Genomic DNA, 576716 nt, shown 5'->3' with positions numbered 1-576716 from the left:
CTGTGCCAGGATATATTCCCAGGGGAGTGAACAGAAAGGATTTAACAAGTGGGGTGAGAGTGGCGGTGACTGGAGTGAAAAGCAAACTCCTGAGAGGCTGGAACATGGAGAACAGCCATTACTTACATGCAGGAAAGGAAAGACCAAACACCAAAAGGGTCAAATACAGAAAGTGTAAAAATAAAGAAATATAGTCCATGAGTCATCAAGAGAAACAGATTCTTCTTTTTTAATTAAAAGGGACACCAGAAAAAACTTAGATTACAAAAAGGGGTCTTATCTAAAATAAAAGGAGGGTGGAGATGCTTTGAAGCCAGTAGGAATAACCGTGGGGCACGTGGCACTGAATTTCGACTTTGAAGTACAATCTTGAGCCTGGGATAGGTCAGCTCAAAACATTTGACTAAGGAGTAATGTGTGTTTGCGTGTGCATGTGTGTAGCTAACTAACTTTTATTAAGTGCTTAATAAAAGTGCAGGCAGTGAGCAAGCACTTTATGATCATTTAAACATTTGACATCAAAATCACCCTATGAAGCAAGCACTCGAACTAGTCTCATTTTCCAAATTGAAAAAGAAAACAAGGGGGAAGCGGTTTGCTCAGTCATGTAGTTAGTGTCAGCTAAGGACAATGATAGCTGCTATTTGTGCATTCTGACCTCATTTAGTCCTCATGATACTTGCATGATATAAGCACTATTATTATTACCATTTGACAGATGAGGAAATTGAGGCTTAGAGGAGCTAGGTAAGTTTCATAAAATCCTAAAATTAATAAGTGTGAAAGCCAGATCTCAAACCTAGGAAATTTGACTAGAATGCCTGACCTCTGAGCCAGCACACTATTCTGTGTCATTATGTAGTTTTTAACTGTATAAAATTGAACTTTTTTCCCCAGCAATATCTGTGTCTTCTCCATTGGTAAAGGAAGTGCCTTCAATAAAAATGTTTGATAGTTTATGTCTAACATTAGTTAGGTTTTAAAGGAATACTATAAAATAACTACTGTCATCATTTGGAATGGAATTTAATGCTGCTGAGTAGATAAAGGTAGTAAAAGTATTAAAGGTATTAATAGTCTTTATTATTATGAAGTTCTGAATGCCATAGTTGAGACGAGGGATTTCAGGGACAGAATACTGGTTTATTTGTGATTCTTTCCATATTCATATTCTCTTTGGAAAATAAAAATCATGGGGCCATAGTATGAATTCATTATTTTCAAACCCAGAATTCTTAACTTGCATCAAAATTGGTGAATGCCAAGGCTTGCAAACCTAGTTGGCAGAGCACAGCTCAGGTGTGAGCATCTCCAAGGGTCACAGATGACTGACTGGGAGCTGCAAAAACAGGTCTGTGGACACAGACCCAGGCCAAGAAGAGTCTTAGAGTGACAGAAATCTGGAACCCATGAAATGAAAAAGAAATCCACACCAAAGCACACTATCTGATGATATTTCCAAATAACAGGGAGATGGCAACAATTCTAAAGTACTTCAGAAACCTGGGAATAAGAATTATAGCAGACTTCTTATTAGTAACATTAGAAACTTGAAGACAGCAAACAGTGCTTTCAAAACTCTAAATGAAAGTGATTTCTAAGGAAGTTATTAATATGTATTCACCACATACACACACACACACACACACACGACATGAGATCCAGTGAGCAGATGACCCAATACAGGAGAAAGGCAAAGAAAATTTTAAAGACAAAGTCAAAGAGAAGTCCCAGGATGAGAGTGGAATAGTAAGCCCAGGGCACCCAGCCTAGAGTAGAGCAGAAGTGTGCAGGTTCCAGAGGGAAGCTTACAAAAGTTAAACGAAAGATTACCTGAAAGTTTGGGACCATCTAGGAAAGTACATTGATAAGCATTTTGCAGATGTTTGGGATGAATTATCTATAGGTTAAAACTAAGCAAACAAAAGGATTGGGCAATTATTCAGTGGAGGAGAAAGTTAATAGAAGAAAAATGTAATCAAGTTACTACTTAGCTTCATAACAAATGCTATTTTTGTAGTCATAATAAAAAAGTACTGAATATGGATTCCATCAAAAATTATTTCATCAGTCCAAGACACCTTGTAAAATGCACCATTATTTTATGTGTGAAAAAAAGATGGCACTCATTCATTATAAAATGCATATCAGTCTCAGATGTATTAAAATGTATGAAAGAGTGCATCTTAGCATTGATAAAATAGTTTACTCAATAAGAGGAAGGAGGTAGAAATTCCTCATCTTACATGATCACAAGCCAATATATATTATTTTTATTTGATGATTCTGGAGATTGCAAAACACATACCATTTTAAAAATAGAGAAAATATCAAAAGAAAGTGCTTAACAAAAGTGGTTGTCTAATTTGGGGAGAGTAGAGAATGAAGGGGAACTATCTGCTAGAGACTTGGTTTTGGTTACGTATTGAGCACTTTTTATCTTTTTAAATGGTGTGCATATGTTATTCTTACAAATATCATTTCAATATTAACTGCTTTCTATTCTACATATCTGAAAAAAGAAGTTTCTGTGCTATTGGCCAGTCCCCTAAACTTCATACACATGATCATGAGGCCTCAGATAATATTTCAAAGGAAAAATGTGGAAGATGGTATTTATTTCCAAAGAGTTAAGGCTGTACCATCTTTGAAATTTCAGTAGAAGTCCCATTCATTAAAATTTGTCCAAACTTCTGACATTCTGTGACCTCTCCATTTTCTGAGTTCCTGTTGTTCTTCAGCCATTCCAGCGATCCTCCAGTTCAGTGGCAGAGGGTAGAGTTTGGGCAAAGGCAGAGGGAGCTGCTTCTGCTGTGGCGGCCCTCTGATCACCTATGGGGAGCATTTTCAAATTATAACACTACATGGATGATATATTCATACTTTTCCAAGGGGACATTCTCCACCCCACCCCACCAGGGCCCTACTGTCTTGAGGCACTGCCACTATTATTGATAAAAATATTTCATATTCCTTTATTGTGTTGAGATGGAAAAAAAGTTGAAAGCCATAACACTTAGCCCTTCATTATATGAGTTTCCTTTTTAAATATATGAATAGTGAACTATTTCTCCTTTTTCCATATGTTTAGGTCGTACCTTTGCAACAAAACAGTAAAGTTGAGGACCCAGACTCCTTAGTGCTGGTACTAAACAGAGTGCTAGGCATATAGCAGGCACACTATAAATATTTACTGCTTGATTTTAATATGATTTAAACGCCTTTTCTTGCTTGAGGCTGATAAGAGTTAACTGCATATATAATACCCTAATAAACTGTTTATTCATATTGCCTTTTAATGCTTTACTATAGAATTTCTTACTACTAATTCATGATGGTTTAGTTTTTTAGGCATCTTTTAAATCCTGTACTTGGAAGGTTTATAATGTGAAAGTGCTCTTCGAAACAAGACAATTTTATTAACTTTAAGAGCTTACCAAATATCTTTGTATTTTGGTTCTCACTTTTGTTACTGAGTGTGTGTTCTGTATATTAAGGAGTGAGACCCAAGTTAATGAGATGTCTTGGGCATGCAGTTCTCTGAATGCCATGCCCATGATAGAAAGTTGAATTAATAAGGGCAATTTAATACATAAGGAAAGATGTATAGAAACTCACACTTTTGTCTTCTCATTCACCAAATATCCTCAAACAATTAAAAAGGATAGAGTATGGGAAGTGTCTAGCATTACCTGGGTAGACAATAGGCACTTATTTAAAGAAAGTTATGAGAGATACTGAATACCAGGTTTGACATTTAAAGGAACCAAGAAACAAGGAATGTTCATGTACAAAAATAAAAAATATGCTCATTTCGTCTTTTGAGAGAATTGCCAAGTTACCCACCTCAGATTGAATTGCTTACCATAGAGATCTTTTCCCGAATGCTCACTCCTCTCAGGAGACACAGCTTCTCTTGCATTCTAGCCTCCACCAGGGAATGATATAGGCCTTCTTTTTCTAAGAGGCTCCCCCAGAGCCTCATGACTCTGGGATGGTCCATTGTGAACTAGGAGCACTGGCTGTTCCTCTTTGCATCATAAACAGTTGTGGTTTCTTCTGCTCAGCCCAGCCCCAAGGCCCAAGACGGGTTTCTCCAGCTAACGTGGTTAACAGAATCACCAGGTGTAGGTTTTACATTTAAGCACCTCTCTGTACTTCCTGAAATGTCCAGCTGAGGGCGCAAGGGAGCCCCATGGGACTTAAGTGAAGGACAAGGAGAGGGAATGTCAGGAGAGGAAGAGAACTACCGAGGCAAATGAGGGTGTGAAATAGCTAGCATTGCTAATACCAAAGAATATAAAGAACGATCCTGTCTAATGAGGAGGATTGTGACGTTTTTATGACCATTAATGGATTTAGCAGCAAGACTTAACTTTTTAATAATCAAGGAGTCCATTTGCAATTTTGAACCTGGGCTTCCTGCTTTCCTCCCCCGCCCCCCATTAAGCTGCCTTCCTTTCATCCTTCAGCCCTTCAGTTCTTCCTTCCTCTAAGGGCCTTTAGGGAAGATCGGTGGGGAGGTGACAGTGCACTTCCCACAGCTCTCTACCCGGTTAGACAGTCACATTGCTCCACACCAATAAAATGCACTTAACCTTGACCTGTGAGGGATGTAAATCTTTCAGGGTCTATTTATGAATCAGTTTAATATTTTTATTTTTCAGTCTAGATGTCTGCTGTGTATCTGTCACTGTTGTAAAACTGGCTTTCCAATTTCTTCCCTGTTACAGAACACTTTGTTCAAACTCGTTCTCACGTGGAACCCAGTTTGTTTGTGCAGCAATGTGAACCTAGTGTTCTTTGAAGTGATGGTGGGAAGAAGGGAGTCTGGATGTTGGCCCACTTCTCCCACTATCAACCCTACCTCCAGCAGGTCCCGAGGGGCCTGGAGGAGTAGGGTTTTGTAAAAATGCAATTTTTAAAAAAGAAAACCTTGTGAGCCCTGAACATTGGAAATATCTTATTTTCTCTCTACTATGTCCAGGGTTGTTTGTCCTGTGCTATTGAAATAGCAAAACCTCACTTGAAATTTGGAATTAATAATCCTTCCCAAAGGATACAAGCTCAAATTTCCTTTACTAAAAACCCACAATTAAAAATATTTATATACAAGCAAATTGTTTACCTATAGTGAGAGAACAAACTGCTTCCAAACATATTTGATGCTGCTAATACACATAAGTTTGGAAACACAAGACCTAAATTTTTGTCCTTGAGGACTCTTCAGTATGCTAATTATAAATATATATTTTTTAAATGAATAGTATTATTCCAAAATAGTCTTCTCCCTATTAATTATATGGATTTTAGAAATATTTTGTAAATCATATTCGCATTAATTCAAAATGATTTTCTCATGAGTAAAGTAGTGGAGCTTTACTGTAAATTACTTTCATAGGAAAGATTCAAGAAAATACTTCTCTTATATACATAATAAAATGTATACGATAAAAAGTGTAATCCTCCAGAACTGGTGTAGTTTTATTATTCTCTTCTTTCAGAACTGGTGGAATCAGCTAGCATGTCAATGTGTGTACCAATTCAGAGGATCAAGTTACACAGGGTAACAAGTACTGTAGCTGTCACTATGCCTGGAAATAGTGGATGCTTTCAAAGCAGTAGTTCCTGGCTTTCCCCTCAGTTCAGGCCAAACTCAGCTCCCACATGTTTATTCAATGTTGATCTGAATCCTCAGTGTCTTCTCAGCTCAGAATTATTGAACACCATAGCCAGTTAAGAGTTCTCCTGAAGTCCCAGAAAGACCATAGACCATAGACCCCTAATGGGATCCCATGCTGGAATCCTTCACTGATGGTACCATATTAACAAAGAGTTGGTCCCTGCCCTCAGACCCTCACAGTCCCATGGGGGAGGTTACAATGCGAACAAGTATAATACAGCTCAATAATGAGCTCCGTCTGCCTACAGCGGGCTAGAAATATGACCTAAAGGCCAAGAAGATATTTGCCAAGTGGGCGAGTGAGCAGAGTACATTCCAGGGACAAAATTGAATGTGGAAAGGCACAGAGAATTGCATATTTATTGAATGCTCTAACACAAAACAGCAATTAAAGCTCCATGAAGTTCACATGCCAGTAGGATGAGAATTTGTGCAGTGTTCAGGTAATGGCAGCTTAGCGTAAATGAGGGAAGTGCTGGAGATGAGGTTGGTGATACAGTTGAGCTCCCATCTGAAGGGTCCTAAAGGACAAACTTAGGAATTTGAACTTTAACCTATAGGTGGTTCCAGAAAGTGTTGACCACTTTAGTCCCTGGAGGACAGGATGGATGATGACTTTCTGTGGATGAAATTAAAACCACATGGTGTGTCTAAAAGTTCAACAGTGTTCAACCTGGCATTTGCTTGAGCGGAAGTCCATGAGCTGATCTCATATCCTCCGTTGGGTGGGTATTAAAATGCCACACCGTTGTTTATAAGAGGACTTAAAAAGGAGAAAAATTAAAACGAGGGCAGGAGTCACAGGAAATGGCTGCAAAGTGGTGGCCTTGTGCACTGGCCTTGGACTTGAACCTGAACTCCTGCTGCCTGCCAGTGGCGTGGAGCATGCACATGGTTTCACCTGAGGTAGCCAGATGAATAACATAAAATGCTATGCCAAGATGTTCCCTCTGGGTACGTTAAAAGTTCCTGGAGCAACATAAGGCTTCTGTGCAAAGCCTGAAAATGTGTAATCTGGGAACCAATTTTTCACCCTCAGTTTGAAAATAGGATTCAAATCTGTTGACTCCTGTCTGCCCCCACACTGCAGCCTCTCCCACTGTCTTAAAGTTCCTTGAAAGTGCCTCACATACAAATTTTGCAAGGAAATTGCAGTCACTCTAATAGCTTTGTCTCTAGTGAAAAGAGTGTTCTTGATGGTATTTATACGAGCGATGTGCTGCTTCTGGCCACCACACACCAAAGCATGCATTTCTATTCTTTAGAGGAGTAAAAAGGGGCACTGATTCATTCAGACTGCCTTTGACCCAAAACCTGGATTAAGAATGTACCGTATAGCAGTAGACACAGTAAAGGATCTTGTTTTATGATTGACCCCATGACTTTGACCTGACACAGTTCCCAAGCCAGTGGTTCTCACACTTTTACTGTGCATCAGAATCACATGAGACTTTCTAAAACAGAATCCTGGGCCACACTTCCAGAACTTCTGATTCAGTGGGTCTGCGGTAGGGAATTTGCATTTTTAACAAGTTCTCAGGAAATGCTGATGCATTTCTGGACAACACTTTGAGACTCCTTTATCTTGTATCCCAAATTCACCTGACCTACTGAAACAGAATCTTCAGGGGAGGGGCCCTCAGGTGTTTTTGTTTCCCACCCCCCCCTTCACCCTGCCCAAAAGTGCCTAGGTGATTCCAGTCATAAGGGAAATTTAGGAAATTATTAACTCACCCCAGGTGAATTGTGTGATCATTATGTCTAACAACAGCTTATTTTAGCAGTCATTTAGAGTAAGTGTTCTCAACTTTGCATGCATATTAGAATCACTTGGAAAGGTTTTTCAAAGTACTGATCTCTCTGTCATACTCCAGGAGATTCTGAGTCAACCAATCAAGGAAAGCACCGACATCTGTATTTTTAAAAAGCCCCCCAGGTATTTCTCCCGTGTAGCCAGGGCTTGGCTGAATGCCTATTAAAAGGCTGTGAGCCCCCTGCTTTCCCAGACTAATTACTTCAGCACCCGGCCTGACCCCTCCTTGGAAAGCCCTCCCTTACACCTCCTCCCCCAGGCAGACTACATGCAGCAGGTCTCCTCTGCAGAATCAGCAGCTCCATTAAAACAGCTGGCACAACCTTTGTAATCACTATGGACTTATCAGCTTCCCCTGTGAGAAAGCAGACTTCTTGGGGAGAGACACTAGGTCTGAATTTGCTCTGCCTCCAGAGCCAGAACAGGACTCAGTCAGCTTTTGAAAAAATGAGCAGAACTGTTTTTGTTTGTTTGTTTGTTTTTTGTGATACCTCCTGCCATAGAGAAGAGGACAGACTGGCTCTGCCACTTATAAGCCCTGGACATTGGACATGTCATTTAGCCTTGTTTAGCTTCTGTTTCCTTCCATGTAAAACGGACATCACATGGAGTAGTTGTCCTGTTGAGACGAGATGAAGGATGTAAAACACATCTCACAATGCAAAACATGTAGTAAGAGATTTGGTCAATGTTAATAATATTTATGTTATGCTCATTTGAATTGGTGAGTTCACTTTATGTTCTTCAGCATTATTACCCCTACACTAAGTCATAGTTCATCCATACCTAGCAATGCTTTTGTGGCCCCAAACTGTGCATTATGGATGGATATACCTATTTCCTTATTCTGAAACTTTTAGAATTTAGTTCTCAAAGGGTGGTCCATACCTGGACTAGCAACATCAACTTCACCTGGGAACTTGTTAGAAATGCAAATTATTGGGCATCACATCAGACCTACTGAATCAGAACCTTGGAATTAGTCCCAAACATCTGTGGTCCCACCAGACCTTTAGATGGTCTTGATATACTTTGAATTTGAGAAACACTGAAGAATCACTGCTTAAAAAACACCTTTAGCAACCTGCTGTGCATTCCTAATTGATCTGAACCCCTGGTTCCTGACCAGGTGACAGAAGGATGGCTGGTGCCTCTTCCCTACCGCAGTGCATCGGTGCTCCAAGGGCAATGTGCGGTTTGAAAAAGGGATCCAGAGATTCATATTCTAAAGAGTCTCTAGAGGTCATGTTCCCTGTAGACAGAATTGTTTTCTTTTTTAAATTTGTTTTTAAGCCATAGTTTTGGAACTGATTCAGATTCAGACAATATTTATTTAAAGGACATTATATATCAAGTTTTATGCTGAATGCTTTCACAAGTATAACTTAATTTAATGCAGATCAATAACTTTATTATTGATACTTTACAAATAAATAAATTGAGGATCATGGAATGTAAGTAATGTGCCTTTGGCCACACATAATAATGATGAAGCTGGAATTTAAGCCCTTTCTATTCTTAATCACTTGGAAATTTTCCTCTCAATTATATTTATATTTTCTATTTCTTTCATATAGCCTCAGTATACTAGTCCTTGGAATGAATTTATTTAAATATAAAATAATGTAATCATCCCATTATCATCAATAATCTCATTACTATGTCTATAGCAGTAATATTTCTCTAACTTCAAATCAAGGCAAGCTAAAGAGGAAGTTCCAGTTCTGATAACAGCAGACTCTCCCAAAGATAACTATATAAATCTCAACAATTATTTTAAAGATCAAATATATAGACCTGCCCCCAAATTAGCAAGGATATACACAATTTGATCAGCACTATCAACTACACATTTAAGGGAAAAAATATCAATGTTACAATCAGAAAATAGAAGAGAGAATACATCCCAAATTGTTTTGAGACCAGCATAACTTCAATACTAAAATCTGAAAAAAAGATATAAGTAAAGGAAATTATATATAAATATATCTCCTAAATATCAATGCAAAATTCCCTAACAATGTATTAGCATATTGATTTGAGCAACTAACAAAAAGATTATTGCAATATTAGCAGATAAATTTATCCGAGTAATGCAAGACATTTAAAGTAAATTAATGTAATATATCAAAGTCATAGAATAAAAGAGAAAAATATAATCTTATCAATTGATTCATAAAAAGCATTGAACAGAATACAGCCCCATTTGTGATTAAAAAAAAAAAAGAAACTTTCAGCAAATTGGAAAGAGAAGGGCATCTGTAGGAAACCTAAAATTAGCACAATTTCTATATTTCAGTATCAAAAAAATGGAAATTGGAAAAATAATTTCTATAATAGCATTAAACATATGAACTGCATAATAGATACATTAAACAAAATGTGTGTAAATCCTGTACACTTAAAAGCACATGTATTGCTCAGAGAGATTAAGTAAGACCTAGATAAATGAAAAGAGATGCCATGTACACGGACTGGTACATTCAATATCGTTAAAGATGCCAACTCTCCCCAAACTGATTTATACAGGTTGGGGCAAAAGTAGGTTTACAGTTGTGAGCATGCAAAACACGGTTTATTCTTGTATTCTTGTTTATTAATTATTGTATTATTTTTTCATACAAACAACTGTAAACCTACTTTTGCCCAACCCTGTAGATTCAGTGCAATCCCACTTAAAATTGCAGTTGGCTTCTTTGTAAATATTGACAAGCTGATTCTGAAATTTTTATAAAATTTCAAAGGGCCCAGAAAAGGCAAAAGAATTTGAAAAAGATTAAATAGGACTCTTACTATATGATTTCAAGACTTACAAGAGGCCACAGTAATAAAAACTGTGTGGTGTTAGTGTAAAAATGCAGAAATAGATGAAGGAAACAGAATTGAGATCAGAGATAGACCTATACATAATTGACTTTGACAAAATTGCCAAGGCAATGCAGTGGAAAATCTTTTTAAAAGGTGTACTAGAACACTTGGATAAACATATGGAAAAAAATGAACCTTGATTACTACCCCACACTACAAACAAAACTTAATTCAAAAAGATAATAGACAACCTTAAAAGCCAAAAATGCAAGGCTTCTATTAAGAATGTTGCAGAAAATCTTGAATGTCTTTATCACCTGAAGTAGGCAAAGATTTCTTAGAGGAAACACAAATAATATTAAATGTAAAAAGAAATAATGATACTTTATCAAAATTTGAATTTCATCCTCATCAAAAGACACCATTAAGAAAATGTAAAAGCAAACCACATACCAGGAGGAAATATTTGCAATACATATCTAACAAAAAGTTTCATATCCAGAATATATAAAGGACTTCCCCAACTAAATAATAAAGAGGTACTCAGTTTTTGAAGTGGGCAAAACAACTTGAACTGGCACTTTACAGAGGAAGACATACAAATGGCCAATACACAAAAAAGTTCTCAACATTAGTATTCTTGAGGGAAATGCAAATTAAAACCATAATAAAATATACTACATATATAGTAGAATGGATAAAATTAAAGACTTAGACAGCACCAAGAGTTGACAAAAATCTGGAGCAACCCAACATCATCTTCTGATGATGACTGTGAATATATACGGTTACTTTGGAAAAGGTTGGGCAGATTTTTTACAAAATCAAAAACAGTCCTACTTCATGACCCAGTGATGCTACTTATGTGTATTTTCCCAAGATAAATTATAATATCCACAAAAAGGTATGCACAGGAATGTTCCTACCAGTTTTCTTCAAGCTCACTAACATGGCATCCTCTCAAATGTCCATCAGCAATAGAAGGGATAACCAAATTGTGATATACTCATACTATACAATACTACTTAACAATCTGAAAAAGAAGCAATATTACATACAACAATATGGATGAATCTCAGCATTATTTTGAGTGAAAGAAGTCAGACACAAAATAGTATGTACCATGATATACAAGAATAGACAAATATTATCTATTATAATAGAAATCCAAAAAGTAGTTATCTCTAAAAGGAGGGCTTAACTAGAAGGAGGCACAGAGGACTTTTCTGGGGTGATGGAAATGTTTGTATTAATTGTGATGTTTATATTGGTGTATTCTTTAGCAGAACTTAAGAAATTATACACAAAAGATGTGAGCATTTTTCCTATGTCATTTTCTACCTCAAAAAAAAAAAAAAGTCAAAAGTTTGAGACTGGTTGGTAGATAATTAAAAGTTCATAGTGTGCTTTGAATTTTATAACTCTAATATGATATATTTTCTTGTACACTGGATGTTTAATCTAAATCAAACATCTTATACATTAACCAAAAATTGGTTTAGAAACATTAGAGTGTCAGCACATTCCTTCTGTGTAATGCATTTTCACACATGGGCCCTACATGATTCCACTTATTTACTCCAGATTGGTAGTAAATAAGTGAAGGTATTGAGACTATTTTGCATATTAGAGCTCCCCTTTCAAAATACTTGACCTCTTTACAGTGGTTGATTACTTCTAGAATGCATTTTTCCTAATGCGCAATGTTTATGTAAGAATGTTTCTAATATATTGGGCTGCCTGTCATTATTTAAGTGAGATATGACCTGTGGCTTGCAGTTGGACTTAAATGCAAAGTCAACCTTGAACAAAATATTGAGACCAGTTAATTTTTATGAAAAACTCCATTTTTGCCAATACCAGGGGGAAAAGTGAGTCAACAAAATTCTATATTTAAGATCTGTTTAGAAAATTAGGAATTTTTATTTGGTTTGGAGTATAGAGAAAACTTCATAAAAGCTGATAACTTCAAGTTACTGATCCTCCACTTTTACTGAGTTTCACAGTAGATCATTTTTAATTATATGCAGCTTAATTCTAAACAGCAGTGACACTCCTGTTTCTGTAATAACTGTCTGGGCAAAAACCTTTGCTCTTCTGGTATTGCATCTTACAAAATTGACTGAAACATTAATACAATTAGACTTAAGGGTGTTAAACATGATGTCATAGTGTGGTTGTGTCATTCTTGACTTAAGTGAGCTGTTCCAAACAATGAACTGAAGAGACCATTAATGACCCTATGTAGAGTCAGACCCTGTGAGCATACTTTCTCTTTTTATTTTAGGGGTTTAGAAACTAACGCTCCAATTCAAAGCAGGGAGTCTGCACTCTTTCCAGGCAGAATTGAAAGTCAATCAACCTATATAAGAATTTCCCCCTTATTTATGGAAGGTAGGATATATATCAAAAGTTGTCTTTCTGTTTTTTATAGATGCACAAACTAAAGAACCAACTGGCAGTGAGGGGTTTCCAAAGCCACAGAACAAAGCAGAGATAGGCAGCAATTGTACTTCATCTTCCTCTTTCTTGCTCACTATTTTATTGTTTGTTTTGTTAAGCAGATGTATTCTAGTCCATTGATATGAGCACCTTTTGGGCTGATGTTAAAAACATTATAAAAGGTTCTAACCCTGAGATTAGAAAACAAAGAAAAGGGGTATATTTCTAGTTCAAATAAAAGCAATGAATTAGAAAAATACATGATAGAAATAATATATAGCTTCCTTACCAATCTAATAAAGTTGACTTCTCAAACAATCACTCAACAAGGTTTTTCACATGGCTTTGGATTGTGAGAGTTCAAAAATATTTAAGATGATTTTCCAGTTTTAGAGTAATTTAGAATATAGTAGTAAGGACAAAATATGCACACTGGAAATCTTGAATGAAGTAACAGTACGAGGCTCAAATAACAGGGCACATCTGTAAAAGAGGTGTTCCAAATCAATAAATGTGCAAAAGATCATCACTGATTAAGGTGATCACGTAAAATCTGAGAAGGAAACTGACTGTCTAGAAAGAATGGGCTCTTGTTTTTAACAAGGGACTGCTTGGGTGTCAGTTCAGCCAGTTAACTAATTTGTGAGTTTTCACATCTGTGGAAAGCATATGTATGCTCCCAGCAGTCTATAATGAGCTACAATTCTTTTGTGAATGCATCTCTTTAACCGCCAAAGCTACCTGTAATCTTGATCCCAATGTATTTTAATCAGTTATTTTCCTATTTTTGTCTCTCTTTACTCTATGACCCTGAGGACATGAATTATGACTTAACAATAATCAACTTTTATTAAGTTCTTACTATATACCAAATATCATGTTAAGTTTCAAGTTCTTTCCTTATATAAACTCCTAATTTAGTCCTCCTAATAACCTGATAACATAGATATTACCCCATATTTACAGAGGAAGAAACTGAGGCATGAGAAACATACTCAGAAGGTGTATGTGGCAGACCTGAGAAATGACAATAAGCGGTCTGGTTCTAAAGCTCATGTGTTAATCCCTACACTGTACCACATCTTGTCTTGGTATCATTTGTGCCTAAAATAATAGTCAACATAGTATCACTGGCTAGATTAACACATGGATGATGAATAATTTCTGTAATTGTACATTTTCTAGAAAGGTTTGCCAGGATTAACTCAACCATTAATGGAGCAACTCCAGAAAGAGTTTCTTGATACTGAAGGATACAGAACATGGAGATGCTCCCCACCCCCCACCCCCCAGGAATTGCAATGTGTCCCCAGTCAATAGATGCCCTTAGACTTTCAGTCCCTTCTCTGTTCCCTCCGAAAGCTCTATCCTACATTTTACTGCAGCCTAGATGATTGTTAAAGCTCTTTGAAAGTAATAGAAATTCCTCAAACTTGCTCAAGTATTAACTTTATTTAAAGAGAAATCTCGTGGGTACAAAGGGAAGAAAGCATATTGGGAATGCAGGAAAGGCTAGTTCCCAGAGAATGGAGTGTGGCCCATGCAGTCCCCTAAAATATTTCTGTTGTAAGTATGTTGAACTTATAGTTTTAAATCTTATAAGGTAACTGCAACTTAAGGATTTATTTATTTGTTCCTCATAAGAAGCTAAACATATTCAAAATGAAGGCAGTGCTTCAAACTCCTCATTCAAATAGGCAGTGGCCTGTCTGTATCAGCAACACTCATCTAACCATGATCCCAAGGGCTCTGGCCCAAACCAAAGCTTTGTGCCTTTCTTTTGAATATGTTGATCATTAATTCATTTATTCATTTCCTTGTTTATATATACATATGCATGCATTCATTTAGAAACCTTCCTGTTCTTTGCTCTCTGTTTGCCAAGACAGGTCCTGGGCAGGGGGTACACAGGGGTGAGCAGACAGTCTCAGACCATGACATCTTGGAGTTTAGAGTTTAGTGGTGTCAATGTATAAACACATCATAGTGAATATTCATATATGTCATGTGTAATTCTTAGGCACTTAATTACTGAGTCCTGTTTTCCTATATGTAACTGGCCTGGCCTTTCTCACATGATGAAATGACACTTAATGAACATGAAATCCCTCTTTTAAGTGTAAAAACTTAACTCAGAAATAGAATGCAGTCATTTGGTGAGTTAACAGAAGCAGATAATGATGGTAGTGGGAGCAATGGAATGTTTCACTGGCTTTAAGAGGCAGTCTGGTATGGTGCAAGGGGCCTGGCTTTTCAGAGAATTACATCTGAGTTTGAATTCAGACATCACCACATACTAGCCATGTCTCCTTAGGCAAGTTACACAACCACCTTGAGCTTCAATTTCTTCATCTCTAAGAAGAGGAAAATGACACCTGCTTTGCAGGTATTTTTGAGGACCAGCATGAATTTGTAACCCACCTGATACCGTTCAGTCTTCAGACCCTTGAGCTATTTGGGAGGTAGGTAGTAGGACTCTTAGCTTTCCTAGGCTTCCTCCTTCTTTCCTTTCCTCTCTTCCCCATGGTCCTACCAGTCTCTGCCTCTGCTTAGCCATCCCCAGGCCTTACAGACATCCACTACAGCCCACGGTTGATGTGTGTCTTCCCAGGTAATATTCCACACGCCATCAGTAGCCTTCTTGGTTTTTCCAGTAAAAACCAGTGTCTCTCATCCCATATCCTTGGGGTCCCATTTTCTGTGTGGGTGTGGAGGCCTGCTTTATTATCCCAGGAATAAATCCAGTTGGCTTATTTGTTGAGCACCAAGCGCATGCCAGGTATTTTTATCCCTACAATATCCCTACAAGGCAAATATTATTTTCATTTTATAGACAGCTGTGATATTATCCCAAAGTCACACAATAGAAAGTGGTGAAACTGGCATCTGAACTCTTTCTGCCAAATCCAACATCTAGTGACTCCCTACAGACAAGGTGAACCCAAGTTATAAAGAAACACAACCCTTCGTTGTAGCACCAGCAAGCATTTTTAGGGACCTTATTTTAAGAAATACTTGACCTTGCTAAAAGTAAATTCATAAAATTGCCAATTAACCAACATTTATTGAGCACCGACATTTATTGAACAGTCACATGCCAGTGACTGTTCTGGATGTTTAGCATACAGAGATGGATAGACATGGTTTTAACCAAAGCTGTTCATGTAAATGACGAAGGGGAAGTAGGGGGAATAGGCAGGTGATTATGAACAGAAGGAAGAAATACTGTGTTTTTGGTCTGCGGTCAGGAAACCACATATGCAGAGGGCCGACTTAAATTATACATGGATTTTCTACTACATGGTGGTCTGCTCCCCTAACCCCACTGTTGTTCAGGAGTCAACCCTAATTAGTTCAGCCTGGATAGGGGATGGCATAGTCAGGGCCTATGCCTACTTACATATAGGCTTTGGTGGAACATGCTCACAGGCAGAAAAAGGAGGAGAGGTACATCAAATATAAAGTAAACAGCATGACAAGGTGACAAAGCTGTGGGAACATGGGAGTTATTTGAAGGGACTACAAGAAGGAATGTGGCTAGACAGAACAAAATATCAATGGGGCAGAATGAGAGGTGAGGCTAAGGATGTATGCTGGGGTGAGGCAAGATGGTAGAAGTGTCTTCAGGGTTGTACTAAAGTACCTGAACTTGGGCCTCTAGCCTGTGAGCAGCCATAGAAGGTCTGTATTTTCAGATAATGATTCTGTTGATGGATATGTTAACTCACCTTATTGTGCTAATCATTTTGCAGTCTATACATATATCAAATCATCACATGTATACCTTAAACTCACACAAGGTTATATGTCAATTATATCTCAACAAGACTGGAAAACTAAAAATGAAATAATGACTGTGTAAGTAGTATCATTTGACCCCATTGTGTTGGCTTATTGTTCCTAAAATACCACAGATCAAATAATGCCTTCCTCTGGATCTGCCTTAGGTAGAAGCTTGGTATAACTCTGTCTAAATGAATGACAGGACTTAGTCCTGAACATTATGGACCCATAAATAATATAAATGAATTATTGAGGTCCATATGCTTATTTTATCTATGATGTAGAGCTTGAACTATCCATTAAAGCAGTCCTAAAAAGAAAACCAAGAAAGTCCCACTTGGCACAAGACTCCAAATTTTCTTCCCTAATGCCATCATTTTTTTTATCTATCATGAGTTCTATTTTAAGCTATAACTTTCTTAAATCAGATGCTAGTTTTAGGGGCTAAGCATCAGTAGCTCTGGCATGGCCTGGAGTCTCCCTCAATTCAGCAATGGAACTGAAATGAAAATAGAATTATGGAAAGGGCAGATGCAGTATCTTATATCACTTTTATTACATTATATTTTAGCAGCTGAGACAGGAGAGGAGAATATTTTAGAATCAGCTTGCTGCAGTCGCGCCTATAATTATATTTTTCCTTGATAAGGCATTGGCAAGAAGCCCACCAAAATATTGATGCGAAACTTGATCTCCCAGTGCTGTGGAATTTCTCCAGGCCTTGGATTGAGACTGAGAGGTTTTGGAAGTTGGCAGCTGTAGTAAATTCAGGAGCTGGAGGCAAGGAACGATTCCTCTAGCAAAAGCCCAAAGTCAATATATTATATAACTACAAAAGGCACACTCCTCACTGTACTTTTATACTCTTGATTGGCTCTTGTCCAGGACATGTGTCCTATGTAGGTGTAAACATACACTTTACACACTATCTGGGGAGAAGGTTGGGAACCCTATAAAGTATGTGTGTTTTTAAAAAATATTTAGGGATAAATGTGTTCTTTATAAATGGAAATGCTCATTCTGAAGATCCCCCCCCAAACAAGTGATGGTAAAAACTGCATGCCCCATGCTATCCCATATTTTGAGTTTTGTTCTATCTTCCTATCTTTTTTATAAGTACCAATCCAATATTTCTTTAAAAAAAAATATTTGCTGCAATATGCACACACAAGGTCTGTCCAGAAGGCCTCCAGCCATGTAATATGAAAGAGACATTTATTGAAGCAGATACAAGAAACATTGCACATAGGACAATGACGCCTCAGTCCCCTTCAAAATAGGTACCTTGGGACTTCACACAGTTCTCCCAGTCACCATCAGCTGCCCCATAATATTTTCCTGAATCTCACCAACACTCTGAAATCTCTTCCCTTTCAAAGGTAATTTTAGTTTTGGGAAATGCCAGAAGTCACGGGGCACCTAATCTGGACTGTAGGGGGGCTGAACCACCTGGTCTGATTTGATATTTCACCAAAACACTCTGCATGAGACATGATACATGAGTGGGCACATTGTCTTGATGAAGCTACCAATCCTCATGTGCCCATAGCTGTGGCCTTCTGCATCATCCAAATAGTTTCCATGGAGGAATGTTCAAGTTTCACACAAAATTTGATGCAAATTTGTTGTTCTACTCACTCAGTCATTTTGGATGTGACAGCCACACAGTACACATACTCACTCAAAGGTGTCTACCACTCCCATTGACTAGTATAGTGAAGTCGTCATTGTTCATGCATGCACATTCCAGTAACTTGTCTGCCAGGTTACACTGATATTATGGAAACCATTCTCATTATGTTAACAATGGCTGGACTTTTTCCGGACAGATCTTGTATAGCATGAGCAGAGTTTGCTGAGAACCACACAAAGTTATTATAAATTAGAACCTCTACAGTTATTTCCATAGGCAGAGCTATATGCATTCTCATAACATCATATGCCCATGGAAATACCTGCATTCACTGTGACAGTCAGGAAGCTGCTGGCAGAGTGAAAGGAGCATAAGCTTAAGAACCAGACATACCTTAATGAAAAATCCCATTGCTGGCACATCTGTGGTGCACAAGCTTAATGAGCATCTGAGTTTCTTTCATCATCTGTGAGGATAGGAGGAATAAAATGAGATTATATACATGAAGCACCCAACCATAGCTGGCACCTAGCAGGAGCTCAATAGTACATTACAATATTTTCCCCTATCATCCTTTCTTTTTTCCACCTGAGAATATCATTACTTGTGCATGAATGGACAGAATGCCAGGAAATTTACATCACAAATTATCCAGAAAGTAAGGGATCTGGTTACTAAGGTTTATAATTAGCTTCAGGTGTGATTTTTTTAAATGTTGCCATCTATTTATAACATGCCATTTTTGCAAAAACCACTTGAGACAGTGTTCCAAATAAGAAATGCAATAAACTTGATCTAATGATAGTAGAGAAAAAAGATAAGGAAACATGGACCAAATATTCTAACCTAGTTGCTGTAACTGAGTACAATATTTGGCCAGAAAAAGTCCTTGGAAATTTCCATTATATGTACCTTCCATTATAAGAAAAAGGAAAGATGACAATTCACTCAAGGAGCCAGAATTTAGCCTGGTATTCAAAAAAGTTCTTATTTGGGTAATTTTATTTAGAAGCTATTTATTTATTTAGAACTATTTAGAGACATTATTGATTTTAATATTATAGGTGACATTCTTAATTCATACCTTTGAGATTTCAACTAGTTCAGTTAGACCAAAGCAAGACAGTAGGGTATATAGACTCTGTGCAGGTCCTAGATCGGAGGCCTTAACTCTGAGAATCAATTAGCTTCCTAACCAACCCAGGAAGACACTATGGTAGACTGGAGATTTCCTATGCTTTCCAATGAAACCAACCTAGGTTCTCAAATCCAGCTCTGCTACCTATTATTCCTTGAATCCTGGGCCTGTTTGCATAAGCTCTCAAATCATTGTAAAAGGAAATACGATACCTACTTCTTACAGGGTTAGTGAGCATTTAATGAAAGGAAGGGGTATGCATCTGCCTCTGGTCCCAGCAGTGCCATGGCATTCCTTGTCTAAGCTTGTGTTGTAAACCCCTGATGGAGGCTCCATGTGTCCTTCTGTTTGGGATCTCTCAAGACAGAGGTGCTGTGAGCTGTCACCTCCTTAACAAATACTTGTGCACATGAACGCATGCACATACATGCACATACTTAGTCCTTGTCTGCTCATGAATCATGAAAAATTTATTTCTATTCTGCTTGTTTAAAGTGATGCTGTTTCTACTTTAATTCTGAAATTATATCCTACATCATTGTCTAGTTTGTAACTTTGAAGTTCTTAGTCCTAAAAGCGGTAAATATCCAGTCAACATTTTGTTTGTTTTTTCAACATTTAACATACTTACAAATCATTTTATAAACCAGTTTATCTAGCTAATTTCAGCATTTATTCTAAATCACATGACAGACAGAATAATCTTTAACAGATAGAGTCTGTTATCAATCTGAGTCACAAGACTAAGGCTTGAAAAAAAACAGAAATCCAATAGAATTATATTACTTTGCTCTTTTATTTTTTATTTATTTTGTTTTTATTTAAAGCTACCACTGCTAAGTGTTCTCTCCTCCAATTTTTATTTAGAATATTTTCTTAGCCAAGACAAATCTTCATGCGTGTAACACCATTTATAGATTTTACAGCATTAATTACATGTAATATGTAACAAAAGATCTTGATAACTTAAATCCCTCAATAACCTGAAGGTTCTATAACACATTGTGAAAACCTATCAGCGTCTCAGTGTAATGACAATCAAAGGGATGATTCCCATAACAGACTTTGAAAGAAAAATTTTTTATTCATGGAGGTCTGGTTCTAATGGGAAATGGGGTATATATTTTTTGTATTGAACATATCCCTGAAATTGTTCAGTTATGGGTTACTAAAGCACAGTGAAAATATTCTAAGGAGATATTCAACTAATTTTACTCTAGTTCTATGAGTATATTTACTGAAAACCTAGTGGTTATTGATTAATTCTGAACTGGAAATGCAATATATTCCTGTCTTCTTAATGGAGTCACCATACATTGTAATCTGTACAAAAGTGTTGCATAAGTTTGGTTACTATAAACAAATTTTCTGAGGACAGACGATCCTGTAATAAAAAGAACAAGATTCTGGACCCTTCATGCGTTGTAAGGCCCAATTCAAAAGAATTTTCCAGTTCACTATCACCACTGAATAACCTCATAGCCTTCCCACTTTAAAACCAGGTATTCCAAAAAAAAAACCTTCAAAAATAAAAATCTGAACTATTTTTGCCAAAGGTAGTGGGACAAATACAGTAAAGATTAAATTAAATTAAATAACAAAAAATAGGTCAATGTTGTTAAACTTTCAAAGTATTTAGATGTACTGCCATATTTTAGAAGATTTTTTTTTGTACCTTCAGACTTTTACAGAGTAATAGAATAGTTGATTAGAAGGTTTACCTGAATAAATTTGGGGAGTTACAGAAATGTTTCCACAAAGACAAAATTCTGGTCCCCTGATTTTAGCATCTGTAAGAATGCCTAAATCACCTATAGATGTAGTCAATAGGAGAGACTCGTCATCCTAGCATTAATGGAAAGGTCTCTAAAGTCTCTAAGACACAGGCTCATATGATAAACAGGTGCAGGTTTTATTACATCTTACATACCTTACTTAACTGGAATTTAGCAATTTACCTAAACCTATGCCAAAACTTACGCTATACAGTTTAAATAAATTCTGGTAAGATGCCTAAAGAATTTGTTTCCAGGTAGCTGGACCTGGAAAAGAATTTAGAGTTGCCTTTGGAGAGAGATTGTTTTATTTTGTAAGACAGGCTATAGGAAATTTTAATCAGCTTATAAGGATTAATCACAATGTTTAAACATTTTGCTTTTAGGAGAAAATCATAATTTCACTTTTTTTTTTTTTTTTTTTTTTTTTTTACCACAAGCAGTAGTTTCTCTGCTCAAAGAACTGTCAGCCTTGTGCCATTAGATCTAAGCTGAAATTCAAAAAGTAGTCTGGATAATTGAAATTACTTAAGAAACATATTTAGATATCTCAATATTTTTTAAAAGTGGCTCTAGAATTGTCAGAAAAACAGTGCAATATTCAAGAAATGATCTGCATGGCTAAATATTTAAAAGCAGAACCATGTGGTTTATACCAAATTCTGCAGATGATACCATATTTTACATCATAGAATTTATTTTAATGTAGAGCAAGATCTATTTTTATAGATAGATGAAGTGACTTGACCAGACTTGAAAGTTAATGCAAGTATTGAATTAGTTTTATATTTCTATCTTTGTTCATAAATAAACAGAAGATTGTGTTTGTAGAGATGTCCAACCTGTCAGGAGTGTATAGGAGCAACAGAAATGCTAATAATGTTGAGATAACACCACCACTTACATAAAGCTTAGTGTGTGCCAGGCACTATTTCAAACCCATTATTTTTATGCATGCATATTATGAGTTAATGCAGAGGTTATTATCCCCAGTATCTCTCTTCTGTAGTGTCCTCATTTTACAGATGAGGATATTGAGACACAGTGAGGTTATATAGTTAATCCAACGTCACACTGTTTTAAAGTAGCAAAATCAGAATTTAGAACCAGCCCACCAAAGTTTAGAGTCTACTTCACTCCCAGCTGCCACACTATGAGCCAAAGTTTAGAAACTTTGCTTTATAGAATGAATATATGTACTTAGCAAATAGGTTTAGTATGGTGCTAATCACTGGTGCTGCGGTTCATAGAAAACCTTTCCTCTGAGTGATTTGCTGTGACTATGGTATCTTAGAGAGGCATCTGAAAACATAATCATGAAGAGTGGTGGGAGTGCTGACTATATTATTGAACATTGGGACACCGCCAAATTCCTTCCCAGACAAATGGGAAGGTAGACTCCACCTGAGCTGGGCTGGGCTGGGCTCTAGATGCTCTGATAAGTGTGGGGATGGGCAAGTCCAATGTGGTTTTGGGTATGGGGCAAAGGTGACGGAACACAAGAAAGATGATGCAGGATACTGAGTCCCAATGGCGATGATCACACAACTGTGTGATTATTATCACTATAAATGCATGGTCGACTACCTCAGCTGGGCGTCGATGCTGCCTGGTGACTGTCATTTTCCACAGCTGGCTTTCTCTCCCTGGTGTTCCAGAGTGAATACTTTGTGCTTTTTCTGATCTCTTCAAACTATTGACCCCAAACTCATCTACCTCACTGTCAGCACAGAGAAAATAACCAGCAGCCAGAAACCCCCTTGGTCTCTTGCCACCAACCCACAGATTTCCTTCATGAGCGGTCACCCCCGGCCGCTCTCCTGCCTCAGTGGCCCCCTCCTGTCAGCACCTGGCTTTCTACTTCCACTCAGGACCTGACTCCTTCCTGCTTCCTTGCAGACCTCATGTAACTGATTATATACTTTTTTCTACCTTAAAGCTCTACTCTCTGCGGGCTCCTTCCCATCAGCATTTAAAGATGTTCAAGACTCTCTGAGTCTTTAAAAAGCCATCCCATCTTTCACCTCACAGCCTCCTCCATCTTACGCTCCAGAATCTGGCCTTCACAATCAGACATCTTCAGGGAACTGTCGTCACCTACTGTATCCAATACTCCACTCCCCTGTCAGTCATCAACCCTCTGAAATCTGGATTTTCTCTCTCCCACATTACTGAAGTCCCCCGCCCCCAGCCAGGGCAGCAGTGCTCCTGGTTGATTTACCCAGTGGGCATGTCAGTGCTGATGTTACTCATCTTCCCTTCATGTTGCTGATTACTTCCTTCTTGAAATCTATCAGTGACCTTGGAGGATAGACAAGTAAATGGGAGTTTTACGTTTCCCAACACCACTGATTTCTTGATTTTATTCTGGCTTTCTGGTTGTGTTCTTCTCATCTTATTGGCAGTAACTTTCTTTGCCCATTTCTGGAAGTTTCTTGGATTCTCTCTGAGACTACTTTCTTCTCTTACTCTATACACTATCCTTGTGTCAATTTTATAAAAGGTTTAATGATTATTTAGGTGCTTATTATTCCGAGTCTATGTATTTATTCATCCTGAATTATAAATCCAAACGTATGTCCAACTGACTCATAGTTCTAGGTATATACCACACTCACACATTCCCAAGCTTAAGTCATAATCTTCTTGTATCTTTTTAAATCTTCTTCCTCTTCCTGTTTGCTATAACCCGAGTATTCAACAAGTTCTATCAAGTGTACTTACCTGTCTCTCAAGTCTGTTCACTTTTTCTCCATCCCCACCACCTCTGTAGCCATTACCCCAGGCCAGACTCCCACCGTCTCTCAAATGGCTGACTACTACAGTCTCCTAACCAGTCTGGTGTGCTTAGGGTCCATTCCACCACTGCAGCCAGCATAGTCTGTTTGAAATACAAAATCAGGCATTTCAATTCCTATTTTGAACATTTTAGCCACTCCAAATTGTCCTGAGGATTAGACCCAGGTTCCTTACATGGTTTGCAGAGCTTCTCATGAGCTGCGCTTTCATTCTCAGCACTCTGCTCTCAGGTTCTGTGGTCCAGTGATTCCAGAGGACTTTCCATCCTTGGAAGCTGCGTTCTCTTTCTCTTACCTGGAGTTTTGCTTATGCGGTTCCCTTTACCGCTGCAACACTCTTCCCCATACTTTTTACCTTCCAAGCTCTTATTCATTCTTCAGGCTCCAGAGTTCAAATGACTCCCTTTGGAGAGTATTTCTTGGCCTTCCACATTCTCCATAACCCTTTTGATTGCTTGTGTCTTGGCACTGTGCTTAGACAAATGATTTATATATTTAATAAATATTTAGTTGAGTAATATAAACTGAATAACTTTTTATATTTTCTCTCATTATTTTAGAAATCCTGTCAGTTAAACCTGTCATCTATCACATCACAAAATAACCCTGAATCTATTATGAAAACCTGGAATTTTGCATAATTTCATTCTGTAGTTTAACAGGCTTTAATGAATACATGCTTCCCCACTGCTTATGTAGATCTAGAACAAGATATACTAATACAGAAAGGGAGAAGGAGCTGAACTAAGAGTACATGAAAACAAAATATTGTGGTGAATGAAGAACATCAATATTTTGGGGTTATTAGGTAAATTATACACTTTGTTGATGTCCATGTTGGTTCAGTTCATATTTACGGGGCATAAAACCATATGATGCTGTGTTCTCTCTGTATCAGACTCTCGAGTGTAAAATATGTATTGTATAACAAAATAATGACGTAAGTTAAATTCCATACTGCCATACTTCCCCCCTTGCTGCGCGTGCCCAACCTTACTTTCATTGCCTTCATTCCTGTGAAAGTCTTATTCTAGTATAAGGATAGTCCCCAAAGAAAACAAGAGAGAAGATGAGGCACAGGCCCAGTAAAATTATAAGCTAATTATGACTTGGAAATATTAGGATTTTTTTCTTTGATCTTTCTTTGGATATTTTTTGTGGCAGTGTATAGTTTGGTCCCTTTAACTCTTACCTCATGAGTTTTATGTTGGTTTAGTAAGTTTCAGACACTACTCACAAATATTACCTCAAATGGTAGCGAACATTAGGGCTATGAGAATGGCAGAGAAGATCAGAATAGTACAGAATAGAAGATCAGAACTTGTTTTTGCAGCTTATCTCCTTTTATCTGCATCTCTTTAACATATATATGTGTGTGTGTGTGTGTGTGTGTGTGTGTATTAGCCAATACCATCACTTTTCAACTTAGTAAATTATTTTTGTATACTTTAAGCTTTTAGCCTTTAACTTCTAACAAACATGACTATGGTTTGTGGGCTGACAATTTGTGGATTGAGGAGGTGGCAAGCATTGCCAGTCCCAACTAATGGTTCTATTGCCCAAGTAGTTGAGCATATTTGGAGATGTTGAGACCTCTGAAAATGTGTGTACTGATTTTTTTTTTCTGAGCTTTCATTTCCTTTAAGTTAAAATACTTAATATAGTCTCAATCCTTTGTTAGCATAGGTAGGTAGATATTAATAAAGGAAGGGAGCAAAGAGAATTAGACATTAAGAAGCCTAATAAACTATATCCAATACTGGGCCTTCTTCACTAGGAAGTTATAGTGTCACATATTCCCCAGGACATCCTCCACCCTGGGGACCCAATCCCCTGAGGCAATCAGGAAGGATCATTACTGGGGGAGGAATACAAACAGCAGGAGAAATTCCTCTGCTGAGTGCATGCCCAACAAAAGCTATGATGGCACAGGGGGGAGGTACTTCTCCTATGAGCAATGCGCAGGGAGAGTCAAGATGGTGACCATAAACACAAGTCTGTCTAGCCTGGGAAAAGGATTGGACTAGGTAAGGGACACAGGACCCTGGTTGATCTAGGAAATGGATTGGTTAGGGGAAGGACCCAACACAAATCCATGAAAGATTGGGAAATCAATTGCTTAGTTTGAAGAAGCATGCCTGGTCCTTTCCAAGGCTGAGATAATATAATCCCAGCTTAACAAAGAAGTGTTGTCTCTGTGTGTGTGTGTGTGTCTCTCTCTGTCTCTGTGTGTGTTTCTCTCTCTCTCTCTTTCTCTCTCTCTCTCTCTCTCTCTCTCTCTCTCTCTCTCTCTCTCTCTCTCTCTCTCTCTCTCTCTCTCATCTCAATAGCAGCTATGTGGCCCTAGCACCCAGCAAGCCACCTGGGGCCCATGGCAGACCATGCAGGCCCGGGCACACAGCTATCCAGAGTGCAGCTAGGAATACAGACTAAGCTACCTGAATGACAAAGACTGCACTGGACTGAACCAATGGCATGAAATATCTGGACACTGGTCCTATTTCTGACCCTGATGAAGAAAAGGTTGAACTTTTTCCATGGTGGGACAGTCAGAGATGAGACATTGGGAACCTGGAAGCAGCCTTTTATTTCCACCAGAAAGATAAAATAAAAATCTTACCACCAGCCCTCATTCTCCAGTGTGTGAGTCTCCTGAAATGTTTTTCTTGTGACTCTGAAAAAGCCCCATTTCTACTGGCAACATCTTGACATACAAAAAGTTCAGGACTAAGAAGACTGAGCCTGAGAGAAGGAGCTGCTGTGTTTCAAGATTTTCTACCCCCAGTACTTCATCCAATATCAACTGAAGATCAACATCTTTCCCTCTCAGAACTTTAAAAAGAATTGAACAAAAGGAAGATTGCATCCCACACTCCTGATCTCTCACCTTCTTTCTCGCATATCATTATTTTCTATAATATGGTCACTGGAAAAAAAGATAGCAAGCTACACTTTCCATTTAATGGAAGTAAGCAAAATTCTTAGTAGAATGAACATCATTTTTCATTCTTTTTCCAAAAATTAGTTTTCTTTAATATATATATCAGCTGGGTAGATGGATTTGTAGGTCTTGTGGATTTCAGTTCTCTTTTAAGAAAGTTTCCCCCATATAAATTTTTAAATAATGTTCCTTCTCCTTTCATTTTTCAAACTTGATCCTAAGTTTTATTTCTTTGCCCTCCTTCCTTTTACTCCTTCTCTCCTTTGTATGTTAATATCTAGAAGTGAGGTTTCCTGCTCCTCTACCTGAACCCCAGCAGTGATCAATGAAGTGAATATCAGTTACAAGCACTCATCCAGCAGGAGCCAAATTGGCTTAAAATCAGCCTCCCTGGGTAAACCAAGAAAATATATAATCCTGATTGATTACTCCCAAAGAATATATTTGTGTCACTGATAGTCTGAGCAGTTGAACTAAAATCATTTTTAGTTCTAAATCCTCTCTTGGATTTTTACCTTCTCATATGTCTATGACACAGGTAAACAGTTTGGATAAAGAATGAGGAGATGAAATTTTATTTCAAAGCTTTGTACAGTAGTGAATAGGTAACACCATCTGAGATCCTTAAACTTCTTAAAATTTGTCTTAACACATGTAATAAACTGTAATGCATTTGATCTTACCCATAATCCTTGTGCATTTATGCTTGAAAAATTTCATTTATTGAGACCTTGACTCTAATTCAGGTACTTCAAGCTCAATGTATTACTAAAACAGCTTTACCTCTGAAGAATATGATAAGCCTGGCTGCTCTCTGGGGAAACAAGGTTCATAATTCCCTGTACGGGAGCCTCTCCTGAGGCCCCGCAGAGTATCTCTTGCTGGAATCCAATCTTACTTTTTAATATTCAGTACTGAGTATTAAATCACCAACTTTTGCCTAGAATCACTTCAAGTATTTCAAGAGAACATCGGATAACAGCCTTAAGGAGTATCCATGAAATCTAGAACCCACTCTCTTTGATATGAGTGTAGAAAATGTCTTAATCACTGAAATTTAGGATTTTTCCTCAAAATACTGAAGTTCTTTTGTTCAACTAAAATATATTAGGCTGTAATGATTTATTTTTCATGTGTTCCCTGCATCCTTCTCATAATAACCTTTAGATCCTGAAAGAAGTAATCTAGCTTTTCCTGTTTTATAACAATTCAATTATTTCTATTAACATCTTTGGATCACCTCTGTATATGTCTTTTATTTTAAAGATTTTGTTTATTTTCAGAAAGAGGGGAAGAGGGGAAGAAAAAGAGGGAGAGTAACATTATTGTGAGAGAGAAACATCCATCAGTTGCCTCTTGTACATGCCCTGACTGGTGTCCAAACCCACAACCCAGGCATGTGCCCTGACGGGGAATTGAACTGGCAATCTTTTGCTTTGTGAGATGACACCCTACCAATGAGCCACAGCAGTCAGGGCTGTATATGTCTTTTAAATTTGGAGCCTTTTAAATGCATGATGAACATGTGAGATTCACAAAGAGGTTTTCTTGATGTTAATGATAGAATAAACTTTGGCATTTCACATGAGGGGACACAATGCTGAGTACTTGGGATGATAAGGAATGGGGAATTCTGAACCCCAGACTTCCCTTCGGCCATTCACACCGACACAGGAATAGCAAGGTAAAAACCAGGGAAGACAGAAGTGAATTCATAAGGCTGGTTAAATGAACAGCAGTGAGGCAGGGGTGGGAACTGCACCAATAGCATCAGGTGCCAAGTCTGAGCATACCACATACCTGAAAACCAACATCCAAGATTTGATTTGAATTCAGAACTAGAGCGTTTAGGAGGAAGCTCTTTAGGCAGACCCCTCTTCTGGAGGGCCTCTTTGAAAACCTGAAGAATATGTCTTCTCTCAGTTCAAAGCCATGGTCCTGGCTCCTGAGAGACATAGTAAGAGTGGCCAGGTGACTCAGACATTCTTTTCTCATCCCCGGAGGCTTAGTCTGATCATCCAAAGACAGTGGTGGACTTTTCCATGTACAACTTCTCCCTGACCTAGTTTTCTATATGGATCCAAGTCCCTATCAAGAATATTCACAGGTCAGATGGTGTATTGACCACTGCTTGAATAAGGAGGACACACAAGTTAGTGAATATGTGTCTCAGAGGTGAGAGAAGGTGCTTCCATACTGGATACATGCAGACAGATGAGACCTCAAACCAGTGATGAGGAAAAAAGCAAGGAGACCCAACCAAGTACCACCTGTCCAGCAAAAACAAGTAACTCGGGGACTTTAGAGCATTTGATGGCAGTTGGGCTGGTCCTCTCACTTTGTTCCTATTGTACATGTCTTGTCCTGCCCTGTTCTTGCATCCACCTAGCTTCCAATCCCCTCCAACCCCTATCTCCCATTGACTCTTTAAAACTACACATCTATTAGCTTTCTGCTCCTTACTTATTTGATCTAATTTAACAAACACACCTGTAGTTGTTACCATGTGCCATATACTGGTCTAAGTACTTTACAGATATGAACTACTACATTTAAAGAGGTCATCCTATCGTAACACCACTTTAAAGATGAGTTTGTTCTCACTTTTGGTTTTCATATTCCTGGACATTGTATATAGCCAGCCCACTGGGGACCCAGCATGACTAGTATCAGCATTGCTAGTACCCTGTCAGTGCCTCTCTTAAGAGCAGGGTTGGACAGTGACCATTGTCTGGCAGCAAAAGGATTTGGGCTTTGCAGCTGGGCAGTTTGGGTTCACATTCCAGGCCTGCCACTTACTAGCTGAGTGATTCTAGGCAAGTCCAAGTTTTCTTGTCTGTACAATGGGAACCGTATCTACCTCAGAGGATTACTAGGAGATTAGAGATCACATAGGAAACTAGCAGATGTCCAGGAACAGACAGAATTTAAGAAATAATAGCTACTATTATTCCCTCTGATTTCCCTAAGAGTATAGGAAAGTTCTGCTTGGTTAAACTGCATCCAGCATAAACTTTAGCAGTGAACATGACCTTAGATTTTGGCCATTTGGATTCTCTCCTTTATGAGTAAGGAAACTGATGTCCACACAGAAAGCTTTAGATTATCTTGAAATTATCTAGTTAGTTAACAAGAAAACAGGAAAAGAACTGAGGCTACCCAATTCCTACCTGAATCTTGAACCACAACCATACCCTGTTACTTAAGGGGCTCAAAGCCCTAGATCAGAGATGATCTGTCCGAACATGGACCCCAACACATCTTACACTTCCAGTCATTTCCAATAGAAGCAACCTTTTCTCTCAGACCTCTCCCTTCAGGTTTCTAGAATAAGAAAGCTATTGTTCAGAGGCAAGTACACAGAGCCCCAGCTGTAGAAGCCTGCTTTTCAGCAGCAATGATTTTTTGATTCACTTCTTGCAAGTTTGTTGAGAGTCATCTGATTTGAAACAGAAACACTCTAGGCTCTTTTGTCTTTTTTCCCCCAATTCTGTTCTAAGGCAGCAGGGTACATTCAGTATAGCATATGACACTAGCTAAGATCACACTTATTCCCTTCGGATAATGTAGAGATTCAAATTTACTTCTCAGAAAAAATAAAATGTTCCTGGGAGTGGGGCTGAAATTGAACTATTTGATGTCTCTGGTAGCAGGAATTTGGTCGCAGTGATATTGTTACCAGATGGATGGATGCGTAACTATTGAAAGTGGGGATGAGAATTCCAGAGCATTTTACTGGGACCACCAGGATGATGAATGACATATTCAATTCTAAGGAACTAAAGTGAAGAAGAACTTCACATTTTAAAAGCAGAGTATCATGTCAAAATGAAAACCTTATTATAAATAAAACTACGTATACGCATAGGAACAGAATCTCTTTCACTCTGGGAAGGATCCACATGACACTGACACAGTTGGAATGTTTCAGAATTATTTTAAAAAACCAATGAATCAGCATAGCTGTCACCATCATTTATTCTTTTCTTTTCTTCCTCTCTATTGCAGCACTGTTCTTTTTCCTTCCTTAGATGAAAATCGGTTGGCCCTTCCTTGAAATGTTGGATGATCTAGAGGTTTTCAGGTCTTTTTTTCTCATGATATTTATCACTGGGGCCACTGATTAGCGGGCTGCACCCATCGTACTCTGAGTAGCTTTTTGTTTCAAACCCTGCTTTGTTTTAACTTAGGTGTTGAACACAGCATCAAAGGTAGGCAAGCAGACATTCAGAGGCAGATGTGGGCACGTTCCCAAAAGCTCAGTGCCAAGGGCCTTGTGTTTCTTAACAGAGGTGACCTGGAAAGACTCCAAAAACAAGATGAAAAATACAAAGTTGAATTTAGTTAAAGGGAAGGAGAAAGGAAAGCATTGAAAGCTTGAATCCCGTTAACTTGAAAAGTTGAATTCTGGCCTTTTAAAAGCTTCCTTCCAAAACAGACCTGTGTTAGTTTAATCTCTGGCCAATTGTAGGTTTAAATTGAGCTTCTCACACTTATTAATCTTTTTAGGAGTGAAAATAGCCATTGTTGCTAATAGGGAACTGATTTAGTATTTTCTGTTTATAATGGACTTTTACTTACTTGGATGGTTAAAACAGAGACCATTGTAATTATTCTCTATTAATGGGTCCCTGGCCAAATAGCTTGGGAGCGGAGCACAGTGAGTGGACAGCACATGGAGGCAGCGAGGCCTGGACCCAGCTGCCAGCACTGAAACTTGGGAACTTAGGATGGCAGGCAAGTGGCTTAATATCTCTAAACTGCACTGTTGTCACCTATAGTGGGAATGTTTTGTGCACTTTAAGTGAGCAAATGAGTGTAATGTACAATGCTTGCTACATAAAAACTAAATTCTATAGGTCATGAACACATTAAATTGCATAACTTTAGAAAACCTTGGAAGTAGTACCAAGTCCAGCTGCTCACTTTGCCCATGAAAAAGCTGAGCTCGAGCAGGCTGCCTTGCCTGGTATCATGTGGCCCAGAAGTAGTAGAGCCAACGTAAGAACCCACATCTTTGTCTTTTTTCCACTGAAGCTACTCTGTATAAATGTAAAAGGCTATTTTAAATTTAATTACTATAAAATAACTATGGTATAGCCATATAAAACATACATTATAGCTATATATACTATAACAGCTCTATAAAATAATAACCATCTTATTGAGTGTGTTTTTCTTCCAGTCATTCTATTAAATCTGTACATGTATTATCTCATTTAATCCTCCTAGTGAGCTAAATACTACTATTGTACCTATTTTTCACAGTTGAGGAAAACCTAGCACAGAGAGTTTAAATAAGTTGCCAAACCTGACACTTACCAGTGGCAGAGGCAGGGTTTGAATGAAGGAAGTCTGTCCCTGGAGTCAGCCCTCTGAAGCTCCACAGTAACTGCACTTTGATAATTGTCCCAAGTAAATAAGACACGCTTGAATAGCTATCAGTCTTCTCTCCATAGGCACCTTGAAAAACAATGAGACCATATCACAAAAAAATGGTGAACTTGGACAGCCACATCTTTTCCATCACAACTTTGTATATTTATTCAAATGACTGCCCAGAATATATGCGTAGATATAGCTCATAAGAAAAACCATAAGTTTAGATGTCAGAAACTGTATTCAAGTCCCATCTCTGTCTTTCTAGAAGGCTAAACTTACACCCTTACCCTTGCTGAGCCTCAGTTAAATGAGAAAAATAACCCTCAAGGTATTGTCTTAATAAGGTATGCATGCAATTACCTGGTGTGTAAGAGGTCCTCAAAAGAGGCCTTTGCCTTGGTGGAAAGTGCAGATAGTGACAATTTGGTATGCTTTTCTAATTTTATCTATAAGCTTTAGAAAATTAAACTTAGCAAAACATTTACCTATTTCCTTCAGAATGGAATACATTGATGCTAGAATTATTCCTGGCTCAGCCTGCCCTGGGGCACAGGCCCGATACACACTACTTCTGACCAAGAGCATTCACTGGGTTGACTTTGCTCAGAGAATTGCTGCCTACAACCTCTTTGGTGCTTTGAGCTTCCAGGAGGACACTGGGCCCAAACTTAGTCTGAGAGAAGCTTTTGAACTTTCTGTGAGCTTAGACCTCTGAAGACAGAAAAGCACAACGTGGGTGTTAGCCTGCAGCAACCTGGGCCCCAACATGACCAGAAATGGAAAAATGCCTCCAAAGAGCCGAAAGGGGGGAGCAGATTTGAAAAGAGTTTTCAACTAGTGTGGCAAATGGTCCGTCACACACTCTCCTCTCCTGGTTTATTTTGATACATCCCCACCTGGTCCCCAGGTGTGTAAGAACGGCACAACAGCAGTCACGCTGCTGCTGTGGACCAGACGTGTGCCGTGGAAGCAGGGCTGTAAGCCTCAGAACAATGGCTTTATTCTTTCAATTGCCTGAAGAGTGTGTGTGGAAGGACCTGCGGCTGCAAAGGGCCAAGGAAGAAAGAAGGAAAGAAAAGAAATTGTATACTTTGAGGAATTGGTCTCAATGGAAAAGATCAGAAAAGGGAAACAAACTCTATTGGAAAAATGTGAAGACAGTCCTTACCATTTGTCCCCCAACCTGCATCCCAGGCCTGAAAGAAATGTCAAGGTGAATTGGCTACCTAGTAAGAAAGGAGAGGAGCAGGGGGAAAACTTTTTTCTTCGAAAACCCAGGAGTTTAAGTCTAGAAATACAAGACATTTGCCAGAATGGAAAGTTGGGAGTGTTCTTGATTACACATATGGATTTGTAGGAATAGAGAAAGCTCTAGAGAGTTTGTTTTGGCGTTAATTATCTCACACTGGAAACCATCATAGCAAAATGGTAAATTCTGGAATTTCCACTTTCCCTTCACCTGAAGAGGGCATACATTTTTGCCTTGGCCAAACAGAGACCTCACATTATTAGAGACACAAGTGAATTGGAAAGAACAGTTTTCCACCTCTCTCTTTTATGGAATTGGCAGGAGAACTTTACTAGTCTCCAGGCAAAAATACAGTCTGTGACATTCTCAAATTTTTCTATAAGGAGAAAAGGTGGCGAGAACTTCATAGAATTTTGTCTGAGGAGAATTGGCAAAGCACTATTTTATATATAGATATATGAAATGAAGTTTCTTATATGTGACTTTTAAAAATGGAGAAACAAGTCATACCTCACACCCATGGGATGGTACTTATTAATTCATCTGTAACCTCGTTGCCTTGAAATAACTAAAATGATAAAAAGACATTAAGTAATAAGCATCCTACCTAAGCACAGATTTTCTGGTTTGACATGAATGCTTGTATTTAGATTAACAAGGTGATGCAAGACACTACATCATCTGGCAGAAGAAGATTGAAAGCACGTCAGGTTCCTTGAGAGAAGAGAAAAATAACTTCCAGGATGAAAGACAAAAACAAAAACAAAAAAAGCTGTGTGTGGTCCAAACCGCTCATTTATTTTTAAAAACAATTTGCCAAAGGTGTTTAAGCCACATGGTAATAGTTTTCTTAAAGTTTTAATAATTCACTTACAAGGTATGATTAGTCATATCTTTGACCAGTTGAGAAACACATATATAAAAACTTTTTTATCATTGCTTGGCCCTAAGAGTATTGGGAAATTTGATGAGAGAAGGTGCACTTAATAATGCCTGCTCCCCATTATACTTTTAAAATATAGTAATAAATACTTAAAAGGTCACACCAAAAGGGGAAAGGGATCTGGCTAAAACAGAGGTCAGACCTCCCAGAAAGATTAAACTTGACCTTTGTCTTTGTCTGCTCTATTTCTACATTTCCAATGGGCATACTGGATAAGACTTAACCTGTGGCTCAGTCAAATCTTCTGAAGAGGAATATTTGCCATATTTATTGTCCTTTGAAAATATGTGTGCTGATCTTACTGACACCACATTCTTTGAAGCAACCAATGTAGTAGAGGGTATCTTCGTCACAATAAAATTAGAGAGATTGTTTTTAAATACAGCATTCCCTCACTTATCACGGGTATTACATTCTAGAACCCCCCACGAAGTAGGAATCTTACATTTATTCTACACTCTTAAACCTATGTAACTTTAACAATATATGTATACCGTACTGCAAAATCCTGCGATATAGCGGGATAAATAAATATAATATTTTTTAAAATCCCGTGATACAGTGAGGCCGTGATAAGTGAACCGCAATATAGAGAGGGACTCCTGTAAAGCAATTTACATAATACTCTTTTTTATTTCACTTGGTAGTTAAGGGTCATAGACAATGGTTTCAGATATCAAGGATTATGTAGTTGTTCAGTTACAATCATCCTGTATTTGTGGCATCTGTGAGAACTTTGAAAAATAACGAACACATTTCTTATCCTGGCACCTACATACTTGGTAGGGTTTAGCAATATATTTTTGTTTATTATTCCAGTAAGAAACACTTAACATGAAATCTACCCTCTTAAATTTTTAAGTGTACAATACATTGTTTTTGTCTGTATAGCAGCTCTTGTTTAACTGAAAGTTTATGATTGTTAATTAGTAACTCCTCCATGAGGTCCCCACCCTAGCCCCTGGTAACCACCATTTCACTCTTTGTATGAATTTGGCTCTTTTAGGTATTTCATGTAAGTTGAATCATGCAGTACTTGTCTTTTTGTTACTAGCTTTTTTACTTACCATCAAGTCCTCAAGTTTCATCTATATTGCTACATATTGCAGAATTTCCTTCTTTTTGAAGCTGAATAGTAAGTATTCCTTTATGTTTATAACACATTTTTTAAAATTCATTCATACATCGATGCATATTTAAGTAGTTTCCACATCTTGGCCATTTTGAATAGTGCTGCAGTGAACGTGTTAATTTCTCTTCAGGATCTTGATTTTCACTCTTTTAGATAAATACCCAGAAGTGGGATTGCTTTATCATATGGCAGTTTATTTTTCATTTTTTGAGGCATATCCATACAGTTTTCTTTAGTTTCTGCACCATTTTGCATTCCTACGAATAGTGTCCAAGGGTTCCAATTTCCCCACATTGCAGCCAGATCTTGTCATTTAATTTTTTTTTTTTTCTGGATAATAGCCATCCTGACAGGTATGTGGTTATATATCATTGTGTTCATATAGCAGTTGGCCATGTGTATGCCTTATTTAGAGAAGTATCTATTCAAGAACTTAGCCCATTTTTAATTCAGTTATTAGGTTTTCACTATAGAGTTGCAGGAGTTCCTTATACATTTTGAGGATGAACTTTTTAATCAGATACATAGTTTGCAAATATTTTCTTCTATTTTATAGATGGACTTTACATCTGTTGATTGTTTCCCATACTGTGCCAAAGCTTTTTAGTTTGATGTATTCCTAATTATTTAGGCTTGATTTATTACTTGTGCTTTTGGTGTCATTCATAAAATAATTGTCAATATCAATGTCATGAAGCTTTTTCCCTATGTTCTTCCTAGGAGTTTTATAGTTCAGGTCTTATTTTTAAATCTCTAATCCATTTTTAGTTGATTTTTGTGTATGGTGTAAATAAAAGATCAATTTCATTCTTTTGCATGTAAATATTTAATTTTCCCAGAACCATTTGTTAAAGACTGTAACCTTATCATTAACAACTAAGTTTAAATGGATTAAATTTCCCAATCAAAAGATGTAGAGTGGTTAAATGGATTAAAACAAAACGACAACAAAAAACAAGACCAGACCCAACAAACATTTTCTTTAAATCTCAAGTTCAAACTATATCAAATGAGTTTATTCCCTTTTTATTCTTATATTAAAATACAGTTTTATCTCCTATGTTGTCTTTAGTTCATCTTTAGAGAACTAAATAGCATACCATAGAGAATGATGCTAACTGCATTCTTTTAAAATTGTAAGGGGTGTTTGGAAGAGGAAATCACAGTAGAGTTTATGAGATTGCGGTTTTACTATGCGGGAGAAATGGCTCAAAAGGTACATGCTGCAAGATTCTGAAGTTGTTGATAAATACTCTATAAGGATATTGTTCTAGTTCTGTCTACACATGTCACAGATCAATATCCAGAGAACAACATCCGGATACCATGCCAGGTTATTCCTCATCCATACCACTCTAACATTCTGTCATAGGCCTTGTCACATGCTACATAATTGACACAGTGTCTGCCTTCTCTTTGGACTGTCAATTTCTTTAGTCAGGAATTATGTTTAAATTTTCTTTATATCCCAGTATTTAGGATATTTTTATGTGCAAGTGTTCAAGTCCCTTTGCCTTTGTCCTTTAGTAATATATTATTCTATTGCCATCTATATCTAAAAATGTACTTTATATTAAGCAGTTTCTATTTATTTCCATTGAAAATGTTTATTTTATTTTTGATTAGTAATAAGTACACAGGGTAAAAGAAGTTACAAAAGAGTATACAGAAAAAAGTAATTCAGGTTTAACCCCTATCCCTCTGTCTCCTAGCTTCGCTAGCAATTTGCAGCCTTCTTTGGATATCTTAGTTCTTGTGAATGTTTTCCAGAAGCATTGAATATATACATAAGCAAATGCATATATTTAAAGTCTATGGCCAATACACAATAGGTCTTTCATGCAGGAAGAAATAAAATATGGCAAGCTAATATTTCTTGCGTGGTAGTAGCATTGACCCTTGAGTGTCAGCTTGAAGTATCCACGAGGCACCCCCAGAAAAGTAGGCCCTCTATTATTGGTGCCTCTGATATAGTAATATTTTACACCATGTGGCCATCTTGACCACAGAATATCAGGCATGCTTATATAGGGAGACAGAGACATACCTTTATATTATCTCATTGGTATCCTTTTCAGTGCTTCTTTATCACAGCGATAAAAACAGAAGCAGTAGTAAAATAGTTAATACTTATATAGTACTTGCTACATACCAAACATGATTTCAAGTATTTACTTTTTCTTAACTCATTTAAACCAAAGTAAGATGTATTTTAAACCTGGACTTAAGTGTACTTTCTCTTCAGTGATCAAAGCAAGGAGTAGACCTGAGGGCCTAACATGCTTGCTATAGGAATTTACCCCCAAGTGAACAGGATTGATAGTTTTACATGAATTTTAGGTAAATCCATGGATATTCATAATTGTTCACTGAGGATAAGCGGACATTTCTTGACTTAATCCAGAATATTAGGTTAGGATGGAAATGGGCAAGCATGCTTTTGGTCATAAAGCTATCACTTATCTGACTTTAGATTTGAATGTTTCATGAGTTGGATTTACCTGGTAAGGATGCCCATAAAATTCTTAACTTGCTCCACCAGGGGGCAATGGAAAGTCACAGTCATAGCTTTTGTTTTCACAGGTTATAAGACATAAACCAGTGGTCGCCATCTTTGTGTGTGTGTGTGTGTATGTGTGTGTATGTAAAATTCCATTTCCCTTTCCTCCAAAATGAAAACAGCCTTATTATTTTTCCTGATTATAAAATTAATATTGCCTATTGCAGAAAAACTTAGAAGATATAGTCAAATATAAATAAATATTGAAAAACAGTCATAATCTAACATCATGAAAATGAAAATCACCATTAGTAGTTTAATGTATATATGTCTTTCTAGAGTTTTTTCTGTATATGTATATACCTATAAATATTGATTTCTCTTTATGCTAAAATAGGATAATATTCTGTATAATTTTCCTTCACAATATATCATGTTGTACATCTGTTCCTGTTATAAATATTTACGTCACCTTTTAAAATAGTTGTATAGTGTTCCCTGTATGAATGTACCATATTTTAATTAGCTAATTATGTACTGATATACTTTAGATTAGCCCTGGCTGGTTTAGCTCAGTGGATTGAGCGTCGGCCTGCGAGCTAAGTGTCGCTGGTTCGATCTTCCAGTCAGGGTACATCAGAGAAGGAAAACTCTGATTCCAAAAAACCTCCGCTGCCTTGCGGCATACCTCTTCAGGGGAAAGGCTAAGGGAGTAAACCCCGACAGAAAATCCGGAGCCAGAGTCCCTAAGGCGGTTTGACGTTGTAGTCAACACCGGCAACTCCTGCGGCGCACCTGAACCCAAGCTGTATCGACTCCGTCTTTCCCTTGGACCCTTCAGCTGCGAAGAGAGGGGGGGTCTGCTGCATGGGCAACAGCAGACCCTCCATATCACCCTGCCCAGGCTCTGTAGCTTCAGCGTCATCACAAGATGTCGATTCAACACGGGAGGAGACAGATATCATGTCACTCCCGAGTCGGACTGCACAGCCATTCTCGGCGGTGCAGATAGACTCTTAAGAAGCTACACCATCGTCTCTCAAGACGGACGGCTGCCGACGATACTTTAGATATAAAGGTTTTGGTGATATAAATGAGTATTACTATACATCCTTATCTATATCTCTGATAGCTTAATACATGTTTGATTTACTTGTTAGACACATTCTTTAACAATGGCTATGCACATATTCCATAAGAAAGTTTATAACTTCAGATGGGAGGGTAGTTCAGAAACTTTGCTGCTGTGATGAATGGTTACTTCTTTCTATATTAAATGAGAATCCATTTCTCCTAACACAATGTGATTATTGTTGCATTACAATATTCAAGATTTCACTATTCCTGTCTCCATTTCTGAAAAGGAATATGGAGGATAAAAAGGGCAACACAGATGTAGAAGGCAGGAAGTGGTGTGTGGCTAATAGAATCATGAGTAGAGTAGGGAAAGAGTCAAAGGATCTTGTTATTGCTCCCCTCCCCATGTGAGCTCCACAAAGCTCCAGGAAGACCAGGTTTCCAAGTTCCTGGGTTAGAGCCTGGGCCTGGGAGACCCGCATTGAAGAGATGCTTAAATCCTGCTGTTTCACCTCTTTGGGGTTTCTATTTGTCATATGGTAGCACTTTGCCATCTTTCTCAGGAGACGCCATAAATATGAACTAAAATGCAGTTATTTGAAGATTCTTATAATTCTAGAAGCAATTTTTTCTTTATTTTTATTGTTTATGCTATTATAGTTGTCCCCACATTTCCTCCCTTTGCCCCCTCCACCCAGCCCCTGCCCCATCTCAGATGTCATTCCATAGCAAGAAACATTCCTAAAATCATAAATCCCCTTTTCAAATGTAATTGAGTGTATGTTTCAAAAGCTATTTTGATATACTTCTGTAGTGAGGAAAAAACACTGATGAGATATCTATACAGTATCCAAAAATCTATTTTACTAATATTTCAAAAAAGGGGACACTTTTATAGCTTATTCATTCAGGAAATGTTAAAGTTTCTACTGTCTGCTCACCTTGTAGCACCAGAATTTAAAAGGGTTTTTTGGATCAAGCTTAATTTCTTTTACTTTCCCTAACTACACTAAGTAATGATTCCTACTAAAAAAAAATCTATTATCTAAAATACCATGCATCTACTCATTACATATTTCCCATTAAAAAATCTATACTAATTTGCAATACTTTCCAGAAGGTGTTAACTGAATCGATAACATTACCCATATTAGGTTTAGGGAGGTAAGGAATAAGCTCCATCGTCAGATAAAGTGACAAGAGTGGATCTAAATGGATGAAGAACTTAGTACGAGCTATTAATTGGCCTAATAGAGAAAGAAAGATCTGTGATCCATTTATTCATGTTCCACAAAACAAAAAAGTTTTCACACAGTACACACATCACAGACATCTGAACTGAGATGTACTTTGAATTTAAAAATCCTCCACTCATAACACAATTTTCCCTGGTGATTCCTGCAACAATTCCTTAGTGATGTTTACATAGAGCTCTTTGAATACATATCAAACACCATCACCAAAGCTGAGCAATCTTAAATTTGCCCTTGCCCCACCTCCCAAGCCTACATACATGTCAACCATACCAGGTCATTTTCCACCCAAATTAAGAAAAATTTATGGGGTGTCTGAAATGTGTAAGTGAATGCATTTTAAAGAAGGGATCCTGGAGTACATGCCCTAATGAGAAGCCTCACCTTTGGAAAAGTTTTTGATTGAAAATATAAGTAAGGCCACAAAGAGCAAAGATTTTTTTCAATTAATTCAAAAGAATCCTGTTGAGAAAACTGGAAGTTTTGAGTAAAAGCTTTAATTAAAAATATGTTGAGGTCTAACAACTGGTAATCTCTTTGGTATAAGCATTATTAACATAATCCATTTTACTTCAGCAGAAAATTGAAAATGGACAAGGATTGAGTTCCCATGCCCCATGGATTCCCAGAGGTGGGGAGTTCTATCTAGATCAGAGTTTTCCTGACCAGAAAATACCTCAAATACTTCCTAGAGTTTTTGGAGTTTTATTTTATTTTTTTAATTTATTTTTATTTCATTGTTTTTTAATTAGAGTTGTCCCATTTTTCCCCCATTGCTCTCCCCTGCCCCGCTCTTCCACCCCTGCTCCCACAGTCAATCCCCACTTTGTTGTCCTTTATACTTGTTTATACTTGTTTCTTGACAAGACCCTTCCCCTTCTTTCCCCTGTTATCCCCCTCCTCTCAGGTCGCTGTCAGTCTGTTCCTCATTTTCATGTCTCTGGTTCTGTTCTGCTACTTTGTTTTGTACATCAGGTTCCACTTATACGTGAGATCATATGGTACTTGTCTTACATTGCCTGGCTTATTTCACTTAGCATAATTCTCTCTAGTTCCATCCATGCTATCACAAAAAGTAGGAATTTTTTCTTTCTGCTGCATAGTATTCCATTGTGTAAATGTACCACAGTTTTTTTGATCCATTCATTTATTGATGGGTACTTAGTCTGTTTCCAGCACTTGGCTATTGTAAATAATGCTGCTATGAACATAGGGGTGCATAGGTTCTTTTGAATTGGTGTTTCAGGATCCTTTGGGTATAATCCCAGCAGTAGAATCACTGGATCAAAAGGCAGTTCCATTTTTAGTGTTTTGAGGACGTTCTATATTGTTTCCCACAGTGGGTGCTCCAATCTGCATTCCCACCAACAATGCACTAGGGTTCCCTTTTCTCCACATCCTCGCCAGCACTTGTTGTTTGTTGATTTGTTGATGATGGCCATTCTGACTGGAGTAAAGTGATATTTCATTGTAGTTTTTATTTGCATCTCTCTGATGGTTAGTGATGCTGAGCATTCTTTCATGTGTCTATGGACCCTCTGTATGTCTTCCTTGGAGGAGTGTTTGTTCAGGTCCTTTGCCCATTTTTCAATTGTATTGTCTTCCTTGTGTGGAGTTGTATGAATTCTTTATATTTTTTTATATCAAACCCTTGTCTGAGGTATCATTGGCAAATATGTTTTCCCATACTGTTGTTTCCCTTTTCATTTTGCTGATGTTTTCATAAAGGTCCTAGAGGAAAACATAGGCAGTAAAATCTCAGATGTCTCACGCAGCAACATTTTTGCCAATATATCTCCTAGGGCAAGGAATATAAAGGAAAGAATAAACAAATGGGACTACATCAAACTAAAAAGCTTCTGCACAGCTAAAGAAAACATCTTTGGGGTATTTTGTAACAGAGATTAGCTTTGTGAGATCCTGTGACATTGATGGATTTTTTCACTATTTAAAGTTTTCATAAGGATAATATTTTGGAATCTGAACTTAATTCTCTTTCTTCATCTGCATTTTATCCTCTACTTATATACATGTTCCTAAGTATAGTCAAATATAACAAAAGCTCAAAGTGTAAGTATTAACAACTATAGATGGAATATACAATTCATTTGTTTTCCCATAATGTAGAATAGGAAAACATAAAAATGAAGAAGACTTATTATTACAACCTTGCAACCTTCACCTCTAAGTTTATTGTTCTTATAGAATGACACTGCTACCATTCAGACCCCGCTCTCCCCTCACCCCAATCTAGCAAACTCCAAAGAAGAATATATTTTCCTTCATTGTTGCTCAGTCTAAAGCTCCCTCTCACCCTGTTTTCCAAGAAATCCATTTTGATTAGTTAATGAGGGCATTAGGCTTTGGACCAAATAGACCTAAATAGTTCAAATCCAAGATCTGCCATTTACTAGACAAATAACCTTGGTCAAATCAGTTAAAGCTTTTTCATCTGTATAGTGAGGTTACCAATAGCACATTTAGAGCAGTTTCAAAAATTAAATGAGAAAGGTATTGGGTACATTAGAGTGCCTCATGTAAGAAAGAGCTTAATGAGTGCTAGGTAACCTCAGAAATATTTTTCCCACATATTGAGAATAAAATATGAAGGAAATGACAGTTGACTTCAATGTTCTTTCTCTTTTTTGTTCCTGCTGTGGAAAAATTTTAGACCATTAAAATATTTCTTTACAGTTTTTTATAGAGATAAAAATCACATAACATAAAACTCACCATTTTAAACTATGAAATTCAGTGGTTTTTAATATATTCACTATGCTACATAACCATCACCATTAACTAATTCTGGAATGTTTTTATCACCCCCAAAAGAAACCTCATAACTATTAAGTAGTCACTTTCAATTCTTCTCCTACCCCACCCTTGGAAACTATTAATCTACTGTTAGTAGCCTGTCTCTATGGGTTGGCCCATTCTGGGTATTTCATATAAATAGAATCATGTAGTATGTGGACTTTAGTATCTAGCTTCTTTCACTTAGCATAATAATTTCAATGTTCATCCATGTTATAACATGTGTCAGTACTTCATTCCTTTTTATGCCTGAATATTCCGTTGTATGCGTATATTTCATTTGTTTTTCTATTCATCATTTGATGGACATTTAATTTGTTTCTATGTCTTGACTATTATGAAAAATACTGCCATGAACATTCATGTACAAGTTTTTGTGTGAACATGTTATTAATTAGGACCATTAAGAATTTGCTTACCAATATCACATGCTGAATAGCACAGATTACTGTAATTGTCTAAAGCAGATATTCAGAGATGGGGGGATGTATTAAATTTCTCTGTTATCCTTAATTAATATAAATACAAATTGGTAAAGTTCAACCCAATCACTTTTATTTATATAATAATTATATACAATTATATGGAATACATACCCATACACATGCACACATTGAGATGTAGTGACTTTCCTCATACAAAAATAAGGCTGGGCCTGGGCTGGGCTGTTAAGTAGTTTTAGATGTGAAGACATCCCCTTCCCTTTATCTGAGCCCTTTCTGATTCCTTCAGTGCCCACCTCTTTTGTTCCTCTGTGCCCAGAATTGATGCTGACCTAAGTGTTTGGCCTCCTGTAATCTTTGATGAAAAGTTACATGATTAAATCACTCACTGGTGATTTGTGGCTTAACAATGTGCTTCTTTTCCAAGAGATAATTCTACATTAGAGGACAGCAGAGAGTATAATAGTGTGTGACACAGAAGATGGTACTAATGATGGCATTTTACTCCAGAAGAGATATTTGAATCAGGGTCCTTGCCACTGCTCATAGTTTTTCATCAGGGAAGTGACAGCGCACTTTGCTTTCTTGTGCACCAGTATTGTGTTTTGGGGTCTTTTTTCATATTTTCGGTGCCTTTAGCTGTTGCGATCATGTATGATATGAATTAAGCATAATTTATACTATTTAAACTATTTTAAGGGTGTTCCATATTTAAGTGTTGGCATTGCATCAAAGTCCCCAGGCAGCAGGGTTAACATTTCCCCACACCCCCTCGACACACCCTGCTTTGCCACTGGATATACCTTAGCGCAAGTCTTGTTATATAATCCTGAAAAAGGTACTTAACTTCTCTGGGCCCCAGTTTTCTCATCCCTAAAGCAGTCATAATAATATCAATCCTCTAGAATTATTGTGGGGGTTAGAGATAAGAGTATCTAGGAAAGTATCTAACAATTGATTCGTGCTCAATTAATAGTAACTTTTGTTATTGCTCTTATTCACAGTGAGGGGAAGCCAGACTGGTTTCCTAGGCCCAACGCCTCCAGGGATGGTTCATGCGTCTGATGTAGCTTTCCTAGGACATGCTCTGCCTTCTGCTTCATGCCCTCTATGGCTTCAACTCCATACTGAATTGAGTAGAATTTAAAGCAAAGTTGAAATCATAGTAACTTGAAGATGTATAATCTAGGAGATACACAAAAGCATGTTGAAGAAATAAGAAGCCCATTTTAAGATTCCTGTTGTAGCCTCTATGTAGTAGGTTGTAGGAATTCAGAAATCTGCATTCCGGTCTGGTTCATTTCCTGCATATAAGATTCTGAGCAAGATTATTAAACTCACTGCTCTTCAGTTTCCTTTCTGTGAGGAGGAACTAATGATGTTGATGTTAACTATCAATACTTCTTGTTTTGGGGTAAGTAAGTGAGAAACTATATTAATAATAGGCAAATGGAGCCAACTATAAAATTAGTAGAAAGATTCTGATTATTTTAGTGACTGGGAAGAAGGCATTACTGGCTAATTTAGGGGGTAGGAACAGGAACACAACACTCTGGAGTGGGGCAGTCCCATGAAACAAACAATTGTCCCATCCAAATGTCTACAGCACTGCTACTGAGAAACACTGCACCTTATGAATATGGTTTGAAAAATCTAACATCTAACATGAAAACATCACACTAAAGCCCATTGCCTAATATGTGGATCTTCATGGTAGGAAATGAGTTCCACTTTCTATGTCTGTGAATGGTAAGTCTTGGACATAATCCTAAGCTTTTATTTGCTCTTAGAAGAAAGGACAACAAAATACAATATCTATTTTTTAATTTTCCAGGTTCTGCTTTCTGTGCCACCAAATAAATAAATAAATTTTATTCTAAGTAAATTGGAGGAATTAACAATTGATCAGAAATGGACCTCAGAAAAATAGTGATTGGAATTATGAAATTAAACTTCTTCAATGTGTTTTTGCCCTTTGGAATGCAGGAGTTTCATACAACACAAGATGGTATTGTTTTTCCCCTGGACTTAGTGGCCTACACAAGTCATACTGTCAACAGGTTTACATTTTACAGCAGTATGTGAATGGCCTGAGAAGAAACGAAACCATCTGTAAAGTATCTAGGGTTCTTTTCCAATAAATGTATTTTTCTGTTATAAAGAAAATTAAAGTCACTTTAGAAAATTTGGAAAATATAGAAAAGAACAGAGAAATCATCTATAATCAATCCACTTTCAAAATAACCACTATTAAAATGTTGGTGAATTTCCATTTAATGTTTTTTTTTTTTTAACTTGATATATTCTTAACTTTTTACTAAAAGTTTTTTCACTGAATGTTACTTGTAATATTTACATAATTCCTTTTAAAATTAAAAGTTATTCCTGATAAGTATTTTGGTGGTTTATAGGCTTTGGGGTGATATTGTAGGTTCTTTCATTTACATGACTTTGAATTTAGTGATGTGTTGCTGCTTGAAGCAAATAATAAGGGAAACTTAATTTTTCAGCATCTAGAATTGTTTGTGTTAAACTCCAAAACCACTTCTTTTTTTCCAATTTTTAATCCCTTAGAGCACCTCAAGGAGCATAACTCTGAAAAGAAACATCAAACTGATTTAGTTTTCATGCAGAGAAAGATTCTAGTGCTGGACTCAGATATTTTTTTGTGAGCAAATAAAAGCTCCAGAGATTTTGTAGCTTAGTGAATAAAGGATTGGCCTCCAACCAAACCCAACTAAATGATTTTGGTGGTCTCAGCTGAGTTTCCAGCAAGTTTTAGCCTGCATTATAGATTCATCATGCACAATTATGTGCAATTTGGCACAATTTCCAATCTTTGGTTAGGAGAGGCCCTCTGTTTGGGGCTGAAGGGGAGAATAAAATACTTCTTGTGCCTAGAAGGGGCAATTCTCTTAGGTCAAGGTTGTGTTACAAATGAAAAAGGAAAGGGGTAGAGTGTGGTCAAGCACAATCTAGGGATAAGTGGGTAATGGATGTCAAATGTACTTAGAATTTGAAATTCCTCACTCTAACAGTCTTCATTCAAACAGAAGATTTTGATAATTCCAACACTGATGGGCACATGGATTCTCTCCTACGTTTAGTTGGTACAGGTGAGTTAAGATCCAGGCAGATGTTCTACTCGCTTAACTCTGGAACATAGGAGAGGAAAAAATCAGTTTTGAATGTAGTTGGGGAAAAAATTTACAGACTTGATGAGGTGCCTAATAAGTTGAAACAAATACATTATGAATCTCTAGAAATCTCAAATATTTCTACTATTACAGTAATGCACAATAATTGTTTGATTGAACATAGGCCAACTCAGGAAATGAAAATTCTAGCAATTAACTTTTTCTTTCCATGGGCCACTCCTCTTACATGCCATATATTCAACTTGGATTTGTTTTAATTATTTGGAGAGAAGTATGCTGAACAGCAAAATGTTTCTTGCTCTGTGTTCTAGTTCTTAAAAAGTTGGCATTTTACTGGCAAGTTCACTATGTATAAGACTAAAGAATTAGAATCTTGAACAATAATTATTACCCATAATCAGAGACTAGGCTATTAGAGTTATTCCAATGTCATTTATTAGTTAGGTTTGAGTGGCAAGGTAAATCCAGTCTGGAAATTGATAAAATAATATTTCCTTGTTCAAATGAGTCCTGCATCAGTGGCTAAATTTACCAAAATGCTGGAACTAGAGTTTGTTCACTGTTGGATATAATCTAAAATACCCTCTAGTTATTGCATTATCACTAATTAAAACTTAATAAAAACCACCAAAATGTTGATTAATCTGAGCAAAGAAATCCAACCAAGTAGCTAAAGGAAAATAACCTAACTAAGCATGATGTTGACATTTCAACTCGTTTCAAGAAGCTCTGGCATGGATATTAAACAGATTGTCCTTCTAATTAAGAGCAAAAGGACTCAAGCTAGCCAGGGGCGCATAGGTTGATAACAGAACTTCCTCTCTTCAGCCTCTGACCTGAAAGTGATATTGGAGACAGAGCAACTGATGATGGGACTATCCCACCAAAAATGTCCCAAGGCAGTTGGTTGAATGGGAGTTTTAACCATCTTCTTCAGAAAAGTCAGCATCCTTCCCGTCTAGATGAGGTTTTGACTGAAGGAATCATACTGCTTCCACCAACTCACTCCTTAGGCATCCTGCCACAAATTGTTGGCAAAAGCTACTGTGATTCTTCTGAGGTCTCTCCTAAGTAAACGATCATAAACTCAGTTTTGTAGGCAATCCAATTTCTTATTTGCCTGTTAGAAGCCAACCAACATATACAGAGATTAATTAATTTTTGAAGGCAGCATAGAAAGAACCTGGGCTTAGAAGTCAAGCTAACATTCAGTTTTGATTGCCTCTCCCAAGCTGTGTGGTTTTAAATTAAATTACTTAAGTTTTTGTGGTTTGGTTTATTCATTTGTAAAATAGGAATAGATAGTGCTTCATGTTTTCAGTAACTATTGCTCATGAACCTATTAATGGAGAACTTGGCACACAGCTGCAATTAACTACAGATGATCTTTAAAATCTTACTGTGGCACTTGTGGCTAGCATGTGCTATAGGTAAGGAAATATGTGACAAAGTCCTCCTGATTAATGCTTGAGAAAGGAGAAAACCAAAGTTGATAACTCCATTTTGTAGATAGTATACCTCCAAGTAATACCTAGCTTCACTGGTTCAAGAGCAAATGAGATGGGAAACAAAGAATGAAGAAGCAAAGAAGTATAAAAAGCAACATAAAGAGAGTGTAGAAGTGTCTCATGGAAACCGCAGAATTAAAACAACCAAAAATAGAAGAAGGACTGTACTTTCTAACAACATGGTGGTTTAGACATCATAGATAGAATGCCCAATGACACTAAAATACTAAAATTACATTTTTAAAGCATATCTGAGCTGGAACTTTAAAAAGTTCTTAGAGGCTAAAAATTAAGAGAAAGCTTTAATCCAGAGAGGAAAGCATAGGCTAAAGCCATCTGCCAAGTCCTGACGGTCATATATGTGCTGGGAGGTGAAACATAGTATGAGAGCCAGAGAGGAGGTGGGGGTGGGAGTAGAGTCTCCTCCACACACCCAAGAAACTCCACCCACCAAATGACATTAGCCTAAGTGGAAGAAACCACTTGATAGAAAGATACTTTAATTCTCCTTGTCATTACCTCAACTCTGAATTAAGTGGGTGAAAATAATTCTCTAAATAATCCATTTGCAAACACTAATAGGGGGCCCCTAATAAAAATGCACGTGACAGTTTAAAGTGGGTCTCTTCTGACAATGCCTCAGAGGTAGAAGCAATCCTGAATTCTCTCCCAAATAATAAAGTGTAATCTCTGACATTAAAGAATTCCTAAAGAGGAAACCCTACGGGATATGAGTTCACAGTCAAAGCTCTCTAACACCAGGTTTGTGTCCATGAAGTATAATAAGCAAAAACAATAAACTATGTTAACAGACCCTCAAAGCCTACAGATAATAAAAATGATCAGATGAGGAGTAACCTGCCCAGACTGTATGGCCCAGATATACACTCTAGACAGATGCTGGCATATATCCCCAGGATGAATGTACAAGGATATTAATGAGCAATTTCTTTAGTAAGTTTAAACTGGAATCAACCTAAAATTTCCATTAACAGTAGATTATATACGTGAAGTGTGGCATATTTATTCAATGAAATATGATAAAAGTTCCTAAAATGAATGAATTACATTGTAATTATGCTTATCAACATGGTTATGTATCAAAAAAAATGAAGAGAAAAGCCAAGTCATAAAGAATAATATCAAGTATGTTTCTATTCATATAAATTTCAAAAATAGGGCATATTAGGAATGCATATGTATGTTAAAAAAAAAGCAATGGGTTGATTAAACAAAATTTAGTACAGTGAAAGAAAATCTTGGAGAAGCCTGTAAGTCTGAGTGGAGGCACAGAGGTATTCATTTTTAAACTTTATTCAAATCATACAACAACATTATGTACATTCTTTGGATGTGTGGTAATTTCCAAATAATAAGCAAATGCAAGTAGCATTTCTCTTTACGCGGATTCATTGAGTATTGAAGTGGTGACATTTCCTCATGTAAGCAGTACTTGGTTTTTGACACTTTCCTCCTAAACCCTCTGTTTATTCTACTCAGAAACATCTTTTTACCTACCAATGTAATCTTCTCATTTAAAGACTTCTACCAATATCCAAACTGAAAAGATAACATCCAAAAAAAATGGGATGTAATAATTGAGTTATAACATATAAACATAAGATTTTGTTTAAAAGAAACAGTCCCCAGGAATGCATGAACTTCACGCTTATCCACTTATAATGAACCATAATGATTTAGTTATTGGGATTAAAGTATTTTTGAATAACTGGATCTTTTAAATAATAGAAGATGAGTGGTCATCGTCCCCTCACCCCACCTCCTGCCAAGGAGATGGCTTAAAGAAAACTACTGTGTCCCTAGAGCTTCCATTTACTAGCAGGGAAACTGGGAAAGTCATAATATCTGAGTCTGATTCTTAATCACTGATAATAATACTTTCAAACATTAATAATGTAATGAACAGTTACAAGGTACCAGTCACTGTTGTTCTAAGCACTTAACATATATTAACTCTTAATTCTCAAAATAGCCTTAGCAGTTAGGCACTATTATTATTCCCATTCTGAACAGGTACAAAAATGGAGGCTCAAAGAGAACAAAACACTTTCATAGACATAGGGACAAGTTTAGTGTCAGAGTGAGATTTTGAATCTAAGCAATGGGTGAGTGGGTGGATGGATGGACAGATGGATGGGCAGGCAAGTGGGCATAGATAAGAAAATGAGGAGGTCTTTCTAAAATGTATCATATGCATTCCTGCCCACAAATAAAAAATATCAGTTAATCTTTTATTTACACCACAGTATAGTCACCATGAGCACATGTCACTGCACAGTGCTGTACTGTAGCACTACTCTCAGTGGTAACAAGAAAGAAAGGGCCTCCTGATCTCATGCTGTGCTGTATGTCCTTGTCGACATACCTGCAGCCCATGACTTGGGGAAAGGGCAGCAGAACTTACAGTTGTTGCACAGGATGACATATATGGCAGAGTGACCATTTTTCTACTTATTTTATTTAGGCAGATTTTATTATCACCACTTTATACGAGAGGAAATTGAGACTCAGGCAAAGAGATTTACCCAGTGTTTCACTACTCTTAAGTGGTGGAGGCAGGACCGGAGTGCAGAATTGGCTGCCTCCAAAGTTTGTCTCTGCTCTTCACATCCACGTGCCACCTTCGGGGTGAGGCCAAGCCTCTCGATGGCAAGAGAAATTCTGAGTGATAAATGTATTCGATTCCACTAACTATCAGTGCATAAGTCCATGCTCTATGCTATTTCGACAACACTTATTCTGTATAATTATAGTAAAATTACAGACTTCAAGTAGAATTAAAAAATGAAAAATATTACTAAGACCTTAGGATGCTACTATTTAACCCAAAATTTTATAGGGAAAACACAAAACAATATTTCATTAACAGTTCAAACTGAAATGTTTTTATTATACTTTGCCTCTCAACTAACTTTGTACCCCAAACAACGATTTCATTCCAGTTACTGTTCTTCAGTTGGAAGAAGGGTTTAAATATGTTATGAAAAGAACTAAAACTGTATAATGTTACAGGGTAATTTAGAAACTGATGAATTAACTGTAGTTTCTGTAAAAAAGGTATTTTCTAAATTTAGTGTTTTTTAAGAGAGTTCACTTTTCAGAAAAAGTTCTGAACTCTCAGAACTTTTAGTATTCATGAAATCTTGAGCAAGGTAACTAGCCTCACTAAAACTCAGTTCTCTTAGCTTTAAAATCAATGCTATAATTGTATTTATGTCACAGTGTTGTTGTATTAAGTGACATAACTCATGTAAAGCACTCAGCACAGCATGCAAAGGGCTCAATAAATGATAACAGCTTATATTCATATTGATAAGGTTTATAATAGAAATGTGATATACTTTGTCTTATTTGTCATTACTATATGTCTAAGCAATATTTCCTCCTTTGGTGAAGGTGTTTTTCATACATAAATGGGGTGTCTTTGTAGAGGATGTTTTTTCAAAGGAAGTATAGCACTTTCACATTGAACTCAGCAATGCCAACATGAGCTAGACACAGATTTCTAATTGGCTATAGATGGAGACAGAGGATGTTGCTATTTGCTTTTATTTCCAAATGCAGAAACCGAGGTACAGTGATCCCAACTTATTATGTCAAATCATGAGATTAGTATATGACATTGGTACATGGTCTGGTTGGTACAGATGCTGCACTGAAGCCATTGCTTAAGAGAACAAAAGCTTTTTATAAGAGTTCTTGGCTGACCTTCATATCTGATTCTTGTTATACTTGGGTAACAACATACCTAAATTTGGCAAATCATTTCTTGCTTTCAGCAATACATTTCTTGGATGAAATAAGGCCCTTAGCTTTGCAGTGCTCATAGATTTTTATTTTTTAATTTTTAAAAATTTTATTGTATTTTTTAATTATATTTATCTCCCTTAATACTTTTCCACCTCTACCCCTTCTCTTCCCTCCACAATCACCACACTCTTTTCCGTATTTATAAGTCCCTTTTTGAGGGGATTAGGGGGGGTCAATCCATTCACTCCCTAACCTCCCCTGTCCCCAGAGCTTTATGCTAAGTGAAATAAGCTAGTCAGAGAAAGACAAATACCATATGATTTTACTTACATATGGAATATAATGGACAAACTTAACTAACAAGCAAAATAGAGACAGATTCATAAAAAGACATTTTATTCATGTTCTGATGCTTTGTATTTTGAGCCATATATGTTTATATGCATTATCTATACAGACATTGGTCAAAGATCTTGATTTAAGTTTGTTTTTTTTAATATAAAACTCAGCATAGCTATCATACATTCCATCATTAGAATAATACTTTATGATTATACAACAAGTGTCTTTCTTATGAAGCTGGTATTTGAAAATGGGTGGAGTGCATTTGAAACTTATCACATTGCAAACTGCATATATTTCCAAACCTTAAGAACACACTAGGCACAAGAGGGAGGTTTTTCTTTTTCATGGAGTCTGATATTATCTGAGTTGTAACTCTTAGGTTTAGTTGGTATTTTTATTTGCTTTACAAATATATGTTTGCTAAAGCATAATAGTATTATTATTGTAATAGGTTTATGTAGTTCTTTGAACATACATTATTAAACATACAAAGATAATAAAATTATATCAAATAGGATTTTGGAGTCATGAAAACCATATAAAATTTATGAACTCTTTTGTATGATGTCCTGAATTTTGGGAAATGTATCTCACAATCACAAGTACATGTGGACATTAAGATGTAAAAGGCAAACCTTATTCTAGTTTAAAATCTCTATCCTGAGCCAGCTGCAGTTTTGACAAAGCCCAGAACTGGAAGGATAGATAGGTTATATAAATAAAGCTAAGTTCCTTCCCCACAAGAGTTCTGGATTCAGCTCTGATTTCTGGATATGCATGACCCATTCTCACCATCAGGTACCAAATAGGGAATCAGATTACAGATAATCCTAAAATAGGCAAAATTATTTATATATTACTGACAATGTGAATTTTTATTCAATGCAAGAATAGGCCTGGACAACAAAGCAACTTAAAAATCAATAACAAATATTTTATTTGCACTTCCCCAATGACTGATTCAGAGAGCAGAAGTTGGGAATTTAGAAGTAGTAACATAAGATTTCTCTGTCGTACAGCATTTAAAGCAGGAGGGAATGCATTAAATAAAATAACCTGGAAACTGACTTAGAAATGGCAGTTCTCGGGACTAAGCAGTGCCAGCAAGAAAATTACTAAATGTCATCACTGCAGTTCAAAGGAGAGAGAAGAGGCAAGGGGAGGGATACTAATGGATAATCATAAGGATAAATAGCATGCCATGGCTCAGACTCTTTTGAAATAATAATACTGAATGTGGAAATAGCTCTTTGTCATTTACAAAGCCCATTAAAGTAATTATCTCATTTGATTGCCATGATCACCTTATGAGAAGTAGAGCAGGAATTATCAATATTTTATAGCTTAGAAAAAACTCAGGGAGAAAAAGGTGATATAGGCTGCCTCAAAGTCATAGTAGTGAACTTGAACTGAGAGGTCTTCAGATCCCTGGTCCAAAGCTCTTTCCATTACTGCACATTCAAATTCCAAATTTCACAAGTCTCATTTTCCTATATTTAATGTGTGTTCACCAACACTATAAAAACACAATCACTGAGCACTGTTATCAAGGCTTTTTGGTTTGGCTCTCAGTGGAAGGCTTGCTCCCATCTATTACAGATATAATAGAGTACTGAAGGGTTTGGTTACATGTGGAGCTCTCCAAAATATATGCTTTCTGTACACACAACCACTTCCTGATTCCATATTGAAATGTGGGATAAATCACAATAAAACTATAACCATAGAAAAAATAACAAAATGAGACAGAGCAGAAAACTATGGAACCATCTCACTTGCTTATTCATAATGCTTGGGCTGGGGGAATATTATAAATAAGATCCTGCTGGGGCATGTGGTAGCTTCTAAAGTTAGAGTGGACCTAGCAATCAGGAAAAGCCTGAAGGCTATCTGCATGATCCTCATGGAATCCTCTGTCTTCTGAACTTGTTGCTGTGTGAGATTTCTAAAATTAGAGGATTACATTGGATTTCTAGAATCGCTTTTCATCCACCTCTAGGATTCAATTACCTTTAGTTGAGCCTCTCATTTCCCCCAAGTTGATTATTATTTATTATGTCACAAAATGGTTTCTAATTAACTGTCTCAGCTGTCACTGATTGAGAATTGGCTCTAGGCTGACCACTGGCCAAAGAGCTTTCCATTTTTCTGTGGGGTTGGGATTTTAACCTAGCATACATATGCAAAGAAAATGTAGCATTGTTTTATGAAATTATTTAATCTTGATAATAAGTCCTCCACTCTTATGGAATTTTATACTTGCCTTATAACATTAAAGTCATCTCCTTTCAGTTTACAACTTTCATATACTCTCTTCTTTTCTTCCCAAAATAGTATATAAGTGCAAAGTGGTTTAGCTCAAGCTTTTCGGTTTTAGCAGGGGGGTCAAAAATTTTGCAAGCTGATTCTCAGGTTCCCATTGTTTGTTATTAGCCAACAGGGAGTCTTCTAGAACCAAGGGAGAATTTGGAGATCTAAACTCAGCATCCCTCTCAACCCAGTTCTAAACCAAGGTGTGCGTGGACACTCTAGCTATGAATTTCATCCCTGTGTTCATGAGATAAGGTGGACAAGATATTTCTTAGCACCCTGAAGGTTGCTGGGGGTGCCCCCACCAGCATCATGGCACTTCATCTGTAATGAATCCCCTAAGTGGTGAGAGCATGAGTCTTTCTTGGGAGAAAGCAACTTCTTTCTTCCTCTTTCTTTCTCTTGTTAATGAAATAAAGGGGGTTGTTAACCTGCTTGCATCAAAGCCCAATTAAATGCAAACAGGAGTTTGTAGCAAAGAAAGTTAAGGTGTATTTAAGGAAATGGTGCCAAACCTGGAGTCACAGGTGAGCTATGGTTCTAACACCTGGCTCCCCAATGGCTTCTTGGCAATGAGCTATGTAGGGGAAAAATGATTAATCATAGTGCTAAGAGAGTTAGGGGCATGGTCTCTATTGATTGGTCTGCAGTAGGGTAGAGAGTAGTCCATCACTGCATCTGGTCCTGATGTCACCCATGGTGTCGCTCTGTCTGGTTTTGCAAGGGGGTGGTTGATGGGCTCATTCCCCTTTTCTGGGTCTGGAGCTGAAATACAACTGAAGCCCAGATGTTATCTGTTGTTTGTGAGACTGAGAGGCTTTGTTCCTAAGATTATTTGATGCTGACCAGAACTTCACTCCTTAGGACTTAATGAGTAAGGAAGTAGACATGCAAGGGAAAGGGTGGGGGCTGAGTCAGTTGTGTTCTTAGGTGGGACAAGGCCAGTTTGAATAAAATGGAAAGGAGGTGAAAAGGTCAGATTAAAGAAATAAAGTTTCTTTATGGTTACACTCTTCTGAGTGAGAATGGTGAGAAGAGTCAATATGGAGTGCCCAGCTTGGGTGATAGGGGAGGCTGTGCCACTGGATCCCACAGGACACCTACTACATTAGGCCATGCTACCAAGACAGGGAGTCATAGCAGCTCTACCTGATACATAGAAACAAACACAGGGAGGCTGCCAAAATGAGGAGACAAAGAAACATGGCCCAAATGAAAGAACAGATCAAAACTACAGAAAAACAATCAAACAAAAGGGAGATAAGCAATTCATTAGATGCAGAGTTCAAAATACTGGTTTTAAGAATGCTCAAGAAATTTAGTGAGGACCTCAACTGCATGAAAAAGATTCAGTCAGAAATAAGGATACACTAATTGAAATAAAGAAGATGAGAAACAACTCATGATTTGGAACATAAGGAAGCAAAAAAAAATTATAACAAGAAGAAAAAAGAATTTTTTTTTAAAAAAGGATAGTGTAAGAAGGCTCTGGGAAAATCAAGCATTCTTACATTCACATCATAGGGGTGCTGGAAGGAGAAGGGAAAGATCAAGAAGTTGGAAATTTATTTGATAAAATGATGGAAGGAAACTTTACTAATTTGGTGAAGGAAATAGATATGCAAGTCCAAGAAGCACAGAGAGTTCCAAACCCAATGGATGCAAAGAGGTCTATTCCAAGACACATCATAATTAAAATGCCAAAGGTTAAAGATAAAGAGAGAATCTTAAAAGCAGCAAGAGAAAAGAAGTTAGTTACCTACAGTTCCCATAAGGCTGTCAGCTGATTTCTAAGAAAAGAAAAACTTCACAGGCTGAAAGGACTGGCAAGAAATATTCAAAGTCATGAAAATCAGGGATTTACAGCCAAGATTGCTCTACCCAGCAAAGTTTTCATTTAGAATCAAAGGGCAGATAAAGAGCTTCCCAGACAAGAAAAAAACTAGAGGAGTTCATCATCACCGAATCATTAGTATGTGAAATGTTAAAGGGACTTATTTAAGAAAAAGAAGAAAGATCAAAACTATGAACAATAAAATGTCAATAAATACATATCTATCAACAATTTAATAGAAAAAGCAAACTAAGCAAGTAAGAAAAACAGAGACAGAATCATGGCTACAGAGAGCATTTTAATGGTTGTGAGATGGGAGGGGTGTGTGGGAGAATGGGTGAGGGGATTAAGAAGCACAGATTGGTAGCCATGGGGATGTAAATACAGCATAGGAAATGCAGTAGTCAAAGAACTTATATGCATGACCCATGGACATGAACAAAGGGTTGGGGATTGCCTAAAGGAGTGGAGGATACTGAGTGGAGGGGGTAAAGGGAGAAAAAATGACAGAACTGTAATAGTATAATCAATAAAATGTAATTTTTTAAAAAAGATTACTCTTGTATACTCACATCTGCTGGCTCTGCCATATTGGTGGAGGCCACTAAATTAAAGGAGTCAGGACCTGCTTTGACTTCTGCCCTTTTGCCCAGGAAATGAATCTTTAACCAAATAGAAAATGCAAGAATTGTGATTTGAGGATTAAAAGAGATAATGTTTATGAGGCTCATGTGTCAGGAAAGTAGTAAACACTCAATAAATAGTGACTATTTTGAGCTATTTTAAAATATATATATAATGAGGGTGAGCAAGCGGAGACCTCGAGTAAAAAAATCTTTCCAGACTTCTGGCCAAGATGGAGGCTTAGACTGGAATGCTCTGTCTCCCTCCACATCTAAGTTGGAATACAACTACTTAAAACTAAAAGATAACAAGAAATTCCAGAAAATAAAACTACATGGAAGCCCAGTGTATGAAGTTATAAACCAGTGGTGCTCGTCCGGATGGGTAGGAGGGCCGAAACTGGAGCAGGGTGGTGCTGCCTGTGATAGCCATGGGACTGTGAGAAAAGCCAGGGGAGCAATCCCAGTTGCATTCGAACCCCTCAGCTCGTGATTTCAATGCTGGGGAACACAGACTCCCATTGCCTCTCTCTGTGAGGCCCAGAGGGCGTGGGGACAGAAAAAGAGGCTCGCTGTCTCTCAGTGGAGAATAACGGCAGGAATCCATCTTGGACCCCTGCACCCACACAAAGCACCGCAGTGCAGCGAAAAAGGTCGCCAGTTGCCGGGCGCCAGAGAAATGCCAGGGGAGCAATCCCGGCTGCAGTAGAGCCCCCCGTCAGCTCGCGATTCCAATGCTGAGGAAGGCAGAATCCCACTGCCTCCGTCTGTGAGGCCTGGAGGGCGTGGGGACAGAGAAAGAGGCTCTCGGTCTCTCAGCAGAGAATAACAGCAGGAACCACCCCCACCCCCACATAAAGTGCACAAGGTTCCACCTCCTATAACCTGCCCAGAAAACAAAAGTACACACAAATTTGCCAATATGAAACAGACCATGACTGAAATCCCGGTTACGCAGCTCACCAGGCAACAGATGAGGAACTTGACTGAAGAACAAATAAATCTTTCCGAGGCTCGGTTCAGAGCTATAGTTATAAGGTGGCTTACAGTATTAACAAGAGATTTGGAACAAGATGGGGAAGGAATGAAAACCAGTCATAGTGAAACAAACGAAAACACATACGAGACAAGTGATGAGGAAATGAAAACCAGAGATCAAATCAACAAATCAGAACATAGGGAAGGAACAAACAGTTAACCAGTGCAGAAAGAGGAAACAAAAAATGAGCAATGTGAGGAGAGGCTCAGAAACCTATGGGCCATCTATAAGCGAATGAACATTTGTGTTATAGGAGTGCCAGAGAGCGAAGAAAAAGAACTAGGAATTGAAAATTTGTGTGAAAAAATAATGAAACAACTTCCCAGACTTGGGGAAGGAAATAGACTTACAGGTCCAGGAACCATAGAGAGTTCCAAAAAAACTGGACCCAGGGAGAACCACACCAAGACACATTATAATCAAACTGTCAAAAATTAAAGATAAAGAGAGAATCTTAAAAACAGCAAGAGAGAAGAAAAGAATTATGTACAATGGGGTCCCAATTAGACTATCAGCTGATTTCTCAAAGGAGACCCTGCCGGCAAGAAGGGACTGGCAAGAAATATTCAAAGCAATGAAAATCCAAAACCTACAACTATGAATACTCTATCCAGCAAAGCTGTCATTCAGAATAGAAGGGCAGAGAAAGTGCTTCCAGGAAAGAGTAAAACTGAAGGAGTTCATCAGATCCAAACCACTGTTATGTGAGATGCTAAAGGGACTTGTTTAGAAGAAGGAGGATCAAAACTATGAACATTAAAATGAAAACTGCATCACAAGAACCAACAACAGAAGCTAGGGAATCGAAACAAAGGCAAAGTCGGCAATGAGAGTGGAAAAAGAACTATAGGTTTGGGGAACATTATGAGGGGAGGTCAGCAGGGAGGGGGAAGGGGGCAAGGGAGGGAGATGATACAGGAATTAAGAAGCATAGTAGGAGGGAATGGAGTAGACAGGAAGATGTTGAGAAGAACGATATGCACAACCAATGGACATGGACTAAAAGTGGGGGACAACTTGAGGGAGGGGATCACTGGGTGGAGGGGAACAAAGGGAAAAGAAATTGGGACCACTGTAACAGCATAATCAATAGAACATATTTAAAATTAAAAAAAAAATCTTTTCAGGATCTTGGCAATATAGACAGAGAGTGATGTCAGATCAAAGGGGCTTTGAAAATTGTACTTGTTTTTGCTTTTATTTAAGGATGGGGAGATACAAGTATAACTTCATGGAAGCCACATCTCACACACCAACAAATTATTTGTTTTATGTCACAGAAAAAGAAGCACATCCAAACAGAAAAATGTGTCTTTATGACATCTTTTCCATGATGTTAAAGCAGATCCAGATCAGTTCCCTGGTACTGTCTCATTTCTCACTGCCCATCCTCGTTATAACAGACTTCCCTCCTTCTTACCTTCTCCCTTAAGACTGTTCCTCCCTTTCCTTTCTCTCCCCTCTACCTCACCCTAGTTCTTTATTATGTATATAACCTTAACCTCTTTTTCATTAAGTCCTTTCCCTTCCCTTCCTTTCAGGTCAGTCCATCCTCTGACCAGTTCATAGTAATAATAATTTTATTATGAATAATGAATAAAGGCAGGAAAAATACAAAGTATGTCATAATGTTATGGGAGAAACCCAGAAACTCGGTTTGTCTCTTCAACACAGTTAAGAATTACAGAGCAGCAAGTCTATTAGCGTGCAAGCAAGCAGGGTTAATTGATGATATGTTCTCATGGAAGAGAATGGGCCTTTGCCAAGGTGGGGAAGAAAGACAAGAGCAAGGGTGGCAAGAACAAGAGCCAGAAATGGGGTGGCCAGAGGCCAGGTGGCCAGAGAGAGCCAAGAGAGTGAGTCCTTTGTTCTGAGGACTTATATAGTTGGCAGGATGGTGGTGAAGAAGTTACATATTGATTGACAGGTAAAGGTGGTGCTAGCTTTTCGGGATGGGGGCTCAAAGGTTTCAATGGGCTTCCTTTCCAGTCTTTCAGGCCTTGGGATGGAAGCACAGTTTCAAGGCTTTCTTTCCCAGATAGTGGAAAAGATACACAGAATTTCAAGCACTGCTGAGTCAGTGGGTGGAACATGTGTCCCTCCTCCTCGCTGCCATGGTTTGCTATCTGTCCTGCCTAACAAATAAAAAAAAAAAAAAAAGAAAGAAAAAGCAGGCTATTACAAGGAACTATAAATGTGAACGAGGAAGTTAGAAAATGAGCAACATTTCCCATATTTGCATTCATGGGCATTTCCATGATCCCATCATCCCATAAGGGATTCAATGCTTTCATTTAAGTTCCCCTTTCTGTTCCTCCATGCCATGGGCATAAAGAAATAAAGCGCATACTGAATGGGATAGCTAAGTGTGGGGAGTACCCAGAGACTGCTAAAATAAGACATGTTGATTGTTTTTCTGTTTTCTCATTCTTTTTCTATCCTTGCTCTCTCCCATCCCTTTTTTGTTCTTATTCCTTCTTTAAAATTTTATTTTTAACTACAGCTTACATTCAGTATTATTTTGTATTAGTTTCATGTGTACAGTACAGTGGTCAGACAATCATATACTTTACAATATGTTCCCCCCAATATTTCCGGTACCCACCTGGCACCATACATAGTTATTACACTATTGTTGACTGTATTCCCTAAGCTGTACTTTACATCCCCAGGACTATTCTCTAACTACCAATTTGTACTTCTTAATCTCTTCACCTTTTTCACCCAGTTTCTCATCTCCCCTGTCCTCTAACAACCATCAGTCTGTTCTCTGTGTCTATGAGTCTGTTTCTATTTTGTTTGTTAATTTATTTTGTTCTTTAGATTCCACATATAATCATATGGCAGTTGTCTTTCTCTGTCTGACTTATTTCACTTAGAATAATGTTTTCTGGATCCATCCAGGCTGTTGAAAATGCTGAGTTCATTCTTTTATATGGCCAAGTAATATACAAGAGTATATGCACTGCTATGTTTATTGAAGCATTATTTACAATAGCCAAGATATGGAAGCAACCCACATGCCCATCAGTAGATAAATGGATAAAAAGTTGTGGTACATATATACAATGGAATATTACTTTGCTGTATTCTTACCTCTTTATCCATTGTGTCTGTTTTAATATTTCTCACTATTCATTTCTCTAACAGTCTTTCTCCATTTATTTATTCCCAAAACTTCTCTTTTTACTTAAATTTTAGTATAGGAGTTCAGAAAGAGAATATGAGGGGAAAGAAGGATTGTGAAAGAGAAAGTTATAATAAATTGACTAAATGAAACATTGTAAGTTTTAGATTGAATACACAACTTATAAAGCAGAAAGAGGGTGTATAATAAATTGTTCAGGCACTGGCCAGTGTGGCTCATTTGGTAGGAGTTTCATGCAGTAACCAAAGAGTCCTGGGCTTGATTCTCTGTCAAGGCACATACCTAGGTTGTGGGTTTTATTGTTCAAGTGGTACAACCCCCAGTCCAGGCACATTCAGAAGGCAACCAATCGATGTTTCTTATATCAATGTTTCTCTCTCTCTCCCTTCCTCTCGCTCCAAAAAGCAATGGGGAAAAAAAAGTCCTTGGGTGAGGATAAAAATAAATAAATAGTTTCAGAATTAAAATGAATACAAGATATGAGCTAAAAGTAGAAATAAAAAATTATATTAGGAAAATAAGGGAATGAGAAAATTAAGGAATATGTATGCTTTAAATGGATGCTGTAAGGCAAATTTGGGTTTTATATTCCTCAACTCCATCTTCCACCAATAACCTTAATAGTTATTTTTGAATTATAAATTATTTTTAATTGCCCACTTTACTTTTCTAGTTATCCCTTCTGGGGAAAAAACATAAAATGTTGCTACTTCTTACATTAGGCAAAGAGGAGTTTAATGAAAAACTTGGGAAAGGAAGAAAGTGTACATTTTTATTACTAAACTTCCAAACGATTCAGCCAATCTGGAAGGTTCACATTTTCTATATTAGCGCTTCATCTAAAAACAAAGAGAATTCTCATGTTTTTCTCATTAGGGCTAAATTCACCTCTATTACTATTCATCCTATTTTCCTCACTTGTTACAGTGTTTCAGGTGAACACATACCACAAACAAATGCAGCATAAACTGTTACAAAATCAGGTGAGACAGGTTGGGGGTTGGTCATTTCTGCCAGGAACAATTTTTATTCTGAAACAGCTATAGACATCCCCATCTGAATTGAGGAAAAATCCATGTGGATAGCATGTGGTTCCTGCTAGTCCAGCTCCTTTGTCCCACAAAGTGTGCCAGCACATTTGAGTATTTGTTTAATTTTCTCTAGCCCATTCAGTTCTCCACCTGGCTGAAATTATGCAAGTGGAATGTATTTGAATGGGTGGAGATAATTTGAGTGAAATGATAATGTTCATGTGTTTGACCTAAATAATGAAAGCTTACACTAAGCTTAAAGTTGTTAAACATTTTCTAGAGCTTGGCCTTCAGCTCATCTGTTGACCTAAGGCAAATTAGATCTCCTTCATATAAGTGGTTTTAATATGAGAAAGGGATAGAATAAATGTTTAGGCTAATCAATAAATTATTATTTTTGTTTGTCCATTCATCTTTACCCTCAAGTTTAAAGATTTATTTTGTTTCTGCTGTGAAAAAATCAATAGCTTTTTGTGTCTAGTTTTTTAAAGATATAATAGTAGTGTTAATAATAGCTACAGAATATTGAGTACCTATTTTGTGCCAGGTACTATTTTGAATATCTTTTGTTTGCTTTTTTAAGCAACTTTTGAGGTGGGTGTCATTAGTTCTGTGTTATCAATTATAAAGCTGAGGCTTGGAAAAGTTAAGGTTCTTACCCAAAGTCACATGTCTACCTGGAGTACAGCCATATTTGAATCCAGAACATTCTGACTCCTTCAGCCCCATGCTTTTTCTCCCTGTGGCGCAATCCCACTTCCTTGGTGACAGTGACAATAAGGCAGAAGACATCACAGGGGGGAGAAAAAATGTTCTTCTCCTTTACAAAGAATGAGAAGTTTCCTTTAATGAAATGTATGCAGAAATCTGGAACTTAAACTTGATGAAGGACCATGGTACCATTGGGTCTATAAAGAAGAAGGGAAAGAAAACTCAGTCCATTAAAAAAAAAAAAAAAAAAGCTGTACAAGTATATTGCAGAGAGCTTATTGAGAGTAAGGGAGGGGAAAATTGGACTTGGACTCTCTTCCCATTCTTCTGGTGAAGTATTTCTCCACAATCAGTAAGGATCTTTTTAAAGACAGCCAAAGAATGAAAGAAAAGAAAAGACATCAGTGTTTGCACCTTTTATTTAAAATGTAGTGGGTTTTAGATGTTTCCTTTTTCCCTCCCATAGCCTGTAAAATACTATTTCTAGACAGCTCAATGAAATATTTTTCCTGTACTATATCTTGGCTCCTTCCTGAAGGCTTCTGCTTTTCCAATGATCTCTGGCATATGAAGACGATAAACCAGATTCAGGCAATGATCATGTAGATTCTTAGTCTGCTGCCAGAGAAATGTGACAGGTGGCAGGTAGTTTGCTCCTCCTTACAAAGTGGCTTGGAAAAGGACTGGCTTTTAAAACTAATAACTTTCCATGATTGTGTTTTCTAGGCTGAAAAATACTAAAGAGTAGCTCAAATTCAGAGGTCTGGTAAGTCTTTAAGAAACTAGTGAAGAAGGTGTCTCCCTGCTATAAACTCCAGTGATGCTCATATTACCAGTTGCCATGCATCCTGCCCCATCGCTCAGGCTTACCACATGTGACTAATGCAGAATGTTTGGAAACTTTAATTACGCTGGAATCCTGGCGGGTGAGACGACTCCAAAACTTGTGTCTAAATTTAGCTACTTTCCCTTTCAACTGTGATAATTGGCTTTTTCTTTTTTTTAATAGCAAAAAACTGCTTTAGATTAGGAAGAGTGTGAGGAATGTTTGTTTTGGAGAACCTCTATAGGCACATGGAATCTTACAGTACAGAAAGGAAAGAAAGATCAGTGTCTCCAAAGACACAGAGGAGCCATAAAACCCAGAGCCTGTTTAGGGATATGTTAATGGCAGGAAAGAGACCAGTGCTTCTGGGTATACCCTGAATATGTGTAAGACTGGATTATGAACAACATCACAGTACACTGCTTGTGGTTTCCTTGAAATTACCTCCCAGCTCTACTATACACCAAGTGGGAAGAGATCCCCAGTAACAAAGTCCTAAATGCTCGTTATAACACAACTCTGATAGCTGGTCCTCTTTATATGGTAAATTTCCACAGGATGGTCAGCTGCCAAATATAAGGATGGCAAATACAGGGAGGGAGCATGTGAGACTTCAGGGAACATGTACTTGAGAAAATCAAGCAATAGAACATAGCTGAGGGTACAAACACAATTATAACCCTTGTGTTTTATCCTGAGACATTTCCTTAAATGCAATAGAAAGGGAAAGCTCAACTAGGTTTTGCTTTTGGCCCCACAATGTACATACTAGCTCTGTGAGAAATTACTTAACTGAACTGATATGAACTTCCCTCATCTGGTAATACCTATGTTACAGGGTTGTGGATGGTTGTTTTTTTGTTTGTTTATTTTTTTTTGGTGAGGATTAAATAAGATAAATTATGATGTTATAAATTTATTGGGCTGTTTTTAAATACTAAGATGTTGTTCTCTCATACTTTCTTATACCCATTGTCTTTCCCTCACTCTAAATGCAGCTGCTCTTGGCAGCAGAGAAAAGAGAAAGCAGGGAGGGCTGATGAGAAGATATAACCACCTTAGAACAAAGAGGTTTTTTTAAACTTTGAGAACATGAGTAAGGCCTTCAAATTCTGTCTTTCAATTGCAAGACCAAGGCTCAGGAAAGAGAAATATTTCTCTGACCATACCTATCAGCTGACCACACCTATCAGCTGACCACAGAGAACAATTAAGCCATTCTAGGCTAGAACTGCCAACTGCTCAGTTGACTAGAAAATCAGAAATTATTAAAAGGTGATAGTTATTTTAAGCCACTGAATTTCAGGGTCATTCTTCACTGAGCAATAAATAACAAACATGAAACTTTATGACAGAACTACCCTGATTGACTGTCCCATTTAACTGAGGTAGAATCTTTTCTTTTTTTAAGTATATTTTATTGATTATGTTGTTACAGTTGTCCCAATTTCTTTTCCCTTGGCTCCCCTCCACCCAGTATACCCCTCCCCTCCAGCAATTCCACCCCCGTTAGTTCATGTCCATGGCTTGTTCATATAAGTTCTTTAGCTTCACCCTTTGCTATATTATTCTTAACTTCCCACTGTCTATTTTGTACCTACCAATTATGCTTCTTAATCCCTGCACCACTTCCCCATTTCTCCTTCCCCCTCCCAGCTGATAACCCTTCAAATGATCCCCATACCTATGATTCTGTTCCTATTCTGGTTTGCTTAGTTGGACTTTGTTTTTATTTTTTAGATTCAGTTGTTGATAGTTGTGCATTTGTTGTCATTTTAATGTTCACAGTGTTGATCTTTCCCTTAAATAAGTTCCTTTAATATTTTATATAATAATGGCTTGGTGATGATGAACCCTTTTAGCTTTGCTTTGTCTGGGAAGCACTTTATCTGCCCTTCCATTGTAAATGATAGCTTTGCTGGATAGAGTAATCTTGGTTGTAGGTCCTTGCTTTTCATCACATTGAATATTTCTTGCCAGTCCCTTCTTGCCTGCAGAGTTTCTTTTGAAAAATCAGCTGATAGTCTTATAGGCACCCCTTTGTAGGTAACTTTCTGCTTTTCTCTTGCTGCTTTTAAGATTCTCTCTTTATCCTTAACCTTTGGCATTTTGATTATTATGTGTCTTGGTGTGGTCCTCTTTGGGTCTAGCTTATTTGGGATTCTTTCTGCTTCCTGGACTTGTATTATTTCCTTCACCAAATTTGGAGAGTTTTCCGTCATTATTTCCTCACACAAGTTTTCAATTTATTGCTCTTCCTCTTCTCCTTCTGGCACCCCTATGATTCAGATGTTGGCATGTTTAAAGTTGTCCCCGAGGTTCCTAAGCCTCTCCTCATTTTTTTCAATTCTCATTTGCTCATTCTGTACTGGCTGACTGTTTTTTTTTCTTCCTTATATTCCAAATCATTGATTTGAACCCTGGTTTCCTTCCCCTCACCATTGGTTTTGTGTGGATTTTCCTTCATTTCACTTAGCATAGCCTTCACTTCTTCCCTTATGCATTTGCTGTACTTAAATATTTCTGTCAAGCCTGTGAGCATCTTTATCACCAGTGTTTTGAACTCTATATCTCTTAGGTTGTCTATCTCCTCATCTTCTAGGTTGGCTATCTCCTCATTGCTTAGTTCTCCCACTGGAACCTTGATCCGTTCCCTCTTTTGGGCCATACTTCTCCGTTCCCTCATTGTGACAGGCTCCTGTGTTTGTTTGCCTCTGTGTCTTAGGTAGAGCAGTCACACAAGTTACATTGTAAAGGGAGGAGCTTTAGGTATTCACCAGTACAGGGTGACCTATTTCACCACGTTGTGGCACTGTGTAGGGGGGAGGGGTCTGAGAGGGAACAATGCCACTGCTCAGCACTTGCCCCTTTTCCAGGCACTTCTCCCACTTCCTGTATGGGACTGGCACCTCTCTACCTGTTGCCCTGGCCATCATTCCCAGAGTGAGTGGGTCTGCAGACATGCTAAGTCTGTGGCAGCCCTTTAAACAAGTGGACTCTGCTAAGAGGCCAGCAGTTTCTTCCTTCACCACAAGCCCCACTGGTTTGCACAGTCATAAGCAACGAGGCTTTATTTTCCCCAGTGCTGCTACTTTAAGCTGTGTGGTCTGGTGTGGTGCTGGGAGCACTCCCCAGGTACCCCTCCCAACTTTTTAAAACGTGTGACTGTGCTTTCCGCTGGCCTACCGCTGCTGCCACTGCTGTCACCACCACACCGCATCTTTTCCGCCCCAGCTCCACCCCTCCTACCTGTCTGGATGAGAATTTCTTCCTTATATCTTTGTTTGTTGGACTACCATGCAGCTAAATTTTTCTGGAATTTCTGGTTGTCTCTAGTTTTGAGGTAGTTGTATTCCTTCTTATTTGTGGTGGGAGACACAGCGTGTCTGTCTAGGTCTCCATTTGACTGGAAGTATAGAACCTTGAATTAACCAAATATTTGTCCCTAGAAAGACTGTTTTAATCTGAAAAACAGTCCCAAGTGAAAATGATACATGTAGTTATTGTTTCTACCAGAGGGAAATTGAGGGCTTGTGATGCTGCTCAGTTTAACTATGGAGGAAAATTACATTCCTGTGCTCCTCAAACTTTAGTGTGCCCATGAATCACCTGGGGTCTGGTTAGATGCAGAGTCTGCTTCAGTAGGCCTAGATCTCGAAATCACTTTCCAGATTCCTTGTTTCTACCAAGTTGGCAGATAAAGCGGATGTGGCTGCTCAGTGGACCATACTTTGATATAGTAAGATTTCACGTTACTGACAGCTTGGTACCTCATCATGCTAAATGATAGTCAACAAGTGTTAGCCTCTTCTCCTTCTGTGCCCTCATCTCTCTCTATCCCACCTCCCCAGGAAGCCTTAGATGAAGAGATCTGACCCCTAAACTCCCTCATGTAATCTCATGACCACACTTGCCATGCCCTGAACTGCTTGGATCTCTGATGTCCATCTGGTCAAACCCAGTAGATTATTTGTCCACTTCTCCCTCTCCTTGAAATTTCTGCTCCATTTGTCACTACTGACCATTTCTTTACCCTTGAAATGTTCTCCTCTCATTGTTCTGCTGGCTGACTTCTCCTGTTTCTGCTTACACAGCTCCTGGATCTCATTACTCTCTCCTCATCTTCTCTATCTCTCCCTTTCTCTCCCTACACTCTTTGTAAACATCTTACAGAAAACCACCTGTATGCACATCTTCCAAATCTTTCTTTTGGCTTTTCTCCTCCTTAACCTCCCACTTTTTTTTTTTTCCTACTCAGTAACAAACCTTCATGGAAGCCCTCCTATTGTGCCCAACCTCAGACACAGATACAAATCCTGCCCTCTAGAAGCACACAGTCAGATGGGGACAGGCTTCAGGCAAAATCTGGAGTCAGCAGGTCATTTAAATGATGCTCTTATAGAGACTGGGGTCTTCTTCTCTTTACCCACCATAGAAAATATGACCCAACAAATTTTCCACCTAAATCCTTCCTCAAAATTGACCTCTTGCCTACATTTCTTGGACAATTTCCTAGGCCTCTGACTATATCATCTGTCCAGATTCCCACATTTGCCTCCAAGATGTAGGGTTGCCAGACATCAATTGAGGGCAGGGATGGTATGACTCATTCTATGGGGAAATGAATCAAGTGTCTCCTCTGTAAGTAATGAGGACATTGCTTTTCTATGGGTTTAAAAGATTTAACTTTACTTTTATGTTACTCCTTGAATTTGTTTTGAATAATACATTACATAATAATGTTTTTAATGCTCAAATGTTTCATTTGAATAACATGTGATAATAAAGAATGAATTTTCTTTCTAATCCTTTCTTTTTCAATACCTTTTTCCATACAAGAGTCCCAAAAGCTTTTTGTAATGTTATCTGTAAAATGAATGTTAAGTTTTAACTTCAAGTATGAAAAGAATAATTATTCATCTTAAAATTTTAAGCCATTTTTTTAAAAAGCACTAAATTAATTTTTAAATCCTTGATATGTGATGAATAGTGGTTTTCCCTACTCCAGTACTATTTGGCTGACATTTCACTTTATGCTTGTCACATTTATAGTCCCAAACTAGCAACATATGGTGCAGGAAGGGAGTTATAGGCAATTGGTGGCAGGATTTGTTTTAAATGATGTGAGAATATTGGTCACTCATTCCTATTTCTCAAGTAGCTTTCCCCTCACCTGCATCCTTTTTATTCCAAGTTGAAATGATAATAATAATTTTATGGCAACACATAAATGCCTGTTGAAGTCAAAGAATGTATAATAAAACAGGTGTCTGAAAACCATTCATTTATAATATCTCTGCTTAACTATTATATTTTTTAAATCGGCAAAATATTATTTCAGTTTTAATTGCCTTTCTCCTTGTTGTCTTCTTTTAGGATTCACTGACTAAAATAATTGTTTAACAAAGAGTGCTGAAAAATGTTCTTTTCAACAACATTGAAAATAACACTGTTGGTTCATGAAAGATGATCACTAGTTCTGCCATTTCAAAATAATGCCAACAAAATGACACATTGTTGAGTGTTGACTCTTCAATTTGCTATGGTTTAACTTTTTAGCCTTCTGTGATTTCTCAGTTATGATGGTTAGTGGTGACGTAATTATTGGAGCCAGGAATAATTAGGGACCATATCACATTAAAGATGCTGGGATACTAAGCTTCAGAATCCTTTCCCTGTTCCAAGGTAACAATGTCCCTCCCCACAAATTTGCTATGAGATGTGCTCAAGCCAAATTTTAAAATATTTTTCTCCTTTCAGAGAATATTTAAATATTTTTATTTAATAAAGGACCTCTCTTTTCTCCTTGGGTTTTTATGGTGGATACATGTTTACCTGAGCTCTTTCAGTAATTTTGCCTAACTTGATCTGAAATTGTTCTTATTTCTTACACACCTAGTTCATACTCTGACCTACTTCAACATTTCTTCTTCACTTTGTGGTAGTTTAGACTGAATTATAGTGTACTCTGCTTTCCATCATTGCGTTTCCTTTGATATTTCCCTTTTGTTCATTTCAGGACACTTCAGACTGACTTCATAGAATTTCTTTGTATTTCACATTTATTTTCAGTAATCTTTTTCACTTATTCTCGAGGTGAATTTTTTTTTAAATAATGTTCCTAAGTACTTACCTTCCTTTCTTATAAGTCCTAAATCTCTTTCATTGCATGGTTGCCCAACATTCCTGTGCTTCCATGGACAAAAATCAAGGTGTCCCCCAAAAAACCAAGAACAAACAAAAAACAATGTGTCAGGACACATCCAAGGTTTTATAAATTATGTGGAAGATATATATTATTAATGTAGAAAGGATGTCTAGGAAATATTGTTAGGTGAAAAAATAATTTTCTAAAACCAAAACATACAGTGGGGTCTCATTTTTGTGTGTTTACATATAATCTGTTAAATATTTTATATTGTGAATGTAACATATAGAAAGAAAACTCCTTAAGGATTGACACCAACATAAAAAATAATTTTGTGAAATATTTTAAACATGTAAACTGTATAGAGCTAACATAAATAAATAATATAATGGCCTCATACCTGTGTGCCCACCACCAAGTTCCTTCAGTCTTAATATTTTGCCATATTTGTTGGAGATATATTTTTAAAGATATATAGCAGTCTTACCATTGAAGCTGCCTGTACAGCCCTCCCCTAGCTCATTACCATTTGTTCCAAACTCAGGCTATTCTTGCCCTTGTTTCTAAATTATTACTCAACTTGTAGACATCTGTAAATCATATATAGTATTTTGCACTTTCAATTTTATTTAAAGAATTTCATTCATGTCCTTTGCCTGTTTTTTAATTGGATTGTTTAGTTTTTGTTTTCTTGATGTTGAATTTTGTAAGTTCTTTATAAATTTTGGATATTGACCCCTTCTCTGATGTATTGGTAACTATGTTCTCCCATTCTGTGGGTTGTCTTTTTATTTTGTTGATGCTTTTCTTTGTTGTGCAAAAATTTTTTAGTTTGATGTAGTCCCATTTGTTTATTTTTTTTCTTTTGTTTCCCTTGCCTGGGGATATATATCAGATAAAAATACTGCTATGAGCAATGTCCAAGATTTTACTGCCTATGTTTTCTTCTAGGCTGTGGTTTGGGTCTAATATTTAAGTCTTAAATCCATTTTGAATTTATTCTTGTGTGTGGTGTAAGAAGATGGTCTATTTCATTTTTCTGCATGTATCTGTCCGATTTTCCCAACACCATTTATTGAATAAACTACTTTTAGCCCATTGTATGTACATACAGATGGCCAATAGACATGAAAAGATGCTCAACATAACTAATCATCAGAGAAGTGCAAATTAAAACCACAATGAGATATCACCTCACACCTATCTGAAAATTCCTGCTTTATAGGTTTTGAGGCTCTATTATTAAGTACATACACATTCAGAATTGATACATCTTTCTGCTGAAGAACTTGTGCTCTTTTTCATATGTAATGATCCTCTTCGTGCCTATTAATGCTTTTGGCTTTGTCTAATATTTATCATAATTAGGCCTATCTTATTTTTGATAATATTTTCCAGCTAGTTTTTTATCTCTCTACTTTGAATTGTTCTATGTCCTTGAGTTTTACATGTTTCTTATTAAAAGATATCGGAATTTTGTTTTATCTAATTAATAATATCTGTTTAATAAATGTTTATTTGTTTGAATTTATTTTTATTAATGACTTCTTTGTATATATTTTTACATTCTTAATTTGTGATTTATCTATAATAGACAGATTTGCTGCCTTTTTTGCTTCCTTTTCAGCCTTTTCTTTTTCAGCATTTTCACTATTTTGTTTAGAATTTTCCATTTAAATTTTTTGTTGAGTAACATTAAATTCTAACACCTATATTTGATTTCAAAAAGTTAAAATTAATATTTCTATACTTTTCCCAAGCAATACAAAGACCTTAGATTTCTTTTTACCCTAAATTCCTCCTTCTCCTCCTCCTTCCTTTAAAGAAATTGAATAAAGTTTCCTTTTCTTCTTCTTTCTCTTTTTTTCTTCCTTTCTTTCTTTTTTTTTTTTTTTTTTTTTTTTTTTGCTTGCTTACTAAGTATAAAGACCTCTTCAGGGCTATATATTGCTATATATTGACCATGTCAATAAGTTATTCCAAGAATTGCTTTCTATGCATCTTCTGATTAATTCACATAACCCAATTTTAATCAAGTCACCAAATTAAAAATTTGTGTTAAGCATCAAGCATATTTCCAGAAATGAACCAAATGTGCTAAGGTATGAAATGAAACTACTCAGGTTTTTCTTCTATCCTCTCAAAATAGCTATACTACACTTTAATAACTAAAATAATTTCACTTAAAATTATTTCAGCCAGTTTGTATTATAGTTCTTAGGAATCTTGAGCTCTACAATTTTCATGGCTCTACTTGTGTCTTACATCCTAAGTCTGGGAGTTTCATATGTACTATGTGGCAATAAAACTTGGGCAAGCCCTCATAAAAAATATTTCATATTATACGTTCTCATCAAAACATTAACTTTTAAACATAGGAGTTAATTTTGGGTGAGTACTTTTTAAATACAGATACAGATGAACACCATGTTATTATGAAAATAAAAAGTAAATGCTGTAAGGAGAAAATAGTTGAAATTATAATCTTATATAAATTGGTTTTTAAGAGCATATATTTAGATACAGATATAGCTAAAGACTCCCACTGAGAGGCACAAATTGCTTCTCCACTGCAATAGCTCTGATCTTTCATGTCCATTGTTCTAGAAAGAGCTTTCTAAAAAGAATATATAGGAATATGTGCAGTGAAATAAAATAAATTATAAATAAGCAGATAATGAAATTTGGGTAAGTTAAAAATTTTAAATATATATATTTAATTTAAGCCAGAATTTAGCCGAATTTCTGTCATGAGCTCTTGTATGTTTATTAGATACAGGATACAAATGTGGCCCTCTGCTTTTTAGCAGCTAACATAAAGTGGGATGGTTATATGATTCACAGTGTCCAAGAGATTTTTTAAAAATTGTTCAAGGGAAGCAAGCATACCCTTTCTGGCACACAGACCAGTTTTCCTCTGGGTAATCATGAACACTGAAATGTAAGGCAATAGTCTTGACAACAAACTCAGTCAATTCTGTGATGAGATGCATAGGCATTTTCAGTGTCGACAAGTATCATCAAAAATCAACAAAAGTGGTCCGTGATACTGAGTTCTAAAGTGATCTGAATTTTTGAACTATTCTTCATGCAACCTAAACCTCATTTCTCTTGGTCAGCCTTTGCATACGTACTCTATTGCTGTAAGCATGACATTCCTTACCCCCATGGTAAGTAAGCATCTGGAGAACAGCTAGTCCTCCCTGAACCACATGCTGTAACAATCAGCTGCACTGGGTCTGGCCAATATCCTCTCAGAAGTGTTGACAAACTCCCAACAAGAACCCTAAGAAATCTTCCTCACTTCCCCATAAACGAAAACAAGATATCAGTGGTCAGGACCAACATTTTCTCAGGAAGCAACTTGACGCTCACATTAGCACACAGATAAACACAGGAACACTTCAAAGAACATACATTTGAAGCACCCACAGAACTTGAACCTTTACTATGTAAGTAAGCCTATCCCACGGAGTCCTCAAGATCAACAGGGCTGCTAATGTAGGCTGAGATAACTGGAGGTGTTAATTTGTTTATGGTTGTTAAGATGTTGGGGTCATCTAACGAAAACAATTGCTGATTGCTTTGCCTGTAAAGTGAGTGATCTACATGAGCCCTTCTTCCTGGCAGTTGTCGGGGAGTGAGGTCTCTCCTCTATCCACACCATTGCTAATTAACAACAGCAAAACCATGCCCTCTGCCAGGGAATGAGGATCTCATTTATTCTGTTGGATCTGAATCATGATGTGCACTTTTGATATTTAGGCTCATTTTTTATGACTTTCCCTATCAAAGCTCTGATATTTCAAAATCTGCTTCCTTTGCCTGTTCAGATTTTAAAAGCCTTTTCAATGTAATTATTAACAAAAATACCAAAAACTATATTTTTATTGCAAATGACATTTTTGTTGCCCTAGTTTGCTAAATCTTATAGATAATATGTGTCTATTTACTCTATAACTCTATCACTCAAATTATTCAAAATTATTAGCACTAAGCAAGATCTTGCAAAGTATAGTTGCTCATTTTTTAAACACAGGAATCCTGAATGTGGCATTTTTAATTTCCTATGAGAAATTGTTCTTGATCGTTGTTTTTGCATGGTTCAGTGTTAACATTTTATTTATATTTGGATGAACAAGCTGGTTTGTTGGGGTACCACTAACAAGATATTTCTTTTATATATTGCTATTATAATTAATGAAACCTTAATTGAGGTTACCCCATAGGACAAATTGAAAGCACTTCATTATGTACGTGCTGGAACTGTCCGGTTTTACTATTAACTGTGACTTTATGGCCCTTCTTCAGAAAGGTGCACAATGTCTTCAAGAAAGAAGTTTAAACTCCAGCTCTGTTTTTCTTTAGAAAAAATAGAAATATTTTCTTAGAAATATTTTAATACCTATGCAAACTTTAATACTAATAGGATTTTCTCAAATTTGTAGAAAGAAAAGTCATCCTGAGATGGCTTAGATGAGAATGTTCAGAAATTTTCTGCAACACAATTATATTAAAAATTCAGATAATCCTGGTCAGTGCAGCTCGGTTGCTTGGAGCATTTTCCCATAACTGAAAAGTTGTAGGTTCAATTCCCAGTCAGGGCATATATCTAGGTTATGGGTTTGATCCCCGGTTCAAGTGTGTACAGGAGGCAGCCAATCGATGCTTCTCTCTTACATCCATGTTCCTTTCTCTCTCCCTTACTCTCTCTCTCAAAGCAACAACAACAAAAAAAATGTTCTTGGGTGAGGCTAAAAGAAAAGGTTAGATATATATAATTGAAATATGGATTTCTCTGATGATCGTATTCATTGGCACAGGTATTATTTGCACACTTAATATTTTATGTCTCTTCCAAAATCAATGTTTAGGAATATATTTGTCTTAAAATTTTTCTTCTTTAGGAGTCTTTTAATTAGGAGTTTGGTTTAGCAGAAAAGATAATGATATAGACTTATGATTTTGGTTTAAGTTCTGAATCAGCTACTTCATGGCTTACCTTGGACAAGTCACCTACATTATGAATCTCAGTTTCTTTACTTGATAAAAATGTCCTTAGTAATACTGGCCCCAGTACCTTGCAGGGTTGTTGGAAGAATCAAAATGATGCTGTGTGGGTGAAAACAGTTAATCTATACAATGCTGTCAACATGTTGCTCTTAGTAGCATGTAGTTCATAAGGCAGCACTCACTAGCCCTGCTTTGTGGTGCTGAATTAAAGGAAGTGTAAGAGGTTACTTAAAAGCCTTCTGAGGCTCAGAACCTAGCATGCGGACAATGGCATCCTAGTACCTGCTCTCAAACAAGCATCACTTCACTTAAACGCTACACCTTGACTTGACCTGGAATGCCCTGCAAGAACCCTGTTCATTTCAGTTTCCTTGATTTTGCGTGGTATTCTGACAACAGGTTTTCATGCTGATAGCCTTTATCTTCATCTTTGCTATATTCATTGGTTTTGAAACTTCTATCATTGACACCTACATTCTGAGCCTCTACTCTAGGCTACTTATGTTTACATATTAAAACAAAGCTACAACATAACCTCAAAAAAAAAAAAAAAAAAAGTAGGCTAATGGAAGTAAGCCATTATCTAATTTGTAGAATGATGCAAAACAATTCATTTTCACATTTGTTAACCTAAAAGGGTACTATAAATTTATACAAGAAATAATCCTCTAATGAGTCAAAGTGAGAAATATCAGCTTTCTTTCCTTTTTTCACCTGATAGCATTTTAGTGCTTAACTTTCCTTTTTCCAGTAGAAAACCACTTTCAATATTTTTCCCAATGGAATAAAAAATAAATAAAAAACTTTCCTGTCCATCTACATCTTATGTTACATCAGGGCTAGTTCACATGTTACTCAAGGCAAGAAGATGACTTATCTTTACATTCGACTACTCAATTCAGGACAGTATTTACTGAGCACTTGTCACATTCTAGGAATAATGCTTTATGCAAAGAACACTTGGAGTGCTTACATTCTACTTGTAAACTGGATTTTGCTCTGACTATTCCACTCGGTTTGTTGAATGAAAGAATGAATGAATGAATTAATGAGTGGGAGATTAAACAAGGAACCTCTACAGGTTACTCCAGGTCACAAAGTCTATGAGTCTGTGATATACGTGCATAATATAACCATTATTACAGATTATACACACATAAGTATGCTTTTTATTTTTTACTGCAATTATAACATGAACATTAAAAAGTGCTGTTGCTTTTGCATTCCACTTAATTACTCGTGAATATATTATTCTCTCTACATATTTAGGACAGGTCATGAAGGCTTGAACCTGGTAGAGATGAAAGGGAACCTCTTTCATTTGCTCAGGAGTCACCCACTTGTAGCATTAGAAGTTTCATGTCTTGGGAAACCCCTCAGCTCTGGGATGTTTAATCTTGTAGGTAATTGTCTGGGTCCTATTTCTTTTTCTATCTTGCACCATTCACACTTAGTAAAGATAACAGAGAAGAAGACAATGTGGTGGGTACTGAGGTTAACTCCCAACATCTATTTCACCCCAGTATTCTCTCACCCCTTTGCCAGTGTTTGGTTAGAGATGGAAATGTCTAAGCCAATTTGGGTCAAAAAGACATTAAGAAAAGTTTGCTAGGGGCTTCTGGAAATGGCAATTTCTTACTCCTAAGATAAAAACATAAAAAGTAACCTCTTTCCTATTAATGCCCTAGTGTTCCCAGCAGCCATCTCACTACTTTGAAAGGTACAAGTCTTGGAATCAAGCCAACACAGTAGACAAATAAAAAGAAACTGGGTTCCTTCATGATATTGCTAAGTTGTCAGTAAGCTAACCCTACCTCTCTTTACTGTTAGGTAAACAAATAAATATCCTAGTGTATAAGCCAGCTTGAATCCAGTTTTTGGTTTGTTTGTTTAAGCTGAAGAAATTGCAGATGATATTCAATTCCTTGATTAGCAGCTGTCCTCATTGAATGGGTGAAAAATTTAGCCCATTTGAAGGCAATGATCATGGAGGTGGAACAGAGCATCCATATATAGAAAGGTGATTTCTTCAGCTTTAAAGGTACCACTAGGCTAGTGATGTTGAGCATTCTTTCATATGCCTATGGACCCTCTGTGTATCCTCGTTGGAGAAGTGTTTGTTCAGGTCTTTTGCCCATTTTTTTAATTGGGCTGTCAGTCTTCTTTGTGTTGAGATATGTAAGTTCTTCATATATTTTGGAGATCAATCCCTTATATGATGTATCATTGGCAAATATGCTTTCCCATATGGTTGGTTCCCTTTTCACTTGCTAATGTTTTCTTTTGTTGAGCAGAAGCTCTTTAGTGTGATGTAGTCCCATTTGTTTATTTTTTCCTTTATTTCTCTTGCCTTAGGAGATGTATCAGTGAAAATATTGTTACTTGGGATATCCGAAACTTTCCTGCCTATGTTTTCCTCTAGGATTTTTATGGTGTCACATCTTACATTTAAGTCTTTGATCCATCTTGAGTTTATTCTGGTGTGTGGTGTAAATTGGTGGTCTAGTTTCATTTTTTTGCACGTCCCTGTCCAGTTCTCCCAGCACCATTTGTTGAAGAGGCTCTTCTCATTCCATTTTATGTTTCTTTCCCCTTTGTTGAATATTAGTTGACCGTAGAGGCCTGGGTTTATTTCTGGACTCTCTATTCTGTTCCATTGATCTATATGTCTGTTCTTATGCCAGTACCAGGGTGTTTTGATTACAGTGGCTTTGTAATATAGTTTGATGTCAGGTATTGTGATTCCTCCTATTGTGTTCTTCTGTCTCAAGATTGCTGTGGCATTCGGGGTCTTTACTGGTTCCATATAAATTTTTGAAGTATTTGTTCTAGGTCTGTGAAATACATTGCTGGTATTTTAATAGAGATTGCATTGAATCTATAAATTGCTTTGGTGGGAATGCCGACTGGTGCAGCCACTATGGAAAACAATATGCAATTTCCTAAAAAAACTAAAAATGGAACTGCCTTTTGAACCAGCAATTCCACTGCTAGGATTATACCGGAAGAATCCTGAAACCCCAATTCAAAAGAACTTATGCACCCCTATGTTCATAGCAGTGCAATTTACAATAGCCAAGTGCTGGAAACAACCCAAGTGCCCATCTGTAGATGAGTGGATCAAAAAACTGTGGTGCATTTACACAATGGAATACTGTGCAGCAGAAAGAAAGAAGGAACCCCTGCCATTCACAACAACATGGATGGAACTAGAGAGAATTATGCTTAGCGAAATAAGCCAGGAGATGAAGGACAAATACCATATGATATCACCCGATGCAGGAGACTAATGAACAACACAAACAAATGAACAAAATTGAACAAGGAACAGAATAATAGTTATCAGGGGGGAGGGGGGAGGGATGGAAGGGGGGGTAAGTAGGGGAAGGGTTTAGCGAAGGAACTAATATAAATAACCCATGAACATGGACAACGGGGTCGGAATGGACTGTGGGAGAAAGGGTGGGCTGGGTGGGGGGGAGCAATGAGGGAAAAAGTGGGACAGTTGTCATAGAAAAACAATAAAAATAAAATTAAAAAAAAAAAAAGTACCACTAGGACAAAGATTTCTTTTTTAAAGAAGAAAGTGAAACAATTGAATGGACTCTTTAAAAATAAAAAGCAGCTGGCGTTACATTTTAAATCTGCAAACTGAGTGCTAAAAAGAGCAAAGGGTTTTTAAAGTTTATATGCTTGGAGCTAAGATCCTTGACTCTGATAACAGGGTCTATCCGCAGCATTCTTTTTCAGTCCCATGCCGCAGTAAGTTCCTTTTTGCTTCTCAGATGTTACTTATTGAATGGCTATAATATCTGTGACATTAGAAATGTCAGACCAGATCAAAAAAGATAGAAATATAAATGAAGGTGCTCATTCCATGTGTGTGAGAGAGAGAGAGTTGGGAAAGGTTTATAAATTATTTTGCTTTAAACTTATCACAGAAGTTTCATTTTATATTCTCAAGTTACAAAGCCAACAGGCTAAAATAATGGCATGTAGGTAAATGAAAGTTGATTAGAAATTCAACATGAATTTAATCATTCTGTATCTTCAGAATACATTCATTACAAAGACATACCAACGCAGAAAGTAGTTACCAAATCTTTTTTAGACAGCATGAGACTATATGAGAACAGCAGGTCTGAAGGAAAAGAAAGAATTCTTTGCATTACACTATTAAATGGAACACTTAATCAGCTTTTTTGCCAAGAGAGAACTTCCCATTATGTTAAGTTATAAATAGGGCTGTGGGAAAATATCGACAAACTGAAAAGATATGAACCTGTGTCTGTTGACATTGGTTGTTTTATAAAGTGCTATAGACTCAGTATTTGTCAGAAAGAGTAACTCATGAACACTTTTGGAAATCTTGGTTTTAAGTAATTCCTTTTATCACTTAGTCTAAGGTTTGATGCACCAGCTTGGTAAATAGTGCATTTTTCAGGGCAGGTCCTTCAGAGAGTTTCCTTTTGCCTCCCACCCCTCTACTCCTGTTTTATCCTTAAGCCATTTCCAGGTGTGTGAGTATTATTTCAGCTCTCCTGCATTATGGCATAGAAACACAACAGCAGGATTTATAAAACGCATTTCAGAGTAGTCCACTCCGGAAGCCAGACTGAATTTTACTTAAGTTTTAAAAACACAAAGTATATGCTCAAACAGTGGTGGCTTTAAATCTTCTTTTTTCCACTAGAGATAAAATAAGCATGAAAAATGTGAGTATTGGCTACTGCTAGGCCAGATCTTGACCTGAAGTGTGTAGCATTCAGGACAGAATTAAATCACCATGCTTTATTCAGAAATCTTATCCATTGAGGAATGAGGTCATTTAAGTAACAGGACTGGTGGATTATACCCATTCGTTCTCCAAAGGAAGGCTTTTGGTATTTGCACTTTAAAAGACATAATGGAAATGGACCCATTTTTTTAATGGAGCATTTGGCAAAATTAAGTAGATAGATGGTAGGTGAGTCAATGCAAGATCAACTCTGGAGTTTCTGGAGTAGCCCTACACCAAACCACATCCTCAATTGGATACATCCAGACCTGCATTTCTAAAGGGCAAAAGAGAAAAGAACTCTGAGCCTGTGTATCAGAAACTGAACAATGGTGGGAAGGGCAGTTTAACTTGTCTTAATTCAACCTAGTTGAAGGGGAACACATTTTAGTTTCTAGGGTCTGTAACACAGATGCCTGTTGGATGCATGATATGCTAGAAGCTACACTAAAATTTACAAATGTGCCATTTCTCTGAGGAGGTGATGTGCACATCAAAGAGGAAATGCAAGATGCCAATATGTTGTCTTCTGCTCTCCAGATGTTGCTGAAGTGACTTCCTTTCATAGTGGCCTTTCTCTAGAAGGAAACCTTTGATACTAATCAGCATTTGAGTTAGACTATTGAGGCTAAGAATTCCTGAAGCTGGATCTTGCCTCTGAGGAGGTCATTCATAGGTCATCTGCTCTTATCCATGATGCAGGCACTATTGTTCTTTGCTCAATCATGAAAACACTACTATCCTTTACATTAAGCGATTGTCCTGCTTTTCAGGTGTTTCCACCCTTGCAGAATCTTGGGTGGTGCTAAAACAGTTGGTTCCTATGGCTAAAATAATTCAGTTCAATATGGAATTAACCAAGAGGTTGATCGAATCCTGGAATGTCAGGTTAGTCCCTGGACTAACCCACCATAAAAATTAGATTCTGGTTTAGATAGAGGAAAGTTGCTGTTACTCCTTAAAATCTAAGTCTCCAATGCTGAAGTTTTTAGTTTTATGTTAACATCATTCAGTGCAAATATAGTCATGCAGCACATAATGACATTATGGTCAACAGTGGACCACATGTATGATGATGGTCCCATAGTGTTATATTGGAGCTAAAAATGTTTATTGCCAAGTGACATCATGGCCATCATAATGCCATAGCACCATGCATTACTCTCATGTTTGCAGTGATGCTTGTGTAAACAAACCTAATACTTGATAATGAACAACTATGTTACTGGTTTATGTATATTCTATACTATACTTTTTATTGTTATCTTAAAGTATATATTTTTTACTTATAAAAAAGTTTACCATAAAACAGTGTGTGGTGTTATGCCAACAACACCCTCATACATCACATGTTTACTGCATCTCTTGATTACATCATTTTCTCTAGTGTTTGATTTAATCTCACATTGTTTTGTTCATCATGGCCCTTAAGCATACAAAATCCACTGCTAACCTTGCCAGTAAGAGGCCACATCAAGTGATAGCCCTGGAAACAAAATTAAACATGCTAAGGACTGTGAAGGTGGAAAATTAGTAATAATTATTGCTTTCCAGTCAGGCATGTCCCATTCCACCATAGCTATGATCTTGAAGAACAAGAACACAGTGACAGGATTTTTTAAAAGATCTGCTTCACTGAAGGTAATGAGACTAACAAACATTTGAGAACGGCCTATATCAGACAAGGAGAAACTTGTAATGACCTGCATTGAAGACCAGACATAGAAGCATATCCCTCTTGGCACCATCATGATCACAGCCAAAGCAAAAAAAAAATTTGTTTGCATTGTTGGAAAGAAAGGCTGGACTTGACTATGATGTTGGATTTACTGCTGGGTCTGGGTGGTTTAAATTATTCAAGAATAATTATTCATTACATAATGTGAAAGTGAGGGCTGAGATTTCAAGTGATGATATGAAGGCAGTTGAAGAATTTTTGGAAACTCTAGATAAGCTGATTGTGGAGGAAAATTACTTTCCAGAGCAAATATTCAATATGGATGAAACTCCCCTATTCTGAAAATAGGTGCCTGAAAGGACTTTTATCCATAAGGAAGCCAAATCCATGACAGATTTCAAGGCTCTTAAGAATAGGCTAACAGTCCTTGCTTAAGGTCAATGCTGCAGGCTACCGATTGAAACTCTTTGTGATCTGGCACATGAACACCCCAGGGACTTCAAGCGTATCAATAAGCATGCACTCCCAGTGTACTACTGCAGGATCAGTAAGAACTCATGAATAACTCAGCTCCTCTTGAGATTCCTTTCTGAATTTCTTTGTCACTGAAATGGGGAAGTACTTTATGGAGACTAACATATATTTCAAGATTTTGCTTATGGTAGTTCTATTTTTACATTTTTGAGGAAGCTCCATGCTGTTTTCCATAGTGGCTATACCAACTTAAAATTCCCACAACAGTGCACAAGTGTTCCCTTTTACTCACATGCTCACTTACACTTGTTATTTGTTATCTATTTTATAATAACCATTCTGACAAGTGTGAGGTTGTGTCTCATTGTGGGTTTGATTTGCATTTCTCTGATGGTAGTAATGTTGAGCATCTTTTCATGGGTCTGTTGGCCATCCATACGCCTTCTTTGGAGAAATGTCTATTTAGGACCTCTGCCCATCTTTTAATCAATTTATTTTGTTCTATGTTGAGTTGTATAAACTTTTTATATATTTTGGATATTAAACCTTTATTATGTATATCATTTGCAAATATCTTCTCCCATTTGGTAGATTGCCATTTTGTTTTGTTCATGGTTTTCTTCACTGTCAAAAGTTTTAGTTTGACACAGTTCTATTTACTTATTTTTGCTTTTGTTGTCCTTACCTGAGGAAATATATGCAAAAGAGCATTAGTAAGACTAATGTCAAAGAATTTACTGCCTATGTCTTCTTGTAGGTGTTTTATGGTTTCAGATCTTACACTTAAGTCTTTAATCCATTTTGAATTTTTGTATATTTTGTGAGAAAGTGATCCAGTTTCTTTATTTTTTTCATATATCTGTCCAGTGTTTCCAACACCATTTATTAAAGAGACTGTCTTTTTCCCATTGTATATCTCTGCTCTCTTTGTCATTAATTAATTTACTATATATGTGTGGGTTAATTTGGGGGCTTTCTATTATGTTCTATTGATCTATGTATCTGTTTTTATTCTAATACCATACTGTTTTGATTATTATAGCTTTGTAGAATAGTTTGAAATCAGGGAGCATATTACCTCCAACTTTGTTCTTCTTTCTCAATATTGCTTTGGCTATATGGGGTCTTTAGTGGTTCAAAATTTTAGGATTATTTGTTCTAGTTCTGTAAAAATGCCATGGTATTTTCATAAGCATTGCGTTGGTTCCATAGATTGCTTTGGGTAGTATGGTTATTTTATTTGCATTAATTCTTCCAATCCATGAACAAAGTCGTCGGCAGCCGTCCGTCTCGAGAGACGATGGCGTAGCTTCCTGAGAGTCTATCTGCACCGCCGAGAATGGCTGTGCAGTCCGATTCGGGAGTGACAATCCCTGCCGCACTTGGTACAGGTGAAGGCAGATGGCTGTTGTTGCTGCTGCTGACGCTGCTTCCGCCTCGATCTTTTCTGGACCGCCTCCTCGTTGCGCGCAGCCTCCGCGCGTGACGTACCTTGCCTGACCGCGAGCCTCCAGGCTAGGCGGTCGTCTGCTTGAACTTCCCATGTGTTGAGATTGATGGAGCATTGTGTCATGTCCTTTTTGCAGATGTCTTTGAACCGCAGTTTTGGGCGCCCTGTTATCCTCTGGCCTTCTGCTAGCTCACCGTAGAGGAGGTCTTTGGGGATATGGCCTGCATCCATTCTTTTGACATGGCCGAGCCACCTGAGGCGTCTCTCGCTAAGAACTGCATGCAAACTGCTCATATTGGCTCGCTTCAGCACCTCGGTGTTGGGGACCTTATCCTGCCAGGTGACATGCAGGACGCGTCGCAGGCACCTCATGTGGAAGCTGTTGAGTTTCCTTTCGTGCCTTGCGTAGGTGGTCCACGTCTCGCTGCCATAGAGGAGAGTGCTGAGTACGCAGGCTTGGTAGATGCGCAGTCTGGTTTTCTCAGTGAGGCTGGAATTGTTCCACGCTCGCCGGTTCAATCTGGCCATAACTGTGGCTGCCCTGGCGATTCTCCGGTTGACCTCCAAGTCGACTGACAGAGAGCTCGAGATGGTGGACCTGAGGTAAGTGAAGTCGTTGACAACCTCCAGGGTGTATCCGTCGATGGTGATGCATGGGGGAGTCCCCGTGCCTTGAGCCATAACATTCGTCTTCGTCAGGCTGATGGCTAGTCCGAACTCCTTGCATGCGTGGGAAAGGCAAGTGACTAGCTGCTGGAGTCCCTCTTCGGAGTGTGATGTCAAAGCTGCGTCGTCGGCGAAGAGCATCTCACGGATGAGCACCTCTTTGACTTTGGTCTTGGCTCGTAGACGGGCCAGGTTGTAGAGCTTGCCATCGGATCTGGTGTGAATGAAGACACCCTCACTGCAATCCTTAAAGGCGTATTGGAGGAGCATGGAGAAGAAGATTCCGAACAGCGTAGGCGCGAGGACGCAGCCCTGCTTTACTCCGCTGCTGACTGGGAAGGCCTCAGAGGTTGCGCCGTTGTAGGACACCGTGCTGTGCATGTTGTCGTGAAAGGACATGACCACAGCAAGCAGATGTGGTGGACAGCCAATCTTCCGTAGCAAGCTGAAGAGTCCGCTTCGACTGACCAGATCAAACGCCTTCATGAGGTCAATAAAGGCGAGGTAGAGTGGTTTATGCTGCTCGTGACACTTCTCCTGCAGCTGGCGTAGGGAGAAGATCATGTCCACTGTTGATCGGCCAGCTCTGAAGCCACACTGGGACTCTGGGTAGATGCGGGAAGCAAGGGTCTGCAGGCGGGCAAGAGCGACCCGGGCGAATACTTTGCCGACGACGCTGAGGAGAGAGATGCCTAGAGGGAGATTTTGCCTAGAGGGTGGCGGCAGGCAGCAGGACCCCAAATTGCTTTTCGGTAGCATAACTACTATTGAATCAAGATTAAAGCATTTCCATCTCCCTAAAAATTATCCTGTGTCTTGTTGTATCATCCTTTCCTCTAGCCCCATAGCCCAAGGCAACCAGTGATCTACTTTCTGTCTCTATAATTTTGCATTTTCTAGAACTTCATGTAGACTTTTATGCTTTGCTTCTTTCACTTAGCGTAATGCTTTTTGAGATTCATTTGTGTTGTTTTGTGTATCAGTATTTTGATCTTCTTTATTGCTGTGGATATCTGTGACGCGATATTCTAGCGTCCGCATCGTTTAGAGCTGCGACTTAGAACATGGCGCGTTCCTAGAAGCCGCTTTCGGCATCAGTGGGCGGCGGCGCGTGGACTTGCAAGCGTGGGGCGCGGGACCAACCGACGCCACTTCGTGTTGGACAGTGGAAGCTGGAGAGCCGGGCTATTTGGACTGAGCCAATTAGTTTCCATGGATCTCAATAGTGCCAGCACTGTTGTTCTTCAAGTCTTAACTCAGGCCACCAGTCAGGATACTGCTGTGTTAAAGCCAGCTGAGGAGCAGTTGAAACAGTGGGAAACACAGCCAGGTTTTTATTCAGTGTTGCTGGTAAGTTGCTTAAAAATAGTTATTATTTTTAATAAAATGAGACACTATTCTATTGTTTTAAAAACCTACTTGTGTTGGTGGTTTACTTAGTGAAACTGATCCAAATGTTTGGCTGCCATTGCACTGCCATTTACTAATTCGAGGCATGGCACTTGGAGGACATTTAAGAGATGTTTATTGTTGGGTGAGTATACCCAAGCAGGGTATTGGTAGTATCTGCTTAGAAGGTTACACTGCCAGTTTTCTATTTTAGCCTGTAAATGCTGCCCTCAAGACTGTAAAGGAGGAAAGAGGAAGGACATCTCTAAAATCAGAGAAGGAAAACTCTGACTCCAAAAAACCTCCGCTGCCTTGCGGCATACCTCTTCAGGGGAAAGGCTAGGGGAGTAAACCCCAACAGAAAATCCGGAGCCGGAGTCCCTAAGGCGGTTTGACATTGTAGTCAACACCGGCAACTCCTGCGGCGCACCTGAAGCCAAGCTGTATTGACTTTGTCTTTCCCTTGGACCCTTCAGCTGCGAAGAGAGGGGGGGGTCTGCTGCATGGGCAACAGCAGACCCTCCATATCACCCTGCCCAGGCTCCGTAGCTTCAGTTTCACTGGAGAGGACACTCCAGCGTCATCGCAAGATGTCGACTCAACACGGGAGGAGACAGATACCGGTTATAAGCTCATCCGATTGGCGAAGGAAACGAGCGCCAGGGGTCTCCTCTGACGGTGGGAGAGGTCATCGCACCTCACTGGACATCTACCGTCTCGCCATGGCTCACCTGCCCCACTGGGTGCGTGGGGATCAGAGAGGCGCCTCTCGAAAAGTGGGCCACAAAACACCCGCACCAGTTAATTCCAAGCAAACAACAAGAAAGAAGCCTCCGGCTCTTCGCCTCGCTAGCTGGAACATCAGGACCATGTGCCCCGGACTTACTGCAGACCTTCCGTGGATCAAGGGTGCCAGGAAAACCGCTGTCATCGATAGGGAACTGGCACGACTAAACATCGACATTGCGGCTCTACAGGAGACCCGGTTGGCCAACAACGGAACTATCAGAGAAACCAACTACACCTTCTACTGGCAAGGGAAGTCTCCGGACCAACCAAGACAGCACGGTGTTGGGTTCGCTGTGAAGAACACGCTTGTTAACTCCATAGAACCACCCACAGGAGGCACAGAGAGATTAGTTACCCTCCGATTGTCAACAACTTTCGGCCCAGTCAGCATTCTTAGCGCGTATGCCCCAACCCTCTGCGCCACCACCGAAGAGAAAGAACAGTTCTACCATGCACTGGACGAAGCGTTATCCAAGATTCCCAGAAGTAACGCTCTCTATCTCCTTGGAGACTTCAACGCAAGAGTAGGAGCCGACCACATGGCCTGGCCCACCTGCCTTGGAAACTTTGGGAGAGGAAAGATCAATGAGAATGGTCAGCGACTGCTTGAGCTTTTGTGTCACCACGGCCTGTGCGTGACAAACACATTCTTCAAGTGCAAAGAGATCCACCAGGTGTCATGGAGGCACCCCCGCTCCCGTCATTGGCACCAGCTTGACCTCGTCATCACCAGAAGAACGGATATTGGCAGCACCCTCCTCACCCGCAGCTACCACAGTGCAGACTGCGACACGGACCATGCCCTCGTGGTAAGCAAGGTGCGCATAATGCCGAAGAGGTTGCACCACTCCAAGATGAAGGGTCGCCCACGCATCAACACCAGTTGTGCCAGCAACCCAGTTAAGACCCAGCAATTCATCAACAAGATGGAAGATGCACTCGGCGAGGGAGTGGCGGCAGATGACATTATCGAATCCAATTGGCCACGTCTCCGCGACGCCATATACAACTCCGCCATTATTGCTTACGGGAAGAAAGAGCGGAAGAACGCTGACTGGTACGAGGCTCACTGGGAAGAAATGGAACCCGTGATCGAGGCTAAGAGGAAGGCCCTACTGGCTTACAAGGTCACGCCCACTCCCAGTACACTTCAAGCTCTACGGGCTGCCAGGAACAAAGTCCAGAAGACCGCCCGCCACTGTGCCAACACCTATTGGCTAAACCTGTGCAGAAGCATTCAGGAAGCCGCCGATATAGGCAACGCACGAGGAATGTATGAGGGTATCAAGAAGGCAACAGGCCCAATCCCCTCCAAGATCGCCCCCCTTAAGTCCAAGACAGGTGAGGTCATCACTGACCAGGAACAGCAAATGCGGCGGTGGACCGAGCACTACCTCGAGCTGTACGCAACGAAGAACACCGTAACAGACACTGCTCTTAACGCCATCCCAGACCTACCAGTCATGGAGGAGCTAGACACCCCACCTACTGCGGCAGAGCTCGGCAAAGCCATCGACCGCCTCGCTTGCGGGAAAGCACCAGGAAGCGACGGAATCCCTCCAGAAATCCTAAAGAGCGGGAAACCAGTCCTGCTACAGCCGCTCCACCATCTACTCTGTCTCTGCTGGAAGGAGGGTTACATCCCCCAGGATATGAGAGACGCCAACATTATCACCATGTACAAGAACAAAGGAGACCGCAGCGACTGCAACAACTACCGGGACATGAACAAAGTATACCACTCCATTTATTGTGTCTTCTTCAATTTTTTTTATCAGTTTCTTATAGTTTTCAGAGTACAGATCTTTCACTTCCTTGGTTCAATTTACTTCCAGGTACTCTATACATTCTGATGCGTAAATGAGATGGTTTTCTTAATTTCTCTGCTTGATAATTCATTGTTAGTATATAGAAACACCACAAATTCTACATTTTAATTTTATATCCCATAACTAAATTTATATATTACTTTTAATAGTAGTTTTGGTCAAGTTTTTAGGGTTTTCTATATGTTGTATTGTGTCAGTTGCAAATAATGACAATTTTACTTCTTCCTTTCCAATTTGGATGCCTTTCAGGACTCATGCTCAAGTTAGTGAGTATAACATCTTCGCATATATAACCCAGGTGCTTTTCAAACTGCTGCCTCTGCACTGGAACTCAGAGCACATGAGTTTGTGCATGAGTCCTTTAGGAGCCCCAGTTTTCTATAACCCTTCAGCTCTCAGACCTAAGCCCCACTGGTTTGCAAAGCCAGATGTTATAGGGGCTCCTCTTCCTGGTGCAGGTCTCCTGGGCTGGTGAGTCCAATGTGGGGCTTGGATTCTTCACCCCTCAGAGGTGATCACTATGGTTTTTATAACACCCCTACTTGTGGATTACCAAATAATGGATATGAGTCCTGACTAGGCCATGTCTCTACCTCTGTTAACCATCTCAATGTGACTTTTTCTTTATATCTATAGTTTTAGAAAATCTCTTCAGCTAGTCTTCAGGTCATTCTTAGTGATGATTGCTCTATATTTAGTTGTAGCTTTGGTGTGTCCATTGGGAGAAGCTGAGCTCAGGATCATCCTACTCCATCATCTTGACCCCTCCCTCCTGCCATATAATCTTAAATGGCCAGGTTTTAGTCACACACATTTTTTCAACCTTCTTTTAGTTTACTTGGTCATTCAAACTATAAGCATCAGAACTCAGCACATTTCTACAGAGGGTTCTTAAGAAATACATATATTACTGTATGTGCAACTATGACTATTTGTATCTTAATATTGATCTAGTTCTTATACATTCTAACAGAATCCCTGATAATAATTTTTTTATTTTCTAGCCATGTCATTCACTGTGATCCTGGGAGCTCTTATTTTTCAGCCCATATGAATAAATTAGCATTATCACTGAGTTCACGTTTGTTTAGATTTCTTATCCAATACTTATCTCTCCCCTCTTATCCACAGATGTTGTTCTTGAATGAGTTTCCAGTGGTCTATGAAGTTAAATTATGAACTTAGCCTGAGTTGGTTGAGAGTATCTTGCTTCCTTTACAATATAATATCATCCCAAAAGGAAATCCCGCCTTTGGTATTACTCTTTCCAGAAGGACAAAAGAGAAAATTCTCTGAGCTTTTTAAGTATTATATTTCTTGAATCCATGATGCTTTAATGAAAGTTACACATTATTTTATGTGCAATCCAAAATGATAAAAGCTCAAGACAAGGCATCTAATAATAATATAAGATACTAATCTAAGAGAATCTAGTAATGTAAGAGAGTTTATTATACCTGAGGGTTACATCCTTATTATATGAATAAATAAAAAGACAAACAAATAAACAAAACCACCATATAGGAAAGGACATCCCAAAAGCTTCTATTTCTCAATATTAACACTGAATGGAAGAAGAAAGAATTTCCTCCTGATTATTTGAACTAAAACCAGTATAAACAGGTTTGCCATCTGAATTCACAAAAGTGATTGTAAGTTGCTATTGGATAAGACATGGCTCAATTTCAAACATGTTAAAATATGTTTTAAAAGTTTGTTTTGGATTCAGTGAAAGAAATTAAATTGTTTAGAAGTTGGTATTGTTTAATAGGTTTGCCTATATCTTCTTGTCTTCTAAGAGGTTTGGTTAGCATCTATATCTATACCTCATTGTTCTCCAGACTGGATTTCCAGATGTTTCAAGGTCATTTATCACTGTATAAACCTCTCTGGGTTCAGCTTGATGTTTTCTCCCATCCTACAGAGAGATAGAACATTTTAGAGGCTAATGTCCATAATGAAGTGTGCACATTTTAAAGACCCATGGAGCAATAAGTATTGTCTTGCTCAAGGTAGTATTTGTAATTATATCTGACAAAATGTAATTGTCAGATATAAAGTGACACTGAAAATATATTCAGTTTAACAGCTGGCTTTATGGTATTGGTCTTCAACACTCTTTCCATCAGATACACAGTAGACTATCATCTTACTAAATTTCTCAAATTAAAATGGGATCACACTTCTCATTCATATTGCATGGTTGACTCTCAAGAAATACCCTGTTGCTTCTTGTGACATACATGCAGTGGAATTACTTTGTTACTGACCCATGTATCCTCCCATGGTGTCAGAAAATAAATAATGTTGTCATAATGACAAAGTGGAAGCATGAGATCATAAAGAGTTAAAATAATTTAAAATGATCTTTTTTTTTACACTAAAAATGACCTGGAAACTATAATCATAAGTTACTAGTTATATGCAGACTTTTCTCAAATTTGAGTTAAGTTAGTTGTTTCTTCTCTGAACATGAGTCCAGTGATTAATGTTAATTAAGTTTGGAAAACCCTGCACACTCTGTTCCTCTCTTAAAAAGTCACAACACACATTTGAAAATTAAATGCTCTGAGTAACCTGGCGGTGAAAAAACCTAGTCAGTTCTTCACAGCAATTACCAAGAAACCATGTCTTTCATATAAATCTGTTCTGCTTTGCATTGCACAGTTTAAGATGCTAGAGAACAGTTATTCATTTTGATTCTGTTAGCAATGATTAGAGAGACATACCAGATGCAGAATGGGTGGAACCTTTTGGGTTGTTTTAATGGGAAGCTATTAAAGGGTTTTAGGTAAGAGAGTGATCTAATCTGACATGCTGTAGGATGAAGAAATCAAATCCCTTTCACCAACAAAGAGTTTATTCCTTCATTCAACAAGTATTTAATGAGTGTCTGTAATGTGCCAGGCATTGTGTTAGATGCTAAAGATTAAGATTCAAGAGTTAGAGTAAATGTTAAATTGTAAGATGATAAAATGATGGTCATCACCAGGGCCAGAATCTTAACGTAATATGTTGGGGAAATGTCATGGTAGGGAAATTCAATTCAACACACATTCATTTCAGTACCACTTGTGTGCTAGATAGCTGTTCCCTCTTAAAGTAACAGACATGGATCTAGTACATTCCAGGCTTCTGGGGAGCTAATATGATTGTGGGAGGAGCCTCCTCTTTGGTGCCAAGTGTCAAACATTTGTAGAACAAGAACTAAAGAAAGCAAAACATTTTTTCCTTTGCCCTGAGATAGTTCATAAACTTCAGGATTGAAGGATATTCTAGTTCCACTGCCCACTTACAATTGATATAATATTTTTAAGTTTCCATTTTAGAATATACTATACCATAACTTTCAAAAATAATGTAATTTATTATCAGAGACTTATAGAAAAACATAAAAAATAAAATTTAAATAAGTCATAGTCATGGAGCTGGCATGCTCCAAGACAGAGATTCCAAGGTTTTCTCAGGTTGTCTTGGTTCTTGACAGATTCTTAGATTTGGTTCCAATCCACATAGGTTCTTAAAATAAACTCTCTTTAATAAGCAGAGAAGGATCTCTGCTCATGCAGTAATAACCACAGTAACAACAACCAAAAAATTTGATTAGTTGCACTCTGGCAGTATAAGTTAGGGGTGATCAATAGCAATGCTTTACCTTGGGAATGTGTTGTTTAACTATTGGTGTTCAAAATGGTGTTTTCCACTATGTTCTTTTACTAAAATCTAACCCTAGCAACACCCTTTTTTCAAAGCCTTGAAATTATGACAAAGAAATAACAGTTTTATTATTTATTGACATACTTCTGTAAGACTTTTTCCTAAATGTGTGAGCTATATGTTCTCTACTCACCCTATTGTATTTCAACAAGTTGGTAATATTTTTTTTATAGCAAGCATAGAAACAAAATTTAGTCTTTTCCCCAGTGTGGTTAATCAGAACAATTTTTATTGATATTTTTAAAAAGCTTCTTTTAACTTCAGTTCTCAGTATTGGTAATGCCATGTAAGCTTTTGGGATAGTTGTCAAATTTGGAAAACCTTTATTAAGTTTCTTTCATATTATGCTCTTATAGAATATTTGCTATAGCTTTTCACCCTCCAGGCATAGGAATTCAAATAAAGTCTATTTTGTACTTCCTATAAAAATATATGATGCATTTATAATTATATATAGAATATATTTCTAACAGGAGTGAATTTTCGTTTTGACCTGGTGTCAATGAAAAACAAATTCTTAGCTTAAAATTTTTATATGTCTAATGAATAGAAGAATTTTCCACCAATAAGTTTCTGGTTGCATACATTCCAAACCTTGTTTCTACTCATTATTCACATACTTCTGGTGTTAAGTGCCCCCTACATCAAGGTAAATCCCAGTGGGACCTCTGGCCTTGCACTTTTGTGTCATGAGACTGGGTGAGTCCATACAGTGGGTAGTCAGAGTATTCCTGGAAGCCACCCATATACGAGGGCAGCTAGCAATAAGGGAACTATAAACAACATAAATACACCTCACTAAGTACAAACTAAATCTACCTCAATTTCAACTTCCCCTCAACTGAATCTCAAAAATGCTCTTTATCACTCCAGTGAAACTTGACCAGAAAGAAGTATAATGAAGGGGAAATTGAAGTGGAGAGAGGTAACAGGCTTAACCAATTGTGGTTTGACTATTTTATTTCTGTCATTTTTTGTAAAACCTAAGCTCATAAGAACACATTGGTAGGGCCCCTCCCAGGATCTTGGAAGGGGCTCATGCAGCTGAAGAGTCTGAAGCTTAAATTTCATTAGCATTCCACCGCCGAGTTTTATTTTTCTCTTGTTTCCAACTGACTTAGGCTTTTTCTACCCAACTATACCTTTTTCTATTGCATGCTTTCCTCTTACAGTTTCTGTTGACTCCCATGAAGTCCAGTTCTACTTTCTAACTTCTTTTCCTGCAGCCCTTCAGCCTAATCTTTCATTGCTTGCTTCTTTTCCCTCCAGAGTGGTTGCTTTTGGTATAAGTACCAATGCCTAGAACAGTTGCCTATGACAAGGTAGGGAAGAATGGGGAACAGTATTACATGTTCTGAATGGGACTGCACCAAGGCATCACCAGATTCTGACATCAGGAAAATGAGTCAAGGAAGTAGCCCTGCTGGATGGTGAGACCCACCACTCTTGGTTAGTGGTGGATAGAGCACATTTAAAGGAATGCTAGCTGCCCTGACTAGTGTGGCTCAGTTCGTTGGGTGTCATTCTGTGAAGCAAAAGGTTGCAGGTTTGATTCCCGGTCAGGGCACGTGCTTGGGTTGCAGATTTGGTCCTCAGTTGGGACATATAGACACAAACAATTGATGTTTTTCTCCCTTTCTTTCTCCCTCCCTTTCCCCCTCTCTAAAAATAAATAAATCAAATTAAAAAATAAAATAAAATAATACTACCTACCTCTTGATTACTTTGTTTCTCACAGTCTTTCTATCACAATCAATTCTCTTCATCAGAATATTGATATATTACCTTTAAAATGCTTATAAATACCTCAGCTGTGCTTCTAACGGACTTCCTTTTAATGAAAGATAAAGGGATTTGGGGGAGCAAGCAGGATCCATGACTGGCATTTTTAGTACAAATAAGTATTTAAATATTAAATGTGCATATATAATATAGACTTTCTCATTTTTCAGAGTTGGTTACCTTTAAGTGAAAGCAGTATTACTATAAGTTATCTGGAGATAAGTGAGAAGTTGTTTTCTTCTCATTCCTGTGGATCATCTCCAAATCTTTGCCTCCACCCAGATCTTTGTCCTCTGAGCTTCATGTGAAACCATCCAGAAAACCCATTTGTCTGAATCCATGCCCATTCCTGCTCTGCTTTGGCTCCACTATTTATTTTCACAATCCATACCACTACTTACATCCCATGCCGGCTGCCCTTTGAACTTGATTTATGTGTTTTCTTCTCATTTAATTGGTCAATGCAATGTATCAATTCTAAGTTTGAACATCTCCCAGACCCCCTCGCTCCTCTCCATCTCGCTACCACCATCAGCAGTGTGGCCCCCACTTCACGGAGAGGGAAGACATCAGCCCTCTAAATGGCCACTCTAGCTCTCATTGTACCTCCCTCATTTCTGGTCTAAATCTCTTAAAATTACTACCTAGATCATCTCTAAGTCACTAATCTCTTCTTGTCCTTCTGCTTAGGGTTTCTCAGGACAAAGTTTAAATCTTTTTATTATCTCTGTGATAACTTTTAGTCCTTGCTTACCAGCTTTCTCCAGCCTCTCTCAACACCTTCAGTCTATTAAGCACTTATGCTCCTTCTTGTCCTTAGGTCTTTGCATTTTTTGTCTGTGCTCCCAAAACACCTTTCTGTTGTTCATTACTCAGCTCAGGTGCCATCTCTTCCAGAAAGCCTCCCCTGACCTCATACCTCATCCAGCAGCCTGATTTAGAGATTCCCAGCCAGCCTTATGCTTAGCAGTACCATGACGGACACTGAGCTATCATCACCAGCAGAATTGTTGTTGCTATTGTCAATAATAATTAGACATTTACTGGATGCTACTTCCTGTACTTGATATGCATTCTTTCATTTAATCCTCACAAAATTTGATGAGGTTGACTTCATTAATTTACTCATTTTAAAAGTGAGGAAGCTGGGAGATTTGTAATATTAATGAACTTCCCCAATGGCACTGCTGATAAGTAATAAGTGGCAGAGCTGTGGTATTAGCCTGGGTTGATTTAATGGATTCCAAAGCTAATGCTGTTAAGTTAAGCCTATCTCCTGCCCATTTGTCACACTTTCTTGTAATAATCTTTTTAAAAAATTATTTGTAATAGGCTATTTTTTAGTTTTAGGTTTACAGCAAAATTGAAGGGAGGGTACAGAGATTTCCTATATATGTACCTTCTGCTCCAACATATGCCTCGCTACCCCATTGTCAAATCCACATTTTTACATCATTATTACACAAATCCTGCAGCTTACCTTAGGGTTCACTCTTGTCCATTCTATTGATTTTGACAACTGTTTAATGACATCTACTTGCCATTATACTACCATATGGAATAGTTTCACTCCCCTAAAAGTCCTCTATGCTTTGCCTACTCATTCTTCCCACTGATGTTTTTACTGTCTCTATAGCGTGGCTCTTTTCAGGATATCATATATCTGTATATATATATATATATATATATATATATATATATATATATATATATATATATATTTTAAATTTAATGTCTTTTTTAAATTTAATCTTTATTGTATTTTTTCCATTACCATTTAGTCCCCTCATACACCCATCCCCCCAGTAATTACCACACCGTTGTCCATGTCCATGCGTCCTTTTTCCTTTTTGTTCAATCCCTCGACCCCGTAAATGCTCCCTGCCCCACACTAGCTATCACCTGCTCTCTATCTATGACTCTGTATCTATTTTGCTTGTTAATTCAGATTGTTCATTAGATCCCACATGTGAGTGAAATCATTTGGCATTTGTCTTTCTCTGACTGGCTTATTTCACTTAGCATAATGTATATTTATATACGTGGTCTTTTAGATCACTTTTTTCACTTAGTACTATCTATTTGCATTTCACCATGTCTTCAAGGCTTGATTGCTTATTTCTTTTTGGTACTGAGTAACAGTCCATTGTTTGGATGTATCACTTTACCCATTCACCTACTGAAGGACATCTTAGTTGCTTTCAAGTTTTAACAAGTATGAATGAAGCTGCTATAACAATCCCTGTGCAGGTTTTGTTTGTTTGTTTGTTTGTTTGTTTGATTTTTTTTTTGTGGACATGAGTTTTCAAATCCTTGGGATAAATACCAAGGAGCATGATTGCTGGATTGTAAGTTAAGAATATATTTAGTTTTCTAAGAAACTGTCAAACTGCCTTCCACAGAGGCTGTTTCATTTTGCATTCCCACCAGCAATAAATGAAAGTTTGTGTTACATCATATCTTCACCAACATTTGATGATGTTATTGTTCTGTATTGTGGCCATTCTAATTGATGTGTTGACATATCCCATTGTTGTTTTAGTTTGCATTTCCCTGATGACATATGATGTAGAACATCTTCTCATGTGCTTTTTGGTCATGAGGCGCCTGCTAGGTCTTTGATTCGTTTTTAAATTGGTTGTTCATTTTCTTATGTGGAGATTTAAGAGTTCTTTGTATGTTTTGCAAAACACTCCTTTATCAGATATGTTTTTGTATATATTTTTCTCCCAGCCCACAGCTTGTCTTTTAATTCTCTTGACAGTATCTTTCACAGAGCAGAAGTTTTTCATTTTAATGAAGTCCAGTTTATCAGTTCTGTCTTTCATGGATTGTACCTTTGGTATCATGTATAAAAAGTCATCACTAAGCCTAAGGTCATCTAGATTTTCTCCTATGTGATCCTCTAGGAGTTTAATAGTTTTGCATATTGCATTCAGGTCTGAAATTCAGTTTGAGTTAATTTTTGTGAAGGGTTTAAGATTTGTGTCTAGATTTATTTTCTTGTATGTAAATGTCCAATTGGTCCAGCATATTTGTTGAAGAAACTATCTTTGCTCCATTGTATTACCTCTGCTCTTTTGTCAAAGGTTGGTTGACTGTATTTATGTGGATTTATTTCTGAACTCTCTATTCTATTTCAGTGAACAATTTGTTTACTCTTTAACCCCACCCTGAGCTTCTGACTTATATAATTTTTTTAAAGAACTTCTTTTCAAATTCCCTCAATTTTTGTTTGTCTGAGGAAGTCTTTATTTCTCTTTCACTTTTAAAGGGTAATTTTGCAGGGTTCAATATTCTACTTAGTGCCTTTTTTTTCTCTTGACACTTTAAATACCTTACTCTACCCGCATAGCTTGCATGGTCTGTGAAGAAGTCTGATATAATTCTTATCTTTCCTCCTCTATAGGTGAGATATTTTCCCTCTGACTTCCTTCAGGATTTTTTCTTTATCTTTGATTTTCTGCAATGTAAAATGTGCTATACCTAGGTGTAATTTTTGTTTATTTGGTTGCTTGGGTTTTTTGTTTGTTTGTTTTATTTTTACATTAATCCTACCTCCTACCTGGTATTCTCTGAGATTCTTGGATCTGTGATTTTGTATCTGACATTAACTTGGGGAAAATTCTGTCATTACTTCAAATATTACTTCTCTTCATTTTCCTCCTTCAGGCATTCCCATTATACATGTGTTACGCTGGCTGGTTTGGCTCAGTGGATTGAGCGTCGGCCTGCGAGCTAAGTGTCGCTGGTTCGATCTTCCAGTCAGGGCACATCAGAGAAGGAAAACTCTGATTCCAAAAAACCTCCACTGCCTTGCGGCATACCTCTTCAGGGGAAAGGCTAAGGGAGTAAACCCCGACAGAAAATCCGGAGCCGGAGTCCCTAAGGCGGTTTGACGTTGTAGTCAACACCGGCAACTCCTGCGGCGCACCTGAAGCCAAGCTGTATTGACTCCGTCTTTCCCTTGGATCCTTCAGCTGCGAAGAGAGGGGGGATCTGCTGCATGGGCAACAGCAGACCCTCCATATCACCCTGCCCAGGCTCTGTAGCTTCATCGCAAGATGTCGATTCAACACGGGAGGAGACAGATACTGTGTCACTCCCAAGTCGGACTGCACAGCCATTCTCGGCGGTGCAGATAGACTCTTAAGAAGCTACACCATCGTCTCTCGAGACAGAAGGCTGCCGACGACATCTTCAGTAGTTGTTCCACAGTTAGTAGATATTCTACTTTTGTTATTTTTAATCCTTTTTTTTCTTTGCTTTTCGGTTTTGACAGTTTCTATTGAAATATCCTCAGGCTTAAAGATTCTTCTCTCAGCCATGTCCAGTTTACTAGTAAGCCCATCCAAGTCATTCTTCCACCCTGTTTTAATGAGTTTGAGCTCCAGCATTTCTTCTTTATTCTCTCTTAGGATTTCCATCTCCCTGCTTACATTGCCCATCTCTTCTTGCATGCTGTTACCTTTATTAGAGAGCTTAGTGCATTAATCATAGTTGTTTGAACTTCATGGCTTGATAATTCCAGTATCCCTGCATATCTGGTTTCTCTTCAAACTGTGTGTGTGTGTGTGTGTGTGTGTGTGTTTCCTTTTAGTATGCCTTGTAATTTTCTATCAGAAGGTAGATATATTGTGCTGGGTAAAGAGGACCACTGTAAATAGGCCTTAGTAATATGGTAATAAGTTATAGGGGTCTCAGCCTTTTGGTGAGCCTGTACTTCTGGATCCAGAACTTCACACATGCTTCTCATTCCTTCCCCATTTCATGGGATAGGATGACTAGAGTGGGCTGGAGCTGGTATTTTCTTTCCTCTGGGTCAGTTAGACTCTGATATAACCCCAGAAGTTTCTCCTGAGAGCAGACTTTGTTAAGAACAGAATGCTCTGGTGTATTTTTAAATGGTTTCTTTTTTCCTCCATCTCCAGAAGCATGAGAAGATTTTTCTTTGCTATTCATTGTGAGAACCTGATTAAGCTTCTGGAAATAAATCACACTAATGTGGGGACCAACCCTGTGACTAGGTCTTCTTGGAGTGGCTGACTCTCAGAATTGCTCATGTGGAGCCTCAGGCAATTCTTCAGTTGCAATGTGGTTTGTCCTACCCTGGTTCTGGTGCCCATGGACATTTCTGCTCCTGGACTCCTGTCCCACTAAGCTCAGATTCTCCGTAGCCACCCGCCTGTCTGTCTAATCTGGGGACAGCATTTGCCCTGTGACTGCACTTCTCTTACAGATCTAAGAAAAGTTGTTGATCTTTCAGTTTGTTCAGCTTTTTACTTTTCATGATGGAGTGGCAACCTCCAAACTCCCTGCTTTGAGCTGCTCCTCAAGCGAAGGGGCCTTGTTTACCTTCTCTGCTTCATGGTAGCATCCAGCAGAGCCTAACACAGAGAAGCTATCACTACATGTGTTTAATGTCTGTTTGATGAATAACCAATTAGTGAATTAATGGCATTTGTAGTCTAATGAGCTTGATTTATTGGGCATGGAGATCTGTAGTAGGTCCAGTTTGTCTCTCTCTACTGCACTGTCCCCTCCACCTCGGATTCCCGTTTCCCACATCCACTGGCACAATCTGACCTTTATGTTGCTTCTGACAATTTTCTTTCTTTACCTGACATTTAAGAACATTTATTAGGTTACTCAGAAAGATTTTAATTAATACCTTTATCCTTCACGTGTTCTTTTTACATGTATTAATTTTGAGTGCTTTGGGTCTTTTGTGGTTGTTGTTGTTGTGGAAGAGAGGATGGTTGTAACATATGAGCCTTTCACGTAAAAATAAACTTCCAAGGAATTTCTCAAATGTAGCTCCACAGGAAAAGATCAATAGAAAGAAATAATGATGAGGTTATGGCCTTCTGTTCCATCATTTTATGGGTTATAATAAAATAATGCTATATAATTTTCATAAGGGCGAGGTTATTTTATTCAGTCTTTTCTCATAGAAACTTCTTTCAAGAATACTATTCTACTCCACCACAGTCTAGCGTCTCAAAATCTAAGTCAACTAACTTTCATTTTGAGTATCTAAGATGAGTGTATGCTTTGCTTTAAAGTCATTATCATTTTATAGAAACATTTTATATTTTTGCCTCATCCTTTATTTATTTATTTTTTACTTGGTATGATTAACTCTTGAATACTTCAAAGCCTGTGTCCCTTGTACTATCAGACAATGAAGTATAACCATTGCCGTTAACAGTTGGGAAGGGTTTTATGAATATTTGAATCTAAAAAAGCCTCATTCTCTGGGAACGCAAAGAATGCAGATTTAATGTGTTTCTTGCTGCTTTGAACCCACAGGAACGCAGTTCTAAATCATATCAGGGTTTTGTGCCCCAGGCCTCTGTGAGCCTCTGAGGGGTGCCCGGTGCCCCTGACCTCGTTCAGAACGGCCAGATGATGAACGCACCAGGCCTTCATGGCGGCTACATTCCTCTCAGCCCACCACAGCGCCTTTCAACAAATGCACTGAGTATCTTAATCAGCTCTCTCCTCTCTCGTCACTTCTCCTGTCAGGATCCTGGACTTGTGCCTAGTAGAGGAAATAACAGTAAATTTCCATTTAAGCTCATCAGCGGGATTCCCGTTAGATTTCTAGGTGCCACCACTGAGAGTTGCAAAGTCTCCCATTATGGAAGCTGAACAAACTAGGTGTTCTCAGCACCCCTGCCTCCCTAGAACGGAAAGCCATTCTTCACCTCTCTATTCCATTTCTCTCTCTTCCAATTGTCTCCAGTTGCTCCATGTACCCCACTCATGTCTTCTTTGATTCATCTCTCCCTGACTTTCTCTTTGGCCCCTGGATTTAGTCTACCATCAAGTCTTGCCAGCTACTTTCGGAACTAGAAATTCCTGGGTCCTTTATTGTCAGAGCCTGACTTCCCCTGAAGCCCCTAAGTGCCTCTAGTGTTTGCCTCCTTCCAGCCTCAGGATGAAGGATTTAAAACTCAACTTGCGTAATTTCATCTTTTTCTTATGATCCTGTACACTTTCAATTATATTCGAACAGTGACAGAATTATTTTTTTCAACAGAGGGCAAAACTGTCGCTTGATTTTCCAGTTGCATCGGGTACAGTGCACACCCTTGACTCACTATCCTTCCTCATTTGTTTCCCACCTTCAGCACGCCTTCTGGGTTTTCTCCGTTTGCTTACCTAGGCAGCAGCTCGGTCATCTCCAAACTCTGAAGCTCAGGGATGGGTAGAAATGGAAGATGATGATGATCACACAGGAAGCCCAGGCAGCACAAAGCAGGAACACTTTTCCAAACCCCTGTGAACATCTACAGTTTCCATTCCAGGATTAACATTACAGATTTGGCCTTGGACCACCCTGTGTGCTAGGATTGCAAATGCCAGTCAGACTAAGCAAAAGCTGAGGCAAGAGAGGAAGGATTCTTAGAAAATAGAAGAATGGAGAAACGAGTTACATATGGCTCAATTTGATTTAAAACTGGTATGATCGTACCAATTACTTTGAAGATCATTTCTAGCAGTGGCTAACATCTTTCAGATCAGTATATTATGCTTAGATAAAGGAAACTTAGAAAGACGCAAAATATCAGTCATGTCAATTAATATAATCTTGTGGGTATTCTCCTTGCCTGACAATTTCATGGCCCTGAATAGCTTGGTTTGGCTCTATTTCTTTTTGAAAAATAATTTTTGGAAAATGTTTCTGCTTTCTCTAAAGAAAAAGTTACGAAGAAGTTACCCCAATAATTTATCATCAATATCTTTAAACCTGGTTGTGTAGCTGTTATTGGGAATGTTAAGTCTTGAAAAAAATTATATATCTGTTATCGAATTGGCAAGACATACAGATTGAAAACAATCCAATCACGTTTTATATATTCTCTCTCAAACACTTTTCTTCACCAACTCATGGAGGTTTGGGTCTAAAGAACAATCACTTTTTCCATTTCCGAGATCATAACCGAGGAGAGAAATTATGCAGCCTTCGGTGGAGAATGTTCAAAGAACTTGCTCATGAGAGTGAAGTTTATGAGCATGGTTCATTGTTTTAAAGAACTTTTCCATCTTCAATGAAGAATACTCATCTGTTTCTATGATTGTCTCTACTGTTGCAAATAACCAAGAACTGTTAACAACAGTAGCTGTTGTATTGTACTCAAGGTGCTCAATTGTATTTTGTTCCAATACAGTTACTAGAACCTTAGAGACACAGAGTGAAGATTCGGGTTCATGTCCTTAGCCTGCCATTTAGTAAGTGCATACTAATGTGAAAGTTTTGTGTTTTTGAATTTGTAAAACAGGGGCATAATAATAACAGGTACTTCACAGGGAGGTTGTGAGGATTGAATTCAAGAAGCAAAGTGAAAAACAAGGTTGAAAGCAAAAACAAAAGATTTATCTATTTACCCAACACTCATGTTTATTGAGTTTCTAATAAGTATCAAGTTTTGACCTAGATACTGGGACTATAAAAATGGGAATTGAAACCCATCTCTATGGTTCTTTTCATGCAGTAGAGGCCATATTCAAACACTCATTAGACAGGAGATAATTGCTTTAATTAAAATGTATACAATGCACAAGAAGAGCAGAGGAATAACTCAAACCTGCCTGGGGGAGTGGGGAAGAGAGCTTCAGAGAGGAGATAAGCATTTGGGCTAACATAAAGGATGAGTAAAATGCTGCCAAATGAGCAAACAGTGGGGATTGATCCAGGGAGAAGACCATGTGCAGACACAAAGGCATGAGGAAACATGGCACATTTGTAATCTGGAGCTGAGGGAAAAGGGCTGAGCTGGGAAGACAGATTTAGGAGTTCTCGTTTTATAGGAAACAGTTGAATCCAAAATAGAATGAGAGGAGATGAGAGCTAAGGATGACTTCGGAGGGATAAAGGATGAGAAACCCATGAAGGAGAAGGAGAAGGAGAAGGAGAAGCAGCAGCCAGAGAAGTAGGTAGAAAATTAAAGGAAAGGAACGTTTTAGAAATTAATGGGGGAGATAATTTGAAGAAGGAAGTGTGGTAACAGCATCATGTACAACTAAAAGATCAAGGAAGAAATGGACAAAGGTATCCACTGGATGAAAAAAAAAACAGAGATCCTTAAAAATCTTAGTGAAGATCAATGAAGAGATAGATGTGAAAGCATGTTTTGCGGTGTGAATAGGAGGTCTGAAAATAGTATTTGTCCCTTGAGGACGAGAAGGTCAGAGATATTAGGGAATGTTGTCTCTTATTTCCAGCAACTAGGCTAGAACTGTGTAGAGTTGTAACTAGGGAAGACAGAACTTTTGTAGGGAACATTTTAATTCAGACTGAAAAGACTGAAACATGGTTTTTTCTGTTTGTAGTTTTGGGGGGAGTGGGAGGGGTCAGTCATTGTGGTTTTACATATATATAGCATGCATATCTGCATAATTTAGAAATTTGATTTATAAAAGAATATATCTTGGTGGTTTTATCAATTCAAATATGAGCATACTTATCATAGGATGAGGCTAAAAAGTAAGTTCTAGAAACATGGGTAATTTTTTTAATTTGAGATGAAAACCTATATGTCCCTTCATTTAAGAAGTAAATTAAGCAACTATTATGTGTCAGTCATCACACTAGGCCCTGGTGATACAATGTGGGCAAGATAGCCATGGTTCCCACCATGCTAGAATTCACTGTCTAATGAAGGAGGCAGACACCCAAAAAATTTATAAAAACAATTATTGAAACATAATTATGTTTAATTTTTTCCTATTTAGGCAACCTCATGTTTTAACCTTTCAACTTTCTGATACCATTGCCATCCACAAAGCTTTCTCATTTTATTCTAACAGGCATTTATTGGTCATTGAATGTTATTGGGCAAATGACTAGGCAAAAGAGGTAACAAGAATTTGGAAAAGATACATTCTGTCATGATAAGATTATAACTAATTGTGCAAACTTGACCTACACCTTTCAAGAATAAAACATAATTTAAAAAGTCATATGTAATAAGTTTAAGTGAGGGATAAAACACTTTTTATAGGAGTTCTAAATTTTCTGTTTCTCAAATGCTGGTAAAAAAAAGAAGTATACATTTTAATAGCTCTCTTAATTAAAATCATAGGAAGTTAGAACTATAAGGAACATTAATTATCAGATAATCCATAAATTTGTTTTACAGATGAGAAAACTAAGAGCCAGAGAAATGCATAATTTGCCTAAGATCCCACAGACCTAATTTAAAAATTGCAAGTCTAATCAAAGGCTTCCATTTGCAGTCATTAAACATTAATCAGAAGATATTTATGATATAGGGTTAAAATTTTTATTACCAATTTTCTGCAATATCCCTGATCCATATGTTTTATTTCCTGTACTCTCAGTACCTGGGGTAGCCAATTTGTCTAAATAGACAGTGATAACATATATGTTAATATGTAAATAATGAGAACTTGTTTCTTTCTTTCCAATTCCTCTAGCTTACTTCTCTGACTCTTTTCAAATTGTACTGACTAGGACATACATTATAACAAAGTACTGATAACAGGCATTCATCCTTGATTATTGTTCATATGTATTTTTTCATTAGGGGTTATAAAATAATGATGACTTGTTTCTGTTATTATTTTTACATGTGGTAACTAAGTCTTTTTCATAGAATTTTTTCTTATCAACATTTGAGGTACAGTGAAGTAGGAATCTTACAGGAAAGTCAGGATTTCTTGCCTTTATTTATCAATTTTTAGACTTTGAGTTTTGGTCTTAGCAGCCACTATAGATAATCGATGGGATGGTTTTGTTTTTGTTGTGGTGTTTTTAGTGTCGTTATGATCCTCTGGTTTTTATATTCTTTCAGTGTTGCAGTCCAATATGGTTATTGTTTTTATTCTCAAATTGTCCCATATTATGCCAGAGGGAGCCTCTTCACATTTTATGCTTTGTCTATTTTGACATGGTTTTATCTTTAAAAGCCTCCTTGCCTTCTTACACAAGATTTATCAAGCTAACCTTACTTATTTCCTTCATTAGACATGAAATTAGCCATTTCTCCAAGAAACTCTGGTCCCTTTTATTGGCTAAGATTCATTAATATTTTGAGTATGACTTTTGCACCTATTTTCAAGAGTGAAATTTGTCTTTTATACACACACACAAACACACTACATTGTCTTGTTTTATTAGAATTTTAGTAGCTTCACAGAAAATTTAAGGAGTGATTTCTCTGTTTCTAACCTGTGAAAGAATTTGTGAGTGAAATTATTCATTCCTTAAGTATTTGGAATACCTTGCAAACCTTCTCAGAATGGTAGTTTCTTTGTGCAAACATGTTTATCTACTAATTCCATTTTTTAAAAATAATTAGTTTACCACAAGCTTAACAGTGGTTTAAAGAAAAGAAGTACGATTTTTAATGTTTTCACATCACATGTTTAAATGTTTCTATTGAATGAGATCTCAGCACATCTGGTACAATGTATTGACTCATGATTCTTTTTTTTTAAGTGAGGGAAAGATGGAAGAAAAAGTTTCAATTACCCTAGAGGCTAATTCTTCACCCCCTTTTATTATTGAATTGTTGTGTCTTCAAGGTATTGGTTGTAAAGTCTTTCCTCATGCAACTGCTGGTCCCATTTTCTTGCTTTCCATCATGGCAGAATTATTCAAGACATGCTTATGAGAGTTCCAACAGAGCTTTAAAATAGAAGATTGGCCACAGTGTGATATCCTGTCCAAATTTTTTTGTTTCTCAAATACTGGTTTTAAAAATGGCAAAATTCTCTCTAAGCTACTCTTTTTTTTTTTTAACTACAGAATCTGAAATATTGGAGCATTACAGTGAGTGGAAAAAAAGTAGAAAGAGTTGCCAGTTGATCAGGGCAATGAGATGTGAGTACAGTTGGTATTTTTAATTGGTTTTACAAAACATATTTTCTCTGTAGTTGACTATTAAAGTATGAGTACAATAAGTCTCTAAAATTCTGTCACTTCATCAATTTCCAATTCTGTTTCTTTGAAAGAAATTTATACTTCAAAGAGGCTAAATCTTAGATGTCACATAAACTATGCTGATGCATGCATATATTAACATCTGGAATATTTAGAATATTCTCCCTATTGATTGGTTCTAAAGAGTTAATTATAGTCAAAACATAACTTTTCAATAAAATGAGAAATTTCTTTATTATATTCAAGTAATAGATTGATTTTTTAATATATTTCTTTAACATAAGAAGCCTCTATTAAACATTTTTAAAACAAAATAAGGGCTTCTACTTTCTGCCCAAGATGAAGTGACAGAGGCTGATTTACTCTCATGCCTAAAACAACCTGAAAATAGACAAAATATATGAAACAACTATTGTCAAGACTGGGTACCAGATTATGAAGGACACTGAACTCTCAAAAATGGTAAACAAAGTAGGTTTATCTGAGATTGTTCCAGTTATCTCCTGAGACAATTTCTAGGTTGCAGTGCAGGGAGGAGGAACCTGGGCAAAACCTGGCAAGTCCTTTGAGTTGACAGGATGATCTTTGAATTGGGAAGACCAAGAGTGAGTTCACTGGACAGAGTACCAATGAGGAGAATGCTACATGGAGAAAGAACTTGAGAGACCTGCAGAGGGTCCCCGTGCTTATCCAGCAGAGTAGTGATCTGTGCATGCATGTGAGAAAACTGCTCACTGACAGGGAAAGAACTCCCTGAAAGGATTAGAGAGAATACCTGGCACTTACTTAGGGTGGTTAGTCCCACAAACCTAACTGAAAAACCTCACAATTTGCAGAGTTTTGGGATAGAATGCTAGAAACATCTTGCCTCAGTAATGGGGAATAGTTAGCCCTAGTCTATGTAGAGCTCTGGTTCTTAAATTTTAAAAGCAAGACACAGAACGTTCAAACAATTTCCAAGTAACTTAAACCCAGAACAAAGCCTAAGAATGTTTGCATAAATACAAATATTTCCAGTACCCAAAAAGGTAAAATTCACAATGTCTGGTATCCAGTAAAAAATTAGCAGCTGTGGAAAGAAGAAGGAAGATAGAACCCTTAAAATGGGAGCAAAATCAAAACCAATAGAGAATTGACACAGATGTTAGAATGAGCAAACAAAGACATTAAGAGAGTTATAATTTTATCCTATGTATTCAAAAAGTAAAGCAGAGACACAGAAAATATTTTAAAAGAACTAAATTAAACTTCTAAAGATAAAAACTATAGTGTCCAAAATATAAGATCCCCAGATGGTATCAGATTATGTATTGCAGAATAAAAGGTTAGTCAATTTAAAGATAGAAAGATCCAAAATAAAATACAGAAAGGCACAAAGTTTGAAATATAAAAAGTATCAGTTATCTGTGAAACAACTTCTCTTAAATGAGTTCCCCTATGTATATGTACACCTTTTACAAAATAAATGGGATTATTAAGTGTAGGTTATTTTATAATCTAATAATGCAAAAATGTATTGCAAACACCTTTGCTTATACGGATACAGCTATTGCAAACATATTTAGCAAATTGTACATTTTAACAATTATAATGTCAGATACCTTGGTAAAGCTGTTATAAAAAATAAGACTAATACCACAGCTATGCTTACTGTAAGTTATATGCATGAGTCAAAGAATGATGCAATAACATTTTTATTTCCCTCCCCAAATAAATGGATCAGATGTAGCCCACATAGAGGTACATATAGAATTTCCCAAGGTATGTGTAGTGGGTAGTGGTGTGCCTGCAAACATGTGTGGATGGAGGTGCAGGGAGCAAAAAAGGGAGGCAGAGGAGATAGTAAAGAAACTGTCCTCCATGAAACTGAGAACTGAGGAGAAACAGAAGGTGGAATATATGAGTAAGCTGGGTCAAGATTTTTGAAACTTAAGTTCCAAGTGATAAAATTTAAACTCATTGCTAGAAAATCATTAGTTTGGGGACAAGGAACTGCCATTACAGAAGTGACGTTTCAAGACTAATCATCTGTATGTCCATCTGTTCCTTCATTTAATAAATATCGAGTGTCTGAGTTATGACAGTTACAGGGTAAACTGGAGAGGAGAGTCCATTAGTTTTCCATGAGGTGATAAGGACTTGAACTAGAGTGGTGCATTGACCATGACCAGACCACTGTAGACCTAGAATTAGCAATAGAAGTATATGGGCTAGGTAAAAGTCATTTACATAGTGACAGTGTGGACTCCTGTGTGCTAACCTGGCCTCTCCATAAGCCTAAGTAAGAAAGACAGCAAGCCGATAGCTCTGAGTTTCTCTGACTTGGTGGGTTTCTTGTTTCTCTCAGGCTGGCAAGACCTCCCAATTTTGGACAAGCCGCTGCAAGGTACTAGGAAGGCACTGGGGAGAGCATCCACTCACCCATATTATTTGGTGTATATTTTTTCCTTATTCTTTGCTGGTATCATTGATAGCAGTGGATATGTTGATTAACAGAAGGTTTGAGAGAGAGGACATTGCATTCAGCACTCAGTACACAGAAATTCTTTACAGTTTGCAGAATGAATGGAGGAATTAAAACTTTTTGAATTGCTTATAATGGTGCATTCCTTAAGGTGCTTCAAAAGAAAGGACTAGATGAAGAAAAAAAATAAATGCTCATCTTGAATTCCAACTCTTAAGTGGTAATGACTGCCTGGAGCTCTGGGTTGAGTGAAAATTTGAAGTTGTGTCGGGTTCTATAAGAAAATGCACTGGGCATAATCATTAATGTCTACCTGGATCAAGGGAGAAAGAATGGCCCCAGGAAATGAGAATAAAAGGGTAAGCAGAAATTGAGGAAGAGGGTAGACTGGATACTGGGATCTTATCAGCAGAGGTGAAGCTGAAGTCTAACAAATAGATGAGTATCTGGAAGAGGAAATGAAGAGAGGGGTCACACATCACCGAGGCCCTTCACTGTCCCCCTCTCTAATTCCCAACCACCTTTCAGCTGGGCTGCATGGGAAATGTGACTGTAGCTTCTTATTTAGGCATTTAATATCATGAGCACAAATTGCCATTGATAACAGAAAGGGCATGAACTTGGCAGTCCTAGCTTCAAATCCTGGCTCTACCACTTACTAGATGTGTGATATTAGACAACTTTCTTAACCTTTTAGAGCTAGCTTTCTCACCTTCAAAAGTAGAATGACAGTAACCTGCAAGAATTTTGCAATAATACAAGTGAAGTATATAATCAAATAGGCGTTCAATAAATAATAGTTATTACAAGTATTGCACGGTTGAATGCAGTGCATTATTTACCGATGGGATCCTACTTTATTATGGAAGTAGACTATTTTAAATGCTCAAGGATTTAAGAATGTAATATTTTCAAGGTGTTCCTTTCATGCAAATTTACTAAATAATACTAGCAGGGTAATTTTAGTATTAATTAGCTGAATGCTGGAACTGGTGATAGCTTTGTGATACAGAACCAAGCATAATAATGGTAGCCATTTAAATGTTATACTGCCTAAATCTGTTAAACAGTATCATAAAATCAACAACTTATAACTGCATCCGGCTCATCTCCATTTCATTTCTCCCTGGTCTCCTATAAACTCTCCCTAGTGGATTTTTTTAGTTAAAAGGGCAGTATATTCTAGCTATTGAATGAAATCTTATACGCATACAAGCAACCTTAAGCACTGAAAAGTGTTTTTAGGATATTTGCCATTTTCTGCGTTTTGGTAAGGTCCCTAAAATTTTTAGTCACATCAAAACAGTCTCTCTCTCTCTCTCTCTGTCTCTCTCTGTCTCTCTCTGTCTCTCTCTCTCTCTCTCTCTCTCTCTCTCTCTCTCTCTCTCTCAACTAATTATCTAGAATCTCCTGTGAGTTCTTCACACACATCATTGAATAATCCCCTTCTAGGTCAGGAAATATACATTGACTTCTCTCCGAATAATGTTAGCCACGTTTCTATGGCATTCAGACACATCCTCTCTGTGGTATCTATGAGGCTTTTTTATCATCCTTCTGTTTAATAAGATAAGCCGTGATCTTGCCCCTGCTTTCCTGAGCCTTTTTCCTCACCCACGTGTATACTGTGCTCCAGTTACTTCAGTTACCTAGACTTCACATGCAGTGTGCCCCCTTGGTCCTTGGTGCCATTTTCCTTTTTGCCCTACTATGAAGAATATCTTTTCTTGTCTGGTCCTCATGAAAGACACCACTGAAGCATCCCCTGGGAAGCCTTCCTGGATGTTCATCAAAGGATGTGGATCCTTCTTGCTCTCTGTTCCAGTCGGCCTCTACCACAGCCCTATTATATTGTTCAGTAGTGTTTGCTTTCTTGTCTATCTTTCCTTCCCTAAAGATAATCCCCTTGTGGATAAAGACTTGACCCCTAACACCTATGCCTGTGTCTTCACAGAACAGATAGTATTTAAATGCTATTTAGAAACCAAATAAATTACCTTGACCCTAATAGTTATTTCTCAGGGTTCACATAAACACTGAGTTATTAGACAGTGCTAATGGTAGAATCTTCTGAAAGATCCCATTTGTGCCTACTAGACTTTGGTGTGTCCTGAGCATATAAACACTTCATGTTGTGGTGGCCAACTTCTTTCCCCTTCCTGGAAATCTCTTTAATTAAATTTTCCAAGCCCTTTTTCTAGTGACTTGAAGGCCCCAAGGGATTACATGTGTGGAAACTCACCTGGCTTTAAGCCTAAAAATGGTTTATTGCTTCAGGGAGAGAAATTACTTTACAGACAATTTAAACTGGATTTTCTTTCCATATATGTTTTAGATAATAATGGGAAAAATCATAAACTAACCAGAACTTAGAAAAGAGGGCTTTAAACTTGTCGTATAGTGTAGGTCACCTGTGTAGGAAATGTGCATTTTAAGAGATGCCAACAAAGAATTGATTACCCTGTATGTGGTCTCTGGTATGATTGACACCCCCTTATACCCTTACTCCCACCCCCATTAATAATTACACATGTAAACACATGCACTCGATCTACCTCTTTCTTTGACCTTTCTTGAGAGAAGTAACATATGTGAATACATTATTTTTTCATTCAACAAACCTTAACTGAGAACCTCTTAGAGGTAAGGCCCTGTACTAGACACTTAGAGGACGCAACTGCTTGAGGACAATATAGCTGTAACTGCCAAGATATGAAACACTTAGAAAACAAGATAAAAATGGTGTTATGCCTTATGAGAAGCACGGGGATGTGCTTTTGAAGATCAAAGAAAGAGAAAGGCACATTTATGAGCTGCATCATTGAAGATTATAGGCTGAAACCAAATCCTCTTGCAGAATGAGTAAGAAATCCATGTCTTGTTTACAACATAGGGACAAAAATCTGATGGTTTCCATGGCCTTTTAAAAGAATTTGAAGATTTAAAGCATATACATATCTTCAATCTTCAATCTCATATCTTCATTTTTCTGGGATAAGATTAAGATAAACATATCCTTTAAGAGCCTTTATCCTCCAAGTTTCTATCCCACAGTCTAGTGGGTACAGTTTGGTATGTTGATAATGCTCTGAGTAAAGGGCAAAAATGTAGCTCCGCATGAGAACACTTGAGGTCTTTATTCAATGATTTGCTAAATTTAACCTCAAAGAAATTATTACTTTGCCTGTATCTCTGAATGTCTTCTAAAATAAGATCAATGTCCCTCAGTCTGGCATGTGTAAGATATGGCCTTGCTTAATGGTGAGGGAGTGAGCAAGAAACTGAGCTATTAATGACCTTCCATTTCCAAGACTCTCTGATAGTCCTTTCAGCAAATCAAAGCACAAGCAAGTGAGGGTGAGAACAATTACCCTGTTGAATTCCTGCTATGAGAAAATTCATGCAATGCCCAGTGACACATTCAGGGAATACCGGGGGGCTAAGTGCTGTGCTAGGCTGGGGGACTGGAAAGAGGAATCTGGTAGTCTCCAGGAGAGCACTGATAGTCTAGTGGTACAACAATGCGCATATATTACCATAACCAAGAAATAACTTCATTAGCTCACATGAAGAAAAAGAAAAGAAACAATTACTGTTGGGTAGGCAGTTCTTTGGGAAAATTTGCACAGAAATGATGCTTTCAATAATATTGAATAACAAGCCTTAAATCAGAAAACAAAATGGGAGAATCAGAGCACCAAGCCTATATGAAGAGAGGATTGTCCTGTTTAGTACAAAAAACTAAGATGATTCATTCACTTATGGTCTAGAAAGAGATGCTTTTAGACTGTCTTTCCAGAGGTGGTTTTTCTTGAATCATTTAGGCACACCTGCCTGGTCTCACATATAACCATGGCTGTCCTCATTTTCAAGCAGAGTCTGGAGGTTTTTGTGAAGTATTCTGCTGCCATCTCTTTCTAACCAACCCTGTTCTTTCACATTGTCATGGTATTTGAAATTCATCATCCTCCATCTTCAGATGAACTCTTATCCAAATATCCCTTCAGAAAATATTTGGTTGACCACCTATGGTTTGGATATTCACTGGCAACTACATGAAAACAAGGATGAGGAAGACAACAATATTAGAAAAGGAATTTCAACCTATACTGTAGGCCTGCAACTAATATAATTAATGTAACATTGTATTTCAACTATACTTAAATTTAAAAACTAAAATACAAACATTAAAAATTAAAACGTAAAAATGTAAAAGTGCTAAGAGAAGGGATGAGGGCTGAAACTGGGAACTGATAATATCTGCTTGACATTTTTACTTTAGGGGTTCACATTTGTGCTTGTTTGCTCTCTTTCACTCTCTCTTACCTAAAAAGGAATTGCAAAATGATTAGAGCTATAGGAGTTTCCATTCTAGAGTGGAATAATCTGGGCAAAAATGCATACGCATTTGATCTTATCACTGCCCTCTCTTAGCCAAATTTGCTACCATAAGAGTTCTCCTCTGCCAGTACCCTTCCCAAAAATATGCTCTTACCCAAGCTCCAAAAGTTTATTAATCCCCAAACATTGCCATAATATCTAAGAGAACTTCCAATGCCAAAGATAATTTGGAAGAGAAAAAATAAAAGCCAATTTCTTACTTCATTATGGTCCTGACAATGGTTGAGTATGGTTCTTAGTTTTATAGCAATATTTCTGTGTGAACTTAAGACTCTATTATTTATATAGTCTAAATGAAAAGGGGTGGGGGGAAGGGGGATAGTACTGGAAGATGAGAATATCAAAAATATTTTGCAGAAAAAATTGTCACCCATCTGAGATAGCATGAGCTTCACCGTTGAGCATGGGGATGTGGGTATTTCCCCCCAATAAATTCAGTGGATCCCATCAAAGGTGTGGCTACAGAAATCCTAATTAGAACTCTTTGGTGAGGGGCAATGACCCTTAAAGTTCTGAGAATCATAAATAGATCAGATACGATGGCCTAATTCATGGCACTACTTGGTTAAGAACAAAAGCCCACAGATGGGAGGGTCTGATCCCCTGGCTGGCTATGATACACCCAGGAACTCTTCATGATCCAAGATATTACAGAGCTGAAAGAGAAGAAAATTAATTAGATAGAAACTTTCCATTTTGCATTCAGGTTATTGACCTCCCTAAAAGAATACCTGCATTTTCAACTTCCATTAAGTTATTTTTTTATTGAACTTATTAAGGTGATGTTGGTTCATAAAATTAAATAAGTTTCAGGTGTAAAATTCTGTAATACATCATTTGTATATTGTATTGTGTGTTCACCACCCAAGTCAAGTCTTCTTTTAAATGGTGATTTAGACATGCAGGAGACTTCTGGCCAAGATGGAGGCCTAGAGTGACACCCTCTGTCGCCCTCCACAACTAAGAAGGAATACAACTACCCCAAAACCAGAAATAACAAGAAGTTCCAGAAAATAAATGGAAGTCCAATGTATGAAGTTATAAAGAAGTGGTGCTTGTCCAGATAGGTAGGAGGGGCAAAGCCAGGTCGGAGAGGTCAAGCTGTGCTGGCTGCGGCAGCAGCGGCGGCAGCAGTGATGGCTGCAGGACGGCGGTAAGCACAGACACCATATTTAAGGGGAGGTGAGAAGCACCTGGGGAGCACCCCCGGCTTCAGACTGGACCCGTCAGCTTGCAGTTCCAATGCCAGGGAAGGGAGATACCCATTGCCTTGGACTGTGAGGCCTGGAGGGGGTAGGGATAGAGGAGGAAGCTCCCGTTCTCTCAGCAGAGAGTGAATGGTAGGAATTCATCTTGGACCCCCACCCTAACAGAAAATGCCACAGCATGGTGAGAAGGGTCGCCCAGTTGTGACGAGTGCACAGGGCTCCGCCCCCTATAGCATAGGAGACAAAGGTAAACACAAAACTTTTAGGATGGCACAGATCATGGTAGAGATCCCAGTGACACAGCTGATCAAACAGCAAATATCTAATCTAATGAAGCAGCAGATAGGAAATCTTTCTGAGGCACAGTTCAGAGCTTTGCTTATAAAAGCACTTACAGACCTAACAGCAGATCTTAAACAAGATGGGGAAGGGATGAAGTCTAGTCCTGCTGAAATGAACAAAAACAAATATGAAACTAGTGGTGAGGGCAAAAAAAAAAAAAAAACAGGGGTCAAATCAACAAATCAGAACATAGGGAAGGAACAGTCAACCAGTGCAGAAAGAGGAATGAGAAGTGAGGAAAATGAGGAGAGGCTCAGAAACTTATCAGACAGCTATAAGCGGGCCAACATCTGAATCATAAGCTTGCCAGAAGGTGAAGAAGAAGAACTAGAAATTGAAAAATTATGTAAAAAAATAATGAAGCAGAACTTCGCTAACTTGGGGAAGGAAATAGACTTACAGGTCCAGGAAGCACAGAGAGTTCCAAAAGAACTGGACCCAGGGAAAATCACATCAAGACACATTATATCAAAATGTCAAAAATTAAGGATAAAGAAAGAATTCTTAAAAGCAGCAAGAGAGGGGAAGACAATTATGTACAAAGGCGTCCCAATAAGACTATCAGCTGATTTCTCAAAAGAAACTGCAGGCAAGAAGGGACTGGCAAGAAATATTCAAAGTTATGAAAAGCAAAAACCTACAATCACGATTACTCTATCCAGCGAAGCTGTCATTCAGAATAGAAGGGCAGAGAAAGTGCTTCCGGGACAAAGCAAAACTGAAGGAGTTGATCAGATCCAAACCACTGTTATATGAAATCTTAAAGGGACTTGTTTAGGAGAAAGAGGATCAAAACTATGAACATTAAAATGAAAACTGTATCACAAGTAACAAAAGAAGCTAGAGAACTGAAACAAAGGCAAACTAATTAGGCGACAAGAGTGGGAAAAGAACTATAGGTACGGGGAACATTATGGGAGGAGGTCAACAGGGAGGGGGAAGGGGAGGAAGGGAGGGAGGTGGTGCAGGAATTAAGAAGCATAGTAAGAGGTAGTGGAATAGACAGGAAGATGTTGAGAAGAACTATATGCACAACCAACGGGCATGGATTAAGGGGGCAGTGAACAACTTGAGAGAGGGGGTCACTGGGTGGAGGGGGACAAAGGGAAAAGAAATTGGGACACCTGTAACAGCATAATCAATAAAGTATATATAAAAAACAAAGAACATAATAAATAAATGGTGATTTACCCCCTATTACCTTCTCCAACCTCTCCCCCCCACCCTTCCCTCTGGTAATCACCATACTGTTATCTGTCTAGGAGGCTTTTTTTTCCTTGATCCCTTCACCTTTTTCACCCAGCACCGCCCCCCCCCCCAGCCCACCCCACCTGACATCTGTCAGTCTGTTTTCTATATCTATGAAGCTGTTCCTATTTTGTTTGTCAGTTTATTTTGTTCATTAGATTCCACATATGAGTGAAATTAAATGGTACTTGTCTCTCTCTGACTGGCTTATTTCACTTAGTATAATGTTCTCCAGGTCTATCCATGCTGTCATGAAGGGTAAAATTTTCTTCTTTTTTTTAAAGCCAAGTAATATTCCACTGTTTAAATGTACAACAGCCTTTTTGTCCACTCATCTAGTGATGGACACTTGGGCTGCTTCCAAATCTTGGTATTGTAAATAATGCTGCAATGAACATAGGGGTGCATGTATTCTTTCAAATAAGTGTTTCGGGTTTTTTCAGGTAAATTCCCAGAAGTGGGATCGCTGGGTCAAAAGGCAGTTCCATTTTTTATTTTTGAGGTAACTCCATACTGCTTTCCATAGTGGCTGCACCAGTCTGCATTCTCACCAACAGTGCAGTAGGGTTCCCATTTCTCCACATCCTCGTCAGCACTTGTTTGTTGTTTTGTTGATGATGGCCATTCTGAGTGGTGTGAGGTGGTATCTCATTGTGGTTTTTATTTGCATCTCTCTGATGATTAGTAACATTGAACATCTTTTCATATATCTGTTGACCATCTGTATGTCCTCTTTGGTGAAGTGTCTAGTCAGGTCCTTTGCCCATTTTTTTAATAGGATTTTTGGGGTTTTTTTGTTGTTGAGTTGCATAAGTTTTTTATAAATTTTGAGTAAAGGAGGCAAGAACATACAATGGGATAAAGATAGTCTATTCAGTAAATGGTGTTGAGGAAATTGGACAGCTATGTGCAAAAAAGTGAAACTAAATCACCTTATACCATACACAAGATTAAACTCAAAATGTATTAAAGACTAAATGTTAGATGTGAAACCATAAAAATCCTAGAAGAAAACATAGGCAATAAAATCTTAGACATTTCTTGTAGCAATGTATTTTTTCCTCAGATATCTCCACAGTCAAGGAAAACAAAAGAAAAATAAATGAGACTACATCAAACTAAAAAGTTTTTGCACAGTAAAGGAAACCATCAACTCAATAAAAAGATGACCCACTTAATGGGAGAACATATTCACCAATGATACATCTGATAAGCAGTTAATATTAACTTTCCTTAAGTTAGATTTGCAAATAATTCCCTAAGTATAAGAAAAGGCCATGGTCAAAGAGATATAAGATACTCAGTGTTTATTCTGCATTTTGGAACTCAGCTTTTTGACTTTCTGTTGGCAACCAGAATTATAAAATTTTCTACTAACAAGAGCTACAATTTGTTAATTGCTTGCTATAGCTAGAAATTTTGTTAAGCATTTTAAATATACATGTTTGCTTCTGAGCAAATGATGAGCACTTAAGTAACCTGCCAAGGGTCACAGAGTTAGTCAGTGCAGGCACACAGCTGAGCCCACACTCGTCACAAAGTTAGGCTGTCTCCTGTGAGGAAACGGAGGCCCAGAGACATTTCCACTTGCCCAAGGTCTCTTGGCTACTTGGATTCACACTCAGGCCCAAATCTAGAGCCTGCGTGCTTTCTTATGACCTGTGCTGTTGGTCTGTAATGGGCAACACCAGAGCCTAACCAAATGAGAAGAGAGGACAGTTTTTCTCTTTATTTTTTTCAAGGAGGCTACTCCTTAATGAATCAGGTCAACATGATGAAAAGTCTTATTACCAGACTTGGAGAACTGTAGTATCTTGGGAACAGTTTTATCACTTGATGTATATATCTGATATAAGGCCTAGCACTGAAATTACAATTCTCTTGAAAGACTTTAAGCAGAATAGCTATACTGATTTTTCCATAATTATTGTTCCCAAATGGCTTTTTTCCACCTGTTAGTCTAGTCATCTTAAGACATATTTTGAAGCATATTGGAAAAACTTGGAATTAAACAAATCCAACTAAATCCCAATACACATAATTCTTATATACTTAAGAATGGATTGGATAATTACCAGTTTTGGTTTGTAAGTTTTCAGTTTAGATTGTATCAGTTGACTTGCTGAATTGCTGAGTAGGGATATACTCAGTTAAATATGCTATAGGGGTAGTTCCTATATTTTGGGAGGAAAGCAATTTGATATGTAGCAAAAACAGGTTATCTAGATATTACATAAATGGATGTTGCTAAAATATTAGGGAAGTTACTTTTATATCAAAGTAAATAATAACAATTACTACAACCAGCTATTAAATGATAGAAGGTAAACAAAACAGTATACAGCAAAGAGAAATGTGATTTTTAAAAATCTCCACAAGTTTGTGCCTATTTTCTTAGAAACCTTCTTTTAGTACAAGTAAACTAAGGTAGCTAACTGGCTTTGCCCACATTCTTCTCTTGTTCTCTTAAAATCTCAAGAGACGTTCATGCTCAGGCAGGAGCCCAGGACCTGCCGTGAGGCTTGAAGCTTCAGGAGGTAAGCTTTCCAGGTTATGTTTTCCTCCACCTTTCAATTTGCTAAAAAGTTTTAGTTAGGCTTGTGGCTAAGGGGTGCTTCTTCATTCTGAAGCAGGGGCGGAGCCTGCTGTCCTATTCCAGATGAATTCAGAGATGATAAAACCTTCTCAATCCCCACTCATTTCCCATGTCTTTGTTCCTGTGGATGTGGTTGGTGCTTAGTGCATCTTAACACATGGCAGGGAGCAGAGTTCGTCATCCTCCTGTTGGACCTCATCCAAGTCTTTGATGTCTGACATTGCAGGAGCTGTCAGGCACTTTGCCACCCTTCTTCCCCACCTCCCTGTCCCCCAACAAACTGCGTCATTTCTTGAGGGTTACCTTTTGTTTTCAGCATCTTATCGTCATCCAACCATGGTAAAGCAATTTTAGATCATTATATAATTTTTCCACAAAATTCAACAGGCTTTAATAAAATCTGTTTTGTACCTGGCATTGTACTTGGCACTGAAGAAAATATATAAAGGTATGTAACAGATCCCCAAAGATTGTAAGAATTTCTTGATTGCAGAGGAAAATAATCATACAAGTACAATTGCAAGACAACGTAAGTCGGAGCACAATCAAACAGTAGCATGTAAACAGAAAGTAAAATGTGCTATATATAAAAAGGAGGCAATATACAGCAGTCCCTCTCTATATCGCAGTTCACTTATCGTGGCACTGTATTGCAGGATTTTTTAAAATATTATATTTAATTATTTATCACAGATTTTTCGCGATGTTGCGGGATTTTGTGGTACTATATACGTATGTTGTTAAAGTTACATAGGTTTAAGAGTGTAGAATATGTGTAAGAACATAAGTAGTGTTTATAAAAGTGTGGAAAAGGTTAATAAGGAAGTGGGAAAGGTTAATAAGGGACTGGGAATGGTTTATAAGTGTGTGGGAAGGGTTTATAAAGCCTTAAAGTATATAAATACTAAAATAAATGTAAGGTTCCTACTTCGCAGATTTTCACCTTTCGCGGGGAGGTCTGGAACATAATACCCGCGATAAGTGAGGGAATACTGTACATGATTTTTGACCATTTCCACGGTATTTTTCTTTAATGTGCATAAATAAAAAGACTTAGTTCTTTTAAATGCCTTTCTTACTCATTCTGATTTTTAGTGTGTAATCCATAAAAGGCCATTGCTCCATCCATAAATATTCTTTAATTGAAAGCATAATTCTCAGAGTTCAAAAAATGAACAGATTAGCTATTGCTGCTCCTCACTGAAATCGTCAGTATATAAACCTCTCCCTGGAATCACCACTACAGTTGGTGTAAAAATAAATCAACAGTCAGCTATAAGTTCCAGTGATTTATCAATGAGTTCTTTAATGGCGTGTGTCTGAATTATAGCATTTTTGCAAATCCCACCACAAATTGCTGTTTTCATTAGTTCATAATGTTTTTAGAGTTTATGTATGTACATAAATATACATACACACATGTGTATTTGCATCTGTAAATTTTGCATTTCATAATGGCATATTCTTTGCCACTAGATCAGCTGTACTATTTTTGGAAACATTACTTGGAAATCATAACCTCTTAGTCGATCTAAATATGACTTCATAACTTTTATAGCTTTTACCCCATGCTTTTGCAAAACCTTATTGTGATTGCAAAAGTGCTCTGTGTGGTTAAGGAAAAAAGGAGGGACTTCTCACGACATACCCTAAAATATGCTTTGGGTTTCTGTTTGGTGTTGAGATCCTAATGTGGCTGATGCATTTGTGTATGAGCAGAAAAACCTAAGCGATTAGACAAAGGAATGTGTTTAAGTTAAACTAAAATGCTGACTCTCTTGCTTCTTCGGTCACTAATTAAATTAAAGTTGAATCACCCAGAACAATGCTTTCGGGATTCTCTCTACCCTGGTAAAAAGATTAACATTAATTTAAAATGCAGAACCTCATTAATTTTATTCATTAGGCATAAGTAATTCTCTTATTAATTCATCATTCCACGTTAGAGGGAAGAGGTCTAAAAGTCCTTTCCTGTTTTCAAACAAAAAGGTTTTTTCAATTGAATGAAATTTCATTTCACTTTAATTCTCTATTGATATGATTGTAGTAAGTTTTAAAGCAAGGCTTCTTAAAATTTTATATACAGAGAAATCACCAGGGGATCTTGTTGAAATGTGTACTGTATACTGGTTCAGAAGGTCTGGAGTAGGTACTGAGATTCTGTATTCTTAAAAATCTCTCAGTGATTGGCCCCTGCAACTTGTCTATAAACAACACTCTAAACAGCAAGATTTTAATGTATCATAAGCATGTGTTATTGTAAGACTTAATCAATAGTGCTATTTTTCAGTGAACCACAATGGATTCCCAGGGTATATTTGTCTGAGTTTTCCTCTGATGCCAGGTTCAGCATTTCTTACGCTTTGCATTGCTTATATTAGAAGTTGCCAATCCAGAAGAATATCCCCCAAAATCTTCTTAGGTGTATGTTTATATAGACTTTAAAAACATTCTAGCTGTGTGTAGAAAACTAAAACATACTTTAGATATAGATATTTAAATGAATTTAATGTGATGCCTGCAGTCTCATTCCAGTCTTACCTCTACTGTTTCCCTGTCCTCCAAGCATCACAGAACTAAAAGCAGCTCTGCCAGCTCTCTAACAGGAATACTAAGACAAGGCCAATCCATCCTCTTTCAACTGCCCTAAGCCCCAGGAAACCCCTTGGGCCAGGTGCACACCCCTCTAGCTGAAATGAAAAGTATACATCTCACAGGGGGAAATAAATGTATGTTGAATGAACTCAAATAGAGAAGCAAAAAGTTGATGCCAGTTGTATCACTAACCAATATTTATAAGTACTTTGAATTGGGGAAGGAGGTGGGTTAAAATGGTTAATTCTACAGTGACAGCTATAAATTATCTATACAGACATAAAACAGCAGGCTGAATGGGTCACATGACATTTGCATATTTTTGGTCCCCACAGAGATGGGGGGAAAATGGTGTCAAACTGTGCAGGAGGGTGCACTAATCATTGGATGCCAAATGGGGTGGGCCAAAATGCAAAACTATTATGCATGTACTTGAATAGGTGTACAAATGTGTCATACCTGTGCCACTGGGCCCTAGTCACCTATTGGACAATCTCAAAGAAGTAGATTTCAATCAAGACAGACTTAAGGAACCAACTTAGGTTTAGAAATGTCCCAGAGGTGTTTTTATATGTTGAAATATTAAATTTATAAGTTTAGAATACAAACACAAAGGAGTGCTGCTTAGATGACTTTCAAGAGTCTGGCACTGTCAGAGGCAAACCCATAAAATATCCCATTTGTAGAAGAAGCCAAAAGTGTATTGATGTGGCTCATTATTCACAAGTCTCTTTTGGACTAAGCATGTACATGTTCATTCAAAGACCATTATGAACATCCTCTGAGATATTTGAAGACCCAGATTCCTGCAATTTGGAACAAATTTCACTGAGTATAAGAATGTGTGTATAAGACACTCTTCTAAGAACTCCAAATCTTAGAGTTGGAAGCAATGTTAGAGGTCATTCGTCCAAACTCCCACTCGAAGCTGGAATCATCTCTGCCACATGTCTTGGCAGATGGTCATCCTGCCTCTGCCTGAACATTTCCAGGGATGGGAAACATACCACTTTTAGAGAAAAACCATCCCCTAATGTTCATACATTCTCCCTATTACAGAGCTCAAATGTCATTTTCTTAAATTTCCACTCATTGGTTCTACTTCTGCTACTTGGAGCCATAAAGGACAAGCCTTCCTCTTCTGCCTTAAAAAGAAGTTCTCAGCTGCCCCAAAGTACTCTGTGCTCAGTTTAAGGCTCTTGTCCCCATGACCAACCCTTACCCACCCAAATGAGCAGATTATCAACATGCTGAAAATGTTAACCCTAGATCTGAACACAGTACTACAAATTGATTAAATAAGTGCAGATACAGCAGAACTCATGTGTTTATAAGCTGACGTTTTGTTTTTATTCATGTGGCATAAAATTGCAAAATTTTTCCAGCAGCCACATGACTCTGACTTATACTGAGAAAACTAAAACTCCACTGCACTTCCACATGAATAATCTAAATTCAGAATCTGACGTATATCCCTTGAAAGAGGCCAGCTCATTAACTTGGGTCTATTCTAGTTGATCAAAATTTCTTTTATCTATTCATCACAGCTGAGTCCTAACCAAAGGTTACAAAAAAGAAATATATATATATATATATATATATATATATATATATTGTTTTTTCAAAATATTAATGAAAATGTCAAAGATGACCCAGTCTTTCATGTTTCTCTTAATACTAGCATTTATCTACTAGTTTCACTAGACCTAGCAGAGAGCCCAGTACATAGTAACTGTTCAATAAATGTTTGTTACATTAAATATATGAGTTTTCAACCTCTATATATGCTTCGACTAGAATCTGTGTGCCTCACATAGTTCTCTTTTGCCCACTGAACACTACCAAAGAGTATCAACTGTTTTGCTAAAATTAAGCACCATCAACCGTAGAAACAGGCACTAGATTGAGTAGACTTGATTCTAGTACTTGCTTGCTATGGGCCTGAGATAACCTGTTTTAGTCTTTGTTTCCACTTTGTTTTTTAATGGGAATTATTATTATCTTCCTTTATACTCATACTATTATAAGGTACAAATATAATAATATACATGAAGATAGTCCTAACCACAGAAATGTTAGGGCTCATGACTATATCAGTCCTTGGATGTAGTAGTCCACCTAGTATGGCTGAGGTAAAAGAAATAGGATTTGTTTAATATCACTTGTCCTTAATGGAACCATGCTAGGTGCTAGTGATCATCACTTTAGGTTTCTACATGCTCACAAAGGGCCCTCGCATACAGTAACTCTGGATGGGAAGCTGGGTATTGCTGTGTCCTCAAGGCTAATTCTGACTCTAATGCTTTTCTTCTTAGAGTCCTCCACTGATTTTATTCCTTTCTTGAACTATGCGGTGAGGCTGACAATGTGTATGTGAAAGTGCTACAGCGCTGTGAGAAAGAGCGCTTTATTTTACTTCTCGGGTAATGTTTATCATTTGCACCATTTTCAGTATCACGGTTTTTCTATGAGTTGGAACTAATACCATTATCTTTAGTTGTTGGTTTTGGTGTCTTCAGATAGCAGCATATGTCCTTACCTTCTTTGTTTCTAATTTTGACTTATATTTTGAAACTTTTAACTATACTGGAAAATTGTTTCTGTTTGCCTTCACTCAAAATATGAAACCCTGTTTAGTAATCAGTAGGATTAGAATAAAAACATTTTCATTTTTTACACATAAATATTTGAATTTTTTAAAAATAAATTTGGCTCAATTTTTTAAAACAACAAATCTGTTAATTATTTTTAAGAAGAGGAAAGCACAAATCATACATGAGACTAGCGGAGTAGGCCCTTATAGACCCTTACCATGCTGTTACTAAAAAACAAAAACAAAAAGCTTCATTTGTATGACTTCATCACTGAAAGGTTGGGAATAATTTTAATGATCATAAATTGGTTCTTAATATAGACTCTATTGAAGGCCAATACTAGTCAAAATGGCATCAGGTTATATTTATTTCCCCTAATAGGACAAATACCTTTATGAAATGAAACATAAGATAATTATTCTTTACCTCCTTTGGCCTGAACTGGAGAATTTTACCCATAAATTATAATGTAAATTACTGGAAGTTATCAAGGATAGCAATGAATTTATTTAACTTAATACTGTCATTAAAAAAAAAAAAAAACATTTTGAACTTTCCTGATGGTGATAAAATTGGGGAAGCCAAATCACCTTTAATAGACCTGGTCTGGATGTGTGTAAAGATGGTGATATACCTCAGAAAAAACTGGGTAATTACTCATACAGGTCAAATTAAAGTTCTATTTGAAAAGGAAGCCATGATTTTATAACCAGTTTTATATTAATCCCAGAGATCTGAACAGAAAACTCGGTTTATTCACACAAAGCTAATTAAGCCTAAATACTGGCTTGAATCTAACCTACACACTTGTTAGTAGACGAGGAGAACTTTCAAATAGTTCAAGTTTCAACAGAATAACTCATAAAACTCTAACAGACCTGGACCATAATTTGTGTATGTCCTAACATGTAGAACACAGACTTTCCACTGGGTTCAACACCAAATGTGTCCACATCATGCTCTGCTGTTTACAGGAATATTAATTGCAATTCTCATATCTTTCTACCATCCAAAGAACTGTTAGAAATTATAAATTTTAGTGTTTCACACAGGTTGGTTATAGTAAGTTGTCTGGCAAAGAAACACTGAACCTTTATGTAACTTTTCCAACTCAGGAAAGGTAGTTGGTAGACCATTGCTTCAGTAGCTTAGAAAAGATTAATCACAGAGAAAGGGTAAATTTATATTTAGCCCTGCTATTTGTTCCATAAAGACTGAGCTATTAAGAGGTTTGCAAAATCCTCTTGTTTAAAAAAGTTTAGTGTCATAAGACCAAATCTATATCTTTAACATAACCCTCTTGCCCTGCAAGGTCTGGTTCTACCAGCCTGTTCCATTTCATCTTGTCCCCTGCCTTGGTGTGTTGTCATCACTCCATTCAGTACTCAGCTCTGTGTCTTCATAATCATTATCACAGTTGGAATTTTTCATCTGTTTGCATGATTCTTTGGTATCACAGCTCAGTCTTAGACTAGAAACTCCATGAAGACAGGGGCTCACCATTGTATCCCCAGAACCTGGCACAACTTCTGGTATGTGACAGATGCTAAATACATGCATTGGAATGTATGAATGCATGGAAGAGCCATACAGGTTTTTCAGATATCCTGGCACAGCTGTTTCTGGTACCAGTCAGCCCCTTGAGCACAGGGTCTAGTGATACTTTTCAAATACAGTTAAAAAACTGTTGGTTGCTCACTCAGTTAAGGTATATTGAGTACCTATTATGTATGGGGACCTGCACCAGATATTTAGGAAATAAAAAAGATGAAAATGCATAGCCTCTATCCTAGTGGAATATAGTCTTTAAGATAACTCTAAGGTAGACTGTAGCAAGCCTTCTTTTATTTATCCAACTAAAAAAATGTGCCAGGTACTCCACGGTGAGTCCCTGACTTTGTGAAGTTATGGTCTATGAGAACACCAGACTTATTCAAATAATACACAACTACCACTATGGTATGTGTTATGAAGGAAAGCCCTACTATGAGAATGTGTAACAGGACTTGGGGGTGGGGGGATCTGATTTATTTGGCCAGCTAGGAGAACTGAAGTCCAGGAAGATATTCTGAGGGAGAGTATACTATGTGGAAATGAAAGTGAATTTCAGCCTGAGGAGAGGTCTATGAGGCCAGGACAGAGAGAAAAGAAGAATGTGCTAGATAACATCTGACCTTCTCCTTTAAAGAATAGACAGAAATTTAAAAGCAGGTAATTATGGGTAAATCCAAAAGAGCAGGCTAAGGGGATGGCAAGAACAAGGTTCAGTGGTAATGGAATTTGGTGAACCTTGTAGGGTTTGCAGTGGTCTGAACTGGTTGAAGAGTGTTCTGGACTCTCTGAAGGAGATTCATGGGAAATAAGAACTAGAGGTTGAAGAAGATTGTACAAAACCTTAAGTGCTAAGGGAGGGATCAGGGATGTGATGATGTAGGAGATGGCACACAGCCAGGCTTGCCCTTCACTCTCCACACTCTCCTGCAGCCCGTGTCAGAGAGAGACATGGCCCTAGATCACATCCTACCCCTCCTCCTCAAGCACATCACTCCTTTGAAGTTCTGCTCTTTACCCAGTATCATCATCCTCTTTCTTTCCATTGGCTATTTCTACTCAGCCCAGTTCTTTTCTGTTCAGGGGGACCTTGATATTGTACCACTCTTTAACTTTCACAACCTTCTCTTTTTCATCTCCACTGACAAGCTTCTTCAAACAATAGTGCACAGATTCTCTCCACTTCCCCATGTCGCTCATTAAGACTTCAACCCACTGCTGTCTTCTATGCTGTCACTCCTATAAACTGCTCCTGCCATCGTTACCCATGGCCTATTTTTTGGTTGTTCAGTGCACACTTTTCAGCCCCTAATTTACTATGTACCTGTCTGTGGTATTTAATATTATTGGTTCCTGCCTGCTCCCAGAAACTTCCTCTTGCATTAGTTTTCACAACCACATCTTTCCTATTTTCTTAGCCATCCTCATGGAATCCTTTCCCTCTAATCACACTGTGTTCCCTGGAAACAGACTGTGGATTGAGAGTTGCACGAAGAAGGTTTGTTGGAACCCTGGCTGGTGTGGCTCAGTGGATTGAGTGTCGGCCTGCAAACCATGTGTCGCTGGTTCGATTCCCAGTCAGGGCACATAATTAGGTTGCACGTCAGGTCCCCAGTTGGGGGCGCAAGTGAGAGGCAACCACACAGTGATGTTTCTCTCCCTCCCTTTCTCCTTTCCCCTCTCTCTAAAAATAAAATAATTTTTTTTTTTAAAGAAAAAGAAGGTTTGTTGGGATGTACCCTTGGGAGATACACCTGTAAGGAAGGAAGGAAGGAAGGCAGGAGTTGGCGAGGGGGAAAGCTGACCCACAGTTAGGCTGTAGCTGACCCTAGTGGAGCTCTAGAGCTAGAAAAAAACCCTTCAGAGTTGTACCAAATTGAAACCATGGAGCTGGGCCTTTGTATCTGGTTCTCAGCCAGTCACTGGCTGTGGGCCACCACCTGGGAGGGTTGTAATCTTGGGCAGAACAATTCCCTGGGGTTGAGAGGGGTTCCCATTGAGGGACCTCACACTCTGTACATCAACACTAACTCACTACCTTCACTGCAATCCTCTTGCAAATCTACTTCTTAACACACACACACCCTTTTTTTTTTTTTTTTTTTTTAACAGCAGCAGCATCCACACAGCTGGGATTCTAGAGCCAGAAATGTTGTTCTCCTTCTCCTCATGTCCCATTTCCATATAGTCACCATGCCTTGTAAATTTTACCACATTAATAGCCCTTGCATCTTTCAATTTCTGCTGCTGATACTTTGGTTCCAACCCTCATTTCTCCCTCGCGTTTCTCCCAAGGGCAACTCTTTCTGCAGTCACGACAGCCTGCAGTCTATTACTCTGTTTTGTACAAAGCTTAAAATCCTTTAACTGCCTTTTCTCTTCTATAGGGTTAAGTCTGAACTCCTTAGGATGTCACAAAAGTCCTTTTCCAATCTGTCCTCCCAGTCTTCTCCATCTCTTTCTGATTTCTCTTGGAATACTGTATGTAGCTAACTAGCTCTCCAGAGTCTGACTTAGACAATTCTTGAGAGTTTAGGAAGGCAACTCACAACACTAGATCACATACTTAGAAGGGATTTCTCTTCAGTCAGAAATAAAGCCCTAGGCCCAGAACAGTGATAAGCAAGGCATTTTATTAAATGCCAGTATTAATCCCAAGGGCCCATGTGACCTTTTGAGCTGCCCAGCTTTGGCAAGAAGACAGCGCCTGCCTGCTGGCTGGGCTAATCTGAGACCAAATGTTGCCACTAAATCCTTATTGAGCATGATTTATGCACCCAGCTGTTAACACTGATGCACACACAGTGCCAAGACCTGGTGCTATTCCTGGGCACTTACACATCCCTGCCTGCTAATCCCACCTGCCTGCGAGCTAGAGTGGGAAGAAGAGGAGCAAGTCATCCCCCAGTCAGTGAAGGGTAGTGGAACTCTTGCTACTGTGTGCCTGGTGGTGGTATGCTGTGTCCTGTTTATTCTCCACATCATGCCAGATAACATTAGGGAGAATATAAATTCTCTTCATTGGCCTTGTGTGACAGGAAAGCATTCATTGCATATATCTGGTCTTAATCATGGGTGGAGAAAAAGGCAGGAGGCAGCAGTGGAGGGGGTTGCTGAGAGGGAGAGAGAGAGAAGGAGAAAGAAGAGAAGAAAAAAGAAAAGAGGGAAGGAAGGAAGGAAGGAAGGAAAGAAGGAAGGAAGGAAGGAAGGAAGAAAGAAAACGAAAAGAAAAAAGAAAAGAATGATAGGAAAAATAGAGACACTATCACTCCAAACTTTGTTACTTTTGAAAAATAGCTTCTGGTGAAAACAAACCCCTCTCTGAAAAGCGCGTGCCAAGTTTCGCTTTAAAAGTAGCAAGCTCCCCTTTTGATCTTTTGCGAGGAACCCAACACCGCCAGGGCAGCCACCCCCATGGACAGCTGAACTCAGCCTCCCAGCCCCTCAGGTGGTGAGGGATGTTTTTGCTTTGGTGTCAGCAGGACCTAACAGCAGTATTCGGGAACCACAGCTGGCTGGCTTCTTCCTCCTCTCCCTCAGCCCCAAGTCTTCGCTCGGGTTTCAGGCCCTGTCCCTTCCGAGCTGCCCTCTTGCCTGCGCGTTCTCTCGAGCTGCTGGATGTTACCCTAGAGGGGGCTGCAGCACCGCAGGCTTCCTCCTAGCCGCCACCATTTGCTGTTGTTGGCTGAGAGTCCCGTGCCCGGCGCCAGCTCCTCGGCAGCCAGCGAGGACCCTGCGCTCGGCTTACCCAAACAGACAAGCCCGGCGCAGGGAGAGTGCCGGCGCCCCTTTCCCAGACCTCGTGCCCGCTCCCGCCCTCGCCCCTGCCCCCGCTCTGCATTCTGCACCCGATGTGTGCATTACACCAAGTGTGCTGGCTGACCCAGGGCGCCCAAGTAGCTACAAAGCCGCCGGAGCTCCCTGCTCCTCGCCCCCCACCCGGCCCTTTTGCCTCCTTCCCCCTCTATACACACTCCCCTGCCGTACTGACGGGGTTTGGCAGGTCTTTGTCTTCTTCCTTGACCTTAAATGGATCCCTACAGTTTTGCTGCAAAGTTCCTTTTGGACGCTCCATGGACACTGCATTGTAAACACATCTCTTTCAGAAGCATAGTGTCTTCCTCACTAGGTCACGACCAGCCACCCCGTCCAGCATTGGCAAACTCTATTGTCACTTAGGCAACATGTTCACTCCTGGTGCCTTTGCCTTCAGTTTTCTTTAACGATCTATTCCAGCAAGGCAGTAAAGAATACAATTTCCTAATGACTAAATCTACTCATTGCTATTTCTTACTGAAGAAATTAAGCTTTTAGAAACACGTGGTGGGTATAAGTAAATGAGAAACACCGTCCTAAGCTCTAACCTTTTAGAAAATTGAATACCTACATTGTACTTTGTTCTAAGCTGTATATTCTCAGACTCTCAAGCAGTACTTGGCTCCCAGACACTTAATCAGTACTCTCTGACTGAAAGCCAGGCAATATGTGAAGCACTTTACATTATTATCCTATTTCATCTTCATGCATACCTGTAGGCCTATGATTTGATAGATTATAAAATGGGACGTAGAGAGAATCTGCATACCCAATGTTATATAAGAAAGTGATCCACCCTCTGACCCCTAGTGTGGTTTAAGCCAAGACTTTTAATCATTACAGTATGCTGCTTCATACCATCCAGTAACATGCTATTTGTATTCAATTTTAAATCTTCCCTCAAATTCTGAGATATCTTCATTGTAGTATTGGCTAGCTAACCACTGCTGATCATACTCAGAATTCTCTGTTTATGATATTCTCAAGTAGTCTTTTTCCCATTATACTTGTTATTATGCTCTGACATTTACAGGCAATTCTCCTCTAGAGTGATAGGCATGTCCAAAAAATCTTGCATCCTGGGAAACATGAACACAATTTATAAGAAAATTAGATCAGGGCAAGCCATTCAACACCCATGGAACTTTGCGAGCAGAACGCCTACAAAAATAATAACAAACCTGTACAAACACTAGCACCATTTCAAAGATGAGCTAGATTCCTATCAAATACTACTATAAATGTAGAACTTTACATTTAAAACATAAAGTAAAAGCTTAATGGAAGGGGAAATGTGGAAGGGTTGAGGCTGCTGAGTAATGGAGAAAAGGCAAAAGGCACCAAGATGGTAAACAGCAACAGTCACTTTCCAGCAGAGCACATGGCCTCATAGCTGAGAGGGAGAAGATGGGTAGAATGGTGTGAGGCTCAGGCCTCTGCAGTCCTCCACAGCTGGTCAACCATAAGTGCGTTAGCGCACCTTGTGTAGAAAGTGTTGGGGAAATCGGGTGTCAACCAACCAACTTCCGTATGATTCTGACATCATTCCTCCACCAATCAGAGGAACATGTCTTAAAGCAGACCTCAAAGAGGGACAAAGAGCATATTTTATTCTTTTATATCCCCAGCACTTAACATTTTCCATATTCCCAGTGCCTGGCCCTTAACTACCTTCTTAAAACATGTCAGTTTGCATTTTCCTCTCTCATTAAAGGACAAATACATGTGCATGTATATGTACATGTTACTCTTATATTATTATAAAACTACTTATATGTACTTTGTGTATATAATTTACATAACTGTCTGATAAATATTTGAGTCCTTGCTTCAGAAAACATACAAGAGTTAGTGGTAGTGTATTTTCCCTATATACCTTTCAGGTTCATATTTTGTATATAGCATTACTTAAAAAATATTTCAAACCATGACAGAATGTATTTCATTTCATCACTAAAGATTACTTAGTGTTAGAAAAGGATATAGTGTGACTTTTAAATCATTCTCCATCCACTGATCCATATATCCATCCACTCATTCAACAAACATCTACTATGGGCCAGACACCACACTGAGAACTAGGATATAGGGATCAGTCTAATAGACTTACTTTATGAAAAATATTTTAGGCTAAATTTTTGGGATAAATAAAAATGACATGTTATGTTAGTAAGCAACAGACTATTTTAAAAATATATGTCTTTAATTCAAAGTCAAATGTTTTGTACTAATTTTATAATTATATTTTCCTTAAAAAATGCTTAAAATTTAATATTATGCATAACACCGTGAAGAAGTTACCATGTTCTGGAGACTTGTTTCAGTGAAAAATTTTGTGGGGTTTTTGATCATTGCTGGGGAAGTGAAATCAGAAGAAACTTTGTGTTTTTAATTTACCAGAATACCAGGAATTTTTAACTTCAAAATTAATTTATTAATTTTTTAGCATGAAGCTTTAATGTTATCCTTGAGAAAATTCAAAGACCTAGACTCATGGGCATTAGAAAAGAAAATGTTAGAATGTTATTGAGCCATATGGTTGAACCCTGAAAACACTATGCTAAGTGAATGAAGCTAGACATAAAAGGCAACATATTGTATGATTCCACTTGTATTTAATGTCCAGAATAGGCAAATCCATAGAGACAAAAGTAGATTAATGGATGTCAGAGGTGGGATGGGGGAGAGAGGGAGGTATGGGGAGTGACTGCTCATGTGTATGGGGTTTCTTTTTGGGGTGATGGAAATATTTGAGAATTAGATGGTGGTGATAGTTGTACAATATTGTGAACACAATCAAAACTACTAAATTATATACTTTAAAAGAATCAATTTTATGTATGTGAACTATGTCTCAATTTTTTAAAAGAAAAGAAAATGCTGGCTGCATTCATTCTTCTAATTGTTAAACTATTCTGTGGGGAAATCCAGACTAGTAAGAGATTTGCGTGGGCGGGCAAATATTAGTTCTTACTCACAAAGCTGCTCAAATATTAGTTCTTACTCACAAGGCTGCTCTACATGTCTTACTTCTAACCAGTTTTAAAATAAGACAGGATTTTAGATTCCATGTTTTTTTCTGTTGGGGATAGAAAGGAAGACATGGGAAATTCACCAAGGCCTGGAAAAGAATTCACTACAGAAAATACAAACAAATCTAAAGCCTCATGTGTAATGTTGGAAGATGAAGAATGGCATGATGCCTCTTCAAAGACCTGCTTAGTTTATAAAAGAAATATACTTTTTTCTATAATAGGAGATGCTAAGAAGATTTTTTAAAAAAACTTTAGATATGTGTGTCCCATGAGGCATAGAGTGTAATGATCTCAGCATGGAAGGAATAACATATGAAATACAATTTCTCCAAATGGTTGAACATAGAGCTTCAAGCTATGTTACCTGAAACAAAAGGTCCTCAGTTCAATTTTTAACTAAGATTTTGGTACTGCACAAGTATACAAAACTTTACTAGGCAAAAATATAATAACAAATTTTGATGACAAATCAAAACTCACTCCAGTAAATGGCTACTTTGGAATGGCTGGACAATAATGAGCATTATGTTAAAATACACACCAATTGTGAATAAATTTTTGCTATAAGAAAAAATATTGTTGGATTTTTGTATGGTCTTGGGGATTTAAAATGTCCCTTTCTTTAACACCCTTCATACATAGGACTTACAATATCTTTTGAAGACATAACTACAGCCTTATTCTGAAAGAAGCATTTTATTCAAGAGCTTGGTTTAAATTTTACTAGGACTATTATACCTCTTAGGATATGTGATAAATGTGTATTTTTCATTCAAATAGCAGACTTGAAGCTTCAGTCTTCTACAGTATGATTTCCAAAGTTTGAGGAAAATAGGAGATGGAGAAAACAAGTATAATTTGCCATTCTCTGAAATTTTGCCAAATGTTTATTAAAGGTTTAAGTCATCTCTTCTGTGGAGATTTTCAAAGCAAGTTATTAAAGTTCAAAGTCAGGAGACACTGTATTTTCAAATGACTGCAGACATTAGTAGCTCAATTGAATGTATGCTTTATACTCCCCAAAAGGAAGAAAAACTCCTCAATTTAGTTATCTTTTCCTTTAATAGATATTAAATCTCTGAAAATTGCTAGTTGTTTTAACAGTCTCAGAGGAGGAGCTTAACTACAAAATTCCAAAATGTGTTTAATAATTTACCCCCAGCTGCTGTGATAAGGATAAGAACTTGACACTTTATTCTTTTTCCTTTAAACTTTTTAATACGATGGAGCTCCTGACAGGTGGCTTTGCCATCACTATCAACTTGGTAGTACAAGAGAGCACCCCTAGTAGCATGCTGATTATTTGGTGAGGGCTGTGCCCCAGGAGAGAGCCCAAGCAGGTGAAAACAAATAGGAATTGAGTTTCTACAAGGCCTTCTTCTATCTGCTACAGATCAGTCAGAGTACCTGGTTTGTACCTGGTTTTATAGAACTGAGTAGTGGTTCTGGCTCCTTCTATGCCAGCCCCTCCGTAGTCAGGCTGGTGTTTAACAGTGTCTTTACAAGACTGTGCTTGCAATTTCTAACCTTGCCATTGACATGGCCATCTGCTTAAAATGAAGGCTTTGGGGGCTTCGATATACTTCTTTCCAAATAGCCAGCTATACAGGGCTTTGAAAATCTGGCCTTTGATGTATTTTATAGGGATAAGGAAACATATATTAAAGTCATGTCTGCTCTACACACTAGGCCACATCACTGAGTCAATGCTGAATTTGTAATTTCATCTTCAGTTTTTGTGGAGCTTAAATTAACTGTTCTAGCTTTCCTGTTGCTGATGACCTCATAGGAAGTCACTGATGAGCTGACAACTTTTTATGATCTATCTGAGGATATATTTCTTTTGTCTTTCTCTTCAGTGTATAATGAATACCAGTGCCTGTATAAATGTTAAAGAATTATCTGCAAAAGAATACTGAGCCTTCTTAGAAGTAGATTGAAGGCAAACTCAAAGAGCTATTCTTCCCAGGGTTTTCTCTTTTGCTAATCAGCCATGGAGATTCTATGTATAGAACTCACTCAGAGTTGGAAGGTAGACTTGAGGGAATGTTATTAAGCCGATGAAAACTGGAGATTACAAAAAAAGAAGATGAATTTATCAGTCAGTTTGGGGTAAATCAAAGGTTTTGTTAATTTGAATTGGGTTTGTTTGTTTTGTTCAGTCTAGTTCTGTACTGATTTTGAGTTTCTTGATGAGGTACAAATAGATCTGCTATGTATTTGTGGCCTAATACAGCTGGGTACATTACTTACAGATCTGTATCATCTGAGCAGAAAACTACTATCCTAGAGAAGAAAACCTAGGACTTTCTCTATACAGATAGAGAAATATTTTTTAATATTGCCAACATTCATTTGAATACACTGTCTTTATATGCCACAAGTAGAAATGGCTCTGGAGTACAAAGTAGCAAACTCTTTTTTTTTTTTCCCCCATTAGTTGATTGTAGAGTAGAAATAAGTGGTTGTGAAATGGAGGTTACTTTGTGTTTGAATGACAGAGATGTCATTTCAAATTAGGCAGGAAGAATAATTCTATGGCTTCTCCTATAGAAATAATATTCCTATGGTGGTGTATCCAGAAAACATTCTATTTAAAGATAAAATGGATTTAAAAAAGCATGCACTTCTGGCCAGGATGGAGGACTAGACAGACATGCTGCGTCACCCTCCACAACTAAAAAGGAATTTACAACTACCTCAAAACTAGAGACAACCAGAAGTTCCAGAAAACCGAGCTGCATGGAAGTCCAACAAACCAAGTTATAAAGAAGAAATACTCATCCAGACAGGTAGGAGGGGCAGAGCCAGGGTGGAGAGAAAGCGGTGTGGCAGTGATACCAGCGGCAGACCAGCAGAAAGCACAGTCACATGTTTTAAAAAGTAGGGAGGGCCATCTGGGAAGCCCTCACAGCACCAGACTAGACCACAAAGCTCATGGTTCCAGTGCCAGGGAAAATAAAGCCTCATTGCTTCTGACTATGCAAACCAGGGGGATTGGGGTGGAAGTAGAAACTGCCAATCTCTCAGCAGAGTCCACTTGTTTAAAGGGTCCCCACAGTCCTAGAACATCTGCAGAACCACCCACTCTGGGAACAATGGCCAGGGCAACAGCTAGAGAGGCACCAGTCCCATACAGAAGTGCGAGAAGTGCCTAGAAAAGGGGTGAGTGCTGAGCAAGCAACATTGTTCCCTCTCCGACCCCTCCCCTCATACAATGCCACAACGTGGTGAAACAGGTCGCCCTGTAGTAATGAATACCTAAGTCTCTGCCCCTTACAATGTAACAGGTGCAAAAGTTCTACCTAAGACACAGAGGTAAACAAACACAGAAGCCTGTCGAGATGAGGGGACAGAGAAATATGGCTCAAAAGGGGGAACAGATCAAGGTTCCAGTGGGAGAACTAAGCAACAAGGAGATAGCCAACCTAACAGACACAGAGATCCTCACAGACTTGAGAGATATGCTTAAGTATGGCAGATGCATGAGGGAAGAAGTGAAGGCTATGCTAAAGGAAATAAAGGAAAGTCCACACAAAACCAATGGTGAAGGGAAGGAAACCGGGGTTCAAATCAATGATTTAGAACATAAGGAAGTAAAAAACAGTCAGCCAGTACAAAATGAGGAAACAAGAATTGAAAAAAATGAGGAGAGGCTTAGGAACCTCTGAGACAACTTTAAACGTGCCAACATCCAAATCATAGGGGTGCCGGTAAGAGAAGAGGAAGAGCAAGAAATTGAAAGCTTATGTGAACAAATAATGAAGGAAAACTTCCCAAATTTGGAGGAGGAAATAGACATACAAGTCCAGGAAACACAGAGAGTCCTAAACAAGCTAGACCCAAGGAGGACCACACCAAGACACATCATAGTTAAAATGCTAAAGGTTCAAGATAAAGAGAGACTCTTAAAAGCAGCAAGAGAAAAGCAGAAAGTTACCTACAAAGGGGTGCCTATAAGACTATCAGCTGATTTCTCAAAGGAAACTTTGCAGGCTAGAAGGGACTGTCAAGAAGAATTTAATGTGATGAAAAGCAAGGACCTACAACCAAGATAACTCTATCCAGCAAAGCTACCATTTACAGTGGAAGGGCAGATAAAGTACTTCCTAGACAAGGTAATACTAAAGGAGTTCATCATCACCAAGCCATTATTATATGAAGTGTTAAAGGGACTTATTTAAGAAAAGGAGGATCAGAACTATGAATATTAAAATAACAACAAACTCACAACTATTAACAACTGAATCTAAAAAATAAAAACAAAATCCAACTAAGCAAACCAGAATAGGAACAGAATCATAGGTATGGAGCCATTTGGAGGATTATCAGCTGAGAGGGGGAAGGGGAAGAAATGCAGAAATGGTGCAGGGATTAAGCATAATTGGTAGGTACAAAATAGACAGTGGGGAGTTAAGAATAATATAGAAAAGGGTGAAGCTAAAGAACTTATATGCATGACCCATGGACATGAACTAAGGGGAGTGGGATTGCTGGAGGGAAGGTAGGTACTGGGCAGAGAGGAGCAAAGGGAAAAAACATTGGAACTACTGTAACAACATAATCAATAAAATATACTTAAAAAAAAAAAAGAAAGGAAAGCTTGCAGGGGATTACCATCATATTAAGATACATGAGCATGGCTTCATGATTTTAGAGGATTCTTAAAATCTTTATTTTCTTCATTATGCAGTCGATACAGGAAGGAAAATCACTGAGTGTGTACTAAGGCTCAGGTACTGTGCTGAGTGCTTTGCAAATGCCATTCCATTTAACCCTCACATTTTTTTTTTTTGTTTTTTGGTTTTTTTTGGCATTAACAGATAATATTTCACTTTTATGGGTGAAAAAATTAGAACTCACAGAAATTAATGAACTTGCCCAAGTTTATGCAGCTACTAAATGATGGAGTGGGATTTGAACTCAACTCTTTCCGATTCCAGAATCCATGCTCTTCCAACATTGACATAAATGCAAACAAAAGAAAAACTAAATGAAAACAAAAGAAAAAACATTAAGTATATGTAAAAATCTATCAGTCTTCACCATTTTGAATTTTAGCCTTAAAGGATAAAAAAAGCAGGCTTTGATCTTGGCTGGTGTGGCTCAGTTAGTTGGGCATCATACCGCATAGCAAAGGGTCACTGTTTCAATTCCAGGTCAGGGCACATATCTGTGTTGAAGGTTCAGTCCTCCAATGGGGGCAACTGATCAATGTTTCTCTCTCACATTGATGCTTCTCTCCCTCTCTTTCTAAAAATAAATAAGTAAAATCTTTTATTTTTAAACAAGCTTTGAGGATTAAACTTTAAACAGGTTCCCAGAATTTCACCTATGTATGCATTTTCTCTGTTGAAAGAATATTCACTTCTTGAGGACAAGATTATGTCCCACTTTCTCTAAATGTCTGGGAAAAGAAGAACAGATGTAGATGTTTGTGACAGTCTGAGTGACAGCCAAAGATATACACAGGCATGAGGATAGACAAATATTCTTAAAATTTTCATTCAAATGCAAAAATGGCAATTTACTGTCTTTCCTCCCTCCAATTTAAAAAAAAAAAGCTGAATTTTATGAAGGGACTAATAATATCAACTGCTAATATTACAACATGTGATCAGCAATATTATTGCACATAGAATTAAAAACTGCTAATATTACTGAGTGATTTTTTTTGCCAAGCACTTCCCTTACATGTCTAATTTAATTTTCTCACAATAATCCAGTAGGGTATATACTGTGATTAACCTCATATTACAGGTGAGGAAACTGATTCAGAGAGTTTAGGTAACTTGCTAAGATCAGATAGACTGTTGTAGATCCAGGATTCAAACCCAGTCAGCTGGATTCCAAAGTTCAAGTTATTAAAACCTCTGCTATTCTTCAATAAAATAAATGTATGCACTGATTTTTCTTAGTGGGGGACAGTTTCTTCTCAAAATTGAAATTCTTATGGGATTGTTCTGACCGTTGATAACCAGATTCTTTTTTTCTCTGGCTCAATTTGATGGGCCCTGAAAGTAAAAAATTTGGTTCCAAAGCTCATCAATTGGTTACTACCATTAAGTATTAGATATATCTTTTCTCCTCAGGAAAAACAATTAAAATTATTGATAATGAATGCTTTGACCATGCTTTTCTAATATGCTAAAATAAGTTGAAGGTTGGACTTGTTAAGATGAAATCTTCATTCTTTGATATTTCTAAATATAAAAATGATGCCTTAATGGTACACCTTTTAATTGCTGTGTATCTAGAATAGTTCTTCGGCATTCCATTACTTACATAATGGGCAGTTAATAGCAATTTTGGTATTGCTTTATTATAAGGCTCCAAAGTCTTTTTGTAATGTAATTTTATTGATGGGGAAACTGAAGAATAAAGAGGTTTGCTACAGACTTATGGCCAAGATGGAGGCGTAGAAAGACATGTTGTGTCTCCCTCCACAACTAAGAAGGAATACAACTACCTCAAAACTAGAAACAACCAGCAGTTCCAGAAAATCAAACTGCATGGAAGTCCAGCAAAGACATAAAGAAGAAATACTCATCCAGCCAGGTAGGAGGGGCAGAACCCAGGCAGAGAGGACACGGGGTGGTGGTGGCAGCAGTGGCAACAGCAGCAGGCCGGCAGAAAGCGCAGTCACACATTTTAAAAAGTCAGGAGAGATACCTGGGAAGCGTTCCCAGCTCCTCACCAAGGCAGCTCACTCTCCCAGCTCCAGGGAAAATCAAGCCTAATTGCTTCTGACTGTGCAAACCAGTGGGGGGTGAGACAGAGGCAGAAACTGCCGATCTCAGCAGAGTCTGCTTGTTTAAAGGGCCCTCAGGGACCTAGAACATCCGCAGACCCACCCACTCTGGGAACGACAGCCAGGAGAGCAGCCAGAGGGCACCAGTTCAGTGTGGAAGTGGGAGAAGTGCCTGGAAAAGGGGCAAGTGCTGTGCAAGCGGCATTGTTCCTTCTCAGACCCTCCCCCACATACAGCGCCACAACGTGGTGAAACAGGTCACCCTGTACTGATGAATCCCTAAGGCTCCACCCCTTATAGTATAGTAGGAGCGACAGCTCTCCCTGGGACATGGAAGCAAACAAACACAGGAGACTTCCAGCCAAGATGGAGGCCTAGACTGACACGCTCTGTTTCCCTCCACAACTAAGAAGGAATACAACTACCGCAAAACCAAAAATAATCAGAAGTTCCAGAAAATAAATGGAAGTCCAATGTATGAAGTTATAAAGAAGTGGTGCTCGTCCGGACAGGTAGGAGGAGCAAAGCCGGGGAGGTCAAGCTGTGCTGTCCGCGGCAGCAGCAGTGATGGTGGCAGGACAGCAGTAAGCACAGACACCTGTATTTAAGGGGAGGCGAGAAGTGCCTGGGGAGCACCCCTGGCTGCAGACCAGACCCATCAGCTTGTGATTCCAAAGCTGGGGAAGGCAGACCCACATTGCCTTGGACTGTGAGGCCCGGTGGGGATGGGGACAGAGAAGGAGACTCCTGGTATCTCAGCGGAGATTGAACGGCAGGAATTCGACTTGGACCCCCACCCCCGCAGAAATCGCCTGGTTGTGACAAATGCACAGGGCTCCCCCACTATAGCATAAGAGGTGTGACAGCCCTGCCCAGGATGCAAAGGTAAACACAAAAGTGTCAGGATGGCACAGGTCATGATAGTGATCCCAGTGACACAGCTGACCAGACAGCAAATTTCTAATCTAACGAAGCAGCAGATAGAAAATCTTTCTGAGGCACAGTTCAGAGCTTTGCTTATAAAAGCACTTACAGACCTAATAGCAGATCTTAAATAAGATGGGGAAGGAATGAAGGCTAGTCCTGCTGAAATGACAAAAACACATACAAAACTAGTGATGAGGGCAAGAAAACCAGGGGTCAAATCAACAAATTAGAACATAGGGAAGGAACGAACCATCAACCAGTGCAGAAAGAGGAAACGAGAAGTGAGGAAAATGAGGTGAGGCTCAGAAACTTATCAGACAGCTATAAGCGGGCCAACATCTGAATCATAGGGTTGCCAGAAGGTGAAGAAGAAGAACTAGAAATTGAAAAATTATGTAGAAAAGTAATGAAGCAGAACTTCCCTAACTTGGGGGAGGAAATAGACATATAGGTACAGGAAGCACAGAGACTTCCAAAACAACTGGACCCACGGAGAACCACACCAAGACACATTAGAATCAAAATGTCATAAATTAAGGATAAAGGGAGAATCTTAAAAGCAGCAAGAGAGAAGAAAAGAATTACATACAAAGGGGTCCCAATAAGATTTTCAGCTGATTTCTCAAAAGAAACTCTGCAGGCAAGAAGGGACTGGCAAGAAATATTCAAAGTAATGAAAAGCAAAAACCTACAACCACGATTACTCTATTCAGCAAAGCTGTCATTCAGAATAGAAGGGCAGAGAAAGTGCTTCCGGGACAAAGCAAAACTGAAGGAGTTGATCAGATCCAAACCACTGTTATATGAAATCTTAAAGGGACTTGTTTAGGAGAAAGAGGATCAAAACTATGAACATTACAATGAAAACTGTATCACAACAGTGAACAACAGAAGCTAGGGAACCAAAACAAAGGCAAACTAAGTAGGCAATGAGAGTGTGAAAAGAATTATAGGTATGGGGAACATTATGGGGGGAGGTCAGCAGGGAGGGGGAATGGGGGAAGGGGGGAAAGGGAGGGAGATGGTACAGGAATTAGTAGCATAGTAGGAGGGAGTGGAGTAGATAGGAAGATGTTGAGAGGAACTATATGCACAGCCAATGGGCATGGACTAAGGGGGGGGGCGGACAATTGGAGGGAGGGATGTCACTGGATGGAGGGGAACAAAGAGAAAAGAAATTGGGACAACTGTAACAGCATAATCAATAAAGCATATTTTTTTTAAAAAAAAGGTTTGCTATAAACAAACAGGCTACTGAATGATGCCAAAGAAAATACTAACTTAGACTCAAATACAAAATATTGGAAGTATTTGATGCCCTACTTGATTGGAGACATCTTGAAAGTTTTTTTGCTTCAGTTGAATTTTAATAAAACATTTGGATTGCCTATTATTTGCATTTATGTAGAAAGCCCAACATTTTTCAAAACCTGTATTAAAAATTACTTTTATAAGAACAATCAGAACAATGTACTGTGTAAGAATAATAATAAAAATTACTGTGCATCCAGTACTGTATCAAATGCTTTTAGACATTATTATACTTAATTCTTTTAGTTACCTTATGATATAGGTATTATTTTCCATTATATAGCAGAAACTGTGGTTTGGGAAAATTAGTAACTTGCACAAAATCATACAACCAGGGAATAATAGAGCCTGAGTTTGAGTCCAGATCTGATCTCAAAGCTCTCAATTTTTTTTCTCCTATTGTAGAACACTCAAATCAGCTCAGTTGCAGGAAGGCTGATGTTTTATAAATGTCCTTTAAAGTAGAGAAAGAAAAAAACAAACATCATCAAAGTGATCTGCTAGGACTGAAGTTCCAGAACTCTACATGTGGGCTTAAGTCTAAGACAAACTAAATTTTATTCCCAAATTCTCAATGGGAAGGTATGTCTGGAGGTTGAGGCGGGTGAGGGGTGGGGATGTTGACATAAAAATTAGTCTGGATTTGTGCTGGCATACATATTTTCTCAGCATTTAAAGATGTTCTGCTACTCGGGATTTATTTTTCTTTCCTTAAAAGTTAACTGATATGGGGTTTATAGGTGAGATTCAAAATCAATTAGAAGCCTACCAAATTACAAAAAGTGTTCATCACAAAATGTCAAAGAGCAAGGATACAGATTTAAACAGCCTGGACTGACATGGTCTCATAAAATAAATATGCACAAAGTAGACCATGCAGGAGGACAAATGGGTCAATTTTTAGTGTGGACAATCTTCTAGAGCAGATTTAAGTATACAAGGCCGGTTGGTTCTGACTAAATATAATCAGCAAAGCCAATATCATGTATCTAAATACAGATAAAATGCATCTGGGTGGACATGTATTTCCAACAACACATGTTCTTGCCTATATCATCTAAAAAAGAACACTCTTGATGTTTGGGGCAATACTGCTTGCCGTAGAGCAGAATTAGACCTACTTTGGACCTTATCCAAAAAAAGGCTTAATTCCAAAAGTACCTTGAAAAGACTTCATTGTGAAATGACTTCCTATAAAAGGTAATTACCAAAATGGACTAAAGACGGTCATGAGGGTGGGAAAGTTGCTTTAAAATTTGAAATTACGATGAACTTAAAAAAATTTTTTTTTTCTTTTTGCTGGAAAAGGAGGTGAGGCAATCACAAGATCTAGGCCACACAATCACTATGCTGATTGTTTATGTAGCGTTTGACTAGTTTGGAACAATAGTAGTAGAGTGTTTTGAACTCTGTTTACCACAAGTAACAAAAATCAAAATAAATATTCAGTTGGCTTCATAACGAAGCAAATATTTTCTGTATTATGTAGTAATACAACTCAGTGTGCACTGTAAATAAAGTTTGCTCAAGGGCTCTGTGAAAAAAAAAGCCAAATGTCTAATGACAGTCAGAATTCTACTACAGAGTACAGAAAGCTTAGAAAGTAGTCACAATCCCTAAAACTGAATGTTGTCGTGTGTTTGGTTTGGTTCTTTCTTATTTTGTAAAAAGGGGAAAGTGTAAAGCCCTGGTAGGATTGGTGTCATTACTCATTAAAATAATGGGGAAAATGAGTGCCAAACCTATGGGAAGGAGGGAAGGGTGGAGATGCCCCACAGACCTCTCAGTTCAATGTTTTAAAAGGTGGGGAAATAGAATCAATGAAGGAAAGACAGCAATGGCGTTGTCCTGAGGATCATGAAGAGAGAAATCAGGCTGTTTGTTTCACCTGATTAAAAAACAAAATGTCCTACAATTTTAAGTGTATTTTGGAGGGTTTCACATGTCACGGGGTAAATGTGCCCTCATGGAGTGCTTTGCTAGACCTTCTCTTTCTGTTTATTCTTTCTTGAAATCAAGCACCGTACTCCTAAGAGTCTGACACACCTCTCTTCCAAATGAGTTTGCATCCTTTCTCTACATGCATGCCCCCAGGGCCCAATGATAGTTCTTCCAATGTTGAAGAGCCCAAACTTTGATGTATAAAAAATTGCAGGTGTTGAGTACACATGGTTGTGCATTTGTGGGATGTGCGCAATTCAATTTCGCTTATAGATTTTAGTCCAAAGCTTTGAAAATTTTGGGAAAAAAACTTTGCAGGACTCAAACAAAACAAGATCTCTCTCTCTCTCTCTCTCTCTCTCTCTCTCTCTCTCTCTCTCTCTCTCTCTCTCTCTCTTTCTCTCTCTCTCTCTCTCTCTCTCTCTCTCTCTCTCTCTCAGAATTTGTTTGACCACAAAACAAAAGAGAATAAAAATCAATAAACAAAACCACAAGCCTTAATAATAAATCTTTTTATAAATTTATGAATACTCAATTAGGAATCACTCTGGATGCTTTGTTTCATTCTAATGCTTTTGTTGAGCTGCTCAGAAAGAATGTCAAGACTGAACTCTGGAGAAAGCAGTTTGGCACGGACAGCTAAGGCTCTGCTGCCAGCCAACGTGGGAAGGACACAGGGTACCAGTTGAGCTAGTCAACCACTCAGTGTCCCAGGAAAATTATTGCTATTGTAATTGCAAACTGAAAAGCTTCAAAGCTAGAACAATGAGATCAGGGTCACAACTGCCAGGAAGAAAGGGGGAAAAATTATAAAGGTCATGACCTATCTTTCAAAATGTTTACTTTCAAATGCCCTAAAAGAATTTAGAAAAATCATCTACTATAGGCACATTTTAAGTGCGTATTTAAAATTTGTCATCATAAGTTAAAATAGTTGCAAGATATGTGATATCTGGAGAATTCTAAATATTGACAATTTTAGATGTTTCCAGTAGAAACTGGAAATCTTTATACTATACCAGTTAGAGATTTATAATTATTCACTAAAATATATACTGGACATTTATTCCATTCTCTTTTTTTCTTTCAACTTGAATTATCTTAATATAATATATTTTATGATGGAAAGTTTTCCCCTTTCTAAAAAAAAAAAAAAAAAAAAAGTATGATCACCAACAGTCATATTTTCTGCAAAAAAAGATATGTTTATAAAATTAAATTTAATTTTTATTAAATTTTTTATGTTCACATGTCTGTGTTTTGAAAATAAAAGTTTTTCTGAGTGGTGATATTTCAGTTGCCACCAGTGCACTAACAATAATACAAATAATACAAATTTTGATAAGTAACACACTTTACTGAAAATATCTCTCTAAATATAGGGTGCTTTTTTGCCCCAAGTTGTTCATCTATCATGGATAAATGCTATTTATTGCCAGAATGAGACAGGATCACTCATAAATCTTACTTCTGATTTTCACATTTATTCCTGTAAGTGCTAAAAAATGGTGATTACATAAAAAGTGAATATATGGGGTAAGGTAAGGTAAGAAGTTTTAAAATTCTTTGAACTCCTTCTGAGTTTATATGCCAAAAATCACTGAGTGATTAACCATCAAAAATTATATTTAATACTTTATAGCTAACAACTCAATTATATCATGTAAAAACAAAGAGTATAAATGACTTGGCCAGCAAAATGATTTGTAACACAATCATTAGAATCATTTATCTTCTTCGTTTCTGCTTTACCAAAACTTATCAAATGTCTATTAATTACACTTGTTGCTCTTTCTCTTAGTGGCACCTCACCTAGTAAAATTTTACTTATTCAGGAAAACTGGAATATAGTTAAGTTAATATACGTTTGCCAATACATTTTGATAAAATACTATCATCAACAGTCCATATTTTAAATATACTTTTGTCAAAACCTTGTAATTGCAGAATGCATATCTGATAAATGACATGTGTCCAAAATATAAAAGGACCCCTCACAACTCAGTAATAAGAAAATAAACAACTCAAAAATTGGACAAAAGATCTAAACAGACACTTCACCGGAGAATAGATACGGGTGGCAAATTGGCTCATGAAAATACATTCAACATGATTAGTGATTAGAAAAATGCATATTAAAGCTATAATGATATATTATTTCATATCCAGTAAAATGGCTAACTTTTTTTTGAGTTTTTAAAAATTATATTTTATTGATTATGCTGTACCAATTTCTTTTCCCTTTGCTCCCCTCTGCCCAATACACCCCTTCCCTCCAGTAATCCCACCCCGCCTTAGTTCATGTCCATGGGTCATGCATATAAATTCTTTGGCTTCACCCTTTCCTATATTCTTCTTCTTGTTGTTGGTTTTATTATATATGCTTTATTAATTATGCTGTTACAGTTGTCTCAATTTCTTTTCCCTTTGTTCCCCTCCACCCAGTGACCCTCCCCTCCCTCTAGTTGCCCCCCCCTTAATCCATGCCCAGTGATTCTGCATATAGTTCTTCTCAATATCTTCCTGTCTACTCCACTCCCTCCTACTATGCTTCTTAATTCCTGTATCATCTCCCTCCCTTTCCCCCTTTCCCCCTCCCTGCTGACCTCCACCCAATATGTTCCCCATACCTACAATTCTTTTTCCATTCTCGATGACTACTTAGTTTTCCTTTGTTTCAGTTTTCTAGCTTCTGTGGTTAGTTGTTGTGATACAGTTTTCATTGTAATGTTCATAGTTTTGATCCTCTTTCTCCTAAACAAGTCCCTTTAACATCTCATATAATAGTGGTTTGGATCTGATCAACTCCTTCAGTTTTACTTTGTCCTGGAAGCACTTTCTCTGTCCTTCTATTCTGAATGACAGCTCCACTGGATAAAGTAATCATGGTTGTAGATTTTTGCTTTTCATTATTTTGAATATTTCTTGCCAGTCCCTTCTTGCCTGCAGAGTTTCTTTTGAGAAATCAGCTGAAAATCTTATTGGGACCCCTTTGTATGTAATTCTCTTCTTCTCTCTTGCTGCTTTTAAGATTCTCTCTTTGTCTTTAATTTTTGACATTTTGAGTATAATGTGTCTTGTTGTGGTTCTCCCTGGGTCTAGTTTTTTTGGAACTCTCTGTGCTTCCTGGACCTGTAAGTCTATTTCCTTCCCCAAGTTAGGGAAGTTCTGCTTCATTATTTTTTCACATAATTTTTCAATTTCTAGTTCTTCTTCTTCACCTTCTGGCAAGCTATAATTTGGATGTTGGCCCAATAATAGCTGTCCCATAGGTCTCTGAGCCTCTCCTCATTTTCCTCACTTCTCATTTCCTCTTTCAGCACTGGTTGACTGTTTGTTCCTTCCCTATGTTCCGGTTTATTGATTTGATCCTTGATTTTCTTTCCCTTACCACTAGTTTTGTATGTGTTTTTGTTCATTCCTTCCCCATCTTGTTTCAGATCTGCTGTTAGGTCTGTAAGCACTTTTATAAGCAAAGCTCTGAACTGTGCCTCAAAAAGATTTCCTATCTGCTGCTTCGTTAGATTAGATATTTGCTGTCTGGTCAGCTGTATCACTGGGATCACTATCATGATCTGTGCCATCCTGACAGTTTTGTGTTTACCTTTGCTTCCTGGGCAGGGCTGTCACACCTGCTACACTATAGGGGGCAGAGTGCACTCATCACAACCAGGCGACCCTTCTTACCATGCTGTGGCATTTTCTGTTGGGGTGGGGGTCCAAGATGAATTCCTGCCATTCACTCTCTGCTGAGAGACCGGGAGCCTCCTCCTCTGTTCCCACCCGCTCTGGGCTTCACAGTCCAAGGCAATGGGGGCCTGCCTTTCCCAGCTTTGGAATCGCAAGCTGACAGGCCTGGTCTGCAGCCGAGGGTGCTCCCTAGGTGCTTCTTGCCTCCCCTTAAATATGGGTATTTGTGTTACCGCTGTCCTGCCACCGTCACCACTGCTGCCATCACCAATACAGCTTGACCTCTCCACCCTGACTTGACCCCTCCCACCCATCCAGATGAGCACCACCTCTCCACAACTTCATACGTTGGACTTCCATTTATTTTCCGGAACCTCTGGTCATTTCTTGTTTTGCAGTAGTTGTATTCCTTCTTAGTTGTGGAGGGAGACAGAGTGTGTCAGTCTACACCTCCATCTTGGCCAGAAGTCTCTTGATTTCATTTTTTAATGGAAATGGTGGTTTACTCTACAGCATCTAAGCTATATCACTTTTTAATTCTAAAAGACTAATACATATATTCATTCATTTATACATTCATACATACATAAATACATGCATACTTACATACCATAAATAACTTCCTATGAATTGGATAAAATAATTTGATACACCTTCAATATTTCTTACTGAACCCTCTTGGTGTTGCTCTTACCGGAGGCTCTTGGAATTGCGTCTGACAATAGCTGGAGAATAGAAGAGGCAATAATGATTTAATGCAAATATTATTCCTATTGCCACTCTCAGTACACCTAGTTTCAGAATAGCTTTACATAGACCAAAATACCTTGTTCCTAAAGTCACACTTTGTCTTTATAGAAAATAACATAAACAGGGAAAGATAGAAATTATAGTAAAGGTTTTATGATGCCTTAATTAAAGGAAGCTTCACTGAAAACCATATTTAGAATCATTATTTTGTTTTGTCCCCTAGTTTTATGCCATGAGGTTCTCTACCAGTTTAAGTTTCAGGTACTTTTGAAAGGTTAAAGGACATGCTTTAGGAAGGAGAACTTGAGTAGAGGCCATCAAAAGATGGCATTGCGTGTGCATTTTCCAAAGTTCAGTTTCAGAAAAAGTAAATTTGGTTGAGAATATTCTCTCTCTTAAAACCATCATGTCTGCATATTCCTGGGAGAGGCTTTGAGTATCCTCATGCTTATACATATCTCAATATGAAGATCACATTTTTCATTGATTTTTTAAAAAGTATATTTTATTGATTATGTTGTTACAGCTGTCCCAATTTTTTACCCTTTGCTCTCCTCTGCCCAGTATCCTGCTTCCCTCCAGCGACGCCACCCTCCTTAGTTCACGTCCATGGGTCATGCATATAAGTTCTTTGGCTTCACCCTTTCCTATATTATTCTTAACTTTCCCCTGTCTATTTTATACCTACCAATTATGCTTCTTAATCCCTGCACCATTTCTCCATTTCTCCCCCTCCCTTCTCCCAGTTGATAACCCTCCAAATGATCCCCATACCTATGATTCTGTTCCTATTCTGGTTTGCTTAGTTGGATTTTGTTTTTATTTCTTAGATTCAGTTGTGGATAGTTGTGAGTTTGTTGTCATTTTAACATTCATAGTTTTGATCTTTTTCTTGAGTAAGTCCCTTTGACATTTCATATAATAATGGCTTGGTGATGATGAACTTCTTTAGTATTACCTTATAATAATAAGCCATTATTATATGAAATATCTGGGAAGAAATGGAACCCATGATCGAGGCTAAGAGGAAGGCCCTACTGGCTTACAAGGCCACGCCCACTCCCAGTACACTTCAAGCTCTACGGGCTGCCAGGAACAAAGTCCAGAAGACCGCCCGCCACTGTGCCAACACCTATTGGCTAAACCTGTGCAGAAGCATCCAGGAAGCCGCCGATATAGGCAACGCACAAGGAATGTATGAGGGTATCAAGAAGGCAACAGGCCCAATCCCCTCTAAGATCGCCCCCCTTAAGTCCAAGACAGGTGAGGTCATCACTGACCAGGAACAGCAAATGCGGCGGTGGACCGAGCACTACCTCGAGCTGTACGCAACGAGGAACACCGTAACAGACACTGCTCTTAACGCCATCCCAGACCTACCAGTCATGGAGGAGCTAGACACCCCACCTACTGCGGCAGAGCTTGGCAAAGCCATCGACCGCCTCGCTTGCGGGAAAGCACCAGGAAGCGACAGAATCCCTCCAGAAATCCTGAAGAGCGGGAAACCAGTCCTGCTACAGCCGCTCCACCATTTACTCTGTCTCTGCTGGAAGGAGGGTTACATCCCTCAGGATATGAGAGATGCCAACATTATCACCATGTACAAGAACAAAGGAGACCGCAGCGACTGCAACAACTACCGGGGCATCTCTCTCCTCAGCGTCGTCGGCAAAGTATTCGCCCGGGTCGCTCTTGCCCGCCTGCAGACCCTTGCTTCCCGCGTCTACCCAGAGTCCCAGTGTGGCTTCAGAGCTGGCCGATCAACAGTGGACATGATCTTCTCCCTACGCCAGCTGCAGGAGAAGTGTCACAAGCAGCATAAACCACTCTACCTCGCCTTTATCGACCTCACGAAGGCGTTTGATCTGGTCAGTCAAAGCGGACTCTTCAGCTTGCTATGGAAGATTGGCTGTCCACCACATCTGCTTGCTGTGGTCATGTCCTTTCACGACAACATGCACAGCATGGTGTCCTACAACGGCGCAACCTCTGAGGCCTTCCCAGTCAGCAGCGGAGTAAAGCAGGGCTGCGTCCTCGCGCCTACGCTGTTAGGAATCTTCTTCTCCATGCTCCTCCAATACGCCTTTAAGGACTGCAGCGAGGGTGTCTTCATTCACGCCAGATCCGATGGCAAGCTCTACAACCTGGCCCGTCTACGAGCCAAGACCAAAGTCAAAGAGGTGCTCATCCGTGAGATGCTCTTCGCCGACGACGCAGCCTTGACATCACACTCCGAAGAGGGACTCCAGCAGCTAGTCACTTGCCTTTCCCACGCATGCAAGGAGTTCGGACTAGCCATCAGCCTGACGAAGACGAATGTTATGGCTCAAGGCACGGGGACTCCCCCATGCATCACCATCGACGGATACACCCTGGAGGTTGTCAACGACTTCACTTACCTCGGGTCCACCATCTCGAGCTCTCTGTCAGTTGACTTGGAGGTCAACCGGAGAATTGCCAGGGCAGCCACAGTTATGGCCAAACTGAACCGGCGAGCGTGGAACAATTCCAGCCTCACTGAGAAAACCAGACTGCGCATCTACCAAGCCTGCGTACTCAGCACTCTCCTCTATGGCAGCGAGACGTGGACCACCTACGCAAGGCACGAAAGGAAACTCAACAGCTTCCACATGAGGTGCCTGCGACGAGTCCTGCATGTCGCCTGGCAGGATAAGGTTCCCAACACCGAGGTGCTGAAGTGAGCCAACATGAGCAGTTTGCATGCAGTTCTTAGTGAGAGACGCCTCAGGTGGCTCGGCCATGTCAAAAGAATGGATGCAGGCCGTATCCCCAAAGACCTCCTCTACGGTGAGCTAGCAGAAGGCCAGAGGATAACAGGGCGCCCAAAACTGCGGTTCAAAGACATCTGCAAAAAGGACATGACACAATGCTCCATCAATCTCAACACATGGGAAGTTCAAGCAGACAACCGCCTAGCCTGGAGGCTCGCGGTCAGGCAAGGTACGTCACGCGCAGAGGCTGCGCGCAAGGAGGAGGTGGTCCAGAAAAGATTGAGGCGGAAGCAGCATCAACAGCAGCAACAACGGCCATCTGCCTTCACCTGTAACAAGTGCGGCAGGGATTGTCACTCCCGAGTCTGACTGCCCAGCCATTCTCGGCGGTGCAGATAGACTCTCAAGAAGCTACGCCATCGTCTCTCGAGACGGACGGCTGCCGATGATGACGATGATATGAAATATCAAAGTGACTTACTTAAGAAAAAGAAGATAAAAATTATAAACATTAACATGACAACAAACTCACAACTATCAACAACTGAATCTAAAAAATAAAAACAAAATCTGGGAAGCACTTTATCTGCCCTTCCATTCTAAATGATAGCTTTGCTGGATAGAGTAATCTTGGTTGTAAGTCCTTGCTTTTCATCACCTTGGATACTTCTTGTCAGTCCCTTCTTGCTTGCAAAGTTTCTTTTGAGAAATCAGCTGATAGTCTTATAGGCACCCCTTTGTAGGCAACTCTCTGCTTCTCTCTTGCTGCTTTTAAGATTCTCTCTTTATCTTTCACCTTTGGCATGTTTATTATATTGTGTCTTGTTGTGGTCACTTTTGGATCTAGATTGTTTAGGACTCTCTGTGCTTTTGGACTTGTATGTCTATTTCCTTCTCCAAATTTGAGACGTTTTCCTTCATTATTTGTTCACATAAGCTTTCAATTTCTTGCTCTTCCTCTTCTCTTACCGGCACCCCTATGATTTGGATGTTGGCACGTTTAAAGTTGTCTCAGAGGTTCCTAAGCCTCTCCTCATTTTTTTCAATTCTTGTTTCCTCATTTTATACTGGTTGACTGTGTTTTCTTCTTTATGTTCCAAATCATTGATTTGAACCCCAGTTTCCTTCCCTTCACCATTGGTTTTGTGTGGATTTTCCTTTATTTCTTTTAGCATAGCCTTCACTTCTTTTCTTATACATCTGCCATACTTAAGTATATCTGTCAAACCTCTGAGCATCTTTATCACCAGTGTTTTGAACTATGCATCCTTTATGTTGGCTATCTCTTTTTTTGTTAGGTTGGTTATCTCCTCGTTGCTTAGTTCTCCCACTGGAACCTTGAACCTTTCTCCCTTTTGAGCCATACTTCTCTGTCTCCTCATCTTGATAGGCTCCTGTGTTTGTTTGCCTCTGTGTCCTAGGTAGAGCTGTCACTCCTGTTAGGTTGTAAAGAGTGGGGCCTTGGGTATTTTTCAGTACAGGGCAACCTGTTTCACCACGCTGTGGCTCTGTGTGGTGGGGAGGAGTTGGAGAGGGAACAATGCTGCTTGCTCAGAACTTGCCCCTTTTCCAGGCACTTCTCCCACTTTGTATGGTACTGGCACCTCTCTAGTCGTTGCCCTGGCTGCTGTTTCCAGAATGGGTGGGTCTGCAGACATTATAGGAATCTAGGGACCCTTTAAGCAAGTGGACTCTGCTGAGAGACTGGCGGTTTCTTCCTCTGCTCCAACCCCCACTGGTTTGCACAGTCAGATGCAATGAGGCTTTATTTCCCCCAGCGCTGGAAACATGAGTTGTGTGGTCTGGTCTGGTGCTGTGAGCGCTTCCCAGGTGTCCCTCCCAACTTTTTGTGCCTTCGCTTTCCACTTTCCTGCCACTGCCACCACTGCTGCTGCCACCACACCGCCTCCTCTCCACCTCAGAGCTCTGCCCCTCTTACCTGTCTGAATAACTATTTCTTTTTTTGTTGGATTTCCATGCAGTTTGATTTTCTAGAACTTCTAGTTGTCTCTAGTTTTGAGGTAGTCGTATTCCTTCTTAGTTGTGGAGGGAGATGCAGCATGTCTGTCTAGGCCTCCATCTTGCTCAGAAGTTCTGTTCATTGATTTTTATAGTAAAAGAACCACATATAATTATCCATTGTGTTATGTATGTTTGTGGAGAGAGAGGAAAGAGAGAAGAAAAGAAAAAATATATGTAAGTATATATATTCTCTGTCTTTTCACTCATATACATATAAACAGGGTGGGGCTACAGTAGGTTTACTATTGTTCATATGGAAAATAATATAATAATTAATAAATAATACAATAATAAAATCTGTATTTTTGGTATTCACAACTGTAAACCTACTTTGCCCCACTCTGCATATATTTTTTAACCCAGCTCATCATCAGTTCAGAGGTGATTTTATGTCTGTAATTTCCATTTGATTTTGCACCTATAAAATGAAATATAGCTTTACCTGTACCTAAATGAGGCTGTGTACCTATGAGATAGTAATATGAATGGGTAGAAAAAAGGAATTATGTTACTGAAACCATTATTTGAGCAACTTTCAGAAAAGCTGTTGCCACTTAGATAAGTACTAGCTTAAAATTTGTATGACTCAAACAGCTCTTGTGTAAATATATTTGTTTATCTAGCCACCCCAGAAATGAAACCTTAAGATTTTCAGCTCCATGTGTTATTAATTTACTGTATCTGAAATTGTTCTATTATTGCAAGCAATTCTTCAAATCTGAAAAGAATAGAGACTAAATATTTTTATGCTAGTGTCTCAAATATGTCACAAGAACATATACCTATCCCTCTCAGTTATTAGTCTGTTGACTGATGCTGGCATTTTGTGCCACAGACCAAGAAACCAGAGAACATAGCTGTAATCCCATCTTACTTCTCATTGTTTCTGGTTCTCAGTTTTACTACTCGTTTGTCTATTCCCCTTCCTTCCTTATAATGAAACCAGAACTAATGAGAATTTAAGATTCTATTGTGTTTTATAAAAGATTTATTGTATACAAAAATAAAATGATTACTGATGAGCAAATAAGAAAAATGTTTGCAAATTTATGCAAAATAAACCATATTTACTCCAAAAAGATACACATGAGTGTATAAGCTTCATAACTTTTTACCTTTTATTACTGATTCAAACATGATGATGAGAACAAAACAGTATTTTGTGTTTCACCTGTTTCACTAATAATACAATTTTTTCTGTTTGCACAATTTATAAGGGGAGGATGTGTGTGGACATTATCTACATGCCGATTACATCACTTTCATGGATCTCTGAAATCTATACTATATTGAAAACTGTTTAATCCATCAAGTTAAAATTACTGTTCTTTGCAAAGTAAACTTTGGGTAAGAGAAATTTAATATGGAACCTGATAGCCTCCTACTTATTAACATTATGATTTCTTTCAGTGTTTTACTGCTTGCTTATAAATACATTTTTTGTTAAAAAAGAATAGTGCATTCATAGTCACGATTGTATACAGGTACAAGTTGTTCAATTTTCTCAAATATTTGGAAGAAATACAAACAAAAACCATATGTTTTAAATATTCCACCAAATACCTTTCTCCCATTTGCTCATATGTTGCAAACATTTTTTTCAATTGGTCCTATTCCCAATGAGTACCACTTACCCTCCAGTTTTATGACAAGAGTGTGTGTGTGTGTATATTCATAAATGCATGTTTCACTTAGAGGTAATTTTTTAAATAACCAAACATTAAGCCCCTAATATATATTTTTAATCTTTAGAGCACCATGTATGCAGGTTTCAAAGTCTCCTAAGTAACATATGAGAAGCTAGGCTAACTTAAAAGGGCATCTAGTCCATTCTCCTTCGCCAAACCAAAGTGTTCTTCAACTGATCCAAACAGATGTGAATACAATTGGTTTCTTAAAAGGAACGATTTTAAAACATTTTTAGGCATGGACCCAATCTAATAAAAGCTGCCAGTCTTCTTCCCAGAAAAAAAAGTACCTGTGTATACATATACCCACAAAATTTTACATTGAACTTGGCAAGTGTTACCAAATCTATCCATGTGGAAGAGGTTCAAAGACCTTAAGTTAATAGCCACTATTTTAAAGTTTAAAGAAGGAGACCCAAAATGCTTACTAGGTAACTTACTCTGTTTTGGATACCTTATAAACCCAAAATTCTTACCTGTAACTGAAAACACCCCCATTTCAACTTTTTCTCTTCATGGAGGTCATAAAGAACAGTTAGTCACCATTACCTTTCATATTGTTGAAGGCTGTATTAAGCCTTACCTTGGATGTGTCCTCACCAAGATAAATTCCAACAAAGTAATTCCAGTTTGGCTATACATTTTCTCAGAGGCCCCATTATTCAATTCTTAATCATCTTTGTTGACTTCCCCTGAATAGTCTTCAAATTTTTCATAGCCCTCTGAGATTTTTGAGCCTATAATTATTCCTTAGACTATAGCAAAGGTTCACCAAATTGGACTTAGTGCTTAACAAGACTGTGTAACCCTCTATACTACCCTTTGTTCTGCCAATTGGAAATCCTGAGGTAACAAGTTGCTGCTCTTGAACGCTTGGCCTACCTGATTTTCCTTTTGGGATACATGGTATCTCAAGGTTGCAAGCTGCACCATTTAAACATGCAATTTTCAGAACTCTAGGGTCATTATTTATAGCCTGCATGACAGTAAGTGGAGGCCCGTCCCTTAGTACTTAATGCACCCACTTAAAACAAACTTTGACTTACCTGGATTTCTTTTTCTTCAGTTATCAGATCTCTATTTCATTTCCTTTTCAAGTTAGGAGATTTTTAACTAACAGCTAAGTAAATACTAGTGCTCTCACCTACTTGCTTTTCTTATTTCTTAATATTTTCATTAAATTTATTGGGGTTACATTGGTTAATACAATCATATAGGTTTCAAGTGAACAGTTCTATAATGCATCATCCGTATGTTGTATTGTGTGTTCACCAGCCAAAATTTCCTTCCATTAACACTTATACTCCCTTTTCCCTCTTCTACCTGCACGCACCCCACCCCCCTTCCCTCTAGTAATCTTACCTTTGGCGACAGCATGGATGGACCTGGAGAACATTATGCTCAGTGAAATAAGCCAGTCAGAGAAAGATGAATACCATATGATTTTACTTATATGTGGAATCTAATGAACAAAATAAACAAACAAAATAGAAACAGACTCATACATACAGAGAACAGACTGACAGCTGTGGGGTAGAAGTTGGGGGGGTGAGAGTTGGGCGAAATAGGTGACAGGATTAAGCAAAGGAAAAAAGCTCATAGATACAGACAACAGCTACATGCTTTCATCTCCCTGGGAACTCTGGCTCTTTTCTTCTTGTTTTTGAGATATTGGTTCAAAGGCCACCCTTCAGTGACTACCCCAATCTCAGTTTGTACCCCAACTACACCATGAAGTCACTCCTGTTTCTCTTTGTCAGAACACTTACTACTATCTTAAATTAACCTGTTTATTTAGCCATTTGATTTTTCTTTATACCTTCCTCCCTGACTAGATACAGCACCACAAAATCAGAGCTCTTATGTGCCTGTCTCATTCTTTCCTGTAGCATTTAGGACAGTTCTTGACATATGCCAGTCCTGAAGTAAACATGTGTATTTATGTGTGTGGTTTAAAAGAAACTATCTCATCTTCCATTTATCAGACATCAGAATCAAAAGCACCATGTCCTTATGAAAAACTTAATTTTTCTGAACATTTTATGTACATAATTACTTATGTTAGAGAGCTGTGAATTGTCGTTATTGAACTAACTTTGAGGTTTTACTTTTAAAAACACCAAAAAAAAACCAAAACAAGTCTTGATAAACAAAAGGAAACAGAAATACTGACTCATCAGTTAAAGTAAAACCAAATTACAGAGGAAAAAAAGCTTTATAGACATACTCCAAGAAAAAAAGAGGAACTTTTATATAAGGTGTTTCCACTTCTAGAATATCCTTCTCTGTCCTCCAGAAGCCACTGTGAGTTCTGAGAAATCCCTTAGAAATTAACACAGGATGAAGACAGAAAGCCTTTACAGGATGCTGAAGAGGAAAGAGGAGTTGGAGAAAGCTGTGGTCCTCTCAGGACAGGAAAAGAATTCCTAGTTGCACTTTTCTGTGTGTGTATTATGCTTCAATACTTTTTGTAAATCCCTTGGCTGGCACTTGCTCTGTCTTAACTCAGGCATAATCCTACTTAGATGTAGTTGACGTCTACTCCACATGAGAGACAGAACAAGAAATGTGCCTGTGTCTCCAATCAGATCCATTAGATGGAAGAGGTTGGGCTCAGTGACCTTGGCTTCTGATGATCAAAATCACTGGGTGAGTTTGGTGCTGCCTTCCTCTGATGAAAGAAACCTTCCCATTCACACCGTACTCTTTTCTGCAATTATATAGGATGTCCACAAGAGCTTCAGGATTTCACAGACGTAATTAGAGATTTGGAGGGATTTTGAAAGGCTGTTTTTATTTAAATCAACAATTTTCAAACTTTTTTGAATGTGTCCCACGAGAAGAAATAATTTGTTCATGGTGAATGGGAATGCATATACCTACGCTGAAACACACGCACACACACACACACACACACACACACACACTCTCACTCCTAAAATAAAACTTTTGTCAAACAATATTTACCCTTACTATGGGGGATACACTCAATGTTTTCTATTCTATTGCGAACTATTTCTTTTTTTTCCTTTTGTTTTTAATGTTGGTTGTTACACACTAAATTGACTTCATGACCTGTTAGTAGATGATTACCCACAGTTGAAACTAATGCTATAACCATTTCACAAAATGTTAAATGTGAGATCTAAGCACTTTATCTAATTTTGCCCTAACCTTCCATGACATCTGGTGCCTTCCCTCATTAGGGTACCAATCTCGAGACTCAGTTGTGGTTCATGATAGGCTTTTCATGGCTTATTTCACAAGACTTCCAGAACATCAATAAAAGAAAAAGACTTTATCAAGGCTTAATACACTGTGAACAACATTAGAGCCAGAATATGCTGAATCAGTGAGAAGTCTCTGTCCAATTACAATGAAAATTCTGAATTCCAAGGACACTGCTTCCCCATGGATAGACTTTTTTTTTAAGCCAGAGTCATAAAATTTTAGAGCCAGAAGAGACTTTAGTGAACATAGTTCAGCCCTTTGATTTGATGACAAAAATATTCCCGTGCACATTCTGAGGAGTTCAGAATGAGTTTGTTCCCTTATCAACAATATTTTCCAAAACAGTATTTGCTGCCATGAGCAGATATATTTTAAACAAACAGAACTTCTATGTTTTAAGAAATAACACAGGACTAAAGATTTTTTAGTGTTATAGAAAATACTGGAAATATTATTTCAAATATTTAAAAGGGAGAATGTGGTATCTTAGCTCTGTTTTTTAGAAGTTGCCATAATAAATGAGTTGTCGAGGCCTTATACTTACGACCCACACATCTGCTTGAGAAAACACTTCTGTAGGCATGGGTTTTCTATTATTTAGACATTCAACAAATATAGTTTGAGTCCTAGCATCTGCTCTCAAGCAGCTTATATTATAGTGAAGTATAAAATACTTGTTTTTCATATTACAAATTATGTTATCCAGGAAATAATACATCGTAAACAATGTGTATTTCATGGTCAGACTTCATTGGTGTTTGATTACATGTATTTGATCTACCACCCTGGATCCTTATTTCTTGGCAGAAATCTAGACCTTTTGATTTGAAGTCTCCTGCTGCATGCAGCACCCTTTCTCACTAGTTATTTATTAATTAATTCAATAAATACTCTTGAATACCTATCAAACACTATTCTAGATACTGGAGTTATAGAAGTGACAGGAAAAACCAAGGTTCTGCCCTCAGGGAACTTATATGCCAAAGGGGCCCATTGTGAATAGAGAACCCTCAATTACCAGCTTAGTTAATCAGACCCTTTGGAAATTATCGAACTATGTCAAATCTTGCAAATATTGATGCCCAAATCTCCAACACCATTATGGAGATGAGTGTTTAACAAGTAGGATTCATTAGGTTATTTAAAAGTGAGCAAAATAGCCACATTGCTGGGTGCTTCAAATAGCAATCCCTAAGCATGATTCTTCCCATGTGATTTTAACCACTACAATAATAATGTTATTGATCAACGATAATTGACAAAGACATGGGAAGGGAAAAGAAGGATAGGAGGAATGTGAGGGGAAGGCAGGCTGTAGGGAAGGAAGATACACTCCAAATGAGGAAGCAAGCACGTTTAAAATTCAAGATGTACTAATAATATTTTCGGTGTCATGACTAGACATAGTAATTACAAAACCTCCTAATACTCCCATCTCAAGTAGAGTTGAATCTAGCAGAAGTGAAGAAACTGTTGGCACTCTCCTTCCACAACTGCATTGTTTTGATGTTCTGACTCAAGTCTTAAGCATGACATTTCATGATGGGCTAAGCTGTGGAGCAACCACACCCTATTCTTGGCAGAAGTATGTATCATATCACATTACCAAGGAAAGAACAATGGAAAGTTTTTCAAATAATAAATAAACACCATATCTTATTTATAAATCTTGTCAAGATTTTCAAGGACTTGCCTAGCTCCACAGTGACACCCCTATTTGTTTGCTGTGTAAGATGCCACATGCAGAGTAACTGCTTGAACAGCAAGCTCCTTTTCAATTTCAGCTTCTTCAGCCCTAACCATGGGGGGACTATCCTCTTTAGTAGTAAAAGTAGATCCAGGTTTTATGGCTGGACAGAGTCCAGGGCACTCAAAGTGAAGCAGATGGTTTTGAAGAATTATTTATGGCATATTTCGTGATGCCTGTGTCATACTCTGATTTAATGGGGAAAAAGTGAAATTTGAAGCAGAGTGAATTCAATTTCCAAATTTTACTAGGTGTATAGGCAGGTTTTTACACTGGGGTACTATCGCTACCCCCAGCTTCTTTTAATGGATTTCATTCTTTGCAAAACTGAGTTTTGCCTTGAACAGACCCATGAAAAGACTACATTGGGTCACCCACAAGTGGTCCAAGCTAACACTTTTCAAGTCCACCCAACAACCTAGTCTACTGTTACACGTGCAGTGTATGACATTTCTGTCTGTGATGAGCAAACTCACTTTTCAACAGAAATCACTCACCAAAAGAAGGGGAAATAATTATAGAATCCTTAAGCAAATGGCACCACAGATCACTTTTATTGGTTGTTCATAAAAACATTATGTTGGCCTGTGGTAACCCTGGCCACTTAAAACATTAAAACACTGTCATTTTGCAAGAAAAATTAAATACATGTGTTCAATCACATTTTTAACAAGTGTAACTTTTAAAGCAAGTCTTGATTATTTTTTCACACATCTTCAAAAAAATATTGTGAAACCAAGAGTGTTACATAATTAAATAAGAAGCAATATAAATCTAAGTTAAAAAACATAATACATTAGTATATAGATAAATAAATATCAGTATCAAATTTTATAATATATCCTATTTTAATATATATCCAAATATATTAGTGCTGATAAGAATTTTGTGTGCATCACCTGCTCTTTAATTCAGTAAGGAAAAAAATCATTATGGTTTTTAAATCATTACATATAAACATGTTAAGTACATCACTTTTCTTCACATGTAAAATAAATGTAGATAAATTTCTCTTGCATTTTTATTTAATCTACCCAACCTCTTTCATTATTAAACTGGTATCTCAGAATAAAATTTTAAAAAGAAATGAAACTGCACTTACTTGCAAAGCAATAAACTACTTGCCTTTACCTGTCTAACACAGACTTTTGGAGTAAGAGAAAGGAGAAATAGAACAAGATTCTTAACCAATAATGGTCTTTGAGGAAGCAGGCAGGAAAGGAATTAGACATGAGGAAATAACATTTCCCTTCCTTGACCCAGTTGGGAAATAAATGTAAGTATTACTTATAAATATATATGCATATATATATGTGTGTGTGTGTGTGTATGGTCTGTGTGTGTTTAACATATACATTATATAATTTATGTGTGTATAAAGTATTTTTAAAATAATGAAATGACTATTATCCATTACTTAACTTAAGAAATTGACTGTCACCAATGTCTTTGAAGACTTCTGTTTGGAAATTAATTTACTTATTCAACTCATTCAATTTATTGATCATGCACTATATGACCTTAGATCCTGCGCTAGATATTGGACACAGTGATTAACAAAACTGCAATAGTTCCTGCCCATACAGAGCTCAGAATCTAATGAGGAAGAGAGACATAGGATATATAATCACACAAATGAATCTAAAGACAAATACAAATGACTATAAACTATGATAGGTTCTGTACAAGAAGTCATTGAAAACAAACAACAGGAAAGGCCAATTTAGATTGACAGATGTAGAAGTCCTCTCTGGGGAACTCCTAAGATGAGACATGAGGAACTATTTGAGTGTAACCAGAAGAAGCAGGAGAGGAAGAGCATGCAGGGCAGCAGGAAGAGGTAGTGCCAAGGGCCTGGGAGCACAGCCTCATTTACATATAAGTCAAGAGAAGAACATTGAGTCTACATATGTGAAAACTTAACCCAGATAAAGACTTCTCTAATATTTGCTTTCCTTTTGAGTGAGAGTGGCATTGTTGATGTAACATGGTTAAACTGGTGCTTGCTTTATTTATTTTTAACTTGTGAGAAATTTAGTAATCAGACATGGCAGCATATCCATTATCACCCTGAGTTCCAGTTATTTGGCACATGGATTACGAGTTCACATCAAGGTGTTTCACTGGGCTTGCTTTTACACAGGTAAAGTATTTTTTATTTTATATTCTTTTTCACTTCATTTAAATTTTGTATTGTAGTAAACATACAGAACATAAAATTATACCATTTCATCTATTTCAAGTGTGCAGTTCTGTGGCATTAAGTACATCCAGATTATTGTGCATCACTATCATCCAACTCCAGAATTTTTGTAAATTCCCCAACTGAAACTCTGTACACATTAAATATTCATTCCTCATTCTCCCTTTCCCCCAATCCCATTCATATAGAAAAAATAGTTCCCCTATTATCAAATTTAAATCGTGAATAGAATTCATATAATAATATTATAATTTCATTTCTATAGGTTCCATTAATCAAATTTCTAATTTAGCTGCAGTGATTTTCACTTCAAGCTACTGTTGCAGATGACATACAGGGGGGAGAAGTTGGTGATGTCTTGAGTCACCTGAATTACATACAGATCAATGTGCTATTTCCATTTGATTCTGGTTGACTCAGTTACTCAGAGCCTTGAGTTACTGAAGCTTGGAGTAATGAAGGCGCTCTTGCCATACATTGTACAAATATATTACCTGTCTCAAAAAGACGGGGAAAGGGAGCTAATGAATCAACTGTAAATCATTACTACCATCAAAAAAAAGGAACAACAATAACAAACTACTCAAAGATGAGACCGGAAGCCTTGAAGGCAGTGTCTGTGTGTTGTCTGTTCACTCCCAACCTTTGGCATGGCTACCTGGCACGTAACATTTGCTGAAAGTATGAATTAAAAAAAAAAAAAAATCACAAGCTTGATTCCTTATAAAGTTAAATATAGAATTACCCTATGATCCAGCAATTCTACTTCTGGATATATACTGAAGAGATGAAAACAGAAATTCAAACAGATATTTGGATGCACATGTTTACAGCAGCATTATTCACAAAAACCCAAAGGTAGAAGCAACCCAAGTGTCCATTGATGGATGAGTGGATAAATGAAATATTATTTACACACAATGGAATATCATTGAGCCTTAAAAAAGAAGGAAATTCTAACATATGCTATATTGTGGATGAACCCTGAAGATATGTATGACTCCACTTACATAAGGTTCCTAGAGCAATAGAAGCCTTAGAGACAAAGTAGAATGGTGGTTGCCAGAAGATGGTGGGAGAGAGGGAATGAGGAATGAATATTTAATGTGTACAGAGTTTCAATTGGGGAATTTACAAAAATTCTGGAGTTGGATGGTTGTGATGTTTGCACAATAATCTAAATGTACTTAATGCCACAGAACTGCACACTTGAAATAGATAAAATGGCAAAATTTTATGTGCTGTGTATTTACTACATTACAAAATATTAAGGAAGTGAAAGAGAATATAAAATTTAAAATAATTTACCCATGTAAAAGCAAGCCCAATGAAATCTTGCAATGTGAACTCATAATCCTTGTGCCAAATAACTGTGGAATTCAGTCTGATTACTAAATTCCTTACAAGTTAAAAATAAATAAAGCAAGCACAAGTTTAACCATGTTACATCAACAATGCCACCCTCACTCAAAAGGAAAGCAAATATTAGAGAAGTCTTTATCTGGGTTAAGTTTTCACATATGTAGATTGGACATGTAAGAAAGAATAATGTAGTTTGAATAACTTTTCTTCAATAGCTTTAAAGTTTCTCCAAATACCTAAAGATACCCTACCCTTAGCAAGGATAGGTTAGGCTTCGAAAGTTTAATAAGTCACGGCAGCAATAAAAATTAGTTTAGTCACAATAAGGATAAAGAAACATAGTGTTTTCATCAGTATGAAATCACTCTTATTTTTCCATCTCCTTCAGATTGCCTCATAGCCAGCTCCCTTTCTACAATTACAATATTTTATACCCCACCATCTTCCAAACATGTTGAAATGTTGTTTAGAGTAAAATTGCAATGGAAAAAAAAAAACTGAACCATTTACATGGCATTAAAAGAATGTGAAAATCAAGAAAGAAAGAGTGTGGGAATTTTTTTAAAAACCACAGACAGGAAATTTTAACTCCTGAGCACTGACTTTTGTTCTGAGCTTCCTAGTAGCCAAAGCAAAGATGGAGACTCAGGTAAATATATAGTTCTCCTTCTATAAAAAAATAAAACATACTAGTCTATCAAACACATGCTTTTTGTATCTGATTATTATGTTCTAAGAATTTGCCATAGGGATTCTTATGTAATTGAATTACATAACAATAATTGTCTTAGATAATTTCACAATATCTCAAAAGCATTTCACATGTACACATTTCTATGTTGGCCATTCGTTAAAGCCAGGGGCATAATGTTTATTCATAGGTATCCTAAGGGAGTTCTCCAAGAGGCCAGGTTGAAATAGGCCAGGCTTATAGCTTTCTAATGGTCTAAGGTTGTTAGAGGAATATGTAGCTTGCCTATTTATTTAATAGTTTTGCCCAGTCTGGCCACTCATATATTATGTTAAAACATACACAGTGCATTAAACACCTGCCTCTCATAAAAGTCTAGAGGTAGGTAGTCCAGGAACATTATGATATTCCAGAGTGTCAGATAGCCAAGCCCTTTGTCTGGTGTATAGTATCCAATTCAAGGTTATATAATGGTAAAAGTTGGCTGCTCCAGCGTTCATATTACACTGGGGAACACAATTTTCATTGAGTTAGATATGACACTTGTTTTTGACTAAATTTTGGCATCTGAATCCAAAAATGACCACAGTTTTTCTCTACCACATCAACTTTTTAAGGTACAGGGTGCCCTCCCTTTATCCCAAAAATCATACAAAATGTACATACAAAGGAAAATAAAGAAATATTACCTGAATATACTGTTTATTTAGAGTTATTTTATTAATATAAAGGCTGTATATTGTTCCTGAAAGTCAAATTGTGTACAAGTAATAAAGTTCTGCTACCAAACATACATATTAAGGTATTTTATCTTCTCAAATGACAGGCTAGGAAATGCCAAAATGAGATACTTGTAACAGTCTCCTTCAGTTGGCAAAGCTTTCACAAATTGCTTCATGAGACCCAATTTTATGTGCAGAGGTGGGAATAGAATGTTCTTTCTGTCAACAAGTGGCTCATGTAAAATGTTTGGATTACCAGGTTCAAGGTCAGATCTTGGAAGCCAATTCAACTCTACCCAGTGCTTCTCAAGGGCTCTGCTGTCCCACATACACAGAAAACAGGGATGCTTGGTGTATCCACGTTGCTGACCAAGAAGGAAGCAGACCATTTTAAGATCAATGCAGATGATCCAATTGTGCTTGTGATATTGCAGCAGATCAGTGACTTTCTTTATATCTTCATATTCTTCACGAAACCAAACTGAATGGTCAATTGGAACTGCACCAAATAAATTCCCATTATGGAGGAGGACACACTTCAAGCTCCACTTTGAGCTATCGATGAACAGTCGCCACTCGGTTGTGTTCTAGATTGGAATTCCCAGTTCCTCCATTAAACCATGTGTGTTATGGCGATACACAAAGCCACCATCACTTCGAAAGTACTGCAGAAATGCACTTTCTCTTGATAGAAAGTAGGATGCAGTCTTGATGCTAAGAGTTCTGAAGCCTCTTTGGATAGTCCCAAATCTTGCCAAATCATTCAACTCATGCTGATCGAATCCCTTACGAACTGAGTCATCTTCAATTTCAAAATCTTCATCATTGTTGTCACTTAGTTCTTCCCCATACTCCTGTTTTTCAAAAGAGAGTAGTTCAATGAAAACTGGCACTGGGATTTCAGCTGAATGAGGCACTGGGCATATAGCTGATGATAGTCTAGGATACTCTATTTTATATTTATTTTTCTTGTTATATCCTGACATTTTCACTATCCAAAAGTAACAGTCACTTGAATGATATCTGGGCTCTCGCCAAACCATAGGTATACCAGATGGCAATTTATCACATGTTCCCTTCATCCACATCTGTAAACTCTTGACGCACTGCTTGCACACCTTGTGAGGGGCCCAAGACTTATCTTGATCACCAAGTTTTACTTAAAAATATGCAAAATAGGCTTGCCTGACAAATGCACTGTTGTTTGTCCTTTGACTGGGAATGGTGAAACTGCCACAGATATAACAAAACAAATCAGGGTTGTTTAGGCACTTACAATAAGAAATAGCAGAAGCAGACATGATGTGAAGGAAAGGAAATAAGTATGTATGCAAATAAAAAAATAAATTCTGTTAACTCCTTATATACAGAAAAGAACTCGGACTACACTTTGGAAACGATTCACTATCTAGAGCGGCACACAACCTCTCACCACACTGTCTCATGTGTAACTGAATAGCCTAGACAAGTATGAACCTGTCGCTGGTCTCCAGCGTCATTCCCCACCCCTCCCCACTCAAGGGACGTTTGCTTTCAGCCAATAGGAGAGCACTGGTGCTTCCCTCGATCCAGGTTCAATCCTACCTAGGGTGGTCACATTAAGATAAGCTGTAGAGAAAAAACTTGATGTGGTAGAAGAAAACTAACTGCAGTTTTGAAATCAGCATGCCTATTTAAAACAGCTTAAAAATCAAACTCAACAGAAATTATGTTAAAAATTGTTCCCCTGTGTTATTCTAGTCACAGAAAGGGGGAAAGGAGGAAGCAAGACATGACCTTTTCTTTAAGGACATTTCTTGAAATTGCACCTATACCTTCACTTAAATTTCCTTATGGAAGACTATGTCACATAGCTGTAAGAGAGGCTAGAAAAGGTCTCTTCTGCTGGCCAAGTATGTTTGTTACTGAAGCAAAAAGAGAATGATAGAGTTGGGGAGACAGTTAATATTTCTGGCATAGGTATGTTTTTTAAACTTTTTTTTCCCTTTAAAATGCAAGCATGGGTTTAAAAGCCAAGCTGTTAAGAGCAAAGGTAAATGCATATGATTATAGTAAATATTCTATGTAAAAGGCCATTCTGAGGCTGAGAAAACCATTTCTAACTCAGTCCAAGTGACAGAAAGGTGAGTGGGGCACAGGGAGGGAGATGGGCAGGTGCAGAGGAAAGATTTTTAAACACTGACACCAAACTCTAAGCTTGTGTGATTATTTGGACCAAGGTATACCACTCTAACAAAGGCCATGAGAAAGCCATCATAATCACATACCTTGGACATTACTACCCATTGATTTTGCCCACTGTAGACATGCTTCCTCTGGTATGCATCCTAGAAATATGCTCAGGTGACACACAGCGAACTTAGCTTGCTGGACTTAAGTGCAAGAAACCTCAAGGCTAGGACTTGTATCCCACCCACCTGCTCCCAAAGGCTTTTGTTTCGTAATTGGCTCTGCCTCTATAATCACATCTAAGGGCCAGGGGGTCTTCTCTTTATCCTAGGAACCCGGTACTTTCTATAACTACTAGTTTCTGTGCTGTGGAACCAATATTGGATTTTAATTTCTAGGAAATGCATGTGTAAAAAAAAAAAAAATCTCTGGGTTATTTTACTTATTTCTTCCATTTATACCTCATATTTCTTTCTTAGGGTATCTACATATTGATAATATTTTTGTTGTTATTGGCTTATATTTAATTCTTTATGTTTTTATTGTTATTTTCCCTCTTACCATATTTACCAATTTCAAAATTTCTTCATGAAAGTCTTTTTAAAAAAAGGCTCACCACATTTTCAAGTAGAAAACATAAAATATCCATTTTTACCCATAAACTCTATGTCCTTTTATGAAACCTAAAAAACAAACAAACAAAAACTATACTACACTATAAAACTTTTAGTTACAGGTTTTTTTTCCCAGGATTTTATTATTTGACCATTTTTGATATTTTTTGACAGTATCTATAATTGTGATATGAGACAATCTTTCTAACTTAACAGGGAAACTATTCATCCAGCTGGTGTTAGCAAATATAACCCACATATAACAGAAATAAAATTGTAGGCTCACAATGACCTGTTTTATTTTAGAGTAAGATAACTCTGATTTTCCATGTGTTAATTGCTATTTAGAAATTCAAATTTTATTTCAATTTTCGTTCACATTTTTCCTTAGTTTTCAGAGGCCATATTTTCTTTTGCTTGCTTCTGCTACCATATCTGTAGACATAGCACATGTTTGTTAACTCAGATGTTAATTTAACAAGTATTTAATGTCAATTATGTACAAGGCTTTGTGGAGGAACTGACACTTGGGCTACACCTTAGAGGTTAAGATGGATTTTAGTAAGGCAGATGGTAAGAAAGGCCTTCCAGGTGGAAGGGACATGATGAACAAATACATGGAAGTGGGAGGACTTGGAGTACTGGGGCAATATAAGGTATTTCAATTGGACTGGAGCATAACTTTCTATTATCCTGGGACTGGAAGCAGATCAGGGAAGTCCCTGAATGCCAAGCTGAGGAATTTGGTTTCTGCATTTTAATCCCACTCTTTCTATATTGTCCATAAATCTGTTAACACTCCTTCACCTTATTGTCTGGCTCTGGTATAATTATTTTATCTGTAGAGGGTGACATCATGGAAATAGTACTAAACTAAGAATCAAGGGTCTTGGATTTATACATTCCATTTGGGTTTAATATATGAATATTGCAACCATAATTCAAACCTCAGCAATTAAATTGATGTTTTTCTATGTCAAAAAGTCTACAAAAGTCAGTTTATCTGTTGCCAGAATGCTCTACTTATCACATCTTGCACACAGTAGGTACTCTATAAGTGTTGGTTGGGTGTAATTCAGTAACAAACTTCTGAGATCTGTGCAATAATTCCCACAATGTTGAAAAAAGGAGAAGGACCTCCGGTTTGGGGCTGGTGAACAATTTTATCCTCCCAGTGCAGTTCAGGGCTCTGTTATATGTTTGTTTGTTTGTTTGTTTGTTCAGAGAGAAAGCCCTATAATTACAATCTTAAGTTATGGTAATGATTTTTCCAATATTTTATTCAGATTTTCAAGCACACAGCAAAGTTGAAAGATGAGTATGGTAGACACATACCCACCATCTACCATGGTAATGATTTATTGAGCTCTTACTTTGTATCAGGCACTGAGCTACACTGCCCACCACAGCCCAGTGGTGCTAAGCATCACTCTTATGATTTAACAGCTTAAAACAAAAACAAAACAAAACAAAGCAAAGACTGGGCTCAGAGACTTTCAGCAATTTATTTCCTTAAAGTTTTTCTGATAATCAGTGGAACAGCTAGGATTTGAACTGATTGGTTCCAAAATCTGTATTCTTTGCACTACACCAAGCAACCTTCAGAATTACTCTCTGCTACTGGCTGGGGTCACAGAGTTTAACCAAGTACCTGCAATGTGAGAAGCTTTGAATTAAGCATTGCAGGCACTAGGAAAAAGTGTGAGCTGAGGCTCTTAGTGTGTTGAGCAGCTAGAGACAAATCAAATCAAATTTTAAAATGTATTGTGTTTCTTCCATATGTAACATGCCGTGCTAGACACTTCATAGAGAAAGGGAGACAATGGGACAAAGAATTTTAAAACACGCTTTTTCCCCCTTTAAACAGCTTGAAATAGTGTGGGTCTGAGTAAGTAAAAGCCTAGGTCTCAAATGTTCCTGCTTTCTCTCTGCTTACTCTGTTCTATTCACCTGAAAAGCCCCCCCCTCCCCCCATCTCCTAAAAGACTCTGTGTATCTCAAGGTCTTTTTCAGTTTCTAGTTCTTCCACTTGAGTGCTCTCACTGAGTCCTCAAACTGGCAATGACCTTCCCCTTCTTTAAATTCCTACAGCCCTTTGCTATACAAAGAAACAGTGTCACATAACGGTTAGGAACACAGATGGTCTAGGTTCCTATGTTGGCCTTTCCCCTCTCTGGGTGTGTGATCTTAGGCAAGATGTCTAATTCTCTGGGCCTCAGTTTTCTTGTTAAATAGGATTTTTCAATCAAGGATTCTGTTGCAGAAAACAGAATTCATCCTTGCTAATCTAAGCATAAGATGTTATGTTATGGGATATTAATTAACTAACAGAAAATTGGAATTACCAATGGAAAAAATCTGTAGTTTAAGCTTTTTGGAGATTCCCATGCTATCCTATAGCAACAGCTCACCACAGGAGCTGCTGCCTCTTTTATAACCAGAAGTTACCGACTGAATGGAATTGTGAGGGCTGCAAGAACCATGCCCACATTCTGTGATCCATCTAGTCAACTGCATTTCCCAAGCCTGCCTCTTGACATTTACAAAGGTAGTGACTGGCTAGCATGGCTGCTGAAAAACGACATTGCTCTGTAGTCATTTTTACAAGCACAAACAATGAAATGTGGTCTCTGCCTCACTTCCACCTTCCAAATCTTATGGAAGTGTTTCTGAGTGGCCAAATCTAAATTATATCTAGTACTCTAGCTGCAAGGGAGTCTGTGAAATTTAGTTTCTCAGTTGCTGGTCTCTGTTTCAGGAAGGCACTGGTTGGAATGAATGTTGATGGCTGACCTGCCATAAATAACATCCATATGAGGATAATATGTGTACCTACTCTCTAGGGTTGTTGTAAGAATTAAAAGAAATAATAAATATAAAGTACGTAATTAGAACAGTGCCTAACATTGAGAGACTCAATAACTGTAGCTATTTTCATCAATTTCTCAGAGAGTTGTCCAGGGGAAAGTCAAACCACCTTAGATATGGCTCCAATTTTTTACCTGCTAATAAGTAACTTTGATGAACACACTTATTTTAAAAAGAACACTAGTTTCCTCATCAGTAAAATGAGGATAATAATTTCTCTCTACCCTATAAAATTTCTGTTCATATCACATTATGGTAGGTGTGAAAGATGATTTGAAAATGTTAGCAAACACTCCAATCACTTGGGTGTTAAATGGGTATTAGGTGAATTGGAGAGCTAGACACCTACTCAAATTCCAGCCATGTCCCTGAGACCAGCATTTGGCTTCCTGTAGCTTTATCTTATTCATTCTCACACCATTTTTTTTCCCTTTAATTTTCAGAATTAGCCAGGGAAATCACACAACTTCCACATGTGCCCGTGAGAACAGTAAGGCTCAGGCACTGCTGTAACCACCTCTTTCAGAAGGGGAGATGAGGCCCTACCCAGAGCTAGTCAACACTCCCCATGCCTGAGTTCTTTTCAAAGGATGATCTGCCTTCTCCACCCCAGTTACTGCAACTGGAGGGCCACTCAAGAAGGTTGAATCTCAGGAAGAGACAGGTGGCTCCAGCATGAACACTGTAACATACTCTCCCCAGGGAGAGAAATTCCAAGAGTTTAGCTCACTCTTTCCTGCCATAAAGTACACTGAATGTTAACAGCTTGCTCCTGTCCAAGCTAGTGTTTTTTAAATTAAGTATTGTTAAATCCATACCATTTGGAATGATGCTTCAGACAGCCCCGACACTCTTGCTTCTGCTTTTATTTCACCTAATATATTGTGCAGGGAGCCGGTAACCAGTATTACAGCAGCTGCGGCTGCTGCTGTTGCTTCTGCCGCCACTCAGACACTGGCAGACAGCTTTAATTTAGATACCTGAAGAGGAAAAAAGGAACTCAGCCAATGCCCTGTTCAGATGCCATAAGAGGCCTTTCCCAGGCTGCCATTAGTATGGACCTAGATTACCTAGAGTTTGATGTTATTTGTCCTTGACACTGATAAAGGTTTTAGAAGTGACGAAAATAGGAGACAGAGAAGTTATACACTAATATAAGATACTTTCCACTGTCAGGTAACATATACCCATAGTAAAAGCTGGGTACCCTGCCCTCTGCTCCTTTGCCTTTACTATAAGCTTACACTCTACTCACTATAACACCACTACCAACATCTGAAAGTCTGTGAGTGTGTGAAACACATATATGCATAGAAATATATGTATGTATGTACACACACACACACACACACACACACACATACATATGAGCTGAAAGGGAGTCAAAGTCAGAAGATCTCGTTCAAAAGCCAGTTTTAGCCAGTGGTGCCCGAGGCAAGTCACTTCATTTCTCTTAGCCTCGGTTTTCACATAACTAAAATGGGGTGAGTTATTTAACTAACTTCACAGAGTAGTCAAAAAGATCAAATGAGATTGTGGGTGTAAAATGATTTTGTAAACTTTAAAGCTATCATATAAACTTTGCTAGTCATCAAAATTAGCTCATCCCCAAATTTTACCTCAATCACCCTAATCCAACTTGATCTTGTTCTTCTATTTCTGAAGTTACAGTAACCTTGTAGTTTGCCCTACAGTGTGTGATGCTGGACGATGCCACTGCTTTTCCTCATTCCTTGGGGCACCCCCAACAGGAAAGGAAATGCTATGAGCATAAGGGCCAGAAGTATAAGACACTGTGGTGGGGATCCTCCAGGTATTCAACAAATTTTAGAGCTCAACTTAAAAATATTATACTATTCAGTAACTGTTGAGGTGACTATCTTGCTGTACATTGACATGTCCATCAAAGCTCCAAGGCAGAAATCTCTAACTCAATATATCTAGGCAGTACTTATTTCCAAAGCAGGAAGGAATCTAGACTACCATACAAGTGGCTACCAGTTATTCTCTTAACAACCATTTCTTCTATTCTTTTACAAATGGTATTGTGCCATTACCATTTTTGCTATTATTCCTTCTCTGCCATCTGTTCTTTCCCTTTGACTTGCTTAATGAATGAAATTTATGTGCACGGAAAGAGAAAGTGGTGTTAGATTAAATATTCCATTTTTTTACAGAACTAGCTAGAAGTCTTTGGCCAATGACACTGATAGGAGAAAAAACCCTGTAGCAGAAAGCTCTAATGCGTAAAAGGGAGATATATAATATAAATGAAGGTTTATTTCAATCAAATCATTTTTTAACATGATACAGATTTCAGATAACACCAGTCAAGTATATTTACAATTACTCATGAATACTCTTTAGCTTGTAAGCATTAGCTAGTTTCTGAGAGATTTGATAAATGAATCTTTGTGAAAGAGAAATGCATGCTTTAAGAAAAGACCTTCTGTGTTATGGACTTATACTATCCATTTTTCTAGAGAAGGAAAAGGTGGATCATTGTATGCCCTTGACTCTCCTAACAGGTTAAAAATGGGAATTTTAAAGCTCTTCTGTCTTTAATTGCTATGCCATACAAAGTAAGTAACCTGAAGTTGAACAACCTGCTCTTCTTCACCATTTTAAAAAGTAGCACTGCAGATACATATATAGGCAGAATGCCTATATGGCTTCATCACGTTTTCCGTACTTGTGTGTTTCATGCCTCTTGTTGGTATTTTTTAATGAAAGGAAAGAACATTAATTCTAAGTGTCTGCTACCTCCACTATATCTATTTCTCAGCTATCAGGAGATCTATAAAGGAAGAACTTCCTGCTGACATGCCTATGGAAATGTAAGGCCAAGTTTGCTATTCCATTCTTTCAAAAACCCAATGATTTCCTTAGCAGATAAGGAGAAAAACGTCCTTGTTGGACACTTGACACTTTTCTAATACTGTAATTAAATCCTCCTCTGGTAGAGTGCAATTTTGCCTGCTGGTGGATTAACCTGACATAGAAGCTTCCTGGCCTTCTCTTGGCATTGTCATCATTTCACTGCTCATTAGCACTTCCTCCAGGGCTGGGCTGGACCTGGAAGGTCATCTTCACATCCCGCCTTCTGGCAGCAGTGGAAGGAAAACGGAGGTAAAACCTACTTCAGCCTTTTCTGCTGCAGTATATAAGCTCTGATAAAGGACATGAAGAAGGAGGCTGAAACTGTCAGTTAAAAGATTTGGGGATTAACTGAAGATTTAATTCACCCCACCCCCACCCCCACCGCGCTAAAGCAGATACTTGAGAGTTGGCAGTGTGTCAAAACCAGGCTGTTCTTCAATCCCAAATTTCAGTGCCACTCATCCCAAGTCTTTGTTAAAGGCTTCTTTTAAAACTAGTGGATCTAAATTTCTAATTGTGCCTTCAGCCTTAGTAAGCTTTGGAATGTTTTAAGTTGTCACATTACAAAGAGCCAACTTCCCTTTTTTACAGATCAAGCCATTAACGTGCAAAGTAACTTATGCCACTATTCAGGTTTAGTGAGTAACTTTCAAAAATTTATATAGTCTCCCTTTTCCAAGTCAAGGGGGAAAATAAAGAGCAACTTTATGGAAGAGGAATAAAGCAGTTGTACAGAGCACATTTAAAGGGCACATTAAGTCAGGTTTTGTCTGTGATTCTTTCCCTTTATGGCATATGTTATATATTGACAGGGATTAAGTTTCTCTCCTGAATGGAACAATACAGAGTCACAGGGAGCTACTGTACTTCACAAAGCAACAGGCATCATCAGCACACGCAAATGGCAAAGAGAAATGGATCTCACAAAGTACAAACCAGGTTAGTTAATAGCACAGGGCTTGGCTTCATCTTGTGCAATTCTGCATCTTTTGCATTTCTCTCCTCGCCCTGCTGCGTGCTCTGGTCTCCTTTCTTTTTAGTCCTCCCCCCCATCCCTCCACCCCACCCCCTTTTTTTTTTTTTTTTTTTTTGCTCTCACTGTTACACTTTCTCTGTCCCCCTGGCTTTGTTATTCAGCATGTCTGATTAGCAGGAGCCTGATTGGCTGGCTGCCTGCTCCGAGAGAGATTCCATTCAGCTTACCCCCCACCCATTCACCTACCCACCCACCCCTAGTCAGGAAATGTGAGCGGGGCTGATGGAAGCTGATAGGCAGGGCTGGAGTGTTAGCACCAGGACTGGATGTGACAGCAGGCAGAGGAGCACTTAGCAGCTTATTCAGTGTCCGACTCGGATTCCGGCAAGGATCCAAGCATGGAATGCTGCCGTCGGGCAACTCCTGGCACACCGCTCCTCTTTCTGGCTTTCCTGCTCCTGGTAAATGCCTTTTCCTTTCTATACATTGCTGTTGCCATTTAGTCTGGGCGCTGTTGGGGTGCTGTGTATGTGTGTAGGGTGTATCTTTATCTTCAAACTCCAGGTAGAATATCCTACATAATTAAAAAAAAAATTCTTTCAGAACTTGAATCCCAACTTCCCAAGGAAAATGAAGTCTGCCAGACGTTGCGGGATTAGTTAGAGGTATATAATAATATCGAGACATGAACTTTGGGATAGCCTGCACAATGTTTGTGAGCTGGGGACTGTATAAATGGTGTGCGTATGCTTGGAATTTGGATGACAGGCGTTCTCACATCAAACTCACTCATTGCAGTTCCTGGAATTTTTTGAAGGATGGGCTGTGAGGGGCTTTCCCCCACTGCCTTTTAAGAATTCTTCTCCCTCTGTGAACATGTGCTACGGAACCAGGTAAAAGAGGGAAAGAGAACCTCTTTGCAGCCAACGCAGGTTATAGCTCATAATTACTGCAAGTCATCTATGGATACAAGTTAATGCTGGTATTTATGAATTGAGGATTATAGTCTTTGATCTCAGATATGCTCTTGAAGAAGAAGAAAATGCTGACTTTCTGTACGGCTGCTTTCCATAGTCACAGTGATAAGATGCTCTGCTCTTGAACATCAGCACACACTGCATTTTTGACTCAAAGTAAATGTTCCATTGTGACTCATACTTGGTTTTATGGGCAGAAAATGAACATTTACTGTCCAAAAAAATCTACACTCAAAATATTAATAGCAATGCACATTTTTTTAAACCAGAGTGTTCTGGGCAGGCAGCTTAGTAAACCTCATCTGAAGGTTTGATTCCAAAATTTGCACACACTGATTCCAAACAAACGTGATTGTAGCTCTCCCTGTCACATTTATGGCATGCCAGCACTTCCTCAGAAGGCAACAGGCAAGAAGGGAACAAGGTAAAAATTCAATGAATATATAGGTTGCATTGATTCGTCAATAGTGAAGGAATGTTTTGTTCTGATTACATTCTGGCAAATTTGATCTGCACTATAATTATAAGAAGGGAAGTAAGCCATTTGGTACAAACTGAAAAACTCCAGGAAGATTCATCAGATAAAGTAATCAGACAGTGATTAACTATTTTATACATTCCCACTTACTTGCATCATTGTAGCCAAGAAATCATAATGCTACATTGCAAATGCTGTAAATATAGAAATATATTTTTAAGTTTTCCTGAAAATTTAAAGGCAAACTGAATTTTAAGCATGAATGGACTGTGAGTTTTAGTTGTTCGGAGGAATATAAAAAGCAGAATGTTTAGGTGTGCTTTATGACTAGCGAAGCAAGCAATTTATGAAAGGTGTCTCATTTTTTCCATATGGGACGTGTTACTTATATACAGACCATTAGGTTGTCCCCCCTTTTTCTCCTTTGTGATTTTAAAAAAGTGTGTGTTCTTTTCCCATCTAATTGTATCACAAAGCAAATTACCAGTACACATTACTTTTTTGCTATCTTCCATATGAAGTATGATCTCATTTTACTTTGGAAAAACTTTCCCATTCAGGAACAGATTGTTTTGTTACCCTTTTGGTAAGTGCATTATATCCATCTTTGATATGTTGACTCTTCATATGTGTATTTGAGCACATAATGAGACTTTTTTCAGATTTAAAACATAAAACACATTTTGTTTAAATTACAGTAATTATATTGAGGATAACATGAAATCAAACCCAGGTTTATTTCATACCTGTATTTAAATGAACAGGGATTCTGAGAGTTGTGTAATGCTAGAAAAGGAAGAGAACTAATTGGTGAGTGCCAAGACACAGCCCTGTGCAGAGTGATAGCAGCATTACTAGTACCTGCCATGTACTGTGTGTCCTGAAGGGCCAGACACTAGGCCAGTTGTTTGAACAGTATTACAAATCATCCGCACAAAAACCTTGCCAATAAGACATTTTAAAACCCATTTTACAGATAAGAAAATAAACTTATATTTGAGCCCCCAAATCAAACACTAATGGAAAGAAAATAACTTGTTTGTTTTGTACTGTGATTATAAAATGCTTAGCAATTGGAAGCAATGGCATAGGTTGGTCTGTGGACTTTGAGATATTTCGGTTTTTTGCATCATCTTGGCCAGTAAAGATGTGTACAATATCATAGGTAATTGTTACACTTGCTCATTAATGGCTACGTTTAGCTTTGTAGCCAAAATTAAGTTACTGACCTAAGAGAAAGTGATCTTTAGCCTGTTCAATAGTTGACTTAGAACTAGAAGTGTGCCCTGGCCAGGTGGCTCAGTTGGTTGGAGTGTTGTTCCATGCACCGAAAGATTGTGGGTTTGATTTCTGGTCAGGGCACATACCTAGATTGCAAGTTTGATCCCAGGTCTGAGATCTTACAAGAGGCAATTAATCAATGTTTTCTCTTGCATCAATCTCTCTCTCTCTCTCTCTCTCTCTCTCTCTCTCTCTCTCTCCCCACCCTTCAACCTTCAGTCTAGATAGAGAGATTGAACTGGTTGGCTTGTTTTTCCTCTAGTTCTTTCATACATTATAAGAGTCTGTCTACTCTTATAATTAAATTAAGCAATTTTGAAAGATCCCTTTAACTTAATTGGAAAACATCCTGTTTGTTTAGTGGCAAGCCAGTTTCAACTTCAAAATAGCCTTCATATCACTGACAGCTGAATCATCTGTATCATGACTTGGTTCATGAGTGTGACAAGTATCACCAAACTTGTTTTTATTTGGAGCATTATTCCTGAGAAATATGAGGTCCCTTTGTCTTTTGTATCTATTTTAAGCTACCACTCATATTTTTATGCAAAGCTCATACGTCATAGACTTTATTTTTATTCTGGACACCTAGGACAGTAGTACTGATCAAGAGATTTTCATCCTGATATTCAGATCAAATTGAGCCACTTAACCCAACTTTCCACATCTTCCCACCCTGCTTCTCTTTTATTATTCTCCCTTTTTTGTCCCAAATTGTTTAGTTCCAAAGGAATGTTGTAGAAACCATGACCAGCCATTGACATATGTGTCCATCCAAACTTAAAGTCAAATCGCTTCTTGTCAGGAAGGCATTTAATCAAATTTGCATTTGCTTTGTGTTCTTTTAAGTGGTTTTAAGCTCTTTCGCCTGCTATTGTAGAAGTTGCAAGGATAACACTTAGAATTATAATAAAGTACATGTGTTTTTCTGTTGAATTTCTTTTTCTTCTCTGCACTAATTTATACATGGAAACCAGTCAAACACAATAGCCCATTCCCTTCAGTTAACTCTGGCAATCTCCTCCACTACTATCTAAGTGGATCTGTCTGCGATGGTGAGAAGCACCTTTAGCTTGTGGAATGAATGTTAAATCCCTTATTTATAGCAGATTGTGGCCTGCTGCAATGAGAGTGAGTGTTTGTATGTGTGTATTCGTGTGTGTGTATGCACAAGTACCTTTCTATAACTGTTCATTCTACATCTTTTGCTTATTATCATGCCTCGATTGTCTTGAAGTCAAACTTCAGGATCCTTTTACATAAATCTGCAAAACATAGTGAGGCATTTCTTTTAACATTATTTTCTTCATGTTTTTGTGAAGTTTCGTGTCTAGACATGGTCAGCTGCATTTTTGTTTTCTCAGGCTCCTGTTTTTAGTGTTTCAGTCTGTTCAGGACCGTTATCTGGCCTCCGTTATTATTTTCATGTGAGCCAGTGCTATTGCTTTATATAAGTTGAGAGAAGTATGTCCAATAGTGGTCACTAGTGAACTACAAAAGAATCTTGTTACACCAGGAATTTTTTTCCTTGAAAGACTATATGGATATTGAAGACTTTTGAGAGAAAGTGAGAGAATGAATAAATGAATATATTTGTACATTTCAATGAGTGTTAATACATGTTGATTCCCCTTTATCAATGTGTTCATAAACCAGAAAACAGTTATCTAGCATATCATGGGGTAAGCTGTTACTCAAACTTAGTAGTTGCACAAAGGTCATCCTTATGTCCTTATAACTACATGAAAGGTGATTTAATTTATGTAATTTTAACCGGTACAGTGTGGTTAACCCCCGTACTCCTTACTTATTTTTTTAACCAAGTTTATTTTGGTGCATTTTGTACAGGATTTATGTTTGGATGAGGCGGGATCTGGTGTTTCAGTTCTCCCTTTTATTATGATTTAATCAAAATATAACTTAAAACTCTTTCAGGAGCAATACATTTCCTGTGAATTTCTGCATTTTCTGCAACACCTAGTAGAATGTCTCATATATACAAGCATCATAATTGTTTGTGAACTAAATTAAGATAAAAGAATTTATGGAGACTCGCAGTTCTCCAATTCTCCACATATTTGGTGTTTTCTAACTTCATATGTAGACTCCAGTTTCTTTGGTCAAGTGACAACTCTGCTTGAAATTTGTCTATTCCAGGTTCAAGGTCTAATTATTTAAATTTCTCACATCTATTTATTTAAGTTCCATTCGACCCTTCCCTCATTATGCATATCCTTCTAGTTCTTGTGTTCTTATGAGTCAATGACTCAAAAGAGACCTCTTCATTAGCATAAAAAGATTAGCCTTTTTTTTTTTTTTGAGTGAGAGCATTCCTTGAATCATCATGAGTTGAGATAATCACAGGAAAATGTGTCTAAATTAAGTTTTACAGTCTTGCCGTTTTTCCTAACTTCTTCTAGAGAGCTGGCTTCAAACTTTATGTTTTCACCAGAATGAGACAAGTCCATGTCATTTTCTGTCTACATCATAACAACCATACCATGTGGTTGAATTTTGGCTTGATTGGCAGAACTGGCTCATGAGCGACTTAGGACTGGCATACCAGGGGGTGATGTCAGTCCTAAAGGATCCTAATTGAAATAGGCCAGCACAGCTGTGAAGGGAGCCTGCCTGCTCACTGGGGTGAGCTGTTGCTATCAATCCCTTCTTTCCATGAGCTCAAAAGTAAATGACTAAATCTCCCCAATTCCCGAACTCCAAGATTAAAACCTACATTGAATAAAGCTTAACTGTTCTGATTTCCCCTCCCTGGGACTTTGCTAACTAGATACCCAGCATGTAGGGCAGGTAGAAGTTTTCTGGCCATGTCACAAAGATGCCCCAGTGGTAGTAGCCTGCAGCCAACAATGACCTCTGCCAACAATGACCTCTGAATTTTCATTTGTTTTATTTCTAGAAGCTCGGTATTTATTAATCAGTTTGAATGTTTTCCTATATTTATCATTGGTCTATATATCAGTCTTAGAAATATATCTTATCTCACTAATTATTTAACCTTTATTAAAAGAAATACTGCAATTTCTCTGTTTGACTACCCCCACCCCAAATTCCACTAATAATATATAGCTACATGTAGTCAGCATTTAATGACTGTTTTTCAGAGGCATAAATACTTACTTATATTCTCTAATATTTTCAACTGTAACTTCTTCTAATTCTTGTGCTTTCATGCATTTATCTCTGTCATTGTGCTTCTCAGACTGTACTTACATGTCTGTCTGCTCCGCAAAGTTGTGGCTGACAACAGAAAGAATGAGTTGTTCCTCCTACTTCTCTCAGAATGTCTGGTAATTAGGTCTCAATAAATTTTTTTAATGAATGAATAAATGGATGAATAAGAATAACTTGTCAGGAGAAGGTAAAAAGAAGATAAAATACATGTAACAAGGGAAAATGTGAATATCCATTTCATATATGAAGCATTTCACTAATCCTGATGTTGATAAGACGAAGTCAATAATCCTAAGAAATTTCAAAGAGAAGACACATCTATTTTATTTTATTTTTCTTTCTCTCAAACATCCACATCCACACAATGAACAACAATCCCTCCTGTTGTTAATAGAATGAATTTTGGATGTTTCTTATCTTTTTAAATTCATTTAGTTCTCAGCTGTTTTTTCTTTTATGAAATTGATCCTCAAGAATAAAATGATATTTACATTAGCCACAGTTTTATAAAACGGTAAGGTAGTTATAAACTCTTATTTTAGCGGAGATAGTACAATGGAATCACAGAAACTCATTTCTTTTTACTACTCAGCACTAAGATAAACTATATTTCCCAGCCTTCTCTGTCAGTAGATGTAGCAATATGAGTGAATTCTAGTCAATAAATTGTAGTTAGAAGTGAAATATGGCACTTCTAGGCCTAATATCTCTCATGTAATACTTTAAGCACCAAGCACTCTCTTTTTCTGCCTGCTGGATGCAGAGAATCCAGTAAAGAACTTCAGGACTCTAGGGAATGACAGAGTCACCAAATGGAAGGCCTCAGTCCCTGAGTGACTACACTGTAACTCTCACAGATTTACCTTTGTGGACATTCATTTAACCACAAGCAAGAAATAAACTTTTGTTGTGTTAAAACACTGAGAATTGCAGGAAGGTGTTATTTGTTAAACTGAAAACCTTTTCATATAGCATGTGCTTCCAATTTAGATGACAAGCATGCTAGTACTCACTGATAAGTAAGTACTGATACTACTTTCCACTTATTATATGGGAAAATTGAAATAAGAAGGGGCCATGTCATCCTAATGGTGTTTAATCTTTGTGGTTTGCAAATATCACATACTTAGAACATGCTAAGTACTTGGGGATATATGCTAGTACTGCAGGAAAAATAGGAAATGGGTTCACATCCATTTCTTAAACATAGGATCCAAGAGTGAGGGGAGCAGTAAGAAATAAGGAAAGGAAGCAAGAGAGGCAGGCCTGTGGTGAACAGTTGGGGTCTGATCTCCTGGAGCAGAGCAGGAGCAACCAACCTAGTCAAGGACACAGAACCATACAGACCTAAGGGGCAGGCAAAGGAAACAAACAAACAAAAGTTACTGAGACACAGACACCAAGGCACAACACCAATGCAGTTCCAGAGACAGATGTCAGAAACTAAAGGAGTGAATAAGTGACAGAGGGAAACAGACTCCTACAACCAAAGAAGATAAATGTTTCACACAGAAGCATATGAAGTAAAATACACTACTTGAGTATACCTCATCTCAAACTGTCTTTGAGACATTATTCTAGGAGGCCATGAAAGTGGCACTAGTGTTAATGTATAACCATCTGGGCTATAGCACCGAGTCCAGCTCCCTGGTCATGGCCTAGTCACATAACTTACTCCAACTCCCGTCTCCTCATCCATGTACTGTTGCTCGTCCCACATAACATGAGAGGCAAATGCAGAATTAGATGTTGAAGTGTTTTTGTAAACTTCAAAGTACTGTAAAGCCTCAAGTGATTATTTTAATTCCTGTAAAAATCATTTATCTATCACTAGCTATATACCCAACAAAGAGCCAAGCTCCATGGAAGATAGATTAAGAGAGTCTTTACAATGAAGAGTTTGGTTGTTAATTGGACATTGTGGTGTCAGAGTTATTTTTTAAATGTTTCAGAAAACTCTTCTGAAGTGAATAGTTCTTTGATGGCTATTATTTTCAGTTGTTCAACAAAATGGCTCATCTGGTAACTGTCTGCACCTATGCAGATTCTATCTGTTTAATTCTCTTATCCAGGTGTAAATGTAAATTATGGCTTCCCACAGATTATTAATGTATTATTTTTATGGATATTATCAGTCAGTGTTTGACTTCAAACATTAAATTTTTTTCCCCAATTTCCACAGTTTAGAATATCAATTTGTGCAACAGAACATACTAGAATAGTTTTAGTTAAGATTAATTCTTTAGGGAAAAATTATTTTCAAAGCAAATTCTTATCATTGTGAGAATTACCATTTATTATGTGTGACCAATATCTAGAGAGTTTCCATCTGCCCCGTTATCATTGGAGCATCATGCTGGCAAACTTCAAACTAATGTAGTTTCCACCACATTGTGCTTGCTTTGTAATAACTGAACCATGAAAAAAAACAAGCATATTCCATTCAAACTTATATTTCTGTAAGTGCAATTACTATAAAGTTTGCATCTCCCTTCCTCTCTAGATTTTTCTCTAAAATTCTTATTAAAAATAAGTTAATTACAATAAAACCCAAAAGGCCTTGTCAATGGAAAGGGGGGTAGCTGAGAGAAAGGAAATAGAAAAAATCACACGTACGAGCATACACCATTTTTAATGCAGGAGATTTATTCCACTTCTGAGGCAAGAAATTGCAGGACTCTAATAGTTTCACCACCTGTGAATTATTTGGGTGCACCTCATAAGCGGGTCCTTTCTTGTATTTGTTTAAAGAAATAAGTGGTATGTCGCCAATTCTGCACTACATTAATTTTCACAGAGTTTCCATTTTCATCTTCATTGCTTTTTCAGATTTTTTTCCAAAGTTTCTGCCATTCTTCAACTAAAGCTTTGGGTATTTTCTCCTTCAATTTTTGTCCGGGGACTTTCTCTGAGTCAATTCAGCCTGTTGGCATAAATGCTAGGTCCAAAGAGGGAAGGAGTGTGATAACCTAAGACATCCTGACATAAATTCCAAGAGTCCTAAAGAAATGAGACAGGAAATTATGAGCAACCTATAATAAATTCAAACTGTCCAATAAAATAAATACACCTTACTTTGTTCTCATAGTGAAGTATGGTAGGGTGTCTGATTTCTCAGCCTACTTTGCCGCCTGTAATCTCAGTCACCATTTAAAGTCTGCCAGAATATTGTTCAATATTGTACTTCATCAATAGAACCAGGACTGAAAAAGGCTCATGGAAACAATAAGCTCTCCTACTGTTCAGGTGCTGAAGTGAGATTTAAAGGAAAGATTTTTTTTTTTCTTAAATAGTCTGTTTTTTCATTATAGTTCTATAACCATTGGTTATTGAGATCCAATGTAATTTCTCTCATGTGCCATGCACTTTTACTTGTAGTTGGTCTGATATAACAAGCATGGCTTGAAATTACTGCTACAAAGTTAAATTGACATTTGGGGTGCCAGGACATAGATTTCTAATGTTTTAGAATTAAAAGGAATATTTGAGGTAGCATGAAATGAGACCTCAATTGACTGCGATATCCGTAAAGGCAGGAGTTTGTTTTTATTCTATCTTGGATATCTTTATATCTCCAGCACCAGGCAAAAAGTTGAGTAAGTGAATTAATTGCCTATTTCAGCCCCTTTATTTTGCAGATAATTGAATTTTAAATATAAATGCATGCAAAAAGGCTTGAGACATATTTGCCAGGAACACCTAATAGGTCGGATCCCAAATCTGGAAGCTGGATCTTTTTCCTTTGAGTCCATACTCCTCTGAGAAAGTTTATTCTCTATTATACTAAGTGGACTGTAAGGCCCTTTATGTAAGAGCCAGGCAAGCTGGCCTTGGTGGAGAAAGGTTGAAATGCTGAAATGCCACCGGCAGAAGAAACCTAGGAACCAACAAAGCTGATGAAAAATCATCTTGAGTTAAAACTCAAGGACATTGTTTGCTTATAAGTCTCAGGGTGACCAGGCAAAAATAGACTGAAGTCTGTAAAGCTTGTCTGTCACTCTAGACTTGTGTCATATCAATAAACTTCATTTCTCTTGCTTTCCATATCAATGAAAAATGTGAAAACTTTTGGTTATGTATTGGGTTGACTAAAAAGTTTGTCTAGTTTTTACCGTACAATGTCTCTAGTAGTATTTAGTTGTCTTTAACTTCATTTGAAACAATTTTGTTAGATCGTATTATAAAAGCTGTCATATCATCATGCATTTAAGAAAACATCAAAATTGGTGAATTTTTGTGCTGCCATTTTAATATTAAAGATGGAAAAATACGTAACCTTTTTGGCGTATTATGCTTTATTATTTCAAGAAAGGTAAAAATGCAATTGAAACACACACAAAAAAATTTTTGTGCAGTGTATGGAGAAGGTGCTGTGACTGATCAAACATGTCAAAAGTGGTTTATGAAGTTTCTTGGTCCTATTGACATTTTGCTCAAGTAATTCTTTGCTGTGGGGCTGGCTGTCTTATGCATTGGAAGATGTTTAGCTTAGCAGCGCCCCTGGCCTCAGCCCACTAGCAGCCAATAGCAAGCGATAGCCTGTATACTCAAAATATGTTGTTGGTGAAAATGAAAAATGTGTCTTTTATTTTACAAGAACAACAAAAAAACTAAATGGACTTTTTGGCCAATCCAATATATGTGGAAATAACTTCACGCAGGACCTCACACATAATAGGTCTCTAAGGCGTGTTTGTTTCCTTCCACCTGTGTAAAACGGCATATTTATTGAGAGTCTGCTATGTATGAGGCACCGTGCTAAGTACCGGGTAAACTGTGTTGAAAAAAACAGCCATGGTTCTAAAGATGGGACTCTTCTACCTATAATATCAGAAAGCACTTGGGACAGGGAGGCAGGGAGGAGGCAGGAATTAACTGGCCAGTACATTCCATTGGTTTCATGTTGCTGTCATGATATTATTTCTTTAAACTGTATATTTAACTATTGCTGAAGTAAAGGGTCTCTGCCTAAAGAAATAGACACATTAATTCCTTATTTATAGTGATTCAAGAAAGAATGTGTTAGAAAAACTCAAAAACTCTAAAGATTTATATTTAAGGTCACTCCTTCGAGTTACGCTTTTTTCTTTCTTTCTGGAATCCTCTTTTTTAGTAATACTGGAATCTAAGCTTAATGAGTGTATTACTGTGTCTCTGTGTTTATTTGATACATAAACACCTGTCTTTCCCATAGCAGGACCAAACTTAAGTAGTGAAACCTTTATACCAGCCCCACCTTCAAGAGAATAAAAGGCCTCAGTGGCATATAGAACACTAATGGAAGTACGGTTTTCTTTAAAAGGTTTTCACTTGCTCTGTGGAAACCATTAGTACGTAGGACCTTTAAAAATCTTTGAGCATCATCCTTATGACCAGTCAGCATGTTCTCAGCTCTCTGCTAAGAGGGGGACTGTGATTTTTCAACACCTCTGCCATGTCTCTGTTACCAGCCCCAACCTGCCTTAACCCAAGGCAGGCATTCTTACCCCTGAAAGTCCCACCTTGCTACTAAGTTCAGTTCAAGTAGTGCTGGGACTCATATTGGTGAGACTATCTGGCTATAGACTCCAGGATCTTGATTTTGAGCAACTCATTTAGTGATTTATGTTCACTTTAGAGTCCGAGATAACTGAAAGCAGTGATTCCCAGACTTTTGGATTTCATAGACAACTAAAATTGCAAAAGTAAATAAAGATATGTTTGCAAGTAAGTAGGAAGTTTGGAAAACAAATTCAAAGTTTCTAATCTTTCTACTTTGTTAAACAATAAAATAAACTTCTCTCACCATAGTTTTGTGAATGAAATAACAGTTGATGCTATAGAGTGCTTGCTTCAACGTGAGATGCACTCTACATATGTTAAATTTTCTAATGCTCATGACAACCCTATGGAGTAGTTCTAATTATTTTCCTCATTGTGCAGATGAGGAAACTGAGGCACAGAGAGGTTGTATCCCATGCCTCAGGTCAGTCAGCTAGCAGTGGCAGAGTGCAGATTCAAACCAAGGTGCAGGCCATTCTGGTCCCAATACTGCCAATTTGTTTCACTGCTGCAGATGAAAGGTTATTTGAATAAGCCAAAAGTTTTGAGTATGTAATTTCAGGAGAAAATCTAACACAGCACCTCTAGTTTCATGAAAAACTAAACTGTGTCCTTATTTTTCTCTTTATTTCCTCTTTGTGTCAATGAAAATCTCGTCATGGACTGGCCTGCTCTGTGCCAAACACTTACCTTAGGACACAAAGATAGACAAGACACAATCATACCACCCAGGAAACTCCCAGATTGTAAACAAAGTTCTAAAAGATAATACAGACAGAGGCTGAATGGAGGAAATAAGGTGCTGCAGGAGCACAGGGAAGGACACAGGGGCGGGGAAGCTGGCCTTTATTGTCTGCAGAGTCCCAGGCTCTGGGCTAGGCTCAGAATAGCTTGGCTTTGAGGTGGGTCACTGAAGGTAACATGAAAGCAGGGCCATCTACAGGGAGTCTTACAGGATCAGTGGGAGTTCACCAGGGAGACAAGAGAGGGAAAGGGGACCTTCCTGGCAGGGGGACCTTCCTGGCAGAGGCACCTGCGTGGGCAGAGGCACAGAGGGAAGAAAAGAAAGGTGAGTTCACAGAGCGCTGAGTAACTGGAGGCATGCATGCCATCCATGCCCAAGGGCTTTGACCCAAGTCTGTGTTTTAGAAAGACTGCTATGGCGGACACATGGGGTGGAGAGGCCTGAGAGCAAAGGGCCAGTTAGATTATTGCTCCTCTCCTGGTGAGACACCATGAAGGCTGAGCAGTGATGGAAAAGAGGGGCAGAGCATCCACATATATAACCACAAAGTTCTTTGCAGGAAAAAATTCCTTCACGTTACATCTCGCAACCTCAGAGACTCTTAAAACACCAGCTGCTGGGCTCTTTAGGTCCCACTGCTTAGCATACAGCCTGCGGCCTGGCACTGAGTAGGCGCTCAGATGTTTGCTGAATGAACATGGGAACGAGTGAATACTTTGATTGAAGGCCTCCTTGTTCAAAATTATGACCTGCAGTCAGAGATTTTTTTTTTCTCCAAAAATTATGGCAGGCCTTCTGGAGCAGTAAATTTATCAATATCCTAAAAAGTTAAGAACTTTCTATCACTCTCTCAGGAAAGAGTGAATACAGGCCCAACCCTTCTAAAGAGATTGCTACACTTTGTGACTTAGCCTATGATAGCTATTTCAGATGGGTACGCTTGTGCTTTTCCAAAGCTTTACCACCTTCATGTAACACAAAGCCTATCACATGGAGTCATTTTTGGATCTTGGGTGATTATTGTAATAAGAGAATGCAGTGTTTTCCTGTCATTATTTATCTATCTGTTTTCTCACCAAACAGTGCCCTATTCAGCTCTTCAGATTCATGTCACAGTTATGAATCTTTCCATGGGAAGACAGCAAATATTTTTGCCCTAATTCTTGCAGTGCTCCACATTATCTAATATGGGCTCCACATGTGAAGTTCCCTTTGAAAGCAGCTGAAATTCCAATAAAAGTTGTAGCATTAAGGGTCTAAGTGTAAGTTATCTCCCCTGATCAAATATTAATTGTGGTCTTCAGAAAATAATCAAGCCATATCTAAAATTCATAAGTTTATTATTTTGTATTAAAAATATAATGTGACCCAAAAGATAACCCACAAGTTTTATTAAAGAAAGTGTGAGTTAAATGTTACATTTTAAAGCACTTTTAATGTTTTTTCTTCATGAATCCAAATGGTAAGGCATCAGATTTTTAATCAGGCATTGGAATTCCGTGGATATGTAATTTCTTCATCTCCTAATTAGGGACAGTCTCCAGTGTGCACGTCGCTCTTTACTCAACATTAGTACAAAATTGATTATAGGTTGGCCTCACCTCATAAAGTACATTTGCTTTGGAACAGCATCACACAGGTATTTATGTTTGAAATCATATGGTCCTTCTGACTTTCATTCTAACTTTGGAGACCTACCACTTTAACTTTCCTTCCTTCTCCCCCCAGATTGACTGCACACAACATAAAAATCTCTTTAGACTTAGTGAAGAGGAAGAATGTGACTTTCAGTCTCCTCCTATCTGCCAAGCACTGAGCTATTTGTTTATCGATGTTACCTCAGATAAGACTCACCACAACCCATTTCACAGATAAGAAATCTGAGTACCAAAACCTAAAGGGTGGTATGAATTCCTCTACTTCTAATGTACGTGTATTCAATTTTCTTAGCAAACAAATCATATTAAAATATGCAGTACAGACTTTTTTCTGTGTTGTTGGAACTATGTTATTTGGACTCTGTCAGCAGGAGCCTCCCCAACGTGCTGAGTGATTTCCACAGTTTCAGAACCAAGTTCATTAGAGTTCACTGCTTGTACCGTATTTCATCGATCCTAAGATACACAGTATTTTTTTTTTCTTATTTCAGAAACTTGAATGCATCTTATAATTGATAGCAGGTCACAGTTTAATGGGTGGCTTTTGTTATTCTTCGTGGTGCATAAAATAATGTGACTTCATTCTATGGCATCTTGGAGTCTGTGAAATGCTGCATCAGGGTCTTTCCCATAGCTGACCAATGGAAGCAAAGGTAGGCTTGAGATTTAGCTGCAGAAACATGATTTATGGACTTATCTCCTCCCTCCTTCGATCCATTCACTATCTGCTGATGCAGATGCCTTCTGCCTTTGTTTGCCAATCTGCAACATTGCAAAGTTGTACGTTGAACTTGGTTACCTTTTTTTGGTCTGTCCCACACCAAGGTCAACACCTCCTTGCCTAGGACCTCCTTTCTTAGTGTATGTGCATGTGTGTGTGTATATATGTACAGCTTTCTTATCTGTAAGAATACAGGGGTTGGCAAAAGCAGGTATACAGTTGTGAGTTCACGAAACAGAGTTTACTCTTGTATTATTATTTCTTCACTGTATTATTTTCCATATGAACGACTGTAAACCTACTTTGCCTATCCCATAGAGTGTAATACAGTAGTTCTCTATTTTTTGGTCCATATCAGGATCAGCTGAGGACTTGTTAAAATTATAAATGCCCAGGCTCCTCCTACATCAACAAGCCTGGGCCCCTGTATATTTTATTAGCTCTCAAGGTGATTCTGATATACACCAGGTTGAGAATGTTACTGGTGTGGTTGCTAAGAGCAGGAACTCTTGAGCCAGGCTGCCTGGACCCAAATGCTGGCTCCTCCAGTGTAAACTTTCCATGTCTCAGTTTCCTTGTCTGCAAACCAGGAACCAATAATAGCATCTACCTCAAAGGATTATTGTGAAATTTAATAAAACGAGTCATGCAACATACTTAGCACAATAGCTCACACACGTAGCAAGTGCCCAATAAACATCAGCAGTTATTACTCCCCTCCTATAGCCTAAATTCCTCTATTTCATTCCCAGAAACCAATCTGTTATCTTTTCCCAGATTCAAAGCAGCTGATAGCTTTGTCTGGTCACTGAAGCCTCCCAGACAATCTCAAAGAAAGAGGCAGGGAGAACAACTGGGATTTCCTTTTAATTTGGGTGGCAGTAGGGTGGGTCTAGAGCAATTGAAGTCAGGGATTCTAAAACAGATAAAGGCTGGTTCAAGAAAGTCGTCTGGTGAATTCACTTACAACCATTGTCTAGTTCAGGATTCTAATTGTCCTCTGCATCAAAATTACCTTTTAGAACTTGGAACTAAAACTGTCTGGGCAGCCACCAACCTCTCTCCCACAAGAGAGGCCCAGATATAGGCAATTTTCTTTGTGTTTGCAGGTAATTTGAGCATGTAGTCACAGTTGATAAGAACTGATTTAATTGAATAGTTAAAAGATTTGAAACACCTCTCAACCTGTTAGGGATTTGTCTCATCTTTGAAGATGATTTATACAACACTTCCCACCTCAAAAAAAAAAAAAAAAAAAAAAGGAGCCCTTTTTTCTTAAAATAGTGACTCATATAGTTGATGTGAATGCACTGTGTAAATTGTAACTGTGTGTGTGTGTGTGTGTGAGAGAGAGAGAGAGTGAGAGAGAGAGAGAGAGAGAGAGAGAGAAGACAGAAAAGATTATAATGCATAATGTGAAGATGATTATCTTATTTGTTAGGTAGCATTCACAAAGGGTCCCAGAACTCTTCCAGTTAATAGAATGTAATGTAATCTGAGGTATAATCTACCAGCCATTAAATGTATAAACTTTTTATTTGAAAATAGGAACCATGCACATTTTATACAAGATAGAAATTAGAATTTTTCTGAGCCTGGTTTGAAGAAACAAAATAAAACAGATACTCTGTGGGTGTCCAGTCTTCCGCATATACCAGTCATCTAATCTTTTATTTTCTTTATTTTTATTTTTCTGGGTGGTGATTGTATCAGATTAAATATTTTGTCTTATTTCCCTGTTTTCCTGAGACAGCCATGTTTAATTCCTGTCCAAATGAGTGACTTACTCTTATCCATCCTTATTCCATGAATTAGACATAAAGAGACTCTAAATTTCTCTTATCTTTTGGGGAAGTGAGTGTTAGATCAATTTTTCTCTTATCCTTTTTTACAGTAACAAGGCAGCCCCCAACCTTAGTAGTCCTGTTTTTCTGAAATGTCCATAAATCTGCTGTGTCTCAGAGGGATAATATGAGGATCAAATGAATATGTGCCAGCACTTTGAAAACTGTAAAACTAATTATATTGCACCCTGCTCCAAAGCCTTCACTGACTTCAGCTATCAGCCTCCTCAGGGACCAGTTCCTCAGCTGGGACCGAAGGCCCTGTCCCAGAGCGCCAGCCCAGCCTTATCTACAGCTGTTTGCAGGCACTGAGAGCCAAACTACATAGAGGAACTGACCTGGCCAAAACTGGAAGCAGAGGGGACACCAGTTGTGTATCATGTAGGTGACGCTGAGTCCAATTTAGAGCGCCAGGTGCAATGGAAAAGAGGGAACAGAAAAGAGATACATAGCAGAAGTGAAATACAGTGTCTAGTACAGGTCTGGGTGTGTGTGTGTGGATGGAGGGGTAGAGTAAGGTGGAGGACAGAAGGGTTGGAGGGAGGGGAAATGTTTTCTAGAAATGTTTATATATTCACAACTGTGCCAAAGGAAAGACTGCTAAAGGATTGGAGTCCCAGATATTGAGTTTGGTCTTAGACATGTTGAATTGAAGGTACTAACAAGCCATTCAGGTGAGTGGAAATAGAAGCCAGGAGATGGGGTTAAAGTATTTTTGCATATCATCTACAAAGAGAAGAGTTCAAACAAAGGGGGAAGTGAGGAACAGGAGCCAAGGATAGAGCTTTGAGAATTCCAGAATTTACTAGTCAGGATGAGTAAGACAAGGCAGGGCGGAACAGGCCAGTAGCCACAGCCAGAGAAGCCAGGGTAGTATATTCCACAGCAAGGTCTGAGGAAAGGTTAAAGGATGTGGTGAATTACAGAGTCCTGATGAATTTCAGAGGAGCTGTGTCCCTAAGGGGCTGGGCCAAAGCCAGATTGCAAAGCGTTGAGGAATTTGGGGGCATTAAGGAAGTGGGTGCAGTGGACTCGGATTAGCCCTTCAAGAGTTTAGAACTGAAAGGGAAGAAGGCAGGAGACAGTTTAATTCTCACCACCAACAAAGTGGAAAGTAAACGCAGGAAAGCATAGAGTGAGAGCTGTGTGATAAAAGTGGGCTTGGTCTTAATAAAAAGAGGAGACAGTGCTTTCTTCTGAACATCTCAAGGAAGGCTGATAGCAGCCGTGTGTGAAATTGATTTCTGAGGCCCAGCACCAGAGACAGAGGGGCTGTGAGGCAAATGGAGTAGTAAACCATGATTTAGCACCTTCACTTTCTCTGCTTATTACAAAACAGGCTTTAAAAAAAGACGCCTGTGGTGAGTCTCAGCAATCCTGATAATGTCTGTGGCCAAGATTCATTTTAATATATTCCTGAGACATGTCAGTGATTTTAACATTGATTTAAATAGCAGTTAAGTTACTTATCATTGCTAAACATGGTTAATGTGATACACAAAAATATTATTTCTACCATTAAATAATATTAAATGATTCTGGGGAAAAAAGATTTCTTTCTTTTTCTTCTCTTTTTGCTAAAAACAAAAGTGACAGACTCAAAATGCTTCCACACTGAAAGCAAAAATTAAGTTTTATGCATTCTGAGAGAAACAGTGTTTACTTCTACTGTATCAAGCACTGAGGGTCAGAGAAGGGTTCACAAGTATCACAAGAAAGAATTATATTTTGTATGCTAATGAACATTTAATAAGTGGGTTTTCTAATGTCTCCTTGACGTTGTCATTTAATTTACAAATGAATGGAAGCTGATATTACTTCCCATATGTACAATACTGAATGATATTTTTCAATTATAATTTTAAAATGCTAACAGTAAAGGAAATTGAGCAAGCTCAAAAATACAAATACTTTTCATAAATGTGTCTAATAATCACCAATATAATTTCCCGTCTTCATACAAGTAGATCTGTACTGTTTACAGTAATGATGAAAAATTATAACTTGCCCAGAAAGACTAGTCATTTTAGAAAACCAGAGTCTTTCTAGCAGTGTTTTAAAATAAAGAACTTACAGTACAATCTATGCTGTACAATATTAAAGGAAAATATGTAGGTTATTATATTTTTGAAATAAAAAATAATTTACAGAATTCTTTTCCTGATTTCTGTAGTTACAACAAAAGCTACACTACCAAGGTAACTGGCCCTCATTGCTACTGATAAAGGACCTAATAGTTTGAAAATATATCTGGAAATCTGAATATTAAAAACAAAAAATAACCACTGTAAGCTTTACCAGTAAAGAACCACAATAGCAGAATTTCCGTTTTGCTTCAAAAGAAATGATGTTATGAAAATTACCAATATACCTATTAGTAGAATCAGCGTAAGGCAAAAACCTTCTCTATTAACTCTTTGACAGGAAGTAAGCCAATACAGAAATTAAAAACCATTATATAAAGAAAACTTTTATTTATCATTTAGTAAAATTTTGCTTATACATTTTTACTAATTCTCAAAGAATCAAATAGTACAAATTTATCAATAAAAAGTGCAGAGTATAATGTAACTTTTTTTTTTTTTTTTAATTCAGAAGTACCTAGGATTTGACAGTTTCTGGATGCTGGTAATTGTATTAGAGGTTCTTTGTTTTTAATTAAACAGTTCTTAGAGTTGAAGCAATAGGATTATCTCTACTTGAATTTCATTTAGCAATTGTACTGGTCAACTCTTTCATATTTTAGCACTTTTATTTTTAAAATAGTCATAACAAGCAAATGTTCATTTCTCATTTTACAGATCAGAAACTTATTTGTTAATATGCTCTAGTGAGATAAGGTGATTTAGAACTATAGACATTTTTCTGGCTAAAGATGTCTTAGGAAAAGATCAGGCCAAAGTTTCTTCTTGTAGAAGTGACTGAATGGAGGCCCAGAGAACTAAGTGGCCTAAAATCCCATAATGGCCAAGTTGATCCCCAGACTGTGTCCCTTTTTAGAAATTTTTGCCATTATCCAAAACATTTTTAAAGTAAAAATGCTCACACACACACAAAAAATAATGGTTAAACACTAAACATTCTTTGAACTATGGTCTCTGTATCAAGCCCTGTGTTAGACTTTAGGGGTGGAAAGTGAACATCACATAATCCCTATCTTCTGGGGCTCGTGTCAGGTATTTTGCCTTTATTAATTTCTTTTAAACATCAGAAAACTATGATTTGATTTTTAGATTTATTTTTACATAGAATCTAATAAAATATATTCTCCCCAGTCCAGAACACACTTACTTTAAAACCTATATCAAAACTTGCTTCTATCAAGTTATTTTTTTTCCTGGTTAATTCTGCTCAACATTAAATTTTTTTGTGATCTATGATTATCTGTCCTGTACTTATTTTTGCATTCATGGAAGTTCAATTGGATCAATATTCTTCACCTTTATGCTTTTAAGTCCAGATTCTCTCATCAACCTATCTTCATTCCCTCCTAATCACAGCACACTTGTCTCCACAAAGCGTACTTCCCAAGATAGCAGAACTGACTATTGTTTACTCAGTGATGAGGGCTTGTTGGCAGATAGACATCTAGGACTTGGGTTAGGCTAGATTGAGGCAAGATGTGACAGGTTAAGAATCATCTTTCAGCTTTAAACATTCGGGCAAATTTAAAGTTGGAATAAAACAACATGTGAATAAGCAGAAATCTGATCTTTTTATTTTATGGGTCTGATTAATTTTTTCTTTATTCTAGTCCCTTGCAGACTAGGGGGGAAAAAATGTGTGTGTGTGTGTGTGTGTGTGTGTGTGTACATATATTCCCTTCCTGTTTTTAGAGAATCTGAATGTATATAAACTCTCAAGAATGATAGCTGACAGCCATTACAAATTAGAATTAGACACTCAACTACAACTTGCCCTAGCCTGCCTTGTGTTAATTATTCATTCAATGAACATGCACTGAGACCAATTACATATCCAGAGTTCTACAAAGCCCTGAGTACATCTTTGTCATGGCCCCTAAGAAACACACAGTCCACTCCTGGGATAGATGTGTAAACAAGTAACTACAGAACAGTGGCTGACCAATTCTAAAACAGCCATGTGTATAAAGTCCTAGCAATATGTTCAAAATACACAGGAGAAGCAATGATTGATTCTACCTGGAGATAAGGGAATGATTCACTAGATGACTTTGCATCTTAAAGCAGAAGCAGGAGTACACAATGCAAAGAAAGTAAACAATGTGAGCAAAAAGGAGAGGAGGGAAATCTAGGCAACAGCAGAATCGTGAACAGAATATTGAAGTCCTCGTGCAGCCTGCTTTACTGAGCAGCACCCAGTCACTAGAATGTAGAGCACATGAGTGATCAGGAGCAGCAGAAATTAGTCTAGAATGTTATGAAAGGTGTTCTATGTCACCCTAATAATTTGGACTTTATCCTGTAACCTTTTTTGAAGAATCTGACAAAAGCTATGAATCCTCTTTCTAGAAATATGATAATATCACACACGCCCAAATGTTGCATACAGTTTCTGAGTCCTCATAGCCCATCTGGAATCCATTACTAGATACTACCAGCTATAGGAAGTGGAACCATAGAGTCTGTTAGGGAGTGAACCGTTTAGCTCTGTATTCTAGAAAGATAACTGGCAGCAATGTGGAGAACAGATTGGTGGGGAGAGAGGCTGCAGGTTAAAAAAAAAAAAAAAAAAATCAGATGAAAAACCTATTGCAAAATGCCAGGCATGAAATCCTAGAACCAGAGTTAAGACAGTGAAGTAAGGATGGAGAGGGTGGGAATGGAAGAGAGAAGCCTTTCAAAATGGAATTGATAAGACTTAGTGTCTGATTAAAGGTAGAGGATGTTGAGCAGTCAAACATTTTGTTGTTGTTTATCTTATTTCCCCTATTAAATTATAAATCCTCTAAACAGTGTTGCTGCACCAGGCTGGCCTCTGGGGATTGAGCATAAGCAAAAACATAAACATATTAGACTTCATTATTAATGAGAAAGCAACAAACAGGTCCCTCTACCAGTTGAAGGGCAGAGTGCTAGCGGGTAATGAACTCTGGAGCTGATAGGCAATTACCAGTAGACACTGAGAATCAAAGAAGGAGCTGTTCAAAATGGTAAATCTTGATGGGAGACAATCATTTCAAAGCAGCAAGTCAACTTTCTGGTTGCCATCTGTGCCTTACTTACAAGGCTTCCTGCCCCAGAGCATCTAGCAGGGTATAGATGCTAAAGAAATCTGTTGATTATCAGCATGAGTCTACACTAATCGAGTATGATACTTCTGGGTTACTGGGACTCTTGGTTAGTTTGCTTTACATTGGTGATGGGAAAATATTAGAACCATAAGTAGACCCTCAAAATGATTTTCTGCCAAACTGCAAAACCTGTACAACTGTTTCAATTGTCAGTCTGCTGCCTACAGCTACAGGTTTAAACAAGAGGGAAATGTTATCTATTGAAGATAGAGATATGGTCATTGAGAGAACTATTGCTTTTTGACAAAATTGATCTCCTAGTAAGAAAGGGGGGATACAGTTCTCCTATTGTACAATCTCCCTTTATGAGAGAAATGGAATTACTGGTTTCAGCCTTCTAATTCAGCAGCCCTTAGGTTTACAAGTTCAGCTGCTATTGTTACTATAAAACAAATTTTTATAGTGGGAAAAAAACAACAGGCTGACAGGCTATTTCTAGTATAAAATCTGTAAATCTTCTAAACTAGGTAGATAGATAGATAGATGATAGTCTGTATTATATGCCCCATACACAAGTATGTATAGGTATACACTTATATATGTATATATGTGTATGTGTGTATATATGTGTGTGTGCGTGTGTTTGTGTGTGTGCATGTATAAATATATATAATATACACATAAATATATATATACATGTACACACACGCACACACACATATATATACTGTATATGTTTTCATCCAAACTTGGAGTTTGAAATCTCTACCAGAAATAAATGCATAGTGATATTTATATTAATATTCTATTAGTATTACAACAAAGTAGAGTATTTCTATTTGCTAAGTTTATGCTTTTAAAGTAATAGAAACTGACAGTAATAGAATATTTTGCTATGCCTTTCCTTGAGATAAGCTACTCAAAATATTCCATGACCCAGTTGCAAGTTTCCTGAATACTAATCTTTGATTATATCAACAATTCGTCGTCGTCGGCAGCCGTCCGTCTCGAGAGACGATGGTGTAGCTTCTTAAGAGTCCATCTGCACCGCCGAGAATGGCTGTGCAGTCCGACTCGGGAGTGACACGGTATCTGTCTCCTCCCGTGTCAACAATTATTGATTTTAATTTAACCAGCTATGAAATTATGTTCTGGTGAAGCTCCCTAAAAAACCAGAGATTTCTCAGCAGTTCCCTTGATGAGCTATAATCCAGGCTTGTCCTTGAATAGAATGCAAAATAATCAAGTTATCATAGTTCTGAAATGAAAACCTTTTTTCTAAGTATATTTTATTGATTATGTTGTTACAGTAGTCCCAATTTCTTTTCCCTTTACTACCCTCTTCCTAGTACCCCCGTTCCCTCCAGCAATCCCCCCCCCCTCAGTTCATGTTGATGGGTTGTGTATATAAGTTCTTTGGCTTCACTCTTTCCTATATTATTTTTAACTTCCCCCTATCTATTTTGTACCAAACAATTATGCTTCTTAATCCTGCACCATTGCCCCCTCTCCCCGCTCCTAGCTGATAACCCTTCAAATGATCCTCATACCTATGATTCTGCTCCTGTTCTGGTTGTTTGCTTTGTTTGTTTTTATTTTTTAGATTCAGTTGTTGATAGTGTGCGTTCGTTGTCATTTTAATATTCATAGTTCTGATCTTCCTTTCCTAAATAAGTTCCTTTAATGTTTCATATAATAATGGCTTGGTGATGATGAGCTGTTTTAGCTTTATCTTGTCTGGAAAGCACTTTATCTGCCCTTCCATTCTAAATGATAACTTTGCTGGAAAGAGTTATCTTGGTTTTAGGTCCTTGCTTTTCATCACATTGAATACTTCTTGACAGTCCCTTCTTGCCTGCAAAGTTTCTTTTGAGAAATCAGCTGATAGTCTTATAGGCCTTTGTAGGTAACTCTCTGCTTTTCTCTTGCTGCTTTTAAGATTCTCTCTTTATCTCAAAACTTTGGCATTTTAACTATGATGTGTCTTTGTGTGGTCCTCTTTGGGTCTAGCTTCTTTGGGGCTCCCTCTGCCTCCTGGACTTGTATTTCCTTCACCAAATTTGGGAAGTTTTCCTTTATTATTTTTTCACACAAGCTTTTGATTTCTTGCTCTTCCTCTTCTCCTTGAGGCAACTCTGTGCTTCGGATGTTGGCACGTTTAAAATTGTCCCAGAGGTATCTATGCCTCTCCTCATTTTTTTCAATTCTTGTTTCCTCATTTTGTACTGGTTGACTGTTTTTTTTTCTTCCTTATATTCCAAATCACTGGCTTGAACCCTGGTTTCCTTCTCTTCACCATTGGTTTTGTGTGGATTTTCCTTCATTTAATTTAGCATAGACTTCATTTCTTCCCTTATGCATCTGCCATACTTAAGCATATCTGTCAAGTCTGTGAGCATCTTTATCACCAGTGTTTTGAACTCTTCAACTGTTAGGTTGGCTATCTCCTCATTTGTTAGGTTGGCTATCTCCTTGTTGCTTAGTTCTCCCACAGAAACCTTGATCTGTTCCCCCTTTTGGGCCATACTTCTCTGTTTCCTCATCTTGACAGGCTCCTGTGTTTGTTTGCCTCTGTGTCTTAGGTAGAGCTGTCACACCTGTTACCTTGTAATGGGCAGAGCCTCAGGTATTTGTCAGTACAGGGCAACCCATTTCACCACGTGGCGCTGTGTGTTGGGGAGGGGTCTGAGAGGGAACAATGCCTCTTGCCCAGCAGTTGTCCCTTTTCCAGGCACTTGTCCAACTTCTGTATGGAACTGGCGCCTATCTAGGTGTCGCCCTGGCCATCATTCCCAGAGTGTGTGGGCCTGTGGATGTTCCAGGACTGTGGGGGCTCTTTAAACAAGCAAACTCTGCTGAGAGACCAGCAGTTACTGCCTCCGCCCCAGCCCCCACTGGTTTGCACAGTCAGAAGCAATGAGGTTTTATTTTCCCTGGCACTGGAACCATGAGCTGTGTGGTTGGCTCTGGTGCTGGGAGCGCTCCCCAGGTGTCCCTCTCAAGTTTTTTAAATGTTTGACTGGGCTTTCTGCTGGCCTGCCACCGCCACCACACTGTGTCTGCTCCGCCCCTCCTACCTGTCTGGAGGAGTATTTCTTCTTTATATCTTTGTTTATTGGATATCCGTGCAGCTCAACTTTCTGGAACTTCTGGTTCTCTCTAGTTTTGAGGTAGTTGTATTCCTTCTTAGTTGTGGAGGCAGATGTAGTGTGTCTGTCTAGTCCTCCATCTTGGCCAGAAGTCCTCTGAAATGAAAATCTTACTGAAGCATTTGACATTGAGCAAAGTCAGTTTTTTTGTTTCCTAAAAAGTTATGAAGCTGTCTTAATTCCATGTCCAAGTTGTTATTCCTAGATTGGGAAAGAATTCTGAACAAAGTAATATTTTAAAAGCAAAGCAGCAAAGCAGCAACATTAGTTGTTGTTCTGTTTTTAAAAATTATGTTCTGATAAATACTGTTTAAAATGCAAAGGAAGGTCAAAATTTGAAGCTAGGCAACACAAAAGATTGTTGGATATTGGTAGAAAAGTTGACTCCTCCAGTACTAGCTGTGTGACAGGTAGGCTCTGTGTGTGTGTATATGTGTGTGTGTGTGTGTGTGTGTGTGTGATGAGTAGAGAAACAAAATAACTAGCTAATGTGCCAGAAAATATACCAGGTACTTTACATATTTTCTTTCAGTTAATCTGCACAATCACCCTAGTAAGAGAAGTATCAATGTTCCCATTTTACAGATGAAGAAACTGGCTCAAAGAGACCTAACAATGTGCCTAAGTGAAGTTTACTAGTATATGACTAGGACAGACATCTGCTCTCTCTCCTGCACCATGATGTAGTTTGTTCAACATCTGTTATATGTAAAATAGGGAAAAAAATCCTAACTTGATTTTGTTAGTATTAGGTATGATCATTTGTGTAAAGTCTACATACTTCCTGGCACATAGGTACTTAGCAAATCCCAGCAGTTTTCCCTCATCACCAGCTCCCCAGGCTTAGGTGCACATTAGGTGCCCTAACAGGAATATGAATGGGGCATGCTCATGTCTGTGTGTGTGTGTGCAACTCAGTGAAAGGAAAAGGAAGACGGGTACCCAAAGGCCCTCTGTGGCCAGAGAGCTTTGACACTGTGCTATGGGATTGACTTTTCTCCTCAGTAGCAAGGGACAGGCTTCAGGCAGTGGCCTCTGAAAGATCGTGCACTGTGTCACTGGCAGTTCATCATATCCCCCAGCAGTGCAACTGTGATAAGAACCAGATGATCCGAATTTCCTCAGCAAAGCCAGCAGCAAATATCTGGAAAGGCTCATGCCTCAGTATCCACACACTCTACTCTTCAAGAAAGTACATCAAAAAGCTAATGGGCTTTTACAAGAGCCCAGGTCCTGCTTAATGTCTGTAAGCTCTTGGGAGCAGGGAATCACAACCCCTACCACGTACAGTTGGCGGCAGAACCAGTATTTCAAGTTGTTAAAGAAGCCAAGGATTAGATAAGATTTATAGAGACCTGATGTGTGTAGGGGAGTGAAAAATGGAATCTGCAAATTCATTTCCAAAGCTTGGTCTATGGACAGGATGTTTCTGTGTATAGATTTCTTCTCTTTGCATGGGCACACCACAGGAAACACGGTTCTCTCATCACTGGAGGACTTGCCCCTCTTTTTAATTTAGAAGTGTGTGACATCCATTTCATACAGTCACATGCACAACTCCAGATGGCTTAAGCTAAATGCTGTCTGGGAGAAGAGAAAAACCAGAGACTCAGGTGCCTCCTTGCTGATCTTGAAACAGTAAGAACTGTTCTTTGCTTCGTCCCATAACCCATTTTGCTACCTTTGAGGATCTGTTGATGTCTGAAAAACACTTTGCTTATAATATAACTTCATCTGTTGTATGATTTCAAGTTTACAAAACCTATCATCCATTTCCTCAGCACCTACTTTTGTGTTCATTTAGTTTTATGTAGCTTGACCTCGTTACAACATTTGGAAAAAATATTTCCTTGTGGTGTGTGTGTGTGTGTGTGTGTGTGTGTGCGCGCGCGCGCGTGTGAGGAAATATAACTCGAGTCTTTTTATTGCTAATTTGTGCTCCATCCTACAACCTCTTTCATAAGGCCTTGATAACCTGTCCAGGTTCCAGTGAAAGCTGTTTCTGGGTATAGTGGTTCATGCGAGGTCATTCTATGGTTAAGTGTCTGCTGGGCAGTGAGGTGCAGGGAAACCATTGCTTCATGTGATTACTCAAGGTTCTAACTACTGTACCTGTCAGGCTTCAAGTTGATCACCTTAGACCTGGTTGTTGCATTTGGCTCTGAAATCAACCACAAAACTATCAGATGAAAATTATATTTAGATAAGCCAGTAATGGTGAGAAAAATGACACCATTCTGAGGTTGATGGACTTATACAAGTTCTTTTAATCCTCTTTCAATGTTTCTAGAAGGTATTTAATGATTTATGGCCATAATCTATAGACATACCTCAAAGATATTGCAGGTTCAGCTCCAGACCATCTCAGTGAAGAGGGCCTGGCAATAAAGTGAGTCATAATCTTGACTTTAATTTGCAGAAAAAAAAAAACAACCCACACTTCTGTGAAGTGCAAGAAAGCAAAGCACAATAAATCAAGGTATGCCTGTATATTGCATGCAGTTGGCATTGACTGAGGTGTAGAGAACTTACCTGACCAGGAACAAGGGATGGATGGAAATTGGGAGTTGATTGGTGAGTTTTTAACAAATAGTTCATTTATAAGTCTTCATCAGTGTTACATTCAAAGATCATCATGTAGCACCAAAGATCTAGAAATAGCTAGACTTCTTCTAATTGAATAAGTCAATACTATTCAATTTAATTTTAATAGGATTTTAGAACCAAGACTCAGGGCTTTTTTCCTTCTCTTAGTATCAGCTGGATTTCTGATGTGCTGGCTCAATGGGGTACCACCTGTCTATTCTAACCCATCTGGTGGATATGAAGTAAACCGAGTGCTGCATTAAAATGGGATTTATAATGGACTTTTCCCTTAAGTTTAATATCAGATGCAATTTTGACCTTTTCTGATAACTCTCCTACTGATGAAACTTTGGCTTACCTACAGAATTCTATGGGTATTTTTTGTTCTTTGGCAATTAATAGGTCAAGACTATCACCTCCCCTGACACTGTCACTGAAATTTCCATCAGTGGGGACAGGGATAATCTCTTAATTACTGTGTTTTTATAGCACCTGTGACTTTGTTTCTGAGATATTGCTATGAGGATATTACATTTATGTGATATAAATTAAATAGAGAAATATTACCTTGGATGTATTAGAAAATCTTAGAATTTTCAATTCACAAGGCATCTTTATTGCTATTTGTTATTTTCTAGATGCAATTCAGAGTTTACACTTTTAAAAAATGCTACTGTAGAATGAAGAGGACTGCACATTCCAAAATAAGGGAGAATTAAGTGTGCATCCTACCTAGACCAGGTACAAACTTTGTATTTATGGAAGGCCCTCTTAAAAACTGTAACAAACAAATACTTTTAGGTCTTAAATGACCTGAAAGGCATGCTGAAATGTCATTCTGAGTTATAGATGTAAAAATCTGGCACAGTTTAAGAGGAGGAAAATCACTTGACTTTCTCTAATATTAACCATGGATTTAGTTAGAATGAAATGTTTGTTCCAGTTTGGGAAATAGGTCCATGACTCACTTCTGGGTTAGCGTGCAATCTCTTTCAGAGATATGTGGGCATTTGATATGTCTAGTTGAGCTGAAACTTGTAACTTGTGATGAGGTAAGATGTTTAAGCAGTGAGATCTCACCTTAGCCATTTTAGTGCCTCTTTAAACAAGGCACATGAAAAATTTCAAGCAACTGTAGCACAGAGTTTGAAAAAATTTGGTTCTGTAGAAAAACAAAATCTCAATTATATATTGTTTCCTAAGTATCTTATCCACAGAGCAGCCAGAGAGACATCTCAGTGTATCTGGCCTTCTGGTGTTCTTATCTTGCATGGAAATGGGGCTCACATGTGAGAGCCTCATGTGGAATTTCTTTTTCTTTTTTTGCAGTTGTAATAATTGGATAGTATCACTCATCTTGTTCATTTTAATTACTTCATGAATCCTTGCATTTGTGATGTTAGTTTCCATCTCAGTCATATTTAATTTTAGTAAAATGAAGGAAATTGTATTTTACAATGTATGTTTGTCACACAAATACGAACTGCATCAGGCAAGTACTCTCTCAACAGAACCGCCTTCCAAACATACATAGCAAACAGAAGGGAGTCAGGAGATGGACCATAAACATTTTTAATATCTGAACAATGATTTAATGAGTATATGGGAAAGAGATTTTGTATTCTTCAATGGCAAAAGGGTTTTTTGGTTATTGTTTTTGTCTTTTAATTAAGCTCTAGAAACAGAGTACCCCACATTGCCATGATTAGAAATTGATTTTATTAATTCTAAAAACTCAATAAATACTCCCTTTAGAAATGACAGACTTTGCAATAACAAATGTGTTTCTGTTACCTGTTCCAAGCCACTGCAATTTACCAGCAGGTCATATTACCAGGCCAACCAATGTGGCAGGTCGCTGGGAGGTTCTGCTTGGGAAAGTCAGTGTCTTCAGGGAAATTATACCTTAAGAGTTCAGTGTCTCAACTGAACTCACAAGGAAAAAAACAAAAAACAAAACACTTGCACCTTCCAAGCATATCTCCTAAAACCTTTCAAAGCCCATATATGTTTATAAATTATGTTAATAAGGAAACCATCCACAAAATAAAAAGGGAACTCACTGAATGGGAGAACATATATTTGCCAAAGATACATCTGATGAGTTAATTTCCAAAATGTATAAAGAACTCATGACTCAACACCAGGAAGACAAAACATTCCAATTAAAAAATGAGCAAAGGACCTGAATAGATACTTCTCCAAAGAGGACATACAGGTGGCCAACAGACATATGAAAAGATGCTCAATGTCACTAATCATCAGAGATGCAAATAAAAACCAAAATGAGGTATCATTTCACACCTGCCAGAATGGCCATCATCAATAAATCAACAAACAAGTGCTGCTGAGGGTGCAGAGAAAGGGGAACCTAGAACACTATTAGCAGGGAATACAGACTCATGCAGCCACTGTGAAGATTCTTCAAAAATTTTTAAATGAAACTCCCTTTGACCTAGTGATCCCACTTCTGGGAATATACCCTAAAAATCCAGAAACACCAATGTGAAAGAATATACAGACCCCTATGTTCATTGCAGCTTTATTTACAATAGCCAATATCTGGAAATAGCCCAAGTGCTTATCAGTAGATGAGTGGATAAAAAAGGTGTGGTACATTTACACAAAGGAAGACTATGTGGCCATAAAAATGAGGGAAATCTTACCTTTTGCAACAGCATAGATGGGCCTGGAGATTATTATGCTGAGTGAAATAAGCCAATCAGAGAAAGACTAATACCATATGATCTCACTTATATGTGGAATCTAATTAACAAAATAGAAACAGAGACATGGATACAGGAAACAAACTGATGGATGTCAGAGGGGAGGCGGGAGGGACTGGATGCAAGAAAGTGAAGGGATTTGTGAAAGATCATATATGCATGACCCATAGGCCCAGACAATAGTGGGGTGATGGCCAGTGGGAAGGGGGGATGGGGGCTGGGTGGAAGTGGGTAAAGGGGAAGAAAATGGGGACATTTGTAATAGTGTCAACAATAAAAATAAAGTTAAAAAATGAGTAATGTTTAATAAGAATGTTAATAATAATAGCGTCCAATGAAGCATTTATTATTTAGTCGCTATGAGGTTTATTAAATGTATGTGTGTATTCTTTTATAGTGGTATAATATGCATGACATTAAATTTACCATTTTAATCGCTTGTGTATAGTTCAGTGACATTAAGTCAAGTATATTCACATTATTGTGTAACCATCAAGACCTTCTATCTCCAGAAATATTTTCATCTTCTCAAACTGAACCTCCATATCTATCTCCTTTCCTCCCTTTCCCTTGACCCTAGCAACTGCCATTCTAATTTCTATCTCTGAATTTGACTGCTCTAGGTACCTCATGTGAGTGGAATGATACAATATTTGTCCTTTTGTGTCAGGGTTATTTCACTTAGCATAATGTCCTCAAAACTTCAATCGTGTTGCAGCATGTGTCAGAATTCCCTTCCTTTTTAAAGCCGAATAATATTCTATAATATATATATATAATATAACAATTTATTGATTTATTTATCTACACCTAAACATTTGGGTTGTTTCCACATTATATGCTTTTTATATATTAACTATTCTAATCCTTGTAATGTTTCAGTGATTTCTTTATCTTCATTATCCCCAGTTCATGATTTTTTTAAAAAAACTGAATTATAAAGAGATCTCAGCTAGGGCACTCTGGAGCCAATATTCCATCCCAGGCTGAGTAGGCCCACACTCCCTGCTCTCAACCACTATGGATCCCACTGTCCTTTCAAATGACTGAAGAATCTCCATACAGCATGCATCCATTAGCCTATCCCTGATGCAGCACTCTGAGGCCAGGCTTCTGACTTAATTTGTACCACCTTTAAAACTTCTAAGAAGTCATCAGTTTGACAACTGATTTATAAAGAGTCTACTAGTGCAAAATAAATCATTTTCTGGGGACAAGCACATGTTATTTTCTTTTCCAGAGGCCCCTCCTGCTTGAATGATGCAACCCTAAGTATGACTAGGTAGGGCATGGGAAGGGAATTTTAAAATGCTAGTAAGAGCTACCATTTGTGAGCCTACTGCATGCTGATGGCTTGACTTACATCGTCTCAAGTTTTCACGTGCTCTGTGAGAGGTTATGCTTCTGTGGCTCCTGGTCCCATACCTTCCCAGTATTTCCACATTGCCTGTGCTCTCTCTTCAAGGAGAAAACTGAACATGAAGTTGTCATATTGCCTAACATGCACATTTTCTTAATGGTTTGTTTTTTTACAAACATTATTAGTTTTGGAATTTTAATATTTGTCATTTGTATGTCTTTGAGTGGCATAAGAAGATACCACCTTTAATGTTTAGATATCACATTTGGCTTATTCAGTAAAATAATTTGGCCACAATTTAATTAGCTATTTGTAGAACTGTTGCCATGGATAAATTGTGGTCCCCTCTCCCCACCTCATTCATATGTTGAAGTCCTAATTCTCAATATGATAATATTTAGAGATGGAACCTTTAGGAAGTAATTAGGTTTAGGTGAGGTCATGAGGGTGGGGCCCTCATGATGGGATCAATGCCATTATCAGAAGAAGCACCGGTGAGTTTGCTCCCTCTCTCACATCCTACCACCAAGTGAAGATCACGTGAGCACACAGTGAGAAGGCATCCATCTGCAACCCAAGGGGAGAGCTCTCACTGGGACTAACCATGCTGGCACCCTAATCTTGAATTTTTAGCCCCCAGAACTGTGAGAAAATTAATTTCTGTTGTTTTTAAGCTACCCAGCCTAATATTTTGTTATTGCAACCCAGCAGACTAATATAATTGTATAAATACATATATGACATGTTCTCAATTTATAACAACATAATAATTACAGATAATATTTATTATTGCTTTACTCTGGAACTAGTCGTAGGCCAAGTGTATTTAGCTAATCCTCCTATATGGTATGCATGTATATGTATATGCATGTGAGGTAATGTAATTATAACCTTATCTCCATTTTATAGAAAGAGAAATTGAGTGTCAAGGGGTATTAAGGTAACATCAAGGACAGATAGTGAAAAACAGAATCCATATCAAAACCAGAGAGTTTCTAATTCCAAAGCCTGTTCTATTAACTATGGCACGGTTTTTTCCTCTGGCTCTTCTGTGTAAGAAATGCGAAGCACAGCACTAGGCCTGTACATAACAACTTTCCTCACAGCAGATCCAGTTTTCACTATGAAGCCTGTCAATAACAAGCATGTCAATCTGTCTAAAGTCTCTACTAGTGTTACTTCATGCAGCTATTCTATTGAATAAACCTGAAAACTGGCAATGACGTTGCTTCATTTAAAAAGTTGTCAGTTGTGCCCTGGTTGGGTGTCTTAGTTGGTTGGAGCATCATCCCATACACCAAAAGGTTGTCAGTTCCATTCAGCCAGGGCACCTACCTAGATTATGGGTTCAGTCCCTATTTGGGGGCAGATATAGGAGGCAGCTGGTTGATGTTTTTCTCTCATGTTGATGTTTCTCTCTCCCCCTCCCCCTCTTCCTCCCCCTCAAATCAATAAACATATCCTTGGGTGAGGATTTTAAAAATTTGTCAGTTGCATAAAATGTTCTAGAAAGCAGTACTGGTATGCTTGTGTCAGGTTTCTCAGAAAAGAAATATCTCTAAGAACAACTTCTCTCTTCACAAAGAAATGGAGAGTAGACTCGTGAACTCTGGGCAAAATTGTGACTTTATTGCAATTTACCTTCTACTAACCCAGGTTTCTATGTTTGGCCTCCTTCCCATTTGCTCTATTAATGCAATCCCTTGCCCCCTTCATTTATGGCCCAGGATCCTTGAGCTTAAATATTCTTCTCCCCACACATATATACATGATTAAATTAGAAAGAATCTGATGCATGCTTTCATTCCCCCAAAGCCGCCATGAACAGACATACAGACCACCAACATTTTAGGACATGTGTCTCAAGGTTCATTGGAGACATGATACTGACCAACCTCTTGTTTCTCGCAGAGCTCCAGGACAACACGCTCTGAGGAGGACAGGGACAGCCTGTGGGATGCCTGGGGCCCATGGAGCGAGTGTTCACGCACTTGTGGTGGAGGGGCCTCCTACTCACTAAGACGCTGTCTCAGCAGCAGGTAAGTCCTGTACCTACTGGGGGCTTCTGTAAGGCCCATATGTAGCAGGTTCAAGACCCACTCTTGTGGTCAGGGTTATCCAGAACATTTTCTTGCATGCAAATCCAGATGAAGGAATGAAAATAAGGTACAAATAATTAAGTATGTGCATCTCCAGATAGGTATTTACATATTCTTACATAATAAGCAATATAGAATTTATCTCATTTACCAAGCAAATTTTGTTGCTTTCGTGTTAGAACTAGAATAACTTATTAATAGAAATGAACCTAGTACCTTTAGCTCCATAATATACTTTTTGCACTGTCTTAATAACAACAATGTGAATGTTAATAGCATATTAAGTTTGTGTTGAATTCCAGTGTTATCAAACCCTTTGCAAATGACTGATATATTGGTTTAGTTTTCAGCTGTTGTAATGGCCAGAAGTTCCCTAACATCATTTATTTTAATGAAAGATGAATTTTGACTATATGACGATTTGGAAGAATAGACATTTTATGGGAATCGGTGCATGAACAGCGAGAGGGGATGATGAAGGTGGAAGAGTAGTTAATGGTTCCTCAGCTGAAAGGGAAAGGCCTGAGGTGTTAGAATGGAAAGCCTTTACTTATAATAATAATTCATAACTACTTATTGAGTTGTGTGATCTATGACTAGATTTTTCTCCAAACTATAAAATATAAAATACTCTGGTAATGTTTTTTAATAAAAGATTTTATTTGACAGTGCAAGTATGAGGTTTGGTCAAAATTATAATATATTATAAAACATGAATAAAAAGAAGGAAAAAATATACACCTCTGATTCCTATAGACTTTTCATAAATAGCAGAAAGTGGTGAGATGTATATGCAGGAAAATATCAACTTATTCTAATAAGTGACAATTTCTTGAAATCAGGGTCTGAGTCTTATTCCTTCTGTACCCCCCAGGCCTGCACTGGGTCTGACAGATATTAGGAGCTCAATAGATGTTTCTTCACGGAATCCATTGATAACTACAGACCATTTCAGTTCCAGACACAGGTCCCAGTGGAAATGCCATACCCTGGACAAATGGTCAGAGGGCATATCTACAAGAAGCCAGAGCAGTTCTGGTGTTTAGCTATTGAGATGTTTGGGTCTGCACTGAAGGTGGGTCTGTTGGATTGTATTCAAGTTTGTTTATCTTCTTTGGAAGCCAGCTTCATATCAGACCAGATCCCTGAGCTGATAAGAAAGAATAGGCCTTTCAATTTTATGTTTTACCTGTTATTTTAATCTGGACCATCACAAACTTCCTAAATCAGCACTACATGATGCTACATGGTGATAGCACTCTGAGGCAGAACTGATACTAAACATACATCAGTAAAGCCAAAATGTACAAAATTGGAGTGCTCCTATTATGTAGTTTTCTTAAATTAGCATGCTTGAGTGTTCTTTAGGGATGAGCCAAAACATGTGTCTCACAAAGCTAGTAAGAAATGCATGGGAAACTTCATGTTGGCTCAGTGATGTGAATGTTACATGTGGGAACTTTTTATTGAGTGAGAAACTGAGAATCCACTTAAGGAATAAATTAATGTCACAAATAAAATTCTGTCATTCAGCATTTTAACAAATATTGATATTATGTGAAATTTAAAAATACCATTTTTGTCACATGGTAAATTAAGACTCCAGTTATTAAGATTTTATTACAATACTATACAAGATAATCAGTTATTATCTATTTACAATGAATTACAAAAATAGAATATAAATTCAAAAATTATAAATTTATAGAATACATATCTCTAACTGACTTTCAGTAAATACATACTGGACTGGAAAGAAAGCTAAAAGATAAGGCGAGGGGTGGACCACTCATTCTTTTGGGACTTGATGAAGGAGGAAAGGCTCCAAACAGATGGCATTTCCAAACCCAGTAAGAATATAAAGAATTAAAAGAACAGACTGAGCCCTGGCCAGGTGGCTCAGTTGGATGGAGCATCATCCTTTTCACCAGAAGGCTGTGGGTTCAATCTTGGTCATCAGGGCACACACCTGAGTTGCAGGTTCGATCCCCAGTCAGGGTGAGTGCATGAGGTGACTGATCCATTGATGTTTTCTCTTTCACATTGATGTTTCTTTCTTTCTTTCTTTCTTTCTTTCTCTCTCTGTCACCACCCACCCTTCTTTCTTATCTCTCTAAAAGTCAATACACATATCCTCTAGTTAGGACAAAAAACAAATAACCAGCTAAATGGCTGAACTATGTGTCATTTGTCTCAAGAGAACCAGAATAGTACAGCTGGGCATATACTAACCTCACAACACAACCCCTATTGAAGAATGGTGTCAAAACGTGTTCTGGAACACAGATAAATAATCCTGTTATGATTGTTAAAAAGTACACATTGACCAAAGTAATTCATTTGGCCAACCCTAGAGTCAAAGTGGGAAAGCAAAATTGTTACATGGAAAAGCATGCCATGTAGGGAGGGTGAAGAACTGGGATCAGGGAGGCATAGACAGACATGCTGCATCTCCCTCAACAACTAAGAAGGAATACAACTACCTCAAAACTAGAAACAACCAGAAGTTCCAGAAAATCAAATTGCATGGAAGACCAGCAAACAAAGATATAAAAAAGAAATACTCATCCAGACAGGTAGGAGGGGCGGAGCTGGGGCAGAGAGAACGTGGTGTGGTGGTGGCAGCAGCGGTGGCATAGCAGGCCAGCAGAAAGTGTAGTCACACATTTTAAAAACTCAGGAGGGACACCTGGGGAGCATTCCTAGCTCCTCACTGGACCTTGCAGCTCACCATCCCAGCACCGGGGAAAATCAAGCCTCATTGCTTCTGATTGTGCAGACCACTGGGATTGGGGTGGAAGCAGAAACTGCTGGTCTCTCAGCAGAATCTGCTTGTTTAGAGGGCCCCCACGGTCCTAGAATGTCCACAGACCCACCCACTCTGGGAATGACAGCCAAGGCAACAGCTAGAGAGGCGCCAGTCCCATACAGAAGTGGGAGAAGTGCCTGGAAAAGGGGAAAGGGCTGGGCAGGCAGCATTGTTCCCTCTGACCCTTCCCCCATACACAGTGCCACAACATGGTGAAACAGGTCGCCCTGTACTGACAAATCCCTAAGGCTCCGCCCCTTACAACATAACAGGAGCCACAGCTCTACCTGGGACATGGAGGCAAACAAACACAGGAGCCTGTCAGAATGAGGAAACAGAGAAGTATGGCCCAAAAGAGGGAATGGACCAAGGTTCCAGTGGGAGAACTAAGCGATGAGGAGATAGCCAACCTAACAGATGAGGGGATAGACAACCTAACAAATGCAGAATTCAAAACACTCGTGATAAAGATGCTCAAAGGCTTGACAGATATGCTTGAGTACAGCAAATGCATAAGAGAAGACGTGGAGGCTGTGCTAAGTGAAACAAAGGAAAATCCACACAAAACCAATGGTAAAGGGAAGGAAACGGAGTTCAAATCAATGATTTGGAACATAAGGAAGAAAAATACAGTCAAGTACAGAATGAGGAAGCGAGAACTGAAAAAAATGAGGAAAACTTCCCAAATTTTGAAAAGGAGATGGGCATACAGGTCCGGGAAGCACGGAGGGTCCCAGGCGAGCTGGACCCAGAGGGGCCTATACCCGAATGCATCATGATTGAGATGCCAAAGGTGAAAGATAAAGACAGAGTCCTGGGGGCAGCAAGAGAGAGGCAGAGAGTTGCCTACAGGGTAGTGCCTATAGGACTATCAGCTGATTTCTTAGAGGACACTTTGCAGGCAAGAAGGGACTAACAAGCAGTATTCAATGTGATGAAAGGCAACCTGCAACCAGGATTACTCTATCCAGCAAGGCTATCATTTGGAATGGAAGGGCAGATGAAGTGCTTCCCAGATAAGGTAAAGCTAAAGGAGTTCATCATCACCAAGCCATTATTATATGAAATGTCAAAGGGACTTACTTAAGAAAAAGAAGATCAAAACTATGAACACTAAAATGACAACAAACTCACAGCTATCAACAACTGAATCTAAAAAATAAAAACAAAATCCAACTAAACAAACCAGAATAGGAACAGAATCATAGGTATGGGGATCATTTGGAGGGTTATCAGCTGGGAGGGGAGAGGGGGATAACTGGGGATATGGTGCAGGGATTAAGAAGCATAATTGCTTGGTACAAAATAGACAGGGGGAAGTTAAGAATAATATAGGAAAGGGTGAAGCCAAAAACCTTATATGCACTACCCATGGACATGAACTAAGGGGTTGGGGGGTGGGATTGTTGGAGGGAAGGGGGATACTGGGCAGAAGGGAGCAAAGGGGGGGGGATGTAACTACTGTAACAACATAATCAATAAAATACACTTTAAAAAAAAACTGGGATCATTTTTATGATCTACCATGAATGGTCTTCTGTGACTTTCTTATTTATTTTTAATAACTCATGAACTTAATGGGTTTTCCCTCATCTCTGCACCCCAGATTTAGGTATCTGAATTCAATTACTCTTGGAAAAGAAAGATCAGAGGCTATGAATGTGTGTGTCCTTAGAACCCCAACAGGTGACTGTAATGTGTGTGTGGTAGTCTAATAGTCGTCGTCGGCAGCCGTCCGTCTCGAGAGACGATGGTGTAGCTTCTTAAGAGTCTATCTGCACCGCCGAGAATGGCTGTGCAGTCCGACTCGGGAGTGACACGGTATCTGTCTCCTCCCGTGTTGAATCGACATCTTGCGATGACGCTGGAGTGTCCTCTCCAGTGAAGCTGAAGCTACAGAGCCTGAGCAGGGTGATATGGAGTGTCTGCTGTTGCCCATGCAGCAGACACCCCCTCTCTTCGCAGCTGAAGGGTCCAAGGGAAAGACGGAGTCAATACAGCTTGGCTTCAGGTGCGCCGCAGGAGTTGCCGGTGTTGACTACAACGTCAAACCGCCTTAGGGACTCCGGCTCCGGATTTTCTGTCGGGGTTTACTCCCTTAGCCTTTCCCCTGAAGAGGTATGCCGCATTCAAATTTAGTCCAAAGAAATCCCATCCACCTGCTGAATTAACCTGCCAGACCAATTTCTTAGCCCTGGTCATATGCTTTCTTAGGTCACATTTAGGTCTGATATTTTTAAGTCTATAAGCTAATAATTATTCTATTCCCAACATGATAGAACTGTAAAGAGAGCTAAAATGCACAAATTTTATTAAATAGATAACTACTCAACTTCTTGAGTTATATTTCCTGATGGATTAGGAGCTATAAGGTTTGCTTAACTTGAGTAGAGAATATCTTCTCTGACTCTTTGATAGACACAGGAACTGATAAATCAGTAGAGGTAAAGCAAAGTGAAAATACAGACAAGCATTAAATGTTAAATTCTTCACTCTCAATGGGGCAGTGTTGGATGCTGGGGAAAAAGCACTGATCCAGGGAGATACCAAGTAGTAAGTCTTTCCTTGGCTTCTCCTTGTCCTTTCTGAGGCTCACAGAAAGTAAGCAGTGCCCAATTCTCCCATTTCTGGTACTGGAGCATCAATAATTGTCTTTACTTACAATCTTGGTTTGAGCACTGAAGGAAGGCACTGTATAAACTTTTTTTCTACATTTACTGATTTCTGTAACATTATATCACTCTTTATTGTATAACTCTGCTAATGTAGCTGTTGCTAATCTTGTATCACCAAATGGTACGTATTATCTTTTTTTTTTTTTTCAGTTAGAAAACAGACTATACCTGCTTGTACTTTATGATGGTTCTTTATTTCAAGTGAGTGAAATAATGTACCCACTACCTGAAAAACTGCTTCTTCTCTTTCTAGTTCTTCACCTTCCCCCCTAAATACTCTAAAATAATAGTTTTAGCAAATTAGTATTTCAAGTTGACCTATCTAGTATGTGCATTTTTAGTGGAAACAATTTTCCAACCTAAATTACTTAAGAATATTTTTAAAAATTTGATACTAAAGATCTGTCTCCGAGAGCTCTAGATTTGTCTTCAGCCAGTTAATTTATTTTTGCCCATAAGGAGTTCCAGATGCATAAGGCACTTTAAAATAGTATGCTTTAATGTGATACATACCACCGTTGTAGGTCTATGCCAAGACCAAGGTTAAAGGGGGAAAACTGCTCCTTATCTGAGTGTCAATGGGTCAGATCAGTGGATGCTCTTAAATGTGATGTCAGCCATTCCATTGTTGGCTGAAGAAGATTTTCTGTTTTCTGAAATGCCAAATTAATCTGTAGATTAGTTAATGGAATGGATAATAGGTTAATTAGTACATAAAGAATATAAATGTTTTGTTAAATCCCAATGGATTAAATGAAGGGCTTGTCAAGTTTGTATATATCCGAATAGCAAAAAACAACCCACTGGAAAAAAATGAAAGCACTTTTTTAAAATTAATAAAGTTTTAATTAAATAAAAGTTTTTTGAGTTGAATAAAATTATTAGATAAACAAAGAGAATATCATCACACTATGAAGGTGCCTTAAAAAAGTAAGATTATGATATTCCAAAGGGATATGGCTGCCACAATAGTGTCAATATAAACACAGAAAAATTTAAATAACCTTAAGGAGTTTTATCTCACAAAAATAAGGAAGATCATTCTAACCATCTCATTTCTAATAGTTGAGCTAAGGGAAAGTGAACTAAAATCTCTGATTTTTTTATTGCAAATGATTTTTCTCCCATAAAAATATTGGTACTGAACACTAATATAAACTTTAGTTAGCAATTAATTTCTATACTATATAATAATAAATATCAAAAGAGAAAAATTTAAGGTTAAGATTTAGCTTCTTAAACAAATATTTTTTTCTTTTAAAATTATCTCATCTCTATCATAACATCAAATTAAGGCTCATGGGACTTGTTTTAAGACATTTTAGAACTTTCAGTTGAAGTGAGTCCCAAAGCAAGATTTATCTGTTTTTCTTCATCTAGTATTGCATGTTATCACACTTGTTTTCCTTGGAAATGTTTGAGTTTTTGTTTAAAGCAAAGATATACAAGTTCAGAGTGGGTCTGACTACTCATGTCTTTTATAGGAGGTGGTCTTTTCATTGTGTTAAAAAGAGTTCACATTTTGGGATTTATGTTTGAGAGTTTGCGGTTGCCTTTCTTTTACTTTTTGGGTCAAAGCCTAGTCTAAATGTATTACAGGGACTTCTAATATTCCAGGTCATATATCTTAGAGGAATGTTTTGTTCTGAGATCTAATCTCCTTTCAAGGAGGAGAATCCACTAAGGCCAATGACTGAATGTTTGGGACCAATTTATGGCTTGGTTTATCCAATAAACCTGTTTGTTGGAATAAAAGATGGTTGAAAAATGTGTTTGGTATCCATAACCTTTACTAGCCATACTGGGAATTTGTGATTCTTGGCTGTCTTTTTCTGTTTAAAAATTAAAAAATTAAAAATTTCTTATTTGCTTAGTTTAATTATCTTTCTGAAGCTTCATTTTTCAAAAAAAAATTTTTACTGCTTTATTGAGATACCTTTGAGATGTAAACATTATATATAAGGTATACACCTTGATTTTTTGATGTATGTATATGTTGTGAAAAGATTACCACAATCAGGCTAAATAATTTATCTGTCATCTCTACCTTGTTACTGTGTATGACTGTGTAATGAAAGACCTAACTTAAAATCTATTTTCTTAGCAAATTTCAGGTACATGATAGTGTTGTTGACTATTGTCACTATGCTGTGTATTAGATACCCAGAACTCTTCCATCTTACATAACTGAAACTTGGTACCCTTCGACTAACATCTCCTCATTTTCCCCTCTCCTCTGCTCCTGGCAAACCACCATTCTACTCTCTTCTTCTATGAGTTTCACTATTTTAGATTCCTCATACAAGTGAGATTATTCAGTATCTGTCTTTTTGTGTCAGACTTATTTAACTTAGCATAATGTTCTTTGGGTTCCTCCATGTTATTTCAAATGGCATTATTTTCTTTTTTGGTAAGATTAAAAAATATTATATTATCCCCCTCTCTCTCCACACACCCCAAATATTCTTTATTCATTCATCTGTTGTCAAGGTACGTTTAGGTTGTTGCCATGAATTATGAATAATGCTGCAGTGAGCATGGGTGCAGAAATCTCATCAAGATCCAGATTTCATTTCATATACACACACACACACACACACACACACACACACACACACACACTTTGGATCTTATAGTATTTAGTTTTGGGGGAAATTTCCATAGTCTTTTCTGTACTGGCTTTACAAATTTATATTTCCACGCACAATGTGCAAGGGTTCACTCTTCTCTACATTATCACTAACACATTACCTTTTGTCTTTTTTATAATAGCCATTCTAACAGGTATGAGCTGATATCTCATTATGGTTTTGATTTGCATTTCCCTGATGATTAGCGATGTTGCGTACCTTTTCCTGTGCATGTTGGCCATATGTATGTCACATTTGGGAAATATCTAGTTGGGTCCTTAGCCTTTTAAAATTTGATTACAGTATTCCATCACTTATCATGGGTATTACATTCTAGACGCCCCCCCACTCCCGGCCCCACGATCATTGAAAATCCGCGAAGTAGGAATCTTACATTTATTTTAGTATTTATATATTTTTTAAGGCTTTATAAACCCTTCCCACACACTTATAAACCATCCCAGTCCTTTATCAACCTTTTCCAGACTTTTATAAACACTACTTATGTTCTTAAACATATTCTACACTCTTAAATCTATGTAACTTTAACAACATACATATACAGTACCGCAAAATCCCACAATGTAGTGAAAAATCCGTGATAAATAATTAAATATAATATTTTTAAAAATCCTGCGATACAGTGAGGTCACAATAAGTGAACCATGATATAGAGAGGGACTACTGTATTTGAGTTTTTACTGTTGAGTTGTAGGAGTTTCTTTTGTATTTTGGATATTAAGCCCTTATCAGGAGTATGGTTTGCAAATATTTTCTTCCATTATATAGGTTGTCTTTTCACTGTGTTGAATGTTTCCTGTTTTGCTTTTGCTCCCTATGCTTTTAGTGTCATAACCAAAAAAAAATCATTGCCAAGACCAATGTCAAGAAGTTTTTTCTCTGTTTCTTTCTAGTAGTTTTAGTTTGTTCTCTTCCATTTAGTGCTTTTTTCATTATTTTTATTATGGACACTGTTACAGATGTCCCCATTTTCCCCCATTTCCCCCCTCCTCCTAGCCCCTGCCCCAATTCCCTCTGGCCATCACCACACTGTTGTCCATGTCTGTGGGTCATGCATATATGTTCTTTGGCTGATCTCTTTTTCTTCTTTCATTCAGTGCCTCCCTTCTCCTCTAACAGCTGTCAGTCTGTTCCATGTATCCATGCCTCTGCTTCTATTTTGTTCCTCAGTTTATTTTGTTCACTAGAGTCCACATGTAAGTGAGATCACATGGTAATTTTCTTTCTCTGACTATCTTATTTCACTTACAATAATAATCTCCAGGTCGATGCATACTGTCACAAAAGATAAAAGTTCCTTCTTTTTTACAGCCACATATTATTCCATTGTATAAATGTACCACAACTTTTTTATTCACTCATTTACAGCTAGACATTTAGGCTGTTTCCAGATCTTGGCTATTGTAAATCATGCTGCTGTGAACATAGGGGTGCATACTCTTTCTGTTTAGCACTTCAGGATTCTTAGAATATATTTCTAGAAATGGATTACTGGGGGGTCATTTTTAATTTTTTAAATTAATTTTTAATTTTTTTGAGGAAACTCCATACTGTTTCCCACAGTGGCTGCACCAGTAGTACCAGAAGTCCTAGCCTTGGCAGTCAGACAAAAAGAAGAAATAAAGGGCACCTAAATTGGAAAGGAAGAAGTAAAACTGTCATTAGTTGCAGATGACATGATATTGTACATAGAAAACCCTAAAGGCTACCAAATAAACTACTAGATCTAATAAATGAATCCAGCAAAGTAGCAGGATACAAAATTAATATTCAGAAATTGGTGGTATAATGAACTATCAGAAAGAAAAGTAAGAAAACAATTTCATCTATTATTGCAACAACAACAACAAAAATATGGTATCTAGGAGTAAATTTAACCAAGGAGGTAAATGACCTGTACTTGGAAAACTATAGGACATTGAAGAAAGAAGTTGAGGAAGATACAAATAAGTGGAAGCATATACCATGTTTATTTTATCTTCTGTTCATTTTTAGTTCATGTTTGTATTTGATATGAGATAAGGGCCCAATTTCAATCTTCTTCATGTGAATATCTAGTTTTCCTGACATCATTTATTGAAGAAGCTATCCTTTTGTATTATAAATTCGACACCCTTATCAAAAATTAGTTAACAGTAACTATTAGTTAACCTAAACATAGGACTCTCTATTCTGCTTCACTGATCTGTATGTCTGTTTTATGCAGTACCATACTATTTTAATACTATATCTTTGTAACTTAGTTTGAAATCAGGAAGCATGATGCCTCCAGTTTTATTCTTCTCTCTCAGGATTGGTTTGGCTATTTGGGATCTTTTGAAATTCCCTATGAATTTTAGGATTGTTATTTTCTATTTCTATAAATAATGCCATTGATATTTTTGATAGGAAGTGCATTGAATATGTAGATCACTTTGGGAGTATGGACATTTTAACAATATTAACTCTTCCAATTCATGAACATGGTATCTATTTCTAGTTATTTGTATCCTCTTTAATTTCCTTCATCAGTGTTTTATAGTTTTCAGGCTATAATATGTCTTCCACCTCACTGGTTAAATTTATTTCTAAGTATTTAATTTTTTGATGCAATTATAAATGAGATTGCTTCTTAATATCCTTTTCAGTTAGTTTGTTGTCAGTATATAGAAATGCCACCAATTTTTAGATGTTAGTTTTTCATCCAACAACTTTACTGAATCCATTTATTAGTTCTAACAGGTGTCTCATTGCTGTTGCTGTTGTTGAGTCATTATGATTTCCTATATATGATCAGGTCATCTACAGAGATCATTTTATTTCTTTATTTTCAATTTTTATACCTTTTAGTTCTTTTTCTTGTCTACTTGTTCTGGTACTATGTTAAGTAGAAGTACTGGTAGTGGGCCTCTTTGCTTATAATGGATATTAGAGAAAAAGTTTTCAGTATTCCCCCAGTGATTATGATGTTAGCTGTGGACTTTCCACATCTGGCCTTTATTGTGTTGAGGTAAGTTCCTTTTATATTTATTTTGTTGTGAGGTTTTGTTTTGTTTTTAGTCATAAAAGAATGTTGAATTTTTTCAGCTGCTTTTCTGAATCTAGCGATATGATCATGTTTTTTATCTTTCAATCTGTTAATGTGGTATAAGATATTGATTGTTTTACATATGTTGTATTATTCTTACATCACTGAGATAAATTCTGTTTGATCATGGTGTATAATTCTTTTAATGTGTTGTTGAATGCAGTTTGCTAGGATTTTGTTAAAGGTTTTTGCAACCGTGTTCTTTAGGGAGATTGTCCTATAATTTTCTTTTCTCATGGTGTGTTTGTCTGACTTTGGTATCAGGTGATACTGGCCTCATAAAATTAATTTGTAGGTGTTTCCTCTTTTTGTATTTTTTAAAAGAGTTTAATAAATATTGGTATTTTTTAATGTTTAGTAGAATTTACCAGTGAAGCCCTTAGGTCCTAACTTTTCATTGTTGTTGGGTTTTGATTACTGCTTCAATTTCCTTATTGTTACTGTTACTGGTCTGAACTAGGAAAAGGAGAACAAACAAATCCCAGTTAAGAGAAGGAAAAAAATAATAAAGATTAGAGCAGATATCAAAGAGATTAGAAAAAATGTTTTAAATCAATTAAACTAAGAATGGGGGATGGAGGTTGAGAAGATAAGCAAAATTAACAAACTCTGGGCTAACCTAAGTAAAGAAAAGATGCAGATAAATAAAATCCAAACTGTACAATGAAACATTACAAAGGATAACTCAGAAATTAGAAAGACCACAAAGGACTGTTATAACAATTATATGCCAACAAAATGGATCCCCTCTCTCCAAAAATGGATAAATTCTTAGAAACACATAACTTTTTAAGACTGAATTTTCTCAATTTTTATTTATTTAATAAATATTTATTGAACATCAACTATGTATTAGGCAAGTTGCTAGTTATCTAAAGATACAAGCCCAAAAGGCATGCTTCTGCTTTCAGGAATTTAGAAAATTATTAAGTTTGTATTGATTTTTTCTGAGTTTCATCTAATTATAGTTGCAAGATATTTTAAGAACTAAGAGTTTTCTCCGGCTCTCTAAATAGGTAATACATCTATAGCAGAGGTTCTCAACCTTAGCTGTACTTTAGAATCACCTGGAAAGCTTTTTAAAAAGTCGATACAAATATCTGGGCCCCACTGAAAACCAGTTAAATTAAAATCTCTAGGGGTGGACCCCTGACATAAATAATTTTTAAAACGTTCTCCAAATGATTTAAGTGTGTATCCGGTAATAGAATTGCTGCTCTGTTGGAGGGGATAATAGCGAAATGATGAGGTTAGTCTCCAGTTCTCTAGAAATTTAGAGGTTGGGATAATGAAGAAAAGAAGGAATTTTCTGATTAAAAAACTCTTTATGTTTAAATTTCTCACTTACATTTCTACATAAAATGATCTGCATCATGGACACCAGCATGTCAGGACCTAGAAGCGCTGATCGCCCTTGCACTACTGTGAGCCAAGGCAGTAACTCTTCTGAGTAGTCATCCAGCTGTCTAGTATTAATCAAGGTCAGTCCTGCCCAAATTGGCAAATGGAGTATGTGGTTTCTGAAATTTTCTTCCATTCCATTATTAAGCCTATATATTGGGGTGGGCAAAAGCAGATTCACATTGTGAGTATGAGAAACAGTTTATTCTTGTATTATTATTTATTTATTTATTGTTGTATTGTTTGTATTACAGCTGTAAACCTACTTTTACCCACCCCAGTGTATGACCCTTTAAGCTCCATATTGTTAGTAAATGACTAATTTACTATCCAGTCACTGGGGTGTTTTATGCAAATTCTATAATATCCACCTCCCTTCAAATTCATTAAATTTCTTTCCCACAGAGTAGAGATTAATGTTCCACCTTCAGTTCAACATCTGCCATTACCCTTGTCCCCATAAAAAAAAAAAAAGAAAGGCTTCCTAATAGTATTTGAATTCTGTTATTTTCTCTGTTTGGGCCCAATTTGTACAATAGATGAGGAGAGTTTATCTAACCTTAACTGTTTTGCCTGATTTCAACCACTGAGGTGGGGGGTGGAGGGGGTGGAGAGAGAGAGAAAGAGATTGAAATTGCAAATTAAAGGGATGCCAGATATTAAGAGCAAAAAAAGGATACCAGAACTGCATATATTAAGAGCTGGGTGCTTTACCTGGAGATAGAAAGAATAAGTATAGATGCCAAGTAGCATCATACTTATGCACGATCATTAGCCAAAGCCTGTAACCATCTGTGCCAATCTCAAATAGCTGCAGAGCCAATCCCCTCCTCAGGGCTTTGGTGTTAGACTCACTGGCCAAGACAGAGATTCTTTCCTGGTGGGAGACGGTCACTATTTGGGAACCCAGCTCTCATAACAGTGTGTTTCATTGCCTCTGAGAGAAGCTTGAAAAGCTTTTTCCTATTTTCTGTATTATCCCTTTTATTTTTTATCAATTACTAAGTTTGAATCCTGCCCCCCTCCCATTTTCTAACTTTGTGACAATTGACTGGGTTTTAGTTTCTCTGAGATTCAGTTTGCTCATATGTGATGTCAAGTGGGCAGTGGTGTGAAGAACAGAATAGACGTCCAATAAATATTTATATTGAACAAATGTTGAAGGTGCCCTTCAACTCTAAAATTGAATGCATGACCCTGAGAGAGAGTCTTTCTCCTCTACATGTGCATTCAAAACCCATTCTGCTGCTAGATAGGAAGAGGAGCAAAAGTTGTTCTTAATATGAATGGTTTTTAAAGAAAAATGAGATTCTCCAGGCTCCCATTTTGCAACGGACATCTGGACGATATGGGTGGATTGAAGAACTTTTGTCTCCAGCCAAAATAATTCATAAATTCCCAGCTCTAGGGTTGTATGGGGTGAGGTTGTGAGAGTCCTAGAGTTTCATAATATACATTTTCCTCATGGGGAAGATGGAAAAGTTGGACTTGATGTTGCTAAAACACATTTGTTTTTATTCTCATTCTTTGCCTCTTTTGGCTACTGAGCACATGTAAGATCATTTGCAAACCTTATGGCATGTGTGTATGTATTATAAAGTGCATGTCCTTCCTGCTAGTGGATCTCAAGCCAAAGGCAGCAAGCTCCCTGGCCCCTACCCCTCGCTGTCTTTCAAAGGGACCAAATACATTGCAGTGACAAATGCAATTTTGAGTAAATATGTGAAAGTAAACATGTTCACAGAAAAGAGCCGAAGTTTCTTTCCTTTGGTAGCTATTTAGTTTCATTTTAAACTTTTCATCTTTGGTTTATTATAGAAAGATTTTAATCCAGTTTCAGAGTTCAAAAATCAGAGCAAATACGAGACCAGCAATTTTTCGTGGCCTGAAATTATTCTTAAAGCATTTCTTTCTGCTCTACTGCTGTCTTCTTCCTTTGTTCCTTCTTACTTTCCTTCTGTCCCACCCTTGCTTTCTCCCTTTTCTTCTTTTTTCAATAAATGATTGTGGAGTCCTAACAGTAAGCCAGGCACTTCGCTCGGCACTGAAGCTCAAAGATCAAACATATAGACTGTTGAAGAGAAAAGCAATAAAGAAACAAAAATATGTTTTCTAATCACTACCCAGTCTTGGCAGAGGGTCTTATATAATGGGTGTGCTGCGGGGCCCAGTGGCACAGTCTCCCTGGTCACCTGAGCCAGGTGCTCCAGGAGCCTCTTCTGTGGGCTCCGTGCACCTTCCTGTTGCAGCTGAGCCCTGAGTGCCATCAGCACATCAGTGGGTGGGATTGCCTCTCAGGTTGACTGTCTGTGAGGACTGGCCACCGGCACAGCAGATGAACTGCTGTGCAAGGGCCAATCCTACAGAGCAGAACTCCCTGCAGAAGGGCTCTGATGCCTGCGGAGACCACCCCATGGGTGTGTTATTTGTGAAGCTAATTCAGTGGTACTCTGTACCGTAATTGAAATTTTTTTTAATTAAAATAAAATATAAACTCTACTTCCAACCAAGATGGAGGCGTAGACAGACGCACTGCGTCTCCCTCCACAACTAAAGGAATACAACTACCTCAAAACTAGAAACAACAAGAAGTTCCAGAAAATCAAACTGCATGGAAGTCCAGCAAACAAAGATATAGAGAAGAAATACTCATCAAGACACGTAGGAGGGGTGGAGCCAGGGCGGAGAGGACATGGTGTGGTGGCAGCGGCAGGCTGGCAGAAAGTGCAGTCACACATTTTAAAAAGTCAGGAGGGACACCTGGGGAGTGTTCCCAGCTCCTCACCGGACCTTGCAGCTCACGATCCCAGCACCAGGGAAAATCAAGCCTCATTGCTTCTGATTGTGCAACCAGTGGGGGTTGGGGCAGAGGCAGAAACTGCCAGTCTCAGCAGAGTCCACTTGTTTAAAGGGCCCCCACAGTCCTAGAATGTCCGCAGACCCACCCACTCTGGGAATGACAGCCAGGACAGCAACTAGAGGAGCGCCAGTCCGTGTGAAAGTGGGAGAGGTGCCTGGAAATAGGGCAAGTGCTGGGCAGGCGACATTGTTCCTTGTCAGACCCCAACCCCACATACAGCACCACAATGTGGTGAAACAGGTCAGTCACCCTGTACTGATGAATCCCTAAGACTCCGCCCCTTACAACATAACAGGAGCCACAGCTCTACCTGGGACATGGAGGCAAACAAACACAGGAGCCTGTCAGAATGAGGAGACAGAGAAGTATGGCCCAAAAGAGGGAATGGACCAAGGTTCCAGTGGGAGAACTAAGCGATGAGGAGATAGCCAACCTAACAGATGAGGGGATAGACAACCTAACAAATGCAGAATTCAAAACACTGGTGATAAAGATGCTCGAAGGCTTGACAGATATGCTTGAGTACAGCAAACACATAAGAGAAGACGTGAAGGCTATGCTAAGTGAAACAAAAGAAAATCCACACAACACCAATGGTGAAGGGAAGGAAACCGGGGTTCAAATCAATGATTTGGAACATAAGGAAGAAAAAAACAGTCAGCCAGTGCAGAATGAGGAAGCGAGAACTGAAAAAATGAGGAAAACTTCCCAAATTTTGAAAAGGAGATGGGCATACAGATCAGGGAAGCATGGAGGGTCCCAGGCAAGCTGGACCCAGAGGGGCCTATACCCGGACACATCATGATTGAGATGCCAAAGGTGAAAGATAAAGACAGAGTCCTGGGGGCAGCAAGAGAGAGGCAGAGAGTTGCCTACAGGGTGGTGCCTATAGGACTATCGGCCGATTTATCAGAGGACACTTTGCAGGCAGGAAGGGACTGGCAAGCAGTATTCGGTATGATGAAAGGCAACCTGCAACCAGGATTACTCTATCCAGCAAGGCTATCATTTGGAATGGAAGGGCAGATGAAGTGCTTCCCAGATAAGGTAAAGCTATAGGAGTTCATCATCATCGAGCCATTATTATATGAAATGTCAAAGGGACTTACTTAAGAAAAAGATCAAAATTACGAACACTTACATGACAACAAACTCACAGCTACCGACAACTGAATCTAAAAATTAAAAACAAACTCCAATTAAGCAAACCAGAATAGGAACAGAATCATAGGTGTGGGGATCATTTGGAGAGTTATCAGCTGGGAGTGGGGAGCTAGAGAAATGGGGAAATGGTGCAGGGACTAAGAAGCATAATCACTTGGTACAAAATAAACGGGGGGAAGTTAAGAATAATATAGGAAAGGGTGAAGCCAAAGACCTTATATGCACGACCCATGGACATGAACTAAGGGGGGTGGGGTAGCTGGTGGGAGGGGGAGTACTGGGCAGAGGGGAGCAAAGGGGGGGAAAATGGTACTACTATAACAACATAATCAATAAAATATACTTAAAAAATAAAATAAAATATACTATAGCTGTCCACATCAGTTTTGCCCAAGCTGAACTTTAAAACTCATAATTTTGTATTTACACACATTATGCTGAGTGAAATAAACCTTACACAAAGGAAAAAACAAATGTTTTTTAAAAGTGAAAAGAGTCCTGGGCAGCTATAGGACTGTGTTGTCGTCTGTCAGAGCACTGACCTCCTGGCTGACTCTGAGCCTGTCCTCTGCATGAGCCCTCTCTCTGCCTGCAATGTCTCTTGTTGCCCACATCTACCTATCAAAATCCTCAATGTTATTTAAAGTTCCTTCCAGCAGGGGCCCTTAATGTCACTTTGCTATATTTATAAGACATTTTGTTCACACCACTTTTAATCACATTTACATAGTCTGACTTGTGTTATAGTTATTTATAAGACACTGGCCCCCATTAGACTATCAGCACTGTGCACCCAGGTTTTATCTTGCTTTTTTTTTTTTTTTTTTAAATACCTTCCTGCCTTGCACATAATAGGTACCTAGTCAGTGTTGAGTGAATATTAGGGCCAGGAACCTCCTATAGTACTTTGGGAAGCAGGAGTAGGAAGGGAAGGAAGGCTGTTTCTTGAATTCTTCTTTCTTCTATCACACTCCGGGGACCCATGTGGCCCACAGGGGACACTCCACCTAAGTTATCACTTCGTAAGTTACTTCCCTCTTATCCACCTGCCCCTTCATCCAATTCCTTCTGTATTCAGTATCTGGGCTATGTCCACTAGTTGTTTACTATGTGTTATCCTGCTGTGTGTTCTCTTTAGATCTATATGGATTTGTTCAACTAAATTTTAACTTTGATAAGGGTCAGATAAATCACTTTGTGTCCTTCACAGTGCCTTGCTTAGTACTCGTTCAGATTGGGCGCTCAATAAATGTGCTAAGTGACTGTAAATCGGCGAGAATTATGGAAAAAACGTATTCAACCAGAGAACCCTGCGCAGGGATTCATTTTCACTTTCAGACTGTGCACTGCACGCCGTCTCACTAGATGGCCTCAGCAGTCCTCTCAGAAAAGACTCCGGCTTCATTAAATGCTGGGCACAATCGTGATGGTTTACAATGTCATTATTCTTTCTTTTTCCTTTTTTGACTCCATGAGCATAGTCCTCATTTTCATAACCCCAGTCCATATTTGTGAGCATGCGATACTTTACTATATAGCGTGTCTGTCTTTGAAGAACAGGCAGAGTTATGTAAAATCATACTTGTTTGGGGGAAAAAAAAGTTGGCAGTGAGTTTTCTAGTTGTAATTTAGAACATACCAAACACTCACAATAGCAAGTAAACCAATTTGAAACTCACAGGACAAACTCCAAAATTCAATCTGTAATATCTTCACATGGGTCTAAATATTAACTTAACAGCTCTGCAGCCTCTTAGCTGATGCAAAAGTACTGAGAAGCTTTCTTTAGTCACCTATGGTTGAGAGAAGATCAAACAACCAGAGATGTCAGCTTAGAATGTTTTCCCTAAACCTACATTATTTCCATTAATATTGAATTTGGTCTCCATATTAAGCTTTAGGAACTCTCTCTGTATACATAAATAAGAGTCTCCAAGTTGGGACAGCATACCAAAGGCTTTTATAATGCGAGATTAGTATAGAACAGAGGTGTTGAATTATAAAACCGAGGTTACAAAAATATGTTACCTGTGCCAAAAAACACTTAAGTCAAGGCCTCAACTTACGGCATTGTTTTTCAATATGGTCCTCCACTAACTTGTATTCTGTTTAAAATTGCTTTGAAAATGCAGCTCTAAGCCTCTCTCTCTCTCTCTCTCTCTCTCTCTCTTTCTCTTTCTCTCTCTCCCTCTCTCTCTCTCTCCCTCCCTCTCTCTCTCCTAAGGCCACATTACAGCCTCTGGCAGATTGAGAACAGCTAGTGTGACACCAGGGCTGTCGGTTCCCAGGCAGCTCACCTACTGATGGATGATGCCTGGCAGCATGCCTCCTTGTTGTTTGTTGTATTATTACAACAGAAAGCATTTTCAAAAGCTACATTTATCAACTTGTCATAATAGTTTGGCTTGTATATCTATTACCCAGAAAAAAAATAATAAATCTCTCCCTCAGCACTAATCTGAGCCACGTGATGCATCACATGCAAAAGAGGCTGTGCAGAACGAATGGGCATCCTGCTTGGGATTCAGGGACCTTTTGACTAATTATTTTAAAAGAGATATTGTTTATGCATGCATCTGAAGTCCCATAGTACCAAAAGCTCTGTCTCCTCCTTGTTACAAGGGTGCTTTTCCACTGGTGGTTGTGTGTGTTGGGGATGCATTATTCCTAGAATTCTGGTGGCTTTGTCTAATGAAGGAGGTTTAACCTCAAATGGGAAAAACTGTGAAGTTTGCCACAAAGAAGGCCCAAGATACCTTTTAATGTTAAGATCAAGTTTTCAAAGGTGAGTGTTACCAGATTAAACATTACTTGTCATGGAGAATCTTGTAAGCAAAATCTTTATTGTTTAAGATAGCTGGTTGTCTGGGAGCACTTGGCTCTGTTGAGGAGTGGAAGGGTAAAGTCATTGTCCGGAGTAAATATACTCCCATTAAATGTTTGTTAAAAAAAAACTTCAAATCTATTAATGTTAACAAAGTTAATGCATACTAAAACATCTCTGATTATGTAGAGATATAATAGATAATGAATATACAAAATAAGTATGATTATCTGTAGATACATTCTTATTGAAATATAATTGACATATAACATTGTATAGGTTGAATGTGTACAACATGTTGATTTGATACATTTATGTATTGCACTGTGATTAGCATTGTAATATTAGTTAACACTTCTATCATGTCAGATAATCATTTCTATTTTGGTATTAGGAACACTTAAGATCTAATCTCTTAGCAATTTTTAAGTTTATAGTACAGTATTGTTGTATATAATCACTATGCTGTGCATTAGATTTCCAGGACTTATCTACTAATTGCAAGTTTATACCTTTAAATATCTCTCCAATTCTTCCCACCCCTTCACCCCTGGTAACCACATTCTTTACGTAGATGCTTTCTGACTACGGGACAGTGCTGAATGGACTTCTCTTGTTAGGATCAAGTGCCGTGCAAGTAAAGTTTCCAAGTGAACAAGGGTCATTTGATTCTCATGAAAGACACACTGAATTAGAATTAAATGCTATTTCAAACATGGAATAAAATGCAGAGAATTAAAAAATGACTTTCTAAGCACAAAAGTGACACAGAGAGCTAAGAGAAAGATGAGAACATGGGACTTAAGAAACCCACAGGGATGGCATATCATCTAACTCCTTTCTTCTCCACATGCAAAGCAAGACTACCACTAGCCACCTGTCATGCATGGACCCCAGTTCTCACCCCTAGGTTTTCAGCATTCACTTTGACCCATGGATGAGGACAGTGAGCATCTGAGGATAGCTTTACACACAGGACCCGGAGGTTTATGTAACTTCCTTTTTGATGGCAAAGTTGATTGGTATCAAGTGTTGTTTCCTGAAAGGACCTCTCACAATAATGTGTCTGTGGAAAATGAAAAGCAGCCCAACAATGCACTTGCATTTGGTTCTCTCAGGTTTTCTCAGAACTTGTTATTCCTCATGAGGTTTTGTATAAAAGCCCCAGAAGTGCAGAAGTGTTTACCTGGCTGGTTGGGGATGTCCTCCTGCTAGATAGCTCCCATGAGTACTGAATTGCTCGCTTGAAGTTAGGGAGGAAAAGAGTTCTCCAGTACTACATAAAAGCCTGACAGTGGCTGTAAATCCACTTGTCTTGCCTAATCTGTGGTCATTTTAGGACCCACTCTAAAGAACCCAGGGTCTTTCTGGCCGGAATTGCTGATGTGGTTTTATGTGTGTTCTCTTGTAAAGAATTCCATTTCCTTTTGGATGACTAAAAGAAGAGAGATATGTAAGCAGATTGACTGTCCTACTTTAGAATTCTTTGCCCACGAGTTTGTATTTAAAAAGTAGGAGGTATTCAGAGAACTACAAAAACCCGTTCTTCCCTAGCTGTACTCTTTGCTTTTTTGGAAATCAAAGGCAAAGCTTCCTGAGCCTGATACAAGGGCAGTCATCCTTGAGAACTCTGGAGTTTTAAATCTACAGTTATCAGATTTTCTTGAAACTGTTCATTAACACTAAGGATGAATATGGATATGTTACCAGAAGGATGTTTGCTTAGACATGAGATGAGAAGAATTTTAAGGTAAAAATTGATGTAGTTTACCAGAATCTTATATTCCTAATGGAAAATAAATATAATATGCCTTGCTCTTTTAAAGATGTAACTTATATAAGCAGAGGGGGGAAAGCCAACAAATTGCTAAAGCCTGAAAAGAGCTATTAATTTTCCATGGCAATTCATCTCTTCTCAGGTTGCTAAATTATGATCATTGAAACAGGATTTAGGTATTGGAAGAGTTGGATAGCTTGTTATGTGTTGAGAGACCAACAAAATATTCCTCAAGCCTATACTAATCCTATTAAAATTGAGTGAATTAAAGTCTGAATAATTCACAAGTAACTTGTGATTTAGGTGATTTCCAGTATTGAGAGAAGGAATTAGTCAAAATTAATAAGTGACTGGCTAGGAATAAAGTGCTGAAATAAATAAGGAGTTTTTGTAAAATTTGGTTTCGCATATATATTTATTTATATCTTGTTCTTTCATACCTGAACCAGTTTCTGAGTCCTTAATTGGTACAGTACTTAACTCTCAAAACACAGTCTTTATAACTACTTCAGAGTTTTCATTAGGAGGATGCATTGACTTAAATTCTGTTATCATGGTCAAGAACTTTCCTCGGAAACCATTTTGGACTAAAATTTCTAATGTTTGTTTTAATTCCCAGAGGCAAATTTCATTTTGTTTAAATGTGAAGGAAACTATTCAGCTGTTTTATATTATGAACTATTTTAAAAAGAAGATGAAGAAAAAGAAAATATATTTTACTGCTTAAATCTCAGATGAGGCTTTTGTGCTTAGATAAATGCCTTGGATGAAGAAATTCACACTTGGCAAGAATTAAAATTCTTGCGGTGGAAGAGTCACTTCATTGCTTAAGTAAAATTTATATTCAGGTTTAATAAATTTGAACTTTAAAAATATAAGCTTCTCTGTCCTGAAGTGCTTTTCCATTATATTTTACTGACAAGAATGGCTCTCTTGGAGATGTTCCAAGTGTACAATGTGTGTCTAGGTATCCTTTACTTACTAGAAGTGGATTTAACAGAATTGAGAAGCAGCTAATGTACTGATGTAGTAATAATAAGTGCAGTTAACCCCAAGGCCAACTCTGCTCAACTTCCCAGATTTAATCTAGTGTTAGTATTTTACACGTCTTAAGCATATCTTGTTCCTTTATTTTTATTATTGTTTGATATGCTTTGGAGTTACACAAACCTGGGTTTCAATCCCTACTTCTCTTTCCTGTGTGTATGACATTAAACCTCTTAATTTTTCTCCACCTCAGTTTTCTCATCTATTAAGTGGGAATAATAAAATCTTGCAGAGTTGTTGGAAGATTGGGTATTATGTACACAAAATAACTTACACTGGCCAGATATCTATAGCAGACACTCAATACAAAGTAGAGGCTGGTCTTATTATTATTATCCATAACTTGATTATGTCTTTTAATAAAGAGAATCTTTCCAAACCCAAGCATTACCACTTTAATATTTCAGTCAATTAAACTAAATAAGCTCCCACTAAGTGATACAATATAGCAAGTGGAAGAATTAATTCAGGGATGGAATTAAATTATTGGCAAATTAGTAGTAGGTGTTAGACAATTATAGGACAGTCTTTAAATTGCAGCAAATGTTTCTCTTTGCACCTTTTATTCTTATGGAAGCATTTTAATCAATATTTTACATTATACTTACAGCTCCTATTATCTAAGGGTGCTCTACAAACATGTGTAAGAATTTATCATTTGAAATATTTGGCAAAAGGATCATTTAAACTATTGATGCAGATTTTATTTTTTTTCTTTTAAGGTTTTTGACTTCTTTTATTTTTAGTAAAAAATATCTCTACAATAGCCCCTAGGCATGTAGACAGAGCTTTTGTAAATTATCTGAGTTGGTGACCATAATTTTTGCACTGCCATTCTAATATTCATTTGACTGATGAAAAATCTAAGACCCTCCTGAGAAGACAAGAGGCATATTCAAGGAGACAAGCAAAGTCTAACACCCAAAACTCCAAACTCCAAATTCAGATTTCTTTACATTCTTCCTTTTATGGAGATAAGATTAGGAAAAGAAAATAAAAGCAGATGAAAAACTTTGTATCTTTTTGAGCAAAGAACTGTTCCAGGTGCTTTTTGCAGTCTTCCAGGGAATTAAATTTTGTTCCATTAAGAGAATTTTGTAAAGACCAAAATAAATGGAAATCCAAAGATGCAATGTCTGATAAATATGGTGGATGAATCAGAACTTCCCAGCCAAGCTGTAACAGTTTTTGCCTGGTCATCAAAGAAACATGCAGTCTTACGTTATCCTGATGGAAGATTATGCATTTTCTGTCGACTAATTCTGGGCAGTTTTCATCGAGTGCTGCTTTCAGTTGGAATAATTAGGAGCAGTTCTTGTTGGAACTAATTGTTTGGTTTTCTGGAAGGAGCTCATAATAGAAGACTCCCTTCCAATCCCACCATATACACAACATCACCTTCTTTGGATGAAGACCGGCTTTGGTGTGGTGGTGGTGATTCATTTTGCTTGCCCCATGATCTTGTTCATTCCACAATTTGTTTCAAAAATGGAACACTTTCATTACATTTCAGTAGAGAATCCATGTGTAAATACAGTCAAGGGGCTTTTTTCCAGTTATGTGGAAACAAAACATCAAAGACATTAACATAACCAAGCTGAGGCAAATAATTTTAAAGCTTGATTTGGATATTTTGAATATGACAGCTATTTCCTGTATGGTATAACATTGATGGATCTCAATGTCTTGATTTGATCGCTGTCTACTTCAACTGGTCTACCCGACCCTGAAGCATTGGCCAGTGAGAAATCCCCAGCACAAAACTTCACAAACCACTTTTTTCATATTCTATCAGTCACAGCAACTTCTCCGTACACTGCACAAATCTTTGTGTGTGTGGGTGTGTCAGTTGCGTTTTTACCTTTCCTGAAACAGTAAAGCATAACATGCCAAAAATGTTGTGTGTTTTCTTCCATCTTCAATATTAAAATGACTACACAAAAATTTACCAATTTTGATAAGTTTTTTAATGCATGCTGATATGACAGCTGTCACAATACAATCTAATAAAATTATTTCGAATCAAGTTAAACATAACTAAGCGCTAATAGAGCCATCTTTCAGAAAAAAACTAAAACTTTTTGACCAACCCAATATTAACTAATTTTCCCAGAAGATAAGTAATATTGTCCCATTTTACAGATGACAAATTGACATATATAAAACAGAGAGGTAAAACCAGGATTCCAGAAAGAGGATTCTAGTTTCAAACTGGGTATTCTAATTCACTACACTATGTCACATATGCTCTTGGAATTTCAAAACTGAAAAACATATCACATTCTGCCAACACTAATGTCTAAATGGTATGCTATCAAAGTCCTCTGGATTGCAGAATTCATTACCTTGTAAGGGCACCATCAACTGGAGCCTACTTTGCATCTTTTCAGACTCAGAAACCTGATATTTTTCAGCAATCACATAAGAAGGGGTCTTTGTCTTGCAAGTGGACTCACAAAGACTTGGCCCATGAGATTAATGTTTCAAACTAAAATGCTGGTTCATGAACTTACAACTGAAAATAGAACTGTCTATCACATGGATCAGAATACTCATGTCAGGATAACTGGCACACTCTGCCGCCTAGCAGTCATGAAAAGCCAGATCACTCTTGGCAAGTCGTTTGGTCTGCATGGCATCATAATGAGGGGTATTTCTGAACATTCATTGGCATCAGCTCAATTCGTGTGAGGCAGCTACATCATGAGAGCAATAGCCTTGCCAATGGGTCATGGAGGACTTCAAGTATATTGGTCCTTTACCTGGGACACTTTTGGGCTGCGCACTGATATCTATGTATCTGTCATTCTTCTCTTTTTTATGATTCTAATGCCTGGCCAGTCTTTTCTTTTCTTTGCCATATTTCTTTGTTAATGCATATTAATATGGTCAATCTGGTCATGGTCAAATGTTTCAGCCTAAGACCTATCTCTTTAAGATAGTCTTTGTGTAATTGTATTTTCAGATAACATTTTCATTTTGATAATTCTCAAGACCTACCACAAAAGCCATCTAGCATTTCTTTCACTGAATATAATTGAGTGATATTCTTAACAGCAAAAACCAAGTCATATTCATTCCCAGAAGTAAATGCATATCGCCCAGCACGTAATGAGAGCTCAATGGATGTTTCTTGAACAAACAAGTGAATTAGGAGGCAGTAATGCATCATGGTTATGAGTGTAAGCACTGATCCCAGATGACCTGATTTCAAATCGCAGCTCCATTACTTAATAGCTGTGTGATTTTGACAAGTCACTTAACCTCCCTTAGCTTCAGTTTTCTCATTTGTAAAATGGGTATAATTATAGTACTTTGTCTCCCAGGGTTCCTGAGATGGGTAAATAAGTAAATGCAATATAACAAACATAGATATGTACCTTAAACCCTATAACTACTAGTTATTAGTATAAGCATTCTCTCAGAATTTCATATTATATTTTTATTTGTTTTTTTAAGTATGATTTTTTAATTTTTTATTGAATGCATTGGTGTGACATTGGTTAATAAAATTACATAGATTTCAGGTGTCGTCGTCGGCAGCCATCCGTCTTGAGAGACGATGGTGTAGCTTCTTAAGAGTCTATCTGCACCGCCGAGAATGGCTGTGCAGTCCGACTCGGGAGTGACACGGTATCTGTCTCCTCCCGTGTTGAATTGACATCTTGTGATGATGCTGGAGTGTCCTCTCCAGTGAAGCTGAAGCTACAGAGCCTGGGCAGGGTGATATGGAGGGTCTGCTGTTGCCCATGCAGCAGACACCCCCTCTCTTCGCAGCTGAAGGATCCAAGGGAAAGACGAGTCAATACAGCTTGGCTTCAGGTGCGCCGCAGGAGTTGCCGGTGTTGACTACAACGTCAAACCGCCTTAGGGACTCCGGCTCCGGATTTTCTGTCGGGGTTTACTCCCCTAGCCTTTCCCCTGAAGAGGTATGCCGCAAGGCAGCGGAGGTTTTTTGGAGTCAGAGTTTTCCTTCAGGTGTACAATTCTGTATTATCTGTATATTGTATTGTGTGTTTGCCACCCAAAGTCAAGTGTCCTTCCATCACCATTTATCCCCACATACCCTCTTCTACCTCCCTGCACTCCCTTTTCCCCCTGGTAATTACCATACTATTCTTGGTGTCCATGAGGCTTTTATTTTTCTTAATCCTTCATCTTTATCACCCAGCCCCCAACCCACTCCCCTCTGACTGCTGTCAGTCTGCTCTCTGTATCTATTAATCTGTTTCTGTTTTGTTTGTTAATTTATTTCATTCATTAGATTTCACATACAAGTGAAATCATATGGTACTTGTCTTTCTCTGACTGGCTTATTTTACTTAGCATAATGCTCTCCAGGTTCATCCATGCTGTTGCAAAGAGTAAGATTTCCTTTTTTGTTACAGCTGAGTAATATTCCATTGTTTAAATGTACCATAGCTTTTTATCCACTTATCTAGTGATGGACACTTGGGCTGCTTCTAAATCTTGGCTATTATAAATAATGCTGCAATGAACATAGCGGGTGCATATATTCTTTCAAACTAGTGTTTGGGGTTTCATAGGATATAGTCTCAAAAGTGGGATTGCCAGGTCATAAGGCAGTTCCATTTTTAGTTTTCTGAGGAAATTGCATACTGTTTTCCACAGTGGCTGCACCAGTCTGCATTCCCACCAACAGTGCACTAGGGTTCCCTTTGTTCCACATCCTCGACAGCACTTGTTGTTGATGTATTGATGATGGCCATTCTGACAGATGTAAGGTGATAATCTCATTGTGGTTTTAATTTGCATTTCTCTTATGATTAGTGACCTTAAATATCTTTTCATATGTCTATTAGTTATCTGTATGTCCTCTTTGGAGAAGTGTCTATTCAGGTCCTTTGCCCATGTTTTAATAGGATTGTTTGTTTTTTTGATGTTGAGTTGTGTGAGCTCTTTATAAATTTTGGATATTAACCACTTATCAAATGTATCATTGAAAAACATGTTCTCCTATTCAGTGGGTTGTCTTTTTATTTTGTTGATGGTTTCCTTTACTGTGCAAAACTTTTTAGTTTGATATAGTCCCATTTGTTTGTATTTTCTTTTGTTTCCCTTGCCTGAGGAAATCTATCAGAAAAAATATTGCTTCAAGAAATGTCTGAGATTTTACTGCCTATGTTTTGTTTTCTTCTAGGATTTTTATGGTTTTGAGTCTAACATTTAAGTCAATGTGACTTATTTTGAAAAAAGCGGAGTACTGCTGTTCTTGTGTCATCACTGAATGTTTAATCAAAAATTTATTGTTTTGGTTCACAAGAGTTCAGTAAAATGAAAACTCCCATGAATTGCTAGTGGGAGTATATAATGGTACAAATTTTGTGGAATGTAATATATCAAGAGCTTATAAAAGTTCATTCCCTTTAGTGCAGCAATTTATCTAGAAATTTATCCTAAAGACACAGAAATTTGGACAAAGCATATGCATGGATATGGTTCATTACATTCTCATTTATCAAACCGCAAATTAGAAATTACTTAAGTAATAGGAGAATGTTTGTTCAAATTGTATCTTTTGATGGAATATTAGATAACTCTAAAAATGTTAACTTTAAAGGTATATCATAGTGAGGGAAAATACCTCCCAAAATTATAAGTAAAAAAAATAAGCTACAGAAATTGTATCAGTGATGTGATTTTTCTTTCACACAGGAGAAAAAAGTCAAAATAGTAATTATTATCTTTAGATGAGGCAACTATGAGGGATTTTTTTATGTAATCTTTTCTAAAATTTCTACAATGAGCATGTATTTTAGAAATAAAAATAATTCTTTAAGAATTACAACTTTTTATATCCATTTTGTAATTTTATAAGACATTGAGTATTAAGTCCAATTTTTATCATATTCACAATATGTTTTTTTATGTGAAATATCTCCAGTTTATACCAGAAATAATTAATAGGATTCACTTAATATTGTTTCAGAAAACTTTGCATTAATGTATATTTGGTTAAATAAGAACTAATTTTAAGTACTTATTTTGACAAGTTTTGAAGCAAAATGAATGCTTAGTTTCAATTTTCATGGAATAATTGATTTATATGTACAACTTTAGGCCTGCTCAATTTAGTATTTGATAGTAACTCTTCTATGCAGAGAAATGATAGGCTCTTAAATGAGGATTAAGAGAGAATTCTTTTTATAAGAAAATAATTCAAATATTAAGCCTTTTCTAGGTATTAATGAGGTGTTTCTTTTTTCTTTTTGTTACCTAGGAGCTGTGAGGGAAGAAATATTCGATATAGAACATGCAGTAACGTGGTAAGTTTTGTGGTTATGATTGTAATAATGTATTTTTAATTGTTTTGGTATATTATTCTTTTATTCTTTAATTCTTTTTCCCTTTTTGTTGAATTTATTGGGATGACAACAGGTTAACAAATTTATACAGGCTTCAGGTGCACAATTCTACAACACATCAACTCTACACTGTATTGTGTGTTCACCACCCCAAGTAAAGTCTCTACCCATCACTATTTATCACCCCCATACCCTCCTCCACCTCCATCCATGCCCACTCCCCCCAGCAATCACCACACTGTTGTCCATGTCCATGAGTTTATTCTTTTTATTTTTTTTAATTTTTTTATATTTTATTGATTATGCTGTTACAGTTGTCCCAATTTTCCCCCCTTAGCACCCCTCCACCCAGTAACCCCCTTCCCTCCAGCAATTCCCTCCTTAGTTCATGTCCATGGGTCATGCATGTAAGTTCTTTGGAGTTTATTCTTTCTTATTTTTTCTCTATCCCTCCCCTCTCCCCAAATTCCCTCAATCCTCAACAGCTATTGCAAATAATGCTGCAATGAACATAGGGGTACATATATTCTTTCAAACTAGTGTTTCAAGTTTCTTTGGATAAATTCCCAGAAGTGGAATTGCTGGGTCATAAGGCATTTTCATTTTTTATATTTTAAGGTAACTCCATACTATTTTCCACAGTGGCTGCACCAGTCTGCATTCCCGCCAACAGTGCAGTAGGGTTCCCCTTCTCCACATCCTCGCCAGCACTTGTTTTTTGTTGATTTGTTCATGATGGCCATTCTAACTGGTGTGAGCTGATACCTCATTGTGGTTTTAATTTGCATCTCTGATGACTAGTGTTGTTGAATATCTTTTCATAAGTCTATTAGACATCTATATGTCCTCTTTGGAGAAGTGTCTCTTCAGGTCCTTTGCCTATTTTTTCAGTGGATTATTTTTGTTTTTGTTTTGTTTTGTTTTGTTTTGTTTGGTGTTAAGTTGTATGAGTTCTTTATAAACTCTGGATATTAACCACTTATTAGATGTATCTTTTGCAAATATGTTCTCCCATTCAATGGGTTGTCTTTTTATTTTGTTGATGGTTTTCTTCGCTGTGCAAAAACATTTTGGTTTGATGTAGTCCATTTTTTTCTTTTGTTTTCTTTGCCCAAGGAGATGTATCAGAAAAAAATATTGCTACAAGAAATAGTCAAAATTTTTAAGTCTTTAATTCATTTTGAGTTTATTCTTCTGTGTGGTGTAAGAAGGTGGTCTAGTTTCTTTTCTTTTCTTTTTTTCATGTATCTGTCCAATTTTCCCAACACCATTTATTGCGTCATCACAATAAATGAGACTGTCTTTACCCCATGGTATATTCTTGCCTCCTTTGCAAATATTAACTGACTATAAAGACAAGGCTTTATTTCTCAGCTCTTTATTTAGTTTAATTGATTTACAAATCTGTTTTTATGCCATTACCATGCTCTTTTGATTATTATGGCCTTGTAGTATAGTTTGATATTAGGTAGCATAATTCCTCCAACTTTGTTCTGCTTTCTCAAGATTTCAGTGGCTATTTGGGGTCTTTGTGGTTTTATATAAATGTTTGTTATATTTGTTCTAGTTCTGTGAAATACACCATTGGCATCTTGATAGGAGTTGCATTGAATCTATAGATTGTTTTGGGTAGTAAGCACTTTTTTAAAAGATTTTATTTATTTACTTTTAGAGAGAGTGGAAGGGGGAGAAAAAGAAAGGGAGAGAAACATCACTGTGTGAGAGCAACATTGATCATTTGCCTCTTGCACATCCCCAACTGGGAATCAAACCAGCAAACTTTCAGTTCACAGGTTGGCACTCAATCCACTGAGCCTAACCAGTTAGGGCTGGGTAGTATAGGCATTTTAATGATGGTAATTTTTTCTGTCCATGAACATGGTATATGCTTCTACTTATTGTGTCTTCAATGTTTTTATTCTCCCAAGTACAGGTCCTTTACATCCTTGGCTAAATTTATTCCTAGGATTTTTATTCTTTTTGAAGCAATTGTGAGTGGGATTATTTTCTTAGTTTCCCTTTATGATAGTTCACCATTGGTGTATAAAATGCAACTGATTTCTGGATATTTATTTTTGTATCCTGCTACTTTACTTAAATCTTTGATCAGTTCTAGTAGTTCTTTTGGTGGAATCTTTAGGGTTTTCTATATACAGTATTATGTCATATGCAAACAATGAGAGTTTTACTTTTTCCCTTCCAATTTGGATGACGTTATATCTTCTTCTTGTCTGATTGCTGTGGCAAGAACTTCCAGTACTATGTTGAATAGGAGTGGTGAAAGCAGATATACCTGTATGGTTCCTGATCTTAAGGGAAAAGTTATGATGTTGGCTGTGGGTTTTGTCACATATGGCCTTTATTACGTTGAAGTATGTTTCCTCTGTTCCCAATTTGCTGAGTGTTTTTATCAAAAATAGGTGCTAAGTTTTATCAAATGCTTTTTCTGCATTCATTTATATGATGTTGTGGTTTTTATTCTTAATATTTTGTTTAAGTGGTCTATCACATTTATTGATTTTCCCAGATTAAGTGGGAGGGGATGACAGCCAGTCTAAGTGGAGGAGATATAGTGGGCAACTTTGGAGGCAGAACTATTTAAAATGTATTCTGGACTGGCTTCTGTGGCTCAGTGGATTGAGCATCGGCCTATGAACCAAGTGTCGCTGGTTCGATTCCCAGTCAGGGCACATGACTAGGTTGCACATCAGGTCCCCAGTTGGGGGCGCGAGTGAGAGTCAACCACACAGTGATGTTTCTCTCCTTCTCTTTCTCCTTTTCTCTCTCTCTAAAAATAAGTAAATAAATAAGCAAAGAAATAAATAATTTTTAAAAAGAACAAAAACAAAATAAAACAAAAAAGATGTATTCTGATCACTAATTTGGGTAGATTGTGCTTAGCGGTATGAAAGAGAAGAATTGAAAGATATATTGAGATTGCATCAGGAATAGATCTGAATGCTATACTTCCACGTTTATATTATTTCAATGAATAAGTGTGGGGGTCACTAGAGGTTTTTTTGTTTGTTTGTTTTTTGTTTGTTTTTTGGTCACTAGAGGTTTTGGAGCAAGGGTATAATATTATAGTTTCACTTTAGGAAGTTTAATTCTTTAGTGATATGAGGGATACACTGGCACAGGAAATAAATAGGGAGCAAGAAGAAATGAGAATTTAACCAGGGAGAAATAAATACAAAAGAGGTCAAAACTGAGATCAGTCTGCAAGACTTAAGCAATTAAAATTGGAGTGATGAGTTGGAGGTGAATAAAGAAAACAGAGGCATGTGTGTATTTAGAGTTCTTGCCCTTGCTGATCCCACTGTTAGAGAAGCTCTTGCATGATGGACATTTTCCTTAGTCTAGTCTCAGCTCAAATGCCACCTCCTCAAAAAAGTTTCCTGGACCGTTTTATCTAATTTCATTGTCCCACTGCCCAAACTCACCCATCACAGTAGTCTATCAATCATATTTTTGCTCTTCTTGTAGCGCTTTTCTCTACCAGATTTGTGTATTTTCTGTTTTCCCAGTCTAGAATGTAAATTTCACAAGGATAGGAGCCTCATTCATTTCATCCACGCCCCAATGCCTAGAACTGTTGACTTACATATAGTAATCATATAGATATTTGCCAAAATGCAAAAAGAGTACCCAGGCTTTTGGAAGAATGTCAAATATCATTATCAAATATAAGAAAGTTAGGAGGTTAGGGAGAAGAATATAATAAATTTGATTTAGGGGCACCACTGAGTTAGACATGCAGGCTGGACTTGTACATGGTATATTGAACTATGCAATGGGTTCTTGATTTAAGGAAAGAGATCTAGGCTCAATATATTAGTAACACAATGTAAGAAATACAGAATTTGAAGACTTGGTAGCAGTTTGTTTGGTAGAGTGTATAGAATGATGAGAGAAGGAAATCTCAGAACTCTGGTGAATGTCTACATTCAGGAAGAAAGGGAACATAGTGCCAAGTAAGCCATCAAAGGCATCATGAGAGAAGTAAAAGAAGAAATAAGAGAGAATTTCTGAAGGTATTCAATAGGATAAATTTTGCAGAGGTTTAAGTATGAAAAAGGGCCAATGGGGGCATACTTTCTACAGTGTATTAGAAATGAAATCATGATTGCAAGGGACTAAAGAACTATATTCATGAGGAAGTGGAGTCTGTGGGTATAAGCTATTAACAGAGACATCTTCATCTGTGGAGTCATGAAAGGGTGGGTAGGTTGTTTGTTTACAATGAGAGGCTCTTGAGAGATGAGTTGACCTATAGCAGCAATTTTCAACCTTTTTCATCCCATGGTACATATAAACTAATTACTAAAATTCTGCACCACACTTAAAAGTTTATTTTTTGGCAAGCCCACAAAAATAATAGATATAATTTTGATTCATTCACATCAAACAGTTATTGTTGTGTTGGCTGTTGCCACTTTTTAATTTGATAATCTAAGGGAAAAGAAGTCGGTGTCTCTGACTACATAGTCAGGCATTGCATGTTTTAAAAATTCTGGAGGCACACCAGTGTGCCACAGAATACCAGTTGCATATTGCAAGCTACTTAGAATAAGGACTTGATTATGGGAAAGTTAACCTTCTTCATACCTTAGATGTGGCTCTTGGCTGGAAAACGGCCCAGCATTCAGGCTCCCTGACAGACTCCTGCAATTGTTATTATTTACTACAGCACTTGTCTAGACTCCAGAGGTATTTTCCCCAGTCTGAATGTTTTTCCAGCGATTTTGTGTATTTTTTTTCCTTCAAATTCTGACCAAGGAAAGCCTGTAGCAGAGTGTTCATTCCTTCCATGTGTTACTATTTGACTCTTGAAGTAAAGCATAAATGTGCCCGGACTTTATGCTGTACAAAGGAAGGCCCTATAAGAAAAACATGGACATATGAGTCAAATGCGAATCTGCATTGTATCAACCATTAAGAACAATGTGATGAACTCTGTGATGCCATAAAGCTTTACAACCTCAATGATGAGAATTACTGGTTAAGATAGATGGTCAAGGTCTGTAGCAAGGATGGGAACTTCATTTCCACTGCCCACATTGATTCTCTTCACTCTGACTCTGTTGCTGATGGCAAATCTTTTCACTGAGTTGCTAATTGTGAAAACTTGTCTCCTGAATCTCAAATCTTATGAAGTTTAAGGATAGCGACCAAACAAAAGAAATAAATAAACAAAAACAGTGTATGAGTAACAGCATTAGTCTAAACACTTTGGAAGTCAATTTAAAGTGCCTAATTAAGATCAAGGGGTTCAGATTAGACATTTAATTTGAATAAACATGAAGATGTGCCCTAAGGCAACCTTTATCAAGAGCCCCAGGGAAGATCTCTGATCCCTAAATGACTCACTTGATTGGTTTGCCAATTCATACCTACTCCTCCTAACAGTATCTTTAGTCTTTCCTTCCAGAAAGCGAGAGCCTTGCAACTTCCCTGAAAAAACCAAGGAGTGTAAATAAGGAAATGTTAGATGAACTATGTCCTTAAGAAAGAAAATATCTACTTGGACTAGCTAGAAATAGTATAATAAGGTATTCTGGCTATGAGAACTATGCAAACATTATAAGAACTTGATCATTCTTCTATTGATACACTCTGTAGAGTGATTAACAATGAAAATTTAAAATTTATGAAATAATTTTTCAGACAAGCCAGGAAAACTGGGAAAATGAGATGTGTTCTCCTCCTTGGCCTTGGGGAACAAGAACCACCCAAAATGTTATATATTTAGCAGCTCTACAAAGAATAGAAAAAGTGTGAATCTTTGCAAGAAATGTGGTTTAGAAGAGCCCAGGAAGCTACCCAGGGATTAAGGAGTGACTCTGGAGGCTTATCTAGCAAGAGACCCTTAACTTTTTTTCAAAACAAGTATCTAAAATGAGACTATTGAACTGAGTATTTCTTAACTTCTTAATTTGAAAAATTGGAGTCGATTATGAAAAAAAATCCTTATGAGATTTTTTTATTTTTTATTTTTTTTACGTTTTGGCAATGTTGCTTCTGTAATGGCCAAAAGTCAGAGGGAAAAAAACTTCAAATTACTTGAAGACTTTCAGTTGTCATACAAAAAATTCAGTGTCAGTTTGATTCTACAAGCTATAAAGAGTTGGCTCCTGTGATGCTGTGGTTTTAAGTCATAGTAGGTCAAAGTCTTAGTCTGCATTTATCTGTGAAAATGCTTATAGTGATAGCTAGAAAATTGTGGGCTGTTTCTGAAGAGCTTTAAGGAAGGGGCAGGCAGACATCTGTTCATGATGCTTTAGGCATTCGTCTACTTAGGATAGTTTGGATCTTTTCCACTATTCCAAAAGCTAAAAAGAAAAGGGTAAGGTCAGAAGACTGATTTTTTTTTTTTAACTACCATATGAGATATCACTTCAATAAAAGGGATGGTAAAGAAAACCAATAAGCTAACATATATTTCCATTGAAAAAGGTTTTCGTAACATTTCTAAAACAAATTTGGTCAATACCATTTTTAATTAAAAGATATTAACCTATTTGATCCTTCTTTTTAAAATTATTTATTTGTTTGTTTATTTATTTTATTTTTAGAGAGATGGGAAAGAAGAAAGAGAGAGAGAAACATCACTGTGTGGTTGCCTCTCACTCGCGCCCCCAACTGGGGAGCTGACATGCAACCTAGTCATGTGCCCTGACTGGGAATTGAACCGGTGACACTTGGCTCACAGGCTGACACTCAATCCACTGAGCCATAGCAGCTATTTGATCCCTTTAATCAGCTAGTTGAGTGAGGGTTTTGTGTCTCTGTGTGTATGTGTGTGTGTGTGTGTGTGTGTGTGTGTGTGTGTGTTTGTGTGTGGTGAAAGCAATGATATATCATGTTATCTGGCACCTAGTGTCCTAAATGGAAATAGAGAAATGAACTAGGCAAAATTTTCATTGAACAATTATTCTTGCTTCCAATGATTATGCTTTCTAGTTCCTTATATTCTCCCTCATCAAGAATTTTTAAATGTATACTTTTCATTTATTTTAGTCTCACTCATCTTATCTGTATTTCCATCATAGGTCACTTCTGATGTCCATTTTATCTATTACTGCTGCAGTGCAGAAATGGCCAGACTAAGTCCCAATCACTGCTGACCATGAACTTGGTCAACTCAAGCTCTCTACCCTCTGTCAAGCCCTCTTTGCTACGCCAAAATTCTTTTATTTTATGATGCTTCCACTCAGTTTCCTCAGTGGCTCTTCTAGACCTTTATGCTCTTTCCCAAGTCCAACTCCCTTCCTTCACTTTCAGCAGATGACTTAGAAAAATTTTCTACAGAGAACCTTGAACCTGTTCTTCATGTAGTCTCAACTTTACTCTTCTTCAGAAATCTCTCTATACCCTTGTCATTTCGTTCTCAGTTTGTGTCTGCTTTCTAAGAATAAAGTATATTCATATGTCCTTTTACTTTATCAAGATTCCTCTTCCTCTTGTCATCCACTATCTCCTCTGACATCAAATATACCCTTGCCTCCACATATCACCAGTTTCTCCGTCTAGATCAGCAATTTTCAACTGGTGTGCCACAAGAATTTTTAAAACATGCATTATCTGACTGTTTAGTCAGGGGCCCTGACCTCTTTCCCCTAATATTGTCAAGTTAAAAAATGGCAACAATCAACACAACAGCCATCCAGTGTGAATGAATCAAAATTATACTTATTTTTTATCACATCAGTAAAAAAAAAAAAAATATTTTTTTTGGTGTGACACATAAGTTTAGTAATTAGTTTATGTGTGCCATGAGATGAAAAAGGTTGAAAATTACTGTAGCAGCTGCAAATAAGCCATGGTGCTACTTGTCAGGGCCATTTATTTTTAACTTATTCACTCATTCTCTTATTTAATTTTTCAGTTATTTAACCAAGAGTTATTGAGCACTAAATTCTTATTGTGCTTTAGGGATGTGAGGAGCTGCTTTTATTAATACAAGAGAAGGGTGCCATTCCCCAGGGAAGTCAGAGTTTAGTGGAAAATACAAATACATATCATATAATTGATTTAAATGTGTGAGCACTATCAGCACGGAGGCAAAAGCACGAAGACCTAAAAGGTTACGGAAAGGCCACGTCTGATTCTCTCACCACAGTACACCTGCTCCCTAACACAAAGAGTCCAATGCTCTGCTTCTGAAACCATGCCCCAGGAAACATAGCAAACACACATGGCAGCTGTGGGATATTTTAAATAGTTCAAGCAAAAACAATACCTGCATCTGTTGGACACTGTGCGAACTCCTACATTATGCTGTGTTTCTTTCCATGACATCTTTATGAACTTGGGTTTGCTTTGATTAAAAAGCAAGGGGACAAGAAGTAAGGGTGGCACTGTCCAACTTGACTTCAGACTTTAAGAAGTTGTATGGACCAACAGGTGCACATATGTCATTAGTGAGTAAACATGGTTATTTATGAATAAAATAAAATATTATTTTCTTTCAAGTTATATGTACTTTTCTTTCAAATTGCTGCTATGTTGTTAGAAAATAAATACTTATTAAGTCGTTTGGACCTAACTACTTGATAAGTAGAACTGTTAGACCTAGGGGTACCAAAGGAAAAATTACCGAGACATGAAAGGGGCTGTGAACAGAAGTTTGGTAAACTCTATCACAGGGTAGGAATTCGGCACACATGATGAATGAAAGAATGAATGACATCCTAGGTGAGATGACACTTGAGCAAAGCCTTTCAAGATACTAGAAATTTTTTCCATGCTACATTGAGAGCGTTGTGAAAAATAGAAATGGAATTCATTCAACAGTTTCCACTGGGACCTACTATGTACCAGGCACTTTTTATAAGCACTGAGGTAAAATTGTGACAGAAAGAGAGTATCCTGTTCTCAAGAAGCTTACATTCTAGTGATAAAAGGCAAATAATAACTAAATAAAGAAAAGTATGACAATTTCAGGTAGAGAAGAAATCTGAGGGAAATAAAGCAGGGAAATGGGACAGAAGGTGACAAGGGTGAGGTTGCTCTATATGGGGCAGTCAGGAATTCTCTCTGAGGCCACATTGGGTCCACTTAATATGTGCGAAGGGCGAGGTCATGAAGTAGCCTGGCTCTTTTTGGGCCTGGTGGGTCATTTTGTGAGGTGCAGTATAAGGTACGTTGTGGCAAAAGAAGTATTTATTTGTACTGAAAAGTATGAACTTAGCCCCAAATGTTAATTTGTAAAGGGGCACTCTCAGCCTCTCACTCAGGGCGCTGGGCCTTGTTAGGAAGAGCAGAGGCTGACAGAAAGCGGGAGCACCCTCGCTACTCCCACCGTGCATTTCTCTTCTCTCGGTTGCACAGACTGAAACGTATAAAAGGGAGCAGAGGGAGTTCGTAACCTCAAGTAGAAAGTCTCTTAAATGGGAAAAACATTCTGAGGGAAAAATGTTGGTTTCTTCTTAATAACTGTTCAAAATCCCCCACCTACTAGAGGGGACATTCTGAGGGCAGCCTGGGCAGCCTGGGCGGGTCTCCCTGAGGCTGATTCAGTTCCCTGTCAGTGGATGATGGAAATGTCCCTCTTGCCAGAGCCACCCATGCCTCTCTCCTTGCTGACCCGTCAAGCTGAAAACATGAATTTTCCTTATACTTCAATTTTCACAGAGAAAGAGAGTGCTCTCATTTTTACATCTAGTAGGACATGTTTTTTTCCAAGTAACTATTAAGACTTCATTTGCACTTTCATATATGACCGGGCACCCCTAAAATGGGATTTATTTATTAAAAAATGTGTATTTATTCTTATATGTTTAAACTTCGGTCACCTTCAAAGCGCTCTCCATTTGATGAAATACACCTATCAAGATGATTTCTGCACTGCTCAAAACAACTTTTGAACTCATCGATTTTGTTACCTTTTAGTGCTTCTGCCATTTTTTGTTTCTTCTCTTCCACATCGGCAAAACGTTTCCCTTTGAAGACTTTTTTCATCTGGGAAAACAATAAAAAAAAAAGTCATTCAAGGCGATATTGGGTGAAATAGGGAGGGTTGGGCACAGGGGTCATGCTGTTTTTGGTCAAAAACTGCTGAACATTCAGTGTGGTGTGGGCAGGCAGGTGTGCTCATAAATCACCCATCATGAAATGGGCAAACACATTGAAAGAATCTTTTAACAAAATTTACTGAAGCTGCACACAGCCTCTCACAACAATGCCAACTAGTACACTGATACAAATGAGTTCCTAGAACATGTATCTAGTGAGGAAATCCTAACCCTCTTCTTTAGATTCCACATGAATTTTGCATGTGGGCAGTCTTTGAAAGGCCATCAAGACATATGGGTGAGAGGGAGAGTGATTTAAAGGACTCACTCCTCATTTTTAATCCTGGACATTGAGGACTGAAAGCATTATTGTATAGCGGAAGGAACATAGTCTATTCTGAGTCCCGGGGCTTCCACTTAGTAATTATGTGCTTTTAAACAAAATTTATTAACCTTTATGAAGCTCAGCTTTCTTACCTGTAAAAGTACCCTACATATGTACGAAGAATATTTGTTCATTCAGTGTTTATAGCAGTTCAACAATTGGAAACAAATGGAGGGGAGCTGGTTGAATAAATCATGGTATGTCCATACCATGGAACACTCTACAGTCATCAAAAATATTAAAGGGGGAGGAGTGACTGGATGAAAGAGGATAAAGGGGTTAGCCAAAGAACATATATACATAACCCACAAACACAGACAACAGTGTGGTGAGAGCCAGAGGCAAAAGGGAGTAGGGGCTGGGTGAAGGTAGGCAGAAGAGGAGAAAGTGGGAACAGAAAGACACTTTGCTTGGGGCAATGCGTGCAAGATGCAGTGTGCAGATGGTGTCTTGTTGAGTTGTACACTTGAAACCTGCATGGTGTTGCAAACCAAATGTCACCACAATAAATTCAACTAAAAAATAAAAAATAAATAAATAGAATAGACTAGAATAAGGGATATTTATATGTATAACCTATAAAGTTCTTCCAAGGCATATTAAGTATGAAAAAGAAAGTAAGTTGTGGAGTAATTATCTTTACTGTCTCCATCAGTTCTTTAAAAATGCTTTAAAAGAATCGTGTCTGGCTGTGTGACGTATCACAAGTCTTGAAGGACGCATCAAACTGATCACAGTGATTACATATGTATGTAAATCATTGAATATTTATTTTATAAATTAAAAAAAATATTACCGGCTTTCGGGGTTTTTTTGAGGATTAGATGAAAAAAAAATATGAAAAGTGCTGAGGCTGGTACTTGACTCAGTCCGTTTCTTCAATTTTCCCCCTTTTATGGAAAAATATTCTTTCCAAGAGAATACATTATTTTAAACAAAGTGAAATTAGATTACTAAATTTTGGAAGGTCAGCATTACTGTGTGGCATTGTGGGGCACTTCTCCTGATTGTTTTACCAAATAACAGGTTGCAGGTATTTTGGCACAAAAACATTAGGCCTCGTCTCTGGCAGAAGCACAGGCTTATAATGACCCTTCCTTTGGATGAACAATAGAAAAACAGACTTTCTATGCAATGTCCAGTCCTTAATTAGGTCTCTGGCAGCTATGAAGCTTGACTGTACTCTGGGCAAACAAACCCTTGGTCAGAATGGCTGTATATTCTCAGAAACATGTCCCAGAGTACCAATCAATATCCCCCATAATAAGTCTAACTTACAACAAAGCCAGCAGGAACATAGAATGGCAACGTAACGAGTTGTAGGGTTTTGTGGTTTGTGTGAGTGTGTTTTTCCCTTTTAGCTTTGAGAAGAATTGCTGTTGCTGAAACAAAAGGATGTTCTTCAGGGAACACATTTTCAAAAACATCCCAATTTCCATGACTTGGGCCACAGCTCTTTTTATCCATGCTGAAATTGGATGACAAAAGAAAATAATTTTTAGGAAGTAGGAAATGATAAGTGACTTTTATTGTTTCTCTGAGGACACAGTTTCTGTCCAACCTGTGATAGCACTAATGCTAACTAAGCTTGAACCATCTTGCAAATAAATTAATTCCTAAATGCAAGTATGCAGCATGCCATGTGGATAACTGGAGGTTGATGTTAGTTCAAAATCCATTATTTCTTTTTTAATAGTTAAACACTGAGCATTCAGAATAACAGTTGAAAATATTTCCAGCAATTATTCTGGGAAAACAAAAACCCTCATATTTTATGACTAACTGTTTTATCATTTGTGGCATAAAGAAATAAACATTTTTTTAATGATTCACAGATTCCTTCACTTGGTGGATCTGGTGGATATAGATCTCTCTGCAGTGCTTGCTGCCAGGCAGCTGGCCAAGTTCTTTGGTTTTTTTCCTCCCCAGTGGGTTGGCCCTTCTGCTTTCCTTCTCCCCTAGGCCTTTCTCTGACTGCTGCACACATTTTTTTTTCTGTTTTAATGCTTTTTCTGACATGTCTTTATTGGACCCCTCCTAAGTCTCTCTACCTTTCCTTTCTACTTAATGTGTTCTCAATTTCTTATCCTCTGCCTCAACTTTTTGCTCTCTTGGGGTGGTGTGTCGTGAACATGACTTTGTGGAGAGAACATGGGCTTGCAAGCTTTGCTGCCTACTTTGTGGTCAGGCGAGCTCTCTAACTTCTCATAGCCTCAGCTTCCCCAGTCATGAAGGGAACATTAAGAGTCACACTCACTTTACAATATTCCTTTACAAGAATCAGTGCAGAGATGTAAACACATGGAGGACACTTAATATTTTTCAGTTCTTTCTTCCCTCTTACTTTGGCAAAGATAAGTAAGTGATGGTCTTCTGGAAGAGCCAACTTCCCCAGCTAAGGGAAGTTTTATCATGTCCATTACTCAAAGTGAAATGAAGAACTCCAAATTGTTGAGGAAGATAGAAAAGGAGAGATTATTTGCTACAACTGATTTCTGCCCATTGGCATCTTTCTGGTGTATTTAAAAGGCTGTAGAGGATTTTCCACCCAAAGTTGGTCATTGTATTCTCTAAACCAGCATCAGCCCACGGAGACTGTCAGAGGGAATGTTGGCAACACTTGTACATGGCCTTTGAGTGATGTGAGCTGGCCTTCCTGAACTAAAGAGTCACATGGTCCAGGTCACACATGAGATGTTCACTGAAAAGAAAGCAAACTGCCTCATGTAACAGCTGTGCTCTTTTCTTGTGGGTTGATAGCTAATGTCCAACAACTGCTTTCCTAAGGCAGTGAGCATGAACAGGAATGCCTACTTGGTCAACCCAGAATTTGTTTCCTTTAATGCCGTCATGATCATTGCTGCTTTGAAACTGAAGAAAAAGTTCAGCTAGACCTTTAGCATACCTTGTTATTAATGGCACAGTACTGGCTTGGTAGATTTATAAAGGAAAAAAAAAAAAAAAACCTTCATCAATTCATCTAATGAAGAGGACTAACGATGAGTCTATCATTTTCTAGAGTGTTGGGACTTTTAGACTAAGAAAAGCTGAGATAAGCTTCATCTCCCAGATAATGCGATGACCTCAGGCAAATAGCTTTAACCTCTGTAGGCCACAATTCTTCCTTTTGAAAATGACTAGAACCCATGTATATACTTCAAAGGGATCCTGGCAAAGTCAGAGACTTATAGAATATTAGAATTAGAAAGGAACTAGTATATGTTGAGTATTTGTCATATGCCAGGCATGATACTAATGACTTAAGTTCCTGATTCACTTAATTCTTACAATCACCTTGAAAAGTGAGTATTACCCTGATTTTATACATTAAAAAAATTGTACTTTTAAAGAGATGAAATACAGCTAAGGAGTGGTGTTGTTAAGCTTGTATAATACCCAAAACCTATGCTCATTTCTCTATAACACAAGTGGGTTATAGATTATCTAACCCACCTAGCAAATAACAAAATTGAGATACAAAAAGTTGAAGCCTCAAAGTTCTTTACAACATATGCTTTTTTAAAGAAAAGAGACATTCAAATGAGTTTACTGTAGCAATTATAATTCTTCAAGGCAGGAGTACATGAACTGCTGAGAATTTTAACTGTGCAAATTAAATACCACAGAAAAGGCAAATCCAAGAATCCTTGTTGAAAACATCCCAAATTCCCTCCCCTTTGAGCATCTCCGCTATCACAAAGATATAAATTTACTGAGTCAATAGTCCTCAAAAGCTACTTTCCCCAAGTCTTAGTTTCTGAATTGCATAAGATGTATGTTGGTCTCTAGCAACCCAGAAAGAAGCTTGAAGCGGGGATTTCACAGTGACTTCGAAAGATATTACTGCTGCAGATCTTCCCTTGGCAGAGTGCCTCTTGGAATGAAACCAAACAAGCTGCCATGCACAGGTTGCTAACGTGAAAATACTTGTCTATGCTCAGCCTCGTTTCCATGAAACTAGAAATGATAAACAGCATCAAATCATCCAATTAACACCAAGATGTGTTGAAACTCAGCAACATTTCCCTCTGAGAAATCACTCACAGGCCTTTCTGCTGAGCCCTTTGAGCTTGGGCCATTATTTGATTAGTTAATTCATTTTGTACTGTATTGTACTTCTAGGGATCTTGTTCTTGATGTGTTTTTCTTTTCATTTTAAACGTTTTCTTTTCAGAGAAGATTATAAAATTTAAAGAGGTTATCTTTGGGGTCTGACTGTATTTTTCTTTATAATTTTACTATGAGCAGAAGCTACACATGACTCAGAGTTTATTTAGTTTGGGTTTCAAATTCATTTTAAGTTTGAGTGAAATATGGTCATTACAGAAAAAAGGATAAAGGGGCATTATTTAGGTTTCCTTTCCTTTGAATCTTCATTGAGTAAATATGCTTCAAAACTTATTCAACACCAGTGTTGTGTTGACATAACGTACCATCATACTTTTCCGAAGCCATAGATTCATTACAAAACTCTCCTTCCCGAACAGCAACTTTTAAATGACATATCACTACATTTCATGTGTAATTTATAAATTGTTGATTTTTAATTTTCTTCATTTGAAATGTTGCTGAGAATTGTTTACTTTGAATTTTTAAAGATATTAAAAGTGTTTTAGACATACCTTTCAATCATTATAGGACTTCATTTGAAAAACAATTTTCAAACAACTTTCTTGACCTCATCGCTGGGTGAGGAAGACTAAGCAGCCAGGTTTCTAGGCACACCATCACCACTTCATCCAGAACAGCTCTGCTTTTCCCTGTTTTACAAGTTAGCATCCATTTAACACTGTTTGGGGGGAAAATAGGTCTACAATTTTAAAAAGAAGTTTGAAAACCCTTCTTTATCTTCTCCTTCCTAAGAGGTCTTCTAGTTTCTGCCTAATTATTTATAGGGAAGAAAATTCTCCATCTTACATATTTTTTTATACAATGCTAATAACCAGGAGAGTATTTCTTAGAATAAGCTCATGTGTCCTTTCCAATTACTGTTTAAGTAGATGGATAGTTATTGACTATGTGAAAGGCATTGTGTTTAGAGCAAATGAAAAAATATTTGTATAACTGTTTCTACTCTCAAATGGTTTGAAATTGAAGGCAGAAAAACAAGAAAGGAAAAAATACAGCTATTTCTAATCCAATTCAGGATAAATAAAAGGACAAGGAGCCTTGACTGGGTGTCTTACTTGGTTGGAGCATTGACTGGTACACCAAAAGGCTGTGGGTTCAATCCCTGGCCAGGGTGCATACCCAGGTTGCAGATTTGGGGCATGTTCGGGAGGCAACCAATTGATGTTTCTCACATAGATATTTCTCTCCCTCTCCCCTCCCTCTCTCCTGCTCCCTTTCCCTCTCTCCCTCTCTCCTTCTCTCCCCCGTCCCCCTCTCCTTCTTTCCCCCTCTCCCTCTCCTTCCCTCACTCCCTCTCTGTCCCTCCTTCCCTTGCTCTCTCTTTCAAGTTAATAAGCATATTGATTATTTTTTAAAGCATAAGGAAATAGCTAAGAGGACTTACAATCAATCTGTGATTCCCTCTATTTCTAAACAAGCAGCAAGGTGAGATAAAATATAACATGCTAAAAGACCAATGACATAGCCAAGTTCAAAAGCAAGATTAAAATGTCCATGGACCAAAAATGGAGCATAAACACAAGATGGCGAGCAGTGCAGTTATCACAGGCTTTTTGGTTCCATGATTAGAAGTGAGCAAACATTAGCAGCAGCCCCGCTCCTATGGGATAACCAGCACTGAACTTAGGGGCACCTGAGCCAGGTAGAGAACTCCATGTCAGGGACTTGAGTGGGGCACTCTGTGAGGAGAGAAGCTGAAGGTTGTTGTTGTTGTTGTTTTAATTAATGACCATTCTTCTGGAATGAGAACTTCATCTGGAACAGTGGGTCTAGAGAGGCTGAGGGACATAGTACATTACAAACAGATGGGCTTGCAATTTCTTCATTATGAATTAAAATCAAAATAGCAGTATAATAATCTTTCTCTGAACTGGGAGCTGTGTGAACCACCTGGAGATGATCACAAAACTATTAGGTTACAGAACTTAAAACAGAAGAGTAGCCCAGGCTACCCAGGTGAGCCATATCTAATCATGTAGTGCCTTAAAAGCAGAGACCTTTCTGCAGCTGAAGGTGGAAAAGATGTGGTCAAAGAAGTTAGAGACACTCCAAGCACAAGAAAACTTTCATGCACTATTTCTGACTCTGAGATGGAAGGGGCCATGGGCAAGGACCAGAGAGGCCTCTAGAAGCGTGATTGTCTGTGGCCGACAGCCAGTAAGGAAAAAGGGACATCATCCTACAACCCCAAACCACTGAGATTGACCAACAACCCAAATGAGCTTGGAACTGGATTCATCTCCTGAGTCCAGAAAGCAACCTAGCCCTTCTAACTTCTTGATTTTGGTTGGCATTGTGAAAGAAGCTCCAAGCAAAGGACCGAGTTGAGCCACAGTGTATCTAGATTTCTTTCTGCCTTAGAGAAATGTGAGATCAGTTTAGCACCTAAGTTTATGGTAATTCGTTCAGGCAGCAATGGAAAACAAATAGCGAGTAAACCAACTATTGACCACAACTTTGTTTTTATTTCATCTATGTACATTAACAACATTTTAATGTTTCAAATGTATTAAGGTCCATGTTTTGCTTGGAAAGAGGACAGGTTATGCAGTGAGATATTTACAAAATTTAAAATATGTTTTTAAAAATTTTAAGTATCCATTAAAAGAATAAAAATACCATCTATACTTTTCAAACTAGAGAAGGAAATACTAAAAAGTAAAGACAATTTTACCAACTTACTAGAAGTTAGGGAACAAAGAAATAGGATGCTAAATAAAAAATAAAAAATATTGTGTATTCAGACTTTACAAGATAATGCCAAAATTTTCTACTGTGATTGTTTCAATTCACACTTTCACCAGAATTACACCTGTTCTCCTGTTCTATGTGTGCCACAGCCTTATCAATGCTTGATGGTATATAAGTTTTTAATTTTCGTCTAATCTTGCTGGTGCATTCCTGGAATATACCCAGCTTGGTCATATATATTATATTTTTTGCATACATCTGGTTTTAGTTTGCTAATATTTTGTTTAGACTTTACATCTGTGTTGATGAGTAATTTTATTTTAACACTCCTTATCTGGTTTTAATAGAATGAATTGGGCAGTATTTTCTCTTTTTCTAGTCTTTGAAAGAGTTTATTTTAGATTGATATCATTTAGTGAACTTTGTTTATAAAATCACGAGCAAGTATTTTTTTGTTTTGTTGTTGGTTTTTTTTTTTTGTGTGTGTGTGTGTGTGTGTGTGGAAGGATTTTTAATCACTGATTGGGTTTTTTAAAGGGTCATATATACAAAGTATAGCATAGTGGACAAGAGAATGCACTTTGGAGCCAAGCTATTTAGGTTCAACCTCAACTTTGACTTAGTTGCTCTGTAAAAGTTATTTAACCTCATTATGCCTTAGTTTTCTCACCTGTAAAATGGCACACATAAGGTTATTGTGAGTATTAAATTAGTTAATATATGTAAATTGTAAAACAATGCCTGGTATGTAGTCGTAGTCAAGTCTATGTACATATTTACTTTTATTGTTATTGTTAACTTCTGTTTCTTCTTGAGTAGTTGTTTATTTTCTCTTGAATATTTTTTTTCTAACACTGTTTTCTAATTTATTGTCTTAAAGCAGATCATACTTTTCTGTTAATATCTTTTCATCTCTGGCCGTAACCTGCAGCTCTCTCTCTCTTTTGCATCATTAGTAGTGTTCTTTTGGGATTTCTTTTTTTCTGAATATCATAATTCAACAAAGTTTGTCAGAAATTTATTTTAATAATCTTTTAAGTAACCAATTTTTGGCTTTGTTGAGTCTGTGGTTTCTTATTTTCTGTTTCATTGACACTTGTATTTTCTATCATCTGCTTTCTTTGAACTTATTTAATTGTACATTTTTCTAATTTCTTAGTTTTGACGCTTGCTGTATTAAGTTTTAGCTTTTTTTTGCTTACACATGTTAATGTTCAACTAAGTACAACTTTGCTTGATTTCCAGTGTGATAAAGAGAATTTTTATTATCATTTAGTTCTATGTATTCTAAAATATTCATTATTATTTCATCAAGTCATAAATTATTTACAAGTCTGTTTATTAACATCAAAATACATAGCAATTTTTAAATAATTTTTCTTTATTAATCTCTAAGAACTGCATTGTGATTTATTAAAAATAAGTTTTTCATTCAGTTTCTTTGAAGTTTGTTAACAGTTGCTCTATGACCTAATATCCTTGTGTTCTTGGAGAGAGCATGAGTATAGCAAGCATTTAAAATGTGTTTGTCTAACGTCCTTCTTCTTCAATGATTTGTTAAAAATTTAATTTAATTTTATTGTTTTTCTATTACAGTTGTCCCATTTTTCCCCCATTTCTCCCCCCCCACCTAGCTCACCCCCTCCCCCACAGTCATTCCCCACCCCTTTGTCCATGTCCATGGGTTATTTATACTAGTTCCTTTACTAGACCCTCCCCCTATTTACCCCGCTTCTCTCCCCCACCTCGATAACTGTTTTTCTGTTCCTTGTTCAATTTTGTTCATTTGTTTGTGTTGTTCATTAGTCTCCTGTATTAGGTGATATTATATGGTATTTTTCTTTCATTGCCTGGCTTATTTCGCTGAGCATAATTCTCTCTGGTTCCATCCATGTTGTTGCAAATGATAGGAGTTCCTTCTTTCTTTCTGCTACATAGTATTCCATTGTGTAAATGTACCACAGTTTTTTGATCCACTCATCTACAGATGGGCACTTAGGCTGTTTCCAGCACTTGGCTATTGTAAACAGCGCTGCTATGAAGATAGGGGTGCATAGGTTCTTTTGAATTGGGGTTTCAGGATTCTTCAGGTATAGTCCTAGCAATGGAATTGCTGGTTCAAAAGGCAGTTCCATTTTTAGTTTTTTGAGGAAATTCCATACTGTTTTCCATAGTGGCTGCAGCAGTCTGCATTTCCACCAACAGTGCAGTAGGGTTCCCGTTTCTCCACATCCTTGCCATTCAATGATTTTTTAACCTGCTTGAAAAAAGGATTTAAAATATATACTTTATTGGTTAATATGTCAATTTTACTTTGTGGTCTGTTTGAACTATTTGAACCTGTCTTGTTAGACAGATATACACTTAATATAGTCTTCCCAAGAAATTTAACCATTATTCATAATGTATTGACCATCTTTGTCAGTGGCTTTTTGCCTTAACATTTGTTTGATCTGATATTAATATAACTAATCTATGTTCCATTTGGTTAGATTTGTTTATATCTTTTTCTGTTCTTTTACTTTCAACCTTTATCTTTAAGTTTATGAGTATCTAATACAAACATTTTTAAATTGCAACCTGATAATCTTGACTTTCCTCACCCTAGTTGTATTCATTGTGATTATTTGTTCTGACTTTCCAGTGTTTCTTTTTTCCTTTCTTGACATCTTTGAACTATTGAGGCTCTTTTTAGGAAATTATTATTATACTTTGCCACCTTTGGTTTTAAAGTTATACATCTATTTCTATTATTTTAATGTTTACTTTAAATTTTAATATGCATATTTAAAGACTATATTTAACTAGTATCTATACTTTCCTATCAAACAAGTCAAGCCTCTTAGAACTCTTTAATTATGATTACCCTCCTTCATACATATGTGCTTTTGTGTCAAGTGTTTTCGCTCTATTTTTATTTACCCCACAGGTTAGATATTTTATATAGTCAATGCTTTATGTAGTAAGCTCATCTTTATTAATCCCACAGATTAGATACCTTATATGATCATTGGTTATTTAGAGAGACCTGAAACTATTCCATTTTTTAATCCATATTCTCTCTTAAATCAGAAATCTTCTTCAAGGTACATTTTTTTCTATCTAGAATACATCTATTAGAAGTTCTTTCAGTGAGGACTCAATGGAAATAAATGCTCTTGGTTGATTACTTTTGTCAAATATCTGTATTTGGTTCTCTTAAAAGTTAAGTTTTACTGTGAATGAAAATCTGGAGTGACAAGTACCTTCTCTCAACACTTTAAATATAACTCTACATTGACTTTGAATTTCTATTATTGCTATTGAGATGTTAGCTGTCATTCTAATTGTTCTTTGTCTTTTCTTTTATGATTTTATCTTTATCACTGGCATTCTACACTTATCTATGATCTGTTTAGAACAGATCACTTATTCTGTTTGATTTTCATTCAACTTTCTGACTCTAGGGATATATATTTTTAATTATTTTTAGAAAATTATTTTTCTCTATATAATCCATGTATTTTATTCTGTTCTTTATATTTCTGTACCCTTGTCTCTCTCTCTGCTATATTTTAAATAAATTTCTTCAACCCTTTCTTCCACTTAACAATTTTTCTCTCCCATATGCCTAATATGCATTTTTTAAAAAATGTTACTGTTGTTCAATTACAGTTGTCTCCATTTCCCTCCCACTGCTCTCCCCTGCCCCCCCCCCCCCGACAGTCATTCCCCACCCTGAGTGGATATGACATGCTTTTTGTTGCACCCATTTATTTTCTAAAGATATTTATATTTTTCACTTAAGTTCTATTTGACTCTTTTAAAAATGCACCTTATTATACTTGTTCTTTTATTACACTTTCAACATCCTTTTTAAAAAGTTTCTTAAGCACATTAATTTTCTTATTTTGTTTTCTGTCTCTGACAATTTCACTATATGCATTTTATGTAGGACTGAATTTACTTTTGCTCTTTTTCATTCTATGTTGTTTCCTCATATGCTTCATGATACTTCTATGTACTTTTATGATTATTGGAATTTAAGAGAGAGTTTCTTATAGCCTGGGTTTACATGTGCACATCCTGTGAGATTTTGCATTTGGGTTTGGGGAAGATTATGTTGGGACATGATGTTGGGACTAATCAAGACCATTTTTAAACTAGATTTTTTACCGTTCACATGGTGTGAATTGTGTCCCAAATTCTCACGAGTCCTGTTAAGAGTTTGAAGGAGATTTCTTTCCCCACCCTTCACCCTGAGCCAAACTGAGATAGACATATTTCCTTATTATTTCTCTCTATGAAGCAGAATGGGTGTTATTTTGTTGATACCATCCTATTTTATTTTTTAAATTAACTCCAGTTTAATAGCAGCTTTGGATTCACAGCAAGATTGAGCAGAAAACACAGGTTTTTCATATGCCCCTGCCCACTGCATGCACAGGCTCACCCCCACCACGTGACTCCTCCCCCACCCCCCACAGAGTGGTACATTTATTACAATCAGTAAACTTACATTGACAAACATTATCACCTAAGGACCATAGTTTACATTAGGGTTCACTGTTGGTGTTGCATATTCTTTAGGTTTGGACAAATGTATAATGACATGTGTCCACCATTAAGGTAGCATACAGAGTACGGTAGCACCACTGCCTTAAAGTCCTCTGTGCGACACCTATTCATCTCTCCCACCTCCATACTCAGAAACCACTAATCTTTGTCCTGGCTCCATTTTTTGGTCTTTTCCCCTAGCTAAGTGCTTTTATCTCTTCCTACTTTACTCTCTCTGAGGGTTTGCCTTGGGGTTTGGGCATTTTGAGGAGATCTTAATCCTTGCTCAAAACTTGCAGTTTATAGATTTTACTTCTTGTTCCCTGATCTTGTAGGCTGTTAAAATGGAAAGCACTGCCCCACCAGGAACCAGCGGATCCCTTTAGGAGATCTACCAATTTCCTTTCTGGATTCGTGCTTTCTCGTGGTTTTTGTCTCTGAGGAAGCTTTCTTGCCAGCTCAGCTGTGCATGGAACAATCTTTTAAATTTTTATTTTTACTTCAACGTAGTAGTTTGGGGTGTTCTCTAGTGGGAAACTTTTTTAAAGTATCTGGTCCTACATCTTGTTGCATATGAAAGTCCCTTAATTTATCAATAATCCTTAACAGATATTTATTTGGCATCAATTTTGTGTCCAACTTGTACTAGGTCCTTATCTGGCACTAAGTCTTTTATGTTTCCCTTGCTTTGGAGGAAACACAGAAAAACCAACAACACTATGCAGTACGGTAAATCCAAGGATGAACGTATGTGTATACAGGGTGCTATGGCACATCAAGGGAGTTGCCTCGTGCAGGCTGAGGATAGGGAGTTGTCTGAGAAGAAGACAGGAGGTTATACTTGAGCTTTAAAGATTCAGCCAGGTGAATACAGGGAGGCTGTATTGGATAATGTCAGCCAGAGGAGCAAAGCACTGACGGACTGGCAAATACTGTGATGTAAAGTGTGGTGGATTGGGAGAAGTGGAGAGAACTGATGATATAGAACCAGCTAAATTAGGTCAGCTCCCCACAGAGACCTACTGAGGTACAGTATTCCCTCACTTATCGCAGGCATTATGTTCTGGACCCCCCCGCGATAGGTGAAAATCTGCGAAGTAGGAACTTTACATTTATTTTAGTATTTATATATTTTTTAAGGCTTTATAAACCTTCCCCACACACTTATAAACCATTCCCAATCCCTTATTAACCTTTCCCACTTCCTTATTAACCTTTTCCACACTTTTATAAACACTACTTATGTTCTTACACATATTCTACACTCTTAAACCTACGTAACTTTAACAACATATGTATACAGTACTGCAAAATCCCACAATATAGTGAAAAATCTGCGATAAATAATTAAAAATAATATTTTTTAAAATCCCACAATATAGGGAGGTTGCAATAAGTGAACCGCGATATAGAGGGGGACTACTGTATTTTTTTCATTGCCAGACCCCATAGAAGAGAGAAAACAGTCTGAGATGGTTCGATGTAATGTCGCAACACTCGGGGTGAGTTCTCGTGGCCCTTTTCCTTTAATATTGTACTTTGTGTAACTTCAGCCTTAAAGAGAGACAAAATAGGATGTGAGGTCACCTCTGTTAAAAAATTATCCTCCAGTTTTGAATTGTCTTCCATTCTTCCTGTAATCCTATCATTAGAATAAAGTGGCCTCAATACCTATCTTCCACCTTTAATTTGAGAACATCATGAAGGCAGGAAATGTATCTGACTTTGCACTGTCGCCTAGTGTTTGGCAAGTGTGCCTCTCTGTTTTTGATTATATGTACTTAAACATTAATGGGAATGATTAAGAAGCAAGCATTGTTAGTCATTCAAGTTTTATTTTAGATAGGTTGAATCCGTTTGCTTTCCTCTTTCCCCTCGCCTAGTGCAGTCCACTGAAGGAAATGGAGGTTTTCCTGGAAGAAGAAGGGAAAATCAACTTTAGAGAAAACTGCTCTTCAGGTTGAGCCTGCTGCTCAGAGGCTGTGCTTTAAAGTTGCAAAGGACAACCTGAAAACACATGGTTTCAGGGGTCAGAAGATAAATTTCTCTAATTCTTTTTTGGTTTCTTAAAATATGTCCATGGTCCAAGATCAACAAACTAAGAAGTATGAGCACATATGAACTAAGCTGAGTGTTGTCATCCATTAAACTTATAACCTAGTAAATTTGGCACATGATATGGTTTGATTAGACTCATATGTTAAGACATTCATATAAGTCACTTTAATTAAACTTATGTTCAAGCAACTAAATAAAGTAGTTCTAGAGACAGCAAGGCAGTGGGAAAGACGAAACGAGATGAAACAAGTACAGTCTAAGATTCCTCTGCAGCCCCCTAGAGCTGTGTAACTCCAACTAGCCCCTCTGTGGTGTTGGTAATAGTAATACCTTACATTTATTGAGTGTTTACTGTGTGCCAGTATAGATTTAAACATTTCTCTTATATTAACTCATATCCCATTTGTCTGCAGAGCCACCATATAACAATGCCAGCCACCTTTAGGTCTGGATGCCTATTGAGGCCTTAGAGAGGTCTTTTTTCTTTCTTTTTTTAGGAGTTGGCTTCTTTCACTGTGTCTGAAAGTAGTGGTACTCAGCAGTCTAATTTATGGCTGTAAGTTGAAAGCTGGTGGAAGTGATTATGGACCCATCCCCTTGTGCAGGGTAAAGATGAGGTTAGTGATGTAGAAAGAGAAAGCAGAGGTACGACTAGGGACAGCAAGTAGATTTTAGGCTCCTAGGAAAGGAAAAATGGGGAAAGGAAGGAAATTTAGAAAGGGAACTAGGAAAAGATAGCAAACAATTTCTAGGTCCTGCTCAACCAGAGGACCTTGAGAGAAAGAAAGGGTGGACTCCTTTCTCTGGCTATAGATGGGAAGCTTTTAGTCTTCCCTACAACAAACCTGTGGAGGGTCTCCCTTCCACACAGGTCCACTGCCTGAAACCATTGGAGAAGAAACTCTCTCCACTGCTTCTTTGTTTTACTTGCTGCTTTGTTCTGCTTCCATGGCTATCAGGTTTTTCTAAAATAATCTGTTTTTCAACTATTATCCTTCTGTTACCATAAGTATCCTCTAATTTATCAAGCATGAGTTCTGATGTTTGCTTTGGAAAGTATCACAGTCATACCCCTGATGAAGCTTCCAGAAACCTGAGCATACTTCTTCTACAGGATCAGTTTATGTAGTATTAACCATGAAGTTCGTTGTTAGAATAGGAATTCTGATCTAGAAGTTGAAAAGGGACTAGGTAAGGAAGAGAGAGGGTCATTAAACTCTTTGATCATTTTATCCACAGTAACCCTACCTCTTTCCCCTCATTCCAAAGTCTGTAGGGAAAGACCCAGCTAATTTTCACTGATGCTGTGGACAGTCTGAGAACACCTTGTTTTCTCTCTTTGGAAAATGTGACACAAGAGAGCATCATGTATCTTGCCAGGATGACTTAAGTTAGTGGTCAGGGCTAGAGTCCCCCATTCAGAAAGGTCCCTGGCTGAGAGGAGAGACTATTCCACTCAATTGATTGAAGAGTAGATGTCTCTATCCTTCGCCCATTGACCTGGTGCCTTCTCCCAGTGGACAGTACTTTCAGTCCTAGTATCATTTTTCAGTGAACTGCCTGGATAATAAATTCAAGTGCAAGCCTGACCTCAGCTTTACAGAAAGAACCAACTGGGGTGAACCTTGTATTTTGTGCTACAAAGATCTTACCAAAAGAGTGCTCAGATGTATTTCAAGTCATTCATGGGACTGTATTACATGCCTCTTAAAAGGAAAATTAATTAGATACAGTGCCAGGAAAACAACTGTCAGGATTCAGGCAGAGCCAAAAAGAAGTTAAACCTGCAGGCAACATTGGGCAGTTGGTTATAGACTAAGAGAGAGACAGGTGAAGAGAGAATGCTAGGGTCTTCTCTGAATTGTGTGACATGGTATTTACCTTTGAACTGCTCTAGACGGCGTCTCTTTCCATTTTTCCTCTAAGTGAGCACATGTTTCAGAAGACAACTTCAGTCCACATATTTGCTCCTTTGTAATACATCCAGCTTCATTACCCTTTCCCACTTATAAATACAAACATAATGAACTTGTTATGCAACAGACCTAAGCAGCAGTAACAGTTTTAAGTATTAATGTGCTAAAGTGTTTCTCCTCTACTAGTCCTTCCTCTAACCAACTATTTTGGTAAATGCAGTCTGAAAACAAACAAACAAAAATGCATAATTGTATGCTTATAAATGAAATTGTATGTCTCATGCTTCAAAAAGAACTACAAATTACCACTTTAAATATGCTAATTTGAGGAAAAGGCTGGACATTTATTTTAGACTAGACTAGAAAATAGTGAAAAGTCAGAAATGCTGATTTAAGAAAAGATACTGCTAAATTGGAGCTAATTCAAAGAAAAGGGCTAAAAATAATAGAAAGCCTCAAGGAATGAATATTTTCAAAACTGGGAGAATTTAAGGGTCTAACATGACAAACTACAACTGGTCCTCCAAATGCCTCTGGGGAATTAAATTCCAAAAGTTTGCATTGTTCAAAGGAGAAAAAATGAGAGCACTGAAATAAAAGTTACCCAAAAGAAATAAAAAAAAGAACTTTTAAATTAAGTGTTTTAAATGTTTTTACTTAGACCAGCTTTCGGGTGCCTGGGGATGTTTAAAAACTAGCCAGGCAAAGCATGTGTTTTCAGATAACAAGCTTATCAGGTAAGGAGGGCAGGGCTAGTGATTTATTATATCATACATTTTGAATCTCTTATGTCTGGACCTGAATAAACACATTCGAATGGTCTGGAGCTGTTTAATATACCTGTTAGCAGTGTTCACTTAGTAGGCACAGAGTAGGACACACCCAAAGCTGAATAAGAGTTTCATATTATTTCACAGGGTCACAAATCTGTAAAGATGTTATTTTATTGAGCATGAACCTGATCCATAGTAGTGTTAAAATGGGTAATGGTTAATTTTCATGGGCACTTATTTCCCTTTAACATGTTATTTTCCAAAAGTATTGGCCATTTAGATGGAAAGTAAATAAAATCTGTAAATCTTTTATACCAAGAAAAAAGGAAACAGAAAGACTCTTTTTAATATATCTTGTAAATGTGAAAATATAGTGTCCCAACAACTAACTATTCCAACAACCAACTTCATGGTTGATGCTATATAAACCGATTCTGTCAAAAAGGAGGATGCCTGAGCCAAGAATGACTGGCACCACCCTCCAAATCAACCCCATTTTTTGTTCTTTGCATTCATAGTGATGTGTTAGAGATTTAAATATTATGTTCTTGAAATATAATAGAGTTGTCTACACACAGACTGTCTAGACAGGGCAGGGACTATGTCTGTTTAATTTCATTTTCATAGCAGCTAGCACTCTTGCACAAATAAATGCTTTTGATGATGATGTTGATGTTAGTATAAGCAGGTGGCCAAAATTTGGGGGATAAAGCTTGATACCTTAACATTAGTGCTTTATAGTGCATGCATGCACTGGGTGTTATATAAAATTTACAAATGTCTGGCTATTTATTGAATAATAAATTATTTTAGCACATTTTATTTCTTAATATTACCCTGTTAAATTTGTTTACATGAAGGAGGAAATATCAATCTGCCTATTGAGAAAGTAGGCAAGAATCCCAACTCAATTTTCCTGGTGTCTGAAATGAAAAGTATGCTTGTAAATCTGTATTTTAGAAAAAGAAAGAAGAAACACATTAGATATCCAATTAAGATTTTCTAAGATTTCTTGATTAGAAAGCTGTCAAGATTCAGATTTCCTGCAAGATTCAAGAAACCAGAATTGAAGTTTATACACTGAAAACATGACTTCTGTTTCATTTATTCAATGTGTTAGCTGTTTTCAAAAACAAATATTGGAGTACTTGTATATAACAGCAAGCCAACCAAAAATCCCTCTCTGAAGCTTATGCTTTAGCAAAGAAGACATATATATATGTAAGCTATACATTGTACTTGAAGGTGATTAAGTGTTATGGAAAAAAAGAAAAGTTAAGAGGATAAAGAATTAATAGCAGGAGGGGTGTTGCAATTGTACATAGGGGAATTGAGAAGCTGTAACTGAGCAAAGACTTGATAGAGGTGAGGTCGTCAGCCACTTGGAATCCAGGCAAAGAAAATTCTGAGCAGAAGGGATTCATAATGCACGTGTCCCAGAGTATATATAATCCTGGAGTATTCAAGAGGTAGCTGGAAATCCAGTGTGACCGAAGCCAAGTGAACAAGGAAGATAATAGGAGGAAATGGGGCCAGGTCTCTACCTCTATTTGAGATGAAGATTTTGGCTTTTAATCTGAGTGAGTTGGGGAGCCATTGCAGAGTTATAGCAGAAAGGTGACAAGACCTGCTTTATGCTTTAATAATATCACTGTGGCTGCTTTGTTGACGAAGTCTATAAGAGAGCAAGGGCAGGAGAAGGAAGATCAGGTAGGAGATGTGTAATAATGCTGGCAAGACATAATGGAGGCTGGGACTAGACTGTGATCAGATTCTGCATTCTTTTCTATGTAGAGCCAGCTTTTCCTGATGGACTGAATGTAGGAGGTGAAGATCACTCTATAGCAGTGGTTCTCAAAGTGTGGTCACCAAACCAGCACTATCAGCATCATCTGGGGACTCATTATAAATGCAAATTCTTGGATCTCACCCTAGATCTGCTGAATCAGAAACTGGAGGGCGAGGCCCCAGAAATCTTGAATTTTAACAGGTCCTCAGGTGATTTGGATGCATGCTCAAGTGTGAGGACTGCTGCTTTAAGATTTGGGGCCTGAAAGGATGGAGTTGACATTGACTGTGATAGAAAGGCTGAAAGGGGAACAGATCTTGGGGGGAAGAAGGAGGCATAGGAGTTCAGGTTTGGGTATGTTGAGTTTGTGATGTCTTAGGTATCCAGATGGTGAGGAAGCAGTTGTATATATGAATCTGGAGTTCAGGAGAAAGGGCCTGAGTTGGAAATAGAAACTGAAACATTGATTATGTTTCTGAAAACAAAAATTACATCAGTGAATATTTACGGTTCAGTGGTTTCATCTTAACTTTGAATAAAAGATGCAGAAAGACAAGTAATAAAGGCCAAAGTATGTAAAAGAGGCAGCCCGCCATCTATTCAAGTGTGCTAAGAGATTTCAGAGCTGTGAGGGGGTCTGTTTTCCAGAGCCCTCAGCCATTTATCATAGAGAAACCTTTTATGGTCATCTTTTCCTATTTTACTATCAGTACATGGAGGGTTCCTAAATGGTGAGGGTAAAGCTTAGAACCAATAAGATTTTCTAAAGTCACCAAGAAGCTGGTAAATTCCTTTTACGTTTACATCATAAAATGGCAATCCAGATTGCTGGTGGATGGAGTAGGTGCCTTACTAAATAATTCTAACTTTGTTTTTTGCACAGTAACTCTCATGGAGGGTGAATGATTAGGGCAGGGTAGAAGAGAAAGAATTGAGAACAGTTGCAGGATAGGGAAATGCAATGAGCAGGATAGACTCTCCAGTTACCACATGTGGTCGCCTAATATGTAATTTCCAGTGTTTTCTTAATACTATCAGTTATTAATTACTACACTACAAGTAAAACTATAGAATCAGAATATAACATTTATTCCAAGGCACTCATAATAATTTCAATTGAACAGCAAAGTTAACAGAAGAAGCCAACCACTGCATATTTAAGAATAAAGGTAAAAGAGAGGGATGTCCCTCAGGAAGGAGAATGTCTTCTTTAAAAAGAGCCAAAATAAGAAGTAATGTTTCTTCTGACCCTGAATTTATATTTTGTATATTTTTTCAAAACCATTTTAAAGGCCTTTCAGATGCTGCCACTTCAGCTGCAGAGATGTAATCTTCTACATTTCACCCAGTGAGTCCCCTTTTGTCCCACAATGTAATCTGATCCACCTATCATCATCAGGGGACATCTGGGATCCATTTTATCTCTCCCACTGGCTAGTTGATTAACCAGAAAATGTTTTGAATTGGATTCATATATGGCAGGACTCCACAGACTTTATGAATTATAATAGGAGTATATAAAAGGTCAGATTTTATTTTTGTGTTTTTAAAAAAGAAACTGACACGGTTCGGACTGAGTTCTTAAAAACTGGAGATAAAAATATTATATTGTATTAAATGGCTAAATACAGTAAGTCAGTCATGGGATCATCTGACTCTTTAAATAAAATATATTTTTTCAGAGTGAAAAACATCCTAGCTCAGAGGTGTCAATCCACAGAGCTATAACTGTTAGTTGGAAATAGATAGAAGGCCAATAAACATTATTTTGCTCTCTCTTGCTGTATTTCTGCTGGACAGTGCATCTGGATGCATATGAGAGGCTGGGAGTTGAGGGTCTTTAGTCTGGTGCATCCTTCCCACAGCATGTTTTTTGCCAGGTTCTTGTGGTGGGAGGACAGTGGGGCTGGGTGGGTTGGTTCAAATAGCCACTAGACTTTTCAGTGATTTTAATTGTCTGCATCATTGCTACCTATGAGCCAAGTTCAATGCATAAACATACAAATAATAATTTATTTGTTTCCTTCTTTGTTTTAAATATCAACTTGAAAACTCATGAGTTTCCACCACTAAGGTTTTATTAGAGCAGAAATCTCACATTGTATATGTTCGGTACATTCCGCATTCAGTGTGCCCTAAGGCATACCACCTCTCTTGGTCAGAACTGATGACTTATGTATGGTATCATAAAGCATCTCTCCAGAAGCTGACATTTTGAAGATGATGCCCAGGATAAGATGCAGAATATTTTCAAAGCAGTTGTTAGGACATCAGTTTCTAAATATGACTTTTAGGAGGATCAGGAAGCATAGTGGTTTCATGGACCAAATTATAATTTAAAACTTTGTACATGGTGAATCGCGATATAAATAGGAGTTTTTCTGTTGTAATTGTTATTATGATGATGCATGTTGGACCAGAGTCTATGATGACTTTGCTTGAGTTTCCATCCCTGCAGCTGGGTGATCCCAGATGCACCAGGGTTTCAGTGAGTGTCTTGAACTATGCTGGAGATGTTTTGGATTCAACAAAAGAAACCTTTGCCAAATCCTTCTCTCCTCAATTTTTAAATGTGTATTTGAAGGGAAATTTGATTCATATGTTTCTAATTCATTTACACTTAAATCATCAAAATGTTATTTTGTAAGAGCCATTTGATGTCCAAGAAGCTTTCTAAACCTGTTTTATAAGTCCTCTTAAGTCCCTTTTCTTAAAACAGGAAGTTGATTTTGCCAAGTACAAATAAACTCAAACATTAAAAAGGTTCAAGTTCAGTTTCTAACTCTGAACTCCAGGTTTTAAGTGCATTCTCAAATTTGCAAAATATAGTTTCCCACCCCTAAAAAAATATAGGTGAAAGGAAAGACAGTAGTGATAAAAGTGAGTACAGGTATTCACAAAAATTATCCTCAGAGATCTATCTTCAGTTGTGAAAGTTCATAAAACCGGTAGCAGGTGTTCTTATAGCTAACAGATACAGGTGCATTTTGAGCAGGAACTCTCTTTCTGCTTGTTGTTCTCTGTGATGTGTCTAAATAAGTACTTCTTTTGTCACGAAAAAAAAAAAAAGCCCTAGAAGTTCAAATATTTTAACTTTCCTTTTTCCTAATTTTACCTTTGAGTCTTGTGTATTTTAGTAAAGATGGGAAGGCTCATCATATTTTTTTTAACAGAAAGGACTCATATGAGATTCCGTAGGAGTTTTTATTTCCACTAAGATGCTGTAACATCAAGTTAAAAATGTAATTGACACTTTTCTTGGAATTAGATAAGTGCAGAAAATTATCTCTTATGCCTACTAAGACATCTCTTAATTATATATTATCCATATTACTTTAATCAGAGGTGATTCAGCCTGACCCTGAAATTCCCTGTAGTTGGTTCACTTATATTTATAAATAGAGTAAAGGTAATTATGAGAGGGGTTTGAGATCACTCTGTTCAATTTTTCAATGTTATGTTTTATTGAGTCCACTTCAGTATTTCTCCTGAGTAATCGAGCGACTCTTGGGATGAAAGGAAATAATGCAACTGAAAACACTTTATATGAACATTATTAATTAAACTCTCAGTTTACTGTGGGAGCTCTGTGCAGTGGCCAACAGGGAAACTTGCTAACTGTATGAAGTTGGTTTTGTTAAACTTGCTAAACACGGGAAAGCAGCATCTTGCCAGTCTCTGTAGTGTTTCAGATGGGGGAATTTAGGGAAGAGAATGGGGTAGAGTTTGGGTTGGGGGCTGTGGTTAGTCACAGGATTATTTTAGGACAGACCCTAGTAAGTGAGGTCTAGGCAGACTGGTAGGATTTGTTACCTAGGAAAGTTGCACTCTTGTTTTAGGATCATAAATCCAAAGAGTTAATGTTAAGTCAGTTTGTTTATATTTTTATCTTGGAACACATGGTCTGAAAGGAGCTGGTATTAAATTTAAATTCAGATAGTTGTGTTGCCTGTCATACAATTTACCTGTTTTTTGATACGTAGCATCACTTTGTAAGCTGTTGTTTTTGTTTTATTTCTCACAACAAGTAAGTAAATAATCACAACAAAGTGTAACATACATTTATTTTTTTAAAACTTTTAATACATAGCTTATCATTTAAAAATTAATAAGTAATGAATTTTAATTTTACTGTTTAAAACAATCTTCAAAATTACATAACCTTCTTGGGTATCTATAACTATGTATATATCTATATCTATGTTATGTATATTATGCTTTTCTTTTGGTATTATGTATCAACTCTGAGAACTTGTAGAATACTAACAATAAAACATTTTTGAGAGTTTATTTTGTATTTGGGACCTATTTGTGTTCATTCCAAATAAGTATGTAATTTTTATATCCCATCTTGTTGAGAAAATTTATGCTTCCCCAAATATTAAAGCCTTACATGCTACTAAAATTCAATAAAAGTCTTAGAAATTCCACTTTATAAAATAGAGTAATGCTATTCTCATGCTTATTTAAATGTGAAAAGATTTTCAGAGGAAGAAAACTTGTATAAGAGAACTCTCAAAAATGATTTGTAGTAACCAAGAATTGCTAAAGGCCATATGCTAATTCCTTAGTTGAGGTAAAAACTATAATAAAAGCCTTACCACAAATGGATGTTCTATGTAGTACACCCTAATCTGAAAAATAGACCTATCAAAAATCCTGTATAAGGGATAGGCAATATTTGCCTTTTTAAAGTTAAATCATATCTGCTTTCACTGAAGATTATCATTCATTAGATAATAGCCATGTTAGTTACAGTTTACCATTTCAAAAAGCCCTTTATAAATAATGTACATTTAAAACTTTCTTGTTTTCCACTGGTCTCTGCCAATATTATTTAAAATTCAAATTTAGAAAATCTCCTTATTCTCCAACTCTTTCTCTTCAATGGCTTCATTAAATAGATAGTAATAACTACCATATACGGTGTTCTTTATGTCAGTATTTGGCCAGCAAAAGCTCCTGAGATTCTCACAAGGAATGACCTTGAGAGCTGGGTGTTATTATTGCCTCTGCTCTAGACACAAGGAAGCCTAGGCTGCGAGAGATCCACCGCAGTGCGGTCGCACTCCCATCTGATGGGAGTTCCCTTCGGCCATGCTGCTGTTCCTTGGCCATGCTGCATTAAGCTAAAGAAACTCATGTATAAATGTCGTTTTCTCTTTTTTGTTGCCCATGATTAATTCTAGATACTGTGCAGCCTAAATTTAAAACAAACAAAAAGAACAACTCATGAACAACCCCACAAAAACTTTTTGAATGAAAGTTTTTGCTGCTATTGGCTAAAATATTATCAACAGAGATGCTATCAACTAATCCTCTGATCTTACTAAGTTCTACATAAGTTATAAGGAGATAAAAGTGATATCACTATGTGGAGGAACCCATGGACCATTAAACATCTTTCAGAAAGTATATTTCAAGGTGGTTAGTTTCCCAACTAATATTAGTCAGGTCTATTTCAGTCTCAACTTCAATCAGAAAATACATTTCATGGTTGTTACTTTGTCAAATATATTCATTCTGAGGACCAAATAATCATATGACCTCTCAAATGACACTGGAGAGTCCATCTGTAATGACCAGGATATTTGTTTTGTATTCTAAGGCCTTGAAAGACCACACACCTGCCCTTCTCAATCTCCCCACTTTCTTTTGCAGGACTGCCCACCAGAAGCAGGTGATTTCCGAGCTCAGCAATGCTCAGCTCATAATGATGTCAAACACCATGGCCAGTTTTATGAATGGCTTCCTGTGTCTAACGACCCTGACAACCCATGTTCACTCAAGTGCCAGGCCAAAGGAACAGCCCTGGTTGTTGAACTAGCACCGAAGGTCTTAGATGGGACTCGTTGCAATACAGACTCTTTGGATATGTGCATCAGTGGGTTATGCCAAGTAAGTACTGGCTTCTTTTCAGTCTGTTGTTCCAGAAGGTTTTAGTGTCTTTGTATAAATACCCTTTCTATTATTCTGCTATCTGAGTCACTCAGTGCTGCTTTTTATGGTGTTTATAAATAATGACAGATTTTAAGATTAAGGTTTAATTTCAGTTAAAACTACAAGTGTTGTATTTTGTGTTAGGGAAAACTAAGCTAGATATTTTTTTTCTTTCATTGAGTGTCATTCGAATATGGAAGAATAAAAATTCTTGAATATGGTATATCATTTTTTTGTACTAGACTGTGAAATTACCTCTACCTTGGTTATCCCTGAGATGTGTTTTATGTATGTGTGTATGTGTATTTGGAGGCATCTATTTTTATTTACTTAGCATTTCAAAGTCACTCAGATGAGTTGATTCTAAAATCTCCACACTGTAGAAAAACTTGTTTCTTTATCATATCTGTAATTTTGTTGGAAGTTCATACAGACTGTCCTGAAAGACATGGCAGTGTCAGCTAGATCAGATTTCAGCCAGGTAAACCTTTAAAATAGGACAGCAAAGAAATCTGATTTCTGGTATCAATTATCAATGTCTACTTTGGGAGGGGAGTTAGTAAGGTGAAGGAGAGTTAGTATGTTTGCCATCTTGATTTTAAATTCTATTTTTTATTGTTGACACTATTACAGATGGTCCCTGTTTTAGTCTCCCCCTCCCCTTTGCTCACTCCCTCCCAGCCCCCTCAGCCCCCAGTCTTTACCACACTATCATCTGTGTCCATGGGCTATGCATATATATTCTTTGGCTAATAATCTTCACCTTTTGTCCAGTCCCCCCACTCCCTCCCCTCTGACAGCTGTCAGTCTGTTCCATGTATCCATCCCTCTGGTTCTATTTTGCCTGTCAGTTTATTTTGCTCATCAGTTTGAGTCCACATACAAATGAGTCCACATACATTGCCATAGGTTATTTGTCTTTCTCTGACTGGCTTATTTCCATTAGGATGACCAGCCTAGTTTTTGAAGCAAGTAGTTGCTATATTTTCCTGTGTGCTATATATTGTTACCATATACTTTTATATCTCACAAAGTAGACATTTTGGGAATCTTTGCCTCTCCTTCCCAAGAAAACATTGGTGGGAATTTTTTTTTCTTCTGAATCTCTAATATCAAAACAAGCAATACAAGAATTAATATAAAATATGTCTCGGTAATTTGTTGTTTCAAATTCACATGTTTATTTAAAACAAATCTGTATTCAGTTGTAAAAGGAATAACTGTTGTATGAAGTACTACAAGAGATGTGATACTTCCTGCAGGTATTATGTCCATGAGAAGGAGAAGACATTCTAAGCCTTCGTGAAGTCTAGAATCATGAGACAGGGAAATTTTGGCATGTCCAAGCACTTCTCAGATAGCAGGATGGGGATGATGTTTACATATCTGAAGTTTTCTTTATATATAAGAAATATGTGAATTGCAGATATAAATTTGAATATATAATCGGACTGCTTTTTAAATTTAATCTTTATTGTATTTTTTCATTGCCATTTAGTCCCATTATATGCCCCTCCCCCCAGCAATCACCACACCGTTGTCCATGCCCATGAGTCCTTTTTCTTACTCTTTTAAAGCTGAGAAAGTCCTTAGAGATGATCCAATATAAAAGAATATATCAAACACTGTTTTGGATAGTTGGTGTCTATGTCCTTCTCTAGGACTCTCAGTGGCACTGAAATGGAATTATGAAGGCTTTGAAAGCTTTGAGAATGATAGAGAATTGAAGAGCAAATAGATATAGAAAAGGGCTGTGTTGTAGGGAATAGCAAATAAAATAATAATTACTTATGCATGTATACTGTTTGAATAAAGCAAGACAGATTCTCCTTTTGCAAATGAAAAAAACAAGGACAGGGAAATTGTAAGATTTTTCTGGGCGTGGCAGAAATGGGACTAAATTCCAGGTATCCTGATGTTTACTTTAAAGTCATTTGTACTATATAACACTGAGACGAATGAACCAAAATAAACAAGACAGGTCAGCAAATTAGGTTTCATTTGTTTCTATTGCAATGGAGTTCAACGTGGCATATTTTTTTCCCTAGTCCAATCCTGCCAGCTGGCCTCATGCACCTTGGCAACTAAAAGGAAATCCTATATCAGCAGTGAAAGAATAAGTTTTATACATATAAAATATGAAATGACAGCGCCGGATTTTTGGTTATAAGTATAAGCATTCCTCCTTAAGTTAGATTTAGTGGCAAATGTAAACTATGCAAATATCTATAAAGAATTGTGGCACATTGTACATAGAAATTATATGCAGTTATTATTATTGTCTTCATTTATCTGTCTTATTAGATGCAATAGTATGGTAAAGGAGATGAAAATCTAAGACTAAGTTTAGTCACTAACCAGCAGTCTGGCTAGAGAGCAGGGTACCCCCAGGTACAGAATAACAATTTGTAAGAAAATCATGGAATCTTGAATGGCACACAGGATTATTGTAAAGTGAGTGGCCAGGAAAGAGTTTTAGTGGAGAAAAGACATAATTGTAGGTCTGCTTTAGAAAACTTAATATAGCTGCGTTTACAGGATGCTCGAAGTGGAGGGCCCTGGAAGCAAATGGACCAGCTGAAAAGGAGGCTTTTAGAGCAGCCAAGGTGAAGGCAAGCATGAACCCCAGCCAGGGCAGAGACAGTGGGAACAGAAAAGAAACTAGGGCTAAAACCAGGAGGGAGTTTTCATTTTGATTATAATGAGGACAGAGGGTAGAAAGCAATCAATAAAATTAATCATGCTCAGGGGATCAAAAACTGCCTCTTAATATGCATGGGTAATGGATATAATTTTCCTTCTTTTCTCCTATTACCATAATAGCCTTGTGTTTTCATTATTGAAATATATTTGACTTTTATAAAACAAGGAGGGAACAGAAAACAGCAAGATGAGAGTGAAATAAATGTGGACTACTTCAGTACATGCTTTCTCAGAAGAACAGAGTGAACAAAGTACTCACTACTACCTCAGAAGGGTTTAAATGCATAAATTTTATTCTCCTTAGAAAAACTTCCTACATTTAAGTTTTATTTGCATACTGGTAATTAGTATGCCCCATCTTTGGTAAGAAATAGTAAGAAAAAGCCATATTTTCCTATTTTAAAAACTGCTGAAAATCTTAATGCTAACTTAAATGTGCAGTTTTTATAGACAGCTTTCCTAGTTTCCTGGAAAAAAAATATCATCTTCCCTGCCCTATTTGTTGGGGGTTCTTAGTTCTTCCTCTGTCTTTATTTTAGATTTATTTTAATTTTTTTTTGTAAGTTGCATCACATATTTTTTGAAGGAGTATATAACACAGTTTTTTTTATCAACAGTAATTGGTTGAACACACTCATAAATTAACACAGATGAAGCTTATAGAAAGTATATAGTTGGTCTGTTGACGTTTGGTAGTGGTACATGAAGAATACCATGGTAGAATACATGTGTATGTGTAACTACACATAGAAAAAAATATGGAAGCACATATACCTGAGTGTTATTAGTACTTACTTCAGGGGCATTAGATATCATACATTTCTGCATTTGAATATTGCTTCAAATATTTTTGAAGCTAAGCATATAAAATTATAAACTGTAAAGAAGCAAACATTTAGGTTTGGACATAGTCTAACCTTGATAGAAAATGACAGCATAATTATGGAGATCTGTTATTTATAAGCACCAATTATTTCAATATATGTGTTTAATATTCTACTAAGAACCACTTTTTCAAAACTGGGCTTTTAATTCCACCAAAACTATGGAGCCCTAGATTTTCGAGCCAGGAGATACATTAGTAATTAACCAATATAGCTATTTCACAGAGGAAGAAATTGAGACCTACAAACTATCTCAAGGTCGCAAATGAGTGTGTTATCAGTATTTGTTGTGAATGTGCTTCAGGAACATTCTAGATTCATCACTATTTATTATACACATTTTATTCTTAGTCATTAATATTAGAGAATCATACTAGGCAGTAAAAGAGCTTCCATTTTTTTATTGACATATAACATTATATTAGTTTCAGGCAGACAACATAATGATTCAATATCTGTATATGTCACAAAATGATGAACACAACAACTCTAGTTAATTCATCACCACACATAATAACAAAATTTTTTCTTGTGATAAGAACTTTGGAATATACTCCCTTAGCAACTTTTAAAATGTGATAAAGTACTGTTAACTATAATCATCATGCTATGCGTTACATCCCAAGAACTTAATTTATAACTGGAAGTTTCTACCTTTTGGCCACCTTTGCCCATTTTGTCCACTCCACCCACCACCCACGCCCCACCTCTAGCAGCCTCCATACTATTTCCCATAGTGACTGCATCAATTTACATTCCACAAACAGTGCACAAATATTCTCTTTCTTCACAGCCTCACCAACACTTACTTCTTGTATTTTTGTTAATAGCCATTCTAACACTGTGACGTGATTTATATCTCACTGCAGTTTTGATTTGCATTTCCCTCATGATTAGTGATGTCAGGTATCTTTCATGTATGTTTTCCATTTGCATGTCTTCTTTGGAAATATGTTCAATCAGATTGTTTTCTTCGCTATTGAGTTGTGTGAATTCTTAATATGTTTTGAATGTTAAACTCTTATCAAATATGTGATTTGCAAATATTTTCTCCCATTCTGTAAGTTGCCTTTTTATTTTATTAGTGGTTTCCTTTGCTGTACAAAAACATTTTATTTTGATTATGTCCCACTTGTTTATTTTTGCTTTCATTGCCTTTGCTTTTGGTGTCAAATACAAAAAATTACCACCAAGACCAATGTCAAGGAGCTTTTCCCCTTTGTTTTCTTCTAGGAATTTTATGGCTTTAGGTCATAAATTCAAGTCTTTAATCCCTTTTGGGTTTATTCTTGTATATGGTGTAAGATACGGATCTAGTGTCATTCTTTTTAATGTGGCCGTCCAGTTTCCAACCCCATTTATTAAAGAGACTATCCTCTCTGTATTTGCATTGTATATTCTTGGCTCTTTTGTTGTAAATTACAATAATTGTCCATATTCATGTGGGTTTATTTCTGGGCTCTCTATTCTATCTTTATGCCAATATTATACTTTGTATTACTATTGCTTTGTAGTATAGTTTGAACTCAGGGAGGGTGATGCCTCCAGTTTTGTTCTTCTCTCTCAAGATTGCTTTGGCTATTCAGGATCCTTTCTGGTTCCACACAAATTTTAGGGTTGTTTGTTCTATTTTTGTGAAAAAATCTATTGGAATTTTGATAGGGATTGCATTGAATCTGTAGATCACTTTGGGTAGCATAAATATTTTAACAATATTAAGTATTCCAATCCATGAGAAAAGAATATCTTTCCATTAATTTGTGCCTTCTTCAAATACTTTTATTAAGGCCTTATGTTTTTCAGTGTACAGGTTTTTCACCTCTGTGGGTAAGTTTATTTCTAGGGTTTTTTTGTTTTGTTTTGTTCTTTTTATGCAATTGTACGATAAATGGGATTGTTTTCTTAATTTCTCTGATAATTTGTTGTTAGTACATAGAAATGCAGCAGGCTTTTCTATATTGATTTTGTATTCTGCAACTTTACTGAATTTATTTATTAGTTCTAACAGTTTTTTGGTGGAGTCTTTAGTGGTTTCTATATATAATATGTCATCTGCAAATAGTGGTAGTTTTACTTCTTTCTTTTAGATTTGGACACTTTTAATTTATTTTTCTTGCCTAATTGCTTTCGGTAAAACTTCAATGATGTGTTGAATAAAAGTGGCAGGAGCATGCATCCTTGTCTAGTTCCTGATATAGCAGAAATAGTTTCAGCTTTTCGTTACTGAGTATGACATTAACTGTGGGCTTGTCATAAGTGGCCTTTATTATGTTGACTTATGTTCCCTCTTTACCAACTTTGTTGAGCATTTTTGTCATAAACGAATGTTTAATTTTGTAAATTCTTCATCTACATCTATTGAGAGGACCATATGGTTTTTTATCTTTTATTTTGTTAATGTGGTATAGCACATTGACTTGTGGATGTTGTACCATCTCTGCATCCCTGGAATAAATCTCACTTGATCATGGTGTATGATGCTTTCAATGTATTGTTAAATTCAGTTTACTATTTTTATGGAGCTTTTTTTCATCTGTGTTCATCAGATGTATTGGCCTATAATTTTCTTTTCTTGTAGCATTTTTGCCTGGTTTGTATATCAGGGTAACCTCTCCTTGTAAAATGAGTTTTGGAATATTCCCTTATCTATTTTTTAGAAGAGTTGGAAAAAAATTGGTATTAATTCTCCTTTAAAAGTTTTTAAAATTCACTAGTGAAGATTTCTGGTCTTGGACTTTTGTTTGTTGGGTTAAAATAGCTTCCAGTTTTCAGTGACTACCATATCTAGGCCCTTTACACTTATTTTTTCTAATACTAACACCTTATTAGGCAGCTTGATCCTCATTTCACAGTTGAAGACCTGAGGCTTAGGCAGATTATAAGACTTGCCCAGAAACACCCAGTTCTGTATGACTCCAAAGCTTTTATTTTTCCTAGAGGGGCTGGGTGGACAGAGGCAGGTACTGTTTGGTGTTGAGTAGTGGTCTCCAAACATGTCTGCATACCAGCACCTCCTGGAGAACTTCCAAAAGATAAAACTCTTGCTCCATATCCCCAGATACCAGTTTCATTAGTTCTGTGTTTTGAGAATACTGTACTTAGGATCCTTCTCTTTGGCCAGATTTATAAACTACTTAGAGATTAAAAGGCAGAACGGATCTGAAGTCAATTGACACATACTGGAATCTGGCTGCTTTTTAATAATTTGTAGTCTTGAGCAAGTTACTTAACCTTCCTATATTCTATTTTTCTCTTTGTGAAAAAATGAGATTGTCTCATAAACTATAGAGCAGCAAGAGAGATAATCATATGAAAATGCTTAAAAAATTGTAAAGTGCTGTAGTCGTGTAAAAAAGCCTGAACATTTTGAGTTCCAAAATATATTAACGTAGTGCTTCCCTGTGTGGGATTTCATAACCCTAGAACAATTCAAAAAAGTTTATGGAATGAGATAAAGTAACCAACCTATTCTGCTATGTAAGGCCATTGAAAAATTTTAAAAACCTTCTACTGTGTACTTTCACCATCATCATTTTCCTATTGAAATATTAACAAGAAAGAAGTAAGAAACTGATATAAGAATAAAGGACCATCCTTTAAACTGGATACAGTTTATCAAGTGAGAATATTGCTGCCCTGTACTTATTTTACTTATTCTCTTCAGAGCACAGAAATTGTCACTAATTGTGATCCACAGGCCAGAATTTGGAGAGCACTACTTTTGAGATCGTCTGGGCCAGTCATGGGAAATACTGCTGCTTCAGGTTGTGCCATTTTTCCCAGGATCTTACAGCTAGTTAATGACAGACTAGATGTCAGAGGACATCAATGTTTATCAACCTTTTTTAACTATGCCCCCTACATTATTTCTTCAGCATCACCCATAGGACAATATTTTGCCGCACTTTAACTCTGTCATTTATTTATGAAAACAAAAGGTTTAGGGAATATATCTTTTCAAACAGCATTCTCTCCTTTCTCTCCTTCTTGGAATCTGATAATTGTCCCCAGAGGGTTGTTGATTGGTCTCTCTCCCCACCTTTGGTAACTCAGACTAAAACATGAGAATTTTTATTTGTTCATTATTATTCTAGCCTAGGTGTGGTTGGATACAAGGCAGAGTTAGGGAGGCTTTTTGTCAATAGTATGACTAGTTAGAAGCAAAGGCTTTGGAGTCCTACTGCTCTTTGGAATCTAAACTCCACCACTCATTAATATGTGACTTTGAGCAAGTTTCTAAGCCTTAGTTTCCTCATCTGAAAAATGAGGTTAATATTTGTAACTACCTGATAGGATTGACATGATGATTAAATTAAGTAATCAAATGCATTAAAGTGCTTACTAGCTTGTAGTAATCTAATAATACCCAATTACTTCTTTTCTTTGACTTTTCCTCTTTATGACCTTTTTGAGTATGTGGTTTAATGTGGTTATATATTCAAAGGGGGATACTGACTTCCCAATGAATGAACAGACCTTCTGTTAATTTCCTATTGAAACCTTCTTTTACTAATAGCTCCATGATGTACCATTATTAACCCCTGAGCCAGGGTAGTGAATTGCATCCTGTAGAGTTAATGAGCCATCACAAATAAGATCAGCTCTATTAGTACTGCTGTTATTCATTTATTTTCATTATCCAAATTGCCCCATTTATATTTGTTGTAAAGCACAAAGCTGATTTCTGTTTTAAATATATATAAAAAAAGAGTAGCATAAATTTACAGGTAGAACATGTGCTGATGTTAAAAGTAATTCTGAGGTTACTTTGAAGTCAAGTACAGAAAAGTGTGTTTTATTTTTATAATTAATGAAATTCATCAGATGATATATGTTGATGAAAAAGGCCAAGCACAATTATAAACCACATCTTTTGTAATGTATCTACATATTTATAACATCACTTATTGCTATTCCAGAAAATAAGACATTTCAAAAAGGAAAAGGAGACTTCCTTTCAAGTAATTCTTTATATAATATTGTTTTAAATGAATAATACAATAAAAAAATAAGCAACAAATTACATCAAAGAGTTTTGATGTTAATACTGTGGCAACATTAAAATGAACCATGCTTCTAACAAAGAGGGTCTTTCCATTTTTAATAATTCCTGTGGTGAGTAGTTGGAAATGAATTGAATGGAATGATTATTTCTCCATCTCTGTCTGTGACCTAAGTCACTAGTATCAAATGTCTACCAGTTATTCTAAAGGTGGTGATGTCAGAAACAAGGAGTTAGCCATTTTTCCTTCTGTGTTTTGTAATTTAATTCCACATGGAAGCATATGTTGCTTAAAAGATTTAATGCACCGTCTTTTTTTTTTTATCATCTTCCTATGATACAGTAAAAATGAAATGAACTATTAATACTTTATGGTTGCATTTTGGCAAATTACTTAATTTCTCAACATTGTTTATTTGTTCTCTTTACAATCTGCTATGTGTTGGGTACTGAGGATACAAAGCTGAGTAAGATCCTTCAGGGATGATATGTTTAATAGGGTTATTGTCAAAAATTTATTTATTCATACATTTAACAAATATTTACTTAGGAATTAGCAGTGCACTAGATACTGAAAATACATGAATGGACAGGAAAATGCACGGTGCCTACCCTCCCAGAACTTACACTCTGGTGAAGGATACGACAAGTACAGGAAAGTATACTATGCTACATTTTTCTCACCCTAATCAATAAAGCATACACTGTACTATACTATATTCTCCTCCCTGTAAACAGGGTCCTTTTTCTAAAAAACAGCTTTACTTTATTTCTTATCTGTTTGAATCATTCCAATTGCACTCTTTTTGTTTAGAGTAAAGAAAGCCCAAATTTCTTTACATGATGGTTTCTTTACTGGATGGCTTAAAACAAGAGAAAATTATTCTCTCACAGTTCTGGAGGACAGATGTCCAAAACCAATGTGTCACCAGAGCCATGCTTCCTCCAAGGCTCTTGGTAGAAACTTGCTTTGCCTCTTTTTAGCTTCTAGTTGGAAGCATCAGCCTGCTTTCACCCTCACATGGCCAACTTCCCTCTGTGTGTCTCTATGTCTTTTCCTCCCAGTGTCTCCTTTCTCTTCTTATAAGAACAACAGTGATATTGGATTAGAGCCCATTCTAATTGAGTATGACCTCATCTTAACTTGATTATGCCTGCAAAGACCCTATTTCCAAATCAGATCACATACACAGGTACGGTGGGTTAGAACTTCAGCATATATCTTTTTGGGAGACATGATTCAACCCACAGTAAGCATACATCCCTGTTTATTTACAGCTAATGCAAACATGTATATATTTATATACACATATGTGTATAAATATATTTTTGACTTGTGTAAAGGAGTCACAGAGGGAGAAATTTAGACCGTGGTATATCATAGGGCTGTTAATTAAGACATGGGATCAAAAAGTTCAGAGGAAGAAATTGCTGGAAAAACCTAATTGGAGCCTGGAATTGAAGAAAGAGAGTGGAGAGATGGGTAAAGAGGCTGTTCGGACCCATGTTAAGATATAACATGTAAGTTATATTAAGACTGTTGGGAACTTACAATATTGAGGGTAAAAGAGTGCTGTTGAAATACTGCATTTTTGCTCCATAGGATGCACTTTTTTTTCCCCTCAAAAGTGGAGGGAAAATGTCTGTGCATCTTAAGGAGCAAATATTGCGTCACAGACCATGATGTGTATCACCTGACCTGTCAGCGGTGGCAACAGCTGTTAGAAGAAGCAGCGGTGGGCCCACGCGAAGCCCCTGGGGACACTTAAATGTCCCACTTTACTGCTGAATCTCAGGGCATCTGGTCAGTATGAAGATAATGCAGAAAGTGATATCAGTGATTGTGAACAACCGAGCTTCATAAATTCTGACACTAGCGATGATGAGTTCTTGGGGTTCCCAGAAAACACGAAGAGTACTTGAATCTTAAAGTCTCTCCTCATTTGTTAAAGACAGTGATGATGGTTCTTAATACCGCTGTTGACTGCTGTTCACTTTACATGGTTGAAATATTATTCTGCTATATTTTATTAAATATTTTAACACCATTTGGTTCTGAATTTCTTTTTCTTGTTTTCCTCCTCTAAACCTAGTTGCGTCTTATGGTCAGGTGCATCTTATAGTGAGAAAAATATGCAGACGGGAAGATAAACTAAGATACCTAATTTAGAAAGAGTGCTCTATCTGCAGTGAGGGCAATGGATTGGAAAGGGCCAACAATTGGCAGTGGGAGGAAAAGGAGAGATTTGCAAACAAATCAGGGTATAAAATCCATTGACTTGGTTATTGGTTAAATGTAATAGGAGAGAAACCTTGAAAGGTAACGATGATGCCCAGTTTCTAGTGTAAGCAAAGTATGGTGCTACCATTCATTGGGATGCAGAACTTAGGGGAAGGGTCGGACATTGGTTTGGGGGAATGGCGAGGGATGAGAAGATAATGTCTGTACAGTGTACTACCTACTGTATTCACTCAGTGAGTTTGTATCCTTTCTTCCTCCCTCTTATCTCTGTCTTCTTAACTGGAAGATGTGTTTTCATTAAATTTGTATAGTCACAGGCCTGTTTATGTGTGATTAATATTTTTCAGGTTAATCTTTTCTAAAAACATGTGCCATTTAGACAACAAGTCAGTTTAAATATTTGTTGGTTTTAAGAAAAGCTAGTCAAATTAGTGTATAGTACTTTAAAATTCTTGGAGGCATCCTCTCTTTGTATAGCTAAGAGATCTAGAAAGTGGCAATACCTAGGGACTCTCTCCGCACCTTGCTACTCAGACTGAAATACTGGAATTTTTATTTTTATTTGTTTCTCTGCTTTTCAAGTAGAAGATCTTTTTTTCTATGCCTCTTATAGAAAAATGTTTTTGGAAGTTATATTCATTTATTTTTTGAAATTAATTGTGGGCTTGGATAGACAAATTCATTGATTTTGTTTTCCCAAAGAAATTTAATAAAATATTTAATAGCAGAGTGCACCTAATTGAGAAAAAATTTCCAGATTTTATTAGTTTTAATGCTGTGTAGTTTGCAGAGAGCACTATGCATATCACCATGTGCTTCTTGTGCCAATCCTTCGGGATATCTTTATTTCTACTTTATAAATGAGGAGATGCAGGCTCACAGAAGTTCCTACAACTAGAAAAAAGGCACAGCTACAATTCAACTCCTGTGATTTTTATTATATGTCACCATTTCCTCTGGGAAAAGATATGTTAATAATGAAGCATAAGTACTAGTGAACACCCATCTTTGTTAATAAAAACAGGACTATATGTAGCTCAGGAAAGGAACTCTGTGGTCTAGGAATTCTGCCTTTCATTACATGAAAGCTCTACCAAGATCCAACAACTTTCCTGATTTACTCTATGATGCTTTGTCTGATAAATGATTCTTTAGGCCATTTGTTTGTTGACATACCGAATGTGATCATTTTACCTAATCATCTTTAAGAATGTTTAACATTGTTAGTAACTACAAAGTCTGGGAATCTCCAAACCACCCTCAGTTCTGATACTAACTTGAAGTTCAGGATCTCCAAGATTATTCTGGGGTTTGATAATTCACTAGAAGGACTTACTATTATACTCAAAGTTATAGTTTATTACAGCAAAAAAGATACTAATTAAAATCAGCCAAAAGAAGGTGGATAGAGAAGGGTCCAGGAGAGTTCAAGTGCAGATCTTCCAGTTGCCCTCTATCAGTAGAGTTGTGTGCACTGCACTTAACTTCACCCAGAAACAATGTGTGAAAATATGCATGGAGTTTTGCTAACCAGGGAAACTCACCCACATCTTGGCATCCAGAGTTTTTATTGAGGCTCAATCACATAGGCATGGTTGATTACCTGCATGGTTGACCTTAGTCTCCATCCTCCCTAAAGACAGAGCTGATATTGTGTGACCCAAAGCCTTCACCATAAATCATATTGTTAGTAGATGATCGGGCATGGCCTAAGGCCCTGAGACAAACAAAGACACTGTTATTAGTCAGGAAATTATTTACAAGGGCTTGGAGTTACCTCCCAGGAGTCAGGGGCAAAGGCCAGACATCTCTTTGGGCAAAGTTTACCCTTTACTACACAGTGACATTTGGGGGCTCTATTCACTCAACAAATATTGAATGCTTACTATTGGTCACTAGGATATCCCCAGCAGTGAACAGGACTCAAGTCCTTCCCTCAAGGAGCCCATAGCCTTAACTTTCTGCAGCAATCATAACTAAAGGAAAAATGTGCTCAATTTTTTCCTCATTTGCTGTTTCTAACTTTGGAGAATCACCTTATTATCTATGGGAGGTTTGCATGAGAATTGGTGCAACGTTAACACCAAATAGTCATTCTGTATGTGTGTGTGTGTCTGTCTGTCTCTCTTAAAATGTGCAGAATGCTGAACTGCAATTACACCCCTAGATTTATGCCCAAGAGAAATGAAAGCATATGTTCCAACCCTCCCCCAAAAAACTTGGATCCAGGTGTTAATGTTTGGCTATTCAAAATAGCCAAAAAACAGAAACAGTCCAAATGTTTATCAACTGATAAATGCATAAATAAAATGTAGGCTATCCCTACTATGAAGTATTATTCGACAATAGAAAATGATGAAGAACTGATACAGGAAAGAACCTTCAAAACAATATGCTAAGGGAGAGAAGCCAGTCAGAAAAGGCCACATATTCTATTATTTCATTTACATAAAATGTCCAGAGTAGGCAATTCTACAGAGACAAAAAGTAAATTAGTGGTTGCCTAGGTCTGGGGATTAGAGTGGAATGGGGAGTGACTGCTAATGAGTATGATGAAATGCTTCTAAACAGATTTTGGTGATGGTTTCACAATTCTGTGAATACACTAATGAATTGGCTACTTCAAATGGGTATATTTTATAGTATGTGAATTATATCTCAAGAAAGATGCTTTTTTTAATGAAGTGCAAACTATATGGACTAAATCTAAAGACTGTGTTAGCTCTGAGAGTACTCACTCTTAGGCAAAGTTACTATGACTGACGCATTAGTCTAGGTGAGTGTCCCCTTCACTCACTATGTTGTAACAAGTCATTTCAGACCCTAAGTATCTGTATGTATTAAAAGGGATTTTCAACCAACACACAACAGATCTTTAATGAATATCTGCTGAATGAATGAATAGTGATATCAGACCAGAACTTGAACATCTCTCCTTTTTTTTTAAAGGAAAGTAAGTTTGGATTTGAGAGGGCTTTTCCCCAGTATAGTAAATTCTCAACAAAGCATTGTTTAGCTTCATTATGTGTTAACTCTGCACCTCATTCATTGAATGATCTCACAGAAGGCTGTTTTGAAACTGAGAAGGGAATTTGAAATCTTGCGGTTTAATCCTTTCATTTTTATATTTGAGATATTTGAGACCCAGATAGTTTCAGTCAGGTTTTAAAATAGGGCTGCCATGTGGTTGTGAATTAGGCTCCATGAAGATATGAAAGTCAATGTATGATTCCTGCCTTCAAGAAGTTTGCAGTCTTAGTGTGATGAGGCTGAAACACAAATAACTACATATAATCAGCAGCAGTATGAGATGGAGAAGGACCTTGAGTTTTGGACTTAGTTTGAAGTCTAACTTCTAAACTTACTGTCTGTGTAATCGTGGACTATTTGGTTCTTTAAGCCTCATTTTTCTCATTTATAAAAATAGAGGTAATAATGCCTAATATTAGTAATAATATCTGATCTTTATTAAGCATTTATGTACCAGGCACTATGCTATGTAAGCATTTTACATGTTACCTTCTTTAATTCTCACATGAATCCATGCAGTTTTGTTACTATTTTTTTAAAATAATTTATTTATTTGTTTGTTATTTATTTTATTTTTAGAGAGAGGGGAAAGGAGAAAGAGAGGGAGAGAAACATCACTGTGTGGTTCCCTCTCGCTCGCGCCCCTAACTGGGGACCTGATGTGCAGCCTAGTCATGTGCCCTGACTGGGAATTGAACCAGTGACACTTGGCTCGCAGGCCGATGCTCAATCCACTGAGCCACAGCAGCCAGGTTGTTACTATTTTTATAGAGGAAGAAAGTGAGGTTTAGAGAGATTAAGTACTGTAGATTTATTCATCCAACAAGTACTTATTGAACATTTATGCTAGGCATTATGCTAAATAGTAGGAATGCAACTCTTAAGTACGGGATGCAGCTGGAGCAGAGAGGAGGAGCACTGTGCTTCAGTTCTGGGGAGGTGGAAGACTTTCCTGTCCAGCTCTCAGATCACCCTCTTGGCCAGAATACAGTTTTCAGTGAAACTCCCCAGGGGAAATAATATTCGTTCCCATCTCTTGCACCTGTTTTTCTCTTGTTTCCTTTGTCTTATGTTAATTTTTGTGACCATCTAGCTAACCCCTTAGATTGAGATTTCCTTACTGGCAGAGACCATGTTTTACTCATCATTAGTGTCTTTATATTGAGTTGCACATAAGACTGTTGCACGGATGGATCAACAAATCAATAAATCTCTGTTGACTATTCTTGTCTCTTGATGATTGAGCCCTTTCTAAAGCACACAATTATTTATCCTAAATGTCTTTTTTAATTTTTAAATCTATTTTGGGCCTTGTTCTCATTTCCTCCAAGCTATGAAACAAAGTCCATTTATGTGAGTTTAATTATTTTTTTGTTTTATGATAATAGGTCAGAAATAATTTAGAAGTTGAGACCTCCTACCATCTACTCTTTTTTAATTTTATTTTTCAATTAAATATTATTGAAATATTACATTCAATATTACTTTGTAATGGTATCAGGTGCACACCATAGTGGCTAGACAATCATATACTTTACAAAGTGTTCTCCCAAATATTTCAAGTATTCACCTGGCCCCATACACAGTTATTACAATATTATTGACTGTATTCCCTGTGCTGTACCTTGCTTTCCCTGGGACTATTGTGTGACTACCAACTTGTAGTTCTTTACTTACTATGGGAGATGGTGCAGATCCACCTAGAAGCTTCTCCATCAAGATAACTGTTGGTTTTCTCAGTGTATCAACTAGATTCTCTGGATGAACTCTCATTGCTGAAGGTATTAGATCCTTCCTGGGATTAAACTCACAAAAGGCAAGGTTTCCAAAGGCCATAAATATCATTCAGTATTCCAGTATGATGTAGTTTCTTTCCTAACTGTATATTAGAAAATGGATCTGGAAACTGTTTACTCCTACAAGATATTTCATGGTTAAATTGGATGATCTTCAGACGTGTTTTTAATTAGTTCAACTCACTCCATAATTAATGTGGTTATCAAGTTTTAGGCCATAAAATGCTAGTGTTCCCAGAACCTTGAAATGCAAGGTTTCAATGTATCAGAAATTTGAAAGATTTGATACTTTGCTTTGGGTTTAAAACATAAACGCTATTCAATTAAAATAAAGTAGAATTGAGGAAACCTTTTTCAAATTGAGTATCTTAAAACACTTCATATAATTGTTTTAAAATGTTAAAAGTCAAATCCAAGCATGAAAAACAATTAGTAAGTAATTATACATTGACTGATTGGCATATTTCCAAGGAAATACCAAGTTAGGTAAAGGGATCATATTTTTAAATGTTTTAGCTACTTTAATTGTCAAATCCTTAAAAAACAATTTAAAGCATCAGGTACCTTCCAGATTTTGAGCCATGAACATACTTTTACCCAAGTTCTAACTCACTCGTGTTTGCCAAAGACTCTCCTGGAACACTCTGAGGAAGGGCTGCGTGCCAGCGTCAAGAAAATCTACCCAAGCACCTAAAATTAGTATAATAAACCCCACCTGTCCTTCCTATTGCCTTTTTGTTAGACTTCCTTGAGGAGCTCAAATCAAGAAGGAACAAAGTGTTTTTGCTGTGGGCTGACTACTTGTGATCCAAGAGGACACTTAAGAATCTGAGACAGAACAGGGAGACCAAGACAAATTCAGAGACCTCAAGAGATATTTTGAACCTCTTTTCAAAGCTAACCACAAAATAATGGCTTTGAAAGGAACCTTGGAGATCACCAGCTGAGTCTCTTCATTCTATTTCTGAACACACTGAGCATAGGAGCAGATACACAAGGTGTCTCAATTAGCAAGTAGCAGAGCCAAGAAGACCCAAACTCAGTCCTTCTGGCGCCAAGTCTCATACTCTAATCTGTAGTTAAGTGCAAATGCTTTTTGTATATGTATTTTTAAGAACCTATAAGAGAAGTTTAAAGTATTTTCTTTTGATTTGTATTGTTTATTCATTTTGTGACTCTCATTATTACTAAGTGCATTTCAGTCCCTGAACTAAAATTCCCTCCCTTGAAGCTAAATTATCACAGAGCATTCCATTCACTTAAAAACAGTTGTACTATAAAAGAAATTACAAGTGAAAAACCTTGCCAACAGTAAACATTCTAAAAAACTTAATGTACACCACTTATATTCCCTCAGAAATGCCAAGCACAAGAGTATTGCACCTGCAAGCTATGGCCTGGAGCTGGTGGCTGGCTAGCCCACATGCACTCAGGTTTACAACTACACTTGAGTACCAGCTTAGTTTCTTTGCCAGTAGAGACAGGTGTTTAAAGAAACAAGATATTTCGGGGAAAAAGGGGGCAGCATAGAGAAGCCTGGAATAAGTAGCCAGTCACATTAAAATGAAAGAACAAACCCAGTGTTTTGTTTTTTCAAGTTGTCAACTAGACTACTGGCCTTGTTTCTGTCCCCTAGGTTCTCCCGGTGAGAGGGATTCTTCCCATTGGGTGACTCTCAGCTCCTCAGGCAGAAAGCTCAGTATTACTGTTGGTTGACAGAAAGATATGTTAATTTGTTGATTCATTCATCCACACAACAGTCTTATTGAACGACATGATATGATGTCTATGCAGCCATTTCCACTTTTGATTTTTATATGATCTAGCTGGGGATGAAAGTTTGTTTTTTCTTTTCCTGAATAGAGGTAGCAAGGATTTACTTTGCTTGGGTAAAGGATATCATCTGTCTAGTTAAGGTGGGCATACTCAGTGGTGAAACAGGTACAGCTCTTTTGGCACCTGGATTTTCCTTTCCCAAGGTGTGTCCTGGGTCAACCTATGTGGTGTGTGCAGAAGCAGTGAGTAGTTAGAAGGGGTGGGTCAGAGGAGCACGAAGTCTCTTTGTGCATGGGCTTCTGTTTTTAGTCCAGAGAAATATCTTTATGTTCATTTAAAACATACTCTCATAAGCAATGTATACGTAAAATGAATCCATCAAGGCTACGTAGGTCTAGCCTTCCTAGTCTTCCATATTTTCCCCAACTATTCAAGTTTTCTCCCCATAATTTGGAGTGTAGTTTTTAAAAAAATTTTAGTTTTCTCCCCAGATGTGTTTCATGGCTCTAAAGCAAAGGTTGCAAACTAGCAATTCTTCAGCCAAATATATCCCACTAACACTTTGGTTTGGTACACAGTGTGGTTTTGTAAAAGTTTGAATCAGTTGCCAGTATTTAAAAATAATATTTCCAGTAAAAATCTAGATTCATAACATATCCTTTTAAAAATCAGATCTGCAGTGTTTGGTCTGCACTTCAACACAGCAATCATTTAATAGAGCTCAGTAGTTGCAGTGGCCTTGAGATGGCGTGAACACTTTCAAGCCCATGTCATTCCCTACACAGCCTGGGTTCTGTAGCTATTTGCATTTCCGACACTTTCCCAAAGGATATGGAGGTGAGGCTTTCTCAGAGGAGGAAGAAGGAGTTAAAGTTATCATGATGATAATGATAAGAATAATAAAATAATCCACCTTATATGAGGTCTGCCCAGAAAAAGGCCAGCCATTGTTAATATAATGAGTACGGTTTGCGCAACATCAATGTAGCCTGGCAGCCATGGAGAGTGAATTGAAATGAGTGTGTGTGAACAATGATGGCTTCACTGCACTAGTCAGTGGGAATGTCAGACACTGTTAAGTGAGCATGTGTACTCTGTGGCCGTCACATTCAAAATGATTGAGCAAGTAGAGCAATGAACCTGCATCACATTTTGTGTGAAGCTTGAACATTCTTCTATAGAATCTATTGCAATGATTGAGAAGGCCACAGCTGTCGGCCACTGGTGATTGGCAGCTTCATTAAGACAACACACCCACTCAAGATACTCAAGAGTATCTTGGCAAAACATCAAATCATCCAGGTGACTCAGCCCTTCCTATAGCCCAGATTTGGCACCCTATGACTTCTGGCTTTTCCCAAAACTAAAATCACCTTTGAAAGAGAAGAGAGTTCAGACCATGGATGGGATTCAAGAAAATATGACGGGGCAGCTGATGGCAATTGGGAGAACCGTGTGAGGTCCCAAAGTGCCTACTTTGAAAGGGGACTGAAATGTCATTGTCCTAAGTACAATGTTTCTTGTATCTTGTATCTTCTTCAATAAATGTCTCTATTTTTCATATTACATGGCTGGATGTATCTGGACAGACCTCATATTGGATACTACCCATGCCAGGCACTTGCCATACCTTTTAAAACTCACAAGAACCTCATCTAGAACCCAAAAATTAAATTTGATTGCTCAAAGTCATTTATCTTGTGAATGGCCAAGTTAAGAATTGTACTCCAGATCTGTCTGACTCTAAAGCCTGTCCTTTTCATTTTATTCATACTGCCTCTCAAAACCACACCTCCCTTCCAAGTAACACTCCCTGAATTATAGGCATACAAGAATCTATGACTGGATGCCAAGAACTGGGGGCCCTATTGACTATTGGTTTTTCAGTTTATATCAGGAAGAAGAGAAAAGAAAAGTGTGGTTGTTATTGGTGAGGCTTCTTCTACTCTGTATTATCCTCCAACTGATATCCTGCTCTAGGTACTGATGCATATAGTCATTTTCCTGGGTAAAAGGAACTCCTGTGAAATTTGTTCTACAATAACTGGAAGCAACATTAAAGGCTTCTAAAACCAGGTAATAAAATGAATAATTAAAGATCAATAATTGAAACACCAGATTGCAGGTGTAATAATAGTCAGACTAATAATAGCCTAGAAACAAACCAGAGGATAATCACTGTATGAAAAAGGTGAGATTCCAAAGCAGTAGGGAACAATATTTTATTCAATAAATCTGAACAATGCTCTACCAAAGGCATCATAAGAATAAATAAATAAAATTTTTAAAAAAATAACATTTGAATGAATATCAGGTAAGGAGTAACACTCAAAGTTTTTAAATCTTAAGATATAAAAATATAAAACCCTGACCTGTGTGCAGATGGTTATTTTAAAAGGAAAAAATATGAAATTGCTTATTTTTGAAATTATGTATCTTATTTATTATCTTCTTTTCCTTGATCTCAGCCTTGCACTATCTTTAAAGCCTGCTGCTTTTCAAATCCAGAATATCATAGATTTACTGTTGGATTCCTTTGGCATTACCTCCTTCACTTCTGTTTCTTTTCTTCCGGATTTCTCAAGACCCTAAACTAAATTCTTTGGGCTTTTTTCCATCTCCTTTTAAAAATGCTGGAAATACAAATAATAACAAAATATTTCTCTATCCATTTAGTCTTATGGTAGGAAAATAAATGATCCTTCTAGCAAAATACATATGCTATATGCTAAGATTCTTTTGGTTGCAAGTAATAGAACTGTACTTGTTCAACAAAAGTTAAAGAGGAGAGATTATTGAGAGGATAGGGACCAATGACGGGAACCTCAACTATTTGTTTAGAAAACACTTATTGGGTGCCAAGAAGCAAGGAACAAGCTACAAGACAAGGCTTCAGGAGGAATAGGAACTAGGGCAGTTTTGAGGTCCTCATCTACAGATGTGCCTAGATCTTCAAAGACAACTTTGTTCCAACTATATTCTGTCTCTCTCCATCTCCAGTCAGTTTTCAGATTCTAGGGAGGACAATCTGGCCTAGCCTATGTATCTCTACTATTGAACCAAATAACCATGACTAGGGGATGTTATGGCCACTGGGGGTGACTTAGGGCTGCTATATATATGTGACTGTCAATATGATAACTGGTTTGCAATTTTTTATTTTCTTACATATTTATTTCTAAATCAGGCCTTTAGTGAACGTCAAAGTAGATTTTATTCAGTGTGCATAGGTTCTGTGAAATAGAGTAAAATTAGTTGACAGAGGCATTTAGAACTTTTAAAAGTCCATAATTTCAGCTGTTTAGCAGTTCAGTCTGAGAAATATCCCAAATCTTTTCCTGTGATAGGGAATAATTTATAATGACAATGTTTGTAAGTTGCATTATAGTTCTACTATCTTCATGATTATTAATAATTGTAGTAAGGAATTGCAGTATGGGCTCATTGTTAAGAAATGTCTTCCAGGTTAATAAATGGATATGATACTGCCTACTGTCTATGAAAAAGTGGTTACATTTTAAGTGGTTCTTCTGTTCCCTGGACAGTGAGCATCATCTTTCATCCTTTGGTGGGTGAATCCTGTGGCCTGGAAATGTTCAGAAGTTAATACTGATAGACAAGCCATGGAAAACCTCTGTCTTGGTTCATACTAAAATCTTTTTGTACTAGGACAAAGTGAACCTTCTGCTGTAAACATGAGTCTTCTCTCTTCTTCAGCCAAAAGTTCACTGGGTTCAAACAATGTCTTAATGGGTTCCAGCAAGATTTTTGTGGGGCTGTAAGAAAAAAAGTTTCTGCTTTGCAAGCTGGAAGAATGTATCTATCACAGTACCAGCCCTGAAACCAGGACTCACCTGGATTCAAGCCCCAGGCCAGTCTTCCAGTCTGCTTGCGATTTGGGGTGACTTGGCAACCTGCCTTTATTGTTCCAAAGTATTGCTGCCATTTTTTAGTGGACAACTCACATCTCACCTCCTCCATCAACCTTCCCCAGGCTGATGAGAAATCAGCCCACCTGTACCCCAAATCTAGTCCATAAGACCCTTTCATTCTCCTATTCAAGCAAATACAGAAAGACAATTCTCAATTGTTCATATTGATAAAGGAGTATGTTCCTACAGATAATCTGTTGTTACATCTAGTCTGCTGAGACTTCTTCCTCGTAGAGAGGTGTACGGCACATGGAAATAACTAGTTCAGACAGTGAGAAGTGGCAGGAATGGAAGGCTTACTACAAGCATAACCAATGTGTTTGTGATGGTGAGTTCTCTCTGAATTTTTGATAACTACTGTCTGAATGATCTCATGTTTCTTCCTTATTTTAGTCAGTGAGAAACTTCTGAAAGGGCAATTAAGTCATTTGAATAATGAATAACAATTTTTATGTAAAATAAGAGTTCTCTTCTTGGGTTTTTGAGAACAGGAACAGTTTTTAAAAACATATATTAATATATTAGCATCCACTCCCTTTCCTTTTTCATTTTTTCAACTTACACAGTTTTATTTCTTGTTATAGTAGTAGCTACTCCCATTAGTAAACTCTAAGAATATTACATCCTTACAATGAATTCTCACACACACACACACACACACACACACACACACACACATATATATGTATATATATATATATATATATATATATATATTACCCTGGCTGGTTTGGCTCAGTGGATTGAGCGTCGGCCTGCGAGCTAAGTGTCGCTGGTTCGATCTTCCAGTCAGGGCACATCAGAGAAGGAAAACTCTGACTCCAAAAAACCTCCGCTGCCTTGCAGCATACCTCTTCAGGGGCAAGGCTAAGGGAGTAAACCCCGACAGAAAATCCGGAGCCGGAGTCCCTAAGGCGGTTTGACGTTGTAGTCAACACCGGCAACTCCTGCAGCGCACCTGAAGCCAAGCTGTATTGACTCCGTCTTTCCCTTGGACCCTTCGGCTGCGAAGAGAGGGGGGGTCTGCTGCATGGGCAACAGCAGACCCTCCATATCACCCTGCCCAGGCTCTGTAGCTTCATCGCAAGATGTCGATTCAACACGGGAGGAGACAGATACCATGTCACTCCCGAGTCGGACTGCACAGCCATTCTCGGCAGTGCAGATAGACACTTAAGAAGCTACACCATCGTCTCTCGAGACGGACGGCTGCCGACGACGACGACGACGACGACGACGACGACAATGAATTCTCATATTTGGAGGTATGCTTGGTACTATGTTATAGAAGAAGAAACCAAGACATCCAGAGATGTGGTTACATGGACAGAGTCATGCAGTAACAGAGTTTGCATTCAAATTCAGACCCATCTGGCTCCAAAGCTGTTAAGCTATGCTATATACTCTGCTATGCTGTACTATGCTATACTTTACTATAATATAACCCCTGGCTGGTTTAGCTCAGTGGATTGAGCGTCGGCCTGCAAGCTAAGTGTCGCTGGTTCGATCTTCCAGTCAGGGTACATCAGAGAAGGAAAACTCTGACTCCAAAAAACCTCCGCTGCCTTGCGGCATACCTCTTCTGGGGAAAGGCTAAGGGAGTAAACCCCGACAGAAAATCCGGAGCCGGAGTCCCTAAGGCGGTTTGACGTTGTAGTCAACACCGGCAACTCCTGCGGCGCACCTGAAGCCAAGCTGTATCGACTCCGTCTTTCCCTTGGACCCTTCAGCTGCGAAGAGAGGGGGGGTCTGCTGCATGGGCAACAGCAGACCCTCCATATCACCCTGCCCAGGCTCTGTAGCTTCAGCTCCACTGGAGAAGACACTCCAGCGTCATCGCAAGATGTCAATTCAACACGGGAGGAGACAGATGCCGTGTCACTCCCGAGTCGGACTGCACAGCCATTCTCGGCGGTGCAGATAGACTCTTAAGAAGCTACACCATCGTCTCTCGAGACGGACGGCTGCCGACGACGACGACGACGACGACTATAATATACTATTCTATATTGCACTACATTACACTACACAATGCAGTATGGTTGTAATGCTTGTAACATTTGCTCAGTGGAAGAACAGGAAGTACAAACACAGGGGGCTTCATCCATGTCCAGATAGAAGGAGGCCATAGGACCAGCTGGTGTTGAAATAATGACATCATGACAAAGCTTCTCAACAACAAACAAACACCAGAGCCTGCATTTACTTATGTATTTCTTTATCCAGTTCCATCTATGTGTAAATTATTTGTGTCTGTTTCTTTTCTACTTTCTATTTTTTATGTTGTGGTAAAATGTACATAACATAATAATTAGCATTTTAACCATTTGTAAGTATACTGTTCACTGGCATTAAGTACATATACTGGATGTGTAAGCACCACTATCATTCATTACCAGAACTCCTTCATCTTCCTAAATGGAAACTCCTGACTACCACCTTCTCTCAGCCCCTGGTGACTATCTTTCTGCTTTCTGTCTCTATGAATTTGACTATTCTAAGTACCTTATATAATTGGAATCAGGCAATAATTGTCCTTTTGTAGCTTGTTTACTTCACTTAGCATGTCTTTAAGGCCTGTGCCTGTTGCATTATGCATCAGAATTCCATTCCTTGAATAACATTCCCTTGTATGAACTATTAAAAGATAAACTGAGGCATATTACACATTTTAAGTTTATTTGAGCGTTTGTCAACTAGAACGTCAAGCAGCATCAAACCGGAAGTTGTTAGGAGTGCTCCACCAACAGAGGCCAGGGGAAAGACTTATTTAGAGCAAGTGCAGAAGCAAAGAAAGGAAATTATTTGACTGGCAATAGCTTAAAGCCTAGCTAGCTGTTTGTAATTGGTTGTCTTTAATGTTTTGATTTTGTAACCTTGAGGCATTTACAGACTTGGATTTTGGTTTGCTAACACATTGCATTAGAGCTACATCAGTCTAATGGTCTCCTTGTTTAATTCAACAGTATATAACACATTTTACTTATTCATCTGTTGATGGACACTAGGGTTGTCTATTGTGAATAATGCTGCTATGAACACAGGCCTACAAATATTTGTTCAAGTCCTTGCATTTAATCCTTTTAGATATATAGCCAGAACTGGAATTTCTGGATCGTATGGTAATTCTTGGTTTAATTTTTTGAAGACTCTCCATATATCTTTCTGCTGCAGCTGCACCCTTTCTCTTGCCCACCAGCTCTGCCTCCTATTCTTACACCAATACTTCTAAAGCCCTCTACACCCTGGCTTTGACTTCTTCAGTCTTTTGCCCTTTTACAGCTAGTACAATACCATCCACATGAAGGATGTTGAGTAAAGGACTTGCTCATTGTGATGGAGATCATGATGCTGAAACTTTTTCAGCAATTTACAAATGTTTGGACATGAATTCCTCTAGCCTGTATCCTTCCCTACCTTTTCTCCCTCTGCAACTCCCAACCTCAGAGAATGACCATGAAAATAGTGAGAGGCTGTCTACAGGAAAGAAAGAAAAGTGTAGTGGTGCCTCTTTGCATAGCAATGAGGTGTTTCAGAGAGTGGCAGCCTGCTATGTATTCGGGTGTTGACTTATGATGGCAAGTACATGTTTGGCAGGCTGAATCCACATCTGCAATTTAAATGACTACATACAAAATAGAGCCTTTTTTTCCTTAATAGCTAAGTAGAACCAATGGCTAGCATTGTAGTTGAAAAAGCAATTATGTCTAAAACAAAGTTCTAATCCTATTGCAAAAGAAGTTATCACTTGTGGAACTTTTAAAAGTACTCGGTCCAGGAATGTAACCTTGACAGTATACACATTGTAAAGCAATGTGTGATTGCATTCAGCTTTGGATTCTGCCCTCACTTTAGGAAATTTGAACAGAAATGGGTAGACTGCTTTTGGTTCAGGCTGGAGACAGAATTGCACCTTCAGGAATACAAGCTTCTCAGTAACTCTTTCTATTACCCCTGCTACTGTCCCTTGAACACCTTTTGGAGCCAAAGCTGCCAATTTTCCTGCTGCTTAGAATTATGTGAGTTTCTTAAATAAAAACTAATATGAAAACATTTCTGTTCATGTGCTTTCCAAATGTTGTTTTTTTTTTTTTTTTTTTTACCTTTGACAGAGAGGATCAGAGCTGAGTGTAAAGGTCCTTTGATATTGGACCACACTCTTCCTGCCACTTGTCTTGGCCCTTGACCCAGACTAGGTGGGAGAAGTAGAGACAGGTACTGTTTGGAAGAACTGTGTATTCAAGTCAATAGGCTGTGCAATGGAAATGACAGTGTGTCATTCTGGGCTCTCTTCTCCTTCCTGATGCTGCTGTGATACAAATCACAAATACTTTGTGATACAAATCACAAGTTCATGTAGAGGTCACAATCACTGGCCATTGGCAGGGTTTGTAAGGTCTCTGCTAGCTTAGGCTGCCCAGGTGTGAGCTCTGCTTAGGCTGAGTCCACTTTGTTTCCATTCTCTCCCTCCTCACTCCTCCCTTCTCCCTTCTTATTAGTCTTGTCAACTGCTGTTGGAGATGTTTTTCCCTTTACTTAAGGTAACAACTAACTTATTGCTGAATCCAAGCTACAGGCAAGCATTGAAAAAAAATTTGCCAAGGCTTATTTTCATACTATTAGAAAAAGGCTTCGGGTCTTTTTTTGGAAGTTCTTGTCTCCCAATAAACTGTTTCAGGAGCATCTTTCTCTCTAGAGCGTGCTTAGCTGGGTACCAAAATACAAACAGTGATAACATTATTGATATATGTTGGGCTAGGTTTTAAAACAAAGTGGTACAAACATTCCCTCAAAAACTATTTCTTACAACAGTGTGCTCTCATGTGAGTGGCTGCTACATACATGTGGTGCAACTCCAGTCTCCTGAACATGCACACTGTTGACTTCAGAGTCCCTGGGTATGTAAGGCGACTTGGAGCAATAGGGGTGTCGACATATTAGGAAGAGGTTGGAATTCCTATTTTGTTTTTGTTTTTGTTTTAACTAGGTGGCATAGGAAGTTGCTTTGATGTTGTCATCTGTGTTGTTAGAGTTTGTGTACTGGCTTCATGAACTCTGCAAAACACTAACAGTACCTGGACCATAGTAGGTGCTTCGTAAGAATCATGATTCTTTTCCTTTTCACTATTTATTTATTATTGCTTCCTCTTGATGTCAGATTTGATAAGTGAGAACTGTCCATTGCCACAGTCTATAATTTCCTAATAAAATTTTCCATACTTCAGAATAATTGTGGCTAAGAGTATTTACTTTACACTTCCCTGCCAATTCAAGTACAGCTGTTATTCACTAGCCACAAAACAGGATGCATCATGGACTTCAGCTGGGAAGACCACACCTCGCTGAGAAAAGCAACCACTCTTAGAAAAATTCATGTGTCCTTGCTTGACACATTCATTAGGAATAATTTTAAAAACATGGTTGAAAATCACCTGAGAACACAATGCACAGATTTCTGGGGAATAATATTCATCAATATTCTCATGCTGATGAATACCAACAAATGTTTTTATTTTCTGTTTGATATATATCCCAGTAAGAGATTCCTTGTAAACATTTATACCTACAGAAAATAATTGACTTTAAATAGTGGAATTTTAAGGTAGAAAAAATATCATAACCACTAAGTCAAAACCATGCAAAGAACACATTTAAAATTACAACACTTAAAAACCTTAAAATCAATGGTTAAATCATCTTTTTGGTTTTGTTTGCTTTTTTCCTAGCAAAAGTAGTGTTGATAGTCTCAGCCTTGTAAAATTGGGAACTTTTCTGTTTAGAGTCACATAAATTCTAAATCTATATTGATAGGGACACATTGCATATTTAAAAATATAAACATCTTATCTCAAATTGCATGCCTTGACTTCCGGTCAAGATGGAGACGTAGACAGACACGCTGTGTCTTCCTCCACAACTAAGAAGGAATACAACTACCTCAAAACTAGAAACAACAAGAAGTTCCAGAAAATCAAACTGCATGGAAGTCCAGCAAACAAACATATAAAGAAGAAATACTCGTCAAGACAGGTAGGAGGGGCAGAGCCAGGGCAGAGAGGATGCGGTGTGATGGTGGCAGCAGTGGCGGCAGTGGCAGGGAGGCAGAAAGCACAGTCACACGTTTTAAAAAGTCAGGAGGGACACCTGGGGAGCGTTACCAACTCCTCACCAGACATCGAATCTCATGGTCCCAGCACCAGGGAAAATCAAGCCTCATTGCTTCTGACTATGCAGACCAGTGGGGGTTGGGGCGGAGGCAGAAACTGCTGATCTCAGCAAAGTTCACTTGTTTAAAGGGCTCCCACGGTCCTAGAATGTCCACAGACCCACACACTCTGGGAACAACAGTCAGGGCAGAAGCTAGAGGGGCACCAGTCCCATGCAGAAATGGGAGAGGTGCTTGGAAGAGGGGCAAGTGCTGGGCAGGCAGCATTGTTCCCTCTTGGACCCCCCTCCCCTCACATTCAATGCCACAACGTGGTGAAACAGGTTGCCCTGTACTGATGAATCCCTAAGGCTCTGCCCCTTACAACGTAACAGGAGTGACAGCTCTACCTGGGATGTGGAGGCAAACAAACACAGGAGCTTCTCAGAAAGAGGAGACAGAGAAGTATGGACCAAAAGAGGGAATGGATCAAGGTTCCAGTGGGAGAACTAAGCGACAAAGAGATAGCCAACCTAACAGATGAGGAGATAAACAACCTAACAGATGCAGAACTCAAAACACTGGTGATAAAGATGCTCACAGGCTTGACAGATATGCTTGAGTATGGCAAACACATAAGAGAAGAAGTGAAGGCTATGCTAAGTGAAACGAAGGAAAATCCACACAGAACCAATGGTGAAGGGAAGGAAACTGGGATTCAAATCAATGATTTGGAACATAAGGAAGAAAAAACAGTCAACCAGTGCAGAATGAGGAATCAAGAATTGAAAAAAATGAGGAAAACTTCCCAAATTTTGTGAAGGAGATGGACATACAGGTCCGGGAAGCACGGAGGATCCCGGGTCAGCTGGACCCAGAGGGAACCACACCAGAATGCATCGTGATTGAGATGCCAAAGGTGAAAGATAAAGACAGAGTCCTGGGGGCAGCAAGAGAGAGGCAGAGGGTTGCGTACAGGGTGGTGCCTATAGGACTACCAGCTGATTTCTCAGAGGACACTTTGCAGGCAGGAAGGGACTGGCAAGTAGTATTCAATGTGATGAAAAGCAACCTACAACCAGGATTACTGTCCAGCAAAGCTATCATTTGGAATGGAAGGGCAGATGAAGTACTTCCTAGACAAGATGAAACTAAAGGAGTTCATCATCACCAAGCCATTAATATATGAAATGTCAAAGGGACTTACTTTGAAAAAGATCAAAACTATGAACACTAAAATGACAACAAACTCACAACTATCAACAACTGAATCTAAAAAATAAAAACAAAATCCAACTAAGCAAACCAGAATAGGAACAGAATCATAGGTATGGGGATCATTTGGAGGGTTATCAGCTGGGAGGGCGGAGTGGGAGAAATGGAGAAATAGTACAGGGACTAAGAAGCATAATTGGTTGGTACAAAATAGACAGGGGGATGTTAAGAATAATATAGGAAAGGGTGAAGCCAAAGAACTTACATGCACGACCCATGGACATGAACTAAGGGGGGTGGGATGGCTGGAGGGAAGAGGGGTACTGGGCAGAGGGGAGCAAGGGGGAAAAAATTGAAACTACTGTACTGTAACAACATAATCAATAAAATATACTTTAAAAAATTGCATGCCTTATACATAATACATGCAAAAGAAATGTTACTTAGTTGAGCATGGCCAAATTATGATTGCTACATCGGCCATGAAAATTTCTTCTCTTCTTTGCCTATGGTCCACCAGGAAGTATTAAGATGAGGGTAATGAAGCAGGTAATTTGGGTACCTATAGAGAGGTTAAAAGGCAGCATATATATAAGCCTTCTGTTTTAACTCTCTTTAGGTAGTGTTAGAAAACTGACTAAAAAACAATTATAACTATCATAAAAATCTGGATTTTTAAATATTCTAAATTTAAATGTTAATTCAATTTTATTCCCAAATTAGACATATACTGAGTGTTGAATTTTGTCAGATTTGAAATTCATAGTTTCAACTGGTTTTAAACTAAGACTACAATAGGAAAGAATATGAATTCATTTTTAAGTATGTGAGTGGGTGGCCAGTGGAATTTTTTTATCTTTCTGAGTGGGGAAAAAGGCACATAGTCATTTCTTTTTCTCTCGGGGCCTTTGCATGAATGTGTTGTTGTCTAAAATGAAAGAAGCAGCAGTTCATTCTGCCACTGTTGATATTGCAGTGATTCAGCAAAATACGGCTGATTACTCTGCATGCACCAGCCCAGAGATTGAAAGAGTGGCCAGGATGATCACCGACAGCCTTCCTTCTTTCCAGTGCAGTCACCAGATGCAGCAGCTAACCTGTCATCTGGCTTAGGACATTTTTGGCCCATTAAAAATCACCCAGTCCACTTTTCTCATTAATTCTGATTAATAAGCAATTCAAATTCTCAGTTTCAGCGAGCTTACGTCTCCTCTTTTAAAAAAAAATTAGGTGATTGGTTTTTGGCTTACATATTCAGATTCAAAGTTCCTTCTCCATTAAAACAAATAAACTTTGAATATTCTCTCTAGCAAAGATGGATTTCCTGAGTACTTGCTTTACTTCATTAAATTCAGCTGTTACATCAACACATTCATGGGGGTGCAAGAGCAGATTCCCGTGGAGAAAACAGGACACAAAGTTCTTGCTCCAGCCCTGGAAAATATATATTTCCTTATATTTCAGGTGTTAGAAGAATGGCTTTGACAAATCTTTATCTTGTGTTGGTAAATACATTTAATGATTGTTACTCACTTATAGATATTTGAAAGTGGCCCAGAATTAACTCTGGATTAGTGGTCTAGAATTGGAGGGCTAAAGAAGGATATTTTAAGAATCCTACACGTTCCTCTGTCATTTGAGTGGGCTGACTACAACACAGTGATTTCAGAGTGGTTTCTTCATTTCTAATAGAATCCTTAGAAACGCCCAGCCATCACTTCCCAAAGAACAAACTAGGTGTCATTCTGTTTCATTAACTACTTTAGCAGGATAGAGGCAAATTAAAAACTGTTCTCCAATGAAGCTCCATCCCCTTTCAAGGAATCTGTTTTTTTCTATGGGACTAGGGTTATAATCTTACCTTGTATTTGCTGTTGTCAAGTCCAGAGGAACTGGAATAGATCTGAGCCTTTGCAAACTTGAGCCTGTACCTAGAGCTGTGAAACATGTCTACAGGTGCTCACATCCTTAAGGCATCCTTTACAGATTCAGATACATTTTCACATTTAGGAGAAAATGCCTCCTATTTGTACAATGGCCACATGTCCCTCTGAAGTACTCAGCACATATGGCCTGAAAACTATGAAGACTATGAAGTAGAAGATTTGAAAATAGAACTGTCCCAGAAATTCCAGGATATATGGCCAGAGTTGTTGTGTGGTAGGCCCTGTACTAGACTTTTCATACTCATATAAGCTATCACATCAAATTCTTACAAAAGTATATAAAGGGGATCTTATTCTCTCATGACAACTGAATCTCATATTGAGAGTGTGTGATGTATTCAAGCAAATGGTAATAAATTGTCACATCCAGGTTGAGTTGTTTGTTCTGCCCACAATGTCATGCTGCTTCTTTCATGGCCCAGGGCTACACAACAGGTAGATTCTTGGTGTAAGGAATGACTTGCCAGGTTGAGAAGTGGCCAGGGAAGTGAACATGTGGTAAAAGGCTGAGATGTGACACAATGGTCTGGTTGGTCTTAAGTGTAACATTTCCAGAGGGGGAAAAATACATTTAACAAAAGATAAGACTCATGGTAGAATCTAGGCTCATATCTACCTCTATTCTATGACAGAGTGAAAACATCTTTTTTTTTTTTTCAATAAAAGATATTAACAATCCCATCCAAATATTTTATAATATGACTTATTCCTCTGGGAATATTAGATTAAACCTTTCCTTTCTTAAACTAATCTGAAAATGTACCTTGTGCAGGCATTTGGGCCATATGGAACAGAAGTTTGGAGTTACTTTACAGATGATATTTTCGCATAAACTCTGTTTTGAGCAATTTTTGCAGACTGTACTCTGAGACTGAAATGACAGTAGAGAACTCAGGAAAAGAAAAGGAATATATCAACTGAGGAAATCTTTGACTGACTTTGAGACAGAGTAATAATAGCACCAATGGCTTTATTAGTATAATGTATTATGTTTTGAGAAGTAACCAGGAATTGACTTGAGAGCCAGAAGCCCTCCTAATGTGGTGATCTGAGATACTTGAACAATTACAATGAAGGGAGAAGTGTCTTGGGAGACAGATACATCTCTCTTCACCTTTGCTTTTTCTTCATCTCTAGCCTTAACACTCATACACAGCCAGCATACCACAGCTTTTGGAATATTGACTTCAGATAACATGTTCAGAGGTGTAAACGAGAGCTTTACTATGTGCAGAAATTTGCTGACTTATGGCCCATATCTGAATTTTGAACTCTTTAGATGTAAATTTTCACAAAATTTTCCAGAGCTATGCATGTGAATGAGTTCTAGCTATCATAGCAGAATGGCTGCTTTGTGGTAACATACTGAACAGACACATTCCATGCAGTCCATGTTTGTACCAGGGCAGAAGACCAGCTGCCATCCTTTCTTCTCAACAAAGGACTTTTGTGTTTGAACAAAAATGATGTACTGTATGCCCAGCAGCAGAAGGGAGTCTGAGCAGTGATGTCAAAGTATACCATGATGTCACCACAATTCACAAAGAATTACAGTTAATGCCATGTGAAGTAAGGCCAAGTTCAACACTCTCCCTCTTGGGTACTTCACAGTCTGAGAGACAGAAGCAAGGCCAGAGGTCAGGCCTTTGTATAATTTTGTTTCACATTCTCCAAACACCCTAATTTTGGAAGCAGGGAAGGGAGAAGACAGCTTGTTAAAGAAAAGTTCCTGACAATGTGCTGAGAATGAATTCTAATGTCTGTACGCACACATTTCTATACTAGGTTAATTCTTAGGATTTCTGCTGAACACTACCAGACAAACACTTTTAACTAAAAGCAGACTCTGGAATAAATAAGAACGGAGCAAAATAAATCAGACTGGTAGCACCTAAGAAATTTAATATATGAGTTGGAAATAAGACTTAGCCATTCTCTTTTTCCCTTTCAGGGTGTTTATACAGCCATTAAATAGATCAGATTCTTGATCTCCAGAAAGACAGCACTAGAAAAGTTCTTTAAAATGTTCGCAATCAAATAAGTTCACTGCTTTTTCTATCAGCTGTCTTATACATCTAACATTGACATTTCCCTTTTCTCCCATTTACTTTGTAATGTAGAGATAAGTGCCACAGAACCAGTGGTGATCCCTCAACATCTCTATAACTGCAGGGTAAGCAAGCTAATGAGGAGCACAGAAATGATCGCTAGCTCAAACAATAAAGAGGATAGAAACCACAAAGGTGGTTGAAGTCTCCCTATCCTTTGATGGGGGTGGGGTAGGGGTGGGTAGGTTGGAGATAGAGAAAGCCTATGGCTCTGATCCAGCCAGATGACCAGCCAAAGGGCTAAAGCTCACACAGAGTGATGGGAAGAGTCAGTCCAGGGGGCTGTCCAAAGTAAATCCCTTAGGAAGAGCCAAGAGTCAGGTGCTAAGGAGATCAAGTACAGAGTGAATTTCCATGTCCAGAGTTGGTGTCAGAGCTAGGGCGTGATGCCCAGAGCACGGTGCCTAGTGGAAAAGAGGTCAGAGGGAGACTTGCTTGGAAATAATAAGCATTTATACCCCATGGCAATTCTGGAGTAATGGATGAAGGACTAGAGACATAGCAGGCAAAGTGACAAGTAGAAATTAAACTCTCAGATTACAGTGCTAAAAACTGATTCACTCAGTTTTGTTTTGTTTGTTTGTTTTTTTAACAGAGAGCTCTTTTTTGGTCTTTGGAATTAGTGGCAGAGAGTTTAAGCGGTGGAAGCTGTTCTTATGTTTTAGGTTGGGACAAGGAGGAAACTTTTTTGAAATCATAACAAACTATAATAAATCATTTGTAGTCTTGCCTATACAGTGGGAATCCTTATCCTCAAAGGATATGTTCCAAGACCCCTGGTGCATGCCAGAAATCACAGATAGTACTGGACCCTATATATAATGAACCCTATATATACTATGTTTTTTCTGTATATGCATACCTGTGATAAAGTTTAATTTATAAACTAGGTACATTAAGAAGTTAATAGTAAATAATAATAAACCATAGTAGTTATAACAATATACTGCAATAAAAGATATGTGAATGTGGTCACTTATTTCAGGGGAACCCTTGCTGAAGTCTTCATATAGGTTCAGTGCTTTCTGGCACAACACACTATCATCAATAGGAGCATATTCATGTTTTCCACCCACAAATTTAATGCCTTTTCCATCTTAACTGAATCACACACTAAGGCCATTTTTGCAGTTTGAGTTGCAACAGCAAAACGAGCACAACTTTCTTTTTCCTTCTTCACACTTTCATGAATGAAAGATTCATTCTTACCCTAGATCATAGCAGCCTCAGTGTATGATATTTTTTCTTTCCTTATTAACTTGAGAACATTCACCTTTTGTCTTAAAGACAGCAATTCATGGCTTCTCTTTGGTATTTCTGAATTTCCAGCATTGCACTTAGGGGCCATTATTAAGTAAGACAAGTATTACTTGAACATAAGTACTGCGATATCTGGACAGTCTGTCTGATAGCTGAGATGGCTAAGGGGCAGGGCGTGTTTTAGAGCATGGAGGTGCTGGGCAAAGGGATGATTGACGTCCCAGGTGGGACAAAGCAGGACTGTAGGAGATTTCATCACCAACTCAGACCAGCAGGCAATTTCAAACATATGAATTATTTATTTCCGGAATTTTCCATTTAATATTTTAGACCGCAGTTGATTGTAAGTAACTAAAATTACAGAAAGTGAAACTGCAGGTTAGGGGGGAGGTAACTATATACTTTATTCATTCATTCATTCAACAAATTTTTATTAGTTACTTGTCATTACATACTTTGTGGTATTATGTTCTATTAGTAGGTTGAAAAACATCAAACTTAATAAATAAGTGAAATTTATTGTATTATAAAATAAATGTCATAGAATAAAAGAAAAATGGGACAGGGTAAGAGAACTTTGATCTGAGGAGGGAATCAGCTTCAAATGATTTGGTCTAAGTAGGCCTTATTGAGAAGGTGAAAGTTTTCCAAAGACTTAAACCTGCTGTAGAGGTGTCTTAAGGAAGAATGTTCCAGTCAGAGGTAAGAGCACCATTGTTCTGAGATGAGAAAGTGCTTGGTGCATTTGAAGACAGCAAGGAAAGTAAGCCAGAGGGAGATGAGGTCAGAGAGGTAATTCAGTTAATGATGCAGGTCCTTGTGGGCCATTGTGAGGAAACTGAGCATTTCATCCAGGGATGGGCAAACCCGTGGCAGAGGGAATGCCATATATGGGGATCATTCCTTTGGAAAATCTTTGCCTGAAGGAGAAGCAGTTAATGCTTTCACATATTTTTTTTTTTCACATAGTGATATGTTAGGCTATAACAGAGCTATATCGTATCATCAAGCCTAATAACTGTGGGTGTTTACCAGAATTTCCCTGTGGCATGTGTGTGCAGCTGTTGAACAAAAGTAACTACTTTTTTAAAGCATATTCACTTCCTTCCTACAAAAGAAAATTAAAAGCCTGTTTACTTCCAGTCAATATAGAGGCATAGGTAGACACTGCATCTCCCTCCACAACTAAGAAGGAATACATCCCAAAAACTAGAGAAAACCAGAAGTTCCAGAAAACAGACCTGCATGGAAGTCCAACAAACAAAGATATAAAGAAAAAATAGTCATCCAGACAGGTAGAAGGGCCAGAGAAGGGGCAGAGAGGATGCGGTGTGGCGGAGGTGGTAGTGGCAGCAGCAGAAGCAAGGAAGTGGCTGTGGCCAGCCAGTGGAAAGAGCAGTCACACATTATAAAAGTTGAGAGGGACACCTGGGGAGCCCCAGACTGGACCATGCAGCTCACGATTCCAGAGCCAGGGAAAATAAAGTCTCATTGCTTTTGACTGTGAAAACCAGTGTGGGTTGGGTGGAGGAAGAAACTGCCAGTCTCTCAGCAGAGTCTTCTTGTTTAAAGGGCCTGCAATGCTTAGAACATCTGCAAAACCACCCACTCTGGGAACCATCACTGGGTCAACAGCTAGAGGGATGCCAGTCCCATACAGGAAATGGGAGAAGTGCCCGAAAAAGAGGAGAGTGCTAAGCAAGCGGCATTGTTCCCTCTCAGACTCCTCCCCCACATACAGTGCAACAGTGTGGTAAAACGGGTCACCCCCTATTGATAAATACCTAAGGCTCTGCCTTTTACAATATAACAGGAGCAACAGCTCTACCTAAAACACAGAGGCAAATGCAGGAGCCTATCAAGTAGAGGAAACAGAGGAGTGTGGCCCAAAAGAGGGATCGGATCAAGGCTCCAAAGGAAGAACTAAGTGACAAGGAGATAGCCAACCTAACAGATGCAGAGTTCAAAACACTGGTGATAAAGATGCTCACAGGCTTGACAGATATGCTTGAGTGTGGCAAACACAGAAGGGAAGAAGGGAAGGTTATGCTAAGTGAAATGAAGGAAAATCCACATGAAACCAATGGTTAAGGGAAGGAAACCAGGGTTCAAATCAATGACTTGGAACATAAGGAAGAAATAAACACTCAACCAGTACAAAATGAGTAAATAAGAATTGGAAAAAAGAAGGAGAGGCTTAGGAACCTCTGGGACAACTTTGAACATGCCAACATCCAAATCATAGAGGTGCCAGAAGGAGAAGGAAAAGAGTAAGAAATTCAAAACTTATTTGAAAAATTAATGAAGAAAAACTTACCAAGTTTGGTGAAGAAAATAGACATACAAGTCCAGGAAACACAGAGTCCCAAACAAGATAGACCCAAAGAGGACCACACCAAGACACATCATAATTAAAATGCCAAAGGTTCAAGACAAAGAGAGAATCTTAAAAGCAGCAAGAGAAAAGAACAGAGTTACCTACAAAGGGGTGTCTATAAGACTCTCAGCTGATTTATCAAAAGAAACTTTGCAGGCAAGAAGGGATTAGCAAGAAGTACTCAAAGTGATGAAAAGCAAGAACCTACAACCAAGATTACTCTATCCAGCAAAGCTATCATTTAGACTGGAAGGGCAGATAAAGTCCTTCCCAGACAAGGTAAAGCTAAAGGAACTCATCATCACCAAGCCATGATTATATGAGATGCTCAAGGGACTTATTTAAGAAAAAGAAGAAGATCAAAACTATGAACTTTAAAATGACAACGGACTCACAACTATCAACAACAGAATCTAAAAAATAAAGACAAAAACACACTAAGCAAACAACCAGAATAGGAACAGAATCATAGGTATGGGGATCATTTGGAGGGTTATCAGCTGGGAGGGGTAAGGGGTAGAAATGGGAAATGGTACAGGCATTAATAAGCATAATTGGTTGGTACAAACTAGACAGTGGGAAGTTAAGCATAATATAGGAAAGGGTGAAGCCAAAGAACTTATATGTATGACACGTGGGCATGAACTAAAGGAGGTGGGATTGCTGGAGAGAAGTGGAGTACTAGGAGGAGGAAAACAAAGGGAAAAGAAATTGGGACAACTGTAACAGCATAATCAATAAAATATACTTCTTTTAAAAAGCTTGTTTATGAGGACATACTTTCAAAGCTCCTAAATGCAAAGATCCCATTTTTTCCTGTTGCTCAATCTTAGTGCCTGGAACTGTAGGCTGCTGTTGCTTTTGGCAACAAGGTGTGGCTGACAAAAGCATGTTCATCATCTCCTTCCTGTCTCTTCACTGCCCTATAACCCCCAAGAGAAACATAATGCATCATAGAATTGAGGGATCATTCATCTATGATACAGCCTGGTTTGCAACTCCAGCACCACTGCTTCCTAGTAATGTGGTCTTGGGAAAGTCGTTGAGTGTTTCTGAGTCTCTGTTTTATTTTTGTGAAATAGTATAATTATAACTAATTTTCAGGGATTTTATAAGAATTAATTGAGAAGATATTCATTGTACCTAAATACAGCAAGTGTTTGGCAAATGCTCCTTTACTTTCCCTTCTCCAGGTGGCTTTCCGTTCTTTCTCCTCTCGGTGCCATTTTGACCTTTAGTCATAGTTACTCCCTTTCTGTTCTCACCTATTTTGAGGAAATGATCTGCTTAAACCCATTCACCCTAGATTGGGACCGTGCCCAATACTACTTATGTGTATTCCCCATAGCACCATAATAGCCAGCACAATGCCTTATGCTCACTTGATTTGGTTTAAGTATTGTATAATCAACAGCTTCATGTGTTAATCCTCCCAAAGGTATTTGAACAACAAACGAAGGACTACAGCAGTGGGTCCCAGCTTTTTCAGACAAAGGGGTCCTTTATTATTTTTTTCCTATGGGCCTTATGTTTTGGAAGTTTCCATTTACTCATAACACTGGATGTATTAAGTAATAATTTGCTTTCGCATTTTATGGCTTTTTGTGTTGAGTACAATTAAGAATTAATATAATAAATATTAGGATTCAGCTTATTTGTATGATGAAATGGTTGGTGTTTTGGTGACCTTATGTGGTTTTATTGCAGGTAAATATATTTCCACTAGGCTTTTGGAAATACTAAACATAGCTCATGGACCACTAGTAGCACCTTTGTGAATAACCAGGGATTTTGTTTTCTCATACTGAAAACCATAGTTGATAAGAAACAAGTCTGTAAAGGAGGAAATTTAGGCCCCCATAGCAAACCATGTAAGGTGTAGGGTTTGTATATGTGTATGTATGTGAGGGTGGGAAGAAGATAATCAGGAAGGTGTGGAGCAGAGGTATAGATGGGGAGTGGCACCTTCCCATTTACTTCCTATATGTGCTTCCAAATTACACAGTACAGATGAAGCCATCTGTTCAGCCCTGTGCATAAGTCTGCCTCTAGTGGTAGTGATCTTTTTTTTTTTTTAATGTGTTTTATTGATTACAATGTTACATTTGTCCCAATTTCCCTTCCCTCTGCTCCCCTCCATCCGGTGGCCCCCCTCCCTCCAGTTGTCCCTCCCTTTTAGACCATGTCCATTAGTTGTGCATATAGTTCTTCTCAAACTCTCTCTGTCTATTCCATTCCCTCCTACCATGATCCCCAATTCCTATATCATCTCCCTCCCTCTCCCCCTTCCCCCTCCCTGTTGACCTCCCCCCGATATGTTCCCCATACCTATAGTTCTTTTTCCACTCTCGTTGCCTGTTTAGTTTGCCTTTGTTTCAATTCCCTAGCTTCCGTTGTTTCTTGTGATGCAGTTTTCATTTTAGGTTTCATAGTTTTGATCCTCCTTTTTCTAAACCAGTCCCTTTAACATCTCATATAACAGTGGTTTGGATCTAATGAACTCTTTCAGTTTTGTTTTGTCCTGGAAACACTTTCTCTGCCCTTCTATTCTGAATGACAATTTCGCTGGATAGAGTATTCGTGGTTGTAGGTTTTTGCTTTTCATTACTTTGAATATTTCTTGCCAGTCCCTTCTTGCCTTCAGAGTCTCCTTTGAGAAGTCAGCTGATAGTCTAATTGGGACCCCTTTGTACATGATTCTTTTCTTCTCTCTTGCTGCTTTTAAGATTCTCTCTTTATCTTTAACTTTTGACATTTTGATTATAATGTGTCTTGGAGTGGTTCTCCCCGGGTCCAGTTTTTTTGGAACTCTCTGTGCTTCCTGGACCTGTAAGTCTATTCCCTTCCCCAAGTTTGGAAAGTTCTGCTTTATTATATTTTCACTCAATTTTTCAAGTTCTAGTTCATCCTCTTCGCCTTCTGGCAAACCAATGATTCTTATGTTGGGCCTTTTATAGCTGTCCCAGAGGTTTCTGATCCTCTCATCCTTGCTTCCCGTTTTCTCTCTCTGCACTGGTTGACTGTTTGTTCCTTCTCTATGTTCAGGTTTGTTGATTTGAACTCTGGATTTTTTTTTCCTCACCATCTGTCTCGTATGTGGTTTTGTTCCTTTCATTATGAGTGTTTTTCGATTCTTTCTCATCTTTTTCCAGATCTTTTGTTAATTCTGTAAGCCACCTGATAACAATGGCCCTGAACTGAGCCTCTGACAGGTTTCTTATTTGTTCATCTGTCAGATTCTTCATCTGTTGCCTGGTGAGCTGCGCCACCGGGATTTCTATAGTCGCCTGCCTCATTTTGACAGATGCGTTTTGTTTTCTTGGGCCGGCTATAGGGGGCAGTGCCTGTGTACTCGTCACAACCCAGCGACCGGCGCCGATCCGCAACCTTTCTCACTGGAGCTTTGTCGTCACTGCCCAGCGACCAGTGGCGATCCGCAACCTATTTCGCAGCCCTGTGCGCTTTGTGTGGGGGCGGGGGTCCAAGATGGATTCACACAGTTATTCCGCTAGGAGACCAGGATCCGTCCTCCTGCCCTCTTGGGCCTCACTGCTCAAGGCGATGTGGTGGCTGCTTTCCCCAGCGTTGAGGTTGCAAGCTGCCGGGGGTTCGACTGCAGCCGGAATTGTTCTCCCCGCCGCTGTCCCTGGTGCGACAGCAAACAGCACCGCCCACTTTTGCTCTTCCTACCTGCCCAAAGGGCGCCGCTGGTTTATAACTTCATACGTTGGGCTTCCGTGTAGTTTTATTTTCTGGAATTTCTAGTTATCTTTTGTTTTGAAGTAGTTGTATTCCTCTCTAGTTGTAGAGGGAGACCGAGCGTGTCCGTCTAAGCCTCCATCTTGGCCGAAAGTCCTCAGTGGTAGTGATCTTGATAGAAATATTCAACCTTGTTATCATTGTTCACCATTGCCATAATAAATACTTTATAGTGCTTTTTCATGGTTCATAGGCATCCTAATATACTTAGTCAGCAATCCCAAGATGGAATTTTGGTTTTGTTAGTTATCAACTCTGTGACCTTAGGTAAGTTGTTTATCCTCTCTAAACCACAGTGTTATAATCTGTACTTGCATCATTCAAATCTTAAGAGTATCAATCTTAAGAGAAATATCTGAGAATTGCCTAAAAGATAGTCAGCCAATTCATTTCTCTGACTCTAGAATGGTGTATTGGTTTAGTCTCCTTGCATGATAGCCATCATCTATTGGATTTGGCTTCAAGAGCACAGCGTAGTAGAGGATCTGGGACCACGTGAAATGGCAGTGGCAAAGAGTGCTGCCCTTGATTAGCAACTTCTGCTGTGGATCCTGGCAGGAGAAACAGCTGCATGTGGGCCATGTTTTTGCCAGCCCAGCTCTAAGTGCGATAACGTCTGTCCTTACATTAAATCAGACCTTCACCATGCTCTGTGCCTGGACAATTTGCTTTGGCTTCTTAAATTTGCTTTTACCAAATGTTCCCTGACCATTACAGTTCATCAAAGGTTATTGAAAAAAGAGTTATTTGAAAATCCTTGTATTTATTTGCTCAGATATTATTGGGACATTGTTATGTGACACTCTTTCAGAAAACTCACAGCACATGTATATCTAGAATTTCAGTACTCTCAGTTCTCCTGAGCCAGTTTGTCATTCATTAATTACATAAGCATTTAATATACATCTGCTACAAGGAATGCATTATCCTATCTGAGTACATTTTCTAAAAGATCTAGTAGGTACTCTCAGCCTTGTAACTTATTTCTGAGAAGCTCACACCCAGCTATGTGACCCCCTCTAGCAAATGCATAAGACTTTAGAGTGTGCATTCTGTGTAGTTCTCTCATTTATGGCTTTCTTCATCTTTCTTACCATCATTTTTCTCTTTGCTCCATTTTTCCATTTTATTCAAGAATTACATCATGTTGCATCATATGTATATGTTAGAAATCTTATACTAAGGTAAAGCATAAACAAATCAATCAATATCTAAATCTTTTGAAGATAATATTGGAGATATACTATCTTCTCTGTTAACATAAATAGTAAATGAGTTATAATGTGTGTAAAAGCACACTCTTCCCCATAAAGTTATATCTGAATTAAATAATTATAAATAAGACCAGCTGTGATCAGATTTGCAAAGCTTAGTTTTCCATATTTGTCTTTCCCAGTGCTGAAAATAAAGGGATTTAAAAATTTCTTACCTCATGGTGTTGGACCAAGAAAAGCTTGACATCACTGGCTCAGTATTTAATGCTAGAAGTTGAGGTTCTTATGGGAAACCATTTGAAACGTGGCCAGTATGAACCCATCTAAGCTTGTCAGTCTGGGGCATGGTATCTGCTTATGGACTGTGTTTATTTACATTCTCCAAATTATTTACATACTGATTTTTTCTTCTCCTGTGGCTCCTAGTGAAGACATTTTATTGTGCATATTTCAGTGTCTAGAGTTTCAGTGTTGTGTTCTGCCTGTTCTCTTGCTATCAGCTTTGTAAAGTGAAGGAAGAAACCCCTATCAGCACATAGTGTAGGCCTGATGCCTAAAATCCGCACGACATGCTAAACATCTGTGAGCCAACTTGGACTGGATATTGTAGTCCTACTTTTCTGTTTGGAGAGGTTTTCTTCCCCCTACAGTTAGTAAACCCTGAAGGAGAATGAAGGAAAATCAGCACTGCGAATGTGTGTGTGTTCTACTCAAAAGACAGAAGACTGCATGTCTATGTGCATATATATATATGCAAAAAGCATATATTCAGGGTAGACAACTGAAAGTTAATGACCTTGTTAATGGTGTTTTAACCATAAAAACAACTTGGAGTTTCTCACATTTTATGTCATAGAGACAAAAACTTTGTTAAAGAAAGGAAGGGAAGGAGGGAGGGAGGGAGGGAAGAAGAAAAGCAACACTGCAATCATTTTTAAATGGGTGTGGGAACGGTTAGACCACATTATTGAGCTGACACCTAATAACAGAATACTAATAAGCTGCATTAGGCCAAAATATCCAGTTAGTTTTCCATCCTTTACAAAAAAATTCTATGCAATTGCCAAAGTTATGCATGGTCATTCTCTCACTTTAATAATTGGTCCAGAACGGGATAGTTTTGGGAACTCGGTGACCTGAACATTGCGTTCCATGACATTTCACTAGTAATGAGCATAGGTGCTTGGGAAATAGTCTCTTAAAAAATACAGCTCTTCACAGTAATTCTTGTTCATGCATCAGGACAGAGGTTCAGGTTTGGCCTCTAGTTGTCCTTAATGGTATGTTTGTTTCTCTGTGTACACAGATACAGCAAGCACCTGTAAACACACACATGCACACTTTGTATACATGTGTAATCAATGATCACAATCTCAGGTTGCCTCTCTGTAGCCTACATTGAAATTATTAGCAAATTATTATATTTGATGTTATGTGTTTCACCGATTAAACAACATTCGTTGTGCATCTCAAATGTCAAAGTGCTAAGTGGCAGAAATAACAAAGATTAATACAACAGGGCCTCTCAAATAGCCTGTGACCTTGTGTGGAGATAGACATCTTAATAGATTAAATTCAGTATAAATTATATAACTATTTGAATTGAGAATATATAAAAGAAAACCAAAAATAATACTGGTTAATACAATTTACTCTCTCACAAAAAAGAAATGAAGATTCATCAGTCCAAGGGTTCCAGAACCAGGCTCTTTCTCTTTCTGCTCTGCCTTCCTTAAAGCAAGGTTCTGTTTTCAGGATTGTCTCATTCTTCAAGATAGCAACTGGAGTCAACAGGGATGGAGGGAAAGAGGGAGAGAGGAAGAAAGGAAGGAAGGAAGGAAGGAAGGAAGGCAAAAGACAGAAGGGACCTTCCCTGGCTAAGTTAACTTAAGTAGTCTTCCCAGGAATCCCACACACTTCTACTTTTATTTCACTAATTACAACTTGGTCACATAACCAATGAGAAATATACTTTTGCCATCCCAAATAAAATTGAAGTTTTATTATTGAGAAAAATAGGCAAGATGGATACTGAGTAGCAACCAGTTACCCCTGCCACATGGAGTTATGAACAAAAGGCTGAGGAAGCATGAAGCAATAAAGCAGTTAACTCTGGAATCTGGAAAAGACTTTTTTGAGAAGGAGACAATTTGGGATTTGAAGGATGAATAGGAGTTTGCCAAATGCAGAATTGGAAAAGTTTGCCAAATAAAGAAATAGGAGTTTGCCAAGTAAAGAATTATTTCCAGGCAGAAATATTAGCATGTGTGAAGGCATAGGGGTTCTGACATTATACCTGCCAATTAAGCCCATTTTCTGTTTTCCTATTTTTTTCTCTGTTATTAATGATAGCTGTTAAAATAAGTTCAACTAGTTTTTAATTAATCTAACAGTTACATAATCTATTTTTTATAAAAGTTATAAAAGATCAGCAGATTAAGATGTATCAACAATAATTTTCCTGATATAACTGCAAACAATTTTCCCCTTGGACCAAAATAAGAACATTTTATCTGATGATAAAGTATTCCACATTTTAAAAATAATTGAGTGAGGAATTTTTGGCATCTTCAAAAGGAATTGATATAGAGAGGGGAAAAGGAATTGTGTCAGGGTGATGTTTGTCTTTTCAATTCTGAAGTTAAACAAAGCCCAATTAGAACTGACTTGGTTCATATCCTGGGGTCCATACGCCTGCACTGAGAGCTGTTGGTGGTCTGCCCAAGTTAACCTTAAAATAACGTCTCCTTCTATTTAGCTGTTCCTAACATGACTGACTGTTACTTTAGATCTGTGAAACTGGATTATTCTTTTCTTAAAATGGCTTTAGAACCATAAGAAATCTTTAGGATTAGAGAGACTTTCATGATTATCTTCTTTTTGGCTCCTTTAGAGACATTGGAGCCTATTAAAAAATTTTCCAGAGAAACTTAAATCTTTTAAGAAACCTGAAATTTCTTTAATTTAAGAAATAAACCTACTTAGTTTCAAGACACCTGACATTGCATTCCAATTCCCATGCCCATGTTGTCCTTCCACAGGGCTGAGTATCTTTTAAGATAAATTTCATCTCTTTCCAACCCCAAACAATAACAATGGAGTCAATGATTCTTTGATTACTGCTTAAATTAAGATTGTCCTGTTTTCCCAAAGGATTCGGTCCTACTAAGCCACTCAGATGATTTAATTTTCTGAGTCCTTATTCATGTCTCAGCTCGAAAGATGCTTCCTTAGGATGATTTCTCTGGCCTCTGAAACCAGATCAAGTTCTCTATATTTCATGCTCTCAGAGTACCATGTATCTTGTTTTATAGCTTGTGTAATGATTATCATTTTACATGTATTGTATTTGATTATTTGAGTAATATTTGCCTCCACCTCTAGACTCATGATGGTGTGCCCCTGTGCGCTTAAACTCACCATTGGATTTTGTTCTTTGCACAGTGCCTGGCCCATAGCAGATCTTTGATCATTGTCGGTTGAATAATTAAATGATTGTTTTGTAAATAAATGACTTCTGCAACTCCCATTTCACACCATGCTCAGAACATAAGAGTGAGTGCAGAAGTTGTTCAGCTCAGGTATGGGTTCTTTTTGAAAATAACTTTATTGCATTCATATAGAAGCATATCAAAGAAGTCTTAAACCAACATGCACTTGGCTCTGCATGGATGAAGGTTGGTTTAATTCTGACATGGCCTCACTGCAGCCTCTGAACCTATCGAGGGGCATTGCTGCTTCACCACTGTGAAACTTTCTAGATGGAGTTAGCCTACCTTTGCTCCTGACTTAAGAGCCAGGCACTATGTTTTCTAAATGGCATCTTCACATAGCAAAAAAATGTACAATTGTTGAAGGAGTTGGTACTTTGTCACCTATTTTAAAAGATACCTATGTGCTTTTGATGGAAGAAAGAACATTAACACATTTAAAGACAGTACATTTAAACACAATGTTAAATAATTGTATTTTTCTAGCCTTTGTCTGAACATGTGTTTGCAATTATTAAGTAAAGGTACAGAAAGGAAAAATCAGGCCTCAAAGAAAGGTCACATTAACAACCAGATTTTTGAAAGGCAGGATGAATTGTGGAGACTTTGTGGAGATAAGCCCCTTTAAATGTAATTGCAGTTCCCATTTTAGTTCATCAAAGACAGTAGATTAAATAGTTTGGGAGTGGACTAAGTGTTTTGATACTAGATCTAATAAGAACTAGTGAGGTACAATGGTCAAATTTGGATCTGAATCATTTTTTTAACTTGAACATTGGAAAGGAAAGAGTAAAAATGCAAATGAGGTTGCCCATATACTCAATAAATGCTTGTGATTTTGTTAACCTGACTTGTACCAACTATAAATATTTTGTTAGATGTGTTTAGAACTTGGCTGCTTATTACCTAAGTGACCTTGGCAAGGTTCAGGACCTCACCTATAAAATGGGGCTATCTTACATGATTGTTTTGAGGATTGATGAGCTATGTGTATTGTGCCTGGTGCAGGACAGGGCAGGCACATAGTAGGTTCTTAGTGTTAGTTATCTCTATTGCCCTCCATGTCAGCCCTCCTTGTTCACCACACACACGTATGGCAATCTTATTTCTGTCGGCTGATTGTGTGATTCTGTTTCTCTTCACATAGCTAGAAAAAGAAGTATTTTCATTATAATTCAGCAAACATTTACTGAAGTCCTACAATTTGCCAGGCACTGTTCTAGTTGCTTGGAATATATCAATGAACTCAATATATAAAACCCTACCCCTAAGCCTCTTACATTCTAAGGAACATAGGGAACATGGATATTATTCATTAAGTTTTTCCTGTTACAGTTACCTCATGGTTGTCTTTTGTTTGTGTGTGATTTGGGTGAATCATAACTATTAACAGTGGAATTATTTTTAAGTTAAGTTTCTATACTATCAATAGTGCAGGATCTTCCTCTCTTCTTGATCCCTGTGTCCCTCTTTCCCCTTCTTTTTCTCTTTCTTTTTGTTTATTTGAACTATAAAACATCTTTACCCATGCTGTTTTTTTTTCTTTAGCTTGACTCAAATTCTAGCTAAATTCAGTTCCCTTCACAGGAAGCATGTTTTAGTCCTCTTTGAGGATGATGGAGAATCTGTGGTCCAGCAGCAGGCACCTGGTTGAATCACACATCTTTCTTTCTTGTTAGATTGTTGGCTGCGATCACCAGCTGGGAAGCATCGCCAAGGAAGATAACTGTGGAATTTGCAACGGAGATGGGTCCACCTGCAGGCTGGTTCGAGGGCTGTATAAATCCCAGCTCTCCGCAACCAAATGTAAGACACTACAGAAATGGGACAATTTTGGGGGCCTTTTGACTTATCTCCTTCCCTGCCTGCCTGTGCTTAGCTCCCCTCAACAACTAGTGAAGAACACCTCCACCAAAATGAACACAAATCGGAAAATATTGTGGATTAGTTTAGGTGGGGCGAATCAGGTCACCCATTGCAAACCCAAAGAGGAAACCATTCCTTTTGAGGCACATTAGGAGTAAACTAGACATGGGTCTGTATGCAGGCATGAGCTTGTTTCCTGGCATGAATACAGACTGCACCCTAGTCGCTACCACACACACAGTCAGATGTGCATGGTGGAATACAGCAGGAAGCATGGGCAGATCAGAGCAAATTCATTCTGACCATGGTGGAATCACATGGTCTTCATTTACAAAATGACCTTTGATCAGTGCTGATCACAGGTTTTGTTTTGTCTGTTTTTTTCCAGAATTAACGTCAGGCAATGATAATGTGAAGCCATTCATTGACTTTTTGTCCTACACCAGCACGATAAATGTATACTTACTATATTCACGTATGTGCTAGAAATTTTATATGATCATCTCATTTAATCCTTATAACAATCTTTTAGCAAGGTCTTATTTATCCCTGAGTTAAAATAAGATAACTGAGATTTAGCCATAATATGTGATTTGCTCAGTCATACAGCTGTAAAGTAGCAGACCCAAGATTTAAGCCCAGAGTCTGATTCCAGAGCCTAAGCACATATTCACTCCTCTGAACTGTCCCACAATTCTGTTCTATGGTGGGACATTTGTAAAGTAGTTAGATGGACTGAGGCAAGGTAGCTCAGATGTCTGCCTCGCTGGGTCCTGCCAAGGCAGGTGGCATATGTTCTCATAATTCCTAACCCAATAATGGAGTCACACATCAATCTAGTTCATTTTAGAATACACCGTTCTCTGTGACAATCACTGCGCTAGGTGCTGTGGTAGATACAGACAGAAATAAGACAGCCCTTGTCCGCAAGGACATGCATTTTTAGTGTAATTTGACCTTGCTTGGCATATTGTCTCTAGATTTTGCCATTACCCAGAATCCTTCAATAAATCCTTGATTGAGTCTCCTCCGCCTTGGAAAATGAGAATGAATATCTTTCTTGAACATGGTTTGTTCACTATACTTGTTGTGTAGGTGGAGGAAAACAATTGACACATGAGAGGTTTGTGGCTTTCAATGGACTTGCAGGTCAAGAAGAAAGGCAATGTGTACTGGAGAACTATTCCGAGAAGTCAGGAAAAGGCAGCTTGCCGAAAGAACCAGGCTCTAGGGGAAATGAGGTGGCAGGAGAAAAGACTAGGGACTTTTAAATACATGAACCTTTGGAGGTGCCAACTTAGGGAACTCTCCACATTCTAACAGCCCTGCAGGCAGTGAAAAATGTGATTCTTAAAAAAAAACTTTTAAAATTACTCTGGCAGAGAGAATGAACGATGAGGTAAGTTCGACATTGATATAGTACATTCAGGCAATATTCTTTTCTTTGGTTATGTGTCGGTAGCATTTTCTGTAAGTTGAAAAATTAAAGACTTTCGACAATGGAAACCAGATAAGGCATAATTCTTCTGTAAATCTCTGACATCATGGCGGGATATATTTGAAAAAATATGTTATATTTAGAAAGTCACTTTTATAGAACTCTTTAAGGATATTGGAAGAGTTTGTTTTTGTTTACTTATTTGTATCACATAACTGAATCAGTGTTCTTATCTAGGAATCTAGAAATTTCTCAGGCACAAATGATGGCAGACATGTGTGCAGTACCTGCTGTATTGCACCTTCTGAGGGCATGGTCTTCCTTTATTCCTTCTCCTATCCCCCTGCCCTGTTCCTGTCCTCATAGAGGATCCTGAACACACTGCTCAGATAGATATTCCTCTTTCCCTCCTGTTAGAGGTTGATCAGGGGCCTGTGGGGCCTGAATCACTGTAGAAAAGGTGGAAAAACTATGAAGGAGCAAACTAAAGCAAATTGAGAGCCATAAGTCATCTCGGGGTCTGCAGATATATAATAGATACCTCAGTGCAAAGTACTCTATTCAAGACAGACAGTGGGTAAATTATAGAACACACAACCTGATGATTTTCCATAATGACAAAATGCAATCAGTTCGTTTACCTTAGCACTGATGATGCCTCATGACAAAATGATTTATATCAATAAAGCCCAGCATATGCATGCATCTCACCACAATCTATAGCAGATGCTGAACAAACTGCCTCGTTTATGTTTTCTCCACCCCAGAAGAACCTTCCACCCAAATTTACAGACCGTGGGGTGACCCGCAGGCTGGGAAGACGAGGCTGCACTGCAGGGCCCCTGTACGGGCCAGGTGTGCAGCCCTCCACCCGTGAAGGCCTGGAGGACTTCTGCCAGGTCTCTCCCTGGGCTCTGCCAAAAGGACTGCGAGCCAGCCACATGCTCTTTCGAACTCTTAGCACTCAGATTCCCCACATTGAACTCATTTTCTTCTGAACTTATATCCAACTTTTTTCCCCTTATGTTATCAAGCCTTGGGGGAACAAAGAAAAAACAGGAAAGTGGAGAAAGACCATGGCGGAAACTGCCAGAAGGAAAGGAGAGTAGAAGAAACTTATCAAATGGCTGCCATTTACTGGCAAGTAAAAAAGAGACTGTCTTTGTATTAAAAGACATTATTTTTGCCTTATACAAATACAGAAAACAGAAAAGGAGTTTGATTGGGCACATTTTCCCCCTTTTTAAAAGAAAAAGCTATCCACTAAGAGTATACACTGTTTCCATTTTTTCCTGATCACTTTCTTTCTACTTCCCAACCCAACAGCAAATAATCAAATTTAGCTAACGTTAACTTACTTTTGATTCTTGTATTAAAGACTCATTTTCCTCCAAATTTTATTGGCTTGTAACATATGCATTTTCCAAGTCTATACAAACCCGCTTAGACATAAGCCAGCCTATTTCCTATCAATGTGATGTATCTAGCTTTGCAAACCTCTCATATGTATCTGCATGTTTTGAAATCTATTGGGAATCCTAAAGCTCTCCCTCCACCTTTCTTGACTGGCAAGAACTGGCTAAACGAATTTGTATCATGATAAAATGAAGCTCTTCATTCCTCTCTTTGCTTCTCAGACTGTGGCTTATGCTGATTTGTAAGAACTATGGGTAAACATATTCCTGGACTATCGTTCTGGCTCAATGATTTTGAGATAAAGGATGTTCATAATAAAACACAGATATATATATTATAAAGTGAATAATACATATGAATGCTTTAAAGAAAGCAGGAAAATTTAAAGAAATTCCTACCCTGAACTTCAGATTATACTCACAAGCTACTCATCCATTCATTCAGCGGCAATTCACTCATTTATTCAACAACAAGTATGTGTTGGGTACCTGCTCTGTGTTGAGGAACTCTTTTAGGTACGGGAAACATAGGAAAGAGAAAAACACATAAAATCCATTTTTCTCATGGGGCTTACATACTGGTGTTGGGGATAGACAGATAAAAGGACAAACCAAACAACTAAATAAAATGTATGTGTGTTATACGGTGATAGGAGAAAAGTAAGGCAGGGAAAGAGATTTGGAAAAAGTAAGGTAAGGAAGAACCAGAGATTGGGCTGCTAAGCAAGAGTGTTAAGAGGGGAGTTGCAATGCTAAATAGATTACTAAGGAAAGATTCCCTTGTAAAATGACATTTGAGCAAGGACCTACAGGAGGTACCGGTGGCACACCATGCAAAAGTCAAGGGCCAGAAAATTTCAGACACAAAGAACAGCAAGTGCAAAAGCCCTGCAGTAGATGCATTCTTAACATATTTCTTGAAGAGCAGAGAAGCTGGTGTGTGGTGAAGAATGGCACAGACAATGCAGGATTTTATAAGGATTTTGGCTTTTAATCTCAATGAGATAAGTTGCAGGAGAAAATTTTGAGCAGGGCAATTACCTGATTTGATTTACTTCTTAAAGGAATCACTCTGTCTAGTATGCCAAGAAAAGATTATAAAGGGTCCAACTGTGAGACAAAGGAAAGCAACCTGCAGGCTATTACGCTAAGCCAGGCCTGGGACCAGGATGGCTTGGACCGTGGTAGTAGCAGTGAAGGTGATGAGAAGTGATCCAGTTTGGGATGTACCACATTTCTTTGAATCTAAGACATCATTGACTGAAAGGTGTACTATACACCCACTAAGAAAAAAAAGCTGCCATCGAAGTTAAGAAACTATGACACAATGCCTTCTGACCACTTAGGGCTTTTTCTGGCTGGTTTGGCTCAGTGGATTGAGCGTCGGCCTGCGAGCTAAGTGTCGCTGGTTCGATCTTCCAGTCAGGGCACATCAGAGAAGGAAAACTCTGACTCCAAAAAACCTCCGCTGCCTTGCGGCATACCTCTTCAGGGGAAAGGCTAAGGGAGTAAACCCCGACAGAAAATCCGGAGCCGGAGTCCCTAAGGCGGTTTGACGTTGTAGTCAACACCGGCAACTCCTGCGGCGCACCTGAAGCCAAGCTGTATTGACTCCGTCTTTCCCTTGGACCCTTCAGCTGCGAAGAGAGGGGGGGTCTGCTGCATGGGCAACAGCAGACCCTCCATATCACCCTGCCCAGGCTCTGTAGCTTCAGCTTCACTGGAGAGGACACTCCAGCGTCATCGCAAAATGTCGATTCAACACGGGAGGAGACAGATACCGTGTCACTCCCGAGTCGGACTGCACAACCATTCTCGGCGGTGCAGATAGACTCTTAAGAAGCTACACCATCGTCTCTCGAGACGGACGGCTGCCGAATATATTGATAGATCTATTTTAGACTTAGATATACTTTTATCCTATACTGTATTATTCTTATACTTCCAGAAAAGGAATATAAAACTAAAATAAATTGATAAATAAAATTAAACTTATTTTCAAGCTTTAATTCTTTTTAATCATTTTGGATTCAGTCTATTTCCACACATCATCAGGGTACTTGTGATACGGTATTTGTCAAAGAATCCAAAAAAGAAATAAAATCCATTGGTATTGGGCTCTTTTTTAACAGCCCTGTTGAGGTATAAATGACATACAATAAACTGGATATTTAAAGTGTACAGTTTAGTATGTTTTAACATATACATACACCTGTGAAACCATCTTCTTGGTCAAGATCATGAACATATCCATCACCTTAAGGGTTTTCTAGTTACTCTTGTAATCCTTTCCTTCTGTTCCCTCCTGCCCTGTTTCTACCACTATAAATTAGATTGCATTTTCTAGAGTTTTATATAAATGGACTTATAAAGTATATACTGCTTTCCAGTTCTATTTTTCATTCAGTGTAATTATTTTGAGATTCATTAATATTGTAGCATATATCAGCATTTTATTTTATTTTATTACTGTAATTATTGCATTGTGTGGACGTACCATACGTTATTCACTTGTTGATGGATAGTTGGGGTGTCTCCACTTTGGGGCTCTTACAAGTAAAGTTGCTATGAACATTCGTGTCTTTAGATGGACAAAGGCTTTCATTTCTCCTGGGTAAATTTCTGGGGTTAGAATGGCAGGATTATATGGTAGGTGTATATTTAGCATTTTAAGAACCCACCAGACTATTTTTCTGAGTGTCTTACTATTTTGCATTTCCACCAGCAATGTCTGAGAGTTTCAGTTGCTCAGCATTCTTAACATCACTTGATATTGTCAGTATTTTTTTACTTTAGACATTCTAATTGGTGTGTAGTGGTATCTCATCATTGCTTTAATTTGCATTTTTCTAATGGCTACTGCTATTGAACCTCTTTTCATGTTGTATTCCAGTTGCTGATGTAACAAATTACTACAAACTTAGTGGCTTAAAACAAAACACTTATCTTACAGTTCTGGGAGGTCGGAGTCTAAAATGGGTCCCACTGGACTAAAGTCAAGGTGCTGCTGGTAAAGCTATGTTCCTCCTGGAAGCTCTAGGGAAGAATTCATTTTCTTTTATTTTGACTTTCCAGGTTCTGGAGACTATCTTCTTTCCTTGGGATCTTCAAAGCCCAGCACCATAGCATCTCCAGATCTCTATGACTCTAACCTCCTCGTCTGCCTCCCTTTTCCAATTCAGAGAATACTCATGATTATATCGGGTCTGTCCAGATAATCTAGGGTAATATACCATATTCATAGGCTGGGGGTACATTTTTGGCAGGAGAAGGGAGGCAGGAATTATTCTGCCCATCACATGTGTGCTTGTTTCCTTTTTGGTGTTATGTTAGTTCAGGTCTTTTGCCCATTTTAAAAAATGGTTATTTGGTTTCCTACTGTTGATTGAGTTTTGACAATTCTTGATATATTCTAGGTACAAGTCCTTTGTCATATATGTGAATTGAAAATATTTTCTCTCACTAGGTAGCTTTTTTAAATTTTTTTCAAAATTGATAAGTGTTGTCTTTCACAGATTCAAAACTTTTCATTTTGGTAAAGAAAAGTTCGTCTTTTTTTTTCTTTCATGGGCTGTGCATTTGATGTCGTGTCTAAGACCTTCTTGCCTAAACCCAGGTCACAAAGTTTTCGCCTATATTTTCTTCCGAAAGTGTTAGAGTTCTACATTCTGCATTTTGATCTATGACCTATTTTCAATTAATTTTTTTATATCTAGATTAATTTTTTTATAAGGATGTCCAATTTTTTCAGCTTCACGTGTTGAAAAAAACTTTTCTTCTCTTGAATGCCCTTAAAAAGGTCAAAAATTCATTGCCCGTTTCTGTGTGAGACTATTTCTGGAGTCCATTCTGATCTCTCATCATATACCACATTGTGTTGGTTACTTAGCTTTAAAGTAAATCTTTTTTTTAATTGTTTTTCTATTACAGTTGTCCCACTTTTTCCCCCATTGCTCCCATGACTCACCCAGCCCACCCCTAAAGTAAATCTTAAAATCAGGTAGCTTGATTTCTCCAAATTTATCCTTCTTTTCAAACTTATTTTAGCTGTTCTAAGTTCTTCGCCATTCCACATAAGTTTTATAATCTGTTTTTCCATATATACCAAAAACCTTGCTGGAATTTTGATTAAAATTATTTTAATTCTACAGGTCGATTTGGAGGGAATTGACATCTCTATCTATTAAGTTGTTCAACCTACAGACACTTCATGTCTCTGCATTTATTTAGGTCTTCTTTAATTTCTTTTATCAGTCTTTATTAGTTTTAAGCTTGCATCCCTGTGTGTTTTAGTTAAATTTATACCTCTTTCAAATGGCGTTGTATTTTTATTTCAGTTTTTTTGTCTTGCTAGTTTATTCTTGGCCACATATTTTGTGAAATTGCCAAACTCATTTATTAGTTCTGTGAGGTTTGGGGTTTTCTACATAAACAATCATGTTATTTACAAATCAGGATGGTTTTACTTCTTTCTTTTCAATTTATAAACCACTTGTTATTTTTTATGGCCTTACTGCACTGGCAAGGATGTCAAATACAATGTTGAACAGAAATGCTGAGTGGATATCCTTATTTTATTTTTATTCTTAAGGGGAAAGGTATTCAATTTTTCATTATAGGGTTTGGTTTTTTTTATAGATGCTCTTTATCACCTTGGGGAAGTTCTCATCCATTCTTAATTTTCTGATAGATAGTATCATAAATGGATGTTGAATTTTGTCAGATGCTTTTTCTGTCTCAATTGATATGAACATATGATTTTTCTAAGACTTTTGTGATGGATAATATTAATTGATTTCAAATAGCCTTGCTTTCTGGGAGTAAATTCTACATGGTCATGGTGTATTATTCTTTACATAAATTCCTGAACTCAATTTGCTAGCATTTTATTTGAGAGTTTTTTATATCTATGTTTATGAGAGATAGTTATCTGTAGCATTCCATTCTTATACTGTCTTTGGTTCTGATGTAAGTGTAATACTGGCCTCATAAGATGAGTTGGAAAGTGATTCCTCCTTTCCTGTTTACTGGAAGAGATTGTATAGAATTTATGTTAGTTCTTCTTTAAATTCTTGGTAGCACTCACCAGTGAAATTTCCTGGGCCTGAAGTTGTTATTTTCTGTTTTGGTTTGGTTTGATTTGGTACTTAATTTTTTAACATAAAAAATATATAGTAACTATTTTAATGTTTATTCTGTGTTTTGAATGATTTTTCTCTTCAATGTAGGCTTTATTTTGTTGCTGCTGCTGTTGTTGTTTAATTTGCATGCCTGGTAGTTTTTGACCTGACTCCAGATATTGCAAAATTTATCTTACTGGATACTAGATATTTTTGTATCCCTATATATATTCTTGAATTTTGTTCTGGAAGCAGTAAAGTTATTTGAAATCAGTTTGATCCTTTTGGCTCTTAGAATTTGGTAGCAGGGACCAGAGCTATGTTTGGGCTAGTGCTAATTGGGCCTTGCTGCTGAGTCGAGACCCTTTGGAGTGTCCCATGTCCAATGGCATGTAATTTTCCAGCCTGGCTGGTGGGGTGAAGTATTATTCAGGCCCTGTATACATGGAAGATACTCATCCCTTTAATTCTTTTATGTGATGTGGTCCTTTTCCTGGCCTCAGGTAGCTTCTTCAGATGCATGTACTGATTGATTGGTATGAGTGTGCTGCTGGATATCTAAAGGAAGCACTCTGACCTCTAGAGTTTTCTCTCTGTTTAGCTTTCTCCCTCTAGTAATCTGTCCTTCTAACTCTAGCCGCCTTGAGCTCCTTGAACTCTTAGCTTTGTCTCCTCAACTCAGGGAATCCAATGGGCTCTGGGTTCCCGCTTTCTGAGCTATGGCCTGGAATGTCTTTCCAGGCTGTAAGCTGAAGCAATGTTAAGGCTTACCTACTTTGTTTCCTAACTCTCAAGGATTGCTGACCTTCTTTGCTTGATAGCCTATGTCTTGAAACCCAAGGTTTCTTTCTTTTTTTTTTTTTTTTCCTGACCGTTTGGTTGTTTCAGGCAGGAGAGTAAGCCTGGGCCCTACTTCTCTATCTTGGCAGAAAGTAATGTTGATGCTGGTCTCTTAATTCAGGGTTCTAGTTATGTAGAACTAGTCAACTTTTTACTCCCACTTTGATGTTCTTTAGCACTTTTTTAGCACATCTCCCCACAGCCTTCATAACCATTTGATTCCCAAATATTAAATGAATGTGCTCTACTATTATCTTGAAATTTTCCTCCAAGCTGGTGATACCCGTTTTGCAAGTTTGATACTGGCTGCTTAGATGTTAGCACCTGTGCAGGCAAAGATAGCTATGGCAGGATCCCTGCCTTGGTGAGAAAGAATATAAGACACCAGCGATTATGAGATGCATTCTGATTTCATATATCTTAAAATATGAAATGTGATAGAATCAGTGAAATAAGACTTTTTGACTCTAGTGACAACAGGACTTTCAAACTGATTGAATATAAGCATGAAGTCAAGGATGGCTCCAAAGTTTTTGATCTATGCGAATCTGGGGGCTGGGGCAGGGGGGAGGAAACATCTTGTTGGGTCTGTTCAGTATACATCCTCCAGTGTGCAATTACTGGTAAACTTGAGGGAGAGGAGGTTTGAAGGGCTCATCTTATTTTATTGGATGTATTTTAAGAGTAATAAAGTTGGTATGAAGATTAAAAATATACTATTAAAACCTCCTCAAGACTGGCAGACTATTTTTATATGTAGCCAATTGTATTAACAATGGCTCTTTCATTTAGAAAAATAATAATGATAAGATTGAGTATCAGCCCCAAAGGCTTAGAGCAAAGAGTCTTTAAAAACTTACCAGCAAGTCTAAAAATAAGGTAAATTCAGGTATCAGAGTAGGAAATCCTATCTTTTCAAAATTTATCATCATTATTATCACTTTTCTCTGATACAGCAATGAATCACACAGAAAAAATTCACATATGACAAGATTAAAAAGTGATTCTAAAATGCTCTATGGAAAGATGTGGAATATGTATATATATATGTGTGTATATATATACATATACATATATAGATAGATAAAGAGAGAGAGAGAGAGAGAAAGAGAGAGAGAGAGAGAGAGAGAGAGAGAGAGCTGTAGATTATCCTTTAGGTACAATCCTTGAGAACAATCTTCTTGAAAAAGGGCATTTGCAACCCATATATGGGAAATAGCAAGATTTATGATTCCCATGGAAACCTTGCCATTTTTTTACAGAGAAAGAGGTTACCTGATTTCTGAAGCAGGTCTTTTATAATAATTGATTAATAACCTAGAAATAACTCTTGAATATTGGCATCATGGTTGCATCAAGAAAGCCAAAATAGATTAGGACTGATGCACTTGATCATAGAGTACTGTGCCTTTGTGGGAAACGGCTCCCAGAGGATTGTGTAGGACAGTGGGAGAGGGTATAGCCACCTGCCTTGCCAGCCATATCCACTGAATTAATTCCTGAGGGGCAAGTGAAGAAACCAGACTGCTTGCACATTCTCAGATGTCTTAAACAAATACCTCATTATGCACAAATAATATAATAGTTACCAAATAGAAGAATCCCCCAACCCATTCCTAATCATTCAGAATTTATCATCAAATGAGGCAATTATTAATATATATACAACTCAAAGACTGGCTTTTTATCAACATGCAGAAAGTGAAATTAATTTTTTTCCATCTTGCATTTTTTCAAATTACAAGCATCATATATTAAAGCGTATTCTGAGATGTATCCACTGGTGTTAACAGATGATATGTTAGAAAAGGTTTCCCTTCATGAACGTATTGGAGACACACTGGGTTAAATAGAGAAAAATGGGTTTCTGTGGTTCAGAGCTTCTAAGAAACTAAGTAATGTGCTTTGGAAATTTCCATGAACGGGGAATAATATGTAGTATTTTTAACATTTTTAATTTTAGGTCCCTTTTTCACAGATCATTTTATAGGGCTGCAGCTTTATCTTGTTTGTCACTGAATCTCGGGTATCTAGTGTGGAACCTGACACTAGGAGACACTCAAAAACATTTGTGGAATAGCCCCAGCTGGTGAGGCTCAGTGGATTGATTGCCAACATGTGAACTGAAAGGTCAGCACTTCGATTCCCAGTCAGGGCACATGCCTGGGTTGCAGGCCAGGTCCCCACTTGGAGGTGTCCGAGAGGCAACTGATTGATGTCTCTCTCGCACATCAGTGTTTCTCTCCCTCTCCTTCTCCCTCCCTTCCCCTCTCTCTAGAAATAAATAAATAAAGTATTTAAAAATTTTGTGGAATAAAGGAATAGATTTGCTGGTTACCCGATGACCTGCCAGTTGCCTGTTAGCCCTTTACAGAACCATAGAAGAATAGGTCATGATTATCATACCTCTGTTGCTATGTACTGCTGACAGTTCAAGTTTGCACCAGCTCAAGTTGCTTTTCCTTTGAGCAGGCAAGTGCACAGGGGCATCAGGAGACGTTCCATTCTTGCCTGGTCTACTCTCTCCATCCTACCCTTTTCCCCCAACAACCATGGAGGTTCCTCCCCATCTTCCTCAGGGAGCATACAAAGGTTACTGCATCAGCCAAAAGCTAGATCAATGCCCCAGCATGTGGAATGTGAGTGAGTCACTTCTCAGCAGAACAAGAGGGAGGCCGCCTGAGCAGTGTGTGGGTCAGAAGACTGCCACAGAGCATTGCAGACCAAGCAGAAAGCAGTCCTTTTGCTTGCACTTTATTTGACCTGTGGATAAACAAAGACTTTCTATTTGTAGAAATCCCATTGTTTTAACTGCTTTGAGTTTCTTTTGTAAACTTAAGCATCCATGTCTTTATGCGAGGCCTTTAGAGGTCTGTGGGCCCAGTCTGAACACTCTTTGTTCTTTTTCTATATTCCCCTTACATGGTTTGTTCTTACAGCCACAAACTCTTAGCTATCTGAAATTCAGCCTTTTCTTTAACAATGTATGACATTAAAAACAACTAGAAGGTTGTAGTGCGAATAGAATATTCAATATTGCAGAGAACTTGATAAATGTAAGCTCTTGTGGGAAGAAGTTGAGGGCATGTGAATCTACTTTCTCATTCAGCTGGCTATGTGGTAGGGGTCTTGAGGTATTAAAAACATCATAAGAATAAACAGTCTTTGTTTTTAAAGAGATTTGGAATAGAGGGAGGAAAATGATATTTACAAAACACTGTGTTCCAGGTTGTACTTCTATATATCTATATCTATAGCCGTACCTATAATCTCTTCACAATATTATTAGATAAGTGTTGTTCCCCCTGTTTTACAAACAGAATAACTAAGGATCAGGGAAGTTAGGGAACTTCTGAGATTCACTTACTGAAATTAAATTCACCCAAAGACAAGATGATATGTTGAAATTCAGAGAGATTGGCTGCCTTTTGAGGTTCTTTAATTTAAACTAATTTTTTTCAGTCATAGGATGATAATGTATAATATTGGAAAAATATTTGAGAAACAGAGAATCCCACAGAGCTCCTGAATATGCTTGTGATTTTAAAATACCTTGTCTCTTGTCTTCTGTTTTTTGACCTTGGGCTACTTGTTATAATTCTTTTTTTTTTTTAAGTATATTTTATTGATTATGCTATTAGAGTTGTCCCAATTTTACCCCTTTGGTCCCCCTCTGCCCAGTACCTCCCTTCTCTCCAGCAATCCCCCGCTACTTAGTTCATGTCCATCGGTCATGCATATAAATTCTTTTACTTCTCCACTTACTTTACTATTCTTAATGCACCCCTGTTTATTTTGTACCTACCAGTTATGCTTCTTGATCCTTGCACTTTTCCTCCATTTTTCCCTTCCCCCTCCCAACTGACAATCCTCCATATGATCTCTCTATCTATGGTTCTGTTGCTGTTCTAGGTGTTTGCTTAGTTTGTTTTTTCTAGATTCATTTGTTGATAGTTTTGAATTTGTTGTCCTTTTACTCTTCATAGTTTTTATCTTCTTTTTCTTAAATAAGACCCTTTAACATTTCATATTATAAGGGCTTGGTAATGATGAACTCCTTTAGCTTTACCTTGTCTGGGAAGCATTTTATCTGCTCTTCCATTCTAAGTGATAACTTTGCTGGGTAGAGTAGGACCTTGCTTTTCATCCTTTGAATACTTCTTGCCATTCGCTTTTGTCTGCAAATTTTCTTTTGAGAAATCAGCTGATAGTCTTTTGGGAACTCCTTTGTAGGTAACTCTCTTCTTTTCTCTTGCTGCTTTTAAGATTCTCTCTTTATCTTTAACCCTTGGCATTTTAACTATTATGTGTCTTGGTGTGGTCCTCTTTTGGTCTAGCTTGTTTGGGACTCTCTGTGCTTCCTGGACTTATATGTCTATTTCCTTTGCCAAATTTGGGAAGTTTTCCTTCTTTATTTTTTCACATAAGTTTTCAATTTCCTACTGTTATTCTTCTCCTTCTACAATCCCTATGATTCAGATGTTAGTATGTTTAAAGTTGTCCCAGAGGTTCCTAAGCCTCTCCTTGTTTTTTAAAATTCTTTTTTCTTCACTCTGTACTGGTTGATTGTTTACTTCTTCCTAATGTTCCAAATTGTTTAGTTGAACCCCAGCTTCCTTCCCTTCACCACTGGTTTCATGTAGATTTTTCTTCATTTCACTTAGCATAGCCTCAATTCTTCCCTTATGTGTTTGCCATACTCAGTTATGTCTGTCAAGTCTGTGAACACTGTTATCACTAGTGTTTTGAACTCTGCATCTTTTAGGTTGGCTGTCTCCTAGTCATTTAGTTCTCCCTCTGGAGCCTTGATCTGCTCCCTCTTTAGGACCATACTTCTCTGCCACTCAACTTGACAGGCTCCTGTGTTTGCCTCTGTGTCTTAAGTAGAGTCGTCTCACCTGTTACATTGTAAAGTGCAGAGCCTTAGGTATTCGCCAGTGCAGGGCAACCCATTTCACCACGTTGTGGTGCTGTATGTGGGGGAGGGGTCAGAAAGGGAACGATACCACTTGCTCAGCACTCGCCCCTTTTCCTGTCACTTCACCCACTTCCTGAATATGACTGGCACCCCTCTAGCTATTGCCCTGGTTGTGGTTCCCAGAATGGGTGGGTTTGCAGATGTTCTAGGACTGGGGAGGTTTTGAACAGACTCTCATAAAAGACAGGCAGTTTCTTCCACCGCCCCAGCCCCCACTGCTTTTCACAGCCAGAAGCAATGTGACTTTATTTTCCTGGCACTAGAACCGTGAGCTGTGGGGTCTGGCCTGGGACTGGGATTGCTCCCCAGGTGCCCCTCCCAGCTTTTATAATCCATGACTGCTCTTTCCACCAGCCGGCCACAGCCACTGCCTTGCTGCCATTGCAGCCACCATATTGCATCCTCTCCACCCCAGCTCTGCCACTCCCACCTGTCTGGATGAGTATTGCTTCTTTATATCTTTGTTGGACTTCCATGCAGTTCAACTTTCTGGTAGTTCTGGTTGTTTTTGTTTTGAGGTAGATTTAATGCTTCTTATAGTTGTGGAAGGAGGTGGAGCATGTTTACCTGTGTCTCCATCTTGGCCAGAAGTCCCATAGATCTCTCATTATACTTCTCAAAGTCTTCACTTCTTCATAAAGTGGGGATGGTAGCATCTTATTTGCCTATATTAACAAGTTTTGAATGAAGGAATGAATAGTATAATTTAGGTGAAAGTGAAACTCTTCAGTGCCATGTACATATAAGGTACTGTTGTCACAAATTGAGTTCTAAATCAAAATGCCAGTGATGTGTTTGGGGTACATGTAATATACCTTTGATTATTTTAAATGTAGATTTTGGAACTGCTTCCAATGAGTTTAGGCTCAATTTCAAGCACAGTAAAAAGTAATCCATTTTTAAATGATCTGTGACTCAGCCATTTTCTTTTTCAAATCAGAGGGTGGGGCAGAAATATGAATAACCATTTATGGGACACTCGCTATATATAGTGTTCAATGCAAATAAAGTAAAAAATATTGAAGAACTGGAAAGCAAGATTTTTGCCCTAGAGGGGCTTAAAGAACATAAAAAATATTTATTTCCTCTATTTTTATCTGTCCTACTTATGTAAGACAGTTACTTTGCTAGAAAGAAATCCAGATTTTGATACAATAAAGTCATCCTTGGAACATTAGAATTTCCTTTTGTAATATAACACAATTGCTCCAATTTAGAGAAATTTCGCAATATAAGCCCAGGATTTAAAGTCAGAAATGAAAACCTGTAAATCACTTTTTTCATATATCAAAAGTCACATGTTTTTTAAAGATCAACTCCCTCATGAGTTAGCTAGTGACCAGCTTTTTTGGCATATTTTATTTTGAGGAAAGTAAAAAGTTTGATTCCCAAATATTGGTGTTCACATTTCAAAGACCTAAGAAAATATTGTCATGTTGCAGGGTAGGGGTGCTATGTAAGTCAGTGCCTTTATAGGAGACAGGCCGTCATTTTGTATCAAATTATGTACTTTGAAGACTTTGCTTTGTTTCTCTCTAGTGGATGACACTGTGGTTGCTATTCCCTATGGAAGCAGACATATTCGCCTTGTCTTAAAAGGACCTGATCATTTGTGTAAGTAAACTTAGTTGTTTTCCTTTGGATATTGGGAACTTGGGGCATTATTATTTTATTTTATTTTTGTTCCCAGAATAGATTAAAATGCAGAAGTACAAATCTTTCCACTCTATTATGATATTTTGAATGCTTCTGTTTATCTTTTGGTTGCCTGATGAGATAGCAAAAAAGTCTGTGGTAATTATTTCTAACCACAGTCATCCTGAAAAATACAAAATAGAGGCTCTCTATAGATTGTTCGTGAGCTAAGCACATGTTTATGCTTTTGTGGATATTATTTATCATCTTCTGCCTTCTTTCTTTCCAATCAATCTCAATCTTTTTCTTGCCTCGCCTCTCACTTTTCTTCTTCCTTCCAACCATTCCTCCCTTTCCTTCCTTCCTTCTTTTATTCTTCCTACTCTCACGTTTCATTACTTTATCAATTCAGAGGAGCATATATAAACACCAAACAACCTTAACGCTGTGGCATTTAAAGACAACCATGTTGGTGTAATTAAGCACCCCAAGTATTAAAGACAATATAAGGTGCTAATATCTTGAAGATAGCTATTGGATTCAGGATCACTAAAGGAGTGATCATAGCCCAGAGATCAATGGTAGGATGACCCCACCAGAGTTTGTATAATAACTGATGTTCAAGCATGCCAAGCCAGCAGTACATAACCACATCTTAAAAAAAAAAGAAAAGAAAAAAGAAAAAAATTCAGTGTGGCTTAGATATAGACCTGTAAGTTACAAGCAAAAATTCTGGGCTATGAACCAGTGAGGGGGTAGGAGAGGATATGCTAGCATTTTCTCCAAAACTCAGTTCCCTGAAAAATTTCACTGTAGTTCATCCCTCGAGCATTTCTGTGATTATTCCCTTGAGCATTTCGATTGTTCCTGGGTTCCTACAAAGCCATTTATCATCTTTTGCTCTTTGTTTTCTTCCTCCCACACAAGACTAAGAAACCAATTTAGGTAGCAGGCACTGTCTTTTGACAATTGGATTATGACTGAAATCTTTCCAGAAAGACAAACAAGATGAAATCAAATTAGAGCCTGGGAAAGTTCAGACAGCCTATTATAGTCTTTCTAAAATAAAAATAAGTACATTTCATGGGAGAGGTGGGGTTTGAAAAGTTGTGTGAAGTAAAGGAATAAATAAGAAAATAAGGTACAGTTCAGGCAAAGCCAAAAGATACTGATAAGACACCTTATATGGATCCAAGTTCTTTTCTGGCCCTGAAAACCACAAAAAAATATAGTATTCACATGTCAGAGGATGATATATGTGTGTACACTATTACCGTTTAAATTATTTGCTTTTCCCCTTGAGAACTGGACCGAGGTAACTACTGGTGTAACAAACCACTCAAAACAGGGACAGGCTAAAATGAAACATCAGACCAAGACCACCACCAGGTTGAGGACTGACTCCTCACTGCAGAAGAAAGAACTCAAAGTAATAGATATAAGAGGAAAAATTATTTTATAAATTTATTAGCCTCCCAGATTTCCTAGTTATGTGATCACTAAGAAGCTAACAAATTGACCTTCTTTGGTTTAATTGTCCCAAGGTAATTTGTAAAATTGCAAACAATATTCATAGATAATGAAAAGCAAAATGGAATCTGCTTCCCCATCCCCCAAAAGACATACTGTTCATAACATATGTATAACTAAGGAAGCTTTTGTTTTGTTTTTTTGTTTGGAATATAATTCAAAATAAATTTGTGCATAAGTGATGCATTGTTTCTCTTCCAACTTTTTTGCCCTTTACTCCCTGCATCTGGTCCAATATGCGATGAGCCCTAAATATTTAGGGCCAAACTAGAACAAGACTGGACAATCGGGTCCAGCTCATCTTTTATAAGAAGCACCTTGAGAAGGACACCTAGGAGGCCTGGGGACAAAATTCAATCACATGCTCAGGTTAGGTTTAGGACTCCAAGATTTTTCCGAAACTAAATTAACTTATATCCTGCAGATATCTCCACAACTTTATGTAAATACATGTAAGGCAGCCAGAAGGATGATGCCTAGAGGAAAGAGATTTAGTGCTATTACTTCCCTCTGATGAAAATGACTATGGGACCTGCACTCAGATATTCCCTTGGTGTACCTTATACTCTTCTGTAAGGTACCCTCTGCTCTGGCACAGGGGAAGGAAGCCCGACCTACTCCCAGGAAAGGGCTACACAGACTTCACCTGAGGGTCATGGGCATTTAATTGGACACCAATATTTCTACCTGTTGGTATTCCTTATAGTAGAGAACTTGATTTAGACAACACATAGAATAATTTATTACAAATACTTTAGGCACTTTAGTACCTCCAGGGGCCTTAAAATTATCCCTAACCACAGAATCCCAATCTGTAAAACATATAAGAGGGGAGTCAGTCTGATTGAATATAGGTGAGAAGACCTAGGGCTTCACTCGGGCTCTCCATCTTTCTTCTAAAGAACCCTGCCAAAACCAAGGATTCTTGTTAGACTTAGCCTATCTACCTTCCTTTATGCAGTGGGCAATTATTCTAAACTACCTCTCAATCACATGAGAATTTCACCCACTTTGAAATATGCATCATAATTACCATTTTTCCTAGCATTTGACTTCCTACAATAAAAGATGCTTCACAGGCTTTGTCATTGGCTAAATTAAGATTGGAATGTTCTAGGAATCAAAAGTTCTCCTTTCTCTCTTAAACTTTTATGCAATATCATATATGTACACAATACTGAATGAAGTACCAAAAATGATTTTTAAAAGAAAGAGAACTAAAATGGGCAGTTAGTTAGTTCCCTGTCTTAAGTCACTATATTTCTTCATTTCGAACAATAGCACACATGCAGTAAGTAACCAGAACATATAAATAAACACAAGGTAATGCATAAATATAAAGTCACACAGGTACTAAGGGAATTTGGACATGCACCCTGTATCTCACCGAGCAAAAAGAAACATGTAGGGTATTCTAGGCCAAGGGCCATAAAGACTGAAGTCAATTAAATATGTATGGGAGATGGTTTAGTCAAAGGAACAGGATCGTGATAAGGTGGTCCAAGGAATCAAAGGTTTTTTTACAGAGGACCTTGAATGTTTGGATAATGAGTTTTAAAATAATTTTATTGGCAGGATAAACTCCTATGTGATCCAAAGTGCCTGTGTATTTTGTTTGCATCATAATTTTAATTGTGTCAGCCCCATAAAGCATAATTCTTCTCCCTTACTTAAGTAGTTCTAGACTCTGTTCCATGGAAAGTACTTTCATGAGGTCTGTTGTAGCCCTGGGAACATCTTTCTCTTCTCTTCATGTGTTTGATTATGTAGATCTGGAAACCAAAACCCTCCAGGGTGCTAAAGGGGAAAACAGTCTCAGCTCTACAGGCACCTTTCTTGTGGACAATTCTAGTGTGGACTTCCAGAAATTTCCAGACAAAGAGGTCCTGAAAATGGCTGGACCACTCACAGCAGATTTCATTGTTAAGGTAAGCCCATTTAGTTACCTTATTTTCAAGCCGCCTCCAAATTCATGTTATTTATAATCTTCTGAAAAGAGAGGCTTTAAGATTTGACATAGATTTGGAAAGCCTATTATCCAAGAGATGTTTAACTCAAGGGTGTTGAGCTACATCCTAGACTTTACAAGAGCACATGATTTTTTTCAAAGTCCCAGGAAAATCCTAACACTGTGTGTATTGAATGTAATAAAAGGACCCCAGTCACAAAGCCAACATATCATTTGTTGGGGGATATAAAACTTTTTTTCAAACAAGTTAGGATGCAGTCACTAATTCATATAAGAGGTCCTCAGTCAAAGAGAAAGACAAACTAATGATCCCTAGACTTGGTCATGCTTCCTTCCAATTCAAGTTCTGTTTTCTCTTGTACTGGCAACAAGACGAAGTTGTTTCCTTCTATCAGAGCTTCCCTTACTCTTCAAGGTAATATAAAACACATTGCTGGAAGCAGCATACATATTCTGCAGGGAAAAAAATGTACACACTAGAAGAACATTTGGGAATCACAATAAAATAAAACATATTTTTTCCTTCAGTAGGTCAGAAGGACCTGAAGGATTTCAGCTGTAAAGCTGTAAAACTTATAATGTGTCCAGGACTCCATAAATTTTTCATCATGGGACCTGAAGCCAGAGGACATTTGATTTAAGCTAAGGCTTGATGACCCCATGGCAGCTGGAAGTAAGAATGCATATAGGAAAATGTGATAGGCAGTGAGGTTGGATGGAAGAAGAGTTCCAGAGTACTGTTCTCTCTCCATCTGCGTGGTAGCTTTTTTTAATCCAGTCCACCTGCCAGCCACATGAACATGAGTGAGAAGCTATAAACCATCAGAGAGAGCTCACAATAGACATGATGCTGTAGGTAGTAAAGTAATTTCAGTTAAACAAACAAATACAGGCATACCTCGGAGACATTGCCGTTTTGGATCCAGACCACCGCAATAAAATAAGTATCGCAATAAAGCAAGTTGTAATCCTTTTGCTGGTGGAGGGTCTTGCCTTCAATTTGTAAAAAACACACCTGTAAAGCAAAATAAAGCAAAGCCCAATAAAATGTGGTATGCCTGCACAGTAAAACATTGAGAGATGTCTTTATGTTTTGAAGTCCTTAGCGTACTGTTGAATAAACCACTTATACTAATTTCTCTATGCCCTAGGGACCTTGCAAGAGTTAATACACATACTGAAAATATAGAATTGAATTCAAGTAATATTATTCACATGTGAATAGGCCACCGCATTATTGAATGTATTTCATATATCCAGCTGCCTTCTACACATCACCGCTTGGATGTCCCACAGACACAATGAGCTCAACGTGTCCAAAACTGGGCCTGGCTATCCCCAAACACCTACTTTATTTTCTTTATTTCTTATCTTGTGGAATAATACACTGTTTACCCAGCTGAGTCAGAAAACTTTGATTCACACCAATTTCTCCGTCTCCTATACATCCCTCATTAGACAGTAAACTTCGTCAGTTCTACCTCTATATCATCTTTTACAACTATTCTTCCTTCTCCATCTTTAGTCCTTTGTATTTCTAACCTAAACTGATATCATCAGCTCTGAATTAGTTTTCCAGCCTCTGATCCATTGCCCATGTTTCCTTCAAAGTAAGTTTTCATTGCCCCTCACCTCCACCCATTGCTTTGGGATTGAAATGCAGATCCAGAGCATAGCATATATTACACTCAATAATCAGGGCTTTGTCTACCCTTCCAACCTCACCTTGGACTTTTCCTCTCCTGTTTCAACCAACTGGCTGGCTCACAGATCCCCCAGCATCTTACAATCCCAGGGCTAATTACCTTGCATAATGCTCTGCCCCTTGTCTGAAATGCTCTTATCTTTTCTCCTTCCATTCACTTCACTAACTGATCATTGTTCTTCAGGATTTTCTCCATCCAGAAGCATTTTGCAACTCAACCCAGCATTCCTGTTTACATTACATCTTCCCAGTGTGTGTCCCTTGAGGGCAGGGACAGGATTGTATTTGTCTTCATATCTTCATAAGAAAACAGTAAACACTACCAAGTGTTAGATGAATAAAGGACTTCAGCTGCATTGCAGTTGATGAAGTGGGACAGATGCTGACATCTTCCTGTTACCTGCAGTAAACTGAGCTTTAGGGAAGTTAAGGTAGTTGAGTGACAGGACCAAGCTCATCCTGATGACAAACCAGGACCAAAATCACATCTCTTTACTTCTGGCCCAGAACTCTTTTCAGTATTCTATGTTGCTTCTAAGACTATTTTGTTTTTCTACATGTAATACACAAATTTTTTTTCAAACGAACTTTAAAGAAGTTTTTGATACTTTCAGATACTTGCCACCTGTATATATTTTCATTCAGAAACAAGCTGTCATTATAGTGATTTTTGCATTATGTGTCCTGTTTGGTGACCTAGCTTCAGATTGCAACTGAGAGAAAATTAAGGTTTCATTAGAAAATATCAAGATCAAATAAATGTAAAGTTATTCTAAAATTGATTATATAATTTTTAAAATCAGTTTATTCAAACTTGAAAATGAGTCAGATTATTTAAGAAGATATAGAGAAAAAGGAGAAAATTACTTTTGTCCCAGTGATTCATAATGAAGAAACTTGTTCTCCCTAATTTTCCCTAGGAAATAACCAAAAATAAAAGATTATTATTTGATTTTTTATTGTCTTTTATAATTTAGGTCTTAGAAAGAATACATATAGTTTGTAATTCATTTTCAGTAACATTTAAAGTGTAGTCTCTTTTGCATAATATATTAATTTAAGAAATGACTTCCGAATAGTGTAGGAAAGGGTGAAGTCAAAGAACTTATATGCAGGACCCATGGACATGAACTAAGGGGGGTGGGATTGCTGGAGGGAAGCGGGGTATTGGGTAGAGCAAAGGGAAAAAAATTGAAACTACTGTAACAACATAATCAATAAAATATACTTAAAAAATAAATAAATAAATAAATAAATAAATAAATAAATAAATATGTTTTCATTTGAAAGTTAAAAAAAAAAGAAAGAAAGAAAGTACACCCTAGCATTTATTGATGGGCACGTGATTATTGCTGAATAAATGTTGTTACACCTTAAAAAAAAAAAAAGACTTCCTTTTTGAATGAGATACATAGGAAATGGTTGTTTGTCAACATCCTCATGAAATTTTATTGCCAAAATATAATTTTTATTTATTTATAAGGAAGAAAAACTTTAATTTTTTTATGAAAGGAAAATTTTTTTCACAGTGAGAATCATAATATATTGCCATTGGTTCCAAAGTTTTGTTTTGAAATCTCCTTTAAACATTAAAACCAGACTAAATTACTATCTTGCTTCCTAGGGAAGCATGTCTTCCAAAAATTTAAACTTCATGCATTGACTGTATGAACATTTTTGGCAATGCTAACACAGAGTGGTATAAAGGATAAGCTCTCTGGAGTTTTGTCTGTTCTCCTGCTTATTGGATATGTAACTTCCAGTACATTGTTTTACCTCATTGAGCTATTTGATCATTTGGGAAAATGGTGATAAAATATTCCCTATAGTCTTTGTGAGGAATTGAGTCAGATAGTGTGTACAAGGTCTGTCCAGAAAAAGTCTAGCCATTCTTAATATAATGAGAATGGTTTGCATGACATTGATGTAACCTGGCAGCCAAGGAGAGTGGACTGAAATGTACATGTGTGAACAATGACGACTTCACTGTACTAGTCAATAGTGGTGGTAGACACCATTGAGTGCACATGAGTACTGTGTGGTCATTGCAATCAAGATGACTGAGCAATTGGAGCAACAAATCTACATCAGATTTTGTGTTAAGCTTGAACATTCCTCCATGGAAACTATTTGGATGATTCAGAAGGCCACAGCTATGAGCAACTGGTGATTAGCAGCTTCATCATGACACTGCACCTGCTCATGCATCACATCTCATGCAGAATTTTTGGTGAAACATCAAATCACCCAAGTGACTCAGCCCCAGTACAGCCCAGATTTCGCACCCTGCAACTTCTGGCTTTTCCCAAAACTAAAACCACCTTTAAAAGGGAAGAGATTTCAGACCATTGATGAGATTCAGGAAAATACAACAGGGCAATTGATGGCAACTGGGAGAACTGTGTGAGGTCCCAAGGTGCCTACTTTGAAGGGGACTGAGGCATCATTGTCCTATGTCCAGTGTTTTTTGTATCTTGTATCTTCTTCAATAAATGTCTCTGTTTTTGATATTACATGGCTGGATACCTTCTGGACAAACCTCGTATAAAAGCATATAAATCCAAATTACTGCCTTTCTGAAATGCTTTAACTTCCCATCCAATTTACCACAATACTCTGTCTACTCAAGGGCAGAAAGCGGCTTCTCTGAAGATGGTCAATTTACAAATTGTATACCCAGAAACAACTTTCCAGGTGTAAGACAAATGGATGTGAAAGCAGACTGGCTGTGACATCTGTCATTACATTAATTTTAAGGGGCAACTGGCTATTGGCTGAATGACTTTCTGGCTTAGTATCTCCTTCCCCTACCAACCCATTTGCATACTTTCTGAAGCTGCTGGCCCAATAGAAGATAATGACTTTCCCAGAGAGAAGAGGGCCTTTTTTAGTTATGGTTTATTCTTTATTAGAACTTCCAACTTAGTTCTTCTTGTGCAAGCAACTTAGGTATATTTATACATGTTCAGTTTGTGTCCAAGTTTAAAATTTAAGAAGAAAGCCATATTAGAGAGAAAGAAAACTGACTGATGAGAGAACCTAAGCCACCAAATTTGCAGAAATACACAGCAGAATATTAAATAATAAGTGTAATTAGAACTAAGAACACTGATTTATAATTCATGCACTGATAACTGGAGAATAGTTATTTTCTACAGAGGATAATTTGCTAAATACATTACATTTTTATAGTTGGAGAATTTGGTTAGAAAGATAAGCATCATCTTGGGAATGCAAATGCCATGGTTTCCATGGTATCACTTAGCATGTTAGGCAGAGATGATGCTTTCATGTTACTTTCTGGACATCCTTGAGCATAACCCTGTACATAATTCCATGCCCAAATATGGCATCTGCCTTTTCCTAGATTATAATGCCATTTAAGAGATAACACACTGGATAGGAAATGTTGCAATAGTGATGCATATTATGCATTACTAAAATAAAATGGACAGAGTAAAAGCTATGCATACTTGCTACAGGCTAATGTGGTTAAGAAAGCCTTTGTGAGATGGGCAGCCGTAAATCTTGGGTAGGATTCAAATAATCCTTTTCTCCACTGGAGGCTGAGCTTTGGCAAATGTTTAAGCCCAGGTTGGTTTTGCCCTTCCTCCCAGCCACACCGTACCAGTCAACCTGTGCTCATGCAAAGGAAAAATCATTGTTGTAAGCCCAACATTTTTGAGAGGAAAAGTTTAAATTACTGTAGGAAATAAAAGAAGCATATAATACATAGTGATTCTTTTTTTTACCCGATTTTTACAGGTAGCAATCCCGCCATAAATATGCTTCTTTGTGCTAATGGAGTCCAAGAGTTTAAAACTCAGTTCATTATAATATACTGAATTTCTTTTTTTTAAGTATATTTTATTGATTATGTTGTTATAGTACAGTAGTTCCAATTTTTTTTGCCCTTTGTTCCCCTCTGCCCAGTACACTCCTTCCCTCCAGCAATCCCACCCCCCCTTAGTTCATTTCCATGGGTCATGTATCTAAGTTCTTCGGCTTCACCCTTTCGTATATTATTCTTAACATCCCCCTGTCTATTTTGTACCTACCAATTATGCTTCTTAGTCCCTACACCATTTCTTCATTTCTCCCACTCCGCCATCCCAGCTGATAACCCTCCAAATGATCCCCATACCTATGATTCTGTTCCTATTCTGGTTTGCTTAGTTGGATTTTGTTTTTATTTTTTAGATTCAGTTGTTGATAGCTGTGAGTTTGTTGTCATTTTAGTGTTCATAGTTTTGATCTTCTTTTTCTTAAGTAAGTCCCTTTGACATTTCATATAATAATGGCTTGGTGATGATGAACTGCTTTGGCTTCATCTTGTCTGGGAAGTACTTCATCTGCCCTTCCATTCTAAATGATAGCTTTGCTGGATAGAGCAATCTTGGTTGTTGGTTGCTTTTCATCACATTGAATACTTCTTGCCAGTCCCTTCTCGCCTGCAAAGTTTCTTTTGAGAAATCAGCTGATAGTCCTATAGGCACTCCCCAGTATGCAACTCTCCTCCTCTCTCTTGCTGCCCCCAGGACTCTGTCTTTATCTTTCAATTTTGGCATCTCAATCATGATGCATCCTGGTGTGGTCCCCTCTGGGTCCAGCTCGCCCAGGTCCCTCTGTGCTTCCCAGACCTGTATGTTCATATCCTTCGCAAAATTTGGGAAGTTTTCCTCATTTTTTTCAATTCTTGCTTCCTCATTCTGCACTGATTGACTGTTTTTTTCTTCCTTATGTTCCAAATCATTGATTTGAATCCCAGTTTCCTTCCCTTCACCATTGGTTTTGTGTGGATTTTCCTTCATTTCACTTAGCATAGCCTTCACTTCTCTTACGCGTTTGCCATACTCAAGCATATCTGTCAAGCCTGTGAGCATCTTTATCACCAGTGTTTTTGAATTCTGCATCTGTTAGGTTGTCTATTTCCTCATCTGTTACGTTGGCTATCTCCTCGTCGCTTAGTTCTCCCACTGGAACCTTGATCCATTCCCTCCTTTGGTCCATACTTCTCTGTCTCCTCATCTTGATAGGCTCCTGTGTTTGTTTGCCTCCGCGTCCCAGGTAGAGCTGCCGCTCCTGTTATGTTATAAGGGGCAGAGCCTTAGGGATTCGTCAGTACAGGGTGACCTGTTTCACCAGGTTGTGGCGCTGTGTGTGGGGGAGGGATCCAAGAGGGAACAATGCTGCCTGCCCATCACTCACCCCTTTTCCAGGCACCTCTCCCACTTCCGCACTGGATCGGCACCTCTCTAGCTGCTGCCCTAGCCATCATTCCCAGAGTGGGTGGGTCTGCGGACATTCTAGGACCGTGGGGGCCCTTAAAGCAAGTGAACTCTGCTGAGACCGGCAGTTTCTGCCTCCACACCAACCCCCACTGGTCTGCACAGTCAGAAGCAATGAAGCTTGATTTTCCCCGGTGCTGGGACCGTGAGCTGCGCAGTCTGGTGAGGAGCTAGGAACATTCCCCAGGTGTCCTTCCTGACTTTTTAAAACGTGTAACTGTGCTTTCTGCCGCCCTGCCACTGCCGCCACTATTGCCACCACTATACCGCATCCTCTCCGCCCCAGATCTGCCCCTCCTACCTGGCTGGAGGAGTATTTCTTCTTTATATCTTTGTTTGTTGGACTTCCATGCAGTTTGGTTTTCTGGAACTTCTTGTTGTTTCTAGTTTTGAGGTAGTTGTATTCCTTCTTAGTTGTGGAGGGAGACGCAGTGTGTCTTTCTATGCCTCCATCTTGGCCGGAAGTCTATACTGAATTTCTAATTGGGTTTCTTATGTGGGGGAGAAAGAAACTTTCCTCTACCTTCCTAGTTCTCTTCAGCTGGTGTAATAGTTATATCTACATGAGGCAGATTAGATTAATAAAGGAAAATAACTAATTTTAATCCCATGTACATATGGGAATTTCACATACATGAGAAAGCCAAAGGCCCCACATACATGAGTGGTTCAGAGATAGGAAGTTAAAATAAGGTATACATGGCATATCCTGGGGCTTTAGAGGGGAGGAGAGTCATTTTAGGATGAAAAGAGCAGATGTTCAGATAGTTTTTCCTGCCATGTAGATAAGTCAGTTAGCTTTGATACTCTCTTATTATGGACATGGCCTCTAACTTAAATTATTTTAAGTAGTGGTGGCACAGCACAAGGGTTTCTTTTGAGCCTGCAGGGTCTCAGTTATCTTTAGTTCAAAATAATCCATATACCATAGAGGAACATCTTGGGATGACTCCTTCTGTACCCCTACACCAATTGTTTTACCAATTGCACAGCTAGCTTTAAGATTCAGAATCAGAGAACCAGTGTTGAGAGTGGCAGACCTTTGCCCAATCCTAGCTCCCTTGGTTCCACTCTGGTCATTTGTTTTCTGTCCTCCTTTTCCCTCTGACACTGAGGTCATTCTTCCCATAGACTCAAGTCTGCTCAGCCTCTCGGCACCTCCTTCCTAACAAACACTTCCACTTTTTTTTCCCTCAGCCAGCATTATACCCATTGTTTCCAGAGAGGCATCTCTGGCCGACTGCCCTGCTCAAGGGCTGTGGGCAGTAAATCCATAACTAACAGCTCGCATGCAACCCTAAGCCAGCGGCTTGTGGGCTAAACTGCTGTATCTCCCAATATCGATGTCTGGAATTCTAAGAGGACTGGGAAACCCTATGAGAAATGTAAATGTAAAGTTAGATGCCAACAATTTTTTATCATTATTTTTACTGAATAATCCATAATCTTGGTCAGTATTTCCAACTGTTGAAATTGTCAGGTATTTGAAACAGTGAAATAGTTGAATTTATGTTTCATTCCAATAATAACTAGCATTTTTACAAGCCATTTCTACTCTACTATATTACTATACTATCAATGAAGGAGAGTGGGAAGTATTGTTGGGTTGTGTATAACAATACTGCTTTTTTTCATGGACTTTAGCAACATTTTATTAGCATTATTAATTTTATCAACAAGAAATGATCAATACCATCTTCAAGAAAACTGGTAGATATATATAAAAAGATGAAAATTATTGGAAGAATTTGTCACAAATAGTATTTGAAAGGATTGTGATCATTGTATAATGCATTTGTTCGTTCATTTATGTGTGCATTTATTCAGCAATTGTTTGAACACTTACTATGTGCCAAACATTGTAGATGATGCTGAAGAAATAGTTGTGAGCAAGATAAATGGTACCTGCCTTCATAACGTTTATAGAATATGGAGGAGAAGGGCAATAAAATAACAATTATATCAGTATTAAGTATTTGTAAATATTTAACTGCTCTAAGGAAGACCTTATGGTTGCTGCATATTTTGAAAGCCCATAAAAGCATTTTAAGTTATTTTTACAGTTCCTTGAGGATTTGCTATCACCATCAACCACCAGAACAGCCCCAAATTTAATAGACTGAGACATTTAATAAATAGATTCACCTGTTCTCCAGTTTATTCCCTTTTGAACAGGCATATTGATTGATTTCTACCGTTTTCAAGCACAGTCTGGTCATGACATCCCTGGCTGCCCTGAGGCCGGTGTGACCGAGTTGAAAACCATTGTGGGCCTCAGCTCAGAGGCTCTTGGGAGCCTGTCAGTCCTCAGCTCCCTTCTGTCCTCAGGCCAGAGCAGCAACTCAACTGCAGCCAAGGAGGAGTGGGAGGACCTCTGAGTACCAGACCCCTGCCCACCTTTCTAGGGGAGGGGGGAATTTCTGCATCGAGGAGAGAAAGGAACCTAGTTAAGGAACATTCCAAGGTTCACAACTAGCCCTTTCCCCAAATGAGAAGAAAAAGGTATAGCATTTAGTCATGCTTCATCTGAGAGTCTTTTTGTGCTTGATATCTTTAATTGCTTTGATTTTTACATGGACTTAAAGCTCAACCATTACCCACATACATACTCATACTGCCCTGCAGTTCTGTTATGACAGTGCAGTCAGTTGCTATGGAAAGTGACCGGTTTTTGTCTCCTTTCCTTTCAGGGTGAGAAGTCATTAAATTGAATTAGAAACACTGAATCATTTTAATTACAGGAAGAAAAGCTTGATTCAGAACATTCTTTTTGCTTATTAACTTAAGGGGATCGAAATTACCTATGCCAAAGGTATTTAGCTTCTTTAAACAGAATTCTAATCTGTCAAAGTGAAGCTTTCCTACTAAGACCTGATATTTAAGCATTTAGCATTTATGAAGCTTCAGAGCTAATGATAACAATGGTCCCAGCATCCCAGAATTAATAAAGCCCAAAAAAGGGAACACAGTGGCTCATCTGAGTAAGCAATAATTAGGCCATCAAAGTTAGACATTACATTAGTTAGCCTCTTCTTTTTATTTTTAAACATTCTGCTACTTTAAAATGGAAAATTAAGAAGATATTGAGAAGAGAGGTACAAGGGTACTGCTAAAGATAAATGCCTATATCTTCACAGCACTAACAAAGATTGCTTGGCACCATGAAAAGAATGGCAGCTTTAGAGACAGGCACACCTGAATTCAAATCCCAGCTCTGTTTTTTCCCCAGCTGTGTAGCCTTGACCAAGACACTTAACCTCCCTGAGCCTTGTTTCTCTCATTGTAATGCAAATGTGGAAGATAATACAGGATAATTTTAAGATTAGATTTAATGTAAATAAAATGTACCCTGCACAAAGGAATGTATTTAGTGCTGATTACTGGGGAAGGTGTAACTGTTATTAAAGGAAGAAGATGATGACAGAGCAGGGAGAAGCAGGAATGTTATCTGTGTAAACATAATACCAATCTGGGGTTAGGGCCTGTTCCCTGTTTCTTCAGAATCCTTGTTATCCTCTGCAGCCTAGGTGTTTAATCCAGTTATCAATCTCTTTTCAAATCTGGACACACAGTCTCAGCATTTATTGTCCTTATATGTCACTTTTATTGAATTCATTAAGAACAATATTCTTCCTAAGCTGCTGATTTTTTTCCCTTCAATATGGTATTTAGTTACCCTCTCTCTTGACACCAGGTCTCCTTGTCTTTCATTGCTTCCTCTTAGAACACGAGGTACATTTACTCGTAACTAACAGGGAGCTGAAAAAAGACTGGGTCAGCAAGCCCAGACACTATACAAGTATTCTGGAACAAGGTTTCTCCAAGTACTTTGATGTTATATCCTGCTCATTTTGATCCCCAACCCCAACTTTCCTAGGACTTAGTCTGATTTTTGGCAACCCCAAAGGGACCCCTGCTAAACAATTCATCTTTCAGGATCTAAGCAAATTTTCTGGCCCTTTTATTTTTCATGGAGCTTGGGTTCAAATGAGAGCCTTCTTCTAATAGCTTTCCAGCATGATAACCACACATCTCTAGAGAGCTATAGGCTTTTGTGAGCTTTTGAAAAAAAAAAAAAAAGCTTTCCAAAGAATGTGATTAATACTACATCCCTAAGCAAGCAATTAGATATCCTATATCTGACACACTGGACTGAAAAATATTAATCTGTATGCCATGCTCCCCTTTTGTGAAAGGTATTGTGTTGCTTCAGCTGTTTTTGCTTTAAAGTAGGGAATTGTATCACTGTTTATTCTAATTAGGAAAGACCTGGATGCACCATAGGTCAGAACCCCAGCATAATATGAGGTATTCTATAGCTTTTCTCTCTTTCTTCTTTCTTCTTCCCAGCTCATCTGGATTTTCTGAGGAATATGTCCATATTCTCATCAAAACTCCAAACACCAATCTAGGGGTTAGAATCTATCCTCTGTTTCTTCGGTGTCCCTGATATCTGGTACATCCTGGGTGTTTAGTCTAGTTGTTAAATTCAGTAAGAGAAAAATGAGGCTATCTTTTTAAAAGAATCTGAAGGCCGAGTCTATCCCTTTATCCTAGACAAAAGGAAGTTGGGACCATGGTAAGGCTTGAAAACATCAACAAAGACTTTGGCCACATGATTCAGCTGATGACACTTCTCTGATTCCTGTAATGGAGTTGGAGTAAGACAGCAGTTCTCAACCTGTGGGTCACGACCCCTTTGGGGGTTGAATGACCCTTTCACAGGGGTCCCCTAAGACCATCAGAAAACACATATATAATTACATATCGTTTTTGTGATTAATCACTATGCTTTAATTATGTTCAATTTGTAACAATGAAAATACACCCTGCATATCAGATATTTAATTACAATTCATAACAGTAGCCAAATTACAGTTATGAAGTAGCAAAGAAAATAATTTTATGGTTGGGGGTCACCACAACATGAGGAACTGTATTAAAGGGTCATGGCATTAGGAAGGTTGAGAACCACTAGAGTAAGAGGTGGTCCTCTCCATTGTGCATGACCTTCCTTTAGTACAATAAATAGTCCAGGCTTTGCCCTTGCCCAACTGTCTAAATGTTGTATCACATGTCATTCTGTCTTCAAGAAATCAAGGCATTGCTCTTGTTGGGCACCTTTTCCTTCTTTTGGTGTGCGTATATTCTCTCAGCACTGTATTTTTAAGAACCATTAAAGAAATATTGCCTCACATCCTCTCTTTTCAAAAAAACAAAGGAGTTATAATTTCCATAAGACATTTTTTTTTTATGTATTTTATTTCATACTGTAAGTTGGTGTTTTTCGAAGTTTGGTTCTTGGACTATCTACATTCAAATTGCCTGGATGTCTGGGTTTGAGCCCAGGAATTTGCATTTTAGCAAGATTCCAATCCATAACTTTGCACATTCAAATATATAAATCATCAAGTTGTCAGGCAACTTCATGTATGTCTCTGAGTGAGAAGAGCCACTTAATTCTTTACCTCTTATTTTTCTTACTGAAAGACAGTATCTTTCATTTTTTTACAGCACATAGCATTTAAAATTTTCTTAGAACAAGTTGTTTCTGATCCTACATTTTAAAATCCACAAAATTTTACCTGTTATACCAGAGAGGTTGGAAGTAAAAGAGGGTGATGAACTACATGGCTTGGGATAAGGTTGTACTGGAATCACAACAGAACTAGGAAGGTGATGATAGTGACGGTTAATGCAACGAGCATTCGCTGGAGCCGTGGTAAAGTGGGTGACATTGCCAGTTCTCTCCCAAAGCACAGCCACAGACCACCAGTACGATCACACTTCCTTTCAAAGTTGCTAGGGACCCAAAGGGCACCTCCCTGTTGCACCAGTTGCTCCACTTTGCTGTTGTCTCCTACAGATCCGCAACTCAGGGCCTGCTAACAGCACAGTCCAGTTCATCTTCTATCAGCCTATCATCCACCGATGGAGGGAGACGGATTTCTTTCCTTGCTCAGCAACCTGTGGAGGAGGTAACCGTGTTGTTCGCTTAGTCTGAGGCACTTCTATGAGGGAAGACTTGGCTGCTATGAAAGTAGAGTACTTCAGCAGAGAAGAAATGTAGTGTTGTGGCGGATCAGATCCTTTCTTCCGAATTGGGCCAGATCCTATAGCTCTTCTGTAAGGCAGATACCTCAGTCTAGATACACCATAAATATTTTCTGTCTGTGGAGTGCCATTGGAGGAAACAGCCTTTGCCCCTTTCCTTGATTCCATGGGAGGACAGGACAAGAAATATTTTAACTTGGCAACGGCATGGCCTGGAATAAACTACCATCTGGTTGAAGTGAACTTACTTGTTCAGGAATCAAGCGAAGAGTGTGTATGTGGCCTGCTATATGGCATGATGAGTCTGAAAAGGATTAGAGATTAATTTAATTAAAGGAAGTACTTTATTATCAGGGGGGAAAGTTATTTTTCAGTGCTACCTCATCATCCATGCAGTAAAAAGAATGCCACTTGCCTTATTTATTCATAAAAACACATCTCTCTTGAGAAGTCACCAAATGAATTTCTGCCTCTGCTCCATCACATCTTTAATGTGGGCAGCATTTTGTGCTACTGGAAAGCCCCCTCACACCCTGTCTTTTCTGCTCTTGATACTTTTAAAGGTTACATAATAATTTCTTTGAATTATTTCATAATTTATTTAGCCATATCCTTACAAAAGATCATTTAGTTCACTTAAAATTCTCTATTATAATGTAATGAATAACTTAATACCTAAGTATTTTTCTCCTTTGAAATTATTTCCTTGAAATGAATTCTTAAGAGTGAGTTTCAGAATTTTTGTGGCTATTGGCATATATTACCAACATTTTTTCTGGAAGGGTAATAAGCAGTCTACAAATATTTTAGTTTTATTTCCCATCTGAGCCAGTATTTGTGGGTTATCATTTTTTTTAAGTTTTGTTAATTTAATGGATATAAAATTGTATGTCTATTCCTTTAAAAATGAGCATATCAAATAAATTCTGGCTGCAACTTCATGGAGAGGTATCACTAGATTATATTTTGACAAGAAAAAAAGAAGGATGACACCTCATAATGAAGACAAATGATTATCCATTAATTTTTGTAAAACAGTTAAGAACACATGTAATTCCTCTGTGGCTGTGTAGTCTACATCCACGTAATGTGAACAAACCACTGAACATGAGGTTCTATATAGCAATGTGAGAGTTTTAGCTTAAAAGGAATTAATCAAAAATCGATCAAATGCTTTTAACTTGATTATTAAATAACTGTTCTCTCAACATCTTAAGCATTTCAATAAAATAGTATTTAAAAGTGAACAGCCAACTGCGTTTATGTTCCATGGAAGTATGTTATTTTGATTCACCTATTAATGACTAGCATAGGAAATGGTTTCAAAGTGGGAAATCAGAGAATATATTTTTCTTCTTTCCTTTTTAAATGGAAACAATGTTTTGAGAGAAATAGCTCTTCAATAATACATCCACTATGCCAGTTTCACATATAGCTGCTGTTGGAGTGTAGTTTCAGTAAACTTGCTTGCTATATAATAAGACAATTTAATGTTAGATTCATATATATCCCACCCCCTTGGGCCTTATTTGCTTCACATGGAAGGGAAGCAGTAGAACCATAAACAGTTTTCAAATGTTTTGAGCTGACAGACCCTTTCTTCAAAAAAAAAAAAAAAATCTGTCTTGGAAACCCAAATTAAGGGAATACATACTGCTCAGAATGAAGATGGAAGATATAGAGACCAGCCTTCATGGACCACAGTTTTAAGAAATTATCTCTAAATTCCTTTTTATGTTTCTGGTTCCAGATTCAACTGGTTGACTGTTTTGCTAAGTGTAAAGAATTACTATTCCAAATACCTTGGGAAACTTTAGAAAACACAATTATCTGACCATTTTTGGTAATTTATTTAATTTATGTCCTAATCTTTGATTTAATATATTCTAGAATAGCTTCAAAGCAACATTTTATGCTGACAAATCAGGATTTTTTAAAATCACAGAATCAAATTAATAATTTACTTAATACTGTGCTCACATTTTACTCACTACTTGATAATTTCTGTTCTTGAGTAAAATTATTTTATGGAAAATTATAAAATGGATAGCTTATCATAAACTCATTTGCTTCGGAATATAAAATAATTGAAAACTAAACATATATTTACTTGTATGAAATATCATTTTGGTCTTTTATTTTCTTATAAAGCAAAAAATTAAATGGAACATGTGTTCTTACCCATTAACTTTTTGTGCTTTTCATCTTTACACTAAAATTGTTGAAAGGTCTTTTTTTAGGTCTTTAATGAACATTTAATTTTTGTGGGTGGTCTGAGAAAACAGCCTCAAGCCAGTAAACCTGGTTTATAAAACTTCATCTGATTTTCTAAAAATGTTTGCAAGACTTTTAAGTACTCTAAATCTGCCTTTCTTACACATAAGTTTAGCAATACAATATTCAACCACATGCTAGATAACATATATTTTGGTGTTAATTAGGGTTAGAATGATTTTTTTTTTAAGTCTAATTTTTTTTCAAAAAATCTATGTACATTTATTTTCACCCCAAGAATCTAAGTCCTCATCAGCACCCCACCAGAAATCCACAAGACAAGAAAGAGGCAGGTATAAAATATAAATCACATTATAAATAAAATTAAGTATTACTCAACAATACTTTTTTTTAAGGGGATTCTCTAAAAAGTGGAAATTTATGCATGGTAACTAAGAAATATTGGCTAAAAAAGAGAAATGAAAAAGGATTTGGGGTGAAGCAGAAATTACACAGTTGGAGTCTTTTTTTTTTTTTTTTTTAAATCTGTAGGAAACCTTGTGATTCGTGATGGCTACTATTAAGGTCTTAATGTGCTATATTCCATTGCCCCCCATTGACCAAGGGGAGCAGAATTGGGGTTTATTTATTTATTTTGGGGAGTTTTTCTTTCTGGTGCCCCATGTACAGTAGAGTTAATTTTGCATCCTTGTATGAGAGGTTTAATAAATAAATACTGATGATCTCTTTGGGAGACAGAATCTGTTTTAGGCTTTTAGATTATACAAAACAAATTGATAAAAATAGTTATTATGACATTCTCTTGTGTAGTTCAACCTCTATAGTATGATTTGAGAGGTAAAACAATATTTGAGGCCTATAAAAATGAGTTTTCCATTTATTTCTTTTGTCCTCAAAATGACTGGCACATTGGGGAAGAATTTCCTGAATGTGAGATGGCTAAAAAACATAAAGAAATACATTATATTGGCATGCGCCTTTAAGCTCACCTGTATGGTTTGATACCACAGGTTACCAGCTGACATCGGCTGAATGTTATGATCTCCGGAGCAACCGTGTGGTTGCTGATCAATACTGTCACTATTACCCAGAGAACATCAAACCCAAGCCTAAACTTCAAGAGTGCAACTTGGATCCTTGTCCAGCCAGGTCAGTCAAATTTCTCAGTTCATCTATTGTAACCATAAACAAAGTTTCAAATAAGCTTCTTAAATTAAGTTTTTAATTAAAAATAAGTAAATGTTGCTGTCTAGTATCCATTTCTAACCATGTGTTATTAGTACCCATGCTTCTTGTTCTTGCTGTCTGATGCCCTCCCAGGGTCTACAGGTTTCCATTCATAAAGCTACAAGTGAAGCACTCTCAGCCATTTTCTCTTCTATTTTTTCATTATGGTTACTTGTTTCTCTCCTTAACAATGTCCAGGCCAATAGACCTTACAAATGTGATGGCACAATGTTCTTAGGATTCTTTCCATTTCAACTCTGTCCCCTAATGGGTGGCATGATCACAGTAGACCCATTCAGAGTCACAGCTGACCCATTTTCCATACTGTTCCACTAGAATCAAAACCAGTCTTAGAACAGTTCTGTATTTGAACAAACTCAGCCCTTGTTAAAGAGAATGCAGGACTTATTTTCAACAGTCAAAAAAAAAAAAAATTTAAGACCTTTTTAATAAGGAGCTTTAAAGAGACACTAGACACTTTCACATATTTGCTTTCTGGTAACCATATTGGCCCTCAATTATTTGCAGGATCAAACATCAGAATGACAAATGAAATATCTCAGATGAGTAATCATAGTAGTGCAAGTCAAGAATCTTGTCATGAGTGTAGTATTTGCCTTTGTAGCTGCAACACTTCCTGGGAAATCTTTTTATTGGCTTACTCATCCCCAATATATGAGAGAGGATATAAGAAACCACTTCTCCTACAAAACTAATCATGAAATCCAAAAGACAAATAATTCTTTCCCAAGTTCCTTTGATTTCTGAGAAATACCTCAATATTATTTTTAAAAGCATAGTTTACCAAATACATATGCATAAAACAGAACTTGGAGTAGTTAATACTACATGAGCAGTGTGAGTGAAAATCATTCTATCTTTGAATTGTAGGCAATGCAAATTTTGCTTTCTGCTTTTTAAAGTTTACTTGTACTCTCTCTGTCTCACATTCATAAATTCTAAATTCTACATATGACATAAAATTACCTATTTCATATACCTAACTCATGCAAGTGAACTCAGAGTGACAGGTTTTTATGCAAGAAACAGAAAGAATGGGTATTTTATAATTATATAATTCAGGTGCAGATTAATTTAGGTCATATAATGCCAGAAAATTATGTATTAAAATTGTATATGGTATAAAAATTGAATGAACTATCAGAAGTTTGCTTAGATGTATTTATTTTGGAAATATTAAAGTATGAAGTATTATTAGCCAAGATAATTATACCTAATGTAATTCAACCCTAGTTTAAAGTTATTCTACTTATGCATTTTTATCCATATCTGTACCAGAAAGACCAATGCATGAAAGGCATAGTTAACCCAGTTTAGACAGGTTGGCTCATCCATAGAGAGACTTTGAAAGTCTTACACAGACTTTCAAAAAATGTGTGTATTTTTAGGAATAATGAGGGATTCCCTTCCACAACTTTTCCCTGCTGGAAAAAATAAAATAATAAATTCAACAAACAGATGACCATGGAAGACAGTTGTAAAATATAAGCATTACATTAACCATCTTAAGAAAGTATTTATAATCAGAAAAAAATATATGCAACTTTTCTGGCTTTTGGTTTATAGTATACCTATATTCTCTGTTGGAGTAGTATTTGTGGCCTATTTCTTAATATCCAAAAGCAAAAGACCATTTTTATCGAAAGAAGTTTGTCTGTGAAATGTATGCTTTTCTGCATCCTATGTTATTTTAAAACATCTAATACAGCACATGTATAAATGTTGGGACAGGTGGCTATTTAAAAAAGAAAAGGAGAAAGAAAAAATAAGTTAGAGGCACATGTCAGGAAGCTGCTTTTTTATTTCAGAAGTAATTAAACAAAGCTGTAAAAATTAATACTTAGCAGTAAGAGAAGTTTAAGAGGAATCTGCTTTAGGAAATGTAGATATGCTACTCTAAGGTTAAGATACTTCAGAATTGCTGCAAAATTCATTGAACTCATTTGCATGCCTGGGATCAAAGCAGCCGTTTAGAATTCAAAGAGAAAATATAAGAAGATGGTCTGAGAAAAGAAGATAAATACACTATAGAATAGGTCTGCCCTCTCATCAGACATAGCAGAATTAAACTGGCAAGGAACTGTTTGCTAACTACAGATTAAACTGTCTAATAATAAAATCGGGAGTGACACAATGATATTAAACCAATACCTTTGTATCCAAAATTAGAAGCCCACAAAAGGGAAAGCATAGATAATCTTAGTATAAATAGTCACATATTTTTGAATTCCAAAAGAAATTTATTTTATCTAGCCAATGAGACATTGTTCATTTTACATGTATTAATTAGACTAGGATTTTTGGCCTACTATATATTATGTGAGGACAAATGTCATTCAAATTGCCACATTTATTCCCTATCAAGATTGGAAGAATCACAGACAGCAAAAAGGCCACTAAATAATTAAGTTTGTAACCCTAGGTTTATTATTTTACCCTTCTGGGCTTCAGTTTTCTCCCCCACAAAATGGGAATAAGAAGAGTATTTGTTGCATTAAATTAGTGGTTTTCAAACTGCGCCTACAGAACCTGTTGTTCCACAGAGTTGCTTTGTTAAATTTCCTTTTATATATTTTGAACTATCTAAATAATAACTCACAAAATGTATTCAAATATGTGAAACTAATTTTAACTTATTTTAGCTGTTTTCAGGTGTTGTAACAACTGTAAATATGTTATACTACCAAAGTAAATGCTTTTTATTCTCATCATTAAGTTCTTCAGTTATGTCAGTTTCATTGAAAAATTAAGTTTCCTAAGATTGCAAGGTGAGCTGTAAAAATTATTACCATTAGCAACTACTTCTCTGTGATAATGAGAATTTTTCATTACTATATGTCTATAACCAAAGCAAAGTGGATATGACAGCCATTAATCATAATCCTTGATATCCAATTTTTCTGTTTACCAAATAGCCTCCCTGTTGTCATTAATTTGCTTTAAAATAAGTAAATATTATATATTTGAATTAATGAACGACATCACTTACTCATTCACTCACCAACAACATCCACTGGCTTCCATGGTTGTGGATTGATAAAAAGATCATTGGCATCTAGACTATTCTTTTCAAAATAATTTTTATGTTTTATGGCTTTTTATTGATTCTTAATGATAACTTGAAAATGTTGATGAGTTAAAAAGCTATGATGAAAACAGTAAACTCACTAATAATCCCCAGTGCTCACAGATAACTCTGTTAATGCTTTTGCTGTATTTTTTTATATTGTCTATAGCTCATAACACAGATGAAATCATACTGTATACAGTAGACACTTGGAATTCAGTGACTTGGTGTTCTTGGTTTCTACTACTTTAATTCAAGCTTGAATGTCCGTGGCATGGAGTGAGTTGACATTTTGCTAAGACAGGAATTGGAGTCCCTTACACTACAAGACCAGCAATTGAGCCTACCTGACAGCTGGTAGTTCCATCCCAAGAGAGCTTCGTTGCTCTGCTGGTGTCATTTATGCAGTCATTTTTCTGAAGTAATATAATACTTTGCTTCCTAGACAAAAAGGTCTCAAAAAAGAAACCAAAACCTAATGCTTATAATGGGAAGAAATAGAAAGTGAAGTTAAAATTTATTGGCTTTCAGCTAAAATTAAGAATGTTTTTTACTGTTGACTTGGAGCTATGACACCACTAATCCCATCATATGCTCTACATACACAGGGTAGCCTATGTTCTGGTGGTATGCCAACTTGGGCACTCCCAGAAGTCCAGAGGCATGCCCCTTACCACCCCACCCCCCACTTTGTATCAGGAAGCCACTGCATGTTTAATTTGTTTTCTGCTTCATTACTTTAATACTATATATAGTAGGAGCCCTTTCCTAAGTAGCTAAGACACTTGAAATCTAATCATATGTAATATTCTCTGTTGTGCTTGCCACACTACAGTCATAGCTCTGTCTGACACTGGGGACATTATTTTTAATGCAGTGCCTGCAGGCTTGTGCAATTGTTTGTGTCATTTTTGCCTCTTGGGTAAAGGATAAAGTCCATCATGTGGCCAAAATTCTCAAAATGTATGTCTATGCCTCAGCAACAACTAAAAAGGCATAGTTGTATGTCAGCTAATAAGCACCTTGTATTTTCAGAGTGGCTTTAAATGTAAAATAAGCTACATCTGGCCTTATATATCTCAGTCTGTGAGACTGGTAAGACTATTAGCCTGTCTGGGTGTAATTGTGCAGATATTATTTGTGAGAAAATCAGAGAACCACCTTTTCAGATATTTTTAAAGGGGGCTTAAATTGGCAAAAAGGTTGGACAAGTGAAAAAAGCTGTCACTCATCACACGATCATGGTCTCAATCATTAGTAAACAAATCTGTTTCTAGCTGAAACTGCCTTCAGGTTCCCCCTGCCCTCAAGGAATCCAGAACTATAGTCCTAAGCAAATGCCCAAACTTGTATGCCCCACACAGCATTGCTTTGGGAGTTCCAATGGATTTATTTCATCCAGCTATATTTAATTTGACAGAAAATTGTATAAATCATCCTGGCCAGGGACCAAATCATGAACAAAATCTCAGAATTGAATCCTGATGCAACTTTAAAGAAATCATCTGCATTTTAAGAGACAGGATGTGTAGTGGACTTGTATCAATGAAAACCTGGACACACTAACTAGGTGCCTAACTAGTCCAATGGTGATGCAGCCTGGTGGTTAGGAAGGGAACTTTGGAGTAAAACAGTCTGGCTTGGGATCCTGGCTCTGCTACTGACTAGTTGGACAGCCTTTGGCAAATTATTTCTTCACACTAAGCCTCAGTTTTTTCATCCTATGAAGCAAAGATAATAACAGTTCTTACCTCATAGAGTTGTCATGTGGAATAAATGGCACAATACATTTAAAGAGCTTAGCAGAGTGCCTGACACATAAGCACTCAATAAATGTTAGTTGCTGCAGCTATTATGACTAAGATCATGATAATGATAATATTAATGTTACCTCAGAGAAACTTCTAAACTCTAGAAATCGGCTTTCTCCCCTATGAAAGGAAAAAGATAAAACTCTAGAATTACCTATGGATCTAAAGAGGTAGTTCTTTAGTTCTTATTTTTACAATAAAAGACAGAAATCCCTAGGAAATATCTTTATAAAAGTAAACCACATTTATCAGATTTTTAAAATACATATAATAACCATAAAAAATTAATATAATCATCATCTCCTGCAATCCCAGTATGCAAATGTCCAATAATCCCCCCTAAACCTGCTGTGAGACATTGTCATATAATTCACATGGGGTCTATGCCATGTTCTCTCCAAAAAAGAACTCAGTGTAAGATCTAGAAAATGGTTTTCAATTAAAGTATAACACAGTGTTTTCCTAATCACAGAGTAGGAGAGATTTCTAGATGATCACCTACTTCAGTGGTTTTCAATCTGTGGTCCACAAAACTCTGAGTTCCGCCCTCAGCAGTCACCAGGAAGGGGACAGGTATGATAGAGCTCTGCCACTCATGAAAAAGCAAATGCTTGTATCTCTTCCAACTTCTCCCTTGCCCCTTTCTGAACTGTTGCTTAGGAAGAGATCAGTTTCTGTTGCTCTGGAGTTGTCAAGAAATTATGAACTCCTCTGTTCTGTGCCAGAACCCCCTGCACCACCCACAATTTCATTCATTTTTTAATTGCATGCCTAACTTGTGCCAAGTTCACTGCTTGGTACCACGGTAAAGGCAAAGAAGAACTGACTAGAGTCTGAGCCCTGAGACTGCCCTGGAGAATTTGGGTTGTACAGTTACAAAAAAGAGTAGTATCTGAAAGACACATGGAATAGAAAGGGAAGAGATGATTTTTACAAAACTGTCATGGCTATTTCTGGGAGATAGCCAATGGAAGAGATTCAGAGTTAAGCCAAGCAGGCTAGAAACACAGCTGCCATTAATCCATCTTTTCTCTGCCTCAGATCATCCAGTCGCCTCCACCTGCCCGGCTGCCTTTCTAACCTGCCAAACTGCCCCACCTCATGCATATGGCAGAGCTAGTGAAAGGCAAGCAGGGGAACTAAAGATGTGCACAGGGAGGTGCAATTTGGGAGTTTCTTTGATGGTGTTTTTGTTTGCTTTAATTCTGGATGGTAGTTGTACTGCTTGCTTTTGAGTCTGCACACCAATGGCATGACTGTTGAGTAAAAATTTATTCATTGTCTCTGTGCAGAGCAATGTGTTAAGAGATATGGTAAAGAACCAATATGGGTTCTGCCACTTGGTGTTTAAAGAAAACTTATTCATATTTAGAAGTTAGTACAGAATTAAAAAGTGATGAGAAGAGTTAGTGCTATGGGTATTTAGAAGGGGAAAGGAGAATATCTGGCTAGATGGTGAGAGGGAAAATAAGGACAGTTTTAGAACAGAGAGCACTTGACTGAGAAGTTTCATTGGGTATAATGGAGCCACTGAAGACTTTTGAGTTGGGAAGTGGGCTATCAGTTGCTATGACAGCAAAGAGCGGCCTGGATTGCAGGAGGCAATGCCTACAGACAGAGAGGCCTGTTGGGAGAGGGCTGCAAAAGGGCCCACATCAGGTCACAGAAAGAGGTGCTTGGCAGACACTGCAGCTAGAAGAACCGAGGGCCTCTAGGGACACAGGAAAGAGAAAAAGTGAAGATGTCCCACCGTATCTAGCTTGGGTGGATGGGAGGATCGCAGTGCTCTGAACAGTAAAAATGATCACAAGAGAAGCAGCAGTGTGCAGGGAGAGGTGATGAGTTGTCTGGACACTCAGCTTGACAAACCTAGAGCACATGCAGCTGCCAGGCAGTCAGAAATGAGACTCTGTGGCTCAGGAGAAAAGGCAAGAGGTCCTGAGAGAGTCACTGAAAGGAACGGCTGTAACCAGGAAAGGGACTCCTTCTGGTTCATTGCCATTATAAAAACCCTGCGAATTAGGCATTCATAGAGTTAGTTATAGTGGACTTTTCTTGGAGAGAGAGATTTATCACTGTATGTAAATTCCACAGCTGAGTAGTGTCAATCTGCACATGACTTGACTTTTGAAGTTGGAGGTATTGTTCTAAAGTAGCTTCTGAGGTGATTTCAGGACAAAGACCCAATAATCTTTAAGTGACACATGGAATTTAAGGTGACAGACTCATTTATATTTTATATCTCCAAATGTCTCTTATACTTTCTCAGACTTGAATTTTGTTTTTACTTGAATGCCCTAATTCCTGTGACTGAACATTATACAGAAGTTGGAAAACAGAGAAACATTTTTTTTAAAAAAAGAAGAAAAATGTTTTTAAAAAAACAGAAAGTAACAACTGTTTTTTGCCTTTTTCTATATATCTGTCTACACATATGTGTGATATATATACATCCACGTATGTACTCACATACCCATACATACACATATATAGGCTTTATGAAAATGTATAGATGGTATATGAACACATGGTGGTATATATACATTCTATTTCATATTGAATTTTTAAAAATTGACATTACATTGAACATTTTCCATGTCTTTAAAAATGGTTCAAAAGACTTCAGGTTTATACACTGCCTAATATTTCATTACATGAGCCTATCAGAACACTGAAGCACTCTCCTGCCATTGTACCGTTCAGCAAGGTGTGTGCCTTGACAGGAGCTGGTGTGTTGTCTTTCATCCACTTTTACCACGAGTCTAGAATGACCACTCATCATCTCTTCTTCCCACTACAACTCTTGACATTGGAGAGTTGAAGGGAATCCATTTACTCCCCAGTGTAAGAAATGCAAAGTAGTCAGAATAGTTAAGGCAATGGAGAAAGCAGTTTTACCTGCAAACCAACTGTTTCTTATGTCTTCCCTTTGTGACTGGTTTTCCAATCATTTTTGCCTCGTTCACAACTCCCCACAGATTTCAGACGCATGTAAGAATACACACGCACGCCTACACATACAAATCAAGAACTAAACATGGGGACAACTTCTTAGACTCCCTGAATGACATTCTTTTTCATCAGTACGTACACTTTGTCTAAGATAAAAGAACAGTGTCTTAAAGGCAGGCAGTAGAAAGTTAAGTTTAGACAACACTGCCTGCCCCTCTGTGACAGTGTGTGAAAGGCCAAGGCCACGGCATGAGCCCCAGGAGACCAGAGTTCATACACAAGCATATGGATGAATAGGACTGGACAGAGCACCATTGTTTTGATAGCTTTCTGTTTTTACAGGTGCCATAGAGTCATTTTATGAGTCTTCACTATGACCCATGCCGTAGAAAGACAAATATAGCTATAGTTTTGCTGAATCCAGGTTTAAAGCTCCTTGTTTGGACCATTTCTAAATCAGTTGAAAGCAAAGCCCAGCATCTTGAATTTTATACATTCCCCCTTTTTTTCTAGCCTGTCTCCTTCAATATGACTGCCTCCATTTTAAATATCATCAGCTGATAAATCAGTTGGCAAAGATCTGCAGCAGTTCATTCTAATATTAAAGATGACAAATTATAGCTATACATTTTTTTCAGAAGAGAAGGCAACAATATGCATTTCTGCATTTCAGAATTGATGTGGGCATACTAGGGTTAGCTAAAATATAACTGCAAAGTTGATTTAATTTATTTCCTAATGAACTACTATTAGATTATGTCCCAAGTTATTAGAAGAACTTTGGAAGGTTAGAATTCATTAAAATACAGTTCTTTTAGAAAGAACATTTCTCTTAATTATTGAATGTGAGAATCATAAAGAGATCACATCATTATAATAGTAGACAGGATTGGCATTTCATCTCTGACTTCTTATCTGTTAGAAGGTAGAAAACAATAGGTAGTTTCTCTAACTTGGAAAAATTGGGAGAAAAGTCTAATTTTGGTTTTCATTCCATTCTTGCCTTAAAGCTGTAAGATTTTCAGCTTCCTCAAAAGGCAGCATTTAATCTCATGAACACTGTTACTTAAGGATAATAATATACACATACATACAGCATAAAAATTGAGTCATACAAATGAGTACAAAAACTCATACAATAAACATAGAAAATTTAGTCATGTAAGATAAATAAGTAAATTAGTATCCCAGTAATTGTCCCTCCTGAGAACAGAAATCTATACTCATAGCTTTGTTTTCCATTTTTCTTTCAAATTTAATTTTTCTCTAGTATCCTGTTACCTTTCAGTAATTTCTTTAGAAACTACCCTCATTTTGTTTTTTAAATTCTCACCTGAAGACATGCTCACTGACTTTAGAGAGAAGAGAAGGAGGGAGGGAGGGAGAGAAACAGAGAAACAGTAATGTGAGAGAGAAGCTTCAATCAGCTGCCTCTCATTCACACCCTGACTGGGAACCAAACACACAAGGTAAACATGTGCCCTGACTGGAAATTGAACACGCAACCTTTTAGTTTACAGGATGACATTTTAACCAACTAAGCCACACCAGCCAAGGCAGGAACTACTCTCTTTATCATTCCCTCTTTTCTCCTATGAGCTCCATGTCCTAGTTTATGCCATTTAATTCCTTTTTTTCTTTCTGATCCACAGTATAACCAGTTCACTTTTTTACCCAAAAGCTTAGGTTTGCAAGCTGTGTGTGTGTGTGTGTGTGTGTGTGTGTGTGTGTGTGTTTTAATATTATACTACATTAGCCCTGACTGGTGTGGCTCAGTTGATTGGGCATTGCCCTACAAGGCGAAAAGAAAGGTCACCAGTTGGATGCCCAGTCAGGGCACATGCCTAGGTTGTGGATTCAGTCCCTGGACAGGGCAGCATGCAAGAGGCAACCAATTGATGTTTCTCTCTTACACTGATGTTTCTTTCCCTTTCATTCTCCCTCCCTTCCTCCTCTCTCTAAATATAAATAAATAAAATAAATAGTACATCATTCTATATCAGAGGATGTGATCAAAACAAAAGTTTTAATTTAATATAAATATAAACATTTATATTGAATATAGATATATATGTATAAATATATACTTATCCATCCAGGAATACATATAGAATACATGAGTTCCTTCAGGATTCAAAAGAGGGACTTCCTGTCATTTGTCATTTGAACATTAAGGGCCTGCTGCTCTTGCCCTGCCATGCTGTGCCTCAGGGTGATGCCTGTGTATTGAGCTCTGTCTCCCATTCTTGATGCAGAGTCTGTTCTACTATCCTTTTTATCTAAGACCCCTGAGTCATAAATCTTCCACAAGCCAGGAGACTCTGGAATAAGAAAGTTTTGCCAATTGGAGGCTTTAGTTGAATTCAGTGAGATAGGTTAGTGTAGTTCCTTGGTGCCTTGAAGGCCTCTGGGGCCTTCCACACAGCCTATAACATCATTTCTTGTGAATCCATTGTGTCATTTCTTTTAGCTTCTTTAGTCTCAATCTCTAAATCACACAGTTTTCCCAGGGCACTGGATATACTAACAACAGTCATGACAATCACAACCACCACTACAATAGCAGTTAACACTATATCACATTTTATAGACCACAAAAAAAAGAGCTTTCAAGTAATACTTAACTCATTTTAACCTTCCTACCTTTACTTTGGTAGGGATCTTGCTTTTATTGACAGTTGCCTACTCTATTCACCAGTTCCCCTTCCCTTTATAAAGTAATCAAATGGCTGCTTTCCAGATATTATTAAAGTCTTAAGATCTGCCAAGAGATGAAACCTATTTGCTAGGTTATGTAACACATTATATAGCATCATCAATTCCCAGGCACATACTCTTATATATAGCTCTCTCTTTCATCAGAAGTGAAACAGTAACTATAATTGCTTGGTGAGCATCTGGAAGTAACATTAATAATAATGATAATAATGACCTCATAGGATGTATAATTTGGGGGATTAAAGAACATTTACAAGCTTATTTTATCATAGTTAATGATGAGGTGCCAAGTTTTCTTGCCACCACCCTTCCCAATGGTATTTCCTGCTTGGATCAGAGAACTAATTATAGTAAATGGTGCCCTTTCAAAGAACTTGCCCCATCCTAAACCATATGCTAGCATAAAGATATTGAACTGTTTTTGTGTTGTTTTCAGAGACAATTTATTAATGTTGTTTTGCATTGTCTAAAAAATGTGTATAATGTAATTATTTAGTGTTTATTTTATTGTGTGTACCTTCTACTCAGAGGGTTGGCATTATTGTTCCTAACAGTGACGGATACAAGCAGATCATGCCTTATGACCTCTACCATCCCCTTCCTCGGTACGTAAATCAATCGTCCTGATGCTAGAATTAGTCAATCAGTCTTTTGCTTCTTTGGTATGTGTGTAGAAATTTTGTGTTTTTCTGTAAAAATAAGATGGTAGATAGTATATTTTGCAATCCATCCTGAGCTTTGCTTTTGAATCATACTGGCCTGCTCAGACTGGAAACTTGTCATTCAAAAACCATTTTAAGATAGGATCATATTACAGTAGAGTGGGCACAGTAATTCCCTCTGATTAGATACTGTGCATGGGGTTTATGTTTTATCTTTCTATCACTCCCTTTGTCCTTTTCTATGTTTCCTCTGCAATTAGACCCTAGTCATTAAAGCACAATTGCTAACTGTTAAACAAACATTGCCTGAAGTATTATCGCAATACCATAAATGTGGAATTCCAGATGTGCTATTACTCTGTATAAGGTCTTTAGATATTCTACTTTTGTTCCAAAGAAATTAAAATTAAGTACAAAAGGGCAGTTTTTTATATCCTTATTGTTCAAAACATTTGGGGGGACTTTTTTTCCAAAACATTTTAAAATCCCATGCACTGCTTTAAACTAGAAAAAATAATGAAAGTTCTTTTGAAAGAATGGGTTCTCTTTATTAATATATTTATAAGAAGGCTGGAGAAGCTGAAAAATATGCTAGCTATTGAGTGTATTGTCAGCCACACTGGAGGAAGCTCCCCAAAGAGCAGAAATTCGAACAGGGTCTGAAATAACCACTGAGCTGAGAGATACCTTTGCTCTATTCTCTGGGCTAATTAGGACTCCAGGAAGTTAGTTGCTATTTAGAACCCAAGGTTTAAATCAGATTGCAAACAGAGTAGTTGAAAATAATCCACAATAGTTTGTTCAATCTCAAACTAAACAAAGCTCAGAAAATAATTTTATTCTAAACTGTAAAATAAAGCAAAGTTTGAAAATCTCCAAGTACTTGATGAATTGGAATCCAAATAGAGGCATTTGAGATCATCTAGTTCAGCTCTCCAATGATGCTGCATTCTCTCATTCCTTCCCTCAAAATCACACCCATACCTAGACATACATGTTTGCATAAATACGCATATATGTATATTTAATACACATGTATATACACACATATGTATATTTAGTGCACATGTATTCACACATGTATATACACATATATGTGTATTTAGTGTGTGTGTATTCACACATGTATATACACATATATAGATAGTTGTATAATATGTATATGAGTACACCAATGCAAGTTGTCATCCAGTCTCAATTTAAATACTTCCATGATTGACAAGAAACTCACTTTCACCATTCTAATGACAGCAGGTATAGAGAGGGGCCTTTATACTATATACAGCTGTTTGTTTTTAAGTTCCTCCACTAAAGGGTTACCTCAGTAGTCATCTCTCTCCAACTTTCCTATAACTGTATTGATGAAGATGATAAATGACACTAGAATGCTCCTGATGTATCATTTTGCTGGTTTGATCCAGAACCAAACTTATAAACTCTTCTTTTTGAAAAAATAATGAAGTAAAAGCATAAAAAGATAATTTAACTGAACCAAAACTTCATTTGATTTCAATTTCTGTATCTACGAAATAAGTGTCCATAAGCCACATGCATCTTCTTGTGTGAAGACAGAATATTTCAAGATAAAGGCAAAGTTGGGTGTCAGGGTGAGCACCATCAAGTTAATGTTTTTCCTGTAATGGCACTGCTAAATTTCTTGAATATCTATGATCTCTTCTGTTTATATTTCTCTGGTGTCACTAATGCCTGTCTTAGGTTAAACCTGATTTCCTCTGTACTCGGCTTTCCCCCAAACGCCGGAAGCCAGTATTCTCAATAACACATTGAAATGAGCCTCCTTTATGTTCGTTTGCACCTGTCCTGTGCACACATTGGCCTGTCCATGTATTAAAGTGGGAAAGGTAATTAGCAAACAGCTATATTTCTCACTCCTTGCACTTCTGTTACTGAACTATTTCTACAGTTAGATATTCTGCTTTCTAAATAAAGTCTCAGTAAATGGAACCTACTTTGACAATTATGTTTTTATTTTATAAGAAGAATTGAAGCTCAAAAATTATTCTCAAATGGCAGCTACGTGCTCATCAAAGCAGAAAGCCTTAGTTATTGGAATTAAATGAGCTTAAGACCACAGTGTAGATACAAAACACAATTAATGAATTTTTAGACTGGTTTTTTTCTTGCTTTCAGTTTGGACTAGAACACTTATCTAAACATAAGAATGTAATCTGATAAATCATCTTTAATTCATAATTAATACATGCAACTTTTTCACATAATTCTTAATTTTGAAAATGTCTTTTAAAATCATTTTTAGCGTTTTTTATCCTCACCCCTGGATATGTTTGATTTTTTAGAGACAGAGGAACATCAATGTGAGAGAGAAACATTAGTCATTGCCTCCCATATGTGCCCTGACTGGGGATTGAACCCACAACCTGGGTATGTCCCCTGACTAGGAACTGAACCCACAACCTTTTGGTGTACAGGATGATACTCCAACAAACTGAGCCACCTGGCCAGGGCAAGAATTTCTTTAACTAAATACACTGTATATTTAAAAATTAAAAACCAAAGGAGTTCAACTATATGATATACAAACTAATTTCTTATTTTTCTAGGAAAAGACCCTTGGATATGCTTTTTTAAAAAAATCCAAGCACTTACCTGATCTCTGTATAAAGATATCCTAACTGATGCCCTCTCTTTTGTTACATTCTCTGTAAAGCACCCAGACATGTTTTGCTTTGAAAATCCTCATAACCCTATTACTATGCAAGGATTCTTATGGTAATTTTTCACATACAGAGCTGTAGTTGCATGCTGTAACCATACTATAAACTCTTAGAATAATATTAGCATCATTTGTTTTACTGTGATTTCTGACATGGAAAAGGATACTTATTACTGTTTATGAAATTACACTATGGGTCGAGCCCAAGAGTGAGACAAAAATTAATCACTCTCTCTTTGGAAGGGTCAAGTTTAAGGATGTTAAAGTACCAATTAAAAATGTGCTTTTTTATGGCATCTTAATGTTCTAAGAAATTAAAGTACATTCAAAAACATATTCCCACTTCACTGCCAGGTCAAATCCAAGGTGACTATGTACTTACATATTCAGCCCAGTTTCATTCTGAATTAGACCTGTTTTCCATTTCCAGAGGGAATATCTCCAGAGATTTGTAGAGACAAATGAGAATTGGTCTTACCTTTCTGGAAGAGCTGCTTTGTTCCTTTGAAAGGGATCAGAAAGTTTCCTAAGGGCTAAACAGAGGGCCTCAGTTTCCCCATAATAACATTTTCTTTTTTGTCTCCTGGGGAAATATGCATAGGAAAATATTGTATTTGGCAACAAGTTTCGGCTCTTGGCAGTGGAGGTAACCGTTGTTGCCTAGACTTGAGCAGGACAAAGAAAATGTGGAGGAAAATTCTCAAACTGTGAAGCACATATTATACAGTCTCATGCACGAGACAAGTCAGGATCTCAATGTACATAAAATCCCACTTATAGAATTGCTGTCTCCATGGTATACCTGTGCAATATTTTTAAATTTAATTATTCAAGTGGATCAACTTGGTGATACTTTGTTTTTCTCTCATTGAAATATCTCTCTTAATCCTAAGAGTAATTGTAAAGTTACTTAGCAATCATCACCAACAAACAGAATACATGCAAGAAAGAGAAGCTCACTCCCAATGTTTCTATTTTATAAAATTCTACTTTCACTAAATCTATGGGAGGAAAGAAAAGAATCAGGCAAAGATACCTCTCTGCATCTGCTCCCAAATGCTTCGGAGCTATGTAGAGATCTGAAAAGTTAATGGGATTCCCTTAAACGCTATTGATAATACTGTTATTTTCTCCCTTAGCTGTATTTCTAGATTCCAATGCCATTAGCCTTCCAACCTAAACCAAACTTCTTCATAATTCTGAGGAGTTCTTTATTGGGGCAATGCTAACTGATAGTATCCCTCAACATTAGGGAATAAGTAGGTAATGCCTGTATTAATATGTTTGCTCCTTGGTGTAATAATGGCATGGTTTGAACTTCAGAATTGTGCTGAATATATATCCATGTAGTTCCAAAGCTGATGATTGTAGAAGCAAGACAAAGAAGGTGTTTGGTTTTACCTTGATCTTTCATGAGCTTCTCGTGTAAAGGTATCAGGAAGCTAAGTAATAAAGTATTGCATTGAAAATAAAAGTATCAGCCCAGATGCAAACTATTAGTGTTAATTGATTAACCAATTTTAGTCTTGATATAATATTTAATGGTTTAATAAAAAGTATATATGTAATATATATATGGACTATATGTTTATAAAATACAATATACACACACGCAAAAGTGTGTGTATTAAACCCAGAGGAAGGACTAAACAGCCCACTTTTGAGAAAGTTACAGATAGCGCAGATATCTTTGTGGACAGCTCTCAAAACAGTAATTTCTTACACTTGTGTAGAGCTTCAAGGTTTCCAGAGCACTTTTGCCAGTAGTGACGCCTTCGCTCGCACTTGTCAGGTTTCAGGCAACAGGTGACTTTTAGCTCTCTGGACCATAGCCTCTCGGAACCTGATGGCCCCAATAGGCACTGGGAATGGGATTAGGTCGGAAAGGTCACTAAGGAGGTTTGGCAATGTGCATGTCTGCCCTGATAACTCCCCTTGCTTCTGTAGGTGGGAGGCCACCCCGTGGACCGCGTGCTCCTCCTCATGTGGGGGGGGCATCCAGAGCCGGGCAGTTTCCTGTGTGGAGGAGGACATCCAGGGGCATGTCACCTCAGTGGAAGAGTGGAAATGCATGTACACCCCTAAGATGCCCATCGTGCAGCCCTGCAACATTTTTGACTGCCCTAAATGGCTGGCACAGGAGTGGTCTCCGGTAACTGTGCCTTCTTTCTTTGTTCCTTAAGAGAATCAGTCCACTCTTCCCTCTCATCATCGTGCCCCCACCGGCTACCCTGTGCAGCTCCCTGCTTCTCCTCTTGAGGTGTCTAGAAGTCTACCAGTTTAGCTCCTGGAGGAGGCATGTCCCGAAGCCGGCATAGCCAAACGTCTGAGTAAATCTACATCCATATCTTTTTTCACATTTCTTCAAGAAGCCTCTGTCACCCCATGTTCCCTCCAGGACAAGGGGAGGCACATATCTGTCAAGAGCAGTTGAGGCCGAATGACTAATCCTGAATCTGTGAAAGGTACTCTGGTGACAGAGCTCAGTAGACCAAGAGTTTGGTTTCATTTTTTATTTCTTGTTTTTCCTCTATATCCAAAAAGGGTCTGAGTGGATTAAAATGAAAGCTGTGTTTACTATTCACTAGGGAAAAAAGATGCAATGAAACCACAAAATTATTAGAATGGAATTAAGTAAAGTAACTAAAACGAATACATTCTAGAGGTTAGGAAAGCTGCTCTAGCAGCTTAAACATGAAATGATTTTAATTTTGGGTTTCCTGGCTGCCAGTGCAAAAACATTTGAAATAGCGAAGGAGATAGAAAGATGAAAAGATGAATCATAGTATCCTCAGCCACAGAGATGGCAAAAGACTTTTCACTTCAGCTATGTGGTTTTGTGGCAGCAGCAATCATTAGCAAAGTGACTTAATAACATTAAAATACAGGGTTGGTCATCAAAATTGAGCACACTCTGCAGTTTCTTTCTTTTTCTTTTTGCTGCTTGGTTTGGGACTTCGCACATAGTGGGTACCAAAGGAACACTGATTGTATGATCCAAAACTGAGAAATCAAAAGCGACTTAATTTTTCAGCCAGCTGCACCCTAAATAGCCAAGTAGAATCAAGATCCCATGACGGGTGAGAGGTGGTATAAATCCATCAGGAGTCCTCTTCCATGAAAGCAACCCTTCAAAAAGTCTCAGGTGGGAAATGAAGAAGCATAAACAAAGCTTTGCCTGTGAGTCTCCTCTCTCTTGCATTCTCCTTCCAGTGCACCGTGACGTGTGGCCAGGGTCTCCGGTATCGTGTGGTTCTCTGCATGGACCATCGAGGAATGCACACGGGAGGCTGCAGCCCCAAAACCAAGCCCCACATAAAAGAGGAATGCATCGTACCCACCCCCTGCTATAAACCCAAAGGTAACTTGGCAGGTGCTTTGTTATCAGGCTTTTTACCATGTGTCCTTGGGTGATGTTTAACTCCTCGGGAAAATTTTAAGTATTCCACATGTTCTTGGAAACTATTCTTTGTAACTTAGACTCTACTAAATGAACTTAACTTTGTTTTAAACCTTCCAATAGTTGTGCTTGCAAATTGTTATAAAGCGCTCCATATTGATATGATGCTCTCCTGAGTCATAAAGTTGTTTGAAGACTGTTGCTGAAAAATATCAGATATATCTGCATAAAAGGAGATTCTATAGAGATATTGTAGAAGTATTGAATATATTTGTGATTTACTATCCACATTTCTTGCTGTTAAAAACAATGCAATGACTCCATAAGTGTCTACTCTGTCAAGCATGAAATACTTTGGGAAGCCTCATACTGAAAACTGGTGAACCAGAAAGCTCTTGCCTTCATATTGAAAATTGAAACAATATTATGAGGCTGGATTCCAGAAGCATAATTTGAAAAGAAACATTGAAATAAATTAGAATGTAATAAATGATGCAAGTAATTTTTTAAGTAGGCCTTAGAAAAGTTCTAATTAGTGAGCAAGATTTATTTTAATTATACTGAGTCTCTCAGGTTAGCATAAATACTAACCTGACTTCTCTGCTAATATTGTTAAAGTCTATGTCAATGAAATATAAAATTCTGAAGTTACAAATTATTCAAGAGTACTTTTTATGACAAGCTTCCACCTATTTTTAAGATGCAATATGATTCCATTTGCTTCTTAACTTATTTTCTTAAACCATTAAATTTCTCCAAAAATCAGCCATAGAATAGCTCTTTATTATACTATAACTTGCACTTGGTGGGAATTCATGGCATTGTGAAATCTAAATTAATGATGTAAAAAAAAAACCATACCAGAAATCCTGATTAATTTTAATGTATTATATACCTCTCTAATCCTCAGTTTTCTCATCTATAAAATGGAAATAATAGAAACTCCCTCAGAGATCATGTGAAGATTTAATGAGATATAATGCAAATAGAGTGCCTAGCATGTAGTAAGTTTTCTACAAATTTCATCTTGACTATCATTAGCATCCTTAAATACGGGAGGAAGTGGCCACTGGTACATCTGACAGAATTCAGTTCAGATAGACCGTAGAGTATTACAGACCTACTATTAGTGCCAAGCTGAACGCTTCGCTATTGAAAGACAGATGGCTCGTGCTGTCAGAGATGGCGCCATTGGGTTGATTAGTTGGGAGAGGTGGACTAGGTGTAAAATGATGTCTGTAGGTACTGTATTGCTGTGTCTAAGTGTTAGCAAATCTTTTGGACTTTGGCAGTTTTATATTTCACACTCGCTTTATTTTCTGACTATAAACAATTGCTGCGCATAGAAGACCAGAAGTGATGCCCCTACCTTAAAATAGTCAGTTATTCATTAGCTCTGTCTATACCAAACCACTTCAGAAAAAGAAAAGCAGTTTGTGGTTAACTATCAAAAGTAAAATCTGGATTTTTCACAACGAAGTAGTGAGTCTGCCTCTACTTAAACATCATTAAAATGCCATATAAGTCTATGGTGTACGCATATATAGACATATTTCTTTCATCTTTGCAATTATATGTTATAAAATGGTGATAGAGCTTCACTGGCTTATACTATAAAGCAAATATGCCTATAAATGACCCTAATAAAATATGTCAGAATGGAAATCTTGGCAGTTACTTCTGTAGGAGCAGTTACAATCTCCCTCTTTCTTTTTCTCCTCCACAATTTTTTTCCAGGAAGTAGTTAGGAAGCTAGATCTGAATTGTTTGGCCAGAGCTACAGACATAGGTGAAGCAGTCAAATTATGGATTATGGACATTTAGTTGCTCATATTCCAATTGTCAGGGAGCCTTGGGGTGGTATAATGAATGAATCAGGTATCTAAAGCAATGTTTTATAAATATCAGAGTGACAGTCTTGTTTGTTTTTGACAATATCACATAGATCACACTGAGCCAAAAGTCAACAGAAAAACAAGTTAGAATTTATGAAAGTATCAGAGTATAATTTATTGTACTTTGTGTTTGTTTTAAAAGGTAAACATTGCTCTGTCTTTTCAACAGGAAATTGTAAAAAGGTACTTTGCTGACACATTGAGACAGTGCTCCTAGTATTATGACTTTCATAATAAAAAGACTTATTTTTTGCCTTTCAGCATAATAAAGAGGAAGCATACACAGAGACCAGTATTATTAAACATGTTAAAATCTTGTTCTTTTTTTCTCAATATAGTTATCATCAGAGGCAGAAATTTACCTAAGAACTTACTATTTGCAGTTATGAACATAGCTTATAGTGCAAAATCAAGGTCTGGTGAGGGGAAGAAAATAAAGGAAGTTCCCTACAATCCCAAATTGTGTTCTAACCTCTTCTCTTATGTGCATCCATTTAATTCTCAGAGAAACTTCCAGTAGAGGCCAGGGGGCCACGGTACAAACAAGCTCAAGAGCTAGAAGAAGGAGCTTCTGTGTCAGAAGAGCCCTCGTAAGTTTTGAAACCACAAGTTGTTTTGCGTTTGAGGCTGATTGGTTGGAAGAAAGCAGTGTCTCACTGGTTGTGGCTTTCATAGGTTCTGAACTAAGTCCAGTCCTCTTACCAAGGGTGAAATTAGGCTTCAAGGCTGTCACATTGGAGCCTTAAAACTTTCAAAGTGCTTCCCAAAACATAACTTCTCTCTAGATACTTTTCAATTTTGACATCCTCTTTTCCAAGAGGCCAGAGGTGAGAAGGCCCAGGCTGCATCTGATGATGACATAGATTTGATGTAGAAGTCTGGGCAGCTTTCCACACTCCTTATGTCTGAGTTTTGCAACATAGCCACTCACAAAAATAAAAGGGTAAATAAAATGTATCTGAGGGCAAAATTTCCTGCTGGAATTGGTATCAGATAGAGACCAGGTTTTTGCCTCACTTGATCATGGTCTCATAGATGCTTAGTTTTATCAAGGCCATGAAATTTGGAACACCACTAAGCACAGATTTTCCAGATGCTTCGTGAGAAGAAACAGGCATAGATTAATTGACTGATTGATCGATATCTATGTTGATTCTACCAGAAAACACTGATAGATGTCTCTGCTGCATCAATTTTAAACATAAGGAAAAGCACTTTATTGATGAGTTTTATTTATGAGCAAAGTAATTTCTCTTGTTTTCTGGATTAATTTAATTACTATAAGTACTAGGCTCTGCATTGGTGCATGTGACATGTTAGCCACCCTCCAGGAGCTCACAGGATAGCATGTAGGATATGAAATAGTGTCCAAATTCAACCCATAATTTAAATTTTATTAGAGATATAAATTAAGATTATAATCTATATATTCAAAACAATTTAGAATTTTCTCTGACTCATCCTATTTGAATCTAAATCTTAAATGGTTTGCCAGAACACAAATTGTGGTCCTGAGCCACACCCTAACTAGCAAAAGATTGGAAAAGAAATCCAAAAATACAGATTGGTACAATGATCAAAGCTCATTCAGTCACTTGGCTTTACAAAAAGAGTGTTCATACATTAGGTAGCACATTTTGCACTTAAACGGACAATAAGCAAAACATAGATTGTTTCTGTACTATAAAGTTACTCCAGCACCATTTTCTACTTCTTTGAGAAAAGCTTTAAGAAAAAGTAATTAACCACTGCAGAACTATGGATAAAAGGCAGTGGTTAGATTGCAGTGCCACGTTCACATAAATGTATAAAGGCTTTAAACTTCTCCCCTGCCACTAGCCAACTTGACAGGCCTTCTTGCTGCTGGAGAGGGAGTAAGCATTTTAGATGTGTATTAATTCTTTAATCCACTAAGGTCCTAGTCAAGACACAGGAAGATGCCATGGAACTGAAGCCAGTTACTCCTTATATGTTTAAAACCAAGTATGTATTATTTTACCTAAATGAACTCTGCTGTCCCTTATGCTATATTTTGTTACTTGGTCTAAAGCACAGCCCTATCTGTAATATTGTATTTTGACTGATGTTCAATAATACAACAAAGTTAAAATTAAATCAAAACATCTTACATCTATAAACGTCTTTCCCATTATTAGATGCCTCTCCAATGAAAGCTGTAAGTGCTTCTGCAGGAGCATTACATAGACCATGGTCAACCATATTTTGTAATAAGTATTTTCCAGTAAAGGTCTGATTAAAGTACATTATGTTTAACTTTAATCTTCATAAAATTTCTAAAGTAGTTAAACACATACTTGTAGCCACTAGAACCATAGTCATATATTAGATTATTAAATTTTACTCTTGGTGTAATGGAATTGCCATCTTGGTATGATTAATCTGAACTGAAGTAGATTGTAATTGGAGTGCTGGTGCTGCGTAAAGGAAATGTATACTATTATGCTCAGAACAATTACCTTTATGCAAAAATGAAATGAATGATAGCCTTAGAATAATGTAATGAAAGGTATATGGTTTCCACATTTTAATACACTTTATATGTTTAGTGCACTGAACCCCAGGCAAGGTCCTACATGTCATATTGTATTTTTTTAATTGATTTTGAATTTTAAAAACATAATTTTGCATGATCTTAATTCTTTTTTTTAAAAACCATATAGACTAGTTTCTAAATGTATGTAGCAACCTATAATTACTTTCCGTAGTATAATGAAAAAATGATTAACTGTCAGCAAGTCTTTTCTTCCCCCACCAAAGACACTCATGTTGCTTAAATTAAATGGTTGTGTTTAGAAGCCGTGGCTGTCACTTCTGAACTGCTTCAGAAAAGCAGGAACAGTGGCCCAGAGCTATTATCTCTCACTTTGGCTCCAGTGAACACAGAGAGTTCTGTAGTAAAACAGAAAATATCATTTATTTCCTTTTATTTAAAATAAAAACATTATCACTGGCCTGTCTCATTAAATAATATAGGGAAATCAGTAGCTTAAAGTTTTTAGCATATGGAGATACTATTATTGAATATTAGAAATTTTTGGTAACCCCCAAATGAAAAAAATAACTGGACAGCACTCTGGCCAAAAATATGTTGGAAAGCAACCACTGTAAGATATGTTTAGAAGATAATCATAATTAAAGACTAAAAATTGACCTGCCAAGAACTAATCAAAACTTTCTAGCACAAAATTATGTACTGGTAGTATTGTTTCACTAAACTAAATGCTATACAGAGGATACAAGTACAGATATCAGTCTCATAGAATGGATGGAGTGAGTATTGAGATTGGGTCATATTATGGTAATGTACTTAATGTACTGAGATTTATCTTACAAAGCTTCAGCTTCATTCAGAAAGTCTTTTAGACATCAATTGCTTTTTCTCCAGCAAGAAACTGGTTTATTTATGATTTATTTGATTTATGTGATACCAAGGTAGGAATATAGTGATGAATATATTTTCTTGATGTAAAAATTGATTTCTTAACCCTCTTGTGGGAGTCATACCCTCTAAACTAATTTTTCAGTGGTGGCCATGGTTTGTCTTGATTCGGGCACATGTTTTTATCAGGTTTTCCTGACACCCATCATCAAGAAGTGTTTAAGCAAGGAATTTTGTCTCTCTCCACTGAACAGGACAGGGGGAACAAGATCCAACTCCACACCAAGCCTAAGCAATGTGGGGCTTTAGCCAATAAAGTTGATCAAGCACAGACGGTCTTCTAACTAAATAAGGTGAACTTGCTTCCAAGGATGTCAACTGAGGAATCCATAGAAATCGCTGCTATCCAATTCACACAGAAAGAATTATGGTTAAGAGCTAGGTTTCTAAAAATAATCAGATTCTGGAGAGTTGCATTTTTCTGAAGGAAAGAGCATGCCATTCTAGCACTAGAAAGAGGGAGATGGAAAATGACTAATGGAATTCTCTTCTGCTGTTATTTGAACTCTGTCTTTTTGAATTTGCCTCCAGCTGATGAGAGTATTGTTAGGTTTAGAACCAGTCATTTAGATGCCAGAAGGAGTCCAGCTGACTGCTTCCACTGACAAGTATATGGAAGTTGCTTTCTAGGTATTTTTTCAAACCCTCAAAATTTTATTTTTATTTGATGAGGGATCAGAACTACAATGAGGTGGAAGAAGTATATTTATTAGTCATGTAGAAGCTAAAGAAATTATTAACTTGATTTCCAATCTTCTCTTTTTTTTACCTTACTTTCAGTCTTTGTTGAAATGTATGTGTAAATATCACAACCACCTCAAGCCAAGTGAACACTATGAACACTTTGCTTAATTTCTTGAGCAAAACTGATATTTTGGTGAGGTCTAGGACACAAAAAGACAGCTCATCTACAATTGCTATAGAAGAAGTTGATAAACCTGTCTTCTCAAAAAGCCTCATCTAACCTGGAATAGAAAGGAAATAATTCATTTTCTTAATTCCTCGGGCCACTGAAAGACCACCCATGCTCTAGAAGGTGTTATCTGTTAAGAGAGGTGGGCATAAAGAAAAGGTATGGCCTGCATGCTCCAGATGCTGTACCTCTCTTTCCAGGCTCTCTGCTCTGCCAATGAAGTCATCCCAGGGAGAGAAAGGGAGGACTACCTAGGGTAGTGAGGTTCCCCCCAGATTTATTTCAGCTGCTGGGAGTTCTGCATGGTTTGCTCTGAACAAGCAGCAGGTGATTCCTTTGGGCACTACATGACCAACACAGCCATTTTAACCAGGCATCCCTCCACCAAACACTGGCTCACAGGTGGGGAGCTTGACGGTGCCACCCTCTCAAAGCTAGAATTGGGTGTTCCTCTGTGACTTTACCTTTCACTTAAGAAATCTTGAGTTATCTTACTCAATTTTCAGTTAATAACTTTATTACAGGGTTAGGAAAACATTTTGTGCCTCTGCACAATACTCAGGCTTTAAACATATTGCCATAAATAACCTTGGTGTAAACCATTTCAAAAAGGAAGGAGGAGGAGGCAGGCAAGCAAGCAGGCAGAATGCAGCAGTAATATCTGGATGCCAGATGGCATCAACTTAGCGATGGTGCTGATTCAATAAGAAGCAAAGGGAAATTCCTGTCATGCATCTGTGTGAACAGAACCCACAAGGAATTATGTACAGAAAGAAAAGCCAATACAAGTCACCATGGCGATCCTATAGTCATTGACTGCCTTGTTTACCTTGTTGGAAACAGTATTTAGATATATAATATTTAAGCACATGTTTACATTCATTTATATTTATATCCAGTAAGTTGTCTGAGAATGTGGATGGCTTAACTAAGTGCTTGAGAATGTGAATTCATATTTTAAGAAAAAAAAGTGGCTAGAAATTTTAATTATGTGACATGTGTTTTCTCTCAAAGAATACTTAGGGAACAAACATCAGTAATGGATCAGATAGTTTTGTTGTTTATACCCTCAATACAAGGTTCCTGAACTACATTTCATTTGTGCATTTCAAGCCACAGAAAATAAAAGGAATATTTTGCGTATAAATGAAGAAACAGATTTATTTCTTAAGAATCAAGAGTCATCTCACCTGAGATCGAGAAATTTAAACACCATTTGCAGATCATTAAGTCAGTATAAAGGATGTTCAAGAGGGTTGAGCATTAGAATTACAAGATAGAAACACACAAAAGCATTTTATTTTGAGGACTGTCACATGGCAGAGCTAAAGCCTCGCACTGGCCAGGATGAATCAGCTTTGATGCCTGCAATAGCCGTGACTCCTCTCACTTCGGATTACTTTCTTACTGGCCTCCTCCCCATCTACTCATATCATTCTCATCCAGTATATCCTCTGCAGCAGTAGAATGCTTAATATAAGTTCTCTGGCTAATTATGTGTTTTAGATGACTCAAGAGAATCACTGGACCTGCTAATTGTTCACACCTCCTAATGAAAGAAGCTAAGTTTGCTCATAAGTCACCTGCTGTATGCCATGCTTTGTGCCAGGTGCAGACACTGTAAAAATAAACCCAGTAGTCCTTGTCCTCAAAAAACCTGGAGTTCATTCTTACCACAGAATGATAGGATTGTGATAAAAGTGTTGAGTGTTTGCCAATTATCTACAGATTGTATAAATGATACAGTTGTTTTTAAGAAATGCCATTTGATGCTTGGGTATGCACAGCATGATCATATTGAGTGAAAAAAAGAATGTAGAAAAATTATGTATTAAATTTTTTAATTATCTTCATTACAATGTGTCCTTCTGAGCTAAAATATCAGAATAGTTAAGCTAGAACATGGTAATTCATACATATGAGAAATAAATGAGAGAAGAATGTAATATACACTCAAAGGGTTTGGGGGAGATATTTATGTGAACTGATGTTTAGCAGATTATGATAAAATTTATTTGAATGTGACTTTGATTCCAAAACTGGCACTTGCAGAAATATTATTGGGTCTTTTTGCATAGTAAATGACCAGATATTTTGTATCAGTACATGTGCCTCAGTGATTCGTACTTTTGTTGATCACAAATGCTTTCTTAAAATTTGAATTTTTTTTTCAGATACAGCATGCTGTCACCTCTGTGAGTTGGTGAGGGATGAGTCTGTGTACTTGAGTGCTCAAACACAGCCCTACTGGGATTAAAGTAAAAAGCAGTTTAATCATAGATCATGCTTCCGTGCAGAGCAACAGTGAGCGCAATGGTGAAAAGTGCAGGCTCCACCACCAAATCACCAAACAATGCAATACACAGATGATGTGTCGTAGAATTATACACTTCAAACCTATATAATTACCCTGTATCACCTCAATGAACATAATGAGAAATTTTTTTTAAAAGCATATGTAATATATCTAAAGCATTCAGATATAATAATTTTTTTCATAAATTATTTTGTAAATAATTAAGTTATTTGCTTAAAAGAAAAAGTGTGGGCTCCAGTGACAGACTGCCTGGGTGTTAATCTTGAATCCCCCTCTAACAACAGGGGACCCAGAGCAAGTCATTTAACCCTGTAGGCTGCAATTTTTCATTTATGAAGTGAGCATAATAATAGTACCTTTATGATAGGTTTAATGTGAGAATTAACCCTGGCTGGTTTGGCTCAGTGGATTGAGCGTCGGCCTGCGAGCTAAGTGTCGCTGGTTCGATCTTCCAGTCAGGGTACATCAGAGAAGGAAAACTCTGACTCCAAAAAACCTCCGTTGCCTTGCGGCATACCTCTTCAGGGGAAAGGCTAAGGGAGTAAACCCCGACAGAAAATCCGGAGCCGGAGTCCCTAAGGCGGTTTGACGTTGTAGTCAACACCGGCAACTCCTGCGGCGCACCTGAAGCCAAGCTGTATTGACTCCGTCTTTCCCTTGGATCCTTCAGCTGCGAAGAGAGGGGGGGGTCTGCTGCATGGGCAACAGCAGACCCTCCATATCACCCTGCCCAGGCTCTGTAGCTTCAGCTTCACTGGAGAGGACACTCCAGCGTCATCGCAAGATGTCGATTCAACACGGGAGGAGACAGATACCGTGTCACTCCAGAGTCGGACTGCACAGCCATTCTCGGCGGTGCAGATAGACTCTTAAGAAGCTACACCATCGTCTCTCGAGACGGACGGCTGCCGACGACGAATGTGAGAATTAAGTTAATATATGTAAAATACTTGGTATGCAGGAAGCTCTCTATATGTTAACCGTGGTTATGATTCAGCTCTTTTCAGCATCATTCGTCTTCCTAGAGAACTTTTAAGGGAGTAGAAATGTGTAATAAACACCAATTACAAATGACAAAGTCAAAGCAGATGTTGTGCCTGCCTCATGCATGTTGTATCTAATGGCACGTGAGAGAGAGGTACAGTTTAACCCAAAATTCACTTAGCGGTTCCCCAGCTACCACCACCACCCTGCTTCTCTTCTATACTTCTGAGAGTTTTAAAGACTCATTTTTAAGCATCACACTTTGAATTTAGCCCACAGTTTCTTCTAAGGGACAAAGGTTAGTTGCCTTTATTCAAATAAAAAAGGATCTATAAGTAACTACAAACATTAACAAGGAAAGTTTAGAAAATGCTTGCATGGAAAGACATCCTTTCAACTCTGAATCAAATACAGTTGATCCCCACAGATAGCTTCCAATGTCCACCAAAATAGAAAAATCAATCGCAAACTCAAGAGAGCAGACAGAGCCATTTTTATGTAGTCATTAAAAAAGGCTTTAAATGAAAACCAAGAAATTCTAAATTTGTCAGCCCCTCCTACTGTCCCCACTTATTGCTTATTCTTTAGCTACTTTCAGAAAACTAAATCTGAACTATTGCTCAGCTTAGCCCTAGAGAGTGACAAAGACAAATTAATGGGATCCTTGTGTGCCAAAATAAAGTATGGACCCTGTCACCACCAATATATGTTACGTCCATAAGGTCATTTTTAATGAACTGAACTTTTCATTGCAAAGCTTTGCCAAGCTTGTTCAATTAACAGAAAGAAACCTTTACGAAATTGCAAAATAAATTAATTTCACTCCTTGCAAAGAAATTTTTTATGAAAAGTATTCTGAGTTTATAATAATTTAGATTTTTATCAAAGTCAGGGGAAATGATATACATTAAAAACCTACATTATGGGTTTCAAAGATGACAGTGGAATAGGTGAAAGCTACACTCACCTCCTCCCAGAACCAAACTGGAATTACAACTAAAATATAGAAGGACAATCAGCCCAAATAACCTAGTGTAGACTAGCTGAACAGGAGTCTTATAACCAAGGATTTACAGAAAAAGCCACATCAAAACTGGTGAGAAGTGCGGAGGTGCAAAAAGGGCTGGCCCTGCCCAGGAATGCAGCAGATGAGAATTTTGAGAATATCTCAACTGCAAAGAGTCTCCCTGAGGAGTGAGAGGTCCCAACCCCACACCGGGCTCCCCAGCCCAGAGCACCAGCGCAGGGAAGAGGTACCCACAAGACACCTGACTGTGAAAATCAGCAGGGATTCTGTCTGTCAGGGAGACACAGGCACCCTGGTAAAGGGCTGGCACACAAAATTTCATTTGCAGAGACCCTGGGCTCTGACAAAGGGAGGGCAGAGTGGACTAGAGTTGTGTGAGAAGGGACTGGCATTTGTGACTCCAGGGAGAGAGTTGAAGGGACAGCTGCCCAGGTCCCTGTGATGACTCCTTCTCCCACACCACAGACACCATCTTTGTTGGGTGAAATACTCTTCTCCTTATGGCATCAGCCTGGGGGAATGCAGTAGCCCCACCTGTATACTCTCTATTTCCAGACCCTGGGAAGCTCACACCCTGCTGAGGAGTCAGCTGCCTGGGCCTGAGGTGTGTAAGTCCAGGCAGACACGGGGGGTGACAGTGACTGAGGTATGTCGTTCTGGGGCAGGGGCCATTCCCCCCACATTTCTGTGAGCCTGACTGGCACCTACCCCTCACTGGAGATCCTCTGTCCCCACCCTCTGGATACATGGCAGGCCTTCCCAGCTGAGCTTCAGACTTCCAAGAGGTCTGAGCAGAATCCAAGACAGACTGAGCTGTGTGGCTCTAGAACAGGGCCGTTTATTCCTCGCACATCCAAGTGGTGCAGAGCCCTCCCTTCACACGGCCAAATCTTGTCTCTTTGGGCCTGATAAACTCTGCTGGCCTCACCCTGATGACTCTCTGAGACTCCATCCCACCACAAAGGTCCTCGGGCACCTGAAGGGTGGCAGCTAGCCTTGATATACCTTGGGACTTTTGCTGAGTGGCCTCAGACCCAGCAGTGGCAGCAAGTTTGAACCTGTATCAGTCTGGTGAATACCACTTGCCTCTACCTGGTGACTCACTGAGAACCTACCTCATGCAACTCTAGTATCACCAGAAGCTCTTTCAATAACTGAGCCTAAAAGGCAGCCAGCAGGCAGAACCCGGTGGAGGCATATCTTGGGATGCCTTGGACCTTTTGCTGACCTGTCCCCCAGCTCAGTGCTGCTTAGGGTGGAGGAGGTGAAGGGGGAAAAAGTGGGACAACTGTAATAGTATAAACAATAAAATATTTTTTAAAGAAAAATAATAAAATTGAAGAAGTAAAGATTTTCTCAAATAAGAAAAAGCTAAAGGAGTGCCTTACCACAAAACCAGTATTACAAGAAATGTTAAAGGGTCTTCTTAAGAAGAAGAAAGAAAGAAAGAAGAATAGAGTAACAAGTGACACCACAGAACTACCAAGAATTATAAGAAAATATATGTACAACTATATATTAATCAATAGGACAATCTGGAAGAAACTACTAAACTCCTAGAAACATACAATCTCTCAAAAGTGAATCAAGAAGAAACAGAAAATCTGAAGAGACTGATTAAAACTAATGAAACTGAAGCAGTAATCAAAAAACTTCCAACAGACAAAAGTTCTGAACCAGATGGATTCATGGAACATAATAGAGAGCCCAGAAATAAATTGAGGTCTATATGGCCAACTAATATTTGACAAAGGGGGAAGGAACATAAAATGGAGTAAAAAGAGCCTCTTCAACAAATGGTGCTGGGAGAACTGGACAAGAAAATACAAAAAAATAAAAATAAACTAAACCACCAACTTATACCATACACCAGAACAAATTCAAGATGGATAAAAGACTTAAATGTAAGCTGTGACACCATAAAAGTCCTAGAGGAAAACATAGGCAGGAAAATTTCAGATATCCCACGAAGCAATATTTTCACTGATATATCTCCTAAGGCAAGGGAAATAAAGGAAAGAATAAACAAATGGGACTACATCAAACTAAAGAGTTTCTGCTCAGCAAAAGAAAACATCAGCAAGATGAAAAGGGAACCCAACTGTATGGGAAAACATATTTGTCAATGATACCTCAGACAAGAGGTTGACCTCCAAAATATATAAAGAACTTATATGACTCAACACCAAGAAGACAGACAACTCAATTAAAAAATAGGCGGCAAAGGATCTGAACAAACACTTCTCCAAAGAGGACATACAGAGGGTCCATAGGCATATGAAAGAATGCTCAACATCACTAGCCATCAGAGAGATGCAAATAAAAACCACAATGAGATACCACTTCACACCAGTCAGAATGGCCATCATCAACAAATAAATAAGTGCTGGGAAGGATGTGGAGAAATGGGAGCCCTAGTGCACTGTTGGTGGGAATGCAGACTGGTGCAGCCACTATGGAAAACAATATGGAATGTCCTCAAAAAACTAGAAATGGAACTGCCTTTTGATCCAGCAATCCCATTGCTAGAATTATACCCAAAGAATCCTGAAACATCAATTCAAAAGAACCTATGCACCCCTATGTTTATAGCAGTGATATTAAAAATAGCCAAGTGCTGGAAACAGCCTAAGTGCCCATCTTTAGATGAGTGGATCAATAAACTGTGGTACATTTACATAATGGAGTACTACTTAGCAGAAAGAAAGAAGGAACTAACTCCTACCATTTGTGACAACATGGATGGAACTAGAGAGAATTATGCTCAGCAAAATAAGCCAGGCAACGAAAGACAAATACCATATGATATCACCTAATACAGGAAACTAATGAACAACACAAACAAATGAGCAAAATTGAACCAGAGGTATGGAAACAAAGAGCAGACTAACAGTGACAAGGGGAGAGAGGGGGAGAGAAGCGGGGTAAGAAGTGGGAGGATCTAGTGAAGGAACTACTATAAATGACCCATGGATATGGACAACAGGGTAGGGATTGACTGTGGGAGAAAGGGTGGGCAGGGTGGGGGGAAGTAATGGGGAAAAAAGTGGGACAATTGTAACAGAAAAACAATTTTTAAAAACAAAAGAAAAGAAACTTCCAACAGACATGGATTCATGGGTGAATTTTACCAAACACTCAAAAAAGAACTAACACCTATCCTCAAACTATTCAAAAAATTATAGAGAAAGGAAGACTCTCCAGCTTATTTTATGAGTTCAGCATTATCATAATCCAAAAACCAGATAAATACTCTACAAAGAAAGAAAATTATAGACCAATATCCCTGATGAACACAGATGCAAAAATCCTCAACAAAATATTAGCAAACTTAATCCAGCAATACATTAAAAAGATGATATACTGTGGTCACATGAGACTACCTCCTGGGATGCAAGTGTGATACAATATCCACAATCAATTAAAGTGATACACCATGTTAAAAAACTGAAGGATAAAAATCATATGATCATATCACTAGATGCAGAAAAAGCTTTTGACAAAATCCAGCACCTATTTATGATAAAAACTCTCAGCAAAGTGGAAATAGAAGGAACATGTCTCAACATAATAAAGGCTATGTATGACAACCCACAGCTAACATTATACTCAATGAGAAAAAACAAGCATTTCTTTTAAGATCAGGAATAAGATGGGGGGGCGGGGGATGTCCACTTTCACCACTCTAATTCAACATAGTTCTGGAAGTCCTAGCCACAGCAATCAGACAAGAAGAAATAAAAGGCATCTAAATTAGAAAAGTAAAACAGTCTTTATTTGCAGATGACATGGTACTGTATATAGAGAATCCTGAAGATTCCACTAAAACACTATTAGAACTAATAAATGAATTCAGTAAAGTAGCAGGATACAAAATAAATATCCAGAAATCAGTTTCATTTTTATACACTGATCATGAACTATCTGAAAGGGAAACTAAGAGAGATCAACCAAAGAACATATATGCATAACCCATAGACAAAGACAACAGTGTGGTGATGGCCTGAGGTAAGGGGAACTGAAGGCTGGGAGAATGTGGGAAAAGGGGAAGAAATAGGAATATCTGTAATAGTGTGAACAATAAAAATAAAGGTAAAAATATGAATAAAAATGTTTTTTTTTAAATCCCATTTGCAATTGCATACAAAAATAAATAAAATACTTAGGAATAAATTTAACCAAGGAGGTAAAAGACCTGTCCTCAGGAAACTATGAGACACTTAAGAAAGAAATTGAAGAAGATATAAATAAATAGAAACCTATACCATGCTCATGGATAGGAAGTATTAACATTGTTTTTATTTTTTTTATCCTCAGTTAAGGACATTTTTTTCATTGCTTTCTAGAAAGAGGGATAGGGAGAAAGAAAAACATTGATGAGAGAAAGAAGCATGGATTGGTTGCCTCCCATACACACCCGGACAAGGTGTTATACACACTTATACCTGGTATGGAACCTGCAACCTAGGTGTGTGCCCTGACCGGGAATTGAACCCGCAACCCTTCAGTTATGGGACAATGCTTCAGCCAACTGAGCCACACTGGCCAGGGCAAGAATTAACATTGTTAAAATGTTTATATTACTCAACACAATCTATAGATTCAACACAATTTTTATCAAAATAAAATACCAATGGCATATTTCACAGAACTAGATCAAATATCCAAAAATTTATATATAACAACAAAAGGCCCTGAATGACCACAGTAATCTTGAGAAGGAATAACAAAGTTAGAGGAATCACACTACACCAATATCACACTATACTACAACGCCAAAGTAATCAAAAGAGCATGGTACTGACATAAAAACAGACATATAGATCAATGAAACAGAATAGGGAGCCCAGAAGTAAACCCACACTATATGGTCAATTAATATTTGACAAAGGAAGCAGGAACATACAATAGCATAAAGACAGTCTATTCAATAAATGGCATTGGTTAAATTGGACAGATACATGCAAAAAAATGAAACTAGGTCACCTTCTAACAGCATATACAAGAATAATTTCAAAGTGGATTAAAGACTTAAATGTAGTACTTAATACCATAAAATCCTAGAAGAAAATGTAGCCAGTAAAATCTCAGACATGTCTCGTAGCAATATTATATATATATATATATTTGCCCTGGCTGGTTTAGCTCAGTGGATTGAGTGTCGGCCTGCGAGCTAAGTGTCGCTGGTTCGATCTTCCAGTCAGGGTACATCAGAGAAGGAAAACTCTGACTCCAAAAAACCTCCGCTGCCTTGTGGCATACCTCTTCAGGGGAAAGGCTAAGGGAGTAAACCCCGACAGAAAATCCGGAGCCGGAGTCCCTAAGGCGGTTTGATGTTGTAGTCAACACCGGCAACTCCTGCAGCGCACCTGAACCCAAGCTGTATCGACTCCGTCTTTCCCTTGGACCCTTCAGCTGCGAAGAGAGGGGGGGTCTGCTGCATGGGCAACAGCAGACCCTCCATATTACCCTGCCCAGGCTCTGTAGCTTCAGCGTCATCGCAAGATGTCGATTCAACACGGGAGGAGACAGATACCATGTCACTCCCGAGTCGGACTGCACAGCCATTCTCGGCGGTGCAGATAGACTCTTAAGAAGCTACACCATCGTCTCTCGAGACGGACGGGCATGGGCAACAGCAGACCCTCCATATCACCCTGCCCAGGCTCTGTAGCTTCAGCTTCACTGGAGAGGACACTCCAGCGTCATCGCAAGATGTCGATTTAACACGGGAGGAGACAGATACCGTGTCACTCCCGAGTCGGACTGCATAGCCATTCTCGGCGGTGCAGATAGACTCTTAAGAAGCTACACCATCGTCTCTTGAGACGGACGGCTGCCGACGACGAATATATATATATATATATATATATATATATATATATATATATATATATCTCCCCTGGGGCAAGGGAAACAAAGGAAAAAATGAACAAATGGGACTACATCAACTGAAAAGTTTTTACACAGAAAAGGAAACCATCAACAAAATAAAAGGACAACCCACTGAATGGGAGAACATGTTCACCAATGATACATCTGATAAGGGGTTAGTATCCAAAATTTGTAAAGAATTCATACAGCTCAATACCAAAAAAAAAAAAATCCAATTTAAAAATGGGCAAAGGACCTTAATAGACACTTCTCCAAAGAGGGTATACAGATGGCCAAAAGACATATGAAAAATGCTCAACAGTACTAATCATCAGACAGATGCAAATTAAAACCACAGTGAGAAAACCACCTGTCAGAATGGCTATCATCAATAAATCAACAAATAAGTCATGCGAGCAAGGATGTAAAAAAAGGGAACCCTCATATACTGTTGGTGGGAATGCAGCCTGGTGCAGGCACTGTGGAAAACACTATGGAGTTTCCTCAAAAAATTTAAAGTGGAACTGCCTATGACTCAGTGATTCTACTTCTGGAAATTTATCTGACGAAATATAAAACACTAATTCCAAAGAATATATGCACTCCTATGCTCATTGCAACATTATTTATAATAGCCAAGCTATGGAGGCAACCCAAGTGTCCATCAATAGGCAAGTGGATAAAAAAGGTACAGTGGAATATTAGCCATAAAAAATAATGAAATCTAAGCCCTGGCTGCTGTGGCTCAGTGGATTGAGTGTTGGCCTGCAAACCAAGTGTCGCTGATTCGATTCCCAGTCAGGGCACATGACCAGGTGGCACGTCAGGTCCCCAGTTGGGGGCACGAGTGAGAGGCAACCACACAGTGATGTTTCTCTCCCTCTCTTTCTCCTTTCCTCTCTCTCTAAAAATATAAATAAATAAATAAATAAATATTTATAAAAAGAGAGTATAGGCAGACCTCATTTTTAAAAAATTTTTAAAAAAGGATGAAATCTTACATTTGCAGCAGCATCGATGGATCTAGAGGGTATTATGTGACGTGAAATAAGTCATTCAGAGAAAGACAAATACAATATGATTTCACTTATATGTGGAACCTCAAGAACAATATAAATGAAAAAAAACAAAAGGAATCATTATACAGAGAACAGATTGATAGTTGTCAGAGGTGAGAGGTTTAGGGGACTGAGTGAAAAAGGTGAGGAGATTAAGAAGCACAGATTGGTAGTTACAATATAGTTGGGGATGTAATATACAACATAGGAAATATAATCAGTAATATTGTAATATGTAATCACTATGTATGGGGCCACTTGGATACTGAAAATATCACTATGCTATACACCTAAAAGTAATACAAAATAATATTGAATGTAAACTGTAATTGAAAAAAGTTTTAATAAAAAACATAAACTACATTCTGGTATTAAGCTGAAAGCTACAAGTGTACTCATAGTATTGCAAGCTATAATGGCATTTTAGTCCCTGGGATATGGGTTTTTAAATAATCATACTAGCCTCAAGAAAAATCAAACTTTTAAATCATGTTTTGTTCACATAGAACAGAAAAGCAATGGGAGAGAAAGATGGACTGAAAGTAGGGTCATATTCTCATTTTTCACTTGTGAAGAGAGTAATTTGGCTCCATTTGTATCTGCTACATACCGTTATTTTCTCTTTTTTCCCAAAACTCTGTGCATGTTGAGTTTTAAAGAATAGATAGAAAAGTAGCTCTCCTTTGGTGTCTTTAACCTAGAAACATTTCCAAATGCTCCTGAGCCTTCTCTGTTGGGTAGCTGCTGGTATGATAAGGCAATGTTAGGACAGAGCCATGTGTACATTACTGGAGGCAGCCTCTGGCTCAAAGTTGTCCAAATTTCTTTTTATTTTATAAAAAATCATTTGTATTAATATTAAATTGAAGTGCAATGGACACAGAATTTAAATTTGCCCAAAGCTCCATGATACCCCAACAACCCATCAAAATGAAATGAGGTCAGCACATCCTGCCTGAGTACAGCTATAAGAATTACAAAACGAATTAAGTCCATTATAGCGACTGAATTTTGGTACTAAAAGAATTTCCTACAACATGAAAATGTTTTAGTTTTTTCATGCCAATGCCTGGAACTGAGAGCCATATCAGAGAAAGCTGGATCAGCACTGCAAGATGAGTTTAACAGAGAATCAAATATGAGGTCCTAGCTCTTAAAAGAGCCAGTTGTCTGACTCATTGGAACTTTGAGAGAATTTTATCTTTTTATTAGATGTATTGAAGTAGCATTGGTTGATAACAGAATATAAATTTCAGTTGTAAAGCTTTATAATATGATATAACAATCTGTATACTCCATTGTCTCCTTCTATGACTATATATTTGACTCCTACCCTCTTAGTCCTCCCCACCCAACAAGCTCCCTCCCCCTTGGTAACCACCACACTGTTGTCTTCATCTATGAGTTTGTTTCCTTTGTTCATTTTTTGCCTTTTGTTTTATCTTATGTATGAGTGACATCATACATTCTTGTCCTCTTCTGAGTTCTTTTACTTGCATGACACTCTTGATACCCATTTATGTTACGGCAAATGGCAGTAATTTCTTTGTTATAGCTATTATATAAATGTACCATATCTTCTTTATCCAATCATTCATGGAAGGACAGTTAGGTTGTTTCCATGCCTTGGCAATTATGAATAATGCTGCAGTAAACATGGGAGTATATATATTTTTTATGTATAAGTATTTTTAAATCTTTCAGGTACATACCCAGAAGAAGAATTGATGGGTCATATTATAGTTCTCTTCTTAATTTTTTAAAGGAAATTTCATACTGTTTTTCATAGTGGCTGTACCAGTTTACATTCCCACCAGCAATGTGCAAGTGTTCCTTTTTCTCCATATCCTCTCCAGTACTTGTTATTTCTTGTCTTATTTATAATAGTCATTCTAACATGTGTGAGGTGGTATCCCTTTGTGGTTTGGATTTGCATTTGTCTTACAACTACTGATTTTAAGCATATTTTCATATATCTGTTGCTCTTCTATATATCTTCCTTGGAAAGTGTCTATTCAAGTCCTCTGTGCATTTCTTAATCATATTGTTTGTTTTTTTGTTGTTGAATTTCATGAGTTTGTTATGTATTTTACATATTAGCCCCTTATCAGAGGCATCATTTGCAAATATATTCTCCCATTTGGTTGATTCCCTTTTTGTTATGTTGATGGCTTCTTTTGCAGTACAGATCTTTTTTGTTTGATATAGTCTCATTCATTTTTTATTTTACTCTCCTGCCTTTGGGATCAAGTTCACAAAAAGCCATCTGAGACCAAGCTTCATAAGTTTACTGCCCATGTTCGTTTGTTTTTTTCACATAATTTATTATTTTAGGTCTTATATTCAAACCTTTAATCCATTTTGAGTTAATTTTGTGTATGGCGTCAGATAGCAATCTAGATTTGTTCTTTTACATGTGGCTTTCTAGTGTTCCCAAAAGTACTTACTGAAGATTTTTCTTTCTCCATTATATATGGGTTTTTTTTTGGTTTTGTTTTTTGGCTCCTTTGTTGAAAATTAGTTATCCATATATAATATGTGTAGGTTTATTTCTGGGCTCTCAGATCTGTTCCATTGGTCTATGTGTCTGTTTTACTGTCAATACCATACTGCTTTGATTATTGTAGCCTTGTAGTATAGTTTGAAGTCAGGGGGTGTGATACCTTCAGTTTTGCCCTCTTTTCTCAGGGTTGCTTTGGCTATTCAGGGTCTTTTGTGGTCCTACATTAATTTGAGGATCTTTTATTCTACAATATTCCATGACAAAGGCCATTGGGATTTTGATAAGGATTGCATTGAGCCTGTAGGTTGCTTTAGGTAATGTGGGCATTTTAACAATGTTTATTCTTCCAGGCCATAAACACAGAGTATAGTTCGATTTCTTTGTGTTCTCTTCAATTTCTTTTAACAGTTACTTATACTTTTCAGTGTGCAGGCCCTTCATTCACTTCATTTGTGGAGTTTATTCCAATGCAGTTTATCTTTTTTGATGTAATTATAAATGGGATTGTTTTCTTTATTTCTCTTTCTTATATTTCATTATAGTATATAAGGACACAAGAGATTTCTGTATACTGATTTTGTATCCTGCAACCTTACTGTGTTTGTTTATTGTTTCATAACTACAATATTCAGTTTATTTCCTCCTCTCTCCTCATTCTAATATAATACCACCACTTTCATACACAAACATATGCCAAAGGAAAGAGAGAAACAAAGTCTACAACTCTGTTGACTTGTAACTCAAATGTAATAAGATTGGAAATGAAACCAAAATTAAGTATGCCTAATGTGATTTCTTGCAAGTTTCAAGTTGCATTTTGAAACCAGATCATGCAATGATGCTAGTAACAGCATCAAAATGACACAACAATGAAGCTACTCTTATTTTCAATAATCCCAATGATTTTTTTAAACAAATATGTATGTAAGAAAGGAGGGGAGAGGAAAGTAAGAGGAAAAAGGAAAAGTTAAATATGTATCTTAGTTACAGACCACATAATGGTGCTTTAAAATCAGAGCCTAACTCTGGCTCAGATTTGCAGTGACATGAGGCTAATTGACCAAGAGCGAATTGGTTCTGTTAACATTATATTTTTTAAAAAATGATTATTTTTATTATTTTAACCCATGCTTCTGACTCTATAATAGCCACTAAAACTAAACCACTTTGAGATTTTACAAGTGAATTTCACTATCACTGTTTTCTATTTCATGAAAAGGACAATGGTAATAACTAATTAAAGAATAAGCTTTTTCTGTAAACATAGGCCATTTTTTTTGGTTTTTTTGTGTGTGTGATTTTTCACTTATTGTTGATGTACAATGTTATATTAGTTTTGGGTGTACGACCCAGCGATTAGGCATTTACATAACTTACAAAGTGATCACCTTGATAAAACTAGTACCCATCTGACACCATATATAGTTATTTAAGTACTATTGACAAAAATTTCTATACTCTAATTTACATCCCCATTATTATTCTGTAACTACCAATTTGTACTTCTTAATCTCTTAACCTTTTTCACCCCTTTGCCTCAACTCCCCTCTCATCTGATGACCATCAAAATGTTCTCTATACTGTGAGTCTATTTCTACTCTACTTGTTCATTTATTTTGTTCTTAGATTCTACATAAGTGAAATTACATGGCACTTGTCTTTCTTTGTTTGACATACTTCACTCAGCATAATGCCCTCTAGGTCCCTCCATGTTGTTGCAGATGGCACAATTTTAATCTTTTTTTGGCTGAGCCATGTTCCATTGTACATATGCACCACTTCTTCTGCATCCATTCATCTCTCGTTGCACAATTAGCTCACTTTAGTATTTTGGCTAGTGTAAATAATGCTGCAATGAACATATAGATGCATATATCTTTTTTCTTCAATGTTTTGAGTTTCTTCAGATAAATAAATAGTCAGAAGTGAAAAAAAAAAAGAATAAGCTTTTTGTTAATAAAATGAACACTTAAGCTTGGAAATCAAAGACTAGACAGAAGTATAAATCACTTATTTGCTAGGATTTTTTAAATTTCCTGGATAAAAAAAAATTAAATGCAGAAATCATATCAGTCCTTTCTGAGGTTTAAGCCTATCTTTTAAAGAACTTATATAGCCATTTTTATTCATTCCACAATAGTGCTACTAACAAAAAGAATTTTTAAATTACCCAAATTGAACTTCAATAATAAGAACTTTTCATTGTACATTTGTACATCAAAATGATTTTTTAAATACCTATTGACTTCATTTTAAAGACCCCACTTTAAAGGTTCTAACTCAGCAAGTGCTATTCAAATTGAGTCATCTAAACATTACATTTAAACCTCCTAGCTCACTTGCTTGCCCTCTCACTGACCTTGTTTCCTCCCACTTGCGGCCAGAAAGCTCAAGATAGTAAATACAGAGTTGGGAGATTTGGGGGTGTGGGGGAAAGTTTCATTTGAAAAAGTTATTATTCATTTGGCTATTTGCACTATTATGTATTTTTCTTTTGAAATATAATATTCTACCTTCAATGAGAGAGAATATGTCATGTCATACAGTGCATGCACTAGAGAAATTAAGATGACTGCTAGTAGACAGCATCGCTTAAAAGCCAAATTGTTTTTAATTGGTGTGAACTTGATGAAGACCTTTGGATAGAGGGCTGGGAGATAAGCCAGCAAGGCTATTTGACATTTGATAAGACTCTCACTTGGGAGACATAAAGTAGACGTTTATTGTTTTTGCTATTATCCTGAATGTTCATATAGTCAAAAATACACACACACACACACATATGCATACTCATTCTCATTTTTCATTTAGATTCTTTAAAATAAATGTTTCAACCATTGTATCAAGTTCATGGGGCTTCAGTAGCATGTCCTTTCTACTTTGTGGGCTTTTGGTATATCTCCTTGGTCCTGGAAAGAGACCAAATGCAAAGTCATTCATGTTATAGGGAAGGAGAGCTGAGTGTTTAGTTTCTTCATTTATATTCTAGAATTCATCTGGAACTCACTTTGGAAGATAAAACAGATCAGTCTAGCTACTTGTTATTCTTATAAGCTTCTATACATTGGCAAAGATAGAAAGTAAGACATAAAATAAGTTTAGATATTATTTATGAATCTCAGTGTGTTTGGCATGTCCACTAAATGTCCTGCTGCAGTAATTGGTAACTACAGCCCATGGCCCAAATTCAGACCCTCCCACCACTCTCCCCCCCACCTCAGTTTTTGTGAATAAAGTTTTATTGGAACACAGCTGAACCAAACTGTTTACATATTGTCTCTGGCTGCTTTCACACTCTGTTGGCAGAATTGAGTAGTTGCAACAACAAAGTCCTACAAACATGGCCCACAAATTTTAAAATATTTTCTATCCAGCCCTTTACAGAAAAAGCTAGCTTGGTCCTTGTCCTTTCGTAATGATCACTGAAGAGGGCTGTGATAGGTGGCATAACAATAATCCTTACCACACAGGAAAAGCTAATAGGGTGAAGTTCTTTTTCTGAGCTTGTCATCTTTTCATATTTGAAAACAAAATTCAGCACCACATTATTAAAGAAGCATTATTCATCACATTATGGTCAGCTTGGCACACTTATCATCTGCTTTTGGGTTTTTCTTATATACAAAATAGTTTAGTATTTTACACTAGTTTCGCGTTTTCCTTTATGTCTATGCCTGGATTGTGTATTTGTCGTGATTCTTGTTCCAGAAGCCAGGCATAATATATGCATGTGGAAGAAGAGGGTTAAGATTATTTTGACTGCAGATTTTGGTTTTATTTTTCTAAAAAGTTTTTATAGGTAGCCTTATTTAAAGAGATGGAAACTTTTTAATATTTTAGGATACTGTTTTCCCCCAAGTTCACTAAGTGCCAGAGATGAAGTCAAGAATTCAAAAACAAGAGAGGATAAGAATTTCATAGGAATAATCCTGGGTGGCCCTTCCCCCCTCATCCACCTTCCTGGCAAGGGTGCGTGTGACTTTCCATCTCTCCTAGGGGATGGCTCCTCAAGGGTAACAAATGTCAGACCCTTCCTGAAGGGACTCCTTCCATGCCTCAGATCCCACACTGGATCCTCCAGCTCCATACACAGCCCAGGCGCAGGCCCAGGAAACATCTTAGTTGTGTTCCTTCCAGTCTGAAAACTTCGACCTGTTTCCTGTTAGAATTTCAATTTCCCTAAACTAGCTATGAACCATTTGCACTTGCTAGGATTTAATGCTATAGCCTTCTTATCAGTTCCTTCGTTTTCTGCCAAAGTCAAGGTTAAGGAGCCAGGTTTGCCTGCCTCCTCAGCATGACTCCCTGTGAGAAAGCACTAGGATCATGGAAAAATAAAAAAGTTAGTTCTTCTCCAGATTATTTTGCTAACTTTTTGAAAATGTTAGTGGATCCCTCTGGGCTTTTTGCCCTAGACCTCCTCAAGGTCATTGCAGTTATGGCTATTGTTGATTAGCGGGAGGGGGAAAAAAAGCCTTTTTAAAAAATATTTGGATATTATTCTACATTCTAGAGAAAGAGAAAAACCTAGTTCTTACTATGTGGCTTCTCTCTCGAGGGGTAGGAAGTGGAGGCTGTTGAATAAAGTTGTATGAATGCATAGCTTCTCATTTACTGTCACATGCCTGTGGACTTAAATTTGTAGCACAGATTTTTCTCTAGGATATAAAAAGAACTGTATTCCAGACTAATTCAAAGAATGTGTGAGGAACAAGACTTTGCTCCATTTGTGGAAACTTACAAAAAACAACAACAACAACCAAAACCAAAACTTTCTACATATAAATAAATCTTGGGAAGCACATTGTGCAGAAAAGCAACTAAAGTTACAGAGTATGAGATCCAGACTAAAAAAAAAAAAAATACTTCCTTAAATATCTCCGAGGGTTTATTTTGTTATAGATTTAGTATCAGTATTAGTCTGCTATAAGAATAGCCAGCATCTTGCAGCAGGCACAAGTGCTGGGATTTAGAGAGAGAGAGAAACCACCAATTCCCTGTTCTGAAGAGCTACCACCGTGGGTGCAAAGCAGGGGAAAGCAGGTGGTCTGTGGCTGGAATGTCTTACAGCTGGGAGTTCCTATGACACTCTGGAAGAAACCAATCCCGAAACAGTGGCAAATGAGCTTATGAACTAAACCAAAGCGCCTGTCACAGGACAGGGTGGCGAAGCCCTGAGCACATCCTGGGACAGCACTGGGCCATGCCTGCAGGTGGGATGCGGCCCCTCAATATTCCCAGGCTCTCTTGCCTGGGGCTTCTCATCCTGTCCTCTTGTCTGTTTGCCGACTGCAGGTTCATCCCCGAGGCCTGGTCGGCCTGCACAGTTACCTGTGGTGTGGGGACCCAGGTGCGAATAGTCAAGTGCCAGGTGCTCCTGTCTTTCTCTCAGTCCGTGGCTGACCTGCCTGTTGATGAATGTGAAGGACCCAAGCCGGCATCCCAGCGAGCCTGTTATGCAGGACCATGCAACGGGGAAGTTCCTGAGTTTGACCCAGGACAGACAGATGGCCTCCTCGGTGGCCTGCAGGATTTTGACGAGCTGTATGACTGGGAGTATGAGGGCTTCACCAAGTGCTCTGAGTCGTGTGGAGGAGGTAAGAAGGGGAATCTGGCTGAGATCCCTGCCATCTTCTTGTCCTTTTTCTGTGTCCTGTCCCTGTGTGCAGCCGTGTCATGTGACTGCCTCTAGTCCAAGAATGATAAGCAGGGGGAGGAGGGGAGGAAGCCTTTCTAAATGTAAAGCATACTGAATGAAACACAGATGTATTTCTCCCTGGGCTTGAATAGCTCTCAGACTGTCAGCTGTGAGTGGCCAGCACAACTGATTTTTTTTTACTTTCGGTTGTGATTCCAGTGTTTTGCAATGTATGCTAGTGTATCTGACCAGGAAACACAGTTGACACTGACCCAGCAATGACCCCAACTTTCAGTTTTATTTATCCGTGAGGGCACGAACAAGCGCATGTGGGACGAACCAGAACCCAACATGGCAAAACATTCTGCTATTCCCAAGAATAAGTTATAGTCCCTCTGATTTACTCAGCTGATTTCCCAAAGTAATATCTATTTATAAAGAGAAAATGTGTATAAAGGACAACTAACACTGTGGTTACCTGAAACTGGAAAGGAGTTAAAGATTAAAGTCTGACCCCTCCACCATTTCACATGTGAGAAAACTAAGATACAAAGAAACCAAGTGACTTGTTCAAGATCACACTACTGAGTGACAGCTGGGATGATGCTTGCCGTTTATTTATTTCTCTGTCTCGAGACCTAGAGAATTCCTGAAGCTTGCTCAGTATTTAACTAATGTTAAATATTCCATGTACATTGACCTGGTTCTTGTAGGTACATTCCATGATGATAAAACAGACTCAGTGATTATTTCAGTTGAAATCTGAATGAGATTGTAGTGGGAGAGGGAGGCATTTAAATCAACAACTATTTCTTCAAGATTACAATCTTCCTTACCACTGTAGAGAATGCATTAGATTCATATTGCCACTGCCTCCCATGTCTACTCCCAAGTGAGATTTTGACAGGTGAGGAAACACTGGCTGATTTCCTGCCAAACCCCCTCGCTGGCTATCAGTATCCCTTTAGGGACATTAAGATTCTGCATTCCCAGCAAAGTTTCTTACTTAAGTGATATTATATATATATATATATATATATATATATATATATATATACACACACACACATATTAAAATTATTTCCCCAAACTGTTTTAGAAAACTTTTTAAAAGACATTTTTTTGTTGTTGTTATTGAGACTGTAAGGATAAATGTGTCCACATTGTTCCTGTGGAGTTGAAAAGGAAGGAATAGTGGAACAAGTACTAGCAAAGAATCAATTTTCTCCATCAGGTCTTTTAGTACGCATTTAATAGTTTTGACCTTGAGGTTCTTGTTTGTTTCTAAGTCTTCCAGTTTCAAACCGTGAAATTCTGAAGTGGTTTAACGGAGGGCCTTGTTCTTTTAAAACATAAATTTTTGCATCTGACTCTGGAAGGGTTTCCTGGAACTTGGCTAATAATCTATGTTCTTATGGTGGTCTCTACTCACACTGAGGACATCTTTTCGTACATGTTTGATGAGGGAGAAGTGTTAAATAAGCTGTGGTGGTCTCTGAGCCCAGGCGGGAGCTGTGAGGTCACATGGAAAGGCCACAGCTGCTGGCTACAGTTGCTTCTTTCCAATAAAACAAATGACTCAGGTTCAGATGGTGTGTGTTTATCCCCCATTTCCGCAATCACCTGAATTGAATGATCATTATCTCAGGTCTAAAACAAATGTGCTTTGAAAAAAAATTATTTATAGTCTCTCAGTTATGGTTCACAGTTACAAGTCAAGCCTGGAACTTCAGGAACAGATAGAAAAAATAGATGCAGTAATGGAATATATAAATAAGCAGATACATTTATCTTTAAGGGTCTAACTATTCTGCTGATCAACTAGGGGTATAAAATTCAAAGTGTAGAGGGTATACAGAATGTTTTTCATTTAAAATATTTTCAGGAGATATTCATTTAGAAATAAGATTTGGATGTTTGATATACAATTGATCTCTGCCTATAGGAACTAAACGTCTTTGTACAATATAAATTGCACATCCTTTATATCCAAGGCAAGGTAAAGTTGCTGAAATGTTTTAGGTCTTAACTGTCAACAACTGTACATACTTAGCTATAGTTAATGTCCCTGTGCCAAGGTCATATATTTACACCTGAAATGTTAGAGTTGAAAATTCCAAAGTGGTGAAAATATTCTTGGGATATATGGGTCCATATGATGCCCATATGCACTAAAAAATTATTTTGTTACATGGGACATGTATATTTTGAAGTCTGTGTTTGGCAGTAATATTTTATTGTATTATCAACTTTGATCTTTCACCAATAAGCCAGGATGTTATATATATTTTTAATCATTCTTGCTGAAGTCTACCAAAAACATACAAGATTAAGGGATAGATTTTAAATCAATTTTGAGTTGTAAGGCCAGTCAGACTAATTTTATTGTTTTTGTAATCTCAAGACATGAAATGGGATAGACACAAAAGTAACCTTTCACCTAGCAGAGGTAGCAACCAGAAGGAACCAGTTAGTAATGTAGGCCAAAGTTGGTGACTACAGTTCCTCAAACTCTCATCAAATACCATGTAACAATTATGCTATTCTGAGAGACACAAACAATGAAAACACTATTTTCTGGAAGGTTGAAAGTGAGCCTAACTTGTTTGCATCTATGTCCTGTGTCCCACTCTCACCTCTTTGTTGTATTTTTACTTCCCTTCTGTGCACTAATAGGTGTGGTCAAGGAGAGCAGATTTGAAACTGCACAGCTTTATGATATGGAACCTCTAGATGGTAAAATCAATATTTTACTCTAGCTGAGGGAAAATTGGGATTTTACTTCAGTAAGAATGAAGAAGTCTTGTATCTGTTGCTCCCTTTTCCTTATGAGTCCTCTCTCCTTTTGCTTCTGTCAAGAAAGGAAAACTCAAAATCATGAAGTACTATACTTAAACATATGTTCTGTGTTGGTTTAGAATGTCCTTCTAAGTGCATATATTAGCCTGTTTGGAAAGAGCACAAACTGGATGAGCTAACTTCTCACTTCCTGGCCTGACTCCCCTGGGCCAAGTGTACTGGGAACTTCCAGGTGAAGTCCTCACATGTTCTTCCTCCTCCACCTTCCCACACTCCCCATTCCAAGGCAGCTCCCTCCCTCCATGTTCCTTCCTCCAGGCATCCCATTCCCACCTCCTCCTAGCCTGAACTGCACACTCTGCTTAGAATGCGCTGCCCTTTAGGCATTTCATTCATCAGGTCACAAAAATTTATGTGTTGACTACAGGGCTGGTCACTTCTTTATTATGACAGAGCTCTGTCCTATGTTTTCCCACCATCCCAAGCCCCACCTAAAAATGCTGAGGCAACTGGCCCCTATGGCAATAGACATTTAACTCATAGTGTTGTGGAGGCCCAGTACATTGTTTTATAATACACTAGATTAGAATTGAGTGACTCTAAAATGCTGCTTAATCTCAGCACTTAACCACACCAAAGGTGATTTTTATCTTGAGCTATATAATTAATGGTTTAGTTTAATGTAAATTTGTGTTCCACATATCCCAGAAAGAAGACTATTGATGTTTTTGTAGAAATCTTAACCCTTGCTACACCATTGCTTGAAGTCTTAGAAGGACCTAAATTCTATAAACAAGGAGTTCACAAAGTGAAAACAGGTGACATTCCTCATGCACCCCCCCCACATACACACCTGAAATACGTCTAAGGCAAATGATAAAACATATTTTATTTTATTTTAGAGCAACATTTAGTATCTCTTGAATATTACCAGATAAGTAAATGAATTGAAAACTTCATTCCTTTATGTATTTTTGAATAAAGCCACAGCTCTAGATTCTGCATGGAATAGTTAGCCTCACCCAGTATCTTGTCGTCATTATCTTAATAATGCCAGACTACTCCAGTGGGAAGGATCAGTGATGATATCAACCATTTCTTGTGCAATGTTTTGCTTTCTCATCATGCCATGAATTTCAAAGGTCTCATCCCAGCTGGAACCAAGAGAAACACCCTGTAGTCAGCATTACGGAACATGATGTAATAGCTTGAATGTCTCATATAAATCCCCCATTCTCCACTCTGAACTGTCCATGATATATTTAAATTAAATTTCGAAGTTCATAAAAAGCTTGGAAAAAAGAAAATTTACATTCATGGCCACAGGGTAAATATTGTGACTGACTTTTTTTTTTAATGTTTGATTTATGAGACTTACTAAGAAGAAAGAAAGGTGATATGGATTCTGGCTTTCAAATGTCACTTTTTGACTGATGGGCTTGCTGAGTGACCTAAGCCAGTATAACATCACCTTAGGAAGAATTAGCCTGTTGATTGGGATGATAATTTCTTGGAGAAACATAGGACAGATAGGAGGAGAGAAGCAAGAGAGCTAAGAAGTGATGGGTCAGTTGTACTATATCAGGTACTAATTGCAAAGCAATACAGAGAATAAAAATAAGAAAATATATGTGTATTTATATATAAAACTAATTATATGGATTGTCACATACTCTGCTATAACTATACAAATATTTAACTGCAGATTGATATCTTTAGATGTACAGATCTTTATATACATAGCTATGTATGACTAAAAACATATTATCAAGAGTATTCTGTCTCGCCCATTCCCTAAACTAAACTCTGCTGAAATGCTTCCAGACAAATGTCTAGGCTATTCATGAAGATCTCCAGCAGATATAACAGCCCTTTGGTATTTTTAAATGTTAGTGCTGTTAGCCATTAAAGCTCCAGTGTTAAAGCACAGCTTCACTGTTTGTCGACTACATGACCTTAGCAAGTCTTTGTGCCCTTCTAAGCCTCCGTTTTCTTAGCTGTGAACTGGGGATAAAAACAGTGCTTTCCTCATGGACTTGTTGAGAACATTGGATGATATAGGCCAAGCTCTTAGTCTTATGCCTGGCCCATAGTGTGCAAAGTGTGGATTTTGACTATTATGACTGTGGGAACCAGAATGACAAGTCTGGTCATTACCTTGCCCAGTTCAATGCTTCCTAGCTCCATGAAAGTCTCCATGGTGCATCCTGCCCACCACTTAGAAGACCTGCCAAGCAACCTGTGCCTATCACTGCTCAACCTCCTGTTTCCTGAGCTGTGAGTCAGGGGCATGCAGGTGTCCAAGGGACCATTGTTTGCAGAGAAGTACAGAAAAATTGTCTTTCATGGATGTGGTCATTATGCACCTTGTTCTCTTTGTTCTAAAAGAACTGCCCTAGGTCACTAAAGAAATGAACCAGAATCAAAAGGAAACCAACAAAAATTGGCGTGCCAGATGCAAGGCCCCAGAAGGACAGCAGTTCATAGATTGTTGGAAGTTCAAATGTGGCTCTTGGCCTCCCTTCCAAATACATATAACAATCTCCTGTTGATTAAAATGTAACATGTGAAGATCTCTGGGCCACTTTTTTTTGTCACCCCACTCTCCTTCTGCATTAAATTATCATGTTACAGCATTGGCAGCTATAGACTTGGTGGCATTTTTTAGAGCGCGTCAACAGTACTGGTAGCAGCCTGTCCTCTCGGGGGAACTTGTGCTTTTCAAGGGGCACACTTTATCCCAGCTAGAGCAATGTTTGACAAGATGGGCAGTCCTGGGATTTAAACTACTGTCTCTGACATGCAGCAAGAGCCCTACCAATCACAGAGACCTCCCACTAGCTGCCTTGTCTACACTTCATCACCCCCCACACGCCCACTCTGGCCTGACAGTGTGATTTGTACACAGGTGTCCAGGAGGCTGTGGTGAGCTGCCTGAACAAACAGACACGGGAGCCTGCCGATGAGAACCTGTGCGTGACCAGCCGCCGGCCCCCAAAGCTCCTGAAAGCCTGCAGTTTGGATCCCTGCCCATCAAGGTAACAGGCACGTTGCCTGCCCTGCTCCCCAGGAGCATGTTCGGAGCTGGGTGCGTCTGTCCGTGGGCAAGACCAGAACGTTTATTGTTATGCAGTGTTTTGAAAACCAATTAGCATCAGTTCAAACTTTGAGTCAAATCCACTTAAATTTAATTGAAACCAGGGCTTTGGAATTCCAGCCCAGTGGTCATGCTCAGGGTCCAGAAGGCTCCGTGCACTGAAGGGAGGCCCACAGCGTGGCCAGTTTGTGCACGTGGCGCACTGCTGCTTTCTCCTGGAGGGAGTATGGACTGACCACAGACTCCATGGTCTCTGCCACCATTTAGCCTGTGTCGCTAGCCCTCACAGCATAGTGACAGAGTGGCTCGTGGGGCATCTGGGTGGTATAATTGATCCACTGTAAACCTGTATGCACACAGCATGCAGATTCATTATAGTATTCTCTGGGGTGTATGTGTGTCATTTCACGTGCATAAAATCAGTTAGAGCATTTTATTGTGCAGCCCTGCCTGGGTCTCATTATTACCCAAACTTGAGTCTTAGTTAATCAATCCAATCATTCTTTCAGTCCACACAATTTTATGGTGTCTTGAGAGACTTGCCTTCAGATACTTCTTTGGAGCAAATCTCTGTAGAAGCTAAACCAACTCATCTACGATTCTGGTTTCAAAGGGAGATGTTTAACGAACCAAAGCCAGACTTTCAAGCTGACTAAGAGAATGAATAATGTTACCAGATATTGTCATATACTAGATGTGAAAGGAATGAATGCTGCTCCTGAATGGTATCTCTTCTGTTTCTGCAAAGTATTCTGTGAGAAGCCGGGTCTTGCCTTCAGGAATTAACAATAATTTGCTAGCCAACATGGTGCTGCTTGTCTTATATATTTCTCAGCCAGCTAGATGCCTTTCTTTGGGACTTCAAGGGTATAGATTACAGGCCTCCTCATTAGATCAGGGCATAATCTCACAGTGACACTTCTGCTGGTCACCCAAATTGTTCCATATATTGATCTGAATGGTGGTCCTGGCTCCCCCTTTCAAAGGCAGAAGTGAAGAGGACCACCAGTGCCATATTCTCCAAAAGAACCAGAAAATTAGTCACTGCTTGAAGCAGCACTCTACCCATGAAAATGGCAGCCAGTGAAACAAAGTCAAGGGCTGGACCCAGAAAAGCTAGATCCAGTGCATAGAACACTGAGAAACCTCTTTTCTGTTTCTGCCTGACCAGATTTACATCGCCATCCGCACCTTACTGTTCTCCAGCAAGGTGACCCTAAGATCTGACTGCATGGGCATGGGGTACTAACTCCTTCTTTTTGACAGTGTTGTGCCCATATAGGAAGAAGCTGAGTGGTTGCAGCATAGATAGCCTGCTAGGGCCTTGGCTAAGAGGTCCAGAGGCCTGGCTTCCCATCCTAGCTCTGTCACCAGTGGCTGTGTGGCGTCCGGCAAGATGCCTGCTCTTTCTCTTTCCACATCTGCAAGATACCCTGAGGTCACCACATTCTGAAATATTCCCTGACTCTTATTCCTGTGTTTCTTCTATAGCCAGAAGAATGAGCACTGCTACTGCTGCTTTATTGTGCTGATGATAGATGCCATTTCTGTCTGCTTATTTACTGTTACTTTAAAAACAAGTGTAAGTGTCTTGCTAACCACATTCTAGTGTTGTAATGACCTCCAAATGCTGTGATGAGCTGAGGCAATGTCGGGGAGTCTGTATCTGGGACTAGCTAAAAATCTTCTGGGATTTGAAGCCACTAAACCCATCCCTTCCTGGAGAAGCAAGGGGAATAGGACACAAGATGTTACTTTTCAGCCTCAGAGAATTGACGATGGTTAAATTAGAGGAGTTTAATTTACTCTATAACGTTTATATTGACTCCAGACAAGGACTCTTGTTATGCTTAACTTTATTTCATTTGCTCCAGAGACACTCACTGCTTTGATTTTCCACCAGCCAGCTGTCAGACTGACAGGCAAGACCTCTCTTATTGGGCACAGCCAGGGGTTTCTTGGGCCAACTGTACACAGCTGAGCATTTGTAGGTTGATGCTAATTTAAACAACAAAGTGGGCACATGTACCGTGGGCTGGTATGACTAGTTCTCTTCATCCTGTCAGAGAGCCACAGCAGAGTTTCATCTTAAAAATAAGAAATGCATGGAGGTGAACTCCTGTGGAATATTTCACTATGACATCAAGGGGGAAAATATCTGTCTTTTTGGTAGGGGCATAATAGTGTAGTAATGTTTTCTCATGCACCTTCTGTTTAGATGGGAGTAATTTAAATCTTTAATTAATATAAATTCTTATTGTGCACGATTCAGTGTTTCCTGCGTGTTTTAGAGTATCCGCTGCTGGGCCCCAAGTTTCTATATGCTGTCTTTTGGGCTCTTGTCCATGTATTCAAAAACCCATGGCATTTTCCATGGGACATACAGAACTGATGTTTCAAGTCTTGGTCACCAGGTTTATGTCTGTGAGGGGCAGCTGCTGGTTAAGCATCTTTCCTGGGCAATGGTGAGCTCTACTGAACACCACTTAGGAAACTGCCCTTTTCCTCTCCTGTGTGGTCGGAGTTAGAAGATCACAGGGTGAATACCAAAGGCCCCAGGGCATGTCCCATCTGGGCAGCCTTTTTAGAATTATACATCCCTTCTCCTGACTTACTCTGTGTGAATGGCAGAGCTGGTATCAGGAGCATATGTCCAACTTTCACCAGATCTGGGCAGATGTGTTCTCACACTGAGCTTTTCACAGCAGGAATGGCATATTCTCAAGCTAGAGATACTGTCCCATTATTCCTGTCTGTGTTCCCATTTGTGTGTGCATATGTGTATATGTGCATGTGCAAGAAATGCCTGCATTTTTAAGACAGTTTTTTAAAAATAGTAGTTGTCTATTGAAGAGAACTGTATTTTAAAGTCCTTGCTATCAGCTTTATGTCTTCTCTCTCTGCAATTAATGCTAGTATAATGTCTGACATGTAACAGGAGCTTATTAAGTGTTTACTGAACAAATGAGTATCAAGGACTAGGGTTAAGTTTATAAGTAGTAGTGTTTAGACCCTATTAATGATAGCTGGGAAGATCCTAGTGCTATCTGCTCTCAATCCCCCTATCCCTTTCCTTCCACCCACCAGATGGTACTGAAATGCCATTGTTAGAGTCCTGTCCTTAAGTTGAAGGCTTTAAATAACCAACTTATTTTTTAATACCAATTTAAAATATAAATATCCTTAGGATAAATAATCCTTTATGTTAGCAATCACATATAGCAAGTATCCTCAAAATAACAATGGGAAGGCAAGCTGTAATACAGGGGATGCAGACATGATTATTGAATAAATTGTTAGCATTGTCCAAAAGGACTTTGCTTGTTGGAGGAGATGGAAGGTGGCACATACCATGAGGACTGGTGTTAATCCCTTAACAACCTTGCCTAAAATTGGCCAGAAGAAATTAGGATTATTTTTGCTTGTGAGCTGACAGTGGGAATTTTGCATCAAAGTAGATAGCAAAGAAGTTATCATTTCAAGAAAGAAAAGTCAATGTAGGCACCTCTACCACCACCCAAGGAATTTGTGTCTGGAAGCCCCACCACCCTGCCAACCTTCCCTGCTGGGTTAGACCAGCTTTATGGGAGAAATATCCAAAAAGAAGCTAAGATCAGTCGTTAGGAAAGAGGTCAGCCTCCTGCTCCCAGTGAGGAAGCTTTCTGAATAGTGTAGTAACTATACAAGAAATACATGAATATTCTCATTCTTCGAAAGTCAGACATAGCAGAAACAATCAGGAAAGAAAGGCACTATGCTCTACAGATCTACTCCCTCCTTCTGCCTAGAGATAACCACTGTTAATGGTTTGGTATGTGTCTTTCCAGACCTTTATTCTCTTAATTTATATACATATGTGAACATATACTAATATATAAGGTTTTCTTCTCTTTTATAATGGGAACCATATTTATATCTTGTTTGGCAACTTGATTTTTCACTTAATTAATATGCACTAAAGATCTTCCCCATCCCTGAGACCACCAAATAAAAACCATCAGATAGGTTTATACCTGTGTTCAAATTCTGCTCTGTCACATTTAGCTATGTGAAGTCATGCGCCTTTTTGGATCCTCAGAAACTTCATCTCTAAAAAAGGATCATGGTAGGCACTCAGAAAAATTAATTTTCTTCTCCTCTTTCATTTCATGATGAGAAACACTTTATTTTTAAATAAAACAATGTTGTGTACTTAGGACTTAAATTTGATTAGATTTTTCTCTCTTTTTCAACTAAGGCTTTACTGACCACCTCCCTGGTTTATAGTAGCAATGACATGAGCAGTCCAAGGAAAGCCAGAAACCACCACCTTAAAAGAAAAAAAAAAGGAGTATGACTGTTATTAATTATAAGCATTTGATAGCTTAGCCAGTGTGTGTTGAAAAGATTTGGTAAACGTACCTGGAGGAGGGGAAAGAAGTAAGCAATGAAAGCCAGATGGCTGAAAATGAAGGAAATTCCAGGCAATTTCTGCAGCTTTGTTCTAACATACTTTTTAAACTAAACTTTTATTTCTCTGCAACAGAGAACAGCTGAGTAGTGCAAAACAGATAAACAGTGAAGGGGAGGAAAAAAGCTCATAATTCCAGGAACAGTACTAGGTTTCTGCCCCCTGCCCCAACCTCAATCTCTTTTCCCAGACCCAGGGTGGTTCCTAGAACCAGCAAGAACTGTAAAAGAAGTTTGAGAATCCCTATTTGAGAGGAGAGAGTTAAGAAAACATCTTAAAGGTCAGAGAGTCTCCTCTTTAAAAGCAAACTTCAGAATACCTATTTTATTGTACACTAACAAAAGCCATGCGTACTAGCACCAAATGATTTACAATTTCTTTTTTTTAATATATATATTAGCCTAAAATGGCTAGAGCAGAAGGTGCTGCCTTTTTACACAACCACTTTTTAATTTATTTGTTGGAGCTTTCAAAGCTTTGCAGGCACCTTGCCCTTTGACAACTTATTTTAAGGTTACTGTTTCAACATGCTTTCTAAATATTGGTTTATCTTCTGCTGTGATTCCAGAGTTTCCATATGCTGCCTTTTGGCTCTGTCCATACTAACTTTTAAGTGCTTAAAGCAAAGCACACCAAAGCTCACTGGCGTCCACAGAAATTGAGTCCAGATTTGGAGGCCATACTCAGGCGCCTTTGGAGAACTAATGCTATTACTATTGTCATTCTTTTTGGTAAATCCAGACACATAATTACACTGCCTCTCTCTTTTCTTCCACCGATGGACAAGTTACAACAGAGGAACCTGCCAAGACCTGTTTCTTAACTATTAGACCTGATTGGCCCAGTGGCAGCCTCTGTTATTTCTCTACCCAGGAATGTGTTGGCCCTGTAATCAGGATTGTCCCCAGCAGCATTTTGACATCAACAAGGGTAAACGTCACATGTGTACTTGCCTCAGGGCTTATATCTTCATTTCTCCTAAAAACAGCCCTTTCGCTTGTTACACATCACCTGAAACCTCAGTGAAATGAGTTTTGATAACATTAGACATCACTCTGCAGGCAGAGGTTTAGTTGCTGCACAAATCTGGGGTAAAAATCAAAGGACTGGATCTACCTTCCCATCATGTCACCTGAAAGCACAAATGACTTGTTCTAAAAAGATAGAAACATCAGTATTAGGCAAATCCATTCAATTAAGTCCTGAGAGGGAAGCTTTCCTGGTCTTTAACATCCATGTAATTGGACAGCCTGTCACGTAATTCTGCCTGGGCTCTGGGAAAGTCCTTACACAGACCACTGACTAAAGTTAAACTTATGCACAACAAAAAATGGCAAAAAGTGCTTTATATCCCAATTCAGTAAAAAATAAAAATGCACTGGGCATTTTCATATACACGATCTGCTTGTATTTGGGCCTCTGAGATGCTTGGAAGACAAAACCCTAGTCTAAAGAAGTTCTCAGTTAATGGAGGAGGAAGATTTCAAAACAGTAACTGATGTAAACAAGGCAAGCCTGGGCCTCTGTGGGAGTGTGAATCTGAGGAAAGGCTTCCTGGAGGAGGCAATGTCTGTGCTGAATTAAAAGGCATAAGCAGGAGTTACCCAGGTGAAGAGAGAGGACTGATGTCCCACAAGAAAGGAAAAGCATGAACACAAAGGAAAGGACAGGGAATGGAAGCTTGTGTTTGAGGGTGGGCAGGGGCCACATCAAGGACAGCCCGATGTGTTAAATTAAGTTTGGACTTGATGCACTCTAGTCAATGAAGAACTGTTGAAGGGGGTTCAACAACAGATTTGCTTGGAGAATATTGCCTCTGGCTGCTCAGCCAACAGAGCTAAAGTGGTAATGGCGGCTGATAGGCATCCCCACATTTTCTCATATAGAGTCACAAATAAGTAGTGTGCTCTGTGTGATGTGCATCATTATATTTTCATTGAAATTAGTAATGACTCTTGCTCTAGGTATGTTAGCATTTTGTATGCTCCCACAACCAGCCCAATGTGCTGTGGACTCATTCTGTCCACCTGGCAGGAGAATAGAGCCCCAAGGAGGGTATCACAGAGGAAGTAATGAGAGGTGCAGCTGGATGATCCCTGAGGCCTTTCCAGCTCTAACATTCTGTGATTCTTTGAAGGCAATGATAATTATCTACAGAGTTAAAGCTTTTCAAGAGAGAAAGAAAAAGTAAATTCTATTAGAAAAATAGCTTGAGTCAGATTTAAGTCCTGAAGACAAAGCACGTCTATTAGTCACAAAACAGGAACTGGCTTTAACTATAAATTAAGGAGCCATGAGAAGTCTACAGGGAACAAGACTTACATTTCCGCAAGAAAAATTTAGGCAAGAGCATTCAGGCAGCAAGGATGGTAAAACACTGAAATGATTAACGTATTTATAATACCTTAATAGTGTTTGTCCATGTGTAAAAGGATACAAAATGTTCTGCATCCCTCAAGTTAGAAATTTATAGTGCCATTTAATACTAGAATTTCTCTTCATTCAACCGCCATTGAACAAATATTTTTTGAATGCTTCCTTCATGCCAGGCATTGTGCTGGGGATTCACTGATAAACAAACCCACTTTCTTTCCTGAATCAGGGTTTTGGGAATGGTTCTGGAGAAGCTATTACTTTTTTTTTTATCTTGGATACTGTAAGTGCTGCTCTTCTAAAGATAGTTATTAAACTAAACCACCTCCTGCGTTCTTCGCTGCTCCAACAGCTGACGTATCTGTACTGCTCATCAACGCCACGGCTAAGAGCACCGCAGGGGTGGAAACTCACCGCCAGGTGCGTTCTGCTGTGGCCATGGTGAGGAAACCTTGGAGTTTTGAGTTCAAAACCCTTCCAGCTTACAAATCAATCAGCAGAAGTGGAATGGAAACTCCCAAAGTAAATCTTTTCTACTTTTTTTCTTTTTTTTTTTTTACATTCCCTGTAATCCAGTGCTTCAAAAGTCCTGAAGTAATGAGTCAAGGGTAAACAATGGCTTGGAGAAAGCTCTGAGATGAAAATTATTGCTGCCTAAGTGTACCCAGTGACTTCTTTGGAAATGATGAAAGACGACCTCATGCACAATTTGAGATGAAGAGCTTTTCTATGACTTAGTGTTAGGAATCTGCTATGTTACTATGTTCCTTAAACTTGGAAAACAAGGAAGTAGGAAAAAGACTTGAGAAAGAAATGGAAAAAAAGAGAGATTTAAGCAACATAAAAATGAGGGAGTGAAAAAGGAGATGCTCTACTTTGTGCCCAGTAACCTGGGGGATACAGTTCAGAAACAGTTCATCCTTCTGAAAATATTATTCCTGTCATGGCGCCAGCCTGAGGTCAGGCAGTTCTCAGGTTATCTGCCATGGTGACAGAAAGATTTGTCACAAAGCAGAGCCCAGCCAACCACTCACTGCCTTTCCTGTGGTGAATCAGCATTCTCCCTTTATTCTTGTCTTTACCTTTTTTTTTTTTTTTTTTTGCCTCATTTTGTCTAATTATCTTTACCAGAACTGCAAGACATTTTGGTGTTTGTGTTAGTGACACAATGAAGGCTCGAATGATTGCTGTTACATTAACCCAGCTCCCAGACCCACCAGATGCGCTTTGCTTTCTCACTTCCGGAGTGACTATCCTTGAGGCCTAGACAGACGCGCACAGGCTAGAGTCTGTATGCTAGAACAGGTGCAGGTGGTACATCCTCCGAAACGTCCTGCTGTTGACTCTGGTTCCCGAGTGGGTAAAACATAACCACCTTTCCCACTGGCCAGATGTAGTTATTCATATGGCTCAAACAGCCAAACAGGGCCCTCTACCCTGGGTGCATCGCACTTGACACTTACTCCACTGTTAGCAATGGTGTTAGATACCCAAGCCGTGGTTCACTTTGATGGGGTGCGTGCCTCTGGGAGAGATAGCTCATTATCATGTCAGCATGATTGTTTTTAATGAGACGCTGTATTTTTGTAATAGGAATCTTGGAGATACTTGGGAATGGGATAACTTCCAAACAAGAACCTAAAGGGTCTTGGCAATGCCAAAGCTAAATATTCCCACAAGGAATAGGGATATTGCCTGGGAAAAGGGAGGAATCGTGGGTTTTGAAGTCAAACAGATATTCGCTCCCCCATTAACGTTGTGGCCTTAGGCTGGCTACTTGAGCCTCTCTAGGACTCAGTTGTCCTTAACTGTAGAACAAAGATAATTGTTCGAACCACAGAGAGGGGTTGTAAGGATGATCATATTAAGTAAAACACTGAATCAGCTCCTACCTCATACAGTAGCTGCTCAAAAAAAGAGGAGTCTGTCATTCCTCTTAGTTCCCTGTGCAAGAACCCATATGATATAAGAAGACCTTCATATTTATTTCACAGTCATTGCAATTTATTCCCAAATTTTCATAACCAGCTAGTGTGGGGGTGGTGTAAAGGGGGAGGTGTGGATAGAACCTAGCTTCAAGCCAGCCTTCTGCCCAGCCTGCCATATCCCTGAAGCAGTTCTAGAACAGGAAGCAGAGCATCTGCTTGCCTTGGACTCCACCAAGTCTGCAAAAGGTAGTAGTTGTTGGGACACCCTGACTTGAACACCTAAGCCAGTAAGGGGGTGTGTGTGTGTGTGTGTGTGTGTGTGTGTGCGTGCGTGCGCTCGCGCTTTTAAGAACAGTAATGGAATGATGAAGTGGAATCAGGGGAGATAGGGTCCGAAGATTCCTAGAAAGTTAATATCCTGTGGGACATGACTGAAGGAAGTAGGCTCATGGGCAAGTGAGGTGAGAGTCTTGGAAGAGAGCAGCTGTGTCGTGACGGTCAGAAAAGCCTGAGACAAGTCAGGAAGAAATCAGAAAGCTTATATAAATAATGGTATTCCTAGCCAGTTGTCCCCTCAAATACTTGTGAGAGAGAGCAGGAAAGGGAAGAAGGAAAGAAGTACAATCCAACCCAGGGGCAGGTAAAATCTAGGGCACCCTGCGCCCACACTCTTGCTTGTTTTTGCAGGCCATCTTTGAGCAAGGTAGGGCTTCCCTAATAGCTTCCATTTATGGGGGACTTACAACATGCCAGTCACTGTGCTCATCACTTTATATATAGTATTTTGTTTAATCTTCCCCACAGTTCTAGGAGGATTTACTATTCCTATCTTAACTTTATAGCTGAGGAAACTGAATCTTTAAGGGGATCATGTAAGTAGCCAATGGCACAGGCAGATTTCGAATAAGGAATGTTTACTTGCAATGCTGTTACTAAAGAGTTTGTGTTTCAGTCTTTGCCTCTGTTGATGTGTTTATACATCCTCCCTCCCCTCTCTTATTCCTCCCTTTTCATTCCCTATCCTATTCTAGGCACTAAACTAGAAGGCATGGGAATTCCCACAGTGAAAAGTCCCATAGTAGCTAATAACCTAGTGAAAATCACAAACAAGTTAACGGGCTCTTCTTCTTTTTTAAAAAATCTCCATCAGATAAGCTTCATCTCATACTTTCAGTTGCCAAGGGTAGCACTAGACTCTTGATAAAAGCTAGTACTTACGGGATAGTGAAAACATCATTCGAGTACACACTTCTCAGGGCAAAGCCAAACATACAGGAAATGAACCATGCTAAAAGAGAAACTGAACAGACCTAAGTGAATGTCTTAAAACCCAATACTGAGTCATTAGACGAAGAACTCAGTTCCTAAGAAAACATTGTTATAAAAGAAATACTCAGTCATCCAGAGATGCAGCTTAGGCTTATGAATCTGGAAGACATTGGTGGCTTCCATGGAGCTTTGTGTCTTTGCCACTACTAACAACCACTGGCTTAGTTTTTCCTCAGTTGATGACCTGTTCATGTTGTAAATTACAAACACCATTGCTCCCTTACACACACACACACACACAACTTCTCTTTCCCCAGCTTCATTAATGCAACCCTGGCTCACTGCCTTGTTTACTGTGTCACTTTCTGCTTTAACTCTTTCCTGGTACCTCTTTCCTCTCTCCCTGAGGCTTAATCCTACTTGTCTTGCCCTCTAACTGCCCAAATTCCCAGGTGACCCTTTTCTACCACTTGTGTAGGACCCAAATTCTTTCAACCCTTTTTCTCCCACCTACCCCCCAATTATTCAGTTCAATTGAATTAAGAATTAGCAAAATGAAGCTGCCTAAGCAAATTTACACTAAGGTGTAAATGACTGATTCTCAGTCCTTCATACCAGCTGTAAGAGCTTGGGAATCATACAAACCTGGGATAAAATCCAGTTCATACAACTTACTTGTTGGTCTTGGGGAGATGGTTTAACTTTTCAGAGCTTCAGTTTCTTCATCTTGAACTCTGATAATTCTTGTGAGGATATGTATATTCAGTGCTTAGCATATTACCTAGTACATATTAAGTACTCAGTAACTGGTATTAGCTGTGATTTTTGTGTGATTTTTGAAAAATTCTTTAAAAAGCTGTGCCTGGATTGGAGGGTGTCAGTGATTTGCGTACAGTTAGGCAACTAGGGCTCTCACCTTTTTTCCTGAGGGGAGGAGAAACAAGCTCTGGTGCAGAGGAAAGCGGCTACCGAGTCTAAGGCAAGGATACCTGGCCTCTAATTGCCTCCTTCTGTAAGTGCTGCCCCTGGCAGAACAGTGGGGGACTGGGGCACTGGGGAGTTTTCTACTGGTTAAACTCAGTTTAGCAAATATTTATTAAATTCTTGCTGTGTTTTAGGCTCTGAAGAAACAAATCTAGTACACAGACAATCACAATGCACAGTCAAAATGGCCATAGTAGATATGAATGACTATCTTCTGGACACACTGAGATGAGTCACCAAATCCAGATAAGGGAAGGTGACCCACAGAAAGTGACTGCTGAGCTGAGTCTCTTGTTCTTATAGATGTCAAAGTCTTTTTCCCTAAAATTCTAATCAAACATGTTATTGACATGCAACTTACTAATTCCTCCCAAGGTCTCTATCCAGGTATTTCAAAGGCCCTTGAGGCAAGTTTGTGTCCTGCCTTTTGCCCCTTTGCAATCTGATAAGCCTGAAAATGCTTGATTCCCTGTGTTATAAGAGTATCTCTGGTTGCTCTTAATAAGTTTCTGGGGAGCTGATACATGTATGTCTGATAAGCATGTAATGCAATAACAATTATGACAACCATTTTAAATGGGTCAGATTAATCTACTACCAGATGTATTGGATCTCTGTCCCTATGGGTTATACTGGAACTTGAAGTCTGATCATTTATCTGTAACTTCCTTATCCTCTCCAAAGGATCATGCTGCCCCCAGGCAGCTCTGATGGCTCAGAAGATTAAAGAGGGACATAGAATATAGGACAATGTGTTGTGTTGCGTCTTTAGGCAATGGTGGAGAACTGTGGAAAACAGAAGGACCACTTGGCTCATACATTCCCAATATCTTGCCGTTTCCCTCATCTGCAAACTTAGGGTCAACAGCTCTTAGACAGTTTTGTGAAGGCCTCTGAGTTCTGTGAAATTGGGTGTTTTGTAAATACAAAATATTGAATTATTACCTTCTCTTCATTTCTTCTTTTAAGCTATTACTTCATCTCTTGCCACATGAAATACTTCAGAGTGTTGGTTTGCAGCGCCACCCCCCACCCCCAATCAGTCTTCCAGATACTTGCTTATTGTGCAGACATCATTGGAAGATTTGCTTAACAAACAGAGAGATGGCAGCATTACAGAGAAATCTCAGCTTGGGCAGTGACACTCAAGTTGTTTTGAAGTTTAAGAAGTAAACAAAATGAAAATGTATACTCTGGCCTTGGTAAAAGCCCCACATGTCAAACCTGAGTATCTCCTTTCTTAAAGTCAAAGTGTATGTGGCAGGACTTTGTAGCTCATTGCCAGATATGTCCAGGATGCTCTTCGAGAAAATGATTTAAAGTTATTGATGACAGAAAATAAAGCTTATGCTTCACGAATGCATTTACTGGGGAAATTTTCTGACATGTATATGTGTGTGCGTATGTGTGTGCGTGTGTATGTCAGAAAATTTATATTTTATATTTTATTTGTATTATATTATTTTTTCTGTGGGTGGTCTATTGCCCACCCCACCTCCACCCATCTATGACACTTTTCCTGCCCCAGCTCCTTTCCCGGAATAGCAAGCCACCAAAATCAAAGATTGTGACGCCCAGAGCTTATACAATTTTAAGCTTCTCAAGCTCTGGAAAATCACAGAAGGAAACTGTTATAAGCAAGGTATTTATTGATGTAGAATTCACCACAACTAGACAGATACCATTTATCAATGCTCTTTTTGTGAAGAAAATAATGTCAGAATTATGATGCGGGCAGAGGCTGCTAGTGGAGCCAGATCTTCCTCACAAGGGGCACCCCACTGTCAAGCTTGCTTTTCTGGCTTTTTTTTGGCACTAATTGTAGGCTGTTTGTTTGCAACTGAGGGGAAACAGTTAGATAACTGTCTAGGAGCCACAAAAGCTTCCAGTTGTCTCCTCTTTATCTTATGTTACCTGCTAGGCACTACCACAGCCCTTCTGGAGGCACATCCCAGGGACACCTAGAAACACCTTATGTGAAAATGGGCACTGTTACGCGCTTTATCTTTCATTTAATGGAGGTTGACGATATAACTGACCCATGGTGGAGTGAAGTGAAACCACATGTGGGCTGGATTGACCTCCCCTTGATCTAGAAAAGAAAAGTGCTGTTTTTCAGCTCACCCTTGCATACTAAACTCCTTCAGGAGGGTAGTTCTGCACAACAAGGTTGGCATGAAGTAGACTGCTTTTCATCACACATAGTTTTAGTGCAGCTGTGTATCTACCTGGGTCTAGAAAGTGGGCTCATTGATTGTATTCCTTTCTCTTGACGTATAGAACGGTAGTTGTGTTAAAAGCTTACTTAGTTGTGAAATCTTTCTGTATTTTTTCATCCTCAAGTGTGTAAAATTCCCCTTCTGTTGTCTCTCTGAGCGTAGAAAATCTCTAAATGAAAGCCTATCCCAACATGAGTTCCAGTTCCATCACTGAATGTTACTTATCACATTTGGGACTCCCAAGCCCTCCTCTATAGAAAGACTAGTGTCTGAAACAGATGGGTTTTCTGAACCTCAAGTATACCTATTTGTTCAAGGGAACTATCTCTACCTGAAAAGCTAATTAAAAAGGTGAAGCATGCAAAAACCTCACCATCACTTTTCTCAAAACTTCTTAAATAATGTTATAAGATTTTAAATATCACAGCCCTGGCCAGTGTGGCTCAGTGGATTTAGTGCCAGCCTGTCAACCAAAAAGTCACTGGTTCAATTCCCAGTCAAGGCACAACCCCACCCCCACCGTTATAAGGGGTGTGTGAGAGGCAGCCAATGGATGGTTCCCTCTCTTCTTCCTTTCCCCTCTCTAAAAATGAATAAATAAAATATTTTTTAAAATAACAAAAAAAAAAGGTGAAGCATGGGTTGATTTCCACTCCAAATCCCCATGCCTATACCCATTGAAAGATAATGCTGATGGATCAAGAGACTTCACTTAGAGTCCACAGTCCTCACGTAGCACTGGGAATCTGTGATTGTTGTGAGCAACAATTTTGCCAGCTAGTTGCGTGAAGCTGGATTCATTCACTTCTGGTGCTTAAGAGATTGTGGTCACATAAAGAACTTGGACACCAAATTCTCATCACTTCCTTATCAGCTTTATCAGTACTAATAGGACTATGAGCAACGGAAGACCATCGGGATATATTCTTTACACTCTAAAAAGCCAGAGTGGCAAGGAGTTTGGCTGACAGACTTGTCTGGACTCTAGAAATTCAGTACATGAATCTCCCTCAGTGACTGGGGATGTAAAATCCCAGGATGTATTTGTCTAATTCTCTCATTTTATCTTTGAAGAAAGAGGCCAAAGGTGTTAAGTAACTTGCCCAAGTAGCCATGGCTAGCAGAGCCCAAACTAAAAGCCTAAGAAGTAATGTTTCCCAATTTCAGTGTTTGTCATATCCTCGTGGACTCTGAAACTCCTATATTGAATCAGAATGTGGGATCTAGAGCCAGAGTTCCTGAGTTCAAATCCTGGCTCCTTCATTTATCAACTGTGTGTCCTTGAGCAAGTTACTTAACACCTCTTTGTTCTTGGTTCCTTATCTCTAAGACAGAGATGGAATAATACTTTCCTCACTAGCATTCTGTGCAGATTAATGAGTTAATATATGTCAGACACTTATATGCGTGCCTGGTTATTGATGAATATGCTCTGTAAAAGTTTTCCAGTGCTAAAGATGCACTAAGAGCTAGAATCAGGTGACAGGATAGGGGACACAGTGGTCAAAGATTGACATAATATACTCCTAACTAGGATAAGAAAGAATTTTCTTACCAAACTACTGAAAGAAATTTTTATTCTTTCTCTGTACCTAATTATCACTATGGAAATGAATTGAGTACTTTATGTACAGCTGGAAAGATACCAGTTACCTCAGGTAGAAATCTTATCCTTTCCAAAGATATGCATGTTGATCAATGAGAAAAGCATGCCTCACTCTTTGAGAGTGAAGAGTGGAGGGTAGGAGGTCAAGTGGGACATGAAAGGAAAAGAAGGAAAAGAGATGCATTCATGGAGCATGAGAATTTTTCTAGCAATTTACTATGAATGAATGATAGTCAAGAATTAGGAATCCAGCTGACCTCCGTGTGACATGAGGTAGAAACCCTCTCTGCAGTTTTTTTGGAAATCATACGGATTCCACTGTTCTTGTTCAGATTAAGTGACTGCATTGGCCCACTCTTTCTATGTGGCTAATTGGAAAAGTGGCTAATGTGCTCTGAGGATAAGAGGGCAGATAGAAAGTTCTCTGTGGCCTTGGGAAGGTTGGAATTCATGAAGCTAAACTGTTCATAATTGTAAGTGTGAAACGAGCAAAGTGGAATAGCAAGAGTTCCCCTAATTTTGGTAAAATCATAGCAGTAATTCCAAGGAACCACAAATAGGAGAGAAAGAAACCACAGGGACCCATTCTTTCTGTTGACCTCTCTTATATATGAGAAATAATATAACAACAGCAGCAATAATAATGATGGTATTTTGCTCCCAGCACCTGTGCAATCTAGAGGCAAGCAGGTAAGAACACAGTTAAAAATTCTGGAGGCAGAATCCTCCAGATTGAACCCTGGGTCTCTTACTGACTTTCTGTGTGACCTTGGTCACATTACTCCAGTTAACCCATATGTAAAAAGGCATGATTATAGTACCTCTATCTTAGGTTGCTGTGAGAATTAAATGAATTAGTACATACCAAGTTCTTACAATAGTACATAGTATACTTAACAAGCATCCACTATGGGAATCTATTTTTGTAATTATCCCATTTCATAAATAAAGAAGTTGACATTCAAAGTAGGTAACTTGCCCAATATTATAAAACACAGGTGGGAGTAGATTCCCATCCTGGTCTGTTGCAATCCAAGTTCTGTGTCAGTCTGATTCTTCAATGTCATGCTCACGTGTCTCCTGCTTTATGAAACAACTCAGTGATTTAGGGCACTTCATCAGTACTATTCAGATCCAAGTGTGTTTAAAATAGTGTTCCAGGGTTAAAAGTGCTAGCAATAAATGAGCATCATGGATAATCAAAAACAAATGAAAGATTCAATAAGCCAATATAAATGCTAATATGAAGGTTTAAATTTATTCAGACTTTAGCCTGGCAATAATCCCTTAACTCACTCTGAGATAACAAAACATCAAAGAGTAAAACATTAAAGAGATCTTTGAACCTAACTTGAAAAATAATTTTAGGACATTTTTGTGTAGTCAAATATGAAAACATTTGTGAAAGGCCTCACTCTTACTCCTCAAGTAAACACCCTCAGTACTTGAGAGTATAGGCCTGCTGCTCTCTATGTCCTGTGGATAGAACATCTGTGTGAATAGACTCCTGGTCTGTGAAGAGCAGTGTGTGTGTGTGTGTGTGTGTGTGTGTGTGTGTGTGTGTGTGTGTGTGCGCGCGCACGCTTGTGCATGTTCCAGCACTGATGGATTAATCACACCCTGTATCAATAGCTAGCTGCTTCCTCTCCTGACTCTACATATCAAACTCTGGAGACTGAGACAGGATGATCTCTCCAAGATAAACAGCTCTATCTTTTGTTTTCCTCTGCCGAGGCAGGACTGGATTGAATGTGTGATCTGATTAAAAACAATGGAAGACCTGCTTGAAGCACTGCATCTTCCTTTGTCATGGACCTATTGGAATTCTTACCAAAGCCCAGCATCCTCTGGGATGGACCGAAAGGGAACATGCTGAGCATTCAGCACTCACCTGATGAGGGGTGTGCCATTCAGCAGTGTCCTAGGGGCTTATGAGTTTGAACTGTTCTGAGCTTAAGTCACCTTTGTCATTAGGGCTTTGACTGCCCACAGTGCCTGTGTTTCGAAGGCTCGCTTATTCATAATTACATTAAAGAAAACAGAGAGGAGTGAGAACCAGAATTTTCCAAGGTCTTACTAGGCTTTCTACTCGATATTCTTTCCAGCCTCAAGCCTGAAAACAGACAAATTAGAATTCCTCAAATGCCTCATGCTTTCTTATACCTCATTCTGCCTGATACCTTCTCTTTACTTCTTCCTTTGCCTGGCCACCTCTCAGTCACCCTTCAACACTCAGCCCATACATGACCAACTCCAGAAAGACCTCCATGACTGTATCTCCTTCCTCTTGACTCACGGTCTATGTTTTTATGCTTCCCTAACACCTCATGCTCATCTGTCCCGCAGACTAAACTGTGCCCCATGGAAAGGGGGTTCATGTCTGTCTCATTTACTACTCTGCTCCTCCTCCACATAGCACTTGGCCACAAAAAATACTCAATAAACACTAGTTGAATGAATAAATAAATGAATGACAGTTATTATAGTGTCCTGTAGTTGTCTCTGAAGGCCCTTACAATCAAGATTTTTTTTAAATTTCTGTGTCCCCATCATTCAGTATAATACTTGATATATAGTAAATTTTTAACAAGTGAATGCATGGGTGTAGTCACACATACATATATGAGTGCTAAATACACAGGTAGAGGGAAAAATTAAGCCTACAAGGCTACAAAACAATTATCTTGCAGGAGATAACAGAATCACATCTGTTAGGGCTTCAGCATATCTTTCTGGGAGGACATTATCAATCCATAACAGGAAGAAATTCTTAGGCTTATAGGGTTTGTGAGGAATGCCACCAACAATCAACAAATAGATGGAGATTTTAATGGCCTGATTTGATGGATGCCAAACAATTTCCTTTTAAAATCTGACCCCACCCTGGCAGAGTGGCTCAGTTGGTTGGAGCATCATTCTGTACACCAAAATGATTGTGAGTTCAACTTCAGGTCAGGGCACATACCCAGGTTGCAGATTTGATCCCCCGTCAGGCCACGTATGGATGTTTCTCTCTCACATCTAAGATACTCTAACCTTGGCTTAGAACAGCTACGTGGTCAGTGTTGTAGAATACAATCAAGATCCAATAACAGTAAATCCAATAGGATTACAAAGAGGGTATAGTTGATGTGGGTTGAATAGGAAGGAAACCTTCACAGAAGAAGGGTTCGAATCAGACCCAGAGGCAGGAACATGGAGAGCATTCCAGGCAGGAAAAGTTGGAAGCAAATTCACAGATGTGAAAAAAAAGAAATGGTGTGTTGAGAACCCAACAGTAGCTGAGCTTGGCGAAAGCTTACTCTGTTTGAAGAAGGTGATTCTGGAAAAGGGAAGACGTTCATTTAGTGGAAGACCACTAAAAAACTGAAATAACTGGAATAAAAACCAAAAAATGGTATTGGAGAAAAACAACAGAAGATACACATTTATGATCTAACTGATTTCTTCTATGATCTTGACCACAGGGAGAAAAAACTGCAGCTATTTTTAGTAAGAAATTTTCACCTATTATTCTAGGCAAACCAGCTAAAACCTTGACCTCCTAAGGGGAAAAGTGATTTTTCATCTCATCTATGCTACTAACAGGATGTCTGAATTATAATAGCCAACAGGAATTCTATGTCATTTTAATGTACTGTCATCTAGAAGATGGGGTGATTAGAAAATAGGAGCCAGAATTTAGACATTTTAATTAAATCAAGCTGCCTGTAAGTAAACAGGCATCTGGGTGTTTCTCTGTGACAGTGGGATGTCACAGAGAAGGGGGGCAGTGCTGAGCGAGGGAAGGCAGAAGATACCCTGTATAACTAGGCCTAGTTTCGGTGCCATTCTGCTGTTTGACATGCTCTGTGAAAAAAGTAGGCTTAAAGCAAACGGATCAAAAAGATAATAAACAGTCTTTGTGCACTGCAATCAATCATATAAATGCAAGTGGCTATGAGCAACACACCGCCTGTCTTCGGAAATTCTCAGTATTCATTGGTTAGCCAAACAGTTTAGCAATTAACTCATCAATACTATCTGACATTGTTTGCTATGTCTACTAGGTATTTGACGGTTCTCCCCCTCTTTGCTGAGAGCATGTTGAAGATGGTGAGCATGTTTCCCACTTCTTATATATCTGTCACAGTGCTTAGCAATGCATGCTTAAATGGTAAGTTAATGTGGACATGCCACAAATGTTGTTTCCCCCAGGCTCCATAAATGGAGTCTACTTTGTCTGACTCAGTCCAAGAAGAATTCTCATTCTGCTCATCTAATCTCAGTCCTCACAGTAACCATCCATGCATTTAACAAATATTTACTGAGCACCCAGTAATAACAGTTCCTATTAGCTCATGTTATAAAGCCCTTAATCTGTGCCAGGCACTGTTCTGAAGCCCTTAACCTAGATGTTCTCACTTGAACCTCATAACAGCCCTTTGAAGTGGGTATTGCTATTATTCCCACTTCAAATGTAGATATATTGTTAAGTAACTTGTCCAAGATTATGCAATTAGAGAATGGCAGAGCAAGTTCATTCATAGATAATCCAATTCCAGAGCCCCAGGTCTTCCACATTATGTGATGTCCCAGGCACTGGCAAGATGGGAAGACGAATAGGTCAGAGCCTTTGCTGCCCTTGGAGAGTGCAGAGTCTAGTAAGAGAGACAGACAAGTGGACAAATAGCTGCAGTGTAATGAACGTGAGCCTGCGAGATAAAAAGAATGCCCTGAGGAGGAAGGAGACAGTGGTGTGCTGCAGAGAGAAAGGTCTAGCTCTGCCTGGTGGGAGAGGATCAGAAAAGTGTCCAGACGAGAGGGGGATGTTTAGGATCCAGCCTGAGAGGCAGTAGAGTTTGCCAGCCAGAGAAGTGGGTACTCTTCTGCTGGGTACTCACCCACGCTGAGTATAGGGGTGACCTGAGATTAAACCAGAAAGATACATTCAAACTTCTTTGTGAAGCACATTACAGGCCAGCCAAGGATTTGAACCTTGGCTTGTGGGTAACTGGGAGCCAATAGACTTTTTTTATAACCTTTATTTTGAAGGAATTTTAGTTTTTAAATAGTTGCAGAAATAATACATCGAGTTCCCTTATACCTCAGTTCCATAGTTGTTAACATTTTGGAACCATTTAAGAATACAGTAATGTCAGGAGAGAGCCCGTTGCATCGTAAAACTTTAGTGTGTATTACCTAAGTACGAGGATGCTGTCTAACCACCAAAATCAAGAGATGGCTGTCTCAACCACACACTCTATTCAGATGTTGCCAATTGTCCCAACAATGTCCTTGGAGGTTCTAGATTTGGTTGTCATTTCTTTTTAGACGCCTTCAATCTGGCCGTCTTTTTTTGTCTTTCATATCCTGGGTCATTTTGAAGAATATAGGCCAGTTACTTTGTAAAATATCCCTCAGTTCAGGTTTGCTTGACGTTTTCCCATGATTTTTGAATTTTTGACAGAAATACCACAGAAGTATATACACTATTGATAGATTCTTTTAGTGCATGTGTCAGGAGAGATGAATGATGTTATATTCCATTCGTTAATGATGATGTTAACTCTTCTTACTTGGTTAAGGTGATGTCAGCCAGGTTTTCCACTATAAAATTATTGAGTATGTTGCACTTATTAATAGTAAGTAACAAATAAGTATTTTATGGGAAGATAATCTGAAACTAAGTAAATACCCTATTCCTCATCAACCTTTGACCCACCAGCATTTGTATTCACTGATGATCCTTGCCTGAATCAATTGTTATTATTATGGTTGACAAATGGTGACTTTCTAAATTCTCTCATTCCTTCTAGATTATTAATAGGCATGCTACTATAAGGTAGAGCTTTCTCTTCTTATTTACCGATGTATTTCTGTTTTTGTCAAAGAGTTAAAATCCATCACTATCATATTGTTCCAAATATGGCCAGTGGGAGCCCCTTCAAACTGGTCCTTTTGTCCTTTTGAGATATACCTCATTATTCTTTGAGGACTTCCTAGTTTTTTGGTACAAGATGTTCCACGCTCATTTTTCACTTTCTCAGCCCCTGCTAGAGCCGTTTCTACAGCAACTGGTTCCTTAGTGGAGAGTGGTATTTAGAATTTAAGATCTGGGCACTTATATACTTAGTACTACTGGAATATCATTGCTTCTAAGCCTCTTAGCAGAAAAAGCTAAGAAATCTTATATATATATATATATACACACACACATATATATATACACACACACACACACACACACACATGTGTGTATATATATGTATGTATATATTTGTATACACTTATTTATATTTGTTGATATATCTATATCTATCTAGGTATCTGTCTATTAAAAACCATGAGCTCACAAAGAGATGCAAATTAAAACCACAATGAGATATCACGTCACACTTGTCAGAATTTATCATCAATAAATCAACAAACAACAAGTGTTAGTGAGGATGAGAAGAAAAAAGGAACCCTCATGCACTGTTGGTGGGAATGCAGACTGGTGCAACCACTGTGGAAAACAGTGTGGAGGTTCCTCAAAAAATAAGACTACCTATGACCCCGCAATTCCACCTCTGAAAATATATCCAAAGGAATCCAAAACACTAATTTGAAAAGATATAGGTACCCTTATTTTCATTGCAGCACTCATTTACAATAGATACGATATGAAAGCAACCTAAGTGCCCATTAATAGATGATTGGATAAAGAACATATGGTACATATACACAATGAAATATTACTTGGACTTAAAAAAGAATGAACTCCTACTATTTTTGACTGCATGGATGGACTTAGAGGGAATTATGCTAAAACTCAATCAGAGAAAGACAAAAAACAGTATTATGCTAAGTGAAATAAGTCAGACAGAAAAAGACAAGTAAGTGACTTCACTTATATGTAGACTCTAAAGAACAAGGTTAATGAACAAATAAAATAGAAGCAGATTCATAGTACAGGGAACAGACTGATGATTGGTGAATGGGAAGGGGATTGAAGGGCTGAGTGAAAAAGGTGAAGGAATTAAGAAGTACAAATTGGTAGCTAAAGAGTAGCCATCGGGAGGTAAAGTACAGCATAAGGAATATAGTCAATAATGTGTATGGTGCAGGGTGGGTACTAGACTTCTTAGGGGGAATCACTCATAAATTATACAAATGTCTAATCACTATGCTGCACACCTGAAACTAATAAAAAATAATATTGAATGTCGATTGTAATTGAAAATTTTTTTAAAAACACAAAGTCACACTATTATCTACCAATCCAATTCAACTTCCTGACAGTAAGAAATCTGACTCTCATTCTTCTTCATATATTTATATTTGTTTAATCCTCCCTGAAAGTTTGATTCCTAGCTATCCCGGCCTGGTGCTGAGCCTTGTCACATCCATGGAGCATTGCCCATCGAGGCTCAGGCTACAGTTTAGTCCTACAAAGGGGAAGGAGGAAGGAAAGGGAAGGAAGGAAAATCAAATTAGAATGTTCAGCTGCAGCCATACAGAGTCCCCTCGTCCCCGGTGGGTGCCCTGGGCACTCTGGTCTCCACCCTCCTGAAAACTCAGCTTGGACTCCGATGGGGGTTTGTAATCAGAGGAAGTAAAGTGACCAGATTTGCATTTTGCAAGCTTTGGGCTGTAGATAAAATTGGAAACTGGGAGATGTAGAGATAAATTGGGAGCTACAAGTAATATTCCAAAACCTTCGAGTGGGACAGGATCCTAGACAGTGTCCCCGATGCCCTGCCTCAGGCTTTCCCGAGCTGGCTGTGCTCCATGGTGTCTGATTTATTGTTGCCTGATTGCTGTCTGCCTCCTGACCTCAGAGGCATTCTAAAGGAAACAGATATCTTTGGGGGACTTTAAAAATCACGGGATAGAAATGTTGGGCAGAAATGCCAAGTTGGAAGATTACACATAAGTTTTTAAAACATATGTCTAACAAGTAACTGAAATTTACAGTGGTGTTTTGCCTCTCAACAAAAACTTCATTTTAAAATTTTGAATAAAGAAACAAGCCCTACTTTGCTTCAAGAAAACAAGGTAAGAGAAGGTTCTTGGGTTATGATAGCTTAGGGTAGGGAGAGTCTGCCTTTAGAAATTATGTGCATTTATACCAGCAACACGCAGTGAGTTACTAGAGACAACAGGCCATCGCCTGCTTTGAAAGAGTAGGGTAGAAAAACCTTGGCAACTCACATAATGAGCCCTCAGCCAAAAGAAGGCAAAAATTCCTCCTAGTGTATAGCTAATACAAACACAAGCTGCTAAGAAGTGCCAGCCATCATGAGTTCTTGATTGACCACATTATCTCTGATAGCCACCTTTGCAAAAACCTGTCCTTGGGAGGAACCACACTCTGCCTTTGCCCACTGAACTGGCAAGTACCACTCCTACTTTACTGAAATAACTCCAGGTGTATTTATAACCTTGGATGGCATCAGTGTATTTGTTTTATTATGTAGGAACAGATCTGCCATTTTGTCATTGGTCCTTTTCTGAAGTTGTAAGCACCAGAGAGCCTAGAATGTGCCTCTCAGATGTACTTTGTACTGCTGTAGTCATCTTCCTGACCTTAAGAAGCAGGATAATATAATTGGGCATGTAGGAGCCAGACCACCTGGGTTTGAATCCTGACTCTCTTATTTACTAGTTGTGTGACTTGGATAAGCTAATTGACCTCTGAGAGCCTCTATTTTGTCACCCTGTACAATGAGGGAAATTGCCCCAGCTGGTGTGGCTCAGTCCCTGGCTGGTTTGGCTCAGTGGATTGAGCGTCGGCCTGCGAGCTAAGTGTCGCTGGTTCGATCTTCCAGTCAGGGCACATCAGAGAAGGAAAACTCTGACTCCAAAAAACCTCCGCTGCCTTGCGGCATACCTCTTCAGGGGAAAGGCTAGGGGAGTAAACCCCGACAGAAAATCCAGAGCCGGAGTCCCCAAGGCGGTTTGACGTTGTAGTCAACACCGGCAACTCCTGCGGCGCACCTGAAGCCAAGCTGTATTGACTCCGTCTTTCCCTTGGACCCTTCAGCTGCGAAGAGAGGGGGGGTCTGCTGCATGGGCAACAGCAGACCCTCCATATCACCCTGCCCAGGCTCTGTAGCTTCAGCTTCACTGGAGAGGACACTTCAGCGTCATCGCAAGATGTCGATTCAACACGGGAGGAGACAGATACCGTGTCACTCCCGAGTCGGACTGCACAGCCATTCTCGGCGGTGCAGATAGACTCTTAAGAAGCTACACCATCGTCTCTCGAGACGGACGGCTGCCGACCGGTGTGGCTCAATTGGCTGGAGTGTCATCCTGTGGCTTAAAGGTTGCAGGTTCAGTTCCCAGTCAGGACACACACCTAGGTTGCGACTTTCGTTCTTGGGTGAGCACCTATGATACCCAATCCAAGCACACTGGGGAGGCAATCTATCAATGTTTCTGTCTCTCCCTTCCTCTCTCCCTTCCTGTCTCTCTAAAAGCAATGAAAGAAAAATGTCCTCAGGTGGGATAGAAGAAAGGGGAGGCGGGGCGGGAACTTATAGTACCTTCTTCATAGCACTGCTGCAAATACGTATCCCATAGCAGAACTCAGGGATGCAGAGCTGGTGCTTATAAATCCACATTGCTGGCCTCTGTGATAGGGAGCAGCCCTGTTCTCAGCGCCCATGCATCCAAGTCTTGGTAGACTTGGATGAAATGCAAGTGGCATTGACATTGGTGTGAGTGTTGGCAGGAGGCATTCTGGGCCATGACTAATTAATCATTTAACTTATCCAGGCCTCAGCTCTGTGTTGTTAAAATGCAAATAATATTAGTATCTGCCTCCCAGAAGTGTAGAGGGGATTACAGAAGACAGTGCACATAAAGCAATTAGCAAAGTATCTGGCTCATTGTAAGCTCTGTGGAAATGTCAGAATTACTACTGTTATTAGCAATGATGTGTGATGTCAGCTAGGCTGCTGTCACATTATGGCTTATAGGGCTTATGACTAAGGGTCTCTGCCAAGCCCAAGACCAGGGGCTGGCCAGATCCAGACAGAGTGACAGGACAATAGTCTAATAGGTAGGGCTTTGGGCAGAACTCCAGCACCATCAGGGAACTGGGAAATCAAGGCTTAGACCTAAAATCCAGTTTTAAAGACAGGCCAACTCAAGAATGCCTGATGCTGGGCAGAGGACAAAAAGACTAATTCCAGCCTTGAGGGGTGGGAGGCAACCGGCTCTCTCCTGCCTGTCTCCTGCCTGTCGGGCATGAAGAGTCAATCACTCAGGACCTGGATAGGGTCCAGCCTGAAGCTACAAAGCATCAGCTGTGACCTGTCAGCTCATGGAGCCTTCCCTAAAAGCAGGTTTTGACAAAAGAAATAGGAATGTGCAGAAGAGCCAAGAGAAAACAAAGAAGTATAGAAAGAATTCTGAGGGAACCAGTCTTCCTAACATTTTGGCTAAGGGCCCAACCATAAACTAAACACCTGAAGCCTAGAGGCCAAAAGAAACAATAGTGATCATGTTTACCATCCTCCTTATACAGGGTCATGATCCTTTAGCCAAAATCACTGTGGCACATGTGTTTTGGAATTTGGGACTTATGTATTTTACAGATATGTTCAGACTACTAAGACCTAAATTGTATAACACCCCTAGTAAGTTTGGGGGAGGGGGTACCATAATGCAATAGGCTAATATTGTAGTAAAATGTGTAAATACTTATACCAGTTGGGCCATGACCTATAATGGCATTCTGTCACTTTAAGTCCAGTGTTGCGACCAAGTAGTTTTCACCACATTGAAGAAAACTTTGTGGTGTTCAGAGGTTTTGGGTCTTTGAAATTGGTGATGGCAGTTCTTTAGTGGACACAACTGAGATGAGTGTCTAACGGAAAGGCACCCATACAGTCCAGTGGGGTTCCACTCAGTCTGAGCCACTTCGTACTTATTGGGCATCTACTGTGCTCCAGGCACCATGCTAGGAACTGCGGTCACAGGGGTATACTGCTCTCCTAGGGCTGCCGTAACAAAGTGCTGCAAATGGGATGGTTTAAAACAACAGAAATTTATCCTCTATAATTCTAGAGGCAAAAGTCAAGCTCAAAATCACAAAGTGTCAGCAGGGCCATGCTCCCTCTGAAACCTGTGAGGAAGACTCCTCCGTGCCTCTTCTAGCTTCCGGTGTCTGCTGACAATCCTTGATGTTCCTTGGCTTATAGATGCATCACCACAACCTCTGCCTCTGTCACTGATGGCATCCATTCTCTGTGGTGTTTCCCTCCCATTTTATGAGGACAACAGTCATTTCAGATTAAGGGCCCACCCTACTCTAGTGTGACCTCAGCTTAAGTGATTGCATCTGCAATGACCTCCTTCCATATAAGGTCACATTCTGAAGTACTGGGCTTGGGACTCCAGTGGGGGTTATGTCAACCCGTGACAAGGAGTAAACCAGAACAGCCGTAGCCTCATCCTCTCATCAGGATAACAGATTAGTACACTGTGCACAGCAAAGGAAACAGCCAACAGAATGGAAAAGCAAACCATCTATCTGATAAGGAGTTAATCCCTAAAAGATATAAGGAATGCCTACAATGCAATGGAAAACAAACAAACAAAAAAACACAGTTGTTGAGAATGCAAAATGGTGCAGACGTTATGAAAAACAGTATGGTTTCTCAGGTGGTTCCTCATAAAATTAAAAATAGTGCTACTATATTTTCTAGGAATCGCACTTCTGGGTATTTATCCAAAAAAAGAAGGAGGAGAGATATGAGCACTGTAGCACTCACTATTCACAATAGCAAACATGTGGAAGTAACCTAAATGCCCACAGACAGAGGGGTGGATAAAGGAAACGTAGCATGTGCATACAATGGACTATTATTCAGCCTTAAACCGTAAGTAAATTTGCAAGGTGGGACAACATAGATAAATCTTTAGGACATTATGCTAAGTGAAATAGTTGAGTCACAGAACAAATACTACCTGTTCCACTTATTGGAGGTATATAAAACAGTCAGATTCATAGACTCAAAGCTTGGAATCATGGGTGCTAGGGACTTAGGGAAGGGGAAAGTGGGGTGTTGCTAATCAGTAGGCATAAAGTTTCAGTTGTACAAGATGAATAAGCTCTAGAGATCTGCTGTAAAATACTGTAAATACAGTCAACAATGCTGTATTAAACAAAATTTTGTGAAGGGGTAGATCTTGTCTTCTCACCACAGTAAAAATAAAGAGAAATAAAATAATAAAGTGGTGTGTTGAGAATTTCCAAATGGGAAAGTATTAACGGAACCATATAGTAGAGGAGAATTTTTCCCAGTTGAAAGCTTCCTCCTTGAGAAAGTATCATTTCAATGAAGATGAAAACATGAGTAAAAGTCAACCAGGCAAAGTGGGAAAAGAAGCACTAGTACCCTCACCCTCTGAAGCCCAGATGAGACAGAGCTCCTACCCACCTCATCTCTGGGCTTATGTGGAGGCCAGGCCCTAGGATATCAGTGAAGGCCACTTAAGTATCCCACTGGCTGCCAGCCATGGCCAATCTTGCCCATCTAGGCTAGCTCCCTCTGGCTTGCTGTCCCTTCCTCAGAAAGAGCCAAACGTACAATTTTCAGGGACGTCCAAGGCTCACATCTGCAGCTTCTATGCAGGGGAAAGTAGGGGGAGAGTTTCTGCTTTCCCTTTTTTGCCTAAGTTAATTCACATACTTTCAACCCCAGCTATGTATGGTGCAAGGTGGGTAGTGGAAATATCGGGGGGAGCACTTTGTAAAGTATATGATTCTCTAACCCCTGTGCTTTACACCTGAAACTATTACAAAATAATACTGAATGTAAACTGTAATTGAAAATAAAAATTTTTTAATATACTTTCAACCCAGAATTGGCAGTGTTTCATACACAAATAGCTTCTGCTAACCTCTTCCCTTGAGAATGTAATGTAATGTACTTTTTTTTAATATGCTTTATTGTTTATGCTATTACAGTTGTCCCAATTTCTTTTCCCTTTGTTCCCCTTCACCCAATGACACCCCTCCCTCAAATTGTCCCCCCACTTAGTCCATGTCCATTGGTTGTGCATATAATTCTTCTCAACATCTTCCTGTCTACTCCACTCTCTCCTACTATGCTTCTTAATTCCTGTATCATCTCCCTCCCTTTCCCCCCTTCCCCCTCCCTTCTGACCTCCCCCCAAAATGTTCCCCGTACCTATAATTCTTTTCACTCTCGCTGCCTACTTAGTCTGCCTTTGTTTCAATTCCCTAGCTTCTGTTGTTGGTTGTTGTGATACAGTTTTCATTTTAATGTACATAGTTTTGATCCTCTTTCTCCTAAACAAGTCCCTTTAACATTTCATATAACAGTGGTTTGGATCTGATCAACTCCTTCAGTTTTACTTTGTCCTGGAAGCACTTTCTCTGCCCTTCTATTCTGAATGACAGCTTTGCTGGATAGAATAATCATGGTTGTAGGTTTTTGCTTTTCATTACTTTGAATATTTCTTGCCAGTCCCTTCTTGCCTGCAGAGTTTCTTTTGAGAAATCAGCTGACAGTCTTATTGAGACCCCTTTGTATGTAATTCTCTTCTTCTCTCTTGCTGCTTTTAAGATTCTCTCTTTATCTTTAATTTTTGACATTTTGATTATAATGTGTCTTGATGTGGTTCTCCCTGGGTCCAGTTTTTTTGGAACTCTCTGTGCTTTCTGGACCTGTAAGTCCATTTCCTTCCCCAAGTTAGAGAAGTTCTGCCTCATTATCTTTTCACGTAATTTTTCAATTTCTAGTTCTTCTTCTTCACCTTCTGGCAGCCCTATGATTTGGATGTTGGCCCGCTTATAGCTCTCTGATAAGTTTCTGAGCCTCTCCTCCTTTTCCTCACTTTTCGTTTCCTCTTTCTGCACTGGATGACTGTTTGTTCCTTCCCTATGTTCTGATTTGTTGATTTGATCTCTGATTTTCTTGCCCTCACCACTAGTTTCATATGTGTTTTTATTCATTTCAGCAGGAATAGCTTTCATTCCTTCCCCATTTTGTTTAAGATATGCTGTTAGGTCTGTAAGCATTTGTATAACCAAAGCTCTGAACTGAGCCTCAGAAAGATTTCCTATCTGCTGCTTCATTAGATTAGATATTTGCTGTCTGGTCAGCTGCATCACCCGGGATCTCTATCATGATCTGTGCCATCCTGACGGTTTTGTGTTTACCTTTGCTTACTGGGCAGGGCTGTCACACCTCCCACGCCACAGGGGTGAGAGCCCGTGCACTCCCCACAGCTGGGTGACCTGTCCCATCACGCTGCGGCGCCCTCTGCGGGGGTGGGGGTCCAAGATGGCTTCCTGCTGTTCACCCTCCACCAAGAGACTGGGAGCCACCCCCTGTTCACCCCCATCCCTTCTGGGCCCCACAGTCCAAGGCAATGGAGGTCCGCCCTCCCTGGCCCCAGAATCGCAAGCCGACAGGTCTAGTCTGCAGCCAGGGGTGCTCCCCAGGCACTTCTCACCTCCCACTAAATACGGGTGTCTGTGCTTACCACTGTCCTGCCGCCATCGCTGCTGCTGCCACAGACAGCACAGCTTGAACTCTTCTCCCTGGCTTTGCCCCTCCTACATGTCCAAACGAGCACCACTTCTTTATAACTTCATACGTTGGACTTCCATTTATTTTCTGGAACTTCTGGTTATTTCTGGTTTTGCGGTAGTTATATTCCTTCTTAGCTGTGGAGGGAAACAGAGCGTGTCAGTCTAGGCCTCCATCTTGGCCAGAAGTCTCCTGTGTTTGCTTTCATGTCCCAGGGAGAACTGTAGTTCCTACTACATTGTAAGGGTGGAGCCTTAGGGATTCGTCAGTAACAGGGCGACCTGTTTCACCACATTGTGGTGCTGTATGCGGGGGAGCGGTCTGAGAAGGAACAATGCTGCTTGTCCAGCATTTGCCCCTTTTCCAGGCACCTCTCCCACTTCTGCACCGAACTGGTGCCCCTGTAGCTGCTGCCCTGGCCGTCGTCCCCAGAGTGGGTGGGTCTGTGGATGTTCTAGGTCCATGGTGGCCCTTTAAACAAGCGGACTCTGCTGAGAGACCAGCAGTTTCTGCCTCTGTCCCAACCCCCACTGGTTTGCACAGTCAAAAGCAATGAGGCTTGATTTTCTCTGGTACTAGGACAGTGACCTGCGGGGTCTGGTGAGGGGCTGGGAATGTCCGCAGGTGTCCCTCCTGACTTTTTTCAAATGTGTAACTGTACTTTCCACCGGCCTGCCTCTGCTGCCGCTGCTGCCGCCACCACACCAAGTCCTCTCTGCCCCAGCTCCACCCCTCCTACCTGTCTAGATGAGTATTTCTTCTTTATATCTTTGTTTGCTGGACTTCCATGTAGTTTAATTTTCTGGAACTTCTGGTTGTTTCTAGTTTTGAGGTAGTTGTATTCCTTCTTAGTTGTGGAGGGAGACACAGCATGTCTGTCTACACTTCCATCTTGGCCGGAAGTCCTGTCTGGAATCTGTAATGTGGTTTTATTGTGGGTAGGCAGGTAATGTCTGTTTTGCAAGTTTCTCCAAACAGTGTTAAAGTGGCCTCATGGCTGGCAAAATGCCTCTGTTTCAAGGTCCCAGTGACTGAATTACCCAAAGATGGGGGCAGGGTAGGGGGCAACAGAGTTGTAGAGCCTCTAGTATGACACATTTTAACCTTGGGACAGCATTTACTATGTAGGCATACGTAGAGGGCTCATAGCATTGGGCATGGTTGTTAAATTTTGTTTTCCATCCACAACATTGAGTATTTCACTTAAAAGTGGGGGGGAGGGGGGGAACACCCTTTTTTGAAGCATAATAAGTATAGAGAAATGTGCACAAATCTTATGTGTATGGCTTGATGATTTTTCACAATGTGAATCCATCCTGATTTCCAACACCATAGTTGAGTTTTGGTGTTTGGGCTTTATATAAATGAAGTCACAGTATGAATTTTTGCTTTTGTGGCTTTTTTTACTCAATGTTATGTTTGTGAGATTCACCAGTGTTGCTCATTGTTATAGTTTATCCTCATTGTTTTATAGTATTGTATGACTATATAATAATTTTTTATCCATTTAATTGTTGATGGACATTTGGTCTATTCCCGATGGGGTATGAATAGTGAGTGCTACTTTGGGTATTTTTGTACACGCGCTTTGGTGAGCATATATACATTTTGTGAGCAGAGTATATTCTTGTATTAGTTGCATATTTTTGCATAACAAATTTCCCCCAAGCCTAATAGCTCACAACGAAAATAAACATTTGTTACCTCTCATAGTTTCATGAGTGAGGGGTTTGGGAGCAGCTTGGAAAGCAGTTCTGGCTCAGTCTCATGAAGCTGGAGTCATCTGAAGGTTAGACTGGGTCCAGCAGATCTGCTTTCAAGGTAGTCCACTCACATGGCTGGCAAGATGGGGCTAACTGTTGGTGGTCACCTCATTTCCTTTGCATGTGTACTTCCCATATGACATAAGTGTCCCTATGACATAATGGCTGTCATGTGAGCAAGGTGATTTCCCCCAGAATGAGAAGTCAGAGAGAGAGAGAAAGAAGTAGAAACTATATTCTGTTTGTGATTTAGCCTTAGAAGTCACATAATAATCACTTTTCCCTCATTCTTTTCATTACAAGTGAGCCACTAAGTTCAGCCCACACTCAGGACTCCATCTTTAGAAGGGAGGAGTACAAAGAATGTGTGGATGTGTTTTAAAACCAATAACCCCACAACATTTTAAGCTTGGGATTTACCCTAGCTAGAGAGTTTAACAGTTTATAGAAATTCATACAGGATCTGAAAGAAATATATTCAACCAGCTTCTCCTCTTCTATTGACTTAAAATTTTGTAATGTTGACAGGACAGTTTTCAAGGTATTTTCTGGAGAGAGCATGGTACAATAGAAAGCACAAAGGTTTTGGAGCCAGACACACCCAAATTTGAATCCTTTATTCACTACTTATTAATTGTGGGTATTTGGACAAGTGAGCCTCTTGCCCAGCTATAATATGGAAGATCAGTAGAGTATGTCTCATGCTGTTATGGAGGTAATTAATGACATAATGTGTATAAAGTGCCCACTTTGATGGTAGGTCCCTTCCATTTGCTAATTTATCAGGAAATAGTTAACCATATACATTAACTATTTAGAAGGTGCTATGGTGAACCCTAGAGAAATACAAAGTTGACTCAGGCATAGACCTTGCCTTTAAGAGATACGTCCTCCCATAGGGCTCTTAACAGGAAGACTAACTGATACAATCAAGAAAATGATCAATGTCTGCTGCAATTATAAATACAATCCTTTAAATATAGACCAAATTTGGATATACAGAAATGGAATAGTTTTGAGGGGAAGGAAAGGATAAAAAAATATTCCAAATTAGGAGTAACAACTTAAGTAAAGACAGAGCTAGAAAACCAGTAAGGGGGTATGAATTGAGAATAACATAGTAGTTCAATACAACTATAGCTTAAACATAAGGTAGATGGAAGGAGGTTGTGGAAATAATGGATTAGAAAGGTACTTACATATCAAAGTGGCAGGAAGAGATTGAGTACACACTCAGTTTTACAGTCTGACAAAAAAGAATTTAAATGAGTTTTCAGGGCTGGCTACAGAAGGTAGGGGGCCTAGCTACTGAAGGATTTACTTGCGATGCTTTTCTTGGCTAAGTCTTGTTTGTAGAATCTTTCTGCCTCATATTGTAAACAGAACTTTCTAAAACTGATCATTAAAGAACACTTTTGACTCAGAGCCCAAGCAACTGAAGGTTTTCCTTATCATTCCCATTTTGGAGGCTGTAGCAACAGGACAATGCAGTGGGAATGTTTTTATAGACACTTAGCTCACTGTAAATGTACTTCTCAAGATTTGGCCATTTGGAATGGCCAATTTATGCACTCAACTCATCTGTGGTTATTTGACTTCTACTTCCAGATAATGAGCAGTTCTCTCAAGAAGACCGAGCTATTTAGTAACCTTCACTTCTGTTACATTCTCCAGTCCCAGGCAGTGATGAGATTAACACATAGGACAAAGACATTTCTATGCTATAATGGAAGTTTGAAGGAAATTGGAGCCACTGACCTTTCACTTTGAAGCCAAAGAAAAGCAAGCACAACTTTTTTCAGTCTTGCTAAGAATGATAGCTGTAGAGATGAGCAGAAAGGCTTCTTCTAAACCCACCATTCGATACGTGGTGCCCAAGGCCTTTACATGTTCCACCTATGTCTTCCTTAGCACACCCTCTTATTTTGATGAAGGTGTTCCATCAAAATAAACATGATTGTGACCATTCTTGATGATTTTGTGAGTAAAAAATTGGATGTTCCAGTTTATCACCTTCCTTGTTTTATTTGAAATAAATGCTAGAACATAAAGGGAAAGGACGGGTTTGAAGCTTGGGGTAGAATTCCTAGCCAATCTTGTGCTGGAACGTCTCACATTCCCAGTTAGGTGTTTTTACTACCTTAACATTTCATATCATGGGACGTGTTCTCTGCACAGGTGTTCAGGGTACCTTATTTCTTTTCTGATTTCTTCCAGGTGGGAAATTGGCAAGTGGAGTCCATGCAGTCTCACCTGTGGGGTTGGCCTACAGACCAGAGATGTCTTCTGCTCCCAGATGCGCTCCACAGAGATGAATGAAACAGTGATCCTGGCTGACGATCTGTGTCACCAGCAGAAGCCCAGCACAGTGCAAGCTTGTAACCGCTTCAACTGTCCCCCAGCCTGGTACCCTGCGCAATGGCAGCTGGTGAGTTCTGAGGTTGCTCAGTGTTGGAGTTTGTGTTTGCATCAGTGATTCAGAATAGGGGACACTCTCTTCAAGTAGTTTTGTCCCTTTAAAGTAATGTTCAAGGTTAGCTCATTTTCCCTTCTTAGTACTCCCCCAAACTTATTTAAATCCAGATGTTTTCATTATATACCACATTTTCCTACAGTGCCACACCATGTAACCTCCAAAAGCAACTTACATGAACCGTCTAGTAACCTGAGCATATTCATGACAAAATTTTCACCAGGTTCATCAAAAATTTTAGAAGTAAGGACAATGTGGTAGGCTTTTATAAAGCTAAATTTGTTCTGAATTTGTGCCCTTTCTAGTTTTTTGCTAATTATAATTCTAAGAGATAAAGGCACTAGGCAATGATATTTTTTCTTTTTTTAACCTAATTACTTAATAAAATAAAACATTAGAAATCTTGAGTCAATTCCAGAAATTTTTATTATTCTCCTAGTCCTGTGAATTCCAAAAGTCTGGGAACTATTGTTTTAACACAGGTATTGGCAAATGCAGCCCAAAGTCGAATCCAGCTCATAGCCAGTTACTGTAACTAAAGCTTTATTGGAACACAGCATCACCCATTATTTTATATATACTGTCTATGGCTGCTTTTACCCTACAAGGACAGAACTGTGTGGTTGTGACAGAGACCATACGGCCCACAAAACCTAAAATATTTACTCTGTCCTTTTCCAGGAAATTTTGCTGATCAAACTCTAAAGCATACATTATAATAATAGAAGCAAAACTTTTATCATATAATTTTATCTAAAATTATATTTGTCAAACTTTAGTTAAATAATTTTTATGCCTTTAAAAAACACAGAAGGATTTTAGATTATTTAGACAGAATCTTATTTTGCAATTTTCTCCCCAGTAGGACATTAGACATAGCTCCAGTCCCAGGACCTTTAAGTGACATCAAAGGTCACAAAAAGTAAGCCTGAAATGTGAGGGGGACATATATCCCAGTTTTACTGAAACAGTTTTTTACTCTCAAAAGTGTCCCAATTAATGATGATAAATTATATGGTTATCCAACTGACAAAGATAGAGGAGAGCAGCTACATACCCTTTCTTCGTGCTGCCATTTCCACACATCCTCTGTGCTGTTCACAGTCAGATGCCAGAGCCCCTGCCTTCTCCCAGCCCATTTTGGGGCTGTGATCTAGCAAAGCACTCAAAGAATCAAATAGTAATGAGGGAGCAAAATGCTGAAATATAAAGCATTTGGAAACAGATATTAACTATATATTTTCTTTTAGAGCTTAAATGTCTATGGCTACGTTCATAAATTCCATGCTATTGTGTGATGGTTTGTGGAAATCAAGAGGATATTATATATTTTGAACATCTAGGTAACAGCCTTCTGTTAAGAAATGTACATTATAGCCCTGGCCAGGTGGCTCAGTTGATTGGAGCATCATCCCGTACACCAAAAAATGTTACAGGTTTGATTTCTGGTCAGGGCACATACCTAAATTGCAGGTTTAATCCCTGGTCAGGGTGCATATAGGAGGCAACCAATGTCTCTCTCTCTTCCTCTCTCTCCCCCGCCACCTCTCTCCCCCCTTCTCTTTTTCTCTCTCTAAAAAAAAAAAATCAAACTTATCCTTAAGTGAGAAGTTTTAGCAAAAGATATATTACACACCTAATTGAATCTTCATGTCAATCCTTACAATCCAATGAAAAGTAGATCTTATTATCTTCATTTTTTGGTGTGAGGAAACTGAGGCTCACACAACTAGCAAATATAGAGTTGGGCATTAACCCAGGTTTATGTGACCCCATTGTTGGAGACCACTGTGGCTAAAAGGGCCCTCAGGGACTAAGTATGAGCCCCTTTGCTTTACAGATGATGTAACTGTGGCCTAGATATGGCCTTGTTCAACATCATAAAGCCTGGTCCAGAACCCAGGTCTCCTGGTTTCTAGTGTATTTATACTTTTACCTTTAACTGGAGTGAATCCATGACCTAAAACTGCACCAATAACCCATGCCAACCCTCAGACAAGATGGAGAACCAGCCCAAATCAGCCTCTGCTGGTGATACTATTAAGTCCCTATATTATTAGTTCCTCCCTCCTCCCTCCTCCCTCCTCCTCCTCCTCCTCCTCCTCCTCCTCCTCCTTCCTCCTCTTCTTCTTCTTCTTCTTTTTTTAACAAATTGAAGGCAAAACCCTCCACCAGCAACAAGATTACAACTTGCTTTACTGTGGGGATCTGGAACCAAATCCACAATATCTCCAAGGTATGCTTGTATAAGTACAGTTTTCAGATCAGGAAACTAATAAACAGCTCTTTAAAGTTCATCCAATGAGCCACTGACTACACTTTATTAGGACCTTTAAAATATCTTATTTCATACTCAATACATAATAATTGTGGAAAATATTAAAACATAACGAGAAATAAAGAGCATAGAAAGTGAAAGCCACCAGTGATTCTGTCCTTCCTGGGCTGGGGCTGGGCGGAGGCGGGGTCGGGGGTGTGCCCTGTTAAACATTTGGTGCATAGGGTCTGTTTTAAGGATCCTTGGTCACTTCTAGGAGTCTCTCTGAACCTAATGGAAACAATAGACTAATTTTCTTACATTATTTTCTAGGATCGTACTTCTTTGGTTAAGTTTTGTTAGGCAAAACCAGCAATTACTGACCACTTATAAAAGAAAGGAAGTCATTGTTTATGCTACATGGAATAAGTCAAGAGTAACATGTGTCTCAGGCTAATTGGCTGGTGCTTTAGGAAAGTACTGAGTTAGGACACCAGCTGTTGATCAGTCCATCTGTCTCGTGAGGGCTTGCTTCCTTGGCCATCCTGTAGCGACAAGGAGGCCTGCTGTGCACTCATAGGGTCTTTTCCATTTAGCTGCTTGGATCTAGCAGATAGTGCTGAGGTCTCTAATCCCTCAACACTCAGTTTACATTCTTTTTTCATGTGAAATAAAAAGAAGATGGGAGATCAAATACTTCATTTCAAGAAGACCAGATAACCCCAGAGATGGTGGACTTTGGCCCATTTAAGGCACGAAACTCCCTGTCCTTGCTGTTTGAACGGGGGCTACACTGACTTCATGCAATATGCTTTCCTTTAAGGGGAAGAAAAAGCATAATTTAGGTTATTCATCATTTGCCTGCTAAGAGTGCAACCTTCTCTGTACCTTGTAGAGCAATTGCCTGACAAATGGCAAATAGCCAATATTTACACACTTGCAGGTCTGGAGGGGCCTAGCATGAAGTCCAAGTAGTTATGTTAAAATTTTGTTTTAGAAACAATTAGGCAGATATGAAGCAGAAATCTAATTCTAGATTTGGTTTTCAGGGAGCCTTCTTTATTTTAGTTCTGCCTCTTACACAATGCTGTGTCCCTTGGTTTTTATCTCTGGTCTTGTTGAAGGACTCATTAAATATTTATCTTTATCAATTTAGCTTTACTATCCTGTTGGGTTTTGTTCAGGTTGCTTTTGAAACACATATTTAGTGCATTCGTCTCCTGAATCTTCTCTGATTTTTTAAATACATGCACACATCATCATCATCAACTTTGAGGTTGGCTATATGTTAACATATTATATATACCTTACAAGGGACCCTGTCACACTCATGTGTCACAGCACCATAAATGGGAACCACTTAATGTATGTCAAAAGTCAGTCTAACACACCTGGATCATAATAGTCTTCTACTAGGACTTGTTTCAGTGACTGTCTACTGTCTTATAATAAAGCCAGGTGGCTTCATCAGGCCTTCACCCCCCTGCAATTTGCCCCTGCCCATCTCCAGTCTTGCTTCTCGCACACACAGTCCCCCTTCCCACTGCCTGTCAAAGTTGAGCAGGAATCCTACCTCTTCTGCCAGGACTCCTCTACTATCTTCCCACACTGAAGCCACATGCTGTTCATGATCAGTGCTGCTCACTTAACAGTCATCTACCACCTTACCTGGACAGGTGCTTTCCTGTGACTTCTGAGTTAGACCATCAGGTCAGGGATAGCAGAGACCAAGTTTCGGTGAGACCCCATAATCCTCACTGCAGGGATGGGAAGCATACAGGGTGGTGCTGAAAGGTGCATGGCAAGCCTGCCAGTTCATTTGTTGGGCACCTGCTTCATTTCAGGAGCTCCTTCTCTTTAATAAGAGCAGCACTCACTATGTATCAAGCTCTATCCTTAGCGACATAGTTACTACAATTATCCCCTCTTACTGATGAGGAACCTGAAGCACTGAGAGGCTGAAATTACATTTCATGCGGTAGGGTGCATTTTACTCTCTTGCAGTTTCTCTTAGAATCCCCACAGTAGTCCTGTAAGGAAAGGCTCCGAGAGGTTGTGCTTTCCCTGGGTCAGAGCCAGTAAATGAAACAGGGGGCCTATGTGCTTCAGAAGCCATTCTCTTTTCTCTACGCAATGTAGCTTTTTCAAGACCTGTTTACCATTTGCTCTAAAGCATTAAATTGTGAGGAAATCTGATACCAGTTCCAAAATGAGCAGTTTACATAAAACTCAGTATCTGTTGCCTATATCCAGCGCAGTTAATCTGTGTATTAGTTTCCCATTGCTGCTATAACAAAATACCACATATAAAGTAGTTTAAAACAACCCAAATTTATGATCTTATAGTTCTGGAGGTCACAAGTCTGGAATTAGTTTCACTTGGCTAAAATCAAGGTGTTCGTTAGCAGGCCTATATTCCTTGTGGAGACTCTAGGGGAGAATCTGATCTTGCCTCTTCCTGTTTCTGGAGACTCTTTGTTTCCATGGTTCATGGCCCCTTCAAAGTGCTTCACTTCAACCTCTGGTTCTGTCCTTACATCCTCTCTCTCTGACTCTGACCTTCCTGCCTCCCTCTTCTAAGGACCATGGTGATTATACCAAGCCCACCTAGATAATCTAGGTCATCTCCCCATCAAACTGCTTAATTTAATCACATCTGCAAAGTCTCTTTTACCATGTAAGGTAACATATTCAAAAGTGTCAAGGATTCATTCATAGATATCTTTGGGGCCACTACTCTGCCTCTACAATCTGCTACATTGTCTGCTGACTAAGCATCATTCTCTTCTAGTACAAAGTACCTGAGATGCATAATCTGTCTTCTACTATCACATTCCTCACCATTGTCTATGAGCTTCGTATGCATCAATCTTGCTGTATTCATTTTTACTCTAAAAAATTTTAAGAGAAATGAGAAAAAAGGAAAAGGTGATAGATGAGTTAAACTGAAAGAATTAGAGTCCACACTGAAGCATAACTTACATTTCTCTGTATTGCATATGTTTTATGTTCAGGGTTATGTGCATTCAAGTGTGCACACATCTGTGCAAAAACTGAAATACTCATCAGAGCCCCTATTTTCATCCTTGTTTTAACTGTGAGTTTGTAACCATTTCCCTATATACCTCATTTTTAAAAGTCAGGGTTACAATTCAAAATGCCTGTAGTTCAGCTGCATAAAAAGACGTATGAGAGAGGATTCTCTACTGGTAATATTAAGGAAAAAAGAGAATTTAATGACAATTATAAATGCTTAAGAATTTATACTTTCACTTTCTGGATTTCAACACACAGAGAGAAAACAATAACTTTGGTCCAAGACCCTTCACAGTCTGCCCCTCATCTACCTTCTCAGCCTCATTTCCCAACTCCCCTTCCCCATGAAACCTATGGTCCATCTTCTCAGAACCCCTCAGAGTTATTTAACATGACATGTCCTTCATACCCTGGGTCTCCGACCACGTAATCTGACTCTGCTAGCACTCCTTATCTCCCTGGCCAACCTCTTGTGTAGATCCTTCCCTAACTTTTCTATAAAGACTTAATTTATACTAATTTTTTTTCTCCCTAACTGGAGTGCAAATACCTGAGGCATAGTAAGCATTTATTAACCATCTTAAATCCCCAGCACCTAATACAGTGCCTGGCACTCAGCTAGTGCCCAATAAATGTTTAATGAAAGAATGAATGAGTAAATGAAAAAATGAATGAAATGAGTTAGAAGCTTTAAGCAAGAGCACATTATGTTAAAACCACAAAGTTGACCTTAGAAACAGAACATAAATGTCACTTTGTATTAGGCTCAATAATATGACTGGAGGTATCAAGGAAATGAATTTGGCTTTCAGTAAATTAAACTACCAAGATGAAACCAAGAGTGTCAATATGAGAAGAATTTATTAATGTTATGACTATGGGAAAACCTTTAAAAATACAAGTCCCTTGAGCCATTGTATTTTTGTATGGGATCATAACTCTTAAGTGTCCTCATTGTATATTTTTCACTTCTCTTATAAAACTAATGAATCCATGACTTTGTATAATGAAACATGTATGGAAGCTAGGATAAGCAATATAAATACTATTTTTGTTATTAATTCAATTTATGGCCTGTATTTAAAAATAATACCACTTATCAGAGATCTATCTTTTTATACCACAATATTATTTTAAATTATTTATAAAGGCAAACATTTTCATTTATTTTTATTGATTTTCTCTTACTGTTTATTTAAAAATTTTCCTTCTTTGCAATCTGCCTCTCACTTCAAAGCGTCACCTTCACCAGACCATCTCGACATGTTCACAAAGTCAGCACGGACTTAGGAACCTTTATTAAATTGAAATTTCATCTTCTACAATTAAAAAACATCTCAAAACACCTTTTTATCACTACAGGATGGGGCAACAGTAGGTTTGCACATTATTTGTATGGTAGATAATACAGTAATTAATAAATACTAATACAAGAATAAATTGTGTTTTGAGTACTCACAAGTGTAAACCTACTTTTGTCAACCCCTATATAAGCACACCAGGGAAATTTTGTGAGCAAAGATGAGCTAGGTTCTCAGGAAACCCTGACAAATATCCCTGATGATATTAACTCAGCTAGATGGTTGTCTGCCATACCTGGAGGGTCAGGGCACCCAAGGGAGCACTTGCTGCCCCCAGCTGAAACCCACTGCTGACCTGCTTAGAAGCAGCTTCTGGCTATTGATGAAACAGCTTGATAAAAGGTGGATGTTAGCCCATCAGATGGATGTTCATTTTACACCTTTTAAACATCTGGATTTGGGGCTCTTTTATTCATCCAATTATCAATTCAACAAACATTTGTGAAGTGAATGCTCTTTGGCAGAAGCTATACTAAGCACTGGGGAATAAAAAGATTAATACATTCCCTTTCTTCAAAAGATGCCTAATCCTACATGCCTGCAGGAAGACAGAGGAAGATAGCAGGACACAAACTACTAGTCCTTATAGGAGAGATGCAGTGCCCTTCCAGGTCCTGATGGGTGCAAGGTGACTCATTTGCATGAAGCAGAGGCGCTAGAGAAGGCATTCCTGAAGAAGTAACCTTTGAGTTAGGCCTTCAAGGATGTCTTAGGAGTTTCCAGATGGACAAAAAAAAATGAAAGGCATTGCTCATAGAGTTAAGGCCTGAGCAGAAAAGGCATCTGTATGCCCAGAGACAGGCAAATTGCCCATTGTAACTAAAGCTCCAGTCTATGCAGGTCAGCGGGGAATGATTCTGGGAAGTCAGTGCAGGGTCGAGTATGAAGTCCCTGAGCAGCATTCCCAGGAATCTACGCCTCATCTTCTGGGCACTGAGGATTTCCTAAGAGCTTCACGTGTATCATAGCCCCCTCATTAGCAGAAGATAGGTTCCAAGACCCTCACTAGCTGCCTGAAAATGGAGACAGTACTGAACTCTACAAAGGAGGACCCCCCAAAATCGAATTTATTTATAAAAAATTGTGAATTTATTCTTACATGTTTAAACTTCAGTCACCTTCAAAGTACTCTCCATCTGATGCAATACAGCTATTGAGACATATTTTTCCACTGTTAAAAATAGTTTATGAACTCATGGATTTTGATGACTTTTAATGCTTCTGCCATTTTTTGTTTCACCTCCTCTACATCAGCAAAAATGTTTCCCTTTGAGGACTTTTTTCATCCAGAGAAGCAAAAAATAGTTGCTTGGGGCAAGATCTAGTTAATAAGGAATGTGGAGCATGGGAGTCATGCCATTTTGGGTCAAAAACTGCTGAACACTCAGCACAGTGTGGAAAGGTGCATTTGTAAATCACCCATCATGAAATGAGCAAACACTTGGGAAGAGTCTTCAAAAAAAAATTCACTGAAGCCAAACACAGCCTCTCCCAACAACGCCAGCTGGTACACTGATACAAATGGGTTCCCAGAACACTAACCTAGTGGTAGAAGCCTGTACTACAAGGGGCTCGCCCTCCCAAAGATAATCCCAGTTTTGGGGGAGGGTCCCCTCTCATATATATACTATACGCACGTACCTACGATAAAGTTTAATTTATAAATTAGGCACCTTAAGAGATTAACAACAATAACTAATGTTAAAGCAGGACAATTATAACAATATACTCTAAGAAAAGTTATATGAATATGAGGTCTCTCTCTTTCTCTGCCTCCCTCAAAATATCTCATTGTACTGGTCCCACCTTTTGACTTAAAGGAAGCACTTTACAGCTTCTCGTTGGCATTAAGTAAAGTAAGGATTACTTGAACACAAGCACTGTGACACCACTGCAGTGAATATGATAACACAGATGCTGCTAAGCGACTAATGGGCAGGGAGCTTATACATCATGGAGATGCTGGACAAAGGGATGATTTACATCCTAAGCAGGAATGAGTGGGATGTGCAAGATTTTATTATGCTACTCAGAATGGCAGGCAATTTAAAACTTATGGATTGTTTATTTCTGGAATTTTCCATTTAATATTTTTGGACCATTTTGGTGGATAACTGAGTTTGTGGAAAGTGAAACCACAGATAAAAAGGAGCTAGAGTAGGTCAAACTTCAAATAAACTGGGTTTCTTTGTCTGTTTTTGTTTTTATTTTTTACTTTCTGGCAGCTGTTTTGTCATCATATCATCACAGACTTTTGTACAGGGTTGGCAGTTATCTGAAGGTCTGTCCCTTAAATCAGGTCCTATCTGCAAATCAGTAACCCAGATATGTTATTTTAAGTGAGTGGTCATACTCTACAGAACATTTTTATTACATCTCTACCCTTGAGATAAGACCAATTATTTTCGTCATCCCCTTCCTCAGTTTGAAAGAGAAAATTAACCTGAATCTTTCCTTATTGCCACATTCATTAAAAGGCTCTAACTGACAGCTTGAATTTGAGAGCTGTTTTTATTCAACTACTTGTTTATTTTTGGAGCGTTTATTCAAATTGAATAGAAGCCCATGTGCCTCAGAAGATATTTAGAAAAAGAAAATTTTAGCCATCAAGCACTAAAGAGATCTGTACTCCTACAGATCTGACATCACTAGTGAAGTGTCTAAAATTTCAGTCACAGGTAACAGAAACTTCAAGAGCATGTTCTTTATGCCTAACAAACTTAATAGGACCCATGGGACATGGGACTATGAGTTATAATCAAAGGATTAGAAGAAAAGTGGTTTGATGTCATTTTGAGGTTTAGGGGATAATGATTTTATGAACTAGTCATTACTTCTCTCCTAGAAAAATACACTGCATTTTCACTAGAGTGTACATATTTATGGATCATTCCAAAACATCACATACCTCCAGCATCTGTTATAAAATGTCATTCTATGATTTAGCTCATATCCTGACCACTTCTTTACTGGGAAACAAACAAATCATTAACTTTAAAGGGAAAAAATGAGAAAGGATGTGGATGAAAAAAACTAGAGATGAAGTCATCTAATCCTAAGGTCTCTTATTAAAGATGTAACAATATTATACTGGGGAAAAGTTTTGAATGCAGTTCTCACATGCTAATATGAGCTATAAGAGAAGCAAAATTGCTGACTTCATAGAGCTGGGAGATTATAACTTCCAAAAGAGATGAGAGCTACTTGAAAGAACTGTTTCAAAACTAAAATAAAATAAAATAAGGTTAACAGGATAGACTGCTTTGGATACTCTAGCTAGGGGCTTAGGGATGGCCTCTCCAAGCATGAGGGAATGGAATTGAACCTGAATGATTAGAAATTCTCAGCCACATGGAGGTGTAAGAGAAGAATGGTCCAAGGAGAGAGAAAGCAAGTGTGAAGGCCCAGTGGGAGAAACAAGCCTGGCATTGGAGCAACCACAACAGCAAGGAAGAAAAGGAGTTGTAGGAGACAAAAGTGGAGTGGTGTGTGAGGCTTCTTGTTCATTGCCTGAACCTAGAACCATACTTGGTTCATGATTAGTATTTAATAACTTTGTGTGGAGTGAGTGAATGAAGTTGGAAAGATTTGAGTTAGTCTTAAAATTCCATCAGAGCAGGGACCAGAATATGTAGGGCTTTGCAAGGCAGGGTTAGAGGAGTAAAATTTTATTCTGATCACTATGGGAAGCCACTGGAGGTTTTTAAGCAGGAGAATTATGAGATATGATTTATGCTTTGAAAACATCACTCTTGCTACCATGTGGAGAATAGACTGTAGCAAATAAGATGATATGCTCAATATATTTCATTGCTTCTCTAGATCCCCTCTGTTTTCTTCACCTGTGTCCAGGAGACTGACCTAGATAGACTCTCCCCTCGGGATTGTCAGAAGACAATCAGAAAGAGAGGACTCTCTTCAAATTGAGGATGCTATCTATATTGTGCAAGGACCTAACTGAAAAAAACAAAACAAACTGAAAGACCAGTTAGGAGGCTTAGTAGTGGGCTAGGCAAAAGAGGATGCTGTCCTAATTTATTATTTATTGTGGAGAAAAATCTTCCTTATTTTAGAGGCAAATCTGAAAGTATTTCTCATGGTTTGGATGTCAGGGTAAAGGTGGTGGGGAAAAAAGAAAACTCAAGAATGTCTCCTAAGTTTTTGTCTTGACTATGGCACCATTAAATGATTGGGGAAGACTGAGAAGAGAACAGATTTGAGGTGATATTGGAGGGAAAGAATCATAAGTTCCATTTTAGACATGTTTAGGTCAAGATGCCTATTTGCACTCAAGTGGACATGTTTAGTAAGGCTAGCAGAGCGATCAGAGCTTAAGATTTAAATTTTTCAACTTATCAGTACAAATTTTTTTTCAGATGATTATGATTTGAACAAAATTACATTAAGTTCATGAAAGAAATTTAATAATTCATGGAATTGAAAGAATTGTGTAGAACACAATCCCTAAGTTTGGCAAATCTTTAGGAATCAGTAATCCATGTGGTTTGTTGTCTAGTTATAAAAGAGTTCTGAACAATGAAGGTTATAATGAATCTGATGATAGAATGACTAGTTGGTTAGAAGTGAGAATTTGACAAAAATAAGAAAAGGCTGAACTTAAGAAATCATGCAAAAGACTATACAGCCAAATTTAAAACCTTAGTTATCCTTAGTAACAAGAAGGGTTGTTCTAAATAAATGGAATTCTTAGCTGCTAATTTAAATTTCCCCCAACCAACAACTTCAATTCAATTCCACAAATATTTACTGAGGGTTTACATTCACAGAAGGCACTGTTCAGAACAGTATGGGTGCAAATGGATTCAAGAAGTAAGATCCTTTAAGAGTTTATTAAACTACTGTTAAACAAGAACTTACATAAAACTTTGCTTCTCTGATGAATAAAAAGGCCAGGGAACCACCAAAATGAGCCAGAGAAGCCAAAGGCCTGGGTCACTCACAGCTTGAAGTATTAGATTCAAAGTCATAGATTTTTCTTCAATTAAGGCTGAATGACATGTTAGGCAAGTCTTTGGAAGAAACGGTTTGAATCTGTGATAAGTAACAATTGGCTGTAGACCTCTGCATGTAGTCTACCCACCTACCTGGCTTTGGCACAGCCTAGAAGCTACATTCAAATGTAGCCTTTCAGCTCAGAAATTAAAAGGTCTAGGGAGAACACATTTACAGGTCCACCACAATGCAGATAAGTCATTTTAGAATGTTGACCCCCAACCTGGATCATAGGCTGGCTCCTACTGGTCAGGGACAGTTGCAGAGTGGGGGCTGAAGACTGAATTTCAAAGCACTGCCCTTCCATGGGGGTGCAGAGGAGAGCAGGCTCTTAGCAGGCTTAGGACTTACAGGGCCTGGGGCTCGCAGCATGAAGCAGCAGTTGGAGTACCCTTCACGGCAAGCAGAAAGCAGTTCCTACAACCACAGAAAAGAGAAACAAGCTTGGGCACATTCTTCAGCTGTGTCCACCACCCCAGCCAAGAGAACATGCTGGGCACAGGACCTTAGCTGAGAAACTTCACCTGTCTAGCCTCAGCTTCTTCACCTGTAAAGTAGGGACAGATTACTTCATAGGGTGGTTTCAGTACATAACCTTCTTTTACTCAGTGAGTAAGTAGTTGAATCCAGCCATAAGAAAATACATTTTTCCCCCTATGGGACTCAATAAGGTTATTTTCATTTCAAAATTTTTAAATTTAAAATGCAGATGGGGTGGAGAGATTGAACAAAAAAAAAAGAGAGAGAGAGAGAGAATTCATGGAGGCGGACAACAGTGTGGCGATTGCGGGGGGGGAGAGGGAGTGGAAGGAAGTAGAGGAGGGTATGGGGTAGTAAGTGGCGATGGACGGAGATTTGACTTGGGTGAGGCACACATGATAGATACACTGCACGGACAATGTGTCGTAGAATTGTGCACCTGAAACCTGTATAACTTTGTTAACCAATGTCACCCCAATAAATTCAATAAAAAGGAAAAGTAAATATATAAAATGCAAATACAATTTGGTCACCATTGCCTTGCATGGTTTGAAATGCTCTAAGCTTAAAAGACCTAACAAGACTGAGTTCATAGCTTTTCTAAATTCATTATTCAGTAGCCCTGTGACCTCAAGCCAGTCACGACTGCAAACAAAGGGCATGTTTACTCCAGTGGGGTCCAAACAACCAATGGTTCTAACAGAGGCCTCTCTGAGTCCCAGGATGTCCCCCTATGATTATCTTATTCCCATTGAAAATGGTAGAGGGACATTCATTGAAAGATGGTTCTTAACCCTGGTTTCAGAGTTACCTGGGAGAATTAAATTATTTTCAAATTTAAAAAACAAATGTATGCAATCCATCTCCCAAGAGTTTCTGATTTAATGATGAAATCTCTGATTAAATGTAAGACCTCAGTACTTTATAAAAACCCGCAGGTGATTTAAAAATGCAACCAAGATTGGGACTATTGAGTAAGGGACCACAACAGCCTTCTCTGGCTGTACTCAGGGACATTGTATCACCATCCTCACCTCAGCTGGAGTCACAAGTGTCCCTTGTAGTTCTGAGTGCAATGCATCAGCATTCATCATTGCCTCATAAATTAGGGACATACTCCCAACTCATCTATTTGTCTAAATAATTCCTATTCTAAGAGGCCACTGCAGGAGCAGCACTTAGTCACCTGGCCATTTCTACCTTTAAGGGAGGTGGGCAAATCTGGTCTATTGACTAAAAGTCATGTGCCCAGCTAAAAACTGAAGCCCTCTTTGCTATTGTAACAGAGGGGGCAATTACTTGGAATAACAGCTCTGTGCTGCTGGGGGCCTCTCTCCCTCCTCCTGCAAGTGGATTATAACTATTAAGTTACAAGTAGACAGTGTGTCTGGGATCCTGCTGAAAACCACTGAAATAAGGCTGTTTTTCTTGTATCCCAAATTCAGTGGCTCTTGCCCCCACTGCCCTAAGAAATCACAAGTCCTGCAAAAATGCATTCTGGAGGAGCTCTTCAGAAAATCAGGTGTCTCCCCTGGCTGCTGTGGCTCAGTGGATTGAGCGTTGGCCTGCGAGCCAAGTGTCACTGGTTCAACTCCCAGGCAGGGCACGTAACTAGGTTGCACATCAGGTCCCCAGTTTGGGGTGCGAGTGAGGTGCAACCACACAGTGATGTTTCTCTCCCTCTCTCCTTTCCTCTCTCTCTAAAAATAAAAACAAAACAAAGAAAAAGAAAAAGAAAACCAGGTCTCATATTCAGTGGCCCTCCAATGTGGTAGAGTTGGGCATTTACACTTAGGAAGGGCTGCCTTATCTGCAAATTAATTCTTCCAGATTTACACTGATGGCAGGAGCTCTCTCTTGTTCATTCAGGAAGCAACACAAATTATTTTCACTGGATCATAAATATGTTTAGCACTCTATTATACTAACCTTTTAAACCAGTTGTCTTGGGTGGCTGCAAATCATCATGTAGAAGCAACTTTCTAAGATTTAAATGCTCTTGAAACTCCTGGACACTCTGAATACTTGAGATTAATACGAGTCGGGGGTGTAGCAGATCTTGCTACAGATTTTATTTCAAGGAGAGGAAGCAAAATTCTATGAGCCAGTTCCTGTTTTCTCTTTTTCTGTTTTTCTTTTTTTTTCTTTTTTTCACTGTTTACTCAGCCAAGGCAAAAGTAAAACTTGGCACTTAAATGCGCCAATTTCTTACGTTCAGTTGACTTTCCTTCCTTCCCCAGTGTTCCAGGACTTGTGGAGGAGGTATTCAGAAGCGTGAGGTTCTTTGCAAGCAGCGCATGGCCGATGGCAGCTTCCTGGAGCTTCCTGAGATCTTCTGTTCAGCCCCAAAACTGACCTCCCAGCAATCCTGCAAGAAAGATGACTGTCCCAGCGAGTGGCTTCTCTCTGAATGGACAGAGGTATGTATGGTCCTCAGAAGGAGATAATGAGAGAGGCATAAAGAGGAAAAGAAGGCACTCGAGAACAAAATGAAATAATCCTAACATTATGGAACAGTATTTTTGTAACCATTTATACTATACCATGTGACTAACTTAACTAGGCTGCAGAGACATAAGTTAAGCAGCCTGCCCTTATTCAGTAATCCGAAGCATGCAATTGTAAATGGGTTCCTCTTGGAATGAAACCAGGCTTCACTTGTGCTATTTGGGCCCAGGATTCTTCACAGAACACAGAAGAATCTCCACATGTGCCTTCCTGACCTCCCTAAGCCTCCTACACCCAGATGTTTCTAGTCTCTACTCAATAAGGTCCAAACCTCTCAAGTTCTTCTTTTCCAAGTTACTGGACAATAAGGAACATGACTTAGTAGGGAAAAAAGGCCAAGGAAATCTTGCCTCTTTACTGTCAGTTTCCTGGCTCCAAAACTTCAACAACTTCCCAGCAAGAGAACCTGATTTCCCCTCTTGTCTTGTATTTAAGGAGATGATTGCATCAGCATTCACCATTGCCTCAGAATTAGGGTTATATCTCCCAACTAATCTATTTGTCTCAATAATTCCTATTCTAACACTAGCATCAATTCATTTATTTACACCAAGCTTCAATTGATTAGTTTTCAGCCCCTACACTTTTTTGAATCGCCTACAACAGGCTTGTATGCCTTCCATAGAGAAGCCCCCCTACCCACCCAATTATTGCTTCACAAGTAAATTTAGCCAAGAACAGAATCACTAGGCCTGAAGTGGTGTGTCAAAACCAGATTCAAGACCCTCCCTTGCATATGGAAGCATTCGAAGTGCTTTTGCTGATTCCTTTGCCTTTGCTTGATATAGAACTCACAGGATGGAACTGTTGCTGGATGAAATACATCACAGGACTCATGCTTCCACAGAGTGGGAAGCTGCCTCTGAAAATTAAGACGCCAGCTCTGTCAGCATAGGTTCTTAGGATTCTTGTCCCATGTTTTATCTACCCATATAGAGTTCCATCAGATGGGGCCTGCTAAGGGCTTTGCAATTGAGAGTTAACTTACATTGTTATAGATTTTATATTTTAACAGTAAAATTGCCTTCTGGTAGTATCTTACCCCAAATGTTTCAGAACAGTAAAATGTCATGTTTCAGAAACAGGATAAAAGAAAAAAGTGTATAGAATTAGCATGTGTGTATTCAAGTGTGTGTGTGTGTGTGCAGGCATGTGTGCATGCTTGAACATGGCAGTGACAATTTTTCCATGGAATGTTGATTTGGGGTATGGTATTATATATGAAAAAAATCACAATAAATATAACAATGCAGGAGAGAGCCCTCATGTATTTGCCAAGTAAGTGGTTCTAGATGAAGACCTCCTCCCAAGGCATATTGCAAAAGGTATTGCTTTCCCACAGCCATTGGTGATAGTCTGCCATGAGTGTGATGCTGACTGTGTGATCATAATTGTCCTCCCATTTTCCTGGACTTTGTCATCTCTGAGCATATGCAAAACAATTGAGAAAAAGTTATTTTCAACTTACAGATTTGAAGGACGGATCCTTGTGGTTAGGCGCTCAGGAAAGGTGACTGCTGAATTGAGATCTCATGGGACCCATTAAGTAAAGCAGACCCTTAATACAGTGTCACGTGTGGTGAAGAGCTGAGACTGACAGACAAACTTAGATCCTAATGCTGACTCTGCCCTTATTCTACCTGGCCATACTATTTTACGTTCCCACCAGCAATGTAGGAAGGCTCTGATATAACCTTGGGCTAGTTACTTAACCTTTCTTGGCCTTAGCTTGCTTATCTAAATATTGGAGATAATAAAAGTGTCTACCTTTATGGTTATCAGAAGGCTTAAATTAAATGATGCCTATAAAGTGCTTTTTGCCTAGTTAAAGTTACCCATAATTATTGTTATGATCCTATTCGATCCCTGCTCATTGTCAGGAAGAGAGGTAATAAAAAGAAGGACTTACCTTGACTGGCTAGAACCAAGGTCATGGTAGAGACCTCCCCACCCTTTGCCAGTCTTCCTGGGAGAAGGAAGTTACATTGTGGAAATTAGGAATAGTTAATCCTTATCCAAGGAATGTTGTTTATTACATTCTGAGTTATCTGGGTTGATGAGTGGAAATTCCAAACATTGGGGAGGAGCTGAGAATGATGGGAAGTAATCACTGATTCACTGGGATGAAACTCACAGTGGTGCCATACAAAAGTGCTCCTGCAGGTGTTCACGGAGGCTCAGGTTAGCCCTGTCATCCCAAAAGCCCTTCTCTGGGCCCTGTGGCTGAGATAAGACATGCATTCCACACCCCCCACAAGACCCCTTGGAGAAGGGAAGACCTGGATGATCTATGAGTGTTTTTATCCGCTGCTATCTGGCTTAATCTCGCAGTTACTACACAGAATGCCTCAGAGACAGAGTTAAGCCAAAAGTTTAGACACTTCAAGTAAAATTACTCTCTGATTCTATTCTGAGAATGAGACCCTCAAAAGGCCTTACTTTTTTATTTAAAAGAAACCCTTCCATATCCTGAAAGAGTTGGCTAGTAAATATTTTTAAGTCATATATTTAGGGAAGTTGCTCCCCCCCAAAAAAAAACAGTAAAAGAAATTAAAGTTCTACTAGTAAATTTTGAAGCTAGAAAAAACCTTAGAAGATCCTATAGCCTAGTTGCTCTTTTAAAAATTAAAATTAAAGTCAAAGAACTCTTTTTTAAGTTTTTATGTTATTATGAAGCTAAAATTTTAAAGCATATCAAATCAGAGATGTTTTGGTTGAGTGAGGGTTGGGGGTTCCAGATTTCCAATGGCTGGGTCTCCAGCTCACCTGAGAAGCCCCTGAATCACTTCCTCCACATAGTTATGGAACAGTTTGAAAATTTCTGCTGTCACTTGGTTTCCTTCTCTTAGAGATGTGGAAATTGAGCCTAGAGAAAGATCCGGACTTGACCAAAATCGTAAATCGATCTCCTGACATGTGGTTTATTTTCCTATTTTTTACTTAGCAGCACTAAAATGACCACGCTTTCAAAGTTTCCAGGCTCTTTACCTCTCTCCCACCTGATCCCTGGATTTGGTGTTGTCATATACAATAAAATAAGGGATGAGTGGAATCTGGAATCTATGATCATCAGGGAACAAAACCAATGAGTTTGACTCTCATCCCTATTTTTGGCATTTTAAATGTCTTCTGGGGTAGTATATATCATAGAACTTTGCATGGAATCATTTCTTTCAATGGGCTAGCCTATCATACTTTAAAAGATAAGATAATTTTTTTTGTTGTTTTTACTGTCATTTTTCAAGTTAACATGGCACACTGCCATGACCCCAGTTCAGGCCTTCATCATCTCAGGCCTGGACTACTGTGGGAGCCTCCTTAACTGATAGCCCTACCTGCCATCCATCTCCTACTCCCATCCCTCCCAGACACTGTTGCCAGATTAACCTTCTCAAAACACCTCTTTCATCATTTCACTCCTCCTCTTAATGGCTCCTCATTGCTTTATGGACCAATGCCAGACCTCCTGTCTGAAAATTAAAAATCTCCAATGTCTGGCCCCAAACTACCTCTTGAACTCCTGACACTCTCGATGTGATTCTTTCTGCTCAAAGAGATGTAGCTGTGTCCCCAGACCTGCTTGGGTTTCTGCACTGAACTGTTCTACCTTTGTTCTGGATACTTCCCTGACTCCCATGCTTATTCCTGGTTCTCTACACCTGTCCAGACTCCACCCATCTTCAAGACCTAGGTGGGAAATCCCTAGTGTACCATAAGCATTCAATAGTTGTTAGTATCAATTTCATAATACTTCACTTGTCTTTTAGTTTTTTAGGTTTACTAAAATTTTTACTACTATTTAAATCTTTAAACAGCTTCACTGAGGTATAATTTGAATACTGTAAAATTTAATGTAGCATAATGTTTTCAAGGTTTATTCATGTTGTAGCACATAGAACTAAATTCCTTTTTATGATAGAATGATATTCCATTGTATAGATATACCACATTTTTGTTTATGTAATTACCAATTTATGAGCATTTGAGCTGCTTCCCCTTTTTGTCTGTTATGAATACACTGCTATGAATATTCACATACAAGTCTTTGTGTGGATGTATGTTTTCATTTCTCTTGGGTAGATATCTAGTAGTGAAATTGCTGGTCTCAGGGTAAATTTATATTTAACTTTTTAAGAAACAATTAAACTGTTTTCCAAGAGAGCTAAACTGTTTACATTCCTATCAGCAATGTATGAAGGCCCTAATTTTTCCACATCCTCACCCATACTTATTATCTGTCTACTTTATTATCACCGTTCTGGTGAACATGGAGTGGTATCTCATTGTGGTTTTAATTTCTATTTCTTTAATATACGCTTTCATTTAAATAATGAATTTGGAATTTTTTCCTGCATTTGACAACAGCTCCTTGACCTTAAGAACCATTTTGCACATCTCTTTTCTGTAGTTATCTAGCACCCCACCTCAGATGAAATAGATAAATGACAATTATCTGATGCTTGACATTAAAGTATCAGATAATTGTCTGATACTTTTATGTGACATTTCTGTGTGTGACATTTAAAGTGTTATCTCATTTAATTCCCAACCTTGCAAAATAAGCACAGAAGGGGTTCAGAGTTTAAGTAACTTGCCAAATAGTGAAATACTGAACTAGATGTGAATACAGGACTCTCTAACTCTGTAACTCTAAAGCCTAGGCCATATAAGTAAAAACAGGTAACTATCTACAGGAAACCTTATAGTAGAAAATCTTTAGAAGGTGGCTACAACAGACATGTCTTTCCGCATTGTTAAGTAATGAATATTTCTCTAAGTGGTTATTTCTTCTTTAAACAACTTTTCTCATATTTTGGTGAGCTTGAGAACACACAAAAGCACATTAGCTTATAGTGCCCTGCATTTACATGCATTTCGCCTTTCTTTCCCCATCAGTGTTCCACAACCTGCGGTGAGGGCACCCAGACTCGAAGTGCCATTTGCAGGAAGGTGCTGAAAACTGGGGTCTCAACTATTGTCAATTCCTCCCTGTGCCCTCCCCTGCCCTTCTCTTCATCAATCAGGCCATGTATGCTGGCAACCTGTGCAAGTGAGTACCTCAGAGCTTTGGGGATGGGGAGATGAAACTCCATGGAAGCAGGTATGGCTGCTCAGTAACCTTCCCTAAACCCAGGCTCGTAGGAGATTGTTGGGCCCTGGAGGGCAGCAGGCTGGTGAGCTCAGCTGCAGATGGGAAAGGAATCTTAATTATGTGTGACCAGGTGAAATTCCCGTCTCTCCTGGAGAAAGAGTTTGCAAGAGGTAGAGCAAAATTCACTTGCTGGCGTAAGGAGATCTGGAAGCTGGAGGCAGCATATTACTAATGAAGTCTAATGTTATCCACTCTGGGGTTTTAAACTACTCTGAACAGATTTGTTGTGTCTAATTTTAATTCCTAGAATTGTAACACTTCTAGGCTCTCCTCCCCTGGGTAATGAGGGCCCTGGTGCCTAGGGGTGCAAAGGATAAACATTAAAAGGGGGACATTCTCCTTCCCTTTGCCCACTGCCTCATTTTTATGATGCTAATTTTTTAAAGTCCTTTTAATGAGAGGAACTGCCTTTCCCAGGGTCTCCCTCCATCTAGAACCCTGCATCTCAGCTTGTAGGGCCAGAAAGAGCCAATAGGGTGAAAGCCGGTTGTTCCCCAGTTTTGGGTTGTGGCGTCAGCTTGATGGGCCATAGCTGGTAGCCAGTTCCCCCAGAAAAACACAGGATTGTCAATGAAGGCTCCGGCCAAAATCAGCTCTGAAGCACTTTGTTCCCCTACTCTCTCTTCTGCCCCTTTCTCTCGTTTTCTCTTCTCTTCCCCCTCCTTGTTTCCCTCTTTCTTGTTGCTGTATCTCACTCTCATTTTTCTCTTCTCTCCATGTGTCCATCCATCTTCCCTTTCACTCCAGGGCCGGGGAGGCCATCCACAAAGCACAGCCCACACATTGAGGCAGCAAGGAAGATATACATCCAGACCCGCAAGCAGAGGAAGCTGCACTTCGTCGTGGGCGGGTTCGCATACCTGCTCCCCAAGACCACAGTGGTGCTCCGGTGCCCCACACGGCGCTTCCGCAAGCCCCTCATCACCTGGGAGAAAGACGGCCAGCACCTTATCAGCTCTGCCCATGTCACTGTGGCCCCTTTTGGCTACTTAAAGATCCACCGCCTCAAGCCCTCTGATGCTGGCATCTACACCTGCTCTGCAGGACCAGCCCGGGAGCAGTTTGTGATTAAGCTCATTGGAGGCAACCAGAAGCTGGTGGCCCGGCCCACGAGCCTGAGGAGCGAGGAAGAGGCCCTCCGGGTGAGGAAGGCCAACCCCAAGGAGGCCCTGCAGACCCACAAACACCAGAACGGAATCTTCTCTAATGGCAGCAAGGCTGAGAAGCGGGGCCTCGCCACTGACCCGGGGAGTACCTATGATGACCTGGTCTCTCGGCTGCTAGAGCAGGGGGGCTGGCCCGGAGAGCTCCTGGCTGCGTGGGAGGTCCAGGACTCTACGGAAAGGAACACATCCTCGGAGGAGGACCAGAATACTGAGCAGGCCCTCCTGCACCTGCCCTTCACCATCGTGACCGAGCAGCAGCGCCTGGACGACATCCTCCGGAACCTCTCCCAGCAGCCCGATGAGCTTCGGGATGTCTACAGCAAGCACCTGGTGGCCCAGCTGGCCCAGGAGATCTTCCGCAGCCAGGTCGAGCACCAGGACACACTCCTCAAGCCATCTGAGCAGAGGATTCCCCCCGTGGCCATCCCACCTCGAAAACCCGTGTCCAGCTTCACCAGCATGCTCCGGTCCTCCTCAGGGGAGGCAGGGAGTGGCTCCCGCCGGCCACACCGCAAGCCCACCATCTTGCGGAAAATCTCAGCTGCCCAGCAGCTGTCTGCCTCCGAAGTGGTCACCCATCTGGGGCAGACTGTGGCCCTGGCCAGCGGGACACTGAGTGTGCTTCTGCACTGTGAAGCCATAGGCAACCCCCGACCTACCATCAGCTGGGCCAGGAACGGAGAAGAGGTTCAGTTCAGTGACAGGTAAGCCTTGCAGTTACTTAGCCTAGGAAGGGAGGGGGGCAAAGGACTGCATCTTTCCAAGGCACCTTCTTCACTCTTCTTTCAAGGTGTTTCTGAGGGTAGGACTTAGAACCCTGGGCTTAGGGATCACATCCTGGGTTTCTAGCCCTCTGTCAGCACTGATAGACTGTTGGAACAAAGACAAGGTATTTCATTCCTCTAAACTGTACAGTCTCATCTTGATAAGGTAATAGCAACAATGCTTACCCACCCCAATCCCCATAGGATCCCAAAGATTAATGAGATACTCATTGGATAGCTTTGAACTTTTGGCAGAAAGCAATATGTAGTTACAGGACAAGGAATTATTACATTACCACCTTGTGAGATGAACTATTGAATTGGCCAAAAAGTCCGTTATGTTTTTTCCATTAAATAAAAGACACTTTTCATTTTCCCCAATAACTTTATTGATCTGGATATTTTGAGTATGTCGGCTATCTCCAGCTATTGGCTTCTAGTGGGTAGATCCCAGGGGTGCTGCTGAACATCTTCCAATGCATAAGACAGCCTCACAGCAAAGAATTATTTGGCCAGAATGTCAGTAGAACCAATCAACTTCACAAACCACTTTTGACATGTTCGATCAGTCACAGCACCTTCTCCATACACTGCACAAATCTTTTTCCATTTCAGTTGTGTTTTTACCTTTCTTGAAATAATAAAGCACAGTACACTGAAAATGTTGCATATCTTCTTCCATCTTCAATACTAGAACGGCTGCACAAAAATTCACCAATTTCGTTGTGTTTTTTTTTTTTATGCACACTGATATGACAGCTGGCAAAATACAATCTGACAAAATTGTTTCGATTGAAGTTAAAGATAACTAAGCACTATTGGAGCCATCATATGGAAAAAATGTAATGGACTTTTTGGCCAACCCAATATTGTACATCCAGACGTTGTCTCCATGCATGTAGTCCCCAGGGCTGGGGAGCATGCCGCCCACATTTGCTGCTTCTCGTGGGTGAGCCTGTCCTCTGTCTGGGCTGGACAGGGCTGTTTGTTCCAGAAACCTTTTAGTTCCTGTTGGACCTATGATTAATTATCTTTATATCTCTTGGTGTCGCTGTTTTGATTTGTCATTACTGGGATGACAGCATGTATTACTTACTGGTTTCCTTGAGCCCTAGCCATTGGTGATATAAAATCAAGAGCAGTGTTAGAAGTAATAATAATAATGTTTTTGAACACTACCTATGTGCCACGCACTGTGCTATGCTTTCTATGTACATTCTCTTTTAATCTTTATAGGGGCCCTAACAACAGTGATTACAGCTGGCATTAATTGATTAGTGACTACCTACCATGCAAGGGTAAACTCTTTATGTGCTCTATATCACTGAATTTTAACAGTGGTCCTGAGAATTGGGTACAACTTTTATCCATACTTGACAGAAGAGGACACAAAGTCAAATAACCTGCCAAAGGTCATATTTATTAGGTGATAGGGCCAAGATATGTGACAAAAGTAAAATAGATAGTTACTTGAAAAATCATAGACTATGGATGGGGAAAGAACCTTTAAGGTCCTCCAGTCCAGTGTCCTCATTTTAACTTCTTATTATCTCTGAATCCATATAGAATGCTCTTTTCATTAAATAGACTTCTAAACACTATTGTTTGCCTACCTCTATTCTCTGGTTTGCTAGCTTTGGGTAAAGAAGGAAAGAAGCCAGGATATATGGTGCCAGGCAATGTGCCAGGTTTATTTCTATGTACGTAACTGCATTTGTGATTCTAACAGTACACAAGATCAACATGCACTATCCTCTGGTTTTGCATAGAAAATCAAGGTTCGGCGACTCACCCAAGATCACATTAGTAAGAGCCAGATTGAGAATTTGATATCAAGTTTATATGATTCCAAAGAGTAGTTCTGTCTGTCTTATGTGATTTGGTGAACAAAAGTGACATCCGTGATTGTGGAGAAGTATAGAATTGATGCTGCTTGTCCAATAATGATGAAGGTTGCCCTACTGGTTGTCCACATTTTCTGTGCCTTTAATCTGTCAATATTGCCTCTCAGCCTTAGTTAGTACTTACAGACCAAATAGCTTTAATAACAATGCTAAGTGTTTTCCTGTGTACTCTTACTATATACCAGCCCACTGTGCTCAGTTTTTCAAACACATTCTCTTGTTTAATCTTCAAAACAAAAGCTCTATGGAGTAAGTACTACTACTGTTACCACAGCATTGCTAAGAAAGCTGAGGCGCAGATGGTAGATCCACACAGAGGCACAGGAGACAAGGCCTGAATGCAGGCCGCGTGGCTCAAGAGCTTGTGCTCCATTGCTTGCAGCTGGGTCCTCCCCAGTTTGTTCTTGCCTTGATCAGCTTAACTGCTATGATCCCTACAATTCTTTCCAGAAATCTTTATAACAAATTTGTGGGTCAATCTAAAGTTGGCAGTAAATTCCCTTGAGGCCACTGGGACACTGAGAGGCAGCTCCAGTGTCAGGTCCCCAGGATGATAGTGCTGGCTGAGGGGCTCCCGGTGTTCAGGGTGTACTGGAGCTCACCTCTATCAGTGCACCTGTTGTGCCCAGATCATGTTATGTTCTTCACCAGCAAGCCAGTTTCTCAAGCGTAGGAAGCATTTCATTCATAGCCCCTGGGTTTATTGCCCAGGATTGCTATCATTAGGATTGAAGGGAGTAGCGATTGGCTGATGTGAGGGAAAAGGTGGGAATTAACATTTCTTGACTAACTATTGATACATATACTGTGCCCCATAGGTTAGCAACTTTCATAGCCATCATCTTAGTTAATGGCTGTGTGACATATAAGCTATCATCCCTACTTCAGAAATGAGGAAACCAAGGCTTCCTGGAGTTAAGAAACTTGACAGTGTTAGATAGCTAAGTTAAAGGCAGACTCAAGAGGCAAGATTCAAAGCCAGTTCTGCCCAACTCAAGCCTGTGCCACTGAGTCAATGAGTACGTGTATGCTTTTATGAATCTGCACTTCACCAGAGATCCCAGGTTTCCTCAAGGCCCTTGCTGATTTCTTTCTCTCTCTTTTTTTTTTTTTATTTCAGCTTTTACCTTTTTTTTAAGTATATTTTATTGATTATATTGTTACGATAGTTCCAATTTTTTCCCCTTTGCTCCCCTCCACCCAGTGACCTCCCTCCCCCAGCAATCTCCCCCCGCCAAGTCCTTGCCCATGGGTCATACATACAAGCTCTCCCACCTCACCCTTTCATATATTCTTCTTTTTCTTTTTTTAAATAAATAAATAAATAAATAATTATTTTAACAATACAAAATAACAATCCCTCCCTCTCAGACTTAAGACCCTTTATAATCTTATAAAGGACAATGGGCGAAGGTCTCAAGCTCCTCTAGCTGCTTCAAGCTGGACATGGTCATCGTCCTACCTACCCTCAGGTCCAGAAATTCCTAATAAGAATGGGGGTGTGGAGGGGAGGGTGGCCTTCCCACTTGGGGAAGGATCGTGCAGACTTCAGGTCAGCTGGCTGTCCCCAGACAACAGCGTGCTTGGTTTAACAGGCTGGCATCCTTGTTGTATTCTGGGGGCAACAGATTTGACAACAGGGTTAAAGTACATCATTCAATCCATAACCACTAGATGACAAAAGACAGGTATTAATTTTTCAATGTCCCACATTAGGGAAAAAGGGGGCTTCTTTCCCTTGCTGATTTCTATCAGCTATTTCCAGGGTCCTTTCCATTGAATAGCACTTACCTCTTCCTAAAAAGCTGTAGAATAAGACCATTAGGAAGAAGGAGGGGGTCCTAAGGACTCCCCTGCTCTGTGCCTAGATCTAGAACTCCAGGGAGCATATAGACGCCAGAGCTTACTCAGAGGTCCTGACAATTTCCTTGAGTGCTGCAGAATGTTTAATGATTTTTTTTAACTTAATGAGTTTTTAATGAAATCCAAGGCCGTGGCCCATCTAAGGCACCTGGTGATTACAGAAAAGATGTGGAAGGAGCTAGGTAAGGACTGAGGGCTTCAGGCTGATCTTGCCAAGGCCCTTCTCTTTTCATGACCTTAAGTCCCTGTGTTTCAAAACTAAGGGGGTGTCCCAGACCATCTCTGAAGTCCTTTCTACTATCTCCTTCACTCATTTGCAGAAGATCACAAGAGGTGAAAACCCATATGCTGACAGGGAACAGAGAGAGTCTGGAGTGCAGGAACTTCAACATTTGTTGCACAAGTTGTTTCTGAGTGTTCCACAAAACGGGTTCATTGATCATGTGAGTTTGGGACATGCTCACTTAAAGCTGAACAGAATTATTTACTGCTGGATTTTACTTCTATTTTTTAATATAGTGCTTGTTTTTTATTATAAAAGTAATAAAGGGACTATAAAACAATTCAAATAATACCTAAGTCTATAAAGTAAAAATGCAAGTCTCCCTCGGCCCCCAAATCCTATTCCCCAGAGGCTGTCACTCTTAATAATTTGGTATACATCCTTTTGGAATTTTTATATATTTTATTGTATTATATATTATTAAAACACATATAAAATTTGGATTTTTTCAAATCGGCTATGACTAATATTTAGAAATTTGATCTGATTTTTATGCCACAACATGTCTAAGAAACATTTCAGAAGAGTGTGTAGAAATTTATATCCTCTTTTTTAAACAGCTGATTACTATTATTAAATCCATTTAACGATCCCCCAATTGAAAATTATTTTGGTTTTTACATTTTTTTTAATCCTTCAAGCATTCTGACATGTTGTGATTTTCCAGGTAGACAATATAGTATGAGTGTTTTCCAAGAACTCCTTTGATCAAAGAATAATTTTTTAGCCTAGTAATCTCAGGATTACCAATAATTCTTAAAATATGACTTAGAAACACTTTTGTCTTTTAATTTTTATTTTAATGGGCATTGAGAGTCTAACCCTAATGGCTTTCAGATTTAAAAAAAAAAGATTCAGCAGTATCTTGCTAGAAAAAGGCACATGGCAGCCAGGTCCTAAAAGTGCTGAAGGTGTCAGGCCTAGAACAACAGAGGACATATTCTGCCTCTTCAGTCATTAGGACGCTGGTGGGAGTGGGAGTGAGGAGTAGCATTAGGAAGGAAAGCACACGAGGAGCTGGACAGCTATAATAGTTTTACAGTTTTTCCCACTGTCAAGAATTTTTCCAGATCTGGCCTTGACAGAGTTTTTTAATGCAGGTTAATGGCACAAAGCAGGAAAAAATAAGATGCTCATTTCTGATCTTTGACATCATGATTTTCCCATTTTACCTAAATGACCAATAAGAAATATGGCTGGAGTTTAGTTTTTATACAGTTTCCCAAGTACATTTTTTTCTTTTTAATTGCTGTTTTATTATAGGTGTCCTAATTTTCCCCCGTTGTTCTCCCCTGCCCTCTCCCCTGCTCCCATAGTCAATCCCCACTCTGTTGCCCATGTCCATGGCTCATTCTTGAGTAAAGAAAGGGAATGTATCTGCAGAGAGCATGCAGGAGGCCCAGAGCTGCCACTAGGACTGTTTTGCTATGGGCTGTTTATGACCTCTTTTGTCTTGGGTTTCATTGCTTGTCATCATTACTGTGTTCAGTAGCAGTTCAAAATGTTCATTTGATTTCAAGCAAGGAAGTGCTGAAATGCCAAGTTTATAGTTCTGTTAGTCTGTTTTTGCTTAGTACCCAAATCTATCTATCTGGAAGAGTCTACAAGATACAGCTGGCTATTGATCTGAAGGACTTTGCAGTGTATTCAAGAATACTCTATAAACAGCCTGAACCAGCAAGATAAGTCAAGGTAGGATTTATGATTTATTCTAGTGTCACAGGTACATTTTAGAGGATATTAGACAGGAAACTAAAATGATCTAATTGCCACTTTTATAGACTCATACTGGCTATTTTGTGGCAAGTGTAGAGGAGCATGAGTAGAAGTGGAGTATGGAGGGTGGCTAGTAAGGGGTCCTCTGCAATCATCCCTTTAACTCCAAAAATATCTGCTGGGCATTAGATATAGTGATAGGCACCAAACAGTGAGATGATAAATAAGGCAAGGTCACTGCCCTTCAGAAACTAAGAACATACAAGTGCTGGTATAGGATAACATCGCTTAAGCCCTAAGCATGTATTAAACTCCAATGGGCAGAATACTTCTCTTTAAACTTTTATAAGTGGATAGGCGAGGGGTTCTCACATTCAACATCACCAGAAACTTGTTAGGAATGCTGATTCCTGCATCCTACCCTACCCTAGAAATTCTTTCTGTAGCAGGGCCCCATAATTTGCATTTTAACAAGCATGATAGGTGATTATGAGACCTCAGTTTCAAGGACCAACTTTAAGAAGTCCTGGGAAAAAAAAGGGAAGGTGAACCTCAGAATAGAATTATGCACTTGCTATCAGTTATTTTAAAATATTTGTAGGTGCCCATTGGAAGAGAAGTATTCTAGTCTCACTTCATGGGCCTGGTACATTAATGGTGACTGAGTAGTTTAAAACATTACTCTTATAGCCCTAAAGCAGCCAAATGATACCCTAGAAGTATCTCACATATAGAAGACTATCTTAGGTATCCTCCACCACTGTTGTTAATATGAATTTTTAATTTCACGTATAGAAGGCTATTTTAGGTACCCTCCGCCAAGGTTGTTAATTATGGATTTTTAATTTCACATATAGAAAGCTAATTTAAGTACTCTTTGCCAAGGCTGTTAATTATGAATTTTTTGAAGTCCTACTTAATATTTCAGTTTATAATAAAATTAACTTCTGTTTGCCACCGTGTAGTCTAAGGCTGCATGCAACATACACTTCTCTTGGAAAAAGGCTCCTCGCCCCCTCCTGAAAAATGTTATATCTTGTTTGTTAAAAAGAAGGAAGTCATCTCTCAAAATGTTCTTTATCCAATTTGGCCTGTTGGCAGAATTCTATAGAGGCTAAGCACTTCTTCCTAAAAACAAGCTTTTGCCACTTTAGAAATTAGTACACTTGGTTTGCTTCTTTCTTCTCTGATTATTTTCTCTCAGTCACCTTTGTGAATTTCTCTTCCTCTACCCAACTCTTATCTACCTGCTTAGGAGTCTCCCTCTATACACAATAATGATTCCCGTGGCCCCAACTTTCGCCCGTGTACCAATGATTCTCATATATCTAGCAACACACCAAGTCTCTCTTCTGACTCAGATATAATATTATCTATTGTAAATCCCAACCCACATGCTCCACAAATAGGTCAACTCAATATACGTCTAAAACTAAACTTTACTATCTCAGTGAAGTAAACCCCATCCATCCAGTTTGCCTGAGCCAAAATAGTTCTAGACTGTTCTAGCTTCTCTGTGGCTCTTCCATCCCTTCACTTTTCTCTGTTCTCACTGCTTCTACTTGGGTTTACCTGTGTCAGCTCGAGATGATTGCAACAGCCTACTAGTTCTGTATTTGACTTCTCTGGACCAGGACTTGGCAAATTATAGCCAGTGGCTTTTTGCATTTTTTAAAGGGTTATTAAAAATGGTTTTAAAAGTTATTAAAAGAGCTATTGAAATTGAGCCCAGGGCTGTTAGGTTAACTTATTAAGTGTTATAGCTGGGATTTGAACCCAGGTTACTTAAGGGTTATTAAAAGAATGGGTTTTACATTTTTAAAAACAAACAAAAATTAGAATATACAGCAGAGACCATGACCATATTTTAGGCCCTCAAAGCCTAAAATATTTGCTATCCTGTTATAGAAAAATTTACTGGTTCCTGCTCTAGATCATTTGACATGCTACTGCAAGAGTGTCTTTCTAGAAAAACTGTTCATGGGGCACTCATTCTTAAAATTCTTTTAATGGCTTGCCATCACTTGAGGATAAGTTCCAGCTGCCTTGGAATGATACAGAACACCTAACATTTGCCTGTCTCTCTCACTTCATCTCTTGCCATACCCCCACCTCACCCCACTGAGCTCTGCCCTTCAGTAGTACCCAATTACTTGCTGTTTACAAATTCGCCTGGAGCCTTCTGACCCACTTGGTCTGCTTAATTCTAACCTTCCTTACAGGAAGCTGGGTCAGATGACCCCTCCCACCACCTACACAGTATCCTGTGCATTGTACTCTATCTTAGCCCTAGCCCTGTCTATTACAATTAGCTAGATGTTTTTCCACATTACCATCTGCATTATGTTAATCTTCCTCAAGGACAGTTTAATAAAATCTTATTCTATTTACAATTCCAATAACATAATACATAGACACTCAACATATATAAACTGGTGGATCAATGAACAGATAGGTGAATGATGGATGCCTGCAATTAGGAGGGAGGTTTCCTAATTGCTGGAGACTGTAGTTTGCATGGTTTTGCATAATGTGGATTTCTAGTATTTAATGTGCAATAATGGCAGAGTTCCAAAGTGGTCTCTTCTCCCAACTAAACATCTCTGCCTGGCCCAAATGTTCTCCACTAGAGAAGTTTCAGGAAACTCTGAGGAGCTGTGGCTCACAGCTATACGATTTGAGAAGCACTGTTTTGGGATGAATAAGTGCAGAGAGTAAATACCTGATGGCATCCTTTCTCTCATAACATTCAGGCCAATGGAGAAATCATTATAAGCATCACTAACATTTAATGAGCTCTTGTTTTGAGCTAGGCACTGTTCTAATTGTTTTTATGGGTGTTCATTTAGTCTTCAGTAACACTTTGGGGTTACTATACCAATTTTACAAATGTTGAAATTGAAGCATGTGGTGATTGCTTGGGGAGGGGGTGTATAAGGGGATTAAGTGGTAATGGAAAAAATAATACAATAAAGATAAAACCAAAAAAAAGAAGAATGAAGTGCAGAGATGCTAGATCTACTTCATAAGTAGTGGAATTGAGATTTGAACACAAAGCAGTCTGGCCCCAAGGACTATTTCTTTTTATTGATTTTGACCTCAGTTGAATACATGGACTTGCCATTGTTTTGAAAAGAAGCCATTGGGGTCAGCTAGACTAGTATAAATTAACATTCCATCTTCTGGCCAGCTGGCTTCCATCTATAAGGCTTTTGTTTTTATTTGGCACATCTGTTTGAGGGAGAGCCTTTTCCTCTATTGGTTGCTGTACCTTTACATATATATATACCCAACTATAAATATGCCCAGTGCTAGGCACATGATAGGCACTCTCTAAATACCCGTTTGTGTCTCTTACTGTGTATGTTTACAGTGTTGATGGCCTGTACCTGTGTGTGTGTGTGTGTGTGTGTGTGTGTGTGGATATGTGTATGTTTACAGCCCTTGACCACAAGCAAGATGAAACAAACTGTTCCTTGCTTTTCAGTTATTCTGTATAAACACTGAACACTTATTGGGTCGTCCTACTCTCTACCACATTTTGAGTTGAAACTCAGGCAAAAGCTAACACCAGTTTGCATTTGGATAGAGCACTAAACTAGCCAAAGACTCTATGAGATAACTCTTCGCCCACATCTGATGTCAGGAGGCTCACATGATGCAGACAAACACACAGGGTCATCAATTAGCACAAACGACAGCCAACAGCGGTAGAAGGACAGTAAGGCTAGAATCAGAGCAACTTAGGCTCAAATTCCAGTTCAAATGCTCATACCAGTTCTGCAGATGAGAAAGGATGTGAAGAACAGAAATACCTGTACAATGCCAGGATCACAAAGAAAACTCATTTGTCATGATCTGTGTCATTCTGATGTGGATATAGAGCCAATACTTCACACTGTCTTCCAGAACATCACAAAATAAGGAGCTTTATTCTCATTTTGAGGAACACTTAGGCAGTTGTTCCAAAAGTTGAGAGAGAAAGGGATCTAAGAAAACGCAGTGTGATGGAGAATTATCAGCCTAAATCCAAGCCATAGGAGAAGATGCTTATATTATACTGACATTTTTTTTTTTTTTGCTATCATTTCAGATCTAGTAGGAAAGAAATCTGAATGTTTTAAATGCTTATACTTTCCAGAAAGCTTTGGACAACGTTCCAAAGTGGTGTTGAATGGGAGATGAATTAAGGAGTGTCTGGAAGGCTTGGGCAACAGAGTATCCACAGATGGAAGCATCTCAAGCTGGAAGAGAGCAGCAGATGGGAATTGCCTCCTGGGTCAATTTCAGCACCGTAGTTGTGAATAATGCTAGATGTATAAGCCATAAGCACATGAAATGCAGTTTCCAAGTTTGCAGATAATATAAATCCTGGAGGCGGGGCAGATAGGGAAGGAAGAAGAAACCAGTTTCAATTTGGTTTGGCTTGTTTCCTTTAAGAACTAAAGGAAATGGGGATGACAAATGTTTTTCCCAGCTGAAAAGTGTAAGAATAGCAAGTCAGAAAAGAAAAGGCACCATCCCAGGGAATACATAAGCCTCAGCAAAAGGGTGGGGGCACGGTGAAGCAAACATCACAGCCAGGCACTGTCTGTTCTCTGAAAGCCTAAGAGGTCGCCAATGATCCCCGGAGCACTTAACTTCTTCTTCCAAGAAAAATGGTCCTAGCAAATGGCACAGTTCCGAAAAAGTAATTAACATTTTTGTCATAAATGAGGAAAGCGCTGAAACAAACCGCAAGTGAACATTCCTCCATGTTCTAGGTCAGGGACAGCAAATTTTTCTTGTAAAGGACCAGAAAGTAAACAGTTCAGGCTGGTCAGGTCACCCTATTTCTGTCTCAGCAACTCAACTCTGCCACTGAAGCATGAACGCAGCCATAGAAAATACTGAAACCGGGGTGGCGGCGTTCCAATAAAACTTTATTTACAAGCGCAGCTGACAGCTGACTGGAGTTTGACGATCCCTGTCCAGAGTCAGAGTCATTTTATGCCAAGGTTTATAGTTTGAAATGAACTACCCAGTGAGCAGATAAAAATACCCCTATTAGCAAATCCAAGACTTTACGAATTTCTGAAGAGAAGGAAGCTGAACGCTTTGGCAAGAAGCAGTAGGACAGGGTTAAGAATGTGTGGTCAGTTGGCCTTTCCCATTCCAAAAATATTTTCTATACTTCTACCTGGAGCAATCATGAAGCTTCTGGCATTAAATAACTTTTAGTTGGCAATTACATTAAAAACAGCAAAAGTTTTCAAAAGTTGCCCTAGCCAGGTGGTGATACGAAACTCTTCATGAACCTCAAATCTGTTCCCCAAAATATCTGTAAAAAAAAAAACCCTCTCTCTTGCAAGTCTCTGGGCTACTATAATTTTTGTTTTCAGAAAAAAATTTTCTCCCATAGAGAAGTTCTTTACACAGCAATTTTTTTTTTCTTCAGCCCCAAGTTCTTTAAAATCTAGAATATTCTTGTTAGTGATTGTCCATTTCCCTGAATAACTACAAACCTTGGTACAAATTGCTCCTCACCAAAAATAAAGCCAAGCCACATGCCTCCCTATTAGGCCCCAGTGGATGTGTGAATATAGTCAGTTAAAGATCATTCCCAGTTCCTGTTTCTGCCATGTACACTCGCTGAACAATTTACTTCTATGAGCTTTTATTTTCTCTCTGAAGTGGGAAAAAATGCCAATCTAGAAAAATGATAGAATAAAATTATATAAAGCTTATACACTTATCTAACAAACATTGGTGCCTACTCTCCCTTTGTGGTAGATTTGATTATCCTTATCTAAGGAATCCCTAGACAGAAAAAAAAAAAAAAAAATCTGCATTTCATGGTAAGGAAAAGTCCTCAACAGCTCCTCCTAGGAATTTGGAGCTGATGTTTTTTGCACAGCCCCCCTTAATTTTACTAATTTGTTTCTAAGCCTACATTTCTCCAACTCTTATTTTTTACTCTTTATTTATATACATTTTTGCAATTGCAGGATCCTGGCTTTTTTTTTTCTAAAGTGTTCTAATATTTCGGTACCTGGCAAATAATGTTAAAGCAGTTATGGAAGTAAGTAATTGTCCTTATTCAGAGATTCCTGAGTCAAGAATAGAACTGAGGCAGTTGCCAGCCCAATCAGTGAGCCTTGTGTCTCCATCCTCCGCGCCCCTCTTCTCCTCTCCCAGTGCCACCACTGAGGTAGATGCACCATGCTCACACCCTGCTTCTTCACTCAGCAGACCCCTTCCTCCCTCCCCACATCCATGATTGACTTTTTTTCCCATGAAACCCCTACACTTCTCAGTTATTTACCTATGTCAAAACGGTTTCTCACAACATCCAAGTACATAGACTCAGACATGAAGAGTGACCCACAATCCTGATGGTGACATCAGCAAACACAGAAGAAGATTAACCTGCTCTTGCACAATGTTTTACCGCAGGTCAGGCACTTGTCTATGTTCTTAAAATACCTGGGCTCATGTAGAACATTCACAACAACCCTAGACTAGAGAGGTGCTATCATTTTCTACCTTCTATAAATGGAGAAACTGTGCCACTGAGAACCTTAGTAAATTACATGCCCAAGCTTACACAGCTACACAGTTGTGCAGCTGGGGCTGGAACTCAGCCATGCAGCTCTTCAGTCTGTGTTCTTAGCCACTGTGCTACCTTGTCAGTATGATTATTGTCAGCTCCACTATTCTGAAGGTCACTAAACAAGTGTTCATGAAGCATTTATTCAGTATGCCAGCATTTTGCTGAATATTGAAGAGGGAACATGAAAGAAGTAAAAGAGTTCCAGTCCCTGAAGTATTTAGTTTACAATCTAACTGAAAAAAAGAGACATTGTAGGGTGGAAAGGGCTTTGTAGTAACGCTCAGAACAGCTCTACCGGGTCAGAAAATGGAGGGACTCTGGTGGACTGTGGTGACACAGGAAGTAGAGCCTGAATTCATTCTTAAGGGATGGGGAGAATTTGAAAGGAGAGAGAGGAAGAGAAAGAGTATGAATTCAGCCCCAGGCTAATGACAAGGAGAGTCAGAAAGGCCGTGTTAACTACAGAGAAAAGTTTGTGTTGGGATGTGGGGCAAGTCAGTTTGAACTGATGAGGGAGATACTGTTACAGAGAGAGAGGGTGCACCTATGGTTTGCAGCTTCCAATCCTGTGTTGAGGCCTAACATGCACTTAAGAATTCTTACTTGTTAGGGTGAGGGGCCTGTCATAATACAACATCATGTTTCATATAGCAGATGGCTATTTCTGTGTCCAGAGCTTGAAAATTTCCTCTGACACCTGGAAATCCCAAGGAGGAATTTCAAGAAGGTAACATAGCTTACCACCCTGCATACCATATATTAATGTTGCAGATGCATCTAACACTTAAGCCTTTTTACTTAGAAAATAGTAAGAATGGGTCTATGTACTCCTTTATTTGATCTTCGTAAGAACTCTCTGAAGTCAGTATTATCCTAAAAAATTTGTAGAAGGGACTTAGAAGCTCACAGGGTTGAAAGCCTTACCCAAGACTACCCCATGACTCCATGTCTCTTGAGTGACATCAGGAAGGCTTTCCCTCCATGGCAGCTTCCAGGTTGGTCACGGAAGTCACTTGTCTTTGAGAGGTGGGTCTGCGTAAGACAGTGATGTTCACAATTGAGCCAAGGATTCACAAGGCATCATGATGGAGTTGCTAGAAACTTACACCATAGTTGCATTATTTTCAAATATGACTACTTTCTCACTGTACATTGCAATGCAGAGGAGATAACTTTATCTCAAGATGCTTGTCCTTGATAGGACTGGCCCACTAGCACTTAGTCCATATTCTCTCATGGATGATAAGGGCTTTACACATGTAATTAAAATAATTCTTTGTATTTTCTCAACTGTTCCTTACTTAATTGGTATAGTGCTTGAGAAGATATGCTTGGAAACCTACAAATAAAAGCCACTAGAAAAGCAAAACTATTCCTTTATTTTCAGGTGAAAAGTATGACCAAAGAAATAAAGCATTAAGTTTTAGCTCAATAAACCAAATGGAAAGTGTGGCGTGGGTATGGAAGGAAAGCAGCAAGTATTAATATACCTAATATGACCACAGTACCATTTGCTATGTAGGTTTTAACTATGTCTCGTTCCATGTCCCCTCATCCTCTGAATCCTTTAATTAAAAAAAAAAAAAAAAAGCAACAACAGAGAAATCTTTCTGGTTTTGCTTGGAAAGCAGTACTATGTTTCTGCGCCTATGCATTCTAAACAGTCCCATCAAACTTGAAACCTAACTACAAGCTGACAGAAATGAGCTACTAACAAATTAAGTTAAATTTATAGTGTAGGAGCCTGAAGTACAAAGGAAATGTTTTCTTTTTTACTGTTGTTCTATTACAGTTATCCTATTTTTCCCCCATTGTTTTTTTTTGTTTGTTTGTTTTTTGTTTTTTTAAACCATGACTCCCTCTCCCTAGATGCCAGGCTAGATAGAGAGCCTTCAGCAAACCTCAGTCTTCCCAGCAAACCCTTTCCATTGCTGAGTCATGATTCCTAGGGAGCCCTGCATGGATACCCTCTCCAAAACTAAGGCTGCCACTTGTGGCAGCCTCCAAACCCTCATCTACCAATTTTATGGGCATATTAAAGGCACGACAGATCAGGGAAAAGGTGCTGGCCCAAAAAACCCTATTTCAGATCTTGAGTCTACCATCAAATAACTATGGGCCGTTGAGCTAAAGAGTTCAGTTTTATGAATATAAATAATTTATAAGTATGTGCAATACATGACAAATTTAGATTTTGTTCCATGTAGATTTTGTCTTAAAGCAATATTTAAAACTTTTTATGAAGGCAGATACTTGAGCTTTTTTTATCTTTGTATGGACAGCTTACGGAATAAAAGAATACATGAATGCTGGTTCTCAAGATCCAGATTCCGTTCCACTTCCACTGTTCCCATCCTAGCTGAGACCCTCATGGCTTTGTACCTGATGCGGTGGATCTCCTCCCTTCCCTTCACCAATATTATGAGCATCCTCTTCCAGGCTTCAGACAGGCAGAAAGCATTGTGGCTCACTCAGTAGCACAGGAGTCTGGAGAAACTCATGCCGCTACAAAAGCTAATTCCCACCTTAAAAAATAGTTGCTTCTGGCCCAGTGGGAGAGTGGGGTTTACATCTTCTGCATGAGATCAGGCAGTCCTCACATTTAATTCTCCATTCAGAATGTCCAACATTATCTGTCAATGGGTCATTGAAATAGAAAAAGGTGGTCTGGAAGTACCTTATCAACCTCATTTTAACAGTTCCCTCTGCTGGGTAGGAAAACATACTTCAATTTGGTTTTAGAAGTTGATAAACTGAAATGCAGGAAGGTGAAGGAATTTGCCAGTGGTGATTACTTAAATCATAGCGGGACCAAAATAAAATTCAGTAGACCTGCCTTCTAGCCTCCCATTCCGAATGTTTAATTCAAGAACTCTTTCTGTAGAGAAGAGAGAGAGTGTGCCAGTTTGGGGGAGGTAACTGTCCCAGTGGACTTTAACAGATTTTAACTAGAATTTAGCAAATTTTAATCCATGCCTTTTTAGTGTGGTAAAGCTGAAAAATGATCAACTAATTTCGATCATTCTGAGTAGTTCTGTTGAACTGTTTTAACCTCACCCAAGGACATTTTTTTATCGCTTTGAGAGAGAGAGAGAGAGAACAACAACAAAAAAAGACATTAATTGGTTTCCTTCTTATATGCACCCCAACCAAGAGTCAAACCCACAATCTGGGTATGTGCCCTGACTGGGAATCAAACCTGCAACCTTTCAGTCTATAGGAGAACACTCCAACCAACTGAGCCACACCAACCAGGGAACCCACACTGAAATCTGATTTAGCCTGCTTTCCTTATTTTTATTTGGAAATTGTTATGGAGGCCTGCATGTTCCTGGGACATCATAAGTATTTAAATCATAAAGTCAATTTGTAATTTTTCAAATCTAAGCCTGAACATCTAAAGAGATTTGGTAATGATTATTACATCTGTTAAAATTTCTTTAGAAAACAGTAATATTGTTACTTATCATGTGGCTTACCAAAGATAAATTGTATAGTCATCTTTCTCTTTTTAGCTTCTTCGAAATGAACTAACAAGCATGTAATTATTTGACTTTGAGAGAAAACACCTAATATCTGATGTATGAATGATTGAATGAGTGGATGAGTTCTATCACAATCTCTCAGGGCCTCTTTGTTATCCCTCACAAAGTTTCAGCTCTGGTTCAGTGCCACGAAAGTTTGACTGTCCGCAGGAATAGCAGTGATGGTCTGGAATGGCACTGAATCAAACAAACCATCCAAGAACTTCCCTTTGGCTGAAGTTTTCTATTTCCTTCCCCATTTTTTATTACAACTGCCCATACGTAACTAGAGTAAAGATTGATTGATGTAAGCCTTGCTTTTCCTTTCCTGCCTTTCCTCTGACAGGACATAAGAATAAACAATGCAATAGGCCTAAGGCCAAAAGCAGCATTGAGGGGGCCTGATTCACTGCCAGACTCCTCACCCAACTCAGAATAATTAAGAGCTGACTAGAGGCTGTACTGCACTGCAAAGGCCATAGAGTCTGAAGAAATAGCGAAGAAAGGAAAGAACTGTATAGTGGGGAGAATGTGTTGCTAAGGCAAAAGATCTGGCTCCTAGTCTTAATTTCACCACTAAGTCTTGTGAGTTCTCCTGATATTTTTATGATTTTTTTTCCCCTTTCCTGTAAAATAACCCCTGCTACCTGCTTGCCTTATAAGGAGGGATATTAATATGAAATGAGGTGACCAGATCTTTGGGCCTCTTGAAACTAGGGAGTTGGAAATAATCACGAAGATAGAAGTGACTGAGTCTAAGAATCCAAAAGCCAACTCTAAGCCATTTCTGGGCTGTTGAATGATTTATCCACCTAAGGCCCTTCCAGGTGTGAGCGCTGGATCTCTGAGCTTCCTGCCCTGTCCTCCCCCCACCCCTCCCTTCCAGATTCTCATGTCCACAAACACATTCCAGTTATCATCAGCCTCACCAAGTCACCAAGACATCAGCTTCAAATCATCCTTAGTCAGTAACCTGCCTACTGCCATGATGTAGCAGGTAGTTCTTAGAAGTGGCCTAAGTCAAGAAAAGAAAAAAGAATAGGCTCATGTTGGAGTCAGTTTTGAAGCTCATCATGTAAGCACCCACAATTTGATTCTTGTAATTCTTTTCAAGTAAAGCAAAGTGTCTGAACTAGGGATTACTCTAGAATAGTCCCTACATGACTGTGAAGGGCAGGCATTGCCTTCATTCTACTGGGCAACTTCTCTACACGGGGCCAAGTATGGTGAAAACTACAATAATAAATAAGACCTGAGTTTTGTGCCCCATAAAGTTTACAAACTAATGAAGACAGTAGATGTACATGTGACTACATGGAATTGAGAGGTAATTACACATACAATTGCCTTCAAATGTATGCATCAAGATCCTCTTATTGATATTGATTTCTGGCTTACTCTCTCCCTCCTCCAGGCCTCAACAGATGCCTTTCTTCACATCTGAAAGTTCTGCTTACTTCCCCCACCCAACCAAGCCGCATTCCTTCTTTATAACTTTGCTTCTTCTTTAATAAGCATTCCCCAGGTCCATCTGCACCATTCATTGTCCCTCCCCTGAGGAGTATGTTCAATGTATTCAGTGTACATATGCTGTCTGCTCCCACTGATCGCATTTAGATCAAGTAATCAACAAGCAGCGTAAGCAATCAAAAATCTCCTTATTTAAGATTGCTACCAGAATCACGCCAATCACAGTGGCAAGAGAACTGAGGTTCCTAGGGGTCATTGTGGCTAGTTTGTCCCTGTTGTTAAAACAGGATTCCAAATATCCCTTGGGTTCCTTCCTGCTTGACCAATATTGATTGCCAAAAAGGGCTCAACTGACCTGACCTAAATTTTTTTTTTCCTGCTGTTCCAGGATTCTTCTACAACCAGACGATTCCTTACAGATCCTGGCACCAGTGGAAGCTGATGTGGGTTTCTATACTTGTAATGCCACAAATGCCTTGGGATATGACTCTGTCTCCATTGCCGTCACATTAGCAGGTAACATGAAAATCTCTGTTCAGTTTTAATTTAGAAACCATTATTGTGTGGGTACTTACAGTGTGCCAAGCAGGCCCAGGAACACATTGATAAATGAGATCCATACCCTGCCTTAAGGAAGCTTATAACCTGTAATTATAATTAAATGGAAGTGATGTGTGGTATGAGGTAGAATGGTTATCTAAGTGATAACCAAAAAGTGTGCAAGGACATTTCATTCCACCTGGGAGATTTTAGAGTTGGGATGAGTGGAATTTTGATAGGCAGAGATGAGGGAAATATTCCTGACAGAAAGAACGTGAGAGAAGGAGATGTGTACAAGTAAGTAGTGTATTGGGAAACATAATCATGATCTAAAGTTATTGAATTCTCTTTTGGGATCCTGTCATTTCTCCTTGTTACACTTGTTGCAAAGAAGACTTTAAAACCCATGGGGAACTGGAATTATGTGGTCATGGTTTGAAGCCACAAAGCGTTCTCTCTGATTCTGTTTTATTTCAACCTCTTCTCTAATGCACCTGCCAATGCTCTGCCTTCACCCATCAATGTTAGGTAAAACATTCTACACATGGTGACTTAAAAAATTGCAATTCAGATTACAATGTCTCCCAAGGTTGTGGTCTTGCAGTAGAGCACTTTCATAAAACCTCTCTTACATAGGACAAATCCTTCCCTTTGAAACTAAAAAAAAGACCTTATATATATGTACCAGTTGGACCAGTGCCCTCATTTCTCAGAAGTCAGGCAACCTGAAGTCACACAGCCACTCAGCTAGCGGTGAAGAGAAGAAGCAAACTGAGATCCCTTAACTCCCAGCTCATTGTTCCCTCCATTTCCCCACTGATCCTACCAAAATAGGATCCTTTTTCTCAGATCTGGGCCAAGCAGCTTTGTGCCAGTATGTTGCATATGTTTGTATTTATTCTTTTCAATGTTGCTCCCATCAGATGATTCAGTAGATGCTAGAAAAGCCAACATCACCCCACACTGACCTCATCAGTCCATGCTGGGATTATGTTGTCACATTGTTTTCCAGTCACACATGCTACTCCCCTGCATATCTGTTTAGCAACAGTGTTTCTGCCCCTGTGACCTAAAGCTAATCTGAGAAGGACCCTTTAGCAGGAGGCTTTACGGAGAAGATGAAAAGTCAACAATGAATAAGGCAAGCGAAGGAGCCCTGGGGTAGATTAAAGACTGATATTATTAATGCCAATTTTTTCTTTTTCTTTTTTTTTTCTTTTTGTGAATAGAACATTTGCTTTTCTCCTAATGTATTCCAGTCACAAGCTTTATTCCCGTCTTTAACACAGAGTCCAGATGCTCAGCACCAGTCTTGTTAAATCTCTTCTGCCTTCCACCCTCTGACCTCCCTTAGCAAGGACACTGCTGACATTTTTCCAATAGCGGGCAAATAGTGGCTCTTACAGGATTAACTCTCTTGTTTATATTTATCCAGATGCCATTCAGCTCTGCCACAAACTAAATACCTTTGTTCACCTGAATTTAATATGATTAATGGAAACCTGTCTGGAATTAAGCAAGGCAATTGAAACATCAGGCTTGTCTTCGGCCCTTTGAAGAGGAGCTATTGGAGGCTGCCAAAAGGTTCAAAGCCAGGGAAGAGAGACAGCAGCCAGAGAGGCACCGGAGAAGGGGGGAAAGGGGCTGCCTGGTGAGGTGGATCACAAAACACCACACCCAGTGCTTAGGGAGCTCCATCCTGAGCTTCAGGGCTGGGGTTTGTTCAAGTCCGCTGACATCTGCCAAACAATCCCTCTAAAAATTAAGGCTCAAATGTACACATTGCCTTAAGATTGAATTTGTGTATTTACCTGGAATTATAATCTATCCCTGCCTGGGTCAATGTCCACATTCACAGTATAAGGTACTCATCAGCTACTGTTGTGAGCACACCCTCTGCCAAGTATTGCTGACATACATCAATAAATAAGACATGAGATGCATTCTTGGCTATATAGAATCAAGAGGTTACAGTTTCCTTCAAATGGCCCCAATAAGATCCTGCATAGCACAGTAAAAGATGTAATCTAAACTAGGGTGGGGGGGATTGGGGAATTGTGCGTTACTAGGTTTGATTACCAGTTATACTGCCTATTAACTGTGTAATCACAAACAAAGTGTAAAACCTCACTGAGTCTTTGTTCTCATCCATAAAAATGAAATTAATTATATGTTATAGGATTGTTGTGAGGTCAAAGAAGATTGCATGTGTGAAAAAGCACTTAGCCCAATGCCAGGCACATAGTTCACACTCAATAAATGTTTTCTGTCTTTTCTGTAGCTTTTCTAAAATGAAACACATCCTGAAAGCAGTTCTAAAATGTGTAAAACATTAGCCCAACTTTGCTTCCATGTATTTTTCACTATAAGTCTTCACACTGAAATTTTTCAAGTATGAACTTAGGAGCTGATTCTGCTCACTTGCAATCAATTCCTTATGGTAAATCTCAGTGCTTCTGTGCTTTTAAATATTGCAGAGTTTTTTCCCTTCAGTTCAGTATGAATGTAGGTCAAAAGGGGGAAAAATGCTTTGAGGCTCAAAGTGCTCAGGTGTTCCCATGATTTTTTAAGGAATGTATGGACTCTGGTCTTGCCAATGCACCTGAGTTGGCCAGATGCAGGAAAATTTGTTCATAATAATTCACAAGCACAGGCACAGCATGGCAGTTAAACCTGCAGGCTCTGGAGCCTCGTGTTCTGTATTTGAATCCTGGCTCTGTCACTTCCTAGCTATATAACCCTGAGCAACTTCTTTATACTCTCTGACTCAGTTTCTTTATTTGTAAAATGGTGATAATAATAGTGCTTGACTCAGAAGGTTCTTGTGGAGATTAAATGCATTCGCCATGTAAAATGCTTATAATTGTGCCAGGCATGTAGCAAGCACTCAATATTTATCAGCTATCATTATTGTGAGAATAATGCACAAAACAAAGCCAAGGTAATTGTACAGTAAGGAAGATTCTTTGCCAGAGTCCAGCATGTTCACGAACCCTTTGTAGAGCACCCCTCTGTGTCTCAACATCTCCATGCCTTGGTGTCAACTGGAAAGACTGAATTAGCTATCTGAAAATTGGTTGGAGCAAGGGAGGTCGCTAGTGACGAGGCATATTTCACACGGACACAGGGAGGGAGGCCTGACGAACTCTCCCTGGTCCACAGCTAGACCTCTCCTGTCGAGCTGCCCCATCCTCTGAATGGAGTTGCCACATCAGCCTCTTAGATGCATTGTAGGTCCATTGCTACTCTCTCCCCAATTTGTGCAATATTTAAACATGTAAACACCATTTTCTTTTAGATATACCAATACAGTCATACCTTCCTTTCTTTGCCCTCTGGGGGCCTGTAAAATTTTGTCTCTGTGCCTTTTGCTCCTCCCCAAACTCATCCACTATGTATTGATTTTATCTTTTTAAGTCACAGAGCTTTGAGAGTACTTGGCAAGTGTCTGTCGTCGTGGAGATGGCCAGTTCTACCTCCCTGGTTCCAGGAGCTCATGGCCATGCAAACCCAGTGGCACAAAATTCCTTTCTGTCCTAAATTGACTTCATTGGATACCTGTTTCACTGCTTGGGATATAGATGAGAGTAACATACAGTTCAGTGGAGGGGAGAGTATAAGAATATCACCAAATATCACCTCCCTAACATTCTGAAGTAATGATGACTTCGTATCTAGGCAAAAACAGGACTCAGTAAAGGAGAGTTTCTGGTGTGTACACAGATAGGTACAAAGACTGGAGAGCCACCTTGATGAGTCCAATTTAGCACTCAGCCAAGTTGCTCAGAAATCTCCCAGATCTGAGTGGTGTGGGCAGCATTTTGAAGGAAAGCAGTAGTTTCCTGGTAAATTGCTTCAGTCTGGATCAGTGGAGTTTAGCTCTACTTCCCAATACAGATGAGGCCTGTCCAGGTGTGGGCCCTTGATGAAGTCATAGCCAGAAGGGAAATGTTTTTTGTTGTCATTGATTTTATAAGATCACAAAAGAGATACTATAAGGCCTGCCTGACATCATCAGTGGAAAATGAGAAGAAGATGAGGTCTGAGGGATGAGCATATCTTTCATTGAAAGGAGAGAACACAGATGAGTTCATTCAAAGTTTTCACAGGAAGGGAGAAACAGAACATAGTTCTCGTTTCCTGGCATGTTTTTCTGTTTTATTATGAGTTGAATAGCTGACACATATTGTGTCTAATAAAGAGATCACAGAAACCTCTCTAGGAAAATAAAAATAAATGGCAGTTGATTTTGAAAAATTTTTTTTTCTTTCCCTTCCCCACCATGATTTAGTAGCTGCAATAAAAGACAAGCAGGTTTGTAAGCTATTTATAATGCAAGTCATTTCAAATTGGCATTTCTGGATTTTTTTTCTTCCAGCAATTCTGTTAACCAAGGAAGATTTTGCTTCACTGAGAGTTTGACTCAGAGAGGGCCTTGTTGTCAGTGGCAGAGACTGACAAAGGGAGGTTTCCTCCAGAGCACTAGATCAGAGGGAAAGGCAGGCAAGTCTGGCTGCGTCTCTAAAGGTACTCTGAATAACAGGGTAGTTAATGGCCATTGACAGATTAAAGCTGCCATCTGGGGACCTCATTATCTGATAGAATACTGAGTAAACAAGGCCCATAAGTTTTCCTCAATATCTATTCATGTGTAGCATACCCACAGAAGTTAGATTAAATGGATAAAACTTTAGCAAGATAATCTGACTCACTATTTCCCAGTAGACTACAGGAAAAACAAAATGATCCAAGCTAGGTCATCTCGGATTCTGAAAGAGCAATTCCCACAGCTATTCAATGGAATGAGGGAAGCATGGGTGGTTGGACAGCTAGTGGGACATGCCATATCCTCAGTTAATTGTTTCTAGGAGAGGCTAGAGCATCACACAGCTGTGCTAGGTGTGGGGTCCCTTGTCCAGAACTCTGCAGTGGAACATGCAAAAGAGGTTATGACAGCACCACTTGCTGCCTTAGTCTCTTGAAGAATAATCAGCTTCGACTGAATAATTAGGAGAGATAACCTGAGTAACCTAACACATGCCATTGGCAAATATTACCTTGAAAAATGGATGGAGAAGAGGGAAGCCGTGCAGCCGGAGAATATTCAAGAAAGGGCAGTCTAAGCCCTACCCACCTCCATATATATACTAAAAATGCACCAACTAAACCGAATCACAAGGGCAAAGAAATTCCAATTTCTTCTCAATTTTTATGCAAGGTAATTAATTACTGAATCATCAAGAAAAGGTTGAATGAGATTAAAACTATTTTTCTGCTTTACTGAGGAGTAATTTACATACCGTAAAATTTACCCATTGTAAGTGTGCAATTCCATGATTTTTTAAGCAAGTTTTTTAAGTTGTATACCAATTACTACAATCTAAGGTGATGGTATTTAAAAAAAAAAAAAAACTTGATTGAAGGATAGTTCACACACTGTGTCAATTCAGCAATTTAAAGAATATCATTCAGTGGCTTTTAGTACATTCAGAGTTGTGCATCCATCACCATACTTACCTTTAGAGAACTTTTATTATTCCATAAGTAAACTCTACAGTCCTTAACTGTCACTCTCCACCCCATCCCCACTTCCACCAGCCCTAGGCAACCATGAATATACTACATCTCCTTATATCTGACTATTCATCATGGCCCTTTGTTACTGATTTCTTTCACTTAGCATAATGTTTTCAAGATTCATCCATATTGTAGCATGTATGCTACATTCCTCTTTATGGTGAAATAATAGTCCATTGTATGAATATACCACAATATATTCATCATTCACCAGTCGATGGTCATATAGGTTGTTTCCACTTTTTGGCTGTTAGGAATAATGCTGCAAAGAATACTCATGGGAAAATTATTATGCAGACATATGTTTTTATTTCTCTTGAGTACTTATACCTGAAAGTGGAATTGCTGAGTTGTGTGACACATTTATGTTTAACTTTTTAAGAAACTGCCAGTTATGTTCCAAAGTGGCTACGTTATTTTACATTTCTACTAGCAATGTTTCAGGGTTCCAGTTTCTCTAAATTCCACCAACGTTTGTTGTCTTTTATTTTCTGTCCATCCACATGGATGTGAAGTGAGAATTCATTGTGACTTTAATTTATATTTCCTTAACAACTAATGATGTCAAGCATCTTTTTGTATTCATGTATATATCATCTATGTTGTAGTGACAGCTTTGGTGATATAGAAAGGGTATATGGCCTTTGTATTGGTTTTTTATTGTTGCCATAACAAATTAGATTTTTAAAACAACACAAATACATTATCTGACAGTTCTGTAGGTCAGAAGTCCAGTACAGTCTCACCAGGATGAGATGTCAACAGGCTGTATTCCTTCCTCAAAGCCCTAGGGGAGAATGCTTTTCCTGTTCATCTGGGCTGTCTGCAGAATTAGTTCCCTGTGACCTAGGACTATGGTCCCTGTTTTCTTGCTGGCTGTAAACTGAGTGTCACTCCCAGCTTCTAGAGACCACTGCATTCCTGAGTTCTTGGTCTTCTTCCTCCATCTTCAAAGTTAGCAGTGGTAGGTTGAGTTCTTCTCATTTTGCCTCTCTAACAAACTCTTTTGTCTCTGTCTTCTGATTTTAAGAGCTTGAAATAAGTTTTTTTAGTTTTTAAAAAGAGCTTATGTGATTAAACTGGGCCCACATAGATAACTTAGGATAATATCTTTATTTCAAAGGCAGCTCATTAGCTACGTTAATTCCATCTATAAGCTTAGTGCTCTTCTGCCATGTGATCTAACACAGTCCCAGGTTCCAGGGATTAAGATGTAGATATCTTTGGACGACGATTATTCTGCCTATCACAGCTCATTTTCATCGGACTGTTGCCAAAGAAAAATGCAAATCTAATGTTGATAGACCTTTCCATTTTTTTCAAGTAAGTGAAACCCAAACACACACACACACACACACACACACACTTTTTTCTAATCTCTCCATATATAAGTGAGTCCAACTAGTTTAAATTTTTAATAATTCTTTTCAGGATAAATATGTCTGTGCTCTGAACATAAACTAGAAAGTACCCTTTGGTTAAATCTTCCATTTTCTATATTCTCTGCTCATTTCCCAGATATAGTCAGTGTTACTCAAAGTATAACAATAATCTATTTTATTAGATTACACTAAAAACTGTGTAATTATTTGTATGGAAGAGAGATATTTATTTTTACTATTACTAAAAAAAAGAATATTATAAGAAAATCAGTAAGATTCTAGGGAAAGTATTTGCCTCATTGCAAAATTTAGAAGCAGATTCAGAACTATAAACCTGTGTCCTTATTGTAAGCCGAGAAGGGTTTTAAACAGATGCATACTTGGGTCTCTTGTAGACCTAAGAGTTCTACAAATCTCTTACATACACATAACGCACAGCAATCCACATCCACCACCAGCTATATTCTCCCCTTACCTAAATTTTAACATTGACAAATTTACTTCCTTTATATTTGGGAGAATAGAAGACTAGATGTGCAAAGTACAGCTTTTGCAACATCTTGAAAAAAATAATAGATGAGAGGAGAAGTTCTCAGCGGACTAGTGGGAAGAAAGAGTGCAGAGTCAACAGAGCTGCCTGAAAGGCCAAATGCTGACTTAGGAGGCAGGAGGTGGAAGTGAAGGAGACCCTGGGAGAGAGCCAGCAGGACAGGATGGAGTTAAAATTTTCTGAACTAAAAAATGTGAAAGGCATTTGAAAGGAGAACCAGACTTTTTAAAAAAAAATATGCATTTTAATGTGACTATTATCTGTAACAAAGCCACTCTTGTTGAAATTGCCTGGTAGCCAGATCCTGAGAAGTTTCTGGCCAGCAAGAAATAGTAACTGAACATGGACAGGATCCATCATTAGTGACTCCGCTGTATGAGATGGTGGTGTTATTCACAAGTGTTTCACAGGTTCACAATGATCGTGGACCCTTAACCTCTCCTTACCTCACAAGGTTTTAAATTCTTCAATTGGGAAGTCTCATTTCACGGAGTTTTCACAGATTTAACTCCAGTGGCCCTTGTGAGGGACCCATGCTAGTTAATTACATTGTAAGCAGAGGCTAGCATACCTTAAGGCGTTGCTTGATATTCTTAATGGTTATAGAATGTTATCCATTGATTAAATCTGGATTTATGCAGTTTTAGAAATTTATGCAATGTATACAGTTAAATCTGGATTTATACAATTGCTTAGTTTTAGGTTATGAAAGTATGTGAAATTCCTCATCACTGTACACTGAAATATTTTAATTAGTGAGCATCACTATCTTAGTCACCTTTCTCTTGAATTGAGATTTGGGTCCCAAGCTCAACCAATCTGCCATTTATGCCTTCTTTCTGGAGTTGCAGTCCTTGTTTCTGCCGTCGCGGAGCAGCCAGCCATCTCCAGCAAGTCTTCTTGTCCTCCTGCGGAATGAGCACACGTGCACACTTCCTAGCACAGATCGTCTCTAGCCGAACAGTGAGAATCGGAAATTGTTGAAGTATGATTCTTTTTTTATGGCTAAGGATAGTAAAGAACCACTTCTCCGGATGTTTGTGACTTTTAGGAGAATTAAAAGAAGACCCATTTGATTCATTCCTTCAATAAGTGAGCAAATATTCATTAAACCTGGATTAATTATCATTTGATAACTATTAAAACAAACAAAATCATAAATATAAGATGGCTAAAATATAGGTAGTTTCTTCCTCAATAAAGTCTAAAAACTATTGCAGAGGGTTTTCGTGGTTCAGGCGAAGTGGCTCACTTCATTTCTGCACCTGTTCCATCTGCAAAAACGCAGTTCCTTTTCCACACCTGAGCCAAGGAGGCAGGGAAATGCCCCAGCCATGTGCCCCGGAAGAAGAAGAAAAGAGTTTGGTTGCTAGCAAGTCAGTCTCTGGCATGACTTCTAAAATGAAAGGCATCATGCTATTGAAAACAGAGTTTCTATTAGCAGAGGGCTGGACTTGGGCCCTAGGAAAAAGCTGCTTATAATGCTCTCTGTTTTTGGCTGCACTCAAGAAACCAAACCTTCCATCTCCTCTGGCTCCTCTCAGTCACCTTTACACTGGGCCAAAGATATTGTACAAACACATATGTTCAGATATTTTCCCATTGGGCTTTGCTTTTACCCAGAGTCACACTTGAGGGAAAGAGGTGTGAGCCCAGACTATACACAGGAATGTGTATGTCTGAGCATTTGCTCCAAGGGGCTGCTCATGTGTCCCTGCCTCATCAGGACAGTGCCTGGTTGACTCAGTGCCTCTACTATAAGGCCATCACATTTCTTCACGTCATTGGATAATTAATATGCATGTTTTAGCTACATCTCAGGTTTGCCCCTTACAGAAGGGTTGCCCTTATCAGTGAGGCTCTAGTTCCCCTGTCCCATGTTACTTCTAACAGGAACCAGAAGGCAAAAGTCAAGAGATCTGAAGGAACCAAACAAAAATGATTCTCTTAATACTTCTGTTTCTGGGTCTGACTTTCTTAGAAAAGTTTGATTCCTCCTATGATAAATTGAAAAGCTTGCCTTTGTTTCCATTTCCTTGTTCTTCTTGAATTATACAGATATGAAATAAGGGACGATCTCCTTCTGCGCATAGCTTTCATTCAACTACCACACAGATTTGCAGATTAAATACAAGAGTAATCTACAAACCCTGTCTATTTCCATATGTGAATTCAATCTGCTGGCTCATGCTGATTGGTGCAAATGGAATGGCTTCTGGCAACGTGTACATACCTGACAGCCATGTACATACCTGATGGCTGTGTACATACCTGACAGCAGGGGTGCAGATCTTGGAGGCTCTGTGACCATGGCTCCATGTAACTGGCACTTTTTTCTCTTTTGTCTAATGTGAAAGCCTTTTTGGTGGGGCATGCCAAGACCATTGTTTAGCAGTCTTTTAGTGCAAACATACAATTTATCGCTTCTCTCCCTCTCCATTCGTTCCTATTTGTTCTTTTTAATTAACTTCTATTATTAAAGTAATACTAGTTAATGTGATTATAATTGAACACAAACACGGGCATGGCATTACATAGCTGTACTCATTGGGCGACTATAAAGGTGATCTAAAATGGGTTTATTTTTTTTTTTTTTTTTTTTTTTTTAAGTATATTTTATTGATTATATTGTTACAATAGTTCCAATTTTTTTTTCCCCTTTGCTCCCCTCCGCCCAGCACCCCCCTTCCCCAACAATCCCCTCTCCAAGTCCATGCCCATGGGTCGTACATACAAGCTCTCCCGCCTCACCCTTTCATATATTCTTCTTCTTCTTTTTTTAAAATTAATTAATTAATTAGTTAAATATTTTAACAATAAAAAATAACAATTCCTCCCTCTCAGACTTAAGACCCTTTACAATCTTATAAAGGACAATGGATGAAGGTCTCGAGCTCCTCTAGCTGCTTCAAGCTGGACATGGTCGTCGTCCTACCTACCCGTGGGTCAAGAAATCCCTAATAAGAGTGGGGATGTGGAGGGGAGGGTGGCCTTCCCACAAGGGGAAGGATCGTGCAGACTCCAGGTTGGTTGGCTGTCTCTGGACAACGGCATGCTTGGTTTGACAGGCTGGCATCCTTGTTGTATTCTGGGGGCAACAGGGTTAAAGGACATCATTTAATCCGTAACCACTAGATGACAAAAGACAGGTATTAATTTTTCAATGTCCCACATTAGGGAAAAGAAGGGCTTCTTTGGAGGAAGGTGTGCCAGGTACATCTCACCTGTCCAAAACCCTTTTGCCCATTATACTTATTTTGGACTGAGGGAAATATTTTAGGTTTCCCCCATCTCAGGCCTCTGGGCTTTTTCTGTCCAAGCCATTAGGATAGAAAAGAGAAACCAGTTTTAAAGTGAAGCCCACAGACCACCCCGTTCTTCACCAACCCAGCCACTTAGTTCAGCCAAATCATTGAGTCTCAGGAGGCAGCAATGCAGACAGGATTAAGTGAGGCCTATGCATACAGATAATCACTCAGGTAATGAGATTGTAGGCTTATGCCCTTTGAAAACAGAAAACACATGTTAATTTATGTAACATAACCCACATACAAGTCTCTAAATCTGTAGGACTGTCTTATCGGAAGGAAAATCCTTGTCCTTCTAATATTCACTGAACTTGCATTTCTATTCTTTATATTTTTATTCCCCCCCCCACTAAAAAATTTTCTGTTTGTTTGTTTTTCCACTACAGTTGTCTCACTTTTTTTCCCCCTCTTGCTTCCCTGCACCCTGCCCCCCCCCACAGTCAGTCCCCACCCAGTTGTCCATGTCCATGGGTCATTCATACATGTTCTTTGACTAGACCCTTCCCCTTCTTACCCCTTCTCTCCCTCCCATCTCCCCCTTTGTTACTGTTAGTTTATTCCTTGTTTACATACCTCTGGTTCAATTTTGCTCATTTGTTTGTGTTGTTCATTAGTTTCCTGTAACAGGTGACAGCATAAGGTAATTTTCTTTTGTTGCCTGGCTTATTTCGCTAAGCATAATTCTCTCTAGTTCCAATCATGTTGTTGCAAATGGTAGAAGTTCCTTCTTTCTTTCAGTACTTATTCATTGTCATTTTCCCCCTTTGTACTCGTGTTCCTCTCTGTCTCTCTGTTTCTTCATCTTCTTAAAGCAGACCCTTTAGCATCTCTTGCAATGCTGGTTTGGTGGAGATGTATTCTTTTAGCCTTCTTTTGTCTTGGAAACTCCTTATTTCACCTTCCATTTTGAATGAAAGCCTTGCTGGGTAGAGTATTCTTGGTTGTAGGCCTTTGTTTTTCATTGCTTGGAATATTTTTTGCCATTCCCTTCTGGCTTGTAGTGTTTCTGCTGAGAAATCTGATGATAGCCTTATTGGAGCTCCCTTGTATGTTATTAGTTGTTTCTCTCTTGCTGCTTTTAGGATTCTCTCTTTGTCTTTGAATGTTGGCATTTTAATTATGATGTGTCTTGAAGTGGGCCTGTTGGGGTTCATCTTCATTGGGACCCTCTGTGCTTCCTGGACTTGCGTGACTCTTTCTCTCGTCATGTTAGGAAAGTTTTCTGTCATTAGTTTTTCAAAGAGGTTTTCTATCCCTTGCTCTTCTTCTTCTCCTTCTGGAATTCCTATGATACGGATATTATTACGTTTCATGTTGTCCTGCAGCTGTCTTAGAACCTCTTCAGTCTTGTTCAGTCTTTTTTCATTTTGTTGCATTGTCTGGGAGTTTTTGTGTAGGTTGTCCTCCAGCTCGCTGATCCGATCTTCTGCTTCCTCTAGCCTGCTTTTAATTCCTTCTACTGTGTTCTTCAATTCAGAGATCGTATTTTTCATTTCCTCCTGGCTCTTATTGATAGCTTCTATGTCCTTTTTCATGCTCACGTAATTTTCTGTGAGTTCCTTGTAGTTTTTCTGGAGTTCTTTGAAGTTTCCGCTGAGCTCATTCAGCTTCTCCATAATCCATGTTTTGAATTCCATATCTGATAGTTCGCTCCCCTCTATTTCATTTAGCACTCTTTCTGGGGATTCTACCTTTCCTTTTGATGGGAGGTTGTTTCTCTGTCTCCCCATTTTTTTGACTCCTCTAAAATGGGTTTATTTTTGCTGTTGTTGTTTTTAGTTGGCCATTAAAATGAGAGTTCCCAATTGAAATTTTCTAATAGAGAACTAGTAGTCCCACAAAAGAAGTCCCCTCAGCCCTCACTAGGAGCCAGAGAAGCCAGGTCAAGAAAAACTAAAACAATATCATTCATTGATTTTCAAACCTGGCTGCATATCAAAATCACCCAGGAACTTGTTAAACATAGAGATTACAGCTTCCATCCCACCACCTGAGATTCAGGTTTAATAGGTCTAGAGTGGGACTCAATAATATATACAAGCTTTTCCTAATAAGTGTAAGAGGGTCAATTGATTATGGAACACTGTTTCCATTATGAATTTCTATGAATTATAAATACTTGGATAACTTTGTGCTTTGTCTTAACAATGGATCACGAAGGTAAGAACATATAAGTAGCCTACACTAACAGCAGCACTTCTAGAGACAGACAGGACAAAAGGCCATTACTTTTCAGCTAAAGCTCAGTGTAATTAATTAAGTGCTGGATTTAATTCAGTGACATTTGAATTTTATAGCTATACACTTGCAGCTATAAAAACCACCTTTATTATTAAAATTCCTATAGGAAATATAACTTGGTAATTGTGAGTCTGAAACACTCTGGTCCCTAACCTGCTTTTCCCCATTGGCACAGTTGTTTTTATTACATAGTGAGGCAACTATTGTATTATAACAGGACAGATTATGTTTTTAACAAGTGCCCTGGGAGTTCTGAGGCAGCCTGTCCACAGACATGGATTTGGGATCCTCAGTTCCAAGCACTAGACTTTAGGTCAGAGTTCTGGGGTCTGTTTCAGCCCTACACTTGTTTGCCCTGTCTGACCTTGGACAAACTATGGGGCCTTTCTGAGTCTTAGTTCCTTGTCTATAAAAAAGACAAAAAGTCTTTGCCTCCCTCTCAGAGTTATGAAAAAGAAATCAGATAATGCACAGAGCATACCATACACACACATGTATTCATTAACTGGATATTTATTGAGGACTTTTTGTGTGCCAGGACTAGGTGATAGGACTAAAGAGAAGATGAGAGATATGATCCCTGCTTTTATGGAGGTTACACAGCGAGGGGCAGGAGGCAGACAACACACAAATAAGGTAAATTCTGATAGTTCTGGTGCTTATAAACTTGGTGATGACTGGCAGGGGAGTAGAGGGGTGCATGTTTTAGGTGGGGTGGCAAGGAAGGGCCACAGTAGGAGGTGATATTTGCATAGAGACATGAATAACCAAAAGAAGAGAGCTGTGCAGCTGCCTGCAGGTGGATGGTGTCAGGGAAAGGGAATAGCCAGGGCAAACATGCTGATTTTATGGAAGGAGAGACAGATGACCAGTGTGGCTGAAGCACAGTGGTTGATGGCAGTGTGGCCTCAGGGAGCCAGGAGAGGTACAGAGCTGGGCCTGAACGTGTAGGGAATGGTTGGTCATGAAAAGGAGCTTGAGATTATAGGCTAATTGCACTAAAAAAGCTGTGGATAATTTAAGCAGAGAAGTTCTGTGATCTGATTCAGTTATAGAAAGATCACTCTGTGTGTCTTGAGAAGAGACTGTGGTGGAGGAAGAGTAGAAGCCAAGAGGCCAGTTAGGGTCTGCAGCAGCCCAGCCAGAGAAGAAGCATGTTTGATTATAGCAACAGAGTGGCTGGTTAGATTTAGTCAGTTTGGCGTTAGAGCTGGGGAGCTTCTTATGGGTAGGGAGGTAAGGTAAACATGCCAATATTAATTCAATGTCACTCCAGTTGCATTCTCCCTTTATCGCTCTGCATTATTCTCAGAAACCATCATAATGCAAAACCACTCATATTCATTCACATCAGGTCATACATAATCTCAAGTATATGGAATATAAGTAAAATAAGGGGAACAACCACAAAACAGTCAAAACAGTTATAGAGAACCTATGCACATGTTCACAGGTGAGCTCTTCCAAACCTTACTCAAATTTCTTCCCTTAAGCATAGTTCTAATGAGTTTAATCTTCTGTGCCTAGAAGGCAAGTTAAAAGGAGAGAGAAAAAGTAACAATAAAAATAAGTTAATCAAAAATAAAAAGTTTCATAATACACTATGTTAGTGGTAAATAAGCACTTTTATATACTATTGGAGAGAATGCATGCTGGAATTCTCTTTTTAAGAATGAATCCCTAAAACTTCAGGCAGCTCAGCTAATGAGCAGAGGTGGGGAGATAGACTGTCACTTGCCTCTGTTTATTTCAGAGGCCCTCTTTTTCTTTATTAATCCTCACCTGAGACTATGTTTATTGATTTTAGAGAGGGTTGGGAGAGAAACATCAATCAGTAGCCTCCCACACACACTTCACCTGGGGGTGGGACCTGCAACCTAGGTATGTGCCCTGACCAAGGATCAACATTTTGGTGTACCGGATGATGCTCCAACCAACTGAGCCACCCGGCCAGGGCTGCAAGGGATCTTTTTCTCTTTAGGCAGTCTCACAAGATACTGGATATAAGAGTCATCCCAGCAATCAATGCTTAATACAAACCTGAAAAAAAAAAAAAAGATAAGCCATGTGAGTAGAGATTAGTAGGTTCCGGCCAATGTCCATGGCCAAGTTCGCAGGATCCAGGTCAAGGATCCAGAAGAAAACTATCAACCTCAAAAGATCAACAAATGCACATTCAGCGCTCCATTATACATTAAAACAGACTCATCCATCCATCTTTGTATTTTACGTACACTGCCCATCACATTTCCCACAGTGGCCATTTCTCACCTTTGTCTTTTTGCATATGGCTGATTCCTTTCCCAGACTCTAAACAGTAAATAACCCCGCACACACTCTTCATATAGAAGACTTGCATCCATTTATTCACACAGCAAGCTCACTGGCCAAAGCTTTTAGTCAGATAACTCTACTCAACCCAAAAGTTTTGTGTCCAGAGGAAAGGAAATTTAGAAATATTTGACAATCATCTCTAATAATGACTTGAGTACTTCTGCCTTTGGATTAGGTGCCAGTCATTCCCCATCCCTTAAGGCAATTATAGTGGGGAAACCAGGATCAAATAAACAAAACAACTACAACTTGGAAATTGCTATGGAGTCTAAACTCTCTCTACCCCTAGTCCACACTACAAGGTGTCCCGAGTCTGGGAGCTGAAGCCTGGATTACACTAAAATCTTCCTGCAACCACGTGCCTTAGGATCAGTCTTAGGACCACTGACAAGTCACAGCAGGAACCTGGGTACCTAAGGCCATGCCACACCACTGTGGGCCTAGAGACCGCTCTATCTCTCAGAGGACATTTTGTGAGATAATAAATGCTTTCACCATTTGAAAAAAAAGGGAGAAAAAAAAGAGGGACAGCTTCGAATATGAGGCAGTGTGACAGTGCAAGCAGGAATAAAGGATAAAAAGATGATGAGGAAAACAAAAGATATAAAAAGCAGTTATAAGACTCCAAAGGGTATTGTTGGGTTATGACTTTCTTCACAGTTAATGAAGGCACAGAAGAACAAATACCATTGTAGAATGTCCTGCCTGTTAAAGGGTTGAAACAGAATTAAGTCCATTTGACTTACAAAAAAAATTAAACTTTAGGTATACGAAAATGATTTCATGTGGACCCTTATGTCCCCTAGGTGCTCAATAAATGAATTTTTCATTGTGTCTTGTGGTTGCACTCATGAAGTCTTAGATTTTTATCCACAGCTGATAAAGGCCTATTAAAATGAAATGTGCATAGAATTTCCACTTCCAGGAAGATGGCATAGATATACTTTTTTCTATTCCTCCTGATAAATACAACTAAAATCCATGGACATTATCTATAAAACAAACTTAAGATTGAAAAGTATAAAGGAGAAAGTAGACTGGCTAAGGACCCTGGGAACTGAGGAACAACACAGTTGTGACTTCCTTGATTTTTCTTTTTACCTCCTAAATCCCAGCCTTGGAGCTGAAAAAGCCAGCTGCCAGGAAATACAATGGGAACAGGAAGAAAAGAAAAAAAAAAAAAAAAGCCCCAAGTAAAGCCTGCTTTCTTTAGCCAAAGACCAGGAAAGAGGCAGCCTAGTAAGACAGAAAACTTTTGGAAAATACCAATCTACCCCGAACACCACAGAAAACACCACAGTCCATTGCCTCCCACACCAACAAAAGCCTAGACTACACCTGGTCAGACTGGACTGAGGTTCCCAGCGCCCCCATGGATGCCACCTTTGAGAAGACAGATGTCATCCCCACCAGAGCACGACGTGGAGACCACACAGGCAGCCTGGAGCTCCACCCTCAGCCTGTGGGGCCCTCCTTACCCTCTCATCTGGGCTGGTGGTGGAGAAGGCCTCATGCAGGACTTTCCCCCCGACCCAGTGATAACAAGGGCCCCACCGCTTTGGGGAGACCATGTGGGAAGCTAAAAGTCCCACTCCTGCCCAGTAGTAAAGCAGATCCCCAACTTAGTAACAAAGGAAGCCAAGTGGAGAGCCTGGCCTTCTACCTTCACTGGATAGTAACGAGATGGCACCTCCCTGCTCCCCCACTTGAGTGGTTTCAGAGACAGCAGCTAAAACAGAAGGTTTAAATAAGACCCAGTGTTGCATAACATTATATGAAAATGTCCAGATTTCAATTGAAAATCACTCATCATACCAAAATCTCACTTTCACCACTCTTACGCCACATAGTGCTGGAAGTTCTATCCAGTGAAATAATGCAAGAAAAGGAAATAAAAGGAATATAGATGAGATAGGAAAAAATAAAACTATTTGCAGATGAAATGATTGCCTAGTTAAAAAATACCAAGGAACTATCAAATAAAGTCCTAAAACTAATATGTGAGTTTAGCAATGTCATAGGATATACAAAAATTAACTGTTTCTATATACACAGGAACACTGAAATTAAAAATACAGTATCATTTAACATACCTCAAAAAAAATACAAAATAATTAGGTATAAATCTAACAAAATACATACAAGACTTGTATGCTGGAAACTATAAGATTCTGGTGAAATAAATCAAAGGAAATATAAATAGAGAGACAGACAGTGTTTGTTGGTGGAAGACTCAACACAGTAAAGATGTCAGTTCTTACCAAGTTGATATACAGGTTTAATGTAATTCCTATCAAAATCCCAGCAAGATTTTATAGTTGTAGACAAGACTAATTTAAAATTTATGGGGAAAGGTAAAGATAATAGTATATCAAAAACTATAAAAGAATCAACCTACCCAATTTCAAGATTAACTGTATAGCTACAACAATTAAGATCATGTGGTATTCATAGAGACAGACACATAGATCAATGGAACAGAAGAAGAAACCCAGAAATAGATCCACATAAATATGTCCAACTTATTTTTTAAAGTATATTTTATTGATTATGTTATTACAGTAGTTCCAATTTTTTTCCCCTTTGCTCCCCTCTGCCCAGTACCCCCTTCCCTCCAGCAATCCCACCCCGCTTAGTTCATGTCTATGGGTCATGCATATAAGTTCTTTGGCCTCACCCTTTCCTATACTGTATTATTCTTAACTTCCCCCTGTCTATTTTGTACCTAACAATTATGCTTCTTAATCCCTGCACCATTTCCCCACTTCTCCCCCTTCCCCTCCCAGCTGATAACCCTCCAAATGATCCCCATACCTATGATTCTGTTCCTATTCTGGTTGCTTAGTTGGATTTTGTTTTTACTTTTTAGATTCAGTTGTTGATAGTTGTGAGTTTGTTGTCATTTTAGTGGTCATAGTTTTGATCTTTTTCTTAAGGAAGTCCCTTTGACATTTCATATAATAACGGCTTGGTGATGATGAACTCTTTTAGCATTACCTTGTCTGGGAAGCACTTCATCTGCTCTTCGATTCTAAATGATAGCTTTGCTGAATAGAGTAATCTTGGTTGTAGCTCCTTGCTTTCCATCACATTGAATACTGCTTGCCAGTTCCTTCTTGCCTGCAAAGTGTCTTTTGAGAAATCAGCTGATAGTCTTATAGGCACCCCTTTGTAGGCAACTCTCCACTTCTCCCTTGCTGCTTTTAGGATTCTCTCTTTATCTTGAACCTTTGGCATTTTAATCACGATGTGTCTTGGTGTGGTCCCCTCTGGGTCCAGCTCGCCCGGGACACTCTTTGCTTCCTGGACTTGTATGTGTATTTCCTTCGCAGAATTTGGGTAGTTTCCCTCCATTATTTTTTCACATAACTTTTCAATTTCTTGCTCTTCCTCTTCTCCTTCTGGTACTCTCATAATTTGGATGTTGGTGCATTTAAAGTTGTCCAAGAGATTCCCAAGCCTCTCCTCATTTTTTTCAGTTCTTGTTTCCTCATTCTGTACTGGTTGACTGTTTTTCTCTTCCTTATGTTCCAAATCATTTGTTTGAACTCTGATTTTCTTCCCCTCACCATTGGTTTTGTGTGGATTTTCCTTCGTTTCACTTAGCATAGCCTTCACTTCTTCTCTTATGCATTTGCCATACTCAAGCATATCTGTCAAGCCTGTGAGGATTTTTATCACCAGTGTTTGGAACTGAGTCTGTTAGGTTGGCTATCTCCTCATCTGTTCGGTTGGCTATCTCCTTGTCGCTTAGTTCTCCCACTGGAACCTTGATCCATTTCCCCTTTTTTTGGCCATACTTCTCTGTCTCCTCATCTTGACAGGCTTCTGTGTCGTTTGCCTGTGTCTTAGGTAGAGCTGTTGCCCCTGTTACATTGTAAGGGGCCTTAGGGATTTGTCAGTACAGGGTGACCTGTTTCACCACGTTGTGGCGCTTTGTGGGGGGGAGGGGTCTGAAAGGGAACAGTGCCGCTTTCCCAGCACTCACCCCTTTTCCAGGCACTTCTCCCTCTTTCATATGGGACTGGTGCCTCTCTAACTATTGCCCTAGCTGTCATTCCCAGAGTGAATGGGTCTGCGGACATTCTAGGACTGTGGAGGCCCTTTAAACAAGCAGACTCTGCTGAGAGACGAGAGATCGGCAGTTTCTGCCTCCACCCCGACCCCCACTGGTCTGCACAGTCAGAAACAATGAGGCTTGATTTTCCTCAGTGCTGTGACCATGAGCTGAGAGGTCTGGTGAGGAGCTGGGAACGCTCCCAAGGTGTCCCTCCTGACTTTTTAAAATGTATAACAGTGCTTTCAGCCAACCTGCCGCTTCCACCACCACACCACGTCCTCTCTGCCCTGGCTCTGCCCCCTCTACCTGTCTGGATGAATATTTCTTCTTTATATCTTTGTTTGTTGGACTTCCACGCAGTTTGACTTTCTGGAACTTCTGGTTGTTTCTAGTTTTGAGGTAGTTGTATTCCTTCTCAGTTGTAGAGGGAGACACAGCATGTCTGTCTATGCCTCCATCTTGGCTGGGAGTTCTGGCCAACTGATTTTGACAAATGTGCAAAGCAATTCAGTGACGCAAAGAGAGCTGGTTCAATAAATGGTGACAAAGATTTGACCTTGGGTGGTGAACACACAATACAATGTACAGATGATATATTATAGAATTGTATACCTGAAACCTATATAATTTTATTGTCCAATGTTACCCCCAATAAATTCAATTAAAATTTTTTTTTCAAAATGCTAGAATTAACCACAGGCATGCATGTAGCTTTAAAAATTTTTTAAATAAAAAAATAAATGGTGATGGAGCAATTGGCCCTTCATAGCAAAAACAAAAAAACAAAATAAATGAACAATGACCTAAGTATCTCACCTTATACAATATTAACTCAAAATATATCACAGACTGACATGTAAACTGTAAAACTATGAAATTTTTAGGAAAAATCTTCAACTTCTAGGTCTAGGTAAATAGTCCTTAGACTTAACATCAAAAGTATGTTTCCAGACACACAGGAGGCTTCCAGCCAAGATGGAGGCCTAGACTGACATGCTCTGTCTCCCTCCACAACTGAAAAGGAATACAACTACCACAAAATCAGAGATAACCAGAAGTTCGAGAAAATAAATGAAAATCCAACATCTAAAGTTCTAAAGAAGTGCTGCTCGTCCAGACAGGCAGGAAGGGTGAAGCTGGGGCAGAGAGGTCAAGCTGTGCTGGCGGCGGCAGCTATGGCAACAGTGGCAGGATGGCAGTAAACACGGACACCTGTATTTAAGGGGAGGCAAAAAGCACCTGGGGAGCACCCCCAGCTGCAGACCAAACCTGTCAGCTCGAGATTCCAGACCCCCATTGCCTTGGACTGTGAGGCCCAGAAGGGGTGGGGACAGAGGAGAAGGATCCCAGTCTCTCAGTGGAGAGTGGACAACAGGAATCCATCTTGGACCCCCACCCCCACACAAAAATACCACAACGTGGTGAGAAGGGTTACCCAGTTGTGACAAGTGCATGGGGCTCCGCCCCCTATGGCATAGGAGGTGTGACAGCCCCGCCCAGGAAGCAAAGGTAAACACAAAACTGTCAGGATGTCACAGATCATGATAGAGATCCTGGTGATGCAGCTGACCAGACAGCAAATATCTAACCTAACAAAGCAGCAGATAGGAAGTCTTTCTGAGACACAGTTCAGAGCTTTGTTTGTAAAAATGCTTACAGACCTAACAACAGATCTTAAACAAGATGGAGAAGGAATGAAGGCTAGTCCTGCTGAAATGAACAAAAACACATACGAAACTAGTGGTGAGGGAAAGAAAACCAGGGATCAAATCAACAAATCGAAACATAGGGAAGGAACAATGAGTCAACCAGTGCAGAAAGAGGAAACGAAAAGTGAGGAAAAGGAGGAGAGGCTCAGAAACTTATCAGACAGCTATAAGCAGGCCAACATCTGAATCACAGGGCTGCCAGAAGATGAAGAAGAAAAACTAGAAATTGAAAATTTGTGTGAAAAAATAATGAAGCAAAACTTTGCTAACTTGGGGAAGGAAATGGACTTACAGGTCCAGAAAGCATAGAGAGTTCCAAAAAAACTGAACCCAGTGAGAACCACACCAAGACACATTATAATCAAAATGTCAAAAATTAAAGATAAAGAGAGAATCTTAAAAGCAGCAAGAGAGAAGAAGAGAATTACATACAAAAGCATCCCAATAAGACTGTCAGCTGATTTCTCAAAAGAAACTCTGCAGGCAAGAAGGGACTGCCAAGAAATATTCAAAGTAATGAAAAGCAAAAACCTACAACCATGATTACTCTATCCAGCAAAGCTGTCATTCAGAATGGAAGGGCAGAGAAAGTGCTTCCAGGACAAAGTAAAACTGAAGGAGTTCATCAGATCCAAACCACTATTATATGAAACGTTAAAGGGACTTGTTTAGGAGAAAGAGGATCAAAACTATGAACATTAAAATGAACACTGTATCACAACAACCAACAACAGAAGCTAGGGAACCAAAACAAAGGCAAAGTAAGTAGGCAACGAGAGTGGGAAAAGAATTATAGGTATGGGGAAGATTATGGGGGGAGGTCAGAAGGGAGGGGTAAGGGGGGAAAGGGAGGGAGATGGTACAGGAATTAAGCATAGTAGGAGGGAGTGGGGTAGACAGGAAAATGTTGAGAAGAACTATATGCACAACCAATGAGCATGGACTAAGGGGAGATGGAAAAACTGGAGGGAGGGGGGTCACTGGGTGGAGGGGAACAAAGGGAAAAGAAATTGGGACAACTGTAACAGCAGAATCAATAAAGCATATTTAAAAAAAAAAAAAAACTTGTTCCATAAAGGAAAATCTGATAAATTAGACTTTATCAAAGTTAGAAACTTTTGCCCTGTGAAAGATCTTGTTAAGAAAATGGAAAGAAAATTCACAGGCTGGGAGAAATTCTTTGCCAACTTCTTATCAAAAAGTACTAGAATCTAGAATATAAAGAACTCTCAAAACTCAATAGTACAAAATAAATAAATGAACAATCCAATTAGAAAATGATCAAAGGACATGAAGAGAAAGTTTACCAAAGAAGATATAAAAATGGCAAATAAGCACATTAAAATATATTCAACATCATTAGCCATTAAGGAAATGCAAATTAAGAGCACAATGAGCTATCACTACACAGCTATCAGAATGGCTAAAATTGAAAGTAATGACAAAACCAAATGCTGATAAGTATGCAGAACACTGGATCCCTCCTACATTATTGATGGGAATGTGAAATGATACAGGAAAACAATTTAGTGGTTTCTTTAAAAACTAAACATGAACTACCATACGACCTAGGCATTTATCCCAGGAAAATTAATACCCATGTTCACGCAAAAATTTGTACAGCAATGCTTATAGCAGCTTTATTTAAATAGCCAAAATCTGGAAACAACCCAGATGTCTTTCAACAAGTCACTGGCAAAAAAAACAACCTTGCGGTACATCCATACCATGGAATACTACTCAGCAATAAGAGGGAACAAACTATTGCTACACTCAGTCATGGTACCATGTGAGACTTGGGAGAATCTCCAGAGAATTTTTCTGAATGAAAAAAAAAAAAAAAAGTCAATCAAAAAAGATTACATACTTTAATGATTGCATTTATGTAACATTGTTGACATAACAAAATTACAGAAATGAAGGCCAGATTAAATGGTTGCCAAAGATGAAGGTGGGGTTGGGTGTAGCATGAGGGATCCTTGTGGTGATGGAAATGTTCTTTAGCTTAATTTTGTCAGTGTCAATGTCCTGGTCACATTATACTGTAGCTTTATAAGATATTACCATTTGGGGAAACTGGGTAGAAGGCACACAGGATTTTTAGTTCTCACAACTACATGTGAATCTACAATTATCTCAAAGTAAAAAGTCTAATTTTAAAAAAAGAAGCTCTTAAAAATGGAATTGTAGAGTTATTTTGTTAATTTAATGATAAAATGTACAAATTATCCCACTTGTTGGATACCATCCTCTATCCTCATATTCTCCAATCCCTGTTCTTTTCCTGATAGTTCTGTGGTAAGTAGATGGGTGAGTGAGTATACAGTTTTTATACTGTGTAGTTACAATTTTTTCCAAGGAAAACATAGTTACTGGAAAAAGCTTGGGTATACCAGTTGTTCATTGTTCATTGTCCCATAATTCAAGTGAACGCTTCAAGTCCACAGCCACTGTATACAGTAAAATTTCACATTTCTCCTCATCTTCAGGAAAGCCATTAGTGAAAACATCACGAACGACTATGATCAACACCAAGGAGCCTGCCGTCACAGTGGATGTAGGAAGCACCATCAAAACAGTGCGGGGGGTTAATGTGACAATTAACTGCCAAGTTGCAGGTGAGAAATTCATTTATGTGTTAATTCATTTGTTCATATATTAATGGAGCCTGTGCTAAGATGGGACAGCAAGATAAACATATGTTCTGTTCTCAGGCATTCAGGGACAGTAGGAAAGGCATAAACCTCAGTCACTCTGAAGCTGCAAAGTACTACAGAAGTTTAGAGGAGAAAAGTTTCATTCTGACTGAGACAGATGAGATAACAGAAGTGGCTTTTATCTCAGCCTTGCATGCTGATGGAATGTGAACATGCAGAGATGGAGCAAAGAGTGTTCCAAGTGGACAAAAAAGCATGTGAGAAAATTCATGGAAGTAGGAAAGCCCCAGGACTATAAAAGAATAGTGTGTGCTTTGGTCTGACTGGAGCCCAGAGTGCAGAAGCGGTGTGGAGGGGCTTAATGTTTAGTAAGGTGGGTTGCAACTCCACCATGGGAGACCTCAAATGCTTGGCCGAGGAGTTCAGACCAAGGCAGAAAGAGAGTGATGTTTGGAAGCCATACTTTCAGAGGAGTAGGCTGCCAGCAGTGCATAAAGTGGAGTGAAGAAAGGAAATACTGGAACAGCAAGGCCAGTTAAGCCGTCATGATGGTTTAGAGGACAAGTAATGGGAGCCTGAACTCAGAGCAGTGGTGGTGGGAGGCAAGAAGTGGTGGCAGAGATAAGACTGACAGGAACCTGGACTCACATCATAAGGGAGCAGGAGGCACTACGGAAAATAGCCAGTGCTATTAGAAGCTGTGAGATAGGTATTGTCCTTGGGTTGGCTTTGTAAATTCAGGGGCCTATAGGGGACAGAAAGTCGCAGGGGTGTGGAAGAATAGGGGACATTAAAGCGTGGTAGTATGCTCTGTGTAAAGGTATTTATAACACCTTCAATTAAAAAAACAAAAAACACCAACAAACGAAGCCCAGTTGCTTTTCCCCCTTCCTGTGGACCAGAGTTTGTGCTAAGGTTTTTCACTTCTACAATGCAAAGAAGAAAAGAGTGGCTCTTGTGCCAGGGCCCAGCTGCAGTCCCCTGACTGCTGTTCTCATCAGACACCCCCTACTGTAGCACACCCCAACCCAGGAGGCCCAGTCACACCCAGTCTGCAGAGTGGATGGGCAGGAAATGTTCCGATAGCCCCAGGAAACCAGAAATATAAATCTTTCTCTGTCATTGTGCATTAACTTCTTCTTCGTAAAACTTCCCTTGGCTGGCACATCCAAATTCATCAGTGAAACCTTCTAGAACCAAATCTCTTCAGGCCCACTACTCCCAGATGGGGAGCAAGTTAAAACCCCTGACAGGACCTCCCATGAATAAGCTGTCCCTTCACACAGGGACTGATGGTGCAGGGGACACCGTTTGTATATAACATTTACTCCCTACGTGATCGCTGTGAACACAGTCCTTAGAGATGGAACACCATCTGGGGATATTATGGACCATGTTGGGTCTCCTCTTGAGAGTGGGGATCAGTAGAAGTAAAAGAATGGGAAGAAAAAGGCAGCAAAACAAGAGGCACTTGAAGGAGATTGAGAGACCCAGAATCCAGGTGGGGAAGTATTTACCCTGGGGAGCCTGGGACACTTAAAACAGCTTGGGCCAACTCTTCCTTGTCACCTAGGGCCCTGTCTCCCCAGATTCATCCAGAGACTAACTCTTGGTAACCTTATAATGAGATTGTAGGTTGTCATGTCCAGTTCGTGGCCACACACATTAAAGTCTTTGCTTTTATTCATAAAACCATTTCTATTAATCATGGAATACTAACTAAAATAAATCTGTGTGTCTATTCCATTATGCCTTTTATTAAATAAGACATTTTTTCAAAGTCAGTGGGAAAGAGCCTGCTATTTTTTTCCAAAATTTTTTTATTTTTCAATTAGAGTTGACATTCAATATTATTTTGTATTAGTTTCAGGTGTACAGCATAGTGGTTAGACAATTATATACTTTACAAAGTAGTCCCCTTAATATTTCAAGTGCCCACCTGGCATCACACAGTTATTAAAATATTATTGACTCTGTTCCCTATGCTGTATTTTATATCCTTGTGACTATTTTGTGACTACCAATTTGCACTTTTAAGTCTCTTCACCTTTTTCACTCAGGCCCCCAACATCCCTTTTGATTACATGGTTCTTCTGTGGATTTACTGGACAAAGAAAGTGTCCTTAAGCTAGTCTCCAATCAAAATACTGACAGCTGTAATGCTGAATGGCAGAAGGAACTACTATTACTTTTCCACTACCAGTGGCTCTTATGGCTCTCTTATGACATAATTTTAATGGCTATATATCATCTATTTTAAGAGCATTACATAGTTTACATAGAGAACTCGTGTCCTTACATGTTTGAGTTGTTAGTGGTTTTTCATGAAATAGCTTTTTGGACACATATGCTTTCAACTTATAAAATGCAGCCTCAAAAATTCTTCCCAACCCTTAAATGTAAAAAACTTTAAGCAATGAGTATGATGAGGCTTTTTCTTGAAAATGATCCAATTTGTTTTACCACCCCCAACATTTGTTCTCTATGTAGGAAGAGTTCAGAAAACTGAGTGGAAGATAAAAGGTTGGGGAGGAGGGAGTGTCTCAGTCATTGTGAATAGAATGTGCAAAGGGCCTGAGGTAGAAAGAGCATGCTACATCTGAAGGAGTGAAATATGACTCATGTGGCTGAGTATAGAGAACAGATAAGTATCATGACATATGGATGGGGGGTGGCAGAGAGTAGCCAGGAGCTAGATCTTACATACTCTCATAGATTATGGTACAATTTCAGATTTTATCCTATGAGCAAGGGAAGCTTTTAAAGGACTTAGGAGATAACATTGTCAGGACTAGGGATGCAGAAATAACTAGCTGAGGAGTCAATGATGGTCAGTATATTAGGGTAAGCTAGACTTTGGTAACAAATAGACCCCCAAATGTACAATGACTCAAATAAAATAGGAATATATTTTTGCTTACTTAAGGGTCCAAAAAGCATGCCTGGTCAGCTACAGAGAATGTGCCCCATGCAGTCATTTAGGGTCACAGAATGCTGCTGGCCCTGTTGTCTTGAACAAATGCCTTCCAGGGTCTCCCTTGTGGTTATCTCTGTGCTATTAACCAGAAGAGGGGAAAAACAAAGTGGTTAGGAAGGTTTGTAAGGGCCACACCTGGTAGCAGCACACATTACTGCTTTTCACATTCCCTCCCAGTCACATGGTCCCTCACAACTGCAAGAGATGCTGGGCAGTGTCGCCTAGCTGGGTGGAAGAAAATAGGTCATGTGAACAGTTGTCAGTGACTACACAGTCAGTATGGAGAAATGTGGAAGGCAGAAAACCTCCTTTCCAGGCCTCCATTGGTTTTTACCCTTGCCCAGGTTGACAGTTAAGTTGTTGAATCCTTTCCTTTTCTTCCACCAGACCATCACACTTGCCAAGTCAAGGCGCACCTTTCAGTGGGTGCCCACCTTGAGATGTTGGCTGGCTGCCATGGTGCAAGCAGCCTTCCAAATACAGCATGTAGTCCAGTTAAGAATATCCTGTCTTGGGTTTTAAAAAAGAGTATTATAACATCACGCTACCTGGCAGCTCAGTGGAGATTCAATGCACTAATCCTTATAATCATATCAAATCACAACCCATTTGGGCCAGACGCATTCATTGAATCTTTCAGGAAACAGGAAGAGCAGTGTATTGTTGATAAGCTATACCACCAAGGGGGAAAAGTAAAGGTAGGTTCTTTTCCTTCCCTTTTTTTAGACACAAATTATACCAGGGGGTCCAGAGTATGAAGCCTAACTGAGTAACTTTGTTCTGTGGTTGAGTGTATTTCCTGTCATTTTTCAGACATTTCTTTCTGTAGAATATGCTGGCACATCACAACAGGCTAGGAAAAACATCTCCCACAACCTAACCAAGCTTCTCAACAAGAAGAGAGCTAACAAAGCTGACACCCATGGATTCGAGAAACCTCCCTCCTTCAATACCTTGGTATCACAATTATAACGGAAAGGTTAATTCTGAAAGTAGAAAGCACTTAGGGATTTGACGCAAGAAACAATAGTGCTGCAAATTCAGATCCTCTCTAAGGAGTCAATCTAGTATAATGGCAAACAGTATTAAGTAGAGCAGGACCTTGAATAATGTGATTTCATTCAATGTTGTTTCATTATAATGCTGAGGAGATGTCATAGGAACTTCTATCAATTAGCCTATGGTAAAGCTGGTTTTGTTATACTTCTTTTAGCTTTAAGTCTCAGGCCCATCCGCGATATTAAGTGCAGATCTTGTGTTTGTTAATATGGAGATATGGCATCAAATGTATGACTTTGGATCCCCACCCTGCCATTTGTGGGTCACTGATTGGCTGGGAGCTGGGTAATTGGGGGCAGGTGGGGGTGGGGGGTGGGGCAGGGCAGTCAGGAGCTCTGTCCCCATATAATCATTCAGGGATCCAAACTAAGGTGACTTCAGGCAGCTTTCTTAATCTCTTTCAGTCCTACTTTTCTCATACGTAAAATGGGATTAATACTAGTCCTCATAAGATCACTGGGAAAATGTGATGATGTTTTTAAAATATTTAGCTTATAGTAAATGTTCTTCCTCCTTCTAACATGTTCAGGATGTTTTTGCAAAGCTCCTGACTTCCATGCACTCCCGATGTTAGGCGTTCTGAATGTCAATATTAAGCATGTGTGTCTGGAACCTTTTCAAGGGACTCTGGCACACGTGAGACCTAGTGGAGTTTTCAGGAGCAAAAGAAAGAAGAACTTCTTAATGCTTCACTTTTTTTTCCTCTTCCCTTATTCCTACCACATTGGTGATATGCCAGACCCAGTCATGGAAGAACTGGCTGTCATTTCAAAGCATCTTGTTGGTGTCATTCTCTGCCTAAGGCCCTCATTCTCAGACAGGAAGCCCCCCAAATGTGGCACCAGCAATGACACCCCCTACGGCAAGCTCAGGACGCAGGTACCTGCTAAGGGAGCCTGAGTGAGAGAGGTTTGCTAGTAAACACATTAGAATGAATCCTACGTAATTTCTCTCCCCTTGGCACTGCTGCCACCTCTATCGTTCCAGTTTTACAGAGATTGAAGGCTACTTCCTTCTACCCCTTGCTTTCCTGAGCATTGCCATCTCTCCCATGACCCTGAGGGATTCAGCCCTTTCAGTCACAGACCCGGTTTCAAGAGGGCAGGAGGCAGAGTGAGGAAGGGAACAAAAGAGGCTTACACCCCTTCCTGGGGGAGTGAGCAGTGGCTCCCAGGTCCATCTCCATCCTGGGGTTCTCTCCCTCTCCCTCCTCCGCCTCTTTCTCACTGTCTCCCCTCTCATTTCCTCCCTCCGCCTCTGGCTGCCCTGCAGGAGCTCAGGTTCTGACCAGAGGAAAACAGGCTGGGCTGGTGAGCAGCAGGTCTCCTCACTGCAGGAGCTGCCCATGCCGCACACAGAGAGCCCACGGATGTTGGCTCTGGAAACACGCACACCACAGCTCATCTCCGTGACGGCACAGTCTGGAGAGAGAATGTTCTCTCCCCCATCCACTTAGCCATCATGCTTCTGTGTATGGAACTGAAGGCCTGTTCAGTCCAGTTCTCTTACTCTGCCTCCTGCTCCCAAACAGCCTTGGTTCCCATCAGCAGGCGGGTGCCAGCCGCCCACAGCCCTCCGCAAGGGAAGGTGCCAGCGACAGGGCTCCATGCGAGCCATTCGTTGCAAGGGAAATGACTGTAGAAAATGGTTGATGGGACCTCATTTTTTTGTTGGGGACAGAAATGACTAACAATATTTTCTCCAACTTACTTTTAGAGGCTCTCTCCTGAATGTTGTGCTTTTTTTATTTTTTTTAAATATGTAACTGAGCTCAGGGTCCAAAGTTCACGCTGGCATGGCCAGGCATCATGATGCTTTTGCTCTCCCTAGTGGTGCTGCAGTGACAAACCAGCTCTCCTGCCTCACCTGCATCTTGCGTCCAGGTATATTGAGAGACCATGCCAGCTTGGGCCATCTCATGCACTTGAGCATCAAGTAACATCATGGGTGCCTCTCCCTGATGGATCAGGGGTACAGCAGCCAACTCTCCACTCTCTCAACAGTCCTGCCTCTTTCCAGCCAGCATGTAGGTCCCTAGGGATTTACACTGAATTATGGGTAACATGAATAAAAGCAAAGACTAGAGTGTCACTCCTGTGTTTCCTATAACAGGGAGAAAGGGCTTACAGATTGGCCAAACCCTTGGCCGCCTACCTTAGGCCACCAGTCCAGGCCTGGAAAACCCCAGCCGAGGCAGCAGAGCAGCCGGCCCACCAGTGAGTTCACACAAGGCAGCTCATCGTTAGTAAGGGAGCGTGAGGCCACCTTCCCAACCCACCTCACTTCCTCTGCTGGGAGCTCAGGAAGAGCAAGTGTGCTGGGGCTGTAATGAGGGCTCTTCAGCTGGGTGTTGTAGAGTACGCTGAGGGGGAAATTTTTCATCAGATTCAAGGACAAGTGTCTGTATCCTCAACAGTAGGCTGCCCATTAAGCACAAAATCCAGCTCCAACTCTGGGAAAGCACAGAACTGTTCCTGGTTTGGCCCCGTTTACCAGGATCTGACATTCTAAATATATCCTGAATATATGCTCAAGAACTCTATATGTAAACTTTTTTCGCTGGGTCAGCAGGCTGGGGTGTGCAAGGGATGGAGCTTTCTGTTCCCTGAAGATCTGTGAATTAATGCCACAGACTTTCTGTCTGCCAGCTCAGTGTTCAGCCTGCTAGAGAGCCTGCTACGTGGACCGTTGAAGAAGGCTTGTGCTAAACTGGGCCCGCTAATCAGCGTGTCAACCACAAGGAAACTTCCTAAGGAATTAAGGCTGTCCCTGGTCTTAGTCTATTCACGTGCTATTTATGACAAAGTACCATGGACTGGGTGGCTTAAATAACATATCACTTCTCACAGTTGTGAAGGGTGGAAATTCCTAGATCAAAGTGTTGATCCTCGTGAAAACTCCCTTCCTGGCTTACAGACAGCTATCTTTTTGCTGTGTCCTCACCAGGTAGAAAGTACTAGCTCCCTCGTCTCTTCTAATCCCATCACGAGGACCACCCTCTGCCCATGACCTCATCTAAACCTAAATACCTTCAAAGGCCCCATCTCCAAATACCATTACACTGGGGTTAGAGCTTCAACATATCTATCTGTGGGAACACAAGCATTCAGTTATTAATACCCCTAGAAGACAGAGCCTGACTTCCAACATCAAGTATGCAATCCCAGTTCATATGCACACATTCTCCCTGGCTCTTTCTCAAGACAGTAAACTCAGACTGAGGAGAGAGCAGAGCACTTTCTTCTCATCTTTCTTTTCCTGTGGTGATGATATTATAGCTCCATGTTCACTTCTTCTAAGAAAATAGATAGGCTTCAAAAATACAGCCATGTTTTCTATGTATGTATAGCCTCAACTCCGCTAAGGATGTGTAGAAGCTTTCCTTGGTCTGGCTCAGGAATGTATTAACATTTTGTGGCTTTTAACTTTTTATTGATATGTAATACCTCTACAGAAAAGTGCACATATAAAGGTGCCAAACTCACCAAACCAGCCCCCAGGTCAAAAAACAAAGCATTATGAGCAACCACGCCCTTTGTCCTTCTCTCAGTCACAGCCCCTCCCCATTCTTCCCACCTTCAGAGGAAACATTACCAAGACTGCTAAGAGCATAGATTGATGTGCCCAGTTTTTGTTTTTTACTTACAGAAGGGAAATCATACAGTATATATTCTTCTGTGTCTGACTTTTCTTATTAAACATTTTGTTTCACGTAATTGTTGATCGTTCATATTCACTAATGGATATAGGTTTGGTTCTTATATTTTTCTGTTTTCACCAGAGAATCTTTGTATTCTCCTTCTACCTTGGAAGCACCCTTTGCCATACGCATGCTTTCTCTTCTTTTAACTGGCCTCCCTCTTCCTGCCTCATCAGTGTAAGTTTGAAAAGTCAAAGGCCCTCCGGACAACTGTGAGATCTGAGGCATTATTTAGTGAAGCCACATGGTAGTAGAAGCTGCCTGGGCAGATGCTTCCTGCGGGAGTGCCCATGAAGAGGCTGTAAATGACTCCAGAGTCACCTGAACATGTTTGGCTGATGAGTTTATTTTTTTCTTCCTAGGTGTGCCTGAAGCTGAAGTCACTTGGTTCAGGAATAAAAGTAAACTGGGCTCCTCTCACCATGTGCATGAGGGATCCTTGCTCCTCACAGATGTGTCCCCTTCAGATCAGGGAGTCTACTCCTGCAGGGCAGCCAATGTGCATGGAGAGCTGACTGAGAACACCCAGCTTCTGATCTTAGGTAAACACCTCGAGGCTGGCTGCCCCTGGTGGATCCCGCCAGGGGTAACTAACTCACCCTCCACCTCCTCTTTTTCCTGATCCAGTTAAGTACACAAAGGTAAAATCAATATCCCTTCACTTATCCCCACCTTAGGGCCTTCCAAGAGAAAGAATACAGACTTCGGGGCCAGGCAGATATCAGCTTGAACCCTGGTCAGTGTGACCTTGAGCAAGTTACTTAACCTTGCTAAGTTTAGATGCTGGTCTCTGTGTGGAGACCTGCAAAACAAGGATTGCCAGCATTGGTGGAAGGGGTGGTGGGGAGTGTGTAAAATAGAGGTAACAGAAGTATAGCACTTATTCTTAACTCCCGTGTTAAGGACTTCTTTGAGAATCAGATGAAAACTACAGATTACCCCCTCCAGAAAAATTCATACATGCAAAATTTTTCATGTAACTTAAGGAAGCTCATAGTCTAGTCCACATGAGGTTCACACATGTACTCTCCTGTCTTAGTCCACTCAGGCTGCTATAACAAAATACCATAGACTGGGTGACTTATAAACAACAGAAATTTATTTCTTACACTTCTAGAAGCTGGAAATCCAGGATGAAGGTGCCAGCATGGTCAGGGTCTGGTGGCTGCAGACTGCTGACTTCTTGCTGTGTCCTCATTTGACAGAGGGATAAGCCAACTCTCTGGGGTCTGTTTTATAAGAGCACTAATCCGCTTATAACATAATCACCTCCCCAAGTCCCAACTATCTAATGCCATCAAATTGGGGGGTTAGGATTTCACCACATGAATTTGAGGAGCCACAGACATTCAAATCCTAGTGTTCCCAAACATAAGAACCCCTGATTTAAAAGTCTATCACGATTCCTGGCATAAAATATGTGTTTAAAAAATAACAATTGCTTGGACACCATCCAACACTTGCTGTTGCCCAGTGCGGGACTCAGCCATATGCTGTGAGTTACAACCTCTGGTCCCTTGGACTAGGGACACTGTTTCTCTTCCCACAGAGTCTGGAAGTTGGTGAAATAACTTTTAAAAAGCTTGTTTCTGTCTTAGCTTTTTTGTTTGTTTGTTTTAAGGTAATTATTAGAGCACTTTCTCCTGGTGAGAAAGCTATCATTCTAAGAAAAAAAATATGAAAAATATGACTAATTACACACCATGACTTCCTCAGGGTAAAATAATTAAACTTTATACTTGTATTTTCACACCCCAAATTGATGATATACTAAAGCATAGGATTTCCAGCCCCTGCCAATACAGATTTCAGAGAGGCCCAGATAGGTTTTCATCTCACCAGTGGCTGCATAAACATCCAGTCATTGTAAGAAGTCATAGAACATCAACTCAATGAAGGATGTCATTTGTTTTGTGTTGGGTTTCATCAGCTGAGCTGCTAGTCTGGGGCGGAGGCCCAGACTGTTGCCCCACACTGAGTTATGGTGCTTACTGTGGGGCTTTCCTCCCTAGTAAGCCTGCCTGTTGCCTCTGCTAACAGAGATGAAAGCCTAGGATGTGTTGCTACTACTGTTAGCTTTGCCAATGGAGTGTGCATATTCTGGGAGCCAGTGCTTACAGCATTTCAACTCTAATTTGGTGTGACTGTGAACATGGGGCTTGAAGATCATAACATCTCCCATTTTCATCAAGCTTAATAAGAAAAAATATCACTATTTAGATTCTTACGTTTAGGCCTTTTCTTGATCAGAAGTCTTGTTTTATTAATCAAAGTTTGTTAGTTTTATAGGTAGTTTATGAACATAGAAGTAGTGTCTTTTTAATTAGCCAAAAATGTGGCTTAATTTTTAAGTCAGGGATTTTGTGTATAAAGCTGAGATTTTATGCCAAGTTCCATGACTTAAACTGTAGCATGGAGACTTGAAGTGTAATGAGACGGAATTGTATTCATTTACTCATATAGCCACTGGGTGAATATTCATGAAGTGTTGCCTCTAAGTTTCATGTAGGATAAATATAAGAGGTGACCTCTGTTCTTGGAGAATTTATAGTTCGTCTAGAAAGATCAAGTGCACATGCACCAAAAAAGAAAACTGTGATATAAGCAGTGAGCACATTAGAAGGTGCCAACATTTGGCCAAAGGAGACCTGATGGTTTTGGAGATGGGACATAACCCACCCTTTTAACTTTTAGTAAATAAGCAAAGGCTTTCTGAGTGTTAATATTCTTAAAGAAATATTCAATTGCAATATTGAGGGAATTCAGTTTGCTTCAATATTTAATATTCAGTATCCAATTTCAGTGCTGTTAAGGGAATATTTATAAGGATGAGAGGAAGAAAGTCTAGATTTGAGTAAACTGCCACCATCAATTCCTAAAACCGTGTTGTTTTAGAGTAGAAAGAAATCTTAAATATGATGAGGTTCTGTTTTATAGATGAGGAAACAAAGGCTCAGCAGGACTAAGTGACTTGCCCAAGTCAGTGAATGACAGAGCCACTGCTCAAACTTAGGGTTCCAGAACTCAGACATGACATTTTTCCCCTATGCTGTATAAAGAATATTTTAAAGTTATTTACATTTAATATATAATGTCTTTATAAAATTTTAAATTATATATATATAAATTATATATATCAAGATCATTATTATTTTTTGTACACAGTGGTCTTCTGCAGTCCAAGGCAGAGTCAACAGAAGTATGTTTCTGAAGTAGACTCTGGCACCATCATGACTTACTTGTCATACCTAACAAGTCCCAAACAAGGTGACAAGTATATAGTAGTTCCCCACTGAACACTGTTGAAATAACCATCAATTTCAAGAACAACATTCCTGTTTCTCCTTTCGCTCCAGCAAGGGCTCTAGAGGAAAAGGTCGGAGTCGGCCTTGGAAGTCGAATTGCAGTGCATTAGAAGAAGCCAGAAGACAAGCAAGCCACTATATTTCCCATTGTTGTCACTTTGGCTCTGGTTGACTGTGACCCCTGATGACTTCAGCCCTGATTCCTTATCAGATTTTAAATTGCAAATCATCCCTGTCATGCTTATTTGTCTTACTGAGCATGAAAAATTCACACCACAAAGTAAATTAACTTATCAACCTCATAAATGGACATTTTTCCTCATGGAAAAAGTCACTCATAGGCTCCTTTTAAGTAAGAATTCCTGTGATATATTCCTATCTGTGGGGACAATAATTAAAGTACCTCCCTCTAAAGGATGTTATAAATTTAAAAAATGAAAATTACTTAGCATAGGACTTGACATTTAGTAAATGCTAAAGAAATGTTGGCTTTTTGAAGGTGTCTTTATAACATGGTTTTAAGGTACCTACACATTTATAGGGACCCAGTGGTACTATGGTATAAAGTAAAGTAGTATCAGTAAGGAGTTCCTGAAATCTCCATGCCCGATTCTTATTACTGACCTTATTGATTCAAGCATCAAATGTTAAGTTTGAAATTGAGACTCAATTTGATAGGCACACCTTCTCTATAGAAAAAAAAAATGTTAAAAGGTAACAACAGTAATGCCTAACACAAGACACATGTACATGCATGCTTACCTCTCTCCCCTTAGTACAGCTACAGCCTTTATGCTTTAACCTGCCTGACTTACCATCTACCTTCTTACAGATCCCCCCCGAGTCCCCACGCAGTTGGAAGATATCAGAGCCTTGCTTTCAGCCACTGGACCCAACCTTCCTTCAGTGCTGACATCTCCTCTGGGAACACAGCTGGTCCTGGATCCTGGGAATTCCGCTCTCCTTGGTGAGTCCAACCCTCTGGAACATTGGGCAGAAATCCAGGGCTGGACAGGATTTATGGATGGGTGACTGCTTGCAGGTGGGAAAGAGGCAGCAGTGGGGGGTGGCCAACAGGAAATCACTAAATTGCCTACAGAATCCAGACTCACCAGTGGAAACTTGGCTGACTTTCCGTATGAGGTGAGTGCAGTTCATAGGCGGGACTCTAGCTTGTCTAGATTCCAATGTGGCTCCTTTCTGAATCCTCTTGGGCTAATTCCACAGTCCAGATCCTCTAAATCAGTTTGATTCACTGAATGATGAGTCAAGAACAGCAACCATACCCCAGTATTCCCTCCTGACTTCCTCCCAACTAAACGAGAACTATAATCTACTTTCAAAGAGAAAGATGAAATATCAGCATCCCCCCAAAGTCAGATAATTCTATTTAAGGCAGCCTTCCATCAGTAGGGCCTAAGCCCAGTTTAGACAGACTCCTCAAATCAAATTTTTAAATAACTTCACCAGGTACAACTTCCCTGGCATCTGTCTTTAGGACCTTCACCAAGTTAGTGCCCACATGGCTGGTGCCCTCTGGTAGTAGAGAGCTGTACAAGGGCATCCAAGTCCTGGATCCCTCACAACTGTATCATGGAGATGCCAGATAAACCTCTGCATTTCCCACATGACCTCTGGAGATGTTAAATAAAGGTGGAGAAGAATATGTCTGCCTTCAAAGGCAAAAAAAAAATACAATTCTCCAAAATGGAGAAAATTCTGTGGTCACAATTATTGGTAATATTGCTAACAGCAGCTAGAATTACTCATTTGGCTCAAAGTTAAAAGTTTCTGTACTCTTCTTCCCACCAACTAGCAATGACCAGGAGGCCAGTGAGTTCCCATTCATACTGCTGATGATTTATCATGTCCATAGGGTCTGGTATCTTTAGGATTATATCACGGAAAGATTAGCTTCATTTTTCGTTATCATCTGAAATTAGCAAAGAGTACTCATAGCATATAGGCATATGGAAAAGGCTTTTGATTTCTCTATTTCTAATCTGGGTAAAAATAAGACACAGGTATAGTAACAAATAGCCCTATTCTGTCTCCCATAAGTGATACAGCTTGGCGTTGTATTCTTCCACATCATGTTGATCATAATTCATAGAAGTTTTAAACTGCTTGTTTTCTTTAGATTATTAATGGTAAACTTATCCTAAATTAAATATGTACATTGTAAACTATTTTATTTTAGACTCATCACTATGAGTCCAGTCATTAGCAGGTTTGTTTTTAAGTTCAATAACTCGTGGGTCACTCAGGTGCCTTTCAGCATGCTGGAAAAGTTAACCTCATATTTTTCCATGATGGTTTTACCTTCCTCCTCATTCTGGAATAATATTTTGTCTCATTGTAGCCATGGGCAATAAGAATTGATTGTCCTTTATGATTCTGCATTTCATTGCTAGTTTACGGTGCTTTGTAGTCTTAAACTGGTATTTAACAGTTGCGACACCTTAATACACCAGTGCACATTCAGACTGCTCCATTTGAATGAGACAGTATCCATAAAGTCCCTGAATGTAATTGCATGGGACAAATGGGCCGTAGTGATGAATGTCACTGTCTCATCAGCACTATAGAACCAGGAGAAATCTATGGGGAACTATAGAGATGAATTAGGGAATCATGGCAGGCTTCAAGACTCTGAGAAGTAGATCATTTGAAGCAGACCAGGGCCCCGCTGTGATGCTTTGGAGCTGAGCACCAAAGGATAGATGGGACTCAAATAGGCAAAAAGGGAGGGAAACAGACACTCAAGATGAAGAAGATTCTCTAAGCCTAGAGATGAAAATGTGTGAGGTATGCATCAGGTGATTGTTTAGTAATAGCTATAAAATACCACTGCTTTAAAATTGATGATGGGCAGCCAAACTGGGATAGAAACTAGGCCATCAAAAGGAGCAAACCTTTCTCTGGGCGGGGGACTCAGTTGGTTGGGGTGTCATCTCATAGACCAAAAGGTTGGGGATTCAATTCCCAGTCAGGGCACATACCTATGTTGTGGGTTTAATCCTCAGTCGGGATGCATTAGGGAGTTAGGATAGCAACCGACTGATCTTTCTCTCTCACATTGATGTCTATCTCTCCACCCTCCCCAACCCTTTCTAAAAAATCAATAAACATATCCTTGGATGAGGGTGTTGGTTTTTTTTTTTGTTGTCGTTTTTTTTTAAAAGGAGCAAGACTTGCCCTGGCAAGGTGGCTCAGTTGGTTGGAGCATCATCCAATACACCAAAAAGTTGTGGGTTTGATTTCCAGTCAGGGCGCATGCCTAAGTTGTGGGTTTGTACGAGAGGCAACTGATCAATGTTTTTCACTCACATCGATGTTTTTCTCTCTCTCTTTCTCTCTCCCTTCCTCTCTCTCTAAAATCAATAAACATATCCTTGGTGAGGATTTTTTTTTTTTTTTTTAATGAGCGAGGCTGAGCTAGAGCTTCTCCACTCAAATTTGGCTTGGACTCGTACCCCAGGGTCTCTGATAACCTCTTCCATCTCGAACCTCCCAGCTATTGCTCCCATTTGGACAAGCTGCCATCTCTGCTCCTATTGGTGGCCCTTTTAGACCAGAGTGTGTGCTGGGTACAAGAAATAGGCCAGGGAGGTGATTCTGTGTATGGTTGCTGACAACATTAAATGGTGTCAAATTGTGGAGGACCTTGATTATTAGACTAAAGAAGTAGATTTACTATGTGGGAAATGGGGACAGACCTTTAGAGGGTTTTTAAGTAGGAGAACAATGTAGTAAAATTAATATTTAAAGAATTTCTCTGATATTCTGTAAGAGTAATCAAGTGGGAGAGATTTAGTGAAGAAACCATATTTGAGGGTAACAGATATTTTAGACGAAGATAGAAATAGGTGTCAAAGAATTGTTAATCACCCCCTCCACAGCCAGGACGTCCCTGACCAATCATGACATTATTTTCCACTTAGTCCAGGCACTGCCTTGGGATGTATTTTAGCATTCCCACCAAGCATGGTGGCACTTGGTATACAGGAGGACAGCTAATTGCCAACTGTGGTATAGCCAGTGAGTGGTAAGATTCCTGTGTATTTATTTCTCCCATCTACAAGGTAGGTTGCTGCAGCAGATTCAGAGAACACCATGGTTCTGTGGCACAGAAACAATAATTCATGGACCTTGATTCTCATGTTTTATTTGGAAAAGGGAGAAAGGGAGATTTGGGGTTTTTAAAAACCATATAGCAGATCTAACTCCTCTCCCTTAAGGCTTGTGTGTTGAGATTCCCAGTGAGTTTATGCCAGAAATGTTTATTTTAGTTACCAGACACGTGCCTCAGCTCACCTGGACCTGGACCTCATTTTCCATAACTGTAAATGAAGACCTGGAACCAGTGGGTCCTCTGTTGCTCTCACACTCTTTGCTATATGACATAGACATGGAAATGCCCCGGGGAGACCCGATCATGCAGAGTAAACCTGACCTAACTGGATCTATTGTCCTAGGCAAGACAGGTACTAATTTTCGTGTCCTTGCTTTACAGCTGCCCTTTCTGCAGGGAGGCTTAGACTTGCCAGGTGTTCTGGAGGGCAAGGCTCATGCCCCCATCCTTAGTGGTTCAGGTTCAGGTCTAGTGGGAGGGCTCCATTTTTAGAACAGCTGTAGCTCAAGCCCCCCTGCAGCACCTACACCTTTTTGCAGCCTTCTGAAACCCAAGACTAATATCTCTCACAGTATCATTTACAGGATATTGCTATTGATATATTTTGAAAAATAATTTTGATTGGAGTTTTTATTATAAGGGTAATTATACTCATTGTAGAATAATTAAGAATAGAAGCAAAAAGAAGCAAATGAAAATTATCTATAATTACCTAGCTCAGAGATAACCAGTGCTGACATCTTTTTCCCAACCATTAATATACACATTATATATATATTTTGTCTAAAAAGAAAACATACTCTATATATTGTTTGTAACTTTTTTCGCTGAATGGTATATAACAATCATCTTTCCATGCCTCTAAATATTCTTCTATAGCTTTATTTTCAATGGCTGCACTGACAGGAGGTGCCATCTCTTATTCAGCCTACTCTCTACTGTTGAAATTTTAGATTCTTTCTTCTACTCACTTGGGGCTTTGTTCTTCTTTTACTAGCTCCTTTGGGTATAAGGTTAGATTGTTTATTTGATACTTTTCTTATTTCTTGACTGTGTCTCATAGTTTTTGGGTCGTTGTGTTTTCATTTCCATTTGTCACAGGGCATCTTTTGATTTCTTCCTTGATCTCATTGCTAACCCATTTATTGTATAGTAGCATGTTATTTAGTCTCCATGTGTGTGTTTTTCAGTTTTCTTCTTGTAATTGATTTCTAGTTTCATACCATTATGATCTAAGAAGATGCTTGATATGATTTCAGTCTTCCTAAATTTATTGAGACTTGTTCTGTGGCCTAATATGGGGCCTGTTTTGGAAAATGTTCTTCATCCACTTGAAAAGAATGTATAGGCTGATGCTTTGGGGTGAAATGTCCTAAAAATAGCAAATAAATGCATCTGGTCTAATGTGTCATTGAATGCCACCGTTTCCTTATTGATTTTCGGTCTGGATGATGTATCCATTGAAGTCAGTGTGGTGTTAACGTCCCTTACTGTGGCTGTATTATTGTTGATCTCTCCTTTTGTATATTTGCTTTATATATTTAGGTGTTCCTATGTTGGGTCCATAAGTGTTTACAAGAGTATATCCTCTTGTTGAATTGATCCCTTTATACTATGAAAATGCCCTTCTTTGTCTCCTACGACAGCCTTTGTTTTTAAAGTATTTTGTTTGATACAAGTATTACAACTGTAACATTTTTTCCTTTCCATTTGGATGAAATATCTTTTACTATCCTTTTACTTTTTATCTGTGTGTCTTTCCATTTAAAGTGGGTCTCTTGTAGACAGCATATGTATAGGTCTTGTTTTTACATATCCATTCAGCCACCTTATGTCTTCTGATTGGAGCATTTGCTCTATTTACACGTAAAGTAATTATCAATGTGTTCTTTTTACTATTTTATTAATTATTTTCCATTTGTTTTTTGTAGTTCTTCTCTAGCCTTGATAATCATGTTCTAGAATAGATGTTTTTAAGAGATAATGTTTCCCAGGGTTGACAAACTAAGACCCATGGGCAAAATCTGGTTCACTACCTGTTTTTGTAAATAACATTTTATTGGCATGTAGCCATACCCACTTATTTACCTGTGTATTGTCTATGGCTTCTTTCGCACCATAATGGTAGAGTTAAGTGCTTGCGACAGAAACCATCTGGCCCACAAGACTTAAATATTTCCTTTTAGCCCTTTAAAGAAAAGGTTTGTCAACCACTGATTAGAACATCCTTGGAAAGGATACCAAGGTCTGTGGGGGTGATCACACATTCCTGTGTCTGAGCCAGGGTGCACTTTTCACTGTGTCACTCTGTCCTTTTTCCTGTCACTGGGCTAGGCTTTCTCCATGAAGTACAAGAGCCTGGGGGGCAGGGTGGGGGAGCCATAGAGCTCTTTGTCAGGAAGGTCAGGGGAAAAGAAAATCTGTGTTACAAAGGTCATGGATTTTTGTCAGGATTAGATGACTTCAGGTGCCTCCAGGAACCAGATAGAGGCTTAAGAGAAACAATTCAGTACGTTTCTCAGCGTATCCTGTTTAGGCCCAGACCCTGTCAGAATGTTTTACAGAATTTATACATAAGGTTCATTCTACCCCTATATTTAGTCACAAACTCTCCTCTGTGAGTTGAACAAGCTCCAATGCCTCAGTCAGAGGGACTCCTCATGACATCTCTGCCAGAAACTCATGTCGGGCTAACCCCTCAGAGAGCCAAACAGCACAGCCTTTCTCGTGTCTTGTGATTTACCAAGAGAAGAGAGATTCAAGCCTTCAAACTTGAGTTTGCAGAGTCAAGTTTTTCCATGAAAGAAGTCATTGTGCCTGGCTCCTCTCCCCAGCCGGGGGCTCAAGGGTCACAGCCAACACACACAGCAGCGTCTCGGCAACATCAACATGCTCCCCAGGGCCCTGCATGCATAACAACTCCACTTCTCAGAGTCCTGCCAGCCGTGGGGAAGCCAGGCGGTGAGGCCAAGGCCCACGGTCAGGCAGTGGCGTTTTCCTTCCAACCATCTGAGACAAGCAGCTTGCACATTTTCTTCTCTGCTTATTGAAAATGCTAAGGATTGCGGAGCCTGGCTGGCATGAGATCCAGTTCCAGATGTCTCCATAAGAGCAGCAGTGGTTTTGTTGACCCCAAATCTCATGCTAAAAGGTGAAAATTTCTTTCTTTCTCAAATGCTGAAGTTACAAATCCTATCACACTGATGAGGGAGCTGTGGCTGGATACTCAGGTGGAACTTACAGTCATTGTTCACAGATGAGGATATAAACCCCTCAAGATCAGAGAATATATCAGAAAACAGTTGAATAAATATTAATGTTTAAAGTTGAAAGCCTTGGTAAAGGGCCTAAGAAGGCAATATCAACGACTGAGTTCCTCATTCAATAGGAATTTGTTGAGTATCTGTTATGTGCCAGGCACTGTGTTGGGTCCACAGGTACACAGTAAATAAGAGAGACAAACCTAGCCCCTCATTCATTCATTCAGGAAAAAATTATTGCACATTTACTGTGCACTAGACACTGTTCTCTCGATACTGAGGAAACAGGAATGAACAAAACAGATCAACGTAACTGTCACTGTGCAGTCTGAATTCTAGTAGGGACACTTTGAGTCTGGTGGGGAAAGTAATTCAAATAAGAGGACAGTGGTAAATAGAGAAAGAAGTAGGTGCTGTGGGGACATGAGACAGGACGGTGCTCCTGGTCTGAGCTTTAGACAAGATTTCTCTGGGGAGAGAATATTAGAGCTGAGACTGGGAGAATCAATGGAAGTTACCCAAATGAAGACAGGGCATTCCAGACAGAGGAACCAGCAGAGGTAACAACCAAGGGGAGAGTGGCCTAAAATGAGGCTGAAGAGAAAAGTGGGAGCAAATTACTGGCACTCAGTTAGCCATGGTAAGACTTTAGCACTTCATGCTACGTACAATGTAAAGTCTTTGAATGGTTTAAAGCAGGAGAAAAACTTCATCTGACTTGTTTTGTATTTTTATTGCTGAATTTTTTATGTTGTCACAATTTTTCTTAATTTTTAAAAAATAAGGATCGCTTTATGAATTTGCATGTCATTCTTGCACAGGGGCCGTGCTAATCTTCTCTATAGTATTCCAATTTTAGCAGTATATGTGCTGCTGAAGTGAGCACTGATCTGTGTTTTTAAAAGCTTGTTGTGGCTCACTGTTGCCTGTGTGGCTCAGTTGGTTGGAGCATCATCTCATAATTGACGGGTTCAATTTCCAGTTGGCGCACATATCTAGGTTGTGGGTTTGGTTCCCTCTCCAGGCACATTTGGGAGGTGGCTGATCGATGCTTCTCTCTCTCCCTTCCTCTCTCTAAAACCAATGAAAAAAAAAATCCTGAGTGAGGATAAAAAAATAAATAAAATCTTGTGGCTGCTATGTAAAGGGTGGGTTCTAGGGAATGAGACTAGATAGAGTACGTATACCATTTAGGAAGTGGTTGCAATATTACAGGTAAGAGAGTAGAGAGCAGAAGGTGATGAAAATAAGTGAATAAATTCAGGGATGTATAGGAAGTAACCTCAACAAACCTTGGTAAATAGATTAATGGGGGAAAGGAAAGATAATTCACATAACCAAAAAGTTTTCAAAAGCATCTGATTTTTTAGGCTTTTCTCATTGAAACCCATGTACCTTCTATGTGCTGATGAACCATTTCAGACCACTCAAGTCAAGATTTTAAGATAAAATGGAGAAGTTCATAGGTGTGCAATACAGAAAGTGTAGTTACCAGGAAAAGACTGGTCCAAAGCTTGTGTTGCCAAGTTCTGGCTCATTTCCTGAACATACACATGTGTTCAGTCTCCTAAATGCCAGGTCCTATGCTCTCTCCCAGCCTTGGTGGAGGTCAGAAGCAGTAGGGGAGGTAGAAAAGTCAATAATGCATGAAAGAGTACTGAACAGTTTCAAAAGAAGCCAAAGTGAACAGAGGAGGGAAGACTCCTTTCTTTGTCAAAGAGGGGAATCAGGGAGGATTTAAAGAAAAACTGTTTTATCTCAGTCTTGAAAAACAAGTAAAAAGCATTCTGAGTACTGATGCAATAGACATAATTTCTGAGTTCCTTCTATGTTCCAGTCACCACTGAAGGCATCGGAGATGCAGCAGAGAATAAAATAGATAAAATCTTTTCTCTCATAGAGATTACATTGTGGTGGGGGAAATAGAAAATAAGCATAACAAAGTAAATGACATGAAATGTTGAAAGGTAGTAAGTGCTTAGAGTATTTTAGCCTGGCATTCAAAAACCTACGTGAGAAAGAGCATGAGATTTTAAATTACATAGGTGGTCAGGAGAGGGCTCAGTGAGAAGGGAATCCTTGAGCAAACACTTGAATGTAAGCTATTGAGCCTTGCACATGACTGGAGAAGAGAAGAGGAGAGCATCTGGGGAAAAGGAAAAGCCCGTGTGGAGTCCTTAAGACAGGGACATGCCTCATGTGTTCAAAGAACAACAAAGAGGCTAGGGAAGTGGCGGGAGTAGAGTCATCTGGGTTGTATGTGGGAGAGAAAATCAGAGAGGTAACAAGGCCAAGGGCACATTGTGTAAGGCCTTGTAAATGCTCATGTTAAAACAATGGTGACAGAAAACTCTATAAATGCCCAAATGTATAAACAGACCCAATATTACGTTGAGCATCATGGGCTTTTCCAAGATTAAGCCAGCGCAGGCAGAAGTGATTTCTTTTATTGGAAACCATGTGGCCAACTGAATGTAATATAGCTGACTCAAGTAAAACAGAGGCTTATCAGTCTGGCTCTGGGACAAGCTAATATTGCTGATTTAATTTGACTCACATGTGTTGGGCACCTGCTGCATTTACCTGGCCCTTGGCTGGGCTTCTGCAGGCACATCCCTGGCTGTTTCCTCCTTATGGGAAGAGGTTCTCAACTGCACAATAGAGTCACCTGGGAAGTTTTTCAAAAACAAACAAACAAACAAGCTCAATGGCCCCCCTGAGACCAATTAAGACAGACTCTCTGGGAGTAGCTTTTAAAAAGTGATTCTTAGAGCTCAAATGGACTTTAAAAGTCACCTCCCCATCCCCTACTACCCATGTAGAGGCTGGAATGGGAAAATGTATGTTTTATCACTTAGAGTATTTTAGTCTGGCATTCAAGGCTCCTTGCTATTCAAACCTAGCCTGTATATCCATCCTTCCATCTTATTCCTGTTCAAATAATCTCTCCATTCCTGTCAACCTTTTCCCTAGTAATTGCCATGGTCTTGAGCCCTACTTGTCTGGGATACCCTCTCCCACCCCATCCTCTCTAGACAAACCCTGGAAGTCTTTGAAACACAGGTTAAGCCCTTATGTGAATCCTTCTTGCAGTGTTCCAGCCTGGGGTGATCTCTCGCTGCTGCCACTGCCACCTGAGGCACCCACTCTCGACCAGGGTTGAGCACACTTTGTAAAAACCCAGGTACGAAATACTTTAGGTGTTGAGAGCCATAAGGCCTCTGTTGCAACTGCTCCACGCTGCAGTTGTAAAGCAGGCATAGACAATAAGTAAATGATTGGGTGTGGCTGTGGTCCAATAAAACTTTATTTATAGAAACAGGGTCAGACTCAGGCCATAGTCTGTCAACCCCGGCTCTAGCCCACGAAGGTGACACTTAACCTACCACACCTTATATTATTAGTTATTTCCCATCACGGTCATATAGATTCTAGGTCCCAGGGAGAACAGAGGCTACATAAATATTCTTAGGTGACTTAAAACAGGACTAGGTAGCCTGGCCCTTGCCTTGGAAGGCCTCTTGAGTCATTTCCATTTTTTCACGTCTGTTGTAATCATAGCTTTATCATCTTTTGCACATACTTCCACCATCAACCCACCCTATACACTTCCTGTTCTTCTGATACAGACTGGATTGGACACTTCCTGAACCCAATTATGAGGAAATTCACACAGCAATAGTCAGTGAGTATCCTAGGCCACATGTGCTCGGAAGTCACTTCTCATAGGATAATTCAGAAGACTAAGATCATCAGTACTTCCTCTCTAAAGATAGCTGTGGGAACAGTAAGTTCTGATGGTCAAAGGTTAGGTAAAAATTAGTCTACAGTGGTGGCCCACCCTGTCATAAATTGCAGGTGTGGAAAGGAAAGCGATGTGCAGGAAAGGGAAAACATGTAGGAGAGGGCCGGCATACTTGATAAGGATCGGAAAGAAGAGGAATTTATCCTGTCCCTTTTCAAAGAGACTTCAGCTGGCATCCGTTTCCTCACTTATATTGGGCACCTGAAGTTTTATGTCACAAGGAAAATGCTTTTCATTTCCTATAATTTTTCCCACAAAGAGAATACACTTTGCTATTAAAAGGAAAGATCAGCATTTTGTAATTGTTTATAGTATATATTTCTGTCTTTTATATAATAAAATCCAAGGTAAAAACAGAGACCCCATAGGGACTGCAAGAAGCTCTATAGTACATGTAGTGTTAAACTAAGTCAGCATTTCAGAGGGCATTTACGAGAGAGCCACAGGAAGGAATACAGAGGTTCTTTGAACTGGAGTGAACATCCATAAATTTAAAAAGACACCAGAGCATAAGTGACACTTAAAATACTTGGACACAGAAAGCAAGGCAGTAAATCTCCCTGCTTAGCCAGTGTTCCGAGGCACAGCAAGCATCCAGGCACAGGCTTATTTTAAGCCTTCAGATAGGAAAGGGGGACCTCGAGAAACTCACTCACACTTGCCCCTGCCCTTTGTTGGCACCAGGACACAATTCCCAGGCCCATCTGTCCTCCCCACCATGTCTTAAGAAAAATGGCATGAATGAGATGCCCCTGAAATAGACAGGTATTGAAAGTCCATCAGTGGGAAAATGAGAAACTTTACACTTTCCCTAATAAATCCTTCCTCGGTACTGCATTAGCTCTTAAAACTACCCAGTTTGGTTCTGTGCCTCCTTGTGTCTGTGTGGCACCAGAGGCAGTGTGACAGGGTCCCAGGGCCCAGGGACAGATGGTAGAAGGAAAGACAGGATCATACCACTTTGTAGAGTAGAGAGGAACGATATACCTCGGGACACCCATTTCTAAACCCTCAGCATCTGCTTCTGCATTTGTAAATACAGTAATTGTTTTAGTCTCTTCAGGTTACTGTAACAAATGCCACAGAGTGAGTAGCTTATAAATAACAGAAATGTATGTCTCACGGTTCTGGAGGCACCAGCATGGCCACATTCTAGTGAAGGCCTTCTTCCTCACTCATAGCAACCCCTTTTCACTGTGTCCTCATAGTGTGGCAAGGACTAGGGATCTCTGTGGTGTCTCTTTTATAGAATACTAACTCATTCATTAGGGCTCCACCCTTATGACCTAAGTACCTCCCAAAGGTCCATGTCCTAATACCATCACATCTGGCATTAGGATTTCAAAATATGGATTTGGTGGGGGAAGGGGAACACTAACAATCAGATCATAGCAATAATGCCCATCTCACCAAATTAATTATACTAAGTGTTAAATAAGATATCATAATATGGGGACTTCCTGTCAAGATGGTAGCATTGGTAAACACGGCTTGCCTCCTTAAACAACCATGTCAAAATTACAACACAATTTTAGAACAACCATCACTCAGAATTGTCAGAAATTGAGTTGAATGGAAGTTTGACAACTACAGGATTAAAGAAACCACATCCATACAGACTAGTAGGAGGATAGGACATGCGGAATGGGCTGGTCCCACAAACGTCTGGTGGATAAAAAAGTCAGGAGGGATATCTGAGAGTGAGGAGTCCCAGCTCCAGACAAGGCCCCCCAGCCCAGGGTTCCAGTGCCAGGAAGATCAGTCCCCATAACCTCTGGCTGTGAAAACCAATGGGAATTCAGTTGGTATAAGAAACCACTGGAATCCCAAGCAGTTCCTCTTAAAGAACTCACACATGGACTTACACGACAAATTCCCTTTGAGCTCCAGTGCTGGGGTAGCAGCTTAAAAGGCACCAGTGGCATACAGGGAAGAACTGCAATGTCTAGCAACAAGGCAGGAGCTGGCCGACAGCTTTCTCCCAGATAGAAAGGCGGGCAGAGATCATTGTCCTTTTTCTGAGCCCTCCACCCACAGAACCACAGAGCTTGCAGGCAGGTGCCATATCTGTGATTCCATCAAGCTGACTAAAACTGTTTGCCCCACCCTAGAGATCCTGTGAGACTCTGTCCCACCCAATTTGGCTCACCAAAGTTGTTAACCATGATTTTCCATATGAAAGACTGATCTTAGCTCATGCTTCACAACTTCCTAAATCCTCTCAAACAAGCAATAGCCAACCTCAGTGAGCCCCCAGCCCCTGTAGCCCTTGCTAAGTGGCCCCAGGCCTGGCACTGGCAGCACCCAGTCTAGATTTACAGCTTGGCTTTGCCTGGGAATCTCCAAACCCAGCACAAGTAGCAGCCACCTCAGATTGCCCAGGCAAGGTGGCCCCGGGCAGAACACAGGTGGGGGCTGACCTTGGCCTGCAACCCCCAGGAAAGCCCAAAGTCTACACACACAATGAATATCTATAGACCATGTTGGAGCACGACCACCCTGCCCCTGTCCAGCTGATCCTCCATGGAGGGTGGAGGTTGGTGGTCAGTGGTCACAGCCAGTTCTTGCTGCTGACTGGCCTGGGTAAATCTCTCCCATTGTCCTGTCAACAGTAATTAAGGCTCAACTACAAGAGGAGGGTGTACTCAGCCAACGCAAAGGGCACACCTCGAGTACCCAGCTTGGGTGATAGGGGAGGCTATGTCACTGGACCCTGTAGGACAGCTACTACATTACATCATACTACCAACAAGGGTGTCATAGAAGCTCTACCTAATACATAGAAACAAACACTGGGAGGCTGCCAAAATGAGAAGACAAAAAAAACATGGCCCAAATGAAAGAACAGATCAAACTCCAGAAAAAGAACTAAACAAAATGGAGATAAGCAATCTATCCAATGCAGAGTTCTAAACACTGGTTAGAAGAATGCTCAAGGAGCTTAGTGAGGACCTCAGCAGCATAAAAAAGATCCAGTCAGTAATGAAGTATTCACTAATTGAAATAAAGAACAATTTACAGGGAAACAACAGTAGAGTGGATGAAGCCAAGTGTCAAATCAGTGTTTTGGAACATAAGGAAACAAAAAACAACCAACCAGAACAGCAAGAAGAAAAAAGAATCCAAGCCCTGGCTCGTGTGCCTCAGTGCTGGCCTGTGAACCAAAGGGTCACCAATTCGATTCCTAATCAGGGCACATGCCTGGATTGTAGGCCAGGACCCTAGTTGGGGGCGCAAGAGAGGCAGCCACACATTGATGTTACTTTCCCTTTCTTTCTCCCTCCCTTCCCATCTCTCTAATAATAAATTTTTTTAATCTTTTTTAAAATTTTTTTAAAAAAGAATCCAAGAAAAGCAAGGGTAGTGTAAGCAGCCTTGGGACAACTTCAAGCATTCCAACATTCAGAAGGAGAAAAGAAAGAGCAAGAAATTGGAAATCTATTCAAAAAAAAAATGAGAACTTCCCTAACTTGGTGAAGGAAACAGACATGCAAGTACAGGAAGCACAGAATTCCAAACAAGATGGATGCAAATTTGCCCACTCCAAGACACATCATAATTAAAATGCCAAAGGTTAAAGATAAAGAGAGAATCTTAAAAGTAGCAGGAGAAAAGCAATTAGTTATCTACAGGGTATTCCCATAAGACTATCAGCTGGTTTCTCAAAAGAAACTTTGCAGCCTAAAAGGGATTGGCAAGAAATATTCAAAGTCATGAACCATGTACATAAATATTATGGGAATTGCCTGAGGCAGTGGGGGTTCTGGGTAAAGGGGGCAAAAGGGGAAAAATTGGGACAACTATAATAGCATAATCAATAAAATATAATTTTAAAACAAACCACCACATGTCCATTTGTCACCACCCCCAACTGCAGCATAAATCTGTAGCTATGCCTATGCCATTATTAACCTAGTGTATGCTGCTATACTCATTATATACATGCAAAATCACACAAGGGTTTTATGTGTACATACACACACACATATACATGGATAGTATAGATCTAACTCTTGCATTAAAAAAAAAAGGTTTCAGGTTGACTTCCAGTCAAGATGGAGGCTTAGACAGACACACTGCATCTCCCTCCACAACTAAGAAGGAATACAACTATCTCAAAACTAGAGACAACCAGAAGTTCCAGAAAATCAAGCTGCATGGAAGTTCAACAAACAAAGATATAAAGAAAAATACTCATACACACAGGTAGGAGAAGTGGAGCCAGGGCAGAGAGGACACAGTGTGGTGGTGGCAGCAGTAGTAGTGGCAGCAGCAGGCCAGCAGAAAGCATAGTCACACGTTTTAAAAAGTGGAGAAGGACACCTGAGGAGCACTCCCAGCACCAGACCAGACTGTACAGCTCACAGTCCCAATGCTGGGGAAAATAAAGCCGCATTGCTTCTGACTGTGCAAACCAATGGGGGTTGGGGCAGAAGAAGAAACTGTTGGTCTCTCAGTAGAGTCCACTTGTTTAAAGAGCCCTCATGGTCCTAGAACATCCACAGACCCACCCCCTCTGGGAACGACAGACAGGGCAACATCTAGAGAGGCACCAGTCCCATACAGAAGTGGGAGAAGTACCTGGAAAAGGGACGAGTGCTGAGCAAGCGGCATTGTTCCCTCTCAGACCTCTCCCACAAACACAGCGCCACATTGTGGTGAAACAGGTTGCCCTGTACTGACAAATACCTAGGGCTCCTCCCCTTACAACGTAACTGGATTGACAGCTCTACCTAAGACACAAAGGCAAACAAATACAGGAGCCTGTCAAGATGAGGAGACTGAGAAGTATGGCCCAAAAGAGGGAATGGATCAAGATTCCAGTGGGAGAACTAAGTGACGAAGAGATAGCCAACCTAACAGATGTAGAGTTCAAAACACTGGTGATAAAGATGCTCACAGGCTTGACAGTTATGCTTAAGTACAGCAAATGCATAAGGGAAGAAGTGAAGGCTATGCTAAATAAAACAAGGAAAATCCACACAAAGCCAGTGGTTAAGGGAAGGAACCAGGGTTCAAATCGATGATTTGGAACATAAGGAAGAAAAAAACAGTCAACCAGTACAGAATGAGGAAACAAGAATTGAAAAAAATGAGGAGAGGCTTAGGAACCTCTGGGACAACTTTAAACATACCAACATCCAAATCACGGGGGTGCCAGAAGGAGAAGAGGAAGAGCAAGAAATCGAAAGCTTATGTGAAAAAATAATGAAGGAAAACTTCCCAAATTTGGTGAAGGAAATAGACATACAAGTCCAGGAAACACAGAGAGTCCCAAACAAGTTAGACCCAAGAGGGACCACACCAATACACATCATAATTGAAATGCCAAAGGTTCAAGATAAAGAGAGAATCTTAAAAGCAGCAAGAGAAAAGCAGAGATTTTCCTATAAAGGGGTTCCTATAAGACAATGAGCTGATTTCTCAAAAGAAACTTTGCAGGCAAGAAGGAACTGGCAAGAAGTATTAAATGTCATGAAAAGCAAGGACCTACATCCAGCAAAGCTATCATTTAGAATGGAAGGGCAGATGAAGTGCTTCCCAGACAAGATAAAGGTAAAGAAGTTCATCATCACCAAGCCATTATTATATGAAATGTGAAAGGGACTGACTTAAGAAAATGAAGATCAAAACTATGAACACTAAAATGACAACAGACTCACAACTATCAACAACTGAATCTAAAAACTAAAAACAAAATCCAACTAAGCAAACCAGAATAGGAACAGAATCATAGGTATGGGGATCATTTGAAGGGTTATCAGCTGGGAGGGGGAGGGGGGAGAAATGGGGAAATGGTGCAGGGATTAAGAAGCATAATTGATTGGTACAAAATAGGCAGGGGGAAGTTAAGAATAATATAGGAAAGGGTGAAGTCAAAGAACTTATATGCATGACCCTTGGACATGAACTAAGGGGGGTGGGATTGCTGGGGGGAAGGGGTGTACTGGGCAGAGGGGAGCAAAGGGAAAAGAAAAATTGGGAATACTGTAACAACATAGTAAAATATACTTTAAAAAAAAAGGTATCATATGCAATGCGCCCAGTTTAGTGTTCGGTACAAAGTGGACACTAATATATGTTAATTTCTTGCCTCTATTCCTTACTACCTTGTTGAATCTACAAACCAAGAAATCCAGCCTCTTCTTCATTTCAGTCTTCTATTAGTTCTTCCTCACAGGATCAAAACTTGTTGCCCTAGTGAGTATAAATTACTTACTGAAAAATCATCCAGGAGATAGGTACCTTATTGAAGGGTTCACTCTATGCCATGTTCTAGGTAGGAACAGAAGTGTGTCGTCTGACATCAAGGAACATTTTGTCTTGTTAAAAAACATCAACAGAAATGAGAAAACAGTCTAAGTACATGAGCAGGGAGAATAAAAAGATAGGACTGAATGGCTACTCTGTGAATTAATAATAAAAGACCATGGTTTCAGTGGATTCAGTCCTCTCCTGAAAATTCTTTTCCCATCTATCCATCTAAATATCATGCTGCTATTGGGCCCCTTCCCGTGCACATTAGGGCTTGCATAGCATAGTGGAAGCATAGGCTCTAGGGCCAGTATGCCTGGCTCTGCCACATGCTAACAGCTACATGACCTTGGGCAAGTTCTAGAAATTCTCTCTGCCTTTGTCTATAAAATAGAGGTAATAACTACATATACTTTTAGGGATTTTGAAAGGAGTAAATTAGGTAATATACGTAAAGTGCTTAGAATGGTGCCTTGGCCCACGGTAAGTGCTCAGTTAACATGAGTTATTATTATCTTGGTAGTACATGCTCTTGCACCAAGCCCTCCCATTCTTAAAGTGGAGGAAGCATGGAAACTTAAGAACGCCTTTGGGTACTATATTATATACTTGGAAGTTGCTAAGAATGTAGATCTTAAATGTCCTCACCACAAAAACGAAATGGCAATTACGTGACGTGAGGGAGGTGTTAGCTAATGCTATGATGGTAATCATTTTGCAATATATAAGTACATCAAGTCAACATGTGCACACCTTAAACTTATACAGTGTTATATGTCTCAGTTAAGCTGGAAAAAATAATAATAATGAATGCTCTTGGGAGCAGGTCCTGGAAGCAGGGATAAAGAAGCTAGATTCAAACTTCCCTCAACTCACCTTTTCATCAGCTTGCCAACTTTATGTTTATACCTTATTTAAATTAAGGAAGAAAAAGGAAAGGGCTTTTGCCTACCACTGAATCAAAGGTATGAAAAAGTGTGAACTTTGAAACAGAAGTTGAACTATGGTTATGTCTCATAGACTTTATGAGCCTTCCTTTCTCCCGAGTAAAATAGGTTGACAACCTGACTCTGAGGACTGATTTTAGAATCAAATGAGAGTAAAAATGTAAAAGCATTTTGTGAACTCTAAAGCGCTGTATAAAACTTAGTCATTGCATTATTCCTGGGGTCAGAGCAAGGGTGGCTGTAAGGGTAGGGTGTCTAGTACCCTAAGGAGAAGGCGAAGTCTCAGGGGAGATTCAGTACCTTTTGTAAAGCCCCTTTCTAGCCAAGAGCAGTGCCCCCTAGTTGTTTTTCTTTGCTATATATTAGAATAGAGATTGCACTACTGTTTTTGTTTTATTTTTGGTTTTGGTTTTGGTTTGTTTACTTGTTTTGCAAGCGAAAATACTTTTTAATTAAGACTTCATTGGCAATGCCAGCCAGGCCAGCTATGGTCTAATCCAAACAGGAGCCCTCACTCTTTATCATTTGTTCTACAACATCAAAGCACTCCCCCTACAGGGGCCCAGAAGCATTTCTCCCACAAGCCTAAACATTGTGAGAGCCCTTGTCTCCCAGGTTCTTCTTGTTTGCCTTTGTCTTTCCAATCATGGTCTCCAAAATGAGGGGTTTCTTCATACGTCTGAATGCTCTCAGCTGAAAATTTCTCAATGGATTCCATCACTTCCACCTTCTCATATGCCAAAGTCCTGGGATGGCTTCTCTCTTGGATGCTGCTGCTCCTATCCGCCTGCCCCTCAGATCCACCCTGACCGGCCCCAGTCCTTTGGTGTGGGAGTGCAGATGGTCCCTCTGTACCAGGTGTGGCCATGAGACAGGGACTCCTGGGCCCTACCTCCTCCTTCTGGTCATCACGCTTCTCCCTGGAACCTTTCAGTTCTTCCGTGTTTATCTCATTTTCTGCAGTGTCCATCTTCTCTCCCCTTGCAGTATTGTTTTTTGATGGAAACTTTGGGGAGGATGCTGACTCTCCTGGAGAGTCTCGCTCATAAAACACAGAGAACTCACAGTAGCTGAGCAGACATCATAGGGAAATGGGACCAAAGCAGCACCACGAAGGATATATGGGATTAGGCAGGCCAAAGAAAGGAGCACAGGTGTGAATTAGATACCCACTCCATGGAGAACAGGGAGGAATTCGGGCAAGGGCAAGGTCCTGTTCTCCATCCAGTGCTTAACCTATAGAGTCCAGATCCCTGGACTCAGTATCTGGTGCAAATAGATGACTGTAAGAGAATCAAAACTCAGGCAGGGTCTTGTCTCAAATCAGGTACCTATTACCACTTGTGGAGGTTTGCAATCTTTCACCTTTTTGTGTGTTATATTACCCTGCTGTGATTTGGAGAAGCTGAGTTTGGCAAGTATTAGGGAATGTTTGTTTAATATATTACCATAATCACCTTCAGTTCTTCCTATCTTCTGTGAAGCAGGAGAACTACTAGCCAGCTTCAGCTCTATGATACCTTTTGGTCTTCTGGATAAGACACAGACACCCTATCTTAAATTCCCCTCCTTGTTCCCCAGAGGTGTTGGCATTATTGACATTATAAATTTAAAAGAAAACCACTGAACTGCATTTTACTCTTGAAAAAAAAAAGAGGAAGGTATGGTGTTCTTTGGGGCATCAGCTTGAATTTCTTTTCTATGTCCAAAAAGTACCTTCCAGATATACAAGAAAGTTATCAGTGAGGAGAGGAACCAGGTGGTTGGGAGAAAGGGGTGTAAGAACTTCACAGCATTCCTTTTATTACTGTTTAGATTTTGAGTCAATTAGATGTATTAATTATTCAAGAATAAATGAATAACATCTAAATTAGACACCTAGTTCAATTCCACAAATATTTCTTGTACCTTCACTATGTGCCAAGAACCCCGCGTATTTTGATCATCACACAGTCCACGGAACAGGGCTAACAGCTTGGGGAAACACCCTCCCTTTGCTGGTAAAAAGGAGAGCAGAGGAATAAGCTAGAATCACATTTCAGTACTCTTAAAGTCACAATACGGAACTCACTGGTGTAGTTGGGTTTTATTTTTGTTCAAATGTTTTTGTGACTATTCTGGGAGAGGTATTTTGCCAGGACATCCCCATGCTAGCAGGGTTGCAGGTAACATTGCTGAAAATAGAAAAGGGTTTGCAAACTCTGAAAACTTATACGGCTTAAAAAGAATTTTGTCATCCATCAGATAGGAGTCATCTTAGAGGAGCTCTCATCTGTTCCCTGTCCACCAGAGCCTATCTAAAAGCAAATCTTAGAAAGTAGTTTGGGCCAGAGGTAGCTTAGGTCAAATAAAAAAAGTAATGATGATAATAATTGTATTGTAATTCTAGAAATAGAACCTAGCAATATATCTGTATCTGTTTAGAAGTTCAGACTCTTTTATCCTTCACCTTTAATACTTGATCTCCGAAAGGTATGTACAAAGACAAGTTTCATTCCAAAAACATCATCCTGTCAAGAATCTTTTTATGTGAAAATTCATTATGATTATGAAATTCTCCATTTCTTTGTTGGCAGTTGTCTGCTCAGAAATAATGAACTCCCTGTACCTTTGTTACCAAGGAGATAAGACCAAAAATTCATTCAAGGCTCTTTCTGGAACGTGGCAGGGTCCGTTGTCTAATGTGTGACCCTTTGAAGTGGTATCAAGAGAGATAAACCAGCACAGGCCTGTGTGTCTGTTGTCCTGCCAGCTTCCTGAGCCCAGAAGAAGAATGTAGGCCCAGAAGAAAATGACCACAGTGTTCCTACGTGCGCAATAAAGATTGCACCTCCTCTTAATTATTCTCCTTGTAATCCTGCTGTTCTCAACTTTAATGAACTTTTCGCGGCATCTCAGATCCTTGCTCAAAGCCATGGTTCAGGGACTGACTCATCACAGTTCATTCAGAAATGCATATCAGGGAGACAGAAGAGGGCCTTGAGACTGTGCTAAAGATTTTTTTGCTAAGCACATTGAAATTATTTCTAGATTAGCATGGTTGCAGAGGGAAAAAATATTATGGAAAGTTAAATTGCAGATAAAATCAGGTTAAAACAAACGACTTTTGTGAAGCAATCTTTACAGAGCTTAATTATAAACTTTTTATATTTAATAAGCAAAAAAAAAAAAAGAAAAGCTTCCCGTTCCATGATTTGGAAGAATTTTTCTTCCTTTCTCTACCCAACTTCTCTGAAAATGGCTTCTCTATTCTTTAAATACTACAAATAACTCAAAATCTCTTAACACAATAACTTTATTTCATTCAAAAGCTGATGATTCTTCTCAGATATTTAAAAACAAAGTCCCATTTCCTGAGCCATCAACATTTTTGCCACTTTGGTTGCTCATGTTTCTCAGCTCCACAGTCCTCCACATCCTGAGGTCTTGATGGATAGAGCAGGTTTCCTCTCTCCTTTCACGTGTTGTTTTATTTCTTAATTTGGTATAAGAATTTCTTTTTTCTTTACCATACTTTATTGGAAACACTCTCAATTATACAAAAAGTTGAAAGCTTAAAGAAAAGTTGAAAGAACTTTTTCGACCTAATCCATCTGAGACTGAGTTGACAACTTGATACCCTGTCACCCAGTGTGTATTTCTTTCAGGTTTTGCCAGTTGTCCCAATAATGCCCTTAACAGCAAAAGATTTCAGTCTCAAATCACACATTTTATTTAGTTTTCATGTCTCTTAAGTCTTCTTCGATCTGGAACCATTCCTCAGGTTTCCCTTGACTTTCATAAATGACCTTAACAATTTGAAGATATGGGTCTGTTGTTTTAAAATATGCCCCTCAATTTAGATTTGTCTCATATTTCCTCATGAATAGATTCAAGTTAATGCATCTTTGGCAGAAACATCACAGAAGTAATGCTGGGCTCTTCTCGCTGCACCCAATCACATGACCATGATTTCCATTGTACCGTTAAAATTGCTGCCAATTCTGATACTACCTTCCAAATTTCTCTATTGTAAAGATATTGTTTTCCCCTTGTAATAAGTATTTTGTAAAGAGGTGCTTTGAGACTATGTTAAATATCTCATTACTCATTGAACTTTCAAATTATCCATTTATTTACTTATTTATTTATTTATTTATATCTTCGTGGTCTCATGGATCCCTGTCTTACTCAATGGTCTATAATCTATTGCTATCCTTTTTTATTTTGATGCAAAAATTTCCAGGTTCAGCCAATGATAGCTCCTTTAAGATGACTCCTATACCCTTTAACATGTATGTATCATTCTTTGAGAACTTCATTATTTTCTGCCACAACAAGATATTTCAGGCACATCTTGAACTTTCCCTGCTTCAGAATTAAAGAATAGTATTTAGAAACCAAGATCTCAGTGTCAGGTCTGTTCATTGGTATTGGAGTGTCACTACTCTGAAGCTCTCTCCGTGCACAGAAGTAGAGAATATCTGTATATGTGTGTATATATGCATATACAAACACACTTGCTATGTTTCTAATTTTTTTTTTAAATTTGAGCCTATTAGCAAAGAATGTATTGAAGTCATCTTTTCTTATGAAAATGGCCATTACCTTTGGGGGTAAAAATTAATTTGCACAGGCACTTAGTAGTTTTACTACACTGTGTGTTCTCAATGCACAGAAACCCTAATGATCTCATACTCTAGACCAGGGGTTATACCTTGGGTCAAGTCTAGATGATCAACAGTTTGTAAGATTTTACTTGGGCACAGCCACACCCATTTCATCTCCATTTCATTTATGTATTGTCTGTGGCTGCTTTCAAGTTACAATGGCAGGGGTAAGTAGTTGGGAGAGCGACCACATGACCTACAAAGTCTAAAATAGTTGCTATGCGGCCTTTTACAAAAAAGTTTGCCAACTCCTGCTCTAAAGTTTCTTACCAACACTGACAAAAATCTTCCTACTGCTCAGTTTTTAAGAAGTTATTTTGACAAAGCAAAGAGTCAAACAGAAATATGTGAGTACCTTATTGTAAATACTTTCTATGTACATTCCCCCACCCCCCCCAAAAAAATTATAACACAGAAGTTTATTTTAGTGAAAAAAATCCCATTGCTATAGGAAAAAGTTGTCTTGCCTTCTATTTTCTGAGATTTCTCACCTTCCATCTTTAGAAAGACATTTTAGATATTTTAAAGTGGAATATGGGTTCCCAATGAGGTTACTGAACAACAGGCATAACCCTTCCCATCCCCATACTAAGTGTCCTTGCTCTGCCTGAGCCTTGGCCTTTAGGCTTTCATATCGCTGCTGTACTTAGAATGGCTTTGGGGAGATTAATGGGAACGTTAATTCTCACTTCTATCAGTTATACAGAGATTAGGTAAACGTCCCTGTTTCAGAATGCATTTTCCATTCTAGATGTGAGTGCTTTGGAGAATCCCCAAAGGAATGAATCTGATCAAGAAATTATCTGTTTCCAGCAGAATATACCATGTGCTCTGCCTCACTTTAAGACAGCATTGGTTTTAGGGCCTTTAAGTCCAGGTGATTCTTTCAAAGGTCAGCATTGGCCCTAAAGGTCTGAACCTCCTACCTCTCCCTAAGCCTTCAGGGAGCCCCCTAAATGCTCCAAGGAAGTCTCTGAAATATATGAACCAAGGCAGGTCTGGGAATCAAACTCAAGGAGGATTAGGAGCCAAACAAATCAGTAAAAAAACTGTATGTTGCAAGACAAAGAGCGGGCATTCAGACAGCTGCTCTCCTTCTTCAGGTGCACGTTGCTGCTGTGGCCTTTCCAGTCCCAACTGTCAGTCCCTGTCCTCCTCTTCATAGGACATCTCTATTTAGGGGCCTTTCACAGACCACACACTCTTCAGGCTTGGCTGCCAGAGGCCAGCCCATCGCCTGCCAGAATATATTATTACGCGAGCAGAAGTTAGCCAGCAGCATCCTTACGCTCTCCACCGCCACCTCTCCTCACTCCTCATTCTCCCTCCGCATGGCTCACATCCATCCCTCGGCAGCTTGCCCGCCTAACTCTCCCCCTTATTCCCTTCACTTATGTTGTTTATTATTTTCTTTACTTTGTTGAGAAGTTTCTAGAACCTCAAGACCCGGGAGACTTATATGGGAATAATAAATTCAGGGAAGGTCTTCGCACTCCGCCTCAGCGCCCCCAGCTCCACCCCGACCGCTTACTCTGGTACTCCTTGTCAGCAGTTGCTCCTTCCTGTGACTCGCTGCTGAACTCTGTGGCGTGCCCCAGTGAGGCCTCTCAGGATACCTGCTATGAATATTAGCCATTCTTCATATTGCACTGCTGTTCTGTGGCTTTGGTTCAGCAGAAGAGAACTGAAATGGGGTGTGTACAGGGCTATGAGCAGAGACTCTTTTTTTTTTTTCTTTTCTTTTCCTTTTTTTTTTTTTTTGCCTGTGGGAGTTTTTATTTCTTTTGCAAAGGCTCTGGCCCATAAACAGAGCCAAACCTAGGCTGAGTTCATGAAGGCATGTTGGCTCTGAGCGGCTGCTGGCTTGGTTTTTTCCCCCAACCTAACGTGGATATTTTCTAGTTTGCCTCTCCATTGGCTGGAGTGCGGGGGTGAGAACGGCTATATTATTACCCAAGGGAAGAGAATATGCATAGAGTCCACAGTTTTACTCTAAATCTGTGGTTTCCTTCTCAAGCAGTTGCACCTTGAATATTACAGAGCACTTCTTGAAAGTTCTGAAATATTGTTCCATTTCGGACCAAATGTGGAAGAAACATCAGTCTCATTCCTCATAGCATCTAGACTCCGTGCGTCTAATTGATAAATATGCACACAGAGCATAGTTCTGACTTGTGACCGCAAAAGTATGGTATGGCCTGAGTGTGATCCTCACGCTGGAGTTCACTAAAAGGCCATCTCATCAGTGGATCGAAAGTTCTTCCTCAACTCCAGGCAGCCTGCAGCCAGGCCTCCTCTGGTGTCATCCCAGTCCTCCCTCTTGCAGGCCAGGTAGCACCTGCCAGCAGCCTGAGGGGAGGGAGAGTCAACCAGGGACTTATAAACCCAGAAATTTAAAACTTAAAAAACAACAACAACAACAACAAAAAAAAAAAAAAAAAAAAAAAAAAAAAAAAAACACTGATGTGTTTTTAAATGTGTGTTTAATGCCAAGAGCCTTCTGGCAGAGAAAGACACATGGGAACTCTGTGTATTATCCACTTGAGATAGCTTCAATCCCAATCAACACTACTGTGAATATAAAGAAATCAGACCAATCTCCTAGAGCCCCTCTCCACCCACCCCAGGTGGCCCAGTTAATGCTGGATAAGCATGGGAGTCAGCACTGCCAGACTCTAATCAAGGCAGTGCGGTCACGTGTTCACTGCCAGCAGAGTGTACGCAGGAATGTCATCAGCGGCGCCTCACCTTCTTACCTGTAAGACAATAGCCAGGTACCCAAGGTTAGAGGCGAGGGCAATAACCGAACAATAACCAACTCATTTTGGAGAAAGCAAGGCCTTAATCAAGTCATAAGTCTGGATGGAGCTGCTTTCATGCTGAGAAATATATCAAGTTCTTCCACCAGATGCCCAGGAGCATGGAGACATTAGCGTGCCCCCTGCCAATGGAAACCCAAAGCTTGCCCTAGGGGTGAAAAGACATTTGGGGAATGGAAAATGGGCTTGTTATAGTTCCTTCTTTTTCCAGGAATGTTTTAAAGTTAGTTTTCTTTGGGCAAATGTATATGGGAATAGTGTTGGCCTGGTTATTTGACCAGCTTTTTGGGAGGTCCCAGAAATCGGAGTGAAAATCAAAGTTGCTTGTCTTCTCCCACAGCCTTCTGGGGTCCCGCTGACAAATGGGGAGTAAGGAACTGAGTTTTTTCCGATGTGAATTAATCACATCTCTCAGCCTGCTGCCTGGTGCCAGTTCTCACTCATTCAATGCTGCTTTAGAGACCATCTCTGTCACTCAAGGGGACCTCAAACCTGAGAGGAGAGGGAGCCAGAAAATGCAGTTTCCTTGATCCCATCCAGTCACCCCACGGCCTTAGAGTGAGGTCTGTACACACCATATACCATGCGCAGAATGGAGATCCCTCCATAAATTTTAAATGGCTGAGTGTTTTCCAGTTGTATAAAATTAAATTAAGGAAAGGACTCCCAGACTGACTCCACCAAGTGCCAAGTTTCATCCCAGCACACATCATTTTTATAGTAAGTTTTAACTCTGTGAAAAGTACAGGATTCTAATGGAAACGCTGACAGGCCTGGAGCCAGCTCATGAAGTAATAATGCCACGTCTTTAATATTTTTACACAGCACGTCCTAATCTGCCACAGCTTTAGATAGCAGTGAAATCAGTGAAAACCCCAGCGCACTACTTTTTCTCCTCCCCTTTCAGGTTGTGTTTCCCCATTTTCAAACCATCCTTCCTTGGGAACCTCTTTCAGTCCATTTACATTTTTGCTTTATATAATCCATTTATCAAGCTCAGCTGCCTTTCTCTGAGCAATTTGGCTGGAAGAGAGGCAGAGGAGGGGGAATATGCACTCTGAACTCTTGCCTTCTGCTCATTAAGGTTAAGAACTCATGAAAGTGAACTCTGGATGTGTGTGTGGCTCACTCAAGGGACAAGCAGCTAATGGACTCCTGAGTTGGCTTGATCTATCCTGTGAAAAAGCCCACAAGTCGAGCTGCTTGCCCACCTCTTAGCAGACCAGAAATCCTGCTGATTTTCAGCCCCTCAAATAAACAACAATATCCATTGAGTAATGATCATGATGAGTTCAGAGTTTCTTTCTGGGCAAGTGTCTCAAAGGCAGCCCTCTCCCACCACCTGTAAGGTGAGCCAGCCTCTATCACAGGGATGTAGAAGCCAGGGCACCCCATTTTCTACCCCTGTGTTTCCCTCACCTGTTGAACTCAGGCTGTTTCCCTGAGTGACGCTATTTTAGTTACAGAAACCAATGTGAAATAGGAGACAAAAGTGAACAAAGTCAGTGAGGTCGATTTGACTTAATCAGGGGTGTCAACTAGTGGCAGGTTATAGCTAAACTGACTCCCAGAGGATACAATTTCATATATAATTTATTTTTCTTATTGTACCTATCTCCTCCATGCTAAACTTTTACCACTCTCCAGTTAATGTGGTTTTAAAAAAAAAATTAAGTAGGTGAAACTCGGAGGAAAACCCTCACACATATGTGAATCACACCTGGCTCTGACTCAATTTAGAGCCACAGTGGACCTTGGAATGGAGGCCTAAAGGCAATATTTTCTTTCACTGGTTAGAAGGGTTGATAAAGAGAGGCTTTCTGCTGCCAGAACTCTCATTAACTAAGCAGCCTTCCTGAGCACTGCTTCCTCCTCAGCCACCTAACCAACTCAAGACCTGTAATAACTGAGGGCGAGGAGAGACAGCGCTGTCATTACCTGCAGACTGACTGGGAGAGTGGGAATGGTCACCATTCACATAGCTGGCAGGGGAACAGAAAAAATGATGCTAGCCTCTCCATGAAACACTGTTAACTTCATGAAGCAAAGGGGCAGGGGAAGGGTTCATTATTTGGCCCCTCTTGAGGTATGGAATACATTAGCACATGGTTTTCAGTGTCCTTGAACATGGCACACACAGAGATGGCTCACCTTCCAGAAATGATTGATATTTCTTTTATTTAACAAATGAGAAATGTCCGTGACAGGAAGGAGCCCCTCTTACAAGCCAGGTTTTCTCATTAGCAGTGAAACGTGGATAATTATTCACTGAGAACATGCACAGTGGGAATTCGTGTTAGATTCCTTATTTCGACTATTGCTATTGGCAAACCTCAGAGACCGCTCTGTACACATAGAAACATGCCCATAAACATCCACCTCAAAGCACAGTGGCCTGCACTCCATGTACTGAAGAGGGCACCGATTTTGAGTACAAAGTAAATGTTTCAGGAGAAAAAGCTGTGTATTCAAGTTAAAAGCGTTAAAAGGCATATTGGTGATAGAAAAAGGAGGTGACTGGCAATTTTGTTCATATACTTCATTATAATGAGTTTATTTTGGTCTTTTGTTTTATTGTGGAAAGCAGACTTTCCTAGAGCATTTCCAATCCAGATGACTAGTCACACTTATACATCCTCTATGGTCACTATTCACATGTGAAGGAAAATACAATAATCTATTTGGCAGATGCACACTGCCTCAGTGAGGAGACAATATTTAGGATTGCCATAGTTGTTAGGATACACATTCAGCAACCTCTAACAAACACCTAAAATAACAGTCAGCAAGACAGGAGTATACCCCTGTCTCACATAGCACTCCAGAGGACGATAGCCCAGGCATGGTCTGGCAGCCTACCGCCATCTAGGGACCCAGGCAAAAAAGTTTCTAAACTCCTGTTGCTCTGACATCCTAGAGTATTATTACCAGGAAGATTTGCTCCATGTATACATTCTCAATAGCTGGATGGAAGAAGGGGCAAGGAGAGCAAGTTCTTTCTTTTAAAGACATGTCCCGAGATGCATACACATCACTTTCCCTCTCATTTCATTGAATGTAATCATATGGCCCACACCTGATTGCAAGGGCATATGGGAAATGTCTCTATTCCAGGTAACTATGTGCCTAACTGAAATTCAGGGGTTCTTTTACTATAAGAAGAAGAGAGTAGATATGAGGGGAAAACTAGCAGTTTCTGCAATACAGAGCAACCAAACTAAAATTATCAGAATCAAAGATAACAGAAGTACAAATGAAAGTGAACTCTGACTTCTGCAGAGCTGAATGAAGGCCAGCAGGAATTTTTACATTGGGAAGATTATAAAATATTTGAGGAAACATCTGCAAATAGCAGGCTGGAACACCAACAAATTTTTTGTTGTTAAAACATAATTTTTTTAAAAAAAGCATAGAGCTGAATATGCAGAATATGTGAAAAACAATTCTTTGGATACCCAGTCATCCCTAACAATCAGTGATTGCATAATACAAACATCTTTCTTCCTTTTTATTATAAATAACTTCATATATGTATGAAGTAAACAGAACAGCATAATGAACCCCTCTATACTCATCACCCAGCTTTAATAAGCAATATTCTGCCATTTCTATTTTATTGGTACTTCCACCTACTCTTCACCCCCTCCTACTAATTATTGTTTCAGCTAAAATTTGCATACATTAAAATGTACAGCTCTTAGCCATAGACTTTTAACAGATGCATCCATGTAACTATATCCTTGTCTAACATAAGTTTGAGCACTCGATTTTTTTTTTCAGTCTTTTTTCTCTCATTTCATTTTGGATAATTTCTTTACTAGATCTTCAATTTCAAAAATCTTTTTCCTATAGTATTAAGTCTTTTATCAATTTGATCCAGTGACTTTTTATTTCATAAAATATGCTTTATTTCTAGAAGTTTGATTCTTTTTATAATTTCTATTTCCTTCTTCACTATGTGCATATTTTCCCTTAACTACTTATCATATTTTTAACATCTTGTTTTAATACCCTTGTCTACTAATTGCATCATCCCTGTCAATTCTCATTGTTTCTATTGACTGATTTTTCTCTTGGTTATGAGTCACATTTTCCTGCTTCTTGGCTTATCAAGAAGTTTTTGATTGAATGCTGGATGGTGTAAATTTTGTATCGTGAAGTATCTTGATTTTGTCTTTTTCTAGAGATTGTTGGACTTTCTTTTGCTAAAGCCCTTAAGTTACTCTAAGTTTAATTGATCTTTTGAGGCTTGTTTTAAGCTTGATTAGGGCAGGTCTAGAGTAGCCTTTACCCTGAGGCCCTTCTGGAGTCTCTGCTGAATGCCCCAGATGATCAGTGAGGATGTTCCACTCTGGCTGGTGAGAACTTGAAGGTCTTCCAGCCCTCTTTGAGCTTTGGGAAATATTAAAATCATAGGTCCCTGATTGGTCTTTTCTCAGTCTTACAGAGTTTTGTCCTCAGCATGTGCATTTTGATTGGGCAGACTCAAGAGGAACTGATGCAGATTTTTGGAGCTCTCTTTCTATGTAGCACCCTCATCTCCAGAATTCTTCTTAACAACTTCCACCTGCCTCAGCCTCTTTGAATTCTGTTCTTTGTCTCATCAGTCCATCCAGACTGCTGTGTTCTGCTTGAGATAGTCTTCTTGTTATGGGTTGAATTGTGTCCTCCTAAAAACTTTGACATCCCTAACCCTCAGTGACTTTGTATGTCACCTTATTTGGAAATGGGGTCTTTGAAGATAATCACATTAAGGCGAGGTCATAAGGGTTGGCCTGAATATGATTGGTGTCCTTATAAAAAGGGGAAATTTGGACACAGAGACAGACACTCACTTAAGGGAAAACTCATGTGAACATGAAAGCAGAGATCAAAGTGATGCATCTATAAGCCAAGGAATACCAAATATTGCCAGCAAATCAGAAGGTAGAAAAGAGGGATAGAACAGATTATTCTTACATCCCTCAGAAGGAAGTAACAGTGTTGACAGTTTCATCTCAGACTTCTAGTCTCTAGAACTGAGGCAATAAATTAGTGTTGTCTAAGCTGCCCAGTCTGTGCTACTTTGTTATTAACAACCTTAAGAAACTAATATATCCTCCGTACTTTGCAGTGAAGAATGTGACTCCAGGCAGGAAGCCAGGGAATTCATAGGGCTCACCTAATGTTTCTCTTATTTCAGACATCACAGTCCTCTACTGTCTGTTGCCTAATGTCTGAAAACAGTCATTTCATACATTTTTGTCCAGTTTTCTAGTTAATAAGGCAGGAGAAGAAACCCAGCCTTGTTGCTCTAGCATGGCTTTTGAGGGTTTTTTTTTCCTTTATTAATTTCAACAGTTTGACTATAATATATCTCGGTGGTTTGCTAACTTTCTTGGAACTTTAGTTTTTCAATAATTTGAGAGATTTGGTAGTTTTATTTCTTCCAATATTTTTTATCTCGTTTCCTTCTTTCCTTCTTGGGCTTTAGTAATTTTAATATTTTTTAATGCTTTAATATTTTCCCACAGATCCAAGAGACTGTTTATTTTCCTTTAAACTTTCTCCTTCTGTTCTTCACATTGGATATTGTCTGCTTAACTATCTTCAAGTTCACTGACATTTTCTCCTGCCATCTCCAATTTTATATCAAGCTCATCTAATGAATTTTTCACTTCATTTTTGTACATTTCAGCTCTAGAATTTGTTTACGTAGTTTCAATTTCACTACTGAGATACTCCATTTGTTCATTTATTATGAGTACATTTTCCTGTATGTTCCTGCATATTTATATTTATAATAGCTGATTTAAGGTCACTGTTCACTCACTATGGCATTTGCATCATCTCAGGATTGGTTTCTATTGACTGTTGTTTCTCTTGAGTATAGGTTACATCTTGTCTTCTCCTGAGGCCTGATCTCTCCTCATTGAAGATTTCATCTACACATATATATATGACTGGCTCCCAAAAGACCATTTCTTAACTCTTATCTTTGACTTCCATTTTTATCTTTATCATCTCAAAGAATTTTACTTCCTGAATTTCCATAACAGCTGTAAAATCAATATGCTAAAAACTAAACATCCATCTTCAAGGACAGTATAAGAAATAACTTCTCCTGACTTACCTATATCCATTAATAGTCTCCTCTAGTGTTCCAGTATCTTTAGCTTCTCCTCTTTATTTCCACCACTCTCCTCACATCCTGTCAGAGCTACCTTTGCAAATATGTCCCACTTCTTGCCCCTTGTTCGTTCTCTAAGGGGGTCTTCCACATGACTAGTGACATACCAGGAGAGGAAAGGTAACCCTGGGGGGTGAAGTCCCTGTTTTGTCCGTTGCTAGGCATGCAGGGCTCTCCGTCCTGGTGACCTGTACCTGGCCTATTGTCCTTGCTCTGCTCTTGTCAGTCTAACTGCCTACCATGTTACACCTCTCCCAAGGCCACTCCCACCGCTGCTGCGTAACCAGAATGCAATGACACTACAGTGGAGCTCATGGCATATGGATGCCTAATACTGCTCAGGGGGTATTTAGATGTGGAATGCCCGCTCCTCCTGTGTACCCAAACAAGATACAGGTCAGATAACAGTTAGGTCAGCACTCAGGGAAAAGCTCTGCCCTACTCCAGGTCTTTGATCCATGGAGCAAGAACTGGGATTACTTTCTCCCTAAGCGTTATCACTTAGCTATTGCCATGGAGAAGAAGGAGAAGGTAGAGAAAGAGAAGCAGCATTTTTTTTTTTTAAGAAGAAGCTGCATTTAAAAAAGGAAAAAGACTCAGTGGCCTAAAATAACAGTCATTTGTTCTTACTGATCTTAGGTAGTTCAGCTTCTCTGAGCTGAGTTTGGCTAGGGTGACGGGGCTGTTCTCCATGTCCTCTCACCCTCCTCTGGGGATCATTAGGCTAGTCCAGACATGTTCTGCTGGTAATGGTAAAGGCACAGAGCACAAGTAAACTCACACAGTCACTCTTGAGGTCTAGGATTTGGAACTGGTACACCAATACATCTGCCTCATTTCTTTTATTGTAGTAAAATCCACTCAACATAAAATTTACTGTTTTACCATGTCTAAGTACACTGTTGAGTTGCATTAAATACATTCACATTGTTGTGCAATCATCATGCTCCACATCTCCACAACTTCTTCATCATCCCAAACCAAAACCCTGTACCCATTAAATAAAAATTCCCATTTCCCCTTCCCCCAACCCCTGACAATCACTAATCTGTGGGTTTGACTACATTATGTACCTCATATAAGTGGAATCAACAATATTTGTCCTTTTGTGTCTGGTTTCTTTCATATAATGTTTTTGGGGTCCATCTATGTTGTCACATGTATCAGAATTTTGTTTATTCATCCATTGCTGGTCATTTGGGTTATTTTCATCTTTTGGCTATCATGAATATTGCTGCTATGAACATTGGTGTCAGAATCGCCTGCTCAGGTCCCTGCTTTCAGTTCTTTTGGGTATATAGCCAAAAGTGAAATTGCTGAATCATATGGTAATCCGTATATTTAATTTTTGAGGCACTGCCATTTTGTTTATCACAGTGACTGCAGCATTTTACATTCCCACCAGTAATGTTCAAGGATTCTAATTTTTCCACATCTTTTTTTTTTTTGTAATTTTTTTTTATGTTTGTGATTTATTGTTTTTTAATTACAGTTGTCCCAATTTTTCCCCCACTGCTCTCCTCTGCCTTCTCCACATCTTTACCAACACTTTTTATTTGCTTTTGATGGGGTTTTTTTATAATAACCATCCTGACTTCTATAACAGCTAGTGATGTTGAACATCTTTTCATGTGCTTATTGAAACTTTGTACATCTTTAGAGAAGTGACTATTCAAATCTTTGCCTATTTTTTAATTCGATTGTGATTGCTGTTGTTGTAGGAATTCTTTAAATATCTGGGTATTAATCCCTTATCAGACCTGTGATTTACAAACATTTTCTCCCATTTTGTGGGTTGCCTTCTTAATCTGTTGATAATCAATCTTTTGTTGTCTGTGCTTTTAGCCTCATATCCAAGAAATCTTTGCCAAATCCAATATCATGAAGCTTTTCCCCTATGTTTTCTCCTAAGATTTTTATACTTTCAACTGTTAGGTTTAGGTTTTTGACCCATTTTGAATTAATTTTTGTATATGGTGTGACATATGGATTCAACATTTTTTTGCATGTAGATATCCAGTTTTCTTAGCGCCATTTGTTGAGAAGAGTCTCCTTTCCCCATTGAATATCTTGGCACCCATGTTGCAAATCATTTGACCATATATGCAAGAGTTTATTTGAGGCGGAGTTGCCTCCAACACTTAGGCTCGGTTGGAAACTGCTCTGTCCAGCAGAGGTTTCGTGACCATAGCGGAACAAATCTATCCAGGACACTATATTATATCTGGGGGGAAGGAAGGTGGCTGCTCTCTCATTTATTTTTGGTGTTTCTATCCCATTGGTCTAACTGTCTATCTTTATGCTAGTACCATATTCCTTCAATTATTGTGGCTTTATAAGTTTTAAAAACAGTAAGCGTGAAATCTTCAGCTTTCTTCTCCTTGTTCAAGATTGTTTTGGCTACATGGGATCTCTTAAAATTCCATCTGATTTATAAGATAGATTCTTCTATTTCTGCAAAAGAACATCATTGGGATTTTGATACACATTGCATTGAATCTTTAGTTCCTTTTGGGGACTATTGACATCTTAACAATATTAACTCTTCCAACCCATGAACATGAGATATCCTCCCATTTATTTATGTTTTCATTTATTTTAGCAATATTTTGTAATTTTCAATATACAAGTCTTTCTCCTCCTTAGTTTATTCTTAAGTATTATATTCTCTTTGATGCTCTTATAAATAGAATTGTTTTTTTAATTTACTTTTCAGATTGTTCATTTTTAAAGTACATTTTATTGATTATGTTATTACAGTACTACCAATTCTTTCCCCTTTGCTCGCCTCTGCCTGGTACCCCTCCTTCCCCCAGCAATCCCACCCTCCTTAGTTCATGTCCGTGGGTCATGCATATAAGTTCTTTCACTTCACCCTTTCCTATATTATTCTTAGCATCCCCCTGTCTATTTTGTACCAACCGATTATGCTTCTTAATCCCTGCACCATTTCCCCATTTCTCCCCCTTCCAGCTGATAATGCTTCAAATGATCCCTATACCCATGATTCTGTTCCTATTCCGGTTTGCTTAGTTGGATTTTCTTTTTATTTTTTAGATTCGGTTGTTGATAGTTGTGAGTTTGTTGTCATTTTAGTGTTCATAGTTTTTATCTTCTTTTTCTTAAATAAGTCCCTTTGACATTTCATACAATAATGGCTTGGTGATAATAAACTCTTTCAGCTTTACCTTGTCTTGGTTGTAGGTCCTTGCTTTTCATCACTTTTAATACTTCTTGCCAGTCCCTTATCACCTGCAAAATTTCTTTTGAGAAATCAGCTGATAGTCTTATAGGCACCCCTTTGTAGGTAACTCTCTGCTTTTCTCTTTTTGCTTTTAAGATTCTCTCTTTATCTTGAACCTTTAGCATTTTAATTATGATGTCTTGGTGTGGTCCTTTTTGTGTCTAGCTTGTTTGGGACTCTGTGCTTCCTGGACTTCCTGGACTTGTATGTCTATTAGCTTTGCAAAATTTGGGGACTTTCCTTTCATTATTTTTCACATAAACTTTTAATTTCTTGCTCTTCCTCTTCTCCTTCTGGCACCCCTATGATTTGGATGTTGGTACATTTAAAGTTGTCCAGGAGGTTCCCAAGCCTCTCCTCATTTTCTTCAATTCTTCTTTCCTCATTCTGTACTGGTTGACTGTTTATTCTTTCTTATGTTCCAAATTATTGATTTGAACCCTGGTTCCCTTCCCTTAACCATTGTGTGGATTTCCCTTTGTTTCTTTTAGCATAGCCTTCACTTCTTCCCTTATGCATCTGCCGTACTCAAGCATATCTGTCAAGCCTGTGAGCATCTTTATCACCAGTGTTTTGAACTCTACATCTGTTAGGTTGGCTATCTCCTCGTTGCTTAGTTCTCCCACTGGAACCTTGGTCCATTCCCACTTTTGAGCCATACTTCTCTGTCTCTTCATCTTGACAGGCTCCTGTGTTTGTTTGCCTCTGTGTCTTAGGTAGAGCTGTCACTCCTTTTATGTTGTAAGGGGCAGAGCCTTAAGTATTCATCAGTACAAGGCAACCCATTTCACCACGTTGTGGCGCTATATTTGGGGGGCTGTTAGAGAGGGAACAGTTCCACTTGCTCAGCACTTACTCCTTTTCCAGGCATTTCTCCCACTTTTGTATGGAACTGGTGCCTCTCTAGCTGTTGCCCTGGCTGTTGTCCCCAGAGTGGATGGGTCTGCAGATGTTCTAGGACCATGTGGCCCTTTAAACAATTGGACTCTGCTGAGAGACAACCAGTTTCTTCCTCTGCCCCAACCCCCACTGGTTTACACAGTCAGAATCAACGAGGCTTGATATTTCCTGGCACTGGGACCGTGAGCTGAGCAGTGTGGTAAGGAGCTGGGAATGCTCCCTAGATGTCCCTTCCCACTTTTTTAAATGTGTGATTGTTCTTTCTGCTGGCCTGCCACTGCCGCCACTGCCACTGCTGTCACCGCCACCACCACACCATGTCCTTTCCACCCCTCCTACCTGTGTGTATGAGTATTTATTCTTCATATCTTTGTTTGTTGGATTTCCATGCAGCTTGATTTTCTGGAACTTCTGGTTGTCTCTGGTTTTGAGGTAGTTGTATTCCTTCTTAGCTGTGGAGGGAGACCCAGCATGTCTGTCCAGGCCTCCATCTTGGCTGGAAGTCTCTACTTCAGACTGTTCATTTTTAATGTAACATCTAACTCATTTTGTTGGCCAAAGTAGGTCCATGGCCAAAGCCAAAGTCAGGAAGGAGGTGGGGAAGTACTGCCCACCCACTGTGGGAGGGCACTGCAAAGTTGCATGGTAAAGTGATTCAATAATGGGAAGAATGATGAATTGGATCCTGTACTACTATATCCCACACTGAGCTTCCTACACAGATTTTAGCACTATTTTTCCAGGGCTCTTCTTCCAAGTTCTCTGTTCCAAACCCTTCAACCTGCACAATTACAGTGAAAATGTGAAAGGAAAAAAAAAAAAAAAGAACCAGGGGATGAAAGGATTGAGCAGACAAAGGATGTAGGTAACAGGGTGCCTAGGTACATTGCTGGTGCCCAGGTGAACAAGTAGTAGGTATGGAGGTAAGAACACAAGGCAAGGAATCTGAAAGCCTGTTCCTTGATCTTGGTAAGTTCTCTTAACATCTCTGAGCCCCTGTTTCCTCCTCTGGCAGTAGGGTAGATGATCTCTAAGGGCCTTTCCTCTGTTAACTCTGCATCCTATACCAGTTCCAACAGTGCTGCCCCAGCATAGGAAACAAGCCAACACTGGACAATCCCTTCTCTTTACAGATCCAAAGGCACACACATCCATGTAGGTGGCCACCCATGTGTCTCATAGATCTCATGATGTCTGTTTTACATTGCAGTTTATTGTGTGCTTTTTTAAAAATCATACGTCACTAAATATTTCCTTGCAAGAGGAAAGATAGTCTTAACTATCCTAACTTTACCAGGATAATAGTCACCAAATAATTTTTTAACTAAACTGAAGAAAAGCCTCCAATATTTTTAATTTTTAATAATTTCTCATGTGTTTTAAACTTCCAAGTAAATTTTCAGTGGAAGCCTACTTGCTGGGAACACAACACCAAATTCAGCAAGTACTCTGAATTTAGAGGAAATGAGTTTTCTCTCACAAATGTAATCAGTTTATTTTAGTAATTCTCTGCTACAAAGTCTTTAGTAGACACAATATCTCAGATTAATATTTGGGAATTTTAATGCACCAAATATGTTCAATGACTATAAATAAGTGTAATATTGTACATGTCCAATGCAGGCTTTTTAAAAGTTATCTGAAAGCCAAGGTTCTTGACTTACAGAGAATTGAGATCAGTATTTAAAATTGTTTACCTAGTCTGTTAAAAATTTTGGGCTTGAAAATCACTTAAAGAGTAAAATGAAGGCAGATATTAGACTTTTACCAATTAAAGTTTGATTCTTGACTATTACTATATAGTGTATGTTTTTTCCAACTCACTGCATTTGAAGAAATGATTTCTTTCATTATATAATTACTGTAGTAACTAATTAACTCAAAAAATGTCAATAAATGAATATTAATTGCTTCATTTTTTAAGATAGTACAGAGATATAGATAGAAATAGGCACTTTGTGTCCTCCAAGAATTTTTACTTAATTAAATGAATAATAATCACCCTCCCAAAATCCCAGAGTATAAAAACATTTCCTGTTTGCTTGGGAATGGCAAGCATAAGAAAAATGCCTTGGAGAAAACCATATTGTACACATGGCCTCTAGCAGACACTAAAACAACTCCTCGGGAATGTGTCCTTTTGGCTTTAGCAATGGCTTACCTCTCCTCTCCTCTCCTTCTAGGTTGCCCCATCCAAGGTCACCCTACCCCCAATATCACCTGGTTCCATGGTGGTCAGTCCGTTGCCACTGTCACAGGATTGACACATCGCATCTTGGCAGCTGGACAGATTCTCCAGGTTGCAAACCTAAATGTCGAGTCTCAAGGGGAATTCAGCTGCCTTGCTCAGAATGAGGCGGGAGTGCTCATGCAGAAGGCCTCTCTTGTCATCCAAGGTGAGAAACCCTTTGGACTCTGAGTGCTGGACTTATTTCTTGAACAAGGGGTCCCCCTGAAAATCTACTTCTCTAGTAGACAAAATGATTTCTGAGCTCTAGTGGTTCCCAGAGCATTAAAACTGAAGATGAACCATTTTTCCATACGAAGAGGCCCTGCAGAAGAGCCTCCAGGCTCCACCCCAGCAGACTCTGGGAAAGTCAATGCTGCTTTGCTAAGGGGGCCCTTCTGCTCATCATGCTGCTGCTGCTCTGGACCAAGGGAACACCACCATATAGCAAAGTCAACTGTGTTTCCTTTATGCTGGGTTAACTAGTAAAGAACACACACACTCTCTCTGGCTCTCTTCCCGCTCTCCCCCATGTAAAGTAGCCTTTTGAGAAAAATGCAAATATTCTCTGTTGGTTTGGTTCCAAAATAAGTCATAATTGGAACCCCCTGGTTATTGCCTCCTGACCTGGAGAGTACCTGCCCATCACCCTAAAGACTCTTCAGCTGCAGTCACACACTGAGCATTTTCCAGGACCCCTTCCTGTGGCCCTGTCAGAGGACAGACTGAGGAGCCTGTGTGGCTGGTGCGTTAAACCTCCCAGAAAACCAGCGGGTTGGAAAGCCCTGGGCCGGGGCCTAGCATTTACTGCACCAAGAAAGTCACAAGTAAACCCAAACCAGAGGGAGAGGAGCCAAAACTTGCCTTGTTATAGAAACTAAGTGAGGCTTTTGCATTTTCTATAGGCCCATTGTACCTGTGGCCTATTGTGCCACTTTCAGGAAAAGCAAAATTCTACTGTGTATTCTAAATGGAGGGTTCTGTGGGAAAGGACAGACTTTTGTGCCAGTATAGCTCATTAAAAGACAGACCTCAGAAATCCTGGGGTTTTCCCTTAAATATGCTCCCCCACCATTTGGTTTCCAAACAGGAAAGTAAATATTACATTTTCTTGCCAGCCAGCCATTCTCTGCTCAGAGCCTATCTGCAAGATTTGTAACACACATCTTTGGAAATAGCATCCTTGGTTTATCAACCCAGTTATTTTAATAGCTTTCCTACCACGGCGTCTCAGACCCCAGAATAGAAAAGCCAAAGAAATTGCCTTTCTTCCTGACATCAGTGTCTTATGAAATTAAGTCCACTCTGGATAGGCTGTATATTTTTTTAACTTTTTTTTTTAATCCTCACCCAAGGATAGGTCTTTATTGATTTTAGAGAGAGAAACATTGATGTGGAGAGAGAAACATCAATTGGTTGCCTCCCATATGCACCCCGACTGGGACTCGAACCCAGAACCTAGGCATGTGTCCTGACCAAGAATCGAACCCACAGCCTTTTGCTGTATGAGATGATGCTCCAACTAACTGAGCCCCCAAGACAGGGCTAGGCTGGGTTTTTTTTTATAACATCTACAAAGTCTAACTTGAATCTGCATCTTTAAATATGATTGTTAAGTATCTCTGACATTTTTATATCTCTTTATTGGAAAAAAAAAAGTCATTTTCTGCTGAGCCAGTCAGAAAAAAACAGAGCACTTTAGGGAGTATGTTTAAAAATAATAACAGCTATAGCCTCTGTTTAAGTATTCTCTCTGTGCCAGGCACTGGGCAAGGATCTTTACCTTCATTATATCCAGGCCTCACAATAACTTGTTGACGTAAGGGCTGTTGTGCTCATTTTATAGGTGAGTCAGCTGAAGGCACTGGAGACCACATAACTTGCCTAGATAAGCTGGGACCCCCCGCCAACTGCCCTGCTCAGAAGAAATATAGAGCATGGGCAATAATGCTATCTGCTTTTCACCTCTGATCCTCCTTCTGTGACAGATTACTGGTGGTCTCTGGACAGACTGGCAACCTGCTCGGCCTCCTGTGGTAATAGGGGCGTTCAGCAGCCCCGCCTGAGGTGTCTCCTGAACAGCACGGAGGTTAATCCCACTCACTGCGCAGGGAAGGTTCGCCCTGCTGTGAATCCCGTCCCCTGCAACCGGAGAGACTGCCCTTCTCGGTGAGTGTGGCAAAGGCTGGCTCAGGCCTCCCACCCCCCAGGACGGACCCTGACTTCTAGCCAAATTGGTGACCAGCCCTTCCCTGACTAGCACTGTGCAGGGAGAGACTTCAAGCACAGGTGAGAAGGCCAGCCCTCCAAGGCACTGTTCTTTCCTGTGGGCACAGGTTTGTCAGGACTCTCCGCCATGCAGAAAACATCAGGCAGAATGAGCCTCCTCCCCTCAGCCTCTTGTTTCCTCAACTCTCAGCAAGTTAAGGGCTTTCCCGGCATCCCAAGTGCCTGAAAGGCTCTGTTCAGGGAGCAGGAACACCCCAGGCACTGGCAAGCCACAGCTCCCATCCTGCTAAGAAACTGGCTCTCCGTCTGTAGAAGAAATGTGTTTGCAGCTGAAGTGCTGAGGGGATGGGGATTACTGGCCTCTACCCCAACCCTTCCCCTTTCTTCTAACTTAAAATACCCGTGCTAATCAGTACTTCAGTTTAGTTAAAGAAATCTTAGCCCCTTCTTTTCCACAGAGGGTGGCATCCTGCTGAAGTTGAAATAAGTCTTCATTTCCTATAATGGCCTCAATGTGGGATATACACTCCCTGCATTTGGGTACCTTATAGAACCCAGATGACACCCACAGTCTCTGCCTCCTCTCACATCTTCCTCGAGCTTTGAGAAGCTGTGAGCCCCACTGAGCATGCCCACCGCAGTCTTCAGTCAGTAGCTAAAAGGATCATGGATGGGCTTAGAGTTGGCACCAGCATGGCACCCTGAGCCTGGGGGGACTTGGCCAGTCCCTGAAATGCCCCTTTACTGCCCTATCTACAGGACTTTCATACACCACTTAGGCAACTGCTTTGTGTTTTGCCAGCTGAGTCATAAGGAGCAGCTGAAACCAGGAGAGACTCAATGAAATATGAAACACGCTCATTAATATCAGCAGTTTGACTTGCTGACGGGAAGGTTTCCACGGGAATGATTAATGTCCTTTTATACCCTTCCTGAACTGTAACATAGCCCGTACCTCTCCCCTCTCAAACCCCTCACCCCAGCTCCTGAAAAATTGCTGAAATGTATATTTGGAAATAAAAGTTGATTGAAATGCAGGCTTGACATTCACCAGGGATATAAGAGACTGCAAGTCTGCCCTTGCCAAGCTGTGTGAAATGAAGAAGAGGTCTTGGACGTGCCAGGGCCTTTTTGATTTGCTGGTGTGATGGTCAGAGTCAATCAGCCTCATTTACGTCTGCAAATGAAATAATGGCTGGGTCTGCCTGAGCTTCAGTGCCCCCAGGAGCTTTCAAACACCTCCTGCCTGCTTCCTAAGTGGCTGCGCTCCTGTGGGTTAGAATTCTGCACGCGGTCCTCTCAGGGCAAATGGAGGAGGGAAGTTCCACCAAACTAAACAAGTCCCAGATCCAGATGCAGGAGGAATTTGCTCCACCCCTGCTACTTGTCTCTCCTGAGAGGCAGCTGTGGCACTGATGGACTAAGAAGTAGCCACAGGTTCACCTTTGACTGGTCCCCACGCTGTGGGCACTTTAGCAGCCTTCTTTGCACACGCACACACACACACCCCACACCACACCACCCCCCCAGTGGCCCTGGTCATCTTTTTGGACAGCTGTGGGCAGTTCTGTTTAGACCCATATGGGACCATTCCATTTACTGATAAATTTTTTCTCTGGCAATAAAACCAATGAATGTCTTTCTTCCCCTAGATTAAGTGAAATGACTGGAAAGTACCATCTTTTCTCGATATTTTCCCCAAACTGTCCCCTTCCCCTCCTCTTTGAGAATTATCCCAAGGTGTAAACATGCAAAGGAAACCCCTATGTGTTTGTATATGAACCAGGGACTTCAGAGTTTCCTAGCTGACATCTTAGCTCTCTGAGGAAAGCCCTTTGTCACTGCCTTGGTCAGTGTCACTTCCAAGGATCCGATTTGTAGTTGGAAACTAGCATTCTGAGAAATACTTCTACTTTTAGCCTTCTAGGAAGTATAGACCTATGGACTGTGACTCACAGAGTGAGAAGTAGCTCCAATAGCTAGAAGGATCTTTGCATGTACCTGAGGAATTAAAATCAAATGAGACATGGGTTAAAGGCAAGGTAGAAAATGAGTACTGGCTTGAGTGAGACCCAGGTTGCCTCCTAGGTCAGGAGGTGACTCCCTAGGGCATTGTCTCTCCTCTGCCACACACTTGGGTGCCTTTAGCAAATACCAGAACCACAGTGCAGTGTATCTAGCTCAAGACTATTTCCCCCCCAGTGTTCCATCTGCAAGCTCATGGCTTTGGGGGCCAGGGTCAGGATATTCTTTCAAGATGTACCTTTTTGGTCAATTTCCAAAGGGTATTTGTTTCCTGTGACTGCTATAACAAACGACCACAAATATGGTGGCTTAAAACAACAGAAATTTATTCACTCTCTGTTTTGAAGCCCAGAAGTTCAAAATCAAAGTGTCAGCAGGGTTGTGCCCCCTCTAAAGGCTCTAGGGGAGAATCTGTTTCATAGCCGTTGGAGCTTCTGATGCCTCTGGGCATCCGTTGGCTTGTGACCACATCACTCCATCCTCTGCCTCTGTGGTCACACTGTCTCCCCCTCTTTAGTGTGGGATCTCCCTCTGCCTTTCTCTTATAAGGATAGCTGTGATGACATTTAAGTCCTATCCAGATAAGGAGGGATAATCTCATCTCAAAATCCCTAATTATATCTACGATGACCCTTTGCCCAAGTAAAGTAACATTCACAGGTTCCAGGAATTTGACGTAGGTTTCTTTTGGGGGCCCACTTTCAGCCTACCACTCCAAGTATATACTGTGTAAAGGGCCATGACCCCCAAATTAGCAGTGGTGTGGTGAGTGCATGGAGATGTATGGGGCTCCTGTTCTGAGAGCATACAGCATCACTCCTTTCCCCAAGGCTGACCCTTTGTAGCTGCCCTAACTCTTCTCTCCACAGGTGGATGGTGACCTCCTGGTCCGCCTGTACCCGGAGCTGCGGGGGAGGCATCCAGACCCGCCGGGTGACCTGCCAGAAGCTGAAAGCCTCTGGGATCTCCACTCCCGTGTCCAATGACATGTGCACACAGCTTGCCAAACGGCCAGTGGACACCCAGGCCTGTAACCAACAGCTCTGTGTGGAGTGGGCCTTCTCCAGCTGGGGCCAGGTGAGAGGATTTTATTTGAAAGGTAAATCTAAAGGTGCTGACCCTGCCACAGGAGGAAGTGCCTAGTAGGTGATCTACTCTGAAAAATGTTCCACGGGCACTGAGAAAAATGTGTAATCTTCAGTTTGGGGGATGAAATGCTCTATAAATGTCTATTAAGTCAAACTGGTCTAATGTGACATTCTAAGGCCATTATCTTCTTTTTTTATTGTTGTTCAAGTCAGTTGTCCCAATTTTTTCCCCACTGCTCTACCCTGTGCCACCCACCCTTGCCTCCACTTCTACAGTCAGTCCCCACCCTGTTGTCCATGTCCATGGGCCCTCCATACTTGTTCCTTGACTAGACCCTTCCCTTCTTTCCCCTGTTATTCCCCCTCCATCCTCCCCTCTGGTCACTGTCAGTCTGTTCCTTATTTTCGTGTCTCTGGTTCTCTTTTGCTCATTCATTTTGTTCATTAGATTCCACTTATAGGTAAGATCATATGGTATTTGTCTTTTGCACCCTGGATTATTTCACTTGGCCTAATACTTTCCATTTTTATCCATGCTGTTGTGAAGAGTAGGAGTTCTTTCTTTCTACTGTGTAGCATTCCATTGTGTAAATGTACCACAGTTTTTTGATCCACTCATCCACTGATGGGCACTTAGGCTGTTTTTTAGCACTTGGTTATGGTAAATAGCACTGCTATGAATATAAGGGTGCATAGGTTCTTTTGAATTGGTGTTTCAGGATTCTAAGGGTATATTCCCAGCAGCAGAATCACTGGGTCAAAAGGCAGTTCCATTTTTAGTTTTGGGGGGAAATTCCATACTGTTTCCCACAGTGGCTGCACCAGTCTGCATTCCCACCAACAGTGAGTGCACTAGGGTTCCCTTTTCTCCACACCCTCATCCACCCATGTTGTTTGTTTATTTGTTGATGATGGCCATTCTAACCAGTGTGAGATGGTATCTCATTGTGGTTTTTATTTGCATCTTTCTGATGGCTGGTGATGTTGAGCATCCTTTCATGTGCCTATGGGTCCTCTGTAAGTCCTCCTTGGAGAAGTGTCTATTCAGGTCCTTTGTCCATTTTTTAATTGGATTGTCTGTATTCCCGGTGTTGAGTCATATGAGTTCTTTATATATTTTGGAGATCAAACCCTCGTCTGAGGTATCATTGGCAAATATGTTTTCTCATATAGTTGGTTCCCTTTTCATCTTGCTGATGTTTTCTTCAGCTGAGCAAAAACTTTTTAGTTTGATATAGTCCCATTTGTTTATTCCTTCCTTTATACCCCTTGCCTTAGGAGATATCAGTGAAAATATTGCTGCGTGGGATATCAGAAATTTTACTGCCTATATTTTCCTCTAGGACTTTTATGGTGTCACAGCTTACATTTAAGTCTTTTATCCACCTTGAGTTTATTTTGGTGTATGGTGTAAGTTGGTGATCTAGTTTTGTTTTTTGTTTTTTTTGGATGTATCTGTCCAGATCTCCCAACACCATTTATTGAAGTGACTATTTTTACTCCATTTTATCCCCCTATGCCCTTTGTCAAATATTAATTGACCATAGAGACTTAGGTTTCCTGTCTGGATGATCTATCCATTGAAGTAAGTAGAGTAGTCAAGTCCCCAACTATTTTGTATTACTGTTAATTCATGCCTTTATGTCCATTAACATTTGCTTTATATACCTGGGTGCTCATATGTTGGGTGTGTAGATATTTAGGACTATTATAGCCTCTTCTTGAATTGACCCCTTTAAACTTAAGAAATATCTTTGTTTCTTTTTATATTCTTTTTTCTGAAGTCTACTTTGTCTGATAGGAGTTGTAATGCAGGAGCTCCAAACCAGGAAGCTAAAGTGTTCATGATATTCTGGAAAAAAAAAAAAAAAAAAAAACTACCCAGTGGACTAGCTGATGTGGACGTGCTGTGTATTACTCACATTATAGGGGCATGCACCGACTGCAGAGGGTCGATGCGAGAGAAACTGCACCTCCGCCAGTCGGAGGCTCATTATAAGGGATCCCAGACAAAGGAGGCATGTGTCCTATGCGTGACTCTAAACTGCCCTACCTCAGTGTGTATGTGCAGAAAAAAAAGTCAAGAAGCAGGCACAGGACCAGCAGCCGCTCCCAAAAGGAGATAAGGAGGGATCTATAATCCATTCCCAAAACAATACATATTCCCTCTGGCCAGAAGCCCTCTGGCCTGCCCTCATCATGGGTAGTGGAAGGAGCCATGTCTTGAGCTACCACACAGGAGTATTGCTGCACCAGGTTTTTTTTCATTTCTATTTGCATAGAATATCTTTTCCCATCCTTTCACTTTCAGTCCATGTGTGTCTTTCTATCTGAAGTGAGTGTCTTATAGGCAGCATGTGTATGGGTCATTTTTTTATCCATTCTTTCACCTTATATCTTTCAATCGGATCATTTAGTCCATTTACATTTAAAGTAATTATTGATAGGTATGTGCTTATTGCCAGTTCATTAATTGTTTTTGTTGTTGTTCTTCCTTTTTTCTGCTCTTGCTTTCTTTCCTTTGGATTTGATAGTTTTCTTTAGAATTTTGATTGGATTTTTCTCTTCATTGTTTGTGTATTTTTTATATTTTTGGTTTATGGTTACCATGAGGTTTATATATACATCCATCCATATCTATAGCTGTCTATTATAAGCTGATAGGCATTGAAGTTCAATTTTATTCTAAAAGCACTATATTTTTACACCTCTTCCATTCTTTATTTTTGACATCGTTTAAATCATTTTGTTTTGTGTATCCCCTGATCACTTATTGTATTTATAATTATTTTGCTACTATTGTCTTTTAACCTTCATGTTAGCTCTTTAAGTGGTTGATTTGCTGTGGTTATTGTATATTTCCCTGTACCACTCAGAGTTTTTTTTTCCTTCCCTGTATTTTCTTATTTCTAGTTATAGCTTTTTCTTTTCTACTTAAAGACAACCCTTAGCATTTCTTACAATGCTGGTTTAGTGATTCTGAACTCCTTTAGTTTTTGTGTGTCTGGGAAACTCTATCTTTCCTTCAATTCTGAATGAAAACCTTGCCAGATATAGTATTCTAGACTGTAAAGTCCTTTCTTTTAGCACTTTAAAATTTTAAAGTTGCTTCTGAAAAATCAGCTGATAGCCTTATGGGTTTTCCCTTGTACATGATTTATTTCATTCTTGCTGCTTTTGAGATGATCTCTTTAACTTTTGCCATTTTAATTACAATATGTCTTGGTGTGGGTCTCTTTGGGCTCACCTTGGTTGGAATTCTCTGTGCTTTCCGGACCTGGATTTCTGTTCACTTCCCCAAATGAGGAAAGTTTTCAGCCACATTTCCTCAAATATTCTCTCTGCCCCTTTCTCTCTCTCTTCTGCTTCTGGATTCCTACAATACAAATTTTAGGGCACTTGATGTTATCCCAGAGATCTTTTATATAATACTACCCTCATTATTAAATATTTCATGTTTCTTTTCTGATTGGGTGATAAGCACTATTCTGTCTTCTAATCCATTCTTCTGTATTAACTAATCTATTTTTAATTCCTTCTAATGTATTCATCTCTGATTGATTCTTGATTACATTTTCTATTCCTTTGTTGAAGTATTCTCTGAGTTCCTCTATTCTACTCTCAAGTTTGTTGAGCATCCCCTATGACTATTTCTTTGAATTTTTTATCAGGCAAATTACTTACCTCTACTTCATTAGGGTGTTTCTCTGGGGTTTTTTCCTAGGTCCTGCATTTGGGGAATATTCTTGTCTCCCCATTTTGTTTGACTTTCTGTGTTTATTCCTGTGAGTTACATGGAATAGGTATGTCTTCCCATCTTGAAAAAGTTGTTTCTGTGTAGATGTGTGTCAAGCAGTTTTGGCAGGCCAGTTGCAGTCAGGGACGGTGCCTGTGGTGCCTGGTGTGTCCTCTCACCGGAAGGAGTGGGTTCCAGGAAGCCTGGTGTGCACCTGCCTCCTTGTCCTTCTAATCTGGGTGGTGGAGTTGCCTGGTATAGATGGGGCTGTGCAGTGTATACTTAGAGGGCCCTGTTGCTTCAATTATCTGTTGCCAGAGCAGGGTCTGGGCTGGGTTTCTGTGCATGCTTGCCTCTCAATGCCCTACTAGCTGCACCCTTTCTCTCAGTATAGCAGCCTGTGTATGCACGCATGTATTTTGCTAGTTATGTACTCTCGTCCAGCAGGGCAGTGCTGCGTGTGGATACCACAGTGTTTTGCTAGCTCTGACCTTTCTCCAGGTGAGGTAGTCCTACAGCTGCAGGCAGCAATGCCACACTACCTCTGCACTTTTCCTGGGTGAGGCAGTCCTGCATGTGGGCACCACAGCATTTTGCTAGCTCCACACTCTCTCCAGGAGGGCAGCCCCACCTAAGCACAGAATAGCCCCCCATTAAATCTGCACTTTCTTTGGACAGTGTAGCCCTGCAGCATTTTTTCTAGCTCTGCACTCTCTCTCTGGGAAGAGTCCTGTGTGCTTGTGTAGCCCAATGGGTGTGTAAAGCCTTATCCTGCTGTACCTGCTGATCAACCTGTGGGTACAGAGGCCTCTTGTATGCATGCTATTGTGCCCTCCTGTTTCTGCTGGATTGAGCTACAGGAGGGGTGGCTGTGGACACACTGTAGCACCCTGCATGTCTGTTAAAGAACCTGAATAGAATTCCTGCCCACTATCCATGTGTAGGGGAAAGATAAACAGTGGAGCTCAGCAGTTCCTCTGGTCCTAGGTTGTTCCCTCAGCTTCCAGAGATCTCACACAGTTCCCCAAACTTCTCTGTACAGTCTCTCTTTGTCTTTCTCTCTGTCTCTCTCTCTCTCTTTCATTAATTGTGCAGAAGCTGTTCAATTGCCTCAGAGTTGTCTTCTAGGAGAAACTGCTCTAAATATAGGTGTACATCTGATGTCCTCTTAGGAGGAAGCAAGCTCAGTGTCCACTTATGCCACCATCTTCACCTGGTAGAATGTTTTGGAATGTACTCTGTTCAAAACCTATTTGGAGACCTACTGAGCATCTAAGAGCTGTCTTCCAGGACTGATAATCAGCTGGTACCCACCACTGCGTGGTAACAATTACTGTGGTAGTTGGAGGCTGGGGCTACTTGATAGAATGATCGTTCTGATTGGTCAGGTATAGTTTCTGATGGCTTGGTGTCTAAAAAATATCATTAAGCTTGGCCAGCTGGGACGACCCAAAGCAACCATAAGGCTCTTAATTTTTTGTGTTACTATATGAACTAATGTGACTGAAAGCTTTCAGGCAGTTAGAAACTCAAAAATTGTTGAAACTGGCTATCTTCACATGGCCGTATCCATGTCCGTCCATCCACACCCTGAGGTGTGTCCTTTGGAGAACAATCACTTGGAGTTTTCTATCTAGTTAATACACATACTGAGGCTTATAGTCAAGATGGAGGCATAGATAAACATGGCTCTCCTACTAGCACAACCACATCAAACTTACAGCTAAATCATGGAAAAACCACCACTCAGAACCATCAGAAATCAAGTTGACTGGAAGTCTGATAACCATGAAATTAAAGAAATCACGTTCATCCAGGCTGGTAGGAGGGGTAGAGCGGGCTGGTCCCACACCCACGTGTAGTAGATAGAAATTTGGGAGGAGCACCAACCCCACTCTGGACCCCTGGCTGCAAACACCAGCAGGGATTGAGTTGGTAGAAGAAACTCCTGGAGTCCCAAACAGTTCCTCTTCACCCACACACAGACTTACTCAGACTCACTACCTCTGAGCTCCAGCACCAGGGTAGCAGCTTACAAGACACCAGTGGCATATAGGGAAGAAGTGAAGTGTCTGGCATCAAGGCAGGAGCCGGGGGACAGCTTTCTCCCAGACAGAAAGGTGGGCAGAGGCCATTATCCCTCTTCTAAGCGCTCCCCGCACAGAGATGGCAGGTGGGTACCGTATCTGAGACTTCATCAACCTTTAACACAGTCTGTCCCACCCTAAAGAGCCCCTGAGACTCTGTCCTACCCAACTTATGGGCCCATCCAACCTGTTAATAGTGGCTTTTCCATATAAATGGTTGGTTTTGGCTCATGCTTCACAACTTCCTAAATCATCTCAAACAAGCAACAGCCAGCCTCATTAAGCCTCTAGTTCCCATACCTCTTGCAAAGAGGCCCCAGATCCAGCATTAACAGCAGCCAGACTAGATTCACAGCTTGGCTTCCCCTGGGAACCTCCAAGCCCAGCACAGGTTGTACCCATCTGCACATTGCTTTATAGCTCATACAGGGTGGTCCCAGGCAGAACACAGGTGGGGTCAATCTTGACATGCACCACCTGGGAAACCCCAGAGCCAGCACACCCAGTGGACAGCTACAGACCACAACGGAGCACCACCACCCTGCCCCTGCACAGCTGATCTTCCATGGAGGGCAGAGGTTGGTGGTCAGTGGTCACAGCCAGTCCTTGCAGCTGACTGGCCTGCGTAAATCCTTCCCATTGTCCTGCCAACAGCAATCAAAGCTCCACTAAAAGAGGAGGGTGTACTCAGCCCACACAAAGGGCGCAACTCAAACATCAAGTTTGGGTGATGGGGAGGCTCTGCCACTATACCCTATAGGACACCTACTACGTTAGGCCATGCTACCAAAACAGGGAGTCATAGCAGCTCTACCTAATACACATAAATAAACACAGGAGGCTGCCAAAATGAGGAGACAAAGAAACATGGCCCAAATGAAAGAACAAGTCAAAACTCCAGAAAAGGAATTTAAACAAAATGGAGATAAGCAATCTAACAGATGCAGAGTTCAAAACACTGGTTATAAGGATGCTCAAGGAACTTAGTGAGGACTTCAACAGCATAAAAAAAAGATCCATATAGGAGGGGGTTGTGGGAGAATGGGTGAAGAGGTGAGAGGACTAAGAAGTACAAAGAGGTAGTTACAGAATAGCCATGGGGATGTACAGTACAGTATAGAAAATGGAGTAGCCAAAAACTCATACCCATGACCCATGGACATGAACAATGGTACGAGGATTGCCTGAGGGAGTGGCGGGTGCTGGGTGGAAGGGGGCAAAGGGGAAAATATTGGGACAACTATAAGAGCATAATCAATATAATAAAAATAAAAATGCATAAATAAAATATTTTAAAAATGAAACAAATACGTACTACCATCTTCAATGAAGATCAAATGTTATTTGGGGAAATGTGGCTACAGAATTTACTTGTAATACATAAGCCACTTGTGTCCCAGGTGAGTCAGGGGACAATTCTCAATGCTGGCCAATCAACACATTCTGCCAATAGCTCCTTTTTGGCGCCTCTACCAACCCCCACTTATTTTCAGTACCTAGTGTATGTGCTTCATAATAAAAGAGGGATAAGCTCCCCCTTGCTCCTACGCCTTGGGGATATCATCTTTCTCTTACCTGGATAAGTCCACTTCTGATACCTCTCATTTAGCCCAAGGGAGCTTTGCTTTTAGGCCTCGACTTATTGGCAACTTGTGAAATTACACTTGGGAATAGATCTGGCTACACATGGGAAAAATTTATGCATTGTATCACTGAGGTCAATCAAGAGGACATACAGTACACATTGATCATTCTCAGTAATTATTTTTCCTAAAAGAAAATAAGTCTTTCCAATCAAGCATTCTCATTGCTGCCTTATTTCTTCTAGAACCCTCTAGGCAAGTATGTCTCAAGCTTTAATGTAAATCACCTGTGCATCTTGTTAAAAATGCTAATTCTGATATGGTGGGTCTGAAGTAGAGCCTTGAATGCTAATTATTTTATTGAGGTGTAACTCATATATAACATTATACTAGATTCAGGTGTACAACATAATGATTCAATATTTGTATGTATTGCAAAATAATCACCACAGTAAGTCTAGTTAACATCTGTCACCATACATATTTATAAAAACATATTTTTCTCTTCTAAGAATTTTTAAGATCTCTATGCAAGTTTCAAATATACAATACAATATTATTAACTAGTCACTAAGCTACACATTACATCTCCATGACTTTCTTACTGGACGTTTATAACTTTTGACCCCCTTCTCTGATTTTGCCCATGCTCAACCCCACCCCTGGAAACCACCAATCTGTTTTTCGAATGTTGTTTGTTTTAGATTCCACATATAAGTGATATCATACAGTGTTTATCATTCTCTGTCTGGCTTATTTCACTTAGCATAATTCCCTCATGATCCACATATGTTGTTGCAAATGGCAAGATGTCTTTCTGCTTTATTGTTGAGTAGTAATTGTGTGTGTGACATTTTCTTTATCCATTAATCCATTGATGGACACTTAGCTTTTTTCCATATCTTGGCTATTGCAAATAATGCTGCAATGACTATGGAGGAGCATATATCTTTTTGAATTAATGTTCTCAGTTTTTTCAGATAAATACCCAGAAGTGGAATTGCTAGATCATATAGTAGTTCTATTTTAAATTTTTTGAGAAACTGCTCTCTATAGTGGCTGCACCAAATTATATTCCCACCAACAGTGCACCAGGAAGGGTTCCCTTTTCTACACATCCTCACCAACACTTACTTATCTCATCTTTTTGATAATAGCCATTGTAATAGGTGTGAGGCAATAGTTCATTGTGCATTTAATTTGCCTTTCCTCAATTATTAGTGATGTTGAGCACTGTTTTGTGTACCTATTGGCCACCTGTAAGTCTTCTTTTGAAAAAAATGTCTACTCAGACACTCTATCCCTTTTTAAATAGTATTTGGGGGGGGGGTTCTTTGCTATTGAGTTGTGTAAGTTCTTTATATATTTTTGGATATTAACCCCTTATCAGATATGTGATTTGCAATTATTTCCCCCCATTCAATAAGTTGCATTTTGTCTTTTGATTGTTTCCTTTGCAAGAGCTTTTTAGTTTTAGGTAGTCCCACTTGTTTATTTTTGTCTGTTGCCTTTGATTTTGGTGTCAGATTCAAAAAATCATTGCCAAAACTGATGTTGAGATATTGCCTATGTTTTCCTCTGCGAGTTTTATGGTTTCAGGACTAATGTTCAGGTCTTTTATCCATCTTGAGTTAATTTTTGTTGTGTAAGATAGTCTACTTTCATTCCTTTGCATGTGGCTGTCCAGTCTTCCCAGCACCATTTATTAAAAAGACTGTCATCTCCCCATCGTATATTCTTGGCTTCTTTGTTGTAAATTAATTGACCATATTTGTGGGTTTATTTTTGGACTCTCCATTATGTTTGTTTTTATGCTAGTACCATATTTTGCTGTTCAGATTTTCTATTCATGATTCAGTCTTTGTATGTTATATGTTTCCAGGAATTTATTCCTTTCTTCTAGATTATCCTATTTGTTGGCATATAATTGTACATAATACTCTCTTATGATCCTTTACATTTCTTTGGTATCAGCTGTAACATCTCTCCTTTAATATCTGATTTTAGTTCTCTTTTTTTCTTTGTGAGTCAACCTAAGGGTCATCAATTTTGTTTCTCTTTTCAAAGAACTAGCCCTTAGTTTTATTGATCTTTTCTATTGTCTTTTTAGTCTCTATTTCATACATTTCTGCTCTGATCTTTATTACCTTCCTTCTACTGACTTTGGGTTTCATTGTTCTTTCTATAGTTCATTAGGATGTAAAGTTAGGATGTTTGCAGATTTTCCTGGTTCTTAATATAGCCATTCATTGCTGTGAACTAGCCTCATAGAATTTCTTTTGCCATATCCTCTAAGTTTTATTATGTTATAATTGCATTTCCATTTTCCATTTTCATTTAGAAGAAATCACAAGGGAAATTAGAAAATGCCATAAGACAAGTGAAATCATGGGATGCAGATAAGACAGTGATAAAAAGAAACTTTACAATTGTAAATACCTCCATTAAAAAAGAAAGATCTGACATCAATAACCTAAATCTATGCATTAAGGCAGAAGGAAATTAAAAATATATATGGTGGATATAAGCAAATAAATTTTAAAATAGAGAAGTAGAGTAAAATCAATGAAACCAAAAGTTTGTTCTTCCAGAAGATCTAAAATAGAGCAAATTTTAGCCAACTGACTAAGAAAAAAAGAGGAGACTCAAGTCATTTAAATCTGAAGTGAAAGTGGTAACATTATTGATTTACAGAAATAATAATTATACACCAATAAGTTGGATAACCTAGATGTACTGCACAAACTCCTAGAATCGCATAACCCATCAAGACTGAATCATGAAAAAATAAAAATATAAATATACCTATAACTAGTAAAGAGATTGAATCAGTAACCAAAGACCTCTCAACAAAGAAAAGCCCTGGGTGAAATGGCCTCACTGATGAATTCTATGCAATACTTAAGGAATTTACACCAGTTCTTCTCAAATTCTTCCTAAAAATAGAAGGAGAGGGAAACCTAATACTTGCTAACTCATTCTATGATGCCAGCATAACCCTGATACTAAAGCCAGACAAAGAAAAGTACAAGAAAACTAAAGACCAATACATACTCCCTTCTAATTAGTGATGCCGAAATCCTCACAAGATAATCAAACCAAATTTAGCAGCGTATAAAAAGGATTATACATTATGAACCAGGAGAATTTATTCTTGAAAAGTAAAGATGGTTCAGCACATGAATATCAATCACTGTAATAGTACACGTTAGCAGAATAAAGAGGAGAAAACACATGGTCATTTCAATTGATACAGGAAAATCATTTGACAAAAATCAACACTCTTTCATGATAAAAGCATTCAAGAAACAAGGAATAGAAAGAAAACACCTCAAAATAATGAAGACCATCTATGAAAACCTACAGCCAACAACATACTCAATGGTGAAGACAGAAAACTTTTCCCCTAAGATGAAGAATAAGACAGGGACACAATGTCTGCTCTTTCCATTCCATATATAGCATTGGAAGTTCTGAGCGTTAGGCAAGAAAAACAGAAGTCAGGCCATCCAAGTTGGACAAGAAGAAGTAAAATTATCTCTGTTCCTAGATGATATGATCTAACATATAAAAGCCCCCAAAATCCTAGTAACAAAAAAAAAAGTCTTAGAGCTAATAAATTCCACAAAGTTGCAACATACAAAACCAATACAGTACATAAAAGTCAGTTGGATTTTTTATACACAAATGATGAATAATCTGAAAAGAAAACTTAAACAACTCCGTGTATAATAGCACCAAAAGTAATAAATATTTAGGAATAAACCAAGGAGGCAAAAGACTTGTACACTAAAAACTATAAAACATTGGACCTCTGGCCAAGATGGAGGCATAGACAGACACTCTGCATCTCCCTCCACAACTAAGAAGGAATACAACTACCTCAAAACTAGAAACAACTAGAAGTTCCAGAAAATCAAACTGCATGGAAGTCCAGGAAACAAAGACATAAAGAAGAAATACTCATCCAAACAGGTAAGAGCAGCGGAGCTGGGGCGGAGAGGATGCGATGTGGTGGCAGTGGCAGCAGCATCAGGCCAGCAGAAAGCGCAGTCACACTTTTTAAAAAGTTAGGAGGAACACCTCCTCACCAGACCTCGCAGCTCACAGTCCCAGCACTGGGGAAAACCAAGCCTCATTGCTTCTGACTGTGCAGACTAGTGGGGGTTGGGGTGGAGGCAGAAACTGCTGGTCTCAGCAGAGTCCGCTTGCTTAAAGGGCCCCCATGGTCCTAGAACGTCCACAGATCCACCCACTCTGGGAACGATGGCCAAGGCAGCAGCTAGAGGGGCTCCAATCCAGTGCAGAAGTGGGAGAGGTGCCTGGAAAAGGGGCAAGTGCTAGGAAGGCAGCATTGTTCCCTCTCAGACCCCTCCCTCACATACAGCGCCACAGTGTGGTGAAACAGGTCACCCTGTACTGGTGAATTCCTAAGGCTCCGCCCCTTAAAATGTTAACAGGAACGACAGCTCTACCTGGGATGCAGAGGCAAACAAACACAGGAGCCTGTCAGAATGAGGAGACAGAGTAGTATGGCCCAAAAAGGGGGAACAGATCAAGGTTCTGGTGGGAGAACTAAGCAACGAGGAGATAGACAACCTAACAGATGCAGAATTCAAAACACTTGTGATAAAGATGCTCACAGGCTTGACACATATGCTTGAGTATGGCAAAAGCATAAGAGAAGAAGTGAAGGCTATGCTAAGTGAAACGAAGGAAAATCCACACAAAACCAATGGTGAAAGGAAGGAAACCTGGGTTCAAATCAATGATTTGGAACATAAGAAAAAAAGTCAACCAGTGCAGAATGAGGAAACAAGAATTGGAAAAAATGAGGAAAACTTCTCAAATTTTGCGAAGGAGATGGACATACACATCCGGTAAGCACAGAGGGTCCCAGGCAAGCTGGACCCAGAGGGGACTACACCAGGATACATCACGATTGAGATGCCAAAGGTGAAAGATAAAGACAGAGTCCTGGGGGCAGCAAGAGAGAGGCAGAGAGGCAGAGAATTGCCTACAGGGGAGTGCCTATAGGACTATCAGCTGATTTCTCAGAGGACATTCTGCAGGCGGGAAGGGGCCAGCAAGCAGTATTCAATGTGATGAAAGGCAACCTGCAACCAGGACTACTCCATCCAGCAAAGCTATCATTTAGAATGGAAGGGCAGATGAAGTGCTTCCCAGACAAGGTGAAGCTAAAGGAGCTCATCATCACCAAGCCATTATTATATGAAATGTTAAAGGGACTGACTTAAGAAAAAGAAGATCAAAACTATGAACACTAAAATGACAACAAACTCACACCTATCAACAACTGAATCTAAAAAATAAAAACAAAATCCAACTAAGCAAACCAGAATAGGAACAGAATCATAGGTATGGGGATCATTTGGAGGGTTATCAGCTGAGAGGGGTGAGAGAGAGAAATGGAGTAATGGTGCAGGGACTAGGAAGCATAATTGGTTGGTATAAAATACAGTATTCCCTCACTTATCGCGGGTATCACTTTCCAGGACCCCCCGCGAAGTAGGAACCTTACATTTATTCTACACTCTTAAACCTACATAACTTTAACAACATACATATACAGTACCACATAATCCCACTATATAGTGAAAAATCCACGATAAATAATTAAATATAATATTTTTTAAAATCCCACGATACAGTGAGGCCGTGATAAGTGAACCGCGATATAGTAAAGGACTACTTGTAGATAGGGGGAAGTTAAGAATAATATAGGAAAAGGTGAAGCCAAAGAACTTTTATGCACGACCCATGGACATGAACTAAGGGGGGTGGGATTGCTGAAGGGAAGGGGGGTACTGGGCAGAGGAGAGCAAAGGGGAAAAATATTGGAACTACTGTAACAACATAATCAATAAAATATACTTTAAAAAATCTACAGAACATTGATAAAAGAAACTAAAGAAGACACAAAAAATGAAAAGACACCTTGTGTTCAAGGATTGGAAAACTTAATGTTAAGGTGTCATTACTGTTCAAATTAATCTACAGATTCAATTCAATTCCTATCAGAATCCTAATGACTTTATTTGCAGAAACAGAAAAATCCATCCTATAATCTCTATGAAATCTTAAAGGATCCCAAATAACCAAAACAGTCTTGAAAAAGCAGAACAAAGTTTAAGGTCTCACTTCCTCATTTCAAAACTTAGTACACAAAGCTACAGTAATCAAACAGTATAGTGCTGCCCTGACTCATGTGGCCTAGTTGGTTAGGCATGGTACCACAAAGCCAAAGGTTGCCGGTTTGATTCCCAGTCAGAGCACATGCCTGGGTTGTGGTTTCAGTACTGGTCGGGACACATGCGAGAAGCAACCAATCGATCTTTTTCTCCCTCTTTTTCTCCCTCCCTTCCCCTCTCTCTAAAAAAATAAATGAAATCTTTAAAATATATATATATATATATTATATATATATATATAATATATATATATATATATAGTGCTGGCAGAGAGACAGACATAGACCAATGCAATGGCATAGAGTAGACCACCTAGAAATCAACTCTTCATGTATGGTCAGATGAAGTGTGCCAAGATCATTCAATGGGGAAAGGACAGTCTTTCCAACAAATGGTGCTGGGAAAATTGTATATCTACATACAAGAGAATGAACTTGGATCCTTACCTTATACCATATACAAAAATTAACACAAAATGAATCAAAGACTTAAAAGTATAAAACTCTTAGAAGAAAACAGGGAGGGAAGAAGTTTCATAATAACGAATTTGGCAATGATTTCTTGGATATGACACTAAATGCAAAGACAACAAAAGAAAAATTAAACTGGATATTATTTGTTACTAGTGCCCTTTCTTCATCAAAGGGCACTATCAACAAAGTAAAAAACAAAACAAACAAACAAACAAAACAGGCAACACACAGAATGGGGGAAAATTCAACTGACCCTTGAATAACATCAGGGTTAGGGGTGCCCACTCCTCACATAGTCAAAAATCTGTTTATAACTTTTGACTCCCCCAAAACTTAAGTTGTCCCTCAGTAAATACAGGGTATTGGTTTCAGGACAGCCCCTGCCCCCACATATATCAATATCTACAGATGCTCTATTACCCTATATAAAATGGTGTAGATCAACACATACAGTTGGCCCTCCACATCCATAGACTCTCAACCATGGATCAAAAACAGTGCAGGTGTTTATGGGAAAAAATCTGCATATAAATGGACCAGCACAGTTCAAACTTGTGTTGTTCCAGGGTCAACTGTACTTGTAAATCATAAATCTGATAAAGGATTAATATCCTGAATATATAGAAGAGAACTGCAACTCAACAAGAGAATACAAAACCTTGAATAAACATTTCTGTAAAGAAGATATACAAATGGTCATTATACAAATGCAAAGATGTTGAACACCACTAGCAATTAGGAAAATGCAAACTATTTATCATCCACTAGGATTTTTATTATTAAAAAAAAAAGAAAGAAAGAAAATAACAAGTATTGACCAAGGTGTGGAGAAATTGGAACCCTTATGTACTGTTGGTGAGATCATAAAATGGCACAACTGCCTTGGAAAGTAGTATGGAGATTCCTCAAAAAATTAAACATAGAATTACCTTATCATCCAGCAATTCCACTTCTGATATATACTCAGAAGAACTGAAAGCAGAAATTTGAAAAGATATTTGTACACTAACATTCATGGTAGTGTTATTCACAATAGCCAAAAACTGAAAACAACCCACTTGTCCATGAACAGAGGGATGGATAAACAAAATGTGCTATATACTTACAATGGTATATTATCCAGCCTTTAAAAAGGAAATTCTATATATGCTAAAACGTGGGTAAACCTTGAAAACATTAATTTAAGTGAAAGAAGCCAGACACAAAAGGACAAATACTATATGATTCCACTTAAATGAGGTACCTAGAATAGTTAGAAGTCATAGAAACAGAAAGCAGAAGAGAGGTTACCAGACACTTGGAGAAGGGTAATGGGGAGTTAGTGTTTAATGGGTGCAAAGTTTAGTTGGGGACAGTGAAAAGTTATAGAGATGAATAAAGTTAATGGTGTACAATAACATGAATGTTACCTAATGCCACTGACTTGTACACATAAAAATAGTTAAAATCATACATTTTAACAAATTATATATATATTTTGTCACATTTTTTAAAAATTCCCAGTTATTGGTGTCAAGGGGCATTTTTACATTTTCCCTAACCCTCCTGTGTCTTTGTGAACAGTAGTATGACACTGGATCCTTCAGAGCCCATTTCTTTATGGTCTGAGTTCACACCTTCTGGCATCACTTGATCAGACAAACATGAGATTTGACTGACAGGACTCTGGTATACTCGGCTATAGCAGAGGGAGCAGTAACTGGTTTGGGGCATGGTTGCCTGACCTAAGAGACAACTTTTACCTTAAATCCTTTCCTTCAGTGGTTCTTAACCTTTGAAATCCTTTGAACATCTGATAAAAGCTGGAGCCTCTTGCTAGAAAAATGTCAAGAAACATAAGACTTCTGCTTATAATTTTAAGGGTTTGCAGCTCCCCTGTAATCCCCTAGGAAGTCCAAAGACCCCCAAGTTAAGGACTCTTTGTAATAAAGTGACCTCCAAGAAATATCTGCCCTCTTACTCGAATAACAGATGTCAGCTAAGGGCCTGCTGCTTTGGTATTTACAGACACTGTTGTTAGGGGCATTACTGTGACAGACTTTGGCTCTGCCAACTCTAGGAAAAGCTTAACAGTCTCCATGAACACATATCAAGAGAATACAAGTAGGAATTAACTATACATTTCCAAGTCTGCTTCTGTTCAGCCATCATGAGTTTAACCTTGAGAAAATGAGGCCAAAGGAAGGAAAGAAGTAATGGACTTGGTTACTTGAAGGAATTTAGCAAGAAAACAATAAACCAAATTACTCTTTGGACTAAAGGAGGGACTGAGGGACTTCTTTTGAGATCTTCACCTCTAAAGGTTACCAACACATTCTTGCCCATTATGCCAAGAAATCTTTCACATGTTTCACCTGGGATAGGTTGATATTCTCTGATTGGCTCTACATTACTATCAGCCATTTGCTAGCAGAATGCTCACAGATCACAGGAAAGCTGACACAAAGAAAACATGCCACTGAACATTTTTTAGCTGTCCCCGAAACAGACGAGATGAATTATCTGAAAGCCTCAGACAAGACCCGGCATATGTGTCCCATGCAGCCTGAGGACTACAGCCTCCCCCTTGACTTGGCTAACATTATAAGTGCGTATGTCACCTTTTTCTTTTTCCCAGTGTAATGGGCCTTGCATTGGGCCTCACCTAGCTGTGCAACACAGACAAGTCTTCTGCCAGACACTGGACGGCATCACCTTACCATCAGAGCAGTGCAGTGCCCTTCCAAGGTAAGAGAAAACCACAGACCTCTTTTCCCCAGCCCCTGTGTCTATAGCACAGAAAGATGACAGTGAATTGATGTTTTTCCTCCAATCTCCCACAGCCTCAGGGCTCAAACGCCCTGCCTTTCACCCCAGTTCTCCCTAGGCCACTGGCCGCCTCAGAGGGAGAAGGTTCAGTGCAGGCCTTGCACTTTCCAAATGGGCCAGGCTGGCCTTTCCTTTCTTGGAGACAAACAGTGCACAGGTTCCTCTGAAGGAAGCCGAGTAACACAAGACCTGGACTAGCCCCTGGGTGGACAGGAGGTCAGATCTGCAAAGTGGCCACCAGATCTTAAGGGCTCCAACAGCCCCTCTTGTTGACCTCTCTCTAGAACTTATGCCGATATGAGGGCCTTTGTCCCTCCGTCTCTACCTATTGTCCCTATCTATCCCCCATTTCCTGTCATACCTCCTTGTAGGTGTCCCCCTGGGGTGAGGGCTCACCACCCCCACCTAGGACCCCAGTCCCTGAGACTAGCTCCAGGCTCTGCCTCTGCCAACCTACATTCTGGGTAGACTCATTCTCAGGTCCTGCAATGAGGTAGACATTGCAGAGACAAGCAGATAGAGTCCCAGTTAGAGCAAGTGGCCTTCTGTGGTATTACAGTCATTCTGTAGCAGAACAGAAATCAGAACCCAGGTCTGGTAACACTGGAAGGAAGGTCTTGAGTTACTCATAATTCTTGGGTTTGCAGCATTGTTTTCACATCTGTCCCCCACCCCCCACAGAGACAGACCCTAACCCTGCCACCCTCCCCCTACAGGCCCGTGAGCACTCAGAACTGCTGGTCAGAAGCCTGCAGCGTACACTGGAGGGTCAGCCTGTGGACCCTGTGCACGGCCACCTGCGGCAACTATGGCTTCCAATCCCGGCGTGTGGAGTGTGTGCATGCCCGCACCAACAAAGCTGTGCCTGACCACCTGTGCTCCTGGGGGCCCCGGCCTGCCAACTGGCAGCGCTGCAACATCACCCCATGTGAAAACAGTATGTGCCAATCCCAAAGAGCCTTCTGCAAATTCCCCACGGGGCACCGAGTGCAGAGAGCAGTCCCTGGGCCCAAGCCTGGGCAGAGGGCATTGGATCAGGCTTCCCAAGAACTGTGAGCTGGGGCTAGGGTTGGGTATTTTCAGAGGGGTGCATGGGTGTGTGCAAGGCTATGTGTACACATACATATTCAGGCCACAAAAGATGGCTGGCTCTGCCCTAAGGGCTCCCTCCTGGCCCTGAGAGAGCCAGGTGCTGTTGGCCAAGTGCCCGGGTGAAATCAGCCTCCAGCTCACCTGCAGTCGCTGGCCAGTGCCCACAGGCTCTTGGGGGCGGGCCACTACAGAGAAAGTACTGTTCCCACTAAAGCAGCACACAGAGTGCCTTCCACTGTACAGGCCCTGCACCCACCACAGCTCCGCTTCCCACAGACTAAGGACCTGCTGACCGCCTCCCTCCTCCCCCTGCCCCGCGGGCACCGGCTGGACTGAGCCCTGCCCTTGGGATGGACACTTCTTCACTCCCTCCTCCCTCAGGTCTGATCCTCCTCAGCCCAACACCAGCATTTATATTCCTGTTGGGTGGGGATCTATTTTTCTTTCTCTGAACCCAAAATAAATCATAGGTGCTTTCCCACAGGGAAGACAAAGCATGAGGCAAACAACAGGAAATGTTTGCACTTTGCAGCACTGTGTCCTCCAAAGAGGGCCTCACTGAGCATCAGATTCTCAGGGCTGAGGCAGATGCCCAGGAGGCGAACAGTTCTGGTTGCTTTCTCTACACTGGGAGGGATGGTCTTTGTCCTTCTGTGTGGTGCTGGCCCATCTTTGTGGTAGGAGCTCACCACACTCAGTACCAATGTTCAATGGAAGTAGCAGATCACTATGTCAATCAGAGATGTCCACAGACTAAATCAGTACCAATAGTAAAGAGCCATCAGTCTATGCGAATACTGAACTAGAACACCATGGTGTTCTGGTAAGGCCTGGTGAGGGGAAGGCATAGAGAAGCTTAGGGGGAGAATACAAGAAAATGAAGTTTCCCAGGAAAAGGAAGGCTTCCGTTCTGCGGATGTGGCCATCAACCAGGGCCTTGCTAACATGCTACCTGGAAGTGGAACAAATTCTAGTCCTTCTGGGAACCATCTCAAGGGGGAGAGTCACTTAACTAAAATACCACGTGAGAAGGCAAACTTGTCCAGGAGGTGAGGCAGCCCTACGAGGGGGAGATGACGGGCAGCCTCAGGAAGAGAGGGAGCCATCAGAATGGGAGCAGAGCAGGCCCTGGGTCGGGCCCCAGCATCCGGTGGCAGCTGCAGCCTGTTGGCAGCCTGGGGCACATGGCTGAGCCCCGCTGGAGCAAGGCCAGCCCAGAGGAGCTGGACAGCTGAGGCCCCTCCGGCACAAGAGTCTGGTGCCCAGGGAGCACCCTGTTGCCCACAGCCTCTGTTTCACGGTGCCTTTCTGTCCCCTCGCCCCGCCCCTCTCCTTCTTTCCCAGTGGAGTGCAGAGATACCACCAGGTACTGCGAGAAGGTGAAACAGCTCAAACTCTGCCAGCTCAGCCAGTTCAAGTCTCGCTGCTGTGGAACCTGCGGCAAAGCGTGAAGACAGGGCACAGGGGAGAACTCCACCCTGGCCGCACCGAGGACCCGCGCAACCACCTCAGACAGAACTTAAGCTTTCTTCATTTTATTTATTTATTTCCCCTCCCTGCCCCCAATCACACACCCTCATCCAACCCCCTCCTCCCAGCACACCCCCAGACATGAGGACCTCAGCATGTCTTCTCTTTCAGTTAGACGGAGGATAGGATTTGGGGAAAGGACAAGGACAGAGGTCTAAAGGAGGTTGCAGAGCTGACCAGGCCAGACAGCAGGAGTTCCCCTGCAAAGCTGGCTCCCTCTCAAACATGGGTCCTGAAGAGACCTAGGAAGAGGCAGGCACAGCTGCTGGGGACAGCAGGGAGCCAGAGCTCCCAGCCGGCAGGCGGGCAGGGCCCCAGATGGTTTGTAAAGCATCAGTCCAGACTTTGGACAACCAACTGAGTTTTTTCCAGCAGTGCACTGTTAACGCAGGAGTGTGCTGCCCCTGTCTCCTCCTCTGCCTTTGCCCTTCAGGCTCAAGAAGGGCATGCAGGCACGGGGGACACGATGCTGAGGCAGAACCCAGCCCAGAACTCAGCTCTTCTGGGAGGGCACAGGGCGATGAGTACTCAAAACATGGACACGTAGGGGTAAAGGAAGAGACAATCCCAGTAGGCCTAAAGCACACAGTGCAGAGAATGAAGTAGCAAGGGAAGAGGGGACAGAAGCGAAAAGAAGCCTGCATGTGATCCTCAGTGGGGAAGTGGAGGGAGACCACTGGAGTGAGCAGGCAGGAGGCTCGCAGATGGGCACTGGACCCGGGCCTGTGTGCATAGAAGTCTGTATCTCAGGGGAGGGGATGCTCAGGGCCCTGCTGCCCCCAGCGGGCTCGGGCTTTGGTGAGAGATGTGCCCTCCCTGGGGTGGAGAGAAGTCCCTGCTCCCCATGCTGTCCCAGTGAACTTTCTGCCTCTACACCTACAGCAAAGCCACCCCTGGCATCTTTTGATCTAAATCTAGAGTCCTCCAGCCTGGAACTCACTGCTGATGTGAGCCTGGGCATTTTGAACATGAATAGGCCCAGTTTTCTGCCTGTAGGGCCTATGCCGTCCCACTTAAAGAACCAGGGACTACTGTCAGTTTTCAAAAACCAATTCATTAATCAGTTTGCCAGAGGGCAGCCATCCAGTCATAGCAACCACTTCAGTCCAGAGCTGGCAGGGCACGAGGTGGACAGCAGGCCCCTCCCAGACCTCAGTGAGGATGGCCCTCCTCTCCACAGAGCAGGTCGGGGCAGGGCTATGGGGCAGGGTGATGGGATGCGGAGGCAAAGCTGAAGGGTAACTAAGCTTCCAGGACTGTCCTCAAAGGCTTTTCAACCCATGCTCCCGACTCAATGAACTACTAGGAATCAACATGGACCAGTTTCGGTGACTTGGCAAATTGCTCATTAAGCAAATGGCTTTGGACAAGTGATTTTGGCCACCTCCTCCTGAGTGGCCATAGTTTAGTAATCATGCAGGGCAGGGCGGCCAGAGCCACTCACTCTTCAGATAAAGCACCCTCTCCCTCATATAACCTACATGTGAAGTACCACTCCTTCCCAGACCACCATGGCATCAGGGCTGCATTTTCCAGCCAGCCTGGAAGGAAAAGGTGAGGGGAAGATGTTAGGCTGTGTCCTCCCCAGGTGAGCTGTGGACAATTAGGTGGGTTTCTTTCTTCCTCAGCACAAAAATGGGCTCTAAGAAATCATGTTACTAAAAAATCAGTGTAATGTTTATTTAAAATAAAAGAGAATGTTTTCTATGTCTGTATATCTTTTGTGAATATTTATTAGGATTTCTTGTATAAAAAAGTGCAATATTAATAATTGTACATTGTCATCCAGAAAGCATAGTATTTGGGGGACATTTTAGTTAACTTCCTGCAGTTGTGTTCCTGTAAACTCAGTGGTGATTATTGTATTGTTCCTATTTTTAATAGAAGCTGATGTTGAACTCTGGATCCATTCACTGTGTACAAAATACATTGTACAAATTAATGTGGGGTGATGGGGCAATAAGAAGGAATTCATTTGTGACACAATAGTTACACGTGGGATGCAGAGAGACAAATTTCATACCGCCAGTGTGGCTGATTCTTTCAAGGTCAGTAGCTATTCAAAACCAGTGGCCAAATTCACATTTTCTACAAAGCAGGTGCCCTCCAGCCCTGCTACGTGTCAGGTTGGACCCTTTGGAAGTGGGTTTCAGAGCAAGCTTGGAGGACTTGGGTTCGGGGTAGGAAGCCGCATGCTCCTTGCATGACATGAATGTTCATTTACTGTTTGTTCTGTGAATTGTGACTCAGCAGCTCCACAAGATTATTAGGGCTGCTGAATAATGTGGAAGGAGGCACTTCCTCCTCTAAAACACAAAACTGTATTTATATTTTTTGTACAGATAATACAGCTTATTTATTTAAATCGTGTCGTCTGACTCTCTCTTCAGCTCAGCCGTCCCATCTTGTTTTGTGTCAGGGGAGAGGGTGGTGCCCCGCCACTTACGTGTGTTTGGCTAAAGAGGAAAACTTGCAGTTTTCAGCTTTGCATGGGGAGCAGGGGGCCAACTCTGTAGAAAGACCCAGAGGAGCTACAGTTGTAGACATGCACGTATTCAGACAGTCACCTTATTTACGGCCCTGTGTAGTGAGATGATGGGCACCACAGTCCCTTTGGGAAGAAGAGCAAGCACTGGCACGTCTGGGTAGATGCAGACTTAGGTGCAGGAGGAGTCTCTCTCCAAGCTTCCTGCATGCCCAGTGAGCAGTGTGAGAACTGTGTGCCGAAGCTGTGGATGTGCACTATTGGCAGGGGCTAACACTCATAAACCACTGCTACCTTTAATCCTCACATCAACCCTATGGATATCCCATGTACATATAGGTAGATACATACATGAAGCAAACCCAGAGAAGACCAAGATCACCCAGCTGGTGGACTGGATTCAAACTGGAGTCATCGGCTTTTTAGTCAGAGCCTTGCTCTCACCCACTATGCAGTCTCCTGCCCCTCAGAACAGGAGCCGACCACGCGTGGCCATCTTTGCATGTGCCCCATTCTTCCTTACTACTTGGAGGTTGGTAGAGATGACAATATCACATTTTACTGGAGTTGTCATTTTCTTATCCCCTAAAATCAGTTATGGCATCCTTGGGCTCCCAGCTCCCTATTTTTAAATAAAGCTACTGTGGGAAGTGGTTTTTGGTGTGTGTGTGTGTGTGTGTGTGTGTTTTAAGCATATCACAGGGTTCTTCATAAATAGGCTCTGGGGAAAGGGCAGCATGTCCCAAGGCCCAGATGATGGCCGCGCATGGACCATTGTGGAGACACTCCAGGGGACCCCCAGCCCAAATGCCACCCTCCAGCTTTTTTCCCAGCAACTGACCTCAGCATGTCACACCCTGTGGAACAATATAAAAATACACAAGAAAGCTCTTCTTGAAATTCCAGTTATTTCCTAAGGCATTTTAAATTTTGCTTTAAAGAAAAAGCCAATTCTAGAACTATAAAAAATACCAGCAACTGAGCATTGTGCTACAGGAACTCCAGTGGAGGGGGAATGAGTCAGATGCCAGAACAAAATCTCAAAAAGGCTAAATGGTAGGAAGGGCTCAACCAGACCATATGGAAAATTTTCCAGTCAAAATGACAGCACAGCAGCAAGTGAAAGAGCGAGTCCTACCGAGGTGCCACCAACCACAATGTGAAGACAGTATGGGATGTTAACTACAGGCCTGTTCTGGGCTTGTAACTCCTCACATTAGAGTCATCTGCTTGACAGTAGATGTTTCCAGGACTTTGGCAAGATAAGCCCAGAAATCTGTTGAGTACACTGAGACCAGAATAGTCAACAATCACCAAAGCTGACTTATGCCTCAGCTTCTTCGCCTTTAAAAAAGGGTACCTCATAGGATAGGGTGGTTGTGAGAAACCTGTTACTTTATGTCGAGGAAATAGAAGGGTGCCCAGTGTATCACGGAAGCACTCACTGAATGCTAATTGCTGCTATCATCATTCAAGTTACCTTAGGGAGAGGAAGGACTGAGCTGGCAGAACTATCACATCGCTTCCCGCTGTCAGCTTGAAAGATCCCCCAGTGTTTCCATTTTTGATTGAGAAGGACAACATTCCTTCAAAGTTCAATACTACATGATAGTATAAACAAGAGAAGATATCAGTGAACCAAGCTCTGTATTTTGGAAGAAAACAGATCAGTTCACATAGCCAACTCAAAGACTCACCACAATACTGACAAACTTCCAGAAATACTTCCAAAGACAGATGTTACCTTATGATCCAAATGTACAGCCTAGTCCCAATTCAAATTACCCAAATGTACACATAAGTGCTGCTTCCTTTAATTTACTTAAAAAATGGAGAAATACTCATTCGTGAACAAATACACAAGTAAAGTAAAGGCTAAAATTAAGGCTATTTTACTTACCATGTAGTAGATTTTCTCATAAACAGCATGCTGTTGCCCACTCACCTCAGGTTGTTATCCTGCAGACAAACCCAAATGAAATAATCCAATTTTATTAATGGTTCTCAGCTAAAATGAGACCAGTTGGATCCCACTGACCTATCTGTGGGGCTCTCCAACATAGGCCAATTCATCCACAAAAGGAAAGGGTCGGGTAGAGAGAAGGATAAAGCTCTTAGAGAATAACCCAGTGAAAACTGATCTGTTTGGTGAATTAACCCAAGGAAGGATAAATTAGGGAACAAAATAAGGTGACATCTCCTTGTTTTTGTCTGTCTCAATCCCTTATTTTATTCAATGAACCAGCCATGATTTAAAGACTTCAGGATTCAGGCTCAGAATGCATTGAATGTGAGTTAAATCAGGGAAAGTTACCTACCCATGTCACACACTGCAATTAGGGAAAGATTGGTGTTAATGTAAAGAACCAAATACCCAATGAATTCTGTCAATCTCCTAAGCTTAACCTAAAGTTATTATCTGCCCCCCACATACCCATCCTGTCCACTTGAAGCTGCTTTTACAGCCAAAATATATTATGAGTTGATCAGAGAGTGTTATCTTTGGCCGAACCCCAGCTTTGTATGCATAGCACCCTAAAGTTTTCAACTGTTTTTTGCCACCCCTAAAGTAGAAAGTAGATATTGCTAATCAAGCCTTTGCTAACAAGATCTGGGCTGTCCCCTTGCCTGTCAACTAGAGGTTTACAACTTCACTCAGATGGAGTCTGCGAAGCACCTGGTCCCAATCAACCATGCGTCACGCTTCTGATAAGACAATATACAGAT

At 38.9% G+C, this 576716-nt stretch overlaps 1 protein-coding gene and 1 non-coding gene across 2 annotated transcripts; one reads left to right on the top strand and one right to left on the bottom strand.

Annotated features, from left to right (window-relative positions):
* The first annotated feature begins 172968 nt into the window (after nt 1-172968).
* On the top strand, nt 172969-573869 carry ADAMTSL1 (ADAMTS like 1). The gene is made up of 29 exons (XM_090274075.1): nt 172969-173123; nt 206047-206174; nt 234751-234796; nt 268792-269028; nt 315630-315756; nt 331147-331221; nt 334543-334700; nt 347601-347712; nt 351034-351172; nt 362374-362424; nt 367124-367328; nt 368390-368537; nt 370977-371061; nt 393903-394204; nt 399953-400082; nt 433488-433698; nt 448131-448310; nt 453295-453448; nt 454298-455420; nt 473221-473348; nt 497023-497151; nt 505289-505468; nt 509064-509198; nt 546598-546810; nt 548630-548810; nt 551765-551972; nt 568692-568801; nt 569599-569819; nt 571319-573869. Exons 1-29 carry the CDS (start codon nt 173061-173063, stop codon nt 571423-571425), a joined length of 5286 nt encoding a protein of 1761 aa, XP_090130201.1. The 5' UTR covers nt 172969-173060; the 3' UTR covers nt 571426-573869.
* LOC150012934 (U6 spliceosomal RNA) lies at nt 516403-516512 on the bottom strand. The gene has a single exon (XR_016510903.1). It is a non-coding gene; the product is annotated as a U6 spliceosomal RNA (small nuclear RNA).
* Nucleotides 573870-576716: the final 2847 nt, after the last annotated feature.

The sequence above is a fragment of the Furipterus horrens genome, unplaced genomic scaffold (assembly GCF_987537825.1).
Source record: "Furipterus horrens unplaced genomic scaffold, mFurHor1.1.pri manual_scaffold_4, whole genome shotgun sequence".
In the NCBI taxonomy this organism is placed as follows: domain Eukaryota; kingdom Metazoa; phylum Chordata; class Mammalia; order Chiroptera; family Furipteridae; genus Furipterus; species Furipterus horrens.
The sequence above is the reverse complement of the archived record's forward strand: the minus strand, read 5'-3'. Positions and strand labels throughout refer to the sequence as shown.

What these genes read in the sequence shown, in the direction of transcription:
- ADAMTSL1 (XM_090274075.1), top strand. Translation starts at nt 173,061, where the DNA reads ATGGAATGCTGCCGTCGGGCAACTCCTGGCACACCGCTCCTCTTTCTG. An exon ending in CCCCTGCTATAAACCCAAAG is followed by an intron (nt 368,538 to 370,976) that starts GTAACTTGGCAG and finishes TTTAATTCTCAG; the next exon opens with AGAAACTTCCAGTAGAGGCC. An exon ending in TCTGTGTCAGAAGAGCCCTC is followed by an intron (nt 371,062 to 393,902) that starts GTAAGTTTTGAA and finishes TGCCGACTGCAG; the next exon opens with GTTCATCCCCGAGGCCTGGT.